Source organism: Andrographis paniculata, unplaced genomic scaffold, assembly GCF_009805555.1.
Source record: "Andrographis paniculata isolate CXL003 unplaced genomic scaffold, ASM980555v1 Contig32END, whole genome shotgun sequence".
Taxonomy (NCBI): Eukaryota; Viridiplantae; Streptophyta; class Magnoliopsida; order Lamiales; family Acanthaceae; genus Andrographis; species Andrographis paniculata.
This window is the reverse complement of record NW_026137565.1, coordinates 7360183-7807971: the sequence shown is the minus strand read 5'-3', so window position 1 is coordinate 7807971 and position 447789 is coordinate 7360183. Positions and strand designations below refer to the sequence as shown.

Sequence of the window (447789 nt, the reverse complement as noted above, 5' to 3'; positions counted from 1 at the left end):
TTTGTACGTCTCTCATGACTTCATTCATCCATTCATTTCAACAAAAACAAAATAAACATAAATTAATTATCCAAAATAAACATAAATTAAACCAAATATTTATAGGAACGACATTGATGTAATATTACCTCTAGTTAATTGTAAATGAATCTACTAATATTGTTTTAGAAATATACATTAGACTGTATATAGATATATTAAATATTTTTAGCGGCTATATTTAAAAATATTTTATTTTATTTTTATATTAAAAATTTATTAAACCTCGTATAAAATATATTATTTTTTTAATAAATATTTCAATATTGTCTTTCAAAACAGCATAATATATATATATATATTAAATTAGTCAAATTATATTTTATAAATAAGTTTAATAATTTCATATTTCAAGTTTTAATTTTTTTTTATAAGAACCTACGTACATATATATCACATATGTAACTTTTAAACGAATTATATGCAGCAGATAAGATTCCTACGCGTTAGATTTGAACTCAGGTTAAAATGATTTTTTTAGATGTATGTAATCATAATCTTGAGTAACTATGAAATGTATTTGGTTTGGTTTCAAATTCAAATCACTATAAAAGTATACTCCCTTCGTCAAATTTATACTCACTTTTCTTTATGAGTTGTCATTGAAAAATATTCTCGTTATTTTTTTAAATAAAAAATTATTACATTTTTGTACATTTTTTTATTATAAAAAGAAAAAATAACAATGATTACTCACTTTTATTAAAATCCGTGTCCGGTGAAATGAGTACACATTTGTACGACGGATGGAGTAATATTTTATATAATAAGATATCACATCAAAACTTTATTTAAACTAATATTCAAATCAAAACCAATCAATCCTAGTACTAATATATGATCTTGATGACTCTCACACTTTAGCCATCAAATCATATAACAATTAATTCATTTGAGCGTGTTTGTTCGAGGGATTTGTATGGATTTTCACTGTTCAATCATATATTTTTTTTTCTCAAAAACATCAAATCAAACACCTATTTTTCATTTTTTATATTATACTAAAAATCAATTTTACATTCAAAACATCACATCAACACCTATTTATATCACATCATCATGCAACTATTCAAATTTAAAATTTTTACTATTCAAATCCCAACTCAAAATCCAAACCCTCAAACAAACACACCCTAGTATATTATATTTGATGAAACAAATTCAAACAAACAATTAATACTCTTTGATGAAACAATTAATTCATCTTATATATTAAACCATAAATAATTAATACTCTTTGATGAATATTATATTTTAGTGATCAATTCATATGATATTGTATAATTCAATAATTAGACTAATTTATTAAGACTATGTGTGTGGTTTTTTTTTTTTGTTTTTTTTTCCTTAAATTTTTTATTTTCCACTATTTTATTTTCTCTGAAAAATAGCAAATTCAATAACTTTAGTTTTCTTTTTAAAATATTAAAACAAAAAAGACAAATATATTTTAATTGAAATTTATTTGGAGTCCACATGAGTTGGGCCTTTACATATTGGGTTAAACCTAAACTTAGCATTTTGATAATATTATATATTGCTATTTATTTATTTTGTAATCCCTCCGTCTCAAACATCATACAACATTTTATTTTTGATATATATCAAATACTTTTCAATATTTTCAAAATAAAAAATAATTAATTATACTTAGGGTGTTTGGTAAAGAGTTTTTATCTGTTTGACCAGTTAAAAAACTAATTTAAATGTTTGGTAAATTAGCTTTTTGAACCCAAAAAGCTAATTTCCGGAAAGCTAACTTAACCAGTATTTTTTTAAAAAAAGTTATTCCTTATATGCCCTTAAAAATTTATTATATATTTTACACAAATAAATATATTTTGATTATTTATTAATTATATTAGAATATTTTATTATAATATAATTTTACTTTTATAAATTTAAAATAATTAATTTTTATAAAAATTATTTTAATGGTAAAATATATAAATTTATTAAAATCAATATAAAATAGAAAATATAAATATTAATAATTTATTTTATATTAAAATTATATTATATAAATTAAAAAAAATTATTGAAAATTATAAATATAATGAACTAATCGATAGCTGACGTAATAAATATATACATGAAAAATTTATTATTTTATATTTTACAATAGAAAAAACTATTTATATATTTTAATAAAAAATATATTATTTTTAAATCTAACTGTAATAAAAATAAATACTTTTATAGCACTTTTACAATTTTTAATAACTAATAAAAAAAATTTAAACATTCTAAACTCAAAAGAACATAATTGAATATATTAGAAACAAAAATAAAATAGATATATCCTCAATTGTCATTTTACGTATAATCAGCTAATATCAAACAATTATTTTACCAAATATTTTAATACAAATAGTTAATTGAATCAGCTAGCAGCTTAACATCTATCAACTAATTGCCAAATACGCTCCTTAATCTCTACTCCACATTTTATCCTTCACATCTTTCAAATAAATAAAATAAAATATATATATATTTTCATCACATATCTTAATTTCTAAATTATTCTACATAAAATAAAAAATAAAAAATAAAAAATAAAAAATAAAAAATAATAAAAAAACCCGGAGGGGTATTAATCATTCAATTTTCAAATAAAGAATCGAACACGTAACACTCCTCCCCTTCGATCGGCGATTCCACCGCCGCCGAAGGTATGTCCTCGGGATCCCTCGTCGGCTTTACCCACCTTCCATGGCGGTTCCTTTCCAGTCCTTTATTCGCCATTTGGTACCAACTGTGAGGGATTCTCAGTTCATCCACGAGCATATCACAAGCCTTGTTCACCAGCGCTACGTCCCTCCGAGCATCCGTCCGGAATCCAGAATCGCTGCTGTGGAATCCGTCGACCAGGTGGAGGTACGTTTCGAGCATGTGAAATCCTACCAGATTTAATCCTTTCTTCAGATACGGCGATGAGCTGACGTCGAGCTTCAATTCAACTCCGACGTGAGTGTAAATCCACTCCAATGGCCCCGTGATGTCGTCGAATCTCTGCAGGCTCTCGTTGAGAACAATTCCGGGCATTCGTGGCACAATATCCTGCTTGATTGTGATTCTTAGGGTTTTTACCCCCAATTGGTAGAGCTCGTCGCGGAAGGCGATGTTCCCCACGCGCGGAGCTGCGAAGGAGATGACGCTGATCGGAAGTTCGGGGAAGTTCCTCGCGGCTTCGTAGGCATTCAATAGCGCCAACGCGCCGCCGAGGCTGTGACCGGTGATGGTGAGGCTGACCTCTTCGCCTATTCCATGGTAGTAATCGATTAATCGCTTAATTTCTCTCATCACTTGCTCCGATGCGCTTGATTTGTTGTACCTCGTGGTACCATTCTTTGAAGCGTAGAGGCTGAGGAATCCATGTTCGACTTTGGACTCTCCTTCCCCAATCGGCTCCAATTTCCGCTGCATATTGTCATACCACTCCGACGGCGCCACCGTGCCCCGCCATGCCACGACAATGTCCCGCCGTCCGATCCTCCGCGATTCCCGATCGTCGCTCACTGCTACAAACCCCATCCAATTAGAGTCCTTACTCCAGGTATCTACGAATCTCGATTTCTCCAGCCACTGAGGCAGATCAATATGCGACATTGCGTACACATATTTCGTGACATTGTAACCGCTGTGGTTGAGCTCTAATTTCTGGAAAAGCTTACTCCGATTGAATCTGCAGCTGCCGCAGTATTCGGAGAATGAATCGAAATCAAATGCATCATACGTCGCCTGTGCGAACTCGCCATATTTAACAATCTCCCTGCGCAGGCAGGGGTGCAGAGGATCAAGGAGGCCATGCCAATCCCGGCAGCCATGGAACTCCCGCCACTCGCCGGAGACGTCTTCCTTGGGAGACATTGACGGAGTATTGTTCTTCCCCTCAATGCTCGAAACATTCATCTCGGAACGTGCTAGATTCCTCTGCATCGCAGTTTCAATGTGAAGATTGAGCATGTTCGATAAGGATTCTGCGATTTTGATTGCCTTGTTATAGGGTGCGATTGCCACATCTTTCCGGAAAGCTCCGACGCCGCTCCCCGGCTGACGGTGTCTGGCTCGAGCTGTGGTGAGATTGAGCTGGAGATGGATTGGGCTTGTGGTTGCCATTGTCAGAATTTCTGGTGTCTGAAATGTGAGCACAACAGTCCTTTTATATACATATATCGAATGTTAGATAAACTTATTTGACCAGTGCTCACGCGGTACGTTGTCTGTGTTTTTCTCTAGTTTGATTTGGTAAAGAATACTACATTTGACTACAAATAATATAATGTATCTCCACACGACATATTTCCACACGCTAGGAAAGTTATGCAACAAAGTCAAACCACATATGGTAAACAAGTCCCGACTCACTTGAGGTTACTTTAATCTAACCAGTCACACACACAAATTGCTTTAAATAAATTTGATTGCATGTCAATTCTTAGACCCAACAGGAAGCATAAACATAACACATAATATACATTGTAGTACATAACAAGATAATAACCTACGACGAGACCAAAAGGGCTATGGAAGAAGATGGATTAGAGGAAGGCATCAACATCAAGCAACTGAACCATTTGCAGAAATAAGAGAGAAAGCATCCTCAAATTGATGGCCATCGGGTTTCTCCGTGCTGAGGCACGGCGGAACGAACGACCGGAACACGGCCTCCATGTTCGGAGCTGCGCTCACCTCGTGCGCAGCGACCTCAAGCGCCGTGCACGTGAAGAACCGGTAGAATTTCTTCTTACAAACATACATGTAGATGAACGACATCACAGGGAGCGGGATCAGGATCGGAGTGTAGATGAATTCCTTCGTTATAAAGTATCCGAGCATCGTGATCTGATAGAGGATCAACGAAGCCATGATCCGGATAAAGATGTGCGGCCACATTCTCCCGTAGCACTCGTAAGAAGGAACATAAACTTTCAGGACCTGATTACGAAGAAGAACCCATCCCAATCCGAAGTAGACCACACCAAACGGAATAATCACCGGTGCTATCACCGAATAGCAAAGAACAATCGTAACGACCAGCATATCATTCGGGATTCTAGTCGAGTACCCGAGATCCTCTGGTGCCCACGCTTCTTTCACTTCGGCCTCCGTCTTACAGAGATACTTCTTCTTCAAATGAAACAACACTAAAGTAACTAGTCGCGATAGCTCGAGCCCGTACCCAACAAAGAACCTGAAAAACACCAAAATCAACAACGTATTGCATTCAATGGCATTGTCAAGGCGAAAAACGCAATACAATTTCTTACTTCAAAGCCACAAAAGTCAAGAAGAACGTAGCGCTCCCGGGAAGGCTATTTCCAAGTATAGTGATTATCGATTTTGGGTGCTCTTCAATCTCCTTAAACGTATCAAAAAGTGTCGAACCTAACGTGACCCCGATAAAAACGTTCAAGACCGAAAAATAGAAGTACTTTCCAGCCGCAGCCCTCTCTGCATGGCTCCGAGTAGGAATGCCCTCAGCCTTCGACAAGAACAATAGAAAACTCGGCAACAGAGCCAAGAACACAATAAGCGCAATCTGCGGTAAATACGCCTCCAGCACCGTCTTGATTAGAGGTTGTTCGACTACCGGTTTCAAGAACGGGAGAAGCTTCTTCAAGTTATCGAGCGTGGTCAGTGCAGAGATGAAGCCAATTGGCACCATGTAAAAGAATATGGTCAAGAGCACAATAAAATATATGATGTACTGCCGGATCAGCCTTTCGTAGAAATTCTTAGGAAGATTCGACCATATCAAATCCCGGGCCTGAGGAGCATCCATTGCTGTCCAATTATCGACCATTGTATCGTGCAGACTCTGCGAGGCTGCAGCTGCAGTTACCCTGTTGTTGAAGAAGATGATGGCAGCGGATCGCTGCCGGTCTTTTAGAGTGGCCTTTTGCTCGGATTCGAGCTTCGGGATCAACTTCTTTATCTTAGCATCATAGTAATCTATTGCATCGACATTCTTACCAATCAGGCTGAGGAATCCTGTTTTAGTAGTTGGCCTTGATCCTTCCGGCTTTGCCGTCGTTTTGGATTCGGAGTATATCACTTCTGCACGTTCTAGCTTCTTCTTGTATCCATCCAGCTCTTGGTAAATCTTATCGACCTGTTGAACTAAGAAATGATTTAGCAAAAGGAACTATTACGTTCAGTGGGAAATGATGTCTGTCTATATGAATAGTAATTATGTAAAGGAGGACCTTGTTGTTCGTAGTGACCACCATGGATCTGTAGAAGGTGTCTGGATAGATTGTTCTGAAATAGGAATCGACCTGTTGTTTTCTAGTTTGTCCTTTTTGGACAGGAGGAATGTCGCGGACGAGGAGGGCGAATTGGTCGGGTTTTGCGTCGGGTGACATGAGTGCAGCAGCCCTTAGATTGGAGACATGTTTGTATGCCTTCCATAGCAGGGAGTATGTGATTGCAGAAACCAAATAGGTTGCTGCTACGAATGCCCACAATCGACGGCTCTTAGGCTGTTCTAACAAAGGGGAATCGAACAGAACAGTAAATTGATGAGAAATCGTTCGGTTGTGTAATAAAGTTTAGTGACGGAAGAAGTGCAGAGCATCTGGGTAACTAACTTGAATGTGCGCCATGGATAATTTGTCGAGGTTGTTAAAGGTTCCTTGACTGGTGCTCTCGTCGTAATCTATGCGGAATCGAGCAGTGGAAGACACCGGAAGTAGTACCGGCAGAAGGAGAAGGCCAGACAGAACGAAAATCCCCAACACTGTAAGAAGAAGACACAGCTGAAACTTCATTACATGAAGTACAATAAGAGAGAGAGAGATGCAGAGAATCGGACGTACCAGTATTGAGGAAGACAAAGTAGACGGCGGTGTCGACGCCGGAAGTTCTGACAACGTCGGCCTCGGTGGAAGCTAGGGCTTCCCGGATCCAGGCGAGGGGGTTGCGGGTGGCCCGCATACCCTCATACGGGTCGAGTCCTCGGAGGATCCGATTCGGGTAGTAGATGACGTGGTTGCCGGGTTTCCGGGAGAGCCAGGTGAAGAGAAACATGAGCACAACGAATATCAAAAACGACGTCGCTAGAGACGTGAGAAATGAACTAAAATCCATTACTTCTTCTTCTTCTTCTGGTTCTGTTTTGGATTATCTACCAGTGCTTAATATTTGTGTTCTGAGTGAGAATGGGCATTAATGGAGGGAGGGAGTGAGTGTGATTGTTGTGAGTTTTAAAGAAAGAAGGCATGTGAAACGAGTGTGTGTATTTTGACTTTTCGTTTCTTGTTTAGGTTTGGAGCCGTTTGTAATGAAGATTGAAGAGGCCACAACATTAGAGACAAAGTTTAGGGGGAAAGAAGACCGAGAGAGAGATAAAGAGGTATTTGTGTGCGTGGGATGAATCCAACCACTGTGGGGCTTAATAATTTCAACCATGAATTGATTTAATGCTGCTACTGCTACTGCTACTGCTACGTGTCTGTCTGGTTGGAGCTGAATTCTCACAGTTGTGTGGAGACTTCTTGATTCCATCACGTTCTTGGAACACGAAGATGAAGATGGTGATAGGAAATAATATGTCGACACAAGGTCTTGCTAAAAGAAAGAAAGAAAGAAATTAGGAGTCACCATTGGTGCTACAGCTGCTAGGCAACTGCATCTACTTTACTTTACTCTACTTTAGCATTAAATAGAGAGTAAAGTGGGTAACTTTCTTGATTGGTGCTACGTGGCTGTCCCACAAGAAGCCACGTATATCCCCCCACACACAAAATAATAGCAGGTTTAATACAGGAGGCTCTACCCGTTTCCGTTGAGAAAATGTGGATTTAAGATATCATGAATCAAACAAAATAAGATTGATTATGATAATGAACGAGAGGGTGACGTGGACGATTTACCGACAGGAGAATAAACTATAGACTGTAGATCTTAATGATAATTTAATATGTAGTTGGCCATAATTAAATCTGTAGGTCCCAGAAATCCAATCATGTGGTCAGTCTGTCAGACTATGACTATCCATCCTTCCACATTACGCTGTCACGTGTACTCGTTAACTGTGACGTGTTTAAAGAAGAAATGGAATATTAGAACAAAGTATGCATAATTGCAGAATCATGAGATGAGAATATAATAGTGGATTATCGATTGATGGATAAAGAAATAACAACGGAGAGTCGATACACATCATTCCATCGCCATTCAAGGTTCACATTCAGATTCAGTAGATTACTTATATTCTAACACTTTGTTCGTATTTTACATAAATAAATTGAATTGGGTCTGTTTCTTGTTTTTGGTTGATGTTCACAAGTGGGCTTGTGAGTCCAATATCAAGTAGGTGGCCCAAATTGCTGGTCCCCTCGACGGGGCTGTCTGAGTTTATACAAATTTGGGACCTACATAAATAATTCAGTTGCATCAACTTAATATTGAGTATAATAGCAATACATACTTTCAACTAAAATAGCATGTATTGTGTTAGTTAAAATATATATATATATATATATATTTCTATGTGTTTATTAAGACTAATAATATAGTGTTGATTAACCGTACTTTCACATAACACCCATTACAATTCACATTCTTATTATTCTCAACTTCAAACCTACCACCAAACACACTCCTATCCCCCATTCAAAATCTCACTTCCTAACCCTACTTCTAAATATTTTCAAATGAGCTCAAAACTCCCAAATACTTCTAAAACAGATCCAAACAATCCCGTTATTTCCCTTGTGCCAACTAGAGTATTATGTAAACACGAATAGAATTGAGTAGTGAACAACAGTGGATTCCAGTTCACACATTGCAGCTTCAAGAATGTAACTTTTAAAGTGGAAAAAATCTGATGTAAAACATCTAGATTTAGGATCAAATCCCAGAAAGAGGGGTTCTGTTCTGTTCTGTTTTTCCTACAACCGTACCCCAAGAATGGCTACATCATCGCAACAGTCCTATACAGACTACAAGGAAGGACATCATTGTTGTTGGAAAGGCATTGATAGAACATAATAGAATGAGATAGAGATACCTCATCAAAAATTTGTGTCTTGGGATTGCTTGGTTGCAGCTATAGGAGGAATGGACAAAGTACGTCGCTAATAGCCAGGCTGCAATGTCATGTCTCGCCTCAAAAATTACAGCAATGAGCCTTGCCCTTCTGCAAATTATCCCACAAGCATATCATCTGTCTTGGAGATTGGTAGTGCGCGGTGTGGTAGTCTTCCATGCATCCGTATTGGCAGTATTTCCACTTGTGCAAATATAGGACATGTTTGGTGCTGTTGAACTGTTGAACCCACATTCCCATGCTCACATCTTCCATTTTGAACAGCTGCGAATTTGGGGATACATACAAGTGGTATGCTTCTTAATTTGAAAAATGTACTGCTTAGAAGAACATATAAAAACACAGCAGATTTCACAAACCCGTAGACTATGGTTTGCATGTTGAGAGACAACGTAGCGGGCAATGTCACTTGATATTACATATCCAGGCCCATTGGCATACGGGGGATAAATTTCTTCCGGCCACTCCTGCACACAAGATAACCATCCAAGTAACATGTTTGTATAGAGTGGCAAACTTGGATAGTGGCAGAAACTGCGCTCAAAGTTACACGGGGAATTTATGTACCTCATATGAGACTGCCCATTTACCATTCCTAAGAGGCCTGTGCAAGAGGTTTAGATTCCCCAAATACAAGGACCTTCCAGGAGGCACGCCATCAATGTCTTTTAAAATTGTGCCGACCCTAATAAAAGTATCATCATCACATTTCATAATGTAGGCTGCCATTGCTTTTTCAACCTGCAGTGAACATAAAATTCATCACTATAAAATTTTCCTACAAACTATATCAAAACCATGTTGAGAGAATACAAGGAGCATTAGTAAGAGCGGGAAGGTTAACATACCCCATACTGACAAATGGCCACAGTTTTAAGAACTACAAGCTCATAACGATCCATAAATGGCAATATCTCTATATCACCGAAGTAGGCAGCTTCCTTCTTCAAAATTGCATTCACCTCATTCCTTTGATTCTACAATATATCTGAGATCAGTTAAATTCCAGCTACTAATTACCCATTGAATAGTCATAAATAAATTATACATATCTAATACTGAAGGAAATACATTTTATCTATCAAAATATATCTTGTGTAATCCAAACTACAATCAGAAAATGGGATTGTAAATAAACAAATCAGAATAATTTAAGCCAGCTTCTATTATCCACACATCATAGCCCCCTTCAGCTTGAGTCAACTCTCAAGAAAGACTGTTACCACTCTGCTATATTTAAGTAGCAGAATAGGATCCTCACTTCCTCAGGTTTTACATCAGCATAAAATCACAAATTGGCACAGGAACCACAGATAGGTGAAATGATAGCAGATAAATCGACACATGAAATGACTCGATCTAAATGGCATGAAGAATACAAGCATATGATGATGATGACTGCAAGCTGATCATAGATCAGGCATAGATATTGAGGTTGATCAAGGACCTGCTGAATCTACTGAAGTTTAGTTTGCTATTGCATAGGAGAAACAGTACTAACTGTTTCCATACACTAGGTATTACCAAGCTAACATTTTAATTCTTACTACTTACAGAGTTATGTTTTCCATATACCAGTAGACTGTATAACTACTCAGAAAGTATGACATGATAGAAAGAGAAAGCAGGTATACCAGTGCAACAAAGAATCGAACTGCTACTTTTGATGCCTTGATTGAAGAGGATTGCATCCATGTCTTTCTAACAGCCATACGCTCTGCAAAGTGATTGGTGGCTGAGAGAACCCCCATAAAGAGTTGAATTGGACCCGGGGGTAAAGGCCGAGATTTCCACCTCTCAGAGAAATCTAAGACTCTTTGGGGTGAGAAACTGGGGTGAGAGATAGGCAGAGATGTAGCATATATTGAATGAACATGCACATCACCTTTTATGGTCAACCCTGTTGCATCTTCCAGTGTAAAACCCTGTATACTCAAAAATAACATATCAGGGACTTATAGTGTGAGAGATTTGAACATCATTGGATAAGTAGTCTAGAAGAGTTTAGCTAACAAATTATTTTAAACAATCTCCGGCACCAAAAACTGAAATGGTCATTCAACACCTTCCTATCATAGCTTTCACATGTCATTGCATAAATAAATGCCAGTGTTAGAAACTGATATCGGTACTAAACAAACCACTGCTTGATGGGATTGGTTAATAACAGAGTGCAACTAACCATTCGGTATGGAAATGATGTCACATGGTGACCCCCAACAATCACATGAAATCCATCAACTCCAGCACGTATAGTCAGAACAAACATTCGGCCTTCTTGAAATGGGAATGGCCAAGTTATTTCTGGTTTTTTCGCACGTCCTATGAATCGCTCAAACCATGAAAATATCTTGGACTCCTTAGCATCTATTACATCATTACGCATCCATTTTTCACACCGCAAGTACCCATCAACTGCAAGGACACATTACATACATGTCAAGAGGTCAATATGATGGCAACATGAATAAGTTCAGTGAATAAACGTAAATAAGGCAATACAGAGCATCCAACCATTAATAGGGAAAAGTATGATTACATTATTTAAGGCAAGTTCATATGTATGAAAGGCAAAACTGGAACAAGACCTGGGAACTTAAAAAATAAAAATATATCAATCAATCAGATGAAGAAAATTCAAAGCCAACTTGATGTCCATCTCTTGATCACATCAATAATTTAAACAAATCAAAATCATTTAAGCGATTGAGGTTATATCTGAAAGATGAAAGCAAATCCATATTGCAGATGAAATCAAGTCCAAAAAGCACAAACACAGAGCACCAGATATTTATCAGACATCATAAATAACCTTCAGGTCTTACAAACATGTTTAGAAATAATTGCCTTAACCTAATACATCACTACGGATAACGTATTGCATTCATATCACTTGGATCAATCAAATTTTAAAACACCATTTAATTCCTAAAACTCTAGGTTAGCAAGCATGCATTAGTCTGTTCATGCTCTCATATCACTGGTATCATGCTGGAATAATGCTATACATTTTGTTATTGAGAATAATAAACTCAAACACTAACAAATTTGAAATGAAGAAACAATATTGATGGGTCATTACCCAGCATATCTTCATCGCTTTTGGAAGGAAAACCATCACACCTTTGGGCTTTTCCCCATTGCATTCGGTAACATGTATTATGTTCGATAACTTGCTGATGACTCCAGTCACCTCTTAAGCGAGGGTTCAAATGGAAAATCTTTGGCGGATCCTCTCCATGGACAGCCTTCAATCCTTGCAGCTCAACCATAAACTGTGACACCAAAACTAGTCCATTACCATGTTTCAATTTAGCCAATTGTGGGACATATTCATGGTGTGCATGTCGTGGAGTCCCAACCACTGTGATGGAAGAACCAGCCGCAAGACCGCATGGAAGAAAGATAATATTATTGCTCTTAATTAACTCTTCTCCACTCATTGAAACCCATGATGAACAAGATTCTGGCTTTCCCTCTAGTATAGTGCTCATGTCAATATCTTTTTCATCAAATTTATCTATTTCTTCCCAAGCTTTCAACCCTAGAGACCAAGCTTCATCCACCATTCTTTCCAGAACAGTCAAGTTTTTAGTCCTATTTATTCGTCTCAAAACTTCAGCAGTTATTCGACCATATTGTTGCTGCGGGGACCTATTCGGAAAATAGCCACTTCTACCCTCTTTTGTAGCCTCTTGTTCGGGCTTTACAGGGGCATCTTGATTTTCATTATCTTGCAATATCCTCTGAAAGCCATCAGAAGCAACAAATGATTTAGTTGTCTCGCTGGCATCATCATTCCCAAATGAGAATCCTTCAAAACCACCACTTGTATCATCGCCATTTAAAACTGCTGCACTCTCCAAGAATTCAGGGAACTTGACGAAAATAAGAATCAAATATAGAACACCTGCACCGAATAAAATGTATGACAATCTGAACCTCCTCACACTTGGAGACTCACCTTTCAACCTCTTCATCCCTACAAACGCAACAAACAACGAAAACTCCTCAAGAAAACCCAAATCTCACTCCAACCCATGCCTCTCAAGCACAATAACCGTTCGACTACCGAATGCACGCATTCACAAAATCCAATTTAAAACCATATACCACAAATCAATTCAACTCCGGCAAGAACAACACAACCACGCCTGCACAGACCCCCGGGACTTAGAGTATCCGCAAGCGAGTATCATGCGCTATAAAACCAGATGCACAAAACTCCACCTAGAATCAGATGTATCCTCCAGGCCTTCCTCCCGCTATTCACCCACTTCCAACACCATTTTACGCAGATACGCAACAATCGCCACTCTTTCGCCACCCAGACCCAAATTAAACGTATCGATCCCCAAATCCAGCATGAAAAAAAGATACGCGAAAATACCAAAGGCTCCAATAGATCGATTCGATGCTGCGCTTGATCTGGAAAGGCCTAAAACATATCCCACTTTTACACTACTTTTTCTTGGGTTGGCTTGACAGCCACTCTGTGGGCAATTTGGAGGGACTATCGAAGTTAATACTTTGATTGGCTTTTTCTAATAATACAGATTACGGATTCACGCCCCATTATTTTATTCACGGATTTAGAAATATGCCCGGCAATAATATACAAATATTTATTTATTTATTTATTGCCATCGCAATATCATCGAATAAGTTACATTTGTCGAATGTCCTTTTTATATTCTAATGGTATCAAATGTTTTTTATTCAAACTATACTGTCGCCTATAATATATATATATATATGTGTGTGGAAATATAATAAGAATTGTAATTTTTATTTTTTATTTTATATGATTGAATAAAGAATTAAATAAAAATATCCGCGACAGCCAATCAATGTAATTTGGAATAACACGACCGGAAAGTGCTTCGATTGAGATATATATATGAATACACATATATAGATTTTATTTATTTATTTAATATTTAACGTGGTCTATCAAGTGGTCGTTTAAATATAATGAAATGATTTGATGATGCAACTTTGGGGTATGGCTCCATTTAGTTAAATTCCCCTTTTCAATCCACGTCCACTAACTATTATAGGAAATGAGAAAAGTTGAGTTATTGTTTATTAATTTTATATTGTTTTAAAAATGTTATTATATGATTGATATAAATGCGTATTATTTTTTATAAACTTATTATTTAAAATAAATAGAATAAAATAAAACTTCAATTATATAATCTATTTTCATCAGTAAGATGCACAAATTTATTTGATTTTCAGCATATTTATATAATAAACTACTAGTTTATTTATTTTGGAATTTTCTTGTCACGTGATTAGAAAACTATTCAATAGAGACTACATAACGAAAGTCTCTAATAAATTTGACGGGATGAAATGAAATTATATATGGATTTGACTTTTAACACCAACATTTCTTCGCACAGTTACCTGTAGAATTTTCCAGTCCGTTGAGTTGTACGCTGCGGTACAACTAACAAGTTCCGATCGTGTTCTTCGTTGTTCTGGAATTTCCCAGTGTAGCCAGAGGAGCGCAAAATGGAAGGGAAAATCGGTTCGAGCAGTGACCAGGACGGCTCTGACAAGCCGCAGGAACTCTCGGAGATCATCACCTACGAAGCGGCATGGGACATCTACGCTGTGGGATGGAGTGTGCGCAAGGACAGAAAGTACCGACTCGCCATCGGAAGCTTCCTCGAAGAGCCATCCAACCACGTCGAAATCGTTCAGTTCGATTATCCTCCCGGACAGATCCGCTCCGACGCCGCCTTGTCATTCGATCACCCGCACCCGCCCACTAAACTCCAATTCGTACCGGATAAGGAATGCCAGCGCCCAGACTTACTCGCCTCGTCCTCCGACTTTCTACGCCTCTGGGAAATATCTGATTCGGACGGCGGGTGCAGCGTAGAGCTCAGGAGCTTGTTGAATGTGAACAGTGTGTATTCGGGGCCGTTGACGTCCTTTGACTGGAACGAATCGGAGCCGAGGAGGATTGGAACGTGTAGCATCGACACGACTTGTACGATTTGGGATATCGAGAAAGAGGTGGTCGAGACGCAGCTGATTGCGCACGAAAAGGAGGTGTATGACATTGCTTGGGGCTCGGATTCAGTTTTCTCATCGGTCTCCGCGGATGGTTCGGTTAGGATTTTCGATCTTCGAAATAAGGATCATTCGTCGATTATGTACGAGAGTTCGGAGCCGGGGACGTCGTTAGCTAGGGTTAGCTGGAACAAGCAGGATCAACGATTCCTTGCTGCTTCCGTAATGGATAGCAGCAAAGTGATTGTGCTGGACCTACGCTTTACTTCAATGCCAGCGGTGGAATTGCAGCGGCATCAGGGGAGTGTTAACGCCATTGCCTGGGCTCCTCATAAGTATTATCACATTTGCACGGCTGGAGATGACTCTCGAGCTTTGATTTGGAGCCTTTCGACGACGGAGCAGCAGATTGAGGGCTGTTTGGATCCGATTCTGGAATACTCTGCTGAGGCCGAGATTGAACAGATGCTGTGGACGTCTTCACAGCCTGACTGGATTGCAATTGCTTTTGCCAATAAGCTGCAGCTTCTGAGGGTATGAAAGAGATGTGAGTTCGACATCTTCTAGACCATTCCATTGCAGGCGAACAAGGTTGGATTGGATATACATATACATATACATATGTGAAGTCTTCACTTCCAGGTTAGTTTTTATCTATGTTCTCTGAAACTGCTTGAATCTGTTATTTCTCTTTTCGAAATGCTAGTTAATAATTAATTCCCTGGTGGGTTTTGCTGGATACTTTTTTTATCGTTATCTTTAGAGAAATAAAGAACAACCCTTACGAATATATGCCCTATGTTTTTCTGCACAAGTTTGTTATAAATCAGCCAGCCCGATTGAATACTTGAAACATTGAGAAGTTCTTGGCATAGGAAACTGTAATTAATATTCCCTCGAGGGTCTATTGATTTCACTTTACAAAATGATCTTATTCGTTTCTGGGCTTGTTTTGGTTTAGACTATTAATCAAGAAAAGGGCCATCTATAAACACCACGAGCTGACTTGCAAATGTGGTGTAGATGGGGTCTTTTTGGTTTCAGACATACCCTCAGTTGGGCCAAGTATTTCGAACCTAGATAATGCTTTACTGTGATATGGGCCTTTTTGAAGTCAAACTCCATTCGTGTCTCTGTAAAATAAGAATGTTATTATATCAGGCAGACAGGCTCCTGTGAAATAGTAGAAGAATATTTTCTTTGAACAAGTCATATCTAAAGTATGTAGTTTGTTTAGAAATAAATAGATAAATCGAACTTAATACATTAAAGACCCTTCGATACACATATAGCCTTAATTATTAGGATCCTGATCCTGAGAAGATGGGGCCTCATCTTGTACATTAGGTTAGGACACTTTACCTAACCCAAATCCAACCCATGAACTATATTAACTTATGGACAGCTAGCTCCTCCCCCCTGGCCTACAATATCTATGGGATGCCTTTGCAATCTTGAAAGTGCTTCACAAGTTATTTTCTTACATGCCTATCCATCCATCCCTAATTGATATTATAGCATTATTCCCACATTTTATAGTATTTTATTTATTTAAAAGAAAAAAGGCAATAAAACAATCAAAGAGCATTGTGTAGTAAATTAGATATAAAGGTTTAATAATGAGGCCCACCATATGCATCACATTATATGTTTTTGGTATATGGTCCCCAGTCCCCATCATGTGTCTGCATTTCCCTACTTTTCACCTCAATAATTCTCCCCCATCATTAATTTTTTAGCCCTGTTTTCTATGTACCCAAAATTCTTTTCATACTTATTATTATCAATAATATATATTGTATATATGTATATTGGTTTCCTGCTATCCCCTCCAATTTCTTGTTCAATCTTGATCATATGCTGGTTAATGCACAACTCAGAAGCTTTACACAGTTGAAACTAACACTGCCTTACTTGAACTATCTGTGTTGAAATTGAACTTTTGATGGGTTATTTGATTCATGAGTTGGTCCCTTGATTATGCAAAAAGAAAAGATGTCATGGAAAGGGCCAATTTGATTCCTTGTTTGTTGGAGATGTAATAATAGAGAAAATGATTAGGAAGGTCGGAATTAGAAGAGCACAATTAGAACAATTTGTTCATCTTTATATCTCTAAGCACTTATCCTGTTTCGTCTCCTAAGACATCTATCCTCGACCAAAGCACCAACCAAATAAACTGTTTTCTTGTTTCCTCAAATCCTATTACTCGTGCATTATTCTTATTGTCATTAAAAATATTATTAATAATAATCCCTGCGACATCAGGTCAAACCCCTTAATTATGATAGCTAATCAACATCATTATATTCTTAATCATCATCGTTATTTCCTTTAATTAATTTGTCACAAAGATTATCGTTCCTCCCTCCACACGGACATGATTACCATTACCTGGGCCTCCACTAATCATTGTATTGTTCTACATGCATACATAAATACACATATATGTTTAGATTTAGTAGAAAAATCGAATCTAGAAATGCATGATAACAACTAATTATTTAATTATTTTTTTCACTTAAGGTGTCGCGTCATTTTCAAAAATCTTATTAAACCCCAGCGGACCAGAAGCAACAGTCAGTCATTCTGTCAGAACTCCACTTGACAATAAAAATTTCCTAAACAATATAAAATAAAATATTGCAATAAATGCATAAATACTCGCATCACATGCCGACATTGCTAAGCTAACTGCTCTTAATTAACCCACATCCTTAGCTTAACAAATACTTTAGTTACGACGTTTATAATTTAATTTATCAATAAATATCTGCTAGTAGTGTCATTATCCACAGTACACCATGTCATTATTACCCAAATAATTAAGGATTATGACAAAAAATGATTGTTTATTTCAATAATAATAATAATAAAATAAGCGTTGGGTGTGACAGAGGAGCAAAAAGTGGCAAATATTCAGGTACCTGCTGACTTTCTAGACCAGGGCACTAGCATGGGCAGGGGCTAATATGGGCCCCACCCGCATGTCCAATCAAATCATTCAACAGCCATCCCCACTACCCCGGGGTAGGGCCCACGTGACGTCCGATCATCACATGATTGAACAAACCCTAATAAGTCTGCTCAACTCAAATATCACACACGCAGAAAGTAAGGATATATATATATATATGGACATGGACCGACCATTAATTAAGATTAGAGAATTAGATTAATGACGACACTGAATGCTTGCTCGTATTATCCCAGGCTAGAATATATAATTAATTAAAGTTTTAAGTAAAGTCAATGATTCTATGATGATATAAATAAATATCTTATATAGATATACATGGATGATGCTGATGCCTATAGGCTATAGGCTAGTATAATACTCCTTCTCCTTCGGTCTCAAACATAATGCAATATTTGTTCCGAAACATGTGAATTTGAAAGATAATAATATTAAATAAAATAATTTTAAAATTTAATAATAAAATAAAAATAAATATATATATATTTTTTGAATTATATGATAATGACAAAATATACTTCATCAGTTATATTTACTGTGTCTATATTTTCATTTTTGTATGTCCTATTTATTATGTGTTATTTGTTTTTTAAAAAAAATTATACATTTTAATATTATTTAAATTTTGTAATTTATAATTTTTTATAATTAAACTAATTAATTTTTTTAATTTGAATTTAAACTTATTTTTATTATAATCTAATTATTTTTACTAATATATTTTTAATTATTTACTAATTATATTTTTTAAAAATTATCGTATTTATAGTAAAAAGAACACCGCAGTCTGAAACGGAATGAGTAATATTTATTTATTTTAAAAGTATCATACAATATTTACGACAAACAAAAAAAATACAAGGAAATGAATAGTAAGTAACAGTAATAGTAGTACTACTTCCGTTTTATATATCGTGTCTGTTACACTGTATACATTGTATTTTAGAAGGGGTGTAATTAGTAGATAATTAAGAATGTATTAGTGAAAATAATTATCCGATAATATAAATAATTATAAATTAAGATTAAGATAATTAATTAGTTTAATTAAAATTAAAAAAATTTAAAAATTTAAAATAAAATTAAAATTTGTAATTATTTTTCAAAAAAAAATCTAGGATAATATACATAGGATGGAATGAGTAATATTACTACACAGAGATATAGACACATGTCGGAGTCAGAAGCATAGTGAAAAATGTAGATTTAGCAGAATTTTTGCGGGACCCACAGATCTAGGAGGTGAGCTGCACGTCTTAGTCCAGCTTTTGTTGTCCACTGTCCGCACTAATTGACTAATTTCGTTTTAATTTAATTTAATTCAATTTAATTTTATATGGCATGTGTCTGTCTGTCTGTGTTGAGTTCGAACTTACTATTAATATGGTCGACTGGCTGAGCGAGGCACGAAAATGTTGAAATCAATTGCGGGCTACGATACATATATATACGTAATGTGTAAATAGCAGACATATATACACATCCACACGTGTACATATATATATATATGTTGGTGTGATTGTTATTGTTATTGTTTTTCTAACAATTAAAACGAAGCAAGCCGACAAACAGGTAAAAGGTTAACCAGCCTTTTGGTGCATGTAATGGAATGGAAGGAATCCCGCCTACTAGCTGCACCTGCTGCTGCTGCTTTCTTGATTGATTAATTAATTAATCCATATATAATCAATCCAACGGACCAAATTAGCTATTTCAATTTTATTTATTTATTTTTTAATAATTTTTTGTAATTAAAAAGAAAAAAGAAGAATCCCCAAAACCCTTTATTTAAGAAGAAGAAGAAGAAACTAGGTGCTGGGAGTGGGAGTGGGAGTGGGAGGGAGGATAATGAGTCAATTATGATACTAGGTTAATCAATGACTAGGTGTGTCTGTGGTCCATCCATATGTATACATCTAGAGAGAGAGAGAGAGAGAGAGAGAGACCTAGCATGTACGGACAAGGTACTAGAAAACTCAAAGGCTCTCCCAAGTAGTTAGTTTCCAGCAAAGCATGGAGGATGGATAACGTTAATTTTTAGGAGGAGTTGTACCTGCAGCTGAGGCATGCATATCTGCACGTACATGACTGTAATAAGAATTGTTTTTCATTATTATTATTGGGTGGCTAGCTCTAGGCTCCAGCTGGTCCAGTCGTCATTGTCCACATCATGTATGGGTCATCTTGTCCGGTCCGATCCATATTTATTCATTTGGGTTCGTTCTCTCATGCATGCACACACACACACACACACACACACACACATATACATATGTATAATTGATTGAAGCCTACGGATTCCTAAAGTAATAGTATATGTGTTCACAAACTCACTCTACTTACTGTTACATAACTTTATTTGAAAATCAGCAGCATATATGCATGCACTTATATATCTTTTTATCTTCTTTTTTTTTTTTTTTAAAAAAATACTATATTATTATCAAATTATGAATAGTCTTAGTCGTGGCAGCAGCAGTGGATGATGATCTATTTGTCTATCTTTACAGGGAAGTTGTGCACGTGGATTATGTAAATCCTTCCATCATATCAAAATTATAAATGATCACCAAGGTAAGTTAATTATAAGTTTGGTTCTCTCTCTCTCTCTCTCTCTCTCTCTCTCTATATATATATATATATTATATGTTCTAGCTGGTATATTTGTCGAGTTCAATGTAATTAATTACTCCCATATTTCATTTCATATAAATATATATATATATAGCATGTCTAGTCACTAATAATAAATTGCAATGTATATATGGTAGGGTTGGGTATAATTAATGGCACATATATATATGGAATAATCTTAGTGGTTTATTATAAAAATTTCCACCAACAGTGCATGTGTATCATTTATTATGATATGACCCTGCAGCAAGATTTCATATATATATATATATGAAAATAATTCTACTTATTTATAAAAACTTAAAAAAGTATTACTGAAAACTATACAAATGTATGATAGTTCAACACATCTGTCTAGTCTACCATATATTTCGAGGTATTGTGACACTCAACACTCAATAGCAATAAAAAAACAAAAATAAATTCCCAATCTCATTATTTAATAACCCATTCTTTCAAATCATCTAACAGTAGAACTGTGCGAGGAAGAACTAGAAATATCAGCAACTTTAAGCTTATCCAAAGTTTTAATTACCAAAAGAATTGCAAAATTAATTATAGTAACAACTATTATTATTAATATTATTTTAAAAAATGAATATATTGTTATTATAATTGAAAGTTGGGCTGGGGAATGAATGAGTGGACCATAAACCAGATGTCGTAGTCCAGTGAGGCCCACTTAGCTCGGCGTCAATTTACGCATGGGCCCACGGACCCAATTTAAAGGACAAGGAAGTGGCAAGGGTACAACAGTCATTGCACGATTATTGCATTGGTCCATTGCACCCTCGGGCAGCGGATTTGATATAATAAATAATTAATTAAATTAAACAATTCTAAAAGAAAATCTGACACAGTCACTCTACCAGAGCTTGAATAAAATATGACATCTGAGAAGGTGGAAAAGGTAGTGTTCAATATTGACTGATTCGAGAACGAGAGAGAGAGAGAGAGAGAGCGAGGGGTAAAAGTTCGTAGATTGTGGGGTGTGAAGCAGAGCAAAATCCGTGTAGTATCTCAGTTCCACCATTTCCACTACGGGCTAGCACTTTTTTTTCGTGTTATATATATATATATGTATGTATACGTATATAAGATAGGGAAACTGTATGCGTGTGTACCTGTGCTCAGTGGAAGGCGTCCGCGCATGCATCGGTGGAGGGAATAATACTAGCCTTGGGCGGAAATTTGTTGGTGGAATTGAGGACTGTTCGTGCTGCTGCAGCCGAAAATGGGGGTTTTCTGTACTTTGTTTTGAGGCGAAGCGGTTATTGGGGAATTATTGGTTTTATTTTGTGAAGAATTGAAGTGCTGAAAGCTTTGGACAGGAATTTATTTCGAGTGTGAGTTAGTTTGTGGCGTACTGAGATCTATAAGAGGTAGGAAAGCTTTAGCTGGTGAATTTCTGCTCTTCTCGTTTTTAGCTTGCAACTTTCTGCGTTTGGGGCACTTGTGCGGATGATCAACACCAAGTGATGAAGCTGAAATTTGTTGCGGTTTGCAGTGGAATAGGTTTTGGTTGAGCAGGATTGCGGGGAGCTTTTGGTTTTGTAGTGTAATAGGTCTCATGTGAAAGCGTCTATCATTTGTATTTCTTCCAACTTCCGTATCTAGAGTGCGTGCTGAATTGGTGGAGGGAGAAGAGGATATCAGCCAAAGTCACGTCATGCGTGGAATTTTTGGCGGATTATTCTGAGGATAAAGCTCAGGTGTTATGCTATTTTGGGGTATTGAGGAAGTTGCAGTCATTTAATTGGTTTAAAGCATTGAGGTTCTTTGTATTTTGGATAGTTTGTAGTTACTAGTGTTGTCTTTGCTGGTCCAGTCCAACCCTAAAGCTATCGTAATGTTTGAACCTGCCAAAATGAAACTCAACTCGGCTTGCCTGAATCACCAGTCTCCTGAAGGTAAAATTTCTTGCTTTCTTTTGTAATGATAATAGTATATTATATATTATGTATATATTTCTATATATATACTTTGTGATTTGGAAAGCTTGTATAGCATTGGTTAGCAGCAGGGAAATGATTTGGGATTTATGGCCTATTCTTCAGTTTATACCAGACTTTCTTAGAATTGATATTCTCTTAAATTTTCACCAGCAGGAGATAAGAACTGCCTGAATTCTGAACTTTGGCATGCCTGTGCTGGTCCCCTTGTTTCTCTACCTTGTATTGGAAGCCATGTCGTCTATTTTCCTCAAGGCCACAGCGAGCAGGTTTACTTTCGTATCATCCTCTAATCTTGTTCATACAATATGTTAATTGATGAATATATATTCTTTTTCTTTGAAAAAGCTCGCTTTCACTTTGATATGGTAAAAGAAGACTAACTTTTATGAGCCCTGAAAAGTATTGCCCAATCCATTCCTGAAAAGCATTCATTTCTCTTACTTAAGTTCGCTCATCAGTCCATTCTTACTGCACTTGGCGCAGGTTGCTGCATCTACTAATAAGGAAGTTGATGCTCAGACACCAAATTACCCTAGCTTACTTCCACAGCTGATTTGCCAGCTTCATAACGTGACTATGCATGTAAGTAGTTCTGAAGTTTTAGGTTTTCATTCATATTACACCTTCCTCAAGCTTATCATTTGTGTGATCAGGCTGACATAGAGACAGATGAAGTATATGCTCAAATGACTTTGCAACCATTGAGTCCGGTATGTTGCTCAATTTTTATTTCATTGCAATGTCCTTTCTTGATGATTATTTCACTGCTGAAGCCTTTTTTGCGTTTTCTGCAGCAAGAGCAGAAGGAGATTTCTTTCCTCCCAGCAGACTTGGGTGCCCCGAGCAAACAACCAACTAACTACTTCTGCAAAACTTTAACGGCCAGCGATACAAGCACACATGGTGGATTTTCAGTCCCGCGCAGAGCAGCTGAGAAAGTGTTTCCACCATTGGTAAATCTCTTCGGCAGTTGTCACTAGAAAGAATATCACATATATCTTTCTTCTGTCTGGTTTCTGAACGATTATATTATATATGTTTGAGTGTGCAGGACTTCTCACAGCAACCTCCGGCTCAGGAGTTGATTGCAAGGGATCTTCACAACAATGAGTGGAAATTTAGACATATATTTCGAGGTGAGTTAGATATTATTTGAAAATGCGAATTGTGGATAGTAAGGAAGATGTGTTTAATAGGTGTTTTAATATTTCTTATGCATATTACAGGTCAGCCAAAGCGACATCTTTTGACAACAGGCTGGAGTGTTTTTGTGAGTGCAAAACGACTTGTTGCAGGTGACTCAGTCCTTTTCATATGGTAAGGCTCTTATCGATTGATCTGGTATTTGTTGTCAGCTGTCAACCCTTTGAGATTTTCTATTTCTGCAGCATGTAACAATTCTATGGACTGATTTACTTTGCATTAATCAGGAACGATAAGAACCAATTACTTCTTGGCATACGGCGTGCGACCAGGCCACAAACCGTAATGCCTTCGTCAGTTTTGTCAAGTGATAGCATGCACCTTGGCCTTCTTGCTGCTGCTGCTCATGCAGCTGCAACAAATAGCCGATTCACAATATTTTATAATCCCAGGTATGCTACCATCCACAAAAGTTGTACCCAATAATCCAATATCTCACATATATTTAACAAAATTTTCAATATTCAGGGCCAGTCCCTCTGAGTTTGTTATACCTCTGGCCAAATATGTGAAGGCTGTATACCACACCCGAGTATCTATTGGCATGCGCTTTCGGATGCTGTTTGAAACTGAAGAATCCAGTGTTCGTCGGTGGGTTTGACATTGATTGTAGTTTCTATTATAAAAGTTCCATCTTTTTATTGAGTTCTCTAATACGTGCTTGACTACAGCTATATGGGCACAATTACTGGCATAAGTGACTTGGATGCTGTTAGGTGGCCAAATTCACATTGGCGTTCTGTCAAGGTATGCTATTCATTCAAAATTTCCTAAATGAGTCTAGATACATTTAGCTGCATGTGCATCAGATCCTTGTGCCAAACCTGCTTACAAAGATTTAACATAGAAGTTTATTGATTTTGTTTTCGAAATGGAATGTCTTAAAACAAATTATATATTTTTATTTTCTTATAGTTACGTTTTTTCAGCTTTGATCAATTTTGTTTATGACCTGGCTTCATTTGCAATTCTATAGTTATTTGTAAATTGTATTTAAATTATTTACTTTCATGCACAGGTTGGCTGGGATGAATCTACTGCTGGGGAGAGGCAGCCAAGAGTGTCTCTTTGGGAAATCGAGCCTTTAACAACATTTCCCATGTATCCTTCACCATTTCCTCTTAGGCTTAAACGCCCGTGGCCACATGGTCTCCCCTCGTTCTCTGGTATGAGTTCAACTTATGTTTTCTCACCATTATTTCATTTTCTCATTTGATGCACGCATAATGTATGTGTTTTCTGTAACTTGTATTGTCCGTTTATCCAGGGATGAAACCGGATGATATGGGTTTGAATTCATCCTTCATGTGGCTTCGTGGGAATGGTGATCGAGGAATGCAATTTCTCAACCAAGGCATGGGGTTCAATCCCTGGATGCAACCGAGGCTTGACACACCTCTTCTTGGCATGCAAAGTGATATTTATCAAGCTATGGCTGCTGCTGCAATCCAGGACATGAGGGTCATGGATCCTTCTAAACAGGTCCTACCATTGATGATGCAATTCCAGCAACCACAAGCAGTTGGGAGCAGGCCTGCTGGTGTGCTACAGTCCCAGATGCTACAGCATTCTCAGTCTTCAGCTCCCTTTCTTCAAAATCTTCCTGGATCATCCCCACAGATGCATGCCAACCTTCAGCCGCAACTGCTCCATCAAAACTCATTCAATAATATACAGATCCAACAGCAGCATCAGCAGTCTATTCCAATGCAACAACATCAACATTCTATTGATCCGCAGCAAGCTTCCTCTGTCACACCTATGCTCTCGCACATGCCCCTGAACTCTCAGGCCTCATCTCTGACAATGCAGCCCGTCTCCAATGTGCTTCAGAACTTGTCAGAGTCAAATGGCAAACCCATTGCAGTGAATGCTAATAGTTCGCCGCTGCACAGTCTCATGGGCTCTGTTACCCAGGACGACACTTCCAGCCTTCTCAATGTGCCCAGACCAAGCAACTCATTGTCTTCTAGTGGCTGGCCAACAAAGAGGGTTGCTCTTGACCCTCTCTTTTCCGGAGTCAGCGGAGCACAAACAATTTCACCACAGATTGATCAGTTTGGACCCTCTAACACAAATGTGACAAACTGTCCGGTCTCTTTGCCCCCATTTCCTAGCCGAGACTGCTTGATTGAACAAGAAGGAACTAATGATCCACAGAACCATTCTCTGTTTGGGGTTAACATAGATTCGTCGTCTCTGCTTATTCAGAATGGCTTGTCAAACCTTAAAGGGATTGGCGGTGGTTGTGATAATGCACCTGCAGCTTTTGCCTCTTCCAGCTACATGAGTACATCTGGTGCTGATTATTCACTCAATCCTACCATGACTTCAAGCAGTTGTATCGATGAGTCAGGCTTTCTGCTGTCTTCTGACAATCTAGGACATGGAAATCCACCTGACCGAGCCTTTGTTAAGGTAACGCGTACTTAATTATGTGACATGTGCACATTTTTTTGAAGCATGATCTATACTCATCTTAATTGGGCAGTCGTCTGACTGGCCACTAGACGGCTATTTTATTCTGTTAACGTTGTAGAGTACTTCTGTCTCTGCATTGTGAGTGACTAGTTGGATTTCGGGTCAATGTTGCTGATATATATTGTTACTATAATCAGGTACACAAGTTGGGGTCCTTTGGACGGTCAATTGATATCACGAAGTTTAGCAGCTACAACGAGCTGCGCAGTGAGCTTGCTCAGATGTTTGGCCTTGAAGGCCAATTGGAAGACTCCTTGAGATCAGGCTGGCAGCTTGTATTTGTTGATCGAGAAAATGATGTTCTACTTCTGGGGGATGACCCCTGGCAGTAAGTTCTCAACATAACCAAATTTCACTATGGAAAAAACTGTATTCATGGCTTCCTGATTTAGTAAACTGTAATTCCTTATAACAAAGCATCCTCCATTTGAACTTTCAGGGAGTTTGTGAACAGCGTGTGGTGCATAAAGATTCTGTCACCCGAGGAGGTTCAGGAGATGGGAGAGCCGGGGCTCGATCTTCTGAATTCAGTTCCTCTCCAAAAGTTGGCTGTTCCAAATGGAAGTTGTGACGGGTATGCCAACCGACAGGAGGCAGCCAGGAAAATGAGTGCCGGAATACCATCTGTTGGGACTCTGGATTTTTGAACCGGAGGTTTTGAAATCATGTATCTGCAATGTAAGTGGAATAGTATAAGTACCCAACCTTAATAATATTAATAATAATAATATTAATAATTAGGGAAGAAAATTGCTGTTTTTAGCTGAAGCTTTTTATATAGCTTCTGTACTACTGCTTTACAGTTTTAGTAAATTCAGACTTTGGGCATCTATCTGCTCTAGTGCTACTTTTAATTGTAACAAAGGCGCTAGTATCTATCTGCCTGCGTAATAACTAGTTTCTGTCGTCTGTCTATTTGAATCCTCTTGAAATTTGAATATTGGAATCTACAGTGTTCATAATCATGGCAGTCTTTCGCCTGTATGCAAGGAATATTTTGGTACTGTATCATACTGCAAACATGGCAGGTTTTACCATATACTACCACACTGCCAAGCCTTGTGGGGAATTGAACCTCCAATAATTTCTGTTTGTCTTGGCAGGGCTTTGTGGCAAAATTTGAAACCAGTGTTAAAACAAAGTTTGATGTGCACCAGATTTACAAGAGATGCAATAAGCCATCATACCTCATCATACAGGATGTAAAAGAAATGTGTGCTTGGAATTTATGATTGGTAATAGATACATTGATCACAAGAATTGCCGGTTTGACTCAAACTATGTTCCAACGGAGAGCTGGGCTAAAATACCTTGTCTGATTATGACCAACTGCAGCAGAGAAAAGGAGACGTCGGGATTCGCCCGGTTTGGCGGATGTATTCTGCTTGTGCTGCTGTCTTCTCGGCCTGTTGAATTTTTTTAGCTTCGGTCTTAGCTCGCTTTTCATCGGCCTTCTGCCTCGCCAATGCCACCCTCTTGATCATCATTGCTTGAGCATGTGCTCTTGTTTGCTCAATTCGGGCCTGCGAAAAATGAAAAAACGCAAGCAATATCATTTACAGTTGATTACACTTAAGGATTGCAGGGGAGGCTCTTATGAGGTTCTCTGCAGTTTGGATACCTCCATTTTCCTCACTTCGGCTTCAAGTTTTGCTCTCTGCCTACTCTCCCACGCTTGAATCTTCAATTCTTCTCGTTTAAACCTGGCAGTGTGTGGTTTCAGTCAGTAGGGGAATTTGAAGGCATTTTCGAACATGCTCAAAGAATGTCCTGAAATGAACTATTAGTATTGACTTATAAAAGGAACCTTGCAGCATGTTTTGACTTCTCAGCTTCTTCCCACACAGCAGCTCGTCTCTCGTAGTCGATATGCTCGCTGTTTCTGCCCAAGTCTTCAATACCTCTTTCTTTCTCATCCTTGCTTGCCCATGCTGCAATATTTGTTTTACCAAGTCGGACGCCGAGTGCAACAATCTCTTTCCTGGTTTTAAGCTTCAGTTCTTGCTCGGACAATTCTTTCTTCCCATTCTCAAACAAATATGGAACAGATTCACTGGAGGGTCTGATTGGCGTGGGTGTTGGATCTCTTATCCGAGGAGTGGATGGCATGGAAGGAGTTGGGGTGCGGAGTGGACTTGTTGCACTAAGAGGAGTAGCACTCCTGGAAGGCTCTTGACTTGGAATTGGAGTCATTTCTGTTCCAGTGTCTCTCATAGACACTGATCGAATGGCAGGAGCTCCTGGATTATTACCTAGTCAATGAGGCAAGCAGTGGTTAGGAAGAAAGGTAAACAACTCCGAGTTATATCACAATGGAAGCTAATGGCACTCACCTGAGGTTTCTTCTGTCATAGCTGGAGTGTCGATCTCTTGAAAATCCTTACTTTCATGGCACATATCAATCAACGAGCTAGGTCCATTCTTTTGGCCTGTAACTGTCGCAGCTTCATTGGAAGTGAAGGCAAATTTTGAGAAACCTTGCTGTGATGGCGACTGGCAAAACTCAACCCTCTTGCCTGATGGTTTGTTTTCAGAGCCAGTAATAAACTCTGGGGCAACCCTCACTAAAATTGCCGCGGCAGATGATCTACTCATATGATTTTGGAGATTGTTCTTCTTGGAAATGTTGGGGTGCATATTCTGTCTGTTCATAATCCACTTCTCTGCATCATTCCATTTCGACGACATTGCTCTAGAGAAGCATCTTGTCCCGGAATGGTGCAGTGATCTCTCCCCTTTGTGGAACTCAAAGCTTGATGTGCTATCATAATCAAGATTTTCATCCTCACACGCCCGGACTGGGTGAACTGAACTAGAATTACTGCTTTCACCCTTTGACACTGACTGCCTTCGATTTTCTCCCGGTGGAAGTTCCTTTATCTGCAGCAAGTTTCCATCACTTTGAATTGCATTTGTGATGGTACCATCAGACTTAATTGTGGGAACCTCTGAACTTGAAGTGACTGAAAAAGATAATAGAATGAACAGCAATGAGGTTAATCCCAATCATGATACTATAATCTAACCATGAGGGCTCGCCTAACACATTTTTAATTCTGTTTTGAGGTTTTTGGTGTAGAATAACAACTTCTAGGTATAACCATTGAAAAAAATTTAACAGTTACTTTGAGCCAATAGAAAACTTTCGAATCCCTAATTTCACTTTTGTTTTTCCTTTTTTGATTCATGAGTGGATAAATCCAAAAGAGGGTACATTAGCAATCAAACCTTCCTCGCTAAAATCCTCATTGGTGGATGACAATAAACTGTTGTTAACAAACTCGGAATCGTCCAGCCTAGCAGGAGATGTTCTGGAAGAATTGCAGTTCGATCCATCTTTCTTCTTCTGACGGTGTGGCCCTACCAGCTTCATCCTCAGCTTGCTCGGAGATATCAGACCAGCCTACGTTATCAAAACGCAAAATATTCTATTCTGTTAGTTTTCCAAATCCAGAAAACCTAGCAACCGAAAATGCCTCAAAACTCTTTCCTCGCCTGGATCCAAAACTTATTAGATATCCAAAATCAAATCACATTTCGAACGACTTTTACTCTAGGGAAAACAGAGACTCAAAAAGCAATACAGGTCAGAAAACGAGTAGGTACGTTTCGGGACAGAGAACATTGGCCACAGAACAAACAGAGTATAGCAAAAATCATCTAAAATCCAAAAAACACAAACGAGTGGGGAAAAAAACAAGAAGCGAACTTCATCAAAAGGAAAAGGCGAATGCATGTATGAACGGTAACATAATGAAACTGCAATAATCGCAAAAAGAGTCAGAAAGAACCTGAACTTTGCGTATCCTCTCGTACTCCATTACAAAATCCTCGCTACACCTATGTTCGACCTCCCTCGTTCCCACCTTTCAGGCACACGCGCGCGCGCACAAAATCAAAACAACAAGCCAAATGAGCCACTGAAAGCGAAATGGTTTTGAACACACCAAGCACACTACACAGCCTCCTCAATCTTCAATCACAAAGAGAGAGAGAAAGAGAGTGGTGAAGAAGACAAGGTGGTGACGATGATGAGAGTAGGGAGAGTTTTCACCGATTTGTTGACCGTCCGCCATTAATATATATTATTCGTATTCATAGTTGATATTCTCTTTATTTACAATTTGGCCCCTGATAAATTGGGTTTGCTCAAATAAGTCCCCTAAATGCTTCCTATCTCCATTTCATTTAAAAAAAGAATGGCAACAATAATAAGTGACGTTGTTGGAATAAATTTGTGCCTGAAAATTCAATCTTAATTTCTCAAAGACAATTATTACTATTAGTTGGCCAATAAATTCATTGTCACCCCTTTTTATATTTATAATAAATCCGCCACATTTATTTCTATTATTTTATTTACTATAAAAAATTTATTTTTTAAAATAAATTATAAATAGTATAAACATTCAGAACTTACCTAAAATATTTATTACATGACCATAATATACAAAACCTCTCATTTTATAGCGTTTGTATTTAAACTTTGAACATAATTATATAATTACCTCAATTATACATATAGTAATAATCCACATTTTATTGCTATCAACTGAATGCCGTTGTTTTCCCTCCGCAAAAATTCAAAATATTAGGCAAAGAAAGAGCATTTAATTCGCAATTTTATTTAAATTAGCTACCTACTCTCTACAAATTAAATACTAAAATATAATAAATTTTAAAAAATATTAATTTATGATTCATAATGACACATACGAAGTTGCAAGCAAGCAGTGTACAGTGCTTGTTAACAGAGGTTTCATTACGAAAGAGCTCCTGAAACCTCAACGCCCGAATTGATCGACGCCATCTATGGAGAGATGAACGGTGTGGATTGACCTGGAGTTGAGATACAAGGAGCTTGCAAGAATTACCAACTCCCATGATTGGTGTAAATGGTGACTGAGGATGACAGAGAAATCAGGAAATAGGATACTGAAATTCATACTGGTCATAGAGAGAGACATGGCCTATCCTATTATCCCTATCCCTATGCCTGATCTAATCTATGGCTATGCCCTAAAAATCTGCACATCTGATTGAGTGTATTTGTGGGTGTATTTTTAAATTAAATTAATGAAATGGGAAGCATGCACAGTCTAGGTGCCACTCAAGTACGTACGCAATTGGTCAATACCTGATCCCACTATGAAAAAGACCCTCTCTCTCTCTCTCTCTCTCTCTCTCTCTCTCTCTCTCTCTCTCTCTCGAGATTATTATACACACAGCCATGTATGTTACAAAATTCTTCCCTAAAGACCAAGCAAGTTTGACAAATTCAGAGTCCCATTAAGCCAAAGGGGAGGAATTATAAAAAAAGATGTCTTTATGCGTTCAAGATTTAGATGAGTATAATTTAAAGACATGTATATAATTAAGGTTAGTGTAGGACAGCCCATGTAGATACACCTCTCTCTCTCTCTCTCTCTCTATATATACACATATATATTTATTTATGTATGTGTGTGTATGTTTGGCTTTGGGAAACTTGGAAGCAAGAAAAGGCAATCAATGATTAATTGAGTAGGGTTTTGTGTCTATGGACTAAACCACTGCAAAAGTGTAAATGCCTATGCACACCCTTGCTAATTTAGCTTCACTTTTTATGCTTGTATATATTGTATTCAAGTGTATATTATACAAAAAGTGTCATTCTTTAATTTGGGTATTGGTTGGTTGCCATTATCTACTTTTCATGCCTAAATGATTGTGATATATCTATGAGCAATTCAGCATTAAAGTTTAATTAAGCCCATGTGATCACTTTGCCCCATACATTCATCTATGTATATATACAGACCTCCCATCAATGCACTAAGTAATGTGTATATTATTATGATATGCAGTGAATAATCTTATATAATATGCCCTGGCCACCACACGTGCTTGGTCACGTGAGTGAGGAGGAGGGGTATGTGTTGAGCTCAGGTTGATGCATGCACCAGTGTCTTGGGGCAGGCCACATATATAAAACCCTAAATTCTATTCCCATGGCACAAAACCCTAGACTGAAATTTTCTGACTTGTCACAACATCCAAGTAATTATTTACAATATCCACTTTAAGTGCTTAATTACCACCCCCCTAATTAGGCCCAAAGCCCTAGGCTAATTAGGGTTCCATGCCTTGCCCCACTATCCTTCTTTTCCATGTGAGCTGCAAACTCTAAGCAAGCTCACATTTTTTATGTAGCAGTGAAAAGGAGTTGAAGAATGAGTCCAAAACATTCTTTCCAAAGGGTTCCTATGTATGATGATTAGTCTGGAATTTGTATTTTGGAATTGGCATATGACATGATCTTCTATTTGGGTCCTCAAACAGCCAATATGTTTGACCACACATTAAATTGCCATGTAGGTTGAAAGGGTTGTATGGGATTTGCTTCCTCCAAACAACCACAAATCTTTGACCTTTAATACAGCAGTGTGAATTGTGGAAATTATGGGCTAATGTGGGCTGCAACCACATGTTTTTATTTTTTATTTTCCCATTGAAACAAGAATGGGATCGAACTGAGAAAGAAGCTGACAAAAGTGCAGTCGCGAATCCAGCACTGTTACTTCTGCACACAGACGACATATATTCAATGTTAGCATTGATTTATACATACATTTGTGTGTATAAAACATGAAGAAAATTGCATTTATATTTCTTAATAGTCTATTTTGTTTTCTCCCACTATTCATGGGACCTACAGTCGTTGGTGTCCACATAAGTCTTTGTACTTGTATTTGCATCAATCAATAAATTTGCAGAGAATTTTATGAGTGTAATAGAATGCTTTGTAATATTATTTTTTTATTTTTATTTTTTTTAAATGCTATGTAAGTATTACTGTTCTTCCCAAAGGGTTTGACTGAGATGGCATGGCTGTCCATTTCTGATATCTTATTATGGGTATTTCAAATTTGTCACATTTGCTTCCAGATTTTGAAAATATTGGCAAAACGGTCCTTCTCTTCCAATGCCATAATTAGTGCTGTGCATGGAACCAGAGGAACACACAATTATATCGTTGGCTATTCAAAAATTTGTTTACTTTTTGCTCTTCTATTATTGGTGGACCTATTTTGCTTTTCATTCATTACCTCTTCTTTCATTTTTTGGAAGAATTTAAGTAAGAAATCAAGGATCAAATCCACTAAAGATAACAATAGATCAGTAGGTTGCATTTATTCAAACAAGAATGGGAAAGAAACATTAGCCAGTGGCAACCTTCAACAGAAATGCTGATGGCCCAAATTCTCTAACTAAAACCATCTATCCTTTTATCTTTATTTTTTCACAAGTAGCCATCAGCTTGGAAGGTGGATCTCTTTAGAAACAAGTACAATAAAGACCAGAGAAGAAATAATAATAATAATAAAAACCAAAATCACACAAGCTTTGGTTTGTAGTATATTATAATCCCTACCACAATTTCCAACAATCAAGGTTAGGGCAAATACATATTTCTTTGTGTATGTCACAAACACTAATGGTTCAACAAACATAAGACAATAATAGCATAAACAACAATGAGAGAGATCATGTTGGCCAGTGATACAATTATAAGTGTATTATCTTACATATAATATATATATATATATATCTCTCTCTCTATATCTGAAGGTAACCAGAAGCAGTTCTGTCTGTATATAAGATTCCAAGAATTTATAATCTCCTCCTTGACTAGCTATTAATAATATTAGCCAACACTAGCCATTCAAATATGTTAGTTTTCTATCAAACTGTTGAACAGAGTGGAACCTGCAATAATGTCTAGGTTCAGTATGGCAACCTCATCTTATACCTGCAATAACCATTTTTAACATCTCAGACTGATTTTCAGGCGACAATTCATTTCAGCATTCAGATTGATTTAAGTGGAGAAACGATATGGCCATGAAGGACTTTTACAATATGTAAAAGGGTGCTACAGCAACTGTAGAGTGTAGAAGAATCTTTGAATAGGAAGAAATTTTTCTGGAGCAAGAACAACATTTAAATTCCACATGTTACCTCATCAAAGATCTACAGGGACTCGCAGGCCGTCCTGTGCAAGCTGAACGGGTATTCCTTCTCTGAAAGCAAATGAAAATGACAGGATTTATGGTTTCAATATTGTGTAAAATTTCGAAAGACAATTAAAATCTTGAATGGTGGCCTATCAGAGCACCTAGAAACTTGAGGTAAAAAAGGACAAGATAAAATTACACAAATTGCATTTCCTCCTATTGGTCTGGTTGATAAAAATTGTCTCATACAAATATTTCAAATTTCCTTTCTTGGACAGTACTGACCAAACAAAACATGAAACACTAGGATTCATTGTGGACATGTCTTTCAATGAGGACACATAAAGCCATACCTTTCTGACCAGTCCTTGAGAAATTCGTTGTCTTTGTGGTGATCAAACTCATGGGTCATTCCAATAAGTAGTGCTCTCTTTGGGCATATCCTCTTCACAGCATCAAGTGTCTGGAGCAAAAAGGAAAGATGAAATTACACATTGCATTTCCTTGATGTCTTGAACTAAAATATCCAAGAATAAACTGCAAAGGCGAACCTGAGGGAAACAGAAGTGAGTGTTGTGGGACCCATTCTGCAATTAGCGAGAAAGAACATGCATAAGCATATGGATATAATTTGCTCCAAACTAACAAACTAGGAGTGCGCAACTATAGAAAATAGGGTACCGGTAATACTATGAAAGGCTTCATCGAAAGGGATTTAATGATAAATAGAAGTAAAGATACCAACAAACTTTTGGAAGTAAGGAATCTTATTCACGCAGGAGAAAGAATGTAATGCTTTCAGCATAACCATTCCATAGTAGAAGTACAGAAGGGTTCTAATTCTATATATGAAATGCTGTAATAAGTTATATCAAGCAAGAGAAGGAAGATGCTTTTATACCATGATTAACAACAATGTATCAGAGGACATCAAACACCATAATGTTAAGAAGGAAACTTGACAACCTTGCAACTCACCTTATAAAGCGTGTCCAAAATAAGAAGATCCAATTGTTGGTCACCATCCTTTGAAATAACTGCAAAAACAGAGCCACCTTTACAGAACCAGTAGAAGCAACGGTACTTCAAACCTTGCAAAAATACTGTCAATTTATGCTTTATATTTCAATCATGATAAATCATAATTCATCTGCATTTAAAATGCATTCATCGCCCAATATCATCCACTTCTTAACTTTCTTACCAATTTTCAAGAATAGATTGGGATGGTTTAATCATGAAATAAATCTTTTAGGCATTGAAACAGAGGAAGCATCTGGTTCTTATTTCACACATGCTAGTCTATATTTGATGAATAACATGAAATACTACAATCTTTATACAACGACGGACATGGTCGGAAAACATGAGTGTGGTAGAAAGCGAAAAATGCCAATGCTTACATGTTTCTGTTGGTGGAAGAAAGCGAGAAATGTCTGACAAGTATGCTACTTTATATCTTTCACCAAAGAAGAATCCTAGGCAGACATAATCTTCACCATGCATGACCTGGAGTGAACACCGAAAGTACTTTCAAAAGAAAAAAGGTTGCAAAAGGTATCTGGTTGGAAACACAGAAGGAACAAGATAAAACTAACCGGCAGTGGAACAAAGCGTAGCCCAGATGCCACAAATGGCTTTGTGTTATCATTCTCTATAATTTTCCAGTCAAGCTGTGCTACACGCCTAATTTCCTGGCCTACCTTCAATTTTTTCTGAGCCAGGTAAGGGAATTTAACTGCGACACTATAAAAAATGACCCGGGAATCACCATGTCAATCACAACAAATAAAATTGAATCTTAGTTTTATCCCCTAATATAGTTTCCAGCAACAGAATTTTATCTAGAAAATTTGTTCATGTATAACTTGAAAAATAGTGAAGTACCTCTCCATTGAATGCTGGCTCAGATAGATGGGAGTTGGATCAATGTCATTTGTAGGACTAAAAGGTTGCACTGCCCGTATATCATCCAACCCAAGAACAGCATCAGCATGTTCATGAGTTAATATAATCTGCAAAAGCATATAATCAGTGTGAATAAGGTGAAGGGTTAAAACAATAAAGTTGCGGATGATATGCAGAGAAGGGGAAGAAAGTTCCTCGTTCCTACACAATCAATCACCCAGATGGAGTTGTATTCATCATGAAATCTTTGCTCAAGTAACACTAACTTAAAAGGTCAATTTGCACCTTCTGTAACAATAGAAGTGGGCCACTATCCCTTCTTATTTCTCAGTAAATCAGACTACTTTGTAGTATTTTTAATATCCTATTCAAGAAATACAAGTCACACGTAGAGAGAACTCACAGAATCTACTTGAGGAATTTTATGAAAAGGGAACCATCGAAGTACTTGCTCCCTAAACGTCTTCCCAACATCTATCAAAATATATTTATGTTTTCCATCACTGGCGCAATAGTCAATTAAGAGGGATGTATTGCACCTACAATACCATTAAATATCAGCAAAAAGAAATCAATAATCCAAGAACCCAAGTAAAGTAATTCAAATTAGCATCAAGAACTATGAAATAAAGGATCAGTATTAAAAAAAAAATGTAACTGGAATTCTACCCAACAAATCTTGATACATTCCCCACCAAATCAGAAATAACGAGCAATTCAGATCAACCAAGAAGAAAGAAAATGCTAACGGGAGAATATTACGTCTGGTCATTTGACTCAAAGATACTAATTGCAATTCTTATGTGATGTGTAGAGATTAAGTAATGCGTAAAGATTAAGTAAATCCAAACTGGCAAGATCGCACAAAATCCACTAATCCAAGAAAGATATTCCTGCAGAAGAACAGTTATCGCTAGACCTTCTCCCAAAACAACAATCCAAGAAACAGTATTCATATTGACACCGCCAGATTTTATTAACAATTCTTGATAAACTACCGAAGGAAGTAGCAAACCTAGGCCTAATAGTCAATAGGAAACCTGTAATTAGGGTTTTTCTCCGGTGGTAGGATCAAAGATTGGGAGCAGACAGGACATGGGGGATCGGAAGGCTGGATCAAGCACAACGCGTTCGGTACCGCACTTGAACATCCAGTTCCAAGAAATATCAAGGCCGATTTCCGAGGATCCGCATTGCCGTTCTCGGCCACGGCTGCCATCTTCAAGACAAAGCTAACTGATTATGAGGCGGGGCGTCCTTCTGTCAAGATGCCGACGAAGCCATACGTACAATGTGAGTACTTACATATATAGTCGGGACTCGGGTCCTTCCATTTCTCCTGTATTTCTATATATGTGTAAGTTTACTAAAAATATAAAACGAAACGAAAAATTAGAGAGGAAGGGTGGTGGGGATTTCTTTTCCCCAAATGTAATTCCTACAACCCTAATTCAGATTTGCACCCTATTCCAGGGATTCGAATTTACTTGAAATCGTCGACAATGCCTTATAATTCCTCCTTACAAAACAAAATCAGAAGAACTTTGGCTACCACATGCCGATTCTGGGAACCTCCTGTGTTCCATAGAGGCTCTTGCAACGATAGTTGTGGCTTTTACAAACATTTGTTTACTCGGCTTCGAGTTATTTCTTACTTTTATTCATCGCTGTCATCAGATGACTACAGTTCTGCTCCCGATTTGGCGTCCAATAGGCTTGGTCCAATGGTTGAAAGAGATGGTCTGGATGATAGAAAACGTTACTTCGGTGAGATTAGAGGAGTCGGTTCTCATTGTAGTGTTGAAGGTTCCCAGGGGGTTGGTGAATCAGAGGAAGTGGAGATGGAAGAGAGTGGGGAAGACAGTGGCGACGAATTGAGGGTTTTGGATTCATGTGTCTCGAACAAACATAGAAGTGAGGTTCCTAGAAGAATCGAGGTGGGTGAAGAAGAATTGAGGCATCCCTTGGTAAGAGAGATTTGTAGGTTGGTCGATCGAAGGGCAGCATGGACTCCAAAGCTTGAATGGGAGTTAAGGGGCTTGTTGCGCAGTTTGAAGCCTATCCAAGTTTGTGCTGTACTCCAATCGCAGTCTGATGAAAGAGTTGCATTAAATTTCTTCTATTGGGCGGACAGGCAATGGCGTTACAGGCACAATCCACTCGTTTATCATGCAATGCTTAATGTTCTTGGTAAGACTAAATTGTGTCAGGGAGCTAAGCGTATACTTCTGCTTATGATGCGGAGGAAGATTGAAATTTGGCCTGAAGATTTTTGTTGTGCAATGGTGTCTTTCAGTAGGGCAGGACATTTGAGGAAAGCAATGCAGTTATTGAATCTCTTGCAGAGAGCAAGAGTTGAGCTTAATATCTTGATATGTAACACTGCACTTAATGTTTTGGTGGAAAGGAAGAGATTGGAGAAGGTGTTAAGGTTTATACAGAGAATGCAGGTAATTGGGATTGAACCTAATGTCATCACTTATAACTGCTTGATCAAGTGTTATTGTGAAAGGAACCAGGTTGAAGAAGCAATGAAGGTAATCTCTGAAATGCCTCTAAGATGTTGTTCTCCAGATAAGGTTACCTACTATACAGTAATGGGATATTTGTGCAAAGATGGAAGAATTGATGAATTGAGAGGGGTCATTGAGAGGATGTGGAGAGAGAATAAGTTGTTGCCTGATCAAGTTACTTATAATACTGTCATACATATGCTTTCAAAGTATGGCCATGCAGAAGAGGCACTAAAGTTTCTGCATGAAGCAGAAGAAAGAGGGTTCTGTGTCGATAAAATGGGCCACACTGCAATACTAAACTGCTTTTGTCAAGAGGGAAGAATGGACAGAGCAAAATATATTGTTGAGGAAATGTTGTTGAAAGGATGCACCCCGGATGTTGTGACTTATACTGCAGTTGTGGATGGATTTTGCCGTCTAGGAGAGGTTGATCAAGCTAAAAAAATGCTGCAGCATATGTACAAGCATGGTTGTAAGCCAAACTGTGTCTCCTATACAGCATTGTTAAATGGGCTGTGTCAGAGTGGAAATTCTTCAGAGGCAAGAGAGATGATGAATATGAGTGAAGGGTGGTGGATGCCAAATGCTGTAACTTACAGTGTAGTTATGCATGGGTTCCGCCGTGAAGGGAAGCTGTTTGAGGCCTGTGATATGTTGAGGGAAATGATCAGAAAGGGCTTTTATCCTTCTCCTGTTGAGATTAACCTCTTGATTCAGTCTCTTTGTCAAGCAGGCAGAACAGATCAAGCAAGAAAAATAATGGAGGAGTGCCTGAAAAGTGGGTGTGCTGTCAATGTTGTGAATTTTACAACTGTAATTCATGGATTCTGTCAGAAGGATGATCTGGATGCTGCTCTCTCTGTCCTGGATGACATGTATTTGAATAACAAACACCCTGATGAAGTAACATACACAGTAGTTATTGATGCTCTAGGAAGGAATGGTAAAATAAGTGAGGCTACAGAAATGACCAAGAAAATGCTCCACTGTGGTTTACTTCCTACACCAGTAACATATCGGTCACTCATCCACCATTTCTGTCAGCATGGAAGAGTTGATGATTTGTTGAAATTGATGGATAAAATGCTTCTGAGGAAAAACTGCAAAACTGTTTATAATCAGATCCTCGAAAAGCTCTGCTGTTTTAGACACACTGATAAAGCATATGAGCTCTTGGAGAAGGTTCTGAGAAAAGCATCTACATTTGACAAGAATACTTGCCACATTATTATGAGAAGTTATCTGAAGAATGGGAATCCTCTTGGATCATATAGAGTGGCTTGTAGGATGTTTAACCGGAATTTAGTTCCTGACTTAAAGCTGTGTGAGGAAGTAAGTAAAAAATTGATTCTAGAGAAGAAATTAGACGAGGCAGATAAGCTTATAATGCGGTTTGTTGAGCGTGGATCTGTTCCTCCTCGGGGTGAACGGGTGGGATATGAATGTTCTTCATGATTAACCTGCAATCAGTGCTACCTATTTTTAGTTCACATATCTTTTCTGTTTTAGTTCAGGCTATGCAGAAAATGTTGTTACCACACAAAGCATTCAGTTCAGCTCAAGCAAAATGTATGAACTGATATGCCAACTTATTGGGGAAGTTACACTCATGCATTGAACTTAATGGTGCTTCATTTTAAAGTATCATTGGTTTCTCCACTGATTCACTGTTTCATGAGAATCAGTGAAAAGTTTGAATATGCTGATTTGACTATTTTTAGATATGAGATGAAATTCCCTAGGAAAACTTGATACCAACTTGGTGTGAGATCAATGTTGCCTAACAAAATGTCTATCATTATCAAGCTGACATCTCTGTTAAGAAGGTTTCTAGTTTGAGAAGAGGCAGGATTTGTTTTTTGGACCATGCATCAGAATAAGTGCAGCCTGGGCAATTGGATCTTTACTATTGGTCGGGACACTTTAGTTGGTTTATTTATCTCTCCCCTGGTTTGTTATCTACAAGGGAATTTTCGCACCACACTTGGGGACACTAAACTGATTGCACCTTTAGAAAAGTGAGTTCTAGTTTTAGCTTCAAAAGAATGTCTTGGATATCTTCTCTTAAAATGCTAGTGTATTGAATTCTGATATGTTATTCTGATTTTAATTTGCATTCCAGGAAATTCACTAGAGACAGTAAATAGCTCCATGGAAATCAATTCTAGCAATAACTTATTACTGATTGAATTTCATTTGTTATTGCAGTTGAGTTGTTGACTGGAAACAAATCAAGGTTATTCTGTTCATGTCAAAGTATTCTAAGATGTGAGTTCATTGTTCACTGATTGCTGAACTTTCATAGGTTACAGGTATGGTTATTTCTTGCATAGGATTCTATTTACTCTCTTCTCTTAGTGGGGCATTTCTTTTACAAACTTTCTCTAAAGTTTCTTGAAGCGTTTTTTTCTTGTGGGTGTAGCATTGCTGGAAACTGTAAGCACCACAGATTTTTTCTCTTGACCACTGAGTGGAGTGTTTAAGTTGCCTATAAACGTAGGATTTAGTTTCAATGCATTACAAATGAAACAAACAACACAGTTTTAGAAACTATACAAAAATGCTCTCATAATAAATTAGATTGATTATAAGAAACCAATTATGGCCTCACATTCTCTGCAGAATGTTACATGTTCCCTTGATAATTGCATATGATCCCCCCTGATGCCACATAGACGTAGACTAAACATGCATTTCCTATCCCTTGTGCACATGACATGAGATGCATATATTTCCTTTTTCGATTTGAATTTGTTAACAGCATGTGGCAATGCATAGAGCATGTTGTTCTGATTAAACTCTTGTTAGAAGCTGGACCAAGTTTGTCACAAATCTGGACCTTAGATACAGTGCTTTTCAACAATCTGAACGTTGATTCTTGTTTGCAATGCATAGCTATAGACCTCTAGCCCCTCTATTCTCATTAGTTTTCGAATTCATTTGGATACAAAACCTACAGCCTTAGAGTTGCACTGCATCACATGTATTGTTTTTCTTGAGTGCACCCACGCGTCGATCAATCTCACAATTCTGCCTTCTCTTTCACTAACTTTCAAATTTGTGTTGCTATAAACTCAAATGCAATGGACAAAAACTTTGTGGAAGTGCTGTGTGCAAACAACTGTCATCTGGAATCAATAAACTGCATTAACCCCATCCACCCTTTCCAAATCACATTGGATGTTACTTTTCTCCCTCCCTATTCTATGTAGGAACACTAAGGCTGAGTAGGTGAATTATTAGTTTATAACATCAGATAGTGTTTGTTCCTTTGTCTCAGATGGCCACGATGATGATGGTACATCTCCAAACTTGGTTCATATTAGAATGTATTCACTGTAAACATTCTTTCAAATTGTCCTTAATATTGCTTTGTGGGCTGATCTGACTAGGGACAACAACTGTTGATCTACTTTTGGTGGTGGTGGAACTACTGAATGATTGTATTGATTTTTAAATGTTGAAGCACCCCACCCCCACCCCCACCCCCCACACACAACACAAATACAAAAGCCACAGTACAGAAACCAAGTGGAGAAAAGGAAAATACCTCTTCTATCTTCCTTCATTGAATGGCAGCATGAACAATCAAATGAGTGGTTTTGCCATTTCTCATTAATAATAATAATAACTTTCATTTTGAATGGATTGAAAAGAACACATCATGGACTACACTACACTACAGTCCTACCATTATAGCTGATTAGGAACTACAACCATCATCACTCACGCCAACATTATCACATGACTTTGTTATTATTATTGTCACCCTTTGGTTTGTTTACGAAATATCTCTTCATAGTTGATGTTTCTTGATTAATCCTCTGCAGTTAATTGTAATTGATTAAGTTTATTCAATTTTGGTCTGACCTTTAAAGTTGAAGCAGGTTTACGTATTGAAGTGGGTGGTGGTGGCGGCACGCGCAAATTATCCAACTGCATATTTGTTATTTAATTATTTTATAAAACGATGATAAATCAGATCAGGTCAGGGGGCTAAATCAATGAGAAGCAGCTTTCCAGATAAGCAGGAACCGTCGTTACTAAATTTCTACTACTCCATGCTTATAGCGGTAGTCCCGGACCCGCTTCAAATTTTATTATGTATATGCGGATTTTCTGTGATGTGATTAATTATGGCCAGCATACTATAACGAAGAAGAAAATGTTTTTTAAATTGTTTGTAATTTCAACTAATGATTTATTATTATTATTTGGAAATGCATCATAGATGATATATGGTCAAAAGATGATGAGATGAAGAGGTGCAGCTTTGGAAGTGGGGGTCCCTGGAGCTTGGTCCTTGTTAAATCCGGACCGCTGGATGTGGGGATAGTGGGGCCGAGGCCACGGATGGTGTGGGCCTTGGAGTCCCGGGTAATTATATGTGTCATAACGTATGCTGTTGGCGCAGTATAAACAAACGCATGCAAATGGCTAATAATTAGCTGTAATCACTGCTCTCATACACGCTCTGCCGCACCGCCGCCGCAAACGGACAACTTGTCGCCGGAGAAGTTAGAGAATGGACGATTCATGGAGGCTGAGGATGGGAATGCCTGCAGCGCCACCGCTGCAAGCGACGGCTCGTCATATCCCTGGCAACCTTCACCGGCGATCGGCGGTGGAGAGCCCCAAACCTCCTTCCGATGACGCTAATTTGGACGCCGAAGACTTCAGTGATGTGTTCGGTGGGCCTCCTAGAACGATTCTTTCCCGCCAGTTCTCCACCGGCTTCCCAAGGTCATCGTACTCCTCCGCGAGTTTCTCTTACGAGGAGATTTTCCTGCCTGCGGAGAAGGCGCCGCCGCCGCAACCTGTGAGGAGGAACGGACGAAGCTTGCCGCAGTTCAGGATTCCTGTGCAGATGAGCGACAGATATCAGGACAAACGTGAGAATACTGGTTTTTATAGCGATATCTTTGGGTGGGAGGATGAAGCGGTGGTGAGGTCGAGATCCAGGTCAAAGACAAATTCGTCGTCTATTTTGAGTCCGGATGATCTCAGTCCTCTCCGACCAGCGGTTTCCGGTGATGGCGGCGATGATTTTGCCTTTTTGGCCTCACAACTCAGGTGAGTCCCTGATTTGATGTTTTTGTTGATTGTTGACTCACACTCACAGACCGCCACTGTTGATGTCTGTTTTCTTTCAAATGTCTTTTGCTTTTTTATTTTATTGCAACTGTGTCTGGATTCATTCAATGAGCATCACCAGAATATCTAAGTCAACGGAATAGGAAAGTTTTATCTGAAATTGCATAGAGCAGCATTAGGGTAGATTCTAACTACAGTGCCAAATAAAATCCCGCCCAAGCTGAATTGATAATTTGAAGATTGGATACAGTTGGGACAAATTTTTGTTTATTGGTTGGTGAGCTACTCTTATGGTAAGTTTTGGATCTTTGCAGGCCAATAAATGTCAAGTCAAGGTGTACTTCAAGAAGAAAGGGGCATGAAGATTACCAAACCCAACAGGACGTGCATAACTTTGCAGGGAATCAATCCATTGGCAGCACTGATAATGATTGCGGTGAGAAATCAAGAAGCTGCACTTTTCGAGTAAATCCACGGAATCGATCTCCAGAGACAATTAGTCTGGAACCTGTATCAAATGGCAGTTTTGGAGTGTCTGCAGATGATTTAGAGCACAACTCACCAATATCACCTGCAGTTTCTACAGTTAGTGAAGGGGACAGGGAGCATGGGTTACACACAATTGAGGAGCAGAAATTGAAACAATATGCAGTTGAACTAGATGAAAATGAAGTGATGAGCTCTTATGTGATTGAAATTAATTCTCATAACAGGGAAGGGACATGTGAATCAAATGGGGTTGATGAAGCAATTGCTTGGGCGAAAGAGAAGTTTCAAACGCACTGTCCTGTGCAAGAATGTGAGAGAGAAAAACTCCCAGAAGGTTTGAGTCACTTTTTCTTATTTCCATATGTGTTCTTAAACATGGTTTTTAGACTGAAATATGTGATGGTAATGTGGATTGTTCCTTGTTGATTGAATCTGTGCAGAAATGTTGAAGGGACATCACAATTCTGCAGTGCACACTGATAGTTTATGCTCTTTGGTATTTATTCATCAACAAGTTTTTATAGATGTTGGATTTCTAGATTGTTTTGGATCAACAGATGATGTCTTACATGTGAACCTCTCCTTGTGATAGTGTGGAGTGATATGAGCTATTTCCCTTTTATGTTTCACATTTGGTAGGATGGACCACATGAAAAGTGGGTAGCAGGAGAAGAAACAAGACAGCTTGGAAACATGGTAATGTGACATATTTCAATTTTATGCACATGAGATCCTTGTTTTTGTCCTATTTCTAACCGAAAATGAACTCCATTATTGTAAATCATGATTTTAGAAGCTCATCACTATCACTATTTTCTTTTCTTTCTTTTTTTTTTTTTTTTCCGGAAGAAGTAATCCCTGAAACTAGTTGAGTGTTTATATCTTGTTTTGTGTTATCATTTTACTGGATTTCAAATGATTACTAGCATTTTTGTGTCTTCACCATGGTGTGCTTGCTATATAACACCTGCTTCGGATGAAACAGTTTTCCCTATAAAATAAGGACTAATTTCTTGAGTAAACCATGGAAGGTACAAACGGAAGTGGAACTGCTGGATGAAAAGATAAGGCTGTGGTCAATTGGAAAGGAATCTGACATCCGATTGCTGTTATCTTCTTTGCATCATGTGAGAAAGATTTCAATGCCTGCATTTCCTACTAGTCTTTGATAATGATTAACAAATGTGGCTCATGCCAAACTTAATTAACAATGGCCATGTTTCCTCCTCATATAGATTCTGTGGCCTAGCAGTGGATGGTTGAGCATACCTTTGACAAACCTAATTGAAGTATTGCAAGTGAAGAAAGCATATCAGAAAGCACGGTTGTGCCTCCATCCCGACAAACTGCAACAACGGGGTGCTACTCTAACCCAAAAATATATTGCAGAGAAAGCATTTTCTCTACTCCAGGTTTGTTTAGTTTAGTCATTTCATCATATTTCATATGTTGCTGTTGCTTATTTTGAAGATGATGGCATGAATAGAAGAAAACCAATGTTTGTTGGTGTTATTATAGGATGCTTGGGAATCATTTGGCTCTCATGATGCCATTTGTGGATGAAACTTTGCTGGTAAATTAGTGGGCTCTTCGAGATGCCGTTTTGCAGCCTATGTGATGCAGGAAGAATGGTAAAATGCCTGAGTTGTGTATGATTATGGATTATTTTAGTGAATGCAGAAGTTACAGATTATTATTAATGCTAGCAAGCAATTTATGTTACCATGCTCACCATCTCTGCTGTGCGTCAGAAGCTTGTGTTTGTTTAGGGGTTTGGATTGGGCTTAGGCTTTAATAATAGAAATTTTAATTAGAATAATTATTTGATAAGATGTTAATTGGTGTTTCATATTATATTTTGAATGCAAAATTAATTTGTTTAATATAAAAATTGAAATGATTTTATTTAGTAATGGGGGGAAACTATGCGTTTTTAGGATCTGCGTGCTCCTTGGTTAGAACCTTTAAGAGGTCCAAATGGATTGGACTTGAGTAGATGTTTTTTATGTTTTTTTTTTTTTAAAAAAAGACAATCTTCCGAAATTTCTCAAACAAACACGCGCTAATACTCTGGGCCACGGTCAGCGGCGGGTCAATATGCCTGGGCATAGGTTACCGATATGACTGGGCTGTCTAATCTCTCTGGGCTAATGATCTGTACGGCCCAATCCTCTTGTACTGACAATCAGGGGGCCCAATTCATATGGGCCAATATATGGGTCATATTTCTGAATCGGCCCAATTACCTGGTTCAACGTTCTGGGCCGAGGTTGCGGACAGGCCAATATGTGTGGGCCATAAATTGTGTGCGGCCTAATCTCTATGGGCTTTTGGGCCTTGTCTAACCTCGATCCATAATACATAAGGTACTGAGCCCAATATATACGAGCCATGTGTGTGTCAACGTGTGGCCCAACTGACGACCCATCTGTGTGCACTAAGGTCCTTGGGCCCAGCATAAATGGGCTTATAGGCCGCCATATATATGGGCCAATGTTCTAGAGTGCACAACCTAAATTATGGGCCTTAGCGTGTTGGTCCAATATGTATAGGCCGTAGTTTTGGGCCGTGCCTGTCTGTTATGTACGCCCCAATTGTTGGGCCTTGGTTCTGGATGGTCCACCCATTTGTTTGAGGGCCCAATTCCAATTATTCTGGAGGGACGTTACGGGCCAAGCTTCCTGAACCCAATTCAAATGGGCCATAGTTCTGTGTTGGCCCAATATTTATGGTCCATAATTCTGGGCCGTGCCAATCTGTTATGTATGCCCCAACTTCTGGGCCTTGGTTCCGGATGGTCAACCCATTTCTCTAAGGGCTCACTTCGTATGACCAATTATTCTGGAGGGACATTATGGCTAACCTTCCTGAACCCAATTTAAATGGGCCATAGTTCTGTGCCACAATCGTTATGGGCCAATGCTATAGAGGGCCCAATGTGTATTAGCTGTACCTTGCGGGCCGAGGTTGGGAGGCCCATCTGCCTGCCAAAGCTGGGCTATTAATGATTCTAGGGCCATTTTTCCAGGCTCGTCAATCTTCCTGTGCCCTAGTTCTCGGAGGCCCAATCTGTAATTTCCTTGTGAGATATAATTTGTCCACAGATCCCATTATACAATTCAAAGCACAAACACTCGAACAGCTTTAAAACAGATCCAGGCATGCTTCAGATCAATCAATTCCTCTAAGTCTTCAAGTAAACCTAATTAAATTGAATTATACACGCCAGCACATAAATATGCATCTATATATGTATTATATATATATATATATATATCTTACTGCAGAGGTTTTCCCTGGCAGAAACTTATTTTTAACTTTGAATTGAATAACCCAATAACATATGCTGAACAAAAAACAAAACTTCTCCATCGTCGTGGCTAATAAGCAAGAAATCTTTTCCGATTCCTGATGTGTCTGCGCAGGAGTTTAATTTACTATCCTTACTTCGTTCTGTTGATGACTCTTTGTGTTAATTCTACAAGTGCCCTCCTCGACCTTTGGACATCTTCGTCATAATTCTCAGGAAAGGAATCTATGGCAGCTGAAGCGAGGCTAGCATGCTTTGCTGCCAACTCCCTAGTCTTCTGTAATCCTTGACTCTTTCCAAGAAAATCTAAAGCCTGCAGCAAATATCCATGAGGGACCAATTGAAATTATTTGAGTGCGGGAAAAGGAGTAGGTTCATAAAATACTTACCATGTCTACATTCGCATAATCATCGAATCCTTGATCAACAACAGTTCGCAGCGCAGGGTACTCCTCCATGGCAAACAATATAGGAGCAGTTATAATTCCCTGGCAAATGTGCCCCCCCACCCAAAAAAAGATAAATTATACAAATAAATAAAGCTTGTTACAGTGCGCAAGAGAAGGTTGTCATATTACTTTTGCAACAAAATATGATTTCAATTGGTCAGAACTCAAAGCAAAAAAGTTCAGAAACGATACATGGCGAATATCGGACAAGGAGCCCTTCCCAAGGGATGTTGATGTGCCAGTGAAATCCAGTACATCATCAATTAACTGATAAGCTAACCCCTGCATCGGCGCATACATGAATAGAAATATTGAAAGGCAAAACCAAGTTAACCAGGGTCTCTAGAAACCAGTAGTTACAATACATCAAATTAAGGATAACGATGCTAACTTGTTACCCATCAAAAAACACTGTCACTAATCAATAAAAAAAAAATGCATATCATAGGATTGCACTGACCAGATTTTTTCCATATTCATAAGCCAGCATTGAAACTTCTGATGTTTGTCCAGCAAGAACGGCAATAGCCTTGGAGCTATTTGAAATTAACGAAGCAGTTTTGTAGTATGTCTTCTGCATATAGTAATCCATACTGAAAAGTGCAATATCAAAAGAATTAGCTAAGGTTTGCTAATGAAACAAAAAATTGGTATAGAAAGAACTTAGCCTGATAACATTATAACAAAACAAAAGACAAATTTGATGCTGAAGAATTAGCAACCGAAGCTGCGTACCTTAATCTCTCATCAGAGGTGGTTGTCATTTGCATTGTCTCACCAGTAACTAAATGTTCCACAGCTTGAGCCAAGAGGGAAACAACCTGGAATGTGAATTAGTAGAATGAAGCAAACAAAAATGATCTTAGTACATCTGAAGCGAGTAGGTTACGCCAGTACCGAAATCAACATAAAGTATTAGTTGACATCCAATCATAGCATATTTCTTCATATTTAGAAAACACATAAAGTGCTGGATCATGGAACTATAAGAAAATGAAACAATTAAAAGATAATGCGTACCTCAGTGTTTTTTAATGAGGCCAGTGCCACACATGCTCTTGATAGCAGGAAATCCCCCGCTAATACAGCTAACTGCAATTAACACTGGAAGTCAAAATTAAACAGACACAATGATATACCTCAGCTGAGAGCTAATTATAAGAATTAATTACACGTGGAATTATATTTAAGAAAATATGGTCAATATCATATGATTACTAAAATCATTCCCTATCTGTGGAGCACGATTCACTAAACTACTATCAGTTGAACAACATGAAGAAATGCCATTTGGACTTCCCTATGGGTGCACAAACAAAATCAACCAGAATATGAAGAGAAAATTCATTACTAGAAATTAAATGCTTCATATACGACACCAAACAGAAGATACAAAAGGTCAAATACATTGGGCTTGATTGAGTGTCTGTCTATGAGTTTGTGCTTACAAAAGAGAGTATGAATTATTCAAAAAATGAATGCAGTCCTCAATTATATGATTATAAGGAATAAAGGAACGATGCAAATATGCCAAAAGAGCTCCTCTGAGAAAAACACAAAAAGTGATCAAACTCCCATCATAAGATGCTGCAACTCCTATGCTAAATGTTATATGAAGAAAGAACATTGCCACCCTTTTGCAAATAGCCTCTCAGACTCACATGCTAGTTTTTCATTTGGTAGGGATATAAAGTACCTTATTTCCCATCACAAAATTTAATGAACCAATCCCTCTTCTGGTATCTGCATCATCCAACACATCATCATGGAGGAGACTAGCAACCTACAATGAGATAATGAATTACTAAAGCGGTCAAACACAAGTACCAATCCGCACCACTCCGAGTGAAACGTTCATTAATCTATACAGATAATGATAAAAGATATTTCTTTTAAATACCCACATCAACATCTATCCATAAGCTTCACATGAAAATATATGATCACAAAGATCATGCGTAGAAAGGCCAAAACAAAATCCAGATCATGGGTTGGTTGTAAACTAGACTTATGCTTGAATCACACTTCAAATGCGAAGTTAGTCCGTGTTCACCAGCACCAACCAGATTAGCGTCCTGGCTTGGAATGGTATGAAAAATAGTTTCAGCATGCATCATGTATATGTGTTGAATGCATAAGTGTACGAATGAGGTTAAACACCAAAAAGTCAATAGTGTACGAACATGGATCATCTCTGTGATCTCAGCTATACATTGTTGTCTTGACCGCAGTTCAGCAGGCAAGGTATCAGTTGCAGCTGCAGTCTCAGAAAGTGACCTATGCATTGGCACATTTAAAGCAGTTGCCATCAACAATAGAACCTGTAAGGAATGTTAACTAGTAAGGTGAATAGACAGCTAACACTTTCAATAACACAAATGATGCCGTTTCTCATTCACACAAGATAAATTGAGTTGATAATCAATATGCTTGCAATTCTCTTCTATACTTATGCATGTGAAACTTAAAAAAATATATGTTGCATTCACATCAAGTGAAAAGTTTACAACATAACCCATAGATAACTTCTCTTTCAATGGATAATTGTGGCATTCTTCTGACTTCATCTTCATCATCAAACTAATGGCATGCTAGTGTAACTTGAATAAGACAAGATTAGAAAATCGCAATGAATTCCTGAAATCTGATAGTACTCCAACAACTCATTTTTGAGGCATCAATTAGTCAACTGACCATTTAAATTCTTGACAACAGAACTACAGAGTCTGAAGCGATGTGGACGTCCGAAGGAGTCCCCAGGTATTGGAACTTCAAATAGCCTTAACAAATCTATAAGGGAATGTAAATTGAACCAAGTAATCGATTCCATTTATTAACCTTCCAGTTCCAGCAAAATGAAATAATGAAACGGTGTGCTAGCAGGCATGAGCTAACACAGCAACCTTTTCAAACCATGCATTTTTCTGTATTTGTAATTTAGAAGAACAGAAGCCATAACATTTTCAATACATGTCTGAGGCAGAAGAAGAAGAAGAAATGCAGATGCACCAAATGCTAAATAAAGAACTTACTGTGGGTCGAAATCTTTTTCCTTCAACCCCCATCTTGAAAAAATACTCTGCAGCAGAGGCAAGCTTGGGAACCTACAAGATATCAAAGAGAAGGAACTTCACCATCAATAAGAAAACTTAATGCAAGCCCAAATATTTATTTCTCTTTTGGGAAAAACAAAAAAATTTACAAATCAGATACCTCTGCAATTACCATGGACCTCAAGCGATTTGCAAGAGTAGACAATTCATCAGAAACAAGAGAAAAAGGATCCAGTGGCTCCTGTCAGTTAAGCAAACATCCAAGAGATATTTAACACGAAGCTTAAAGGGAGTACATCCATAACAGATATCAAAATAATGAGAAAAAAAAAATGTACACTTCAACTGTATTCACCAACAAGCACAAATCAAAGCAATTTAATCAAGACAACAAAGAATTGCACAAACCTCATCTGCAGCCTGTTGCCCAATAGTACTAACAGCATTCGAAACCCAAGAAGAAATAACTCTGCAACCCAAAGCCTACTAATCACCAGCAACAAAATTAATACACAAAAAATCAAAATTTTAATTTGTGGCAGCTAAACAAATAACTTGCAATACAACTTGAGGAACAAAAAGATTATATGTATGCAAATGAAATTCAATGTTCACAACAGCACAGACCAAACGAAAAAATACACCAACTTACATCAATTTTTAAAATAAATAATAGCAAGAGATGAATAGCTAGATAGCTAGGAATGTGATACATGGACCCCATACAGATCTTTACTCAACACAGTACTCATCAGGCATCGCTTCTCTAACTATTAATAGGCATACGATAAATTTTTCCTATTCACTGAAAAAAATTTCTTAAAAAATATCAAATCAAATACTTATTTTTCACTTTTCATATTAAATTAAAAAATAATTTTTCATTCAAAATGACATCAATATCTATTTATATTGTTTCATACAAATATTCAAATTCAAACATTTTATTTTTCAAATCCCAAAACAAAATCCAAACCCCCAAACAAACAAACATCATCAATTAAAATAAAATGGTCAACAAGCCTAACTTCCTCATTCCGCATCAAGTAAAAATTCAGGGACAGAAGACTATTATTACAACACTTTACCATTAACGGAGTCGCTTAAAAAATTAGGGAATCGCATGCAGTTCCAACACCACTCGCCTTAGGATACAGTTTTGGTAATAATATTTAAAAACTCACTAAAAACACAAAATTAATAATAAAATTAACCGTAACTAATCATTCGAGAAAATCAGATCAAGTCGAATAGACATTACAGTTCGCAAATTAAAACCAAGGAGAATAAACACCACGCACTCCAAACACCTTAACAAAGGAAAACAAAAGATAAACCTAAAAGTACATCGACTCACGCATCGCTTACCTCTTGAAAAGATTGACCTGGGGAGCGAAGGCGGCTGGAGTGCTCGAGGAGCGAGGGGCCGGGGACATTTCCTAATGAAGAGTTCATCCATCGGCGCCGGCCGTAACAAGACCTCGCTATCCGGGTCAGCCCCCTTGCGTACAACATCTCCTATTTCCTACTCTTATCGTTTTGGTCCGAGACGGCGAGACCTTGTTTCCGTACCTTGGATAGGCGGCCAAGACGCAAATAAGGAAAGATAAACCCTGGCTTTCCAGGAAAGAGGATCAGAACTATCCAGTCAGGTCAGCTCTTCTGCGATGAAAACCAAAACACCTGCGAAGAACCAAACTTTGAGTCACACACTCCGTGTGGCTCCCCTTCAGCCATGGAAGCAGGGAAGTGGGCCTCCCAATTTTCTCAACTACACTGGTAAGAATATGGGCCTTCAGATGGCCCATTGAGCCTCGATGTTTTGAAAGCCCAAACAATTTGGACCAAAAAAACTTGCAGATACTTGTCCACTGGAAATACGTGAATTATTGATAAACCATATTACACCTTTCGGAATTGGATCTAATTTATTTAAGTTATTTATTGTACCGAAATTATTGCAACCTGCAAATTAAAATTTACATACATACATTCTGTCAGGCCCCCTGCCATAACAGTAATTCTGTGAATTCATCGTCGGTGCTTTTGAGCAGCAATGGCAGCGGAACCTTTACGCCTCTCTGCGCAGCCTCCATGTGGCGGGGCATTATCCGTTTCTCCAGGCTGAAGGTAAAATACTGTGGAAATTGCTGCAACTCCTCCAGTGTGCCTTTCATTTCTTCCACAAAATACTCGAATTTCGGCTTGAAATTGTTGTCGACACTGAAGGTGAACAGCGCAGGGCATCGCAAAACCATCTCCACTGCATCGGCTTTGGAGAAGCCTAAGCTGACGAGGTAATCCAGTTTAGGTATCAGAGTTTTCTCCACGCTCGATACCAGAAGGATCGGATCTTGATAAGCTAATGCGTGCAGGTCTTCGAACCCTAGCCTTTGGAGGTAAAATAAAGCTGGCTTCAATTGGTCTCTGACGCTCGAAACTAAGAGTCTAGGGCATTTGGTGATTACTTTTCTGAAATTTTGTTCCGGAACTCTGAGGTCGTATGCGAGGAAATTGAAGACCGGATTGAGTTCAGATTTGATGTCGGAAGTTAGAAGCGAGGGGCACATACCGATGATTCGGCCTAAATCCTTCAGGTGGATACCTTTGGATTGGAGGAATGAAACAATGGCGTGGATCGAATCCAGCGAGGCGGCGTGCAGAGACGGATTTTGAGATAATGCTCTGCCGGAATCGACGCCAATTATTTCGAGGCACAGGATTTTTTCCTTGAATTCGAAGGAGAGGTTCGAATGCGTCGATTGGTATAGCGGGTGGTGGTGGAGGACAGTTTTTGGCTTGACTGTAAATAGATTGCTCCGCTGTTCTGAATTCATGACGACTATCGGAGAGGAGACGCGCATGAACGGCCGTAACGACGGCGGCATGGTGTCTCCGCCGTGAAGTGGTTGTGGAAGAGAATTACAGAAGGAGCTGGAATTGGTCTAGTTTCAGAATTGTGGTAGTTAGTTGTACAGCCATTATCCGATCCTGCAACCGTCACGTGGCCGACACGTGGCCGCCCGACCCAACTTCATTGGCTGCATGCGGATTTCAACGGATTGGGTGAGATGTCTTGCCCCGTCCGTCCTGCTTTTTTAGTTTTAAGTTTTAACAGCTACAAAAAAAAAAATAAAATACTAAGTGCTAAACCAGATGTATTTGAAAACACGCTTCGAAAATGAAAAGCACAGTTGCAATATCTGATAAAAAAAAAAACAAGTGTACAGTTTGATCTGGTTGGAGCTGAATTAAATGAGTTTGCAAACAAGTCAAAGTAAAAGAAACACATTGTAATTCATTTTGTTTTTCTTTCTCATGCTCATGTTGAAAAAACCATAAGGGTTTACAAAATCACGTCTTCAGAGACGATGCCGCCACCTGCAAAAAAACACATGATAAAATTTCCATCTGAGAGTTTTACAAACACAACTTGCATCTTAAAGAAGAACTACGTACATTATTTTCTTGATTATTTTCTTCGTCGGGTGCTTTCCAGACGACGTCTTTCAACCCAGTTGACAGGTTCTTGTAAAACTGTAAATGGAGTGAAACGGATAAAGCCCACGAGTTGTAACAAAGGGCAAGAAGGTTAAGCTTAATAATACCTTGTGGAATTCTAATGTATCTCCTGTAGCCTTGCGAAGCTCGACCATGTGCAGCGAAGGAGCCACTTCAAAAACCTGTATATTTATATACCTTTGTTTAACAAAGCTGCGGTATAATATCAGCAAGAATTGCAGACATTACTAAGAAACGTACTTCTGTTGTAATCGATAGATGGCCCTTGCGCCCTGATTTTTCGCCTTGAAGTTTCATCTGAGAAGAACGATGACCAAAATCAGAGGTGAAGGGGGAATGTAACAAAATGTATATGACTCACCTTGTAGTTGTTTTTCTTGACATCGAAACCCATGGGTCCAGCAGCTTGTTCAATTTTTGAGATGATCTCATTGGCAGGGCATTTTGATGTAAATCTTGTTTCTCGTTTCACAAGCCCCTGCTAGTCGAAAACAATGTCAGGGAGTAGCAAGATTTGAAGAATCAAGTGATCCAAACTCGGAATCTGGACATCATACCATTTGCTTTTCAAAGAGGGAGCTGAGATTGAGACCGCGTGACGTAGAGATAAGCTCAAAAGCATTCATGGTAACAGGTGCAGCTGACGGCCGTTCCTCTCGCCTCTCCACAACTAAGTTTGAAGAATCCTGTACGATAGGAAATCATCAAACATTTATGGTAGCAAGATTCCAGACGCCCATGGGAATTCATAGAATAAATATGCAGAGCAAAGCAAGTATACCAACCTGTGATTCATTAAATATGGAATTAACATCATCTAGATTAACTTCCTCCTGTGCAAAAACAGGAGGTTTGTATCCTTTCTTGAACCATTCATTCTCAATGACCTCGGCAATTGTAATACGCTGTTTCGCACAGTGAAATAACCAATGTTCAGTAGCAATTGAATCACAAAATATATTAGGCAATTGCCACATGACGAAAGCATACGCACACACCGTTGATGGATTGGGGTCAAGAATTCTTTTGATTAATTTCTTAGCACTCGCAGAAAACCAAGCGGGGCATGTAAAGTCGGCCTTAAATATCTGCAGTCACGCAAAATTACGAATCCAACAGGTTCAACTTCTAATAGTACCTCACAATGAAACAATTTCAAGAACTTGGAATAACCACGAGAATATGCCAAAATCCCAAACCAATATTATCACGACAGAACTCACCTTTTTGTACAATGCCTGAATATTTGATTCTTCAAAGGGCAAATAACCAGCCATGAGTACAAAAAGAATGACACCACAAGACCAAAGGTCCGCCTTTGCCCCATCATAACCTTTATTGTTGATGATCTGCAAAATCATGGAGAAAAAAGGGGGTCACTCACCAAAACAGATTCATTTGAAGAAACTCAGAAAGTTACAAGTAGTCACAAGTTGATTCGATACCTCAGGAGCAACATAATTTGGTGTCCCGCAGGTTGTGTGTAGCAATCCATCCTCCTAATTACAGAGCAAAAATGATGAGTTTCTATACAATAAAAATTTTGACAGAAGCTACATAGAGGTTGATGGAGCCAGTGTAAAGCCCAGAAGATATTAAGGGCTACAGGCATGGACATCATCACATTGATTTTTTGAAACATAAATGAAAACAGTTTACCCGAACTTGTTGAGGGAGAGCACTCAATCCAAAATCTGAGACCTTCAGAAGTCCCTTCTCATCAAGCAACAAATTCTCTGGCTGTAAAAAAAGTATATGTGACATAAAAGTCAATATTTCATCTTTTAACAAGATTTTCTTGTGAGTGATATAGGTCAACTACCTTAAGGTCCCTGTGGTAAACACCCCTGCTGTGACAATAGTCCACAGCATTGATAAGCTGCTGAAAATATTTTCTAGCTTCATCCTCTCTCAACCTTCCTCTAGTAGCCTGGCAAAAAGAAACACCAACATTGATCCACTTATACAGAGTGGAAGGAACTGCCATTATGCCTGTTTGTAGAGTGAAACATATCAGAACATACAATTTTGTCGAAGAGTTCTCCACCAGTGACAAATTCCATAACAATATATATCTTTGTCTTGCTGGCCATGACCTACATGAGAATATATTCAATTGCTCAGCATGGTGTAAATACAAATGCATACATGCATAAGGCGTGTCTCTTAATCACAGCTTCCAAATGACAATTGTATAATGACCCGAGCTGATCCACTAATGATAGACCAAATAAGTTTAAGGCTCACCTCATACAAACGAATGACATTAGGATGCCTTATTAATTTCATGGTCGAAATCTCCCGTTTAATCTGCACATGGCACAGAAGATTTAAAACATAACAAGAAAACAGATGTGACACAAACAAAAGGAGAAGAATAGGATCAAGGCTGAAGAAAAAAGACAAGACCGAGCTGATTTTAGAAAAACCATTGCAAACTAATTCAAGCAAGCACATAATTAATGGCATCATTAACTCATCTTTGCCTCCATTCAACTAGCAGCAGTTGGCTCCAATATTCACAACCTCCACATTAAATCAACAAAGTGGGTGCCTCAAGGCATCCATAAACAGTGACATATCAAAATCTCAAACCCCACAAATGGATTGAAACAAAAAGAAAGAAAATGAACCTTTGTGCATAAAAATGTCAAACACAGAAACAGGAATAGGAACACAAATAGATACTTCCAAATTCATCACCAACAAAGAAGATCCAAAAACAAAAACAGCAAAAGATATTTAGAGAAGAAGCAGATTGATTACCTGGCCAACCATCTTGTGCTTGAGAACCTTCTCCTTATCCATAATCTTTATAGCCACATTCTCACCAGTATCCATATTCTTAGCAAACTTCACCTTGGCGAAAGTCCCTTCCCCCAATGTTCTACCCAATTCATACCTCCCCACGCGTGTCCTACCGCTGACATCCCCGCTTCCCCTTCCCCCACCAGTTGATTTCGACGCCATAACCATTGGTAAAAGTAAACCTTCGTACCTGTATATACCTATTCGTATATGTCAGATCAAAATTTCTCCCCTCGTCGTTGAATCTTTCGCCCAAAAGCAATCCCAATACAAATCCCGTCCATACTTTTCCACCCTTCTCCAAGAAAATAAACGTTTCCCTTTTCTAATTTTTTTTCTATCCTTTCTGTACTCTATAACCTCTTCTTCTTGCAAGGCTGCCACACCTGAGACTTCGCCACATTCATCTTCCCTCTCCGGATTTCCTTTCTGACCAAAGCGACAAAAATTGAAATCTACGAATGTTAGAAAACTATATCCAAAGCTTTCTTTGATTTTCACTTCAATGTAAGGAACCCAGAAAACCTTCGGGAAACGCAAGAAAATAATGGAAAGGCCATTAATGATCGTCCAATGAAAACAAGAACGTTGGCTCTAAAAACGGAAACGATGACATTGATACGATCCGCCGACTACGAAATTCACAACAAATTTCCTTCGAAACCAGGTAAGTTGCGTTTGGGGTTAATAATTAGGCCCAATAACAAGATTGAATCCAGATTATTCCTCAAATTGAAATTTCGAAATCGACGAAACAATAACAGATTTCGAGCAACGACAAATAACATTCGCAATACATACCATACAAATCAACAAAGCACAAGAGCACCGGAGAAATTACAAGGATTAAAATTACCGTTGGACGCTTGGAGTCGTCAACTGGGGAAGGTGATGTTTGACCTTGTAGAGAAACGATCCAGTACGGTGGGGTGCACATATATATACACACGCCCATCGCCGTTTCAAGCCACGTGTCAAAATCGCACACGTTAAGTACGCGACATGGAAAATCACTCACACACATCATAAAATTAATGAACATTACTATTTTATTTTATCAATATTTAATTCGGTGATTATTTATTCGTATACTTTTTATTCTAGAAAAAATAATAGTCATAAAGAATTATTGGTCGGCATTTAATGTACTGTGTAATTATGGAAAATTTCAACCTGCAAATAATTCAGTAGGAGGTCCGGGAGCAGGCACACCCATGGTATTTTAATTTGTGTGTTACGTTTGGGAGTTCAGCTCCCGGTTCCTCCCAAGAAGCAACAATGAATTGATAATGGGCTTACACGTCACTAATACAGTTGATTGCTATTGGTCAAACGCTGCATGCAATTAAGACACACTGGCACCACTGTTTGCAGGTCAATTTTGTGAAGTGCCACATATGCATGTAGATCTGGCAGCATTCATTGAATTATCTGAACATATCTGCAGTGGACTGTGGACGAGTTGACAACAAAAAAAATACTGTATAATAGATTGCAAAGTAAAATGAAAGGATAATATATAAAAATCGAAGTGTAGCATTGCAAGTAGCAACCTAATTTATAACCCATTAACACACGAAATGAAAGGATAATATTAAAAGCACAAGGTAGCCTAGCCTAGCCTGTAGCAACATGCAAGAAGATATAGGATTCAGATTCAAAATTCCTGTGTGTGGGAAAGTGCCTTCTTATAGAGAAAATATATAGTTAGATGTATATGTTTCATCTGTCTCAAAGAAGTGATTAAAGAGGAAGTGCATTTAAGGTCCTTCAAGTAGGCTCATCAAGCTTAATCAATAAAACCCAATTGACACCCAGCTGCAAAGAATTATTGGAACACAACCCACACCCGTATATAAACAGAGTAATTGTCATCCATTAAACATAATAAACAATTTTACCTTCTACTTCCTACGTAAACTCTGTTATCTTCAATCAGCAGAACATATCCTCCTATTCAAGCTAAAGGTTATTATGAAAATAAAAACGTGCCATGGAAGAAGAGAGATGCATATACACAAGAATTCCATGTTTCCCATGCTGCAACAACAATCAATAGCTCGAGTACAGTGAAATTAAGACAAAATATTCTATGAACTGGGCTGCTCATATCCTAAATTTATGCAAAATTTAGCGTTCTTGATCTTCGAACACGGCCCAAACTGAGGCGACGAATAATCTCACAAAATACCGACTTCTAGAAGTTGTACAGAGGCAAAAAAAAAGAGTGGAGAAAATGGGGTATATGTAATAAATCTAAATATAATAGTTAAGATTCCACGGCAGCATTTGGATTCTCATCTTCATTCAGCATTCTTAACCGTGGGGCGTTTCAAGGCTGAAATAGAAGAAAGTAGAAATTAATAGTCAGATAGTATTTTTCATTGATTGCCGTTGACTAAAACAAAACAGGGTTGCATCCTAGAGGGTTATATTTATATGCAAAGTAAAACAAATCTGCCCTCTGCAAGAGGCAACCTTTAATTGGTACTTATAACAATTCATGAAGATACAATCTTGAATTCGGCATCACCCATATAGATATTCTAACATTACTATTAATTTGCTTGCATCAGCAGCGGGAGATAGACTATCAAACAACTAATAAACTAGAGAATCCCATTAGGCCTCGTTGTGATTCAGTAAGCTATTTCATCAATTGCATCAGTAAGGAACATGCAGATCACAATGCAAAAGTAAATATCACAAATGGTAAATCCATACTATAGTGCTAAACTCAAAGTTCAGTAAATACTATGAACAGAATGCAGACTTACGTTTGATTGATGATCCAGCAAGACAAGTCAGCCTGGATTTTGTATTGGTCTCCGCCAATGGATTTGGCTTCCCTTTATTGACAGTTCGCACATCCCAAAGACGAATGACTCCATCCGACGATGCAGATGCAACCATGTAAGGATTTGTCTCTCCTGATTCATCGCTGCTCTTGGATAACACTACAATGCCTTTGATGCGTGCTGTATGAGCATCTTCAATACTATATGCTATTTTCCCACTCAGAGTATCCCACGCTGTCAAATTCCTATCCTCTCCGCCTGTAAATAATATTCCATTCTGCCAGAAAGCAGGTAAGCAGCAAAGAATCAGTAAGGTATGATCAAAGCAATATTCTCTATCTAATATAGGTGATATCATGTTTCTGGTAAAAAAATACTGAAAGAGAGGGAATGCAAACGCACGGAGCCAGGGGCTGCAGAGAGGATTCTCTTTTTATTATCCAATTCGAAAATCAATTTTGCATCCTCGGATTCGTGAACGCTGAATTTCTCATCTACAACCATAAAGAATTTGTCGCCAGTTTGATCGAATTGCACGATTGACGACTCGTTACTCAACTTACAAAAAAAGCTCCTCCTTCCTCTCACCAAATTGACCATCGCCAAGCATTCATCGTGGCCGACGGTCAAGGCCAACTTCCCCGACGGATGCACGGAAAGAGAGTTAACTGACTTTTTGTGGATTTTTACGGTTTTGAGGTGTATGAATGGGTCGGCGTCGTAGATGGACAATGAGCCCTCCGCGTCGGCCGCTATTAGGTTGCGAGGGAAGGAGGAGAGAGAGGGGGGAGAGAAGAAGGAGAGGGAAGTTATCGAAGAGGTGTGGTGCAGCGAGCCAATCTCAGAGCAGGAGGAAAGGTCGTAGATTCTGATTGTGTCATCGTTTCCGCCGGAGACGGCGGCGGATCCTGCAACGGCGACGGTTTTGATGGTGGAGAGGTGAGAGGGGAATGAGAAGAGTGGTGCTAGCGAGAGGGAATCGTCGTGCTTTCGAGATTTCAGCCGGTACCCCCAGAGGAACCGCTCGTACGATCCAGCCACCAAACTCATCTTCTTCTGCAAAACCCTAATTTGCAAAGCCGCTAGAAATTGGGCAAGAAGGTTTAAGGACGGAGGCGGAACCCTACGTGCTTCTTTAGCAACCCCTGGGACTTGAGATCCTGGAATAAAATAATTATTTATAAAAATAAAATTATTATTTTAAAATAAACGAAAAAAAATAAAAAAAAAATAAAATTATTGTATTAGATGAAGAGAATATTTATGGTAGTATGATAAAAATTAATTAAAACATATTTCGAATAAAAAATTAAAATTTGTATATTGAATTTTTTAATTTAAATTTAAGTATAAATAATATTTTATAAAATATGTACAATTTTTTTAAAAAATTATTAGTTTAAAATAAAAAAATAAATATAACCTATTATTCGAATTATTTGCAATTTAAAATTTGGGCTTGATAGATTCATCCTGTCGAAAATCCGATCCCACCAAAATTGGGTAAAGAGAGGGTAGTGTTCTTGTTCAGATCACAGCAGAATCCCTTGTTCACATGGAGATAGAGGATATTGAAATTTTATTTTTTATTTTTAAAAAAGGGGGAAAAGCGTAGCCCCGTGTCGCTGGGGCAGATACAGAAAAACTCTCGGCGTTCAGAGTCACAGAATCCATATGAATTCCCCTCACGAAATATAGCAGTAATAAGATTTGGCTAACTTTCTGCCGCCGCCCTAGAATGGAAGAGTTCCAGATCCAGCATCCATTCTCTCTTCCGCCGCCGCCGGACCCCCCAATTCCTACGACGCCGTCAACTCGTTGCGATTCAGTTCCTCCGCCGTCATCATCTCAGGACGAACCTCCCCCACCGCGGGGTCCTTCCTTTGATCCGAGCCGAAGTAAGGGTTTTATTTGTCTTCAGTTTATTGTTATTTGTTGATTTCCTTCGTTGTTCTGATGTAATTTTGTACTTAGATTTTGTTTCGGGATAGAATTTCTATCTTTTTCCCCCTTTTTGTTTATTGAAAAGCAGTTATGAGCTGTTTGATGATTAGTTTAGGGTAAAGCAGAATATGGGGAGTATTCCATGCTGTTGCAGATTTTCAGCATTGTGTAAAATAAGACCTAAATGTTAAGATAGGTCTGTTATAAAGAGATAGCAATGTCCGAGTTTGCTAATTGTGTATATTATGCATGCCATTGCCATGGGATTGAAGTGATTGGTGTTATCAGAAGGAAGGCCCTGATCAAAGACTTGGCTGCTGTCTATCATGCTGAATGTCTCAGGCACTGCCAAGAACTTTTGGAACTTCAGAAAAAGATGGATGAGGCAAGAAATATGTTTCTTTTGACTTGCCATGTTTCTTTTCCTCTTAGCTTTGGTCTCAATGTGTTCACCTTTATGTATAGCTGATACCATAATTTTGCTTGAACATTACATGCTATTCACATCCTAGTCATATGTGATGATTGAGGTAGTATTTGCAAAAAATGATTCTTTTGCGTTTGATTTTGTTCGGATTCGTCTATTGTTCGGAAGGGAATGGTTACGGGCTGGATATGCAGCATAAGCATGATTAGAACTTGTAAGATCGAAGGCGTGTTTGCCTTTATTGTGTTTGGTACCAATCTGAATATTGAACTTTTCTTATCTTTTGTATAAATGATCTGATGGATTTGTTGAAATCAAATAGGTGAGAGAACAGTTGGCTACTTTAAAGTTTGAAATATGACATGAATTTGAGAAGTTTAAAACTCCTGAAATTTCACAGAGAAGAGTGAGTTGTTTAGATTTTGTTTCTTGATCTGTAATTCTCAACTTGTGTATGGGCTATATGCAGCCATTTGTAGATATAAAAATTCCTGAGGAGCCAAGGAAGGAAACCCACAGACCCCCAAAACGTCAGAAGAAGAACCGTTAGGTATATCGTTTTTCATTCATAATCTGTGTCTTGACTCTTGATACAGTTAGTATATATCACTCTTATGCTGTGAATATTTGGTGTTATATTATTATATATGAACCGGACAGCATTCTTGATTTTCTTGTTTGCTACATTCTTGGCAAGGTGCATTGATGGAAGAAGTTGATTCTACCATGATAATTAGGCAGGCAAAAGGGCTATCAAATCTGCTTAGTTGCATGCACATGATGTTGTTACATCTACGATCCGTCTTCCATGTAATGTTACTTTTCAAAATTCAGCTAACATTGCAAATTTATGTACATATGAGGCTAAGGATATCATATGATCCAATGAAGTTTAAATTTCTTCATACTTAACTTGTCTAACAGGAAAATACACCAACAATTACAATATACTTACTATACGATTAATCAAACAAGAAAATGAAACCCTAGAGAAGTGAGCATTCTTTGTTTCTCTCTTTTGTTGAGCTCTGTTCATCATTCCAGAACAGAGTATTGAACCACAAATGCCAATCGGTTTGTGGTACAAAAACAAATATGCAGGCCAGTTGAATCTGATTCATAATTTGGTTCTATGTACTTTCAATTCATTATTGCAAACCATTTTTAGCAATTAAACAGCATAATACTTAAATTTCGTAACCTGAGCATCATGAAAGTTCCAACTAATTTATTTCGAAACAGTAATTCAAACTTTATTTTGCTTACAGAAATGGATTCTTTCAAATTTGAACACCTATGATCACCAAATGCAGTCAAACAGACGTATTCAAAAACTCAAAACGAAAAGCCTCTTTCACATTCAAGAGAAATTGCGCAAATACGAAGGTAAAATCGCAATATCAAGTCAAAAGCTCTACTAAAAACACATACCACGTTCCACGCAACAGCTTCGAAAGAGGAACAGCCATCAATTCTTCGTCAGTTCGCTCGATCACAAGTTAGAAAAGGCTGAAAGTTCTTCTACGGTTACCGGAGATTTGAAGAAAATACAAAAACCATTATCGCTCATCAACTGCATCTTTCTACGTCCAAATCATCGATCATATTACCGAAATAACCTATAGTGGGCCTTATATAATGGATATAGCCCAAATATTACTCAATTTGGGCCGAAAAATCATCACAGCACAATATATAATTAACAGTAATTGGGCTTGGGTGTGGAAGCCCAACATAATATGGGCCTATCCCACAACTGCAATTCTTCGGTAATAGCTTATCTCATATGAATTAATTATAGTGAGGACAGCACAAAAATATATTATCCAAAGTAATGAAATTTCTCTGATCTATGAATAAAGTAAGAAATATCTTGGCATGAATTGTAAGGTTTGACGTGGAAATCTGGGCAGCAGGTAGACACAGACATGGAGACAAATGCATAGTGGCCCAGTGCATGTAATTAACGTGAAAGCATATAACTTCTCTTGTGTTCATTGATTCATCGTGTGTGTGCTGAGGACTTATGGCAACTTGCTTCCCTGCAATGGCCCACAATCTCTACTTCAGTTCTACCCCTCTTTAATTGTATTTCCATTGGGCTTCGATTTTATTTTATTATAATCTCAACCTTTTTTTTTTACCTCAAATAGAGCTTCGTTTGCCACCAACAAAACATTCTTCTGTAATCTCGGTTACGTGATTTCCTTTGTGGAAGCTTGTTTGTGAGCTTAATATATAATGATTTGGAGGTTTGGGTGAGGAGGAAGCAACCGTGCTCGGTAAAATCCAATTTACGAGCGTCAAAGTCGGGTCATCTGTCTTGCTGTTTGCTTTGCTTTGCTACAATGCATGTGCCTTCTCTCAATCCTAACTGCCTTTTTTCCTTTCATGTTGGTTCGTTTTCAGATTTCACTTTTTGAGTAGAGAAGCATGGCGAATGAGTTATTAGATCTGATTATTACTCACTCTTAAAGAGTAGAAGAGGAGATGTTGATCTTCATGTTCTTAAGTCATTCTTTGTTTGTTGTTGTTGATCAGTCCACTGAGAAATTTGCGAAATTGCGTCCTTTATGATTTGTCGTTTCCATCGACGCCCCAGTGTTGTCTCCCTCTCCTTATCCATGTCAGAATGAAGCTCAATTCTGAAATTATATCTCGATAGTTTTGCTTGATTTTGATTTAATTCGTGTAATTGTTGTGTTTTGATCTGTTGTCTTTTAGTGCAGAGCGAGAGAGGGAGAGAGAGAGAGAAAAGAGGTCTGAGAGGCAGGCGCAGGCAGACAGGCTTTGTTGTTTTTACTTTCGAAGGGACTGCAAAAAGCTTCACCCGCCATCGTCGTTCTGAGTTTATGACCTTTCTTCTGTTGGGAAGAAGGTGATATTTCAGAGCGTACGCCCTGCGAGTAAGCAGTACCTTTTTTCTACGCTCTCTCACTACTCTATGGCAGGATGGATGAATGAACGTGTTTGTTTATATGTAGAAAAGAGAAACTAGTGCGTGCTCTCTGTGTAATCCTCATCAATGCAACGGAGGGTAGCCTCCAACCTCAACTGAGCTCCTTTCTCTCAACCCTAATTTTGCAAATCCAGTGAATTATATCACCGATTTGGCTCCCGCCGACGCTCGTTTCGGAAATTCAGCGATGATTTTGGAGGATTCGAAGGCTGAGCAATACTAGGCGGCGACATTCGAAGAGATGGAGGACCAGTATCCGGATGAAGAAGAAGGCGAGAACAAACGGTGCCGCGGTGGAGGCGTTGCTCTCGTCGGCGGTGTAGGTAGGTTCTACGGCTGGCCTTCCTCCAGAATTGTTAGGGTTTCGCGAGCTTCCGGTGGGAAGGATCGCCACAGCAAAGTACTGACTTCCAAGGGGCTGAGAGACCGACGCATGAGGCTATCGGTGAACACCGCCATCCAATTTTACGATTTGCAAGATCGGTTAGGGTACGATCAGCCTAGCAAGGCGGTGGAGTGGCTGCTGAAGGCAGCCGCCACTTCAATTGCGGAGCTACCACCGATGACCTCTCCATTCCCCGACACCCCCAAGCAGCTCAGCGACGAAAAGCGACCGAGCACCGCCGGAAGTGATCGCATCGACTTTGGCCTAGATATGGACGAAGGCGGTGGGGATCCTGGTCAATCCCAGCCGCAGGCGACAAAATCCTCCGCCTGTAGCAGCAATTCAGAAACCAGCAAGGGTTCGGGGCTCTCGCTTTCCAGATCTGAGAGCAGGATGAAAGCTCGAGAGCGAGCGAAAGAAAGATTGGCCGAGAAGGAGAAGGAAAAGGAGAGCGAGACATCGGATTTGGCTTCTCTCAACCCTATTTCCCACACCACTTCCTTCACTGAGCTCTTGAGCGGAGGAATCAATCGTGTCAGCAGCACCGCCGCCAGCCCCGGCGGGTCCGTTCATCAAAATTCCACTACCGGTCGTTGCACTGGAAGCGAGTCAAATTTCCTACTAAAATCTCCCCGCCAGTGGTCCGGATCTTCTCCTCCAATGGATTACTTCACTACTGGCCTTTTAGGCCTGCCTGCAAGTTCAGGTCAAATGCACCTAGCATCTTCGCCGCTGTATAATGTGGCAGCGGACCACCACCAAGAGCTCCAGCATTTATCCTTTGTGTCGGACCATTTAGTCCACGTGATGAATGCTGCCGCCGCCGGAGGGAACAGTAGTGGCAACAGTGATTACAGCTTGAACTTCACAATCTCTCCTTCTGCTAATTCATCCGGCCTTGCCGGATTCAATCGGGGGACCCTTCAGTCCAATTCTTCTTCGCCGTCTCTGTTGCCTCACCTCCAGAGGTTTCCCGACGGATCTCCTCCAGGTTTCTTCATTGGCACTGCTGCACCGGTGGAGAATTACCACCAGTTTCTTGCTGGATATGATGCCCGCTTGCAGCACTGTTACAGTGATGCTCATCTCAATAGCGACGGCAAGCATTCCAGCCAGAAAGGGAAAGCAAAAAGCTGAGCTCATTGTTCATAGCTTCTTGCATGGAAACTACCACTTCATTCACGGTAATTTTCTAAATTTGCAGTTATTATTCATAATGCTTTCTTTTTTACTTATTTTTCCCTGTAAACTGTGATGCATGCTTGAGTACTGGTCCAATTTTCTTCAGTAGTGCTTTCTTTGGATTTAACTAGGTTAATCAGAACTTTCAACAGTTTCCCAAATTCTTGGTTTTACAAAAAGGTATGGCCACTTGGGGGAGTGGTGGGAGAGAAAATATATTTTTATCTGTGCTCCTCCTTGAGCTGTAGTTCTTGATGTTTGGAGGGCATGGATACCTGAATTGGGATCTGCCTTTTCGTCGATATGTTTGGTTCCCTTCTTTCTAACATGTCTTCGGCGCTCATTGCGCTCCTAGTGGCCCCCCTATAGAGATCTGATCCCAATCTTATTTAATTCTTCCCAAAGCTTCTTGTCTCCTTTTAACATGGCTGTCCACCATGGGAGTTATATTATTTTCTAATCACCAGAGCTCCCAGCTAGGGTTTGAGTCCTTTGTAAAAGGGGCATCATAAAAGACCATATCCAAATCAATAAAGCCTTAAAGAACTTCCCCTTTCGCCGGGGAAATGGATGATATTGCCAGATCATATGGGATTTTCGAATCTTTTAGTACTTTTACTTTTTTCTCTCAAATTTTCAACATTCTATTTTATTGTTTTTTATCTATGCATTTAGTGAATCAAAAGTAAATAAGATTATGCATCTTGATTATCTGAAAAGTACTTTGTGTTATAGAGTGAATTATTTAACATATCACTTCTATATGTACATATTTAATTCACCCTAATATATAGTAAGCTTTACTTTATGTCTTAACATATGAGTATAATCAACAAGTTGTTTAGTATTATTCAATTACTGTCTCCACTCCAAAATAAATAAAACCTTTATTTTGTAGGGGAAAATGTTAAAAAAGTTTAGGGATCAGCCTTGTAGGCATGCTTGCTCTATTAAATATATTTCTCATTTGTCACTGTATTTATAGAGAAAATATTAGAAAGACAAAATTGCTTGTCTTGCAAGACGTTGTGGCTCGATCAAGTTTCATTTAGGGCAGAAAATGAAAGTGATGTGAGGGGTGGGTGGTAGTTAATATAAAGTTGTTTCAGAGACATAGAGTATCGCTAGATGTAGTGGTGTACAGGGAATCTTGAGTGATGGTAAGAAGTGAATCTCTGAAACTCTGTAGCATTTGCACTTGCAGTCCTAAAATATTTATTCTGAATGATGCTAAGTCAATTGAAGAATCAGATTTTCGGTTCTATATCTTCATTCTGTACAGCTATTTATCAATCTCCGTTGATGGAATCATTGCTCATGGCCTAGTTTATGAACACTAAACCTAACAGGCTTGAATGGCTCACAAAAGCATATAACATCGATTGTTCTGGGAAATATGTTGCAGCCTATTTTGTATCTATTTATTTTCATTGGTAGCTTAATTTATTGTGTTATGTATCTCGCTTATATCGTTTGTTGAATTTTTCTGCTTTGCATTTTACACAAAGCATGCTCACAAACATTGCCAATAGTTGGTTGCTCGTGTCATTATACTACTAGTTGGCTTTTTATCAGTTCATTATGTTGTTTTGTTTCATAATAACAAGCAGAGGGTTGTAAACACATTCTTTTTTAAATGAGAATACAAAATTGAGATGCATATTTGGTGCAGGTAGCTGCTGAAACTTGAAGAGGTGAAGTTGCCTAATCAATGGAGGAGCATATTCATATTCATAATCTATGATATGATTGTTGCTCCATTATCATTATTGTCATGTAGCAATGGTTTTGTTGTGTGCTTGCCCTTGTCCTTATGCTTTGTGTGTGAAAGACAGATGATGGATGGGTTCTACTTCTGAGTGTTTATTCTCCCTAGTTGTGCTTCAACTGTTGATGATTAATTTGAATTTGAGGCATGGTTTGATCAAGACTTTTTTTTTTTTTTTTTCTAGTGTATGCTCTATTACTCTACTTAAACCCATGTTGAAGAAGAATTGAAAACTTTGGGACCATAATGAGCAACATAATTAGCAGTGGATTACCTGCAGCTATTTCTTTCCTTTGCAAAGTCCAATCCAATGCTTTGAGCAGAGTTGGCAAGTCCACTTGCCATGGGAAGACAAATGAAACCACTTCTTTTTTTCTTGGGGATGGGGGAAACGCCATAATGAGTTAGACAACGCACGTATTCATGAAATGCATATTACAATGAAAACAGAAAAGAAAACAAACAAGAGCCACAGCCAAGAGGCTACGAGTATTCCTTATAAAAAGGGAACATTTGGTACATGCCTATTGGTGAGTGCAGTGCAGGAATGGTCTCACATTTATTCACCTAAAACTATCATCTTTAGTGACCCATGCCTACGGACACCCATCACGTGGGTGGACTCGAACTAGAATCAATCAATTGCTGTTTGATGTAAACCATAGCTGTTTTGGAAAAATCTTAGAATCATTAAGAAAATTGGAATTGAAAGCTTTATAATGTTAATGTGACATGTAAATATTACAATTCTAGACACTTCTATGGTCGCGCTACAAGGCACCTAGCTATTCTATGTTCTTATTGACTCATTATCATGATGCTTGACTGCAAAGATTGCTCTTTCAGCTCATGGAAAATATCCCACCTTAAGAATCATCAAGTGTGCACAACAATGTCAAATAAATATTATGATAGGCATAATTCTTTCTAATAGTTGAATCCAATTAGAAGATCACTCAACCAGTTCCATGTGTATCATGTCGTTTCGTGGATGCATTAACAGATCAAATACAAGACGGACAATATCATTGGAAGGTAGGAAGTTCAACCATTCTCACATTTATTAAGCCAGCTATAAAATATTCAGCTGAAGTTCAAGATAAACTCCCAATTGAACTTTTAAGAGGACAACACATAAAAGCATATAACCCCTGTACCTAATATATTCACAGAAGGAAAACTAAACATAGGGGGGAGATGTTTAAGAAGTCAAAATGTATATAATTCTCACAATTGCATACGGGGGGTGCCTGTAGAGGTGTATGGTTGAGATCAAAATCCTAGCGGAAGCCTAGTATCATTATATGGCAATGGAAAGCAGGTAGATCAAAGCTCATAACCAACCATTAACCAAATAGCATAAATGTAGTGACATATTTGGAAGCAAATTATCTTGGCCCGGCTAACTCCGAGAGCACACCACACTCAAAGCAAAACTGCGTATTATGTGCTTCTTCACACTTGCAGTACCACCATCATGTCTTGAATAGGCAAAACTGCAAGAGCACAAACGTCAAAAAAAATAAAAAAATGAATGTGCCATGATATATTTAAAGAAGCATAGGATTGAAGAAATATAATATTACATTGTGAATCAGACAGGAAGACAAAATCCAAGACTACAATCTACTTATATTTAGATAGGAAAGAAACAGGCATCTACATATATATGTATATACACAAATGACTAATGTATTTTTTAATTAAGTACCTAAATTCCATACAAAAAGTAATGTAAAAGTGAAAATATGCAAGTATGATGGATAGCATAACCAACAAATCAAATCACACACATACAAAAAAAAAAATCAAAACACAAAGCTTACAATGGTTAATTGAGAGATGAAAATAAGGGGAAGCATAATAAGGAGAATCGTTTTAATCAATTCAACAAACATATTTCACATTATATGCATGACAGCAACCAGAAAGCATTTTATATAGTGACCTCTAGAGATAAAGATTGTCAAAGAATGATGAATCATGAATTCCACATTCAGCTTTCACAGTGAGTGGATTAGTATGCTCACATCAATCCCCACCAAACAAGACTAATATTCGACATTACAATTCCAAAGGGGTCTAAACTATACGCCAATGTTCATTGCTTGGAAAAAAAAGACCAGAGATTAGAGAAAAATCAGATACAAAATAATCCAATAAGAAATAGATAAACCAAATAGCATAGCAGTAGATAGCAACAGCGGATATACCTCATACATACGTCCTCATCCTTGTACAAGTAGCATCTCAGAAAGAGTTCATTTCCAAACAGTATGTTCGCCTCTTCACCAACATCCTTGCAGCAGTCCCAAATGGCTCCTCAAATGCTGATGCAACCCAACTACAGTCCAAAAGTACCTCTTTCTTTGGCTGTTCACTGGGCCTGATTGCAACCAGTGTTGCCCCTTTCAAAACCATTCCATTCGGGAGCTCAAGATGGGGAGCATACCACAAGCGCATATTTAGTGCCGGAACCAAAGTTCTCTTTGATGCTGATGATGCTGACAACGGCTTCACCCTCAGCTCCTCCAGCTGCTCCTTATTCATGGACAAAACGCCTTGTCCATCTGCATCAGTCAGAATCAAGTTCTCCAGTGTCTTGTGTTCTGATATTATGGGCTGCAGAAGGTAATGCCTCGCTGATGCAGCTATCAACGAACTAATTGTCCACACAACTCGCAACTTCAAGCCCCCATTGGTGTAAAATGACTCTGGTATGCTCCCATTATCGTTCTCCACCACTCCATTATTATTAGTATTGTTTGCATCCTCTCTACTATTACAGGTGCCAAAGACATCTTGGTTACCATTCATGCTGTCCTGAACAACACTTGAAGCACCAAGAATAACACAATTATCGAGAGTGGAGCCAAATTCCGCCTTCCACCTAAGCAGAACACCATCATCTATCCCCAACTCACCACTCGGCAGTTCTATCCTTAGGAGCTTGATCTCGTTAAAATTCTTCAGGACCTGGGTAGGTGAGTGGTGTGTGACACTGCTTTGCTCAGTTTCACCCTCCAAATCGTCAGAAATCGGGAGAAGGCGCGGCGAAGGTGTGAAGAGATGAGAGATAGACTGCAAGGGTTTGAATAGTCCGGTAAATAACAATCGAAATAAGGACGATATGGGATGGCGCGACTTATCGGAGGCAGAAGACGACGCGCCGGTAGACGCGAATGACGTGGTTGAAGGATCGTCGTCGGAGATAACGCAGTCGACGCGCACTATGACGTTGTCCACTTGGGGAACGAGAGTGTGAAATCTCCTCGTAACCACGCAGCACCGACCTAACGCCTTGATGTCGCCGATTTTGTTGAAGATCAGGAGGATGAGCGAGTCCGGCAGCCGGTCGAAGTGGTCGATCGGCTCGGGGTAAATCCTCCCGCCCAGATCTGCCCTAATCGAAGCCATAACCACCCGCAACAGACAGCAAAGGTTATGAACCAATTTACTCCAACTAAACTGCTCCAAGTATCGAATCCTAACACAGTGCGAAAACAGCGAACGAAATTTACAACCGAGATCGACCGAATTCAAACAAAAAAATAAAATCTCAAACCACCACGGATCTGACACGAACGAAAACAGAATTCACGGAAAACGGATCCTCAAAGCTTCTGAATCCGCGCGGAAAGCATGAACGAAAGCGCAATAGCGCGAAGAAAAAGGAGAAGAAGAAGGGGGAAAGAGGAAGACGAAGGTCTTAAGTAGAGGAGATAATGGTAGAGAAGGGAGACGACGAAATAGCGAACGAATATCATACATATGAAACGACCCAGCGCGGTGCCGTTTGGTAACAAGAATCGGGGGTTAAAATAGTCAATTCACCATCCACAGAAATACAATACAATCAATTTTGTGGTCGGGGTTCTGACACTGGGTATTGTCCAATTTAATTCAAAATAACGACGACGTTAATCACTATTAATTACTACAGTCCAAAGAAAATACAATAAATTAATAAACAAATCGGTGTAGCGTATTCCATTTACTCTTCAAATTGCTTTAATTTCACTCATCAATTAATGGCAATAAATTCAATCATGCTGAATCATATGGCACGGTTTCTTACTCACGAAAAAAGGTACAGACGTACAATAATAACCACTAATTTACTACTTCTACACAGATATTTTAATTTATTTAAAAATTAAAAAAAAAAACAATAACGCAATTACAGCAGGTATGTTATGGCTATGCCAGTGCGATTGCGATGATCATGTGCAAATGTGCTACCCACACGTTACATGCATACATTATGTCAATTAAGATCTACTAAATAAATTAATTAATTAAAATAAAAAAATCGATTGAATTTGAGTTTGACGCACGCCGTGCAATCCGTACATGGGGGAATTTCTTTCATTTTTTTATTTTCATTTAATCAGCATTATTAAAAAAATTATTGACTATTGAAGTTAAGTGTAAACTAATACGTCATTGAGAATAATAAAACAAGAATGCAATATGTATAATATAATAATGATGTTGTAATTTGTCTGTTGCAATAAGGAAGGGGTGGGTCTATCGGAATAATCAATCATATTTGGGACCACCAGCAAGAAAGAGACTTTAGGAATTCATAATCATGCATTCATTCATTTACAAGGAAAAAGATGAGAAAAAGATGAGAGGAGGCTCAAGGAAGATAATAGATTTATATCATTACTCATAAGTCCATCCATCTTCGACTGCTATTCATGAAGGGGACACATTGTCACTCTCAAGACCCACTTTCTCCTCAACTTGTCACCCTTTTCAATTTTATTTTATTTTTGTACTAATCCTTATGGAAGGAAGGATACAATACAAAACAATACAATTCATTCCTTTATCATCCATCTTCTTCCTCTTCTTCCATTTCAAGAAAACAAAAAAGCAGTAGGAACACTAATGGCCACTCTTCTAGAGATAGAAACCCACAAAACGACAAAAGACGAATCCAATACAATGGCGTGTGAACCACGTCGCCATTAATCGAAGAAGCTAGCATCGTCCCATGTTAATTTTTACATTACATGGTCCTGTCTTAAGAAGGACCATATAATATTATTACATCGTGATTGGGGGCGGGTGTAAGTTTTAGATTTCCATGCTCGAATACCATATCTTTAGACACCGTTAGGACCATAGATAAATAGAAAGATTGAACACTTACTTGTCGTCTTCAGCCATAGTCCATAGTCAACAGCAGCACATAGAAACCCACTCCTCTTTATCTTATCTTGAACATATGTAGACATACAGATCTGCTAAAGTGAGCTACTTTGACAAGGAAAGGTTCATTTAGCAAAATGTCGGTGTCGTACAGTTATGCATGCAAGAAACTAGTGGTTAAAAAAAACAAAACCACATCATTACATTACTTCACATGAATGAATGAAAAGAATATTATTTTAGGGCATAGAGATAAACCAACCAATTCTCAATGAAACAGTAGCATAATAATGAAATACAGCTAAGGCACATAAATAATAATACCTAAACAAGGCCCCATCCGAGGGGGGTTACAGCCATCCATCTGATTCCTTCTTTTTTTTTTTTTTTTTTTTCTTATAAGGGGGAGATGGCATGCATAAATTATATAATATTTTAAGGACATAGCCACCATTATTGTGTCTGAATCCTGTCCCCCTGCATTTCTTGTTATATAAAAATGATCCCATACGTGCGTGTAAACACACACACCATACACAAGAACACAATCTCAAAAACAGGACACAACCTAATCTGAGAGATGCTACGTTTCAGAAGAAAAAAGAGGGGTCCCCATTTTGATCCTGCTTCTAACAATAACTTATATTGCAGTTCAGGATTTGACAGGGGAGTGATGAAGAGGATTTACTCACCTCTTTCAGAGTTCAGACAATGCTTTAAGCATAGAGAGAGCTTCTTTTGTCCACACATACTTGTGTCTGTAAGGACCACACCTCATGCTTTGGATTTTTTCCAATGGTTTCTATGTGTTAACTTCTCCTGTCGACGGGCTCGCAGTTATGTTTTAGTTCTTAAGCACAAAAGAAGCGGCACAAAGAGGCGTAAGAGAATTTTGTGGTTATATTGAAATGTAGTTATCCCAAAATAAATTATTCAATGCAGAGTAATGGAACAAAATAGCAGAGACATATTGGAAACCAAGTGCATGTAATTGAAGGGATTTATGAAGAACCGTACAGGTTGCGCCCACATCTATCACAGGTGCTAGAATGGGTATCTAGGGCAGGGGCAGTATCCATCTTCTCTTTTTTAATACTTGCCAGATCAAGGTCGAAAACATCATGTAGAGCTTCTGAGGCTTGTTGGAGTTCATCCGGACTGAAAAAAACAGGTGGGAAATTTGCACCAATTTGTTAGCCGCCATTGCAGGGGATAATGCAAGGATGATAGCAGAAAACAACTAGTAGTTAGTCCATCACTCTAATAATGGGCCTAACGTGACCCAACCCGGTCATGGTCTACCTCAGCTGTGTAGAGTAAATTAATGATAAAACATACAACCTAAATTGCAGAGATTGTACAAGGATAATTTTGTACCTTATTGACAGTGGAGGAGTCAATCGTATAATTGAATCATGGGTTGGCTTTGCGAGAACTCCCCTCTCCTTCAGCTTCAGGCAAATATCGTATGCCGTGACGGGTTGCAGCACTTTACTGTTGAGCTCGACAGCATTGAATAAACCTTTCCCTCGGATTTCCTTTATGAGGTTAGGAAATTTCTGTTGAACATTCAAAAGCTGTTGTCTGAGGTCTTCTCCCAGTTGAGCAGATCTATCACCAAAGGTTATTTTTGAGAGGCATCATATAGCAAATAATTACATGATTTTGGTGGATAGGATTAAATAGGATAATTTAGAAATTAGATGATGTGATGAGAGAAAAGTATGTATTATATTTGGTGATGTGATGTGATAAAGTGCGGGTAGAGATTAAGTATAGTTAATTATTTTCTATTTTATAAATGTTGCTGGGAGTATCATTTTTGTGAGATAATTTTGACCGAATGCAACATTATGTTTAAGGATTGGAATTGATTTGATACCTCATTGCCAGTTTTTCGTCTTGCATCACATCCAGTGATGCAATGGCAACTGCACTAGCCAATGGATTCCCTCCAAAAGTGCTAGAAGATGGTTAATTAGCAAGTTAGACATGTAATATTACAATATAAGACGTACTAATAACAGAAGCAAAATTGAAATGGTGATGTCGTTGGCTTCAAAATTGTGCTATACTAACCTTCCATGTTCTCCAGGCTGTATGCAGAGCATAACATCTTTATCTGCAAGAACTGCACTTACAGGCAACACCCCACCACCCAATGCTTTTCCTAAGATCTTAATCCAAAACAATCAGAGTCACTCACAAGCATACAAAAGCACTGTAACGGTAATTGAACGTAAGTTATTAGAGAAGACAAAAGGTGATCAATATTGAAAACGAATTAAACATCCATGAATTAAACATATTTATGAACAAAGCCATCTGCAAACCTAATAATGTAGGGAGTTGGTGGTTCTATTGAACAGAGAAACTAATCTCCAAATATATTGACATTCTAAAATCATATAAAAACAACAATTCTTTTATATTATAGAGATATAGTTTGTTCAAGCGGAAACAAAGTTTCTCAATTTAATATAATATAAGAAAAAATTGTAATGATCATATATCTTTCTAGTTTGGCAAGCAAATCATCATCAGCATTTCAAAAGAGCAAACTTGACATGGCATCCATTTATTTAGCAAGAACTCTAAGCAAAGCATACTTGACATATATGGCTTCCAATTTTAGTTTCAACAATCACAGAAAGGGTGATGTACTTACTACTACATCAGGTCTAACACTTTCCCAATCACAGGCCAGAATTCTTCCAGAACGTCCCAGTCCACTTTGAATTTCATCAGCAATCATTAGGACATTATACTTTGAGCAAAGGTCTCGGACAGCTTGCAGATAACCATCTGGAGGGATAACGACCTTGAAAATACCAAAAAGAAAAAGAGAAGGAAAAGATCATCAAAACTTTGAATCAATTAACATAGGTTTAGTCATATGCAGCCAACATCATTTCATACAGCATTAGACCATCAAGATACTAGGCAAAAGGTTTTAGCTTGCTCATGTGTCTACTACAGAAGCAACTGATAGGGCCATAAAAATTATAATCATTCTATGGGTCATGTGCAATTTGATACAGAATGCATGATTATAGATATACGAAGTGCATGTTTATAGATTGCAGTTTTGATGACAAACCAACATTCACATACTTCCAATATCCAAAGCAATTGGTGGTTAAATAAGCACATACCCCTGCCTCTCCTTGAATAGGCTCAAACAGAAACCCAGCTATTTGATCTCCCTTCTCTGTAAGCACAGGTTAAAAGGCTATCAGCTGTAACTGTAATATTTGCAATTTATTGCGGTCGTAGAGGATAAACATAAATACTATTTTATATTTCTTCTCTTTGCAAACCTTTAAAAATTTCCTCCAGAGCAGCAGCATCGCCAAAATCAACTTTAAGCTGACCTGGCAATAAAGGCCAAAAATCACGTGTTGCCTCGTTGTCGCAGCTCATAGAAATGGCTGCTAATGTACGGCCATGGAAACAGCCACAACAGGAAACAATTATAGCCTGCAACAGAAATGAACCAATAAAACATCAGTGCTTGTTTCTTTTAAGGTCCAGGCCTAAAACTGGTCTCATACTATTCATCAAAATTTTTACTTCTAAAACCATCAGATCAACACCTATTTCTTTTTTTTTGGTCATTTAATATATTACCAAAAATTTATTTTTCATTCAAAACATTACATAAAACATTATTCTAATTCAAAATTTTACTATTCCCAAACTTCAAACCCAAATCCAAACCTTGAAGGAATGTACCCAGAAGTCTATTTTTGGGTACTGCATTCATAGCAACCATATCTGCTACTGATCAGTATATAGCAGGATTCTGTCAATTATTATAGTGAAAACATTCTAGTATCCAAATAAAACCACAAAGTTCCAATCTTGCACCCACACAGTATTCTCATGCACAGCATTCCCAATTAGATTTGGACATTGCTCCACAAAGGTTTTATAATTAGAAATCATAAGCAATCTCCAGAGGTACTCATCTCATGTCTATTTCTTACTTAGTTTTTTTCCTTTTATGTTTGAGATACAAAATTCCAACCAAGACCTAAATTTCTCCAAAAATTTCTCACTGAGTTACAGTGTCCAGGCATGATGAATAAGGTTTCTCAAACTTCAGATGTCCATCCATGCAACCAAGCTTCTAGGTATGTTTGGGCATGCAATATGATGTGTTAAAGAGTTACATACCTCATCTCTTGGAATATTTTTCTTAAGGTAGCCCCACTTCCTAGCCAACTTTAGTGCTGTTTCTACACCTTCAGCACCTGTATTCATTGGCAGTACCATATCATATCCAAACATGCTGGTCAGATATTCTGCAAAAACTGGAAATTTGTCATTATAAAATGCCCTTGAACTAAGAGTAAGCTTCTCGGTCTGTTCCACCAATGCTTTCACAATCTTGGGATGACAATGGCCCTGCAACCACAGTACTAAGTTTACAATATTTCATTCGAACTAATGGAATTAAGTATGGCTTAAATAGTGATCAATTTATACTAAATAAGCAATCACTATGATTTGAGCTTTATCACCCACAACAGAACTTCAAAGCATAAAATTACATGTAGTCTGCAGGATTTGCAGAGGGTAAGTAAATATTATGACCGATTACAAATATGTTCTTCAATGGACAAAAAAGGAACCAAACCAAGAAGCAATCATCAATCACTAATTTTTATTGTTTTTTTTTTTTTATTTATCAATCTTCATACCTGATTAACAGCAGAATAAGCTGATAAGAAATCTATATACTTATTGCCTTCTGGATCCCAGATGGATGACCCCTTGGCATGAGAAAAAACAATAGGAATAGGGTGGTAACTGCAGATAAAACAAATTAGAAATTGAGTTCCTTGGTAAGACAATACAAGCTTGAGAAATATCCAAGTGGATTTCATAAAATGCATCTACTTTCTCAAACAGACGCCAGAAACCAACCACAAAATCTTAATATAAGTTCAAAATTTCTCATAGAAGGTTCTAATAAATGACTGCACCATTCTAATTATGTCAGGATTTCGTCCAAGATATAATACTACGGAAAATATGATAGGAATAAAACAGAACGCAATACATATTAGGAAAAAAATGCTTAGAATTATAAATAATATCTTTTCATTTCTTGGCTTATTATTTCATCAAATATATGCAACAGCTTCCCGATCTCAGCCCTGCTACTACGATTTGATCAGTTTGCATAACAATAACATTCTATTGTACTACGAGACCCCCACACGGTTACAAACCCAAGATTTCAAACTCATAAGGTTTTCAACTGCACAATTTCGTCACAAGAAAGCTCAGGGTCTATTCAACACAAAATCTAAATCCAAATCGGTCATAAGTAACTATTTAGGAACACCAATTCTCAGGGACCTAAACAACCAAAAAAAAACACAAATCAAGCACCCTGAATAGTAGATATATAAATTGGCGGAAACCTGTAACAAACAACCGAAGAAGACGAAAGATTAAATTACTTGTGAGCACTGCACTGATATTCCAAATTGATGAGATGCTGAGAAGATTGCGAAGAAGCGCTGCCTTCTGGGAGTGCGCTAAACCTCCGGACATTTCTAGCCCTCCAAACTCCGGCCAACACGCACTGTAAAGGCTTCTTTGAGGCCATGAAGTGAAAATACGAAAAAAAAAAAAAAAAAACGAGCTGGATTTTACAGCATGCAGTTGATTTCGTTCCTGTATCGAGAACCAATCCAGAGGGGAGCAACCTCTCTACTGTAAGGTATTATCGAAAGGATTCCTATTTCAGTGGCGTGAAGGATTGCACACCTCCCAATATACGATTTACGATTTCCAAAATCCCAGCGGACAAGCTGAAGCGCAGTGGACATATCCACACGTGTCAAACAATTTTGGAGATCTAATGGTGAAGATCTATTAAAATAATTTGGCAATTCATTATTATTTTTTGGTGCTATTTTATTTTTGTGAAAGAGATTATAAAAATAAAATAGACTCTTTCTTGTTTGGAGGCATTCACAATTGGATTATCTCAACCATAGATAGGTCTTCTGCACGCAACAAATTGATCCGTATGAAGTTCTTGACGGGGGAAGGAGACAATAATATAGAAAATGTGATTAGTAAGACGTTCAATAAATTCTTTAAATAGCATAAGTTAAGTAATTTGATGTTTGTTATGTCTCAAACATCAGCAATATTTTTAAAATAGAAATAATTAATTATATTTAACTTTTACCTTATATTTTATTTTCTTACATCATCCAAATAAAAAAATAAAATATATATTTTTATCACATGATTTTTAATGTTGCACTTTGTTTGAGAAGGGAGGGAGTATATATTTGAATTTAAATATTTGTGCTTTAATTTTCACAAAGGATAATAAGAATCGGACTAAAATTCATTTTGAACATGGCCTAACACATTGGATCCAAATAATTCTTTCCATGCATCGAAAAATATTGAAAGAGAAAGTGAAACGAATCTACCTCTCTAGCAACTAGGACAAAAATATAATATAATTTTTAAATGGATAACTTTGATGAATTTTTTTTTTATGTAATTTGAAAATCTTAGACAGAATAAATAATATAAAATCGAAAACGAAAGAGACTCGCTTTAACGTCAGTTCAATTCCTTTGTTATAGTGCGTTTCCTTTGTTATAGTGGAAAATATAATGGCAGAAAATAATAAGAAAATATATAAGTTTGTTTATATAAGTATTTTTGGAGGTTTTTTAAAATTTTGAAAGTTAAAAATAAAAAATAAAAAATTAGTATTTGATTTGATGTTTTGTGAGAAAAAAAGTGTATCTGAATAAATATTTTTTAAAAAGTAAATTGTGTCAAATAAGTGAAAATATATAGCTTAAACCAATAATCCTAAGAGAATGAGAATTAATTATTTATTTATATATACAATCAATTATCATTTATTTATATATATAAACATAAAAATATAAAAAATAAAAATGAAGGCAGAGAATAAAAAATAAATTACTTTTCAATTCTAAAATTTCAAGCACAAACAAACATAAATGAATTTCATTTCCTGTGCTGCTACTTTCCTATGGCCTATACCAACCATTCTTTACAGTAAAATACAATTCACAGTCGAGTTTCGCACCCCACAATTCAATTAACAAATCAATAAAATCAAATAATTTTTATTAACTTGTCGCATGAAGAATGATGTACTTCTATTAATCTATTGTACACAGTGAAACTTGTAAAATGAAGAACCAATGAGGCAGTTAATCAATCTACAACAACAGCAATAAGGCAAAAGAAGAACACTAGAAATTTTCTCCTCACTCTCAGAACAACATATAAAAGAGATGTTTCTTCTAAGACAACCTCAGAAACAGCCACCCAAAAGAGCTTCTTCCCTGCCAAAAACCACAACAGCTCTCCAATGGAACCTTACCCTGTCTTTCATCACAACAGCTCTCCAATCTCCACTACTTTTAAGCTCAAGGTGTAACAAAGAGGTGACATTTATATGAACTATATGAAACCCTCTACTCCCCCACCATCCCTGTCCACTCAGCTACTACCAGAATGGGGAAGACATTAGGCTCAATAAAACTCTTAGAGAATAAAGATAGGGGATTCATTGGAGCTACAAGGACTAGCTATCTTGGGAATTATGCAACCTGGATGTTGTGAGGGGGACATGTCTGTTTAACTACCAAGAATCACCTGGCTAAAAGCTGAAAGAAATCTGGCCTCTGATGGAATTTCACCATCGACTACCAGCTAAAACACCACTATAATAAAGAGTGTTTGCTTGAGAGGTTGCATTAATAAAATTCTGAAACCCTAACCAAGCTCAAAAGGGAAATGATATAGGAGACTATAAGGCAATGTACAAGGTCACCAAAATCCTCATTTCCTCCCAAAACCCTCTTCCTCTTCCATTCAAGCCGGAAAAAGCAGAAAACAGAGAATATTTAAGGGTAGTAGCAACTGGAAAACTAATAGCTGAGTACCACAACGGGATTAAAAGCAAACCCTTCATATAAAAAGCAGAGGATACAAGAAAAAAGATATATTATGCTTCAGAAACAGCACCACTACTTTAGATATTCAAGGCAGAGCCATTTGAGCATAAACACAAAAGTATTAAGTATGCAGACAATAGTTGTTGACTTCTTTCGGCTGAGTTAAATTAAACCATCTCCGTAAATTCACAATTGACGGATTGCATGGCTAGACAATGAAAGAACAGGACATCAAGAAACAGAATTTGAAGATGGCATCAAGCAAATGAATTATATACAACTGAAAACAGATCAAACATATATACGATGAAAGCATAGATTTTCCAGAGGAGGTCAATCACAATTCAATTAATCTATCACTCAATGCACAGGAAGTATGAATTGCAGCAATGGTGCTAACCATATAACCAATTTCGTTCAAAGACTCATAGAGGCATCTGCTTTCACTTGGAAAAACAAATATTAACGGATGGAAATGAGAAACATTATTGAAGCGAAGGACAAGTGACCAAATATAGGCGGATAAAAACACGCTAGAATGAGAGACAAGATGACAGCATAGTTCAAAGTGGGATAAAGTTTGAAACCAATATTTTCGAAGCAATATAAGTGTTCCATAAATAAATAATAAAGAATTACAATAAATCCTAGAATCAAGATGCAACTTTAGGTCCTTTCAAGGATAAGGGTGGAGGAACTTTAAAGCCAGTGAGGCCAGAATAGAAGGAAGTCATTCAGTACATGGCAGATGCTGTGCAGATTTATAGATAAACTGCACTTGTGACTAAAGGTTTGGATAATCACAGTAAACTAAAATCTACTAGTAAAACCCTTTTAGGGTGCTCAGCAAAGTGACAAAAAAAAAGAAAAAAGAAGGGAATTTGTCTTGAATTAAGGGTATTATTTTGGTTGTGGGTAATAAATAACTAAAAGGGGGAAGAAGTTGTATTCAACAGAAATATGTGCAAGCTGCTCAACATCTAAGCAACTTCAAATTTTGCAATTTCATGAATAAAATAAGATATTTAGCAAGCTAGAACATACAAAAAAGGTAGGAGAGATTGCTAATAGTAAGCGAATTTTAGCAGAAAAGCTTATCCAAACCTACTTCCGTGCACACAAGGCATGACCATGACCAAGGTGCATCAGTAATCCAGAAAGTAGCGGAATAAGGAAGGAATGCGAACATAGAGGATTCATGCCATGATTTCCAACAACTTAACGCCAAGTCATGAGCAAGCATTGCTGGAAATAGAAGATGATGAAGAGAATTTGATCAATTCTACGGAAGGAAAGAATCCCACATGATATAACACTGCTGCTTATGCAGGGAGGCTAGAAGTGAAACCACATGAAACCTAAACATGTTTCCAAACAGACAGAACTATCTTCATAAGATTTCCTATTGAAGAGATGGGAGTTCAACATAAGTCTATGAACCAATCACCACTGATGAAATCTAAAGGAGATACGGTGATAATAACATTAAAAGAAGCTCCGTGATATTTTTGACTTATGAACTTAGGTGGCCATGATGAATGCCTGAATCAAGTTTTCTGCAGCATGCTTCTGCTCAGTGGTGCCAGATATGAAAGCCACACGATCACCTCGGGAGGTTCTGGAATCAGAAATCTCAATATCCGCTCCAGAAATCTAGAAGAGAATGACAGAATCCAAAATGAAATTCAATAATTATAAGAAACACTGCAAATTTCGCAACCAAATGATTCCCGCCAAAACTCTCAAGTCCGCACACAAACAGGAGAAAGGTTAGAGGCCATCCTAGCAGATATACATTTATAAACTAAACAGAGTGCACAGGTTCGCTAATTTAGATGGCCAATTAATGACTAGCAATCTAAGGAGTTCCACTAGAAGAAAAGTTAAATGACATATGCATGACAATATGTAGGTATAAAAGTGTCACAAACAGAGTACCATTTTATATGCACAACAAACCAGGTACTCCAACTGATAACTGGATTGAGCATACTGAATAACATAAAAGGACAAAAACAAGTTGTATTACTTTTCATCTGGGTTCATGATAATTTTTTGTTTTTTTTTTTTTTTTTTTTCAGTTAATGAAAACAAGCTGGGCATGTAATTGATCAAAATTTAATTCATTTATTTCTTGTCTAGCTATGAAACAAATAAAGGGAGTTCTCTAGCCACTATTGCATCATGAAAGTAACTTACCCTGCGGATGTTATCAATATTTGTGCCACCTTTTCCCATGACTTTGCCAACAGCATGTGCAGGGATAACCATTTCCAGAGCAGATGGAAGAGGCAACCTAATGTAAAGTCACAATTGTAGTGGCGGATGTGCTTTGGAAAAACAAGGATGCAAGAGAAAAAAATTCAAGGCATTAGAGACTAACCCTCCATACAGAGATGTGGATCGTGTAGCCAATGATCCATAGACACTATCACCCATCTTCAAGAGAAGAAATAGTTAGAAAGAACGGCGATACCACTTACAGACCAGGAAAATAAATAAATCTAAAATGTATACTACTAATTTCAACATGATAGCAGCTTATTTTGTTCAGAAAATAAATGGATGTTGATCAAATGGAATACCAACATTCTGACATCAGTATTTTTAGCTAGTTTATGATGGATGTGGCAATTAAGTAAGTAGACATACCGATATGGAACCATATTCATATGCACTTGAAGAATGCAAACCAAATCCACTCCCAGCATCTGCCCTAGGCTCATAACCCAATGAACCACTAGTAGGCAAATTGTGTAAAACTGAGGAGAAAGGAAGCGGTGTACCACTGGCGAATAATCCCTCGACACCAGCAGAAGAATTACAAACATCTTCTTTATCCACCAAAACATCATCCCGGAGTCTCAATATAATTTGAACAAGTGCATCTCTTACATTACCAACTTGTCCAAAGATCTACAAAACATCCATTTCAAATGCATAAGGTATCCAATATTGGATATGTACTATCAAATAGCAGCATATATCAAATTATAGAGACCTCCACAAGTTCATCACTTTCATCAGCACATTTTGGTTTCTCGCCTTTCGAAATCCGTATATCAGCTTTAGTTCTTTTTCTCATTTCATTGATAATAGAACCACTTTTCCCAATGATACAACCAATAACCTTTGATGGGACCAGAAGTCGCATAGCCACGTGGTCATCCTCTCCATCATTTATTTTTACTTGTAACAACAACACAGCTTCAACCGCCATGGATTTCAAATCATCGGGGGACTGCCAAAACACAAGTCAAACTAGGTGAATTGTGCAAGGTCACTATACAAAATTAGTAAAAAAATTCAAGAAATTGACATGCAGAAAATGAAAATCAGGTAACTGAATCAAGAATTATGTTAATCATATAACTATACAAGACTCACAATACACATGCCGTGTGGTAATAACTGGAACGTACTACTGCCAAACAAGTTAGTAGCTTAAAATAGCAGAATGCAGTTAACCAAGTCCATATGTTTTCCTCCATAATCTTTAAAAGGAACCATCAAGAGCACAAATAAATTTATCTAACTCAAACATACATTCATATGAAGGGACTAGTACATATATTCCGTGCCTTAATAAGGGAATCATCTTTGCAACATAGGAAAATGTGTGATATCAATTACTATAATTATAACTGCTATACAGACCTACACAAGCAAAGTAAACACATAGTAGCTATAGAAATCTACAAAAGTCTATCCATGCCATAGATATATCTGTAAGAGTTATAGAATTACCTCTGTTGAGAGCACAGAAACAATACACTCCTTATGATTGCCCTTGGGATCGTCAACCTCAATACGAGCACCACTCTCTTGCCTTATGTTCTTAATGGAACTTCCACCTTTTCCAATAACACGGCCAATCTTGTTGGATGGGCACAAAATTTTTATAATTAATTCTTTGGACCTTGATGAACCACCATAACCAGACACCACTGGAAGAGCTGATGAATACATAGGCCATGTGCTCCCAGCATCTGTATAACCCGGTATGTCTGGTGCATGTGAAGGACCTAACATCGAAGAAACTGGTCTAGCAGGGTTAACAGCATCTACACTTGGATAAAGTCCAGTGGCAGGATATATGGGAAGGTCTGATGGTATGATGATGCTAGGTGGTGCTTCTGGGATGGACGTGTCTAGGGGTATGCTTTCCTTGGGTGCAATCTTGTACATAATTGTGGAAACAGCAAAGAGTGCTTTCTTGACAGCCTCTGAGCCACCAGATATCTATCAATGTTAAATCAGGTATTGTCAGTTAAGGCAAGAAGAACATTTATAAGATCATAACAAAGAAATAGTAGAGAACATATTATTGTACAGAAAATAATAAATCAACTTCTAATTATGCTCGAATTCAAATGTGCAGACCAGGATGAAATTGTCAAACTCCAAGGCACAGGAATGAGTGTGATCACTGGCATCCTTGGGAATAACTTTGATATGCGTCCTAGTCTTGTTTCTTAGCTTTTTAATGGTTGCACCATATTTGCCAATAATGTTGGCAGATTGGCTAGATGGAACAAGAAGCTTGCATTCCTCATCAGCTTTATTTCTCTTTTGTCTTTCAGGTTCTTCAAGTACAGCAACAGCATTAGCAATTGCTGCATGTACCTTAAGGAGTGCATCTTGCGCAGGACAAAGAGGTTTGCTATCATTAAATTCATCATCAATCTCAATATCATCCTTGTCCTTGACATAGCAGTACACAATGATAACTCTATCTTTAGAACCTGGAAATGGATCAACTACCTTGACCTTTGCCCTTGATTCCTGACGAATTGAATTAATCACTTTCCCACTCTTTCCAATCACACTCCCAATAACACTATCAGGGCAGAGAATCCTGAACACAACGAGTTCATCACTTCCCCTTTCATCTCTGTCCTTTTCCCTATAAGTTCTCCTCTTCTGGTTTTTGCTGTCTGAGTCATCCCGATGTGAGCGTGAGCGCTTCCCACTTTCGCCCATCTTGATACCTAACAAATTTTCCCCTGAAGCCAATTTAAAATGTCAGAATTAAGATCAAGCACAGGCAGAACCACCCGCCGCTCTAAAAACATGTCAGTGTCAACAAGTACGCACACACACAACCCACATAAGAATGAATACTCTAACATGACCACTACTAATTATTCCGTAACAATTCTACAACCAAGACCATAAACTTATCACATTAGGCAGGAAAAAAAGGAAGAATTTTGCATAAGCTTGTGATAGATTTAAAAAGAAAATTAACAAACCATAGATGCAACAACAATACGGCCGTGATCTACTCCATACACACCAAAAGTGAAAAGAAAGCAACCAAAAAAGGAAGCAAGGAAAGATAAAGAACAAATTACGCAAACGACAGTCCGCCACAAAAACCCTAAATCAACAATCGTACTCAATAGAAGTAAATCCCGTCAAATATAATTTCCAAAGATTCAATAAAGTGTACCAATAACTGCTAGACGTACCACGAAGCTATCCAATCGCCCACCGGTACACCCTACGGTGAGTACAACGCCGGCCACAGCAGATTTGAGACAAATGACCAGTCGGGTGCAAAGGTGCTGCTGTCGGTATCAGAAGACGACCCTAATATCAGACCCGATCCGATCCGACCCTACTTATTTGGGTTAAACATTGTTCATCAAATACAAACGGATCAAGCTGAACATAGGCCCAACACTTACGTTCGGCCCATAAACATATGCACTGTAGACGTTCATCCCAATCCAATCGATCGATAGTCGAAAACCTAACAATGGCTGCTTCGCGTGAGATCCGCTCTTGAAGTTGGAAGCTGCAACCAATTCACACTGTAGCCCGAAGAGCTTAGCCGGTGAGTGAGTTATCCACAATTCCGACGCTGAAGGCATTTAATTTCGAGATTCTCCGAGGTTTGAGTGTTTCCCTGCTGAGTTTCCATTGCCGCTAGTGTTCTTTCTCTTTTCACATGCGTTCTTTTCCGTTTTCTGCCTGGAAATCTATCCTTGATCGAGGTTTATTGCCTAGGCTGGGGAAGACGGACAATTAGATACATACATGTGTATGTTTTTTTAAGGATCAAGGACTATACTTTTAAATCTGTGTTGATTCGGTGAAATGCAGACAGCATGATCTTTTCATCATCTTTATCTGCTTTCTTCAGATAATAAGACCTCTTGACATATTCCTTTATGTACATTGAATGCACAGGCAGCTCAGTCTTCTCCAAATTTCTGCATTTGCAACTGACAAATGAAACATTTTTCCACTTGATGCCAAATTTCTCTGGTTTTCATCCACAGGAGAGATGAATAACGTTCAAGAAGAAGCTGGAGCATCATCAAGCAAACTGGAAAACTCGGATGCGTTGGAGCCTGAAATTGCGCCATATGTGGCGCAGGTAAAGAAGCTGATCCATCGGCGAATGCTGGTTGGAATCAAAGACGGGCGCTTCTTTGTCGGCAATTTTTATTGCATGGACAAACAGGGGAACATAATTCTTCAGGATGCCATTGAGTATCGCAACACTAGAAGAACATGTCCTTCCCCGATGGATCATAGAGGTGTCGGTCTCATTTTGATCCCATCCTCGTGTCGAATGTCTTGCCATGTGGATTGCTCTGTGGACGAACAGCTAGCTCTTCTCAACCTAAAAGTGCAAACGATGCAGCAGTAAAAAGTAAATCTTGACTGGTGATGTATAAATTTCATAAGCATTTTTCCCCTGTTTAGACAATTGTGTCAAAGATTTTGCCTTGACAAACATATGCTTTGCATGAGCACAACATTAGATAACAAGAGCTAATATATACATATGCATCTGATACAGACCAATGATTAAATCAACACTTGCATATGTAAACCTAAAAAAAGACACTATTGAAGTTAATAGTACCCGCAAGTGGATTTCACATACAAAACCAGTCCCCGTGAATAGGTGTCTTTGGCATGCTTTTCAATAGCGATTCGAATATGGAGTTCCATACACAATAAGGTAAGGCACGGCGCGAACAACAGTGTCAATTGGTATTGCGAAGTTCACGCCAGAAGACATTCCACTGCCTGTGAGAAAACAAGAAAGAGATTATATGAACAAACAAGAATCGAAAAGATCTGAGTAAGGAGAATCAAAAGGGCAATTCACCTTTGCGAGTGAATGTAGCTGTATTAACTCCAATCACATGACCATACGAATCGATCAACGGCCCGCCAGAATTCCCTGCAATAATAAGCAAGCATCAAACAACAGATACATCAGAAACATCGATTAATCTAATCTACAAGGGGTTTTAATTAGAATTGCCAGCGTTTATAGAAGCATCCGTTTGGATGGCTCCACGAATGGCTCTTCCATTTGGCGAGGGGATCTCTCTGCCCAATCCGCTGATGATCTACAGTAAATCGAGTCAGGTGACTATATCAGTTACAAAAGGATTGCAAATTACATTCTCTCAAGACAATGCCTTTTTTTCTTGCATTTGCAAGTAAATCTGGTATCAATCAGTTGGAGACAAAACAAACTATAGGGAAATTACAGTTGGATCCATTAATCCCATGAACTTACCCCGGTGGTTAGAGTGTTTTCATATCCATATGGATTTCCGATAGCGAAGCAGCTCTGTCCCACTCGAAGGGCATGCGATTTCCCAATAGCCACAGGCTTCAATTCAATTCCAACGGCATCAACCTAAAACAAGAATTGGATAAACAAAGCTCAGAAGACATGGAATAAGTACACAATTAGCCAGTTTGAAAATAAGTAATTGTGTTACATTACATACATGAGAATAAAAACCTTTAAATTTTCTTATTACAAACAATAAGATTGCTAGATGAGTAGATGCCTATCACACACCAGGAAGATAAGTAGTCTGATTTGCCTATTAGCACCTTAAGAACGGCCAGATCATAGTCAGGATCGTAACCAACTATCTTGGCATTTGAAGTTATGTTGCTGCCTTGAGAATCAACAAAAGATACCTGAAAGAAAACAAAGATATACCCCAAAAAAAAGAATCTGAAAAAACACATCCATGGACATTAAAAATGGAAAGCATTTACTGTTGCTAGGCAACCAATGTGTAAAAATGCATAAACTGAACCTTACAACGATGTAAGCCACTTGTATCAGTTGCTAATTTGGAAATTACATGGTAATTAGTAACCTGTTCAATAAAAACAAGAGTAAACAAAACAATCTCACTAAGACAAACAATTGTTATTCTAGCAAGAAATATGAAAATGTTGCTTAGAAGCCCAACTTGAGGAACTTCCATCAATTATGAGAGAAAAATATAAATATAGCCTACACATAATAAATCAGCATACTTTATCCAGAAGCTTTATAAGGTCAATTTGATTATTTTAATGAAAAATGGCTCAAGATTTAAAAAACAAAAATGATATTAGTTAAGACAAATAACTTATTGTGTGTGTAATTTGAAAATGTTCATATACGATATTTCGTTGAAACGATGTGTGTAACGTACAATGTGACCGAATTCATCCCAAATAAAACCAGAACCAGACCCTTCAACTTTTCCATTATCTTCTTCATCCAGACCAATTTCTGAAGTGCTTTGAGGGATGCTAGATAATGCAAAGTCCTTGATGTAAACAACAGAGGATGATGTTTCCTACAAGACAAACAAAGTTGAGTCACAGTTGATACAGCACTAACATCAAGTAACAAAAGATTAACCTGATCAGTAGAGATCAAAAGTCTATCATTGTCAAGATATGGTGCCAAACAATTGGTCAGTGTAATAGATCACGAATTCCATATGCTGTCTTTAACCCTTCCAGATTTTCAAATTTTTGTGGCAAATATAGATAAATGGAAATAAAAAATTGGTGCATAATCAAGAAAATTGTTTTGTGATCAGTAAGATGGTTTGCTTAAGGTCATCAGCAAGCAATTTCGATCAAAATTATCAAGAAACACTAAGCCCCCAAGACAAATATATTTAGTCGCAAATGAAGCAATCATATGCACAAAATATGAGTTCTGTAATTGACACTGCAATAACCAAAGTGATACTCGAAAACTTCCAACATTGTATAATCCTATCATCCTGCAATCAAAACTCCGGTCAGCTTTAAATTTCAAGCTAAATTCGCAAAACCTGGAAAATTCGAACCACACGAGTTTCTTCCTGATCAAGCTCGTCCACCTCCTGGGCAATGGAAGGTGATAGAAAACAAGAGAGACTTGGCGCATGGGGAAAGGGCGCAGATGAGGCCAGCAGAGAAGAAGCAAAGAAAATTAGAGATTTCCGCCGTGTACAGCTAAGGGCGTTTTCCGAATTCGAACAAGCAGACGTATAGAGAGATCGACGAGGTCGGATTGGAGATTGTACACACGTCAAAACTCCCGGCTTCGCCATTGCTGTAGTTAGTTTGGACTGAGCTTGAGTGGATAAAGGCATCCCCTCGGTTTTTAGGCACACCGACGGCACGTGACCCCCACACAGCCCTTTTCATTTAGAAAAAAAGAAAAAACATTATTTTTTAATTCTCCCTTTGGGCTTTTACGAGCCGAGCCAGCTCTCTCACCTACAAGATGGGCCAGGCCCACTCTGGCTTTATACAGGCTAATTGAATTTTAACTTTTTTGTTTTTTTCTGCCTCATTGATCTTATTTATATTAATTAATGGCATTTTAAGCATACTTTAATTATGTATATGGTTTTATTATGTTGTAATTACAGTAGCATCGGAATTTATATATATCACATCCTAAATAATTATACGACCTAAATATATAGTAATATACTAATATAATTATCATAAACTCTGCAACGGCTACTGTTTCTAGGAGGACTCGAAAACAGCATCAAGACAAAACGGCGCCGGCGAGGCTCGGAAATTAATGAATTTCCGACGCTGAGCTGTGTCGGGTCGTGGCAGCTTGAAGCCTGATCTGCCTGTTGAATCTCCTGATGAATTCCTCAACTCTCCTGTTCAGTTCTTCATTGCTAATGTTTGATAACTCGTTTTCCTCCGGCGGAGTTGCCGGCGGCGTTTCATGTCTTTCCGACAGTGTCCGCTGCAGGACCATTCTTTCCTCGTTTTCCTCCACCGCCGCCATCAGGGCGGCCTTGTCCGAATAGCTCCGAGCGCATTTAATCCCTTCATGTTTCTTCCTTCTCTTCTCCGGCGGCTCAGTAATCTGATCGGCCGCCGGCCGGTCATCCCTCAAATCGGGCGGCGCCGCCGTGGGAATTCGAGGTGTGTATATTTCCAAGGCTCGCTGATTATTGTCCCCGCCGCCGTCCATGTCTATGACCTTCTCATGCACTTCTTCCTCTTCCGGAACCGCCGGAATCGTCATAATCCGCCGGGAAGTGGGAACAGACGGCGGCGCCGGTGCGCCGGGAATTGCTCTTGCATGGCCGACATCGTTCTTTGCATATTCATCGTACAATCCGTCCTGTCCCGTCGAGGTTGCTGTTTTCAAGAAGGCGCTGAGATCCGTCGATATGATGATGACGACGAGCGTGTTCGATATGAAAAACCAGAACCCAGTCGTCGACACGACGGACGACGGCGAGAGGTTGAAGACGTAAAATATGGAAAAATAAATAAAAATGGAAAATAGAACTGCCCAAATGGATTTCAGACAGGGATAATGATTAATCCTCTGATTCTTCCTTAACTTCTCCAAATCCAGAGAATTCGAACTCATCGTCATCTCACTCTTCTCCCGATGTAATAACGGCACTGCCATTATCAATCCTTGGAGAAATTTCCAGGTTATTTATTTTTTTATTTTTTTTAGGCTTTACGATGTGAGCTGCAAGCTGCTTATATAGCGCCGGCCAGGAAGTCCAGGACCAGGTACTAGAACATATCCACGTGGGAATATACTCCGGGACCCTCCAACAACTCCCGTACCTCCTTTCTTACATCGTCATTAATCAAGAATCAATAATGGAATTAAAAATACAAAATTAATAAAATTTTCCGTGATTGCATAATCATTGCAACAGTGTACCAATGTTTATCTCTTTTAGTATTTTTCTTCACCTGTGATTTTCACTAAAATCTCGAAGTGGACCTCCCAAATATAAGTGTGTGTGTTTTCTTGTCTAACAAGTGTACGCATGTGAATTTATTACAGTACACGGTGGGCGGTGACGTGGCGGCCCAATCATACTACAAGGCCCATTGGACCTTTACCACGTGTGACACCAATCATTGTCGCCATATTAAAGAATGATTAGGAAACCCACGCAATTGGGACACCTCTATTTATTATTATTATTTATGTTTTACAACTTCAGTTGCAATAATTACGGGATGATTGCTCCATTACTTTTAATTTTAAAGATTCTTGGTATAAATTTGTCCGATGTCACAGTATCGTGAATGGGAGGAAATTTTTAAAATCGGGAATGGGGTTATGTGGCAACATATATGGTCGAATTAATGAGGTATTGCTTGCGACATTGGAATATCCATTTACTCACTCATCAATTTGGGTATAAATAAATTCCAACTAATTTTTTAGAAGAATTATGAATTTAAATTGCGTGTAGGCCTTTGACTAGTCTTATTGGGCTTGGGCCCAAGAAAGTAGATTGAGCGCGCCGGATTCATGAAAGGGGATCGGGTTGGGCCATGGGTTCGAAATTCGGGCTAAGCCTGTTCTTGATGTAATAATTTTATTTATTTATTTTTTTTTTGTTTAAAAAAAAAGGTAAAAACATCCGTTAAGTAACTAATCAGAGAAATGGCAAAAGGAAAGGTATGTCGAAGTAGATGTCAATGTCAAAGAGATCTATTATCTGTACATACATATATATATATATATATACATATGGTGATGAGATGAGGTTGAGAAACACAGCAGAGGCCAAGTCCCATCATATTACAACACACCATTACATATAATCTACAGATGCAGATGCTGCTGCTGTTATTTTGAACAACATTTTTAATTTTGACTGCTGTTCTGACAGTCAATCGTCTTTTGCCACACTACAACAACAATTGTGTTTATTTGCTCGCCCCATTCATTCCCCTCTCCTCTCCATATATTCTCTCAGTACTATATATACATATGTATATTCCACTCTACTCATTACATTACTCAGCAGTTACTGATATGTATATGTATGGTATGGATATCTGATCGATCACTCCTTCATTCCCTGCAAGAAACAACAACAATAGTAGTACTTGATTGTCTTCTTTATGACATGGGCTGTGCTTTTTTGAAGTTCGTTGTAGTTCTAATTCTGCAGGTTGTGCTGATTTTCGGAGGAGGGTTTTGCTATGACGACGGCGGAAATGGAGAAATGGAAGAGGAGGAGCTGTCGGGGCTTTTCGAGGTAATGGGCTCGCTTCTCGACGATCCCAGTTGGGCCCAAATGCATCCTTCGCCGTGTACGGACACGCCATGGCCGGGGGTCGAGTGTGAGCTCGCGGAAGACACATCTGTGTTCCACGTCACCAAGATTCATGTCGGAACAGATGTCATCTCCCCGCCCTGTAAAGATTCAGCCGGAATATCCGACTCGATCCTCAAATTGCCCTACCTGAAAACCCTATCCCTCATGAACTGTTTCACCACTTCGCCTGTTTCGTTGGCCATTCCTAAAGTTCTTGGAGCCCTGTCGTTTCTAGAACATTTGGCCCTCGAATCGAATCCAAGCCTGTCGGGACCGATCCCTTTCGCCATGTCCAACCTCGTCAACCTCAAAACGCTCTGCCTGTCGCAGAACAATCTGACCGGCGAAATCCCTGGAGAAATCGGGGCCCTGGTGAACTTGCAGCAGCTCGATCTGAGCCACAATAACCTGACGGGTCCTGTCCCCGGAGAAATTGGCAGCCTGGAAAACCTCGGCATTCTCGACGTCAGCTGGAATTCATTACAAGGCCTTATCCCATCTTCAATTGGGGACCTCAAATTCCTCAAAAAGCTCGATTTAAGCTCCAACAAACTTCAGGGAAGACTCCCCGACGAGGTGGGGAAATTGAAAAGATTAGTTCTGCTGGATTTCAGTCACAATTCTCTAACAGGCCCGATCCCCGAAACCCTGTCGGGTTTGCAGCAACTGCAGTACCTTGTAATGGAGAGCAACCCGTTGAATTCAACCATCCCGTCGTTCATCCCGTCGATGTCCGAGCTCAGCGTGTTGACTTTTTCCAGGTGCGGTTTAACAGGTCCGATCTCGAGCAGGCTGTCGAATCTGAAAAACCTAACGGCGCTGTCGCTGGAAGGCAACCACCTGAGCGGCAGTGTCCCGCCGGAATTAGCGACGCTGCCTCGTCTGAACGCGCTCAACTTAAGCAGCAACCATCTCGCCGGCGAGATATTGTTTCCAGGTGATTTCATAAGCAGGCTCGGCAACAGGCTCGACGTCAGGGAAAACGACAATTTATGCAGTAGACAACAATCGGCGATGAGCAATCCAAATCCTGGCAGATTCTTGCAGCTCCCTCCTTGTCCGAGCGCAGAAATTCCGACGACATTGGCAGACAAGAACAAGAACAAGAACAAGAACAAGCCGGCAACGCTATGCAGAGGGAACAAAAGCTCCAGCAGCAGTGCCCACACTTTCGACGATGATGATGAGAAGAAGATCATAATTCTTTTCCCTGTCGCAGCAATGATCGGCCTCTTCTTGTTTGTTCTTTAGCTCGTGACAATTTTTTTTTTTTTAAAAAAAGAAAAAGAAAAAAAGGGGTCTGTGGTAATAGTACTGTTTGTTATGTTTTCGAGGAATGAGGATTTTCTTCTTTCTTGAAATTCAGTTTTTGTTCTTTGGGAATTGATGCTTGCCGAAACCTATATTCATTCATGGGTCAAATTCAGATTTAAAGTACAGAAAGTTGCAGTCGCAAATATGTGAAACTCAACTGGAAGTGGTTCAGTTCGATAGAATTCGAGTATGGGTCGTGATTATATACAATTAATTAATTAAATGCGTACAGTATATATTTATTTATTTGTATTGATTAGATAATACCTTCAGTTAATGTGTTGTCGTTTTTTGTATCTGGGCAATTTTCTTATAAGGCTGTGGAATTGGGTCACATCAGAGATTGTTACTACTGTAATTTGTTTGGGCAGCTTTTGAAAATTGTGGGATTTGAGAACACAAAGCATGAAATGTCGTATTAACTGATGACAGAGACTAAACCTTGTAATGAAAAAGCAGCAACGAAAGTGGTCTGAGCCTATCTATATTGTAGCAGTAGTAGTACAGTACAGTACAGTAAAACACAGTGTGTTATGGCACGCCCCGCCTGATCACTGATCAGCCAGCTAGGGTCCCTTTTCTTATGTGTCAATTTTTTCATGACCTAAAATCTCATAAATAAAAATCAAATCTTTATGTATAACAATGATGGATTCTCAATATAGTGAGTTAAATGAAATTATATATATTATTTATAACTAATAGAATGTTAAATAATTATCATATATAAATTAAAAATATATATCTTTTTAACAAATAAAAATATAAACATATCTATATATATATATATATGCGATGCACGAATGAAATAATAAATTTTCTTATTAAATTACTTTTATATGATATGTCATACTTTCATTAAATAAGTACTGAAAACGGTGCCTTGGCTTCTGAACTGTGAATCATAGGCATAGTTCATTAAATGCATTATTTGCCATATCTGCTTTCAAATCATAAGTGTCTTGAGCTATAAATACATTATTTATCATTTTTTTTTTTTAAATATTAAATTAAATATTTATTTTTTATTTTTTATATTATATTAAAAATCAATTTTACATCCAAAATATCAAGTGAATAGCTATTTATATCACATCATACTACGAATATTCAAATTCAAAAATTCAAATCTCAACTCAAAATTCAAACTCCCAATCAAACACACGTACATGTAAACTCTACCTAACTCTCATTTATTACATATTCCCGACCTTAAGTCTATACTATACTGTAGTATTTTCTTATAAATATATTAAATAGACGATTTACAGCTACACAAGGTATATTTTACATTTGAGTTTATCTCCTCTTTAAATAATTTTTTTTTATTTGTAATTTATATGATTCCACTCAATTATTGATTTATTTTTATAATTGCTTTTATGAACTAAAATACCATCACACACTTCACTCATTACCTTATTAAATCCAAAGTGTTGTTTCTTTTTCTTTTTTTTTTGTCTTGCACAAACTCCTTAATCAATATAATATGATATTATACTTGCAATATTTTCTGTATTTATCATTTAAATCATTTATAGAAGTACAATTCTTCGTGAATATGTTTATTTTCATCAATAATTGAAGGGCAAGCCCAGTAGACTAGTACACGAATATAAATACATGTGCAGCCCATTATATACATTGGGACATTTTTCTTTTAAATTTAATTTTTAAAAGTATTATATATTTTTCTATTTCTGGGTTTACTACAAAGAATTGGACATAAAAAATTCACCAATGGTATGAGTTTGTTTTGAATTTTAAATTTATAATTACATTATTTAATTGCCTGATTTTTAGTAAAATTATAAATATATTATATCAAAATATTACTTTAAGTAAAAATTTAAATTAAAAATTCGATTTTAGACTCTACCCAAACAAACCTAATCCCCTACATTTTTACTTTTATATTTTCAGTTGTAAAGCCGCAAGCCCTTATTAATTACCCATGTAATTGTAAATCCATTATTAACTAGGCGAACCAAAAGCATAGCCCACTCGCCAAATTATTATTATTATTGTTATTATTATTATTACTATTATTTCTGTTGAAAACAAACAAAAATGGAAAAGTGTGGCCGAACCGATAAGGACAACCTTGACGAGTATGACTATATGAGCTATTTATTATTACTGCTATTCATTTTCCATAACAGTATTCTCGTTTACATATCAACAAATTGTTTTTTTTTTGTTTTTCAGTTTTGTATTTGCGTCTCATTTCTGAACTCCTCCGTCGCTCTCTCTCTGTCACCCTCCTCCCGATTCTTGAAGCCCTTCGCCCCGCCGCCGCTCGCAAATCGCAATAGGTTCGTTCCAATCCATTCCTGCAATCTCGTAAATCTTTTCGATTACTCTAATGATTGCTTGGTCAAACGATTGTACTCTCGTTTCTACTTTGTGTGCTTCGATGATCCCATGATTATGATCTCCGAACCCTTTTCGTCTCTGCAGAAATTATCATTGACTGTGCGTTTAAAAGAATCCATTTTTAACCCTTTTTCTAATCTATGCTCATCCTCGATTGTTTTTGAATGATAACCAGATTTGTGCCGAGGCAGCCATGTCTTCTGTAAGAATGGACAGCATTACGAATGTTATAGAGTACGAGGCTGCTGCAAGAGAGAAGCTGCCGAAGATGGTGTACGATTACTATGCATCTGGAGCAGAGGACCAGTGGACTCTCCAAGAGAATCGGAATGCCTTTTCAAGAATACTGTAACTAACGAGTCACCACAAACTTGTTGATTTATTACGGCACTGTGAATTGCAAGAAGATAACCCTTTTCCGCCGAATCAAATTAACTTTTTAAGTCAAAATACATTTCTGGCAAGATGGTGTTTTGTTTTGATTCCAGTGTCCTTTTCTTTAATTGATTTATGTATGTGTTCTAAATTTGTCAACGACGACGCAGGTTTCGGCCTCGTATATTGGTCGATGTGAGCAACGTTGATTTATCCACAACCATAATGGGCTTCAAGATCTCAATGCCAATCATGGTTGCTCCAACAGCTATGCAGAAAATGGCACATCCTGAAGGTATATAGAAGCTTTTGTACAACATATTTCTTACATTAAGTTAGTTATTTAGTACTATGATCCAAGATTGTTTTAAAGTTGGTTTAGATTTTAATTTAAAGGATATTGAGCAATGATAAGTTCTTGACAAACAACATTCTTTTATTACACGATCGGGTCCTAATATGTAGAAACAGTTTTAGTTCGTCTTCTTAAATCGGCCTAGTATTGTTGTTACACATTTGGTTCGGACAACTTAGTTCCCCCTCGATTGAATTGGTTTAGCTCGATTTGAACTTGAATGGCCACATTTGTTCAGGGGAGCTTGCCACGGCAAGGGCAGCATCAGCAGCCGGCACTATCATGGTTAACCTTTTTGTTTTTCTCAAGTCTTTTTTGTTTTATCCACAACAATCCTATTTAATCCGAAGCTTGATTGGCTGTCTAGACATTATCCTCATGGGCCACAAGCAGTGTCGAAGAGGTTGCATCAACCGGACCAGGCACTCGATTCTTTCAGCTTTATGTGAGTCAGGATTTATGCTATGTGTTCTAACACAAATACAACGTTTGTAATTTGTATAAACTACTTCTAATCCAAGAATGTCCTTTGTTTAGGTTTTCAAGGATAGAAGCGTAGTTCAGCAGGTAGTGAAAAGAGCTGAACGTGCTGGTTTCAAGGCAATTGCTCTGACTGTCGACACTCCAAGGCTAGGCCGAAGAGAAGCTGATATCAAGAACAGGTAAACTATGGCTAAAGTATTCGACTAATCTAGGTTCCAACTAAGAATTAACACACACACACACACATATATATATACATTATATATACATATACATATAAATGCAACAGATTTGTGCTGCCATCGAACTTGACATTGAAGAATTATGAGGGCTTAGATCTTGGCACAATAGATTCAGTGAGTACCTTTAACCTAACTTACTAAATAAGAGTATTTCCAATCCTAATTACACTGAATCCTATCTTTGATCTTAATGTCCCTTACAAGAAACATAGTCTTTATTGTCCGATTTGTAGTTCTTTCGCCGTTCTATTTTCATTCTACTAAGGATGTCCCATGGTTGTCCGACTGTAGGCCAATGACTCTGGACTCGCTGCATATGTTTCTGAACAGATCGACCGGTCTCTTAACTGGAAGGCAACGACATTGTTCCATTCGTTCTAAATGAGTCTCGTGTATTTCTTGTTGGTAAATTTTAAGAACTTAATTTGTGGTACTTGGACAGGATATAAAGTGGCTTCAGTCCATCACTAAATTGCCAATTCTTGTCAAGGGCGTGCTAACTGCCGAGGACGGTAGGCACCTGAGTGTTGAAATAAGCATACTACTTGGTTCTGTAATAATTTTGTTTTGTTATTACATCCATTATATTAGCTCATTTGGCCGTACAAGCTGGCGCAGCGGGGATTATCGTGTCGAATCACGGTGCTCGCCAACTTGACTATGTTCCTGCAACCATAGTAGCCTTGGAGGAGGTTTTGTTCATTCTTACTACCTCGAATCCTCGGGAGAAACTTATTTCATGCCCTGATGCAGACATGGTAATATTTTGTAAATTTTCAGGTTGTGAAAGCTGTAGAGGGGAGAGTTCCGGTGTTCTTGGATGGTGGGATTAGGCGCGGAACAGACGTCTTCAAGGCATTAGCCCTCGGAGCATCGGGTGTATTTGTAAGTGTGAAGAATTGTAATCGACATTTCCTCGTACAGGTTTGTTGTTCATGTGTTGTCTGAACTGTATTTTCAAAAATGCAGATTGGGCGGCCTGTTCTGTTTGCATTAGCGGCCGATGGGGAAGCCGGTGTAAGAAAAGTTCTCGAGATGCTGCGCAACGAATTTGAGCTGACTATGGCGCTGAGCGGGTGCCGGTCGATTGCGGAGATTTCACGTCGCCATGTTGTGGCACCTTGGGACACACATGCGTGGGCACGTCTTTAGATTGTCTGGATTCTTCTTGAACCAGATCATGGCTACATTGTTGTAGGACTTATATATTGTAGTCGAAATAATTGTTATGATTACCTTCCATAGGAGGGTGTTGGAACATGAAAATTGTTGCAGAAATCCATGGTTGGAAAGAATTGTGTGACGAATAAATTATGAGATGGAGAAGAAGATGCATTTAGAAGCAGCGTAGTACATCAATTGCTATGCATTTTCTGAGATATGCTCTTATGCAAACAAATATGTATATGTGTGTATGATCATAAATGAAATAAAATCAATTCAATTTGTTTGAAGGTATAATTTAATGTATACATGTATATGATCAATCTAAACTGAATTCGGATGTACAAAATCTTCTCTTTTTGGTGTAAATGCAACTCTTTTTTGTTTTTTCTAAATCCATTTCGTCTCCAAATCAATTAGCATTTAGCACTCAAAATCAAAGTTCTGGTAAAAACAAACGTATCTGTTACCCAATCCTATTGGGAGGATTGTGAGTAAGGAGATGTAGCTTGTGCTCTATTCTTCCTCTTCTGAAGGAATCTTTGCAGCGATCTCTTCATGTACAGACCATTCGGCGGATTGTAACCTGGAGATTGCACAGTTGTTGACGAAGTTTTCTCCTCGACGATCGATTTCTCATCTTCCGTTTCTCGGTTTGCAAGCAGTATAATTGCCCTAGCCTGAAGATCCGTGACATCGCAGGCGGTGATTCTTCCATTGTAGAATATCGTAAGCTTCTGCTTCTCCTCCTTCGAACTACTATCCGCCATATCCGACCTGAATAGAATCATTCCCAAAGTAAATCCACAATTCAGCACTTAATTAACCCTAGAAACACAAATAACGCACAAAGTCACGAGCGAGAGCGATCAAATTAATTACCTGGAAGCACTGTAATCCGCGGAATGGAAATGAACCGAAGGCGTCACCAGACGAAGCTCCAAATTGCAGTTTCTCGCCATCTCTACTTTCTTCCAATTTCGATGAGAGAGAATGTGATGAAGCGCCGAATGAGAGATCCGTCGGATATATATACGAAGCGAAGTGTGAAAAGGAGAAACTGCCGCCGTATCTATCATATAGTAATTCAAACACGACACCAACTCTCCCCACCCACAGTTTAGCCCAAAACGACAGCGTCTCAATCCTCTCTTTTCGTCACGTGTAGCACGAGTCCCAACCCAACCGCCTCTTGCCAATTGAAAATTTTCAATTAAATTAAGCACGTGCCGTCATCTTTCCTAGTTTCCCGACGAGCCCAACCCAACTATTTTATTTTCACATGTTTTTTTTTTCATCATTTTTGACTACCAAAACATAAACACGTGTATATAATCTATATGTAATCTTTTTTTTTTTGTCATTATTATTTTTTATTATATAGTTTTTTATAATAATACAATTTTCGTTATTTTCCTTTTTTACAGAATTTGTTTAATTTCCTTTTATGGTGTTACCATGTCGAGTCGTGGATTTTGAATTTTAGATGGACTTACAGGAACAATTAAATGCATCATAGTACCAAGTAGTTTATAAATTTTGATACCTACAAGGGTAAAGTGGTCCTTACCTGTATATAGTAATTATGGGATATAAGTAGAGTTGTTCTTTAGCGTTTGATATTAATGTATGCCCTATTTGTATTGTTTTCTAATTATGAGTAAATTTTATTTATTTTGAATTCGAGGATAAATCCAAACTAATTTTATCTGTTTTAGGTTAAGACCAAATTTAATATTAAATAAAAATATTTAATTTACCATTTTAATAAAGTTTACAATACTGAGGATTTGCAATTGAATTTTGAATTGATTTGCTAATACAAGGGGTTGAAATTTATATATGGCTTAATTTTTTTAGTTTACCAACCTTGAATAAGTCTAATCTACTTTATTCATTTTAAAAAAATATTTTTATTACTTTTATTGTTAATTTTTTTTTTAATAAAAATATATTATTTTATTTTGCAATATATCACATTCAAACTAATCTAGTTAGTTTGCCGGGTTAAGGCACTTGTTGAGTATGACTACAAATTTTCACAAAAAAAAAAAAAATCAAAATTTGAAAGAAAAATCACCAATTTTTAAGATTGTGTTTTTATGTTTGAATGAAAAAAGTAGATGTATCAGTAATATTTAAATAAAAAAATTATTTTTATATAATATTAGTATATATTAAATTTATTATTTTTAAATATATAATTTTTACAATTAAAACATGGGAAATTAGAAGTACAAATATATACATTCATTCGAATTAATATTTAGTATTGACCGTTGATTATATTATTGAATTGACGCTAGTGGTCCATCCTTTTAATTATCATAACCTCGTGTTTATTAATTAGTTATTTTTGTTTGTTTTCTTCACTAAAATTGGCGCAGGATACAACGTTCCTCATCTTATCGTACGAAAGGGAGGCTGTGAGTGGGACAACACTGTTAAATTATTATTAATTTTAATTTTATTACATGTGATTAAATACTTTTCAACTGTTCGTGTGTCTCTCTCTTTTTCTTTTCTATTTTTTTTTTTTTAAAAATATTCTTAAAAGTTTAAACACAGTTACTTTAAAAATTATAATTAAATTTAAATTGTGGTATTTATTGGCAATTAGCTGTTTTGCACTTGGATAATAATGGAAAGCTTTAAATGGGCACGGCACAGCCGTATTAGCCTCTCCAGCACAAGAGTTTGGACCATACTGTTTTAATTTTGCAATTTTATTACTTGCTTCATACATAATACTAAAGACTCCAAATATTCACAACATTTGTCATTTTCCTAAAGATTAACCAGCCATAGAATGGAAATTAATAGGTGCTAGTTAGGTGAAACAGTTCAATCAAGAAATGTGTTTTTTTCCCATTCAGCAACAGTAACTATTGCCTAACAAAGTGGACATAAAGTTGATTTTGAGCCAGAACTTTGTTTGGTCGAGTTTTGATCATTCCTGAAAAAAAACAAAAGAAAACACTTGGCTCTGCACGTTTCCATGTTTCTGCAGCACACGAATGCAATAGTTTGGTCACATTTTCAATAAGCATTTGATCTCTCTCTGCTACACAAACAAAGATAAGATCTATACATATACATACATACATACATACAACAGTATGTCTGATTATGATTCTTGGTGACAATTTATTTCAGGACCATGGCCACGGAGCATCCTGCCAAGTGAAGCACCGTGGCTGCGGCTTCTCACTATCATGTTCTCGAAGGTTGTGGGATGTGTCGTTGCTAAATGACGGGCAATGTCGAATATTTTTGTCCCGTAGTAAAGCTTCTTGTCTGTATGCTGGATTGTCATATCTCGGGTGCTGGATGAACGCAACGTTCTTCCACCAGAGCTTAAGAGCCTATGCCAGCAGAAGAGGTCGAGAAAAAAACACATACAAATGCAAAAGCCAATTAGCCATAGGTAACTCAAGAATTTTGCATTTCACTAAAAACCAGGAAATATAATGCCACCCCTTCCCTCGCCCGAGTTTATCAATGCTACGACATAATACAGGCGTAAGTAGTAAGATCAAAGCACGGGAATAGGATAGGAAAGAAACTTACATGCCAATATATCCATAATGCTACCCTATGGGGCATCAACCAAAAGAATCGTGAATGATCCATAGTGGAAGAGGAAGGGGGGACTCTTTTGGCTGTCAATGATGCAGTGAAGTAGTTACCAAGTTCAGGGTGTTGCACTGATATTACGACATGCAAATTGTCGCCCGGATCGCTAGCTTTCATGCTCCAGTTCCCAAGCATATCCTGCATTTGTTACCGGGAATATGTACTAAAAGAAGATAACTAAATACTACCAAGGCTAATATCCGTAACTTGTTTTGAAAGTGGAATCGAAGATGGCTCACCATGAAAGGGCTGACATGTAAGGATTTCGGCACAAAGTCAGATTTTGGATTGAATACAAATGTCACTCTTTCACCCCAAGGTGTGTTGGTAACCTTACGTTAGTTCAAGAAATCAAAACTAAGAGGAATTGGTTTACTTGATCAAGTGAAAGTGCAATCAAAACTAAGCAAGCAGTTCAAGAATAAATGTATGTGACATTCTACTTTAAATTCTGAAGGAGAATTTTACAGTGAAATTCAAAAGCAACAAACTCACCTCAGCAATGCATTTCCTCAAAGTTCTTCCAGAGCTTTCAATGTCATAACAATAGTACAGATTCAAAGGATTTTGTTCATATCCCACGCTGGGAGGTATTGTCAGCAAAAAACTGATCATTCAATCAAGAAATCAGTGTGATACAACGTGAGCATTGTCAACACACAACAGCATCCTCAATTCACACATGGAATATATATGTATATCACAAATGTCATTGCAGCAGTCTCGGCAACCTTTATATTAAGTGATTCGTTCATTCAAAAATGCAGATCAGCTGATGTCGCGTCATAGATGAGTTGGAATTAGAGTTTCTTGTTCTTTATTTTTAAAACTCCTTGTGACTATATATGCAATAGGGCTGTGCATTGTGTAAATTGAACTCGAACACCACCGCTAATTTACAAACCAAATCAATAAACCTACCTGGTGAAAAATCGTTGACAAGAACCGCTAATTGTGAGCGACAATAGGAACCAAATCACAGGCACATAAATTTCAAATTTAAGAAATTAAACCTTATCAGAATTCCTACTCGCAAATGTTAATCATAGAAGAGAAATTCAAGCACCGAAAAGAATCACAACATGAATAAAAAGAGGAAGAGCGGAACATTACACCGGTCCATTAGTCTCAGCAGTGCGACGAGCCTCGTCTGCGGAGAGGTGGTCGGGCGGCGCGTGAATTGCGCCGTCGAGGTCAATGAGCGCATAGCGGACGGTGTATTGGAATGAGTGGTGGACAGGCCGTCGACGCTCGTGCCAGACCGTGCCTTGGTATAGTGTGATAAAACTTCGAGTGTCATCGGAGGCGGAGACACGGCGGAGGAGGCAGCGAAATGGGAGGAGTAGAGACAGGACGACGGAGGAGATACAAGCGGATAAGATGGAACACAGGAGATAGACTATCTCCATACCGAGTTGACTCCGATCTCGCTGTTCATCTTTTTATTTATTTATTATTAGTATTTTTTCATCATTTTAATTTTAATCCAACTTTTTACCTTAGCAGATTAATTTTCTATTTTATCAGTATAATTTTATTATAATTAATTTGAAATTAATACTTAAATGATTTACATTTTACCATTACTTCCAATTTGGGTTGGGTCCATTCAATCCCTTCCGTCTTTGAAAAGCCCAATAGAAGTTTAGTCAGTACAATAATGGGTCCATATAAATTAGGCCCAAATGAAGCCCACGCAAAATAGAGTGAATAAAGGGAAAATGTAGTTATATGTTTGGATGTGGGTTTGAGTGGGAGTTGAAAATATTAAAAATTTGATTGAGATAAGTATGAATGTAATGTTTTGAATAAAAAAATAATTAATATAATAATTTTTATTTTTTTTTAAGTGGAAAAAAATATAAAGGTGGGAAGTTGGGCCAATGCCACAGCCAAGCACACCACTTTTGTTATAAATAATAGGCTTATATCTATCTATGATCTATCTTTATCATAATGGTTATAAAGAAATTAATTTACTGATTATAGAAAATTTATTAACTAATATACTTTTTACGTACACGTTCAATTTATTCATTTTCTTTTTTAATGTAAAATTTTATAATATTAGTGTTTTACAAATAAGTATTAAATTAGGAGAATAAAAAGGGAAATTAAGAATCGGGGATAGGCTCTGAAACTTGTGAGATCACATTCACACTCGTATTCGGACATACTCCCTCCGTCATGCAAATGTGTGCTCATTTGACTGAGCACGAATTCTAATAAAAGTGAGTAATAATGGTTACTTTTTGCTTTTATAATAAAAAAAATACAAAAATATAATAATTTTTTACTTAAAAAAAAAAAAGTGAGTGTAAATTTGAATTAGGATGGAGTAATATTTATTTACTTAGTATGTGGGCTGATTCTTAATATTGACAATAAAATTTGGGAAATTGGTGTGTAATTGAGGTTGGTTTGACAATACAATAGACTTTAAATATTCAAAATTGATTGTAAATTTCAAATTCATTCTACTTGTACTTTTTACATTTCCGAGAGGACACACGCACACACATGTATCTATCTGTATGATATATATAGTGTATATGGTGTGAAACCGTGAATTGGGATGGATATATATACATATAATAAAAATGAATGACCATATAAATAAAAATATATATGGATTTGATGAGGTAGGTAGGCAGCTAACTAGGTTAAGATTGTTATTATTATTATTAAAAATTAATTAAAATTAAAAAAATGGTGCATGCGTGCAAGAATGGGGTGTGTGTGTGTGTGTGTGTCCGCGTGGTTATGGTTGGCGATGGCGAGCCAGCCATGACGTACGGCATGATATATCAAAGTAATTATATTTAATAATAGTCCATAAACTCGTGTGGTACGTGTGCGTCGTGACACACAAATACATAGATAGATACATACGGACGGACATGCCCAGTGTGTGCGTGCAGCTGCATGGGTTTACAGTTTTGACCATTCCTTGTCGGCTTCACATTTATATATCGTAAGCAAGCAAGCACGGTCCATGCATCTGGTTCAACTTCATTAAGCCACAAAACAATGCATGAACTTTGAACACCACATCCACGCCACGTCACTCGTTACGGCCATATAATATATATATATCTCAAACTAAACAATAATCGCCTACCTCGCTGATTGGTGATTCGCTGACTGCTTCCATGCTCAATCCATCGCTAAACTAAACATATAAAATAACATCCTCCTCCTATAGCTATCCATATTATAAATTAAAGTAAATTAAATTATGAATGTGATACGCAGCATCTGGTCCAACACTCGTAATGAGCCCTGAATCAATGTTGCTGCGTAGTTGAATTCTGTTGGCGTTTCTGTTGCAGGATAAGATGAGACGTTGACTACCAGCTGGATCAAATCTCACATGTACCTCTGCATCACGTATTATTATTATTATTATTATTATTATTATTATTATTATATCCATATCGGATCTCATTAATTCCTCTTCCTCTTCCTCTTCCTCTTCCACAAAGCACACATATACACATACATACATACGTGGCACTACAATGCACCAACACATAAATATAACCGCTTTCCTTCCGAGATGCCAGGAACCCAACATTAAAATAATAATAATAATAATAATAATAATACATGTATACATACTTGTGCCCGAACAATCAATCTTACGTCGGCCCTAAATTCAGGCCCAACCCAATGACCACAACATTTTATATTAATTACCATCGCATCATTAATTAATTAATTAAATGACCTCCACTTAATTAGTACTATGAGTGAAGAGTAAAAACTTGCATAGTGGGCTTAATAATTATCATCTTGTCTCCTAAACAAAACAAATGGAACTCTACGAGTGCTATCCACCATTCTCTGCTTAGTGCAATGAGCCATTATTTCTTTTTCAATCGAAAAAATTTTCCGAAAGTGAGTCACCACCCGTAGTTTGAATTAATTAATTAATTATTTCTCCACCATTGAACTCACAGCTGACATTTATTACACACTAGTGTGTGTATATATTAGTTGACTTGCTTCACATTTAAGGAATCACGCAACTTTTTCTCTAAAGCAAAACCAAACGCGTTGACCAAATGAAAAGCTTCTCCAATTCTCACATTTCTATTTTTATTTTTAAATATGAAAACTGTAAATTAGTCAATTCATGTAGAAAGCTATGATGAGACAAGACATCATATAATTCGATTTTAAATAATGAATCTGTCTTTTGAGTTGATTAAGGTGTTGGAAATTAATATTATCATATCAGTCGACACTCGTGACGATGCAATCTGGTTGGTGTATGATTTTGACTCCATTCTCTAGCTCTAATTAATATTAATTACACACACTGTAATAAATAAATAAATTAATTAATTAATGTTGTGCTACCTGAAAGGTGTGCGTATTCATCAGCAGATAACCACCCTATCATTAAGGATAGCATCTTTTTAATATTAATCACAATCAGTTAGCTTAGCAATCGTCATTAATTAAAAATTGGATAATAAAGGCTAAGGCTACCTATGCCATTAAAAAAGGTAAACTAACTAAAGTGCATAAGATTTATGACCACTTATTATTAAACAAGTAATAATAAATTCAACTCCTTTAAAGCGTATGTGTAAGACATGATATGTATTAGAATGTTCTTGAAATTAAATGCATCATGTTTAGAAGACTAACTAATAAATTAAATTATTACACGCATAGTTTTAATTAATTAATTAATTAAACATTAATAGGTAAAGTAAGACCTAACATGTTTTGACCTTGAAAACCTTAACATCCTCAAGAATATACATAAATAATTTATATGGTCATTGTCAGCTCCACTTGCAAGTGTAGAAGATGGATGAAGAGCAGCATTTCACTATAAAATAAATTAAATAAAGTACGTTACACACGCATATAAATATATATATATATATATATATTTGTTGGTCCCTAAATCTGTGGAGTGTGACGAACATCATGATGCACAAGCCCTACTAGCCACTTTCTATTACTTGCGACTTTTGTACACGTCCCTCCAACTTACTTTAATTTATTCTATTTTCTTCCACATAATTAATAGTAATATAATTCTTACATCACACACCACATATATATACATGTATAAAGATTAAGGTAAAATGGTATTCATAGTAATTAATTAGCTACGAGGAGGCTACAAATTTGTTTGGTTTTAATTTTATCAATTTGAATTTTATATAAAAATATAATATTTTATAAAAATAATAATATAACTTTTCCGAAAACTATATGCTACTATAAACTTGACAGTATTAATCTTGATATTGAAATAAAATAAAACAAACCCATATGACGGCCATTGTCGGATTCCTACAGGTACCAGCCCAGTACACTCCGCCTTACCCATTTTATAGTAAATAAATAATTAAATAGAGATGAATTAATTCTTTTGGATTCTACTGGAATTGGAGTCCCTATCGTTTCTTGTGGGCAGGTCTCGGGACCATGCTCCACCGCGTGATATTCACGTGATCACTTCAGTCCTTGACAAATCAGTTCGGTGAATCGTAACATGTATATCTTTTATGATATCCATCTCTCTCTATATATAATACGCATATATTCTAGCTAGGGTTTTCTCATCTGTCCCTAAATTTTATTAATAATAATAATAATACGTTTCGGTTGAGCAATCAGTTTTCGTAGTCCCGGCCCCACCAAATCCTTAATTTCTGCGGGAAGTTGGTCCTGGTCCGTAATACATCATGCTTAAATTGTACTACTAGTATTTATTTATTTAGTTACTTATTACACAACAATGTACTACTATTTAGACTTCGAATTTTGATTTAATGGCAGAATGTGTTTGATTAATTAAATAATTGCATTGGAAATTGGATTAGATGCAACGTTGTCAAGTCTCAGTTTGATTTGAAGGCCGTGTTTGTTTGTTTTTGTATTCTTCTAAAGAACATGTTGGAATAAAAACAATAATAATTGTAATAATTGTTTTTGTGTGTGTGTGGACTGCCGCTGACAAGAAACATCTTTTACTAAAGCTATGGCTAGCATTGAATCTGCGGCAAATTATTTTTTGATTAATTATTTATTATTAATTAATATATTGATTATAGGATATCGCATTCACATTGATCGGGCGGTGGAGATTCAATCTGAGGAACATTTCTTACCGTAAAATTTGATTAAATGGATGCATTCAAATTTGAATCGCAGGTAGGTAGGTAGGTTTACGCTCAATTGCTCGCAGCTACATATTAATTTCCCTCCACAAAACAAATTCTAACACAGTTTTTGTCGTCTTGTGCACTCCTTACCGCCCATCGCCATACAACTTCATTTCGGGCAGACTTTTTTTTTTTTTTTTTTTTTTAAATACAACAATTATACAAAAGCGTGTGGTCGACTGTTTACCTTTTTCTTCAACGCCTTTCTTCGTGAAAATTATAGGACAATCTGACATGTTTTAACTATTCAACTTTCATTATTTTTATTTTTTATTATTTACGATATCGAATGAAAAGCGTTAGTCGATTTCCATGTAAGAATTGAATTTTGTGCATGCTGATCACGTGCTTTTAAAATTTAATTAAATTCAACACTCATTTGATAGATGGATGAACATTAGAAAGAGATTTGGATTATTATTACTTACAATCGGGAAAAGAAAAAAAAAGAAGTTGGATATATATATTTTTAATGATAAAAATAAGTATGTAGTAGTAATAAACAATTCAGTCCTCAGTCGATCCCATGTCTGATGTGAATTATTTTCAGGGTGACTCAGCTTATCTCAATAATTCCAAACTCCATTTCTTAATCCTTAATTTCAGTAAAGACAAAACCTGGCCGAAATCCAACGCCTTGGAACTTAAAAACAGCAGTTTCGTAATATGAATTCCAGATGCCATGTGTGCCTATGTATGATCCATCTATCTTATTAATTTACCACGACTACTACATATCCGAACGAAAATCCCAGAAAGAATGAATTAAAGAAAGCATCTTTAATAAATAAATAAATTAATTAATTAAATGAGCAGGAAGAAAGTGCAGATGGTTGAGGAATTCATGTGCCCTGCTCGGACAGGACAGGACAGGACACACAAACATACTTTGTCAGAAAACTATTCAACTTTTGTGTCTTGTATTCAATTCATTGAAAGAGAGAGAGAGAAAAGGATCGATGATACAGTATGAACTCTCAACACCCTTAAATACATTTTTATAAATTTTAAAAAAAAAAAACAGAAACCAGCTGAGCTCTTGAAACTAACTGTACAGTACGTTCCTAAACTAAAGCTACAAGCTTGGTTCCTTAATGAAACGATTAAAACATAAACAAAATCGAAAGCAGAGGAGAGTCGGGGACGACGATGGTGCTCTAACTCTACCAGTCTCCCTCAGGCACATCATCCTCAACCTAACTACCTACCCTGTATGTATCTATGTATCTAATCTCTCTATATATGCATATATGTAATTAATGTATAGACATGATCAATTACAATTAATTAATTAATTAATTGGTTATTTCAGGCCTGATTTTGCAGGTCGTCGGAGGCAATGAAAGTTCCATGGAATCCGTACGGCACTCTCGACGGGAGTTTCACAGTGGCCTCAACTTTCAGCGTCATCGCATTTACGATCAGCAGCTCTGATTTCTCCGTCGACTCGTCGTGTACGAACGCCAGAATGTACCCATCGTCTTCTCTGTCGGAATTCCCGTCCCGTGGAACGAAAAACGGCTCCCCGCCGTATCTCCGGTCGCCGTAGATGAATTTGTCCACGTGGCCGGTGGAGAGGTCCACCTTTGCGAAGCCGGAGACTTTAGGCCACGGCTCTGCAATTGCCAGGTACGCGAACCGGGTTTTCCGACCGAGCCGGTTGCGGTTCACCATCCCGGCCTCGAGATTGATCTGTTCCGAGGGGTGGATGATCGGCCGCTTCTTGGACTGCCCGGTTTTGAGATTGAGCCGGATTTCGGAGAGGACGCTCTTGAGGTTGTCATCGCATTCGTTGAAAATGGAGTCGGGTGGAGTCATGCATGACCCGATGACAACAACCTCGTCGGTGTCGGGTTCCTCCCAAGAATTCCACAAGTGGAAGCAGAAAGTGTCCTCGCACTCCACCCATATAATATCTCTGGCGTTTGGAGCGTTCTTGGGCAAGATTCCAAACCTCGATTTCTTGTTCTTGTCGTATACCACGGGCGACCCCCCGGTAACCATTTCCTGAAGCTTGAACACCACTTGCTGATCAGGGATTACCACGAAATTCTCTGTGATGGCGAAGTCGTGCATCATCGTCGGCACGTCCAGGGGGATTTCGACGTCCGGCGATTTTTTGCCGTCGGCGGCGGAGAATTTGAAGTATTTGAGGTATGGCTTCTGGACAACGTCGTAGCTGAGGGCGAAGAGCTCTTTTGAGACGGGATCGATTTTGGGGTGGGCAATCATCGTGCTCTTCAATTGCTCCTCGAAGTCGTATCTCCCGACGGTTTCGAGGTCGCCGGAGGGATTTATTCTGACCTGGTAAGGAATATCGTCTTCGGACATGGCGAGCAGGCGGCGGTTGAAGTAGACGAGGCCGGCGTTGGCGACGCCGGTTCCCTGGGTGTGATCGACGAGGCCGAAGAGGCCGCGGGCGTAGAAGAGGAGGAGGCGGGCGATGCCGAGGTGGCCGTGGAGCTCTCCGATGGCTTTGGGGAAGATGGGTCTGCCCAAATTGCGCTCCTGGATGAGCCTCTGCGTCTCCGTGAAACGACAAGCGTAGGTTGCGGAATTCCCGCCGTTAAAACTGACGGCGTGGATCATGCCGTCACCGTCAAACAGGTGGTGGCCCCCAACCGGCTCGTGGAGAGGGTTCGCGCCGTTTCTGACGTAGACGCCGTTAATGCAGTCCGGGATATCGCCGCTGACCTCTAGGTTGCACCGCACCGGCTGCTCCGGCACCGGAGCGAAATTCCCGGCGATTTGGACACGTGGGTCGGTGGTTTTCGGGAGGGGGTGTACCTTCTCGCGTGAAACCAACGCGCCTTCGACAGCGTCGAGCGTCTTCGCTGCGGCCCTCTGGAAGAAGTTCCAGCGCGGCGGTGGCGGTGGCGGCGGCGGAACCTGAAGCTGATCCTCCGGCGGCGGCGATGGGAAAGGGTGATTGAAAACCGCCGGCGTCTGCAGGACGCATTGGATTTGAGGTCTCCTGGTGGGCTTCCTGATGGAAATGGAGGTGGATTTTGAAGGGAAGCCCAGTTGGGAGGAGGAAGGAGAAGAGAATGGCTGGGCCCCCGGCCATGAAGAGGACTGTGCGTATGCCAAAGAAGAAGAAGAAGCAGCAGCAGCCACCATGGAATTAAGAAATACTATTAATATTACAATTAGAGATGCAGTAAGGCAGGCAGGCAGCAGAGAAGAGTGGGTAGTTTGAAGTTGGAGGAGGAAGAAGGGGATATGGGGGGTTTAAATAGAGAGAGAGAGAGAGAGAGAGAGAGAGTGTAGAATGTATGTATGTATATGTATGTGTGTGTATGTGTTAGTGTATGGGGAACCCAAGAAGTAATGAATAGGACATGCAGGAGAAGAAGACCACGTGGTGAGATTTTGGAAAGGGCACTTGTTTGTGTGAGTGTAGTGTGCAAAACAACGACCCATCCCATCCCACCCCCCCTCTCCCTCTCTCTCTCTCTCTCTCTCTCTCTCTCTTCTCACTCACTCCCCTTCCTCTATATATGCTATTACTATATTAATTTTTGAGTATCTTTTCTACCTTCGTCAGCAAACACAAAATAACATGCATCTCTTTAGTCTCTACCTCAGTAACAACAATAATTGTCTCACCCCTCTATAACACTCCAATATTTACTAAATAACCGTATCTATATATATTGAGAAATCGAACAAGATACTTTTCAAACTATGACAATAAGCCATTCTAAACAAGTTTTATGTGACACAATTGAGAAATTAATAAAAGAGTCACACTAGATAAGTTAATGTATGCTGACAAAATCAAGAAAGTGTCACAAACCCAACTTCGATTAGATGAGAAATTTTTGGAAATTTTGAAAGAATAAAAAATTAATATATTTGATGTAATTTTATTTTATTTTTTAATATGTGTGTTAATGAACATAGAATTGGAAGATGGATGTAGCATATATAACATTCTCTTTTTCCATCAATTTAATAATTATTTGAGTTAGATATGAGTTTTAATTAATATAATATTATATTGATTGATTGATTGTAATAAAAAAAAAAAAAGCAGATGTTTGATGGAAGGGAAGTAGCCGTATTTATTGTATGTATTCAAGCATCATATACTATTATATGCAATTGGGATTAAAGTGGAAACGTACAGATCCAAGTGAATAGTGATGAGCCAAAGAATATGCATCTATGTATCTGTGGAGTGCTTTTTTTAACATAACCCATCCATCAATGTTTGCCTAAATTCTGTCTGCTAAATTATTACATGTGTGTGTGTCAGTGTGTGTGTGTGTGTTTGAAGATGACGACACTGCAGTAGCACCCCGTCAGATCAACCCTCCCTCCTCCGATCCATTCCCACTTTACTTGGAAATACATACATACATACATACATATATATATATTTATATTTTTATATTGCAATGCAATAATATTACAAAACAACAACAATCATACATATGTATGACGTATGTCACGGAAAGCAATTCAAATTATGTAAGCCACTCACACTACGTACACATATTCTACCTAGCTCCTTCAATAATTTCATTACCACAAATATCTGTGTCCTCGTCTATATATGTATCCAGAGAATATTTACCAGAAAAATAACCAATGCAGCTGGTCAATACGTATGCAAAATAATTGTGCTAAGTATCTAATTTATCGATCATTGACATTTTCCTGATGAAGAATTAGGCCAGGAAGCAATAGCTCATCAGACACACCAACACTCATTGATTTAAACATAAATCATTTGATTGATTTATTTATTTTTAATCTAAAATTAATAAAAAGAAAAGAGTAGGCAGATTGGAATTAATTTCAATTGGCACATGGACTGCACTATCACCTCAGAAACTATCCTGCATTTTATTGCAACTATACTTATACATGGATTCGTTCAATTTTCCCAATTTGGTATGTGTATATATGGAGGCCGGTAATTAATTAACTAATTATTTAATAATTAATTGGGCAGAGCACATGGTTAGCTGTTAACATTTTTGGCAGAATTAATCATACCACACTTAAAAGCATGCATGTGAAGATTGTAATTAATTAATTAGACTAATTGCAGTAATTAAAAGCATTAATTAATTGATTAATTAATTAAGGGTTGTTTGGTAGTTTTGGCAGTTAGGCTAATCATTGCGCCATTTCTGATAATCCTCCTCAGATATATATATTTATATTTATATTTTATATATGTGTGTGTAATTCTGTACCCAGCCATGTAATGATTAGAACCACAACACAACATGCACAATTACCATCAAAATCAATTTGCAATTATTATAGATTTGGAGGATATATTAAAAACCTGAAAACAATTAAATCAAATCAAATCAAAATCAAAACCCTAATTTCAAAACACCCAATTTGATCATCGATCAAGAATTGAATCATATATGAATGCATTTGTATGTCTCATGTTGAAACAGAATCTACCAACAAATCGAATAAATGTTATTATTGCACATGTAAATAACATGTGCACAATCACATGCACCCCTTTCTCCCTTAAAATCACATATAATTACAATTTACAATCATTACTATTAAAAAATATAATTAAAAATTAAGATATTTTTAAATCCAATTAAGCGAAAACAGAAGACCCCTGGGCGATTTTTATTTTATTTTATTTATAATTATAATTTATTCAAACGGTTGTATAGTTTATATATAGTGTGATTGGCTGATTGGTTGGTAAGATCATGGGGATCTTGGATTAGGTATTTCACAATTAATTTTCATTTTTTAACTTAATTAAAAAAAAAAAAAGCAACTGCTTATCATCATTAGCCATTAGTATAATATGAAAATTGGGTTAATCTTTAATAATATTTTGGTGACAAATCGATATATAATATTGTTTATATAAATTTTTCTTACTCATTGGCTTAATTAGATTGTGTGCTTAAAATAGCATAAAATAAAAGCACATATAAAAAACTATCTAATATCATATTATATCCAAAGATAGAATATCTTATTCAAATATAATAAGCTATATATATATATATATCTTAATTTGTCTCTTCAATTACTATTAGTATAATGGTTTTTGTCATCATGAATGAGTATAGGCTTTGTTTGCATATAATTTTTGTGAAATTTTGAAAATTTTGAATATAATCAAATATTATGTATGGGATATGATATATATATATTTTTCAAAAAAAATATTGAATAGATGATTCTAGTAAAAATTAATTCTAAAAATATTTGTGTGAACATACCCATAATGATTCGTAACTTGTCTATTAGTTTTACCAAATGAAATGTCGTTCAAAATGAATCTTGTTGCTACAATGGTAATAATTAATAAACCCGATTTCCTATTTATTTATCATAAATTTTTGGGAGAGGTGGAAATTGAAATAATTGAATTTGACCGGATCAAAACAAGGACGAGGATGACAATTTCCTCTTCGAAGAAACTATAATCTAAAGTCGGTCGACAATCGTAATGAATGAATGTCTAAATTCATAGGATGGAATATATATACAATCAACTTTCTTTTAATTTCGTAAGCAACTTTAGTAAGTATGATTAAATAAGTCAAAGTCAACCCACTCATGCAGATCCGTGAGTGGAAATTACCCGAATTAGGCAATCAAATTTAGGAAGCCAAAATACGTATGATATGTTGTGTTCCTCTGGAGTTTAACTTAGTTTTTTGTTTATGAGATAGTTGCTTGAATTTAATATTTTTCTATAAAATCACAATTAATGTTGCTTTCACTTCAGATGCTCTAAAACTTCTTTATGAATTAATTAGTGGATGGGGTTGTCACATTTGACTGAAAATCAAATATTCCAATTAAAGATTTGCACGCTATTTATAAAGGAAAGCATGGTACAATTATTAATCACCAAACTATATATATATATATATATATATAATTAAATAATTTATAAAGTCGCATGTAAATGTTTATCTCTTGTACGTTAATTTTAATTGCCATGCACGTATCTTCTCCACATGCATTTTTTCGTGTTCCTTTTGCCCTTTCCAAGAATAAAAATTACAAACAATGATTTGTAAGATTGGTGTCTTAAGATTTATTTTGGGTACCATTAGTACAGTGATTGTTTAGTATCCATGATTAATTAATGCTATTATTTATTGTTAGAAATAATAATAATAATAATAATAATAATAATAATAATAATAATAATAATAATAATAATAATAATAATAATAAGAGAAAAGTAGTTGTGATTTATCCATTTGTTAATGTGGTAATGACACAGTGTATTTGATTTTAATTTCAAACTAAATCACAATTATTTACTCTATATGATTTATAATCAAAATATATTACTATTTTTTTTAAAAAAAAAAATCAAATAAAACAAAAGTCAAACTCAAATCAAAACCAAACAAATTCAAGATTTTTAGTGGAGAAACTCCTTTCTTTCGTGATGTTTATATATGTTTGATACTTGGTGAAGAAGTTCAAAACCCATGCTTAGATTTAAAATTTGGACGTGGTCATTTAGAGTTTAATTTATTTTATTTTTTATAATTTTTTTTATTTGAATAATAATTTAGATTTAATATTCTCCCAGCCATCCAGCAATGCTCAATTTGTCCCTCACATTATTTCGGAGCTCTGAGTTTTGAAGGGTCATTCTTCTCAAAGGCAAAATTATTTTATCCTTGAAAAGAATATGCAAACAACATATGCACTATCTACGACGTAATTATTTTGTCGATAGGAAATTCTCCTTAATTTGATTTACAAATTAAATATATATATATTTTTTTCTCAGATTTTCCAATTAAATCATCGTGTCAAATATTTTAATATCAAAACCTATTCAATTATACATTGCATTATGTTTTCGATTTAATTTTTAATTTTTTCTTAAAAGAATTAAAAGAAAAGGAAAGAAAAAGCTACGAATAATTTTGGGTTAGCCTTGGGTTAGTTAAGTTTACTTTATGTGATACTTTCTCCATTCATAAAAATGTTGTTTGATTGAGTGTGATAATTAAAAAAAATATTAATATTTTAATATAAAAATTAAATAAGTAAAAGATAAAATAGGGGTATTATAAAAATTTAATAATGATTGATAAAAATATAATAAGATAAATAAAAAAATAGTTACAAATTAATTATTATTTATTAAAGTAAAAATAATAAAATTGTAATATTTAAATTTGATTGAAAGAATTTATATTTGGACCAAAGTTGATGAATTTTTGTATATTGGGACAAAATTGATAGGCCAAAATTGATTTTTTCTCTAAAAAAAATAAACTATTGTTTTGATTAAAATGGACCTTATGTGTAGGCCCAATTTCAGCCCAGCCCATTTACTGGTTAGAGAAACCAAAATTTATAGAGCAGAGTCGTTGAAAGCGAAAATGCGACTTCATTAATCCACAAAAAATATAACCGTTGAGGAGGAGAGACGCCGTCAGACTCAGACCTGTGTTTTGAATTCGGATTCCGTTCCAGTTCCCATTTTCGTTTCCGTTACCGTTTCCCCGTCATCTATGTCATGGCGGCAGAGTACAAAATAGAAATTAAGTTGGGTGGCGCCGGCGGCGAACTAATTAATTAATTAACGAAGGGTAGGTGGTCTTCGGCCGCCTGTGCCGTTTTGGCGTTGGCAGTTGTAATAGAGGGCGGCGATGGGGGATCCTAAGCAGTTGGCCTCAGAGAATTCTCTGGTCGTGAAATTCCGGCGCCACTGCGGGGCGGTGACGGCCCTGCCTCTGCCTCTGCTCTGCTGGAACACCACCAGGACAATCCGGTGGATTCCCATCGTCGGCTTCGGGCTCTCATACCTCACCATTTCTGCACCATTAATTAATTCAAAGATCATTTTGATGATAGCAAATTGCAGTTAAGTAAGAGATATGGCTGACCGACCGACCGTTGCCTGAACCACTGGAGCTTTCTGCTGCCGGAATGTCCGTCACAAGCCTACATTACATTAATTAATTAATTAATTTAAGATTAAAAAAAAAAAAAAAGGTAAATGTGGGTATTTGATGACAGGACAAGACAAGTAGATCGATCGACCAGTGTAAATACTCCTTAAAATGTGGATTGCTGGGGTTAGGAGCATCAGCATCCACCATCACCTGCCAAAGAACACATTTTACACACATAATCAATGCAATTTAGATTAATTGTATTGAATTGAGTAAGTCAGTTAGTTAGTTAGATACAAGAGTGTAGAAGCCTTGAAAATGATGGTGAGGTGCGATGTGGAGGCGGGGAGGGGCGGCGACATTGGAGGGCCTCAAACTGGTGCCATTGAAGACGATGCTGCCATCGGAAGTGAGAAGGCGCAGGTCGGCGGTGGGGGTGAAGGGACCCAACACATCTCCCACCACTCGGCTCATCACCAGAGCTGCTGGGATCGGAGGCCTGCACTCATCATTTTCTCTTTCTGTTTCTCTTTCTCTTGCCATATTGTAGTACTATATCTTTATCTATCTATCTAGCTCTACCAGGTTATCAGTGCAGAGGCTGGGGCATCTATCTATCTATCCATCTATCTCTCTGCTCTTGAATGTTAAATAATTAAGTATTCCTTGCATTGCATTGGGATATATGGTCTGGATGGATGGTGATGGTGACGGAGATGGGATCCAGAACCTTAACAAATCTATTGTATGGATATGGCTATTCTAAGGCAAAGCAAAGTGGACCTGCGGTGCAGAGATTGGGTGGGTAGATACGTAGACAGATCGTAGATGGAAAAGGGTTCATAAAAGAAAAAGATTTGAGGAGATTCATTGCACCACTACACTACACTCGTCTCCACTTGTCTTGTCTGCTTCCTTATTCTTACAGCCTCGTCTCCTCTCAGAGTGCATTGCATCTAATGTCATATATATATATATATATATATTGGCATAGCATAGCATAGCATAGCATAGCTCCTTCCTTCTATCAGGGTGGGGTTGTGCCACTTATGTGGTGTATACATTCTACTTATCCAAAAACACGTCACTCGCTCGCTCAGTCAGTCAGATCAAAATGGACACATTATATATATTTATCATCAATATGTATCCACAGGAGGAATTCAATTAGAGCATAAAATTGAATCCCTTCCACTTAATGAATTGCCACTTTCAACCAAGCTGATCTGCAGTGCAGATCCAGTGGATTCTTGTTACAAGCTACAACCAACCAATTAACACTACTGTCCCATCCCAATACCAGCTTGCAGCAGGCTCTCTCTCTCAACTGGCTAAATCCTCCACAAGATGACCATGACATATCGAACTTGCAGCAACCCATGGCCAAGCCTGTCGATAACTTGGATTCCTTTCCAAACAAACAAAACCAACTGGGATACAATTACCACGACTTCACTTGCTAAATATCAACAACTGAAAAAGGAGATTCGCAATATAAATATATATATGTATGTATGTATCAGCTCAGCAGGAGACTAGCTACCCTACTCAGGTACATTATGTATACATACATACCAATACAAGCATGTATAATGTATATCATCATAACTGCTATATGCAGCATTGTTGGATATATCCACACTACACTAAATAAACACCACAATCAGGATAGTTCTCAAGCTTCTGTATTAACGTAACCCCGATGATTGTTAACTAGGGAAGGGCTCAGATTACACTGATAGCATTCCTCCAACAAACAATTCATTCATTCTCTATTGTGGTCCGATACCATCCCAACTCATTAATCATCCCCCCGGTTGAGAATGAATAATTGATTGATTTCATGCAAATTGAGGTACCAATCTCAATATGCTCATACTCAATTACTCATACTCATTCGCTAAGTCAAAAAATTTATTCATTTGTATTATTTATCAATCTAACCTACACGAGGAATTTTATATTTCATTCAATGTTGGCTGCAATGCCACCAGTTAGATGTAAGTTTACCTGTTTTCTACGCTTCAACTTTAATATCTGCTGCTCTGAAACTTGCTCTGTTCAAAGTTTAAGAACCTGTTTAAATGCATTATTAGCCAATTCCAGGCAGAGAATTATGTATGAACTTTAAGGTCAGGTTATTCATCAACAATAACAAAAGCAAGCTCATTCAGAAGAAGAACTACAGTGGGGTGGTGATCAATTAAGACAACCATCTATGTATATATTAGCTCTATATTTGGAAAATATACATTCAGCTGTAAACAGTACAACAAGAAGCATTACAACAACATTAGAACCCACGAGCGTCTTAATCTAAGGTCGCGTAATCCAGCCTATGAGTTTAAACATAAACAATTTCAGCTCAAAAAATATCAAAGCAACATTCAAACGATTGAACCTGGGCTAATGCTCAATGGGTCGATGCTCACTTGCTCAGTATCCCTTTGTTTATTAAAAAGATGTAAACATCTCCCCTCTTCATTTTAACAGTAAATCTAAATTCATTTTCAATCTTAAATTAACTTCTTTAAAAGTTAAAACCAACTTCATTCCCTGCAGACACTGAAAGAATTTGGTCAACACATATGTTCTTGCATCTATATGACATCTATCTAATATATAACGAAAATTTGAATGCATAGTGCAGAAGAATTTTGAATTGTATCAAGTAATAGAAACAGCAAACACACCATATAACCATTTCTGGTTTTCATTTGATCAGATTGCTTATCTTATCCAATGAAGGGGCCAGATTACCCCTTTTTCCCATTCACATCTATCTAAAGACATAAGAATCATTGTAAAAAGAAGCATATCTTTGAGCAAACGCACAAAAGGGAAGGACAAAAGAGTAAGCCAAAAAACATATATAATTAATTAATTAAGAAAGAAAGAAAACATGTACTGTAGTAGTATCTCCAATTCTTCACCTACCCTTTTCCCCACCTTTAAATCTTCCTTTTACACACCAAATGTGCCTTTGCCAAAAGAACAATCTTATCATCATACCCCTCTTTATCATCTATTTTATCACTCCCTCTTTAAAATCCACAAATGAGAAAAAATAAAAATAAACCAGCTATTGACCATAATGAAAGAGCCGATAGGGACATACATACATTCGAATGTATATCTGCTGTGCTCCACTTCATCCTATTGCCTTTGCCTGCGATTTTTCTTCCATGAAAAATAAGGAAATCGCAATCCCTTTCCCATCCTTAGATAGACAGTCAGTCACAACGATTTTTTTTTTTTTAGAAAAGATAAATTTTTTAGCTTAGCTGTGAAAGAAAAATAACGAAAAGGAGACAGACAGCTCTGAATCGCATCTTGATGAGGTCACTGTCATCAAAATGTGCTTTTTGTCAAAGGCGGCCCACCCTTTTGGTGACGAACGCCACCACACCCAACCCAACCCTTTTTTATCCCAGCTAGCTTAATCTGCTGCTGCCGCTACTTCCCCATCAATCTATCGATCCATCCATGTATGCATAAACCTTCGAAATTCAATTAATTGCCCATTCAGTCGATCATCTGAATCTCCACACTAAACCCTAAAAAATGTAAATCGAAGTAATGCCGAGAATAAATTATAGACTATTAATGGAGGTTTGACCACAGAAAGAGTGAATTAATGGTCAAAATGATGATGAGTGTGTAATTCACATATATATTTAATAATGAAGGAATGAATGAGTGAAGAAGATAAGGACAGGCGCAAAGAAAGCCTAGTAATTCCCACGTAACGCTAACGTATATCCATTTGGAATTGGTTGCTTTTGCCTTATCCATAATTATCCACACAGACATGCATATTGCATATACTACTACTGCTGCTGCAACTTTCACTTTTATTTTGCTGCTTCGCTTTCTTTTTGATTTCAATTCGCCCAATTTTGCATGAGTGAATGTGGAAAGGGGATTTTGTTAATTTCTTTGTCTCCCTTGTCAAAAACACCTCACATTATTCTATTCTTTTTCCAATTACCTTTTAATCCCACCAACTTAATTTTCTATCAATTTCCCTGCCTGCATCACCTTCCTACTTTTATTTAAAGTTTACCCATATTCTATACTCGTGTTTTTGCTATAGCCTAAGCATAGTATATAATTATCTGAAATTAAATTTTAAGTTATCTTGGTCTAATAGATAACAATGCTGCATTGGGAATCAAGCAAGAGGCTATGTTGGTTTCGTCATACATATAATAATTAGTTTTGCATTAATTAATTAATTACTGCAGTTGGTGCTTTATATATTTAATCTATGCTATCTAGTTATGGAACGCGTAAAGCATTGTCCGAATTGTAATTTTGAATATATATTGTGGGGAAGACCTTTGCCTTTTTGATAAATAAATGTGGAAGAAACAAAAGGATGGAGGCAATTTAGTGCAATTCTGACAGGTTTCTTGATCCAACACTTGATGATTCATGTGGTTGAAGTTTCTTCCCCACTTTAGTTTGTTTTAGCTTTTAAGCAACATATAATAATAATAATAATAATAATAATAATAATAATAATAATAATAATGCTCCGAATATAAATAAATATATAAAATATGGCGGGTTGAACTTGAAGATCCGCTTCATGCGTGCGTGGCAGTCGATTTTTGAGTGCCCAATTAAGCATTTTAATGAATTCTACACTGTCAATTCAGATTCAGACAGTTATGTTCTGAGTGCTGAATTAATGATGATCCATTATGATGATTACATTGGAATTACTTATTGAGTAACTAATAAATTTGAATCATGATGCTGTCGTGGCTCGGGTCGGGTCGGGTCTTCCTTTTACATGAAGTAATTAAGTGACGGGTCCCGCGCAGTAATGGCAGTGTCCTGTCTTGTCCTGAGAAAGAAGAGTAGTTAATTAATTTGGACATCAAAAGAACCTATGAGGGAGAGGAAGAAGATGACGACTACGACTTACAACTTCATCACCTATTCACCTCTCTCTCTCTATATATATATATATATATCCTCATTTCTATTTCTTAATTCTGACGACGACTGAGTACGGCCCGCTCTCATTTTCAGTGTTCCCTGCTTCTCGATCCCTCTCATTTCTCTTTAATGGAAACTCTTTCCATCACCAACATTTTCGTCTCCCATTATTACTACGGCCTTGCATTACTCTTCTTCCTAATCCTGTCGGGTTTCGATTTCCTGAAAGTACAATCCCTCGGTATTAATTACGGCCAAGTCGGCAACAACCTGCCGCCGCCGGAGAAGGTTCTGGAACTCCTCCGGTCGCTCAAACTCACCAAAGCCAGAATTTACGACACCAACCCTCAGGTCCTCGCCGCATTCGCAAACTCCAACGTCGACCTCATCGTAACCGTCGAAAACCAAATGCTCCCCACATTGTCGGATCCCAACCAGGCCTTCCAATGGGTCTACACCCACATCAGGCCCTACTTCCCCGCCACCCGAATCACCGGAATCGCCGTCGGAAACGAGATTTTCTCCGGCGAGAACGTCGACCCCAACCTCGTCGCCGCTCTCGTCCCCGCCATGGTCGCCATCCACGCAGCCCTGGTCCGATTCCGACTCGATCAATTCATCCACGTGTCCACCCCCAATTCGCTTGCCGTTCTCCAGGAATCCTTCCCGCCGTCCGCCGGAACCTTCCGGCCGGAGCTGACCGGAATTCTGCCGCAATTCTTACAATTTTTGTCTGCTACCAAATCGCCGTTCTGGATCAATGCTTATCCCTACTTCGCCTACAAAGACGACCCGACAAAGATCCCTCTGGACTACGTCCTGTTGAACCCTAATTCCGGCACGGTGGACCAAAACACAAAACTCCGGTACGACAACATGCTGTACGCGCAGGTGGACGCCGTGGCGTCGGCCATGGCCAAAATGGGTTACCCGGGGATCGAGGTTAGGGTTTCGGAGACGGGGTGGCCGTCGCGGGGGGACACCGACGAGATCGGGGCGACGCCGGAGAACGCCGCGATTTACAATCGGAATATTATGACGAGGCAGTTGAAGAAGGAAGGGACGCCGATGAGGCCCGCCAGGACATTGGAGATTTACGTCTTCGCTTTGTTTAACGAGGACATGAAGCCCGGCCCGACTTCCGAGAGGAACTACGGCCTGTTCCAGCCCGATGGGACTATGGCCTACAATGTCGGCCTCTCAGCATTGCCCACCACCGCCGCAGCGGCTTCTTCATCGCCATTTTCGTCTTCTTCGTCGCCCTCCGCCGCCTCGTCGTCTATAATCTCCTTTTCTTCCGGTGCCACCAAGGTAATTAATTATTAATTAATAATTAAAAAATGTATAGATATAGGTGATTAGATCAATATATATTACCATTTTTTGGGTTTGAAATGAATACTTTGTATGATCAATTACAGGTGAGAGGGATCCATTCATGGAGCATTTGGTATTCAGTATTAATTCTGGGCTTTCAAGGGTTGGCATTGTGGGAATTCAGACATTAAGGATCAACGAAAGAGTGCAGCACTGCATGCATGCATGTATGTATGTATGTATATACATCTCTATTCGAGTTCGAGGAGGTCTAGGTAGTTATTTAATTAATTAGCTGTCGGCGTCATTATTACTTCATCCATCCTACAATTGAACGAGGATATATACATGGAGTAGATATATATATTTGAAGGATTCTTTTTAATTAATTGTTACGAGAAGGATTCACAATTTATAAATTTATTGATCGCTATGCTTCGAGCCACTTGATTCCCAATTTCATCATCATGATTACATATATTATATATATATATATGTAATATTAATTGAGAGCTAAGCATGCATTATTGTTAATTTCTAGCTTTGAATATGGATAATTAATTAGGAGATGGGGGATTGTATATATATATATATATGTAATAAGATGAAATTAGATAATGTATTATTATTATCAAGTTTTGCTTTCTCGTCACCAGCGGCGGCTTCTGCTTTAATTTTAATTTTAATTTCCATTGTGTACAATCAATTAATTAATTAATTAATTATAATAATATTATTGTAGTATATCTTGTAGGTACACGTAAGTAACTTAGGACGACATACAGTTTGTGGTGTGGTCGTGTCTGTAGTCCACATGCAATGCAAATTAGGGATATTCGTTAAGGACAGATTAGATTCTATACATACATATATATATATATATATCGATCGGTTGTTGCAGCAGATAAAGTAGCTACTACGTACCCCAATCCACTTTTGGACGTGGATTCCACATTAATTCCATCTTACGTAATACATACATACATACATACATTTATATATATATACTCCCTCACGACACACACACATATCCATATATGTGTACAAATTCCAGATTCATATTCTAATTAATTAATTAATTAATTAATAATTATAATTACTAGCTAGGAAACCAAATCAAACACACAAAATAATTATAATCACATTATATATATATATATATTGCAGATGTTATTATTACTTTGCGTATAAGCAACGACTTTTATGGCACACTATATTGTTCTCTCTCTCCCCTCCATATACATATATATATATATATATAGAGAGAGAGAGAGAGAGAGAGAGAGAGAGAGAGAGAGAGATTCACGTGCATGCATGGGTAAGGTAGGATGATTAGATGGTGATGAATTGATGATGGGAAGATGCATTTCCACCTGTTAAAGCATGTCTATGTATGTACATTACATGTATTAATCATTATTTATTTATTATAATTACTGATATATATATATGTGATCAAGCTGTCGAATTCAATGGTCTAATTACAGTACTACAATATCATTAATTAGCATTAGCATTAGCAACATAAGTACCAAATCCAAATACAAGCTCTGTTTAGATATAGATTTTTGTAGTATTGAAAAGATTTGAAAATAATAAAAATATTAATATTTTAATATATATATATATATAAAAATAAAAAGTTATCAAAATTTTAAAAATTATATGTATACAAATCGAGCCCAAATTTTCTATTAAGATAAATATAGTCTGCCTCCCTGCACTGTGGACGTGGGCTCTAAGCCCAATATAGGGTATCGTATCTTCCAACATTTTACATTTATTATCTAAAAAAAATAAATTTAAACTTGTCTTTTATTTAAAATATATATTATATTTAAATAGCATACGAAACAATTATTCATATTATAAAATTATAAATATTTATTATTCCTAAATTAGAATAAGAACACCTATATATATACAAACCAATTGAAAAAGAAGATTAGTGATAACTTAATTCATAAAATTAAATTTGACATATATATAGTCCATATTGCTACAATTTTTTTTAATAAGAAAGGTATTGTGTGATATTATAAACATTTAAAAGCTTTATATTTGATGGTTGGGCTTCTATTAAGAAGTCATTGCAATTGCTGGTAAGATCGGGCTACTTTGTATGATTAATAATAACACTTCATAAGAATGGCTTGATAATATGAGGTCAAAAATAAAAATAAAAATAAAAGTGAGACACCAAAGGGATGGCTACTACTGAGATGAGGTAGGTAGGTGCATGGGTATATATCGATAGGGTAGATGAGCCGCAAGTCAAACATGAATCGCACCATAAGTCAACTGTTATTGATTCATTTATATGTTTACCCCACCCCACCCCACCCTGCCTTTAATCAGCTTGACTTATAAGTCGCCACCACACTCACTGTCACTAAAAGCAGCAGTGCAGTGCATGGTGTGGACACATTGAATCCTCACTGCTGATGCTAATTAATTATGTCAATCATATTCCTAACCAACGACTAATCGAATGTTATTAGTTAATTAGTCAACATTCAACTTTCAAAGAAAATCGAGTCAGAGAGAGACAGCTGTGGCGTGGCAGTACGTACTAATGTCTAATACTACAACTAGCTTAGTGCTAATTAAAAGTGCTGTACTAGTTACATTAATTGGTTGGTAATCACACGCAAATTGCAGAATTTGGGATGAGAAATAATCATGGTTAGATTGTCAAATCTCAACTCTAATCACCTACAAGATCTTATTACCTGCTCCCAATTCTTTCTTGAGCCTGCCCATTCCAATTTCCACATTTTGAATAGTTATATATAAAGTTGTTCAAATTACAAGATTCTTTAATCATGTGTTAGCCCCAAAAGCAAACGCAAACGCAAATAATAGGGAAAGCTTGTTTAAATATATTTTCAAAATAATAAAAAATAAATATATTTAATTTAATATGAATAGAGATAAGTCTAATATTCCAAATCAAAAATAATCTTTATACATAGATATCAGTTTTATTATTATTATTATTATGCACGAAAGAAGAAAAACTCCATTTAGACGAGTGATTTTTGAGATATTTGAAATTTTGAAAAAAATTTGTAAATAATAAAAATTTAGTATTTAATTTGATTTTTTTTTTTGTTTTAAAAAAAAAGAATAATAACAAATTTCCAAAAAACATTGGGCCTTATATCTTATCCTTATTGGGATTTAGATATAAACTAAAATGCTACTGATGTATAATATCTTACTTTTTATATATTATATTGAATGTTGGGTCTTCTTTATTATTTTTTTTTTAGAAAAAAAAAAAAAAAAAAAAAACCCTTAAAATCTTTGGATATTCAATCCAATGACCCAAACTTAAAAAATTGGATATTCTTTAGGTGTTGCTTTTTTAATATTTTATTCGTCACAATAAAATGTTCATAATTTTTATTTAAGTATGTTTCATGCATATAATTATTTTTTTAAAATAATTATACATTTAATTTGTATTTTAAAATTTATAATTTATATTTTCTTAATTTTAATTAAATTATTTTAATTTATAATTATTTATATTAATATACTTATTATAATATTTCCGTATTTACATTATTCCACAGTTAAAATTCAAGAATGGAACAAACAAAACCTTGTTGGGTACAAATATATAAACTCCGTCAAGTAGAATTGCATTTTGTCAACCTCCTAAATAAACGAAGGTGTCTAGAAGAACCTTGTGGGTACCTAGTCGATGAAAACGACATATAAAGTGCACAAGTAATTAAAATAAACATTTATTTCAAGAAAACGCGTTTGACGAGTTTTAATATATTAATAATAATAAAAGAAAAATTAATATCATCAATGCATGGGAATCCAGGAGGCATTTTATTTTATTCCCCTACCAAAGTACAAAATGAGCAGATGCCAGATGGAGTGTGATTCTTGTGGACTCATCCACGCCGTCCCTCGTTGTGGGACCCTCCACATCATCAACGGCTTAGATTTGCCAGTCCGCTGGATTGAAGATTATAACACTGAGTTGTCTGATTAATCTAGAGAGAGAGAGAGAGAGAGAGAGAGAGAGAGAGACAAGACGTGCAGGCAGTAAGAGGTCTTGTCGTTTCACTTTGAGATGGAATACAAGTTGACGTGGACAGTCATTACAATAAAATAATTGATTCGGTATTATATATCGAAATAGAGGTGATAGATTTACATTTGTGACAAATAATAAATACTTCATTTATCTCACTTTTAAGTATTCTTTTATTATTTTTATCTATTTTATTTTAAAATATTTTTTTAATTAAAAAAAATTATACATTAATATTAAATATTTTAAACTTTTATCTAAATTAAAAATATATTATTATATATAAAATTATTTTATACAAAAAGTAAAATGAAAAAATATCAAAAATCTTTTACACATCTCCACTAATTAATAAAATACTATTTATTTCGTCCAAACAAGAAGTATACATCTACTTTTGGCGCGAAACTTAAGAAATTATAGTAAGTAGGTAAAAGTAGTGTAATGACATTTTTGTATGTACTTTTTGATATAAAAGTAATGATGTGATATAAAATAAGGATATTTGTGAAGAAAAAGTGAGCTATTTAATGAAATAGTTACTTTGTAATTAGGCGTCCCAAAATAAAATATGTATACTTTGTAGCTTGATGGAGATAGTATTATTTCTTATTTTATTACAAAACCCCAAAATGGTCCATTTGATAAGGGACAAATAAAGTATTAGATATATAGATTTTGTTTACTTTAACCACTCTCACTTATTTAATACTATTTATTTTTCAAAAAAATCACATTAAATACATTTTTTTTCATAAAATATTATATTAAATACTAATTTTTTATTTTTTGCAAACTTTAAAAATTTCAAAAATATCTATCTAAACAAAATCTACAATATACTTCTTTTGTTAGCTTGATAAGTCTTAAAAAAACATCAGTGAATTTAATAGCAAATAGTCCAAATAATATAATATGATATTGTTGGACCCCAAGTCCAAAATGACTTAAATGTCAAAGATAGTGACTTCCATCAGGCTGCGGAGCTTTCATGGAGCAAAAAGATGTGACTTCCATAGACCTTCGGACGACAAGCTCTATTAACCCTGAATCGGCAACCTCATAATGTCAATGGAAGACTATGGTACCTATAGGTCCTATATGGAAGGTCCTAGGGGTCAAAACAGAAGGAAGAAGAATGAAGGTTCAACGTAACTCAAGGATGTTGGGAACATATCCCCGTAAACCGGCTAGGAGTATGATGAAAACGAATTAGGGTATGTTGCAGGTCTAATTTGGAGGCAATGGAAAAAATCAAGAGTGAATGGAACTTGGTCCAGAATCGATGGAAATGCTCAAGACGAATGGAACTCGGTCCAAAGGCAATGGAAGTCGCTGGGAAATGATGGAAGGAGGTTTTTGGTGGTTAAGAGAGATAGAAAGAAGTGGAAATAATTTGTAATCACCCCTGTTAGTGGGAGAAGTGGTTATTTTAGCTTAGGATTACAAGTAGGAAAAAGAAACACAACACACACGCACAACAGAACAAATCGCATATTTTCATATTTTTTCTTCCTCGTTTTATTTTCATTTATGCAATTTACTTCCGATTATATATTTTCTGCAATTTATTTACTCGCTTTCCGTAGTTAATCATAGTTTAGTTCAGTAATCGTGTGAAATTCGCATTGCCCGACGACGGATTGGCTCTCTGGAGTACTTTCAGAACCCACGCCAACGAAATCGACGAACTATTTTGAAATTCCGAATCACAGGATCCAACAGATATTTAAAAATATACAATTAAATTGATGTTATTTTGAGAAGTAACAATGTAACATAGAAGATAATATATAATACATAGACCACCAGACTTCACATTTATAGATTACATTTTAAGAAATAGATAGCACATAATCTCATTTCACCTAGTGTTATGCCACCAAAAATTGATACTGACATTCAATCTATATTTTTCGAAACTGATAAATAATACTCTTTCCAGGTCAATTTTATGCCAACTTCTTTTGTAAAATTACAAAATAAAAAATGGACATAAAATTATAAGAAAAAATGGCGGAAAGAAGGGGGGCGGGGGGCGGGGGCGCATGGGGGAGGTGTGCATAATTAATTGATATTCTGATGACATTTGTGGGGGACGACAATTTTGAAATTCTGGTGATTTAATTCCATTCCACGCATCAATCAATTCCTGGGTAGATATTATATATAATTACTGATTTTTAATAATCAATGCTATGTGGGTAGTAAATAGTAATAGTACTCCCTCCGTCCCAAATATTCCGTAATATTTTTTTTTTTTTGTACGTCCCAATACTTTACAATATTTTCAAAATAGAAAATAATTAATTATACTTAATCTCTAGCTCATATTTTATCCCTTCGTCAAAATAAAAAAATAAAATATATATTTCTCTCTCCATCACATCACTTGACTTCTAATTTATCCTACTTAATACTACGTATCAAAAGCAAATGTTGCCTCGTTTCGGACGAAGGGAGTACAAAACTAGCTCACTTTCAAGACTTTGATGGTAGCAAATCAGCATGTGCAATATTCGGTATTGTTTCTTAACGGCCACATTTAAGATTGATATTGACTGTCTGCAAATGATGCTCTCCGACTTAAGCCATACAAAAAATTTGCATTAATAATACTACAAGGAGTGGTGGTGGTTACAAATTACAATTGAAACGCAAGATGAGAAGAAGTTAGTTGACGAAATTTAATAAACACAAACTAAGAGGGCCCAAATAAAATAATTAACTACCAACAACGAATAATAATGATAATAATTTAAAGAACCTATTTATTTTCCACCTAAGGCAAAATGGGGTGGGTCAACCCCTGTAAAAGTAGCGTACGTAGCCTTTTTGTGGAATAAGAAAGGGGTGGGATTGAGCCGACCACACCACACAGACAGTCAGACAGCCAGACAGACCCATACCACACACACACACACACACACAAGATTTTGATTGTCCTAATTAAAAGGACAATTGAAAATGGATTTTGGATTAGGGTTGAAGATTGATTGATTTTTTCTCAAAAAGCCCCAACCTATGAGCACCCAATCTGGATTTGTAAGCTGACTTCTTGTATTCAGACCATGTGAATTCCTTGTACAGACTCTCTTCCCCTTCCCCCATCAACGATGCTAAAGGTTCGATCTTTGCACTTAGAGGGGCCCCCGCAAAGTATATCATCGACAACCTCGATTTCTGGCCCCCCGCCACCACTCTGTGCTTCACACTCCTAAATCTCCCATTGCTCATCACCTGATTCATCGATTTAATTTCAGTTAATTCGATTTCAATTAAGAAATAATTAATTTCATTGAATTAATTGAATAATTAATTACCTGGAGGGAGTCGCCAACAAGGAAGAAGAAGGACGCGTGGTCGGGCGGCACGGGCAGCCACGTGCCGTCCTTGAGGCAAATTTGGAGTCCCGACACGGCGTTGGACCTTAGGACAGACACTAATTGCGGGTCGGTGTGCTCTCCGAATCCGACCACGCCGCTCATTGGCGGCGGCGCCGCCTCAGGGCACGGCGGGTAGTGGTTTATTCTGAAACATGAGTCGCTTGTCTGGCTTCTTACAAGCCTGCTCATCGCTCCCCTGTCCTTGATTCCCAGCCCCTCCGCCGCCATTTCCAGGACCTCGCCCGCCAGGTCGCGAGTGGCGGCGGTGTACCTGTTCACGAGCCGCCGGAGGGTATGGGAAATGCAGGGAACGGCGGCGGCGTGGGGGCTCTGGGCGGTGAGTTCGTGATTGATGCAGAAGAGGAGATATTCGATCCATCCGACGTCGCCGTTGACTCCGATGCGCTTGTTGCCGTAGCCGAAGGGATTCGGCGGCCCTGATTTCTCCTTCTCCGGCGGGGGCTGTTTGAAGAACTTGACGGCCTCCGCCTCCAGCTCCGCCAGTAGCTCCGGCGAGACGCGGTGGTTGACTACCTTGAAGAACCCGAAGTCCCGGCAGGCCTCGACAATGAGACGCGCCGCATTGGCGCCGTCGGAAAGGTCCACCACCGGAATTTGGGTGAGAACCGCCGTCTTGCATGTTGTCCTGAACCCGGACAGAGTGTCCGGAATCGGCTGCTGCGACAAAACCACCATTGTTGGAACGATAAAAAAAGATTAATTAATTGATAATGTGTTTGTGTTTTTGGTTTAGGCAGAGCTGAGGGTCTGAAGATTTATAAAGGTAAGCAGGGAGGGAGCTATTGAGTTTAGTGCATGAACATGTATATATATATATATACACACACGTATTACAAGTGTGTGTGTGTATGTGTAAGAAGAAGGAAGGCGATGAAAACAATGAAGTGGTTGTGTGCAAGCTTGGGCATTTTTATAGTATCGAGGATCCACTCACTGCGAGCCTTTTTTTGATTGACTCATGAAAGCTGCCTGCCCTGCCTCGTCTAAGAAATTTTCTTTTCATTTTTAAATTAATAACCAAATTTATTAGTGAATCTCGATTTCATATAATATTAATACTACTAGTACTATTTATTATAAATTGTCACGTCATATATAGTTTGTATTATTTCAGTATCGATGTCAATATTTATCCCAATATATATATATATATTATCCAAGGATATACTTTCTTTCATTAGATATATATATATATATGCACAGTAAATCACAATTATTTAGCCTTTTATTTATTTTTATTTTTTTTAAATATGGTAGAGATTGAGGATGTGAAAGTAAATAGAGTATGTGTGTGTATATATGACACACATTAAATTTTTATTTATTTTTGCTATACATACATAGCATCTACATTGTATTGGAAATATCTGGTCCATAACACACTTTTTCATTTTCGTGACAATAATATAGCAATGTTTTATTCTGTCGAGTGCTTTATATGTAGCATATGACTAATATGAGCAACTATTTGTAATTTTATTATTATTTTTTTTAATGAAATAAAAGAAACATTTCCTTTTTCTCCAAAGAGATCACAGTAATTAATACACTGATTAGGTATACTGGATATTTTTTTATTCGCTGAAATTAAATATTCATATCATTAAAAAAATATAGAAAAGGTAATCAAGAAAATAATCATTTCATTGTTAGACTATACAAATGTTTAGTTCTTATGTCCTCCAATTATTTAATTATGATGTCTTTGCGCATTTTTATGTATAATTGAATTGTAATGAAAAAGAGAAAGATAAAAAGATGCATGGCCGGTCGGAAATGGTCATTGCCGGCCCTGCTCCCATTTATCACAAGTCAATCATTTATATATCTAAGTATTGCATCTATATTTTATTATTATTTTTTTTATTTTTTATTTTTAAAAAAGTAAGAATTAAAAAATTGGAATGTCTTCAGATGGTGTCGGGCAAATATTGTGGCTGCATAACTACAAATAATTAATTATGCTATAACAAAGAAATAGTTAATTAGTGGACAAGAAACCTTAGAATGGGCGATTGATCATGTGCAAACGAACATCAGTAGTTAATACAGTTTCCTCCTAACATTGTAATTAAACAATGTAAGAATTAATTAATTAATTAATTAATTAATCAATTGGTCAAATAACACACATATATATATATACAGTTTCCTCAAAACCTGCTCCGCATGATGGCCGGGATTGAATAATTATCTAATCATTAATAAATTATACCTAGCTAGCTCCCTTAATTAATTAATTGTTATTATAATATTAATTAATAAAATAATATAGTTAGGGGAGAGACAGTAGGGAGTTGTTACATTACATGTTGAATTAACAATAACAATAATCATAATCATGGTTGTTGTTTATTAATTTTTGTGTACATTGACTACAGACATATATTCCATTTAATTCTTTTATCCCCCATATGCCCTTTATTAAATATTGTTTGGGATTTATAATTTATTTTTATTTTTTTTTTAAATAAAAAAAAACTGCATAAAAAGTGGAGAATCATGACTCAGAGAGACCTGTAACTTCCGACAACTCCAAAGAGTAGCTTAGACCAATTGAATAAGTCATTAATGTGAATGTGATACTCCATTCCTCCTTCTCTCTCACCTCATTATTTATAAATTATAAATAAAATTGCTTAAAAGTTACATGTAGTTTGAAAATTTTGTACTTGTCACTCTGTTTTATAAGTAAATATTTTTTTTTTTTTTTATATAATTTTAAAAATATTAGTATTATATTAGAATATAATAAAAATAAAGTAGAAATGATTACCATAATCTTATTAGTATGTGTGATACAAAAGTAATGATATTTATGTAATATATTATAAATTGTAAGAATATTTATAATGTTAGGTAAATAGTACAATTACTAACAAGTAAAATTGATACTTTGTTATGGGACGGACTAATACTTTATTATGAGACGGATGGAGTATTATATATTTTTCTTTGTAAATTTTAAATTATGTGAAATTTAGAAAATATTCGTTCACTCAATGTTTTTAAATAGATTAATTTTTTATGTATGATATGAGAAATTATGTCAAAAATATAAAATATATTATTTTAAATTGAATAATTAATTTTTAGATTTTTTTCAAATAAATATATATTTTTTTTACTTTTTGACTTTTATAAAAAATATTTTATATTATTTATTACTATGTTTAAAAAATTGCAATTACAAAATAGTATTTGGAAAAATAAATTGTGCAATATTTTAAAAAAGTATTAAAAAACCATGCACAATTTATAAGGAATTCTATATAATAATTTTTATAATACGTATAAAATCTTAACTAGTTTTAAAATAATAAAGAGTATGATAGAGACTCTTCAAAATATATAGTTATAAGTAATTTTGTCTAAATTATATGGTACAAATTTATCTAAATCTAAATAATAATAATAATAATAATAATTTTGTCAATGTCACGCAATATAATTTGTATTTATTGGTGGTGCTTTATATATATATATATATACTAGCTTATTACTTGTGCTATATAATTACAGAATTTATGATATTAATTTAATTTTTATATTTTAAATAATAAATTTTATTTTGATAATAAAATTTTGTATAAAAATAGTAAAAAATTAATTTATATAAAAAATAAATTATAAATAAAAAAATACGATAATTAAATCAAATAAAAAATATTAAGGAAGCGAATCAAAATTTCATAAATATATTATTACAATTTAAACTCAAACATAATAAAGATAAAAAAAAATAATTAGTCGAAAATAAGATAACACAATAGATAATTTTAAAAAATACATATATAGTAATAATGAAAATATTATAACATTAAACTCGAAACTAAATAAATTACTAAATAAATATATAATAATAATAAGAAGAATATACTAGTAGAAATTTAAAATTAATTTAATAAAATTATTATACATAATAAAATAAATAAATAAATAAATAAAAAGACAAAAAATACTATATCTGTTTTCGTTTTTTTTTTTCTTTCTACTTCTCTTCTTTCTCTTCTATTTTTTTCTTCTCATTCTTTTTTTCTCTCTTTTTTTTTTAAAAGATTTTTTGCATCATAATATGGACAAAAAAATTAATAAGTCAAAGAAAACAAATTTATTATAAAATTTCCACTATATAATAAATGATAAAAAATTATATGCATAAATAATATATAAAAGTTATAATGATATTTTTTCATGTGGAAAATCTTTCGAACTATGTACAACCAATAATCCCAACGTTTGAAAAAAGCAACGAATTACGAACACTTCTTGAAGTGTTGAACGAAAATTTTATAATAATTTTTGTTATGGTGATTTTGGCTTAATCTCTTAGGTATATATATAGATATACAAAACTCTAATTTTATACATATTTTGTTATTTATTATCTCGATAAATCTGGATTTTTTTAGATTATCTCTTATCCTAACAAATTTTAACTAATTATCCAAACTTATTATTTAAAAAATAAAAAAATTCCAAAATTAAAGTGTTTTGTGCTTTTATATATATATATATTAATATTAATATTAATATTAATTTGGTGGTGGGCTTTGTGACAGAGAAATGGCCCCCAAATAATTGGTCCAGCAAGGGCCCATTAATGATTTTATGGAAGGAAGGGTACAGATCTTCAAGCAAACATCTTTAACGGCCATCCCGTGTTTGACGTGTCATGCTAAGTCCACTTGCTTAAAATAAAATAAACCCTGCCTGAATTTTAATATATATATATATATATATAAAGAAAAATCTACGAGTAATTAATTAATCAATAATATTTGAATTATTCATGAAATATAAAGAAATCAATTTTGAAATATGTACATATCAATTTCTTCGGTATTGAATCGATTATAAGAAGGTTACTCACATGGGCGATGTGATGTGCAAACCGTTACATTATCGATGAATAGAATTGGGTCCCATATATAAATTATGTTTAAATGCATTCAAGAACTGGTGGGCTTGTGAATGAAATTTATAAATATGTGTGTGGACGTGACTTGTTGGGCAGATCTATTTCTGTTTATTTATAGGTAACAAATAGATATGCTGCTTTTAGATAAAGATTTATCACTTGTTCAATTTTGTGGCATTCTCGTACTCACAATCACAGTACATTTTATCTGGAGGAGTAAATGGTGTTTCATTTTGCCACGTCGGTGATATATCATTGATCATAAGCCAATTAATTTTTATAATAATAATAATAATAATAATAATGGAGGATGCATGTGATGATTGGTGAGCTGAATTTGCCATATCTGGCAACACACACATGATCATTAATTATCAGTGAATTTTATATGCATATGTATATATAATTACCATATCAAGTGATTTTATTGCAGGCGAGGGAGACATGGAATAGATTTCCCAACATTTGGGGCCTATCGTATATATTTATACATTTTATTTGCAATCACACCTTCATTTTAGTGACCTTTTCAGCCATCGCTTCACTGGGACACCACACCACATATATCAATAATAATAACAATAATAATAATAATAATAATAATAATTGTATATAGAAACTGGAGTGAGGGAGAGAGGAGGAGGTGAAAACGTGTAGTACTGGTCGTACTCACACAACACTAAGGTTGTTGTCAAGCCATGACGTGGAACCATCTTATTCGCAAATTTCGCTGTCGGTCGTCTATTATTTTTATTATTATTATTATTATTATTATTCTCGCTATTTTTATTACCCATAATTAATTCATACACTTCATATACTTACACAAAAATTTATTAAAATAATTCTATCTTATGTCTTAATTTTATATAATATAATAAATTATATATACTATACTCCCTTCGTCCCATAAATATATCTTAAAATAAGACTATTGTTTTTGGACGGACAAAAATAGTAAATAAGACTATTGTATTGGAATAAAAAGAGTATTTTATTTTGTTATCGAAAATACATGTTCTATGGAGTAATCAGCTATAATTAATAGTAATAACCGGGTGAAGCATCCGTAGATTCATCGTTAGCATATCCGCTGTGCCTATGTTATTGAAAGTTATTGTGGGCCGTATCATACTGAATCACTCGGCCCATGAGCCGATCCAAGACATATAATCCACTTAACGGGCTTGCATAATGGGCCTATGTTCAGCCCATACATACAATTAAATTAGTTAACTGAATAACGGTTATATCCAAATCTAACCACATTTATTTACCCCTATTTATTATTTATATATTTATTGATTTTAGTTGCAATTTCGTCATCCATGTCAGTTCGTATATATTTACAGAGTTCAGTCAACTACCAGCTGATCTCTCTGCTCACAATAAATAGACCCACAGTGCCACGTGGCATTTTTTTCCGCGAAGTTCCACCACGTATCCTCTCTCAGGCCGAGGGCATTCTCGTAACTTCAACCCCAAAACGCAGTCTGGCCATCGCCCCCTCACTATAAATACGCAAACTCCGAATGCAGCACAGTACTGCACAGCACTTCACCATTTCCGAAAATCGCAGCCGGCGGTTCCCTGCAATTTCCGATCAACAATGGCGTCCGACCGCGAGAACGCCGAGGTGTACACCGGCAACGACATCTGCAAGCGGAAGTCCATGGAGCTGCTGGAGAAGATGCAGCTCCCGAGAGGCATGCTCCCCTTGGACGACATCGAGGAAGTCGGCTACAACGAGGCCACCGGATTCGTGTGGCTGAAGCAGAAGAAAAGTAAGACGCACGTTTTCCGGTCGATCGATCGGACGGTGTGGTACGACAAGGAGGTGACGGCGGTGGTGGAGAACCGTCGGATGAAGCGCCTGACAGGTGTCAAGAGCAAGGAGCTCCTCATCTGGGTGGCCATCTCTGATATTTCCATTCAGGACCCCAACTCTGGCAAAATTACATTCACCACCCGGACTGGACTTTCCCGTACTTTTCCGGTCTCCGCTTTCGAGGAGGAAGAAGACATCAAGAATTGATCTTACATAAAAACACATATCCATGTTTTCATCCACCATCAATATATATAATTAATTAATAAAATAATTCTGAATGCTTCAGAATCTCAGTGTTTTAGCTTCATGACAGTACTATGGTGACAGTACTATGGTGTTAATTACTTGTGGGGGTATCTCTATGCAATAAATTCACTTCTTATATACAGACGCAAACTATGAAAACATGCGTAATGAGCTTGGCAGGCAGTATGCCAAATTTTGCAATAACCTACGGCGTGCACGTCTAACTACCTCAAAGTTTCGAAGCTGCATCTGTGCTGTACTGAAATAAATCTTCAACCAACTGACTTGTCGGAAGGTGGATCATATATATATATATATCCCAAAGGCTCACCGCATACACACATTCAAAGTTAGGCTTCTTAATCACATGCTTGGTTCAAATCCAAATCCGAGAATGGAATGAAATATTAATTGCTGCAAGAAACGCGGCCTCGAAAGGGATATGGATAAATAAGGATCATTTTTCACCTTGGGTGAATATCACCCAGCAGGCGGCCCGGAGGGCTTTTCTTCTTATGAGTTTAGAAAAATTTAATTTGAATTTAATATAAAATTAATATTTAATGAAATGTTATGTAAAGAAAAAAAATATGCGGAGTCTAATAATAAAATTTGATAAAATTATGCTAAAGAAATATACCCTTAATAAAATCAGATTTATCCGGGCACTATATATACATTTTTGTCGGATTATAGAACAGACAAAACGAGGTTTACCTGTTATACATCCAGCTCGAGATAGAATCAAGAATTTAATGAGAATTTAGAAGCTTTCAGCTATACAACCAGAATTCTGTAAATAATCGACTGAGATCAAGGCTCTGTTTATAAAAAAAATTATAAATAGTAAAAGTTTAAATATTTGATGTGACGTGAGAAAAATATATTATTTAATGTAGTATTTGAAAAAAAAAAATAGTACTAAAATTTCAAAATATGTTTAAACAAAGGCCATATATACGTAGAAACCCATGAAGAACAAGATTCTGGCTTTCCCTCTACTATAGTGCTCATGTCAATATCTTTTTCATCAAATTTCTCTATTTCTTTCCAAGCTTTCAACCCTAAAGACCAAGCAAGCTTCATCTGCCATTCTTTCCAGAATAGTCAAGTTTTTAGTCCTTATTTATTCGTCTCAAAACTTCTGCAGTTATTCGACCATGTTGCTGCTGCTGCATGTTCAGGCTTTACAATTACAGGGGCATCTTGATTTTCATTATCTTGCAATATCCCTTGAAATTGAAAGCCATCCGAAGCAACAAAGGATTTAGTTGTCTCGGTGGCATCATCATTCCCAAATGTATGATTCTTGCGTCCAAACATAACTCCACCAACACTGCATCATCACCAGGTTCCAGTTATATTGCTTTCTTCCCCGCAGCTTCAGCCATTGCCAAGTTCCCGTGCTCGAAGCACCCTCGCATCACCGATTTCCAAATAACAGCATCGGGTTCTAGAGGCGTCCCCTCGATCAAACTTACTGTTTTCTCCACACACTCTGCTCGACTCGAATGAAAAGATCCACCATGCACCCGTAATGCTCGATCCGGGGTTTAATTGATTCCATACCTGCACATAAATCTCTCAAACAGTTCCTCCCCTTGAATTACCAATCCTGAATGTCTGCAGGCTGATACAAGTGTGAGCCCGCTGGGAGTATGGATCCTGACTCCGCGGCTGAGATTCACGGTGGCTAAGGTGGTTACAGATGTGGCGGATCGCCGGCGAGAAAACGCCGGTAAGGTGTTTGATATTTGTTCTCAACAACATTGAGCACCCTCGCCATACAAAAGTTACAACTATTTCGTTCCAAAGTCCAATCTGATTATGAATTAATTATTATAATATTATTTATATTGATCTAAGTGTAGCAGATGTATAGAATCACTCGTTAAATAATAATAATAATAATAATAGAAGAAATATTTCAATGCATTGAGTAAACGCTAAGAAATTCACACGTACGTACTTGTGTGATTATACTAAACGACATCCCTCAATTGATAGAATTTTTGCAATTAAGATCCATCTAAATTAACCTTGCATTGAAAAAAAAAATGACAAAAAAAATTATTCTACTCTTCATGATTTAAAAATGAGCATTCTTTACTCTACCCTTGACAGACCTGAAAGAAACCCAAAACCACAGCTTTGATCAAGACTTGAATCTTATACATACATAGTGTTCTAGCTGAAGTGATCAAGATGATCATCTTCTTAATTCTTGACAGATGATGGCGATGAGATCAAAATCTTGATTCCTGCAATGATCGTAAGGTAAAGTCGAGCCTTCATTTTTCATGGGCCCTGTATTTCATCAGGGGAAAGATTGCAAAAGAATGCGACTGAATTGGGGTACAAATTGTGGCAGGGCGATGATCCTGACGGCGGCACGTAGCCTTTAGGAAGCATGGCAGAGAAGCGCCTCTCGTCCAACTTGTCCATCATTCTTCTTCGTCTTCTTCTTTTCTTGATTGGACTCATTTCCAGATGACCCTTCTTGTTCTTGTTCAAGAAGGCTGCCGATGACTGATGCTTCTTGTCGCGAAAAGCTGGGTAACCTGTCCGGGAATAAACAGGGGGATTGGCATGGTGTCGAGCCGTGGAGGCGAAAGGGATGATATATGAGAGGAGAAGGAATAGAGCGATGTAAATGCAGACAATCTTGCTGTTGCAATGCCCCATGATGGATGCTTTGATGTTGAATGAATGGCTATGGCTAAGCTTTTGTGTGTATTTGATCAAGAATGGAGATTGGGGGGCTCTTTCTTGATTTCTTGGGGGGCTAAAGTGGAGGTGGATTTGGCACTCCGAGATGGTAAATCAAAGACGAGGGATGCCTTTAAAATTGTGTAGCTACACGAGGAATTTATATATTATATACATTGTATATATGTACCTGTGTAAAATTTAAGGATTTTGTTGACTTTGCCCTCGGGATAGTGTCAACATTCCTTGGAACATCCGTGCTTTCAGAATCCTCCTCATGCGAAACTTAGGCCTCAAACTATGGCTACTCCTTGCGACTTTTTAAGCCTACTGCATTTGTTAAACTAGCTTCTGTAATATCTACGTAGGAGTTTGCCCCGTTTGATTCTAAATGATGTCTTAAGTAGACCATTCTGAGTGAGGTGTTTACTTGAACTATGGATTGCAAAAGGGTACAGCTGAGACCGGACCGTTGACCTGAAATAAACCGGCAGACCATCTTCCATGTGTGTGTGTACCGAATAAACTTCTCTTTGAAAGCAGTCTACGACCGGTGCATCTCCGAATTCCTTCCTGCACTTAAGCCTATTAATTATCCTCTTTTATCTAATCTAAATTATCTCGACCGATTTATTCGGGCTCAGATTTACGCGGAGAGGCGCTCGTTGATATTTGCCGTTTGTGTACGTGTTTAATTTCGAAGTTTCGATTGTTGATCGGAATATGTCGAGATCGCTGCCTTATTCGATGAAAGATGTGCATTACGACAATGCCAAGTTTCGACATAGATCTTTAAATAAGGTTCGTTTTCTGTTTTTCAGATCTTGCGTTTTACCTAATTGTTTTTTCAGCGTTTGTGCATCAAAATTTGATCAGTTGCTTCTAGGGTTCTTCATGTAGATTTTGGAAAATCCTGCTGTGCCGTGCCCGATCGTCTTCTATAGAGAGTTCCTAGTGTATGGATTAGGCAGAGGGAATTTGTGTTTTTAGACGTAGGTTTTACAAAGTTAAAAGTAAATTGGCAATTCCAGCTTGCTCCTGTTGTTTTTGGCAATTCATGGTTTGAAAACTTTCCCACTGAACTTAAGATTTTTCTAGAACACCTTCAAATTCCAGCTTTCCTTTGATATGAACATTTCCTGAATTAAAGGTAACACATCATTAGTTCTTTCCAGGTAATCACTCAGAATATTCTTAACAGCAATTTAAAACAAGAATGTATAAAATGCAGCACAGGAAGGTTTCTTGTCTTAGTAATGATTTTTGGTATAGCCTATCTCATGCTGACACACACGAGCCGCATTCCATCATCATCAGATGGTGTGTCGAAGAATATTGGCACGGAGGAAAATGGAAGTTTCTTCACTGATGGGAAAGGCAGATTTAGAAAATTTTGGAGGAAGGCACCTCGGCTTCCACCTCGGCTATCGCCCGATGAAATAGCTGCTAGAAATGCATCCATTCATATATCTGACAAGATAGATTCCAACTCCGAATGGAAGGCCAGGCAACAAAAGGTCAAGGAAGCATTTATTCATGCATGGTCTGGTTATCGGAACTATTCAATGGGCTATGACGAGCTTATGCCTATTAGCCGTAGAGGAATTGATGGCTTGGGAGGTCTAGGAGCCACCATTGTGGATGCTCTTGATACTGCTATGATTATGGAACTTGATCAAGTTGTCCAAGAAGCCGGCACTTGGATTGAAAAACATCTCCCAGAGAGGATTCAGGAGAAGGGGCAGGTAAATTTATTTGAAACTACAATACGCGTTGTAGGTGGTCTTTTGAGTGCTTATCATTTAAGTGGGGGTGAACATGGTGGTAATGCTTCAACAAAAGGACCTAAGCCAGCTGTCTATCTTGACAATGCCAGAAATTTGGCTGATCGTCTGCTACTTGCCTTTACATCCAGTCCGTCTGCTATTCCCTTCAGTGATGTTGTTCTCCGTGACCCTTCTGCACATGCTGCTCCCAATGGATTAAGCAGCACTGCCGAAGCTTCAACTCTGCAGCTAGAGTTCAACTACCTAAGTTCTTTGGTTGGTGATCCAAAGTATTCTTTGGAGTCTATGAAAGTGTTGGAACACATGAAGACTCTGCCAAAGGTCAACGGACTGGTTCCTATATACATGAAGTAAGGATAAAATGTTGTTTTTAAGAATATTTGCTATGTAGGCAATCTAGTGCAAACAACCACTTTGAGAGTAATTTTACATCCTTAATTTGGTTAGGAAATATACCTTTTTGCTTAGGCAATTTGTAATGCTATATTGTAATTTTTTTCTTTTTTTTGTTACTGAGAGATTTAGCTTGGGTTTCTAAAAATTGTTGGTTGTTAAGAATAACAAATTCAGGAACTATTCCATGGCATCAGAATGGAACTTTTTCTTAAAACGTGGCTACAAATTAGAATATTCCATTGAACTTAACATTGTTTGGTGAAAATCCAAGTATGTTCTATTTTAATATCTTTTTGACAGTGTAAGTGAATAAGCTTTTGCTATATTTTAGATAGCAATCATAAAAGAGTAGAGTGATAGAAAGTTTCTTGTGTATTACCATTTATTTCAGAAAGAGCTTTCTGTAAATTAGTTTTCCTCCTGCAGCCCTCATACAGGTGACTTTAGCGGGGAGAATATAAGACTTGGATCTCGTGGTGACAGCTACTATGAATACCTTATAAAAGTCTGGCTTCAAAACAAAAATTTGACTTATTTGCAAGATATGTACAAAGAATCAATAAAAGGTGTGAAAGAACTACTTGTTCGGAAATCTGTGCCCAACGGGTTGGTTTTTGTGGGAGAATTGCCTAGTGGACGTCATGGTGCCTTCAGTCCAAAGATGGATCACTTGGTATGATATTTTTTTCATATCTAGAGTTCTATTCAGAAGCATGATGATACTTTCTAACTTTACCAACTTTTGTTAGCTTTGAAGCCTTGGGTTGAAACATAGCAGGTTGCACAGCTAGATTTGGATATAGATATATATATATATATATTTTGAAATATTTGCTAATGTTATCCATTGAACGTATTTATCCTGCTGAATACTGTTGCCAGAAAGCTCCTTACCAATTTTCAGTATGTATGCTGACTTCTGTGAGATGCATAGTGACCATACAATTTCCTTTTACGCCATAAATCTTATCTAATTACAGAACAGTTGCCATCCTTACATTTTCCCATTTTCATATTTATGCTTTTGATTCTATTCAACAATTGTGAGTAGGTTTGCTTTCTTCCTGGCACTCTTGCTCTTGGTGCCACAAAGGGCATCACAAAAGAAAAGGCTATGAAAGAGAACTTGCTCACTTTTGAAGATCTCGAAAATTTGAAGCTCGCCGAAGATCTAGCTAAGACATGTTATGAGATTTATGCTGTAACTTCTACCGGTCTTGCTCCAGAAATAGTGTACTTCAATGAGGAGGTCAGCTTGATACTTAATTTTCTTTTAGATTACTTATTTTATTCCCAGGAGCTTGTGCCGCTTGGATCAACACTTAATTTTCTTTTAGATTACTTATTTTATTCCCAGGAGCTTGTGCCGCTTGGATCAACATCTTGTTGAATTACAGATATTGTCATAAAATGACCATATTGAATCAGTGTTAATGATATGATTTCATATTAAACAGGGGCATAATGGAGGTAGTTATGGTGGTGGAAATAAGAAATCAAAATATGTGGATGACATACTTATAAAACTTGCTGATCATCACAATCTATTGCGCCCTGAAGCTGTTGAATCAATGTTCATCTTGTTCCGGATCACAGAAGATCCCAAGTATGTTTTATTCAACTATTGACTGGCCTGAAAATTATGGAAATGCGAATTTTGGTATCTTGCATGTTTATCAGTTGCATCAGACTATTGAACTATCCATGGTTGCTTCAGCTACTTGCCAATTTTCCTGTTAGGTTGAGCATTCTCATTGTGTGCATGCAGGTATCGCGAATGGGGTTGGGATATCTTTCAGGCATTTGAGAAGCACAGTAAGGTTGAATCTGGAGGCTACACATCGCTGGATGATGTTACTGTGATTCCTCCACCTGCTAGAGACAAGATGGAGACCTTTTTTCTGGGTGAAACACTAAAATACCTGTATTTATTATTTGGCGAGAAGAATGCCCTTCCACTGGATAAGTATGTCTTTAATACAGAAGCTCATCCATTTCCTATTTTGAGGTAATGATGGCAGGAAATGATGCTTCCATTATGACGGTTTGAGTTGGCTTTCCAAAGTGACTGGATTTTGTATTTGGAAGAGAGTATCCAGGAAGCCATTGATGCATGTTTCAAGTTCAGAAATTTTAATGGTGTCCATGCTTTTGCTCTCTTGAGCTATTTGTTGTCGATATACTTCAAGTGTGTACCTTTTGTTGTACTTAATTTTAATGAGGGAACTTTACATATTGAGAGTTAAAGGTAATAGCATGCTCAAAATCCTGGAAATTGTTTTACAGCTGACCACCTAGGCATACAATTAGATAGTATTTACACTTTCAGGATCGGAAAGTTTCCGTGTAAATGGTTACACAGATTTCATACACTCCTTGTCGCCTTCAAAGGAACACATGGATTGATTGGTGCAGCTATTAGAAACCTGTGTATGCTGCTTTTCAGTTTCCCTAGCTATGCATTTTTCTTATTATGGTTGTTGTATGTTTTTAACTTATGCCATAATCAGCCTTTTCATACTGGCTTGACAGAAAAAATAGATGATCACCATCTCGTATGACATTCAGGTCATCTATTTCTGTGTTCTCTTCATTTACTACAGTTGTAAGACTCTCATCTCCAAACTTTTGACCTGCAATTTTGGAATAAAGCAATGATCAGATCTGCCAACTGGGAGTACTATTGTTTTAATCACTGGTAAAGTTTCATTTGAGGCTATTTCTTGTATAATATTTCCTTAGTCTTGTGTATGATTATGTTTAGCCTATTTGTCATCTTTTGCATTACTATATTTCAAGGAAATGCATACCTGCTATTTTGAGTAACTCCTGTAATGAATCAGGTAGAATTATTAGCTTCGGCAGTTTCTTTTCTGAACTTCGGTTATTATGAAACTTCATGTGAATGGTGACTCTCTTCTTCTCGGATGATACTGCTGCTGGGGTGGCTGAGCATGTTGGACTGCTTGTGCTGATGCACGAATGTTTACTGTAATGATCAATGACTTCATCTGACTTCTTGTTCTTTTCGTGATTCAGTATGAGATCATATATGCCTCTATTTGAGTGTTGTTTCGCTAATGCCTTTGGTGTCCATCCTCCCTCATCTGGTTTATTCACATTTGCTCCTCTTTCCAGCAGCATCCTGACCATTTCCAGATGCCCCTGTCGAACTGCAAGGTGAAGATCTGTTTGGACAACACTTTCACTTCCTCTGTTGTGGTAACCCTGGGTGTGGTCTGCTGTTACAAACCCCGAATCAGGTCTATCCACACTTCTTTCCTGTTTCAGTGCCTCTTCGGATGAATAGTAGTTCTGTCCCGTGCAACTATCGTAGCCTCCTTTAGGCTCCTCACAGGGATGCGTCTGGGCTGGATGCTGTTGGCTCTCTATGTCAAAACCTCCAAACGCTTTCAGTTTCTTGAAACAAAGGTAGTGAAATCAGTTTCTGTTTACCACAATATAGCAGTAACTATTATTATTATTATTTTTTATGCTAGATGAATATTTACCAGGAATAGATTTTTCATGACTCTACTCTCATCTTCTGGGCTGCCCCGGAGAATGTTGAGGAATGCCTTCTTGTTCAGCCTTAGAATCTGAGATATTTCAGTAGTTCGAATGCAAAATGGTTGTGGCTGTTCGCATAGTACCCCAATTTCCCCGAAAATCTCCCCTGCGGAAGCCTTTCCCACTATCTGCATATGCATGCAGGAAAATGTTAGATCTATAATACACGTCTGTTTCTTTACATATAGAAAGCTTGTGACTTACTTGTTCATCTCCGTCCACCTTAGCAATGAAATCCTGTCAGTAAATGTTTTTACATATTATTAATTCTGCTATTCTGATTGTTATTGAAACTTGTGAGATTGAACTTTACCACTGCTCCTGAGACCAGAATGTATGCATCTGTAGAAGCCTCATTTTGTAGGATCACGTCTTCTTTGGGAGGGAAGTACTCGGCTTCCATTTCAGGGACCTTTCAGTCCAACATAGATAGAGTCATTACAATTTCTGAGGCAATGTCGATAGAATCAATAGACATGTATTTATTTTTTTGCATTTTCCAGGTGCAAAGAGGATAGAAGGTGTACCAGCTGCAAAAGGAAGTCCTGGGAAACTCCCTGGAAGAGAGGAACTTTCTGAACAACCGGGTAAAACAGATGCTGCGCAATGCTGGATCGCATGGCTTTTGGGAGACCATTCAGGGTCTCTTTCTGGTTCAATCCTTGTGTCTTGAATTTCAGACAGATGTGCGACAAAACCTGTTCTTCAATCCGCGAGGGCAGTTGGTTCCTTCGGGTGAATTCTGAAGCAGCACGAATGGAATCCCTCTGCAGCAAAAAGGTCAGAACTTTGATCAAGATCAACTTAAATGCCCGAGACAAGAAGCAGCTTGTAAGGGTCCTGGGCATACAAAGTTTCTGGTGCGGCTGGTCCAGTGGACCACGAGGTTTGTCATGTTTCCTATGAGATACGACGTAAGTCCCAGGTTGAAGAGCATGTAGAAAATGTCAAACAGCATCTCCCTCGGGTTCTCAGCATGCAAGTCGCCGTAACCTGTAGTGGTGAGAGTTACAATCGACCAATACATTGCAGTCACGTATCTGTTCCACAGGCTCATCTGCTTGAAGTTTGGATAGACAGCACCAATCCAGGTTCTTCTCGGCTCTGGGTATCTGTCAGCAATCAAGTAGTTGAAGCACCCGGCGCAATGCACCGCGAAAAGAGTCACCTGAAATGATTCAGAGGGAATGGCTCAATTGACAGGACTGACACAGCAAGTGAGCTCAGAGTTCTCAGGAAATGGACTCACGGATACAAGTTTAGTGCAACGAGTCCAGAAGTACTTGAAACGGATGTCTTTCTCGAGCCTGGAGAAGAACACAGATCAGTAACCTTTGTGAAAACAGGTACATATATAAATATATATATATATATATGTTGGACTCATACTTTGCGAAGAGTGAGCTGACACGCCTGAGTCGCCAGAGTCTTAGCATGCTGAGCAATTTAAAGCCTAGACCACCTCCATGATCTGTGAAGAGGAGTGTCAGAGATTGAAATGGTATTGTGGAGCAGACATCAAAAGCGAACCACGTTGCTAGATACCTGTTCATCGAGCACAACTTACAGGTCATATATTGAGCTTATGGCAGGGTAAGGATCTCCATTCTACAGAAAGATGAAGATACTGTATTACTTACCTTACTGCTATCTTCTTAGGATCATCAATCAGAATATACGACTCACTGTCCAGATACGCCACGAAGAAGGTGAGGACAATATCAATGGCAAAGAAGCTGTTCACAATGTTGTCGATGACAAACAAGGCGTCCTGCTTGTAAGCCAGGAATGCAAACTCAAAGGGAGAGATCCAGGCCGAGTAGACGACGAGGAGAATCAGGAACATCTCCCAGGCCCTGGAGAACAGCAACACCCGACAAGAGCGTTAGCATACATGACTAGAGTGTAAGCATACATAAGAAGAGCTGGAGGAATGGACTGGGAATGGCAAGTCCACCATCACTTACCTATACCGAGGATTAAATGGGGATATTATATTCCTCCGAAGCTTGATTACTCGATTGATTCTAGCTCCAAGGGATGGAATAAGATGAGTGGAGAAGAACCCTCCTCCTGCCTGGGGAGCTCCCATAGCGGCGTTGCAGTCCTGCACACAGAAGCACCTCATTGAGGTCCCGGAACACGGAAACAACATAATTGGCTCTGAACTGAAAGGTTGGTGATATGATGCCTGTAGGGAGAAAGAATGGGGTGCTGCATATATAACTTACGCGGGGGGAACTACTGTAAAATCCTGGTTTAATTTCCATTACAGCATCATGATCAGGAAATGGAAATGGAATTAACTTGTGAGAAAGTGGGCAAGTGGCAGACAAGGAGAGGCGTCTGAGGGCCAAGTGAGAAAGAAGAAAGAGTTAGCTCTCAGGTTGCAGATGAGAAGGGAAGAGATGAGATGAAGGGGAATGTATGTACGTATGTCTGTATGTAAGTAAGTATAATGGTCCAGGTGGGTGATGTTGGTGACCAATGGTGGAAGTTCCATCTCACCATTAAATTGTGTGGGAGAGAGAGAGAGAAAATAGATTGTTGCATATGCACAGAACACTCTACCCGGCCCAGGCCGCCCTCCATGCACTGGCCCCCGGCCGGTTTTCTTTTCTCATGTGAAAATCTTCAGAGGGACCATCTATCTCCATTGCAGCAGCAGCCACAATAAGAGGAAGGAAGGTTTTGCATGACTTGACAGTTGACAGACCGCCAGCCCGCGTCCGTGCTGCCACGTGGCCCGAACAAGGTGTTTGTATTCAAATTGCAGTACACTGCCCCTGCCCCACATTTCACCGTATGTATGTATGCCTACTCTCTCTCTCTCTCTCTCTCTCTATACTTGCTAGATATTTTTATTATTGTTATAATTGTTTAATTATCGTTAGTATTGTTTATTTATTTAATTATTATATTTATGGGTTACGTAGAAAGTGTTAAACGTTTTGTGATGGGATGGGATGCCATATATATCACGTGTGGGGCCGTGGCAAGCACTCTTGGGATTGTAGCTTTGGATCGTGTCTAGAAATAGGAACATTTTCTATATTGCTTGGCTTTTCTTGCACCGAACGGCGTCGTCTTGTCACTGCTATTGTTTGTTTGTTTCTGACACGTAAATAGACATTAGATTAGAGCATTGCGATTCAGGAAACAAGATATGTCAGGTAAGACAAGAATGTTCAATTACATTAATAAATCAGAGGTGCAGGTTGTGGCTAAGCTATGTTTAGCAGTTAAGTACTTAGGGTATGGTAGGGTAGGGTAGTGGGTACTCACCAAGGGACCCTTTTCCACTCGTTTATCTTAACAAACTTGTGTGTGGCAAAATGGGATTTGTATTAGTCCATAGGAATTTTCATTTCAGGTTTGGTCAAAACTTGTGGATGGATTACAAGATTTTATATATATATAGATAGTTATATATGTATATGCAAGTATGTGTGTGTAGTTAATTAATGGGTGGGGGGCCTAAGTTGTGCGTTCATATTGGTTTTGAGGCATCCCATTTATTAATTAATTCCAAGCTATTTGGGAGATTATTTATCCATGCACATGCACATGCACAATTTATTACATTTGTACGTATGTGTCTGTATGTAATAAGGTGTGTGTGCGTGCTGTGTACATACGTACTAATCCATTTGTATTTACATTTTAATATACCATTGGTTATGCGGGTTTCACAGAACGGACGGTGTGGATTGTTTCGGGAGTCGAGCTCCGGGATCTGCTTACCAGGGATTTGTAGTGAACATGGCGGTGCTAAGATTTCCATGCCTAGGATGACGACACGTGTGAACAATCAATCAATCAATCACACCCATGTAGCTTAACGAACGATCATTTTAGCATTAATAATGAATGCTGTCGTTTCTATTCCAAGACCACGAAAAACCCAATAAAATATTCACAATTTATTTGCTTATATATATACCTTTCCACGTTCATAAAAGGCAAACTTTGTTGTTTATATTTTATTTGCATTACTAGTCGACGACAGACCCAGCATTTCTGGGTCTCGAATGTTTCTTCGAGACATAAAATGTCATGTTTTGTCTGAATTGATTTGAAATCATAGAAACCTTGCTTGCTAGCATACATCCGAGGTAAGTTGGACATGATTCTTGGCACTAATTAAACTAGATTTATTTTTAATTACCTAACTAATTAATAAATATATACCGGTTTGATTTCCTATTAAGATTTCAAAGAAAAAAACATGTGTAGGGGCCTTGAAATGAAGCGGCGTGGTCCTGAGCGATGGGAGAGATAAATTAAATGTAGGGTTATGAAAGTCTTGAAGAAATTTGTAGCATTTGTGGTCCTAAATTCTTCAATATTTTTCTCGAATTATTGAAGCGTGACAAATGAATTGTTGGGGCCTAAATGAGAATTACACTAACACAAGTAAGTTGGGCAGAATTCTATTGATGATTAAGTGTGTCTAAATTCAAGAAAGCAGTACAAGTAATTTGTTTCTTTTAATTTTGTCTTTATTCGAGAATGCTATGAATGTAAATGTAAATTTGAATTGGAGTTAGGCGAGATGCACTTTCTTGATAATTCAATGAAACTGATCATGCGTGGTGTGTCAAATAATGATTATATTTATATATGGATTGTATTTCATTTTAATTTTAGATATATATTTCATTTTAATTTTAGAAATATATTTTTTCCAGAGAATCCACCACAGCACAGACAGCACTATTAGCAGAATCGAATGAACTTGTACAACAACAACAACAGTACTACACACACACATATATATATTATAATTCATGATTGATGATACATACATACTCTCTATATATCATCATCAAGATTCTGTGTAATAATCATGAATTCTTCTTCATCTGCACAAACAATAATGGCAGCCATTAAACTGGGCTAAGTGAGTTTGACTTGAAATTAAATAATGAATCGAAGAAGCTAAGAGTAACCCCACCCACCCCACCGGCCAGCCACCAATATATATAGAGATCATTCTTCCCTGTACATCGAGCACAATCAGAGATATATATGTGTTTGTGTGTGTAATAATTACTCAAAATTAGTCATATATCATGATTCGGATTATGCTGATGAGGTGAGAACAATATAGAAGGATGCATGTGGTAATAATTATACCAAGATTGTGCCTTTATATATATATATATATAATGCAGCATATGCATCCACCCATCACATGTATATATATCTCAACTGTGAATGATGAATATACAGTGTGTGTGTGTGTATTATTTCATGGTCCATCTTATATATATATATATATATATATAGTGGGCACAATCTCCCACTGGGGTTACTGCCCCTGCCCATCTTCTATACACTTTTCATATATATATATATATATATATCACATGTTTTGTTTATAGTTTATATATATGTGCATGCATGCATGCATTAACCAAACTGATTCCAACCATGCAACTTGGATAATGATAACTATCTTACACTACTACATTTATTTCAAAATGTACATACAATTGAAATGGATGATATATTTATATATTCAAGTTGCAAACAAGTTACACTCCTCCATCCTGACAAATCAATCAATCAATCAATTAATCATTAGTTAAATATACATATCCAATAACTATTCAGCTACTACTGTGGTCCTGTTTTGCATTTCTGCCCTAATTACACTCATGACTGCCATTCCATCACTTGGACCTTCTGCATGCATGCATATGCATATGCATATGATATATATATGTGTGTGTGTGTTGTCACTCTATTATCCTAATTAAATTACTCTTGACTCAAATAATAATATGATCAAATTTGGGACCAGATTTATATACATGTTGGATATATATATATATATATATAATTGCATGCATTGAGTTTCAATTATTGGAGGGGACTGACTATATATATTCAGATGAGTCTGCATTTAGTTAACTAATTTCACATGCACATCTGCATGGAGGTGGTTAATTAAAATTTAATTTAGGGATTAAATCATAGAAATAATAATCAGATTACTCACTACTACTATTATATTGGGTTGAGGTTGCTGGAGATGTATATATATATATAATATATTATAATGATTAATTGAGTATCTGATAGTAGTATGCAATGGCAAATTATAAATGATTGCTAATAATAATTGGATCTGGAAACCAATATGATTGGTGCTACTCTATCAAATCAAATAACACACCAGTCTCCGATCAAAAAAAAAGATAACACACCAGTCCACTTATATTATTATTATTATTATTATTATTTGATATATTATAATTTAGTCAGCACAGCATCATCATGCAGAACACACACATTATAAAAACGCCCCACGTGCCCAAATGCCATTGGTCATCATCGCCATCATATATCTTTTTAAGCAAAAGCGAATTCTACATACATTCCAATTTTTTTTTATTAAAGCAGTGGTCGAACTAAATATTTTATACATAAAACAAAAACTCATAAAAATTAGATAGTAAAAATTAGTATATCATTTCAATTGTGCAACTAATTACTAGTGTGAACACACACACACACACACACATATATATATATATATATAAAATGCTAATGTAAATGAAATATATATGCAATCATACAAAGATCCCTTCTTTCAGTAAATGTAAATATATATTGCAAAGTTCCACCAATGAATAATTTTGTGTGTGACAGAATTTCATGTCCCAAAAAATATCAAGACAAGACTACAAATATATTGAATCAGCAACCACCAAAATATATATTGGATCAGAGTCAAACACCTTCTGGAATTCTCAAGAGCCAAACATTTTGTTTTTATTAAATAAATAAAAGCTGCAATATAGTAATCAATATTATTATTATTATTATTAACTTACATTAATTAATTTAATCATACGTTACAAAAGATATCACCAAATAATTTCAAATGTATAATGCGATTAAATTATAGAAATAAGGTCCAAAACACACACCATAATAAATCAATTAAATCACACGTGTAATATAATACAACGAGTTGAAGTCTTCAAGCCCATTAATTCAAGATATGGAGCCAGAGCCCTTAATTAATTATTACTCCTATAATTATGTAATGTGTTATATTTATATATATATATATATTATTTTTCATTCGATGAAATACTTATGTAATACTATAAAATAAAATATAAAAAATAGTTCAATTAAAAACAAAAATTACATTTACAACATACTAAAATCCCATATTTTGAATCAGGCCTTTCTGGAGTACCTAATTGGGCCGGTCTTACTATTATTTTTATATTTCCATTTTTTTTATTTTGTTTAAGAAATGGACCAAAATACTATAGAGACGATTCCGAATTCCGATGCATATTCAACAGTGGACGGACCACCTTCTTTCTATATCTCCTCCCCCTTTTCTAATTTTCTCCCTCTCTCCCTTTCTTCCTTTTTCTTCTTCTTCTTCACCCGCCGACTCCCACCCTGTTTTTTTTCCGATAAAAAAAATATAAATACTATCTCCGTCCCATAATAAATTATTCATATTTTTATTTTAATTTTTTTATTTTATTTCGTCTCATAACAAAGTATGTATTTCCTCTTTCTTTTAATAACTGTAATATCTATTTAACATGACAAATACCCTTACAACTTACAATATATTACACAAATATTATCTTTATATCACACGTACTAATAAAAGTTAATTTGATCATTTCTATTTTATTTCTACTATATCCCAATATAATACTAATATTTCTAAAAACTACTTTGAAAAAATAAATGAATATATTTATTTTTTTTATGGAAGAAGTATATATTTTTTAAAATAAAAATACAAAACCGCCGATTTGAAACTGGGGAACCGGCCGGTTAGAAATCGATTGAGCAAGTCTAAATCCGGTTTGTAATCACACTTTTCAGTGCATCACAATTCAATTCAGTCTCGACTTCGACAGAGAGCGTACACCCAGGCGAAATCAATGGCGGCGGCACTGTCGTGTAATCTTTCCTCCGGTAGCTCGGCTGACGCGGTCTCCCTCTCATCGTCGTCTTGGCTCTCGCCTCCTGCTAGAAAGCTGCGGGGAGCCTGCGGCTTCGCGGTCGCTGCTCCTGTAATCCGCCGACGAATCTCATGCCAGGCTGTTTCTTCTCTACCCTCGTCTGCTGTAGATGGGAAAGGTATGTGGAGAGTTTTCTGCGTTCTTTACATTTCTTGTTTTTACAATTTTTGCTTGATTTAAGAGAGTATTTGAGCTGTTTATTTTGTGTGTTTTGATTCTATCTTAGCCGAATACCTGTTTCTTAATTGAAAAAAATAAAGAATCAAAAGAAAAAGAATGCCTAAATTACATTGCTCCGTTTGTTCTTCGGAATTAGCGGATTCTGCATTTGCTGATTTCATGTGCCGCTTGGGCGATTTTGTTCACTGCGCGAGTAGATGGATCGTGATTATCGGAAGGCATCGCCTAGGGTTGGTTTAAAACAGAGCACACGTTGCATTTCTAACTCGAAAATGTGCATCGATTTATACTCGACATTTTGGTGTGTTGATTCTGAGACTATTGATAGAGCATGTAGATTTTTATTTTTGTTTATACTTTTGTAATCTGAAGCGGAAATAGTTATTTTGCACGGTTCTAGAGATTCATTCATTTATGGATGTGAGCAGTGCAGTGCATCTGCTGTGTCTTCCCTGCTATCAATGGTGTATTTAGGAGGATATAGTGAGTGTTTCTCCACTGATATTTCTGCGTCTTTGTGCTTTTGATAGTCCTAATGTGAATGAAGCTCTCTGTATGTATGCGTGCTTGCTTCCTGCCTTCTTAGTATCAATTTCTCTTTGATGTTGCTTGTACTATTGCACCGTTCAAGTGTTATTTATGATTCTACTACTACACTATGTTAAGTGTTTGAATACATTTGTGACAAACTTCAGTACTTAGTGTATGAATATTGTTCTGAATTTCAGCTAAAGCTGGTTTAAAGGATTTTCTCCACATTGATGATTTTGATAAGGACACCATCCTTAAGATCTTAGATCGAGCCAAGGAGGTCAAGGCCCTGATAAAATCAGGAGAAAGGACATATCTTCCATTTAAAGGGAAAACTATGGCAATGATATTTGCCAAGCCATCAATGAGGACAAGAGTTTCTTTTGAAACTGGATTCCATTTGCTTGGTGGACATGCCATCTACCTCGGACCAGATGATATCCAGATGGGTAAGCGAGAGGAAACTCGTGATGTTGCTCGAGTTCTATCACGCTACAATGATATCATCATGGCTCGAGTTTTTGCCCATCAGGTATGCCGGTGAGTTCTCAGTGTTAGTGAGATATAGAAACCCTGAAACCTCATATTTGGTCTTTTTGCCAGCTATTTAACACACATTTGCATCTAAGTAGTTTTTTTTTTAATCCTCTGTGGAAATGATCCCTGTTTATGTATCTGTGTGTTTGTCTGTGGGATAAATTCCTTGTTTGTGACCTGACATAACCTATTAATCCCCTTGGGAATGAAGTGAAACGTATTTTGATTTTCCATTTGCTGTGATATGGGTCAAAGTTATATGCTCTTAATGTCTAGGCTGCAATGTGGGTGATCTTTTGGTTTCCATGCCAAATACTTTATAGATTCAACAATGCTCTAGTGCATGCAACAATATGACTTCCTGTTTTTGAAATGTGAAGCATCCACCTGCCATCAGATTCTGTTGGTGGCAAATATGTTGCATCTATGTGCATGTTTTTGTCCCATGAAACTATGGTAGCAGCTCTTTCTAGTTTTACACAGTGATTATAGTGTTCTTTTTGACATAGCTGTACTGGAGTCCTTCATCATTATGTTGTTTTATTTTTTTGCAGGACATTCTGGATCTCGCTAATTATGCAACCGTACCTGTGATCAATGGGTTAACAGATTTCAACCATCCTTGTCAAATTATGGCTGATGCACTTACAATCATTGAACACATAGGTCGACTAGAAGGGACAAAGGTAAGGCCATGCATAGCCACATACCAAGCCGACACCCTGCTTTCAATGTTACCATATTTGCAAAGTTGCTTGACTCCTAGTGAATGAATATAATGTGCAAATTTGTCAGGTCGTGTATGTTGGAGATGGCAACAACATTGTACACTCCTGGTTGCTGTTGGCGTCAATTATTCCTTTTCACTTTGTGTGCGCATGCCCTAGAGGTTTCGAACCTGATCCAAGAACAACTAAGAAAGCAATAAAGGCAGGAGTCGGAAAGATAGAAATAACAAATGATCCTAAAGAAGCTGTTAAGGGAGCGGATGTTGTCTATTCAGATGTTTGGGCCAGCATGGGGCAGAAGGAAGAAGCTGAATATCGTCGTAAAGCTTTTCAAGGGTTCCAGGTTAGTGCACAGCTCTTTCTATTCCAACTTTGTAAAAATCAAGCCTGCTACAAAAATTAAACATTTGAATTCACAATGACACTTGTAATTATTGAATTGCAGGTGGATGAGGAACTTATGAAACTTGCCGGTGGCGATGCCTATTTCATGCATTGTTTGCCTGCCGAGAGAGGTGTTGAAGTGACGGACGGCGTCATCGAAGCTTCCAACTCCATAGTCTTCCCTCAAGCTGAAAACAGGATGCATGCTCAAAATGCCATCATGCTTCACGCCCTTGGACTTTAAGTTGGTTCGATCCGATTGGGGTTATGTTTCCAGAACACTTTGCTGTTTAGATTATCATATCATCTTTTGGCTCTCTGTCCCGTTTACGATGGAATTTAGCATTTGGTCGAGCTCCAGTTTTCCTTTCTAGGATGAGGTTTTGGTGATGCCATTGCAATGTCTAGACAGATACCACATGTAATCGATGAAATTTTCAATTGAAACACCAAAACAAATTTCATAAAATAAACAGGAAAGAATTACTAATATGTCCATCTTCGAAGAAAGTCACACGGTAATCTTTTTCTATAATTCGTATTATATATATATGTATATATTGTGAAAGAAAAGAAAATAATAACACACTATTTTCCGCAAACAATAATGTTTATTATTCTATATATATTTATGTTTAATCATTATTATTGTTTTTTATTTTTATATTTAAAATATAATTAGGCAAAAATTCAACAATTTTGGAATAAATTGGAAAAGCTAGGTCGAAAACGGCGTCGAAAGCTCCAGACGAAGCGAAGCCAGGGGATCCATTTTCCACAGATCAAGGGGAAACTGGTAAAATTCGTTTTTCCGTCCCGATTGGAGCGATCATCTTCTTGATCGGGATAACATGAGCGAAGAGGGAACAGGGAAGGCCAGCGGTGGCTTTCAGCCGGCCGCCGGAGGACATTCTTCGCATCTGCCGCCGCCGCCGCCGCCGTTCAATTATTATTATGGCACGTTTCAAGGCGTGGCTAATTATCAGCCTCAACCTCCTCCTCAATCTCATCCGGTAATGGGTTTTCCTCAGCCTGTACCTCCTCCAGGCTTGTACGCTCCCCCGCCGCATTACTATCCGCACGGATATCAAACCGCTCCTGGTATTCCTGATTACAGTTTACCCTAGCTTAATACTGTGATATCGCGTTTCAATATTTTGGTAATTTGCTGCGATCTAGTTGTTTATGAATGTGCTGTTGGAAATTGGAATTCACGGCGCTGGATTTGCATAGGAAAGAGATAATAATAGAATTGCTGATTAATCTTATTAAGAAACGAGACGAGTTTGACATGGCGTACAATTTGTTTGCCTTTCTTAGTCTAATAATGGTGTTTGATGATCTTATAGTTAACCTTTGAACACCTAAGAATATAGATACTCTAATGCGGCTATATACTTGAAACAGAGAAGAATTTTTAGCTTAATTAAATTAGAAAGTTGGTGGTATGCCATGGAATGGAAGGCGTTGATTTTTGTATGAATTAGAAATTTGTGACACAGACTAAATAGTATGATAATCTGTTGCTGGGGTTTCATCTGATTAATTAACCAACCAATGTTTTGACCTCATTTTTTTCTCTATTTTGTGTTAGGTTATGCTGTTATCAATGTAAGGCCAATTAGAGAGGCTCGGCTACCTTGCTGTGGTTTGGGAATTGGGTGGTGTTTGTAAGTCACCATTTTGATTGTTATGTTCTTTATCTCGTTGTTCCGGTTTCTCCCTCGTTTGGCTCTAGACCTGTTGAATGATCCATATTAGCTTATTTGAAGCTTCGTTATTTACAAAGCAGAAGGAATTTTAAATATATTGGTTGAAATCTTGTTTTCCTTTCTGAACAATAGAATCTTGACTTCTGCATTTTAAAATAATTTTAAGGGCAGTTGTTGTGAGGGCATCATGTATACTACCCATCGAATTGTTTCTTCCAACCATACTTGTTCCAGGCTTTTAGATTGAAGATTGATATATATGAACTTGTTGTTTGTAGGTTTATTGTTGGCTTCTTTATGAGTGCAATTCCCTGGTACATCGGAGCTTTTCTGTTGGCATGTGTTAGATTGGATTACAGAGAGAAGCCTGGACTCATTGCTTGTGCTATAGCTGTAAGTATGCTCGAGCAGTTTCCAAGTTAATCTCAGCATGAGTTTCTATGATATGCCTTAATTTGTTTGGTCTATTTGTTTTTGTTGCATATTTTAGCTTTGCTACATTATTTTAAAATCATTCACATCAATTTGTCATAATCAAATGTGCCACCAGACGTATGTTTAAATTAAATGCTAGTTTTCGGGTTTAGGCCATAATCTATGAACTGAAGGGTTGTAGTTGGAGCCATAAATAGATTATGTCCTGGCAATACAAACATATATGCATGTTTATAACACTGTGTCGGAGATTATTGTCTACTTCTTATCAGTTATTCTCAGACACTGGCTACGGTCTGGCGATCATATATCTTTGTCATGCATATAGTAACATTAATGATTTTTCCAGGCTCTGCTTGCTACAGTTGCTGTTACATTCGGTGTGACGAGGGCCACTCATTCCTGGTGAAGCTCGTAGTTTTTGTAAATTCTCCTACATACATAAATATAATCCTCCATTCCTACTCCCCGGCAAAGACTGTCAGAATGAAATGTCGTCAATTGTTTTAAACAACAATATATGTTGTATATATATTTATGCAATATGCTGGCAATTGGTTTACTTTTGTGTTATTGTTTCTTTCCCAAATGCTATAACTATATCTGACACCCAGGCCTCCTCGTAGTATATCTCACACGCCCAACTCTTGTCGTCAAATAAAACTAAATAGCTACTTGAAATTAATTGTCCTACAATTAAAATAAAAAATTCCTGCAATTGTTAATTTTATTTTCAAACTCCAAAGTTGTACTTCTCTCATTTGAAGATTGAAATTAATTGTTGAACTGAAGAACTCACATCGAACATTTTGTGGAAAATATAAAATTGAAATTATGAAAACTTCAGACTTCACTCTGAAAAATACGATATAAGCTTTCACTTTTCTTGGTGAAAATGAGCTAAAATTTTGAAATCGTTAGTATTGATACAACATGAACGTTTACCAACTCTGAGAAATACATATGCATATGTTATTTATTCAATAACCATATTAAATCGATATTGATTTGGAACAATTAATTAATAAACTAAATAAAGTTGTTTAGTTAAACAACAAGCTCCCAACACGGATTGTTTTATTGCTTACTTTTGTTTCTCATTTTCGTTCCTTGTTTTTTCCATTTTCGACATTTTTGTCCAAAAGCCATTGAATAATCTAAAATATATAGATATTTCTTATAGGATTATTAGACATTGTGAATTACAAGTTGAAGCTTAGCAATTACTTTTGAACAAATTACTTGTATACTACAACCAATGTTGTCATGGCGATGCCATGCCGTTTGCGTTCTAGCTCTTTTTGGGAAGCGCCAAGCACATCACCTTGCCATATCAAATAAGGTGGCGACGTCTCATCGACGCCATAGCACTATCCTGGTTAGCCCAAAACATTATGAGTCTCCAGCCTAGGTCAGCCCAGGCCAAGTCAAACCTTAAGTCGTGGTCTTTTCTCTCACCCTTGCAACTTAGCATTCTACACTCAAATTTCACTAACTCTATTAATGCTATTTTTTTTTTTATACTATCATAGTAACCGTGTATTGTATTATTATGTATTATTTTTATTGTATAATTATTTATTTATGATTTATTTTTGTTTGTCTAGATATTTAGGATGTGTTTCTTTTGCACCAAACTCATACAATTTTACTATTTAGACTTCGTGTTTTTCCAAAAAAAAATAATATTTTTTCTTCTTACAAAACATTTCATGAAATATTATTTTAATACTAAACTTAAAGTAAATTTTTCTAAACCAAATCAATAGTGCATCGCCGTATTCGCCGTTTTATCGCCATGGCAGGCACCATGTGTGGCGGTCTACAGGCGCCTGGCGGCGGCCTGGCTTGATTACAATTGTGAAGGCTAGTATGACTACATAATTTCAAAATATATATTCTTCGTTACATGAGGGAGTGTTAATCAGTGGGCTGCTCAATACGTAGATAAGTGATTTATAAAATAAAATTGGTAAGAAGTAAAATAAAATACAATAGATCAATGTCAGAGAGTTATTACCTGAAATAAATTTCAATTGAATTGAAACACCAAAACAAAGTTTAATAAATAAAATAAACAGGAAAGAATTAGATTCTCAGCGACTATAGATAGATCTTATTCATGGATGATCTCTCATTATCAACCTTAAGCTCCCTCTTTCCCATTCCAGGCTGGAAGAACAAATTGTCGTAATGTGGAGTAGAGTAGTCAAAGGGCATGATCCTTGGGAATAAGAACACGATTCTTCATAGGGTTTGTTCATTTGAAGAATTTTACCAAAATTTTACTATTCATCCAAAATTTTCCCCTAAAAACATCAAATCAAATATATTATACTAAAAATCAATTTTACATTCAAAACATCACATCAACAGCTATTTATATTACATCATACAACTATTCAAATTCAAAATTACTGCTATTCAAATCTCAACTCAAAATCCAAACTCCCAAACAAACACACCCTTAGAGTATGAACCATTACAAAGTTTTTTTATGCTTAAGATGAGCGGCAGCGAAATCGACGCTGGTGATGACGGAAGACCGTGATTTGGAAACAGCTTTGAATCTCAGGAGCGGTTCGCCTGCAATCCGAAGAGATCAACTCCGGTAGAAGATTCCCGTCCATTAGGGCAACAAGCTAGGGTTTAGAGCAGACTCGCAGGTTGCAATACTATCCACCGGTCAGAGGTCAGATATACTTATTTCGGAGTATCAATTGAATTAATTTTTATTATGAAATATTGAATATCGTCCCAAAACAATACTTATTTAACTAATTTTCGGTTTTTTATACAAAATTATCCATATTTTTCACAGCAATTACATAAAAAAAATATATTTTAATCTATTAAAAACACTTTTATCTCACAATCAATATAATATATTTTGGTTTCCGTGTACATTTCAAATATTTTATTATCTTAAGGCCGAGGGAGTATCATCTTATATATCATATGACAAGATATTTTAATTCCTAAATTTTTATAATTCTTAAAATTTTTTAAAAAAATACAATTGGGTTATTAATAAATTTTAAAAATATATGTACTTTCATAAATAATATATTAACTCTTCCGTATAAGAATTTGATATATAATTTTTTTTTCTATATCTATAAATAAAATATAAAATTTATCTTTAGTTTTAACTAAACAAAAATATATAATATTATTTGTGTATTTTTGTGAGAGAATTGATTTTTAAAGTTTTATTTTAAACCTATTCTCATTTAGACTATCTGTTATAGTCATCTCCTACATTGTCTTTGTGATTATCTTTTCGGTTTTTATTATAATAATAATTATTACCTTTAATAAGAAATACAGTTATTTTAAATTTATTATTTTTATGAAGAAATAATTACCTTCAATAAAAATAATAAAAATTAATTAAGTATTATCTTTTTTTCTTTTTTTTTATGAATTCTTACAATTTCAAATTTTAAATTCAATAAAAATTATCTATAAATATATTTAAAACTCATTAACCAATTATAACTTTTTATTTATCATATTTTAAAATTATTTTCTTTGATCTCTAATTTTTCCTATTCAAATTTTAAAATAGTAAATTATATGCTTCAAATTATTAAAATTTACATAGATTAATATTTAAAAATTAAAATATAATATTATATAAAAATATTATTAGACAATAAAAATATAGTACTATGTATAAATAAATAAATTGTTTTTATTATATTACTGCATAATAAAAATATATATAAATAAATAAATTATTATAAGTATTATAAAATAATAAAAGTAATAAACGGGTGATAAAAAAAGTAATTTAAATATTAAAATGAATATGACGTGGATGAGAGAAATAAAGAAAATAATAGCCGTAACGACTATAACAGATGCTCTTATATTTATACTATTGGTTTTATCTTTTTATTTTAATTAATTTTTTTTCTTTTAATTTTGTCTTATATTTTTTTCTTTTTTTTTTCATGTTTTATATTATTTTTTTATCTTTTTTTTTTCAAAATATTCTAAATTTAAAATTGAATTTGGATCTCTCCCTCAATTTTTAGATTATCTTTTATCTTTTTCTAAAAAAAATTAATTGTAAATTTAGAATTGAATTTGAAATGTATAAAAATTTAAAATTATATATATTTTAAAGAGATAACTTGAGCAAAATTTTAACTATATTAATATATATATATTATATATATTATGATTTTTAACTATGTAATATATATTTGAAGAGTGTATGATAAATGTGCACAATATTAATTTTTTTCTTATTGGTATACATATATAAGAGTGATTTATCGTAATATTTACTCCATCCAACCATAAATATAGTAATATTTTCTCCATCCCATCAAAAGTGGCCACTTTTTTTAAACAAAAATTTAGAAAAAAATATAATTAATAAATAAGTAAAAAGTATATTAATAAAAATCATTACTGTATAGTGTAAGTAATTATATATTAATATTAAAATAATTAAATTATTTAATTAAGATAAAAAAATTTTATAAATTGATAATAGACGAAAATAGAAAAAAAAATAGGTACTTTATGTAGCTGGAGACATAATTATTTATAAAATATTATTTTGTTCTACATTACTTTAAGAAAATATCATAGTTAATTATTATAAATATCACAATAATCAATATTAATTAATTTTATTTAAATCTCTAGCTAGATTATGATTAAAAAATATATAAATTTAAACATTGATACTGGGTCAATGGTACGAATAATATTGATATTTGTCAAACCAATATATATTCTATATTTAAGCACATTTTTATATAAAATATTTTTTTTCATAATAATTATAAAGTTGTTATTTTACTTATTTATATGGAAATACATTGTATATAATTATATTAACCAATAATATTTTTTTATTATAATGTAAAATATTGTAAAATTATTGGAATTGTTCTTTCTATATATTTCTTAGAAAATTTTAAAGAATCACTGAATTTGTTATTTCAATATTTTTTATAAACTTTTATAGAATAATTGAATTTCGTCATTTCACTATTTTTTTTTCACATACAATTCTTTATAAATATTATAAATAATACAAACACAACCATATAAGGAAAAAAATTTCTACCATTTTATATGTTCTATTTCAATGTTTAATTTTTTATTTTAGAAAAAATAATCATAATCTAATATCAAAATATTATTTCTCATATATATATATATAACTCATCAATAAAATACTATTATTTTTTAATTTGTTGCAAAACCTCAAATAACCCATTTTGATATAGGGGTAGAGAGAGTAATTATGTTATTTCAATTCTCTACCTATCAAGCTAAGCTAATTACGACTTTCCCACGAATTTTTATTTGAGTATGTCTACATTTGCCTATTATACACAATAAAAAATCATGCTACTATAAAACATACCAATAAAACAAGTGAGATGATAAGTTTATTTTTACAAAGATCGGGATGAAAACTACTATAAAACATACCCATGTTTACAGAGATTGGGACGGAGATTTAGACGCTAGGCAAGATTTCGAGTATGACCATTCGACTATGCCCGACTCTTCTTCGAGCGGCGATGAGGACGAAGACCATTAGTTTTAGGGTTTAATATGTAAAATTCTCTTTCCTATATTACATATAAAATTAAATACAGAACAAGTGTAGCTTCAAGCTTGACATTAAACACAATCAAATATCCTACTTTTATATAAATGTAAACCTATGAACCATTTAGGGTCGATGTTGTATTTAAGTACAATCCAATTAAATAATCAGGTTTTTGGTTTGTAAGTCAAGAACTTGTAATTAAATATCTGAAAGATAATAATTTAATAAGAATGTGATTTTCCCAATTCTGTTTTCACAGATTTGAAAACTGATTAAAAAATCATAATAAGAAAGTGAAGAAACGTATGTTTAATTGTGGTTATAAAGGTTATTAATTTTGACTATTATTGTGTAGTTCTTTTATAAATTTTCCTTTTTTTTTTTTTATATGTATTACTGTTTTATAAATATGTATTTTCTATGATATGCTATAATTATTTTATCTTTTTCTGATGTGGGTAGAATTGAAATAAAATAATAAAAATATTATACTATATGGCTCTGCTAATATTTTTTTATTATATTTACAGAGGATTATATATAAAAAAAATTTACAAGAATAAGAAAATCTTAAAAGAACCACTTCAATAATTCTATAAAAATATTTTAAAAAATATTGAAAAAACAAATCCAATAATTCTATAAAATTTTCTACAATACTTTTTCTAATAAAATATTATTGGTTAATATGATTATATATAATATTTTTTCATATAAATAAGTAAAAAAAGTGATAACGATTTTTCTATTATTATAAAAAATTATTATTTATATAAAATGTGTTTAAATATACACCATCACAATTTTTGTTAACAGTCTCGAAAAATTGTATAAGAACTAATTCCAAACCTTTTTTTATTTACTTCAGATATTGTCTCGTACATATGTTATAGGAAATTTTGAAAATTCCGAAACAATTTAGTTTCGGAATATTCGAGAGTATTTTGCATAGTTTTAAATTTTTCGAATTTATTTTTACAGTTTCGAAAATTTTAAGAATATTCAAATAATTTCGAAAATTTCAAGACTATTTAAAATAATCTCAAATTTTTTAAGCAAATATTGTTTATTTATTTATTTTTTAAAATATATATAGTCGGTAGAGCCACCGTTCATCGCAGTTCCCTGTCAGAGAAGAAGACAAGAAGGAGGTGGCTCCTCGTCGCTGCAGCTGCTGCCGGATAAGGAAGAAGAGAAGGAGAAAACGTCGCCCAAGAAACGGACGGAGAGAGAGAGTAATGTATTCTTATTTTGTTGTGATATAAATTTATTAATATTTTTTTTTAGTAATTTTTTTATTATTATATAAAAAAATATTTTTACAGCTATACAAATATAATATAGGGTATTCTTTTCTTATTTTAATTTATCCAATTTAATATTTTATTATTATTTTTTTGTTTTTAAATTTGAGTTTCTAGAGATAATTGGATATTGGCCCAAACTTAATGGGCTTTATCTAGAAGGCTCGAATAAAAACCAGCCCCCTACGAACACCATAAAATCTGCAAACCCTCGGCAACCACCGGACAATCCGCCGCCGCAAGGAGGGAGATTGAGAGAGAGGGAAAAAAGAGATTACAGATTCGTCGGAGATGGTGGCGTTCAAGGTACGGTTACATAGTACTATTATGATCGTTATGTCTGGATAGCCTGCGTTTGAAGTCGGAATAGCGAATTTAATGCGATTAGTTTGTTGTTGTTGTTTGTTTTGCAGTTCCATCAGTACCAGGTGGTGGGGAGAGGTTTGCCGACGGAGTCCGATGAGCACCCCAAGATTTATCGGATGAAGCTTTGGGCAACAAATGAAGTTCGTGCCAAATCCAAGTTCTGGTATGCTTTTCTTTTTTCTTGTGCGTGTGGATTCATCGTGCTTCTGTCTTCTCGATTGTTTATATTCATATTTTTCCATAGTGGACAACCGTAATTGGATAAAAATTGGAACGAAACTTTGCAGGAAGTCTTTCCTCATATTGCATTGGCAGATACTACGTAGTCCTTTATCTATGTTTGAATAGCAATCAGACCATCTCCAAGCAACTGTTTCATTTTTTAAAAATTTTGAACATTGCACTATATTCCTTCTTTTGATTGAATTTGAAGAATTACTGAAACTTCTTTCAATTTTATTTTTTTACATATTAATCCAGTAAATATGTTTTTATAAATATTTAATATTAATGTAATATTATATGTAGTATAATAATATAAAATATAAGTAACAGATTAGAAATACTGAATATACAAAAAAAAAAAAAAAAAAAAATCAAATATGGGGTCAAAATATAAATTAAAAATAATCCCTCCAAAATTGGAGGGTTATTGTTATTTTGGAGTGATGGTTGGAGCGGATTAGAGCATAAACATTCCTCCAAATGGAGTCTGAAATGTCCCTAAGCTTTATTTGGATCATATTGGATAATTTGTTATGGCCACCTCCAACGAACTTTGTATTTGGAGGAATACTTGACATGTGGAGTTGCTATGATCAGGCTGGCTTCAACCATCCCTCCAGGGTGGTTTTTTGAATTATTTTTGCAAACATTAATGTAATATATTGTTTTTATTTTATAAATATAATATTACATTAATCTTAAATATTTATAAAAGTATATATTTTTGTGTTTAATATGTAAATAATTAACAGTTGAATGGGTTTGTGTAATTGTTTAGAGGAAAAGATAGTGTGTCTAATGCTTGATACAATGAATAAATAAAGTTATGTTTTTTTGTGTTTGTGTTTGCATTGTATTATGTTTCACCAAACACTTAATGTATTAGGCTGAGAGGATGTGGTACCTGTGGATACGAATGTTCTTTCTAAATGTAACAAGTATGTACACTTGAAATTTGGGTTGACGCTTGTATATGCAGGTACTACTTAAGGAAGTTAAAGAAGGTGAAGAAGAGCAATGGTCAGATTCTCGCTATCAATGAGGTACAAACCTTGTTCCATTCTTTTATAAATTATTTTGTTATAGCAACCTGTGCTATCTCTGGCAACTGTGCATATTGTGTTTCATTTTGTTTGTGTTAATTTTGATGCCATTTTATGTTAATATTATTCCTTCTTTTACGAGCATAACATCTCTTTAGAACTTCCTGTTTGCATGGTGCTCTTTTGTTGTATAATTTGTGTGCTTGCACACTCTTTCTATTATTCATAAATGTAGCCACAAGAATGAATATTCTATTTTAAATATGAAAGTCTGGAATCTCAGATTTGAAGACTGCTTAAGCTGTAGGTTTTCTGTTTAATTCTTTCTGTACCTGAGATATTGCTGTTTTGTGCTTTAGAGACAGGAGGCTTAGATCCTTATAATTACTGGTTCTAAAATTTCATCAAGTCGAAAAAAACTTCTAGGAAAAATCTTGAGTTGTTTGGTAGATGAGGCGAAGGATGTGGAAGATATTATAAATGAAGGGAAAATATTATGCTCTTTTAATTTTTTCACTCATCTGAATTGTATTTTTTATTCATTTACAACCATCTAGAAATTTAGTCATTTACCTTTGCTTTTCCCCTTAAACCTTGCATAGCGACGAATCGAAGAATAGTGTTTATTACAAGAATTTATTGGCACCCCTTCCCTTTGGTTTTGATAACCATTAATATTTATGAGATTTTACTTCCGTATTGAAGATTATATAGTTTAACATGGTATTAATCCTCTTAACAGATATTCGAGAAAAACCCAACCACCATTAAGAACTATGGAATCTGGCTACGATACCAAAGTCGAACTGGCTATCACAACATGTACAAGGAATACCGAGACACCACCTTGAACGGTGCTGTGGAGCAGATGTACACAGAAATGGCTTCTCGCCATCGCGTCCGCCCCCACTGCATCCAAATCATCAAGACAGCCACTGTCCCGGCAAAGCTTTGCAAGAGAGAGAGCACCAAGCAATTCCATGACTCCAAAATCAAGTTCCCGTTGGTGTTCCGGAAGGTTAGGCCGCCATCAAGAAAACTCAAGACCACTTACAAAGCATCAAGGCCCAACTTATTCATGTAAAACTATTTGGCACACAGTTTCTCCATTTTCTTGTGCCTCAGTTACAAGTTGAGAATTATTAACTTTGTCCCTCCCAATTTTGTTGAAACACATCCCCTTTGTTTCAGCATTGTTATTATTATTAGCCTTGTTGGATGATTATGATATACATTTGGTTTTGAAACAGGCTTCAGTTCCATTTTCCCTTTGGTTTTTGCATTTTTTTCCTATAACTTGACTTCATATGTTAAATGTTCAAATTTTAGTCTAAATGCATTAGAACTTTCTCTTCTGCACATAATTGACAATATATTGTGATTCCATTTCCTAATTTTTGCAAAATCCCATCTCTAATTCAAGAAATCTGAATGAACTATACACCAAGAACCCCATGTGGAAGTATTTCTGAAGAAGAATAATGGTGATTCCAAGTTCCAATTATTATGCACTAATTTTGTGCTTACCACATGGCAAACAGCAACAATTTAAACTAAACCCATGCCCATCATTGCAATTGTCACTAATCACGTCATAGTTTAACAGAACAACAACCTAACACCCATCTGTAAAGACAACAGTTTCAATATATAATCTGTTCTTGCAAGACTACCCACATTAACTCCAGGCTGTTCCACTAACATAGTGGACTCATATTTCAAAGTATTACTGACAGCACACCATCTTCTTCAGCTGAGTTTTCCTTATTGATTTTATTCACATCAAAGATTCCTATAAATACCCCACCTGAGACACCCACTTAATCTCACTTACAATCAGCTTTATCACATCTGCAACTCAAAAGTGAAAGAAGCAAGAAAATGGAGGCAAGAAAATTAGGGTTTGCTTTCACTGCCTGCATCATTGCCATAATGGCCTTTTCCAATGTTGCAGTCAAAGCTGCCGGTCTTGACGACACCGCCGCGCCGGCGCCGGCGCCGACGAGTTCTGCAGTGGCCTTAGGCGTTCCGGCAGCTGTGGCTGCCATTGCTTCTGTAGCTGCCGCTGCTTTCTATTAGATTTTTTAAATCTACTGCTTTATTCTGCTGATATTTTTCTTATCATGTCTAATTCAAGAATTCATCAATGTTCTGTTCTCGTCTGTTGTTTAATTTAATGGAAGCCTTCAGATTCTGATTTCGCACTAATTTCTCTGCAATTTCTTAGTGGAAGCCCAACCCAAAAACATCCCTACAAGTAAATTTATTTAATGCCACTTTCTGTCCCACATCGCTACTTCATAAACAAGATTCAGAATTAATATACACGTAGTCTTCATTTACGGCTGTGTTCGTAGAAAGGAGAGATGGTTGGCATCTCCCCCGACAGGGACGGGAACAGCTTTCGGGCTTTACCTGTTACCATACACATCCGGTTAAGGCTATCCACCTCGGTGGATCTCTAACCCAATTTTTTTTTTTTTTTCTTTTTCTTTTAAAGAATCATATTGCAGCAAAAAAGATCTTTTCTTGGGTCATCCCATCCCCGAAACAGTATTATCTAAATATACATATAGAAGCATTATCTACAAGTATTATCATCTTTGTTTGATGGATCCAAACATCTCTGCAAAGGACCGTTTAGGAGCCTCCGGTCGGGTAACAATCTCCACCACTTTGTAGTTCGATTCTTGATGGAGCAATGCCTCAACTGCAACTTCTGCAACCTGATCTCTTGAAATTGATCCTTCGTAAAGAGTATCCTGCAACCACAATTGTTAAAATTAATGTATGGATGATTCAACGAATGTGCAAAATCTCAGCTCAATTTACCTACCTCTGCCTCCATCACTATGTTTCCTGTTGGTGGATCGTTCCTCAACCCTCCAGGCCTCACAATTGTGTAATTGATGCCCGATTTACGAATGTGCTGCTCTGCCTGCAGCTTCGCAACTAATGTCAGCCCGAACACATTGAGAAAAATGTATGCAGGGTTGAGGAGTTGTCCCATTGCAGCCCCGTTAACTAAAATGGAGCTGATGAGTATAAATCTGTTGACATTTTGCTTCCGGCAAGCCTCGACCAGGTTTACAGTGCCAAAGTTATCCACCTGCATTAGAGGATGAAAGTCAAGTTAAATATGCATATTTCTAGGCATTCAAAGGAAGAAATCAGCTTTACATTCATGGTAATCTTTTAACAATATACAGCTTTTCATCCAACCTTCCATGGAGCCAAGAGATCCCACGAAGGTCGAAATCCTGTAGCACATATCACCGCCTCAGAATCATTGCCGATTGCATCGGCTAGTTTCTCCGAGCCCTGTGTCACATCTGCTTTGATCTGCAAACAAGAATTATAACACTTCCTCATAGCCAAGAGTTTTGTCAAGATTTGGGTCTTAACTCTTAAGCACACTAAAAGGGAATAAGCCAAAAAATTGATATCCTAAACATGTCTGCACCAAAATGTAGAATTTTGACAAATCCAAAGGGCACACAAACATTATCACACAATTCAAGAGCTTATATATCTTTCAAGATTATCACAATTCATGGGATTTATCACACAAAGATTTCACAGATTTCATGCTTCTAAGGACTGAGATTGTAAACAAAGGCTTCAAGAAATGAACGATGGGTGAAGCATTACAAATTTTAACCAACACCAGTAATTGAACGAGCTTTTATTCAGCTGCAGTAAGACAACAACCATAACCATTGCTACTGTGTTAAAACCTTTTACAGTGTAGATCGTTTTACCAAATTTAAATCTAAGCATCCTCAACCAAGCTACGGAATTTAGACGAATTGGAGAGGGGCAGCAAAAAGCTTATCAAGAAAAGAAACTCTATAAATACTCACGAGGTGAAGATTAGGATTGCTTTCAGGAAAGGTAGATTTCGCTTTCTCTATATCCCTAACTCCAGCCTTAACAGCAAATCCCCTAGCCAAAAGCTGCTCCACAATCCTCCTCCCGGTGCTCCCCGTGGCTCCTGCGACAAAGATTTTCTTTGTCTTCTGCTCGTCCAAAACTTCCTCCTCAATCTCACTCCCTTCCATCTGCACCCAATCAAGTTCTACAAATCACCCTCCCAATTCAAAACAGACGCAATCAAGTAAACTCGTTCCAGACCTAAATGCAGAGCGATTGAGAAAATCTTACAAGTTGGAGAAACTTACAGCAGAAGCTCTCAGATGAAATGAGTTTGGCTTTGGGTTGAAAGACAGGCAACGAAACCCAGCCGCTCTGCCTCGGAAGTAGATAGCAGCGGTGGCGACAGCAGCCATCGACGTTGCCTTGTATCTGTATATATCTAATAAAATAAATAAACATTTGGCTGTTGAAAAATTATAACCGCCACAAATATAATTACCGTATTGGAAGCAGCCACGTGCCATCATCACGCACGCTAGTACTCCCTCCTTCCCCTGTCTATATAACTATTTATTTTTTTTCACATAATTTTAATATTATATTGAAATAAAATATAAATAAAAATAAAAATATTAAATTAATTATAGATAATGATATTTGTGTAATAAAATTATTAAAGAAGAGTGAAAGTATTATTTTTATAAATTTATCTGTATAAAAAAATTAGATTCTCATATATTTATTTAATTTTATTATTTTAATTTTTTTTTCTAACTAAATAACCTTTGTTATTGAAAGTGATAAATACTAAATATTATATTTGGTCCATTCAATATCAAAATTATCAATTTTGGTCATATTCAAAAAAAAATTATCAATTTTAGACCCGTTCAAATGAAAATTTATCAATTTTAGTCCCAAAATAGTTGACTGGGACTGAACACGGCTGTGTTAGATTACTCAGAAGGTGACTAGGTGTTCCAAGCAGCTAACACTGTTGATTACCCTGCACTTTTGAACACGTGTTCCTACCCGTGTTCTGAAAACACAGCCATGTTTCTGTCCATGTTCTCAATACAGCCATGTTCTAGGTCATGTTCTCAATGTTCTAGACCATGTTCACGACTATGTTTTCAATATAATCATATTGTAGGTCATATTTATTATTTTTTTTACTTTTTGGTTAAAATTATTTGATATATATATATTTATAATTAACAAAAATATTTTTTACAATTATTTTATAATATAAAAAATAATCAATTTTTAATATTTTTAAAATATATAAAAATAATAATATTTTAAAATAATACTCCCTCTATCCCACGTTGGATATCTGGGTCACTGTACACACGAGAATTTATGATAAGTATAATTAGTAGATAATTAAGAATGTATTAGTAAAAATACACTACAAAAAATAGTATATTTGTATCGAAATTCCGTTTATTTTAAAATATTATTATTTTTATATATTTTAAAAATATTAAAAATTGATTATTTTTTATTTTATAAAATAATTGTAAAATAAATATATATATCAAAATAATTTTAACCAAAAATGAAAATAATAATAAATATGATCTATACAATATGATTATATTGAAAACATGGTCGTGAACATGACCTAAAACATAGCTGTGTGTTCAGAACACGGGTAGGAACACGACTGTGTTCAAAAGTACAGGGTAATCAACACGGTCGTGTTGAGACCAACACGGCCGTGTTGGCTGCCTGAGACGCCTAGTCAGAGTCATTCAACACAGTCGTATTCAGTCTCAGTCAACTATTTTGGACTAAAATTGATAAATTTTTATTTGAGTCAGACTAAATTGATATTGTTTTTTCGAATGAGATCAAATTGATAATTTTGATATTGAATTGAATTTATTTATTATTATTATTATTTTTTTCTAACTAAATAACCTTTGTTATTGAAAGTGATAAATAAAGTAAATATAGGGACCTGAAAATTGACACTCTTAACGGATGTCACTATCAGACCACATAACACACATCTACTATCTCATCGTCGCTGGGCGCATAGGTATCATCGAACTCTGCCGCCATAATGCAAGCGCTGCAATCCACCGCGCTCCGCCCTTCCCCCATCGATCCGCTTCGCAGGTCATCTCGATCCGACGTTGTGCCCTGCAGAAATGCGAGGCCGCCGGCGAAAATGCTTCCGTTCAGGATATCTGCATCAGCGTCGACGGTTTCGGCGCCGAAGCGGGAGACGGATCCGAAGAAGCGAGTTGTAATTACGGGAATGGGACTCGTATCGGTGTTTGGAAACAACGTGGATGCGTACTACGAGAAGCTCCTCGCCGGTGTGAGCGGCATCGTTCCCATTGACAGGTTCGATGCGTCGAAATTTCCGACGCGGTTTGGAGGGCAGATTCAGGGGTTCTCATCCGAGGGTTACATTGATGGGAAGAACGATAGAAGATTAGATGATTGCTTGAGGTACTGCATTGTTGCAGGGAAGAAGGCGCTTGAGGATGCGGATCTTGGAGGTGATAAACTCAACAAGGTATTGGTTGTTTTCGAAGCTCAATTGAGCTGCTTTGGAGTTTCAGAGACGAGTCCTTTTGGGGGTATTCTTTTGTACATCTATGGCTTTCCCGTTGCTGTTAATTTCCATTTTTGGGACTGTTAGTATTGTGCCTTTGCTGATTAGAATTTGGTTAGGAGGAGCTGGGGAGACTACGTCACAAAATACCTTCTTTTTTGTTTATCCAATTTTCTTTTGCCTTTTGGATATTCGTTTTCTTTCTGGAGCTAGGCAAAAAAATAAACGAAGGCATTTTTTTTGAAGATCTTCCACTAAGAAATCATATACTTTGTTAGGTATGCTGGTTAGTTTATGGACAATTCAATGCTCTTCTTGTGAATGAATTTAATATGGTTTGGGCTTGAGTTTTGATATTAAGACATAGAATTTGTAAGTAGTTTCATGACTGGTGAATCATATTATTGTAACTACTTCTAAAGGCAAATATTTTGGTTGTTTAATAAATGGAGATGGTTTCATTCTTGATAGATCTTACACTTGATAAAGCTTAATGTGCCTAACTACGGCGATCTTTTTAGAGTTCCATCTGTTGAGCTGGTTGTGAGTTGTTATCCGCATTATCTAAGTCATTCTGTTTACTTCTGATTTCAGATTGACAAGATTCGAGCTGGTGTTTTGGTTGGGACAGGAATGGGAGGCCTCACTGTCTTTTCCGACGGTGTACAGTCTCTAATTGAGAAAGGCCACAGGAAAATTACCCCATTTTTCATTCCATACGCGATAACAAACATGGGCTCTGCCCTGCTTGCTATTGATCTTGGCTTAATGGGGCCCAATTATTCAATTTCAACTGCATGTGCTACATCAAATTACTGTTTCTATGCGGCTGCAAATCACATTCGCCGCGGTGAAGCTGACTTGATGCTTGCTGGTGGAACGGAAGCTGCTATTATTCCTATTGGGTTGGGGGGCTTTGTTGCATGCAGAGCTCTGTCTCAAAGAAATGATGACCCAAAAACTGCCTCTAGACCTTGGGACAAAGATCGAGATGGTTTTGTCATGGGTGAAGGCGCTGGTGTTCTGGTAAGCTTGCCATGCCCTTCTACTTAATTATTAGCATTTAGCCTTTTTCCCTTTCTTGTTAATAGGAATAATGAAGATGGAGAAATATGGATTGTGGAAGTGAGATTACTCCTCTGTTTTCTAGAATTTGAAGTTGGCAAATTATGCTCCTTATCATTTCTGCAAATAAATGAATAGATAGGACGGCTATGGGATAATTAGTTGTGTTATGACACAATTATTTAGTTACTATAACTTAATGTTTTTTTATCTTATTACCCTACACAGATACATGTGTTGTATCAAATTGCATCCATACATTATTTAGTAATTTAATAATATGGATTTTTAGACTAAATAATGTACAAAACATAAATTAGTTATTCATTATAGGTTCATGGGCACAACCAAAAACTTCAATTAGTTATTTAATTAATTAGATGTGTTATGGTTGAATTATTTTGTTACTTTAGTTTAGTATTTTTATCATCTGTCATATGTATTTTTCTCATTTTTGCTCTCTAAATTAACTATTAAAAGATATATGGGACTTCTATGGGTGATTCAGTGTAGGGGTGGGGAGACAACTTTAGCAATAGGCAGAGTGCGGGGGAGACTCATCATCTTCACCCTCACCTCTAAAAATGAAATGGACTGGCATTTAAAGTAAGAAATAAAATATCAATACATTCGTCTTGCTGGAAAAGCAAAGGGATCATCATGTTAAGTTTTATGCAAAAAGATCTAACATATTCGCCTCCTTACCAAGAACAGAGATGATAGATGTTCCTTGTATTAACTAATTTTTTGCATATGATAATTGTATCAGTATTTTCTTGGGCTTCCCTTAAAAAGTTTATGATTTTTAAAGTTTCTTATATCTATGAATATGTCCTGCAGGTTATGGAAAGTCTGGAACATGCAATGAGGCGAGGCGCACCAATAATTGCAGAATATTTGGGAGGTGCAGTAAATTGTGATGCTTATCATATGACTGATCCCAGAGCTGATGGGCTTGGTGTTTCTTCATGCATCTTGAGTGCCCTTGAAGATGCTGGTGTTTCTCCTGAGGAGGTCTGCCTTATTCCTTAGATTATTATGTTTAAAATATCTACATCCACATACAATTCTTCACAGTTCACTGTTAATGATTGTTTAGATTGTCAATAATGATTCCCATGTTTGAAAAAGTGATGGTGCATCCTTGGGAATATTTACTACTACTATCAAATGGTTGTGGTTTAAACCAGAATTCTCTTTCAGGTTAATTATATTAATGCCCATGCAACTTCCACCATAGTAGGGGACTTGGCTGAGATCAATGCTATCAAGAAGGTATTCAAGGATACTTCAGAGATAAAAATCAATGCCACCAAGGTAAGCCCTCAACTGAAGTTGTTTGGTCATGTGTGTTCGATTATTTGTCTTGATGGACTGTATGAAATGATCCTTTTCATGCTTTACTTTCATGCTCGCATCCAATTAATTTATTTGAGTAATGTGATATATGTGCTTCACTTTCATGTTTCTCCAGTCAATGATCGGGCACTGCCTTGGGGCTGCCGGTGGTTTGGAAGCTATTGCAACTGTGAAAGCCATCACTACTGGTTGGCTTCACCCTACAATAAACCAATTTGTAAGTTTAGAAAGAATTGCTGAAACTTGTAATTCACAATGTCTAATAATTCTATAAGAAATGTCTGATGGTCACGGTGGTTATCTTATTGACATGTCCAAGCAGAATCCAGAGCCTTCCGTGGACTTCGACACTGTGGCAAATGAAAAACAGCAGCATGAAGTGAATGTTGGTAAGATAAGATGCTTTCACATTCCCAATTCCATGATGTGTTCTTAGGCGACATGCTAAATACTTATCTGTTGGTAATTCCTCCTAAGTCAAACTATGTTTGTTTGTCATATGCAGCAATTTCGAATTCATTTGGATTTGGTGGACACAACTCTGTCGTCGCATTCTCTTCTTTCAAGCCATGACATTCTCCAGAATCTGTGACCTGAGATTAAGTCCTCTTTTACACCATTCTATCACTGGCCATACCTGTTCTCAGAAGTGGTAACTTAGGTCTTAATTTGATCTTTTGAGGACCGTTGTCTAGTTTTAGATTCATATTTGCGGCTGTTTCGGTGCAAAACATGCATCAGTTTTGATTGTTTCTTTTGTGAACTTCCATTTATATATATATCCTGTAGACATACTGAAAATGGATTCATTTGAATTTAGTTTTCTCAAGCATTGCCTCTGATTTTCACTTTCAGAAAAGTTCTCCCCAAACTAGACTAAAAACAAATTTTACATGCCAACACTTCTTGTCAAGCTAATAAACATTAAGACACCAACTTCAGAATAATAACTTTGCATAATTAAAATATTATTTTATAAATGAAAATGACTCTGGTCCAGCAAATGATAAACCAAATGGAAACACAAGACACAGACTCATCACATAATTTTGAATCTGTAGAGCATAAACTCAACACTAACATTATTAATTGTCTTTGTAAAAAGCATACTAAAAAAACCAGCCAACTCCAAATTATTCAGACACCAGCAAATCCACCAATAAATCACAGAGCCAACCAATCAGGTGGGATTGGAAAAGGATCATCTACATCCCCCCTCACCTTTGAGAGATCAATATTATTCTTCGATTTTGACCAAAGAGCGGGAAAACCATTCGATTTGTCCCTGCTCTCGCTACCTTGCTTGTCGACAGTCGGCATCTCCAGCCTCAGCCAGGCAGAAGAATTTTGAGATGGATCAATCCCATCATTCTCACCTGTGTCTGGAACAGCTTTTGTATTTGATGGCCCAGCTCCATCGTCTAACGTGAATGATGGCTCAGCAGAGGTTATCTGAGGTAGATTGGCACAGCAGCGCAGATTTTTTCTGAGTTTCTCCATCTTAGCTTTTAGATACTTGAGCTGGTGAATGTCGAGCATGTTGATGCCCTCTTCGGTAACATCAAACCCTGAGTTTTCCAAAGCTGCTTCAATATCTTTCGATTTTTTCTTTTGTACTTCCAGATCTGCAATTGTTCGGCCGTACTGATATATTAGATGTTGAGTCTCAGGCGTATGATTTGATGGAGTAGGAGCGGGTGCAAGAGCAGGAGCATGATCAGGTGCAGGTTCAGGTTCAGGTGCAGAACCAGAGCCAGAGCCAGAGCCAGAGCCAGAGCCAGAGCCAGAACCAGAACCAGAGCCAGAGCCAGAGCCAGAGCCAGAGCCAGAGCCAGAGCCAGAACCAGAACCAGAACCGGAACCGGAACCGGAGCCAGAACCAGAACCGGAACCGGAGCCAGAACCAGAACCGGAGCCGGAGCCAGAGCCAGAGCCAGAGCCAGAACCAGAACCAGAACCAGAACCAGAACCAGAACCGGGGCCAGAAACAGAACCACAGCCGAAGCCAGAACCAGAACCAGAGCCAGAGCCGGAGCCGGAGCCGGAGCCAGAACCAGAATCTGGCAAGTTTGGCATCGGATTTCTGTTAAAAACACGATCAACAACAGATCTTATGTTAGGATGGCCGTATGAATGGGCTCGTCCCCCCATAGAGAAAATTATAAGGGCGATTTGAGCCCCACACACCACAGAAAGTTCTAAGGCTTTCTTGAAGAGGTTCGCACGCCGTTTAGAGAAAGTGACTATCCGGGCATTTTCATCTTCTACCACTTTCATTTCGATTTTCCTTCGCCCTTGCGATGTCTTCCTTCCCCGTGGAGGAGCCATGTTAGCAAACTTAGAAACCTAAGACGAAGGAAAGATTTTCAGGGTATATGAGGAAAGTGACACAGGAAATCTTATTAAATAAACTTTTCTTTGTTCACACATTGATTGTGTAACACGGCGGCGGGTTCAACCAATCCAAGGCGGATTAGCATAAATCTCTAGTCTGTACTATTTTCACATGTTTAAAGAATTGGGTGGCAATCAATGCAGGATTTTGAAATAATTAATACGTTACAGATTTTCCGGGCAACAGCCACGCCATATCGAGGTAACACCTGGCAACACTGCTGACATTTGACCGAAGGATAAATGTAATTTGTTAGGCATTTATAATTATATGATGTTCATAATTTTACTTTCCCAAACCAATATATCCATATAATCCTAGAGGGTGGTTTTCTCACCATGTCATTTCAATTCTCCCATACCTAACTGTATGACATTGTACAAAGGAAATGTAATTTGTTAGGCATTTATAACTATATGATGTTTATAATTCGAGTTCTCAAACAAACACTGACATATAATCCTAGAGGATAGTTTTTTCATTATATTATTTTAATTATACCTACATCAAACACGAAAAGCATGTGGCAGGACAAGCAAAGGTGATTTCGACTTTCCCACATTTTTTTTTGTTTCAGTATGTCATTATACATCATTATACACAACCAAAAATCATGCTACGAAAAAAACATACCCATAAAACAAGTGAGAAAGTAGTTATACAGAAAATCAACAACTTATAGGAAAACTATACAAGCATAGCCAATTAATCAACCTCTGTTACCAAAACAAAGGTTTTTCACTTTCTTATTATGATTTGCTATGACAGGGGGGAAATCACATCCTTATTATCTTCCAATTTCTTGACTTACAAACAAAATACGCTAATATAGTGTTGAGGTTGAGTGCAAAGTGCCGTGTCAATGAAGTGCCACCATTGCAATGTTCCGCTGATTCTATATGCAATAGAGGAAAGAAGAAATGGCTCAACTAGATAAAGATTATTACCTTCTCGCCATGTAGCACTTTCTACTGCGACGTGCTCTTTGTGGGAATGCATCATTCCACTGGCCAGTGGCCACCTTTCCAAAAATTTGCCCTGACTGGAACAATGCAGAAAATCGTTAATTAAGAATTGAATCAATACCTAATCATCTTCCATAGACCTGTAAATTAAGTAATTTTCTCCAGTGAACAAGGGGCAATTATACGCAGTTCCTCTTCGTTTTCTCAGCTCTCCTACTGAAGCAAATATCTACTTAATAGTAACCAGGAACACACATTTCGCACTCAAAGATATAAAATACCTGCGTAGCTCTTCTACTGAGGCTCCAACCGGCGTTATCGACAAGAACATCGTGGATTTCATGCGTACTCCAGTTGTGGTTAGAAGGTTCCCTGAATCCAAGTAATAACCCTAATATGTAATAACATGGAATCTGGAATCCATGAAGCTGGATCATCAAAGCATGCATAATCGCACAATGCGAACGAATGATTCGAAGTTGTCATTCATTCCCAATTTAGGGATTCAGATTCGAATCGAGAATGACCCGAATCCGAATCCGAATCATTGTACGCGTGTTTGGGCGGGTTAATCTTTAGGCTCGGACCGTGGTCGGCCCATACAAACTACATAGTAGGCCCATAAATTCACATAAAGACACTCACCATATATTTCATTACTTACGCTGAATTAATATCAATCGAATTTAATAGTGGAAAAAATATTCAATTTTCAATACAAATCTGAAGCAGCCATAGGTTCAAACGGGCCATTACAGCTGTTCGTACATTTATTTCAACACTTAGCCACCCCCCCTATTGCCATATATTTTTATTTAACAATAATTAAATTTTAATTAATACTATATGGAGTAATACTCGACCGTTGGGTATCAAATTGCCAGCATTATTACTGTGCAAAAAAACATACATTGGCGTTTGGCTTTCAATTTTTTTTCCCAACTACTGTATTACATTTACAATAAAAAAATCTAACCACACAAACACTAAACCAAACACATATTGATACTGAAGAATTATTAGATCATATAAAATAGTTTCGGAATTCTCTGGAATTTGCAAATCTCAGGGAAAACACTCAAATTGCTGTAACTGCCATGGTTTTACCAAGTAAGAAAGCAAGGTTAACGTTTCACAACAGAACTACAATGGCATCTTATCATTGAAGTTATTAAGGTGAACGATCACAGTTGCAGAAGACAAGCCTCCATATTTCACAATCGAAAGGAAGAAAGTTCGAGCAGATAACTGAATATATACGGAAATTGGAAAGTAAAGCAGGCAGTAAAATTTCGAGAAATTTGAATATATGTGTGTAGCTTGACAAAGAGAATGAATAAAATCAAAGAATACAACACTGACGAATAAACGAATTTATGAGAAATCAGAAGCAAATCTCTGGATAATCTGCCTACAGCTGCGACGACTAATCGGTTGCATTATCCGCGTGAAAAGGAACTTGACCATCACTACTTTCCACGAGATGAACGAGAAATGAATCGATTCATATTTTCACATGGAGCACCAGCTTTGATAAAATCAGAAATGGCATCCGCAACAAAGGAAGAACAAGCAGAGTGTGGATACCAAAAAAATGGCCTCTATGACCGATACGATCTTAAAAAGGATATCATCGACAAAACAATGCAAGTTGAACCAGCTCTTCCCGGAGAAGCTCTTCAGCTTCCACGGCCACGCACGACCGCCGCCGCCGCCGCTTTCGCTCCCCTTCCTTTTCAGCTTCCTGAAAAAAACCGAGAAACTAGAACTGGACGAATTCTTTTTCTCCATGACCTGATCTGCTTGGAATGCCTTATGGATGGTGCCAGACTGGGGAGTTAGTTTATATAAGGTATCTTTAGAGGGAGAACGATTGGGAATAGTAGCAGGGGTAGTATTGGAATTTCACAGGTGAATGTGGGGACGTGAGCCCAACGGGCACCCGCTTTCGTTGTAAGGTAAGTCGTGCACTTGAGAGTGGAGTAAAAAGCAAAGACCACTATATCCAGGCCGTTTTTTCTATTTCCACACCAAAAGCAGAGCGGAGAGCGATTCTCCTCTCTGGATATAATCACCTGTCGTGAATGAAAAGGTGCTTTCTGTCCCATCAGAATATTTGCTGTCTATAAAATTCGACCTACATGGCCACTGTTTAATATATCTAAACCTTGTAAGAAATGTTGGAGTTGATAAGGTACTCTACTTAGTATTAATTGGTCATAATGATTTTATTATAATTTTAAAATAACGTTATTTTGAGAGAGTGTTGAATACATTTTACAAATTTGATATTTATAATGTATAGTAAAATCATACTATTATCTCTGTTTATTAGAAATATTGCTTTTTTTTTTTTTTCATTTTTGTAAAATTATTCTTATTTTTGTTATTTATTCAAAGATTATATCTTTTTATTATAAAAATTAAAAATAACCACAGTATTTATCTTGAGGGACATATATTTGTGCACGATATGAGATAGTAGTAAATTATCATAAAATATTCATTAGATGGTTTAAATGATAGATTGTAAATGCTTGCACCACAAATACAAAGAGACCTAAAAGTTAAAAGGTTTACAGACTATACCCTCATTTCCAAATTATTATTTATATAATATTTATTATTCATTATTTAATTTTTAATAATTAAATACTTCCTTCAATATTTAAGTCATCAACATCTTTTTAATGGATAATTCCAGACAAATATTGTGATTCCCATGGTATCCTCTATCTAAATAATAAACTTTATCCTTTTATTCCAATACATAATATATAATATATATATATTATACATATGTATATATTGTGTGAAAATAAGAGACAGATGATCCGATCTAACCAGGCCAAACGATGCCCACAAGCCACATTTTGCCACCATTACAAGCTTCACTCAACACATCTCAACCTGTCAAACGCAGTAAACTAATTGCAAAAATGTAATTAATTTATTGTTAAAAATCATTGGGGGCACCATGGGTTGCACTTTATCCAATTATTATATTTCAGCAAATTATTATTATTATTATTATTATTATTATTATTATTATTATTTTCATAATTTCAACCAATTATAAGGAATTGGATCCAATGCACCCCCTTCCTTGACCTTAGCCAGGTTCGATCCCTCAGCCGAGCCACCCACGGCGCCGCTTATGTCGTCCCGCAGCTTCTCCAAACCTTCCTTGAGATGCTGAAGCTGAGCCAAATCCAGCCGGCTCAAGTAGTCGCCAGTTATCGGCCCCACCGAGCCCTTCAAAGCCTCTTCTAGCTCCTTCCCGCGCCGCTTGGCGCTCTCCAGCTCCTCATTCAATTTATCGCTCTGCTCAGTGAACCGGCTCAGCACCGGCTCGTCGGCGGCGCAACTATTATTGCACTTGTCATCGTCATCATCTTCGTCGCCTCCGACGTCGTTTTGGTCTGTGAATCGGCCGACGACGGAGTCGACGCATGGATGGCCGAATGAATAAGCCTTGCCGGCGGCGGACAAGACGACTATGGCTACCTCCGCCCCGCACAGCGCCGACAGCTCCATTGCCTTCTTGAAGAGCCCTCCGCGGCGCTTCGTGAACGTGATCCGTCGTGCGTTGTCGTCGGCGACGAGTTTCATCTCGATTTTTTGTCGCCCTTTGGTTTTTTTCCCATGCGCCATTGATGGTTTGTTTATTTTATTATTTGATAAATCTAGGTGGATATACGTGTATATATATACACGTATGTGGTTTCCATAAAATATGAATGTTAAATTTTTAAATAATTTTTATGGACAATAGTGATAAATAAAATTTTACAATAATTAATAATTGAATGGCGTAATAAGTGTCGATTTGTATGAGATTTTCATTTTTTATAAAATGGCAAAATAATAATCCTCTTCAAAAAACAAGTTGATGATTCATGTTTCCAATTAGACTCATTTCTTTTTTTCTTTTTTTTTTTAGCAAAAAAACAAATATATATATATATATATATACTATCCTCGTTTAAATTTATACTAACTTTTTTTAGATTGCTATGAAAAAATACTTCATGTTTATTTCTTTTCAAATAAAAAATCATAATATTTTCTTTTATTATAAATTTATGCCTAATCAAATGAGCATATTACATAACGGAGAAAAGTATTACTCTTTCCGTGAAGTAATAGTATTTTAGTGAAAGTGTGCAAAATATTTTGATATTTTTCGCATGTGATTTTGATTTTATGTACAAATAATGGTATATGTAAGTGTGTGATTGTAAGTCAAGTAAAAATTAAATGATATTTTAATATTAATGTATTGTTATTATTTTTTAAATATGAAAGAAATACTTTTGAATAAAATAAGAAAAATGATTTTAAAAAATATTTTGAATTGAGATGGATAAAATATTTTTAATTTTTCTTTGTTTAAAAGATAAAAAATTTTCTTTGTATAAAAGATAAAAATTTCAAAATTGATATGCAAGCATAGCCTTAGCCTATTATAGTTAATAAAATGAAATGTATACCGAGTGGATTGATGGAGTATTTAATAGTCCCTTCCTCTGTTCCACATAATTTGTTCTTTTTTTTATAAAAAAATTAATTATACACTTTAATTATATTTTAAAATTTAAAATTTAAAATTTTTTTAATCTTAATTAAAATATTTAGTTATCTTAATCTTAATCTATAATTTATTTTTATTAATATATTTTTTAATTACTTACTAATTATACTTTACATAAATTTCTGTTTCTACGGTAATACACCCATATTATATGGGACGGAGGGAGTATAAAATATTATATTTAATACTTCATCCGTCGTTCAAATCTATGTTCACTTTTCTTTTTGAGTTGTTATCGAAAAATATTCTCATTTTCTTTTTAAATAGAAAAATCATTCTATTTTTATACCTGTTTACTATAAAAAAAAATTAACAATTATTACTCATTTTTATTAAAACTCGTGAAGTAGATATTTGAACGACCGAGGGAGTAATTATTTTCAAGTAAAATTATTTGAAACAAAATTACATAATCACACATCTAAATCTCTAGGAGGAATTAGATAAATGAGTACAACGTAGTCTCATATTTCCACAATAAAAAAGGAAATGAAACTAAAATATCTGAATGAATGGAGGATTTTTGCATATTCATGTTGATGCATTGGGTACGTAATTTCGGTGGGTCAAATGTACCCAAGTTAATATATCAAAAAATAAAAAATAAAAATATTAAATTAAATTAAATAAGATGATGCCACGTGTCTGAAATAATAGGATTAAAACAACACGACTTTCTATCGCCGAGTCTTCTAAAATGTTATTTTAATTTAATTTTATTTTTTTCTAAAAAAACGAACAGACATGAAAACCTGCCACCTATCTCACAACACAACATATATGCAGAAGATTTGAGAGTAGGACTGTGATAGGTGGTATATAGGGAAACCGCGGGGAGCCCACAAGGAAGATCTGTATAACTGCGGAATGTGAAGATACGGGACGACGATTATAGGGAGAGGAGGAGATATCGTTCAATACTTGCCGTGCCGCCATACTTTGTTTCCTTGCTAAGTTCCGATTGGAATTGGGAATTGATTGATTTTAGGTGCGCAAGCCTGTGTGTGTTTGTATGGTTTTGGGGCTTGTAGAGAATCGCTGGCAGAATCTCGCGTCTCTGCATTGGCCGTTTGGTCTCGTTGTTGGAGCTAATTTGTACGCTCGAGCGAGGGAGTTTGTTGTGTAGGAGAATCAGGGATTTGAAAGGGGAAAAACATGCTGGAATTGAGAGACAGGCGGAGCTGCTACCCGGAGGCGGTGGCGGGAGTGAATGTCGGGCTGGCTTTTGTTGATGGTGTGATTGCGTTTCTTGCTTTCTATAAGGTAACTGCGGCGTCTCTTTTCTAATTTTAATGGCTGTATGTTGGTGTATGGATGCAGTTTGCATATTTTCTGTTGGTTTTTTAATGGCTAAGTTGGTTTCCTGCCTTTTTTTTGGAGAGGGTTTTGCGAAACTGAAAGTAGTGTTTGAAATTTTACGTCGGTGTTGTGCGTGTTTGCTTTCAATTTTTTTCTTTTGTTGCTCACTTCAATTTCGATCAAGGGGAAGGTTTTGAGTCTTTTCTTTGACATCATAGTTTGGTATAGCGCCTTAGGGGTTTAGTCTAATTTTGATGGATGGAGAATTGCGGTCCTCATAAAATTGACATAGATGGCTCTGTGGTGCGATACTGTTTTGCAAATCATATGTTAAGATCCCAGTTTGAAGATGACATTCTTGTGTTGAGAACAAGTTTCTTGAAAAAGATTAGCGTTTTCAATTGTAATAGAGTATTCTGTTTTATTTCATTCTTTCAATTTTAACATCTATCCTTCGGTTTTAATATTGGAGATCCAAAGAATCATTCATTACTGTGGTTTTCTTGATTTTAAATCGTATCACATTTGAAAGGGTGTGAATTATTGAACATTAACATATTGAGGGCAATGGATGGGACTCATTACTGTGGCATTTTTCATAAGTGGTTGTACTTCCAAAATAGCCTGACAAATATAGCCAAAATCGGTTTTAAATTATGTGTTTCGAGGCAACGGTCAAACACGCCAAAATCGCCAGTCTTGGTCTGTAATCATCATTGAGGAATATGTAGGTAAGAGTTACACACATTTTCAATGCCAGTCAGATTTGGTGCTGCCTTACTTACATAGCTTAATAATGTCAGTTGGCATGATTCATGACTAATATGTGACCGGCTACGTTAGTGATTTTATGTGAAATTAAGTAGTGAGTGTTGCTTAGTGTGAATATCTTCTATCCAGGCAATCGACCATACTGAGTGTTGCTTAGTGTGAATATCTTCTATCCAGGCAATCAACCATACTGAGTGTTGCTAGCTCTGAACATAGGACAATTATGCCATTGTTCACCATTAAGTAGAGCACAGTACTTCCGGAAGTTCTTGTGATTACAAGTGTATTCATGTCGAAATAAGAAATTCAAAACTATATTTATGTAAAACTATTTTAAAACTATATCCAGTTTGTTTATGATAACATGTCCAACATGATGTTTGCTGCTCTAGAAGTATGCTAATAGATCCAAAATACTTTGTTGCATATTTTCACATTGAAAATGCAAACTTCTAGGCATCATCCGCCAAAATACCATAATGACCAGCTGTGGCTTCCTGTTATCACTGAAATCCACCATTATAGCTATTCCCCATATTTCTGGTGCTAGAATGGATCTTCTTAATTACATCTGCTTTTATCTAGTGTTGTATATACTGTTTGGCAATCATTTCATGCATGCTTTTATAATGTTTCTAACCTGATTGATTTAGTAAGCACTAAAAGAATGGATTCATGCACAAGCGTTCCTGTTATATATGTGAAAGCAATTTAATAATTTAATTCTTGGAGCTTGGTCATTTGTTTGAGCATAATGCTTTTCTGATACAAATTGATTTAGATTAGCAGATATATTACATTTTCAGTTTTAAGATAATGACTAAACACCCAATATGCATATTGTGGAACCAGGCACTGCACTCTGCTGTTGATTCTTGGAGTATTTTTCTTTTTAGTCACTGGTTTCCCATAATCTATTCTGCAGTTGATAAGGATACATGCAAGGAATTCACAGATTGGATGGACCCGTCAGAAAGTAAGCATTTATTGGGATTCTTTGTTTTCTTTTATATGATTCCCTACATTACTAAGTGTATACAGCCCTTTGCGGCCACAAATGCAAAATAAACTGTTCATATTATGCAATCTTGCTCATGTTTTAGACAGAGTAGGCTGAATTAAGCAATCTTTTTCATCATGCTTAGAATTTTATTTGATTGCCTTATTTCCGTTTGATTGGATCTCTGTCAGCTATATGTATTGTTCTCAAACCTCTATAGATATACTTTAATTTTACTTAAAATTTTCCATGGTACATGAGTTATATGGGTGCGCTTAGTTATAAGTTTGAGTTGTGGTTGGAAGTTGGGTTTTTCTGTTGAGTAATAAGATGTTGTTTGGTTGTAAATTGAGGTATGATGTAAAATAAATATTTAGTTTAAAATAAATTTAAAATGTGTTTTGAAAGTTTAAGAAAATATACTTCAATAGAGTATATTTAATATGAATATTATTTTATAGAAAAAGATTCACGTAATAAAAAAATATATATATACATAATTAACATAAATTAGTTTATAAGAAAATAGGGAATTTCAAATGTATATAATATATTTGTGAACTTATGATAAAAATAGAATAATATAAGTGGATCCTACTTTTAAAAAAATTGGAAAATAGTTGAGATAACAAAAAAAAAAAAAAAAAGTTAAGAGCCTAGTGCCAACCGCAATGATGCTATCCTTACACTTGTTCACTTCAATCATGCCATCTTACTTTGAAAGTAGGCCCTTGATGCTGTTGATCAAACACTTGAATAGCAGTTGGGATATTGAATATCTCAGTTCTAGGCACTGGAGGATCAAAAAGAGTGTTTGAGGCCAATATTTTGCTTTCTATTAGTATGATAGAAATTGACCAGGAATTGTATCTCAGGTCTCTTAAACCCGTCTCTTTTTGCCACACTTTTATTTTTAATTACATCTGATGATTTTTTGTTTTATTTTCCAAATCTCAGGTCTTTCATCTAATAATTGGATCCTCTAATTTAGGTGAGCATTACTCACCTTATGACTTAAGAACATTTCATTTGATGTGTGGATGCCGTCCGCATGAAGGCTTGCAAATACTATTGTACTCTTTAGATGACAGAACAGCCATACTGCTACTTGTTCTCTCAAAATACAAAGTTGAAACAAGGAAACTAGCCTCTTAAGGACTTATATATAACTGAGTGTGTTTGGGGATGCTTTTAACCAATGAAATGTGAAGAACAAGAAGTTCATAATAACTTGAACTTGTAAAGAAATTTTTAATTAATTTACGTGGTGCACTTGATTTAGATCCATTATTTGAAAATTCATTTGTGATCATCACTACCGATATCCTCTTTTCTCTGATTCTAAGCGTATGTATATAATCTTTTATGTTCGTGTTTGTTTTTATGCCACTCACTCTCACAGAGAACATAAAATAATCCCACAACGGCATAAAGAGGAGTTTACTCTCCTACTGTTGTACTGCTGGCTTGAACAGTTGAGGATGAATAAAGCTTATTATTTTGTGATAATGTTAATTTTCTATCTATCTAAAGCTATGGCAGTTTTGGTTCTCAGCATATTCAGTTAATAATCCTATTTAACTCATGGCATTGTAATTTTATTTATATCTGGCAGGTTACTTGCTTCATTTTGTATTAGCTCTTGTGGCTGCTTGTAAAGGTTGGGTTTGCTGGTCTCATTCCTGTGGTTTCTTCGTAATGGGTGAGGACATTGTCAATCTCTGGTGATGATAAAACTTTCTGGATGGTGTAATTGGCAATACTTACCTCACACAAATAATCATTTGCAGCCATCCCCAGAATTCTTTTTATTGCTGCATTTCTACTTCTGCTATCATTTTGGTAAGTTATTCCAATAAACAATGTATCATATATAATTTTCCGTCATCTCTATATCTATGTGCCTTTTCTTTCTAATAAAATCATACAATTTGAAGTGGCTAGAAATGGTTGTCCTCTGAGTCTTCCAATTGTATTTGGTTATACAGATAAAGTAAGATAACTCTCATTTTTTATTTATGGTTTGCAGGGTTGACCTTTGCCATCAGTCAAATGATGACGACGACGATGAAGAAGACAATTCCCAAGAACTTTTGCTGGAAAAGGGGAAGCAAGCTAATTCTAAAGCTATTTGCCGTAGATGCTGCTCCTTCAGGTCTTCTCTCCATATAGGAAGCCGCCAGAAAGTAGTGATTCTGGTATGAGGCTACCTCATTGCTTCAGTCTATTTTCTTCGTTTGTCACTTGACCTTTTATCTTGTCTCACAACAACACTTATACCAGGTTATTGTGATAATTTTTTCAATGATGATAACATCAGCTGTTCTCATACATATTGCAATGCGAAAGAACCCTGTTGAAACTACTGTTATTGCTCAGGCATGTATTCAGCCATCGAAATATTTTCCATGTCCATTATTTTTATCCTTGCTGAAACTATATCACATTGGTTACTTGGGGAAATGTTATCATCGCCCAGGTATATGTGGATCTCATTGCTGTAATTGTTCTTTTGCTGGGTGGAGCCTTGGCATTCTACGGTGACCACTTTTACCACTCTTCTCTTATTTTTCTCATTTTATGTGGTAGTGATATCTTTTAATGTGCTTATGAGAGCTATACTCCTAGAGTGTGTTTATTTCAGGGGATTATCCCAACCAATCCTTTATAGTAAACATACCCCTAGATTGTGAAAGTTTTTAATTGGATGTGATTCTTTTCTGTCACATTGAAGGCAATACTTCAGACATCTTAGACTCTGTAATAAAAAATTCTTCATAAAAAACCAGAATAGATACAACATGACAATAAGTACATGTTAATATATACTGCAATATACATCTGTTTTGTTTCATTAATCATATTTGGTTTCAGGATTCATATTGTTCTTTAAAATGAAACAAGTGAGATCCGAGTGGGCTTCATCAGAAATGTGGAAGGTAGTTTATCTGTTCGGTTTGTATCATAAATAATGTATTGCATTGGTCCCCCATGACACCTCTGGTTTTCAGCACTTCCCTTGATGCTGAATGAAGTCGTTTCTCTGATTCTTTAAACACTGTATCTTGCACTTTTCTAACAAAAAATTTATCTCTTAAATTGGTGTGCACCACAGGTCGCCAGTCTGGCAGTTGTCTGTGTGATAAGTTTTTCCTCAAGTGCTCTGATTGCAATAACTACAAACATACCTGTAAGCACTCCTTGCGGATTTCATTACATGATTCTTTCAAGTTCCTTTTTTCAAGCCATGTCATTTAACTCAAACCATCTCTTGGTTGCAGCTGTTTTATCGCTGGAATGGGTGGGAAATAGATGTTCTCTACACCTCTCTTCTACTGGTGCTGTACTATTTCATTGGTACTTTCATCGAAAGCCTGAAACTTTTACTTATGCTTGCATAGGATTCCTTGTAGTATGCCGTTTAAGTGTTCAGATCTTAGTTTAAGAAGACGATGGATCATGGAACTGGTGACTATGCTCTTTCCCTAATCTATGTCTAACCACGTTGTCCAGGTTCATCAGTTCCCTCAGCTTTCATTCTATTTGTGATGAGGGAATTGCCACCACCAGCTGTGATCCAAAGACAAGAATCAGAAGGAACTATAGCATTTATAAGTGAGGGTACCATGGTGACACCTTATCCAAGGTGCTGGACTGCTGCAACAAGTGCTCAGGTTCTAGTTCTTGCATTTGCAGAATTTAATTATGCGAGGCAGTGCAACATAAGAAAGTGTTTAATGCTTGATGCTTGCAGGTTTCGAGAGCGAGTCCAATATGAAATAAATATACGCACAAAGAAAGGAAAGACCGTCAAGATTCTAAACATCAGACAAAGAAAGCTCGATAGCAAGCAGGATTAGAAGCTTTACAACTTCAGGCAATGAAAGTTCGATACAGTAACCTTCCCATGTTTTGGTCGGCAATAGTTATTGTACATATTAGTGTGCTAATCTTGAAAACACCATGTTGGTTCATTTGTGACTCGTTAGACTGGTTAAAGCTTTAGTTCTTACTTCAGAGATGATCTTTTTCAGACTTTTCATTCTCTTAACAAAATAGTTAAATCACAGTTGGGTCATGGGTGGGATTGTGGCTGGAAAACAGGGCAAGAAAGAGACTAACATATGCCGAAAGAAATGTTATTTCCAATAATATTTTGATTATTTCCATTTCCTCACAAACATCTAATAATGTTTTTCATACTTCTTGCCTGATTTCATCTCCTCTTGGCTCTTGTACACAAACAAGAAATTAGCCAAAACATTAATCAAATCATCATGAACACTGTAAAAACTTGCCCTGATGCATACTGCAAGTTCAACTTATGAAACCTTGCTACCAATTAACCGGAAATCCTTTGGGGGCCATACCTGTTGATAGGAGAAAGCAAGGCTGAATTATCTTAAACTTACAAAAGGGATTAATTACTGCATTTATGGAACTGAACAATAAATAGTACATGTGAGATTTCAATTTGAGGAGATCTAAAAGAAAGGGCTATTGGGGAAGAGGAAATGAAGAAGGGCTTACCACAAAGAATACTCTGGATTCCACCATTGCATAAGGAACTGCACCAAACTGTCTGGAATCACGACTGTTGTGCGTGTTATCTCCCTCCACCCAAAGATGCCCCTTCGGTACCTATATAATTGTAAAACCAGTTGTTCAATTATTCTGCAATCCGATTTTGTCTGGCAGAAGGAACAAATGCAGTGTGCAGATAAGCATGTCAATGCAGTGCAATGCAAATGGATTGCAGATGAAAGTATCTCCCCAAAATCATAGAAAGGAAATTCCATTTCCCTTAACTCTAGGGTTTGGTTCAACAGGTAAACACATGGCGGCCGAAGATCAAGTCAGTGAGCACAACAGAATATAGAGAAGTTGGAGAGCAATTACAACAACAGTCTCGCGCTCGGAGCTTGTCTCGGCGTCAGACAGATATGAAACTGCGTCGCCATTAACAGCTTTGATTCTCTTGCAGACGACGTTTCTTGGTTCATCGGGTCTCCGCACGACCACAACGTCGCCCGATCCGACTCTACCCAAACGCTTCGTTATTGTCTCGGTCAGAACAATGTTGCCATGATTGAACGTTGGGAGCATACTGGGGCCGGTTAACTGCAATGCAGGGAATCAGAAGAAACGTTTCGTCAATTTCAATACATGAGGAAGCTTAACCGTAACGTACCATAGCTACGCCGCAGAGGTAGGTGCTGCAGACGTGAACGAAGCAGAGGAATTTTGCTACTCGTGCAGTATGGTGCAGCGCTTCTCTCACAAATGGCGCGATTTCCTTCAGTCTCTCCATTCCCATACCTTCTCTTCTCCCCGTCACTCCTGTGGTTCTTCGGAGAATGTCGTTTTATTGGCCTCTTCGGAATCTGGTAAGAGCAGGAGCTTCATCAATTGCTCAATTTCATCATCAAGATCGAAGCTTTCATTCTGAGCACTATTTGGTTGGGAGTTCTGATCAGCTTTCTGCCTGGGGCAAATTATTCAGGGTGGGTGAGAAATCAGAGAGAAATTCACTAGGGATTTCGCTTGAAGAAGGCGAAAATCACTTCATTCTGAGATTCACGCAAAAATGCGATTCTATGCAGCTTGAATTAGTAAGGCAACGAGACTCGAGAAAGAGAGAGTGGTGCGTACGTTTCTTTAAATCCATATAATGGCATGGGCCCAATAAATGGGCCTAACATGAATGAAGTCTAGATATAGAATTGGATCTGGCAGATGGTAATTGAAGCCCATATGGTAATTGAAGCCCATATAATGGACTGGACCTTGATTTGGGCCCATATAATATATACAAGGCCTGGATTTGAGTAAGATGTTTTCTACCACAATAGAGATATTGTGCAATTAACTTGAAAGAAACCAAGACTCGCCGAATTTGACGCCATTGCGGGCCAAGAGCTCGGGGAAGACGCGACCGAGAGCTCTGAGCATGGCCTGGTGTTCTTCTTCATTGAGACCCTTCCGGTTCCGGCGAGTGCCGGGGCAGCCTTGACCGTCCGAGTGGCAAAAGAAAGAGGAGGAAAGAGTCATTGTGGAGTCAACCCGATTGGAGAACTCCGACCCGGAATGTACCCGATCCGTTTTGTACCCACCACATTTTGGGCTTTAACCACATAGGATCCAAGTACAAGATTTTGAGTCCAAGTACAAGATTTTGAGTCCAATGTGTTTGTTTGGGGGTTTGGATTTTGAGCTGGGATTTGAATAGTAAAAATTTTATATTTGAATAATTATATGATGCGATATAAATAAGTGTTGATGTGATGTTTTGAATGTAAATTTGATTTTTAGTATAATATAAAAAATGAAAAATAAGTGTTTGATTTGATGTTTTTGGGGGAAAAAATTGGATGAACAGTGTAAATCCAATCCAATCCCCAAACAAACACAATAGTATATTTTTAAAAACATTATAAGAAATATGAAATGATTTTATTCATCTTTTAATATGCATTGGCATGAAATATATGCTATAAACTAATAAATGAATAGTACTAGCTGCCTTTAAACAGAGAGTTTTGTAATTTAAAAAAATATATATATATAATAATATTTAATTATAATTTTTTTAAATAAAAATTGTTAAAAATGTCAAAAGCTCAAAAAATACCTATATACACATAGTCATTATCTTTGATGATGGGAGTACTATATATGCATATCATTCCAGTACTTAGATGCTACGTGTTTAGTATATTTATCAGACATTATAAGAAATGACATAATTTTATTCAATTTTGTTACGTGCAAATTTAAGTTCATATTCAAAAATTAAAAGAATAATTCATATTTTATAAATTTGATATGAATTCCACTGGTACCAGTTTTTTTTTTCTTTGAGAAAATTCAAAAATAAGTTTTTTATGGAATCGAATTATAACAGATAGTAATTAAGTTATAATTTACATTAATTTTTTTTAATATTTAGATTACCTTATTAGTAATAGCGATGGCAAAATAAATTAATGATGATGAAGCTAGCACATATTCTCCGATCCGGCCATGGCTACCCTCTTTGATCGTCGGCTACAAGACAAATTTCAGAAACTTGTTCACCCTCGCCACTACATCCTTTCTTCTTCTTCTTCATCTTCTTCTTCTCCAAATCGTCGATGTAATGCTGATACATATACGACGCCAATCCCCACATCGCCACCACCATGGCAACCCCCTTCAGCCCCGTCATCTTCTCCCCGAGAAACACCGCCGCAAGCACCGGCGCCAGCGGCGTCCCGACCACGCCGATCACGTTCGAGAACAGCGCCGAAACCCTAAAGATCAGCCCGACGCAGCCCACCGTGAAGACCTGCCACGACACCGCCGTCCAGACCAGGTTCATCACATACGACGTCGTTCCCGCCTTGTACGCCGTCATCTCGCCGTGCACCTTCCTCCAATCCCCGCTCGCGAAAATCCCGACCACAATGACCACCGACGCCACCAGGCTCTGGTACACCGCCATGTCCACCAGCGCCGCCGCCGTCTCCTTCTTGATTATCCGGTGGAAGGCCAGCTGCGTCACCGACAGCATGAGCGCGTAGCCGGCCGACGCGCCGACGGTGGAGATGAACCCCAGCACGAACTTGCTCTTCTTTTTCGGGCTCCCCCCGGCGTCGTCGGGGTCGAAGACGAGCAGCACCGACGAGACGGTGAGGAGGACGAGGGAATTGACGATGTATGGCGTCAGCTTCTGACCGTTGATGACGTAAGAAAACAGCGCGTTGAACCCTAGCTGACTGCTGCAGATCAGCGTGTACGTCGTCACCGTGAGGTGCTGAAGTCCGATGGAGTACAGCATACAGCCGCCGGCGGCGAATATTCCGAGGAAGAGATAAATGGCTGCAAGAATTTGGGGGAATTGTCGTCGATCGTTCGTAATTGTAATGAATTGTGGTGGAGGATTGCTGCTGCTGCTGTAATGATCGGGAGTTTTGAGCCAGCGGAAGGGGACGAGAATGGGGAATCCGACGAGCTGGACCAGCGTCGCCATCCATTGACTCTTTCCGCCATTGTCGAAGTAGAGCCTGCCCAGAAGCGTGCCGACGGCTTGTCCCGACAGGAGAAAGATAGTGTAGATGATCATTTGTAGCCACCATATGTATCGTCTGAAGCTGGACGAGGAAGACGATGATGCCCTGTCGACGACGCCCTGTGGGTTTTCTGGAAACTTCTGTTCTTCGCTTTTCGCTGGCAGACCTTATGATTGCGATTCAATTCAAAGAAATTAAGTTACAGACAGATCGAAATGAGAAGAAGAAAAGAGAGAAGAAGGAGTTCATCTCACCACTGTCATGATCAGCTGGAAGCAGATCTCGAGGTTCTGCCATGGCGTCGTGCTCTTAGAAATCAATCAGTGTGAGCAGTAGCAATTAAAGAGGTGACAAGGAAACCTTGCCTCCGACTTCTGTTTGTTTGATTTTGGTATAAATAAATTTTATTACATAAAAACTCAAAATCAGAATCTCAATATTCGAATAACAAAACAATAGTCCAATGTACAAAATTCATTTATAACAAGTTTATTACCAAATAGTATTATCTTTCAACTTTATTAACCAAATTCGTGATTGATAAATTTATTTAAATACTAAACTCAAACAAATTACAACACCTAATTCAGAATTTTTTTTTATATATATATAAATTATAAATGAATTTATGGACAATTAACTTTATATTACCATGTTGTAACAGTGGTAGCTCATGGATGTCCGTCCGCCGTTCGTTCATCGGCTAAAGAGGATACACCAAAAGCATGAAACGCCCATCACTGCCACATGGGCATCAAATTAAATAAACCTCACAATTTTACTTAAGACATCTCTTCTGTTTGTATTAAAAGAAATAACAAAAAAAGAGATTTTATCTTGCAAATGTTTTGCTTTTGTCACGAATTTCATTATAGTTGGAACACGTTATATATATATATATATATATTGTTTTTATAATATATACATATATATATTGTCTTTTATAATATATACATATATATATTGTTTTTATAATATATTTTTCAAATGTATTATTATGCTTTAATTGTATAATATTTTTATAATTTATAAAATGATATCAATAATAACAAATTTAATTACTATTTTAAAAAACTATAAATAGATATATTAATAAAACTTAATATGGCTCTATTATTACTTAATTATAAAATTACTAAAATATTACCAATTTTTTTAAAAAATAATACATTAAATAATAATATGGAAATGAAAATAAATAAATAAAAATTAAGATGAATTTTTTTTTACTGTAAATATAAAATTAAATATATATATATATATATATTGCGGATGACATATCAACTTCATTGTCACTACATCACCTCACTACATCACTTTCATTTCATTGCCATTTGCCAGCCAGCCTGGATAAATACGAAATTACATGTCTACATTCATCAAACTTGATAAATCCTATGAATGTCTGACTGTCTGTGATCATTTTTATTTATTTTTATTTATTTTTAAAAAAACGTGGTTTATGATTGTGTGTCAATCATAGGGATTGAATTTATTTTATATTTTTATTTTTATTTTTTTTTGTTTGGGGGTAAATGTAAAACTAAGGGTAACTATAATGAATACTGTGGAATAGTAGTGGTAATGGCCAGTATATCTCCTATAGTCGGCTATACACGTGCCCCAGTTAGCAGACACGTGTGTGAATGCATGGAAGATATAACTGCGGATGATGCCATTTCTGCCTGCCAACCAACCTGCACCAGACCAATTATTTAGTGTACTTTCTTTGTTTGTTTCCTAAAAATAAAAACTGTTTTAGTTTGGGGAGAAGAAGAAGACAACTGACACATATGATCAAAATTCATTTCAATTCAGTAGTCACTCAGAGGCAAAGAAAGCAAGAATAGTATCGAAGCATTGGAATGCTCATTTTCCTTGCATATATATTATCAAGCCCATGCTTCCTTCTAATCCATTTCTGTGAAACCAGGGTTGGTCTAGTAGTTCGTGTTACAAAGCAGGAGTATTAAATTAATTGTGTGAGATTGTGTTTGATTGATAAGTGAACTTATGATATAATATATATATATATATATATAATTAAGCATAAATAAATTTTATATAAGATTTAATATATATATTATATTTGTTTATTTTAAAGAGAGAAAAACATAGAATTATAAATTATTCAATCTTTACAAAATTCGAAAGTATTTTAAGATGGAAAAGAAAGTATTAAAAAATATTGGGTCAAACACCAACCCAACTATCAACCAAACATAATCCTAACTAAAAAAAATAACCCTAGCGCACCAGAAGGTAGCGGATACAAAAATAAAGCACTGAAGCATGTTTGTGTTTGCAAATACTTTAATGTAATATTCATGTGAATGTCTTTTTGTTGGAGTGTTTGGGTACTATATAGTAATAAAATAAAAATAAACAAAATTGGAAGGAACAAAGCCCTATGATCCCAGAAAATAATAATGAAAAAATAAAATTTATAAATTATAAAGATGGTGGTTGTGAAGCAAGATGAAAAGTCAAAATCATGATGTGCTGCCACATTAAATGCCGCAACTCACTCATGCATTCTACTTGTGATTTGGTGGTAATAATAGTGTTACATTATCAGGCACCAAATGTGAGTTTACACTAATAAAACAAGGCAAAAATGGGGAATAACATGTGACAAAGAGGGTTGGAAATGAATCATCAACAACAGTGTTTCCTAGATGCAAATTTACTTGTTTCATTTGGCTATAATTGCATGTCCCATAAACAAACATGTTTTTGTTGTCTCTCCCACCAGGGGGGGTAAGACATGGTGAAGTTTCTACTAATCTTTTGACTGATTTCGGATCTACAAGTGGCAAAATATTCCAAGGCTTTAATGATGTAAGAACCAGTATTCTTGCCTTCATTTCCATATGCACCAATGCACACACTTCCTTGTCCTAAAGGATCCACAGCTCACATTCAGATGCCTGTACGAAGGTGGTTTATTCGCGAAATTTCAATAGGCAAGAGTTCAGTTAGATAAAACTATATGAAGAATCATGTGAGGAGTAAAGAACATACGCATTAATAACGGATCTGCAGAAGAACAAATGAAATGCAGTATATGAACAAGCAAATAGCAGCTCCAGCAACAGCATTGTAGAATAGCTTCTGATTATCTTTTGTGGGGATGAAAGCTGACTTGAGTGTATTGGTAAGCTCAAACAGTCGGTGCGATAGCTGTAGTATTAGTGGTAGTAGTAGTAGCGCAGCGATGAAATTAGGAACAGTGCTAATCAAACACACTTTAGTCTGTCATTTCATATTGTAAATCGGAAGAAAACATTCACTAACCAAGATATAAATGGCTGTTATGAGCATGAAGTTGAGCATCGGATAACCTGGAATGAAAGAAAGCAGCCACTTAGGCTGTCCGTTGGGCATGTTTGATCTGCAAAGTACAGATTGAAGAGAATGAATGAAGACCTCTAAGTAAAAGAGCAAGATACTTGAGATTAAATGACGGACCTCAGCCATATGTGAAATTGTGAAATGTAAGTCTCCAGTGTAATCTTTCCGAGCCACCTAATGCCCAAATAATATTATTTGTATGATGAGACCACTAGAAGTAATGGATTCCATATGAATTTCAATAGAAGATTAAAAAATTTCAACCCAACAGAATGGCATGGAAGGCTGCCAAGAGAAATAGCAGAGAACTTACGCAAAAAGGGCCAAAGAGTAATTTCGAAGCTCCTGAGTGAAATTCCTCAAGCAAATATAGACACTAGAGAAGAAACAGAACAATCATAGAAACAAATGAGAACAGAGACCTAAGTGTAGTTAGTATCTGGAGACTGAAGTTGCTATTATTTTATATACCATAAGAGGTGCCGCCTGTTAATATGAATAATAAAAGTACAGTTTAAAAAACCTAAATGAAAAGAGTGTACGCACGTGATTGGTATCCATGATGTGTATGGATGCAGCTTGTTGTACGATATTTTGTCCAGTTTGTATATGTATTCAAACCATAAATAGCCAACCTAAATACGGATATTAGAACAAATCAATAAAGACTTGTACCCAAAGAATCACCTGACCAAAATAGACCACAAAGGAAATAATTGACTCACAATCGAGGCCACTGTAACAATGGATGCTTTGATTGTTCGCCTCTGTTTGGTCTCAGCCTCCTCCAGTTTCTCCATCCATTTCTCAACCTACAACAACAATACTATTTTATTTCCAAAGAACATGAAAATATATGTGATGGCAAATCTGAAATATTTACACATTACATTTGGGTGAAAATAAGCATATATCATCCCAATGATCCATATATACCGATCAAGTCCAGATCTAAAATGCCATTCATGCAGTCGTGGAAGATTTGGTTTTGCAGGATCAGTATATCCTGCCAATATGTGTAACAACTATTAGATACATGTCAAGATTGTTATAAGAACATAATAAAGAAAGTATAATTTTTCAAAGTAAAATCAACAAGCTTTAAAGCAGACAAAAGTTATGGACAATTAACAAACCTAATAGGAAAGTGAGAGGTGTCCACACAATTTCAAATACTCCTGGAATTTCCCAAACCAATATAACCACAAAAAAGCACATGAAAATTTTCAGGGCCATCACAGACTTTATCTCATTGTACTTGTGGCCTATTCCAAGGGATCCATACACCATAAGTGTAAAGAGGGTGTGCATCGGACATATATAATACAAGGTGTAGTCATTATTAAGAACAATACAACAGAATGCCACAAAAAAGTTTAGCCTCCACATCATCTGCATAGAGGAAAACAGAGTTGCATTAGGACACTCATTACAAACCCAAAAGGTGGTGGAAACCAAAAAAGAGTTGATTAAGTTATCATATGCAACTTCAAAGATATTGTCACCTGAAAAAATCGAGCAACACTAAAGTCTTTTCTGATGTAATAATAAGAAAAGTTCCCAAAACCTGTCATCCAAACATATGCAGCAATAAAAATGCGAATTGCATTGTAGATCTCCGTCGCAGCAAAGTAATGGTACATCAAAAATAGGACCTATCAGAAACAACAGAAGAAAAGGTTAATGCATTAGGAAAATTCATTGGAAAGATAGAGTAAACAGCTTCTAAACCAGCACTCTGCACAGTAGGAGTTACACAAGAATCCCAGCATATTCTCTGCAGAAGAAACCTTTGAGCTTCTTATAAAAAGAAACTGGAAAATAAAAACACGTTTTTCCCACTTTTTCTGTTGGTCATTTGAAGAAGGATCCAGAGGTTGGAAATGGGCGCATATGAAAACAATTGAAATGTTTCAAATTGCATGTAATGTATCAAGCAATGGTTTTTGTGAACAAATTACTTGCCTGCATGTATCCTTTCCACTCTTCAGTCTGGTGGCGATTAAGATAGAGTATGGATTTCCCAGAAAAGGCAGACTTGTCACTGTGTTTCTTCAGAGAAGTCATTGCTGAGACTATGAGAAGGAGAATGTACAGAAAAAGGAATAGATCTCGGTTGTAGTTCTGTCAGGGTGAAAGAGAAACTTTCATGAGTAATGAATTTTCCTCCAGTAAAACTAATGCACAAATGAACCAGTTGTTTACAAGCTTCACAGACTTCTTCTCATTATTAATTCAAACTAGAAAAATTAAATCATGCTTTTATTTGGCAAGTTATACAGCACCTTCTGAAAAATCACGCAACAGTGTGCTCATGCTGCCCATTACTATTTATTTCTCTAACTGCAAGTCTGAGGTCAGTTATTAGTGAGAGCAAATACACAATTATCTACCTTTCACAAAGTAAAACACAGAACTCTTAACTATGATTGATTCTTCGCCATTCAATGCATTTGTGACAAAATATTAAAGTTTAAGTATTTTGCAAGTGCATATATTCGAAAGAAAAATATTGGTTATGGAACCAAAAATAGTAATACCTTGGGTGAATCTCCAAAAACATTTGTGCGGTCACATAAGTAAAAATAGAATAAAATTCCCCCAAACTCAGCCCTGCAAAACATCAGAATCTCATTGAGAAACCAAGGTGACTAAAGTTCAATGAAAGCAGATGACTCAAAAACTTACATGGCCCTTAAATGCAATCGATTTTCAAGCAAAAATGATTCATCCATCATCACAAACCTAGACAGTCACCACAAACAACAGAGAATATTATCTCAGAAAGCATCTCGATAGAAAACCTTAACCATTTGTTACAGCATGCCAACCTAATTAAGTTTGTCATAGTAGAGGTACTTAGCAACTTTGTAGTCGATGGTTTTGTCAGACCTCCTTCTAACAGAGCAGCTTCATCCCCATCCTTGATTGTTTCGCTTCCAATTTCTGCCAAATTAATGTCCGAGTGGCTGCCACCATGAAGGCAAATCATATTCCACACTACAATTGTCTACAAATAATAGGCTCTTCTCATTTATTTTATGGGCATTCATTGCTACTAGTATGCTGCCAAAGTTTCCACAAAGCCTATGGAACTTTAGCCAGAAAGATATTTATACTAAGGAAATGACATGAGAAGGATATAAAAGAAAAAAAAAAAAGAAATAGACTCACACTTTGGATGGGGATGATGACTTCCTATACTCCAACCACTCTGAGTACATCCATGAAACAATGATTGGGATGACTCCAAGCAAAAATGATACCTGTGGCATGAATTGTAAAGTTTTATAGCATGCTCTTTACAAAAATAGACAAAAGAAACAACAGTCATATGACTAAGGTCAATTTCAAATGACAATGCTGGCAATCTACAGGTGATTCAACTTCTCGACAAACCATGTTGATTAGCTAGCTTGGATTCAAAACTTGAATTTTGATGTCCATTGTTCTTACTTCATGCAAACTTACTGTACACTATAAATTAAGAAACATAATCAAGTGGACTATAAAGCTGATTCACAGAGCATTTTGCTCTTCACAAAGTATACAATAATTCTGTAGAAAGTTGGCAGAGTCAAGTTTATGGACTGTTTGCTTGACAGTAGTGCAGCTACAAAAAAGATAGAAAATAGCATATCTGATGAATAGAAACTCATGAAAATGGAGAATATAAAGATATTCCAGCGGACCATATAACATAAGTGCATGGATGCAGAGACAATCTCATTCTAAAGCACCATTGGTATTGAATCTTTGATCATTTTCATCTAATTCATATAATCATCAATGAGACAAAAGTAACAAAAAATATGTGATCCATGCTAAGGAAAAATCCGGGCAACTGAAACAATCGACAAAGATCAATCAAATTTAACATCATAGTTGTTAATATCAACTAATGTCAAGTGCAGATCAGTTGAACCATTCTTAAGAAACGAATCGTACTCTACTCAATCATCAAACTTCTTCCGAAAAAATGAAAAGAAAAAATTCTCAGCTGAAGCAAGTCCAAAAAACTAATAAATCGTGGTTCTAGAACTGCACATTACAACAAATGGCTACAACAGAATAACTTAGATTTAGAGAGAGTAGCAGCAGCTCAGAGTATCACAAACCCACCTGACCCGGTGTCACAGGCCCTGAATTCACCGCCATCCCCCGGCGCAAATTAAAGCACCGCCACAATCAATCGATCCAACTCCGAAATCTACAAATTCTCTCCCACTGCGCAGGAATGACACGCTCACACACAGACAGAAACACTCTGTGTGGACAGAGAAAGATGAAAGAATAAAACAACAGCGGCGAAACAATGGCTATTCAAGAGAGAGAAATGAAACGGGATTGAAGACAGTGCACAGATCTGATACAAGCGGTCGAGGGAAGTAGAATGAAATGAGAGTGGAACCAGCGAGGCGATGTGACGTCCCCCCTCGGCTTCAAGAATCATTGATCTTGCGAGCTGTCGGTGGAGAGATTTCCCTTATCGATTTCCAGTTCAACCGTCGCCTCACAGATCCAGTTACGGTTTTTGTCACTTCGTTTATTCTACTTTCTTTTACTCGCTTTTTCATTTCCTGAATACGATAAATTTTTCTGTATTTGTGTATAATAATTATTAAAGCATACGGTAAATGGAAAAATACGGTATAAATAAATAGAATGTTTTTAAAAACAAAAAAAACGTGTATCTATTTCGATTGTGGTAAATTAATAAATTAAAGATTATAAATATCAAAAATAGGAAAGATATGTTATTGTGATTTTAATGGATGTATTCTTTCTGTTTCCGACACGTCCCTATTTTTAAAATTCAGTCTCATTTTTTCAATGTATCATATAAAATATTATTATAGTATATAACCATTTGATGCATTTAATTTAGTATAGACTATGGATGAAATGTCAAATTATGACGACAATAGTTTACCCACTAAAATATATATATATATATATATAGAATGTACTTGATAATGTTGGAGAAAATAGAAGTTATGACTTTGCAATGGGTACATAGATGAATTGAGCTTATCTTTCACAAAAATGCTTATAGGTTTTTTCAATTTTATATATAGCTGTTCATACATAAGGCACCGTTCATTGAATTATAGTCATAAAATTATTTTTAATAAATGATCTAATGACTATTATAAAAAGTAATTAAAATTATAGATTTAGCTTCAAAATCTTTTTTTAACTAATTTAATTTAAAACAGATTTTAAATAGTATGTGCTTTTATAATAATTGATAAGTTTTTATTTTTAATAAATTTATTATTTTAAATATGTATTTTTTTGTTGGACTAGTCGAAACTATTAACTTAAAAGATAAATTATAGGGCTCACACCACGAATACAAATGGAGATTGAAGGCTTCGTCATACTCTTATTCTTAATTTTAAATATATTTAATAAATATAAATTAAATTAATTAATTTTTAGTACTATACTTTTTTAATAAATAAATATTTTATTTATACAATATTAAAAATATTGCAACATATTTTAAAATTTTAAATTATTTATATTGATTTATATTTTAAAATGTTATTAACATTATTCATATAAAAAATAATAAAATTATAATATTATAATACTTTTTCTATAATTTAAAATATCTTTTTATTATTATTTTTTTTTTATTCAAAAATATCGTTTGTAAAACCCTGTATCCACTGTACAGACAGCAAGTGGTGGCTGGGGACAGCATGAACGGAGTTATTATTTCTACATAGCGTGGACCTTCGTCGTCGCCTCGTCGGCAATGGTACTCTCTCTCTCTGTGGCGTCGCAACTCTGTAATGCTATATGATTATATATATATATAATGTATTATATATTTTTTATTTTTACAAATAGTTGGGTTTGAGCTTGATGAATGGTCTAGCCTAGGTTGGATCAATTCAACGATGGCAATAATACCTGTTCGTGCTCCTGCTTCATTTCATATGCTCCAAAATATCCTCCAAACATGGGGAACACATTACAGTGTGCTCAATCAGATCCTTGCCCACACCCTCACACTCGGCATATTTAACCACACCTTCTACTCCAAACTGCTCAAAGCATACGTAAAGCTCAACAAGCTCTTTGAAGGCCAGAGAATCTTTGATAGAATTTCAAATCCGGATGCTGCTGCCTGGACCTCTCTCGAGAATCTGTATCTAAACAATAGAATGCCATCGGAAGCGTTGAGAGTATTCTCGAAGCTGACATGGTCGGATTCTGCAAAGCCTGATTCCCATTCCATAGTCGCTGCTCTTTCTGCCTGCGCACGCAGCAAGGACATAGCGAACGGAAGGATAATCCATGGAATTGCGTACAAGTATCTGCAAACGCCTGGTTTCCCAAATGTGGACAATGCACTGATCGATATGTATGGGAAGAATGAAAGAATTGGCATGGCTTGGCGTGTGTTCAACGCCATTGATTTCAAGGATGTTGCTATTTGGACTAGCTTGCTCAATGCCTGTCTTCTAAACGGAGACTTGAAGACCGCCTGCCAAGTGTTCGACATAATGCCACAAAGGAATGTTTTCTCATGGACTGCAATGATTGTGGGATACATTCGCATGTCTAAATCCATGGAGGCATTGGAATTGTTCGTGAGAATGCAGCATGATCTGCAGGACGCCGCCGGAGAAAAACAACGGCAATGTAATCCCACTGCAGTTACTGTAGTTGCAATGCTTTCCGGCTGCGCAGATATTGGCGCACTTAACTTGGGAAGTTCAATCCATGGATACATCAACAAACGCTGTGGATTTGTTTCCAATGTTGCTGTTAACAACGGGCTGATCGATATGTATGCAAAGAGCGGACACCTTGAGGCTGCTGTGAGATTATTCGACGTCATGAGGAGAAAGGATTTATTCTCATGGACAAGCTTGATTTCCGGTCTGGCAATCAATGGCAGGGGAGAATGTGCCCTCCAAGTGTTCGATTCAATGGTGGAATCTTCGAGATTGGCTCCAAATGAAGTGACTTTCCTGTCAGTTCTATCAGCCTGCAGCCATTCAGGATTGGTGATTCAAGGGGAGGAATTGTTTGAGAGATTTATATGCAGGTATGGAATCAAACCTCGAATCGAGCATTATGGATGCATGGTGGATCTTTTCATTCGAGCAGGGTGCGTGGAGAAAGCCGTAAGTTTGATCGAGGTGATGCCTCTAGAACCCGATGCTGTTATTTGGAGATCGGTGATGCGAGGGTGCTTCGAGCATGGGAACTTGGCAATGGCTGAAGCTGCGGGGAAGAAAGCAATTGAACTGGAACCTGGTGATGATGCAGTGTATGTGCTTCTTTGGAGCATTTATTGCTCGAAAAAAAGATGGAAGGATAGTTTAAGAACATTGCAGATGATGAGAGAGCAAAGGATTAAGAAGACACCTGGTTGTAGCTGGATTGAAGTTAATGGCGTTGTCTGTGAATTTGTGGCCCAAGCTTCTCCGCCAGATGGTAAGATGACGACAGTCCTTAATGGAATTTATGAACAGTTAATGTTAGATAGTAATATAGAAGTTTTGAATTTTTGAAAGAAATTAAAAATAGTGAAAAATTGGGTAAAGATAAATGTCGGATATAATGTATGTAGATACAGTTGTTGTATATTTATTTTTCAGGTGACAGTAATTTTAAATTATTTTCTCTATAATTTTTTTGAATAGATTAAACTAATCTATAGCCCATGGGCGTAATTTTAATGTGTATATAAGAAAAAACCTTATTGGGCCCAAAGTTGGAGGCCCAATAGATATGGAAGAAGACCGGATGGACTTGATCAGTTGGCAGTTTGCACTTGGTCTCAGTCAGTCGTCTTTGTGTCTGCATAGTCTGAGCTCCCGGAGACCGAGAAACGCACGATCTGCAGCCGGATAGCTGGATCTTCGTCGTCGGCAATGGTACTCTCTCTGTGGTGATATATATATTTCCTATCTCTACAAATTGTTGGATTTGGACTTGATGATTGCTTTCGGTTGGATATGCTCGAAATGCTTTAAGTTTTATCAGATCTTCCTGTTCGATGCTCTTCAGATCCTCTAATCATCTCTTAAACGAATTATGATTTTCGGTTAATGGTTGCATATCGACATTTGCATGAAGAATTGGGCGAATTGTTTTACCAGTAGATATTAGAAAATTTTATTCTCGTTCAAGCAGTGCTAGTTGCTTGTGGTGAAAGGATTTTGTAATCAAAGGTTTAACAACCGGCTTCCAGCTGTGTCACTTGGTAATTTGCTGGAGTTTAAACTTGGTAGCTAAGTAAGTTTGATGAATCTTATGTTAAGCTGTATGTAACTTGTGTTTGGCGGTGAGCTCCAACTAATGAGAACATGAATCAAGAGATTTTCTATGAAACTCGGTTGAACACACACACACACACACTATTAATAGTGTTTACTTAAAAAGGAGTCTAACTAATTTTCATTATACCATTAATATGTACACTTTTCAACTCAATGCTTATCAGGAAATACTACAAGAAACCAGAATGCTAAAAAAATGCCAAGCAGCAGCAATGAGAATGTAGATAAGAAAACAAACTTTCTTGGTATATATCTAGTAGGAAGGAAAGGCCCTATGCCTGCGTATACACGTAAGTTACAATTGTGTTTTAAGAATTCAAGTTTGTAGAAGAATGATGCCAAAATATTACCCTATGGGATCACATTAGCAACCAATCACTGCACATATATAATCTATATATGCATTAAGTTGGTGCTTGAGTCTTTTGGACAGAATTCTGCATTCTGAAGATAATAGAGAATAGAATTATTTGAAGAGAAATCTGGTGTTTTCGATTGGAGAAACAAGAAAAAATGTGACCAATGGATGTATTAGCATTGTTAATATGTAGTTTTTGTTCTGCTGTTGAACAATCATAATTCGCACCAGCTTCTATATGCTTAAATCCCTGAAAAGTGGTTTGGTGAATGCAAAAAGTTGTTGCGACTTAGCATTTGTCGGTAAATTCGTCGTGATGTTAATATCTTTACTTTATAACAGGAGTTTTGCCCTTCTGTAAAGAACATACTTCTTCTTGATTCAGAAGGGAAGAGAATTGCTGCCAACTACTTTTCAGATGACTGGCCTACTATTGGTGCCAAGGAAGCTTTTGAGAAATCAGTTTTTACCAAGACACAAAAAACAAATGCCAGAACGGAGGGTATGAATTTTAACTGCTATTTTATTTTATTTTATTTAATCCCACTTCCCAGTTTGGGCGAGAACCAGACCTTTTACTACTCTCTTTGGAGTGCATACGTTATACATCCAGTTCTAAGCTGGGGAATGTTTTTCTTAACTTGCTCTCAAATAATTTTTTAATTTCATTTTTTTCTAGTGGTTGAAGTACATCTAGACAACTATGTAAGTTATTTTCTATTGTATTTAACATCATGTAACACCTCAGCCCGCTATCTCTCTCTCTACAAGCTGGGCATGTTATAGGATCATAGACAGGCCTCATAGATCAATGCAAGTTATTTCATCCTGCTTTGTCTTTGCTCGTGCTCATCTTGAGAGACTTTCCAAGAAGTCGCCTATGTTGAAATTGATCTAAAATGCTCGCAAAATGAAATACTCATATTATTAATATGAGTAGTTTAATTGAGTCACTGAAACTCCACTTAAATCTGGGGATATCACAACATAATTTCCGAGGCCAGTGTATTGGAGCTCTGCTGTTAAACTTGAGCTTATCCCTCTTTATCTTCTATGCAGCCGAGATAACTATTTTTGAGAACTACATTGTCGTCTACAAGTTTGTTCAAGACTTGCACTTCTATGTTACTGGCGGTGAAGATGAAAATGAACTCATTCTGGCTACTGTTCTTCAAGGGTTCTTTGATGCTGTTGCTATCCTACTCAGGTGATTACCATTGCTCGTGTTCGTTTCACGTTTGTTTTTATTTACTCATTATCTTCAGCTCCTTATGGATTCTCACACTGCAATTACCTTTATGGATTCTTTATACACTTCCAAGGGACAACGTTGACAAAAGAGGGGCCCTTGAAAATCTCGACCTAATTCTCTTATGCATAGATGAAATTGTTGACGGAGGGTAAGTTTCTGCAAACCTTGAATTGCCGATGCTCTCACTAATAGTTGGCCTATGCGACAAAACTGCTGTGCCTTTTGAATGGAAATAACGGTTCATGCAGTCATTTTACATCTGCAGAGCTCGATGCATGTAGTTAAAATCAAACGCTAGAACTTGGGGCCATTCTTAACACATATATGTGCTCTTACATAAACAGGATTGTTCTGGAAACCGATGCAAATAGCATTGCAAGTAAAGTAGCGGGACATAGTATGGATTCGGGAGCATCATTGTCCGAACAGGTCTGTCAACTCTACTTAATGTTATCTAAACCAGTCCTTGATTTTTTTCTATATAAAACTTATTGTGCCTAAATATTGCTGTATTCTCCTACCTGCAGACAATTAGTCAGGCACTTGCCACTGCCCGAGAACATCTGGCTAGATCTCTTCTCAAGTAATGATATTTACCCTTTCAAAAAAAAAAGTATACACAAATACATAGGGACGGATTCAGCTGTGTGTGCACGATCGATTACTCTACTGCAGTAAATTTGGCATTCTTATATATATCAAAACACATTATGTGTAGATCACCTGTGAAACCTGGAAGATGTTGTAAAGCAGTTAACTTTTCCGAATTCTTGCTGAGATGCTGTGCAACCTTGCATTGATAAAATATCAAATCCCAAGTCTCATCAGATTTCAGGAGCAAATGTAAACAGTTCTGCAAGAACATTTAAACTATTATGGGGCATATATAATCATTGAAAATTCAAGCAAAATCCTTAATTTTAGGCTCTGTGAAAATTCTACAAGAACATGGAACACTTTCCACATGTCACTGGATAAGAACGTACTCTGCGTCTTCCGGAAGCCTGTCGCCTCCTGCTGTTGGGGGCAAGTTACGTCGAGGTATGTGCTGCTTATGGACCTGGGCATGAGTTTCTGCTTCATGCTGGAACATCTTGACTAACTCATCTAATTCCAACTTTCTCACTTCAACCTGCTCCTCAGTGATTGGATTTTTAAGTCCAAGATACAGCAGCCCGAGTGCGATGAGCACGACACCTATAAATACGAGGAGCGCCGAAAACAGGCCAAATGCATACGGTGTGTTTTCTGCACCAGGGATTCCATCCACATTTATTCCAAACAAACCTGTGATGATGGAAAGAATAAGACCACATCCCCCAAAGACTCCTAAGTTATGAGTGACTCGGAGGCTTTTATCCTGGAATAACCGAAAGCCAGAAAATTTACATCGTTAGCTACTTATATCGCTAATAAAATACGATATCTATATCGCACACAAAAAATTGAGCCCAACTGACAATAAACAGAAAAACCTTCCCCACACTAACTCTGGAAAATGATTAGCTCTATCAGCGCTGCAACATTTTCTAAAGTTCCAACCCATGCAACTACAACACTGTAAACCTATAGTGAAACAAACATTTTTAAAATACAAGGACAACATATATTTGAGAATTTGCCAATTCAAAAACCAGGACCTGGAAAAAAGACTCATCATTATAGCCATTTTAAGTGTTGTCCTGGACCAGCTAGGAAGCCGGTGACCACAAGATTCATTTTTATAGCAACATGAATAAATCTTTGGAATCAGAAGAAAGACTCCATAAAGATACAAACCTGTAACCATGCACGAACTGTGCTCTGCATGACGTCTTGGATGGTAAACAAACGACCACGAACTGCTTCCTGCTCTTCAATCATCTGCCTAGTACTCTTCCTTACTCCTTCCAGTAGAGATTTGGTTAAATTTCCCCTTAAATGCTGGAGAAGTTCGAATACTATCTCTTCTCTTGCATGGAGTGACCATTTCACCCTAATAACCTACATAATACCGCCAACAAATATATAGACAGATTTAGTAAAAGGACGTGGTACAAACAATCTTATATATTAAAACCTAGTAAAGCATAATCTCAATCCATATCTATAAGATCAATAGTTCTATAATCAATCTGGAAGAATTTATTCACAACTGTAACCCAAACACACACAGATAAACCTGTGTAGATAACCTTCTTATTTCTCGGTTGAGTATAGAACTGAAAAGATTCAAATCTTCATGGTTTCTCCTGTAGATAAAACAACAGAGAATGAGAACATGAGGTGCGTAAGTGATAGAGTTGGGACAGCTTCTGCTACCTGTTTACAAACATCAGTTCCACTTCATCTGCTGCCCCAAAAATGGATTTCCGGAATAACCTTCACATAATAAAAACAATGTAGTAAAACATGACACAAAACTAATAAGAGTAGCTTCTTGGAGGTTGATCATAAATCTGTGGTATTTGACTCCACATAAGCAACTAATGTAATCAAGTATGTGAGCCAGACAATCTTAGTGACCTTTTAATCTCACCTGTCATCCCACCGAGCCAACCGAGTAACTAAATATGCTATAAGTTCATGTACCGTCTTTGGCGTATTGAAACCACCACCAAGAAGAAGTTCCTAACAAGTAAATGCAGGCGATATCAGTAATTCACTACAAAGGTTTACACAAACATATTACCCAGAGAAAAGAAAGTCACAAAAACCTGGACTTCTGTAATGCCCAAAACATTGATTCTTGAAGCAGATCCTTTTAAGTGTAGAACAGTTATAAGGAAGTTCTTAGCTTGCCATGAACGGAGGACAACAGGGATGTCATCTTCTTCAACATAAGGATCACCAGCTGATTGCCCCAAGAGTTCAAACAATAAACCTCCAGCAACCCTTACTGGAACCTGTGTGAAAAGGCAACCGGTTTTAAATACTAAGCTCCAAATGCTGAAAATTGTACATATGCATCCTGCTAAGTGATGTGCCAGTGCACCCACACACAGAGGGAGCAGACATACAACTTGGCATGTTGAATGGTAAGACATTGCAATCTACACAATGCCAATCAAAGTTCAGTACAACAACCTGAGTCTCCTTCACTAATTTCAATAAACTAGATTCAAATAACTATGTCGGGCAGAAAATACCTCATATAATAGGTGTTTCATTCTATCACTCATCAACTTGCTTTCATCTCTCAAAGCAGTTCTAATAGCAGGGTGTAATGACTGTGCAGAATTGATCCACGCCTCAACAGTAGGATGACCAGCAGTAAGATGGCACCACCATGTGGGGCCAGCAGGTCTTTCCCAATAAGGAGCAGCTAAGTCAGCAACAGTGAGATCCTCTTCATCATCTGTTAGTTCAAACTGTTGAGCGGACCATTCTGCATCAACATGCATAGTTTGGACAAGTTCAGATAGTCTAGGCCACCCAATCGGAACCCAATGAGACCCTTCACGCCTTTCAACAGGATGAATATTGTTAAATCTAGCATGTTGGCCATCTACATGCAAAATCCCAGCTTGGTTACTTGCCAGTTCAACAGGGGGTGCAGGATCAAATCGTGTGTCCCGCTTCGGTCCTTGCATTGCCAAAGGCCTGCCATCAGAGTCCATAGGGTTCTTCACAAAATTATTGCCATGACACGGAGATGGGATATTGGATAAGGATTTTGAAAGAACTGATGTTTTATGCCCTCGGACAAATTCAAAAGCGCAGATAAGTCCATCTGTCCACAGCTGCTCTGGCAAGGCATCCTTGTGGCATTGACTTCTCTGGCTTTCAGGCTTCTTAGTAGGATTGTTTTGGGAGAAACTTTGTTCACTTACTCCAATCATGATTACTTTCTAGCGCTTCAAATGGGAAGGAGCGCCTATGATTTCACAGTTAGCAAAACGTTTCATAAATGTGCATCTTCGGGGACAAAGAGAAGCTCAGACATTGGGGAACAAAACACTGTGTCAAATGCCGTAAGTGGGGAAACAATACGCAAAGATAGTTAACTCAAAAAAGCCAATTATATAACAGAATCATTTGAGGTGTAGCTGCACAAAGAGTACACTATTTTACCGAAGCAATTAATGCTTTAATTGCCACTAATTAACATACAACAGACAAACTTCCAACATTTCGATTTCATTAGCTACTATAAATGCTTTACCGATAACAAACTGAGACAACTGTAACTTTTAGCGAGGGGAGAAAAAGAGCGAGCTTATCAATGTACTGGTATGGCAAAAAGTATCACAAATGGCATGAACTTAAAAAATCTATATCACTTCAAAAACTGATCTAACTGTTCGAACAAAATAAAAATGAGAGAATTTATCTACCAGTTCAAGCGCAGTTGATATAGTTGAAGTGCAGTCAATTTTGACTATGCTTTTTGAAGTTCGTGGCGTGAATCTATAGGGTTTATCACTTTTTTCAGAAAAGAAACTACGCCAAGCCGAAACAATATTCCCGATAAATTTCTTCCTACGCATAATTCACTTCAGAATCGTGAATAAGAAAGCACGAAATTACCAGAACACCACAGCCGAACTCCCGTAGCATATAAACAACACCAAGAGAGATTCGCAAGCTACGAAGAGCGGTCGCCGCTGCCGACGCGGCGGTAAAAGTGGCATGGAAATGCAGCGCTCACTTCAGACTTCAGAGCGTAAGGCTAGAAACCGCTGAGGCTCGCACCTCCACACGTGCGAAATATAAACCGACTCTCATCTTATTTTCCATTTCAAAAAAATAAAAAATAAAAAGGCTATCCGATAAAATAGAGCTTTCAATACAATAAATATATAAAATTTAATCTAAATCGCACTTGATACTTCAGATGTAATACCATAATTATATATATTTACTTTTTCAGGTAAGCAAATGCGACAGAAGGCCAAGAAAAAGGAAAACATCTTTCATCCCACTAGGACAAAATTAGAATCTGTTCTTCAAGCGGACTGGATTACAACTCTTCAGAGCTCACTGAAATATGGACTGACTGATACACAGCATATCCATACGCCATAAAAACTTAGTAGTTCTGCCAAAGTTGGGACTGCTTCGGCTGTCCGTGGGAGGGACCGAGCAATCCGTCTCGCGGGTTCTGTAGATCGTCCACCTGCTGCTGGGAGTGATAGAGATTCGGGTATCCAAGTGCACCGTAATTATGGGGAGCTTGCTGCGGCTGCGGTTGCCTCAGGCTGCCGCTTTGCTGATAATTGTAATACGGGCTCGCCATTGTCCGGGAATTAGGTCCATGAAGCCACATTGCAGCAGCGTTTTCGCTCTGTAACGGACATGAATGGGCAGATATTATGCTAAGTGGTCAAGGAAATTGGTAAATTGAATTGGGATTTAAGAGAGGGGAATGTACGTACCTGTTGAAGAGCCATCAAGTGGCTAATGTCTTTGCTCTGAGGGTTTAGAACGTCTTCGTAATTTAGGGGAGTTGCCCCAGACGGGGCGTTGGCTGGGTTGATTGGGAAGTTTCCAGGAATCGTTGCATTTCCAAAGGCGCCGTATCCGGATGGAATAGCAGCAGACTGAGGCAAACTCCCTGCAGAAACATCACCTTTGTATTGTGGAAGTAAAGCTGCTAGAGATTGATGGTATGAGTTGTTGCCGGCAAATGCTTGCTGAAAAGCAGAAGGCATGTAGGCATAGCTCTGAGGCAACAGTGGGTAACCGATCATGTTGGCAAATGGACCCAACGGAAGAGTGTGCTGTGAATATGATGGATGTACAGTTAGGTGCTGTTGCTGAGGAGGTCCTGTGGCAACATTAGTCGCCGAGAGGTTGTGTGGAGCTGTCTGTGCTGATGAGGAACCAGCAGTCTTCAATGCCTGAAAGGTTCGAACAGTAGCACAAAATCAGAGGCCAAGTTTCGATCAAGTTCAGAAAATTATATGTTGCACTTAGAAGGTTAAACTGATGTTGGTTAATTTATGCGAAAACAAAACAAGAAATAAAAATTTGCATGAGTACCTCGGACATAGAAATTACTGAAGCACCAATGGAGGAGACAGAATTTCCATATTTAGCAGCTGTTGATTGTGTACCAGGAAATGGAGAGTACTGAAGATCAGATTCTCTACTGGGAGGTATATTAGCCAGTAGTAAAGTGCTCGGTAATGAGTCCGTGTACGACTGCTGTTTGTTGATAAGAACCAATACAAATTGATCAATGAATACTTGGACTAGTAAAAGCAAACTGACTTCAATGAATTTACTGCACGCTAACTCCCACAGTAAGCACAATATCACACACATATAAAACGATATCATTGCTACACTATCCGTTCTTCTGTTTTCAGGATTTAAACACTCAAGAAACCAATAAATAAAGCAACTGCCCATTTTTTAAAAGATAACTTAACAATTGAATTCTGGAGACATGCAACTAACTCACAACTAGTGAGAGAAGGTGACACATATCAAAACATGTGACAAAATCTAAAATGGAGGACAGAATGTACTGTACCATAACATTTGAGAAGGGAGTGAGATTTTGCATCTGAGAATTTGTTTGACTGAGAGCAGCATTTAAGCGTTGGGCATCATCAAAGTTGTAACCTGAATTGGAATTAAGAAAATGATAATCATTACGAGGCACTCCAATATCCTCAGGTTGAGATTCCTCTGGTTTCGAAGCAGCAGCCACATAGCTCCCTGCACTTGCACTGTCTCTATGAAACAATCTACCATCAGCAGCATTTGTATGTGAATCATCAAAATACTCTGAGCTTCTGCAACAAGAGGGGAGTAAAAATCAACTGTCCTTTCAAGTTTAAATAGGGGAAGAAAGAAACGCAGTTTTTAGATTCCGACAAAAATTGTAGCTTGCAATACCTAGTCTCGTGATGCCCAACTGATGAAGTACCAGCATCAGCATGTGGCTGCTCCAAGTCATGTTTTACAGGCATAGAAGTTCTAGTCCCAGAAGAGTACGCAGCATTCATGTCCAATCTATAGGTACCAAACCTCAAGTGTGAACAATCAACATCTTGAACTTGCAAGTGATCTGGGATTAATACAGAGGGCACACATTTCGAAGATGGCAAGTCATTATACTCCTCTTCCACACTTAATTGTTGTAAGTTTTGGGCAACTGCTGACACTGAAGCACCAGGTTCTTCATCTGAAAGCATTAACAATGATACAAAGTCAAGCAGCTAAACAAGAAAAGGAAAAACAATATGCCCAAGCAATAAGGAACTAATCTCAACAGTCAACATAGTATTTGCTGATATTTGGGTACCCGAGAACTATCTTCAATTTCCAATCTACCAAAACATTAACCTTGTAATCCATCTCAAGTTGCACAAAATTCCCAAGAACTTCATATGTTAACGATAAAATATAATACAAATTATTACATTAAAAGAAATAACAATCAAACGATCACCTGAATTATATTCAGGAGTCTGATGCTGATAAGAGCCCATGTTTTTATGCATATCATTCTCAAACACTGGAGGACCACCAGAATTGTCATGTAGAATCTTCCTCCCATATACAAAATCAGATCCAACATGATGAGTCCCAGAAACTTCCAACCTTCCATCATCTGATTCTTGAACCTCTTCCTCCTCAAAATGTTCATCAACACTGCCAGAAAGTGCATCCGATGTCTCTAGATGCTGCTCACGGTCAATAGTGTATTCTGGGGCTGGAGCTGGGGCAGTAATCACTTTCGAAGCAGTTGGATTTTCATCAATAGGCCAATCTTCACTGGTCGGTGCATACTGCATGGAAGAAATTCCAGACTCAGGAGCTTCACCCACATGATCGTCTGGAAATCTTAAATTATGATCTGTCACACTTGGCACTGGATAATCGCCATTCAATGCATTTGAAGCATTCAACCCTTTATTATGTGGTCTACCCATCTTTACAATGTCAGCCATGGAAAGTTGACCAGGAGCACCCATCCATGCAGATTGATGAACAGAAGTTGGCTGTTCGTCACTAGATGGAGTAGCATCAACAGTGCCCCATGGCGAGGTTTTCATTTCTCCAGGGGGACCATTACTGCAGCATTCAAGACAGAAAAAATTTAATGTTCAATGATAATTGAAAGTTTTGAAACAGAAAATAGCCAGCATGATAGAAAAAGAACAGCCCATGCTTCAACTTGGAAGACTTAAGAGCATCCATAAGACTCAGACTTAAATAAGAATGCCTGAAACAACACCAGTCAAGTACCAAGTCCTGATACTGAACATGATAAATATTGCAGTTGGGAATATCAGGATACCCCGCCATTTGTTTAACAAAAATAAGCACATTAGAAAGCTTTAGATGTAAACACTGGTACTGCTTAACACACAAATAATAAGAAAAATCAGAATTTTCGTTTTATACATAAAAACAATCATAATAAAAAATAAAAAATAAAAAAAAATTTAAAAAGAAGAGCTAATGAAAATAGTATTACTTATGGTCAAACTAACAACTCAGTTATCATGAGTCATTACCAATATAGAACTTAAAGCAGTTCACTATATAGTAAAATCAAAGAGTGAAAATAAAAAACAGTAAGACAAAAAGTTGATAGAGGAAGTACCTGAGGCCCACTGATCCTCTGCTTCTAGTGTTCGCTGACATGCCTGGCACTGAAGATGAAAAGCCCGAATGAGGAATTGACCCTTGTTCTTTCTTATAGGGTGTCTTTCCAGGCAATGGAGCTAAATCTGTTTAAGGCAATATAACAATACTTAATATTTGTTCTATATTGCCTTACAGACAACCTAGAGGTTTATCAACTTCAATAAACACTTAAGCTTCGAGTACCAGAAGAATTATATGATGATGAACCACCATGCCCCCCATAATGATCAGTACCAATCTTGTTGCCACGGCTTAAATTTTTAGTAGCTCCGCGAGACCTGGATTCAGGGGGATCCTTGCCCTGTATTGACATAAATACATAGAAGAACATGTCCCAATTAAAGTACACAACCAAATCGCATTAACCTACGCCATATGCTTAAAAACTAAAATCAAGCCTGATAACAAGGTGATACATAGAACCCATGCTTGTGTCCTGACAATTGATTATTCTGTTTTTAAGGGAGAGAGCAAGGAAACTAAACACATCAAGACCCATTAGATTCGACATATATGAAGATACATATAATTTCTTCAAAGAGTCTTCATTTTCATTTTAAGATGAAATCAGTTATTTAGCTAATACATACAACCCGTTGTTGAATTTTGCAGTGATGAAAATCACGCACCTCTTTTTTCTTTTCTCGTTTACTCTTCACCTCGTGGAATGGATCTAAACAATGGTAGAGCATATCAGGATGGACTTAAAAGTAAAAGGCTCTTGACAACCCAACAAAACAGCCAGTAGTTTTTATCTGTCCTCTTACCAAATCATGGTGTATGGTGCAACCCCACAATACATTTTAACTTACAATGCACAGAAATGTGCCAAGTGTACATAACTCAAAACAGAACATTTTCCGATAAAAGAATATAATTCATCATTCTCTTATTAACCCGTAGCATATATGCAATCAATTAATCAGTACATTATTCAAAACAAAAGAGAGAATAAGGTAGTCAAGGGGAAATGAATCTTCAAAGACTACTCATGTTTCGTCCATAAAAAAGTCAAGTGCAGAAGAAACATCTCTGGTTTCAGAGAGAACTAGTTCCGGAATTTTCAAATCACCCCCAAAGAGAAAAGAAACGGTTTGTTTCTTGAAACCTTACTTTTTTACAATTTTAACAAAACCAATCGGAGATGTACGCTGCGGTTTCAGAGTTCGCCAGTTTGTTTAGCAACCAGAACGGACAAAAAAAAAACGATTTCCAAAAAGACTCGAACGAACAATTTACCAACCAGTACCAGTAACTCCTCTTGTAAAGGCTCGAAAAAGTAAACGCCAAAGAGAAATTTTAAAATAATTATATAAAAAATTAAAAACTAGGGTTTTTCAGCTAAAAATGAAACCTTGAGAGAGAAGACGATTTACGGCCTCGTTAGGGTCCATGCTGCATTCCTTGAGAGCAGCATAGATCTCCACCTCGGAGCAGTTGACTATCTCCTTCAAACTCTGAACCACTTTCCGCGCCCCCGCCGGAATAGGCTCCGCTGCGGCGCCGCTTCCCCGGCTCGTACTCATCCTTCCCTTGAAACAGATCTAACGCAATTATTCTAATCACCAACGCTCGGCTATATTTCCTCTCGCTGCCTTTCCCTCTCAATAAATTCAAATTAGAAAGCAAACGGATCAATAAATTCAGGACACCAATAAAGAACGCCAAAACCCAGCGGCGAACCAACTTATGCTTGCTTATCCACGGCACGCCGTTGAAGAACAAGGAAGCTTTTCCGGTCGAGAAGTCCGTAGACGAGAGTTGGCGAGGAAGACGATGCTTTGCAGTTTCGGAAACCCTTCACACTCTGATGCTGAGGCATGCTTCTTTCTTCACGCAGTTATCTCGTCTGTTTTAATAATACTATATTTTCCATTTATGTATCCTCTTTAATTGAAAATAATAATCGGTCACGTAAGAATTATTTCAATTAGGTTTGTTTGGACGGGAATTTTACATTTGGATTTTTATAATAAATAATATTGTCTCCTTCCATATGTTTAATTGTATATTTATAATTTAAAAGATAAAAAAAAAATTTAAATTGAAATGAAAAATGATAAAAAAAAAAAATGTACTAAAAATTAAGACTGAGGGAGCGGTACAAATTAAAAAAGAAACTTAAAAAAAATATTTTAATTAATATCTTATGATGCTAATAGAACGCAAAAATAAATATGATCTTAAAAATAAACGGGGTGAGTATCTATTTTACTAGTGAATAGAGGAAATATAAATATTTTTTATACATTGATAAAAACTAATAATAATAAAAATGGTTTGAGTTAAAAATTAAAATTTTGAATGAACTCGTGAAAATGAGGTCATGCATTAAAACCTTGTACCTTAAGTCTTGTCTGTCACACAGATTATGCGGGATTTACCAATGCCGCATTTTCAGATAGCAACGGTTATAAATAAATTAATAAATAAATGAGTGGATAAAACATTAATAAATTGTGCATAAGACTAGTTGGTGGAAAATAATAATAATTTAAATATTAAATATTGAATTTGTTTGTTTAGTAATTTTTATATAAAATATAGAAAATTGTATTAGTAATATAAAACATACAGTAATAATTTTATTTTGAATATTGATTTTCATGAATGAATCAAATATATATATATATTTAAAAATCATATCAAATAAAAAATCTTAGACAAACAAACAAACATTATTTTAATAAATAAACAAATAAATTCTCAATTCAAAGCGAAGTTAAACAAATCAATCCGAAAGGAAAGCCTACTCAAATCAGTAAGACAATTTAAGACAGCTACACGGACCAAGTAATTTGGGCTAATTCTTCGGACGGTAATATTGAACATTTCGGGGCCTCTGATATTTTTCGAAGTCAGTAACATAGGCTATGGGCTTTTCCCTCCAAATACAAGTATTTTCCTTCTTCTTCTTTTTTCTTTTTTTTTTTAATGACAATTTTGTTGGCCATGGCATCTTTATTTTTTAATTTTTCTACCTGGTGGCGACTGCACTGCCATTATCTTCATTTTTTTACAAGTGTCTGTGAAGAAGTCTTTTACAGACCAGACACAGGCAGCACTGCTTCTGATACTGTCAAATATCAGTACCTTCTGCTTATCAATAATATATATATATATACAAGGGACATCAGTAATGAAGAAGCAGCATAAAATCAGTAGGTGCTGGCTGACAAAGTAGCATCAAATCCAGCACTACAGTAGAGCCTTTTTACAGATTAGAAAACAAGACAAGAGAAGAGAAGAGTTTACTAGTGTTTTTAATTGTTGCAACTTTGCAACAGTGGAAAGACACAGGTGCTATATGAATATATATATATATATGTATTAGATATAGATGCATATTAGACAAAGATTCTCCCTTTTGCCTTTTTCTTATTCATGCAACTTTTTTTTCTTAACAATCTGCCCACACTCTTCTTCTCTGCTGCTTTAATTTGCTTGTAGAATGTAGATACCACCATTACCAGCAATCCAATGCCTCCTGCCTTAAGTTTTCTTATATTCCCCAACAAAGACACCTTTGTTTTCGTCCCTCTTCTCACTTCTGTGCAAGGAACCTATGATTCTTCACACTTTATTATATATATACATCATGTAAGGTTTGGGCAGAGGATGAAGGTAGTTAGTTACTTCATCCACCAGACACCGTTCCTCCTTCGATATATCTGGTCTTTAGGTTTACTAGAAGAAGAAGATGGTTGTGTATGCAAGAATACTATGGCATCCAACAACATTATCTATCCTCTGCCTTCTACTGGTCTCATCAGGTGATTTTGCATTCTACTGTTCTAGATTACTCTAATGATCTAAAGTCATTTGTAAGAGATGCAGGCAGGCTAAAATGATGAGAAATTTAATCAGAGATTGAATAGTAGTAAGAAATTGATGGAGGTGTTTTATATTTGAGAGTGAATTAGAGCATTATGAGAATAACTCGAGGCCAATAAATGCCTTTTATCTTCCCTTCAGGTATAGGCAATGGAGACCAGCCACCCTTGGAACAAATCCAAGGAGATGGAAAACTGGATTATGAAGAAGACCAAATGTTATTTCCATTTCTCCCGGAGACGACAACCCAGAGAGACACTAATCCCGGAAATGTTCCTATTGTGAATCCGACAACACCAGGTACAACTCCTATAGTTAATCCAACCGGTCCATCACCACCGGCTCCAACAGGACCAACAACAAAACCGACACCTCCAGCACTACCCGGCGGAGGAGTAGCACCTGGTGGGGGAACGGGAGGCGGGAGTTGGTGCATTGCAAATCCCACTGCATCCCCGACTGCTCTACAGGTGGCTCTGGATTATGCATGTGGCTATGGAGGAGCAGACTGTTCGGCAATTCAACCGAACGGTGCCTGCTATGATCCGAATACAGTTCGTGATCATGCTTCCTATGCTTTCAATAATTACTACCAGAAAAACCCTGCCCCGACTAGCTGTGATTTCGGAGGGACAGCACAGCTGAGTTACAATGATCCGAGTAAGCTTTTAACTTGTTTGGGATCAATAAGCCCTACCCTTTTAGTAGCCCTATTGTCAGTGTCGGGTAAATTGAAAAAACTAACCACTTCTATCACAATCCACTACTTACTTTCTTCCAACTGGTTCAATACAGATCCTAAACTTCAAATTTAGCTCAGAACATACACATTTGCAAAGGCATTATTCTTTCATTAACTAACCTCACATTCTTGATCATGTTGATACATAGGTCATGGGAACTGTCGATACGCCTCACCCACAAGCACTCCAACAATGCCTCCACCAACAACTACTATGACGCCAACAATTCCAATGACACCACCCAGGTAAAGTCTTAATTAGTATGATAGCTGAAGTTAAGTAAACAAGAAGGGAACTGAAAAAAAGAATCCCTCTTGCAGCACATCTATGGGAAATCCCTACCCAACTGGAGGAAATGGTTTTGGTTCAGAACCAACAGGCTATGATTATGGTGCTGAACCTACAGCTACCCCAAATTCAGTAGACAATGTGTCACTCAACCTGCTGCTACTCATCACCATGAACTGCATCATTTTTTCAGCTACATTAGTCAACAATAACTGATATGTGGAGATAAATTCGGTTTTCATCTCCCATATGATGAGAAACCAGATACTTGGTAGCTTCAAAGCTATGCAAAATTTTGAGGCAGAGATACACTGCAAGACACTACTCTAAAGGCCATACACATACATATTGCATCACTCATAGTAGTTTATTGTAGTTATACTTTTTAAGTTAAATAAGAATTTCCAGACAAGGAATAGCTGATTTAGGATAGTTGTAGTGAACGAATGTTAGTACATTCATAAGCAGATACATGTTACCTATTCCCTCATAATACAATCACTAATTTATCAAGCAATGTAAATGCAACATGTGCATGAATTAATCCAACATATCAGCTAATCAATATAAATGTGCACCTATGTAAATTTCTGATTTAAAACCAACACGAAGATGGATATTTCTTGCCATGCTTTCATTCAGAATATGTTAAAAATGCATTATCCCATGTGATGAATTATAAACCAACAAGATATTGTATTAATTATGTGATGACCTGAAGTCAATAGATTACATATCATTAGACATATTCCCACAACAACACGCTAAAGCAAATGCAGGCACGGAACAACAACAATACAAATGGTAGCTAAGGTGGCAAGAATTGAACCTTGATCCAAAGCTCTTTGCAAGCTACCGGCTCTTGTAAAATGCTGGAAAGCCAGATAAGCGCTAATCGCCAATGAGATAATAACACCTTCTTGTGTTCCTCTGCCGCAGGTATGAAATTTGTTACACAGCTAAAATTTACATAAGTAAATTGTATATGATGCATTTACTAACCTCAGCCTCATAATCTGATATGGGGACACAATGACCAACAGCAGAGTTATGAATGGCAACTCTAGCTCCCCTGCACACAATATATGAATGGATGTATAACTCAAACCAATTTTACACAGTTTGTTCAGCATATAAGGTTAAGAATATAGAAAATATAGCAACTATAAGAAGATTCCCACAAATTTTGGGAGTAATTATATTTGTTTGAGCAGGGTTCTTGTCTATTACAGGTTTTTTTTAAAGGTGTGTGCACATGTGTATATTGGTATGAGAAAGAAACTTACCAGGAATCACAAAGAAAAGGCGAACAAGAAGGGCTAAGAATGCAGTCCAGATGCCATACTCACCCCTGAAAACTAGCCATGTTTTAGTACTAAAAGCATGAGCAATCAATCAAAAACTAGTACTAAATAAACATAGGCAAATAAAAATGTTGGACTTCATCCATGTGACGATGCTTGGAGGTGCTTGTAGGACAAAGAAAGGAACAAGAAATGATTTGTGAATGGCTGTTCCCCGAGCTAGCATTAAGGCCCTGAAAAAGGATTCAGTTGGTAATTTATAATATCACATTCATCAAATATCTCAGGATACTATGACAGATACATAAAAATTCAACTTGGATCAAACAGGAATACTTGATGAGTACACATGAACCGACTATCACTGTACAATAGCTCTATCACAGAAGGCTTAAAATAGAAAACTCTAACTACTTAAACTTCACCCAAAAAGCCATCAACAAATTAGAAGGCTTCCACAAAATAATTCCTTTTCTTGTGCCTAAAAAGTTACTTGCAATTGTTGCAAATTTTAAACTAAGATCAAATGATCCGATATGCATCTTATGCCACATTAAATTCCGCAATCAACACAATACACACAAGTTGCTCATTCCAGCAGGCAACTCTTCTAATTTTTGCTGATATTTCAAGAACTGAAAATCCTGTACACCCAGAGTACAAGAATCAATGTGAAAAGATATCAACACATAACAACATACGTAGTACAAACAGTGGAGACCCATTGAAGATTCCGATAAGTAAACGGCGCAGAATAGCAGACTGCACCAACTCCACGCCTTCTCTTGTTCATTACCAATGACCTGGAATCAATGCATGCATAATAACTTATTTATAGAGAGAAAGCTTTAGATCATGAGCGAAAAAATTAAGTGTTGACTAGTGGAAGTAAAAATAAAGTATCAACTATTCTGCTGTTTTTGTCTAACATTCATTAAAAATGAAATTATTAATCCAATGTTTTTTCTTCAGCCCTAGCTCAAAATTCATTCTTCAGTTTGAATTCAATCCGATCTGTTCAATTATCTACTAATTTTAGTAATCTTACACAACAAACTGCCATCTATAAAAAAAAATAGAAATCCTACTACCAAAATATTCCAATCAGATTCCAAACTTTTCATATGATAGGCTCCAAATTCACAGCAGCATACTTACCTAAATGGATTATAAACTAAGGAGCTAAAGTTTAACTGTTGCTTCCTGTGAAACTGTTGAAGTTGAGGAGAGGCGTGGCAAAACGCTCTGTATTGATGTGAGCTGGGAGATTTACACAAGTGCTTGCTAGAGTAGAGAGAAGAGCAAGAAACCGAAATACTCATCGTTAAAATTGCTTTTCCCGTGACAACGCCAATGCCAATGGAATAAATAAAGCCCTTAATAATGTTTTTTTAACAAAAATATAAAAATAATTAATTAAAATATATTTAAATATAAAATTATTAATAATTATATAAATCAAATAACATTAACTCATATATATATATATATTCATATTTTTATATTTATTTTTTCATTTTATATACATATATTAAAATAAACATTATTGGTTAATAATGGATTTTTTGAAAAAATTGCAAAAAATATCTCATTATAATCCCATTATCACTTTTGTCTTGTATTTATGGCAAAATATATCTATTTACAAAAGCCGCTATTTATATCTTTTGGCCTCGCGTGGCCGCGCGTGATCGCGCGTAAGGGTGCGTGGCGTGAGTGTCACGCGCGCAGGCAAAGGACATAAATATCGACTTTTGTAAATATATGGGATATATTTTGACCGGTGCGGAATATTTTTTTGCAATTATTTCTGAATTTTTTATCTTTTGATTATTTTTACTTTTATCTAAAAAAATAATTAATAAATACTAATAAATAATATTAATAATAATAATTTTATTGCGAATGAATCAAATATATATTATATTAATATGAATATATATTATATTTTTATAATATTTATAGAGAAATATGTCTAAATAAAATGTGAAAGAATAAGATTTTATAAAATTTTCTAATAAATATTGAAAGAAAAAATCCAATCATTCTATAAAATTTTTATAAAAAATATTTAAAACAAATTCAATGATTTATAAAATCTTCTACAATATTTTATGTTTTTTAATAAAATATTATTGATTAATATGATTATATATGAATTATTTTATATAAATGAATAAATAAAGTAATAACGATTTTTTATAATTATTATGAACAAATATTTTATTTATAAAATATGTTTAAATATAAAATATATATTTTATGAATTATAATAGTATTTGTTATTAGAATATAAAATTTAAATAAGAAATATATTTGAAAATATAGAAAAATAAATAAAATAATAAAAATATTACTCTCTCCAAAAAAATAATATTTTAGTATTTGATTATTTAGTTAAAAATTAAAGTAAATGAGGAAATTGGAGATAATAAATTGGTATTTAGTTATAATCAATTTAGATTAGACACCAGACTCATTTGCAGGCTTTCTTGTTATGTTTACTTATCAGTTTAATACGGTTTCTTGCCATTTAATAGTTGTTTAATGATAAGATTAGTTTTCAACATATGGTTCCTTAGTTCACTTACTGGGCCAATTTTGCGAGAAGTCCTGCTATATTTAGAAATAATTTAAATTCACAGCATATATTGAGAGAAGACAAGCAATATTATCAAATGACCTGCAGCAGGGCACTTGAACTAGAAAATCTGACCTAATTCTTGCAAAACACTAATCTGTCCAATCCCATGTTAACAGTGCATTGCGTTCCAACAATATTAATTAAATTTACAAGGCAGGATAGCATCGTTCCTGAATTAATGGCACTTGGCGTTCGAATGTTTTATTAGCATATTGTTATGCATACCTTGATCATACAAACACTGTTGCCGAGGCAAAGAACCTGATGAGAGAAATTAGTGACACTAAGTAAGACAATCTAATATAGAACGGGAAATGTAAACACAGTGATCACGAAGACAGATACAGTCTTCATACGAGAGGGGAGGTGAGACTTGCACGTGTTATCCAGAAAACTGTGCCTGGTGTGCTCAAAGCCAAATTTGTTAGTAGAATGTATTAACTGAACGCAAAGGCGAAATCACATAATATCAACATAGAAAATTAGCAAATGGAAGATATACTAGAACTTCTTCTTTTTATTTTGTTACAGATTGCTGTCCTCCCTGACTATAAACCTATCCAAGCTTGAACTAAGCAGCTTCTCAAGAATATATAAAGGATTAATAATAATAATAATAATAATAATAATAATATCTTTTTCAAATTCAAATAACAAATCGTGATTGATGGGTTGTTAATAACAATCTCAATTCCAAGGGAAGTGCCAATTACATTAAATCAGCTGGCTTACATGTTCAGTGACTTGTAATAGCGAAAACATAGCTCCGAATATCAAAAACCCAATAGTTAAGACTTAATTACCTACAGGAATAAATTTGATGGCGACCCAGCCATATGCCATGACTATGTTATTAATGTTTCCTAGATGTCTGCTAAAATCAGAATCTTTGGGATATTACTAATGCACATCGTATTAAATTGCATTAAAAAAACAGTGCCTTTGAATGTCACTTAGGCATATATAAGCAATTATGTTTAGCAGTTGGAAATTATGTAGCTCAGCCATATGTACTACAGGGGTCATAAGTAAATTAAAATTATATCACACTTTATTTCATAGATCAAATCATATACACACTCGCAAAGACCTAACAATAGCCTATTACTATACAGCACAAGCAGGAGCCTTGGAACTAGAAACTAACTTGATCAACTAACAAGGTTCTTAAAAGGCCATATCGGAATGATGATAATTGGACTGAAAACAAGAATAGTGATTCAAATTTTTTATGCCTTAACCAAGCCTCAGTAAGGATGATATGCATCTAAAAATGAAGACAAATTTTGACTTGAAAAAAAGGATGTAATAGAGTAATTAAAAATCTAGTCAAAGAATAGTCAAGGAACACTTATTCCTTGTTACCAAATTTCCTAGCAATGATGGGCCTCACATCTTCTGCATCAACCAAGGTCTCCAAAAATGGAAGTAATGAAATTAGAGCACAATCTGAGGGATCATCAAACCAACTTCTGATAGGAATCCCATTATTAACTTGCAACCTGAAAACCTGAGTCCAAAAAATATATTAAGCAAAGAATGTGTATACAAAATCAGAGGCAACAAAACAAAGAATTCAACATCAATTTCAGGAACAAAAGTGTTAAGACTACAATACGTGAATGGTAGGCCAACAATCTAAACTTCGCACACCGTAATGAAGCTATAACTCTTGGTTGATAAACATTACATTGTTCCCAGATCCTGTAATTTGCATGTCGTGCTTGGATAAAGTATGAAAGTGAAAAGTGTGATAGATATGGTTAGTAATCTAAAAAGAATGAAATTGGTCATTTCGAGTTGTAAGGTTTTTGTTTCCTAGGACTTGAGGAATCTAATCCACTTGAGAGTATTGCCCTATCAATAAGAGTAGTTGGGTTGGTGATCTGTGGGATGCAAGAACTACAAGAGAACAGAAAATTGACATACTGTATCCAGAATTCTGAGTCATTGATAGTAGCCGAAATTACTTGAATCGGTACCAGTTCTAACTCTGTTGTTACACTATCCATAGTTGAAAATAGAATGCATAAAGATCAAGTCATCAAGCAACATCTGCAGAATAAAAAAGAGCAAATATTCAGCAAAAGGAATTGTAAATGGTATTCTATTACCTGTGGAGAATTATCAATTATGGCAACTTTTGCCAGATCAACACCTAACACGGTTAAATCTTTCATGTAACTTCCTTCTGAAAATATGCATGATTCACGATACGCTCGTCTTGATATAAACTTCCCATCGGGATCAATGATATCTAGAAGTTGTTCTGCATAGATGCTTTGACTAGCAGTGAATACCACAATTTCAAACATCTCAGCCACTCTTTTTAGAAAAGTCTGAAGGTGAGGCCTTTTTTTCACGTACACAGTATGTTCTTTCATGTTGAAGAACACTGGAAATGTGAAGTCCGCATCATCACACTGGTCCAAGGTAGAGTGCACAAGCGTTTCTGCACATCATAAATCAGGACAACAGAACCAAACCTAAAATATCAAACCAGCCACAAAATTGCAAGCATTCAAAGTACCCAACAAATGATTTCAGAATGAGTAGTTACCATCTAAATCAAGTACTAGCGTAATCTGTTTATTATCTTGCTTTTTGTTTGGTATTGAATTTGGCGACAAAATAGATCCTATGTCGTGCTGATCGGGAAGATTTCTTATATACACTTGCGGATCAAAGCCCTCATACTCTTGGTCGGGGTAAGGAATCATGTCAGAATCTGGTTCATTAGGTCTCAACTGATGAATCATCGTGTACAAGCTAGAGTTGTCAACATTGACAAAGTTCTCTTCAGATGGCCTGCCATCATGGTCGCTTCCAGTGTCCAGAGCATTCTCAGAAAAGGGCAATGTCATGTATTCTTTCATCAAATCACAGTATAAGGCTGAATCACCACAACGAAAATCAAGTGGAAACACTGCATTTGTTTCATCATCTATTACAGAACTGCTCCCATTGGATGGAGCAGAAAAAATCATGTCAGAAACATATAAGTCTGATGATCTGCTGCAATCATCACTGTCTTCACTGTCCAATTGTGGCACATAAAAATTGTCACTTCCTACAAAATCAAGGAGGAGTTAGTTTTTAGAAAACTGAAATTCACGCGAGTGAAGCTCCATACAATTATCAAATTGAGGCTTGTTACAACTCCTTAGGATCACGCGCACCTTCATTATTGTTGAGATCTGTAGACTCCGAGATGGGAGAAAAGATTGTCTCTATGTTTGTGGTGCAGCTGTAAAATGTGGGTTCCTAAAAATAAGATTAATTAGTAAACAAACAACAATATTGAAACTATAAGACGAATGTGGCTGCTTATAAATCCACTTTCAGCTGAAGGCTGCTAGCAAAAAGGCTTTGAAAGCACAGTAGCCAATGGCTTTATTTAACAAGCTACCCAGAAAAAATTCTGCTTACCATACTGTCTACAGTAGAAAAATCTTCTACACTTAGGGGATGCTTCAGGAAAAGATTCTCCTCATTGGATGACTCATCAAAGACAGTCTCATTCCCACCAAGGTCTAGGACACATATTTCATCATAAACTGAAGCTGCAAGATAAAGGGAAAATTAAGTATAAGCATCCAACATTGAGTGACAACTTCAAGGATCCAAAATTTAAGGATTTACTCACCCTCTCCATCTTGATTGCATGGAGTACATGTAGAAGATTTATCAGCGTTTTGACAAACTCTAGAATGAGAATAAAGACTCTTGGATATCAAGCTTGACTTGCAGCATCTATGGAGACCATGTTTTCCTTTTGAACGATCTTTGGCTAACTTGGCTTTCATTTTTATAGATGGCATTTGATCTGTAGGTATGTCGTCGCCACCTGTATTGCGCTGAGAGCATCCGAGTGGAACAACACGTCTTTTAAATATCAATCAACCAGAGGAGACTGAAACAATAAAATTTTCAATACCAATAAACCAGTGATTTCAAGATAAGAGAGAAAAATATAAACTGATTCAAATGCCTCGCAACAATCTGATTCTGATGATAACATTTAGATCAAGATCTCGTAAACTTTCTATCCATGCTTCACCTTTCTATCCAAATTAAGAAACATCAAGGTGTTGGGAAAGTGAGAATATACATAAAATTTTCTAGGAAGCCACAAAGAGTGAAGGAATTCAAGCAGAAGATATATGTCTCAGATAAACTCCAAATTCACAAGAAAGACAGAAATAAGGCAATATCAACGAGAAGTCTAATCTTGATTAGCCAGACAACCGTAAATTGATGATTTCCAATAAAAACATAACCACGAACCATTGCTATCCATTACCAATAACGGCACAAACTAATAAAAGAAACCCTCAATTAATTAGAAAGCGAAAGTCAACTCAACTGGAGAAATCCGTTCACATCAAAATTTGAAACAAAGAGTGATGACCAAAATCATAAGAGTAGCAGCATGGAAGAAAACCCGTCGAGAAACTCAGAACGTCCAGCGCGTCGCACGATCCAAAAACCCTAGAACAGAAAACAAGGAGACGTACAGAAATCCAACCGCGCGCAACGGTTTCAGCAAAAAGAGTAAAATTTACCCACTCAACTCAACACGTCACTCGCACAGAATACCAAATCGCTGCGATTTACGAAGCGACCAACGCACAGTGTAGACCGCTACATACCGATTGTGTGTCTTCGGTCGTCGCCCTCCGAAATCCGAGTCTTCTCTCTGTCTATAAACTGACGCGGTTTCTCTCTCTGGATTTACGCTTCTCTGTGCCGTTTATGTATAGGCGGTGGGAGTTTCGTGATTTCCTACATCCAGTAGTCAAAGATTTTTTATGCAACCGTTGACTGGGAGGTGTACCAAAGGGTGCATTTTTTGTGGGTTAAAAAATGGTAGGCATGGTTTGTCCCAAAGATACAACCATTGTAAGCAAAGGGTGTGTAGAACCGGTCGTATGCGATTTGAACCCGTGCTTAAGTTAAGATTATCTAGGTGCTGATTGACGGCTGGGATCGAGAGTTTGGAAAGTGCGGCTAAACCGATAGCAATTTGACACGTGGATAAAGGGCCCCCCATAGAGTGACGTATGGACACGTGCTCGTTTCGGGGAAAGAAAGAGAAGAGGAGTCGTGTGAGAATTGGCTGTGTACCAGATAGTGGTGCGTGCGTGACACGCCCTGCTTGTGGAGTGCAGGGCAGGATGTGGGTATGTCTTTTGTTGTTTGTTTGGTCTGTATTCTGCTTTGAAGTTTCATTTATATGATATTAAAATTTCATAAGAACTTCTGATTTTGAAATAAAGAACATGTAAGTTTAAAAATATAAATAAAATAATTTTCGCAAGGGACCTGAAGGCCCGAGGACTCCTCACCATAAAATTATTGGTTCAAATTTCGATGTTTTGGAAACATATGTAGCACATAGTTCACTTAGCAATTAATTTGCATATATTAGATTATGGGTTCAAACTCCGATATCTTTCATCTGCCACCTATGGTTCACCTAGCAACTAATTTGCAGAATATAGATCATGTGTTCAAACTTAACATTATGGGTTCAAACTTTGTCACATATAGTTCACCTAGCAACTAATTTGCAAGATATTAGGTTATTGATTCAAACTACGGATCCACCTGCCACGAGGAGTGGCAATTTTAGTGTAAGGATGGACTTATGACTGCGAAGTCATGAGTAATTTGTCTTGTCAAGTATAATTTGCAACAATTAGTTCTCACGTTATAGCTGAGATATTTAATGATTCAATTTATCTGTTATCGTTAAAATTATTTGAGTGTTGAAAGGATGAGTCTCCTCCCTTCCTTTTCTCCTAGAAAATATATACTCTCTTCGTCCCAAAAAGAAGTATCCATTTGCTTTTTGCACGTAGTTTTAGAAATATTAGTATTATATTAAGATATAGTATAAATAAAGTAGGAATAACTAAAATAACATTGTTAGTACGTGTGATATAAAGGTAATGACATTTGTGTAATATATTGTAAGTTGTAAGAGTATTTTTAATGTTAGGTAGACAGTACAGTTACTAAAAAATGAAATTGATACTTTGTTATGTGACGGACTAAAATGGAAAAATAGATACTTTGTTATGGGACGGGAGAGTATATTAAAATAATTTTCACTATATCTATTCCATTATTTTCTAAAAAATTAGTTCATAATTCTATCTACTTTCTTTTCAACTTCTCATTTCTTTAGGTCTCGACTTACTTTTTCATTATCTCAATTATCCAGATTAAGTTTGTCTTTATTCGTATACAAATTTGGGCTAAACTGGAACTGTTTGGACCGGCCATCTACTCCCCTGAACTACATTGCTAATCATCTTCTAAAATCCGAAAATATTTGAGAGTAACAATATCCAACGATATTTACATTCTATAGTTTCAGTTTTTTTAAAGTATCGGCAATGATTTATCGCATTGCCCGTCAAACTCTCACAAATGTTGCACATGCGCCCATATAGGTATGGCCTTGTATGTGTTCCTTCCCGGCTTTCATATTTTGTACATTTTGTTTGTCCATTATTTCATCTATTTTTGTGATATTCTTAAGTACGATTTCATTGTCGTAAAACTTGCTTTTTGAACATTTAACAAAATAAAATGTTGGCGGACTAAATTTTTCTTGTCCGTATTTGTGCATCATAAGCACTATTCTGCACTTTTCAAGTATGTAGCTTCGGATTCTCTCAATTTGATGCGCAAACTTATCAATCATCTGTTATGTCCAAAGTATTGAATACAATGTGATTTTATCTTGTTCTCCTCAGCAAGGTCACGTGACATAGATATTATCAGTTATTTTTCGTTTGTCAAGCAATTATCTTTGATAAATAATGTCGCAAGTATAGAGTCATTTTTTTCTTGTGCTCATTCTCTCGTTGTTCAATTACCATGCATAAGGTACTTTTTGCATAATCAAAATTCTATTTTTGTGTAACAATATTGATTGAGCAGTCTAAAAGATATATGTTATATTAAAAAAAAAAGAATAATCATTTATAGAGGCAACCTTAAAATTTGTCATGCTTTTCCACCCTCCAAGTTTGATCAACACATTATCGAGTGCTCCAATCAAGATAGTATATTTTTCTGACTCATTTCAACTTTTTACTTTGCGAGTTACTTTTAATATGATTTAATTGAAAAATGATAAGATCTTTCTATTGGCTTCCTTATAATTTTTTTACAACTTTGGACCGTAAAAAAGTATGAACAAGGCCTCTTTGCCTAATTAACAATTTTTTTTGATATATTTCTTCAAGCGGATATTTTAAAGAAAAATATAAGAAAATTTGAGTATTATGTGAAAAATGAAAATTGTATAAATGAATAGTATTGATTTTTAATTAAAATGTCAAATACATAAAGTTGATATATTGAGTAAATTTATATATATATTTACTTTAATTATTATGATTTTTAAATGTTATATTCAGATTATTTTAATTTAAGTTTTTATTATATATATTATTTTATTTATGAAATATTAAAATTTAAAAGAAAAAAAATCACGATTATTTGTGTTATTTGTATTTGAATTTAAATTTGATAGTGTCTTGTAAAAAAAAATAAAAATATATAGAACATAAATTGCAGGGAAAAAAAATAAAAAATAAAAAATAATAATACTAAAAATAAAATAAAATAAAGTTACAAAGTACCAACTGAAGAAATTTAACATACACGATATTGGACCGTCCAATTTTCAATTTATATTTAATTTACTTTGCGGCCCTTCTCAAAACCCTAATCGAAGGTTGGCCTTCTATATAAAGCGCTGTTTACACATCCTCCAGACGGCCGATCAGATCTCTCCACTGCCCAACTCTCGTAAGCGAATCTCTACTCTCTATTGCGTTCTTTTCTCTGTGGTTTCCTACTCTTTATTGCAATAATGGTTCTGTGTGGATCAAAAACTTGTTTGGAAGTCTCGTGCCGTAGTCCACCTCGTTCGATTTGTTGTTGTTGGAAAGTATGGTTGTTCAACGATGTGTTTTACTTGCAGGAAGTCAGTTAGAATGGCGGTACCACTACTTGACAAGAAGATAATCAAGAAGAGAGTGAAGAGGTTCAAGAGGCCGCAGAGCGATCGATTTATTTCCGTCAAGGTATATTAGTTTATCCTAAGTTCTGTTTCTTTTCGATTTGATATCTCATGAGCGTCGGTAAGGAGGAATGTGATGATATTATTTTGTCGCCCCAGGCTTAATTTGCATCTGCAGATAGATGTAAAGTGGTGATTGACTTTTATTATATCTGATTCCTCTTAATAGGTTTTAAATTTGTATTTACCGATATATCATTTTGTGTTTCCTAGTTTTATGTTTCTCTGTACCCTAGTGGAGCTGATTAAGGCAAGTTGAGGCGTGATGATACTTACCCATAACTTATTCTGCATTTGAATGATGATTATATAATCATGCACTACCATCTGATCTCTCTTGTCTTTAATTGTTTTTGTTTTTTAATTGTTCTGATGTATTCACGAGTTCTACTTTGTGTTCATTTAAAAATGATTATATTGTTGCGCAGCAATCAATGATGAAGCTAATTTGTAATTGCTGATTTACCTGTGATTAGCACACAAATTTTCACCATCTTTCGGCTGAGATTGCTTAGGCAACAAAAAGCATTTATGTTTATTTTACCAAGTGATTTTACAAATTTTAAGAGCTACTGCCCGTTGGTATCTAATGCTCAGAATTTATATTGTTTCTGAGTGTTTCGTTTTGAGGGCAGAAATAAATCACAAAACAGGTCTTGCGACACAGTTAGCTTGATTTTCTATGAGCTTTCTGTTACTATAACCCTGCTTACACCTTTTCTCGTCCAAATCTTGCAAATTGGCATTCCTTATTTTCTGATGCATCCTAAATCATTTTCTTCATGAATGTTGTATCGACTGTTTTCTAAGGATGAACCTTTTTTCTGTAGCCAAGCTGGAGAAGGCCCAAGGGTATTGATTCACGGGTCAGAAGAAAGTTCAAAGGATCTGTTTTGATGCCCAACATTGGTTATGGATCAGACAAGAAGACTCTCCATTATCTCCCAAATGGTTTCAAGAAGTTTCTTGTCCACAACGTCAAGGATCTTGAGCTGCTTATGATGCATAACAGGTTGGAATTGAATGTTGTTAACAACAGCCCTAGCTTTCTACTTGCATTCTATAAAATCGTTTAGCAAGCTTACTTATGTTGATCTTTTGATGGCAAATTCAGGACTTACTGTGCCGAAATTGCACACAATGTGTCCACCAAGAAGAGGAAAGAAATTGTGGAACGTGCAGCTCAGCTCGACGTGGTTGTCACCAACAAGCTTGCAAGGCTTCGCAGCCAGGAGGACGAATAAGCTTTCTAGGCTTGAGGATGTTCTTCTCAATTTTAATTTCCATAATGAGAATTTAGCTATCAGACATGGCTTTATGATCTCAGGAGTTTGGACAATTAAACTATTTTCGTATCTGATCACAACTTATTTGATTGTATTGCAAGAAAATGCTTTGTACTAAGTTTCACAATGCTGACTGCATTATGGTTTTGCAACTTGAGAAAGCTTAAGATATTACATATAATATGTAGAAAAAAAAAATTAAAAAATGATCTTAGGGGCTGTTTGGTTCGGGATTTGGTGGGATTCGATGGAATTTAGATTTTAAAATTTCAATAAATTCATATTTGGTAAATACTGCAAATATAGATTTTCAGTAACAGTGTAGTGTATCACTTGTTACTTTAATTTATATTATTTTTTATTTTACTATTAAATATATATAAATATATATATACATTTAAATTCTATCACATACTAAAAAATTCCAATCCTATAAAAAAAATCCTTCAACCAAACACCTATTAGAGAATAACAATAACTAATTTTGGTCTCTTATTTAAAAAAATTATGAATTTTCGTCCTATGTTTATAAACAATACCGCTGTGTCCATTAGGAACATTTTGGCTATTATGTATTAGCCAAATTGCCCGATTATGACATACTACAATTTTTGTTTGTCAGTTTTGTATTTTTGAATGATGTAATTTTTTTACAAATATTATAAAAAAATATAATATATACACGTTAAAATACCAAATCGAAAGAAATAAACTTTGTTTTGGTTGTCTTTTTTAGATAAAATAACTGTTAATTTTGTGATCAAAGGTCTAATGGGCTTGAGGCCCTTAATTGCGATTGGACATTAGGTTAAAACAAATAAGATCTATTTTAGCCCATGCTCCAATTTTTCAACTAATTAGAGACTAAGGTTGCAAAATTTATTAAAAAAAAAAAAGAAGTAAATTTTATAATTTTATTCAGAGTATTCGCCATCTGGGGATGAAAACAGGCAAGGAAGCTGATAGTGGCGTTGGCATGGCTGGTCTCTGCGGTCACGCATTATCCAGTTTCCTCTAATTCATACTGATCTCGCATCAGAGATAGTCTTGTTTTCCTTCGCTGCTCTATTACGCCGGGGTCCATTCCTCGCCTGTTCTGTTCCGATTCTTTCAAGAAATCTAGATCCGTCGCCGGGGAAGAGAGGGGGGCAGCAATGGATGCCTTAAGGAAGCAAGCTAGCAAGCTTCGAGAACAAGTAGCTAAACAGCAACAGGTTTGCGCTATTCCAGTTTGCATTTTGTGTTTGACTAAATTTCTAAGAACTGAGTCGCTCGAGGGGGCGTCTTTAATTGATTCTGGGTTTTGCGCTTGAATCTGTAGGCCGTAATCAAGCAATTCAGTGCCAGTGGCTATGAGAGCTCGGAAGCGATGGTTATTGATGAGGTTGAGATGCAGATGCACCAGCAGTTGGAGAAATTGTATCGATCCACTCGTTCCGGAAGGGTGAGTATTTAATCGCTATCGGTATTTGTACTGTATCTGTTACTAGTGTTTTCGTCCCTTTGCAAAGATTCTACTAAAAGTCGGGTTGTTAGGTGGTTCTTGTTGGGGAATTTGGGAAGCAATGATAAAGAATCAAAATGAACAAGTAAACAATTGATTTGATGCACAACAGGCACTTTCCTAAAATTATATATATATATTTTTTTTCCCTATTTTGGGTTAACCTGGCTTTAGCTCTAGATAATCAAAAGATCGCAGTCAAGAAATCTGACACGAAAATTTAGTCTAGAACCTATAATTTCTTTGTTGCTATATTCTGGGGATGATCAAGAACATTATTCAACAAAAATGTTTTCCTGTTTGTTTGTTAAAACTTATTATTAGTGGTTGATTATGAGGGCTCTCTCATCCCTGTCAAATTTGGGTCTGATATTATATTGGTTTATATTAGCGTGTTCTCCTAACCTTCTAACTCGTATCAAAGCTTGACACCATATTCCTTCAATCTTGAATAGATTTTGATTACACTAAAATAAACAATAGTTCTCGAAATACATGGTTAGAACATCTGCAGATGCTATGCCCTGCATTGTTGGCTATGCTCCTACAAGTCATAAAATTGTGAAATAGAAATTACTATTCAATTAACAATTGTTGTAGAAGCTGGTTTGACGTGTCAAAGGTTCCAACTTAATAGCGTGCCATTTTGGTTGAGGTTGAAGTGCCAATGCTTTTTGACGGCTTTAATTTATGAATTTGCTGGACATTTCTTATTTGATCTAGTCTGCTGTGCTCTGCAACATGATTTTGTAATGTATTCTTTTGTTTATTAGTTTAGCAAGCGACTGCCTCATTGTTTCGGTTCAAATATTGCTCCAATTGATTGCTTGTGACGATTAATGCTTGGCAATGGCAACATAAGCCTGTGTGGTGATGCTATCTTAGTCTTTTTTTTCACCTATAAGTTTCCTCACTTTCAGGATTTTCAGAAAGAAATTGTCAAAGCAGCTGAGGCCTTCACTGCAATAGGGTATAAACATATAGAAGCTGGTGGGTGCATTTAAGTTCTGCTATTCCCTGTAATGGGCTAGTAGATTGTAGCAATGATAATTTCTTCTTTTAAAATGCTGCAAATGTATTTTACACATGCAAAGTAGTGAATTATTTATTATGGTAGCCAGGAACCAAGTTGTCAGAAGATTGTTCAAAATTTGGGCTTGAGAATGCTAGTGACGAGGTTCTTGGGAAGGCTTCATCCGTATATGGGGATGGGCGTCAGCACGTTGAGAAGGAGCAAGAAGATTTCAACAAGTTATTGTTTACACAGGTAGGTTGAGCTGCTATTCCAAAGTTTATTAAGATCATTACCTACACCTTTATTTCTCCCTTTTTCGTGTTTCTGTTTTGTGCCCAGAGTTGATTCTCAAAAGTTTTGTTGAGTTACTGTCCTCTAAATATGGGCTTGTTCTGAACTATGCAATTCCCAAAATATTGAGATGTGAGGGTGGGCACAGGTGTATATTTTCATCTCATGCTAGTGAAAATAATGTTTTTGCCAGGGTGTGGATTTATATAATTGTATATTTGCTTCTTTAATTCTTCTGGTTCATTAAATGTATTTTTGTGTTTTGGTATTGTATTTAACAAAATAAAGAGCTCATTGTTCTTTCTAGGTCTTAGAACCTTTGAGAGCCATGATTAATGGTACTCCACTTGAAGATGCTCGCCACCTTGCTCAGCGGTATAGTAGAATGAGACAGGAAGCTGAGGCTCAGGTAATATGAATATGCATATATATATCTACAGAATATCAAGGTCCAGTTCAAATACTTCGACATTGCTTATTTGATGATGACATCAATTCACCCAAGTGAACATGTGCAGGCTGCTGAAGTATCAAGAAGACAAGCACGCGTGAGGGAATCTCCTATTCCAGAAAATGTTGCAAAACTGCACGCAGCAGAAACTAGAATGCAAGAACTCAAGGCAAATATGGCAGTACTGGGAAAGGAAGCATCAGCAGCTTTGGCTGCTGTGGAAGCACAGCAGCAGAGACTAACGTTTCAGAGACTCATAGCAATGGTACTACATTGGATGCATTTGTTAAAATAAATTATTAATTCTTGTAATAATAATGCTTTAAGCAAGTTTCTGTTTGCAGGTTGAGGGAGAAAGGATGTACCACGAGAGAGTTGCTACAATTCTCGGTAATATAGAAACTGAGGTGTGTATTCGCCTGACTTCACATTCTTGTGCTTGTTTTCAGATTTTTGCCGATGTGGGAGTCTTTTATTGGTGTGTAGATTGTCTCGGAGAAACAAAGGAAAGAGGCAGCTCCTCCTGTGACTCCTCTCAAACACACTACACAAAAGACGAAGTATTTTCTAGCTGAGGTATGTCCTAAACTGAAGATGAATTTGATGATCTTAAATCCCTTGCATGACCTCTACACGAACTTTCACCATAAAATGTTCAAACACACAAAAGACGAAGTATTTTCTAGCTGAGGTATGTCCTAAACTGAAGATGAATTTGATGATCTTAAATCCCTTGCATGACCTCTACACGAACTTTCACCATAAAATGTTCAACAACCTTTACCCCTTAAAGTCAGCATAATAATAATACTGTTGTTGCAATATTCTGTAACATTCTTGATGTCATTCAAATGAACTTTTATCAATCCATTTAGGAATAAAGAAATAGCAATTACAGCAATTCTCGTTTGCAATCCACTTTTATTGACTTCCTAGAATTGTATTTACCATTTAGCCATACGACACAATATTAATTTCTGCGTGTAGATTTAATTATATCTATACATATAATCTTGCAAGCTGATACTTACTAATTTCTTCAGGCAGTACATGCTTTTGACGCCGAATCTGATAAGGAACTAAGCCTGTCAGTAGGAGACTATGTTGTTGTGCGGAAGGTTACTTCGTCTTCCCACCATTTGATCACCTCTCTCTCTCTTATCTTACTCATGGAAAATCTATTTCTAATAAATATTCTATTCATTACTCATCAGGTGAGCCCAAATGGATGGTCGGAAGGAGAGTGTAGAGGAAGAGCAGGATGGTTCCCCACAGAGTACGTGGCGAGACGCCAAAAGATTCCGTCTAACTACGGCGCGACCGAAGCTCATTAGGTGATGGAGTTGAGTCCTCCTTCATGCAGTGGGTGGGTTGTCTCTATCTTGCCATAGCCCTCTGAATTGCAGAAGCTGAATGCTGTGTGTGCTTTTCTGTGTTAAGAACAATGATATACCTTACCACCTTTCTTCTCATGAGATTTCCTTGTTTAATTTCATACTTGCTTGTCCTTTTTTCTATTTATTCATTCATAGAGAATGTTGTATAATCATATATATATAGATATTCATGCTGGAATTAACTAATTATTATCATTGACTAATTAAATTTACATGTGTAGTGTATTTCTTGCTTGGTCTCATTTACTGTGTTTATATTGTTGTTCATAATACATTGTCATTTCGATCCGTTGTGCATCTGTTGTTTATTTTGTTTTTTTTTTTAGAAAAATAAATTACATTTTAGTCTTATTTTAATTTTATAATTTTTAATAATTTTAATTAAAATAATTAGTAATTTTAATTTTAATTTATTCTGTTTTATTTTAAATGATATTTTTTTTAGATGTAATTTATTTTTTTCTTGCTTGGTCTCATTTACTGTGTTTATATTGTTGTTCATAATACATTGTCATTTCGGTCTGTTTATTTTATTCTTTTTTTAAAAAAAATAAATTACATTTAAGTCTTATTTTAATTTTATAACTTTTAATAATTTTAATTAAAATAATTAGTTGTTTTAATTTTAATTTATTTTGTTTTATTTTAAATAATATTTTTTTAGATGATAATTAATTAGTTAATAGTATATTATAATATTATTTTTTATTTTTATATAAAAGAAAGATATAGTTTATAATTTTAAAATAAATATTAACACTTAAATTAAATGAAATTTCAAAAATACGGATTTGTTTTTGAATATTTTCCAAAAGGCCTCGTACTATTGGAGTTTACTTGAGACTTATAAGGTGTGCAATTTTCTTCGCAACTTTCGAGGTGGAACTTGACTTTGTACCCGAACAAGATACAACAAAATAAGCTCGATAAGTCAATTCACACGCTAACTATGTGTGGAGGGTTTGAGAACTAACAAAATATTTTGAGTGGGTATATGTTTATATATTATAAAGTTAATTAAGGACAAATTACAATGTAAATGATATCATTTGTTACGGAAAAAAAAATGAAATAATATTATAGTATTAAAAGATAATTATTTTTATTAATATATTTTTAATTATCAATTAATTATATATATTTAAATTTTCGAATGAAAGTAAAAATAAAAATAAAAAGAATGTCTATATAAATGTGGCGGTATGAATGAACTAAATTCAACGCCTAGATGTATTATTATGTGCGGTGCCGTGGTGCACATTTATTTAATGTAGAAGAAATAATCATTCAACGCACTAATATATATATATATATATATATATATATATTTCAAATTACATTAAAATTAAAAAATTCTACATGTGTGTATAATATCGCCATGTGAAAAAGAAGACAGGATATTGATGTTAGCAAAATGATTCAATATTAAAGATTTTTTTTAACTTATTTCTGCGCAATTTATAATAAATATTTAATTCAACATTTATTTCTGATTTAAAACATTATACAATCTTTTTGTACAAATAAACAAATAGGAGATAATACTTCTTATCCATATATATATATATTTCTAAAAATGCATATGTGTTGTCAGGCGTGACGATTATTCGAGTACATTACTTTTATTGCAATATTTCATGGCAGTCAAACACGTAACGCATACCCGTTCTTTCATTTACTGTAAAATATAAATTTATGGCAGAGTATCCAAGCACGTTCATTTTATGCCAGTATAATATATATCTAGAAATATACACAACACACCATCTATATATGTGCCCTTATGTGTCGTACAACAGACCTATTCATAAAATATAAAAGTAGGTTGACGGAATCACTACATATACATATAATTTAAACCGACTTTTACTTTAGGGAAAAAAAAATAATAGTAACATTATTACAATCAAATATATTATGTTATTCAATTTATGTAATATAATATCTTGTTGACATAATACACACACCCTCTCTCTTTATATATATATATATATATATATACAAATGCGCCATTGTGTCTATCTACACGGCCAAATTAATATCTAGAGAGAGAGAGAGAGAGAGAGAGAGAGATGGTGAGAAATTGTTGGTCATCGTCATCAATCCCTATTTTTGACATGAAGGATTTGCTCGATCCAGAGAGCAGAAGCATTCAACTGCACAAGTTTCACACAGCATGCAAAGAATGGGGATTATTCCAGGTCAATTCAAATTCAATTACAAACTATACATGTATAATTGATATTCATGTATGTATGTATGTATGTATATGCAGTTGGTGAACCATGGCATGGACTCTGAAATGGTGGAGAAGCTGAAGCAGGAGATCCATGGATTCTACAAACTGCCCTTGCAAGAGAGGCTGAAATATGCAGTGAGGCCAGGCCAATTTGAGGGCTATGGCCAGACAAAACCTGCCGGAGAAGAAGGAAAGGTCGTCGATTGGGGGGAGAGGTTCTACATGATCACCAATCCTCTCTCCAAACGCCAGCCTCATCTCCTCCCTAACTTCCCTCCATCTCTCAGGTCAGTTGGAAATTAATCCCAATTCATAACTAATTAATCATTTATTCAAACCCTAGCTCGATACGACGTCGTTGCCGTCTTCGTCTCCATACATATATATATATATATATATATATGCAGAGAAACCCTAGAAACTTACATCCAGGAGCAGCAAAACGTGGCGAGGGTAATTCTCGGACTGATCGCCGAATCGTTGGGGATCGACGGAAGGGAGATGGAGGAGATGTTCGTGGACGGGATGGAGTCGGTGAGGATGAATTATTACCCGCCATTTCCGGAGCCGGAGAAGGTCGTCGGAATCGTTCCCCACTCCGACGGCTCCGCCGTCACCACTCTCCTCCAATTGAACGACGTCGAAGGTCTCCAGATCAAGAAGCACCACAATCACGACGACGCTAGCGATAATTGGTTGCCCGTCAAGTTCCTCCCCGGCGCCATTGTCGTGATTTTGGGAGACATCATTGAGGTTTGCCTCTACTTTTCCAACTCACCTAATCTAATTAAAAAAATAATATTATATATATATATATATATCGATGATCAGATGTTGAGTAGTTAATTGAATCAGTCAAGTTCATGCATTCATCTGCAATTCCAACACAATTACACTTCTTCTTCATCAATTACTTATTTAATATATTTCGATTCCCATCCAGCTAGGGTTAATCTCATAAATAATCATCGATCATCCAAATTTAATATATGTATGCAGGTGATAAGCAATGGAATTTACAAGAGCGTAGTGCACAGAGCAGTGGTGAATAGAGAGGAGGAGAGGCTGAGCGTCGCGACGTTCTTCAACCCAAAACTGGAGGCGGAGGTGGGGCCATGGTCGTCTTCTCCATCGCCGCGTTTGTTCAGAACAATCAAATCTGAGCAGTACGTCCAAGAGTTCTTCTCCAGGAAGCTCCAAAAAAAATCCTTCCTCAACTACATGAAAATTTAAATAAAATTAATCCATTACAAATATATATATATATATATATGTATATGTATGCATGAAACTAAATTGTCCTTTTAATGGTCACCATAATGATATATCCAGTTTTATTACATCTTTACGCCTCTTCTATATCAGTTTATTGGTATATATGTAATATCCTATATTTTTAAAATTAATTTAATTATTATAAGGATTAATATATGTATATGTATTTTATCTTATTAAAGGTGCACGCTATTTTTTGTAAGAACGCTATAAACAAGTTTAGGTTTAAGTGTGTGAATAACATGGAATTTAATGACCTTTTCTAAAGATTGTATCCAACCATAATTTAACTTTGAAGAAAACAAAAAAAAAAAAAAAAAAACTAATTAAGAAGACAATTTGATACACGCTAAATAATTTTGGTAGTTTATACCCAACAATCTATACGTGCTACCTTTGTTCAAATTATACTTGTAGACATAAAAATAAATAAATATATAATCACTCAAATATTTTATATTTTGGGGGAAATGAAATATATGTAATATTTATTTAAGCACATATGTTAATTTTTCTATACAAATAAATAACTTTCGACGAAAAATACTTTTAATGGCAGGGAAGTCAATTTTAAAATTCTAGCAAAAAGTAAGTTTTTAAATTTTATATTCAATGGTTTTTTATGTCATTTGAAACTATTCTTGAAACATATGTTCAAATAAATGATCAAATTTCGCTTGAGAAATTGATAATTTAACGTTTTTTGAAATATATGTTAAAATATGTGGGAAGATCAAATATGCATGCAAATTTATTAAAAAAAAAAATCGACAAATTCAAGAAGTAGTTCTTCACATTAAATTCGTATTGTTTGTGCATATCATCAATTCAGTTCTTTTTTATCCATAAGTTGAAAGGACATGCTGCTAAAAAAATATCATAAAATACTAAATCCACTGTAAGAAAATCAAATTCCTTCTAATCCTTAAAAGAAGTTGAATTGAAGATGAAATCCCTCTAAATCGTTAAATAAACTACATTAGAGATCAAATTTATATATACAAAATCCTTCAAAGTGGCCATTCTAATTGAGTTTGAAGATTGCAGTAATCCAAAAGAAGAACCAAATTATATTACTCATTATACTTTTTCCTTAATCCATATTAATTTGCATGAATTTTTATGTATATTTAATTAACATAGATATTTTTTTTGTCTACAATATTTATTCAATATCAATCTCTTGTTACTAATTTCAATATTAAATATTTTACTACATCCCAAGAAGAGTAGATTTTGTGTATTGATATTTCAATATTAATTATTATATCAATACGCAAGAAAAAAAAAAAAAAAAAAGACAAAAATACCTCTATTAGTCTTTAATAATACATATACAATAACATTTGTGGAGTAAATTATACAAATATAAAAATATTTATAATGTTAAATATAACGACACAAAAGATAAATAATGCTAATTTTATGAAAAGGATGTAGTATAATTTTTATACAAAAGAAGTGTAATTAAATTTAGCCGACCGAAAGAGAAGAACTTTTTTTACATACATAATATTATCATTTTATTACTTTTAATTTAGAATATTTTTTACATACATAATATTATCATTTTAATAATCTGAATACAATTTATGAAAATATTACTCCTATAATAAAACAAAAGATGTGTCCATTTTTTGTTTTTAAATGAATATAATTTTTTATGTTATAATGTATGTATATCTTGTATTTTTAAATAATATTTATTGAAAATCTAAAATTGTAAATATATATATATATATAACCGCTTAACATGACCAATTTAGAATGGAGGAAGCATACATTAAAAGTGTCAAACGAGCCCAAAAAGTATTGCCTGTGTATATTTTTTGACCCAATAGTCTGTACATACAGATTTTGGGCCATAGAATCGAAGTGTGAGCCCAAAGGCCCAAATGCTTTCAGATCATCGACTGAAGTTGAACAACTGAAATAAATGTGCAGGCGGCTACTCCGATTCAGAGCAGAATAACCTCCAGCCCCAAAATCGGAAATATGGTCGAAGAAGCGGAGAAATTAACAACCACCGCCCCCAAAGAGGAGCCGGAGGAGTTGTCGTCTGCCACCACTAATCATCAGAACGAGGAGAAATTGGATGTGGAGGAAGGAGAGATCGTTGGTAGCGAATCGGACGACGCAACGAAAGCTGTAGCGCCGCCGACGCCTGTGAAGCATCCCCTGGAGCATTCATGGACGTTTTGGTTTGACAATCCCTCCGCAAAAGCGAAGCAGACTGCTTGGGGAAGCTCGATTCGCGCTATTCACACCTTCTCCACTGTTGAAGACTTCTGGAGGTATTTTTTTCCATTTCTATTTCATTTAGCGAAGATCTTGATATTATTATTTTAATTCGTCAATTAAGGGTTTAGGGTTTTTGTTTTTGTTTTTTTTTTTAAGATCTTTCTCGATATGGAGGTTTTTAGTTTATATGATTCTAGCCGTATCCCTTTGCAGATCAGTTACTTGCAGTAGTTTGTCCTCAATGTTTGATCTGTTCGCTTATTCTTGCTCTTCTTTTTCCGTTTATCGACTTGTGAATTTTTCATGTTGCGTGCTTCTACTAGTTATTTGTTCGTGAGTATCGATACTTGGATGACAGCTAGGTTAATTGGTAAAATCTTTAGTAAGGTCTTGTTTATTGTTTTGTTTCACTGTTTGGGTTGTAATTTGGTGAATATTGGGGACAAATAATGCTTGAGATTGTTCTCAATTGCATATAATTCCCTACGTTCATGTAGAAGATTGTCTATTCTCCCAATTGTAGTCACACCATTGATTACCATATTTTTATTGCCGTATATTGGTTTTGTGCAGTGTGCTTTAGTTTTTCTTTTTTGCTGTTTTGAAGTTGGTTCCGAGCTAGTCCTGCAACTGAAAGCTGATGTATTTTTTATGTATTTATGATGGCGTAGCCAGATCTAGTGGATACAATTTTCTTCCCCATAGAAGTATCCGTAGTACGAGCATTTTGGTGGCCATTTATAAATGTAGTTTGCTGAACCATGGGGTTTCTGTGTTTGGTTTCTAGTGTTTTCAATAACATCAACCATCCGAGCAAGCTGGCTGTGGGGGCTGACTTTCATTGTTTCAAACACCAAATCGAACCTAAATGGGAAGATCCTGTTTGCGCCAATGGGGGAAAGTGGACCATGACTTTCTCAAGGGGTAAATCTGATGTCTGTTGGCTCTACACGGTATGTATAATGTGTTCTTTTTATTGTTTCTCGATTTCGATTTGGGTATAGCATAGTTTTGTTGTTAGATTTTTAATGAATTTTTTTAAAAAAGAAATAATCTTATCATTCCCTGGTGGGATTGATTCCATTCAGTTGCTGGCAATGATTGGAGAGCAATTTGATCATGGAGATGAGATATGCGGAGCCGTTGTTAATGTCCGAAATAGACAAGATAAAATTTCACTTTGGACAAAGAATGCGGCAAATGAGGCTGCTCAGGTTTGTCCGAGGAATGAGTTGAACGACTTACTAGCCTCATTTTATAACCTCTCCCTATGTCAATTCATGTTGTTATTATGATATCAACTTTTTTAGGTGAGCATTGGAAAACAGTGGAAAGGGTTACTGGATTACAATGAGAGTATCGGTTTCATTTTCCATGTAAGTTTCTTGTCAGTCATGTTTAGTATCTCTTTCATTCTACATATTTCCCTAAGACATACTTTACTTGTTCTTCTAACACAGGAGGATGCAAAGAAGCTTGACAGGGGTGCCAAGAACCGATACAATGTGTAACTTCTTCATCTGCCGAGTGCTGTAGAGGTCTTGTTGTCTTCACATCTGTGATATCTTCATCGCAATTAACCAACTGAATCTTCTTTCTTGAATCCAACTCACTTGTGATCATCATCATCCCCGCTCTATGATCTTCAGACAGCTCGATGCAGTTGAATTGAATATTAAATTTTTTTTTGCAATAGTGGCATGAATTTGGGCTTGTACCGAGTCTCTTAAAAAAATTCAGTGTCTGAAATTCTAATCTGCTTTAGTCTTGCATGGGTGTTTCTGGACTTCGTCGATACATACCTAAGAAAAATATTTGTCTCAAATTACAAAATACAACTCACTTGTATTGTGTTAGACTCAAATTACAAAATACCTTAGCTAGTATGGCATTCAATTCAAAAAATTGAGCTTCCACTAACATTTGTTTGATGGATTTAGTTGAATAAAAATCGTTTTGGGGCCATTTCAAATTTTGATGAATTTAGGTAGCTAGCAAATACTTTGATGATGCATCTTAGATCTTAATTTAAGTAATTTCAAGTTCGAACATGTTTGAAATGATTTGATCGTGGTTATCTTTGATAAACTATAGGGCTATGTATTTTTGGTCTTTTGAGTTGAGTTGAATCAGAGTCTAAGTTGATTGACTTGTTTTACAGCCACTGTATTTAAACAACAAACAACAGGATTCACTGATTCAGAACATCAAAATTGGTAGAAAAGTTTACAAACAAACACACCTCTTCTACCCCTTGAAGAATGCTTCATTACACAAGTTATGTAATGAAGTAGGTTGACTCACTCTCTATCAACCAACAAATGCACACTAAAAGTACATTAACTCATGCTTTTTTACAATCAAGAATTGTAATAAACAACACAACAAAAGCCGGTTAAACATCACTCAACCAAGTAAAGGCCTTGTCCCCAAATCAGCAGCACCTCTGCTGTAATGGCAATACAACACCAACTGAACAGTCCCAAGTATGGCTCCAATCCCATTAGGAACCTGTTGCCAATCACAATTTTAACCAAGAGAATAAAAAAAAGCGACAACCATGGCTGCCCAAAAGTAGTAATTCTTCTAAGTACACTTACAGATATAAATGGATCCTCTTTGAACATTCCATACGCGAAGAAAGAAAGACTCATCAAGAACGTCGCTAGAGACAGATAAAACGGCATGTACTCCACGCTCTTTGTTCGGATCACCAAATTCTGTATCATTACAAAGAAAGTTAGCACACAAGATGTGTGTTAAGAAGCTTGGGATGGCTTATATAAGCGGCGTAAAACTCACGATTATAAACAGAGGGGAGGCGAACATGGATATGAGAGAAAAGACAGAGAGGTATCCGACAAAGAGTCTCCGGCTTGGCTGTTCGAACACTGTTAAGCTAACAAAGATAATGATGGCAAAAACTGCAAAAACTGCCAGCAACAACCCCAGCATTTTCACCTGCAGGTATTTAAGATTTAAGCAATCGATCACAAGTTCATATATTTTGATAAGCTCAATGCCTAAGTAAAAGCTCCACCTTTTTCTGTTTGTCTGCAAATAGGATGAATATGACGATATAAACCAACTGGAAAACTGCTCCGATTGAGTTGACTGTGGCGACTAAGATAATGCTGGGCGAAATGATAGGCATGCCATACCAAAGACATATTAAGCAGTTTAAAAGAGCGTAGATGTAAGGCAATCCTGAAAACTGCTCTGTCGATTGGTTTCCTACGATTCTCCTAAACGTCGGTCTGTAACAGAGGAGGGAAGAAACATTGTTATCAATGCTAAACATGGATGATGGATGGACAAGGTTCGGCATTGTTAAGGATCACTTACATCGGCGATACAAAGAGCACAAGGGCAAAGATATTCCCTGCAAAGATGGATAATGTTTAGCAATTGCACAAATTCGTGTGACGATTAAATTCTGAAGACAAAGTTTAACAGGTCGACATTCTTCATCTATAAAGACTTGGATTATATTAGTTTCAGCCATTTGTTTTTAAAGATAGTAGTTTTGCTGATAGATCCAAGCCGTTGATCACATTTTATGAACGGTGATTCTCCTGGAACAAACAATCTTCTTCAACCCTAACACTCTGAAAATCAAGGACACGCACTTGTTGTGCACAGATACTATTTCTGGAGCTTCAATCAAGCTTCATACATCCAATCCTTAGCTAATAATCGAGGTATAAAATGAAAGTAAAGATCAAAACACAGAAATCATACATTCCTGTAAAAACAACTGCAAGATCGAAGAAAAACAGAGGCAAAGATCCACCGTAATTCATCACCGACTCATACAGGAAGATAATTGATTTGAAGAGACTGACCTGCAACTCCAGCCAAATCGCTGCAGAAGGAATACGTTGAGAAAAGCCCCCCTTCAGACATGATCCTAAAAATCCTACAAAAACAATCAGCAGCAAACGCCGGGAAGGAAATATCCCTTTCTATCGATCGTTCTCTGCTCGCTCTCCTCGCGGGCGGTCAACTTTGCAATTTGATTATCGACAACAACTGCTTCCCTGGCTCGTGAATTTATTAATCGAGGCGTGTCCTTTTGGAGGTGGACTCGGCGGCAGTGATCGGGAACGGGAAAGTGGGCCCCGTATCTGAGTTGGATTTTGTCGGGGACGTGTGATATCTGACCGATTGATTATGGTAGGGTTTATTTCAAACCCTAACTTTCAGTTTCCGCCATTGATGGTGGGTGAAGAAAAATCGAATCGGTCTTAATTCTTCCCAACACAACAACACGATTGCGAACTCGCTTTGAGAGAAGGACCTCAATTCATTCGATAATGATAATCTCTATCTGTCTTGCGGATAAAATTTGCCCGACAGTTTGAGCCAATCTGTAACAGTTGATTTGGAAGATCTAAATTGACTTGAAAGATGCGAAAGGCTTAAAAAAAACGTGGGGGATTTGACTTACTTCGTACAATGACGCGGTTTATTGTACCGGAAAGATATCTGCCTTTCATCCCGCGGACCTCACAAAGATGAACGGTGTAGATCTGTCTGGTGCCTGACTCCTGGGTGCCGGTAACAATTTATTGAGATCATCTTAACAAATGTAACTTGAAAGGCGCATTTTTCGTGGCCATCAGAATAATAGCGATTTGTCAGCATAATAATACAAAAATATCAAATTGATGCCAGCTGTACGTGTGGACCAAATTCTGATTTTATGTGTTCTTTTTTCGAGTAGAATTCCACTACGCATCCTCAAAATTACGTTTTTTGATCGAACACAATTAGAATACTATTTTTTCTTTTTTTAAAAAAATAATTTAAGTATAATATATTCGAAGATAAAATCATCTGTGTTTATTAAAAATAATCTAAAATAAGTTACAATTAAAAATTCATAAAAATTTATTTGGGATTCTATATATTTAATTTTTAGATTTACTTTAACTATTATATAATCTTTGAATTTTTACCACAATATATTGCTATTATTTATATAAATATTGTGTTGCATGTAACTCATTGTTTAAAATACAATAAAATAATAATATATACAGTAAACAAATCATGAATTTTTGTCAAAAATTTAATTTAAATTATTTGGTTGTAATTTGGAATAAAATGTTCAATTTAATTTTTATTTAACTAATATTTTTATATTGATATTTTATAATTTATGTTGTGAATCTAATTTGCAAGTTATTATATTTAATTAGAAATTTACCTATATAGTTCTAAAAGTATCATAATAGTTTTTAGGTAATTTTAAAAAGTAATGTGTCAAATATTTTTATTTGACTTTTATACATGGATTAAGATCAATTAGTATTATATAAATATATAGTATAATAAATTTTTAAAAAATTGATATGTAATTGAATGTTACCTTCTCTAAAAATAATTTAATTTTGACATACTAAAATAAAAAATAAAAAAAAACTAAAAATTTAAAATCCAAGTATAAAATTAAAAATATTTAAAATATAAACAACGCTACACATATAAAAAAATAAGAATGTTATCTTAAAATAACTTACACTATCTAAAATATAATGTCCCTAACAAAAGATTTCATTTTTCACATGACGGAGGTAATATTAAATTATTTAGTTATAATTTTACATTTAATTTTTTAATATTAAATTTTTTAATCAGAACAAACATTTGATACTATATAAAAAGACATTAATATAATATTTAAAATATAAATTTATTATTCCTTGAAATAAATGAAGTTATAATATTATTTCGATTGACTTTTTCACTTTTTCTTTTCTCGTAACATATGTCTTATTTATATATTTGATAAATATATATTAAATATATTTAACAAATATAAATCAATTTAGTTAAATTTTTACTTTTTTTTTACTTGCAAAATCTACTCCAAAATCTTTTATTTATTTTTAATAAGATAAATATTTGTATATACTTTTTTTTATAAAATTAATTTAAATTAAATATAAATAAATAATTTATTTATTTTATTTATTTGTATTATATAAATTTTATTTTTTATAATATATCATCCATATTATATATAATTTATTGAGATATAAAAATAAAAATATTTATATACATATGTAAATTAGTTTTAATTAAATATATTGATTTATATTTTTAAAATACTAATACATTACTCTTATAAAAATATAATATCGTAATATCTTATTAATAGTTTATTAATTTATACTTAGCTAAATAATCGTGTCCAAAACAAATACTTATTTGTATAATTTTTCAAAATTTTCATATGTATAGTAAACATGATAATTCATTGGACGGAGAGAGTAATATTGGGTGGGCATATGCCAGCTCACTTTATTGCAATGATGGGACAGTACATTTGACGTCTTGTTTATATTTTCCACCTGCGTGTCTTATTGTCCACATATTTTTTTCATACTTATTTAGTAAATAATTATGCTATATATATATATATACATATTTTCGTCCTTCAAATTCATATACTCCCTACATTCTACATATCACGGTATTTTAGAAAGAGTATAATTAGCAGATAATTTAAAATATATTAGAGAAAATAATTATTTTATAATATAAATAATTATAAATTAAAATTAAGATAACTAATTAGTTTAATTAAAATTAAAAAAAATAAAATTAAAAAGTTTAAAATGCGATTAAAGTATATAATCATTTTCCAAAAAAGAAAGTGACATGTGGGACTGAAATGGCAACACGGACATGGTATGTGAGACGGATGGAGTATTATTTATTAATTTTATTTTAATAAATAATAATAAATAATTTATTGTATATTTTAAATTTATTTTATTATTAATTTTTTAATAAATTTCATATAATACTTTTATTTTATTTTTTATTTACCCATTTTTATAATAACATATTAGTTTTTTTTTTTAATATTATATATTATGATATTTTAACATAATTAATCAGTATGGATGAAGAATTATTCTTAAAATATTATATAAGTACATATGTGTTTATTTATTAGAAACACTTAATAAAAAAATACATATAAACACATCCTTAATTATGGACTGTATTCATATGGTAGAATTTGAACCAAGAGTGATGCTCTCTCTAATAATTGAAAGTAACTTTCAATAATTAAAAAGGAATTCTAATTGGACCTATCTATCTGTTTGATAACTAATCATTGACGTTTTGTGACAGTTTTTAAGAAAAGGAAAAAACGCTAATATCATCAATCATGCCTTAATTTGGGCCTTCTGATGGCCCAATTATGGGCCCATTTAGGAATTCAATTATTAGTTTTCCTTTTTGAAATAATAAAAAATCGTTTTAATCCGTACTCAGTAAATGAATCCTTCCCGCCTAAATCTGTGAAGTCCCTCCAAAATTATATCTTTCCCGAGGGGTTTCCCTTCCAAGATTAGGGTTTCTGGCACTCGAGAGTCGGGATGGCAATGTCGGGTCCTCAGCAGACTACGAAGGTCTCCCGTCCATTTATCTACTCTTATTAATCGATTGCGCGTATTTTGGATTCCCTATTAAGGTTCAAAGATTGGAATCGTAGGTCTGTTCAGAAATCTGCGGCTGTTAAGAATATATAACATTCGATTTGATTGAGTCATTGGTTCGAGATTGGAAGATGGGTATTCAAGGGCTATTGCCGCTTTTGAAGTCAATAATGAACCCGATTCACATTAAGCAGCTGGAAGGATGCTTTGTTGCTGTTGATACATATTCTTGGTTACATAAGGGTGCTCTTGCCTGCAGCACTGAGCTCTGCAAAGGCCAGCGCACGTCAAAGTATTTACCGCTTGCTTATACACTGCTATTTTTGTTTTTTTTTCAAATCGGCATTGTTCATTATGTCTACTTTTTGGGTTTCTCTGCATTCTTATTAGCTCAGCATCTGATCTCAGAAATTTGTTGTTCAAACGGTGAAAGATGAATTACAGTGTATTCTACTTTGCTGTATCCTATAGTGCTAAGGGAAGGGGTATTGCCATTATGAATATTTTACGTTTAGGATAGTTACGTTGTCCAAATTAAATTAATTTACAACGTCATTGGGTTGATTGATTGCACTGAAATTGGTTTAGGCACCCTAAGATAAATAGTGATTATATTTTGTAAAGTAAGTTATATAAGAAGTTTATAATTGTTATGTTTTCTTCAGGCACATTGATTACTGCATGCATAGAGTGAATATGCTGCGTCATTATGGTGTTAAACCCATTCTTGTATTTGATGGAGGTCCTTTACCAATGAAGGGTGAGCAAGAAATCAAGCGATTGAGGTACTTATTTGCTTATTTTTGCCAGTTATCTCTGCTATCTTGGTTACATATGTTTGGCTGCAGCCTGCAATAGACTTTTGGCTCTATTTCTTCATTTCCACTTCTCCATAATTTTTACTGCCACAAGCTTCAAGGCTTTAAAAGACAAAAAAATTGAATATTGAAATTGATACCCATTGAATTATTTGAATCATATGTTCATTGTTCAGGTCTAGAAAGGAAAACCTCTCGCGTGCCATGGAACATGAATCAAATGGAAATCTGACTGCAGCTTATGAATGCTACCAAAAGGCTGTTGATATATCACCTTCAATTGCGTATGGTCTTATTCAGGTTGCATAATTCATAATGTCAATTCATTTTATAGTCCCTATTTTTTTTTCCAAAAAAAGAAATTATATAATAAATTGTATGTTACACCTACTTGAGAATGCATTTCTCCTTGGTAATTGTATGCTATTTGGTGTATTCTTTCATGATAGGTTCTAAAACAGGAGGCTGTGCCTTATGTAGTTGCCCCATATGAAGCCGATGCACAATTGACATTTCTTGCCCTAAGCAAGCATGTTGAGGCTGTTATCACTGAGGACTCTGACTTAATTGCTTTTGGCTGTCCAAGGGTCAGTTTTGGGTATTCAGATTTGATGGGTAATGCTGTTTTGTTTGTCGTGTTGATTTAATCTTTGGCACAGATCATCTACAAAATGGATAAATTTGGTCAAGGCATTGAATTCAAAAATTCAATGCTACAGTACAACAAAGAACTAAACCTGGCAGGATTCACCCAAATGATGGTGGTTGAGATGTGCATTTTAAGCGGTTGTGACTATTTGCCGTCACTGCCTGGAATGGGCCTTAAAAAGGCCCACTCTCTGATAAAGAAATTTAGAAGTCATAAGAATGTAAGTATCTATTTGTTCAAAGAATCTTTTATTCTAGTGTATTGCTTCTCATGGAATTTAAGCAGCTGACATTTTTGCCCATATGCAGGTAATCAAACATTTGAAGTACAATAGTGTTGAGATACCTCCTCAGTATGAAGAATCATTTAAGAAAGCAATTTTGACCTTCAGGCATCAAAGAGTTTATGATCCCTATAGTGAGGATATTGTACATCTATCTGAACCAGAAGATACTTTAGTTGAAGATCTAGACTTTTTGGGACCATATCCTTTTGTTAAAAAGCTTTTGTAAAATATGAAATACGCATTGCCCATGCCTGTATTTTACCGGAAAATTTCCTTAACCATAATGTCACAGCATTACCCCAGCACATAGCAAAAGGTATAGCAGAAGGGGACCTTGATCCTTTCACTAAAGCGCCAATGCAGGTATATGATCAATATATGTTGATATATCTTGTGTAGATATGTTCTTTGCTTATAACTATTTTGTTGTAAAAGAGTGAAGAATTTGGTGATGGTGAGCCTTTGTTTCAACAAGCCTACCCGTTCAAGAGTTTCAAGCCGGATATCAAAAGGAAAAAGCTTGAGTTACCTGCACAGAAGAATCTCCTTACCAATTACTTTTGTATCCTATTCTTTTATTTTATATTTTCACATTCAGTACACTGTTAATGTAGAATGTGTTCTTAATAGATGTCTGCCTGCCTTGATTCAGAATGTAAGTTATCCAAGTGGACTGATTCCTTTCAGTTTTAATCATAGGTGTGAACACATTGAGAAGTAAAATTATATCGGAGTACAATATCCATCTTTTAGTTATGCCATTTTTTGTGTAGTCTTATGATAAAATCATAATGATGGATAATGTTGCTTACAATGTTTTGATGTCGTCAAGTAAAATTTGTAGGTTATAAGTTGGAGGGGGCATTAGCAATACTATTTCCTTATTTCCTTATTTGCTATGCTTCTTATGCTTTAATTTCAAAGGTTTTTACCTTAACTTGTAAGGTCTCAATTCACTCGAGGCAAAGAGGAACTTCAGGGTTCCTCGAATTACCTCAAATCATTCAGGCAAAAGTAATGAAACCTCCCGCCCTCAAATGCATGGTGATGAGGTCAGTTCCAACATTAAATTCATTTTATTGCTTGTTTGTATGTGTAAGGTTGCTCATTGGTCCTGCTCTGGGCAGTCATTAAAAGTTGTGAAGTTTTTTCTCTTCCCGTTTATACATCTGCAAGTTTCATGTTCTTTGTGTGTATTGTCAATGTTTAGGTGATACCCAGCTCCAATCCTGATTTTTTGAAGTTTAGGGATGCCCCTGTTCCTGGTATTAATGAGTATATTGCTGTACTATATACATCAATATCATCATCAACATAAATATGTTACTAAGTTCATTGTATATATAGGGCCATGTCTCGATGGGGATTCGAATCAATCCAAAATAAAACTGTCTACTGCAGAGCAAGGTTCGGTTTGCAGGCCCTGTATTTTGTTGCAGGAAGATCTTGGCTCAGATCCAGAAATTTTAAAGATGGGATCAGGGTATAAAAGTAAGACAGTGAGAAGTCGTTATTTTCAGAAAGATACGAATGTGGAACATGACAAGAAAAGCAAGTATCCTGTGGATAAGAATGACGACTACAGACTGGAAAATGTTGTTTTGAGAGATGTACACCAGCCTCTTCCTTCTCTGTTTGATGATAAGAAAGAGGAAAAAACAATTGCTGTTCAAAGTTCTTATTTTCAGCACAACATCAGCCAAGATGCTGACTGTGACAGAGAAAATGCCTTGGGGGAATATCCTGTGCAGACACCTATGTTTGATTTAGTTGCTGGTGAGTGCCAAGAAACTGCTGAGAGCAGAAAACACAGAGTTAGGAGTTCTTACATTGAAGGGGCATCCTTGAATGATAATAGTGAGGACTGTGAATCTGAAGATTTTGTTGTTAGAGATGGGGCTGCTATTCAGCCTTGCAATTATAGCACTCTCCAGAGCTTGCCGAGTGAAGATGATTCACTGGAATGCATAAGAAAGAGAAAATTTTCTCAAAGTGACAGCCTAACTGTAAGTCCTGCTCAGTTTATATATTTTATTATTATTTTTTTTTTCAGTTTATTAAACTTTACAGCAAGCTCTGCTTTCCTAATGCATGCCTTTTCCTTACAATTTCAGGAAGATGTGAATGATAACAACCCAATCTCAGGTACATTTTTCCTGCTAAGTTTACCAAGTAAACAGTCGACCATTCTATAATACTACCACAGATCTTTCTTAATTGTAATAAATCTTCAACAAGGGAAATTGAGGGTGTGTTTCTTTAAGGTTTGACTTTGGGTTTGAGGTTCATGAAAATTTGACTTGAAATAGTGTTTGATGTGAAGACTTCAAACTTCAAAGTTTCTTAATTGTTAGCAGAACAACCAGTCATCTGTCGGCTCAAAATAGCATTCAAGATTCATATTTACACTGGTAGTTTGCCTTGCATGAACTATTCAATATTATGAAAGTAACTAGGAGTTGAAAACATTCGGGTTGATATTTATGTTTGATAGATTAGGATATATATCTTAAATCAATGTTTATATGCTTAAGATGCCAGCTTATATAATAAATGCTTGTTTCCATTCATCCTCATGAATTGTGGTTAAACTCATATATCTATCCGATACCCGGGGCCTGGATTGTCACTTCAGACCTAGAGGAAGAGATTAAAACTGAAGAAAAAAAATTCAGCTGCAACATCAGCCATTTGGAGCAATACTCAGAAATAGCAGATAAATCCCTGGAAAAGTTTGCCTCAGTGATATCATCGTTCAGGTACAGCTCATCTGGCTCGCGTGCTAGCGGTCTTCGCGCCCCTCTCAAAGATATAAAGAACAATTTCCTGAAGAGGTATGCGAATAATGCTTGGAATTTGTTACCGAGTTCTATATTTACCAAATCATGTATTTAATCTTAGTGTATGCTATTTGATGAAGGCCAAAACTTAACATGGATTTGAGAAATTTTGTGTATACACCCTCCAAACGGAAGACACCCTCTGCATCCCAGAAAACTAAACTCTAAGCATTGGCTCGACATTGCTTGTTCTCTCACTTCGACACAGTTCAACTGTCAGCCTGATTTGGGGCCATAAAACTGTAAGTTGAAGCTTATAATTGTTAGATTGTGTTATGATAGAGCTGCTAGAGTCACATACCTGAGTTTGAAAATATTTGAATATTTTGAGTTGAGTAGCCCAATCAATTTATGTTTGTTTCTTTTTGTTTTTTATTTGATCATAATTTTATGTTAAAAGAAATGATATATTTTATCGAGAAATGTGAAGATTGTATAGTAAAATTACGAAAAAGAATGTCTATTACTGTTATTATTATTATTATGTAATTGTAGTATTTGGTAATGACCTTTTATTATTGTTTTCTTTTAGGTACTAATTGATGATATATTTCTGAAACTGGAATGCATGGCCGGACCGGACAGCTCAAATGAGTGTTCAAAATTTTGTAATTTTACTATTCAGCCAAATATATGGCTGCCACAAATCTTCTGAAATTTTGTCCTTAATCACTACACAGTATTGATGTTAATACTAAAACAAGCAATAAAATTATTGTTATGTTTCTTCGTATAGCTGTTGAGAAACTAAATATTATAATATATTTAAATTTAATGTTTATTCTATTGATATAAATATAAATAATTTATGGTGATTGTTTTGGAATTTGGATAATAATAATAATAATAATAATAATATCACGAGTCACGACTAATAATTATAAAAACCCAATGGGAATTGGGATTTAATGAAATAATTTTCGATATATTAATTTCCTTTACAATTGAATAAGGGAACTTTTAGGTCTCAAGAAATCCGGTCATCCTAAGGACCGAATTCCTTACTTGGTTCAAATTTCTTCCTTTGAGAGTCCTCTCGTTTCCCGTACAAACCGAGAGCGCCATCATTTTTCCGGCCGCGCGCCGCCCGATGATAACGTGTGGTGGAACCATTTCTGTTTCGTCGCCGTCCAAATCCGAGTTGGCGCTGCGAATACACGGATTCTGGTACAGATGTTCAGGTATGCTCATCGGAACTGAATTCTCACCGTTCATCTTCGTCGTCTTCTCTTTATTTATGGATTCAATGGAGTTCGCCTGAAAATTGTCGATCTCGATCTCGTTGTTGTCTTCTTCCTCTTGAAATATAATTTCCGATTCCTCAAATTCTTCCGCCATGGAAGCTGATTGATAAGGCTGATGATTTGAGAGTGAAAATCGGAGTGAATTTATAGGGAGGGGGAATTATTGAACCGATTGAATACGAGTGAAGAGAAACTAATTTGCACGAATTTTGACTGCTGGTGTGCTACTACTGTGAAGCATTTTATTCTCTTGACGTCAAATCCAAAATTAAAAACTTGTCTGGATAAAACTCCGTGTATACATTTCTTGTGCCTTACGGACTTCGTAATCTACATGTACTATCCATTTCATTTCATGCTATACATTTTCTTTTCGTGTTGTATACGTACGCATCGCCGCCCAAGGTAATGTACCATCATATTATTGGTATGGAATTGAAAGAACAAATAGTACTGTGTATGTCTACTCCTGCAATAAATTGATGTATATAGTACTGTGTATGTCTACTCCTGCAATAAATTGATGTGTATATTCTACGTATATACATCTGTGCAGTGATATTGTTCTAATGCGATGAATGTTGACCTGTTATCGGTATAGCATACGAAGCCATTTATTGGGTAGAGCTACGTGTGATGCATGCATGCGTGTAGCATTGTGCGAAAAGCTACAAGATAAGGTTCCCTTTGCGTCTACGTATTACCTGAAAAGTAGCTAGGTTTAGGTCATATGAAAAGGACTGAATCCTACATTAATTACTAGAGGTTTCATGTAAAAATATCAATGATTAGTGCAGGGTTTGTCGGATAAGGATTTTCTAATGCGTTGAATTTATCATAGTAGATAAAGTTCCAATGTAGTGTAGACTTGATTAATCAACCCCAATTTCTTTTTTATTAGATAACAAGTCAAGAATTTCCACAATTTCATCTACGCCACTGAAACTGCGATTGGGCTTCGAACATGGTGGATACCATCATACCAAGTGTACAGTCCAAATAGGTACTTATCTTTCTCAGCTTCAGTTTCAGCTCTTATGTTAATGGTGAAGCTTCTTTTCTGGCCAGTTTGATTGAAGTATAATATTGTTGGTGATAGCCTTACAGAAATGCCTGGTGGAGGATTTATACTGACTGTATAAACACTCCTGCTGTTGCCAACATTGGTGACTGTTCTGGAAACCATGAGTGTCCCATTGAGTTTGGGAACTGCCAGAGATGGGTAATTGAGAGAGTTGGGAGAAGGTAGAACTTTAGGGCATATGAATAAGGGATCAAGATTGGTGGCATTTTTGATGCTGCAGAGGTAGAGAAGATAATCTGCGTAGGATGCATCATAGACGAGCCCTGGATCGGCTGCTTTGGTAGGCCTGAAATGACCTGATCCAAATTGGAATGGATCTGCTGGATTGCCGGATGCATCGGTAATTGGCTTGCCTAGGTTGTTGGAGATTCCCGCTGGGAGTTAAAAGCACAAGTTAGAGAGATGGATGAAAAGATTATGTACTTTGGGTATCTTTGAATTCTAACGCTGAGTGTTCATATATCTACCAGAGGTTACTAAAGCAGATCGTATGGCGGCACTGCTCCAATCAGGGTGTATGGCTTTAAGAAGGGCCGATGCCCCGCCGATGTGAGGACAGGACATGGAAGTCCCCGACAGGATATTATACTTGACTACACGTTTGTCTTGATCTAATTTTGTCGGCGAAGATGCTTTGCTCCATGCTGCCAGGATGTTGAGCCCTGGAGCTGTGATATCTGGCTGTTGATCCAGCAAGTAAATGCATTTAGCTCATCAAGAAACCAAAAGTAGATGGAGAAAGTGATCGATTAATCAATCACTAACCTTGAGAATATCAGGGGAAATGGTGCTGGGGCCTCTGCTGGAGAAGGCAGCCATGAAGGGGGCTGGTTTGGTGTCCAAAACTGTCTTGGCGGGCACAATATAGGCCTTTGGTTCTTTGGTGGAGTTGATGTAATTAAGAATCTTGAGAGCATTTCTGTAATTGACAGCAGTGGCTGGAAGAACATGAGCATCTGCCACGAGCTCATCTCCATTGGGCCTACTGTTGCCTAAGACATACCCAATCCCTCCTGCTCTTTTTACCTCCATTCCTTTTCCAACTCTCGTCCCATTCCCTCTTAAACACAGGACTATCTTCCCCTTGGCCTTCTCTGGAGAAAGGGAACCTGGCAAGCACTGCCTGCAATTATGCAACAATATATATCCAAGGAATTAACATTGGTTTGTTAGATAGATATGGGCAAACAAATCTATAAACTGGGAAATAGAGAGATTATGACCCTGATACGTCCTGGCCCACTCCCGGATTGATTATATGAGCTGCGTACACCAGTGGGTAGAGCTTGCGCCTCAGCTTATATGGACTTACTGTTTGCCCCTGGAGAAAAGAATTAAACCCATCACAAATTATATTCATTTATTTTAATTTATTTTTTAAAAAACCTAATTATTAATACATTTACCATGAGGTTCATTCCATTTCCAAGCACAAGTGGTGCCAAGAATGCCCTGTCAACGCTGCTGGCGCCGACGGTAATAATCCACGGCGCCGGGTTTGACAGGGTCGCCGCCGCCGGGCCCGAATTTCCGGCGCTGCAGGCGACCACGATATTCTTTCTAACGGCGTGAAGCGCGCCGACGGCAATGCCGTCCTGATGAAACGGCGTGGGAGTTTTCGTCCCTATGGAAATGCTCAGCACATTAACGCCGTCAGCGATGGCATCGTCGATGGCGGCGAGCATGTCGGCTTCGAAGCACGTGTTGCCGTCTTCTTTGCCTTCCCCCGGCACGGCCCAACACACTTTGTAAATCGCCAGCCGAGCCAGCGGAGCGCCGCCGGAGGCGGTGCCGCGGGCGAAGCCTCCCAGGGCGGAGACGCGGTCGACGCTCCGGCCGGCGGCGGTGGAAGCGGTGTGGGTCCCGTGGCCGTCCTTGTCACGTGGGGATCGGTAGTCAAGTGTCTTGTTGAGTGGGCCGTAGGATGCTTCATAGGCTTTGACGTAAAATCTTGCGCCAATAATTTTCCTGGAAACAAAACAAGCTCTAGGGGATTTAACCTAATTTAAAAAATTGTTAACTCTAGCTGTTAATTAAACAATAGTGGCAGACAGGCTATATATATATATATATATATATACTAGAAGAAAGCAAATTTATACAATAACATATCATGTACTAGATTGGAGTGATATATGGACAGGACAGAGCACAGCACCAAGCATGGAAGAAGGGAAGCACGATCACAAGATGGGGTTTTCGAATGAAGACAGAGCAATAACTTCGAGTCGTAATTTTGATTTGTTTGATTGAAAGGGACAAAAATATGAGTAGAGCAGCAGGCCAACTAAGGGATGAAGATGCGAACAAGCATGCAGGGCCAAATGATTTTTTATTTTTTATTTTTCTTACTTTCCTATCTGAAAAGAAAACCCCACTTCCAGAGCAACCTTATTCCTTGAATCGATGGGTACCCTACCCCTACCCCTACCCTTACCCCACAACATTAATGGCATTGTTGGTTCCATTAGACAGAATCACAGAAACCAGTTTGTCTGAGAGTGGTGTGGGGTTAATTAGGGTTTCAAGTTTCAACCAAATCTCACTGGTTTAAAATATAGCTAGGTTTGTAGTTGTAAGTAAGTGTATCTGTGTGTGTATGTATGTAATGTAATACGAGCTAGAGAGAGAGAATGGGCTCACTTGTTGCAATGGGAAGAGTCGAATTGATGACCTGATTGGCAAATTCCTCTCCAAGATTCCGGAATGGGCCCCAACCCTTCATCACTGAAGCTCTTTGACTCTGGCCATACTCCTGATCATCATCATCATCAAACCTTCAATTGATCATGGTATGCACTAAACAAACAACAGTGTTATATATATGACTAAATATGATTTGGTAATGAAATATCACCATTATCCACCATTCCAACAATAACATCGTCCCCATATCTGGACTTGAGCAGCAAGTCCTCCTTGTTCCATTTTCTTGCACCCTGCACGCCTGCAAACTCCCATGACCTTGTCGTGTGCATTCTGTACTTTTCTGGATCACTCCCAATCACTGACACCACTTCCTCCTTCTCTACACAATCAATAAAAATAAGAGCAATTGAGCCTCACTTATTAATTTGCATATGCATGTAGATATAATTAATTATTATTGTTGTTGTACCAGAAAGTGTGGAAGCTTCCTGTGGAGTGAGAAGTGCAGCGAAGCCATTGATGGTGTGCTTGTAACTGTACAAAAGTGAAGACCTTGCTTCTTCCTCACTTCCTCCTTTGACACCATACAGATAGCTTTGATGGCTTTCTTCTATTTCTTCACTTGTTCTTTCCCCACTGTGCCCACCAAAGTGCACTATGTAAACCTGCAAATACATATACATATATATATATGTATGTATGTATCCAAGATTTCAGTAAACCCTTATTAACTAGGGCTCAATTAATTAATTAAATATTGGGGATATGAGTTGTAACAGTACCTGTTTTGTAGCCGTAGATGAAACCAGGAGAGGAAGAGAAAGGAGAAATAAAAAAAGGGAAAAGAAAAAGTTCAAATTATCCATTTAGTTAAAGGTAGTAGCAAATATGAGCACTGAATATATTTGATACTCTTGCACGAATATTTATAGGGATATCTTTGAAATGAATCTTTTTTTTTCCCCTTGAATCTGTAATACAATTTGTGCATATATATATATTTATGTATGTATATGTGATTGTCTAATACATATGTCTGTCGTGTATATCTCATTTTCCAATGGCTTGTTGAATTGCATGATATTTCTTGAAAACAGCTAATTGAGTTTCTTGGACTTTTATGGCCTTAGTGTTAGCTCGAGTTTTAATTATGGCACAGTATGATAGTTAATTGTTTGGATTTGGTAAGTTGGACTTGAAGCTAGCTGTCAAACTAGCAACTTTCGAATATATAGACAAATATTTCTTGGAATTATGTATATAAATATATAAAATTTAACTTGCCAATTATACACACATAAAAGCATATGGGCAAATAACCTCTGCATTTAAATTAATTGGTGAAATATAACCTTAATAATTAATTAATCATATTGATCTTGCAACAGGTGAATGGGTGCAGATATTCTGATATGCATATCGATATTTATTTATAAAGGTTTATTCCAAGATAAGGATATTCTTTTTCTAGATGACAAGAAATATAAATTGCTTCATCTTATATATACCACGTATGTATTAAATTATGGATGTGTTTGATTTGTATTTTAATAGAGAACACAAGAAATGGAATTAGTTAATCAATTGATTTAATGTTCAATTATTTGGTTGGTAAAACAAAATAATGCATTCCATAGACAATAGACTCGCACATTATAAGGTCCTTTTCATGTAATAATCATTAATGAATCTTAGTGTAGGGTAATGGTAAGTGATTAAGGTATGAGTGTGAGTAAATATAGACAAGAAAACCTTAGGACCACCAAAATTTGTTTAGATTCCAAAGGCGTGCAAAAAAAAAAAAAAAAAAAGGAGGATCAACCCTCATTCTTTCTTGTACATATTTCTATATAATAATATTTTGGCATCTTGTAAATTTCTGACTTTCGAAAAATGTCTATACATATGTGTGCATTAAAACACAATTAATTTCATTTTCTTCACCCCACAAATTACAACATGTCAAAATCTTTGAAGTCTATATACTCATATTTATATCCCACTTGGGGCATGTATAGTAAGTTGTGACATTCTATTTATATTATTTTAATATAATATAATACCATCCCATGTAACAAAACAATCAAATTATTTCAAATGGCAAATTGGGTTGACTTAAACATACACACACATATATATACGTACATAGTGAGGTGGGGATATGCTACAAACTGCTTTAACCCACTAGCAATGTCCGATACAGTGAATTTTTCATTAGAAATGAGAAATGTCAAAACATCAAGATTAGCGTGCGCTTTTAAGGGACCATTCGGGCAATAAGAAATATCATTATGACAAAAAATAAAATAAAAATTTGTCATTATGAAAAAGTGGGATTATTACACACACACTCAATTCAAGTCAACGAAAATAAGTTGAGAATTACACGATGGCGACACAACCCGCAGCTGCCTTGTCTCAAGTGAAAACTACAGTCAGTCAACACTAGTACGTAGTAGCAATTAAAGTCAACTTCATTATTCTCCCAACTCCAATCTTCCTGGGTCTTCTTCTAACCATTATTGTAAGAAAAGAAGAACACAATCGACGGGGGCGGCGGCGGCGGTGACGGATGAATCACAGCGGCCGGCGATCGGCGAGCTCTCTCAGCAGCGCCACAACCTCGGCCGACGATTCCAACAAATACCGAGCATTTGAGCGCTTTCGACCCACGGCGCACGAGAAGTAATTGTCGCCCTTAAGATCAAGAACCGACGACCCTTCATGCATGCTCATGTTTTCGCGCATTCGGCACCACCAGTCGCCGTTGCCTAACGCATTGCTCGCCCGCTTCTCCGGCGACGGGAAGAGCAGAGGACTCTTGCGACAAAACGCAGGCATCCCCGTCGATGTCGACGCAAATCGGTTGAACGAGTTCGCTATCTTCGCTCTTGCAGCGCTCGGCGCTGGCGCAGAAGGAAGATCTGGCTCGAAGAATGTATATATGTCTTCGTCCTGTAATAACGATCACGACAACAGCTCATCGAATATGCTGCGAATTTATTTCGATATATTATTCATACATACCTTCGGAAGAAAATGTCCAATACACAATACGTAGTCGATCGGAGTTTTCACGTCGCTGTGATGAACGATCTCGCCGAGGATTCGATCAATCGCAGCACCCTGAAAAAGAATACGTTCGATCCATCCATAGACTGTTTTCGAAGTTTAATATACGATTTTATGATTAATGTAAACTCACCTTGGTTACTCCGACTGCTCGAACCTCGACAGATCGTCCTCCTTGAACAACGTCGACGGAAGCATTAGAGATCGGGCCGGTCCAGAGGTGCTGCAGAAGATCCTTCGACTGAAGCTTACCGAAATCGACATCTGAGAAGAATTAAGTTCACAGATACTACGCGTAAAAGGAGAATCCGATCTGATCGATCAATCGTAGGAAATATGAACAAGAAAAATTATTACCGGCATGTTTGTAGTTCCAAACGAGCGATGTCTCGCGGACCTCAAAATGAGAGCGCGGCGTTCTCTCAGTAAAGTATTCGAATACGTGCTGAAAGTTGTAACAGATAACGGATTTAATCGACAAACAGAAATGCAGCATAAACGCTATCTCAACTACACACACCTTCACGCTGTCGACCCAATCCATGTTCAAGTATTCGGGCATTGTTGTCATCCAATCTCCTGTAGTACGGCGCAGAAACATCCCATGCTCGGCAGCTAACCACAAATTAAACTCTCCGAAGTTCTATATGTATACTTCAGTCAGAAAGACGAAGCAGAAATGGAAAAGATCGGAGATAGTACATGGAAACAGAGACAACCTCGTCAAGAACAGTCCTGTCGCTTCCGCTGAGGATAATTGTCGTCGTCTTCGGATCATTACAAAGCTTTTTCAAGGGCTCTTTCAAATCCGGGTGCAACTTAGGCTCCATTTCCTTGAACTGATCGATCCTTCTTCCTCGAGTTTCTACGGGTTCTGTCAGCGTTGCATTGAAACCCTGAGACGAAACTCTAGGAATATCAACACGTGAAAATAAAAAATATTGCGACCGAACACTTCTAGCAAATATGGTCTTTGTAGCACGAGACGAGGAAAAGTCATACCAGAATAAGTAATCGGTTGTTCGAATTCAAATAATGCTGGACGGCCTCTTCTTTAGGGAGAGGCGGAGGAATTTGTCGAGTCCTCAATTGTGCTTCGACAACGGTATCATTGAGCTCACTTCATAAAGAGAACGTCGAAACATAAATCTAAGCACAGACGTACTAAAGCAGGAAAAAAACACGTACACGGGTGATTTACGCACCTCACAAAAGTCTCGGCCCATTCTTGAGACGTGTGAGTAGTGACATGGGTGAAATTGTGTCGATGACGCTTCTCCCTTTCGTCAGCTGGCATTGTCAAGGCGTAACCGATCGATGCTGCAACTTCTGTAATATTCCAAGGGTTCACCAAAATTGCTCCAGCGCCAAGTGACTGCGCTGCCCCGGCAAACTGAAAAAATTACGAACACAGTAAAAATTTCATTTATTTCCCGCTATCTCATCTTTTCGCGTCGTGGAAATAACTCAAACATACGAAAGAACAAGCCGTTATGAAATCAAACAATTAGAAAACACGCCATTAACATGATTACCTCGCTTAGAATGAGTACACCTTTCTTTGAAGCTTGGCAGGCGACAAACTCGTAGCTCACAAGATTCATTCCGTCCCTTAAAGATGTAACCAGAGCAACATCTGAAAGGTCGTAAAATGGGGAAACAAGGCGATGTAATCAGTACATTTGAAAATGATGAACATGTGTTGAAATAATGAGATATAAACGTCGAAAAATGCGTACCAGTGACAGCATATAGTGCACATAGTGCCTGGAAATCAAGTGATCTGTCCTGTATGTAAAGGAAACAATTCAATGTAAACTTAGTGCCTCTTCAGAAATACACAACACAGACATCCATGGGGAGTAAATAAATAATCGCATAGACGTGATTTAAGGCATGGGATCTCACTAAATGATGTATAGGAACAGTCGTAAGCGATCCGAATCTTCCATTTATTCTTCCAACTATTTCATGAACCTGGGATGAGAGCTTCTGATCTGCCATAGCAATATGCAGAACCAATTTCTGCAGGTTAGAGATTATAGGGAAATAGAATATAAAATCATTTGCAAGAGTTAATGACTGAGGCTAAAGCTTTTATAGCTTGGAAAACTATGATCTTGATGCAAAAAGTACGAGTAGAAGAATGAAATAACACCTTCAATAAAAATAGTAACAAGAAGAGGAATATCATGCCGGTGTTAGTGAAAGATTAAAGCATGAGCATGAAGATACATACACTCAGGAACATCTGTTCGTGTTGGTACGGCTATTTGTACTAGAACAACCTTGTCACGCCAAATTGGATTTTCTTCGAGGAATTTTTCAAATGCTAAGATCTTTTGGGGTATTCCCTTAATCATGTCCAGACGATCCACCCCTAGCATTACCTATCCAAACGCGTTACAACATTATAAATGCCAAAAATTTAAAGTAGGAAATGATCATGATAAAAACACCACAAGAACTAGTAACCTCTACATCATCCAAATCTCAACGAAAATCTTGGAACTTAAAGAGACTTCAGAGATATATACTAATCTTCATTTTTTGATCTCCAACAAAAAACTACTATTTCACCAATTATTGCAAAATGCTGCTTCTGAGAATCATACCAATCAGATAAAGATTATCTTGGTAGATGAAACAACAAATATACTTGAACTATCACTCAGTTAAGCCGAGATGAGGAAAAAAAAATAACAAAGAATATTTACCTTCCTCCCATCAAATCGCTCTTCTAATTCTCTAATGTGAGCCTTCACTCCCGGATGCTCAAGTGCTCGTATGAAGCGCTCAGAATCTATACCAATTGGAAACTGTAGATAAAGTCCCAGTGAATTAGGTTAAAAGCATCTTCAAATGATGGTGGATCCCAACCCTAAGATGCAATGGAGAAATTCACGTATTAGATGTCCATACCGCAGCAACACGTGTTAACTTTCCTTGATCTTCCACACCATCTGGTGTGCCTTCAAGACCCAGAATACGAGTGCAGGCACTTACAAAATGTCTTGCATAATCATACGTATGGAATCTGAGGAAAAAACATCAGACCAATGTGTAAGATCATAATAAGATCAGACAAGTATAATATCAAAGATTTCAAGCAAAATGATATTCGATGTTCTGTCCTAATGACAAACTGAATAGTGATCTTATTTAATTAAAAGAAAGTCCCACCCAACCAAATCAGCTGCAAGAACAGATCTTAACAACTCTGATCTTGATGGCAGTGTCCGGTGAATCTCCGAGGAGGGGAAAGGTGTATGTAGAAACCATCCGACTTTCATTTTGCTGTTATACTGTTTAAGGCATTGGGGAAGAAACATCAAATGATAATCATGGCACCACACAACATCCCCTTCCTTGTAATGCTCATTTACAACATCGGCAAACATCTGGTTTGCTTTCTTATAAGCAGCAAACTGAGACTGGAAACTTCGCGTGGTTGCAAGCCTGTCTTCTTGCGGAAGCCCAAGGTAGTGAAAAAGTGGCCACAATATGTTGTTACAGTAGCCATTGTAGTATTGATGGACAATTTCTTCATCAAGAAACACAGGAATACACCGCTGCAGTTGAAGAACAATAATACAAACACTAGTTCAGCATGAACTATAGCATACCAAACCGACAAAGATATGAACACACAATTGATGATCAAAACAAGAAACGTGCCTTTTCAGCCAAAGCTTTAGTTAGTGACCTCTGCCCAATTTCATCAGGAACATTTACTCCAGCCCATCCTATCCATCGAGCTTCAAACTCATTGATACCTTTTAAGAATCAAGAACAAGTCATCGGGCAATTCTAAGATTCCTTGGAAACAGACACACACAGACATATGTAATTCTTACCCAGAAGAGCACTAACAAGGCCTCCTACACTTATCTCGAGGGTCCATGAGTCTTCACTCTTTCGAATGGCAGAGACAGGGAGGCGGTTCGCCACCACCAGTAACCTTTGTTTGGGGGGCCGGGCACCCTGCTTCTCTGAGGCCACATTCAGATGATTTGATGAAGCATTCCCTCTGAGTAACTCTTCCTCTCGATGTCCATTCTCACACTCAGATAAACATAGGTCATTCATGTTTCCTGCCACGTCTACAACCCCTTGGCCGTCAATTGATTCTTCATTAGATGGAGATGCCCTGTTGGACCTCCTCAACACTCTGTTGCGTAACAGTCTTTCAAGTCGACTTGTGGGTATGCCGGAAGGAGGATTGCATTGGTTGTCAAGCATATGCAGTAGTTCTTCCTGCATTGAGCAGACTAACAAATCATATTAATGGAATCAATGCTATTCAAACTTGTAAATCAATATATTCACATTAGTCGAGGACTTCGAACTCCATGTTGATTGATTGTAAGAAACTACACAAACATATGATTAGGACAGACAAAAGACTAACGATAGAATCAGAATGAAGTCACGCTACTAGTCATGGACCATATATGTGATCAAATATATCTTCACCATGAACCAAAACAAGTTGGGATCAAAAGGAAAAACTAATCACTCCCATTTCAATCAACTACCAAAAGAGCAGGTGATGTTTGTAAGAGGGAATTCAATGTAAGATCGTACTGCAAGATTTAGTCCTACTGATTTTTAATAATATTTGGTGAACATCAGACAGATCTTTTAATAAAAAAATAACAAAAAAATAATACAAAAACACTCATGCACATTTCTTGTCTCATCTTATTACTGAAGCAGTCATGAAAATTAAGGAGTCCAGGAAAAAAAATTTCAATGGGTTCAACCAAGCAACTCTAAGAAATTCAAGTAACTAAAAGGAACAGACATTAGAAAAGAAAAAGGGAAATAGAGGAAAGGAAAGGGGTTTTTCACCGAATTGTTGCGTACGACGCCGTTTCCTGGAGAAGAATCCATTTGTTCTTCTCAGATTGGCCAAGTAAGGCTTTTCTTATACAAAAAACAGGGCTTCTGAATGACAGTCCACATTGAGACGAGAGGAGAGGAGGTTTTACAGAAAAGAATATGAGGATATTATTAGAGGGCGAAGGGGAGGGCGTGGGCGTGGCCGAGAAAGATAAAGACGAAAAAATCTTTGATTACATGGGGCTGGGGGGTACAGTTGCAGATTTATCTAACCATATATAGGCACGAGAGTGATGTCTAAAAAGAAGGTTACAACTCATTTCCGATTACTGAATCTTCGGGATAATGAATGATCGATTGCACACAGCTTTCTTTCTTTCTTTCTCTCACTACTCCGCCATGCAGACTTTCTCTCACTGCTGGGCTGCTGCTCTGCCAACCAAAGCATTGAATTGGATACTGCTCTGCTCTGCTTTATCTCTCTTGTAAGAAAGAAATAAAGAAACAAAATCAATTAGCGGGTTCGTCTTGCCTTTTCCATTCCTGCGACAGCCTGGAACTTCCTTAACTCGTGAACAACGTTCGATAAGATCTGCATTTTTTGCGCATCTCCAAGACTTTTGTGTATCTAATCGGTATGGGCTGTACTAATTGATTCTTGATTTTTTTATTCTTTTATCTCAATGGGCCCGCGATTCAAGTTCATGTTGGTTTTTTGTTGAATGGTTTTGGGATCGGAGAGGAAATAAATCCTTTTATTGGGTCATTTGTTGCTTACTTTGGCAACACAACATCGATAAGGCTAAGGTTGTCTGTTTACGGGCTTTTCTTAAAACCGATGAGGACTTTTCAACTGGAGTGTAGACAATTTTCGATTGGGCCAACTGATCCAACTCCTTCCGAACACCATACCCTTTGGGGGGCGAAATTGAAATTGGCTTCTACGGCCCGTTTATTGGATTGCCTTGCGTTGTTCGAAACCAATCTGAAGAATTTCATTGCAGTACCAGTGCACTGCAATGGCGTTTAGGTAAACGATTTTTTTATGGGCGTGGAGAGGTTGTTTGAGCTGCAGAGCCTCTAATCTCTTCGTCCAACCAAAAGTATGATGTTTAGATATACTTTGTTATTTGTATCGATCAAATTGCTGTCCAGATTGAAAGATATTTGTAGTGTCGATGAACTTGAGCTTGAAATCCGCGTGTAGTGTAGTAATGGAGGTTTCCTCTCATTACCCATGTAGTAAAAAGGACAGTCATTTTCTCAACTACTACTTAGACCATGGCTATTAGCACATGTGCAATAAATGCCTGTTAATCAATCAAATTGAATATCTTATCTATCTTCCCGGATGCCCATCTCTTCATATATATATATATATATATACATATACTTTCATGCTGACAAGATTTCTTGTTAATGATTGTTGAACTTAAACTGTTTATAGCAAGCATTAGGACTTAACACATTCTTGATTGTGTCCTATTCCATCTTCCATGGCATCAATGTCATCATATTCAGCACATCTTGCAGTTTATTTCATGCCCTTTTCCTTGTTCTCTTCTGATTTCAGTTCTTTTGCAACGTCATATCTTATTAGGTCTGTTCATGTAATAAAGACCAGTGTCGGCAGGTAAAACTCATTAGTTGTCATCAGGACTTTATCAACGCTTATTCAAATCACCGGCGCTGCACTTACACAGGATTTGGTATACATTAAATGTAGTAGTTTGGTACCTTGCATTTAATTTCATGGGACCTTTGCATCAAATGAAGTACTGACTTTTTTTGTGCTTATGATCTGTAAGTAAATCAAACAATCCCCCTCTAGTCTAGGAACTGGAAACATCAGAGATCATACTTATCGAACACCCTTGCTTGCTTAGGACAATGTAGCCAATGGATTACTTCTAAACTTGGAATAAATTGCTCTAGAGACGAAGCACAGGTTGCTCCACGGCATGGCATTTGTCGAAAACACATTAGTCCGCGTGTAATCAATGCATCTTACTGACTTTGTAGAATAGCTACAAGGCCGAGTCAACTCCATTATGCAGATATGCAATGGTTTTTGCTGGACTTTGTGTATAAATACTCATCATACCTATTCGAGCTTTAAATTTCATCCGGCGCTAACTTTCTTCTTAACGATCCTACGCTTTTCTTTGCCTTTATTCTTTTTAACTAGTAATCAAACATATATATATATATATATATGTATATGGATATGGATAGAATGAGAATTGGGATAAAGAGATGGCTTGTGGCATTTATAGTTGTGGCAGTGGCCGGATTGGCGAGCCGGGGAGTGGCGCAGCCGCAAGTTCCGTGCTACTTTGTATTTGGCGATTCATTGGTAGACAATGGCAACAACAACGACATTCAGTCGTTGGCCAGGGCTAATTACTTGCCTTACGGCATTGATTTCCCTGGCGGGCCGACTGGCAGGTTCTCCAACGGCAAGACTACAGTTGATGTCATTTGTAAGATTCCATCAAGAACAATGTAGGGAAAGGACATGTTTCTGATCTTGTAACAACCCTTGGATTGTATTTTATTGCAGCTGAGCTTCTCGGATTCGACGATTACATACCGGCGTACGCCTCCGCCCGGGGACAGGACATACTCAGGGGAGTGAACTATGCATCTGCTGCTGCTGGAATCAGACAAGAAACAGGACAACAACTGGTAAGGAAATTAGGAATCTTGAATTCTTCAACATTGTTGATTAGCACAAATTCGGATCTCTATCGACGAAACTTGTCTTGTTTGTTAGGGTGCGAGAATAGACTTCGCCGGACAAGTGAATAACTACAAGAACACGGTTGCGCAAGTCGTGCAAATACTAGGCGACGAAGCATCGGCTGCGGATCATTTGAGCAAGTGCATATACTCGATCGGCGTCGGCAGCAACGACTACCTTAACAACTATTTCATGCCTTTAACTTACCCGACTAGCCGGCAATTCTCCCCCGAGCAATACGCCGATGTCCTAATTCAGGAATACACCGAACAACTAAGGGTACTACACGACATTGCTCGACGCCATTAATAAGAACGTTCTTACATTACATCGAATTAGACAGCCCGTGTTTTTTTTTTTTTTTTAATGTAGAATTTGTACAACTACGGAGCGAGGAAGTTTGTATTGATCGGAGTCGGGCAGATCGGATGCAGCCCGAATGCGCTGGCGCAGAACAGCCCCGACGGGAAAACATGCGTGGATAGAATCAACTCGGCGAATCAGCTGTTCAACAACAAGCTAAGAGGCTTAGTCGACACGTTCAATTCGAATTCGCCAGATGCGCATTTCATCTATATCGACGCCTACGGAATGTTCCAGGACTTGATCGACAACCCCTCGGCCTTTGGTAACGATCGATCACTTCTTGATCATATCATTAATTACATATTATATAGTCTTGGATCGATCGATCGACAGATATGTCTGAATGGAATGATGGTTGTAATTGATTCCAGGTTTCAGAGTGACCAACGTTGGATGCTGCGGTGTGGGGAGGAACAACGGGCAGATAACATGTCTGCCATTGCAAACGCCATGTGAGGACAGGAATGAGCACCTGTTTTGGGATGCTTTCCATCCGACAGAAGCTGCGAATGTGGTGGTCGGGAGAAGATCTTACAGGGCCCAAAAGCCATCTGATGCTTATCCTTATGATATTAGCCGATTGGCTCAGCTGTAGAATTGTGGCCAAATCCACACCAACCAATCGAAATTTATTGTTTGCTGTAATATCATCTATAAATTTCTGCAACTTGAAATGACTGTATTATTTTAATGGAATTTCATGATTTAAGTGTCGGTGGATCTGTTATGAATAATTGTAATTTACTCAGAAGGGTTCTATAGAGCTACGTGGTAGTAAAATTCTAAACAGATCTAAGTGCATAGCCACTAAATGGTGTATACTTAGTCAGTGGATTTTAAAACTAATAACATATATTTATACCCAAAAACAAATCATGTAACTTATTTAAATTCAAATTTAAATAAAACTTTTAATTCAAAACCAAACAAACCTATTTAAAATATATAAAAATTCAATTCAATTATATTACATTTATATTTAATTTAAAATTTAAAATAGCGTATAAACATATATTTATAGTAATTATTTTAATTTAAAATTTTACTATTTAAAAATAAAAAATAAAAACAAAAATCTCACAAATAAACGTTTTTTTTTTTTCATTTACACTATTTATTTATTCTAGTATAATACAATTAAACAAACAACCTATTTGGCTGCTAATGCAGTGCTAACACAATTAAATTAATATGATGCTTATTGAATGGATGAACATATTATTATATACTCTTCGAGGGATTTCAAACCAAAATAGTTTTGGGGGTTTTACAGTAAATTAAGAAATAATATATTCTAACGGTATCATATTTAAATATTAATTATTATATAAAACGCGGTACAAATTAAAAAAAATTTACAAAAATATTTTTATTAGTTTCTTATAATACTATAGAAAGATATTTGTACAAAAAAATTATTCTTACTTAGTTTTAAAAAATAAGTTAGAGTAATAATCAGAGTTACTTGGAAAAAAATATATGAATAATTTTGTTGTAAAGTGCGAATAATATTACTAAATAAAAAAATATAACAATCATTTTGAGACAACAAAAATAAAAGAATAAGACGATGAGGGCGTATATTAATGATAAGTATTTATGTTATCAGCATATGCTATATTATGCAAAAATAAATAATTATATGATATTTTGATCCATCAAATTACCACATGCTTGAATGGAAGCAATGGATCAGATGTGATCCACGCCCACGCCCTTGTTTTTATTACTCCATCAAATAGCGCAAGAGAGAGACAAGTGCGTCCAATGATAGAAAAAGACACCATTAATTGTTGGTCTGTCGTAATTCAAAAATCACGAGCTGAGTAATAATAGTAATAGTAGTAGTAGTACAATTATGATTTATGAAGGGGCTCCTCCTCAGTGTCTTCCATTCCATCCGTCGTTTTTCGATCGGATTACGCCACAGGAACATTGCATGAATTGATCCACTGAGAACTATGGAGGGGTGTTGCGCTAAGCTTCATCAGTGTTTACTTTTGCTGCTGCTGCTGCTGCATTTTCTGGCTTCACATGCGACCACCAGGACTCTCGTCCAGGCGCAGCCGCAGGTTCCATGTTTCTTCATTTTCGGGGACTCATTGGTCGATAATGGCAACAATATCTACCGCAACACCGCCTCTAAGGCCGATTACTTACCCTACGGAATCGATTTCCCCGAAGGTCCTACTGGAAGGTACAACAATGGCCGGAACACCGCAGACTTGTTCGGTACTGTTGAACTCTGCATTCTCAGTAGCATTACACATAATCGATTAACATTTTGTATATTGTCTAATTTTTTTATTTTTCTTTCCCGATCTTTATCTGCAGCTGAAATGTTGGGGTTCGATCGGTACATTCCGCCGTTTGCCGAGGCTGCTGCGGAGGATTTTCTAAGAGGCTTAAATTATGGCTCCGGAGGCGCCGGAATCCTCGACGAAACAGGAGATCATCTCGTAGAGATAAACCCTAACTTATCTATTTTACACATTACATACTTTGGTTAATTAGGGATTTAAGCGAAAGTATACATACCTAATCCTTTAGTTTGTGCTGATTAAGGGAGCTGTGATCAGCATGAATGAGCAATTGTTGAATCATCAAGTGGTGGTAACACAAATTGCTGAATTGCTCGGTGGTGAAATAGCTGCTGAAAAGCATTTAAGAAAGTGCTTATATTATGTTGAAATGGGGAATAATGATTACCTCAGCAATTACTTTCCTAAATTCTACAACTCTGCCACACCACAAAGCCCACAGCAGTTTGCTGCACTTGCCATTGATGAGTATTCAAAACAGCTTATGGTAAGATTTCTCGAGTGTCCTCCTCCAGGCTACATTTGTGTGAAATCTGTGCAATACTTTGATGTTCTGATTTGAGTTGCTGTTTGTTATGTTTGATTAATTTATCAGAAGCTGTATGGTTTGGGGGCAAGAAAATTAGCTGTATCTGGGGTTGGTAGATTGGGCTGTGTTCCACACGAAATAGCAGTTCATGGCAGCTTCTTGAATGACTCTGATTCATGCCTGGAAACCAGTAATGATATTGCTGGATTGTTCAATGAAAGGCTTCAGTTACTAATTAATAATCTTAACCATCGTTTCCCGGATGCAAAGTTTGTCTACACTTCTGGCAAACCTGACAGGCCGGAAACATCATTCTTGGGTAATTAACCAGGATACATACACATTGATTGTTCTTGAATGCCATGTATAGCATATGACACTGATATAATTGCAATGCTGATGGTGATTTCAGGAAACATTAGTATTATGAGGGTTCCATGCTGCGCGGTGACGCCGGATGGGATGTGCATTCCTGATACGATTCCTTGTAGCAACAGAGATGAACACATGTTCTGGGATTCATTCCATCCAACTGAGGCAGCCACTTTGATTTTCGCAAAGAATGACTATAAAAAGATGGCTCCTCTGTTTTCTGCCAATTCAATTGCCATTTTATGATGTTCATAAGTTGATGGCAGGAAACTTCTATTTGCCGCCAGATTAAGGTAATAAATTTTTATGCTAGTGTGGATTAATCGAGCTTTTTCCTCTGCTTGTTATGGTCGTTTTGAATTTGAGATTTTTACAAATGGTGAATTGATCTGTGCTATCTTAATGTATTCAAAATGTGGAAGTTAGTAATCAATAAAATAGAACACCATCATATATATAGTTGATGTTAGGATAATCTTAGCATTATTCAGAAACTCATAGGTAAACCACCCAAATGTGAGGCTATACTGTTCTGTGCCTTCAATTAGAGAACTATCCATGGAACCATGGCCAACAATACAATATTAAATATATGAGCATAGGAGTGTTAGGAATATTCTAATTTCTGTTTCATAGCATCCATCAAACATATATAAATTTATATATAGGACAGACTTGCTCAGATCAGGTAATATATAGCATGAAGCATCATCATCATCCTTGATGATCCACCTGCAGTTTTCTCCACCCATCAGCTGTTCAAAATAACCAAAATTATTGTCGCGCTAGCTAGTAGTATTATATCGATATGATGAATGGTTTATGGGACTGTAAAAACTAAAAATGCTTACACTAACTGAAGAGGTGGTGGTTGATCTTGCCTTGGGTACTCCCCGTTTGTTTGCAGATCATTGACTTGAAGATAGTTTCGCGCATCGAATTGCTGAGGTTGAATAAGCTCAAAGTCGGAACTCACGGGCATCAGATTCATCTGTTGGTTTTGTGCTCTCTCTGTTTCAGCTATCTGCACATTTGAGTTATCTGTAATTTGCTATGTATTATTCTCTTACAACATAGGAGGCAAATGTTCTGAAGAAAAAGAATGAACACTTCACCTTTGCTCGAAGATATTGATTGTTGTGGTGTAAATCAATCTCCTGCTGTCAATATTATTTCACATAAACAAAAGGCACATATTGAGATACCTGATGACAATTTTATAGTTCCAACACTGATTAAGCATCAGAGTTCATTGTTATTTACCCTCTTTTGCATGTACTCAATCTCAGCAAACAGCAGCTCATTCTGAAAGAAAAAGAGAATACAAGATAAAATAAAATTGTAGATCCTGATAATCTATCCAACATGAAATAGTTAATATGTTTAAACATGCACCTTCTTGGAGCGGATTCGGCTGATTCCTCTTTCGATTCGGCCCTCTAGGTTCTTAAGATCTCTCAATGTCAAAGCTCCTAAAGATTCACCAAGCAAGTTCCTGAATCAAGATAAGGGCACATTTTGAGTTCAATGAATGTATGTACCAATGATCTATCTGATCACAATGGATCTCATTTTTAACTAGATTAATTAAACTCACCTATTCTCATTCTGCAGATTGCTGATGTGAGCACGAAGTTTCGATGCTTCTTGCTGGTAGTACTGACATGTATTGTTCAAACAAGAAGATTAATATATATTAGCATTAGGAATTCAAAATAATCCACTTTCATCATTCATCTTTACTTGAGTATTGGCTTCGGATGATGTAGATCCACTGGTTGTAGTGGAGCTTGCTTTCTTGTACCTCTCAATGGTTGCTTTCACACTGTAAAAATTGGCATTCAGTGTAATCTTCAGACATACATCATAAATTAATATCAATGCACTCTTAAGATTAAATCCCAAATCAATTCAGCAGATAGGTAAACTCATGATAAACGTCTACAAGAAGCTTCAATTGAACATCATCTATCTTAACATGTATGTATATATAATTTTGTAGCCATATTGTGGAAATGGTCAAAAATATTTGTCCACTGCCGTGACGTATATGATCAATAAATATAATGGAGAAGAATGTAAAGGAGCCCTTCAAATATGGGAAGAACAAAGTGAGAAAATGCATTCCAATTGGTTTCCCTATACACTTCCTTACATAAATTTCTATTCCAAATTGTAAAAACCAGCAGGCAAAGCCATGAACAACAAGTGACAGAAAAGGTTGAGTGTTACTTAAGGTCAGATATATTCTGTCAGCTCAAGTGTCTTATATGACATGATTTTATTTAGTAACCCAACACAGGTGATCTGATCAGGCACCACAATTGACAATCCCTCCCCCTCCCCATTTTTAACATTCTCTCTAGCCATACCTTAATTTCGTCGAATCATTAATTCCTGCTCCATGCTCAGCTTGCAAGGAAGCAACCAATAGGATTAACTCATACCTCCTGGACAAACCCCATAAATCCTCTCATTCCACCATGGATAATACTCATAAACTACACTTATCTTGAACCCTAGTTCTTAGATGGCCTGTGGCTTCAACTCATCAGAAAGCAGCCATTTTTATGCTTGGGAAAAAGAAATATATATATATATATATCTATGTCAAAATTCAGGAGTCACCCATTGGATGACACCCTTCTGTTTCTTTCCTCTTTTAGTTTCTACAGCTTCAGAAGCTTTGTGAAAGGCTCCAAACTCAGATAACAGAGAAAGAATTCAAGATCTCGGTTGCGTTAAAAGAAATTAAAATAAATGTACCATGATTGATGACACGGGATTACTCCTTTTGTCAGAAATCAAGAACCAGAAAATCGTGTGTGACGTGACCAAAGATTCTTGCAACTTATACAAATCGATATCTAATCCATTCGATAACTAAGTTACAAGAAATCCATCAGATCCAGAAGGGAAGAACAGGATCCAGAAATTAACGAGGTTAGGATTCTAAGAAAAAGATGAATCTGGAGTGAGTTTGATCTGGGTGAAGATGGAAACATATGATCCGAGTTAGTGATTTTAGATCTAATGATGTAGTTGGAGCTTGATAAGTTTTTGAACCAAGCTAGGACCGATTTGGGAAGAACGATAGTTACTTTTATTTTGGTGGGCAAGAATCTTGACACAAATTGAAAATAGTGAACCCTAATTAGGGTTAGGTTTAGTTCAGCAAATCTGAATAGTTTGGATAGTGTAATAAAAATTTGGTTAGCCCTAATTAAGCATCAAAACAATAAAGAGACAAAAAAAACCCTAATAAGGCTATTAAGGAAGTTTTGAAGAGACAAAGGGATTGACAAATGAGATCTCGACAGCTTGCATGCTAAGACTTTGCATAGCATCAGACATGTCTGTTTAGAGAGAGAGAGAGAGAGAACAAAAAAGAGAGAGAAGATGGTGATGAATGAAGAAGAAGAAGAAGAAGAAGAAGAAGAAGAAGAAGAAGGAAAGCTTGACAGGAAATGGAAGAAGATAAGAAGCTGATCTCACAAATTCTGCAAAAACAAACTTCGGTAAATTTCGACATCTTGTTAACAGAAATCTTACTGCTTATTACATATCCCACCATATCCTTTGCAAGAGATCTGAGCATATCTATGACCAAAAAAGGAGAAATGAAATCCCAATGAAGGAAAACCCCAAACAGGAAAATTTAGAAAGACAGCTTACCTCTTGTCAAGAAAAAAACCTAAAATCTTCCTTAATGATTTTCCTTCCCTCAAACTAATTATATCTTCCCCAATCATCCACCAAGTTTCTAAAAGACATCAAACAGGCAGCTTCAAGCTAAGAAATCAAGATCCCCCATGGATTTGCTTGCACAACCATCCCCTTCCTTTTAATATATATATATATATATATATATACATGAAATCAGCAATTAATACCTGTTGCTTGCATACTCGTAGAGTCGGCCTCTGCTGGAGAAGACAATCAGAGCAACCTCAGCATCGCACAGCACAGATAATTCGTAAGCTTTCTTGAGCAGTCCGTTGCGGCGTTTGCAGAAGGTGACCTGACGGTTAGTCGTGTTCTCGATCCGCTTGATCTCAATTTTTCCTCTACTGTTCTTCCTCTGGGGAGACATGTCTCGCGATTGATTGCTTTGAAATTCCATTTCTGCAGCTGGCTCAGAAAAGTGAAACAGCCATAGCAATCATCAGATTAAGGTTTTCATTTTTATTTTTATTTTTTGTTTGTTTCAAGTGCTTTCCCCCAAATCACCTCATGAAGGCAAAACACAAAAACAATAAAACACTTGTTACTGCAAAAATAGCATTTCATGTATGCGATTAGGGTATTATACATAAAGGTTTCATCCTTTTTAGCAATCAATCAAACAGAAGAAACTAAAACCATTTCGACGAAGGTGAAACTCTATGCAAGATGAGAAAAAATTAAAAAAAATCACAGGACAGTATTAATTACCTGGTATGGTATGGTATGGTAGCAACAGCACAAAGTTTATCCCTTCTCCTTTTCGTTTTCCCACTCACCTCACAAATCTGAAAGAGGAGGAGAGAGAGAGAGAAAGATGATGGAGCAGGAATGGAGATGAAGAAGATGTGGATATATAAAGCAAACAATTACTTTTGCTTCGAAATTATCACACACGTTAATTAACCCTGTTGTATATGAAAGTATGGAGAGTGGTCATAGCAGTAGAAGTAGGATACATACATATATATATATATGTATAACTTTACTGCTATGTATGTATGTAGGTATTTAGGTTATAGATACAGAAATGCTATATATGCTAGCATATTAAGGAGCATCTTTCATTTTATCAATGGTCTAAGTGGTAGTGGTGAAGAAGGGCCAAATGAAAGAATACAAATACAAATACATAGATACATAGATACCCTTTAGATATGTATATGTATATATATGAATACACAGTACAGTAACTTTATGTGTGTGTTAAATAATTCAGTTTTGAGGATCAGAGGTGATCAGCTGAGCTAGTTATGATCATCTATCATCATGCCCATTATTGATTGGAGAAGGCGGTGGATGGGTGGGCTGGGGTGGGGGTGAAAAGGAAACACCACCCCCCTCCCCCCCAAGAGGGTGAAAGTGATATTTCATATTCATGGCTACGAGGTTTCCTTCTACCTCTCATTATCTAATGCCCATGAATCAAACTGATCCAGTGATCAGTTTAATTGGAATACACACACATGTACACATCTATATATATATATATATATTTACATGTTAAAAGAAACCTCTTCTTTCGCATCAAATGGGCACATAGAACAAATGCTCCTTTTTAATTTAATACACACAATTTATACATACATATATATATATATGTGTGTGTGTGTGTGTATTTTCTCCCATCCTCCATTTAATGGGGTGAGTTTTATTGGGGATCTTGCTTTACTATTATTATTATTATGAAATATACGTCTAGATTTTGTGACGAATGTGCGTGTGCATGTGTATGTATACGTGTGACGACATGCATACTTTTGTTAACTTACACTTATGTTCATTATTCAAATTGGTGTTAGGAAATGGGTTATTAGTAGTGTTTGGTGCTTAGAGTTATTTTCATGTAAGTATATATGTGTTGATTGATCATTTTCGATGATATGAAAAGAAATAGAAATCGTCAAATTGGATAATTAAGGTATTTCAATTGAGGTACTCCACCTTGATCTAAATTATATATTCTTAATAAAAAAAAAAAATTAAATGGTTTTGATATCCAGGCAGTGTAATGGGGATAAAGAAAACCATATAGTGGAGCTGAAAAGTTAACATATGAATTTTTTTATACATAATTTTCAATTGAACTTCAAAAAATAATAATAAAACAAAATTATTACCCACAAAATTCGTATGAGAAATGGCACATTAAATTAAACCATTTTTTTTTTTTTTTTCTCATAAACTATGATGACGATGAGTTAGTTTAATTAGAGAAACAGTGTATAAAGCAAGGTGTTCATTGATTGCATAAAACAAAATGTTGATTGATGTATTCAACAAAGCCATAATACTTCCACCAACCAATTAATTAGAATTATTACACCAAAAATGATCACTCCCAACACATTAATTAGGCAATGCTAATATTCACTCTGTCTTAATATTTATTTCTTTATACAATGCTTAATAGAAAGATGGAATTTTTACGATTTAATTATGTCGTTCTCATTTTATTGTGTCAATTTTTATAGCTAATTATCGATCAGTGAATGTGTTAACATGGAATAGTATAACGTGGGTTGAACTGAACACAGAAATTGATTATTTATTAATGTGTGACGTCATATTGACGGGTGATGATGTCAGGGAAAGGGGGCGGTGGTCTTGATCTCGGTGGTCTTGACGTCAATGGCGAATCCTTTCCCTGTCTTGACCCAATAGTCTGCGTACGACTTTCGGGCTTCCGACACGCCGAATCCTTCCCGAGCCTTCCTCAGGTCTTCCGACGAGACGTTGTATTTCTGATCCCGCTGCTTGATCAGCTCCGGCTTCACTTTCCCGGCGTCGACGTCCTGCGGCGACACCATCAGCGCCGGCGCCCCCATCGGCAGCCGGTCGCCTCTGTCCACCTGCCACGTGCACCAGAACTTACCGTACGACCGGGCTAGCTCCTGGACCTCCCCCTTCTCGATCATCTCCGGTACCCTAGGGTTCATCCACATCCCTGATTTAATCTGCACCGCACGATCATCATCATCGTCAGATCGTATCTGCAGAAACAAACAAACAACTGATCCCCTACCTCGTATCCATGGGAGTGCCAAAGCTTCTGCTCCTCCGTCGGAAGCGTTTCGAACACTCGATCTGAGATTATATACTCCACGCCTACCAATGGAATTGAATTAACGAAGGAAGATGATGAATGAAATTAGTAATTAATTAATAAAATAATAATAATGAAAGTACCTACCGATGAGGCGGGCGGCGGGGTCGCCGGAGTCGTAGACGGGGCACTGGAGGACGTCCTGGTTGAGTCGGGCGAGGTAGTGGTGAGTTTGGATCTGGCGAGTTATGTCGTGGCTGTAGATGGCGAAGCTGCACACGTGCTGGCTTATCTTCTTCATCGGCTTCAGCGACTGCATCATCTGCGCACTCTTCTCCACCATCTGCGATCCCACCGACATCTCCTTCCCCGGCGGCACCGATCCGTCTCCCGCCGGCATCGCCCCCGGCGTTCCGTCGCTCGAAGCCATTAATTATTTAATTAATTAATTACAAATTATATATAGATATATATCAATCACTCAATCTGGATCGATTTCTTCTTTCATGTATATATATATACATATAATTCCGAGCGGCGGTTGAGATCAGCACGGAAACTCAGGTCGTTGTACGGCCTCCACGTAGCCATGGACCGACATTGAGCTCTGTCGGATCCTTAAAAACCTCATACACTACACTCGCTATTTTTATACTGTGAACATAATTTCTCATGCTAATCAAAACGACATCGTATCCTTACTGATCTCAAAGCCTGCATAGGTAGGAATGGTGGTGGAATTCTGCTTCTGCCTCTCTCCATGGAAGTCCCTCATCGCTTTGAACCTCACATCCTTCGTGCTCGCGCTTCCCTCAGGTACCTTCTCAGGGATCGCCATTGTCCCCTCCAGCATTCCGACCACCTCCGACATTGTCGGCCGGATGGACGGCGTTACATTCGTGCAGAGCAGCGCCACTCTCACCGTTCTTTCTGCTTCTTTCCGATCGACTCCATCGCCCATCCTATTGTCGATGAGCTCATCAATGTCCTTGCTTTCTTGCAAATGACTCGCCTGCGACATTAATTCCGGAGCTCAGACACTCGTCGAATCCTTAGAATCAGCGAAAGCAGAACACAACAAAGTAAGCTTACCCAATCGAGAAGGCAGACAAAGTTCCGGCTCGGCATGTAATTGTTGTTACTCTTCCCGCTCACGATTTCAAGGATCACGACGCCATAACTGTAGACGTCGGCTTTGTCCGTAAGATAACCCCACAATGCGTATTCCGGCGCCATATATCCTCTACATTTTATGCGAAAAGAACACGTTATAAATGCAAAGCGACGTAAGTACGATATTGTCTGAACTCACATTGTTCCAGCAATTTTGGTGCTGATATGCGTTTTCTCGTCTTCATGAAGTCTAGCCAATCCGAAATCCGATATTTTTGGGGTAAGATCTTTATCCAGCAGCACATTCGTCGCCTTGATGTCGCGATGAACAATTTTCAGCCTCGACTCGTTGTGGAGGAAAGCTAATCCTTTTGCAATGCCGATGCATATTTGGAACCTAGTCGACCATTCTAGCATCAACTGGCTTTCATTCGAATCTGACAACAAACGACGAACAAGCTAAGCTAATAATCGAAAACATTATGCAAGCTGAGGTGCGCGCGCTAAAATAATTTACCGAACAAGGCTCGAGCAAGGCTATTGTTTTCCATATACTCGTAAACCACCAACAGCTGATTCCCTTCGATGCAGCATCCGTACAGCTTCACTAGATTCGGGTGCTGCAGGCAAGAAATCATGCCGATCTCATTCAAGAACTCGCGATTCCCCTGTCTTGATTGCGACGAGAGCTGCTTCACAGCAATTACTGTGCCGTCGGGTAGTTTGCCCTTAGACAGTTCAAGCATCGATCAAGAAAATGGAAGCATAACGACGAACATGAACTTAGAAATTTGCAGCAAAAAAAGAGTACCTTGTATACGATACCAAAACCGCCTTCTCCAATTTTATTTGCGGCGTCGAAGTTGCTAGTAGCTGCTCGGATTTGTTTCAGAGAAAACGCAACTGTTTGAAATTCTAGCCCTTCGAGTTCTGTCGACGACAAACAGAAAAATCAGCCCTTACAAATTGATCATTTTTAGCCTGCAGAAAATGCCTACCTTTATCGATATGTTTCCTGCGTCTTAAACATCCTTTCCACCAAAGAATAATGAATGCCAAGAACATAATGAACACCACCAAAACTGCAGGTACTACGTATCGAATCACATTCTTATTGCTGCCATCCGAACAAACTTTAAAATCTGCACGAAAGATAGACGAATAAATATGGAAAAAGGTCGCACGAAGATTCGGTAGGAGGCTCACTTGGATTCACTGAAATAGCTGATATAAGAGATCCGTAATCTCCTCGATTGGGAATGCGCGTGGTGCCTTTACTAGTCCAGTAAAATCGGATCTCCAACGTACCATCTGTCACCGTTGAGTTAAAATGTCTAACCACAGGTGTTTGAGCTGCACCAGCTTCTTCTTCAATGTCGAATTTTTCCCAAACTAGTTTATCCTGAGGCAGAAACACTATCAGAAAAGAAAAAATCACAGTTTTAACTCACAAATACATAAGCATCTGAAATAGACCTGGACGTATATATCGAATGTCCGCCTTCCAAGGCTGAAATACTTGTCGTCATTCGTGAAAAGTATTTCGGCGAAGTGGAGACTCACGTTGTAACTCCCGTTCTCCAAGCAGTAATGAAAATACGTTAGCGAAAGAGGGCTGAGCCGAGCCGTGCTGTACAATGTGGAAACATTTGCAGTCGGTGTAACTTTGATTAAACGTGAATATTGGTAAATAGGCTCATCTAGGAAGTCACCGGTGCTCATAAATCCCCAAGAATTATGGCTTAAATATCTCGCCACGTCGCCTCCAACATCTCCTTCATATATAACTCTCCTATTGCTTTCTTTAGTAGTGAGATCGTCGCCACCACAATTAACACGCAAAGAGCATTTATCTGTCGAAATAATGACTTTCAGAAAACACTAGTGGTTAAGTCTATAAAAAAGGAAATGTTAGAATTCTTACATTCTGGGCACACTACATCCTTAGCACACGGAAGGATTCGATGCCTGATCGATATTAAGCATAAGAGATGTTGCAAACTTGTCTATTTTCTTATGCCGATTTAAAGAAAGGGAAAGAAAAAGTGCTGCTTACAATTTGTTTACCGTTGATGTGCCTTTGTATAGGTTCACATGCCGATTCCTTATGCATATAAGAAATGGTTGTCAGCATTGTGAAAATCAGAGGCTAAAAATCCACCATTGTAGGGAAATTTAGTAGCTTAACTTTCTTACATGTTGGATTCACAAGCAAGGTCGTCGGGGCCTTGCAGAGTGAAATTGTTGTAGGAAAGGTCGCTGCTCATAATCCATAACAACGTATAAATGAATATCTTCTTACAAGCCAAAAAATAAAATAACATTTTTAAGGTACGATCAAAGCGAAAGGAAACCATACATATTGCTCCCATCCTTCAAGAGTGTTGTAGGTAATTTCCCACTCATCATGTTTCCGGTCAAGAATCTAAGAAGTGAATATCGAACGATGTGTAATAAATTATGTGGAGCGAAAGAAAATGAACTAGGCGAAAAGACATAAATTATGTGGAGCGAAAGAAAATGAACTAGGCGAAAAGACATAGAGATTTGTACTTACACTTGTTTTAGTTTCCTTGCAATGTGATTCGGGATTTCGCCATCTAACCTGTTGAAACTGACATCCCTGTTGACATGATGAAACACAGATAAATTCGAAAAGTAGAAATTTCCTAATGTTTAGATATACCATCTCTCCAAGAAATCACTAAAAATTAAGACACCAAACAACCATCTAAGTAATAATCGACTTACAAAGTTCCTAAAGTATTCACAAAGTTGAGTAAGGTACTCACAACATTTCAAGAAACCTCATTCTCCAAACGTACGTAGGGATTCCTCCAGAAATGTTGCAGTTTCTCAAAATCCTATATCCAAAAATGAATTACCTCTGTAGAATAGACACAGATAAAGAATCACATAAGCAATATTAAAGCATACAATGTTTGCAGTCCCGTAGCACTCCTCAGCAACGGAAACCTTTGGGCCGGCCCTTTTAGATCACTAATTCTCCTGACAAAGAAGATCGGAAAGTCTGTTAAAATGCAGCTGGCAGAGATATAAGTTATGGCGAAACTTCAGAATTGTTTGCACTCACAGATGAACTAACAAATCCAATAAGGATATATTAGCTGGAATAGGCCCCTCTAGTCCGCTTGCAAACATTTCTCTTCAAATAAAACGGCTATTAGTATAAGAATACTAAGAGAACAATGGTAATGAAGCCTCAAAGGTTTCGGTTATGTGAAGTTCTTACAGTTTGTTGAGCTGTCTCCAGTTCTGAATGAAGTCGGGAATTCGTCCACTTAAATTGTTGTCACTTACCCTACTGTAGTTTGAAAAAGATTCACTCAAGAAAAAGGAAGCATTCGAAAAATATACAATCCGATAAGTTAGCAACTGTGTTTACAAGTCAATTAAGTTTGTTAAATTCGAAAATGTTTCCGGCAGTTCCCCTATTAGCTGATTGGAGGACAAAATCCTGTGATAGCATTCAAGCCAAAAAAATAAATAAATAAGTTTAACTCATCAGTCGGCCAAGTATACAACAATTGGGAATATGAATTCTTACAGAGTCTTCAAATTAGGTAGCGTCCCTAGCTCGGGAGGAATAGTGCCTGAAAATTGATTTCCCTCGAGATTCCTGATTATAGAATAAAAACATCAAATTCTTGTACCTGTAAGAATATGAAAGAACAATAGAATTGGATCGATGGCGTACATATATGTAAGGCTTGTAATGTTTGCCAAGTGTGTTGGTATTGGCCCCGACAAACGGTTCACAAGAACAGAGCTGCATAGGATTCTTGCAGTTAAGAGATCAGAGAAACTAAAAATGTACAAGATTGAAATCGAAAGTGCATGACCAACCACCCTACGTAAAATTCAGTTGCATTGAAGCCCATTCTTCCGGAAATGTGCCGGTAAGAAGGTTGTAGGCAAAATCACTGAAACAAAACTCAAATAAATTAAGCATAGCATAGCTGCTGAATGGTACTCTTTCATAATCAAGGGCAAAAAGAATAAAAATCGATAGAGTTTGCTGTCTTGAGACTTACATATCTACGAGGTATGGAAGCTTTACAATATCCGGAGGAAGAACTCCCGGCAGATTGAGACTTTTAAGAACACTGCAAGAGTGGAAAGACTTTTAGTGATCCAAACTTTTAAGGTTGTAAGAATATTCACAGATTGAAATCAAAAGTTTTACTACATTTTTGTGACATGGCAGACAGTGTTGTTGTTATAGTTGCAATTACATTCGACATAACCCTCAGATGCACTCGGAGTAATCGGTGAAAGACCAACAGTCACAATTTCACATTCTTGAGCATCAAACTCCCAGTAAGTTGCACCCATTTTCTTTGCAATCTGTTCGAGTGCATCCACTAAATAAATGAACAAACAGAACCATATCAGGGAATTGAGACAGCAATTTCATGAAACAAACAACGTTCGACTTTTTTATTGCATATGTTTCTTGGTAATGAAGCTACTGTTCTTGTTCCTTCATCAAACCCCAATTTTAATCACAACTCTCCCAAACAAAGTTCAGACAAGATATACAAACGAAAATGAGAAGTAAAAAATTCAGCCACTTTTACCTTCCTCCTGAGGCACAAACTGCGACTCGCAGAGTCGCAGAAATCCGACACACCAAAACCCCAGAATCCATCGAACAACCAACGGATTCCTCAGAACCATCCCCGCCGGAGAAATTAATTCAACTTCCTAAACAACATTAAACTGAAATTGAACTTTTTCACTGTCCGAATTCGAGAGTATCTGCAGAAATTTAATTACTGACCATTTGAAACGTAAATATACAGCTCGCAGGGGTGAGTTTTAGAAAAAAGCAAGTGGGGAAATAGCCAATAGGGAATAAAAATAAAAAAATCCCAAAGATCTTGAGTAATTAATTAGTGCTTACCCAGCAATGATTTTTTAGCCTTTATTGGCTACGTGGATTCGATTTCCGTACACGAGCAGTAATGTCGTCGTCATCACCACTGGTTTTTGAGCTGCTGATATTACAGCTGCATTTTATTGACTTTATTATTATTATAAAAAAATTTCACGAGAATTTTCTATTGCATAACTTTTGCTCAACTGTAGACTGTAGTGTATAACCAATTCGGGTTTGCTGAATTGCTTGCTGCTCCTGCTGCCATGGTTCTTGGAGACGAAGCAGATTTTCATACCAAAGGTTGACCTTTTTGTCCATTAGCATTTATGATTGTATCCTTCCATGGTCGTCGCAAGGGCTTTCACATGGTTAGAAGATGGAGAAAAGTCAACCAAGGGTAGTTTGGTAATATCGACTCTTTTTTTTGGAAAAAAATTAATTTAATTGAATTTTTCTTAGTTACCTAAAGCGATGTAACCTATTGTTATTCTTTGGTTCAGCTTTAGATTTTTCATAAGAAAACTTTGCTTTCTGCCGATTAGGTTAATTAAGTTTCAAATAAAAGAAAATCTTGCTTTTCAAGCAACCAGGTTGCTAAGTCTGATATTAATGTAGATATAGATATTACTTGACAATAGGCGAACCACTCAGTATTAAATATTAATTACTATAAAAAATGCAGAATTGTTGATTTTTCATTTGTTGTTATCTCGACATTTTTTTTTTTGTTTTTTAATTGTAAAAAAATTATTTTTAGTCTCAATATAATCAAAATTCATCAATTTTGATTCAAATATAAAAATCTTATCAATTTTGATCTAAATATAAAAATTTTATCAATTTTGGTCGCAATATAACCAAAACTCATCATTTTTTGTCCAAATATAACCGCAACTCATTATTCTTGGTCTCAATATAAAATTTTTATCAATTTTAGTCCAAATATAACAAAAACTCATTTTTTTTTTCTCAATATAATCAAACCTATATTTTTTGGTCCCACCGTCAACAAATCGATGGAAAATGCTAACGTGAAAATAAATCAAATCTTATATTTATATTTGAAAAAATTGCACAATCTTGCAAGTTCACGTCAGCATTTTCCGTCGGTTTGTTGACGGTGGGACCAAAAAAGATAAAATTTAATTATATTGGGACGAAAAATAATGAGTTTTGGTTATATTGAGACTAAAATTGATAAAATTTTTATATTGGGACCATGATGAGTTTTGGTTATATTGTAACAAAAAATAATGAGTTTTAGTTATATTGAAACCAAAATTGATAAAATTTTTATATTGAACCAAAATTGATGAATCTTTGGAACAAAAATGATTTTTTCCTTTTTAATTTTTCTAAAAAAATGTGTTTATAAATATATTGTCTTTGATCAATTAAAATGAATAATGACACAATAGTGTGGAATGAGTCCAGCTGTCTTCATCTTCCTATGCCTTCCTTTAATTTCACATTATTTTGTAGCATTTTCAACTGACACTTATTAAGATCAATTCAACAAGCACATTTATTTATTTTGAGGATGGCAATGTTCGAAATGGTCAAACTAGCAAATATAAGCCCTCCGAAATGTGATTCAATGGTGTGGAATAAGTCTAAGTCACGGTTCAAAAACTCTTTAAGAGTGTTTCTTAATATAATCTTTTCAAATTCTACTATTTAAATTATATTATTTTGAAAGAAACATTTTTTTTATTCTCGTAAAATATTTAATTAAATATTATTTAAACACAAATTTAAACTAAAGAAACAGACCCTCTCGATTTTGCTTGTTACACAAAAAAATGTTTAGTTTAACACATGAAATCATGTGGATGAACTTGTGACAGTTAATTATAGTTCAAATTCTTTCCTACAAATATCCGAAGCCTTCAAATTTTGTTCGTCACATATGATCCGCCTCGTATGATTCCGATAAAGGTTTGCCCAAGAATATCAAAAGAATAGCTGTTGCCAAAAAATAAAAATAATAAAATCTAGTGTCTAGTGTAACTGTAATATAGTATTGATACAAAATTTCCATATATAACGCCCAAAAAGCAAAATGTCTCTATGTTAAAATTAGAAACGTGAATATCATCACATGCTTCTAGTTTTTAAAGATCCATTTGTAGGGCAATGAAGTACTTATTTATTAATTTCATAATTGGGCCGAAATTTGTAGCCATTGGGCCCAAAAATCCCAAGGCCCAAAACATTTTACCAGCATTAAAGAAAGCCGTACTAACACATATATATAGATACAGTAGATCCTCCTCAGTTGTCAGTTGGAGGTGTTCTTGGTAGAACTCTTGAGAAAAGAAGCACTTTTCGTGATCTCTCGCAGAGGCTTGTCTGTAAATCTGATGAGATTGTACACCCAAGCTCCGGCGACGGCGCCGGCTGTCGGACCGACCAGGTAGATCCATACATCTGTGTATCTGCTCCACACAATTGCTGGCCCTAAAGTCCTCGCCGGATTCATCGACGCCCCCGAAACTGGTCTGCAAATGAATCATTCGTCAGTGGCTTCAATCTGGAGCACCAATGTGTGCATCCATGGTGAAATTAGGGTTTTCTAATTACTTACCCTGCAAACAATATGTTGAGCATAATTGTGGCTCCGATTGCCAATCCAGCAAGCTCCCCAATCTGCACCAAAAAAAAAAACCTAGGCGTTGAATTCAATTTGATTGGATCGATTTTAGAAATTGGGGATTGATTTTACGTACAGCTCTGTTGTCGGTGGCGACGCCGGAGATGACGAACATGAGGAAGAAGGTGATGATGAATTCGAGGACGAGGGATTGGAGGATGGTGCTGTCGGTGGGGAGAGATCCGGCAAAGTGGTCGTGGGGCCCGCTGAAGAGCAGGCGTAGGGTTCCGCTGGCGAGGATGGAGCCGAGGAGCTGCGCCGCCACGTACGGCGGCGCGTGCTTCCAGGGGAAGCGCTTGCAGGTGGCGAAGGCGATGGTGACGGCGGGGTTGATGTGGGCGCCGGAGATGTGTCCGATGGAGTAAACCACCACCATGACCGTCAGCCCCCAGACCATCGCCATTCCCGGCAGCGTCACCACCTTCCCCCTGTCGGCGTCCACCACCGCCGACGCACATCCGGCGAATATCAGGAAGTACGTCCCCACCGTCTCCGCTATTATCTGCAATTAATTATTTACAATTTTCCGTTAATTTACAGCAACTGATCATCTCGTTATTTAATTAATTAATTCAGAAATTAAATCCACCTTTTGGATAAATGGAACTGTAAGAAATGTTTCGGAAGCAGCAGAAGCCATTTCACGATCGTCGTCGTCTTCCTTGATGGTCACTGCTACGGCATGGACATGGCTGCCATTATTTGATCCTGATGACACGTCACCCATTATTTTCAGGTTCAGCAGGCAGCAGCTACAATGAAGTTATGGCATCGGCAAGGAAGGGTTTTATAAGGGTTATTGGTCTCTCCACTTTTTTCTTACCACAATCAAATTTTTTTATTATGTTTTTTACTATAACTTTATTTATTAGAGTAGATAAATAATAAGTTGATCCTTCTAGGAGATATCGCTGAAAGCGTACACTGTCTTTTACTCAAAACTGTGAATAGAGGCACCACCATTCAACAACCCACTAACTGCTAACCAATTTTGCAAATTATTATATTATTCCTATATTAATATTATTATTTTATTATTTTTATTGTCATTTCTTGGAGAGATATAATCTAGGGAAAGGGATATTGAAATATGGCAAGTCCAACATTGATAAATAAGTAGTACTATAATTCTTAGTGATAATGATGTAAATTCTTGATGTTTAAGACAGCAAAAGACAAAATATTGTTTTGTATGTGGGATAGGGAGATTCTTGCAATGGTCGTTCTATCACTATCTCAGATTCCATCAGTTCAATCGATCGGCTTTTCTTTTTTTTCTTTTTAAAAATTACATAATTTAATCGAAATAGTAATAATTAGTTTATGTAATCAAAGATTTGCCAGATCTCATAATATGCCAAATTAGTGGTGTAATAGTAATAATAATGATAATAATTCTTGTTTTTTTTTTCAATTTTTTTTTAGTAATTTTATCCTTTTAAAGGGAATTAATAAATATAAATTAATTTAATTATTATTTTTACTAGTATTTACTCAAAATCCTTTTGTTTGTATCTCTATTTTATTAACAAATATTTTTATTTACCTTTAAAACTTCCTATTTTATTATAATAATGATAAATAAATAAATTTATTTTTATTATATAAAATTTTATTTTGTACAAAATGATATCCATCTTATATACTTTTTAAACACATTTTTTTAATTTTTTTTAATTATTAAATAACTAATTGATTTATACTTACTTAAATTTTCGTGTGTAAACAAAATAGTTCATAATGGTTAATCATAAACATTTATATGTAAATAAAATGTAATAATGGGTGATCTCATGTCAATAAGTATAATTTAATGGAAGATAAAAGGTAGCAAGGATAGGATGCTTCTATTCCCCTTTTGATTTGCATTCCCATACGCATGCAGTTAAAATTCAAACCTCCATTTAGTAAGTGGAGTTATTTTTTCTCAACTTTGGAAATTATTGTTACATTATTACATTATTTTATTATTATTATTAGTATTATTATTATTGTTGCTGTAACATTCACAATTCTTGGGAGATTTGAGTGAGTGGCATGATTTGTGGGGTACGTCTTTTCTTAATTTCAATTTAAAAAAAAAAAAAAAAAAAAAAAGGAACAAAATAGCAAAAAAATCCTTTGTAATTTTACGAATTTGCTGAAAACTTGCCGTGGTTCTAAAATTCCAAAAAATTTACTTGTGCTTTTCAAAATGTTGCACACTCTCTCCCTCTTTAAATTTGACTAACAGACGTTAAATTTTATCAAATTTGACAATTATACCCTTACTTATATCATAACCTCTTCTTTCTCTATCTCTTTTTCCCTTCTTTATTTTTTCTCCCCAATTCTTCCGCCGTTGCCACCAGCAATTCTTTCTTTCTTGATTTCAAATCTCAAATTGATTTCTTAAATTTTTTGGTTTGCTAAAACAAAAGAAGAAGTATTTCTGGGTTTGTAAAACACAAGATAAAATATTTCTGGGTTTAGTAAAATAGAAGAAGATTCATGTCCAGTCGATTAATTGTGATAAATTTGGGATCAGTTTCAAATTTGGTTGTGTTTAACGGATTTTAAATAAAAAAAATGAATTGAGATTAAATTTTGAAAGAAGAAGAATAAAGAAGAAGAAGAAGGAGGGAGAAGAAGAATAAGGAAGAAGAAGTCAGTATGGTATTTTAGTAATTTTACACAGAAATATAACACGGACAAAAATCACATTTCAGGCGCTTGATATACGATTGCGCCGTCAAATTCTAACGGATGGGGGATTTTTTGCAACATTTTGAAAATCAAAAATAGGTTTTTTTTTGGAGTTTTAGAACCACTGAGATTTTCAACAATTTCGAAAAACCACAGTTTTTTTTTTACTATTTTGCCATAAAAAAAATAATAATTAATATATTCTGTAACTATTAATTAAAAAGTATTACCATTATTTATATGTAATGTCATACTAATTCAACTATCTTTTAATTAATTATTTAATATATTTTTTATAATACTCTACTTAATTTTTTATCTATCTTATTTCAATATTAAAATATAATTATTTTTTTTAGTTACTGTGTTCAAATAAATTATCGAATTAAAAGAACACAATTTTTTTCTTTTTTGGTTAGTACTTGAATCGGATGAAATCGGATTATTTTATTTATTTTGAAGGGCATAAGAAATTGGAACCTATAATTAGGCTCACAAATTTACTTTCATATCACCATACCATACTTTAAGGGACAGATCAAATAGGATTGATTGTTAAATGGAAATGGAAATGTCAAGCAAATTGGCAGCTCACCTCAAATTATAGTGTTACACATTTATGTAACTTTCTCATATTCAGTTTTAAAAATATTTGCCGCTATCCGAGGCAAACCATGTGTAGCAGGTGACCTGAGGTGTCGGAGTTTGAACCATGACCTTAAAGTCACAAATTCAATCCTTACACCACCAGATCATCTCTTAGGGAACAATATTAGTACGTGCTTTCGTTTGTGGAAGTTCTTGTTAAGGGGTTTTTGGTCTATGTTTTTGTAAGTGTTCAAATGAATAAAAAACAAATCATTCATACAAACAACGTATGTATGGTGCATCTAAATAAAAAGACAGAATCTTCTTTTCACACACATTATATATATATATATATATATATCTCAATTACACAACACAGTCTGCAAGATGCTGCTGAAAAAATGCAGTTCCAGCCTGCCCAACTACATGACCTCTCTAATACTTGTTCACTTTGTTGAATGATCAAACAAACAAATCATTTTTTTTTTAAAGAAAAAAGAGAAAAAAAATAATAATAACCTGATACTCTGTGTATCCATTGCCGGGATCACAAGAAATGGCCAATAGCTCAGCTCAACTATGTGCAATAATAATAATAAAGATTGGTATTCAGGAGGCGAGATGCAAACATCATTTGCCCTTTTGCCTCAGACCTCTTCACCTGAAAATTTGCATCCATTTATTGATTAGATTAAGTTCAACAAAGAAAACAAGAACTGAACTGAACTGAACTGATCAGATTGTTTGATTTGAAAATTGATACCTTGTGGTTGAATTCCCAAGAGTGAGCTCAAGGTCATCAGGGACACAGTCATCATGTATTCTTTCTCCTTCCCATGGTTTCACAATCCCCTTGCTGGTGTTACTGCCAAATGCAAACTCAGCTGAAATTGCATCCGACATCGGAACATCAGCTGTCTGGTCGAACACTGCCGGCGAGCAAGTTCCACTCTGCCCGGGGGTCCACATGTGAGAACCACCATTGGAAAATGCTTCTTTGAAACCAAACGGATTTGATGACACGAGACTGAATGTTGGGGAAGAAGGCTCGTCTAAAGGAGTTAGAGCACCTGAGAGCCACCCCGAATCAGGTGGGGTTTGCAGGCCAGGGCTTTGGGGAGTGGAATTGGGTAAGAATGGGTAGTTCTGCCCACACCAGGCAGCACCTCCTGTTGTGGACTCATCCATGTTGCCCTGCCCCTGCCCCTGCATTCTTGGAGTCCGGGCGGTTGGTGAGCTCAATGGAGGGGTTACAGGAGCACTTATAGAACCTCCTGGAATGTAAATATGGTGAGGAAGCTTAGATGAAGGGGGTACAGCGGAAGAAGACAGATTTTTTAGCCAGGGGATGAGGGAGTTGGGATCGGCAGTAGCGTTGTTATTGGCATTGGCCATATAATGGGATGACATAGGGCTCGGAAAGGAAGATGAGGCAGGGCTGGGGTTGAAAGAGGCTCCTGGGCTTGGTTGATACGATGAGCAAGTGGTTACTGCACCTGAACCCATGGCATCCATGCCTTCCACAGGCTTGCATCCCTGTAAAAGAAATATAATGTTAATGAAGAACAGAGCATCAAGAATACACACACCAAAAAAAGGGTATGTTGCAGTTCAGTTATTTCTAAGGTGTTGTAATGAAATGTATATATAGATAAATTCATCAGATCAGACTTCAAAAACATCAGCATGCCAATGAGTACATTATGAGAATGACAGCTAAGAACTGAATCAGTTGGGGGAGAGATTTCAGCAAATATTAGTTGGGAATTATATAGCCCTGAAGGAAAACTGAACTAAAGTAAATGTAGAATGAGAATTGGATAGTAAATATACTAGGCGAGCTCAAGAAAAACAACAATGAAATCCTAGAATAAGAAATCCTAATCTTGCATGGATAGAGAATGTACATCTAACGCAAGAAATAGAACACCAAATGAACACACAAATTATACATGGGCCCGTAGGAGCAGGAGTTCTTCACCATAAGACAAAATAGATGAATACATATGATACAGTTGAAGCTAAGATGAACACGCCTTCTATTCCTTCTATCAGTCCAAAACATATATTTTCAGTGTCAGCAAAGAAGGTCAATTATAGAGCTTCATTGGATATGTTTGTTCATTTGAATCAAAATGCTAAAAAAAACAAAATAACTGTAGAAAGAAATTTAAGGTTGTCTTTTTAACTGCAAAGGCCTAGTTAAAATAGGATAAACTAGTAAACATTCAGAGGGGATGATTGAAGCCAATATTTTGAGGGATGAGACAAATCAGCTTGACAGAGGATCACATAGATAAACTCATTTTTCTTTCAAATGAAGATAATAAGAACCCTTCAGACTGACAGGGCATCAATATGCCATTCTTTAGTTTAGAATTGAAATGAATCAATCCATTCAGAAGCAAGGAAAATGTAGAGCATATGGCTAAGCTACATTTGTTCTCATGTCCATGCTAGGCCCTCTTGAAGAACTTTAATCATGGACAGCAACACCATCGGGACAACAATTATACCTATCTTTGAAAAGTGTCGCAAAGGGCATAGTCCATTTTATGGTCAGCCTAAAAATTGTCTGTTGCGTGATTATCTTGCTCCCCACTTACTGCAGGATCCCAATTATATGCAACTACAAATCTTCTTTGCTTGTCAACGTTCCCTACAGCTTCTATCTATAAATAGCCACAGTGATGAAATCTAAAGCACTACAACGGCTTTCCGCATGTTCTAGTCAACATAGTCGGCTGACAATTCTTATTGTTATATCATCTAAATCTCAATAATGTGCACACATGCTAGAAAAGAGAAATGTAAGAATGGCGCGAACTTCCCGTAATAACAAACAGCACAAGCAATTAACCATATCATGTATTTTGAATTTACACCTCCCCAGGACAACTAGGAAGATTTTCTACTCTAAGTTAATCATGTAAATGACGACATTCCCGGGCCACCCAACCACCTACTCGGCTCTAACGCAAAGGATTAGCAGAATAAAGGAGATTTGAGGCGATCATGCGCCTCGGATCGGATCATCTCATGTTAAAATTCAGAGATGATCCGAAAATATGGACTGCTACTAACGAAACAACCGGAGCCTGACTGACGAAAGAAGGAAAAATGGATTGGAAACTTTTTAAAAAGTGATCTATCGTACGCCGTGCAGTAACACAGCCGAAAATATTGTGCCAGAAACGGGGCGCTCACATGTTCTTGGCAGCAGAGCATTGACAAAAGAGAGAAAAAAAAAAAAAAACACTAATCACTCACGCAGATTAATTTATTTAAAAAATAGATGCATAGTACGATTTGATTCCATCACTCGTGCTATGCGCCGGATGTGTACAGCGCACTTTAGGTCTCGCATCTCGAAATAGCGATCCCGACCGGGCCTGCAGGTCACCTGCAGGCTAATCACGGCGCTAACTTCTCCTATACGCATCCAGCGCATTGTAACCCTAAGTTAAAAGAAAAAAAATAAAAATCTACAGTCTAGAGCATCTTCCTACAGTCGCAAACGTAAATCCAGTGCAAAAAATACCTAAACTAGGAAGGAAGTCTTCATCCAACCGCACTGGAAAACATATACACCGACTGAATGACCAATCGTACCTTTCTATAAGTGGTGCCATCTTCTTCCACCACCCAACCAGCTTCATTGCAGACAGCTTTCAAGACCTCGTTGTTGTCACAGTGTTTCGGTAGCTTGTAATTCCCGAACATCCTCAATCCGGCGAAGATCTTGGCCGCTATCGCCCGTCGGCGACGCTCCCTCCGCTTATTGTTCTCTCGCTCCTTCCAAGTCGGCATCCTAGTGCCCGATGTCATGACTAATAGCCGAACTCCGCCGCTGTGAATTCCTAAGCAAGGGCACAAGACGCCGGCGAACCACCACCGCACCGCAAAATGTGGGCTTGCGTATCAAAGAAAAAGGAACTGACCGGTTGTGTGAAACACCAGCCAGTAAAGGAAGAGAAATATATACACTGGGAACCAATAATTCGGGCCTGGAAATGGGGCCAATTCACGGGATTGCCACTGTAGCTTTATTTATTACTAACATAATTAATACAAAAATATTTCCTGGAAATGCGGGTTGCGCACGTGTTTAGTTTCTTTAAAGTTGGGACGCTAGTAAATAATCAAAATTAAAATAATTGCAACCTTAATCTTTTTTAAAGGCTATTACTCGTCATTATCTGTTTCTTAACAATTTATTTATTTATTTATTTATTTTTATTTATTCTATAATAAAATATTTTTTTAGTAATTTTATTATTTATCAAAAATTATAAATACAATTCCAATTTACAATATATTACACAAATATTATTATATTTATATTCTACAATACTAACAAAAGCAATTTAGTTTTTTTAAATTTTGTGTAAAAAGTAAATGAATATATAGATACTAAACAAAAATAGTACAATTGATTTTCGTAATTGTACTGTTTATTTAATCCATATACTACATAAATATATATTATTATTTTTATATTATACTACACCAATATAAATATTTTTGTATTTTTTAATACAAATAAATATAGTATTATATTCAAAAAATTAAATTAAAAAACTATGTATTTATTTTTCTATTTTAATCTGTATGGTAAAAAAGTATCAATTTTTTCTAGTAACGGTACTATATCAATTATATATTTAACATTACAAATACCCTTATAATTTACAATATATTACACAAATATCATTATCTTTGTATCACACAATACTAATATGATTATTTTAATCATATATATTTATGGGAGTAATGTTGTTGCGGAATACAAGTTTTAATTCATAGTTTCAAATACTATTTGAATTTTATATTTTTAAAAATATATTTTTTTTATCTCACAAACTATCATATCATAAATTATTTTGATATCAAATTTAAATGAATATTTTTTCATTGAAAAAATATTTTCCGAACACGTGACGTGTAAAGAGTGAGGCTCCCTCACAAGACTGGCAGCCGGCGACTGGGCCCCGCTATCGCACGTGCGCCGCGGATGACGATTTCAGATTAATTAATTAATTAATTAAACTTAATTGGATAGTCTAGTCCCCTCTTGTGTCCGCATGCACCTGCACGTGCACGTGTCACCCCACCCACACACACGGACACTGTATAAAAGAGTAACGGTGCAGTAAGTAATAAATACATAACAGCCGGCGATATTAGTGTAACTGTAATCTAATAAAGGATTGAATTAGCGGTGCGTTTGGCGGGTGCGTGGAAGAGCAGCAAAAGATAACACTCATCTACGTCGTGAATTCCACGCCACCCAAACACGCTTTCCCATTGCCCAATCAATTGCAGAGTCAACTCTCTCAATAATGGAGAAATATTAATAAAATTTTATTATGAAGCAGGTTATTTAATTTAGTGGTTGGTACTACTTGCTACTTTTGAATTTTACATAATAGTCCCCCAAGTCTTGATATTTAGTTATTTCACTCCATCTTCGATAGGGACAGTTGTTTGGGGTGGATGGGGGTGGGTTTGGGTATTGTTGAACAAATTTTGGTAAGTCATCATGTACATAATTCATTGGATTTGTTGAGATATGTATTATTATTATTTAAATTATTTAAAAAGTCAAGGGTATCGCTATCTGTTTGGTTATGTTGGAAATATGTTTGAGATTCCGTAAGGAAATTTTAGATTTTATTTATCTAGCTTTTTAACGAATGTTCGAGCCTTTTGCTACAAGCGAGAGGGAACTGGGAAATTTATTGGGGGCACTTTAGAAATTTGGAAGAGATGAGGGGCGGAATATATAAATAAAGACGAGTTGTGCTGTTGGCAAAATCCACATACAATATTGGAGTGGATTTTCTCACCAACTGATCATTATTCATAAATGTGAAACCCTTGTACATCCCAACACCTTCTCAGCATTGATTTCAGGAAATTCGATCGAGGCGGCACGAGCGAGGAAGCAATCACGAGCAAGGAAGCGACAGTTATGCGTTCGAGTTTTTTTCGGTACAGCAGTGCACTGTCTATATTGAGCAATTCCTGTAAGTGTTTTCTGTTTTGAGATCATTTGTTTTCGTGCATAAATCTGCACAGACGTGACGTGAGTTGGTGCTCGCGATTTAATTGTTGCTTTTCGATGCTATTTTTCTTGAAAGTTCGGAAGAGACTTCAGTTTTTTTGGCTGTAACAACCTTGAATGTTTGTGGATATCATCCTTTGTTTCAATCCAATAAATCGTAAATGTCCGTAATCTTGCTTTTCAGGGTAAAAGTGCAGGAAATTTCTGACGATAGCGTGTGAATTTGATTGGGTCAAAGGAACGAGATAGGTATCCGTTGATATTATAGACTAATAGGTGAAGTTTGTAGCCCTGGTTTAATTTAATTTGGAGTGTAAGGAAAAGAAGAAGACGTTTGCCTATATAGATCTTTGTGTAAGCTGCTGAGTTGGAAATTTCGTCAGTGGTGATTGGCCATCAATTTATGATGGATGAAGCTTCAAGCAACTTGAACTCATTGCCTCCCTTCCTTGCCAAGACGTATGAAATGGTGGAGGATCATACTATTGACTCGGTTGTATCTTGGAGTGAGAACAATAAGAGCTTTATTGTGCAGAACCCCCCAGAATTTGCGAGAGAAATTCTCCCCAAATTCTTTAAGCACAACAATTTCTCCAGCTTTATTAGGCAGCTCAATACATATGTGAGAACTTAATTTCCTTTCGATAGCTTGAATATATTTATGTTGTTGATATGTTGTTTAACTTGTTGATTATGTTTCTACCAGGGTTTCAGAAAGGTTGATCCCGAACGTTGGGAATTCGCAAATGAGGATTTCTTGAGAGGGCATCCCCACCTTTTGAAGAATATCCATAGGCGAAAGCCTGTTTACAGCCACTCCACACCAAATCTTGCCTCATTGCCTCCCCTAACTGAATTGGAAAGGAAAGGATACAAGGAGGATATTGAGAAACTAAAGTCTGATAAAGAACTGCTTCATGTGGAATTACAGAGTTACAAAGAGGAGCAGCAATTGGAAATGAGGGCAGTCACTGAACGAATGAGAATCGTGGAAAATCGCCATTCAAATATGTTATCCTCATTGGCAAACACAGTACAGCAACTTGCTTTTTCATTGGATCTAATGGCACAAGTGGAAGTTCATTATAGAAAAAGAAGATTTCCAAGAAATAGTCCGTTGCATGATGAAGCTGACACGGAGGATAATCAGAGGGCGTCTCAAAATGTGACAGCTGAAAATTCAGATGCTAATTCACTTCTGAATTTCAACAAGGAATCATTGGAGCAGCTAGAGTCTTCTTTATCATTCTGGGAAAGAATCATACTTGATGCTGGAGAAAGTTTGACCCAGCCTCTGGATTCAACATTGGGTGAATCAGAAAGCTGTGCACTCAGTCCGAGCATATCTTACACGCAACTAAATCTCGATGTTGTAGGAAAGACCATTGATATTGACATGAATTCTGAACCTCAAACTGCCAGTGTTCCGGAGGGGCAATCTTCTTCTGAAGAACAAGCAGCAACGGACAGACAGGCAGGAGTCAATGACATATTTTGGGAACAGTTTCTTACTGAAAATCCTGGCTCAAAGGACCCCCCTGAATTTCTCTCAGTGAAAAAAGATACACAAGACAAGAAAAATGACAACAAACCGGGTGACCACTCAATACGTTGGTGGCAAACAAGGAGTGTAGATAACCTTACTGAACAGTTGGGACATCTTACTCCAGCACAAAAAACCTGATCCTAGTAGGTTTAATGTTTTCTCTTTCAGTGGATACTTCTGCTTGGGTTGTAAATTTTGGGGATGAGTTGTTCAATCTGGCAGTACATAATATTTTGGTATATAGAGTCAACATTGTGCACTTCCAGTTTGAAGTTGGTTTGAGAAAGTCCCTGCTTTGTATTCACTTATTGTTAATAGTAATGCTATCTGAACCTTGTCTTCTCTATGTGTGTAGTAGCTCTTCTTATTCCATCTTAACTTCATTGAACTTTGATATGTTTTTTTTTTTTCCTCTACCCTGTTAAGATTTCTATATATATATATATATTGAACATGCTTGTGAAAATATGACAACCTAGATGCGACTCTGTGATGCTGCTTGGTGTAGTAGAGATGGAATGTTGCATTTGCAGACATAAATAAAGTTAGATTTTCTCCTTGAGTGTTGTCTTGACAGATTATTAATGATACATATCCAAGTTTCAAAGAATCAAAGGTTATACTAATATTTTGTAAATTTCTGAATCTAGTTACTTGTTATTGTAAATGCGTTTTGTCTTTCTTGTTTTCTCAATTTAAAGCATTGAATTACAAGGAAAGTGGATGAATTTTTTGTGGCATATTGGAGAGCATTGGTATGACTGTTTTTTCGGGGATGCATCTAAAATGTTATATAAGTTTGCTTTTAGTTAAATGCCTTGAGTTCATATCATTAATTTTCAATATCCATGAAAATGGAACAGATGGTCATAGGTATTCATAAGCTACTTGCAAGACAAAACTAGTCAATCTCTCATTTATCTGACCACTAACATTTAGCTACACAAACTCATCAATAAATTGACCACTCTTTTTTGCAGGATCAGTCTTCAGTTCAAAGCATACCTCCAGGAAAACATTGATAATGAGCTCATGGTGTCCATCCTGGTTCAACGTCAGGTACGATGCCAAAAGTTCTTCAAGCTCCTCAGGCTGTTTAATACCTTTCTCATTAATCATTTCAACCATTGAATCTCTGAAATCTTGGCATGGATTAGTTGAAGTCTTTATTACTGCAAAGCTATCAAAGATGGTTCGATCGTCTGCCTTTCTCTCCCTCTTTGACTTCATTTTTGTTTTCTTCATGTCATCCAGCACTCTAATTCTGACTTCTCTTTGTGGAGAATAAACTTTTTCCCCTGCTTGCCTTAAATTTCTGCCCAAAGATTGCCTTCTTATATGTCTAGATTTTTTCCTTTTCATCCATGCTGCTTTGAACACCTTATTTTCACACATTTCCCCATCTACGAGTGATGCTCTTTCAGCAGTTGAATTGCTCTCTTCTCTATTCTGCCCTTCCTCAGCTGAACTTGAGTTTGGGAAAGAGATCTTTTGCTGGATTTTTGCATCTGAAACAGTCGAATCAGATAGCTCTAATTTCATTTCCCTGTTCAATGGTTCTGTTCCCAGTACATGTTGCCCCTCCCCCTCATGCTTTGAAAATCGGCATTGTCCACAATCAAGCCCTCTTGCCAAATGTGCATCCCTTTTCTTGACAAGCCTGTGGCTCGCTCTTCTTTGGCGTCGCCCATTTTCACTTCTTTTCCTCCAAGCAGAAAGCTGTGCTTCTTGATTTGGTATCTGCCTTGTTGATGAACTATTGCCCTTGTACTGGTAGTGCTGCTTTTCTTTCATCTTCATAATGTCTGAGACTATGTCGGCTCGAGAGCCATCCTCAGGATCATACCAAAGAGGGCTTATTCCATGCCCGTTTCCTCCTGCACTGCTGCTGCTGCTGCTGCTGCTGTCTTCAATCCCATCTGCATGGAATGATATCCACCAATATTCATCGTTGTCGTCAACCCTATAGAGTCTCCCTTCTCTCCAACCAGGAGTCACTATCGAATAGGAAGATGGAAAATCCAATTTACCCCTTTGTTTTTTCTTATTCTCAGGATGATTTGTCTCAGGATTGCTGCTGCTACTGTTCTGCTTGAACCTGGAAAACCAGGAACCTGGAAGAACACGAGTGATAATGGAGGAGGCATGAGGTGAATAAGAAGAAGAAGGTGATGATGGTTTCTTCATTTTCATTTCCCATGAATTATATAAATGATTGCTTCAATCTTGTGGGGGTGGGGATTCATTTATACAGTAGAATGAAGAACACCTCAACATTTCAAAAGAAAGCCCCGCCATAGATTTCACCACTTTTCCTAACCCTACTCATCACCAGTCATTAAAGTGTGTACATACAGTTAGATTTGGATTTTTGAAGGGATAGAATATAACAAATATGCATGTGTTATTAGCTTAAATTCAATTCATTACACTTTCAAACCAAAAAGAAAAAATGTGTTTCTTTATCACTTTAATCTACTCTGCTTTATCCCTTCTGAAGCTTTTCCACGGTAAAAGCTACCTAATCATTATTTGACTTAGTTTTTAATGTAGTTCCAGTAACATTACCAAAATAACAATTTTGAGTTCCTCCATGAAATTAATGTAGATGTGACCATTATTGTACTACATTATCCAGATAACCTATTCAATGTTTTTCTATTTCAGATGGAATGTCCAAATATATGTGCAAACTAAGCTACCTTCACAACACAGACACTGAAATGGAGACAGATGACAATGCAACATCACCAGCAAATGCATACCCAACTCCCAATCCTCCCAAGTGCAAGGAAGCGGCGGCGCCGTCGCCGTCGCCCTCGCACCGCCGGAAAACCCGTGCCAGCGACGCCGCCTTCCTCCGCGCCCTCTTCGTCCCCGTAAAAAGCAAGACCTGCACCAAACTGGCCAGCTCCGGTGCCTTAACCACCCTCTCCGCGCAGCCGCTCCTGCAGAGCTCAAGCAGCACTGCCGCCGCGTTTTCTTTACCTCTGGGAGTCGCGGACCGCAACACTCCAACAAGCCCCGCCACCGCCGCCGCCTCCTTCCCCACTGCCGCCGCTCCGATGTGCCGGCGCGCGATCAGCGCCAATGCAGCTGTAGCTTCTTCAGATACGCCTTCGCATCTGAGGGCGGCTATCAGCGCTGCCACAGCTCTCGAGTCTATCATTCTCCGGCAGTTGTCATTGTGGGTGGATAGGTTGTACAGAGCTGTGACAGCGTCTTTCTTCCCTCTCGAAGTTCCGTTGCTCAGCAAACCGGCCAAGGCTTCTACGGCGCCGTCTTCCCAGGCGATACGTCGCTTGTAGTCGTGGACAGCCGACAGACTGAACAATGTCGCTGCGGCATTCTCCCTCGCCTCGGTCGTGTGGCCGCGCCTCAAGACAGTGACGATCGCACCCAAACATGCTTCGGCCTGGATTATCCTGCTCTTGTTCTTGTCGTATATAGACAAGTTCAGCATTGCAGTTACAGAATTCTCCTGTGCATCGATGTCTTCAGACAAAAGCAGCTGTCCGAGCAGCGGAATTGCTCCAGCCTCGCCTATGCAAGCCCGGTTTTCCATTCCCATTTTCGCCAACATTCGAATCTCCCTTGCCGCCACAGCCTTGGCCCTCGTCGTGCCATTCGCCAGTTCTTCGACTAGCAGATTTACGGTAGCTTTATTAGCTTCGGCTGCCCCCTTCCCGGCGCAAAAATCACAATCGACATTGTCTATAAGACCATAGGGAATCCCATTCGCCGTAGTCCATTGCGAAATCAAACTTCTCAACGCTTGGTTTGGCACGAGATCAGTATGTAGAAGCATCTGCCCTGTTTTGGGACAGTTACATTGCCCTTCCTCCATCCATCTCTCAATCGACGATCGATCATATGTTTGCCCGGTCGACACCAGAACCGGATCCTGCATCAAATCCAACGATATCGGACAGCAGAAATCCTTAGGGATCGTCTTGAATGTCTCTGCAATCTCTTTGCTGATCAACCCTTTCTTCATCGACCTCCGCCTCCATTTCTCCGGTTCGTCATCTTCGTCTTCGAAGCTAAACATCAAGAACCTGCAGTACCTCAGCAAAGCTAAAAGTCCATGCACAATTGAGGCTGTAGGCACAACATCCCCACCATGGTTAACCATTTGCTCCTCAAAGAAGTTTATCTCAGCCCTGAAGCTTTTTGCACTCGCAATCCCGAGCTCTCCGGCGAAGAATGTATCCAATTCCTTCCTTCCGGGGATCCTCCCGTTCTCCATTTCGTTCAAGAAGTAGTAAAGCCTCAACCGAAGAACATCGATGCATGCGTCGTCGGAGATCGATAGTTTCTTGGGCATGTTGGATTGCTTCCTCAACAATTGTATGTGTTCTTGCACATCATCATCTTTGCTGAATTGAATTTCAGCCAAAGGGAAGACGTCTAAAAGTGTGGAGAATTCATTGTTGAGGTGGTGGAAATGAGCTGAAATGGTGTGATGGTGGAGGAGCAGCCACAAGGAGGTGGAGCCTTGGACGTAGTCGATGAGGATTTTGGAGCGGTAAAGCAGGAGGTACAACTCCTTGAAGCATAAGAGCGCCGTGGGGGTGAAGAATTCAGAGAAGCTTAAATTGCAGCAGCAGGAATCGAGGAGGATGGAGATGACGAGGATTGTACGGATTAAGGATCGACAGCACTTGACGTGAAACGACGACGGCGATGTCGTTTTGGTACGTCGCCGCGACAACAATTCTGTACAAAGTGTGCGGAGAGTCTCCACAACGGCTGCTGCATTCGGTAGATCGACCGGCGCCAGGAAAGCCTCTGGCGACGGCGACGAAAATATCGCCTGCGACGCTGACGTCGACGCCATGTGTATGTATGTATAAATGTGCAGGAAGGTCCGAAATGAAATTGAAGGATTAATATATGTATGAAACTTGACAGAGACTGTAATATCTTTCTACGACGACTGCTACTACCTACTATTAATATAAGCAGACTATGCTGACTGGGCGTGGTTATCTACTACTTGCTATATATCTTCTCCTGTCAATTCATTATTTAGGCGGCGGCGGCTTGATTTGGTAAGACTAATTTGGGTGTAAGGAATTGTTGTTGTTCAGTGTTAATAAATGGGTTATTACTGTCGGTCCTTATGAAATTATTACTACATGGAGAAGGAGAAGGAAATTTAAGGACTTGAAGAGGAAGGAGTTCTGTAGCTTCGTTAATGAAAGTTGACCATTATGATTTTCAGTGTATGTTTTCTTCATTTTCGGCAGTAAAAAAAAGCAAAACAAAGTGTACCCCACTGACACTGCTTTTAGCCATGGCCCATGCGTTTTTTATCTCTTCGTTTACCACCACTCGTTTTGATCTTCGATACAAACGGTGTGTTCACTATTATTGGACTACATTCAAAGTTATTAATTATTTCTAAAAAATATTAATTTATACACATATATATATATATATATATTTAATAAGATTCAAAACAAAACATGCCTGGCTTGACTTGGCATGACACAATCAATTAAGATTAAACAAAATAGGGAATAGGTAGGATAGGATAGGATAGGATAGGAGGAGACTAACCATATTTGAAATGACACGGCAAACGACGTCGTGTTCGACAAGTGGCATCTGCTTAGTCAAAGCATCCTCGCCTTCCCTTCATCTCTTACTCTGACTCTGACTGTGACTGTGACTGCTGTGATTAACCAATAGCATTTGGAGTTGAATTGAATTGATTTGATTTGGTCCATATTCCATAATCAGATAAGCAACAGTAAGCAATTAATTAATGTCACTAATTCTAGACCATTTATAATAATAATATATATATATAACTATCCACAATTTTATTATTCGATTAAATCCCTATTTTACTTTTTCATATACTTATTTTATAGTTACCTTTGGCGAGCAGAGTCTGGAGACATGACAGTTGGAGTGGGACACCTCCCAAAGCCATAGCCATAGCCATAGCCATAACAGGATGAGGCACATTTCAGCAACATTTGTGGCCTCCTTCTAATTTTCAGCCTCAAAATCTGCCATCAAAACAACAACCAACATTAATCGATCATCGCAATCACAATTCATTAAACTCTCATCATTCATTCTAACCTTACGATTACGACTGGACACCAGCATTCCAGGTTTCCAGCAATCCAATCTCCTTGATCTTGACTCTAGCTTCCTGCTGCACAATTATATTTAAGAACAAACATATATAGATTTGTATGTAAGTACAAGTATGGATAGATATATATGCATACAGATTTTGGTGCTCCATTTTCTGAGCAATGGAGAGTGCTTTTTGCTTCAGCCATCCGCTGTGTTTTGAACATCCTTGCTCTGTATGCTGCAGGATTATATGAGCTAAGGATACCTTAGTTCCTACAAGGCTGAGGCTTGGGTTGCTGCCTCCTTCGCCTTTGATTTTTCTTTGATCATCAGTTTCCAATGGCGGTGGCAGTGGTAATGGAATTGGTCCTTCCCCTGGCACGGTCTCGCTTTTTATTGATTCACATTCCATGTTAACAGTCACAGAGGATCTGAGAACCGAAGCAAATGCTTGTAGGATGTGTGATCTGTACTTCTCGGCCTTGGATTTCGTCGATGGCGAATTAAACAGCAAATGCACGGTTGGAGCTGCTGGAAGAGAAGTGATATCTCATGAATGACATCAACATAGATAATTAAAACAAATTCAGAGCCACAATGATACCTCCATCGCCACTGATTTTGATCAGCTTCCCTTCCTGATGCATAAACTCTTTTATGCTGGTTGCCGGGATCTTTTCAAGCACTTCCAGCCAAATATCTTCTAATTTGTTCTTACGATGAATCAAACCTGAATCGGTTGAGGAACTTGGTAGCATGGAAGGCTGATCAGAAGCCAGCTGCAGCAATGCAGCTGTGAGCCAGATGAGCTTGTCGTTCGACAGCCTCAGCTGTTTTTCTGCTTCACTGAGTGTCTTCAGCGCTTGCCGCAACTTTTCCATGTCTTCTTTGGACACTACTTTAACACCATAAATTGGTAATGAAAAACAAAGTCCAAATCCAAATGCCGGAAAAAACATACAATAATAACACAAAAACAACTCACACGTTTGCTGCCGGAAAAACTTCCTGCCTTGCCTTTCTGTCATCATATCATAGCTTCCTGCTAGAATATCAGTTATAACAGTAGCAAGCTGCGACATTAAAGCTAATGGCTCGACTCCAGATTCCATTATGTCTCTAAGATTCTTCACGGTGTTCACAGTGTCTGCAGTTAATGCTAAGTCGAGTAGATCCACCAATTTCTCATCTGATATAAGCCCAACCTGTGACGCAATCAAAGAATCTTAATCCATATATATATGTATATACATATATATATGTATGTGTATATGTGTGAGGTTAAAATGGCCAGATGGAAGTGGTGCATACCAGTTCCTGCACCAGGCACAAGGAAACTCTCTGTCCGAGCAAACTCAATTGTTCCAAAGTCATCTCAGCATCCCTCAGAGATCCATCAGATCTCAATGCTATAAGCTTCAGAGCATCTTTATCGATCTCCAAATCTTCGTTGGCTGCTATGCCCTCAAGTGTATGTATTATATCTGCATCTTTTAGCTTTGGGAAATAGAATTTTTGGCACTTGGATATTAGGACATGAGGCAGGACGTCGATACTCGTACAAACAAGAATAAAAACAACCTTCCGGGGTGCTTGATCAATGGCCTTTAGTACGGCACTCCAATAATCAGTGGATAAAGCATCACAGTCATCTAATATGAACACTGTATAATAAGAATGATGCCATGAATCGAATGTGCTACCAAAAGGTTTCATGACACCAAAGTCAAGATTACGAATTGGGCTTATTTCCACTACGTTTCTGCTCTTCCCTGTTTCATTTTCCATGCAAGGATCACACAATCCGCAAGGTTTGTGGCTCCCCGGAGACTGACAATTCAATGCTCTTGCAAATATTCGCGCACATGTTGTTTTTCCAGTTCCATGAGGTCCATAGAAGACATAGAGAAATCCTATTTTCTTTTTGGCAATGACATTAGAAAGAGCCTGTACTACCAAATTCTGCCCCACCAGGTCTCCAAATGTTCTTGGCATGTATTTCTGAGTTATATTTTGATGTCTATAAGTCAGCTGCCTCCGAAGTTTGTGTTGCTCATCAGCAGAAATGCCTAATTCACAATTATGAACCCGAGCATTGTGGTTGATACTTCCCAGTGATCCAGAAGCATCAAACAGTAGGGGCAATGCTTCAAAATCAGATATAGTATATGAACTTGACTGCTCGGAGATGTCAGAGAAAGCCCTTCCTCCAACTATAGAACCTCCAATCTTTAATTGGTGTTCAGACCGGTTCTTTCCCCTATGACGAATCCTTGAGCTCTTCGATGGACTGCCATAGCCTTTATCTCGGACACCAGTGATATTCTGATTGCTGTGTGCCACTGACATATCATTTTGAGATTCAGCATGTAAGGAAGCTGTAGTTGAGCAATGTATTCTTGTACCCTGAAACTTGCGCCTTTTATCGAAATCATTTCCACGACGCCGACTCTTTGTGAATTCTGCCTCTCCAGCAATCTTTTTAACTTGGGATCTCCTTCCACAGTTACAAGACAATGCAACACTATTGTGCTTGGAGGTGATTTCTTTTACCTGGTTAGAGTTAGCCTTAATGGTCATATCCTTGTTTCTCGACTCAGAGTGTCCCGAAACAATGAAATTCCTCAAACGGATTCCACCTTGCGGATGGTTGTCGTCACAGCAAAGTACATTGTTGTCATGAAACCATCTGCTGGATTCTCCTCTCTTGACTCTTCTATTGCCATGAATGCCATTCTTGGTGCTGTTGCAACTCCCAGCCTTTTCTGCTTTCGATACCAATAAACCTTCAACTCTAGAGGACCTCTTCGACAATCTCGGACACTCCTTGCATGTTCCATTGACCAATGCATCCTCTGCTGCTCTGGTAAGAAGCATATGGTCAGCACCAGGAGAATACCATGAGTGTGGAGAACCACCATTAGGATCCTTCATTAGAGACCTTTCAGACAATATGCCACCATGCTTATGCATGTGGTATCTTAAGTGAATGCAATTAGTCATGTGAATGTGGTTCCTTAAATGATCCCTTCCATTATTACAATAAGCATCCCTCGGCATCCTGTAACCAAAACCTGTCTTCATGTTCACAACATAGAGCCAGAATTGGCCAATAATTCTGCTCAACAAGTAGCATACAGGTTATGCTGTTTCAAGAAAACAGAAGCTAGAAATGTAGTAAGAAGAACCTGGAAATGGATTTATATGAAATCAAAGACCTGGTGCCATCAGAAGGTCTGATTTCTCTGCGCATGTAATATCCCTTTCTCCAAGCTACTCCATTAAGAATTGAGTGATAACAGGACTAGGTAGTAGTGTTCTCACAAGGAATTTGGGAATGTCGCAAAAGGAGTAAACTAGAATAGATAGAAAGAGGAAACAGCATCTACAGTTAATGCAGAGGAAAGAAAACGAGAGGCTGGAAGATAGCAATGGAACAAGACAGTATAGAGTAACAACGATAGGTCAGTAAATTTACTAAGGTAAACTACAAGTTCGTCTTTTTCCTACATTATCTTATTTACTTTGAAACTTTTTGTGGACCCAAATCTGATGCGAAATTCCCGTTGTGGGACAGACATTTGATAGGGTTCTACCTGTACAGGTGTTTATTATTACTCGAAAATAACTGTAAATAGCATGGTAGTTACTAGATTCTGGTCGAATCATCTATTAAAACCAACTGGTAAAATGCACAGTATTTTCTTACATCATGGTTCATGGATGGTGTACAATACCTCCACTAAATCCACACTGCAGCTCTTCTGAGAATATTCTAAGAAAGCTATGGGCAAAACTTTTTACATTTATTGATTTAGAAATGGAAAGTAAACCTGATAAGGAGCAAAATAAAGGGCATGTCCGATCAAACCTGAGGATTTCATGTCAATAATCAGTTGGCAAATACATTCCATTTGATCAGATAGTGAGTGCCCATGAGTGTGGGCCAGGTCCATGTGTGTGCACTGGCTGTTGTGAAATAGACACTTCAAATCGTTATTCTCCTAAGACTAACTAAGAGCCAAGCACCTAAAGCAAGTCATGTTCATGAACCTATGAAACATATAAAGTAGACATGTATAAACCATCATGTCTTGATGCTTAGAACATGTGCTTGTCACTGCATTGAATGGCTATATGCAAAGCATGACAAGATGCAAAATTTTAACGGATAGGAAAAAGAACTCCATAAATTTATTCTCACAGCCTGCATTCATTATAGTATACAGGTTTAGCACTGAAAGTGAACTTCAGATCAGATAAAACGACATCATGAGAAAATAGGAAATGATTCTGCATCAGTATAATTCAATCTAAGATTTTGGCAAGAGTTTATTTTGACATAGTGGTATTGGCCAATTGCTATGTATTTTAAATGCCTAGATTTGAGTGCTGCTACAAAGTTAATTCGGAATTTATTTTTACACTAAGGAGGCAATCTACATGTTATAGATTTTGCAGTCTTCCAGCACAATCAAGATTAGAAATTCACCACAGAAATTTTTTGCATAAACCTCAACATAATACCACATAAAACTTGGTAGGTTGTCTTGTTACTTTCATGACAGTGACAAATATGCTTCATCATCTTTCCAAAGATGTCTTGTTACAATCAAGATCAGACATTCACTACTGCTAAATTTCACATACACCCAAACGGCCAACTTAATACCTCATCTTCTTTGGACTATTGGGTAAGGTCAATGGAAACAGATGAAAACGAAAAATGACAACAAAAGCCTATCAGAAACTGATAGTTATGTGTTAAGAATAAAAATTATGTACCAGAATGGAATAGTGTAGGAGAGCCTCATGCAGATTAAATTCATGGGCCTGTTTTTTTTATCTGCCCTCTGTTCAAAGCATGTATTTTTCAAAATTAGAAAGTACACATCCATAACATACCTTTCCTACCACCATAGTGTGGAGCTGTGCACTTGTTATTGGTTCTGAATGCTTCCATAGCTCTGGTTTCCTAATCTTCTTTGAACTTTCTGAATTCCATTAAAGTGAATCCAGGATGTGATCACTCAATCACCAAGAAGAAAAAGTATATGTCTCTCAATTCTACAATTCACCAGGTCGACCCCTTTGTTTTCCACAGAAATCAAATGATCCTGTTTACTTGCATCCTTATTTGAATTGGAATGGCAAGTTAAAAGCATTTACTCTTGGGGTGCATTTTTTTCATGGAAATATAAAATAGAATTGCAGACAAAAAAAAAAAAAAAAAATCATTATTGTAAAATAAATCAATCACTAAAAAATAATAAATTGAATGAAAAAATCATTATTGTATTTTTTAACTATATTTTTAATTTGATAAATTATTTTAATAATAATAATCTAAATATGATAATTTTATAAGATTTGAATAATATAAATATCATAAAAACTAAATAATAGTAAAAATAATTAGCACATAAAAAGAAATTAAATCATAAAAATTAAATATAAAAAAAATACACTGGATTCTCTCAAAATTTCGGCATGACCTAATAGCATAATCAATATATTTATCTACAAAATTTATCTGCAAAAAGTCCCAACAATTGCCAATCACAGAGACAATAATTTAAATAAATCGAAATCGCCGCGAACGCAAGTGAAATAGTATCACCAGCTTTCTCATGCGATCCACTCCAGACTCTTAGTGCGTGAGTGAGAGTACATAGAATCGAATTTTCACTTTTCCGATTTTCGCAGAGAAATCCGCTAAAAAGTGGATTAGTAGGTTTTTATTTATTAGTCAGAGCAGATGCAAATAGGAGAGTATATGTACCGTCTTTCTCTATTGAATAGCCGCCGATTCATTTTATTTTATTTTTTCAATAAAGTACATAATAAAAGAGAAAATATACAATATTTTCCACATCAATCATCATTTGCATGTACAAAATTAGAATGAGCAAATTCTATATATTGATAATGAATCACGTATCAAATAAAACATCTGTAAAAAGAATAATAAAAACAAGAATCATCATACAGACAGTTAAAGTTAGTTATCAGAATGAAATATTTCCCATTCCACCAAGAAATACAACAAATTGCTACCATAATAAAAAAGAGTCTATTTTTACAAAGCATAAAGACTGATTAAATGCACGTCTGAACGGTGGTATGATTGCAAGTAAGGAAGAAAATTACATACTTGCACATTTCCAGTGAGATCTGTGACTCTGAGATTAGACTCTTCAGCAAGTGCAAGAAAGTAGTTGAAAGTGTCCTCGTTGCGGATCACAGAAGCGAAATATGCAACGGGGCCACCTCCGGTGCCATTGGCGCATACAAGTGTGTCGGCTGGCAAAGCATCTGATACATGAGTGTGGCTGTTAATGGATTTGTGCTTGAGAAGAACAGCCAGGATTCTTATTAGATGCGGAAGGCATGATGGATCGTAGATAATATCAGCGCCTAAACTGTGGAACAACACCAGGCGAGAGTTCAATAAATCAGGCTGTAATGCATTTTAGAAAACAGATCAAAGTCATCATCACCAAGGGTGAAGGTAAAAATTGTAAAGACATGGTTTTGGCATTTGCGAATGTAGTGACTTACATTATGTCTGGAGATAAACCGAGTAGTTCTTCATCTGTTGCGGATTCCCATGGCAAACAAATACAATGCACCTGTTGGAAGTTAGTCAGCCATAGGTGATTTTTGTTTGGATTAGAAACGATGAAATGCCTCACATTTTAAGGGAAAGGGTAAGCTAAACGAGTATATTGCTATGCTATACACATGTGTTAGCTGAATAAATTACATTATTCTTTGTTTGCTGGGAATTGAAAAGAAAGGATAGGCATAATCCATAACATCCAACAATTTCTCCAAATTTCAGAAGTGGAAACACAAATTAGGGCTCTGTTAATATAAATCATCTAATCCAGTGTATTGACTCTATTGTAGGATACACACAGTACAAGCCATCAGGAACAATGTTTAGCTAGCAATAGTGAATAGCTGTCGGATTATTAGCAATTGAAGCTTTTAAACTAGAATAAGAAGCAAGAAATCATTGTTGTCTGGTTACAAATATCAGTCTGACTAACCTTTTTGTGTTGTACAAGGTTGTCTGATGTGTTGTCTCCCGTACTCAGGTCGTTCAATTCCAAGTTGAACTTCATGTTTGCTAAAGTAGAGAAATCGCCATCACTTAGTAAAATCTGTATCATGACAAACTTTTTTAGAGGATCAAATGAAAAATAGTTGCAAAAACAATGCCCATGTTCTTTTCAGCACAAGACAGCCTTTTCATGGCATGCCAAGAAATCATATACTATTACACTAAGAATGTCTACTTAGAAGCATCTACACAATATTCATCTGTAAAAGGATATTTTTTATGTCATAAAAGCATATAATTTATATAATACTACAGAAAATACATTTTGAAGGGGTTGTTTTGGTGGCATTTTCTTTTCAAATGAGGGTGCCCGGTGCATTAGACTCTATATATTCTTACCTTAGATGCTTTCACATAGGAGAGACAAATGCCGATCAATCCGGCTCCTGAACCAACCTGTTGGCACAAGCAAATCAAAATTGGACTGGTAGTATGAATTTAGAAACAAACATATTGACCCTTCAGAAGACAGACAGTGAACCCGTAAACAAATATTACCGAAAAAATTAAGATAGAAACTTTGGTCGTCGAACAACATATAGTGGTATGTGCCATTGGAATTCTGAAATCTTCATCTGAACCAGATATATATAAAAAGAAAATAGCATAGTATTCTCACCTCAAAGCAGCACTTATTTGCAAAGATTTCTGGGTGCGACAATATAAATTCTGACAGGAAAAGGCTTGACGGCCAAATGGAGCACCTATATAAACAAATAGATGTAGAGACAAAATAGAGGAAAGAACGAGGTCAAAAGGAAAATTTTGATTTGGAGCGCAAGAAATCAATATTACAGAAGCAACCTAGCCACATTGGAATGAGTCAGTACTATAGACAAACTGCAAATATCAGCCAAATTATGAAGGCTATAACGGCTCTGATCAGAAGTTGAATTATGACAAGAGAAGAAAGAGACAATATCCATTAAATGAGATGATAATCGATGAATCAGTGAAAGCAAGTTCACATATAAAGAATCCACTCAAAAACAATAAAGCAATGCCAGCGAAGACGTTATTAAAACTTGAGTACGCCAAGGAAACACTTGAGTCATAATCCATTTCCTGACTTACTATGTGTCTAATTTCGTAGTGCAAGAAAATTTAATGATTCGGATTTCGGACAGCAAGACATAATGAAAGGATTACATGTATCTGATGCTATACGTAGCTTAAACTCATGATTATCTTAAAATGCAACAGGGGAAAGGGCTTTAGTGTGTACTAGCTACCCAGTATCTCCTTCAAGCATGTTGGTAGAACACCGGAGTCGAACCTCAAATTGCTTTGAAGTCAGACAGCTTGATATTCCAGCGGACTCTGCACACGAACCAAAATAATGGAGAATTCACTGCCTATGTTCTAAATCATCAACAGGTTAGAAAAAAAATGCAGCATTTTAAGTAAATATCTTACCATCAGGGAACAGAAAGGAGATCGTTTTCAAAATCCACAAGTTCCCGCTATTAGTGCTACCATCCTAACCCACAATAAATTTTCTTGTGAATAACCATACAGGCAAAGTTCGTGTGAGTACTCTGCGTATACCTGTAGAGAAATCATTGAGGTGTACTGCTCGTACAGTTCATCCAAAACAACACCGCCGCTTGATTCGATGTCACCGATCAATTTCTTGAGAAATCTTCTCATATAATCCCCCTGCCACTTCAAATCCTGAAAAGAATGCTTTCTCATATTTACTCTATCCTGTTTTCTGAAGCACAAACGCGACATAACTTACAGCTTTGCTAATACACCGCCGCCAAATGAAGCTCTGAACGCTCTCCGTGATACAGCCTCCACAAAGCTCCCTATTCTTCCGGAAAGTTCAAATCCGAAGTCGATTAAATCAAACTAGCAAATGAACTCCAAAAAAAAAACCACGAAAGTTCGAGCTCCCTATTCTTCCGCAGGGTTTTGGGGTTAGGTTTTGAATGAGTACCTGGCGAAGGAGAGTACCACGTCGGGAGGTTCCATTGCGAGAAACGCAGACACCATGAACAAGCACGAAGGGTCCGAATCTTCTCCGGCCGCCATAGCCACCACCGGCAAGTCGACTTCCGCCACGGTATATAGCTATATGTTTATTGTCGGATTAATTAATTGAAAAAGAATACTACCGTATGACTTAATTATTTTATTTATGTTTATAATATTGTTAATAATTTTAAAATAAAATTAATATATTATTAAAATATTAATTTAAATATTTTAAAATTTATATTTAAATAAAATATATATTAAATATTATTTTGTACTTTTTAAAAAAATAAAAATGTGTTTGATTTATGAAATAATTTTTTTAAAAAAACAATTATGTTAAATACAAATTTTTTTATAAATAACATAAAAAATAATAAGTGTTTACAATAAATTAATTTTTTTTAAAATGTATATGTGTTTGTTAACCGAAATTTTATACAATATAAATAAATAAAAAATATTTTTTTATTTATTATTAATATAAATCAATTTTATACAAAATAAAAAAATTACTATTTAATAAAAAAAAGATTTTGAATGTGCTGGTAAATTGATTTATATTTATTTAAATGTTTACTGTATTTTGTTTAAAAATAAATAGAATCTGCGGTAAGCATAGGAATTATATTGCAGTAGTGAAGAGTGGCATTATATGTGTGTAATTATGTATGTATGTACGTATCTACGTCGTCGTCGTTGGAGTTGGAAGGATCATCCATCGTCCACTAAGCGCAAGGGAGAAATCTGATTCGGCGGAGGATGAATAATGTTTTAAGATATGTAGGCGATATGATGCATTTGATAAGTGTTGTGGTACTTCTTCTCAAAATCTACGCCACCAAATCCTGCTCCGGTTAGTCAAAATTCGCTTCGTTGTGGTGCTATTAGTTGCTGTTGGTCATTTGCATGGATATAATTAATTTCAGGTTACTTGTGAGTACTGTTTTATGAACTGAACGACGCGGACTTTTATCCATCCAGTCGGGAATTCGGTGTTCTTGTGTTGTTAATGTTGTGCGGGAATCTCAGATGGCACGGGTTAGGGTTTGATTTTTTGGATGGAAGAATGGACATGCAGTTGCTGATTAAGTTTTTTTTTTTTTTTTTTTTTTCTTCCATACGGATTTGGATTTTAATTTTCAATCTATGCAAGTTTGGAATGTTTACGTTGAAGCTGTGCCTTTACTTTGGAAATTTTGAGTGATTTGAGCTGATATGAACAACTCATTTGTCCTTTTACACTGCGATTCACGCTGCCAGATTATGGTTGAAGATTCGTGAGTTTTGAGTTGTATTATGTATTCTATTCCAGTTTGTTCATATGTGACTGGTTCTTCTACTTTTATCTCTATGTCTGATTGAACAGCCCCATCTATATATTTTTTTTGGTATGATTTCGACCATTCTTCATCCCATACCCAAAACATTTTCTGCCGCAGCCCTTTCTTTCTGTAAACACTTACAGGGATTAAATTCGAATTATATATACATGATGTGCGTTATTCTGTTAGCATTCACATATCTGAGACATTGCCACTTTAATTTGATATTGTTTAATTGGGAGTATCATCCAACATTATCTTGCATGCTTCACCCCGTGTTTTCTATTTGAAACAAAATGTAGTGATATTGCCCTTTGGTGGTGGACTGAAAGTTTTTAATGGTTTGCAATGCTCTTATTTCTTCACTGAAGAATTCAGATTATTGAGGTTTTGCACTAACAATTATCCATTTGTTCAGGGATTTCCTTGAAGACTCAAGAGTTGTATGTGATTGTATTCCTGGCTCGATACCTTGCATTTCCCTACTTTATTTCAGTTTACAACGTTGTGATGAAACTAGTGTTCATTGGGAGCTCTTTGGCAATTGTATGGTGCATGAAATATCACCAAGTTGTGAGGCAATCCTATGACCGTAATCTCGACACTTTTAGGCATTATATTCTAGTGGGAGTTAGCTTTTTGTTGGCTCTTCTTGTTCACGAGATGTTCTCATTTCAGGAGGTCAGTTTGAAATATTTGATTCGATTTCCCTTCTATAGCCTTTGAATTGAATGAATGTGGTTGTGAGCTCGATGAGTGTTGGATGCCTGCTAATATTAGGGGATTGCAGTTTTTTGCTTAATTAGCTTTGAGCTCCATGTTTCTTTAGTATCATCCTTGCTCTAATTATGATATATAACTTCACAAGTTCTGTTATTCGAAATTTGATATCCTATGCTCAGCCCTGCATCACTTTCAGGACTAGACTTTTTGCCTGTGCTTGGTAACAATATTTTCTTGTTGGATTGCTGAGCAAGATCTTGCACATTATTTGATATCCTATTCATCTCATAGTCCTTGCAATTGTTGAACTTAAAGAACACTGCAAAAGAATTTGTCGAAGTTAAGATATTTTATATATACTGCTTTCTTTGAGCACAAACACAATCTTCTCTTGTGCGTTAGTAACTGCTTAATTTGGCAAATGCAGATAGTTTGGGCATTTTCTATATACTTGGAGACAGTCACAATTCTACCACAGTTGGTTCTTTTGCAAAGAAGTGGAAATGTGGACAATCTAACTGGACAATACATATTATTTCTCGGGTATTTTTCCTTTTTAACTGACTGATGTGTGTCTGCATAAGGCAAACACATTGCAAGCAAAACCTTATTGCTAGCTCTTCCACTATGCTTGCCTTTTTAACTTTGGAATCTTCTCGTAAATTTCTACTAAAGTTTTGAAAGTTGATCCATCCATCGTTTGGATGCAGAGCCTATCGATTGTTCTACATCTTGAACTGGCTGTATTACTATTTCACAGGGATGTATATCAGTAGATGGATAGGTAAATCAATTAAGAAGTTGGTTTCCAAGTTCAATTTTGCTTCCTTAATAAGGTCTAATCTTGCTTATTTTTTGTTCCTCAGCCTTTGTAGGTGGACTAGTCCAAACAGCTCTTTATGCAGATTTCTTCTACTACTACTTTATCAGGTACTAACCCTGAGATCATACAATGGCACCCATTCTATTACATTATTTTTTTCCATCATTCAACATTCGACTCTATGTTACTGCAGCTGGAAAAATAATGAGAAACTAAAGCTACCCACATGAGATATAAGAACGGCGAAAATTGAGGAGTCTTGGCTTGTATGCTTATGAACATAACCAATTGAAAGATTTTGATTTGAGTTAATATGGTGGCCTCTGCTTTAACCTTCTCTTCTGACACAGAAACAAAGGCCATGGTAGCTCATGTTTCAAGCACAGGTTTTCGAACAACTCTAAACTTACAGTAGAGACCGTTAAAATGAACAGACATTCTTCTAATCAGGGCAAAAGACATTCTTTTGTATATCTCCTCTGTTTTCTCAGAGAAATTTTGGATTCTGTTGATAAACAATCTTTTCTACTGCACTTTGTAGTGTATGCTTTCCTTTTTCATCCAGCCTGTGCGATGGCATGCACTCTTGAAACATGTTGAAGCAGGCTACTGATTGTCCTAAATCTTGAAGGAAGCGATGCAGGAATCGAAGGCTTGTTAAACCTTTTTTTTTATAACTTGTTAAACTTAATTTTGTTTCAACTTGAATTGGAGAATTAACAAGCTCATTGAAGTTAACATGGTGATCTTTTTTACCTCTCATATCCCTTAAGGAATTTGATTCTACTCTTGTTTCCTTTTACACATTTCCTAGCAGTTTTACTAATAAAATACATTGGAGACATATATATATATATATATATATGTATGTCAGTCCTTTTATGCAGCCAAAACATGATCAAGAAGTGATGAGAGGAATCCATTATTAGACACCAACAATCCTCAGTCAGCCATAGCCATAGCCAACTTGAAGATACAATAAATACAAGCAGTAGCAGCACAGATTATTCTTTGTTTCATTAGTTGGAATGTTCTCAGTTGTCAGATTCTGAATCAAGAATTTGGCCCATGTATGCATGTTGGAATGAAAGCAACCACACTACACCAAGAAGACACACATGTAGTAAATCATTTACTGCAGTAACAAGATTCAGTGCAGATGGGAGACTTTTTTTGCTTGACGTGAAAACAAGCCCATGTCCAAAATAGTATAGCAGAAGCTCGACATTCTGATTATTACAACTATTATAATAATAATTCTATTAATATTATGGTTATTATCATTGCAAATGTTGGTGGAAGCCTTTATTCCCACGTTAAGTATGAGCACTTATAATCACTCACTCACTCCTACATATATATTATAATATTATCTATAAATTTCTTTGGCTCCCACTCCCATTGACTTGGATTAGTTTCATTTCATACACCATAATTACTACATGCAAACACTTTGTTTGCACAGTTTCTTGCTATTCATTTGTCAGAAGTAAACAACAGTCTTAATTTATACAAAAGGGAAAAATAATGTGGAGTAATGATAAGTATTCATTGGTTGATAGGCCATGCCTGCCCTGCCACACTAACTTAATTATTCTTCAACTTTTTGGACACTGCCTCTTCATCAATCTGAATTAACCAACACATTGATGTGGTTTGATTTCTTGCAATGATGCCTACACCACCAAAAATGGAGGATGGGACTAGTCCTAGTTTTAGGACAATGATTTAACCAACTAGACAGTGAAAAAATATTTATGCCCCAAGTACCATTGTATATTATATATAAATTTTTTTTATTCCAAGTACCATTGTATATTATATATAAATTTTTTTATCTTCTTGGAATTTGAACCTTAACAATAGGTCATAGATCAGACAACAAAGTGCAAAGTTCAAACAAATCCCAAGTGAAGAAGCAATTCAAAGGAAACTCAAATATAGTATAAAAGTATCAGAGGGGAAAGAACTTTATAATTAATTAGGGTGTGGGGCCAACAATATTACAGGATCAGGACAAGAATTTGCCATGCATAGGTGGGATAGATAGAAGAAAAAGTTACAAATACAAACCTCCCAAAATAGGCACTTTTTAGAAACCTGCCCAAGAATGCTGTTGCCTGTTTGTGTCTTTCTCATTGGAAAAAAAGAACTGTGGACCATTTCCCTGACACAAAGGAGAAAAAAAGGAGACAAAGACTGGATGAATATATACATATTGGGGGCTAATCACACATCACTTTCACCAATTCTTAGTTGCAAAACACAGCCCACTGAGGAGATACATGCACAGACTTAAATACTAATTTTGCATTGGATCTGTTGTGGCAGAGTTCACTGATTTCATATATTGTTTTCCTTTTCAGCCAGACAAAGATCCATGTCTTGTATGGGACATTGTACCAAGGAAAGTATACATACATACATCAAAATGCAGGCCCTATATTTAATATATATCATGAATCTTGAAGTTTATTTTAATTCCCTTCAAAGGCAATGTAAAAAGAAGAGCAGCCAATAAGAATTTAACCACATATTAAACAAAGTGTGGGTAAAGCTTAAAAACCAATGAAAGTGGAACAGGTTATCTACCCCTATATTATACTCCTACACTGCATAAAGGGTGTGTTAATGTCAACAATGTTATTGAATAACTGGGGAGAGAGAAGAAGAAAAATAGTTGAGCAAAGGACCTACATTTATGGCATCGACTTTATTTCCTTCAACTCTATGCTGGCAGGCAGCTGAGCAGCAAATCATGGAGCTCACAATATTCTGCAAAATATGTTTTCAAGGAAAGGACAGAAATTTTTATTTTGTGCAATTTAATGAAATGCTTTTATTTAATGTCACATATGGTTGTGAATTGAAGGATATATATGCATTAGTTGTTGCCAGTTTGCAATGGAGAAAGAGACTTGACAGGTACATGCATGGATGGATTCCTTTAGTATTTCTTTTTGGTGGATTTTGTGGCCTTGAGTATGAAGCTTGACTGACTGACATTCATACATCAATTCCCAATTATTGCCACTCCCTCTTCATCCTTACCTGTCATTTTCCCAAACTCATCAGCCAAGATATTAAAGATACACAGAAAATAATCTCAAATCAGTTTTACTACACATAATAAACAAAAGGGCTTATTTCTTAAAGAATAATACGTCATTATGGAAACAGGGGGGCATAGTTTCAAAGGCAACTAAATATCCATCTTTGAAGCACCTCCTAATATAATACTACAGAAAATAGGGTCTCCCAATGATAAAATACACCTGAAAGTTGTCATGCCTGTTGAGCATTTGCTATAGGTATAATGACAATTAATAATAATCCCTGCGCATGCACAGAAATGAACAGAATATTGGTGATTTCTTTTTTGTTTATTTCTCTATATTTTTCCCGCCCTTTAGATTCTTGCTAAATCTTTAGCCTTTAAATCACACTGTCAAACCATTACCTCTGCTTTTCGTTTCTTTTCTTTTGGTTTCTGCTACTTCTTCTTCTTCTTCTTCTCTTTCATAGTCAGTAGAGAGTGGAAACCCCTCTCTTTTGTCAAAAGCCCACTTCTTTGTTTTCTTCCATTTCACACGCACACACCTGTTCCTACAATTCAGTTCATCATCACCATCACCATCATCAAATTCAAGGTTTACGGTAATGGATTCAGGCAGGGCAAACAAGAGCAGTAGCAGTAGAATAGCTAAGACATTTCAGAAAGTGATTCACCTGAAATCAGGGGGTGGAAGAAGCCGTTCATCAAACCCTGCATTTTGTCTGCTGATCCCTCAGGAGAAACTCAGATGCTGTGAGTCGCAACAGGCTGAGAAAGAAGATGCTGAAGAAGCTAAAGAGGAGTCCAAAACCAGAGCAGCAATGGAGGCCTTTGTTGCAAAGCTGTTTGCCACCATCTCCGCTGTTAAGGCGGCTTATGCAGAGCTGCAAATTGCTCAGTTCCCTTACAACAATGAGGCCATACAATCTGCAGATCAAGCGGTTGTTGATGAACTGAAGGCACTTTCCGAGCTCAAGTACAGCTTCCTCAAGAGACAGATCGATTCGTCGCCGCCGCATGTGACGCTGATGCTTGCAGAGATTCAGGAACAGCAGGCGCTGATGAAGACGTACGAGATCACCATGAAGAAAATGAGGGGCGAGATTGAGAACAAGGATTCGAGAATTGGGAATCTTCACCAACAGGTGCAGGAAATTGTGAACCAGAACAAAAACCTAGAGAAGAAGCTCAACGCAAGCGGATCTTTCTCCATTCTCGACAATGTTAAATTCTCCGACCTCAATCCCAAGGATTTCATCCTGGTTTTGAACTACGCGTTGAGATCTGTCCGAAGCTTCGTCAAGCTCTTGATTCGCGAAATGGAGGCCGCTAGTTGGGATATCGACGCGGCGGCGAATGCGATTCAGGCGGACATCGTCTTCAGCAAGAGAAATCACAGAGCATTTGCTTTTGAATCGTTCGTTTGCAGAGAAATATTTGCCGGATTCAACGATCCAGGGTTCTCGTTGCTGGAAAAGGATCAATCTCCGCCTCCGAGTGAAATGCATCGCCGTAGGGTTTTCTTCTTCGAGCAATTCAAGAGATTGAGGTCAGCCAGCGCCGTTCATTTCCTCAAATCGGATCCAAATTCTCTGTTCGGAAAGTTCCTCAGATCAAAGTATCTTCAGCTAGTGCACCCGAAGATGGAATTCTCGTTCGCCGGGAATTTAAACCAGAGAAAAATGGTGAACTCCGGGGAATATCCAGAAACCGATTTATTCAAGACGTTCGCGGAAGTAGGGAGGAGAGTTTGGCTCCTCCACTGCCTCGCCTTCTCCTTCAGCCACAAGGTCACCACATTTCAAGTCAAGCACCAGTCCAAATTCTCTGAAGTATACATGGAAAGCGTCGCGGAAGACGTGTTCGCCGCCGCGGACGGTGGACTCCGGGTGGCGTTCACGGTGGTGCCAGGGTTTATCGTGGGGCAGACGGTGCTCCAGAGCCAGGTCTATCTCTTCCCTCACAATTCTCCGTCGAAAAGTTAAAATTAACATTCCGATGTCACGCGCACGGCCTGAAACAGCCACAATCAGGAGTCCAGAAACTGTAGAACGCCATTAAAGGATGAATGGGAACCACAGAGGGAGAGAGAGAATGTCGATGAAGCTGGAAATTGGAAAGGTACTGGTGATCGGAAAAGTGGGCGGCGGGGCGGTCCGGTGAGGTCCGGCCCGATAGATGGTAGGGACGTTACGCTTTGGCGATTGTACTCTATGATGGCGTACAGACAAAGAGGACGGTGGACCCGCCCGCACAGGATCGTTTATATTATTATTTCCGGTGCTCTTAGATTTTTATTTTGTTCTCTTTAATGTATAGGAAGAAAAGACATTGCTCTCTACAACTTGTACCAAATAATAATCATAATACTAATAATATATTTATGCACATCTTATTATTATTATTATTATCATTGTGTATTTCGAAATGATAGTGTACTGATCAGTCTTAAATCAAGTTCAATTGGAAAAATGATTGGGCCAGAATGAGACCCATTTAAGGCCCATAAAGTGAATCGGCCTACAAATATTATACTTAATGGACCTTTCCGTCATCTTAATAATAATTACAATTATTTTTATCTAAATTTAAGGGTAATAAACTCAGTAATAGACTCGTATTACTATTTATTTATGTAAGATAATGATTTATTTATTTTGAGTGCATAACGAGTACGTGGCATATCCTCGTTTACTCTATATATATGTTTTAGTGTGTGATCACAAGGTGTATACTTAAGGAAGCGCAATCGGAGGCAGATCAGGCGATTCCGGCAGCGGAGTCACCGGCGGCAGAGACACTTCTGGTGGTAAGGTTGGCAATTCTGGAAGCGGTGGTGGAGAATCTCCTGGAGGAAAATCCGGCAGCGGCGGAAGGACATCTGGGGGAGGGGTCGACACCGGCGGGTAAACATCTGGAGGAAGGCTCGGCACCGGCGCCGACGGCGGAGATAATTCCGGCGGAATAATTGGAACTGGCGGAGAAACTTCCGGAGGAAGAATTGGCGCCGGAGGAAAAACTTCAGGAGTAGGAAGAATTGGCAGCGGCGGCGCCGACGGTGGAGAGACTTCCGGTGGAATAATAGGAACTGGCGGAGAAATTTCTGGAGGAAGAATTGGCACCGGAGGAAAAATTTCAGGAGGAGGAGGAATCGGCAGCGACGGAGGAGAGACTTCCGGTGGAATAATAGGAACTGGCGGAGAAATTTCTGGAGGAAGAATTGGCGCTGGAGGAAAAACTTCCGGCGGAGGAGGAATTGGCAGCGGCGACGACGGTGGAGAAACTTCCGGCGGTAGAATTGGAACTGGCGGAGAAACTTCTGGAGGTAGAATTGGCGCCGGAGGAGAAACTTCAGGAGGAGGAGGAGGAATTGGCAGCGGCGGCGCCGGTGGTGAAATTTCAGGCGGCGGAGTGGTGGCTGGCGGCGGCGGGCGATTATACCTGGAACAATAGCTGCCTGGAAAGAAGAAGAAAAACGGAGGAGGACGAGGACCCGGGAATGGGATTGGATACCATCCCGGCGGACAGAATCGCCGGAAGGGGAAGAAGCGTTGATCGTCGGCCATGGCTGTTTCCGACGTCAAAATCACTGAACATGATAATATTAATGTTAATACACGAACCCGCCATGTTTGAGAACCCATTTCCGTTACAATGTCTGGTTAATATATGTTTGTTGTATATATATACATAGGGAAGAAGGAATTCCAACACTAACACTTGATGCATATATAAATGCATACGTACACCATGCATAATTAACGAAATTAAAATTCACATAGTCAGCTTTTAAATTATCAAGAGTTGAAAATTATTAATGCATAGAATTATTGAGAATTAATGAAATGCAATGCCAATAAATATATATATAATTTGTCAAGTTGAATATGGGTGGTGAATTAGGCTCTGTTTTAATTGTATTTTGGTCTCATTCATCTTAATTTTTTCCTAGAAAATATTATATCCACCTCTTAATTAATCTATTTAAACATTAATAATATATATATCATTTGTTTTATTCAAAATTTTAAAATACAAAATCATGTCTAAAGCAAGCAAGGGCAGAACCGGGTATGTTTCAAATTTTGATTTATTTATTTATTTATTATTATTTAAGTTGGAGTTTTGACATTATAACTTATAACCTCACATGCTATGACATTGCTGCATTATTTTTCAAGTTACTTTCTAAATCGAAAATTCGAATTGATTATCTTGCAGGATATGTTTTTTCGTAGATTTGGATTTTTTGACTTGAATTTTCAAATAAGTAAATAATTGAATTTGAACAGACAATATAATGTAAACTATATTTATTTTTTTATGGCAAGAGTTTAGAATGAATGATTTCTTGTTCGTCAGTTTATACCAATAACACAAGTAATTTTGGATTTTGAATTTGGGATTTGAAGAGTAAAAATTTTGAATTTGAATAGTTGTATAATGTGATATAAATAGGTGTTGATGTCATGTTTTAAATGTAAAATTGATTTTTATTACTTTCTCCGTCCCAAAAGTATAGTCTTGTTGTGTTGGGAATGAGATTTAAGAAATTTGATATTATATTGGTAGTTGGTAAAATGTAAATATAAATGACTTTTTTGCCATTGTGAGTATATTAGTATAAAAAGTAGTGACACTTGTATAATAATAATAAAAAAGTATGAATAGTTTTACGGTGATATAGAATAAAAATGATAAATAAAACTATTGTATTGGGACGAAGAAATATAATATAAAAAATAAAAAATAATATATTTAAAATCTAATCCCCGGACAAACACACCCTAATGGTCTAATTTATGTACAATTGTAGACTACAGGCGAATGTGCAGTGATATGACTGAGTGCATGCGCTGCAGAAAATTGAACTTCATGAAAATACAATTATATAATATATAATGTATATTAAATCACATACCATACCATGTCCACGTTGCCGTTTATATCCGTCTCACATACCATGTCACTTTTTTTTTCTGAAAAATAATTATACACTTTAATCTCATTTTAAATTTTTTAATTAATTTTTTTTATTTTAATTAAACTAATTAATTATCTTAATCTTAATTTATAATTATTTATATTATAAGATAATTATTTTCACTAACACATTCTTAATTATCTACTAATTATACCCCTCCTAAAATACCGTGTCTACACTGTAGCAGACACGGAGGAAGTATAAAATATCCTTTTTTATTCAAAATTGACATTAATTTAATTTAAGGCAAGTTTTATACAAATAATTAAAATAAAATAATATTTTTAAAATAAAATAAATAACTAAATAATTATTAATCAAGTATTTATTTTTAATATATGAGTACCAAAGCCCAAACTCAACTACCAAAAGCATATATATATATATATATATAAAATGAGAATGGTCAGTTTTGTTCAAATTTGACAGCTACCACAATTGTAATTAAATTGATTTATTTCAATCGGAATTAGTATTATATAAAACGATTTAAGCAAACAGTTAATTAATTAACACGTGAAACCTTTTCCTTCTTAATTATCATTTCATTTTCTTCTTCAGAAGAAGAAATGGGACGCGTTTTGGATCCCAGTACTCTTTATACTATTTTTATTACTATAATTTTTGTACTTTCAATTTATAATATTACATCTAATATATATTTTTTTCATCCAAAATATAAATTAAAATTTTTATTATGCCCACAATATTTGTGTCAAGAGAAAGTATATATATACCATTAGTGATCATCTCGATTCTCTCTTAACATTATTGGCCACCAACACGACTATTCCTTACAACTATAAATAGACTAAAAAAATAAAATATATCCATATAATCCCACAAATAATATTATATTATTCGAAATCACAAAAAAAGTATACAAAGGAAGGACTTAAAGAGCAATGTAAATTTATAGTGATTGAAAAGTGATCCTTTAGTGCCCTGATTCATCACCCTGTAATGATTATTTTCTGTCCAACAATATCAACTATTTACGCTGCAATAATATATATATATATAATCCCTTATGACCCACCCACCCTACCCCTCCTTCACTATATGTACCCAATATCATTTCCACGATTTAAACGAAATGATTTACAATAAAAACGAACCAAACAACCACAGCAATGGTCAAATTTCTGAATCAGCACGACATAATCTCCGGCGCCGCCGTCGCCCTCATCTTCATGCTGCTGACCGCCGGAAAGTCCAGTAGCCGGAGCTACCCCGCCACGGCGGCGCCGCCGGTAGGGTACACTAATACGCTGCCCACAGCGGTGGCGAAAGAGCGCAGGGTGCAGTACCACGACGGCCTGACGAAGCGCCGCGTCCCGCCGTCGGGGCCCAGCCGGAAAGGCCACAGAACGTCGAATTTTGTGAGACACCTTCTGTCGGAAAACGACAGCGCCGGCGTATATTCCGCCGGAGATACGGACAGCGACCGGACCAGGTGCATGGTAAATATTTTTGAGCAATTAATAATGAATTAAATTTGATTATTGTATTTGATTGATTGATTAATCAATTAATTAATTATGTTTGTATTGTGTACTTAGTGAAAATGTCATTCATGTTTGGTTAGTTAGCGCATATATATTTTGTAAGTTCCATTTTGAGTGATATTGGAACATTAGGAATTAATTATTGCAGTAGCACTGCAGCTGTACTTTAATTAATTTGCTTCCGATTCAAGGAAAATAAGTAATGTTTTGTCCGAATAAAAAGCAATATATATTATTAAGAATTTAAAAAAATAAAATAAAATAAAATAAAAATGCCACCCAACGAAATTGAATTTTGGTCACGAGTAAATGGTGAAAACGTGTTAATGAGGAGTCTATTAATTGACATGTTATATCCTCTGTTCGGTATATATTTAATGCGCGGCTTATACATCCGTAGCTATAGTTTATGTAATATATTATTATTATTATTATTATTATTATTATTATTATTATGTAGTAAATATAGAATATTAAAAATAAATAAACAGTTAAATAAATAATATTGAGATGAATGGAATAAAAATAACTTAAATACAACAAAATCAAGAAATAAAATTAAAGTTTGAAAATAACATGATATCATAATGGATATATATTAATAACTGAAATCAAACATGGACCAAAAATAAGTTCAACAATAAAAATATGTCATAAAGCTAATTCATACCGGGCAGCAAACCTCTTAATCCTCAAAATTTATATTTTTTGTTAATGTAAAAAATAATAAAATTATGTATATTTTTTTTAGTAATTTGTCCACTTTAATTTTTATTTTATAGTGTTAAAAATAACAAAAATCGTCTATTTATTGATTTACGCTTTTAACATTTTAATTTTATTTTTTTTTAGTAAAAAATATTAAATTTTATATAATTTTCTGAATTTTATTTTGTATATTAGATAATGTAAATGATTGTTTCACTATTTTTAATATAAAAAAATATTAAATTTTTTCAAAAATAAAATATTTAATTATGATAAATTTTCAGGAATATATTTTTATTATTATTTTTTTTAAGTCTAAATTTTTACATTAATAGTATAAATTTTCAATAAAGTCTAAATTTTTATAAATTAAAAATTTTAAGTTGATGTAATATTTCATAAAAATTATAACTTACCAAAAAAAACATTTAATTTCCTTTTTTATCTAAAAAAAAATTAATAATATACTAATTGGAATTGAGAATGGAAATCTGCTACGTGAGTTGATAGAAGAAATTCTCTTGCTATTGTCGTCACCCTTGAGATTCAAAGCTGTTTTCCAATCATGGCATTCCGTCATCACCAGCTTTGATTTTTCCCTCACTTATCTTAAGCATGAAAAAACTGGTAATGTTTCATACTCTAAGAAGAATGGTTATCTTATTCCCCAAGATCATAAGCTTTGCCTTGGAGAGATCACTTAAGGATTGAACTCGATAACGATGGGAAAATCTGTGCATGTCACTAGTGAACAATGGATTGTTGGAAGGGCCTTTTCTTAACATGAGTACTTAAAATCCATAGTTGCTTCCACCTTTAGAGAATGAAATTATTTCCTGTCTATTTTTATTGAACTTGTTTTGGTGTTTCAATTGAAGATTTCATCTATCTATCGATTACATGTGGTGTTAACTTTCTAGACGTTTAAAAATATATAGTCTTACTCGCCTTCATAGCTGTAATATTTATGTATTTTGTTCAAAAGGAATTAACAATGTCTATATGTTGCCATTTTGTATGATGTTAACAAGACTATAGTTTAATCTTACGAGACATAATCGACATCCAACGATTTCACCATAAAAAAAGAACAAATGAACAAATTTCGGTGTTAATCTCAACCGGAAGCAGTTAGGCAGCCAGACTATTGATAAATTGACAATTTTTTTTTTTATAACTTTGTTGTCAGTAATATTTTTGAATGAATTTTTTTTTCTGTTAGATATAAAAATAATATTTTATACTAAATATTTATTTTTTATGAATTAAATTTATTACTTACACTGTATTTTTTTATAACATTTATAGAGAATTGTGTTATTGGAAAGACAAATCCAATACTTCTATAAAAGTTTCAACAATATGTATACTTCTATAAAATTTTCTACAAATATTTGTAATGTTCTTCTTATAAAATATTATTGATTAATATGATTATATATAATATCTTTATTCTTTTTTTTATTTTAAAAAACAAAACTTTGAAACACAGTTTATATCAAAACTTAAAACCCAAAACCAAACATTCCCTTGGTTACCTTTTTTTTTTTAAAGTAAAAATATTCAGAACCTGAAAGTGATGTTTGTGCCCTACAAATACACAAATATATTTCAAATCAAAGTTAGTATTAAATTTTATTTATTTATTTATATTCTAAATTTTTTTCCTTAAAACATTATATTCAATATTTGTTTTTTAAAAATATACAATCATATATATATATATATACATTTTTATTCAAAATTTTATTTAATTTTAAAATATTTGAGACATCTAAAAGCAAACTAATTAAAGTCCACATTTAAGCAAAGGAAAATAAAAACAAAAGGCTACCGACATTATGGAATATATTGGAAGCAAAGGTCTAAAACAAGCCGTCCTTTCCACGCACGTGCGCCACGTAACAAACATATAGTAGGATAAAAATAAGCAATTTTAATTACCAAATATATATAATATAAATTAATTTAATTATTACTTGGGATTAATGGCTTTTATTTCTTGCTAAATCATAATTTAGTGGCCTTCAAAGTACTTCTAGTGTTTATAATACATATGATATTAATTATATTAAAATTATAACATAAATATTAAACATTACTTCACATCAAAATAACATATTCAACTTTATTTTCTAAAATCTGATTTTGGTGGTAGTTTTGCTCTTGCACTGTTCTTCAAAAAAAAAAATAAAAAAAAATCAAATTTAATATTAATATTTTTTAAATTTTAAATTCAAATTAAAACTTAAAGGAAGAGACTTTCAATTCGTAAATCAAAGTTGTCTGGTAAAGAATGGCGCGATGGTGTGAGGTTGGCTATCATGGATTCAAATTCACCTATGTTTGCTCTACATACATGCATATATATATATATATATGATTATGTACTGTAACATCTGATGTACGTGTACATACATACATCAAAAGATCAAAAGATAAATAATTCAAAATTGTGAAATATATACATAAAAAAGAAAAGAGATGAGAGTTAGAACTAGTGGCCGGCGCCGGGACTAGGCACGGCGAGGTGGCGGGCGATGAAGTCCATTTCGACGGCGGCGCGGCCTTTCCGGCGGCGGTGGGGCGCCTTGCCATTGGGAAGCTTCCTTGAATTCAATAAGCTGCGTTGATAAACCAAGGGGACGAGATATTGGTGACGAATATCAATATTATTATTATTATTATTATTATTATTATCTAGCGGAACGACGCCGTTTAGGGAGAATAGCTTTCTTCCTTCAATGGAGGAAGGCAAGGCAGAAAGCATAATGATGAAGATGAAGATGAAGAGAAACAAAGCAACCTTCTCTAAAGCCATCAATACAATACAGCAACCCTACAAGATACTTTCCCCAGAAATAATAAATAAATAATAATTATTTGTAATTTCTTCTAGAGAGAGAAGACAGGCTATTTCTAAGTGGGGAGAAACGAAGAGCAGAATTGAATGGAATTTGGAGTTGTATATATAGTGAGAATGATATTTAAATAAATAAAATATGCAAAAAAAAAGGCCAGACGGTTAAGAGACATTCATGGTTATAAAAGCCTGAGCGCCAGGAGCAGGAGGTCCAGAAGACGTGTGGACTGGTGGGAGTATGCGTCTGGAGCTCCGGTCCAGGGTGCTGAGGGTGGCAAAGGCAGTTAGGCCAAGTCAAAAATGGTGTGTTTTTTTTTTTTTTTTTTACTACATTGCAGATAATATCCACTTATTTTAAGGTAAATATTGGATGGTTATTTCAAAAATAGCAGCTATTACTAAATTTATCTTTTAATAGGTAATAATACTCCCTCTGCTCACTATCTTTTTGGATTTTTATAAAAAAATATCCTTGTTACATTTTTATATTTTTTTATTAAAAAAATAAAAAAAATAATAATTACTTATTTTTATTAAAAATTGATCAAAATGAACACGCATTTACATTACGAAAGAAGTATTAATTAAAGTGATGAGATTATTTATTACTCTTTCTCTTCGTCTCGGAACTAACTATCAATTTACTTTTTGCACGTAATTTTAGAAATATTAGTATTATATTGAGATATAGTAGAAATAAAGTAGAAATAACTAAAATAACTTTACTCGTATGTGTGATATAAAGGTAATGATATTTGTATAATATATTATAAATTGTAAGGGTATTTGTAATATTAGGTAGATAATACAATTATTAAAAAAATAAATATTTTGTTATGAGATGGACTAAAATAAAAAAATAGATACGCGTGGGAGGGAGTATAAATTAATGTATATGTGATCAAAGTATATGTGTGGTTGGGAATTGGGGGTGTTAAGTCAAAGTAATTGGGCCCACTCCTACTCCAAGATATCATGTGAAAACCATATCCATAGATGTGTGTTTTTGGATGTTTTACTAATTTTTTATTTTTTTAAATAAAATATTTTTTTGAAAATGATACTTATTTGGAAATAAAATAATTTTTTAATAGTATTTAGCTAATGAAAAAGTATTTTAGTACGTATAGTATAACTATAAAGAGATGATACAACAAACACATACCATACATCAAATTTCAATATTATACAGTGATATATAGAACCAAAAAAAAAAAAAATGTTAAAAGAAAAGAGTCTTATATATCTTTCAAAATTTTTTATTAAAAACATTACAATAACATTTGAAACACTGTATTCCCAATTTTATTTTATTTTTTTCCCATTAAAACATTAAATTCAAACAAAGAAACCCTCTCTATAATGTATATATTTTTCACAGTGACATTAATTAATTAATTAATTCCACTGTGGGTTTCAGATGTAATAAGAATAATAGTAGTGTCGATGATGGTTTGTTTGCCCTTTCTCTACGAAAAGTCGATATAAATATATACAACTTTCTTATTTTGTTGCTGGTTGGTGGAAATCAATTAATGCTTACTATTTATGCATGTGAAATATATACATACAAAACATTTAAATAATAATTAATTATTCATGGCCATGCACAGACACGATTACTTAAATTAATCCAGAGTGAGTCAAATGTACATCACAGGATGGGCTGCGAATTTGTATGCCTTAAATGCATGCATTGTCATCAAAATAAAATTAAAATATTTATTTTATTTTTTATTTTTATTTATTGCTTCTGCCATTCACTACCTACATAAAGATGATGGTATTGAGATAAGAGTTACGTGTTCAAATAATTAAATAAATAAATGGGGGTGGGTATACTTGACGGGGGATTTTGTCTTTTTCTTGTATATAAGTATATGCCCAAATATTCAAATAATTAATAATTAGTTAACTAATGCATGCATGTAGACCCAGTGTAATGAAGGGCCTATCAAATTATGTGAAGGATTTTTGAATCATGTCACACAAAATTTGTTCAGTATAATTAATTTTCTGTAATTTTGGAGTGTTTAGAATATCAAATATATATCACACACATACTCTATACAATATATTTTGGTTTTATTTATTTTCATTTAAAATAAAATTATACTTTTAGTTGAATTATATATTAGAGGAATTAAGAAGTGTAAAGAAAACTAGAAATATATACATGAGTTTGTCGGCATTAAAAGAATGGTGATATTCCACCGATTAACACTACATGTAGGGTTCCTTTGTTTCCATAATTATTATCAATTGCCCCTTTTTCATGCTAACTTTGTCTTGCTTTGCCCCAACACATACACCCATATCTCTATAATGTGTATTTATTCATAATCTTTTGTAATGATATACGTCTGCAAAAGTCGTCGTTATATAGTAGAACAACCAACGCTATATATGATCGTAAACTATCCTAAAAAATAAATCAACACAAATTATTTTAACGTATTAGCCCTCGGCCATATGTATATATATAGGCTTTGTTTACACAACATACTTTCAGTCATTTGGCATATTCAATTTTTTTAAAAAAATCATATCAAATATATTTTTTCTCTCACACAACATCAAATTAAATACTAATTTTTTACTTTTCCAAACTTTCAAAATTTCAAAACCCTCCGAAATCCTCTATCTAAACAAAGCCTAACCTTAAATGATCTTGAAGCAAACATGTTTACTTGTACAACGAAAGTGAATATTAGATTAGATTAAATAAAATTAATTAATTATTACATGCAACCTAATCACCCTAAGTAAACTCAAAACCCTAACTCAAGATGAAATGACCACCACAGAGATCATAGGAGATTAAACAACGGCTATGATTAAAACCTCATTTCAACGGCTCAGATCTCTTGACTCAATAGTAACCGCCAAGTATAGCAGGCTTCAATAGAACAGGCCTTCACAAATAAACATGGGCCAAAACCCAATAGACTGATATTTATACCGATGGGTCTTTACAAAAACCCAATAGAATAATGGGCCTGGGTTTGGCCCATTACAGTTTGATTTGGTTTCTCTATTAAATTAAATATTAATTTAGTAGCTCGTTTTCCCCATAATATATAGTATATATTTTTTTATTAATTAGTTCTTTCAAATTTATTTTTACATGAATCCACAGAATTTGATTTACATATAAATTGAAGCAGCAGATCATATTATTTACTAAATTTGGGTTCTTGATTCGTCTGAATCTTACAATCTATCTTGCAATTTCAATACATAAAGAAAGACTATAGCTGAAGAGTAAAGACGAGGAATGTGTATATATATATATATATATATGTATGTATCACTGTATGTTCCCCGCCGGCGCCATTGCTGAATGTTATTCGAATAATTCAAGGTCTGGTTGGAGAGCACAAGCACGGCTGCAACAGATATATATATATATGTGCAGAATCAACATACGCAGATATACATATGTAATGAAAATGGTGTTGGTACTTACATTGAAAGAAAGCCTTGACCTCTTCCTTCTCCTTCTTCTTCTGTCCAAATCTGCGGCGAGCTTTGCCGCCATTTGTTCTCCGGTGAAAATGACATCCCCCGGCGAGGTTAGAAACACTGATCGTTCAATTGGAGGAGACCACAGTTCGCTCTGCTCCGACACGTCGGAGAATTTCCACATCAGTCTTTCCGACACACACCTCGAAACCACCTGAATCTTCATCGCCGGCGATATCTCCATCTTGATCTCCGACATTAATTTCTTGGATCGATCGATCGATCGATGCTGCAGATGACCTAATTAATAATAAATATATATTTATATAATTAATTAATTCCAGAGATCCTCCATGATTAATTCATCATTTGATACAGTCATGTCATGTGCTGCTGCTGCATCAGAAAACTCAATAATAACAAAACACAAACAAACAAAACTCAGCAATAATGGATATCAGTCAATGGGCTAATTGAATATTTGGGCCTTATTGGGCTTTAATTAATGGGCCCAATAAATGGCGTGAAAAACGGATGACTACGAAATTTCTTGCTTTCGTTGAGAGCAGTCTTCGACTGTTATGTTATCTGAGGGTCAAAAAGTGAAGTGAGAACACAGGAACAAAAGAGAGGAGCAAATCGGGGGCCTTTTTTGCAGCTACAGTGGGTGGAGGATTAATCGTGTTGATTGCTTTACTGGTAGCTCCATTGTTGCTGTTCGAAATACGGCTTCGATTTGGGGGATTTGTTTGCTAGATCGCGTCCCGCACCCGAAATCGTTGCTAGTGATGTCGGGCTACAGAGCAGAGGATGACTATGACTACCTCTTCAAGGTGGTTTTGATTGGGGACTCAGGTGTGGGGAAGTCTAATTTGCTTTCGCGATTCACCAGGAACGAGTTCAGCCTCGAGTCCAAATCGACTATCGGTGTTGAGTTCGCCACCAGGAGCTTGACAGTTGATGGAAAGGTCATTAAAGCTCAGATTTGGGACACTGCTGGCCAGGAGAGGTTACATTGCTTTCAACTTCTCTGATCTGTTGTGCTTTACTTTCCTTCGATTCGTTTCTAGCGCTCATTGTGGAGTACTGTGGTTTGTTTTGTGCGGTGGATCTGCTACTGGATTTTGGAGATCTTTAATCGTAAATGGCTAAATCTGCTACTAGCTTTTGTGCGGGATGTGAATTTCGTGTATTTGTTTTAAATTACTGAAAATATTACAGCTGCCATGGCCTGGAATTCTGAAAGTATGGCAGAGTGCTGAGGAATAATTGGGATAGATCTGTAGTTTTTTTGATCTGATAACGAAATTTAGTTTACACCTAAATTGTGTCATTGATTGGGGAGGCTGTTTAATGCTTTCTTAGTTATTCAGTAATTGGATCTTAATTTGGTAGACATATAACTCATAAATCTTGATTTTCTTCTTTACCTCTGAAGTTGATGGTGATTATTGATTTTGCAACTAGACTAAAAAATTCAGGAATGCTAGAAATGTGTAACTGTGATCTCTTTCTCGTTGTTATTTTTGATAAGGATGGCAAAAATGTAAGTATTATTTGACCTTAATGTAAGAATTTCAGAAACCCTTAGGTGTTTCTTAGAACTTGGAGAAGATCTTGTGTGGATGTTACCTCATCTGGGATTTCTGTGGACACAGGATATAGCATCGTTCTAAAATTTTATTTTATGGATTATATTAGTAAAAGACAGATTTTCGACTCTTTTACATATGGCCAATTGTTGATCTTAACTAAACAAAATTGCATTAATAATTCAAGCTGCTTGCAATTTTCGAAATTTCTCCTTTAACTTTATAGCAACAAGCACATAAGGTATTTATTGTTCAGATACTGGATTGTCTGCTTGAGAACACACGTGGTTTGTTCAATTTTATGTGTCCTCTTATTCAAAATTTACTTTATTTAGATATGGTTTCAACATTCGATCATATGAGATTCTATTACATTTCTACATGTGCATAATATAGTATATTAGGGCTTCCTAAAATGATGCTTTGTATTTTCGGAGCACAAATTGAGCTTGCTAGTATTAAATATTACCAGGCTTTATTCGTTAGTGTCGTTATGAATAATTTTGAATCGAAATGATTGTCTTCGAACTTATTACCAATATACCGATTAAGCTTATCTGTCTCTGTCCGTTTAAAAGCTATAATTTTTCGTTCTGGGCTTCAGGTACCGAGCCATCACCAGCGCGTACTATCGCGGTGCTGTTGGCGCTTTGCTCGTCTACGATGTAACCAGACACTCGACATTCGAAAATGTCGAAAGGTGGCTAAAGGAACTGCGAGATCACACCGACCCCAACATTGTTGTCATGCTCATTGGCAACAAATCCGACCTTCGACATCTAGTGGCTGTCTCAACTGAAGACGGGACCTCCTTTGCTGAGAGGGAGTCGCTCTGCTTCATGGAAACTTCTGCGCTCGACGCCACTAATGTCGACAATGCGTTCACCGAGGTTCTTGCGCAGATATACCACATTGTGAGCAAGAAGACAATGGAGACAACCGATAATGGCGATGCATCGAATGTCCCTTCCAAGGGCGAGAAAATCGACGTAGGCAAAGATGTGTCCGACATCAAGAAAGGCGGCTGCTGCTCCTAGTAAGCCATTTTTTAAATTTTTTTGGGAGGAGTTTGTGGTGAGAATAGTCGTAACTATTGATTCGATATGATATGAAGTGTTATGTTGCTGCATCTACTGGAGATTATGTTGTAAAAAAAAAAAAAATGAATTTGACTGTTGGTGACACGCTCTTTGTATTCTGCTGCAGTGATTTTTAACGTTTAGGGACTTTTAGGAAAATGATATTCTGAATCAGACAAGGTTTTCATTTCATTACATGGCTTCAGTTGTAGTTTCCCTTTTCAGTTAGGTATTTTTAATATACCTTTATTATGCCACTTTTTGCCATTTTGGGATTGACGATGGTCGAGTTGCTTTTTGTCTGCTTTATAGTGTTATCGCAATATACTCCAATCCATTCGGCTCTGATATTTACATTTTCTTTCACACGGATTAACAAATATTAGTATTTTAATAGTAGTCGGTAGATATGATAGTGTAAAGATTAAATTTCCTTTAATTTTATATAGAAGTGTATAATAAAGTGAAAGTGTAAAAAATTTTAGTAGTTAATGATAGTATCCACATTTACTAAAAAAACTGACGAACGAAAATAAAAAATATATAAATGTTAGAAGTGAAAATATAAACCTTTGAATTTAACGGGTAAAATAAAAATATATAAATATTAAAAGTGGATCAAGGAAGTATTATTTATTACATGTAATTTTCAATAATGATATACTCTCTATCCAATTAATAAATATAAATTTATTTTTTTTGCAGAATTTAAAAAATAAAAGTACTTTAATTATAATAAATAGTTAGGTCATCCGCCTCAATGAAACTCAATATGGGTTTCTTCCCTCTCTCTTCTCTTTCACGTCATATTCTCTGCCACGTCATCAGAGAAAATCATTTCATTTTATACCTTCATCAAAGAAACTCATTTACACAAATTTTAATTTTTCTTTCCTCCATATTATTAAATTATCTATTTTTAAAATAATTTAAATAATAATATTTTTTTTTATCTAATATACATATTTATTAGTATTTATTTATTTAATAATTAAATTTATAAACAATAAAAAATATTTATTATTATTATTATTAATTGATTATATTTAATTAAAATTTTATTTAAAAAATTATATCAATATTAATATCATTTTGTAAAGAATAAAATTTTATAAAATATAAAAATTATTAATAAATATTTATATAATAAAAATATTTAATTGGAACACATGACAACAATACACTTATGTCAGAGTTTTATGGAGTTGCTGCAGAAGCAGCCGGCTCTCCAAGCTGGCACTAAAGAAAAATGATTTTTAATTTTTTTTATATATACATATATATATATATATAAAAGCAATAATATGATCATAAAGTAAATATATTTGCGAAAAAAATTGTAAATATTTTTTTTAAATAATTATGTAATTGGACAATTAAAAATATTAATAAATATACTTTGTGAGTTGACAAAAAATTATTTATTTTTTCTAGCAAAATATTTTTAAATTAATTTTGACTAAATCAAAATATATAATAACAAAGAAATATTTAGAGATAAATCTAATAAAATAATGTGTGCTTTGTAAATGTAATGAATAGTCAAATATGTCATTTACTATGTTGGAAAACGTATGTAAAAAGAATTACAATTTATATTTATGATTGAATTTTGATATATGAATTTTGCTGGTAAATTTACATTAGAATTAACTATTATTTTAGGGTTTGATTTTAATTTTTTACCATATAATCTTATTTGTTTAGCAAATTACTATATTGATTTCTAAAACAAACTAAAAATAGTACACTACAGATCAAATAAATTAACTACAAACAGATAAAATTAGATATCTATAGATCAATTAAATTAACTACAATTAGATATAATTATATACATGTAGATCAATTAGATAAATTAATTAACTAAAATAAAAATGTCTGAAGCTCTTATCACTTTTTATAAGCGGACGAAGCTGAAATAAATTAATTAAATATCTCTCAAAGCATCGAAACTTAAGCATTCGAACAAGAAAAATGAACAATGATTGGAAGATTCTCCAGATCTGTTCAAAAATCCACTTTTTAAAAAATATTTTATTATTTTCTCCGAAAATTAAAACGAGGAAATTTGCAGGGTTTATCGATGCGCCCAATGCTCCAACGGATAAGATTAAGGTGGACGTTACGAATAATTAAGAAATTATCTTAGCGAAATGACGTTATTAAGGAGAGATCAAATGCACGTGTCACGCGTGTGGGGACCCCTTTTTATTTCAAAAATAAATATAAATAGCTATTCTTCTTATTACCATCTTTTAAATATACAATATTAAAAATATCAGCCCACCAATTACAACACATCTCTTACCTAACACTTTTTTCTGTATATATATTATTTATTGGACTTTGTTCTGAAATTAAGGCCTTTTTTTAATATAAAATTTTAACTATTTAATATAATTGTTTGTAATAGAAAAACTTGATGTAATATTTTTTTGTCAAAATTTATTAGTGTAAACAAAACCTAAATTGTTTTTGATAAAGATTCTCAAAGTTTTCAAATTTTAGAAAAAAAAATAGAAATAATAAAAATGAAGTATTTCACGTAATATTTTATTAAAAGAATATATATATATATATAACCTAAACAATTTTCATTTTTAGACCATTCTATGAAACCCATGTGCAACCACCAACTGGATATATACATATTGTACAATTAAAAAAGAAATAAATTAGATCCAACTATTGACACTCAAAAGTCAACTTTTTGGTTAATTTTGACTTTTCAGATTCCTAAATCTGTTGCCTGTTCCTTAAGGGGAAAAAAAGGAGGAAAAAATTATAGAAATTTATAACCAACTTGGATATAGGTTGCCGTGGGTAACTAAATAAAAAAGAAAAAATATATATATATATATTTTATTAATTAATGAAGACAGAAAATAGAAATGAATTGAATTTATCTGAAATAACAAGGGTGATTAATTATGTGGTCTAATAATTACAAACAGCATTGTGACATAAAACTTCTTAATTAATCAATTATTCGCTAACCACTACACTCATCATAGCATTAAAAATATAATTAAAATCACAAGAAATTAATAAAAATGTGTAAACCTTTTTTTTCCCTCCTAGGCAATCTTGTCCGTACGATGACATTAATGTCGCGGAATCCGTTCAATCAGAGCCGTCCGATGGACGATGATGAAGATCCATCCGTTCTCTGAATCATCGAATGCCGGCGGCCAAGGTCGGCTCCGGTCCGGCGAGTCCACGGCGGAACACCGTCGAGCACTCCGGCAGCTCCCCGAGATCGGCGAATAGCGACTCGTCTTCTTCCGGCATTGCGAAAATCATCGCCATTTCGTTGTCCGTGGCGGTTTTGTCCTCGGCGGAAATGGGGCTGTCGAGCATAGTACAACCTGGGGATTCGAAATCTCCGAACCATCCGAATTCGTTCGGAGCATCCATGAATTTGTAATCTGGATTTGGTTCGTGATTAGATTGATTATTGTTACTATTAATGGCTGCTGAAGGTAATTTCTTCTCTTCTTGTAATTGCTCCTCCGCCTGGTTTGCTTCGTCTTCCTCCTCCTCCTCTTCATCTTCTTCCTCCTCCGATACGGCGACGTTTGGAGCTGCGGCGGCGGAGATGGCGGTTCTGTGGTGGTTGTTCCGGGACGCCGGCCAAGGGTGGTTGTGGTCGCAAGAGTATGTGACTACGAGCATTGTGGGGTCGTCTCTACTCCTTTCGACCTGCTTTCTTGCTGGGCACCCCTTGGAGCTGCTGCACCTGTAATAACCTCTGCAGAAACAAAAGAACGCCATAGATGTTGATTCAAGCTTGAATTTTTTATTTTTTTTTTAAGGATTGCGGTGTAATAAATTAAATTAATTATTAATTGAATGGATGGATGGGTACCTCGGATAGGGAGAACCCTTGATGGGTTTCTGGCCGTACTTTCTCCATGCCCAGGAATCGGACGGCGGAGCGCTCATCGGATCGCCTTTCAGACGCAATCCTTCGACGTCTTTCAGAGGTACTGACACTACCCTTTTCTGTAGGGCTCGTCTGCTGCAAATTAATATATGTATGTATAATTTCTTGATTAATTTGATTTTATGGTAGTAATTGAAATTGATTGAGAATTTGATTTTGGTGCATGGATACATGGGCATGAAATGAAATCCCCAAATTGACGAAACCCTAATTTCTGATTTAGCCCTCTTTTTAATTAAATGAAATTTTGATTTTGAAAAAGGCGCAATACCTTCTTCTGGAAGAGGAAGTGGAAGCAATTTTGACATCGGCGGCTGCGAAGTGCGGCGAGTCTCCACCGCCGCCGGCGACGGAGCTGTTCTCCGGCGAATTGTGGGAGTCGTGATCGCCGGCGGTGTTGAATCTAGCTCCCATGGGTTGAGATGGAGATGGAGATGGAGGAAGAAGACAAGACAAGAAATGGAGGAAGAGTGGTGGAGTGCTTATAATAAGAATGGGAATGGCGACAGATTTATTGATTAATTGGAAATTAAATATATATAATTATATATGTAATTTAATTAAATAATTTAGAGAGAGAGAGAGAGAGAGAGAGAGAGAGAGAGAGGGGACGTGCAAGCAAATGCGGAAGAAATCCAAACAAGAGATTAATTATTTTATTACAACGGGAAAGGGACACAAATTATTACATTTAATTTAATTTAATTTAATTTAATTTGATTCCTTTCATCTACTGCCTTAATCACCCTCTAATCATGTACTTGTATGTCACCTTCACCTATACATTTTGACATTTTCAATAATCAGCCCTATAGTTATGTATGTGTGTAATTTAATATTTTAATTATATTCTAAGTGGTATTACTATTATTCATATATAAGAATTTTGCAATTTGTACTAATTATTAATTGATTATTCTTAATTATCTATGTGGCTGTGGCTCTTTTCTGGACTCGTTGCTATGCATATGCTTTCTAGATGGCATAGGTTACTTATACATAAGGCCCCTTTGCTGTTTAAAATCAATTTAATTAATATATTAAATTAATGTATATGTTTACTTTAATTAAATTGAAATATAAGCTCAATTCAACTTATTAATCGATTCTAGTTATATAATATTCATTACTTTTTAATTAATATATATATATATATATATATATTGGACTTTCATTTACAAAGAGCTGAATAAATCCACTATTTTCATAAATATTATCAAAACATATGATGGTTTGTTTAATGATTTGTATGAAATTGTATGTTGTTTATCACTCCTTTTTAAACTGTCAAATGAAATAGTGATTTTTTTTAAAAAAAATATTATATAATTTTTTTACATCAAATCAAAATTTATTTTGACTCGAATTTATATTATTTAATTTGGAAATCTCAATCCAAACAAGTATGACTTTAATTTTATTTTCTTACTTGATTCACTCAATGTATATAACTACTTTTTATCAAAAGTTTAGGGCTTTGTCTTTCTTTACATTATTATTATTATTATTCAATTATCAGATTTTATATGAAAAATATATCATACAATTTTATAGAATATTATATTAAAATAATCTTCGATAAAAAATTTAAAAAAAAAATCAAAGAAAAGATATCCTATATAATTTTATGATTTTAATTGAAAATATTCTCTATTCACGTTGCCATGCAATGTAATTTTCACGGTAAATTTGTGCGCTCTTGTATTTTTATTTTTATAATTATTTTAAAAGATATTATATTCAATATTTATTAGTCTTATTAAAAATCATATCAAATTATTATTTTTTAAAAAATATATATATATACAAAACGAAGATGGTATATAACACAAAAGAACACACTTTTCCTAATTATTGAATAAATTAATTAAAAGTATAAGAAAGAAGTAGGCAAATAGGCTATGGGTTCCTTGTCCAAATGCATGATCACGTCACTACTTATACCTATGTGTTTACATTATTACAATTCTACTTACTTCCTAATTAATTTAACCCCAATTAATCAAGTCAAATATTGAATTCTTAAAAAATATTTAACTACCATAATTAATACACCGGATAAGATAGGGTTGGATAGAATAGAATAGAATAGACTCTGGCAACTTATTCATTAAATATTTTAAATAATAAATTCGAAAAAAAATATTTTAGTTTTTTTAACGAAAAAGAATCAATATAGATGTGTATAATTCAAACATATAAATGAAAATAAATAAATAAATTATGTAATAGAAAAATGTTATACTAAGATGTGGTAGGTCGCACGAATCAAATGATGGTATTAATTATTAATAACAATAAAATAAATTTCGTGTTGTTACATTTAAATTAAAATATCCAAATTATGCAATCCTCTAATTAATTATGGATCAATTTAAATTTACATATTAAAAGTATTGACACTATATATATATATATATATATACCCCTCCGTCTCGAAACTAAATATCCATTTGCTTTTTTCACGTAATTTTAGAAATATTAGTATTATATTGAGATATAGTAAGAATAAAATAGAAACGACTAAAATAACTTTATTAATATATGTGATATAAAATGTAATGACATTTGTGTAATATATTGTAAGTTGTAAGGGTATTTATAATGTTAAGTAGATAGTACAGTTACTAAAAAAAGAAATGGATACTTTGTTACATGAGAGACTAAAATGGAAAAATGGATACTTTGTTATTGGACGGAGGGAGTATAATTTTTTCTTTTAAATATCGCATTTAATACATAATTTTTTATATAAAATATTTAAATTTGTATTATTTTCACAATTTTTCAAAAACTCAAATTTTTGTATAAACGGAGAATGTAAGAATATTATTTATCAAGCTCTTCCAAATATTATAACTTTATTTAAATAGGAATTTTAAAATCCAAAACTTAGAAAAAAAAAACCTATAAAAATATAAATACACCTTATATTTGTTAAATTTTAAAATTTTAATTTTCTGCTATATAAAATAGTTTTTAAAGCACTATCTTACATTTTTATTTAAAAAATTCAAAACCCTAAATTAAGAGGGGAAATAATAAAAATACAGCACGTGCAGTGCAGAGGTGGTGTGCAACGAGTTTACAGATTGAATGGTTAATATGATGAAATCGTACGGTGGAGAATCCATCAAGCACCATCCTTATTGGGTTTGCTAATATACGGCACCTTTAATTGAGTTATAATCAATTTTAAATTTTGATCCCTTAGTGCATAAGTCACGTAATTAAAGTCAAGTCTGTGAATTTTTATTTTAGCTGCTCGAAATAATAGTAATATGTATAAATATATATGGATATTAATTATTTAATATTTATATATATATATGTGAATTAATTAAGTGTGCAGAGGGATACGATCGTGACCATTAATTTAATGATTGAAAGGGTATTTTTCTATTGGTAAGTTCTTCCCCACTACAGCATTTACTTACTAACACGAATCTTCCTCAACATTTCAATTTTAAATTAACAATTATTGCATTTTTAAAAAAGTTCACATCGTCACCAAATATATTCCATTCACATGAAAGTTGGGCTCTGTTTTTTTTACAAGCCCAATTATTTGTAACTCAACTCATATTTTGTCTTATTTGCTTTTCTATTATTTATATTTATGTAAATACACATTAAAATATTCTAAACTATGTGTCCTATGTAATATGGGTCTATTACGGTAGATAAGATAATTTAAGTAAAGTATAATTAGTAAACAATTAAGAAATATATTAATAAAAATAATTATTATTTAGTAAAAAGAAAAATTTTCATCATTTAATTTAATTTAATTTATTTATTATTTATTATTTTTTATTTTTATAATAATGAACTACTAAGATCGGACTTTTAAAGATGTGCCCTTACAATAGCATTACATTCCTAAATCATATAAACTTTGGTATTAAAAGATTAAAAATTACAGCCATCGATCTAACTATAAGATTAATTTTCAAGAATTAACTAAGATAGAAAAGAAAAGAAGTGGGATAGTATGAACACTAAAAAATAATTATATAAATATTTCATTAAATGGAATCAGAGTCAAGTGTCTGTCTTCGGACAATCATTTGAAGTGTGTGATTGAAGAGATCTGCATCAATGGCGGTTCGGACAATGGCCTCCATTCCAAACAAGCAGTGTTTGCTGGCGGCGGTGGTGATTCTGGCTTCAACGACCTCCGCCTCCATCTCTTCAAAAGCTTCGAGAATCGACGGCAGCAGCTCTTGGCCATTATTGCCATTCTTGCAACTCACCCTCACTGATAAACATCCTTCCTCTATCTTCTCCACCTGCACTTCCTACAAGTGCAGAATAATATCAATAATGATGCTGCAATCACAAGATAAATTAAAATAGATATATATATATATATATATGCAATTAATGAGTGTGTGTGTGTACTTGGACATGGTTGATCAAGTGTTGGCACTCTTTCCTGATTGCTTCTATTTGGAGCTTTAGCTTATGGATGTACAGACAAGCATCCATCACCACTGAGCTCTTCTTCACCTATACATACATACATATATCGAGAGAGACACACACACAAACACATCAAAGATATGGTAAGAGTACATAAAGAAGTAAGAGGGACTGTAGGTGAGAAACTAAAATGCATACTGATTTGGATTTGGTGAGGGTTCTGAGAATTTGAAGCTTTCTGTGCAGAGAGAATCTCCTGTGCATTTTATTACACGCCATACTCTCTATCTCTAGTTTCAACACTGTGTGTGCGAGTGGGGAATGATTTCAAGTTAGTCCTTTTATAGGGGCGAATCAAGCAAGAAGGGTGAGAGGAACAATATAATACTACTAGAATTCAATGGTGATTACTAAACCTTGGTCCATTGGAGAGTCACGGAATGTCTAGATATGACTGACACAAAGCTCTTTTGTCTCTTTCTGACAATGCATACATACATACATACATACATACATAAGAGCAATAAATATCGAAAGCAAACCAATAATTAGTGTACAACCAAGGCATGGTGTAAAAAAGATGCAGAAACGTAGTACTTGACTGATTGATTACTTTCTTTACAACTCTAATCACTATGCAATGTGAAATGATTGTGACTAATCCATGAGTATTAAGAATGCAGAATGTGTAGTGTACTAATCTATATAACAACTTTCAAAGAAAAGGGAATTCTTTCTTGGATGCATAGGATGCTTTTTCTGCCAAATAATTGACACATAATTGATGGATAGGCAGGCCCTAGTGCACTTGGATATTCCAATAATACAATTGTGCCAATAAATTGATATTATTATATACGCTCCAAGAAAGGTTAAAGCTACGTAAAGGAATGATATGATTTGATATGATAGCCCATATATCTATAAGTCTATAGATATCTAGAGGTATGGATGGATACCCTATTGAATTTAAGAGGGCTCAAGAATGTGAATGTATGTATGTATCTGTATCTATAAAACTGAAATGATGACTGATGAATGATGAAAGAGCTTTGGCATTGTTCTTGGAAAGGAATGGAAAAGGGAGGCATCCGAGAAGTGTACTTGTTTGGATTTAGAGTCATGCGACACAGACTCCTAAATCATTTCTGTGTTTTGTTTTTCATTTCTTGATCAAATTTTGCAGTGAAGGCATGCCATGCATATGGAATATCTTAATCTATCAATGGAGAGGCAAAATGGGGAAAAGAGAAGTGGGAATTCCTTGGCAGTAGCAGACAACCTCAAATCAATCAATCTTGCAAAGCTCTTTTGTTGCGTAGCGTGTGTTGCTGTGTGCAAGGGTTTCATTTTTAATGAGGGTTTTTTAGGTCGCTTTCTGTCTGCCCTTTTTTCGATATTTGAATGTTGGGAGCAGCTCAGCAGCAGCAGCAGCTCTATCTCTCCTCTCCCACCCCATCCCTTTTCTTTGTCTGCACATTCTTGACATGTCTGCGTCTCTCTCCCTCACGGGATCCTCAATTCCTCTCCACTGAGCTTGTAATGCGTACATGGTCTTGTTTTGTCTGTGCATTGACGGCCCTTTTGAAGCTTTTGTTCGTCTTTAGAATCTTAGCTTTGATGCTCACATGTCTGCCCTTAACTATTCTAACAGCACAGTGTTTGTGTGCTGTAATGGGGTCGGATTCGGATCCAACCTGAATTGGGCTAACGGCCCACAGTTTGTTGGAATCAAATTAGGGCTATTCGTTGATTTCTTGTTTGAATGATGACGAGGTTTTGAATTTGGGAATTGGGGGTGGAAGGCAAATTGATATCTAAAATTGAGCTTGAAGAATGGCAGGGCAATTCTCCTTCGGCAGAGACAATGGAAGTAATTTTCATTGGTGGTAATATTTTCTGCCATTGGAGACCTACCCTGTTATTCCTCTCCACTTCTGCTGCAATTCGCTTCATTTCTCTGCCTCTATTTAGCTCCATTGCAGGGTTTTTTTAATTTCAACCATTCTCATAGCATGTGGATATTCTCTGGGAATTCAATGGCATATGCCATGGAACAATGCTTCTGCATTTCTTTTCTCTTTTGTTGTTGCATTCATGGTCCCCCTTACAGTTCTATTTTCTGATGTGTCATTAAGGTAACGCCCGATTTCTTGGCGCATCAACCAGCATAACAATGCCACAGATGCCATTGTGATAGAAAGGTATATGATATTGTTTCCTGAAAAGATTGCTATCGTTATCAAGCTTATGAATGCTCACAGTTTGATGCGATGTTAGTTCAGTGTTCATGTTTCTAGAAATCTAGATCACTTCTTGTGCCGGTGATAATCATATCATGAGCTTATTATGGATGATTTGATGCATTGACATATTCTATATCTACCATGCTTCTACAATCAACATTTTTGAAGAGCAATTTGAAATAATGCATGATGGTCTACTTTGCTAACCAATAATTCTATGCCAATCTAGAACTTATCATAGCCAAGTGTAAATGGAATGCACTGTGATTTTTGTTTGATCATCTTTAAATTGTAATTCGTTTATGCCCGATTTGATCGTCTTTCATCCGTCCAGTATCACGGCTTTCGGCTCAAATGCATCCACCTGTTGATCCTATGAGTTCCCATACCTCACAGACTTCACTTGATATGTGACAGGTTTACAAAGGAAGGACCATACATTTGGAATCCAGGCTACCTTTTCAAGATTATTCACTGGGAGACGGAATAATTTCATAATCATGAGATTGTTTGTTGCCTCTTCAACATACCCAAAGTAGACAAATGCACCCAAAACCAAATGCACACTCGATGGTATCATATCAGAAAGGTTGGGTAGCTTAAACATTCCAAGCTTCATGATTCGTGTTTAAGAGTTCATTTGGTTTTTTAGATATAAGGATAAGAATTATTCACTGGTCTTATCCTTATGCTTTTACCTGAATACGATTCCACTCTTCTAGTAAGGCATCTACTTTTAAGATTAACTGCAGAGAGAGGTGAAATTGTTTTTGTTAGTTTCATAATTACGAATCCACGTCTCCGAACCACACATTTTAACAACTTCTTCTCGCTTATATGGTATAAATTATTGGCAATCTCCTTTAGCCTACATGTCTTGCTTCGATCACTGAACTGTTGTGAATGAATCTCATATAGAAGCTTGGAGTGATTTTAAGTTTGTATTACACTAAAACGTAACCTTTACATTTTCTGTTGGTCTTGGTCTCGAGTTTTTGTGGAATTTGAATATTCTTCTTTCCTTTTGAGAAACATTCCCTTTGTTACAAAATTCTCATCATCATGACATTAGTGATCTTGCCATTGGTGCCAGGATTTGAGAAGCAGGGACCTCAAAAACGTATGTAAAAATAAAATATTTTAAGCATGGTTAGTCCAACTCATTCTAAGTCAATGCATTATATTTAGCCTGTAAATTTACTTTATCATTTGGCTTTAACTAATTTCCATTTAAGATATAATTTTTAAGCTTCACAATTTTCTATTCATGGTATTGCCTTTCCTGGCATTAGATGAGAATCATGTATGTTAATGAATTTCACAGGCCCCCAACCCCTGTAAGTTTTAGGTCCTTGTTAAACTGCATAATCTCCAGAGAGTAGAGATTAGATTTATTGAAGTTTTCCAACAATATTTCCAAAGGCATGAAACAGCCAAAGTTATTAATAGCATCTGCATGCCCTCCTTTGTGAAATCCAACATATCTCTTGAGTACCTTTTCAATTTATAAATTGATAGGTTAAAGTCCCAGCAAAGGGATAGAGAATACGCTTTAGAAAGGGGCTTTTCTAGGAAAGTGATTCATGCTAGTCACTAATAAATCATGTTATAAAGATATTGGGAGGAAACTGTAATAGAGTTTTCTTACTATCTGTTTCAGAAATACATACATTTATGATGGAAATATGTGTATATATATATATATATATACTGAAGAAGTTCATGAACTCAGCCAATACTTGATCCTTAACATTTCTTTGCTCTGTCATAAGCAAGGGAAAAAATAATTAGCTGCTGTAGATAATCCGAAAGAATCTATATCATTGAGTATGCAACAGATTATGATTAACAATCAATCAAGGATAGTGAGAATACTTTTAGTGCATAAAAACCTGTACTTGGAGTCTTGGACATACAAGAACTTAGTAAACTGGGCGAAGAAGAAGATGGATGTCATATAGAAGCTGAAGTATTTGCAGCATTGTGGGATCGAATGGCAGGGCAATTCTCCTTTGGCAGAAGAAAGGAAAGAATGCAAGCATGCATTAACGCATACATGTGCATTGTCCGACTGCCAAAGGAGAATCGCCCTGTTATTACCTTCCCGACATAAGTAACTATCTCCCTCAAATAAGGCTGTGCATGTGATGTTAGTAAGGAGTCACGCCCTAAAACCGCCATGAAACCAAGCTTTATATAGGCACCCCCTCCTGTGTACTGTCAATTGGATATGCTGGAGGAGGAGATGGCATATGCTGTGGGACTATTCTTCTAGGTTTTTCCTCCTTACTTTTTTACTGGGACCATGGTACAAAGAGTTCTGACCTTCACTCCGATCTTCCTCTTTATTTGTTTATTCTATGGATATGCTCTTTTGCGTGCGAAGAAATTGAAATATCATTTGTTTGCCTTGTCCCGTCCTAAGGAATGTGATCCTTGATTTGCTTCCACAGGAATAGGTTTCAAGATTCCTCTTTGCTTATATGTTTTTTTTTATCCTTAGTAGCTGTGCTGACAATACTGACTAAATCATCTTTCTTTGTAGGAGTTAGTTGCTTTCCACAAAGAAATTTTAAGCACCATCAAACTTTTGAGTGAGTTTCTTAGCCATGGGAAGGACCTCTTTGTTAATTATCTGCAGAATTCCCTACATAAACCTCACATTATAAATTTCTAGATCTATTGTTCTTCTCACTTCACTACTGCATTAAAGTTCAATAATGTACTCGAAAACTTTCACTCTTTTGGTATAATGCTTGAGTCGAACCCTCACATGCACGTAACTGAATCCCACACTCGCACATATTCTTAAATAATGTGAAACAAACCGGAGAGTTTATTCCTGTGAGTTAAGTGAAGTGTCTGTACATTAGAATATGCTTCAAATATCCTTGCAGTAGCAATATGCAGCATTTGTAGTTGGCTATAAATACAGCTATGTTCTGAAAATAATTCATCATAGCCGGAGATCAAATTCGATATATCCTAGTTGTATGGAGGTATATTACCGGGCAATTACTCCTTTGGCAGAAAGCCATTGTATTGTTGATGTTGCATGAATGGTGTTCTTGAGCTCACTGCCAAAGGAGATTTGCCCCGTAATTCGACCATACTGATCGCTCTCGATTCTCTGTTTTTTTTTAAAGGTGTTGCATTGATCATCGATCAGCTTCGTGGCAAGTTCATGAGGTAATTGTTTCTTACTTATGATTAAGCATTTATTAGCTAAATTTTGTTTGAATTTGATCAAATTGTTAGCTTATGATTTCTGGTAAGCTATAGCTTTCGTTATTGCTAAAGTTGTCTTTTCTAATATGCAGGTTTTATACATTTGGTTTAATTTTGAGTATCTATTGTAAACTTGCATTCCCAATTATTATTATTATTTTTTTTTTATAAATCAAAACCTGTTCAAATAAATATTTGTACATTGGACTTGTCACGAAAATTCACACTGTACCACTTTTATTACGTGCCCGTGCAAACGTACTAACCTTTTTGGAGTGCCCATTATTTATTTTAAGATAATCACTATACAAATATAAAACTTTACCATAACTTTGGCTATGGTTGCGGCAACATTATTATTTTCACACATAATTGTAGTAATTGTAAAAAGCATTTCAAATTAAAAATAAATATCAAACACATCCATTGCTGCATTTGGCAAATCCCTCGTCCCAATTGCAATAGCACTTAACCTTTCCACAAGTCCCAACTCTTTTTCTTTATCTTAGTTATTACTCTTTTACCTCTATCAATTGTATGGTAAAAAACACATGGGTTCCATAAGGGATGACCTGATCCATCTATCACACAGATCTAACTTACATGGTATTAAAAAAAAAAAAAAAAAAAAAAAAAAAAACATGTTAATTAAAGCATGAGTCAAAGTCAAATCCTGAACATGTATATTTTGTTCCCACGTGCTGTTAATAATGAATTTAAATATAAAGAAAATAAGGCTTGGAGTCGATAGCCTAAGAGGAGCAATAAACTAATGCATACATGCACGAGCAGCCCTAATTTAAAATTCGTTCTATTTGTCAACCATTGAATTCGACATTACCTGGTCAAACTCACACATACAATATATATATATTCCCATGAATCCTATGGCCTTAGGCTATGAGATTATAATTTGTGAGTTTTTTTATTATAAGATCAATTAATAATTTTACTTCTAATAGATTAAATAAGAAAGGTAGTAATTTTGTAAGAGGAATAAATTATTTATAGTAATTTCTTTAAGGTGTGTAAGTAATTATTTATTCATTTTTATTAAAATTGCAGCCCAAATATTTGAACACAATGGAGGAAGTATTATTTATTTATATTATATAAAATTTTATTTTTTTATAAAATAACATCTATACTTGTTTTAATCACATATATATTTCACTAAATTAACTAGTAGTAATTAAATACATCTCATTTAAATTAATTTTCAATTACAAAACCAATAACCAAATAGACCTTTTTCGCCAAAAAGCTTTATTGTGAGTTTGTCTTAATAGTTTTGAAGATAAAAATAAAATTTTAGGAATAAATAAATAATTATGTTCTACTACATACAAGTGATACAACACAAAGAACACAGTATGTATATATAAGAAATTTCATAAGTCACAACTTCTCTTAAACAATAAACAATAGGCTCTGTTTATATTTTTGAGAATTTTATATTAACAATATATTTTTTTAAAATAACATCAAATTAAATAATCAATTTTAAATATTTTGCATGGATATATGTTTTTTAGTTCTTTTAAATCCACGTTGAACATTCGTAGCGTAGAGTCAACATAGCACATCCGTCGTCATTCACTTTTCGTTCACGAGAGAAACTATCACAGAGTCATAGCAAAAACGTGTCTCCAAAAACACGTTTTTCTCTTTTTTACTTTTCCATGCAGTAGTCACGTGAAAGGTTAAAAACATAAAAGCGCGCTTTTTCAGCAACTATATAAGCGCTTCTTCCTCTTAAATTTTCCCCCAAATTAAACCTTAGGTCAGAGTTCTCAAAGCTTCTCCCGCGCCGCCATTGATGGAGCCCGAAGCTGTTCTAGCTCTCTTCGATTCTCTCTGGTTCTCTCCCGAAATCCTCAAACACCAATCGCAAACCTCGTCCTATTCCCCCTTACCTGAAGAAAATTCATTTCCACAGTTGAGGAGAGTCCGCACCAGATCGAAAAGTGTGGATATTCTGTCGCTGTCGTCCGACAACAGCACCGATTTCACCTCTCCAGATTCTCTGACGATCGAACCCTGCCTCCAAACCATACTCTCGCAGAAAGAATTCCTTCCGAAAACCCCTAGGTTGAAGAAGCAGAGCACGAACAAGTATAGGAATAAAGCCTCGAGCAAGAGCATGTCGGAATTGGAGTTTGAGGAGTTGAAGGGGTTTATGGATCTAGGATTTGTGTTTTCCGAGAAGGACAGGGATGATCCAAATCTGGTGGAGATAATTCCTGGCCTGCAACGATTGGGAAGACCTAATTGCGGCGAAGAAGAGAAGAAACTTCCTAGGCCGTATCTGTCAGAAGCATGGCAACAAGATAATTTCCATCTTCCTATTCCTCCTCCTCCTCCATTGATGAAATGGAGAGTCCCTGAATTGAACAGTGAGATTGATATGAAAGATAGTCTGAAATGGTGGGCTCATACTGTTGCTTCTGTTGTTAGATGACAACACCCGCCATGGTAGTTAATCAGCACTGCAATTTGTGTATACAGTCAGGTTTCTTGTCCTTTTCGTTCGTTCTTAAATTAAATAATTGTAATGATCTTGTTATCTTTTTCCTGTCAGAGTGGGGTTTGATTCATTTTGTATATAGTGATGACACAGCCAGATCGGGGTTTGATTCTTTTATTCTTTGTGGACATTGCCATTAAATTTCTTTTACTTAATTGATTGGGTAGGGGCTGTAGGGCGTCTTAAATTGGTTTTGACTTATTCTTTTATTTAAATTTAAATAAGAAATTAAATATTGAAAATAGAAAGTATGTTACAGGAGTACAGCCCTACGAGCATCAATTCAAGAATTAATAAAAAAATTATTATTATTAATAATAAAGTTTCGAGATCCCACGCTTCTAATTCAAATAGGGATTTTGATTGACCAATATTTATCTAAACGGTGAAGGAGGTTTTTCGAAATTTTGAATAATAAAAAATAAAAATATGTATATATATTTAATGGCTGAACCGCCAGATTGAACCGACTGTTCACGGTTTGGCGAAATCACGAACCGAAATCGAACAGTCGGAATGGAATGACGGTTCGTTTGGTTTGTGTCCGGTTCCTGTTGTGAACCGTAACCGCAGGTTCTAGAACCGGCGAAGCGGTTCCGAACCGAATGATAAGTTGTTTGATAATCCCGCGTCTCGCAGTTCTTCCTCTTCCGTCTTCTCCATTTCAGCTGCTGTGCTTCCACATGCCCTGCTCATTCCGTCGCCTCCTTGTTTGGTATGTATTTAGATTTAGAATTAATGATTTCTTGATTTGCTTCTTGGTGGTTTATACCAATAGCGCAAGTAATTTTGGAGTATTTTGTATATCTTGTGGGGATTGAGGGTTATTTTCACCGTGTTTACTTTGCATAACTGAAAGTATGAATATATCAATGGCATGGAATGGGATGTGAAATTATCTGTTTGTATCTATCGTAAATTCATGGCTAAATCTTGATATTATGTACGGTACATTAATAACTCTCTATTGCTTTCAAAAACAGACATAGAAATGGATCGTATTGAAGAAACTTTGGAGCTGGTTACAAGGAACCGAGTAGCATGGTTTGCAACATCCCTAGAATTGATCGACCAAATGTGCCAGCAAATTTGGACTACAATTGCACAGTTACAAGTAATCGAAGAATCTGAACCTTCTTCGCATCTTACTTCAGTTCTAGAAAAACTTGAATACAAGCTTCTGGACATGCGTCGTGGAACAGGATTGCCGCTGGAACATGAGACCTGTAGCGACAACCACCAAGAGATCCTTGAGGAAACACTGGTTCCTAACATGGATAAGGCATACCGGTGGCTTTATTGGGATCCCTCCATTCTAAATCAGATAATCCTCAAACATTTCTTCTGGGAAGGCATGTCTGATGTTGCTGACTGCTTTATGACAGAAGCCAACGAACCTGGTGCCGTTCCCCTGCAGTGGATACTTGAAGTTGAAGAGAAGCACAATATACTGAAGGCTTTGGAGTTGAGGGATATCGGGCCTGCTCTCAATTGGATCTTGAGAAACAAGGATTCTCTGAAGGATTCTGTCTCTGGTCTTGAGCTCAAGCTTCACAAGATGAAATATATTGACATGTTGGAGAATGGAAACAGTTTAGATGCACTTCAGTATGCCCAAACTAACATTTCTCCCCTGGTTTCCGAGGATGAAATGCAAATACTCTCTAATTGCCTCCCCTGGGACGAAAGGCGAAATGCATCCCCTTACAGTGATCTTGTGGATACAATCAATTTGCAGGAGTTGGCTGATGAGTTTGTGAGGGTGTTCTGTAAATGTACAGAGCATTCTCAAATGGAGCATCTGACCACTGTCATTACTGCTGGGGCGGAAGCACTGCCCTGTCTCTTAGAATCAGCTAACAATCCAGAACCTGTAAGAAATGAAGAAGCAGTCAATAGTCCGGTGGGGCCACCATTAGAGGATCCATTGCCAGTACGTGATGAATATCGGTTTCACTCGATTTTCCGTTGCGAAGTCTGTTTGCAACCCTGTTTTGATGCAAATCAGCCGATGCTGATACCATGCAACCATGTGTGGTGCGCAAAGTGTATCCTTGCATACACTGGTTACATCAATCAAATTCCTGTTGGATCTGAAATGGTAAGGTGCCCCTTCTGCAGGCTTGAGTTCCCACTCTCACATTGCAGGCAACTTCGCTTCTGATATTCGATGCAAGGATGGATTTGAGAGAGGTTCTTTGTTTCACCACTCTTGAATTTTTCATTCGGTAAATAGCTAATATCCCTGAAATAATAATAATAATAATGTAGAGTATCAGCACTGCACTTTATATGTGGTTCTTCTTTGGTAAAGGGTGTTGAGCTCTAAACAGTTTTCTACTTCCATATGCAATCTAACTACTTCATTTTACTGTCTGATCTTGGAACTGTATAATTGTTATACCAGCTGAGATGATAGATAATAAGATAGTAGAGGTCACATTCATCTATAGAAAGGAGGATTCATAAATCATAATCCATTAGTCTCCATAAAAAAAATAGAGCTTACAAAGCTAGCATCTTCAACTTCCCAGACTAACAGAAAGAAAGAAATAAATAAATACAGCTATGATGTAAGCAGTAGATATCTATCTAGTCTTGATTATTTTCAGGGAGTGGAAACCCCAAAAACTTGCTGAAAAATCCCCCAGAAGAATTTGAAGGTTGAATGTTGGTGATGGTCCTTTGGGATTGGGACAAGTGCTGATTGATCAATTCTTTGACAGACCTGGCGGAGAGTGGGTGCAAATGAAGGCTCCACTCCGCCACAAAACCCCTCGCCAAGCCCCACCGCTCCTCGTCGCTCATCCTCCGCCATTTCCGGCGCATTTCCGCAGATTTCAACCCGACGAAGCTGCAGAGCTCCGCGAACAGCATCTCCCTGCTCCTCTGAAACGCCTCCTCTGCTTGGGTGTTCAATTTTTTGATTTCCAGGTTCACCTCCCTTGCCAGTACTTCTTCTTCCTTTTTCCCGTCTCGGCACGACACTTGCAGCGATCTCAGATTGGAATTGGAATTGGTACTGAGACAGGGACTATTCCAGAGATGCGTGTGGAATTTTGGGTGTACATTTGGTGAAAGGGTGCAGAAGAGATTTGTTGGAGCTGCTGCTGCGTTCATGGAAAAAGAATTTGGAATTGAATCGCATCTGATAAGAGGGTATCGCATGTGGAAGGAACACCAAATACACACACACACATATATATATATAGATACGTAAATTTTTGGGCCGGGCCGGGCCGGGCCGATCTCATTAAACTCAGATTGCCCCAGGAGGGCATATATTATGGTGGACTTGGTTCATTACTGGGCCGGTTCGGTCCGTTCGGGTCTGGGCTGACCGGGGGACTGAAAAATATACAAGCATATTGACAACAGGAGAGCGCGCGGGTCGAAGGTGGGATGGCGGAGCCGAGGCGATTGAGAGGGCATACTGCCGGAGCAACTTGCTGCATAGCTTCACGCACCAGACCAGGTCTTGTTGCCACCGCCGCCGAGGTTCTTCTCTTGTTCCGCAGCTCAAAAAAGACATTTGCGTATTATTTTTCTTGCTTTAGTTATTTTATTGTATTTATTTTTTTTAATTCTATATTAGGATGGTTTTGTCTGCTGGTATGATTTGCGGTGCAAAGATATGTTATTCAGTATGGTGGCGGGCGATGGAAACCCGGTTTCGTCTCTATGTTTTAAGCCAGGTTTGTTTTCTGGTTTCTCTGTATGGTGGTTCTTTACTCTTCTCAGTGAAAAGATTGTGACTCATATTGAGGCGATGATACCGATGGGTATTCGGATTCCTCGTTTACATGGTAGGATTTCTCATAGTTATGAACTAGTATCAATACTGTTATTGCATGGTACAGGAAATGAAGATATTATATACGTCACAGCTGGCAACGGAGTCAAGAGCTTTGACTTGGATATGGTATATATTTATTTTTTAGTTTTATATTATCAGCTTTATAATTGGTAATGATTTTCATTTTACATAGTAATGCTGATGCAATTTTCCAGGTTTTTCATATAAATTGTTCAAATTTTATGGACTTAACTAGGACTTCATTACTTATTGTAATTTTCTTGCCGACCTTTGTATGATGTGTTTGCAAGTTGAAGGATTGAAGCCCTTTTTGGTGTATCAATTTACTTTCTGTGTAGATTACTCACATTATGTTCCTCTTCAAAACAGTGGCCTTAGATTCTTTACTCAGTTGATATTAGGTCACATTCTAAGGGTGTGTTTAGGTGCTTGGCATTGTTTTGTGTTTTGAAAATTTTGAGGTGAAAATTGGCGTTGACGTAATGTTTTGATTATAAAATAAACGTTGGATGTGATATTTGATGCAAGAAAAATGAAATGCACTGTAGAATGAATAGTGCAAAAATGGAAATGGAAACACAAGAAAACACAAGTATGTATTCTTTTCCGTTCTCTTCTCTGGCAAAGTTCATATCATAGTGTAGTGTTTATGTAATACTGTTTTGGCTTCATTCATGTTTTGTGTATCATGTTTACTTAACATTTGTGAACATACATGCTTCCGTGATGTTAATATAATTTGCACAACCACAAATTCTTCTGCTGCTGCTGCTGCTAATATGAGGAAATTCCTAATTTTAGTCAATTTCAACACTAAACTTGTAATGCCTTACTAGGTCAGCAGTCAGCCAACTTCATGGAAGCAACTAGAAAGCTACAACTATAATAAGGATGAGATAAATCAGGTATGCCATTCAGAGTATTTTCATATTTCTTTTCTAACCATTTTCTTCCTATGATTTTGAGATGTATTCCCATTGTAGTCAACTAAAGATTGGAACAATAATAACAGCTTCAGCTATGTATAGTTAATGGTACTTGACTTAGTAGCCTTCGTAGTCTGTTTGTGGGATCTACTTCTCATTTTTTCTTTTAGCCAGTTACACAGTAGTTTCTTTTTGATATTCTACTATGTTTTGATGGTAAAGTATTGTCACTGTGTGAATCAAATGCATTTGGTAAAAAAGAATAAAAAGAAAAAAAGAATGCAAGTATCTATCAGGCACCACAGTAGTGCATTAGCATTGCTCATCCAAGCATAAGATTGAACTATAGTCTTATTCAATTTACTCCTTTGGTGTACATCCTCAAATTTTATACAAGCCATATTTATACTTTCCAATATTTTGCAGATTGCATTCCATCCAAAATCATCTTTCCTAGCTGCGGCAGATGATACTGGAGATGTGAAGGTAGACTAACAGTTCTGTAGATTTTATTAATGTTATATGCTTAGAAAGTAATCTGCAAACAAATGACCATTTGTGCACTCAAGATATACACAACATTGGTATATATGGATTTTATAAGGCTAACATCATACAAAATGCCAACATATAGCCAATTATGTTCCTGGTATAGTTTACTACACCAACTCTACTGATCCAAGTTCTGTGGGCTGGGCTTTAAGTAGATGGGTAGACTCCATGTTTTTGGGGCCCCTAAGCACAAGGCTCATCAGTTAAGTAGATTTGTTTTTTAATTTAGTTATTTTAATTCTTTTATTTTGGGAAATCTTTGCATAAATGTTACACTTGTGTAACTGAGTCTGAAAATGAATTCGCGTGCAAATTTATTTTGGTTGTCACGTAAACGAAAAAAAATTGTTCCGAGCAACAATTTATGTGGTTGTGTATGCTTGTATATTGTTCTGTATGTGAGATATTTTGTTTATCTTTCTAAATTAGGTTCTTTGTACATGAAAAACATTTATGTTTGTGGTCTACTTAGTAGTTGAGCTTTGACTTGCAAACAAGTGTAGGTTCTTGCCGACATGCTATGTCCTGGTATTAATGTGCACTTTTAGGTGGGGGTGCTGACTATGCTTTTGTTCCAGATTATTGACGTCCGCCAACGATGCCTATACAGAACTTTAAGAGCTGGCCACAAGAGTGTATCCTTTCATATTTCCTAGTAAATGACTTTGACAAGGATTTATTTGATGCGGTTATTATATTTGGTGTTATTTTGAACTTACGAGTTTTCATTGCCATTGTTGCTGATCACCTGGCGTTGATGCTGAGCATGTTGACTTTAAAATCTAAGAAAAGGTCATTGTCCATTCCCTTTTAGTATACTATTGATATTCATTTCATTATCATTTAATGGCTCATTTATTTTAAATATTGAACATCCTTCTTTGTTTTTTCAGATTTGCAGCAGTGTACAATTCCTTCCTTGGAGGAGTTGGGAAGGTACTATTGCATTTTGTCATGCTCTTGGATCGTACTATTTGATATCTATGAATATTTTCTGTCATTTTCTTACAGTTATCACTGGGGGTCTTGATTCAAAACTTGTGATGTGGGACTTCTCCAAAGGGCGACCAAACAAAATTATGGACTTGGGTATTGCCTTAATTTATGATCTCTATGCTGTTACGTTTGATTTATAGTAAGCATTTGGGTTCACGAGTCACAACAACCACTTACATAACATGCCCTTTTCTGTTTATGAGCCTAAGTTGTGTTAAGCATATTACAAGTTTTGTAAAAGATAATCCAATTGGATTGCCAACTACTTTGATAATCATGTCAAATGTAAATGTGTGAATATCTATAACATAAAACTTGATTTGTCTACATTTTAAAGCTCCATTATTTTCACTAATATTTAATTACCTTTTAGGTCTATAAGTGTAGGAGGTTGAATTCTGAAGACTCAATAACTTCGATATAAATAAAATTTTGGTTCTGTGCCTCGTTTTTTTTTTTTGTTATCATGTCATCTATATTGATATTCTGCTTTGAAATTCAAGTAGCAATTTTATATCATGCTTTACTCCATTGGTGATTGATTCTTACATTTTTATTCTCCTTTTATCATTGCTTTTAATGTGGATTTACTAAATAGTTTCAGTTTGATATTATCCTGCCAATATACTTTGTATTGTATGAAACACAAGAATAATTAACATGGAGATATGAATATGGCCATGCAGGCAATGAAGATAATCCTGGGCAGTGCTGTAACCCAGCTTTTGTCCATGCCCTAGCAGTTCCAGATGTTGATATCGTGGATAAGGTTGGCAAGATCTGTATTGTGGCTAGAGGTGATGGTGTTGTCAATGTCACTAATATCGAGGCAGAACTTGCTTCTCACAAATCCAAAGCTAAATCTACACAAAAAGGTCAACCTTCATCTTCCGAGAGCTCAGGCGGAAGCATGAGAAACCTTCACTTGGACTATTCAAGGGGTGGACACATTGCTGCGGTATCCTGCGTGTAAGCATTACCACCAGATCAAATTGCAAAGTATGATTTTTGCATTATCTACCTGATCATATCCAAAATATCAAAAACAGGACTCTCTCTATGTTTGGAGAGAAAGGAAAGTTGATCATTTCAGGTGGGAATGATAAATCTGTAAAGGTATGGGATTGGTCCAAAGGTTATGATGTCGGACAAACAGACAGTGGCAATAAACAACCTTTATGCACAAGCATTGATCTGAAAAGAAAGGTAAGTAACACTGCTCTGGTGTTGGACTCATTTTATTTTAGTGATGGCATTTTATTTAGTTAATGATGAACTTTCAATGTCTCAGGTTAACTGGCTTTGCACAACTCCCTCCGATTCAGAAAATCTAGTTATCTGCGACACTTCCGAAGTAGTGAAAGTTTATTCTATAGGCTAAATTGTCGATGAACCACCGGCTTACTAGTTACTGCTGGACCTCCATGGATTATAGATGAATTTGACTGTGCTTCTATAACTAGAGAAAACACACCTACCTACATTTGATCGTTCCTTGAAATAACTGCAACTTTTATTCACATTAATCAACCGATGTTCTGATCCTATGGGCGACTTGTTGAACAACGCACATTTATTTTCATAGATTCAAATTTTATGTGGCTTTTATTATTGATTTTGCTCCATGCTCATCAAATGTCAGCAATGGAATTTATTGTCTAGAATTTGGAGGTGAAGAAAAAAAGGACCATCGAACAGGTTAGTATTGCATTATACTAATATTTTATTGCCATTATACTAAAATGAAAATTGGGTAGCTACAGTAGTTTGGTAGTGATAAAAATTACCACCCCTGCCATTACGCAAGATCTCATCTGCAATTTGATCACCAGCTTCAGCACAAGATACTACAACAGGAACAAGTGCTGCAATTTTGTCCCAAGACAATCTGCATATGCCCACCTAAATTCCAATAAGCCAGAGAAAAAAAAAAAAAATGCTGAAATCTATGGTAAAAAGTATCAACATGCATGAAGTATTTCTGTTTGGTGAGTAATCATAATTCTTGAAGAACCAGTTACAAATAGTGATTAGAAAATCCCAAGCATTTGAATTCAATAATATTAACAGAAAAGAAGACAGCAGAAAGGAATACCAGTAACAAATAATGTCTTATTGTTTATAGCTTGAAAGTAGTGTTGACATGTAGAAGGGGAGGGAGAACTTTTTGCAAAATCTGAGAGGCAATGCTCGAGAAAACTAAATGGACGCAAAGACTGGAAGTTCACAAAAGAAACAATCAAAACTGATGCATTTTCTGCACCGAAACAGCCGCAAATATGAATGGAAAACTAGACAACAGTCCTCAAAAGATCAAACTAAGACCTAAGTTACCACTCCTGAGAACAAGTATGTCCAGTGATAGAAATTAGAATGGTGCAAAAAAGGACTTAATCTCAGGTCACAGATTCTGGAGGATGTCATGGCTTGAAAGAAGAGAATGCGACGACAGAGTTGCGCCCGCCAAATCCAAATGAATTCGAGATTGCTGCATATGACAAATAAACATTGTTTGACTTAGGAGGAATTACCAACATATTTAACATGTCACCTAATAACACGTCATTCAAACCACCATACAAGTATTTAGCATATGATAACCGCCATGACAATCAGACATTTAGACATTGTGAATTACAAGTTGAAGCTCAGCAATTCTTTCGAACAAAATACTTAAATATTACAACTGTGAAGGTGAGTATGACTATATATTTTTAAATGCCTAGACAGTTAACACCACAGTAATCGATAGATAAAATCTTCAATTGAAACACCAAAACAAGTTCAATAAAAGTAAACAGCAAAGAATTACATTCTGTAAGGATGGAAGCAACTATCGTTGTGAACCTTGGTTGTTTGATACAATGTTTTGAATGTAAAAGTTAATTTTAGTGTAATATAATAAATAAAAAATAGGTGATTGAATTAACGTTTTTGGAGGAAAAAAAACTAGAATAATAAAACAAAAAAATCAAATCTCACAAATAAACACACCCTATAGATCTTACTCATGGATGATCTCTCATTGTGAACCTAAAGCTCCATCCGGCGTCTTCTTCTTCTTCTTATCTGCTAGGAAGAAGAGATTGTCATAATGTGGAGCAGAGTAGTCAACCATCGAGAGCAGCACGGGATCACCTCTCCGAATTTCCTTGAAGGTTCGATCTCTAGTGTTGTAATGAAACAAAGACCATGCACCGGATCGTATACCTCTGAATATCATAATCTCGCCTTGCAGGAATACTAGATGATCATTGTTTGCTTCCGCATCCAAAGGCACCCGAATTTGCTTATCTGCCCATGAGTACTGCCCGTTGCCGGAGCTTTTCAACATCAAGATCCGACCTTCGGTTCTCATGGCATTACCATTCAGAGCCCGGGTCTTGTAGAACAAGCAAAAGTTTCCATCGGCACAGGGAACTAAGTATGCACAATGATAACCATCGCAAGACACGGGTGTCTCCAGCGGCAGGTTGGGCAGCCTCTGGAATTTCTCTTCTTTGGCATCGAAGCAAACTACTTCGAAAGAGGGTCTGATGTTTATATTGATCACAAGCCAGAATAAATTACCATTTGAAAAGATCCCTCGTGAGCGGTACTTGCAAGCATTTACTTGGCGTCTGAGCATGAATATGGACTCATCCAACGATTTGATCTCGGACCATGACTTGCTCCTGCACTTGTAAACAGCATACTTCTTCATGTCGCACTTCACAAATTTATACTCACCGCTCACCGTCGGATCCGGCACCAGTCCGTGGATGTTAGATACGAAGTTAGGGCACTGGAATTTCACACAACATTGAGTGGACGGATTCCAAATCATCGCACAGCGGTTTTGCATCATTTTTCTCTTGTCACGGGTGAGGCCTGTCACGAACAGGCCATCGCAACAGCACAGTACGTCGTAAGGCGGCCGACGCCGAGGATTAAGCAGCTTAGGAACTCCCCGCAATCCATTGTTCACTAGCGGCCATGCACAGATATTCCCATCAGTATCGAGTTCAATCTCTAAGTGATGTCTCCAAGGGAAAGCGTGTGATCCTTGGGGAATAAGATAACGATTCTTCTTGGAGTATGAACCATTACCAGTTTTTTCATGGTTAAGATGAGCGGCTGCAAAATAGACGCTTGTGATGACGGAATGCCATGATTGGGAAACAGCCTTGAACCTCAAGAGGGCCTTAGCCGGCAATCGGAAGAGAATTTCTTCTATCAACTCCGGCGGAAGATTTCCGTCCATTACAATAACAAGTTAGGATTTAGAGCAGACTAGCTGATTGCAATACAATCTAATCAAATTATATATCCTATATTTATATATATAGTATAAAACAATTTAATTTGTACATTCTCATTATTTTAATTTTTTTTAATTTTTTAAATAATAAATTTGGATTATTAGTTAAATTTGTTAGGATAACTATTTTAATAAAATTCAAATTTATCGAGATAATAAATAATAAACATACGTATAAAATTAGAGTTTTGTATTTTTATATATACTTAAGAGATTAAGCCAAAATTGTTCTAACCAAAATTATTATGAGATTTTTGTCCAATATTGGGCTCGTAAAAATGGCAATCTCGTTTCATTGACCGTCGGATCAATCAGAAATTTTAAAAATGGGTTCGTAATTCGTTACTTTTTTAAATGTTGAGATTATTGGTTTGATACATATAGTTCGTTTGATACATATGTTCGACCAGAATGACAAAAGTTTTCAAGTTTGTTTTTTTCATTTTTATTTTTCTTAAATATATGATTTTTATTGATTGATTTAATGGTAATTGATTACGTTTATATGTATTTCTAAAAATTCTTATGATTTTTTATTTTTTTAACCTTGGAAGGTTTTCACGTAATTATTTTTTTTGTATTTTATTTACGTATATAATTTGTTATCGTCCAAAGGAAATGAATGATTTTTCATATGAAAAAATATCATTATCTCTTTTATATATTATTTTTATTTATGTATATAATTTTGTATCCTTATGAAATTTTTATAATAGATTTGTTTTCTTTGACTTATAAATTTTAAATTATACGAGAATTTTCAGTAATCAATTCTTTTATCCATACTATTAAAAAAATCTCAAAAAAAAAAGAGAAAAAAAGAATAGATGAAAAAAATAGAAGAAAAAGAAAAGTAGAAAAAAAAATCAGATATAGTATATTTTTTTTGTCTTTTTATTTATTTATTTTATTTTATTATGTATAATAATATTATTAAATTAATTTTAATTTTTTACTAATCAATTCTTTTTTATTCTTATTATATTTATTTATAAATTTATTTAGTTTTGATTATAATGTTCTAATACTTCATTGTTATTATATATGTATTTTTTAAAATTATTTATTGTGTTATTATTATTTTACTAATATAAAATATTTTTCATTCTATATGTATTTACTATTTTACTTAGGGTGTGTTTGTTTGGGAATTTGGATTTTGAGTTGGGATTTGAATAGTAAAAATTTTGAATTTGAATTGTTGTATGATGTGATATAAATAGGTGTTGATGTGATGTTTTGAATGTAAAATTAATTTTTAGTATAATATAAAAAAAATAAAAAATAAGTGTTTGATTTGATATTTTTGGAAAAAAAATGTACTGAATAGTGTATTTAGGAGAGAATCTCCAAAACAAACACACTACATTCTAATACTCCATTATTATTGTATATAGATTTTTTAAAATTATCTATTGTATTATTCTTATTTTCTACTAATAAAATATTTTTCATTGAGTATTTGTTTTTCTAATTGATTTGATTTCAATTATTATATTATAGTATATTTTTCAATATTTTAGATTATGTTTAAATTTGTAATTTTTTTATTTGAAAGAATATTTATAGAAACCATAAAGAAGATTATGGTAAATTTTAATATATATATATATATATAAATATTTTTAGTTATTGCTTTTATTCTTATTATCTATATATTTGTTAATTACATTGTGTTATTTTTATTTTCTACTAATTAATTTTTTATTCATTATTATTTAATATGCATTATTTAATTGATTTGGTTTTGAATATTATATTAAAATATTTTTTTCCTAATTTATAAAATTACTATATTTTAATTTTAGTACTTTCATTTTTATTTTGTATGCATGTTTTTATTTGTTTTTTGTTATTTTTATTTTTTACTAATCAATTCTTATTTATTTTTATTCTATGCATATTTTTTTTAATTAATTTGGTTTAGATTATTATTATTTTAATACATTTTTTTTTAAAAAAAAAATTGAAATTATATTCAAATTTCGAGTCTTTTGTTAATAAATAGTTTTAATCCAACTTATAATTTAAGAGTGATTATGAATAATTATTTTTTATCTCTATTATGTTTGGGTTTAAATTGAAGTATATATTTATGAAATTTTGATTCGCTTACTTAATATTATTTATTTTGTTGTAGTTACCATATTTTTATTTATAGTTTATTTTTTATATAAATTAATTTTTTTTTATCTTCATACAAAGTTTTATTGTCAAAATAAAATTTATTATTTAAAATATAAAATTAAATTAATATAACAATTTCTAAATTACCCATGTATTGCACAGGTAATAGGCTAGTATATATATATATATATGACAAACCACTTTAATTCGTACACTTTAGTAATTTTGAATTTTTTTTAATATAATAAGTATGAATAATTAGTTAAAATTTGTTATGATAACAATTAATCTAACAAAATCCACATTTATCGACATAATAAATAACAAAAATATGAATAAAATTAGGGTTTCGTATATCTATATATATTTGAGAGATTATTGTCACAACAAAAATTATTATGAAATTTTTGTCCAACAATGCGCAGGTTAGGAAAAAACGGTGATCACTGTTTCGTTAATCATCGGATCAATATAAAGTTTTCGTAATTCGTTGCGTTTTCAATCAAACTGTGAGATTTTTTATTGAATATTTATAGTTCAATCCAAAATTAGCGGAACATGACAGGTTTTTAGGTTTTCTTTTTATCTTTATTCTTTTTTTAAATTTGTAGTTTTCGTTGGTTGATTGAACGGTGATTGAGTCAATTTATATGTATCTTTTAAAAATGCTTATATTTAATTTGATTATAGTGAGTTTTCTATTTTGGTAAGAACAAAGTGTGTGATTTTTTTATCTTGGTTTTCCATATAAAAATTGTTTCATTTTTTTTAGTATTTTATTTATACATATAATTTGTTATTCTTCAAAAGAAGTAAAAAAAATTCACATTAAAAAATATTATTATCTATTTTATATATTATTTATATCTTTTCTTACATAGTGAAATTCTTATAGTAATTGTTTTTATTTGAATTATAAATTTCAAGTTTTATTATACGAAATATTTTTGCTAATAATCTGTTTTACAGAAGTAGGAAGAAGAAAAAAAAGGATCAAGTATAGTATTTTATTTGTTTGTTTATTTGTTATATTTTATTTTATTATGTATAATAACTATATTAAGTTAATTTTAATGTTCTAGTAATCGATTCATTTTCATTCTTATTATGTATGTATTTTACTAATTTATTTACTTCGGAGTATAATATTTTAATATTTTTTATTCTTATTGAGTATTTATTTTTTTAAATTGATTTAATTTTGATTATTGTATTATATATCATATTTTTTAATATTGTAGATTATGTTTAAAGTAATAATCTTTAGAATTCAAAGAATATTTGAAGAAATTATAGAGAAAATTACAGTAAGTTTTAATATATATATATAGTTTATTTTTATTTTATTACTTTCATTTTTATCATGTATATATTTTTTAATTATATATTTTGTTATTTCTATTTTTTATTAATCAATTTTTTAATTCATTCTTATTTAATATGTATTTTTTAATTAATTTGGTTTGAAATATTATATTAAAATATTTATCCTCTAACTTTTTAGATTGTATTTAAATTTCGAGTATTTTTATTTTAAAGAATATTAGAGAAACCGATACATTAAATTATGATAACTTTTAGTAATTCTACTTTTATTTAGTATTTCATTCTTATTTAGTATGCATTATTTATTTATTTATTTATTTGTTAATTTTATTTTTTATTAATCAATTCTTATTCTATATGTATTTTTTTTTACTCATTTCTATCCATTTTTTTATTTTAGCCCGTCCCATAACAAAGTATCTATTTTTTTTTTTTTAGTAATTGTACTATCTACCTAACATTACAAATACCCTTACAACTTACAATATATTACACAATGTCATTACCTTTATATCACACATGCTAGCAAGGTTATTTTAGTCATTTCTATTTTATTCCTACTATATCATAATATAATACTAATATTTTTAAAACTATATAAAAAAAAACAAATGAATACTTCTTTTTGGGACGGAGGGAATAATTAATTTAGTTTAGAATATTACTATTCTAATACCTTTTTTTTTTCCAAAAATTGAAACTATATTGAATACAAAGTAATTTGTTTTTAGTCTAAAACGAATTATTAATAAATATTTTTAATTTCATTACTTAATATTCTGTCATATTTATTCTTATTTTTGTTAGTGTGTATATATATTTTGTATATTGTTTAAACTTTCTTTTTAAACTTATAATAAAATGCGCTAAAAAGATTGAGGTTTTTTTATCGATAGATATGAATTTATTTCAAAATTTATTGTAATGTTTCATTTAATAAGATTGTATATAAATATTTTAAATCTAACTTATGTTTGAATTAAAAATATTATATAAGTTTTATTTGATTTATAATTCACTTACTTGATATTGTTTATTTACTTTTTTTTTTATTACTATATATATTATTTAATATATTGTTTAAACATTATTTTTAACTGCAGCGTAACAATAAATTAATAATTACTCATGTTTCTCATTGATAAGAACTAACTTCTTTCAAATTAATTTAATTTTTAATATAAAAGTGATTATTAATAATTATTTTTCAATCTCTATTATATTTGAGTTTAAATTGAATATACATCAATGAAACTTTGATTTCAATTACTTATTATTCTTTATTTAGTTTAATTATTGTATTTTTTATTTATAAATTATTTTAATATAAATTAATTTAGACTATCTTAATAAAAAAATTTATTGTCAAAATAAAATTTATTATTTAAAATATTAAATTAAATTAAATATCACAATTTTTATAATTATCCGTATATAGTACGGATAATAGGCTAGTTAATATATATATATATATTTCAAAATAATGTGAAGCTAACAACCAAATGCATAAGACATTATTCAGAAAAAAAAAATAATAAAAAATTTGGTTAATAAGACAAGATTTCAAATAAAATTGGAGAGACAAAAGAAAGAAAAAAAAAAAAAAAAAGCAGAAAGATGTCAGTCACATCAATTTTTTTTTTATATATATAGAAAATAGTATATATTATGAGAAAAATGTAAGTTTTTTTTATTTTTTTGATATCTATAGTGTTTGTTTTTCATTTTTAACTTTTTTTTTTTTTTTTCTCCACTTTCTATCTATATAAATACAGGATAAAATTCGCTTTTGGTTTTATTTATTCTCTAATGTGTCCATTTTCGTTCCTATATTTTTTAAATAATAATTTTGATCTCTCCTATACTTATTTGTGTCAATTATAGCCCAATTATTTTTAAAATAATAATTTTCATCCTTTATCAATTTATATAATTAGATTTTGTTTATAATTATCATTTCTTTATAAAAATAATATATATACTTATTATATGCATTCAAGCATACTATTTTAAAAATATTATTTCATAAAAGTTATTCTCATTATAGTATCAATCAATGAAAAATATATCACCAGTTTAGGAGTGTATTCAATCACAATTATGTTTAAAATTCTGATAGTATTCAATTATTTATAAATTTTTTTGGATTTTAATAGACAATTATTAAAAAATTGTATGTTGATGATGATATATAAGTGATAAATATGATAATATTTATTAATATTATTTTAAATATTTAATACAAAAATAATAATTTTAAATTTAAAATATATTAGCAAATTATTATCATTTTTTTTAAATATATGTTTTTATATTATCAATATAATATTTAAAAATTACTATTATCATAATAAATATATATATTTCAATTATCGAATACACTGTATTATTAGTAAGTTAACTAAATATATATATATATATATGCTTTATTCGTTGAACAGCTAATTGTATTTATTTACTTTTTAATTGTTTATTTCATTTCTTTTGTAAATGCAATTTTTATTTTTGGTGTATTTCTTCGGAATGATTTTCTAAATTTGATTTATCAGTGTAAAAGGAAAAACAATGTGCGTGGAAATAAAGAAAAGCTGCAAAAGGTTTGTTTGGAACATCTCCTCCAGCAGATATTTATTAACATCATAAGGAAAAATTATTCTTCTACCGTCACACATATTATATTATGTTGTCATTTTTGTCCGTGTCATTTTTGTCCGTCCAATATTTCATGTCACTTTATTTTTTGGAAATGATTACACATCTTAATTTTATTTTAAATTTTTTAATTTATTTTTTAGTTTTAATTAAACTAATTAATTATCTTAATATTAATCTATAATAACTTATATTATAAATTATTTATTTTTACTAATATATTCTTAATTATTTACTAATTATAGTTATCCTAAATTTTCGTGTCTACCGTAACTAAGACATCCAATGTGAGACGGAGGGAGTATAAATTAAGTATATAATAAAGACAATTGTATGTTTGGTAATTAGTTGATAGTGTTGATTTAATTAGTTGTTTGTATTAAAGTGTTTGGTAAAACAAATGTTTCAAATTAGTTGTTTATAACCATTAAAGATATTTATATGCTATTTTTAAAATATATTTAATTTTATTCATTTTGGTTTAAATTTATTAATTATTGAAAATTATAAAAGATTATAAAAATATTTATTCTTATATTTTAGATTTGAAAAAAAATATATATTTTTATTAAACAATAGTAATAATTTTTTATTGAAATGTGTAAAATATAAAATAATAAATTATCCGTATATATATATATTTCTATATTAATTATTTTTACTAATATTTAATGTAAAATTTATATAATAAAAAAATAAATAAATAATTGAAGGGGTACACTTGACGGGGAATTTGTCTTTTTCTTGTATTTATGTACTAGTGAGTGCCGTGCTATGCACGGCGTGATTATACATTTTATTAAATTGTTAAATTAATTATTAGTATTAAAATCTTTCTCGTTTTCATATGAATTGTACATCATTTTTATTTTGGGTCTCTTCTATCTAATTTATCTTTTTTTTTAAAAAAAATATAATTATATATTTTACGCCTATTTTAAAATAATAATTTATAATTAAATTATTTAATTATCTTAATTTTAATTTATAAATATTTTTACTAATACACTTCTTAATTCTATGCCCAGTTAAAGTGAACAAATTAGCTAAAATAAAAAAAGTAAAAGTTAATAAATTTTATCACAAAATATAAATTTTAATAATAATAATAATAGATGTTGATATATATGATAACATTAACATATATAAAATTATGTTTATTTTTCTTTTTTTTATGCGAGTATATATAAAAGAAAATTTTAAATAGACAAATATATTAAGAAGATGGATAAAAAAAATAATAATCTATAAATTAATTGATGTTAAAAATAATATTCAAAATTCAAATAAATAATTTGTATATATATTATTCCTTTGCAATTAAATTATAAAAATAAAATAAATTATTTATATTTGTAAGTTAATAGTATATGGTAGCAATCTATCTAAATTTGATTGCATATAAAATTTTAAATTTTTTTTACAATTTATAATTGCAATAAAAAAAAAGTTTGACAATAATATTTTTATTTTTTATATTTTTCTAAATTTTTATTTAAATGATAGAAATAAATAACAATGTATGAAAATTATGGATTATTTGTTTATTTTATTTTCAACAATCTATTTTTATTGTTCGTTAAGAATAATACATACTCATCTTATTGGTTTGAAAGCTAACAATTTTATAATTAATTCAACATTCAAATATAAAATATAAAATTCTTTTACTAAGTGTAAATTTATTACATATTGCAAATATTAGATTTTTTTTTTTAAATATTATAGCAATTTCGATAAAAAAAATATGGTGACAAAATAATATATATATAAGTATAAAAAATTACTATTTCTTTTGTCTCATATATAAATATCACACATTTCATTTATTTATGTCTCACATCTCATATATTCTCATATTTACACTTATTATAACATTATAACGAACAGAGACAATATTAAAATATAAAAGATTTTTTTCGAAAAAATATAAATTTATTTTTATATAATATATATATTTTTCATTTCAAAATATCACTTGTATTTTATTTATATCAAATTTAATAATTATTTTAATTTAAAATTTGATCTACAAAAGAATATCAACCAAATAATATATAACATAATACTCTATTTGTTCGTCAAAATCATATGACCATTCATTTTTTCTTTTTTGTCTGCTAAATTTATATACAATCCATTTATAATAAATAATTTTATGCATTTTTATAATTTTATTACCCTTATTTTAACAAATAATAACTAAATTGTCATTGTTTAAAAAATTATTCAACTATTTTTTTATCAATCATTTTAATAAATTTATCATAATACTATCACTTTATTTTTTACATACATCACTTTAATATTAAATTTTCATTATTCCTTAGTCTCAATGCCTAAACAAACTATCATTTATAGGACGAAATGAATATAATACATACTTATCGCGACCCACATTTTAAAAAATAATATGATTTTTTTTTCTTTGATGTGATTTTCACCGCTTCATTTTCATCTCGAGTATCACATAGTATTAAAAGTAAAATATCATTAAATGATTAGAATGAAAAAGGATATAAGATTCACATGCAATTTTTTTTTAAAAAAAATAGACAAATAAAATAATTAAGGATATAAATAATATCATTTTTATTTTATCTATTTTATAACAAATGAAATTTTTCTATATTTAATAATATTTACTAATTTAAAATATATTTAACAAATATAAATTAATTTAATTGACTTTATAATATATAACATCTTGTATCACAGAATCTACTTAAAATTCTTTTATTTCTATTCCCCGTATAAATAAATAAATATTTTACAATCAAAACTCTTTATCTTTAATAAAAATTAGTTTTTATTAATTATTTATATTTATTCATTTGTACTATATGGATTTTATTATAAAATGATATACATATTGTATAGTATATTTATACGGAGTTATAATCTTTAAAATATTTAAATACATATTCTATAATTCTAATTATATTTAATTTCTATTTTAAACTACTGAAAATATTTCTTATATAAAAAATATAATAAAATAATACTCTTTTTGTCCCATTTACCTTATGCACTTTAATTTTCGATTGTCCTACTTATTCTGTCATTTTATTTTTTCGGAAAAGAATTATATATTTAATCTCATTTTAAAATTTATAATTTATAATTTTTCTTAAATTTTAATTAGACTAAATATTTATTTTAATTTTAATATAATATTATTTTTATTATACTATAATTATTTTCACGAATATATTTTTAATTATTTACTAATTATACATGTGTCTACATAATCAATAGAAATATAATAAATTATTTGTATTATAGAATAATTATTTTTATTAATATATTTTTAATTATTTATTATTTATATCCGTGTCTACATAAATTCTCACCGTAGCCGGGACCGTAATATTATTAACTAATTAAACATAATCATATTAAAAAATTAAATTAAATTATAAATATTATTATTAAATGATGGGACCCACTATATAAAAAATTAATAAAATAAAACGATGAAGATAAAAAAATCAAATCAAATCAAATCAAATTTAATTATATATTATTGCATGTAGGTCCCACATCCAAAAATTATAAAAAAAAAAAAAAAAAAGGAAAATCCAAAGTGCAACACGTGACATTTTCGTAGCTAAATATTATATATATACGATTTTGTCTTTTTCTTGTATTTATGTATTACCCAAATATTCAAATAATTAATGAATTCATGTAGGTAGAACCAACTGTTGGCCAAATTGGTGTGTTAAGACCATCCGCGATGGAGATACCCGCGTCACATTTTCTCCGCCACGTCTCTACTAATTTATATTAATAACAAAGATACTCATTTTAATTTTTTAATAAATTTTTATTTTCATATTATATATATTATTTTTTAATTATAATTTTAATTTGTACTATTAATTATTTATTTAATTGCTTTAAAATTTATAATTATATTTTATTTAATAAATTAAATTAAATTTACTAATATTGATTTCTTCAATAGAATTATATAATATTTGTATTTATATATTTTAAATTTTAAAATTTGATAAAATATATTTAATATTGGTATTATTTTGTAGAATACAAAATATTATGAATTATAAAAATATTACAAAATTTAAATATAACAATAAATTCAATATAAATTACAAATACAAAACATATATAATATATATTATATATATACATATATATATACACGTCATGTCAATGAAATCACATCTTCTGCAAAGATGTTGGGAAGCACCATTCTATTTTTTATTTTATTTTATTTTTAAAAAATAATGATGTGGCGCATCTCCTCCTCATGTGTAAATTATGTGAACGCTTTTTTTTTTTTTTGATCATGTTTATCAAACAAAATCTGTTCAGTATAATTAATTTACGGTAGTTGCAGGTTTTGGATTATAGAAAAGAAAATCATAAAAAAAATATCAAACACATACTCTATATAATTTTGGTTTTATTATTATTATTATTATTATTATTTTAAAAGACACTTTTAGTTGAATTATATATCCTTCGTATGTAAATCAAACTTTTATAAAATATATATTCTAATTTAAACTGCACATATTGTATAAAAATATATACATACCAATTCATCAGTGATGGCCCAATTGAAAACGACAAAAGTTGAATTATCAGGCATACTTAAAAAAATATCCGGACTAATATCGCAATAAAAATCTAAATTTTTTAATTGCGATGAAAATTAATTTACTGGAATATAACGAAGGGAGAAATAGAAACAATCAAGAGCAGCTATTGCTATGAATTAGACTTTGAAATTGGAAAATGATTAGAATATAGGAACAAAAATCAATAGAAAATGAATGGAGAAAACCAAAATGGTTACACTGTTCGGATATGGCCATTGGAGCTTAAACCTAGGAACAAAAGTAATGCAAACAAAATGAAAATCATGCAGGATTTATATTGCTCTCTCATTTAAATAAAAACATACAATTGTTATATAATAATTTACTTTATATAATATAATATATATTATGCGGGGAGATATACATATATATATATTTATGTATGATTGTGTATGCGTGTATAAATGAGGATAGATGAGTAATATATATTTATATATATATATATATATATAGAGATGTAATAATTTTATGTCCAATGAGAAACATCCATACCTTGTCTACATAATGTTGATAAAGCATAACGTATGTGATACATTTTATGTAGGTGTATGTAACAACAATGAAATTATTGGAGTGGATTGTGTTGGACAGATGAATATTGCACCCTACTTTTAAATACTTGTGAATTTATTTATTTTATTCCTCAATTCTCTCAACTTCTCCCTGATTTTAGGAACACTGACTTTTCATACTATTTTATACCACCTATTTCTTAACTTTTCAATTATCTCTCATGTTTTTTTTTTTTAGGAAAGAGGGTTTTGGGCTAGTCAAATTCTCATTTGCAGCGGGCCTTCGGGCTGGACTGGGCTTCTTCGTGGCCGGATGAGCTAATTCTTCAGGTTGGGCGGCCGTTCTTCATCAGGCTTGAAAATTAGGGAGTAACCCATTCCTTGCATTTATTTTTTGCTCTTTTTTTTTATAATTTTTTTTTTGCATAAAATAATTAATTAATAAAAATCTAAAAAAATATATAAGAACAACAACCAAATAATCAGTATAAAAAGAATACAATAGTTAATTTTCATATAATTTGCAAGAACATGAGAAACAATAACGAATTATATATGCAATTAAAATATAAAAGACATAAGACAAACTTTCACGTAAAAAATATTTCAAGATAAAGGAAAAAAACCATGGTGGTCCAGACCAAAGTAGAAAATTCATTATAATAAAATTAAATATAAAAGTTTTTTAAATATGCATATAAATACATTCAATCACTATCCAATTAACCAATGAAAACCATAAATTTAAGAAATATCAAAATGAAAAGAATTATTAGTGATTCAATCTCTGGATTCGCTCCAGGTATATACTATGTTATCTCTTTTTTTTTATTTTTCCTCTATTATTATCAAATAGATAGATCAGTTCAATTTTTAAATTAATTTGATTCTTTATGTTATTTCATAGGTTTTGGTCAAATTAAAGAATTGTTTAAAATTATTATTTTTCTTATGATATGAGTTGAATACACATAGAGTGTAAAAGTTCTGAACATTTTTATTATACTCCCTCCGTTTCATAAGTAAATATTTATTTGCTTTTTACACGTAGTTTTAAAAATATTAGTATTATATTGGTATATAATAGGAATAAAGTAGAAATGACTAAAATAACCTTATCATATGTGTGATAAAAGGTAATGACATTGTAAGTTGTAAGGGAATTTGTAATGTTAAGTAGATAATACAGTTACTAAAAAAAATGAAATGAATACTTTGTTATGGGACGAACTAAAATGAAAAAAATAGATACTTTGTTATGGGACGGAGGGAGTATTAGTTTTCAACGACATTGACTTATATTTTTTAATGTGTTTTTTTTCCATGTTTGATGTTTGTATTTGTATTATGGAATTTTCTATGGAGTGTTGTTTTTAAGAAAAGAGAAAAAATGTACCACCACATATACATTTTTTTTCAATTTTTATTCTTCTCTTCTTTATGTTTTTTCATTCGGTTGATTAATTAGTTTATATTTATATATATAATATTATATTATTAGTATTCATCATACCAAATATGTTATTAGCATTATATCTTAATAATTACCCATAGTTTTTTATAATAATAATAATAATAATCGTATATATATATATTTGAGGTTTGAGGACGACAACATGTAATTTTTTTTATTTTTTAGTTTTTAAAAATAGTTTGTGGGTTTCGTCACTAATAAAATATTCCTTTGATTTTTTGTTTTTTTAAAAGATAGTTCGTGGATCCCATCATTAATACAATATTATATTATTATATATATTATTTCTATTTCTTTCAAATTTTATTATTTAGAGTTTACGTTTCATGAAAAAAGTAAATTTTTTCTTCTAACAAAACATCCCATTAAATATTATTTTAATAACAAATCTAAATCAATTTTTTTCAAACTTAATCAAAAGAAACACACCCCTAATTTTTCATCATAATAATAATAATAATAATAATTATTATTACTATTATATTTTTAATATATTTTAAAAATAATAAAATTTTAAGAAATAGAACAAAAAAAAAAAAAGTAAACAAAATTCTATGAGTAGGATAAAATAAATTTTTTTAATATAAATTAATTTAAGTGTTAGATTGTTATATTCTTAACATATTTGTTTAAAATTATTTACTGTATATTTAAAAATAAAAATAAAATTGATATGAAATATAATAGTATCAAAATTTTATATATTTGAAATGACTATCAAATTAAAATTCTTTTTAAAAAAGAGTGAATTTATTTTGATATAAGAAGTTATGATTATTTGTAAAATAAAAATAAAATATTCAATCGAAACAATTTTTCATAAATATAATTTAAAAAAATATAAATATACACACGTTAATATAATAATATATATTATCGACGCAATTCCCTATACCATCTTAAATAAAATCAAGTCATAAGAAAAATATATTGGCACTGTTATTTATATTCACTTTATTATAATACTCAATGTTTTTAGTTTGTGGTGTTTAAATTTTTATAATAATTTTTTACCTTCCTTATTTTGATTAATAATCTACTATTAGGTATAGGTTTTTAGATTTACTCTGACTCCATTATGTTGATCAATTGATGCAATTATATAATTTTAAAATTTTATATTATTTCAATAAAAATATATAATGTCAGAAGTGTCGAATGACATAGAACACGTATACGACGTTAAATAAAGTAAATTTTGGATAAGTTGACATATAAAATCGAACAAAGCACGTGTGTTAGACAATCCAGCATCTGAACAATAAACACCTCATGTGCTGCTTGTTGCTAAAAAGTTAATGAAGAAATTTCAAAAATTGCAAGCAGCTTGAATTATTAATACAATTTTGTGTAGTTAAGATCAACAATTGGCCATATGTAAAACAGTCGAAAAATTCAGTATCCACAGAAATGCCAGATGAAGTAACATCCAGACAAGATCTTCTCCAAGTTCCACAAAACACACCTAGGGTTTATTTCTTTTGACTCTAAACTCCAAATTTCAATTATTTGAATTTTGCATTTCTAGAAAAAAATACATTTTTTTTTTTCCACAAAATATCTCATCATATATTATTTTAATACCACACCCAAATCAATTTCTTCCCAAACCCATCAAAAGGAACATTTCTAAAATCCTTACATTAAGGTCAAATCATACTTACATTTTCGATATCATTTTCAAAAATAATACTGAGCATTAAAAACAAATAATCCTAATTACAGATAATTAAGGTCGTAATTATGATCGTAACCCCTGCCATTTTGACAGAGCGGAGAAGCCTATACAAAGGGCCTCCCCTTCATTCTAATCACCAACAACAAATAGTCCTCTCGTCATTCTCTCTTCTTTTCTAGCTTTTCGGCAGCTTTCCCAACTCAGTTCCTCTCTCGTTTTTGTTCGCCGGAGCTCCAACGATTAGAGGTGCCACTCTCATGGGAGACGGAAACCATTTTATCTTTGGATTAGAACGCCATCCACCGGAGGCACTACCGAGGCGTATCTAATTTTCGGAAAGAAGATTCATCCACGACTCGGTTTCACGTGTATTCTCGCAATACTCATATATTCCAACAATCGAAAATTAGATAGTACTTTGCGCGAGAATGTCAACTCCTGTCGAAGTCGCCGCCGGAGCCATCGCCGGAATCTCCGCCGGAGGAGTCGCCGGAGCCATTGCCGGAGGAATCGCCGGAGGAGTCGCTGGAACCGCAAACAAGGTAGTCGACTCCTTCACTTGGGCCAGTTTCCTTTATGGGCAGCCATTTGTTTTCTGGATTTGCGCTTGGGGGATAAGGAGGATTTCCTGTGTTTGTGGCCGCACCTTCTGCTTCATTCACGGCCCAAACTGTTGAGCCCACGGATGATGCCTCGTGTACAAGTTCCACAGCCATTTCAGGAGTGGACTTTAAGATGTGGCGGGAGAAGATGTTCTTCTACTTGACTGTGATTGAGTTTGCCCAATCACCCAAGAGCCCAATGCGGATCAGCAGAAGCATGCATGCGAATTATGCATTGTGGGCACAAGGAGACTACATGATAGTCTTTCTAACTCTCCTCTCCTCTTTATAATTGCAAAATAAAGAGTGCAAAAGGGTCGTGGAATGCCTTGACAAAAAATATAATTCTGAGAATGCCGGTTGTCCATGTATCGTACACCGTAATCATCAACCTCCGGCGGAGCATCCTCGGCATCAGCCTCATCGTCAACGTTGAAATTTTCATCTTCATCAAAATTCTCGTCGTGAAATATGTTGTCGTCTGTTGGAATGGAGAGAAAGCACGTACGCGAATAAGGAATCAATGTTAAAAAAACAAAATGCTTACGTGAGCGGAAGCAGCGACGATTGAAGAGGAGCAGCAGCAGCGGTGGATTGGAGAAGAATGAAGCGCTGAAATGGAAACCGCGGGAATCAAATAACTGCATATATAGCTCGCGGGGTGGAAGTTATTTTACAAAGGGCCGGGTTAGGTTTCGTTGGGTTGGGCTCGAATGATTGAGTCAGGGGTGCCCATGGCAGGGCCTGAAGTTCCAGCTGAAGCTCCAAATCCTATTCCTGCTGCTGCAAACATTAGTAGTTAGGAAATTTGCTGGTATCCTAGGAGTTTCGATGATTGGGGCATTTTCAGGCCATTTTATTTGTCTGGATTTGGTGAGAGGGTTTCTTTGGCTAGATTCAGTTCCTCTCCGCATTCTCGTGTATTGCTGGTGCTTCTCGTAATCCTTTTGGAAGATTTTTTCGTTGTTTCCTATGATTTTGTTTTTATATTATTATTTTGGTTGCTTTTATTTTCCTGCGAAAGAGTTCCAATTTGATTTGCTATTGTTATTTGTTATATATTATCGTGAGTGGCTGGATTGCGTTCTAAAGCGTGCATGAAATTCATCCAAACATTCAGATACGCAAAGTCAAAAATATTTTGTAGCGGGTGCAGGACGCTCCTCCTTCGTCCTAGCGGATCTGGTCACATTTGCTGCGTGCTATGCAATGTAATGACTCATGCGCTTCCCGCACTGGCAGGTAATGGCCGATACTCATTTTCTTAAGAGCGAGGTGTTATTTTCTCAATGAAAACGTCGTGCGTGATTTTTATTTTTTGTTCGTAATATTATTGTTGTTCATCGTTTGGGATCCATGCATTCATTTCCTTTTGTTGAATGGTTAAACGAAAAATAGCAAACGAAATTCAGAGGCGCACTAAGCTGAAGTTTCTCTGCATTCCTTAGAAAGCGTTTTTGAATCATTGGTAAATGTGGGGCATTGTATACATAAATTTGCTGGTTTTCCCTGTTGAGGATGTTGTATACAAAAATGTTTAGTAAAACATAAGAAATAACACAATTACTTTCCTGTATGTCCTGAATGATGTAAACAATTTACTTGCTTTGAGTAAAAATTGATGTAAATAGAATGGCTTGGGACTTGGAGGGTAGGCAGACTAGGCACCATTCTTTGTCTTCTGTTAGCAGTTTATTGTTGGTAATTAAGCATACAATCGGCGTGGTTCAGCTGTCTATGCGACTAGGGGTGTTACATTATCAACTTATTGGTACATGCAGAGGTAGAGGTGACTCAATCGATATGCGGTGGTTGCCATATGATCATAGCGCATACCTTGGGAGAGACCATTGTCCGATGCTCCTGTTGCCAGACGTTAAATTTTGTGCAAGGTATACGTTTGCGACATTAACTTATACCTATATTAAGTAGTACTTGGAAGTTATAATGAAAATGAAAGTCTTTATTGTTGTTTCCTTTTTCGCTTCCGATTTTTTGTCCGCATACACACTTTTTAATGTGATCTTTGATGAGTGATGAATATGCAGCAGCCCCCTCAGCTCCGGCACCTAATAATGTTGGCCATATCAACTGTCCAAGCTGCCATACAATGCTGATATATCCAGCTGGAGTTCCATTTGTTAAATGTGCCGTTTGCAGCTTCATCACAAATGTTAGTAACACTGCTTTATGCGGTTTTTCTATTGTTCTCACTCCACATTGACCAATCTAACAAGAAACAGAATACAATGCTTGAGCAACTATCTTATGTGATTTTACTTAGGCTTTATAGCTTGAAATGAAAGGGATAGTTCCCATCTCCCATTTCTTTAGAAATTTCCAAACTCATATTACATCATGGGTAAACAATTTATGCATTTAGAATCTTTCTGCTTTCTTTTTTCGTAACTTCTCTCTGCTACATACTTAGAAAACTTCAGTAATTAAATGATGGGGGAATTACATTAATCTTTATAGCTTCGGGCAAGTGGTATTAAATGATATTGATGGATTCCTGGACTTGCAAGTTGAAACTCATCTTTGGTTGTTTCTTGTAATGCAGATTGTCGATAGTATGCTCCCTATGCCTTCGAATGCCCCAGCTGGAGGTACTATGCATTCATCGATGCCTTCTACTTCATCGGTCAGTCTCTTCCTCGCAGCTATGCTTACAGAGATTTTGTTTTTGGCATTTATTCATTTAAACTGCTTGATGCACTGCAGGGGAGTGGCTATTATCAGAACCATACAGTTGTTGTTCAGAACCCAACTACTGTTGATGAGAACGGCAATCTGGTGAGTTTTGGCATTGTTCATGATATATATCCTCTATCATTTTCACTACATTACATCTTTAAAAAAACAAAAAGAAAAAAACCAGCAGCCTAATTTGATGATGTGCAATTGTGAATAGGTGAGAAATGTCGTTGTTGGAGTACAACATAGGAACATGGAGGAATGGGTAGAAAAATAGTCCATTCTGGTATTATTTATTAGCTCTTTTTTAGTTCCTTTGACAGTGTACAGATGCATGATACTACATTTTTTTAGCAGTCTTTGTAGTGGCCGATTAAGGGCTTTTTTTTTGTTGTTTTAACATTTTAAAAGAACAAGTTAATTATAAGCTCAATTTCTTTAGTAAAGTAATCAGGATATGGGCATTCATGCTAGAAATGTCACTACTGTTTCCACAGTGGACAGTGGTGAGTTCACTTCCCTCATCTAATAATAATAATTCATCAAAACTTAGCTCTGAATTGATGTGATCTTTTCGTAGAGGAATCCGATATGGAAGAACAGATTGGAAAGTTGGAAAGAACAAGAAGAACAAGAAGACGAAAGCTGCAAAAAAGGATTAAAAAGAAGCAGAAATACCAGCCGAGCAGCAGATGGAAGAAAAACCAGTGAGCTCATTCATCGAGCAATTCAATATAATACCACTTACAAGTTTAAGCATTACAACTGGATCAACTTGCATAGCATAATTTTTGCATTATCTACCTGATCATATTCAAAATATCCAAAACAGGACTCTCTCTATGTTCGGAAAGTTAATCTAGATTCAGAAAATCGCCTCCGGATCAACTTGCAGAGCATAATTTTTGCATTTTGCACAACCCCCTCCGATTCAGAAAATCTAGTTATCTGTGGCACTTTCAAAGTAGTGAAAGTTTATTCTATAGGCTAAATTGTGGCTGAACCGTCGGCTTACTAGTTACTGCTGGACCAGGGACGTCATCCTGGATGGTAGTTCCATTGATAATAGATGAATTCCTCATTGAGTGTGTTTGATATTACCTTGATTTGACTGTGCTTCTATAGCTAGAGAAAACACACCTACCTACATTTGATCTTTCCTTGAAATAACTGCAACTTTTATTCACATTAATCAACCGATGTTCTGATCCTATCGGCGACTTGTTGAACATCGCACATTTATTTTCATAGATTCAAATTTTATGTGGCTTTTATTATTGATTTGGCTCCATGCTCATCAAATGTCAGCAATGGAATTTATTGTCTAGAATTTGGAGGTGAAGAAAAAAAGCACCATCGAACAGGTTAGTATTGCATTATACTAATATTTTATTGCCATTATACTAAAATGAAAATTGGGTAGCTACAGTAGTTTGGTAGTGTGATAAAAATGGGTTTTCTGGTTAAGCAACGTTGGTTGTGTCAGTTGAGGGATGTGTAGAGCCCAACCATTCTGTCTTCAGCTTCCCGCAATTGAATCTTTCCACCCAGAAAATGACCTCTCCTCTTCTTCTATCTTCTTGAAAGCTCACCACACCAATCTCTGCAACCCACATGTTCTTCAACAACCTTTCTTCTCTTCTCTGTAATTTATATATACGTATAGTTTCTATTGAGTCTTCATTAAGAAATGGTCTTGTCTTCTTTGTAGGTTTATCTTCTCCATTACACTAGCATCCATACATATATACTGCAGCAGACCAAGAATTTCTGGGGTGACAAGCAAAGATGATGGAGTCTGGGGTTCCCATGTGCCACATTTGTGGCGAGGAGATCGGATTGAACTCGAAAGGGGAAGTGTTCGTGGCCTGCCATGAATGCAATTACGCCATCTGCCAACACTGCCGTGACTATGAAGCAAAGGAAGGCCGTAACGCCTGTGCTCGATGCGGAACCTCTTATGGCCATGGTAACAAACAAATAAATCTTCAACTTCATTAGCACTGTTTATTGTTCCATCTCTTGCCAATCACTCGTGCCTGAATTTGATATATATGAATGAATTGATCCATGTCAGGGCCTGAAGTTTCAGCTGAAGCTCCAAATCCTGTTCCTGCTGCTGCAAACAACGCTCAGGATATGGGAATTCATGCTAGAAATGTCAGTACTGTTTCCACAGTGGACAGTGGTGAGCTCACTTACCTCATCTAATACTAATAATCCATAACACTTAGCTCTGAATCGATGTGATCTTTCCGTAGAGTATTTGGATGACTCTGGGAATCCGATATGGAAGAACAGAGTGGAAAGTTGGAAAGAAAAGAAGAACAAGAAGAAGAAGGCTGCAAAAAAGGATAAAAAAGAAGCACAAATACCAGCTGAGCAGCAGATGGAAGAAAAACCACAGTGAGCTCATTGATCTTCATATGAACAATTCAATATAATAACGCTTACAAGTCCAAGGAGCTAAATATATTCAAGATCTTCATCGTTTTTATTAGTCTACACAATTAAATCTTCAAGAAGTTCATCTATGCAGGTCTGCAGACGCCGCACTTCCACTTTCCAGAGTATTTCCCTTACCAAAAACTCAGCTTACAACATACAGAACAGTGATCATTTTGCGGTTGATTATCCTCGCCTTTTTCTTCCATTACCGTGTGACGCATCCTGTCGATAGTGCCTTCGGTCTATGGCTCACTTCAGTCATTTGCGAAATCTGGTTTGCATTTTCATGGGTGCTCGATCAGTTCCCCAAGTGGACTCCTGTAAATAGGGAGACTTATGTCAACAGATTATCGGCAAGGTATGCATTTTATTGACTGAAATTCCTCAAGAAGCCATAAGCAAGATCTCAAATATGCTCTAACTTGACTACCTTACATGACATGAAAGGTATGAGCGCGAAGGTGAACCATCAGAGCTCGCAGCCGTGGATTTTTTTGTCAGTACCGTTGATCCCCTGAAAGAACCTCCCCTGATAACTGCAAACACTGTTCTATCAATCCTCGCGGTGGATTATCCTGTTGATAAAGTCTCTTGCTATGTGTCGGACGATGGCGCAGCTATGCTTACCTTCGAGTCTCTTGTTGAGACAGCTGATTTTGCGAGGAAATGGGTGCCCTTTTGCAAGAAGTTCTCCATTGAGCCACGTGCCCCTGAGTTTTACTTCTCGCAGAGAATCGATTACCTAAAGGATAAAATACAGCCTTCCTTCGTCAAGGAACGAAGAGCCATGAAAGTAAGTATATCCTTTGACATTCATTACGGAAAGATCATATCGTAGCTGAGTATAAATAATTTACTCTTACATTTGCATAGAGGGACTATGAAGAGTATAAAGTACGGATAAACGCTCTGGTAGCGAAGGCGCAGAAAACACCAGACGAAGGCTGGACGATGGCAGATGGGACACAATGGCCCGGAAACAACACTCGCGATCATCCTGGCATGATTCAGGTTCTTCCACCTTTATTCTTCGAAAATGTTCTAATTCAATTGTGAAGTACAAAATAGTGATCGCCTTCTCCGGTTCATTTTTCAGGTGTTTTTAGGCAATACTGGCGCGCAGGATATAGACGGGAACGAGCTTCCTAGGTTGGTTTATGTCTCCAGAGAGAAGAGGCCTGGCTATCAGCATCACAAAAAGGCTGGTGCTGAAAATGCTCTGGTATGCATGACTGTTAGATAATCTTCGAAGAATCTGCATCATGAGCTTTGAAGATAAAAGTGTTCACTGATTTCTTTCAGGTAAGAGTATCTGCCGTGCTCACAAACGCGCCGTTTATTCTCAATCTTGACTGCGATCACTACGTCAACAACAGCAAGGCGATTCGCGAGGCTATGTGTTTCTTAATGGATCCTCAAGTGGGTCGGGATGTTTGTTACGTGCAGTTCCCCCAAAGGTTCGATGGGATTGATAAGAGCGATCGATATGCTAATCGCAACACAGTTTTCTTCGATGTAAGATTCACTGATCAGTACACCTTTTCTTCGTTGCATCAAGTCTCTGTATTAGTTCATGAACATGGCTAATGTTCGATGCCAATGACAGGTTAACATGAAAGGCTTAGACGGCATTCAAGGTCCAGTCTATGTTGGGACAGGCTGTGTCTTCAACAGACAAGCACTTTATGGATATGGACCGGCATCCTTGCCGAGCATACCTAAGAGATCATCATCGGGCTCATGCTGCAGTAGCTGTTGTTGCTGCTGTCTTCCAAAGAAGCATGCGAAAGAAAAGGATCTTGCCGAGGTTTACCGTGACGCTAAAAGGGAAGACCTCAACGCTGCCATCTTCAACCTCAGGGAAATCGACAGTAAGTTCTTTCCTCGACACCAAATTCAAATTGCATCAAATTGCCCGGCCTAAAAACCACCTGTGTCTGCAGACTATGACGAGCACGAAAGGTCATTACTCATCTCCCAAATGAGCTTCGAGAAAACCTTCGGCTTGTCCACAGTCTTCATCGAATCTACACTAATGGAGAATGGAGGAGTTGCCGAATCTGCAAATCCATCTACGCTGATAAAAGAAGCAATTCATGTCATCAGCTGTGGCTACGAAGAAAAGACGGCCTGGGGTAAAGAGGTCAGGAATTCCATCTGCTCTAATGATTCCAATCCGAATTCAGATATTTGATTCGATTAATTACTCAAAGCTTCACCAAGCTCTGCAATTTTCAGATCGGTTGGATATACGGCTCGGTCACTGAAGATATCCTGACTGGATTCAAAATGCATTGCCGTGGATGGAGGTCGATTTACTGTATGCCTTTAAGGCCGGCGTTCAAGGGATCGGCTCCGATCAACCTTTCCGACAGGCTGCACCAGGTGCTCCGATGGGCGCTGGGATCGGTGGAAATTTTTCTCAGTCGACATTGTCCTTTGTGGTATGGATTTGGCGGCGGCCGCCTGAAATGGCTCCAACGGCTTGCGTATATCAACACCATCGTCTACCCTTTCACGTCCCTCCCACTCGTTGCCTACTGCATTCTGCCGGCGATCTGCCTCCTCACCGGAAAATTCATCATCCCTACGGTAACCTGCTTGACTGTACATAGCCTGTAAATTCAAAATCCTAAATCTTATTAAGTGATCTCTCTCTCTTGCTGATTCAGCTGTCGAATCTGGCAAGCGTCCTGTTTCTGGGGCTCTTCCTCTCCATCATCGTCACCAGCGTCCTGGAATTGAGGTGGAGCGGCGTCAGCGTGGAGGCGCTGTGGCGGAACGAGCAGTTCTGGGTGATCGGCGGCGTGTCGGCGCATCTGTTCGCCGTTTTCCAGGGGATCCTGAAAATGCTGGCGGGTCTGGACACCAATTTTACGGTGACGGCTAAGGCAACAGACGATACAGAGTTCGGGGAGCTGTATGTGTTCAAGTGGACGACGGTTCTGATCCCTCCGACCACCATTCTGATCATCAACCTCGTCGGAGTGGTGGCCGGATTTTCAGACGCGCTGAACAGTGGGTACGAGGCATGGGGGCCTTTGTTCGGCAAGGTATTCTTCGCCTTCTGGGTCATCCTCCATCTCTACCCATTCCTTAAAGGGCTGATGGGCAAACAGAACAGGACTCCCACCATTGTTATCCTCTGGTCTGTGCTCTTGGCCTCGGTTTTCTCGCTCGTCTGGGTCAAGATCAACCCCTTCGTTAGTGTTGATGATTCCTCCACACTTGCTCAAAGCTGCATCTCCATTGATTGTTAAAAGTCTGGTTTTTTTGGACGTGATTAAGTTTGATTGTGCAAGAAGATGATTGATGATCGTATTTGGTAGTTAATCGATTTGCATAAACTTCTTGTTGTTTGTACTCTAAGCTACACAATGATTCAATCAAAAGCTATCTAGCACTTGAACGAGTTGTTCGATATGATTAATGGGCCTTCGACCCAATAGATTAAAAACCATATAGTTAATGGGCCTTTGGCCCAATAGATTAAAAGCCCATTAAAGCCACGTAGATTTGTATGTTAACGAGTGGTGCCCATCGACTTCCGATCTGGTGTACGTATTTTGAAGGTTTAGGGAGTGTTTACTTTTGTCGATTATACCACAAAGCCATACCATCTGAACCATTTTGTAGATGAATATGGTAGTAGGAGGAGGAGGCTCAGTACTCTGTCCGCGTTCTGTTCTTCATTTTCATTTGCCCTCGAGCAGACTGAAATTCGGAAACCCTAAACCTTTTTTTCCGCCAAAAGGTAAAAGAAGATGCTTTTGCTGGCCATTTATTTGATTTATCTAGGTTTTATTAATTTTGATCGTCTACAACATTGTTGATGGCATTGATGGTTTTGTTTTGTGATTGGTAATTCTGGGAAAGGATTTTATTATGATTTAGAGTTGGCTTGTACGTAATTAAGCTTGTCGATTTGCATTGGCAGGTCGTTGAAATGATTCATAATTTGATTAATTTCGATAAAATAGGAATAGCAGGAGTGACTTGTAGTGTTTGTTTGGGGGAAGGGAAGATATTCCTTTCATTAGGGATGACATTTTGCAGTCAAATGGAAATATCCAATCTTGAAAATTTGGTATAGCGATTTTACATGAGCAGACACTGTCAATTAACCACAGTAAAAATCCCCTACAAAGGGGAAATGCATTCCGTTTATCTAAGTGAATGTAGTTTTCGTAATCTGGATTCTTGTAAAATTGGACAAATCTCGAACTGAGGTATCATTTCTTGATGCAGCTTGTTCAATTTGGCAGAAATAGCAGATTGGCCCTCCTTTGCAAGCATAAGAGCAGAAGGAAATGGAAAATGGCGTAAAAACAATCCTTCCGCAAGGGCCCCTGAAGCCGAAGAGCTGGAGGAGGGCCCTCCATTAGATGATCGAAGATCATCCTTATCTCCTAATAAGGAAAAAATTATAGCCCTTTTTAAACGAATACAGGCTTCCATTTCCAAAGATGATACCCTGTATTCCAAGAATCAGGGTTTAAAGAAGTTTGATGACGAGAAATCCTCAGCTGAGGCAATATTGGGAGTTCTTCACCAGTCAAGAACACAAGGAAAAGGTTAGACAACACTTTTCTTCCTTCCGTTTTTTTGGAGAGAATGAACTTCATACGTTGATGTTGATGGTGCCTGTAATTCTGTATACTGCTTACTATTGCACATCATCTAGTTTTCTGATAGTTTCTTAATCCGAAACATGATTTTTCCATTCTGACAGGGAGGAGAAATTCAGTGAAGAAGGTTAGTAAATCACCACATGCTAGAAAAGAATCACAGGGAGAAGATGAGAGAGCAGTGCACTCACCAACTTTGAGCTTTAAATCAACAAGACCTCCGTCAAATTTCATTAGGAAATCTCCGACAGCTACTCTATTGAGCCGAAGAGAAAAATCCGAGCCAGAAGATGAAGCATTGCACGCCATGTCTGCTCCATCAATCCCAGGAGAGGAGTTTCTGCAAACACCTCAAGCATTGCCAGCAACAGATAATAGCAACGAGCATGAACTCGTAGAGGAGTTCAAGAACATGAATCTTGCTCGGTTAAAAGAGATTGCGAAATCTAAAGGGCTCAGGGGTTATTCAAAACTTAAAAAGAGTGAGCTCATAGACCTCCTAACGCAGTCTGTAAATAGCAATACTCCATGAAATGCTTCCACTTCCCTCGTCTAAATCTTTATTCATCGTTCCATACGCCTTGGTTTGTCAAGGATTTCGCTCGATTATTCGACCACATGAATGTCCTCGATTTTCTTATGTGAAAGGAGCACATATGGGGAAGAATCCTTCATTGCCAAAATATCCATGTTTCGAAAATCCTTGTTTATAGATGCAATATACAGTGTCACTACAGTTTCCTTTATTAATGAATCTGTTTCTCTATGTGTGGAAACTTTATCTTCTTCTTGTTCTTTATGTATCAGCTTCCCCATTCTCCAATTCAGTGAAAACTTTTATTATGGGGTTTTATTTATTTAAAGAAGCAAAATTGACTATTTTTCTCAATTAATAGTCAGCTTCGTGACGTCAAGGCTGACTTTCTTTTATAGTGGGACATATGGGCCCCTTTCTGTTGACATTCGTGCCTTAAACAACTTGAAAATCTGACTGCAATTATTACAGGCCTCAGGATCACATTCCGTCGCCCATTTCTGACGCTTGACGTCAACCACAAAGCTAATGGATAGTTCCTTGCTACAGTCTAAAAACATCCATTTTGGGAAACATGATGTTGCGGGCACTACTTTTTGTTTTTTCTTTTATTCTAATTTTTTATAGAATAGGAGTAGCCATTATGGACCACGTCTGTTGTCCCTACCATCTGCTTCATCACACGCTGAAGATCATACATACAGCTTCAAATGTTGCTGTGATTCTGTATAAGTTAGGTTCAGAATTCAGAAGGTTCATCCAATTCCCAATTGCCATGGATGTAGATTGTCCTCTCTGTATTCGTTTGGCTGCAGTTTTATTCATGCACAGTTTGTTGACCAGTTCATCCACTGCTGGAGCCAACAACATTACCACAGATCAATCTGCACTTCTGTCCCTGAAAAGTCGCACCGTTTCAGATCCTTATGAAGTCATGGAAAACTGGACAGTTCCATCTTCAGTTTGCAATTGGATTGGTGTCACCTGCGGCAAACGCCACAATAGAGTGATTGGATTGAATATTTCTAATATGGGTCTTGCCGGAAGCATCCCACCGGAGCTTGGAAACCTTTCATTCCTTGTTTCGATTGACATTAGTAAAAATGGCTTTGAAAGTACCTTGCCTGAAGATTTAGTTCGGCTGCAGAGATTGAGATTTGTGAGTTTCAGCTACAACAACTTCACCGGCGAGGTTCCTTCTTGGATTTCATCCTTACCTCAGCTTGAGAACTTGTCTCTCAGGAACAATAGTTTTTCTAGCATAAATTCATTTCTTGTCTCAACATCAAACCAAACAAAGCTTGATACTTTGACGGTTTCCTACAATCCTTTTCAGGGAGAAATTCCGAAATCTATAGGCAATCTTCGAAGCCTCAAGAAGCTTTACATGGTAGGCAATGGATTTTCAGGGTCCATTCCTACCTCCATTGTAAACATATCAGGTTTAGAGACTTTGGAATTGTCAGAAAATTTGATTCAAGGGATGCCAGAAGCCATAGGAAATCTTCACATGTTGAAATGGTTGAACTTGCAAGGGAATCGACTTGATGGTTCTATACCACTAATTGTCTTCAACATTTCAACTCTAGAAAACTTAAGCTTTTCAAGAAATCAATTATCGGGTACTCTTCCTGGTGACATGTGCCGTGGAGTTCCATTGCTGAAAAGGCTTTATCTATCTGATAACATGATACATGGACACATACCATCAAGTATTTCCTCGTGTACTCAACTTCAGTTTTTCTCGATGCCACATAATGTTCTTACAGGAAGTATACCAAAAGAAATTGGGAGCTTGGAGATGCTTCAGACATTGTATCTTCGCAGCAACATGTTAACAGGTATGTTTGTGCATTTTGGAGTCATTTAGATTTCTCTGCAATATAAATTTAAGTACCCTTAGAAGTAGAGAGTTCTAGCAAAGTAACCAAAGCACAATTTTGGAACACATTTCAGACTTGTATGGGGGTATATGAAAAGAATATACACAGATTGATGATGTGATAAAATTATAGCTTGTGATGTTAGAAATGAGATAAGCAATCATAATGCCTTCTTAAATCGACGTCAATATTTTATTTCAACGTTTTTAGGTTCACTAACTTGATGTGCCAATTCTTTTCTGCATTTGATAGGTCTAATTCCATCAGAGATTGGAAACCTTCACAATCTCCAGTTCTTAAGTCTGGGGGACAACTTTCTAACTGGAACTATACCATCAACTATGTCCAATATGTCATATCTAAATTATCTATCTTTCAAAAGGAATAGGCTCCACGGATTCTTGATTGATGAAATTGGGAACCTAACCATGCTCACGGAACTTTATCTCGGTGAAAATAATTTCACAGGTATGAATGCTCTTTAAATTTTTCTAGAAAGGCCGCAAGAAAACAACCAGATTTCTACCCTGTAATTGCTTATTTTTGTATATTTCAGGTGTGATTCCGCAAGTGTATGATAGACTAACTCAATTAGAGGTCTTGGAGATGGGGATGAATAGCTTAAGTGGCCATATACCTTCATACATATTCAACCTGTCTACACTGAAGGTGATTTCACTTTTAGGAAATGATTTTATAGGCAATGTTCCTGAAAAACTAAGTTCTTCTCTTCCAAATCTTGAACAACTCTTTCTTGGTGTCAACCATCTGAATGGTGTTATACCAAACTCGTTCTCAAATTTTTCTCATCTCAAGATTCTAGATCTTACTTACAATGAGTTAACTGGTTCAATTCCCGACAACTTGGGGTATGTAAGATCCTTGGAAGTGCTAAACTTAGTGGGGAACAATTTAATAAGTGAATCTGTTTCGCCTGAGCTGAAGTTTTTCACTTCTCTGATGAGTTCCAGGTCCTTAACATTCTTGGCAGTCAATGATAATCCACTAAATGGCACTTTTCCTACATTTGCTGGGAATCTTTCTTCTTCCCTACAATCTTTTAGTGCATCAGGATGCAGTATTAGGGGATTCATTCCAAATGAAATTGGAAAATTAAGTGGATTGGTGAGATTAAATCTTCAGGGAAATGATTTGACTGGAACCATTCCAAGTGAACTCAGTAAACTGTCTAATCTTCAAGAATTGGATCTTGGAAACAACAGCCTGACTGGATTTATTCCCACTGATATCTGCAAATTAGAACGTTTGGGACGCCTGGCATTGGGCCAAAATCGTCTAACAGGTTCACTTCCGGAATGCTTGGGAAGTGTATCCTCTCTAAGGTACATAGATCTCAATTCCAATAACCTGTCTTCTGAAATACCTCCAAGCATTTGGAGCTTGAAAGATCTCTCAGATCTTGATATCTCCTCAAATTCTATCAATGGTTCTATATCTCCTGAAATAGGAAACTTGAAGGCAGCCAATACCATTGACTTGTCAATGAACCAGTTGTCAAATGATATCCCCAACACCTTTGGAGGTTTAGAAAATGTGATAACTCTTTCTCTAGCGTATAATAAATTTCAGGGTCCCATTCCTGATTCCATTGGCAAAATGCTGAGTTTGAATTCTCTAGATCTATCACACAATATGCTTTCTGGTACAATTCCCAAGTCCTTGGAGTCTCTAACACAACTCAAGTCCTTCAATGTTTCTTTCAATAAATTATCAGGAGAGATTCCGACAGAGGGCCCTTTCAAAAATCTTACAAGCCGATCCTTTGCATTCAATACTGCATTGTGCGGTTCTAAGAGGTTTCTGGTTTCATCCTGCAAAGCAACGCGAAGGTCAAACAGAAAGAAAGAGCTTCAGATTGTTTTCGTTGTTCTGGGAATAGTGGCATTAATTTTGACTGGGAGCATGATCTTTTTAATTACTAGATACTACAGGAAAAAAGAGTATCCAATTGTGTCAGATATATTTGCTACAAAGAAACCTATAAGAGTTTCTTATTACGAGCTTTTACAAGCAACGAATGAATTTAGTGAAGACAATTTGCTAGGCAGCGGAAGCTTTGGCTCAGTTTACAAAGGTGTTTTGAAGGATGGGACTGTTTTGGCTATAAAAGTTTTCAAAACACAAATGGAGCATGAATCAAAGTCTTTTGATGCTGAATGTGAAGCCCTACGGAATCTTCGTCATAGAAACCTTATTAAAGTTGTTGGAAGTTGCTCAAATAAAGATTTCAAGGCCTTATTACTGGAGTACATGCCCAATGGAAGCTTGGAGAAGTGGTTGTACTCTAACTACAATTTGGATGTCATACAGAGATTGAACATATTGATAGATGTGGCTTGTGCAGTCGAATATCTCCACCATGGCTATTCGACACCTGTTGTTCATTGTGATTTAAAGCCTAGTAATATCCTCATGGATGAGAACATGGTTGCCCATGTAAGTGATTTCGGCATCACAAAATTTTTGGGCGAAGAAGGGAGTGTCACTCACACCAGGACTCTTGCAACACTTGGCTACATGGCTCCAGGTTTGTTCTTAAAATTTAATATATTTTGTGTTTCTTGACTAGAGTTCACATCATTGATAGTAAAATACTAAAATTGTTTCAGAATATGGATCGGAAGGCAGGATTTCCACAAGCTGTGATGTCTACAGTTACGGCATCATCATGCTGGAAATGTTCACAAGAAAAAGTCCTTGCGATGAAATGTTTTCTGGTGGCATGAACCTCAGGAGTTGGGTAAAAGTTTCACATCCTGATGTTCTGATCCAGGTTACCGACCCCAGTTTGATAAGCATTGAGGAAATGAATGCCAGTACAGTATTGCCTTGCATATCATCTGTGTTGGAATTGGCTATGAGATGCTCGGAGGATGCTCCCAGCGAAAGGATGAACATGACAGATACTTTGGCAGAATTAAAGAAAATCAAACTCAACTTTATGCAACACTATGCTGGACCAGAGACGCGGTGAGTAGTAATTACTAACATAGCAGTCTTACCTTAATGAGAAATATGGAATATTTGTCCGATGATGTTTGAAGGAAAATTTTCACTCTAACAAGTGAGTACTTCCCTCGTTCTGTTCCACACATTTTACGCACAATAAATAATCCGGAAACCTAAGTACAGCATAACTAGATTATGCTAAGCGCTATGAAAACTGTTCTACCCCTTCTCTAAAGTACACTCTAATTCAGATTTTTGTTTGTGAATATATGCAGGTGACAAACAATCTGCCATGCTACCCATCCGAGTTATCCATATTTGTTAATACTTTATCTAAGATCTCATTGAATGTACTTATTTATCTTGAATAATCTTTCTGAAAATTAATGTATTCCAGTGTGATTAATAACTAAATTTGGAGAATGTAACAAAACTAATAAAGTTAATCTCCTATTATAATAAGCTTATTGCTTTGGGTATAGCTCCAACCCAAATTTTTCTAGTTAAGGTATCGACAGGTCTAATTAAGCCTATTAGGGACTTGCCTATCCTCCTACCCACCGTGTTTTTGTCCCAGAAAGGGAAACCAGGAAGATGTTTTGCACAGCTGGGGGGAATCTGTCTGATTCTGATCTTTGTTATCTCAGGCAAATTCATATTCATTTCCTAAACTTTGTTCACATATTTCAGTTCAATCATTAACCTTGACTCTTTCTATACTATGTGTGATGTTGAATCTATATATGTGTTGTACCTATTGTAGAAAATGAGCAAGTTAAACTGAGGCTTTACTAAATTTCATGATTTTTGTTTTTCTAAGTGGAATCTTAATATTAGTCTACAAAGTAAGGCCGGAAAGTCAATTGAGGGATATGTGTAATCACTTCAAATAATATCTTGTGGAGGAAATGAGCAATCCAACCATTATCGTTTCTTCTAATAAAATTCTTTGGTTTCCTAACCCGCTCCCCATTTCATTGATAGCTTATTTTCGCCATTGACTTGGAAGACTTAGCTTTGTAATGGGGAAGAAGGTAGAAAAAGTCTACCATCCCCACTACACAGCTGTGGCTTTTAGTTGGGGGGCCCTGCTTTCAATTGGTTTCTAATAATTGCTTTCTACAGTATAATTTATGGAATGACTTTTCACATATGTTTCCAGGTATTTATGGACATAAGTTCAGTTTCCACCATTGTGGATGGGAAAAGGAGTTGGGAGATTCATTCCAACTTGGCAGACTGGTTGACCTATCCCAGCATTGTTAATACATGGACTGCCTTGATCCTAGAATGCAACTCCATCAGTGAATCGAATATGTGCAACTTCAACATTACCATGTAATATTGCATTACAAAGTTCTGGTTCAGTAATCACACAATGTTCATCAGACGTCCTCCTGTCATGAATTTGAAAAGTTCCTTCTTTATTCATCTGGTTAGAGTGCTAATCCTGATGTGTTTTTAGCAGGTTTATCAGTTTCCAGAGCTGGCTTCACAACAGATCAATCTGCTCTTTTGTCCCTGAAAACTCATGTTGTTCCAGACCGTTTCGATGTCCTAAAAAAAACTGGATTGGAGTCACCTGTGCCTGTGGCTTGCGCCATTATAGAGTAACTGGATAGTATATTTCCAACATGGGTTTTTCCGGAACTGTCCCCAGTTTTGCAGACAGTTCCAATAGGACTTTTCACTTTCACTTATGAACAAGAAAAGGAAAATAAATAAATAAATAATATTTCTGGTATTGCTGACATTAAATGACAATGCAAACTTGGAACAAGGAACCGTGGCCAAGTCTTTCATGGCCAATTCAGCAAAGGAAAATAAATGCAGATCCAGCTAGATAAAGACTGCTGAAGAGTATTTTCAGGGCTCACATTGATCCATACCTGCTTCAAGATTCAATAAATTATACAGAAGTTACTCTCTTCATTTTGGGCAATTTTTCAAAGAATTAGTTGTGGAATTAACATTAAGTTTCTGACCAAAATCATTCAATCTGGAAACAACTATCCCCATTTGAATCATCAGTTCTCCATCCACTTGCGCATGGCATGTATTTCAGCATAAAATTGCGTTCATCTCATATTTACTAAATCATCAAATCTCAAACTAGCCATGGATGTAGCAACTCCCCATTTCAGTCACCTTGTCACAGTGTTGATCATCCACTGTTTATTGGTTAGTTCTTACACTGCTGAAACCAGCATTGTCACAGACCAGTCTGCCCTTTTGGCCCTGAAAACTTACATCATTTCAGACCCTTATGGCCTCATGGAAAATTGGACAGTGCCATCTTCGATTTGCAATTGGATTGGAGTCACCTGCGGTGCACGCCATCATAGAGTAACTGCATTGAATATTTCCAACATGGATCTCACTGGAAGCATCCCTCCTGAAATTGGAAACCTGTCATTCCTTGCTTCATTTGACATTAGTACCAACAACTTCAGTGGAGCTTTGCCTGAAGATTTGGCTCGCCTGCGAAGATTGAGATTTTTCAGTCTCAGCTACAACAACTTCTCCGGCGAGGTTCCTTCTTGGCTTTCATCTTTACCTCAACTTGAGAACTTGACTCTCAGAAACAATAGTTTTTCTAGCATAAACTCGTTTCTCCTCTCGACCATAAACCAAACAAAGCTTGCTACTTTGACAGTGTCTTTCAATCCTTTTCATGGAGAAATTCCAAAATCTATAGGAAATCTTCATAATCTCAAGGAGCTTCTCATGGAAGGCAACGGATTTTCAGGGTTCATCCCTGCCTCCATCATGAACATATCAGGTTTAGAGACTTTGGAATTGTCAGAAAATTTGATTCAAGGAATGCCAGAAGCCATGGGAAATCTTGACAGGTTAAAATGGTTGAACTTGGAAGGGAATCAACTTGATGGTTCTATACCATTAATCATCTTCAACATTTCGACTCTAGAAAGCTTAAGCTTTTCCAGTAATCAATTATCCGGTACTCTTCCTGGTGATATGTGCCGTGGAGTTCCATTGCTGAAAAGGCTTTATGCATCTGACAACATGATACATGGACACATTCCATCAAGTATTTCCTCATGTACTCAACTTCAGTTTTTCTCAGTGCCACATAATGATCTTACTGGAAGTATACCAAAAGAAATTGGGAGCTTGGAGATGCTTCAAACATTGTATCTTCGCAGCAACATATTAACAGGTATTTTGTCTAGTTTAGAGTCATTTAGCTTTCTGTAATATTAGTTTAAGTACCTTTACAAGTAGAGAGGTCTAGAAAAGTAAATGAAGCATGGATTTAGAACATATTCTGCACTTGTACGTAGGTATATGAAAAGAATATACACAGATTGAAGATATGCTGACATTATAGCTATGCGATTTTAAAATGAAATAAACATTAATAATGCCTTCTTACAGAGTTCAATATTTTATTTCAATACGAATAGGTTCAAAAACTCTCTGTGCCAATTCTTTTCTGCATTTGATAGGTCTAATTCCACCAGAGATTGGAAGGCTTCACAATCTCCGGTTCTTAAGTCTGGGGGACAACCTGCTAACTGGAACTATACCATCAACCATGTCCAATATGTCATATCTTAATTATCTATCTTTCAAAAGGAATAGACTCCACGGATTCTTGATTGATGAAATTGGGAACCTAACCATGCTCACGGATCTCTATCTAGGTGAAAATAACTTCACAGGTATGAATGCTCTTTAACTTGTTCAAGAAAGCCCACAAAAAGCAACTTGAATTCAACCCCATGATTGCTTATTTTTGTATCTTTCAGGTGAGATTCCGCCAGTGTATGATAAACTAAATCAATTAGAGATCCTGGAGATGGGGATGAATAGCATAAGTGGCCAAATACCTTCATACATATTCAACCTCTCTACACTGAAGGTGATTTCACTTTTAGGAAATGATTTTATAGGCCATGTTCCTGAAAAACTAAGTTCTTCTCTTCCAAATCTTGAACAACTCTTTCTTGCTGGCAACCATCTGGATGGTGTTATACCAAACTCGTTCTCAAATTTTTCTCACCTCAAGATTCTAGATATTTCTTACAACGACTTCACTGGTTCAATTCCTGACACCTTGGGGTATGTAAAATCCTTGGAAATGCTAGGTCTAGCGGCCAACAATTTAAGAAGTGAATCTGCTTCGCCTGAGCTGAAGTTTTTCACTTCTCTGATGAGTTCCACGTCCTTGACATTCTTAGAACTCAATAATAATCCACTAAATGGCATTTTCCCTACATTTTCTGGGAATCTTTCTTCTTCCCTAAAACATTTTAGAGCATCAGGATGCAGTATTAAGGGATTCATTCCAAATGAAATTGGAAATTTAAGTGGATTGGTGAGATTAAATCTCCAGGGAAATGATTTGACAGGAACTATTCCAAGTGAATTCAGTAAACTGTCTAATCTTCAAGAATTGGATCTTGGAAACAACAGCCTGACTGGATTTATTCCCAATGATATCTGCAAATTAAAACGTTTGGGACGCCTGGAATTGGGCCAAAATCGACTAACAGCTTCACTTCCAGAATGCTTGGGAAATGTATCCTCTCTAAGGTACATAGATCTCAATTCCAATAATTTGTCTTCTACAATACCTACAAGCATCTGGAGCTTGCAAGATCTCCTGGATCTTAATATCTCCTCCAATTTTATCAATGGTTCTCTATCTCCTCAAATTGGAAACTTGAAGGCAGCCAAATTCATTGACTTGTCAATGAATCTGTTGTCAAATGATATCCCCAACACTTTTGGAGATCTACAGAGTGTGATTACTCTTTCTCTGGCAAATAATAGATTTCAGGGTCCCATTCCTGATTCCATTGGAAGAATGCTGAGTTTGAATGCTCTAGATCTATCACACAATATGCTTTCTGGTACAATTCCCAAGTCATTGGAGTCTCTAACACAACTCAAGTCCTTCAATGTTTCTTTCAATAAATTATCAGGAGAGATTCCGACAGAGGGCCCTTTCAAAAATTTTACAAGCCGATCCTTTGAATTCAACACTGCATTGTGCGGTTCTAACAGGTTTCTGGTTTCATCCTGCAAAGTAAGGCAAAGGTCAAACAGAAAGAAAAAGCTTCGAATTGCTTTCATTGTTCTGGGAATAGTGGCATTATTTTTTATTGGGAGCATGATCTTTTTCATTATTAGATATTACCGGAAAAAGGAATCTCCAATTGTATCAGATATATTTGCCACAAAAAGACCGGTAAGAGTTTCTTATTACAAGCTTCTGCAAGCAACAAATGAATTTAGCGAAGAAAATTTGCTAGGCAGCGGAAGCTTTGGCTCAGTTTACAAGGGTGTTTTGGAAGATGGGACTGTTTTGGCTATAAAAGTTTTCAAAACACAAATGGATCATGAATCAAAGTCTTTTGATGCTGAATGTGAGGCCTTACGGAATCTTCGTCATAGAAACCTTATTAAAGTTGTTGGAAGTTGCTCAAATCAGGATTTCAAGGCCTTATTACTGGAGTACATGCCCAATGGAAGCTTGGAGAAATGGTTGTACTCTAACTACAATTTGGATGTCATACAGAGATTGAACATATTGATAGATGTGGCTTGTGCAGTCGAATATCTCCACCATGGCTATTCGACACCTGTTGTTCACTGTGATTTAAAGCCTAGTAATATTCTCATGGATGAGAAAATGGTTGCCCGTGTAAGTGATTTCGGTATCACAAAATTTTTGGGTGAAGAAGGAAGTGTAACTCACACCAGGACTCTTGCAACACTGGGCTACATGGCTCCAGGTTTGTGCTTAAATTTTAGTTTCTTTTTCCTGTTTGTTGATTAGAGTTTACATCATTGATAGTAGAATTGTTTCAGAATACGGATCGGAAGGCAGGATTTCCACAAGCTGTGATGTCTACAGTTACGGAATCATCATGCTGGAAATGTTCACAAGAAAAAAGCCTTGCGATGAAATGTTTTCTGGTGACATGAACCTCAGAAGTTTGGTAAAAGTTTCACATCCCGATGTGCTGATCCAGGTTATCGATCCCAGTTTGATAAGCACTGAGGAGACAAATCCCAGTACAATATTGTCTTGCATATCAACAGTGTTGGAATTAGCTATGAGATGCTCAGAGGATTCTCCAGGGGAAAGGATGAACATGAAAGATACCTTGGCAGAATTGAAGAAAATCAAACTCAACTTTATGCAACCCCATACTGGACGAGAGAGGCGGTAAGTCGTGATAACTGATAGGACACTCTTATCTTAATGAGAATTATGGAATATTTTTCCTATGATGGGAAATTCTTCACTCAAACAAGTGAGTACTTCCCTCATTTTGTTCCATACATTTTACACACAATTAACATTCCGGAAGCCTAAGTACAGCTTAACTAGATTATGCTAAGCTGTATGAAAATGTTCTACCCTGTTTCTAAAGTACACTCTAATTCAGATTATTCTTTGCGAATATATGCAGGTGACAGCCAATCTGCCATGCTACGTGATACAGCCGTCCAAGCTCAGAAAAAGAATTATTGAAGATGGACTTGCTAGACATTACTATTCTTTTGTATCCGACTCAAAAGTTACCCAGCCGACTGGATTTCAAGACTAAGACAAAAAAAAATAATTATGGAAGAATTTCAAAGTTACCTTATTATATATTCTCGTTTCCTTATTTCATATTTAAAGTTTCCTTTTACTTTGTTTTCTTTTATTACCTTATTATAGGTTTCCTTGTTGAATTTTAAATAAAATTTCTTTATTGTTTCTTTTCAATATTTAGTGATGGGATGTGCTTTCTTTCCACTTAGATATTTCAAATTGGATATTTAGAGTGATGGGATGTGGCTTACAATCCTTTGGAATTTAGTTTATTATTTGTGTTTAATCTATGGTTTTGATTTTAGATCCAAGACTTATTGGTTAGTTATCATCCATTAAATCACATTATCTTAACTATCCTTTTTTCATTATCCTCCCTTCACATATATTCCAAACCATTGGTTCTATTGAACTTTGTAGCTAAAAAAATTATTTTGAGCATAATTATACACGGTGCCGTGTCACTACGTCCATCGTGTTATCCATATTTGTTAGTAGTTTATCTAAGATCTCGTTGTATTAGGTTCCTACTGTTCTGTGCTCAGATTTTCAATTTTCTGGTTTCTGAAACACTTGCTTATCTTGAATAATCTTGCTGAAAATGAAATGTATTCCAGTGTGATTGATAACTAAATTTGGAGAATGTAACAAAACTAATAAATTTAATCACCCATTCTATTAAGCTTATTGCTTTACGTGTAGCTCCAGCCCAAATTCTTTCTAGTTAAGGAATCAACAGGTCTAGTTAAGCCTATTAGGGACTGCCTACCCCCCTGCCATACCGTATTTTTGTCCAAGGAAAGGAAAACGAGGAAGACGTTGTTGCACAGCTGGGGGGAGCTGTCTGATTCGGATATTTGTGATTTTCAGGTAATTTCACCTCATTTCCTAAACTATTATCTTCTTGTGCGTATATTTCATTTCAATCATTAATCCATGACTTTTTTCCGTACTATATGTGATGTTATATATATGTATATCTCTCTGTGTGTATGTATTGTAGAAACATGAGCAAGTCAACCTGAGGCTTAATTAAATTTCATGGTTTTTTTTTTTTTTATTTTTTCAAAATGTGAATGCTAAAAAACAGCTACAAATTAACTTGGCACTCTAAACTTGGCTGTCTTCCATGAGATTGGATTTCTAAGTGCAATCTTAATATTAGTCTACAAAGTAAGGCCAAATGTCAGTTGAGGGATATGTGTAATCACTACAAATTATATCTTGTGGAGGAAATGAGCACATCCAACCATTATTGTTTCTTCTAGTAAAATTCTTTGGTTTCCTAACCCGTTTCCCATTTCATTGATAGTTTTTTTTCGCCATTGACTTGGAAGACTTAGCTTTGTCATGGGGACGAAGGTAGAAAAAGTCTATCATCTCCACTACACAGCTGTGGCTTTTAGTTAGTGGGCTCTGCTTTCAGTTGGTTTCTAATAATTGCTTTATACACTATAAGTTATGGAATGACTTTTCACATATGTTTCCAGGTATTTATGGACATAAGTTCAGTTGCCATGGAATTTGGATTTCCACTGTGGTTTGTGGATGGAAAAGGAGTTGGGAGACTCATGGCCTGGGTCTTCCACGTTCAAGTTGAACCCCTGGTTGACCTGTCCCGTCATTGTTAATACATGGATTGACTTGATTCTAGAAAGCAACTGCATCAGTGAATCGAATGTGTAAATCTTCAACATTATCATGTAATATTGCATTACAATGCTTATGTTCAGTAATCACACAATGTTCATCAGACGTCCTCCTATCATGGATTTGAAAAGTTCCTTCTTCATTCATCTGGTTAGAGTGCTATTCCTGCTGTGTCTTTTAGCAGGTTTATCAGTTACCAGAGCCGACTTCATGACAGATCAATCTGCTCTTTTGTCCCTGAAAACTCATGTTGTTTCAGACCCTTTAGGAATCCTAGAAAACTGGAATTCCACATCTTCAGCATGCAACTGGATTGGAGTCACTTGTGGAAGACATCATCAAAGAGTGGCACAGCTGAATATTTCCAATATGGAGCTATCCGGGAGCATCCCACCTGAGTTTGGAAACCTTTCATTCCTTGTTTCGATTGACATAAAAAACAACAGCTTTGGCGGGGCTTTGCCTGAAGATTTGGCTCGCCTTAGAAGGTTGAGAATCTTCAGGTTTGGTTACAATAACTTCACGGGTGACGTCCCTTCATGGTTATCTTCGTTGCCTCAGCTTCAGGTATTGTCTCTCAGGAGCAACAATTTCACTAGCTTGAATTCATTTCTCAGCTCTTCCACAAATGAATCAAAGCTTGGTACTTTGGACTTGTCATTCAACTCTTTTCGAGGTGAAATCCCAGAATCTATAGGAAATCTTCGTAATCTCAAAGAACTGTCCATGGCAGCTAACATGATTTCGGGTCCTATCCCTTCTTCAATCACCAACATGTCGAATTTACAGACTTTGGTTCTGGCACAAAATTCCTTCCAAGGAACAATACCTGAAGTTATTGGGCATCTTCATAATCTGAATTGGTTGGACATTAACAGCAACTTGGTTACTGGTTCTATCCCATCGGTCATCTTTAACATCTCGTCGCTAGAACTATTATCTTTGTCTAACAACAACTTATCTGGCTCTCTTCCGGACGAGATGTGCCTTGGACTTCCGATACTTAAAGCCCTTTATCTATCTGGCAATGAGATAGATGGACAACTTCCATCAAGTTTTTCCTCATGTCCTCAGCTTCAGATGGCTTCCTTGTCAAACAACAGATTTTCTGGAAGCATACCACAAGAAATTGGGAGCTTGGAGATGCTTGGAACACTGTATCTTGGATTCAACAATTTGAACGGTAAAAATCTTTATACATCTACGTTTTCAAACTTATTTAACTATATCTGGTAGTAGGGACATGAGCAAACAATTAAGCTTTACATTGCAGAAACTTTCAGATTTTTTAAGAAGATTATAATATTGTTCCAGATATGTGATATCAGAAACAAAGGGATATCTGTTACATTACTCCTACTGCCTTTTGAATTTGAGTGCAAACAACAGTATTATTTCATCCTCTCATGATATGCTGAGTAATTTTTACTCATCAGGTCAAATTCCAAGAGAATTTGGAAAACTTCATAATCTTCAGTTCTTGGGTTTGGAAAGGAACTTGCTAACAGGATCCATACCATTAGCTATATTCAATATGTCATTTCTGCGCCGTCTGTCGCTGCAAGACAATATGTTCACTGGGGTCTTAACAGATCACTTTTCAAATTTAACTATGCTCGAGGAGCTTTATCTAAGCGACAACAATTTCACCGGTATGCATATCAATTTACAACGTTTTGCTAGACCTGGCCTAATAATTAAGAAAGCCTTGCATACAGTAATTGCTCCCTTTTCTTATTACTGATTTTGCAGGTGTGATTCCCAAAGTGTTTGATCAATTTCATGAGCTCAGACTTTTATCCTTGGGAGTGAATAGATTCAGTGGTCCTATACCTCCATATATCTTCAACATCTCAACACTGGAAGTGCTTTCACTTTCAAGCAATAGTTTTTCAGGCACTCTTCCTTTTTCGGATGTAGGTTTATTTCTGCCTAATCTTGAACAGCTCGACATTGGAGAATCTAATCTTGTTGGAACTTTTCCATACTCTATCACAATTTTTTCTAATCTTATGGATCTGGACCTTTCTCACAACCATTTGATTGGTTCAATACCCGACTCCCTTGGGGAACTGTTGTTCTTACAAAGCTTGAACTTGGAAGGAAACAACTTCACAAGTGAATCACCATCATCTGAGTTAAGCTTCATCACTTCCCTCACAAGTTCCAAGTACTTGACAGAGCTGTCACTCAGTTATAATCCATTGAAAGGCACTCTCCCTGCAACTATTGCAAATCTTTCATCTTCCCTGCAAACTTTTCGTGCGTCAGAATGCCAGCTTAAGGGATATATTCCAGATGGAATTGGTAATTTAAGTGGACTGATATCATTATATCTTTATGGAAATGATCTAACTGGAACAATTCCAAGTACACTAAGTAAGTTATCAAATCTTCAACGCTTTTCGCTTGGCAAAAATCAGCTAACTGGATTTATTCCGAACAGAATTTGCAGCATGAAAAGTTTGGGAGTGATGGTTTTGGGCAAAAATCAGCTCACAGGTTCCATTCCAGAATGCTTGGGAAATGCATCTTCTCTAAGGTATATACACCTTGATTCCAATAACTTAACTTCAGGAATACCTGCTAGCATTTGGACTTTGCAGGATCTATTAGAACTTGATCTCTCTTCAAATTCCTTCACTGGCTCTCTATCTCCTCAAATCGAAGGGCTTAAGGCAGCCACACTCATTGATCTGTCAATGAATCAGTTCTCAAGCAATATACCCAACAATTTTGGAGATTTGCAAAGCCTGCTCAATCTCTCTATAGCACATAACAGATTTCATGGTCCCATACCAGAATCCATGGGTGGTATGTTGGATATAATTTCTCTTGATTTGTCTCATAATAAGCTTTCTGGAACAATCCCGAAGTCTTTAGAGACACTGAAACATCTTGAATACTTCAATGTTTCTTTCAATGGATTATCTGGAAAGATTCCTATGAATGGTCCTTTCAGAAATTTCACGAGTCAATCATTTCTGTTCAATACTGCATTGTGTGGTCCTCCGACGCTTCAGGTTTCATCTTGCCCTGAATCAGAGCACAGGTCAAAGAGAAAGAAGATTCTCCGAGCTATATTCATTAGTCTTGGAATTGTTTTGTTGATATTTATAGGAACCATGGCTTTTATAATGGTTAAATATTGTAGAAAGCTGAAATCACCAACCATATCTGATCATTCTTCTATGTTAAAGCTTTCTAGTATCTCATACTATCAGCTATTACAGGCGACTAATGGGTTCAATGACAACAGCTTATTGGGCAAGGGAAGTTTTGGCTCGGTTTACAAAGGTGTCCTTCAAGATGGAACCGTTTTGGCTATAAAAGTTTTCAATATGTTGCAGGAAGCTAGATCGAAGACTTTTGATGCTGAATGTGAAGTATTCCGAAATCTTCGCCATAGAAATCTCATTAAAGTCATCAGCAGTTGCTCAAATGAGGATTTCAAAGCCTTAATACTGGAATACATGCCTAATGGAAGCCTGGAGAAGTGGTTGTATGAAAGCAACCTAGTTTTGGATAGCATTCAAAGATTAAATATAATGATCGATGTTGCTAGTGCATTAGAATATCTCCACCATGGTTATTCTACACCTGTCATTCATTGTGATTTAAAGCCTAGCAATGTCCTTTTGGATGAAAATATGATTGCTCATGTGAGTGATTTTGGTATCACCAGATTCTTGGGTGAAGAAGAAAGCATTACTCATACTAGGACCCTTGCGACGCTCGGCTACATGGCTCCAGGTAAATACGCTAGTTTTTAATACTTTTCTCCTCAAAATTTGTTTAGTATTTACTTTCAAGCTGACAGGTTTTTGTTATTGGTATTAAAATTGTTCCAGAGTATGGATCACAAGGCATAATTTCCACAAGATGTGATGTGTACAGTTACGGAATCTTGCTACTGGAGACTTTCATTAGTAAAAGACCCTCTGATGAAATGTTTTCTGGAGACATGAGCATCAAGAATTGGGTATCATATTCACTGCCTGATGCACTAATTCATATTATTGATGCTAGTCTGCTACGCCCGGAGGAAAGGAATTTTGATAAAAAGCTGTCTTGCATATCATCTGTATTGGAGATAGCTCTGAGTTGCTCAACAGATTCTCCTACGGAGAGAATGAATATGGAAGATGTAGTGGCAGAACTGAAGAAAATCAAAGTTGAGTTCATGCGGCAATATGCATGAATCTCATACACGGTAAGAATTGGTTACCATGTTGTCGATCTTATGCAGAAAGACTCATCTATTTAACCTGTCATTTTCATAATATATTCGCAGATGTCAGAAGATGCAAGAAATTTCTCCAATCCTGATAGCGAGTAACTTTCTGAAGAAAGCTTGGAAAGAATTCTGTGATTAAACTAGACCTTTTTCAATTCATGTTCCAATCCAATTTTATCTACAGTGTGTTCCTTCAACTCCTGATAATTTGTTGTTGGACATTACTATAATCGAGTTTGGTATTTGTACTTCGCATATTTTGGTTGTAATATCTTATTTGATCTTCTGGGACACATAATTTGGGGAAATAAATTATCAAACTGCATGAATCAGAACTAAACTGCATGAATCAAATCTTATATCCAATATAAGCGCTCCGTGCTTCATTGATCGCATCGCAATCTTGATTTTTCCACTGGATTGAATATTTCCAACACGGGTTTTGCAGGAACTATCCCGAGTTTTTCAGACAGTTCCTTCACTTGTTTCCACTTTCACTTATGAACAAATAAAGAAAAAAACTCAGTTAACTGGTACTGCTGACATTAAATGACAATGCAAACTTGGAACGATGTAGACCTTGGCCAAGTCTTTCAGGACCAATTCAGAAAAGAAAAATAAATGCAGATCCCGCCAGATAAAGACTAACGGAGACTATTTTCAGTCTTTGAAGTCAATGGCAGATGCACTTTTGATTCACACAAAAAGTCCACTTGCTGCCAATCACTTGCTGCCAATTTAAGAGAGTGGGGTTGAGCTCAGAAGTAGTCCTGCTTCAAGATTCAATAAATTTTACAGAAGTTAGCCTGTTCATCTGTTTCTACACATATCCAAGTAATTTTGGACTATTTTCAGAGAATTAGCTGTGCCATTAATATCAGTTTCTGACAGAACTCATTCCAGCTGGAAAAAACTCTCTCCATTTGAATCATCAATGCTCCTGCCACTTGAGAATGCCATGTATTTCAGTATAAAATTGGGTTCATCTCATAGTTACTAAATCATCAAATCTCAAACTAGCCATGGATGTAGCAACTCCCCATTTCAGTCACCTTGTCACAGTGTTGATCATCCACTGTTTATTGGTTAGTTCTTCCACTGCTGAAACCAACATCACCACGGACCAATCTGCTCTTTTGGCCCTGAAAACTTACATCATTTCAGACCCTTATGGACTCATGGCAAACTGGACGGTGCCATCTTCGATTTGCAATTGGATTGGAGTCACCTGTGGTGCTCGCCATCATCGAGTAACTGCATTGAATATTTCCAACATGGGTCTCACTGGAAGCATCCCTCCTGAAATTGGAAACCTTTCATTCCTTACTGCATTCGAAATTAGTAACAACAACTTCAGTGGAGCTTTGCCCGAAGATTTGGCTCGCCTGCGAAGATTGAGATACATTGGGATCAGTCAAAACAGGTTCACTGGGGATGTTCCTTCCTGGTTTGCATCCTTCTCTCAGCTTCAATTGTTATCTATTTGGAACAATAACTTTACTAGCTTGAATTCATTTCTTCTCTCCTCCATAAATCAATCAAAGCTTACTGGTCTGGATGTGTCATCCAATCTTTTTCAAGGAGAAATTCCAAAGTCCATAGGCAATCTTGTTAGCCTTAAAGGGCTTATGATGCAAGGCAATAGATTTTCAGGGTTCCTTCCTCCCTCAATCATGAACTTGACGAATCTAGAGACTTTGGAACTTTCCGACAATCTACTTCAAGGAATGATACCAGAAGAAATCTTTAGCAAGCTTCACAAGTTGAAATGGTTGAACCTGCAAAACAACAAATTCAATGGTTCTATACCATTAAGCATCTTCAACATGTCGATGCTGGAAGTACTGTCTTTAGCCAATAATAGTTTATCAGGTACTCTTCCTACGAGCCTTCAACTTCCAATGCTGACAGCGCTCCAACTGGCGGACAATGAAATTAGTGGGCAAATTCCATCAAATTTATCTTCATGCCATCAGCTTCAGAAGCTATCACTGGCAAAAAACATGATTACTGGGCGTATACCAGAAGATATTGGAAGGTTAAGCATGCTTCAAATGGTGTTTCTCGGCAGCAACATGTTATCAGGTGCAATGTTATTTTCTTTTGGAGTGACTTGATCATAAAAAGGTGCTCTTAACTTAAAAGAGCACAATTTCTGATTTATTTCCATGTCATCACTCTTATTGTTCATAAAGTCAGATACACATACAGATAATAATATGGATTTACAATGAACAGGTGCAATCCCACCAGATATTGGCAAACTTCACAATCTTCAGTCCCTTTATTTGGAACGCAACTTGTTCACCGGAGCCATACCATCAACCATGTTCAATCTCTCGATTCTACAACAGTTGAGCTTGTATCACAACAATTTGAGTGGATCGTTAGCTGAAAGTTTTGGGAACCTGACCAAGCTAAATTCCCTTATTTTAGCCGAAAATAGTTTCACAGGTTCGGATGCCATTAACTCAAACCTTTCTTTCTAACCACAATGAGTCTCACCTTTGCTGAATAATTGTTTTTATATTTGCATTATGTAGGTGTGATACCTCAAGTGTTCCATAAACTGAATGAACTGGAGATATTAGTCATGGAGTTAAATAGATTAACTGGCCCTTTGCCTTCCTCTATATTCAACATCTCAACATTGAGAATTATTTCTTTTTCAAAAAATAGGTTATCAGGCAATCTTCCAACAAATTTAGGTACTTATCTACCCAATCTTGAAAAACTCCTCCTTGGATCTAATAATCTGAAAGGAGTTATACCAAACTCTATTTCAAATTCTACCCAACTCAGGATTCTAGACCTGGGGGGGAATCAACTCACTGGGTCAATTCCCACCTCTTTGGGTGACTTAACGTTCTTAGAAACTGTTCTGTTGTTGAGGAACAATCTCTCATCTTCATTATCTGAGTTGAAATTCATCACTTCCCTGACAAATTCTAGGTTTTTGAAACAATTGGACGTCAGCGGTAATCCATTAAATGGGATTCTTCCTACAACTGTTGGGAATCTCTCTCATTCCCTACAAGATTTTTATGCATCGGGATGCATGATAAAGGGTTACATCCCTACTGAAATCGGTAATCTGAGTGGGTTAGTGAGATTGTATCTTGATACAAATGATATGACAGGAGTGATTCCAAGTGCACTTGCAGCATCTAATCTTCAGGTGTTGGTTCTTGACAATAATCGACTGACCGGAATTATTCCAAATGAGCTCTGCAAATTGAAGTCTTTGGGAGGCCTGTCTTTAGGCTATAATCAGCTAATAGGTTCCATTCCAAATTGCTTGGGAAATGTGTCCTCTTTAAGGTATATACTGCTCAATTCCAATAACTTGACCTCTGTTGTGCCTGCTAGCATCTGGAGTCTGCAAGATCTCTTGCAATTAAATATTTCCTCAAATTACTTCACTGGCACTCTATCTCCCCAAATTGGAAATATGAAGGCAGCTACAATCATCGATCTGTCAATGAATCAGTTCTCAAATGACATTCCCAACACCTTCACAAGTTTACAAAGTGTGTCTTATCTTTCTCTGGCACATAATAGATTTCATGGTCACATTCCTGATACTTTGGGCAGCATGTTGAGTTTGGATTCACTAGATCTGTCGTATAATATGCTTTCTGGAGCAATTCCCAAGTCTTTGGAGTCCCTAACACAGCTTAAGTACTTTAATGTTTCTTTCAATGAACTCTCTGGAGAGATTCCTACCAATGGCCCTTTTGAAAATTTCACAAGCCAATCCTTTGAACATAATTCTGCACTGTGTGGTCCTCCTAGATTGCAGGTTACACGCTGCCAAGTACCACCGCGCCGATTAAAGAAAAAGATAATACTTCGAGTTGTATTCATTATTCTAGGAGTTGCAGTGTTGGTGTTTCTATGCAGCATGGCCTATTTAATGGTCCAGTATAACAAGAGAAAGAGGCCAACCATTGTAAGAGACATGCCTGACACAACAAGGCCTCAAAGAATGTCTTATTACGAGCTTATGAAGGCAACTAAGGGATGCGATGAAGGCAATTTGCTCGGAAGGGGAAGTTTTGGCTCTGTGTACAAAGGCATCCTTGAAGATGGGACCATTTTGGCTATAAAAGTTTTTGACATGCTGCAAGAAGTAGCATCCAAGAGCTTTGAGGCTGAATGTGATGCATTTCGTAATCTCCGTCACAGAAATCTCATTAAAGTAGTTGGCAGCTGTGCAAATGAAGATTTCAAGGCCATAGTGCTAGAGTACATGCCTAATGGAAGTTTGGAGAAGTGGCTGTACTCAGACAACCAATTTCTGGATATCATTCAGAGATTGAACACAATGTGGGACGTGGCTAACGCGCTGGAATATCTTCACCATGGCTACTCGACATCTGTGGTTCATTGCGATGTAAAGCCTAGCAATGTACTCTTGGATGACAACATGGTTGCCCATTTAAGTGATTTCGGCATCATAAAATTTTTGAGTGAACAAGAGAGCACCACTCATACTAGGACTCTTGCAACACTCGGCTACATGGCTCCAGGTACCTTGACTCTATTCATTTCTCTCTTTGAAGGCGATGATCATATTTTTATTTTTTATTTTTTTTCAGAGTATGGAATGGAGGGAAGAGTCTCCAAAAAATGTGATGTGTACAGTTACGGAATCATGCTATTGGAGACCCTCACTGCAAGACGGCCCTCTGATGAGATGTTCCATGGAGAAATGACCCTCAGGAATTGGGTGAAAGAGTCACTGCCCAATGCACTAAGTAGTGTTATTGATGCAAGTTTGATAAGCCCCAATGAAACAAATATTAATGAGAAGTTGTGTTGTGCATCATCTGTGATGGAGTTAGCTCTGAAATGCTCTGCAGATTCTCCGGGAGAGAGGATAAGCATGAAAGATGTTGTTGCGGAATTAACCAAAATCAAAGCTAAGCTTATGCTGCAGCACCCTGGAAACTCGAAGTAAGAATGATTTGGAATTACTTGTACTTGGTGATTGTTAAGCAAAAAACTACTCATTTTTGTTCGGTCATTTCATTACTGTATTTTGACAGATAATATAGTCATGCCATTTGGAATTGCTCCGACTTTCTTTTCGAGATGATAAGTGCTGGCTCAAGAAATTCTGCATTTTGTTTCCAAGAAGAAGAGAGAATTTTAGAGAAATGCTGACTTGGTGATTGTCATACTGCTTGATAATGGAATTGTGGGATGTAGTTGCTACTACTTTCTTTATTCTAAATGGCAACAGTTCTTGATCAATAAATTCTAGTTTTTCTCTGGTCCTATTTAAGCTAATTCACTTCTATCAGTATTACACTTGCCTGTCTTATTTCATCGTTTCCCAATCGCTGAATCTTGATACGATGTTGTCCCCCGATAAATTTCCAATAATACACAAAGAAAATCATTTTTATCTTCAGATTGCTGTCTGCGCAAGGGAACGGTGAAAAGGGGATTCTTGGTTTCCAGTAGAAAGAGGAAACAAAATTAAGAAAACTTGGTTCGGTGGATAGAACGGCCCTGTCAACAAACATTGCACCCTCCCCTTTTCCATGGACGCTTCAAGCTCAAGGGTTTTCGTCTCTCCCCGATGTCATCTATCAGGCCCATCTGATTTCTTGACCAGAAAGCACAAAAAACCCTGTTTGGTGAGGGGTGGTTGTTGCCGATGTGATTCAGCATCTGTATTATACGATATAATACTACTATCCGCAATTTTAGGCTAAGGTATGTTGGTTGCATTTTCAATGTCAGTTGGTTCATTTCATCGTTGAATTCTGTATTTTCGATATAATGTGGAACTCGCTAACTTTAGCTTCCCCTGCAATCCAAGTTGACTGCACTTTGATGTATCTTGTTTATCTAATTTCTCGACCTACTTTCCCAACAAACTCCCATTCGATTCCCCCAGTTTTTTGAGCCTTGAGGGAATATGACATTATGAGGATACTGTCACAACATGGGCACAGACAAAAGAATGCAAAGAGAATATAGATAGTTGTCTGAAATAAGGCTAAGAGTGTTCATGCCATATGGAGTTTTGTAAGTAGTTGTTGATTTCAGGGCTGATTCCTTTGAAAAAAAAAAGTGCTTTGGTGAGGATTAGCCGCCGAAATTTAGAAAAGAAACACCAATTTTCTTTAGAAGATGGGAAGGCAGGGGTCTCCCAAAAGTTCCCATCCTAGTTCTTTGAATTTCGATGCATCATTTGGGTTGAACGAATCTCAGTTAAGATGGGCTGAATTGCTCCAAAATGGTGATCCATCTATCGGTAGGAGGATTGCCGGGGGAGGCCATATTTGCGACAAGGGAATATCGATCAAAGGATTGAAGTATAGCACTTGTAAAGCAGCTTGGTCTGGTAAAAAGCAAAAATGGTGGTTCCTTAGGCATATTAGATCCACTCTATTCACCTTAATCCTCATGAGCTTCCTTTATCTGTTGGATTCCTTATTGTACTCCATCTTCGATCCCACGTTGGTTGAAAATAGTTTGACTTCAAGAAACTCTTACGATGAACCTAAGGTACAATTTGTGTATGATAGGTATGAATATCTTCAGTAGATGGTTTCTTCGTCAATGGTGATTCCATTCGAAAAATAACATCAAATCTTATGCTCCCTGAAGTTATACGCTTATAATTCAAATTCAAGATTCAGTTCATTTTATGTTTCCTGATATAGAAATTGGCGTATTCTTTTGATGATGAATCTACTGAAAAACTTGTCCTAATTTGTCCTTGCTGCGTGTAGGAGATAGACACTGAATACGTCAACCAAGACAAAGGGCCGGTGATGTACCCTCAGCTGTTAAATATGGCTTCTGTTTCACTTGCCGAGGTTTGATTCTTAACCTAGAATGTATGGCTCAACACTTATAGCATTAGTACTAATACAACATTGATGGACCTCCTCAGCAAGAGCTGGACCCTAAAATATCCAAATTTTGGAATGAACCGTACCCTCAGGCCGCCAAATGGAAGCCTTGTGCGGATGCAAGTGCCAAAAGGTACAATTTATTTCATTACATCGAATATCCTCCTCATTGCATGCTTACATTTCATTTCGTCTGGTTTGTTAACAGCAAGTGATTCTTGGTGACCTTTCTTACCATTTATAGTTGTCAGGGCAGGGACAGTGAACAACCACACTGGTTTTATCATGGTTAGTGCAAATGGAGGATTGAATCAACAACGCGTCGCTGTGAGTTTTCTTCTAATTTTTGTTTCCATCGTATTATCATGTCTTTCTCCCTTCCATAAGTTTGATTCGGTTGTATTCAATGAGCTTAAAAGCTCTTCTAATTTGAGATGCTTCCGATGATGCTATAAATTAGGTATGCAATGCTGTTGCTGTAGCATATCTGCTAAATGCGACGTTAGTGATTCCTAAATTTCTATACAGCAACGTTTGGAAGGATCCAAGGTGATCACAACCTTCATACGGTCTCTGTGTACTTGTGTTAACTGATATACGAAAGATCTTATTTTTCAATTCTTCGCAAATTGCAGCCAGTTTGGTGACATTTATCAAGAGGATACATTCAGGAATACATTGAAGCACGACATAAATATCGTAAAGGAGCTTCCATCTCGCCTGAAATTAATAAATCTGGAGTTAGTCGGTAGTCTTGTAAGTCGTCTAGTCCTTTTAGTAAATAAACTATTCCAGCAGAACTACGTCTGAGGTGTCGCATAATTTTTTAAGGTAACGGATGCTGACCTAGCGAAGGAAGCGACACCTGACGAATATATCAAGAACATACTTCCTATATTATTGCGTAATGGTGTTGTTCATTTCCTCGGATTTGGCAATCGACTTGGGTTTGATCCATTGCCTGCGGAACTTCAGGTGAAGGGCTGGCTGAGCGCATCAAGTATCCTATCATTTCATTAGTCGTTCCTCCTTCGAATTCGAATGTTAACTTATATACTTGTTTTGCAGAGGCTTCGATGCAAATGCAACTTCCATGCCTTAAAATTTGTCCCGAAAATTCAGAAAACCGGATCCTTATTGTTGAAGAGGATAAGAAAACACGATACAGCCATGAGCGTGCTCGACAAGCAGCTGATTGGAAGCTTCGTCTCTAGCGCTCCTTCCGAACAGCATTTCGCCGCAGAAAGCTCTGCCAAATACCTCGCATTACATTTGAGGTTCGAAGTCGACATGGTGGCCTATTCCATGTGTGATTTTGGCGGCGGAGATAATGAAAGAAGGGAACTCGAGGCTTACAGGGAAGAGCATTTCCCATTACTTCTCGAGCGCTTGAAGAAGACAAAGTACAGTCCCTGCTTCGATCGACCTTATTAATTCTCGTCTTTTGCAAAATATTTCCGTGCTCGGTATCTCATCGATCGATTTTATTGGCAGGCCCATTTCTCCTATAGAATTGCGAAAGATGGGAAGATGCCCCTTGACACCCGAAGAAGCGGCACTTGTTCTCGCTGGACTCGGGTTTAATCGAGGAACTTACATCTATCTTGCCGGATCCCAAATTTACGGAGGAAAATCAAGAATCTTCCCTATAAGTGGTCTCTATCCGAATCTGGTGACGAAAGAAGATCTCCTCTCGCTGGATGAGCTCGCACCTTTTCAGAACTTTTCTTCTCAGCTTGCGGCATTGGACTTTATTGCATGTGCTGCTTCGGATGTTTTCGCAATGACGGATTCCGGGAGCCAGCTTTCATCCTTGGTGTCTGGATTTAGGACATACTACGGCGGAGGAAATGCTCCAATCCTGAGGCCAAGTAAGAAGAGGCTGGCAGCAATCTTGCAAGAAAACAGCACAATCACTTGGCGCAATTTTGCGAGCAGAGTGAGGAAGATGATCGAGGAAGGCCAACGAGTGCATGCAAGGAGCTATGGCCGGAGCATTTATCGACAGCCGAGATGTAAGGAGTGCATGTGCAGACAACCATAGCGTTTCTTGCAAGTTCTTGATTTTTTTTGCAGACAATTCGATCGAATGATCGATCTGATGGATGCAATCCTATGCGATAAAGAAATGACGCTCATTGCGTGCTCGGTACTTTGGTGACACGACCAAACAATGTTGTCCCGATACCGGCAAAATCGTGTGTGCTTGTTCCCTATTTACCTACGTTGTATGTGTCCGAAGATTTGTTGCTCGTGTGATGGCTGATTAACGTATGATTCAATATTTTTTTTGTATAATAATGATCAGAGATGAAGTTTCAAATAATTTTGGTGGGGGCTGGCTTTGAAGCTTTACCACAATATGTTGATAATGTACAAAATATAAAAAGAGGGAGACAACAAAAGGCTGAATTAAAGACACTAGTAAAACAAAACATGGAAATAAAACAGCCACATGACTGACTCAAAATACCAATGGTAAAAGGTTGTCCATATGCACTTTTATGGGGCTGTAGTGGAATATCACTGTTGTCCATCCAGCTTTCATTTACCACAGGGAATATATATATATATAATATATATGTACATTATTATTATATAAATCCAACCTACTAAAGTTGTGTGTATATAATAAGACCAAAAAAGAGCAAACAAACAAAAGCTGAGGACTCATCTCCACAAAGAAAACAAAGATGAAAAATAAAAAGCAAAAGAAATTAATAAAGGAAGCAAAGAGGCGTAAAGCAGTTTCCAGATCTTGTAATAATATAATACAGTAGTAACCACATTTGGAATTTCTGGCACGTCCCTTGTCTGATCCCCGTACAATCGACACCTTGATTTCATCCATGGACTTTTAACTCAAAAACATGATCGCTCCCTGGATCTCAGATCCTGGTGGAATCTACACCGTTGGCCGGAACAGCTCATGGTACAGATTCACCCGGGAGCTGGGATCTCGGGAGCTTGTATGCACTACCGTTTATCGATAACCATGTCTATAAATTCTTAATCGCAGCTAATCTTTCCATCGTCCGTCCATCGTGTCAGAATTAGATTAGCTCTAAAGGCGAAGGATTAATGTCTTTTAACAAACCCAACACTTGTTGCATTGTCGGCCTTTTGGCCGCCGTCTCCGTCGTACACAAATATCCTATCCGAAGACACTCCACCATCCCGCTCACCAAGTCGCTGCCGCCATTTTTTAGCCTCGAGTCCAACGCACTCGCGGCTTCGCCACCTTTGACCAACTTCCGGACCAGGTCAATGGTCTCGCTTGTGCTAGGTTGACCGGTCAACAGCTCGACCAACACAACCCCGAAGGAGTACACGTCATCCTCGGTCGAGCCTCCTAGTCCACTCTGACTCAGCGCAAAATCGGTGATCCGTGGCTCGAAGTCGTCCGCCAATAAGATGTTCGCCGGCACCAGGTGGCCGTGCACCACCGGCTTAGACCCCGCGTGGTGGAGATAGGCAAGCCCCCTTGCGACCCCCACGGCAATGCGGTGGCGCGTCCGCCACTCCATTTTCTCCGGAGACGTCGCCTGCGACGACGGCCCGTTCTGGACCTCCCACGTGTCGCCGCTCCAGTCCTCGACGTTCGGGGCGCCGGTAGGGAGCTCATGCAGCCACCGGTGGAGGTCGCCGTTGGCCATAAATTCGGACAGGACAAGCTTTTCTTTCCCTGCAAACATGGGAACAATCAAATTAAAAAAGCTTTCATTGATTTGCCATTCAATTAGACTACTGCTTACTCCATTATATCTAACCATCGTAAATTTCTGCCATTAATGAGACGTATCAAACCTGACATGCTCATGTACAGTACAGACAACGTCTCTGCATAGGAATTAATTCTTACACAGAAGCACACACCAAACATACACTAGACTTGACTTTTTTTTCTTACAGAAGTTCAAAATTGAATCTTGCACTGTTTCCAAGCGTTAGGGCACGGAAACCTATTTACTAAATGTGATAAATAATGGTAATGTGAAATCTGTGTGATGGGGTTGGGTGGGTGGTTTTCTGATTTTTGATTGCAAAAGCATCTCACGTGAACACAATAAATAATGGTAGCTGAAGGATGTAATAATTGATGATAATGATGAAGGAGGGAAAGGACAAGCATACGCACCTGCAATGCAGTAGCCATAAATCGGTAGCAAATTTGGGTGTTTGAGCTTCGAAAGGTCTTCAAACATGGCCGCAGCATCGTCGTGGTTCAGACCGCGAGCATTTTCGAGGACCTTGATGGCGACATGGAGGTCGCCCGGGAGCACAGCTCGGTAGAGGGGCCCGGACCTTCCATCGGACAGGAGGGACTCCTTGCCGAAGTGTGACGTGGCAGCGATCAGGTCCTTGAAGGTGAGATTCATCAACGGCTTCTCGAACATCACCACCGGAGCTGACGTCGGCTCCTTGATGTCAGCCATCCACGACGACCCGGATTCGGTTCCGAACGAAAACGGGCCGGACTTCTCTACCCGGAACGGGATTTGGATCGGGTTCGAGATGGACCACTTGTTTTGTCTAGCTATCTTCCTTCTCTTGCGCAGACAACATGCGAAAACGCCGACGGACAGGATGAGTAGGAAAGAAGACGCCAACGATACAGCCAAGATCAAATCTTTTCGAGACTTCGATTTTGGTTTCTTTCCACTGATCGGGCTGGGGACTTCGCGCCCCTTACCTCGAGGGGGTTTTTTACGGGGGAGTGGGGTAGGTGGGTGAGCCTTAATGTGTAAATCGGGTTTCTTGATTGTGTTATTTCTTGGTACGAGATTGCCGGCGCGAATGAACGCAGATTTACCAAACTTTCCGACCTCCTTCGCCCCCAGAAACCCCGACAAGTTATTGAACGAAATGTTCAAGAACTGGAGGTGATCCAACGGTGGGAAATCATTGGGGAAATCTCCAGTGAAATGATTGCTAGAGATGTCGAGATATTTCAGGAACCGGTGGCCAGAAAGTGACCTTAAATTCCCCGAAATATTACACCCAGAAATGTCTAGGTACTCGAGGTTCGTTAAGTTGGTGAACGAAAATGGCGAAACCCATTGAAGATCGTTGTGGGAAAGATTGAGAAAGCTAATGTTGGGAAAACTCGAGAGATGGACGAAATTCTTGAACCTATTAGAAGAGAGATCAATCTTTCGGAGAGACGAGGAGTTGACTGAACCGGGTTTAGACGGACCGGCGACGCCGCCGAGCCGGTTGTTTGAAAGATCGATTTCGGCGAGGCGGGGAAGGAGCCACAGCGACGGCGAAACTGAGCCGGTAAGGGAGTTGTTGGAGAGATCTATGCTCCGGAGCTCCGGCATGTTTCTGAGGAACTTCCATGAGACTGTGCCGGAGAGGTTTCTCGACGGGAGGTGAATTTTGGAGATGGAGGTGCAGTTGGGGTGGGAGACCCAGGAAATGTCGAAATTGGACACCGAGGCGAATGCCCTAGAAAGGAAGGAGTGTTCTGCAGAGTGGTTGCAGGTTGAAGAAGATGACTCACCCAGGAAGAAGAAGAAGGAGAAGGAGAAGAAGAAGAAGAAGAGTTTCATGGCGTCGAGATGATTTTGAAAATCTGCAACAATTTTTGGTCTCTTCATTTTGATGGAGAGAGAGAGGGAGAGAGATGTGAATGTTTAGGGTAGCGGCGTATTATATCAGTCGTCAACTAGTCAGTAGAGTCAATGCGCGGGTGATTTTAGGAAGTCCCGGGACCACGCACCCGGACCTTAGATGCTCTGTTCTGTGACTATGATTTATACTATTAACGATGCAGATGCATCTGGGAGTGGGTCCCACGCCGTGGCAGCCGTCGATGCGAACTACTGAGATTTTTATTTTATTTTATTTATTTATAAGTAACGATCAAATTCGAAACACACGACTATTTTATTTTGGCTGAGAATGTTCGGTCAACGTAAGATCACACGGTTATACTAATAAGACTTTTGTACTTAATCCAATTGACGAGATCATATTCCTAAATTCCCCAAATAATTTTTATTACAACAAGAACAAACAAATTTAACAACATTCGAATCCTAATAAATAATCTGTCCGAGCTGTCAAATAGTTCAAATTCAAATTTTCTACGATTAAATATATACGTACATAATATTATATGTAATAAAAAGTGATTCAGTAGAAAGTGAATGTGGATTTGGAACTTAGCAAATGGATTTGGTCATCCCATCCATCCCATCTTAACGTGATTATCGCCTATGAAAATTTCATTTTTTTGTGGGTTGGATGGATTGTCGATTTACCTAATATTCTATCAGCAACTATTGCATATTATAATAATAATAATAATAATAATAATTATTATTATTATTATAATAGACGGGGCACGCTATTTTGTCACGGCCCAATTGAAATTCGAACATTTAACAGCCCAAAAACCCACAAAACTTATTGTCAAGATTATTGGAATTGTAATAATAATAATCCATGTCTAATTAATAATTATGAATTTATGATTTCGTAGAACTAATCAGGTATTTGTAGCTATTGTAGTGAAGATATTATTAAGTGGGAACGAGACAGACTATTAATTGAATGTAACTACTCATTGCCTTTTATGTTACTCCATAATCATGATTTCTTAACGTTGTTCGCACCCAATCATGTCCACAAATGCCAAGCCACACACGCCATTTTTATTTATTTTTTTATATAATGGGATTTTAATCTAATTAAGCTTGAATAAAATTTTGATTTTAAAGGAATTTGTTACTTAAGGGGAGAATGTATTACAAAACCGGAAGACGGCTATCGTGCGTTGTCAATGCGACATCCTGCCACGTCGGATGGAGATTCATTGGTTGGTGATACGTCCAAGCGTGCACGCGTCCGCATCTGATAATTTCTCCATAGCCGTTGAAGGTCCAGCTGTAAAAAATGCTATCTATTCAAAAAGCCGTTAATTAATGTATTTTTTATTTTTTGGAATTTATTAGTGGAATTTCGGGTTCATATGCATAACTCTTTTTATTTCTGGTGTGTTTTTTTTTACCTCACAGTGAATGAATGGCGGTGAGGAAGGAAGAAAGTGGGTGAAAAATTCACGCTTTACGCAACTATATTATAAGGAGAGGGATTGAATTCCGAATTCCCTCTCTCTCCCTCTTTTTCTCTCTCCGTGATTTTAGCCGCGAGCCATGGCAGCCGCCGCCGCGTCGGGCTCTCCGGGGGCTGCCGCAGCGACGAATCCCGGGAGGCAGAAGGAGATTAAAGGGCTAATATTGGGGAAATACGAAGTCGGGAAGCTCCTAGGGCATGGAACATTCGCGAAGGTTTACTACGCGAAGAGCGTAAAGACGGGGGAGAGCGTGGCGATTAAGGTTATTGATAAGGAGAAGATCTTGAAGGTCGGGTTGATTGGGCACATCAAGCGCGAGATCTCGATTCTGCGGCGAGTTCGTCATCCGAACATCGTGCAGTTGTACGAAGTGATGGCGACCAAATCGAAAATCTATTTCGTGATGGAGTACGTCAAAGGCGGCGAGCTGTTCAGCAAGGTTGCCAAGGGGAGGCTCAAGGAGGAAGTTGCGAGGAGGTATTTCCAGCAATTGATTTCCGCGGTGGCGTTCTGTCACGTCCGCGGCGTCTACCACCGTGATTTGAAGCCGGAGAACATATTGCTCGACGAAGATGGGAACCTCAAGGTATCGGATTTTGGATTGAGTGCAATTTCGGAGCAGATTAAGCAGGACGGGCTTTTCCACACCTTCTGTGGAACGCCGGCGTATGTTGCACCGGAGGTGTTGGCTCGAAAGGGATACGATGCTGCAAAGGTTGATATCTGGAGCTGTGGAATCATACTGTTCGTGTTAATGGCAGGGTACTTACCCTTCCATGATAAAAACTTGATGGTTATGTACAAGAAGATTTACAAAGGGGAATTTCGATGCCCTAGGTGGTTTTCATCGGATTTGTGTAGATTAGTTACACATTTACTCGACACAAATCCTGAGACCAGGATAACCACACCGGAGGTCATGAGTAACAAATGGTTCAGCAAGGGATTCAAGCACGTGAAATTCTACATCGAAGATGATAAATTATGCAATGTTGATGACGTTCTTGATCAGCTCGACACATTGTCTGATATGACAGAATCAGACCGCGAATTGGTGCTAAGACGGAGCCTCACCGATCTTCCCAAACCAGCTAGCTTGAACGCATTCGACATCATTTCATTCTCACGAGGATTTGATTTGTCAGGGCTGTTTGATGATGGAGCTGAGGAGGGGGAAAGGTTTGTGTCGGGGGCACCTGTTTCCACCATCATAGCCAAGTTGGAGGAAATTGCAAATGTTGTGAGTTTTGCAGTGAGAAAAAAGGATTGCAAATTGAAACTGGAGGGGTCGAGGGACGGTGCAAAGGGACCATTAACTGTTGCAGCTGAGATCTATGAATTGACACCATCGTTAAGAATTGTTGAGGTGAAGAAGAAAGGAGGGGATAGACTAGAATACGAGGAATTCTGTAATTGCGAGTTAAGACCCGGATTGCAGAGTCTTTTGACAGGAAATACAACTGATTCTTCCTACATATCCTTCGGACAGTGAATAGATGAAAAAGGGTACGTAGTTTGCCCATCGATTTCTTTTCTCCCCATCACTTGCTTAGCTCTGTTGATATAATTGCTATATATGTTTATATGTGTTCTTTAATCTTCCCTTTTCAAGATTTCCTCTATATACTTACATCGTGCTTGTTAGATCCTCTATCGATGATTTCAGTTGGTGTTGAATAGAAAGGAATCATAGCTAGACTGGTAAATTCACTCTAGTGAAATACACATATATACATTGAATGATGTTGTCTTATAACATATATAATCTTTTCCTGAGGAGAATGAAGTTCTTGACATAATGACAGTTACAAATCTAAAGGTAAGATTTGGAAGTTACTGCATTCAAGTAGGAAGGAATAGATGATGATTCTGATTTGTCTTTATTCTCTATAATGGTGAAATTCTGATACCAATTTTTGAGGACCCAATTCATTGCCATATGAAGACACTTTATCATGTGAACCACTAATTTTTCCCTACATACAAATGGATTTCTTTTCCTGCACAAAATATACATGTGAAAATGTCTAGCCCTGAGGTGGCAGTATGGCACCTAACTTATTGACATTTTGTTGGGTAGCTAATTCTCAGACAGTGCATTGATGTTATCTTGAAAGATATATTGATTGCTCTTCATTCTGAAGCTAAACCACATGTTAATAATGTGTTGTAGAAGACTACAGATAATGTTGGATTTTGCATATTTACAAGAGTTTGAAGAAATTAAGGATGTTAGATTACAACATGCTGCCAACTATATAAAGATTAAACCTTTCCTAACTGTAATCCGGATTCTTGCCGCCACGGCCACCTTGCTTCTTGCCCCGTTTCTTATCTTTACCAGCTGCCTTCCCTCGGCCCCCACTTGTCCCCGCCCCTTTGGCGCTGCCCTTTTTCCGGGTTTTCACATTTTGACTACTCTTAGGCCTCTCCGGGCCGTTCAGTGCATAATGTTCGGCCGTTGGAGATGGATCATACACCTCCGGCGACCATGAAACCCGGCATTTCTTTTTTGACTTTCCTTCTTTCTCCCGACTCCCTTTGAGAGCAGAAACTAGTTTCAAATCAGCCATTGATGTAGTAACTAAATTGGATTTATGCGAAAAATCTGACGTCCCTTCATCCTCCTCCTCCTCCTCCGGATATGGCATTTGATGTTTGCATTGGCCATAGCCCATCTGTTCCAACAAATCTTCTTCAGACAAATAGTCTTCTTCTTCGGACAAATCATCGTCATCTTCATCATCCTGTCCCTCACCAGGGCATTGTATCACATTTGTATTATCATTACTCACTCTGTTTTCATCGTCAATCTGTAGCTGGCCCGGCAATTCAGTGATCTGTTTGTATGCTGGCTTGCCTTCTTTAGCTATTACAGCTTCCGAGTAATCTCTTTCAGGACATGAAGAAGAAGAAGAAGAAGAAGAACATTTGTCCATCTACATTGAACAGGATGAACAATTTTTGGTATTCGTCAGCCATAATAAGTAAATAAATAAAACACAACAGTGCAAGTACAAAACAGAAACATAAACACGATCCACTATTGACCTACACAAATGATATGAACTAGATTACAATGAATCTGAGAATCAGATTATCGACACTATCCATTTGAGAACCCAAAATTTAAAAAAAGAATCAGAACTGAAGCTCTTCATTAAGATACATGGAAATGCTAATCTCCACGCAAATGTAGACATGGACAATAAAAATTCCTCGTAATTCTACAAACCAACCTAGCTAGCTTCAAAGCAGCAAATTTATACCGCGATTACTTGTTCGATTCGCCAGCACTGGCTCAAACAGATCTTGAATATCGATATGTTATAAATAGATTTCCGAAGGAGAAATTTACGGGTTGAATCAGGATCACCACTTCCAAAAACCCTAACTCAAATTTCCCAAATTTAGAAACTTTTATCTGGAGTCAAGCAAGGGCTTCGTTGAAGGCATATTTCAAGTCACTATTGGGCCGCCTACCACAGCCCATTTACTTGAGTCTAAAAAGTCAGGCCCAAAAACGACTCTGACTAATTTGTTAACTCTTAAAAAAAATCTTAAAATATTTTTAAAATTGATTATTGCCATAATCACATTTTCAAAAATTACCATTTAAATACGTACGATGCAATGCAGCAATAAACTGAGACCAAATTTATAGAAAATTAAAACAAACATAGTATAATACATTCATTACTTGTAACAGCACACACAGCATTACCATATAGCATCACACAGACTTAATTACATTATTAACCTTATTTAATTACTACAGATAGAGATAGAGTAGCTCTCTTTATATATGTTAACTACGCCACTGCGGTGCATTGTTGGTGTCGCCGGAAAAGCTGGTGGTGGTGGTGGTGGTGTGGTGGTGGTGGCGCGTGGATCTCTTCTTCCCCCATTTACGGAGATGGATCAGGAGCATGGAAGTGGCGGCGAGGAAGTCGACGGACTGCATCGGAGTCAGGAGATCCAAAACTCCTTTGAGCGCTTTCAGGCGGACGCAGTCCGCCATTTTCATAACCTTCTCGAGGCCGGCGAGAAGACCCTTGACGGCGGCGTCCACCATCCCCTCCGGCGCGGCGCTGTCCATCCCGCAGACCAGCTCCACCATTTTCCGGTCGGCGACGGCGACCTGCAGCCGCTCCATCTCCCGCTCGACCCTCTCCTCCTCCGCCTTAATCTGCGCCCGGAGCGTCGCTATCTGCGCCACCTGCTCCTCCGTCATCCCGGCGACGCTCCCCTCCGGCGGCTGGGAATTCCGGAGCGAGTCGATGAGGCGGAAGACGGTGGAGGGCTTCCAGCCGGTGATCCAGAGGTAGGCGTTCTCAAGAGGGGTGAGCCATAAAGGGACGAAGAAGGACAGCACGTTGTCGTCGCGGGCCGCCGTCGCCGCCCATTTGGTGGAGAAGTACTCTCTGTGGTGGACAGTGAGCTTCTCCACCGCCGCCTCGCAGCTGATCTCCGGCGACGCCTCCCTCGACACCATTAGTAGGAGCTTCAGCAGTTGCTCCAATTGGGATATCCATTTCTCGTAAAACTTTGAGAAATACTCATCCACCCGATCTTGACTTTCCATTTTCGCACAGATATGATCGTAATTGAGCTAAGAAATAAGAACTGTTGTGTGTTTATAGCTGTACATAATATACATACATACATACATATATATATAGTAGGGGGGAGAGAGGAAGAAGAAACAGATGTTGAAAGAGGGAGGAAGCCACGCAAAAAAGGGGCTTACGAGAGCAGCGACAGGCGAAGCCTAATACGATATTGTTTCATTTAATTATTATACTATTAAATATTCTTTTATTTAACATATAATTATTTATATTATAGTATTAATTATTTTAATTTTATATATTATATGTCGCTTTCAGAGAATATCGTAGATTCGCATCTAAAATAATTAACGTCACCATCTTCAATTTCTATCTCCGTACACTTTTTGAACAAATTTAAGGTTCTGTTTAGATCAGAAAATTTTAAGAGCTTTAAACTTTTAGAAAAAAATTGACATTAATAAATAAAATTAAAAAAAAAAATAGTGGTTAACACGATGTTTTTAAGAAAGCAATGATGAAAATTTAATTATCAATGGTGATTTTCTTCATTAACTACATTGGTTTCGATATGTTAGTACTTTCTAGACTTCTAGTTGTTGAAATTATTCGTATGGTGTGGATGAACTCCTGAGTTAATCTATCAGTCGGCTGTCTTTTGGCGAAAACGAAAGGGCATGATATTACATTCATAGATGAGGTGTCAAGAGAATAGCCATTTAGATTCCACGTAGCAGTTGTCTGCGGATGAATGAATTCTGCAGATAGATTATTTTTTTTTTTTTTTTCAGAATTATGGATCACAGGTAAGACTGATGATCCTGCACATAATTTGTACACGAATTTTCTTGAAGTTGTATTTTTTTTTTTTTTTTCCTTAATTATGAATCACAGTTAAATCTGATGATTCTGTAAATGGATTTTCTTGAATTTGAAATAGGTTTTCTTCTTATGAATCATGCATTATAGCTAAGATTGATTGATCTTTTTTTTTTCTATTATTTTTCCACTTTCAGACAACTTCATTTGTTATGCAAGGATGAGGTCGTCATCGAATATTGTGACTAGCATCGGAATTGATTATAGATAGATACATGTATTTTGGTTGGCAGTGGTACTCACAGTCAGCCACAAGGACTGATTTTTTCTACACACTTCCAGTTGAACAAATATCATTTATATCTATCTTATAGTTTTCCCATCACGTGACCTAATATTGATTTGTTATGAAGTCTAAAAAAAAAAAAAAAAAAAATTATATTACTAATAAAAAAAATAACTGCATAATAATTAAATCGTTTATTGTGATATGTGAGATAATAAATATCAACAGCATATTGGAGAGATTAAATGAGAGTCAATTCTTACAAAGACTGTCCATGTTTGGCCTCCTTTGTGACACAACAAAGCATCGCTCAAGAACACACATAACACACATGCATATATACATATACATATATATATATACATTTATGAACTCTAAGATCGACAATAAAAGTAATGTGTAATTGCAAATTAAGAAAGTCTGGATCCAAATGTTAGTACAAAGGGCATAGAATTTTGCCATCATGTCGCTTCTGAAGACAAAATCTCTAGTTCAGCCCACCAAAGGGGAGAAAGTCGGGGACATGCAACCTCCGGTGATATATCAAGACCTTGTTTCAATTTAAGAATAACTTCACTCATACAAGGCCGTTCCCTCAAATCCTTTTTAGTACATTCTCGGATTGCTTCGCACACAGCATCAAGTTGGTCGTCGTTGAATGACTCCAATGTTGGATCTATCAACTGGTTGATTATCTTCTTGTCATGAATATAAGAATTCGCCTGACAATGGTTTGTACAATCTTAATTATAAAATTTTCGCCAAAATGTTTTGTATAGGTAATTTTTGAATGTCAGTAAAAGTAAAACATGGTGAAGCATAGAGAAAATAGATACCCAATCTAAGATATTGCCTTGTTCTTCTGAATAAGGCAGCCTTCCAGATATGACCTCCAACATCAAGATCCCGAAACTGTGGATGTTTGTTTCAACATCGGAATGTGGAGGCAATCCGGAGTGGCCCGTATCATTTTCTGTGTGACTCTTCGAGGTGGATACGAGTTTTTCCCAGAAACTGACATCTGCAATCTGCAGAAAGGAATAACTATTTCGGTGTAAACTGTATTCGATGGCGTGTGTGGAGAAAGAAACTTACTTTCGCTGCATGATCATCCGTCAAAAATACTTCATTGGAATTCAAGTTGAGATGTGCCAATGGTGGATTAAGACCATGCAAGTGCTGAAGGCAATAGGCGACTCCCATGATAACCCTCATCCTTGCATTCCAGTCGAGGTGTTCGATGTCTACAACTGACAAACACAAAAATACTCACATTGATGCAGTTTTTCCTTAAAAGGTGTACCGAACAAAACTTACCATGCAAGCGTTCAAATAGAGAGCCATTGGGAGCGTACTCGAAAACCATCATCCTTGTGAATGGTTCATCTTCGCAGCAGTACCCGATGAGATTGCTAAAATTCTTATGATTCACTCTGGACAAACTATCAATCTGTGATGGTAATGAGAGTGAGCAAATAATTTTGAAATTAGTTGGAGATTCTGACAGGGTACAGAATGATAACCTCCTGTGACAGAAAATCATCAAACCTCTTTTCTGAATGCTATTTCAGCACGCTTCGACCATGTGTTTTTGGATGCTATGGCAGTTGTTCCAACGGCAATCTCCACTCCACTTGATAGAGTTCCCTTGAACAAAGTGGCCACGCCCTCTTTAGTATACACGATGTTGCTGAAATCCTCACATGCAGTTTCTAGCTCAGATCGATTCAATTTCGGGACGCCTACAGATTAGATCATAAGAAAGGTATGCAGCACACATACAAATAAAATAATTTTACAAGGAGAGGAGAAACAATTCAAAGCTTAAAGATTCAACTCACTTATAAGCAGATTTTTAGACACTTCTAGAACAAAATTTTAAGGCAGTGTTTCTTTTTTCACGATGGTTGAGTTTAATTCAAATTCTTGACGGTAATTCCCAAATCCAACATTCAGATTTTTCTATATATCTCTTTCAAGTAAACAGAATTTCATGAACATCAGTGTTTGACATACTTCATATGCAAAGTATACCTGTAACAAAGGCCTTCTGCAGTTGCCCGCTCAATCCAGTCTTCCAAGGGCGAATGGTTTTTGCTTTCCTTCTGCAGACGAATAGTACAACTGCTGCAACAATGAGCAACAAAACTGCAATGGATATTAATATTATAAGCGTCAGTGAACTGCCAGAGCTTCCACGTGATGCCTCATTATTCGACTGGCTGGCAACAGCTGGACTAGGAGGCTCATGAAGGCTACTCTCATGACCAGAAGTAGATGAGGGTGCAGGGGCAGGAGCCAGCTTCTTATTTGGGATAGCAGGAAATGAACCACTGCTTCTGCTTGGAAGAGGAGGGGCAGTTTCATTTGGGATTGGAGCCCCTTTAAGGTTGGCAGGGAGAGCCGCAAGGTTTGCAGGCTGTTCAACTAACACGCGACGAACATTATTTGCTTGCTCCTTACACGTGTTGGCACCTGGCTCCGGCATATGTAGCCAAATAAATAAAATTGCATTTGCTTGCCTAAGTCTCACTTCATCGGGGATCATGAATTTGAGATATGTAAACACAAGTTTGATGGCTAACCTGCTTCATTGATGCAGCAATTACCAGCACATTCTTGTGAAGAATCATTTCTCAGCATGAACCTTTAGAAGAGGTTGTACACTTTCATGGCTAATATACAATTACAACACTCATCACAACAAAGGGATGAAACAGTCGTTGCTTACTTGGGGAGCAGATCAAGGTAATCTGTGAACCTCCATGTTAGTAGTGACTTGAATGAATCTGTTTTCTTCGATGGTTTTACAAAACTCGGCCAGATGCTGCACATATTATATAACAAAGTACAAAAACAAGAAAAAATCAACAAATGGAAAATGTCTTGGTGCTTTTCAGCAAGTCTTGAAACATGAGGTGCTGATCAAAATGTGAAAAAGAATAATTAGCATAAAGAAAGGTACAGAGAACAAGTATGATGCAACATAGTCATGAAAAACTACATTTATTAAAATGAAAGCAAAAAAAAAAAATTGATTTTTTGTGGACAAAGCCGGTACTAAGAAAAGAGAGATGAGATATATAAGAAAAACCAATCCAGAGTCTCTCGATTGTGAGTGTACCATATGGTTTTTAACTACAAGACATATCCATTGATATAGCAATATACTGATATGAGGTCACATGCCATATTAATTTATACATCTACAGGACCAATTAATCACTGAAAACATCAAGCAGTGACAGAAAACTGGGGATTATCATAAACGGCATAATTTTGACACAAATTAGCGGAGGAAATATATATATATATATAGTGAAGTTAGGAGTATCTTACAAATGCCCAAATTTTCTATTGAAGAAGCGAAGTCTAACAGCAGAAGCAGTTGAAAGGATGCCATCAAACTGGAAATCAGATAGCAAACTCAACTTTCCAACCTCCACAGGAATGCTACCTTCAAATTGGTTATTGCAGAGCAGCCTAGATTTAGAGAAGAAAATTAGTGCAGCAGATATTATATTATTCAGCTATATAAACTTACCCCAAAATCACAAAATACTAACACTTACAAGCGCTTCAGCGAATGCAGTCTTCCTATTTCAGTAGGCACGGTTCCACTCAGGTAATTATCCCTCAAGTCCAAAACCTCCAGTGTCAAAAGGCGTCCAAACTCTGGAGGTATGGTTCCAGAAAGATGGTTCTTTGACAGGTCCCTTATGAGATAATCATAAGACTTTAAGCAACCATATTTACAAAAGAAATATAAAAGCAAAAGGAATATAAAAAGGATAATTTACAGTACAAGGTCATAATTCTAGTCCAGTCAGATGTAGAATTAGGAAGGTTAAAAATATCATATTCAGCAAATATAACTTGTAAAGACCAAAAAATATAAATCATATGTCAATGCCTCAATTAAAAAAATGTGGGCGCAAACTCAGTTGTTTATAAGACTAAAACATAGACGTCTGCATACAAACATTAAGATAATCAGAAGACACAACTATTTGAGAAATTATCTCCTCAGAAATAGAGAAGACAGAAGAGTTTCGTCCAGAAAAAACCAAGTAAAGTGTTAAAAGGTTTCTTCCTCGTTAAGAGCTTCTTCTAATTAGATGTTTTAGTACAAGTTGCTACAAAACAACATAAAATATACATGTATATATACACGTTTGAAGAAATCATATAACTAGAGACAAAAATATAATAATCTTCTAAGTCAATGTGAATCAAGTTTGAAAGGCGAGTAGGGGACTGTAAATACTGCATATTTGATTCCATCCATAAATCGATCTTCTTCCCTATGAGTTCTAGTCTCAATAAGACGAGTCTCAGATGCAGGAACTACCATATTTTTTAAGTTAAATCTTATACAGAAACAGAGCTGATACTCACAGAATTCTTAGATGCATAAGATTTCCAAGTTCTGGTGCCAAAACTCCCTCTAAATCAAGTCCACTTTGATTTCTGTGTAAAACATAAAACCTTATGAAGCAAGTAATTTACGACTTTCTTCATCAGTATTGGAGCATTTCACAAACATCACTTTAGGCAAGGGATCCAGCATTTTCAAAAACAGGAAGGATAATTGTGTTGTTTTGGTTTCCATGGGACTAGGGGAAGCAGAGAAGCGCTGTCCTATTTGAAATTGGACAAGACAAATCAAAGAATGGAGACATACAGCGTAACCACTTGGCCGTCCAAGCACTCAATGCCTGACCACATGCAAGGGTCACAGTCATTCGGATTCCAATTGGCAAAAGCTCCAAATGGATCAGCCTCAACCTTTGATCGAAATTGAAATAGTGCCAATCCTACATTTATTTTTCAATTAAGTAAACTGCTTCCACAACATGTTAAAGACTTACTAAAAGCTGAACTTTTAGGGTTAACAAAGCCACATTACCTTCAGAATTGAGCGTGCAGCATCCATGAACTTTAAAAACTAGTATCGAAAACATTAAACAAAACAACTGCAATCCATAAGCAGTCCATTTCTCCCCCATTGCTTGCTCAGAGTGGTGGAGGCAGTTTCTGCCAACAACCAGACTCTATAAAAGGAATAATACATTCGCCAGTTTTTCACCGAATAACACCCCTCCGAGAAATGAAGACTTGTTCAATAAACATACAAATGATCCAGCACATCACCAACTCTTCAGCTCACAAAACTAATACAACTGTACATATAGAAACCTCCTCCCAAGCAGAAATTAGATAGCAAGTAAAAGAATCTATGTTAGCATCTTGAACATCTCATCTTCAACCAGGTTAAATAGTGCTATAACCTTCTTACAGAAAACTGCACAACCCGGTTGAATCAATTATCCCAAAAGATTCCACCTTGAGCTGAAAAATGAAACAAGGGATACATCAATTACAAATACATTTAGGCGCATGTATACACAAAATCAAAGAACCATATCTTTGAACAGGAACGAAGCAACTAAAAAACGAACTTATTCCACAAACCTCTATAGAACCCCAATTCAAAGGACAAAAAGAAATGCATTAACTTCTATTTTACATTTTTAAAAGGAAAGGTCCTTGAAGGATAACCTTGGGAACAAGGAACCGAAGAAAAAGCAAAAGGGCAAATAAAGACATGCAGAGAAAGCCCACCAGAATTGAAGGAGGGACAAGAATTCTTCAGTTGCCTTCTCAATGTAGGAAAAGAATGCGAATTCACAACCCTCCGACAGATTGTATATGCAGACTGGTTCAAAGAAAATGCAGAGGGCCGAAAAAAGTCGAAGGTTTTGAACAAGAATACGAATTGATAGGTGGGAAAATGGTGATCGAAATAAGAAGATTGTTAATATAAAAATGAAAAACTAAATAAATAAAAGCAATGATTTTTAATATGTTGAAATAGCCCAGAAAAATTTCTGCGACATTTTTCTTGACTTCCCTTCTCAGGATGATCTCAGAGGTTAAGACTCTCCTCGACCACCTCTCTCTGAAAGAGGGAAAATGGGGAAAGAAAACTCGCACTCTCTCTCTTCCCCCCCTCGTTTTTTTCTCTCTCTAAGAAAATAAAATGTTTTCCCCTTCACCCTCTCATTGACACCCTCAAGCTCCACCACCATCGTCTTGCAAAACAATTTTTTCCTTTCTCGATAATTTCCATTCCAGTAATAATTTTGCCCTCTTTCTCAAAATAAGATTCAAGTAATCGTCCTAAAATGGACGAATGAAATGGTGCTAAAACCTCGTTCGGGTGTCTCCGGCCTGACGAAGATAGTGTAAAAAAAAAAAAAAAAAAAACCGACAAGAGTCAACCGCCGGTAAATCTTTCCCCAACGATCGATGGCGCAGCCCTCTCCCCATCCTATCTTTTCGGAAGCACTTTTCCATTCTAGACTCCTTCCCTCTCTCACTTCTTCCCTCCCCTCCTTCCCGCCCACCATCCCTCCATTTCGGACTCTGATCGCCATTTGAATCTCGTTTCCTGCACAAGTGGGCTAATGGACTCATTTTTGGGCTCACATTTAGGGCTTCTGTTTTTAATTGGGCCTCTGTTATATTTAAAGAAAATTAGAGGCCCATTACGACACTGGCCATTGTCGTTTTGATTAAAGTAACTCATTATTGTAATTGATGTAGCAATAATAGTTGCAGGTGAACAATCAACTTATAGGAAAAACTAAAAATTAAAAAAATCAACCACTAAATTGCACAAATTAATAGACCCTTGAAATAAATAAAAAAAACCAAATAAATAATGAAGAATCGCAACTGTAGTTAAAAATCCTAAAATAAACACAAAATTTTAAATTTATCGTTGATTTTGTAATTTTCAATTTTCTATCATCGGTGTGAATAGAAAATATTACTTAAAGAAAGTATTTAATTATTTAATTCCTCTGGACATATTACTCAAATAATCTGATTTTGATAATAATGAAAATATATAGTACTCCATCTTAATCAATAGTAATATTATTCAATATTATGTGTATCTCTAGACAAATTTTCAACATTTTGAAAGCTATAACATGATGTTCAAATTACTTGATGCGACTTATGACATGCTTCTTCAATTTTGCTGGTCAAATTATTTTATTTATTTATTTTTAGTAAAAATAATATAAAAAGAATACATTAGTAACTATTTATATATATATCTATGCACCAAATCATGAAGTAAATAATTAATACTTATCAACAATAATTTTTTTAAAAATATTATATTGAATGTGAAAAATTAAATTAAATATTCAAATTTTTACTATTTTAAAATTGTTCAAATTTCAAAAATAACTAAACCGAGCCGAAGATTTTGGAAAAAAATAAATATAAAATGTTTGTAACTTAAAATATTGCTCAAAAGTAACAATTTTCTCAATTATAAAGAGGGAAGGGAGAGGAATGATATGTATTGAATGTATATCTATCAATTGATTGAGAATGGTCAAAGTAATATATATATATATATATATATTAAAATATTGATGAAAATGAAGGGCAGACCGACATTTGAAATTTGATTAACCATTTGATAAATTTGTCTTATTAAGAATAAGATATTATAAATAATAAATTTACATATATATATATATATAAGTTCATTTGTCCACTCACTTGCGCATATAGTTTATTTTGTAATGTATTAAATAAAAATTTAAATTATTTTTTAAAAAATAATAAATTTTAAATTAAAAAATAGGAGTAAACTATGAATATTTTCCCTAGCAAAATTTTAAAGAAGTGTGACTATCTTTACTTAATTTTTTTTTTTTTACTTATTTCCTTATTATGTATATTCGTCACAATTTCTTAATAAAATATATGATATTTGTATTTGAAAAAATAAAATAAAAATTATTTAGACAACAGATGTTATAAATTATAATTAATTGGATTGGAGAATCGCCCTATATATATTTAGAGCCATAAGAAATAGGCCATTTTAATATTAACACTCAAATATATATATATATATATTTATTTATTTAAATAATAGTAGTAACTACATATTTCATACGGATTCGTATGCCGTATGTAGGCCGGTGCATGTTGACTACTTAAAAGTATTCTCTCTCTCTTCCTCTCTCTCTCTCTCTCTCTATATATATATATATTTTGTATGTATATGTTGTAGTGTAGAATTAAAACATGCAGAGTAGGGGCTGGGACGAGTATTATTAATTAATTAATTAATTAATAATAATAATAATAATAATAATAATAATAATGATAATAAATAAATAAATAAATAATATATATATATATATATTTATGTATCATAGAAAGGGTAGTTTGTCGTGAGTGTCGTGCAGGTTTCCACGTCCAAATAATTGAATGGCCTCCTTTATAGAAATATGAACACACTTGCAATTATTTAAGTTTTCGACTTCAAGTCAAAATTTAGCCAATTAATTAATTAATTAATCATTGCTATTATTGCTCCATGCTTTCTCCCACCAATCATTACATTATAATGCAAATAACTAATACCAATAATCGTAACTAATGCCCCTTCTTGTTAGCCATGCAGCTTGATGATCGATGAATACATACTCTCATATATATGTATGAAAAGACACCACAATTATTCTTTCATAACCATGGATACAATACCATGTAATTACTTGCAAATATTAAGAATGGTGACGGTTAGAATGCTGATTACTCTAATAATTTAATCGATCTCGCTACAACATGCAAATTAATATATAACACTATATGGTAATAATTAAGAAACGATATGTAATAATCTGTAGTAGTATATAGTAGATGGTAGTTTTAATTTCAACTATATGATATATAAATTAATAATATTATCAAGTGCTGATGAAAGCTAATAAGCACAAAATTGATTTGATTTAGTATGATCAATGGGAACCCTAACCATCTTTATTAAGAATACTATGATACAAGTATATAACTAATTCTCGTATTTATAATTAGTATTATTATTATTATTTTTTTTAATAATGTGTTTTTGTTTTATATTTTTATCTTTCTTGGGTGCTAGGTTGAATGTCCACATCCTTGACAATTTATAAGAATATCAGTATATGAGAACGGACGACCAAAACTTAAAGAATGTCAACTCTCCATGCACACGAGAAGACAAAGGCCTTATTATGGCAATCAATCAATCAATACATATATATATATATATATATATATATTCTGACAAGCATCTAATTTCAGAATCCTGTCTGAATTCTGCCATTAAAATAAAAGGGTTTTGTGGATGTCTGTCTCCCATTCCTCCTAAACCCTTTCAACCTCCTCTCTCTCTCTCTCTCTATATATATATATATGTAAGTTAAGTATATATATATATATATATATGTACGTGCATGACAACTCAAGAAGGGGCAGTTGAGAGTATCATTTAGTGTCAACAACTTCTTTGAATAATAACACTCACCTTTCATCTTCCAAAAGATGAAAATTTTAATTCAGTGAATGAAATTCGTCCAATGATATTTATATATATTCAAGAATATTGTCATCATCTTGATGTGATTGTGAGATCATCACCTTTTGCAGTTTTGCCTATTGTAATGTATTAATTAATTTTATTGGGCTTATAATTCTTTGACACGTGTGAGAAACCCTAATGGGAGTGGCATGTATAATCAAAAGATTGGTATATATTGGGACAAAATTAATTATTACTCGTTCAACATACACAAGAATAAGACAATTAGTTAACGTACAAGAAAAGGTCGAGTCGATCTCGATCGGGTCCAAATTTGAAAACAAAAAATTCCCACCAAAATTGACCAAGTACATATTTATATATATATATATATATGCAATTAATTAATTAATCTTGAGATTCCATCCACAACGCATGGATGAAATTCAATTCCCCATATATATATACACATAAAAGTTCATTCTTGAAATTAAATGACACCAGAAAAATTGGTGGCACTTTGAGTTGTCAACAATTAAGTACCATAATGTAAATAAAGTCGTGGCGAACTGAAAAATAATCAAGTCGAATTCACATTATATACATATATAGATGGATTGATGAATATATATATATATATATTTATTTAATATTGGTGAATGGTGAATGAAGAGCAAATAAAAAGTCTTGGTTTAGGTAGGATAAGAAGGTTGACAGGGAACCCCTTTTCAATACCATTTCTTGGAAATAAAAACACCCACATATATATATACATACATACAAATACAATCATAGAAAAAAAAATGTACAAATTTGTATATGATAGCTAATCATGAAAACCCATTATTAAAAGTTAAATAAAAATGTGTTCGTTCGAGCTAATTAAGTCAACAATTAAGATAATCACATGTGAGAGAGAGAGAGAGAGAGAGAGAGAGAGAGAGAGAGAGAGAGAGACAACTGTCAAAGGGAAAGAGGGGTTTTAAAAGAAGAGAAAAAGGGGGGATTGTTTTAGGGAAGTCACATGATATTCAACAGCCAATGGGGCCAGACCTCATCTGTATCTATAATGCAAGAATTATTGCATTATATTACACAAGACAACTAGTCGATTATATTGTCTGAGACTCGTTGCAATTTTTTCATCTATAGTCCCCCCTTTTCTTTTTTACAATAATATTTTATTTTATTTTCTCTCAACAAAGAAATTTAATTACAACATGTTGCATGAAAGTCTCGGTAAAAATCCAGAAATTCTGACGAATAATCGCCTCTTGGAATTTAATTCCATTGTTGAATGAAACTTATACCTCTCAACATCCACAAACCATAAGAGTACTCAACACTTCTTTCTTCTTCTTCTTCTTCTTCTTCTTCTTCTTCTTCTGCTTTTTTTTTCTTCTTCCTTCTGTGTCTAACTTTGTCAGAATTTCTTCATCCATCACCGATTTCTTGAAAAGTATATATACATATGATCAACGGATTTTAATTAGTTTGATCGATCATCATCAGAGGCTGCAAGGAAACAGCACACAGCTATCCTCGTCGTCCCATACAGATGTTAGAATCTGAGGATTGATCGAATCAGATCTGAAGAGAGCTTCAAGAATAATATATTGGAAGAGCTTCATCAGTATATATCCTCTGGGTTTGTATCTCTGCCGAAGTAATTTTATGCTGTTTTGTACACAAATGAAAACCCTTTGTTTTTTTCAAGAAATTTTCAGTGAATTTCACTCACACTAAAACGATCTTGAGACTTGGATTTCGCTCCCACTTTGATTCTACTCTTTACTGATGATTAAATCGATCATCGATCTTCAAGCTGTATTGATCAGAAAGTAGCCTGGTCTGCAGTTGGGCCTGATTTATTTTTTCCCAGTTTTTTCGAAACACAAAAGGCTTTTAATTCGACCCTTTTTGGTACACTTTTGATAATCTTTTTATGTCTTTTGAGAGCTAAGTATGCTAATCATTTCATATTTTAGGATGCGAAATGAACAGATCATGTACATGATTTCTGCCATCCTTTTTGGTACACTTTTGATCATCTTTTTTTAGGGTTTTTCTTCGTGCAGCTTTTGGCTATATCTCACTATTTGCGAAAATAATTGCCATAATTAGGAACCAAAATCGTGTATCATAAAATTCTTTGACTTTAATTAATCGAAAAATGACAATTCCACAACTCGTCGATCTCTTTTCCCTTTTTTTTTTTTTTTTTGAGACCAAAATAATCTTGTTACAGAACCTTCAATCTTTTTCCTTGATAATATCTCCTAAATTTTCTACCACAATTTCATGTTTGTTTTTGCCTTTTTTGAGGTGAAAATAATCAATCTCTCTCATCAAGTTCCTCTTTGATTTTTGCCCATAAAAAAAGGGGGAAAAAAACCCTCGTCTACACCAAGTCAAGTCTACAATTCATAATTCATGACGCTGTTCATACCCTCCCAAAATCTACCCTCCCAAAATCTGTCCATTGGGAGTTCTTGAATCAATTCGTGGAGTAGCTTTGAATGTGGTGCCAGATTTCAACACAATCAATGTTTCTTTTTTCTTAAAAAAAAAAAGAAAAAAAATATCACCTTTTTATATATCATAATGGCTTGCAAGGGGTGTCAGTTATTTAGGATCAACTGCAGAAACCCACGTAGAGTAATTGAAACCTGCATTTCTTGAACATTCAGTGGTTTAAAAATGGTTGGGACTTTGAGTTTAATTAACAATAAATAACTTGCTTTCTTTTAAATCCCCCTAAATGATATTCAATGTTTTCTATGTGGATGGCATTAATTCTTTTTATATATGTGTTTAGTTAACTCAACCAATATCCTTTAAAATACTGTTTCAGCAGTCACTGTTACTGTTTTCTTCCTCCGAATTTCTGTAGTTTTACTATTTCATCAAGTGGTGAGGAATAATATTAAACGTTGGATTTGAATTTTATTTGATTCTTTTATTTATTGAGACCTGCAGGAATTCCCAGAATCAAAACTGTGTGATGACTACAAAGGGAGACTATAAGACAACATATTCATAGAGCAACCATTAAAAGCACATATAAACAAAACAAGCAATGGCTGATGAAGAAATGATTAATGGAGGCCATAATTATATTGGAGAGGAAGGTGCAGACAACATGTTACAAGATGATTCCTCAGAGAATTCATCGATTGATCTGAATGAAGAAGCAGACAGCAATCACTTGATTTGTGATCCAATGAATAACAATAATGACATGTCATCCGGCGACGGCGAATTAACGAGATCGGGGGATAGCTCAAAGTCAGGAGAGCAAGGGAATCAGGAGAAGAAGAACACAGTCAGACAGTATATCAGGTCGAAAATGCCGAGGCTGAGGTGGACTCCTGATCTCCATCTTTCATTTGTTCATGCCATTGAAAGATTAGGTGGACAAGAAAGTAAGCAATAATGATATATAAGTAATGAATTGATGATCATCACTACAACATTTGATTTAATTTCAGTAATGTAATGGTGTGTCAAATGGATGTGCATTTCCCAGGAGCAACTCCCAAAGCAGTTCTTCAGCTCATGGATGTTAGAGGACTCAGCATTTCTCATGTCAAAAGTCACTTACAGGTACAGAAAAAATTAGGGTTCTTGATTAGGGTTTTCTTTTCCTTTTCTTCTTTTCTTGGTTCACATGATCTGCTCCTTGTGCAGATGTATAGAAGTAAGAAACTGGATGAATCTGGCAAAGGTAAATCACATTGTTGGTTTCAAGAACAATTATGTTATATATTCATATATATATAGAAATAATACTATGTTTTTATAACTCCAATGTGACATAAATCAGAAGTATTAATTGCAGTAATAGGACAAGGGAATAGGATTTATGTCCAAGGGAGAAACCACCTTTATGGAAGTGCTCATCATCACCATCATCATCATCATCATCACAGCAAATGCAGCAGCCCTTTTCATCAGCTAAGAGTAGAAAATGGTGGGATTGTTTTGGCCAGGAATTCGAATCATGATGATCGGACACTCAACTTCCCACAAACCCCATTCAACTCCACAAAATCTATACTATCCAGGTAAATTAATTTCTTCATCAACAACAACAATCTATTTAACCTATTTAGATTTTGATAAAATGTATATGTCTATATATAGATATCAGCAAAAAATTTCACCTCATCAAGAAGCCAAAATGAGGCTTGATTCCGGGCTAACTTCGCATTCAGCCATGGCGAAGCTGTCCAATCCTATGCGTACTACTAATGCCGCCATGCCAGAAGGCTATCCGGTCAGGCCGGCCCAATTTCTTGAAGAAAGACGGTGGCCACCGCGACAAACAATGATCCAACAAAACCAATTACCTAAGCGAAGAGAATTCCAAACCTCAAACATTTGGTCACAGAACTTGTCTCGCTGGAGAATGTCCATTGACACCAACCAGCAAACAATGATGAAATCCAGCATCACACCTCATAATAACCCTAAGCCACTGATCAATCTCGACCACTCCTTAAGGCTACAGGTTCTAATGCTTTTTTTAATTTTCAAGTACTAAATGTTTTTATAATTATACTCATACATATATATATATATGTATATATATATACAGATGAATGAGGATAAGAGAAACATCCAAATTCAGGGTAAAGAACAAAGCTGGTTTTCTGGTCATGATTTACAGCTTAGCCTGAGCTTAAATGGCAATGAACATTATCAGAAGGGATGCTGCAGCAAAGGTGGGGAATCAGACATCAACACACAGCTTTCTCTTGCTTTGAGTGCTCCACATTCATCAGGAGCTGCAACCTAGACAGACACCTACCCCACCAAATTACCATATTTTCTACATACACCAGTATATATATATATATAATTATAATCTGTGATTGATACCACAGGCATACACATTATTAGATTTATATATATATATATAATTTCAGAGATGGAGGCAGGCTGAGTACTTGAGATCTGACCGTGTATGCTTGAGAGCATAGGAGTGAGATCTTGTAAGTACTCAGCCCTTTTAGGAGAGAGAGAGAGACAGACAGACAAACCTTCTTTAACTACATACATTATACACACAGTTAATGATCATTGTACGTATATATACGCTATGCATTTTATACTATACATATATACATACACACATGACAGTTTGGCGTTTTGTTAAGGGGTTTTTGCTGAACCCATGCTTGCCATGTGCATATTAAATATAGGACAATTCAAATTTTTTTGCTAACATATGAACTCATATATACGTACTGGATATATATATATATATATAATATATATATTTGTGTGTGTGTGTGTGGTGTTGTGTGGATTAAGCCAGTGTAAGGATGATGAAGAATTAAGGGTTACTTTTTGGTATGATGATATTTCCAGAAATGGAAATGATGTGTGATTAAACACACCGAATTTGATATATGTTCACTTATTCTATATAATAATATAAGTTAAATATCTATATATATTTATGTTGTAATGCAGATTTATATTAGTTCACATATACATATATAAATATATTAATATTAGCATAGCCCAAATTTGAGCCATATAAACTACACTAGCCAATTTCACAAGCAACAAATAGAAGCAGAAATTCAAGAAACATATTCCAGACAAGTTGATATATGCCATATCTATATAAGCATGAAAATTAAGAGTATTCTTACAGTATTTTTGCTCAAGGAATCTGATCGATTTAACAAAACATTTCTTATTATTACTGTTCAAAAAAATATAGAGATATATGTTGGGTGGTTAGGTATACCTGCATGCATAAATTATCTTAATTAATCCAACCACATATGCGTATAGCTAGATTTCATATGAAAAGAAAATCAGTAATTTAGTAATGGTGGAAGGTTACACATCAATCTATAATTTATAATTGTGTTGCAATTATATATCATTATTAGCTTGACCCCATAAATAAATAAGATTAATTGAGCTTTCAATGTGATTAAGACTGCACAAGTAAAGACAACTACCTAACCTCTGACCAATATACCACAAAAGCCATCATCATGATTCACAATTTTGTACTAAAATT

At 36.1% G+C, this 447789-nt stretch overlaps 96 protein-coding genes, 3 long non-coding RNA genes, 5 other non-coding genes and 1 pseudogene across 182 annotated transcripts; 53 read left to right on the top strand and 52 right to left on the bottom strand.

The window, feature by feature from the left end:
• Positions 1-2338: 2338 nt before the first annotated feature.
• Positions 2339-4209, bottom strand: LOC127247517 (phospholipase A1-Igamma1, chloroplastic). Its single transcript, XM_051269376.1, has one exon. The coding sequence runs from the start codon at positions 4156-4158 to the stop codon at positions 2641-2643; it is 1518 nt and encodes a 505-aa protein (XP_051125333.1). The 5' UTR covers positions 4159-4209; the 3' UTR covers positions 2339-2640.
• A 235-nt stretch (positions 4210-4444) lies between these two features.
• On the bottom strand, positions 4445-7622 carry LOC127247516 (CSC1-like protein ERD4). Its single transcript, XM_051269375.1, has 5 exons — positions 6861-7622; positions 6633-6781; positions 6249-6524; positions 5310-6154; positions 4445-5233 (listed from the first exon to the last, which is right to left on the bottom strand). Exons 1-5 carry the CDS (start codon positions 7129-7131, stop codon positions 4600-4602), a joined length of 2175 nt encoding a protein of 724 aa, XP_051125332.1. The 5' UTR covers positions 7132-7622; the 3' UTR covers positions 4445-4599.
• Positions 7623-8945: 1323 nt separating this feature from the next.
• On the bottom strand, positions 8946-13645 carry LOC127247801 (hydroxyproline O-galactosyltransferase GALT2). The gene is made up of 7 exons (XM_051269829.1): positions 12177-13645; positions 11277-11509; positions 10729-11019; positions 9943-10071; positions 9662-9835; positions 9454-9561; positions 8946-9358 (listed from the first exon to the last, which is right to left on the bottom strand). The coding sequence occupies exons 1-7, from the start codon at positions 13072-13074 to the stop codon at positions 9155-9157; spliced, it is 2037 nt and encodes a 678-aa protein (XP_051125786.1). The 5' UTR covers positions 13075-13645; the 3' UTR covers positions 8946-9154.
• An 817-nt stretch (positions 13646-14462) lies between these two features.
• Positions 14463-17234, top strand: LOC127248155 (WD repeat-containing protein LWD1-like). Its single transcript, XM_051270387.1, has one exon. The coding sequence runs from the start codon at positions 14618-14620 to the stop codon at positions 15662-15664; it is 1047 nt and encodes a 348-aa protein (XP_051126344.1). The 5' UTR covers positions 14463-14617; the 3' UTR covers positions 15665-17234.
• Positions 17235-21619: 4385 nt separating this feature from the next.
• Positions 21620-27204, top strand: LOC127247287 (auxin response factor 6). 3 transcript variants are annotated; one of them, XM_051269084.1, is made up of 14 exons: positions 21620-22645; positions 22841-22956; positions 23174-23272; positions 23344-23400; positions 23485-23643; positions 23742-23826; positions 23917-24007; positions 24121-24285; positions 24368-24484; positions 24565-24640; positions 24912-25059; positions 25161-26311; positions 26512-26702; positions 26814-27204. In XM_051269084.1, the coding sequence occupies exons 1-14, from the start codon at positions 22585-22587 to the stop codon at positions 27019-27021; spliced, it is 2724 nt and encodes a 907-aa protein (XP_051125041.1). In that variant the 5' UTR covers positions 21620-22584; the 3' UTR covers positions 27022-27204. The 3 variants fall into 3 exon arrangements, with proteins under 3 accessions (XP_051125041.1, XP_051125040.1, XP_051125039.1); XM_051269083.1 differs by having other exon boundaries at positions 21621-22645; positions 22844-22956; positions 24362-24484; XM_051269082.1 differs by having other exon boundaries at positions 21621-22645; positions 24362-24484.
• Positions 27205-27368: 164 nt separating this feature from the next.
• LOC127247288 (uncharacterized) lies at positions 27369-30424 on the bottom strand. Its single transcript, XM_051269085.1, has 6 exons — positions 30166-30424; positions 29603-29777; positions 28708-29337; positions 28182-28626; positions 27996-28077; positions 27369-27897 (listed from the first exon to the last, which is right to left on the bottom strand). The coding sequence occupies exons 1-6, from the start codon at positions 30193-30195 to the stop codon at positions 27694-27696; spliced, it is 1566 nt and encodes a 521-aa protein (XP_051125042.1). The 5' UTR covers positions 30196-30424; the 3' UTR covers positions 27369-27693.
• A 3311-nt stretch (positions 30425-33735) lies between these two features.
• LOC127247313 (putative hydrolase C777.06c) lies at positions 33736-37498 on the bottom strand. 2 transcript variants are annotated; one of them, XM_051269127.1, is made up of 10 exons: positions 37320-37498; positions 36683-36818; positions 36259-36386; positions 35970-36117; positions 35775-35880; positions 35350-35408; positions 34923-34958; positions 34725-34834; positions 34376-34437; positions 33736-34298 (listed from the first exon to the last, which is right to left on the bottom strand). In XM_051269127.1, exons 1-9 carry the CDS (start codon positions 37496-37498, stop codon positions 34380-34382), a joined length of 960 nt encoding a protein of 319 aa, XP_051125084.1. In that variant the 3' UTR covers positions 33736-34298; positions 34376-34379. The 2 variants fall into 2 exon arrangements, with proteins under 2 accessions (XP_051125084.1, XP_051125083.1); XM_051269126.1 differs by having other exon boundaries at positions 33739-34166.
• On the top strand, positions 37444-43306 carry LOC127247312 (pentatricopeptide repeat-containing protein At3g04760, chloroplastic). Of its 5 annotated transcripts, XM_051269122.1 has the most exons (5): positions 37445-37572; positions 37753-40813; positions 41004-41107; positions 42683-42868; positions 43027-43306. In XM_051269122.1, the coding sequence occupies exons 1-2, from the start codon at positions 37548-37550 to the stop codon at positions 40248-40250; spliced, it is 2523 nt and encodes an 840-aa protein (XP_051125079.1). In that variant the 5' UTR covers positions 37445-37547; the 3' UTR covers positions 40251-40813; positions 41004-41107; positions 42683-42868; positions 43027-43306. The 5 variants fall into 5 exon arrangements, with proteins under 5 accessions (XP_051125082.1, XP_051125079.1, XP_051125080.1 ...); XM_051269125.1 differs by having other exon boundaries at positions 37444-37572; positions 37957-40813; positions 42683-43306; XM_051269123.1 differs by having other exon boundaries at positions 41004-41063; positions 42683-43306.
• Positions 43307-43320: 14 nt separating this feature from the next.
• Positions 43321-44967, top strand: LOC127247424 (uncharacterized). Its single transcript, XM_051269252.1, has 3 exons — positions 43321-43868; positions 44204-44712; positions 44819-44967. Exons 1-3 carry the CDS (start codon positions 43321-43323, stop codon positions 44965-44967), a joined length of 1206 nt encoding a protein of 401 aa, XP_051125209.1.
• Positions 44968-44999: 32 nt separating this feature from the next.
• On the top strand, positions 45000-46200 carry LOC127247315 (J domain-containing protein required for chloroplast accumulation response 1-like). Its single transcript, XM_051269129.1, has 4 exons — positions 45000-45074; positions 45410-45505; positions 45614-45790; positions 45897-46200. Exons 1-4 carry the CDS (start codon positions 45072-45074, stop codon positions 45939-45941), a joined length of 321 nt encoding a protein of 106 aa, XP_051125086.1. The 5' UTR covers positions 45000-45071; the 3' UTR covers positions 45942-46200.
• Positions 46201-47547: 1347 nt separating this feature from the next.
• Positions 47548-52707, bottom strand: LOC127247817 (solanesyl diphosphate synthase 3, chloroplastic/mitochondrial). Of its 2 annotated transcripts, none has more exons than XM_051269847.1 (12): positions 52559-52707; positions 51599-51676; positions 51351-51431; positions 51170-51241; positions 50321-50458; positions 49834-49920; positions 49158-49229; positions 48873-48958; positions 48598-48730; positions 48330-48419; positions 48078-48176; positions 47548-48001 (listed from the first exon to the last, which is right to left on the bottom strand). In XM_051269847.1, exons 3-12 carry the CDS (start codon positions 51363-51365, stop codon positions 47822-47824), a joined length of 972 nt encoding a protein of 323 aa, XP_051125804.1. In that variant the 5' UTR covers positions 51366-51431; positions 51599-51676; positions 52559-52707; the 3' UTR covers positions 47548-47821. The 2 variants fall into 2 exon arrangements, with proteins under 2 accessions (XP_051125804.1, XP_051125803.1); XM_051269846.1 differs by having other exon boundaries at positions 51599-51673; positions 52559-52705.
• A 19-nt stretch (positions 52708-52726) lies between these two features.
• LOC127247820 (transcription termination factor MTEF1, chloroplastic-like) lies at positions 52727-54275 on the bottom strand. Of its 2 annotated transcripts, none has more exons than XM_051269849.1 (2): positions 53182-54275; positions 52727-52873 (listed from the first exon to the last, which is right to left on the bottom strand). In XM_051269849.1, the coding sequence occupies exon 1, from the start codon at positions 54076-54078 to the stop codon at positions 53188-53190; it is 891 nt and encodes a 296-aa protein (XP_051125806.1). In that variant the 5' UTR covers positions 54079-54275; the 3' UTR covers positions 52727-52873; positions 53182-53187. The 2 variants fall into 2 exon arrangements, with proteins under 2 accessions (XP_051125806.1, XP_051125807.1); XM_051269850.1 differs by lacking the exon at positions 52727-52873 and adding an exon at positions 52891-53061.
• Positions 54276-54347: 72 nt separating this feature from the next.
• LOC127247816 (CBL-interacting protein kinase 23-like) lies at positions 54348-58492 on the bottom strand. 2 transcript variants are annotated; one of them, XM_051269844.1, is made up of 16 exons: positions 58377-58492; positions 57479-57949; positions 56960-57022; positions 56737-56808; positions 56535-56642; positions 56372-56452; positions 56158-56211; positions 55936-56061; positions 55711-55800; positions 55498-55617; positions 55270-55398; positions 55074-55190; positions 54953-55009; positions 54799-54873; positions 54650-54727; positions 54348-54571 (listed from the first exon to the last, which is right to left on the bottom strand). In XM_051269844.1, exons 2-16 carry the CDS (start codon positions 57686-57688, stop codon positions 54545-54547), a joined length of 1407 nt encoding a protein of 468 aa, XP_051125801.1. In that variant the 5' UTR covers positions 57689-57949; positions 58377-58492; the 3' UTR covers positions 54348-54544. The 2 variants fall into 2 exon arrangements, with proteins under 2 accessions (XP_051125801.1, XP_051125802.1); XM_051269845.1 differs by lacking the exon at positions 58377-58492 and having other exon boundaries at positions 57479-58368.
• Positions 58493-59509: 1017 nt separating this feature from the next.
• LOC127247818 (uncharacterized) lies at positions 59510-64246 on the bottom strand. Its single transcript, XM_051269848.1, has 4 exons — positions 64121-64246; positions 60721-61478; positions 60298-60595; positions 59510-59858 (listed from the first exon to the last, which is right to left on the bottom strand). Exons 2-4 carry the CDS (start codon positions 61366-61368, stop codon positions 59824-59826), a joined length of 981 nt encoding a protein of 326 aa, XP_051125805.1. The 5' UTR covers positions 61369-61478; positions 64121-64246; the 3' UTR covers positions 59510-59823.
• On the top strand, positions 61788-63594 carry LOC127247821 (uncharacterized). Of its 2 annotated transcripts, none has more exons than XM_051269852.1 (4): positions 61788-62216; positions 62535-62647; positions 63159-63239; positions 63350-63594. In XM_051269852.1, the coding sequence occupies exons 1-3, from the start codon at positions 62057-62059 to the stop codon at positions 63237-63239; spliced, it is 354 nt and encodes a 117-aa protein (XP_051125809.1). In that variant the 5' UTR covers positions 61788-62056; the 3' UTR covers positions 63350-63594. The 2 variants fall into 2 exon arrangements, with proteins under 2 accessions (XP_051125809.1, XP_051125808.1); XM_051269851.1 differs by having other exon boundaries at positions 61789-62216; positions 63387-63594.
• Positions 64247-64813: 567 nt separating the features above from the next.
• Positions 64814-69143, top strand: LOC127248005 (transcription factor TCP2). Of its 4 annotated transcripts, XM_051270127.1 has the most exons (5): positions 64816-64997; positions 65099-65315; positions 65419-65595; positions 65674-67217; positions 68888-69143. In XM_051270127.1, the coding sequence occupies exon 4, from the start codon at positions 65890-65892 to the stop codon at positions 67168-67170; it is 1281 nt and encodes a 426-aa protein (XP_051126084.1). In that variant the 5' UTR covers positions 64816-64997; positions 65099-65315; positions 65419-65595; positions 65674-65889; the 3' UTR covers positions 67171-67217; positions 68888-69143. The 4 variants fall into 4 exon arrangements, with proteins under 4 accessions (XP_051126086.1, XP_051126084.1, XP_051126083.1 ...); XM_051270129.1 differs by having other exon boundaries at positions 64814-64997; positions 65419-67217; positions 68892-69143; XM_051270126.1 differs by having other exon boundaries at positions 65419-67217.
• Positions 69144-70008: 865 nt separating this feature from the next.
• Positions 70009-72755, bottom strand: LOC127248007 (F-box protein At4g18380-like). Its single transcript, XM_051270130.1, has 2 exons — positions 71197-72755; positions 70009-70479 (listed from the first exon to the last, which is right to left on the bottom strand). The coding sequence occupies exon 1, from the start codon at positions 72398-72400 to the stop codon at positions 71234-71236; it is 1167 nt and encodes a 388-aa protein (XP_051126087.1). The 5' UTR covers positions 72401-72755; the 3' UTR covers positions 70009-70479; positions 71197-71233.
• Positions 72756-75028: 2273 nt separating this feature from the next.
• Positions 75029-80005, bottom strand: LOC127248004 (ornithine aminotransferase, mitochondrial). Its single transcript, XM_051270125.1, has 10 exons — positions 79621-80005; positions 78853-78961; positions 78326-78556; positions 77467-77626; positions 77302-77357; positions 76815-76967; positions 76226-76323; positions 76029-76109; positions 75524-75757; positions 75029-75304 (listed from the first exon to the last, which is right to left on the bottom strand). The coding sequence occupies exons 1-10, from the start codon at positions 79767-79769 to the stop codon at positions 75148-75150; spliced, it is 1428 nt and encodes a 475-aa protein (XP_051126082.1). The 5' UTR covers positions 79770-80005; the 3' UTR covers positions 75029-75147.
• A 1270-nt stretch (positions 80006-81275) lies between these two features.
• On the bottom strand, positions 81276-87762 carry LOC127247188 (KH domain-containing protein At4g18375). 2 transcript variants are annotated; one of them, XM_051268927.1, is made up of 8 exons: positions 87603-87762; positions 86512-87134; positions 85876-86370; positions 85130-85369; positions 84781-85044; positions 84512-84567; positions 84328-84424; positions 81276-83781 (listed from the first exon to the last, which is right to left on the bottom strand). In XM_051268927.1, exons 2-8 carry the CDS (start codon positions 87109-87111, stop codon positions 83650-83652), a joined length of 1884 nt encoding a protein of 627 aa, XP_051124884.1. In that variant the 5' UTR covers positions 87112-87134; positions 87603-87762; the 3' UTR covers positions 81276-83649. The 2 variants fall into 2 exon arrangements, with proteins under 2 accessions (XP_051124884.1, XP_051124885.1); XM_051268928.1 differs by lacking the exon at positions 87603-87762 and adding an exon at positions 87384-87525.
• Positions 87763-88423: 661 nt separating this feature from the next.
• Positions 88424-88881, top strand: LOC127247190 (uncharacterized). Its single transcript, XM_051268930.1, has one exon. It carries the CDS (start codon positions 88424-88426, stop codon positions 88790-88792), a length of 369 nt encoding a protein of 122 aa, XP_051124887.1. The 3' UTR covers positions 88793-88881.
• LOC127247189 (protease Do-like 5, chloroplastic) lies at positions 88628-91553 on the bottom strand. 2 transcript variants are annotated; one of them, XR_007837835.1, is made up of 9 exons: positions 91242-91553; positions 90606-90752; positions 90219-90281; positions 90007-90096; positions 89681-89803; positions 89420-89507; positions 89261-89335; positions 89012-89178; positions 88628-88765 (listed from the first exon to the last, which is right to left on the bottom strand). XR_007837835.1 is itself a non-coding variant. In XM_051268929.1 (8 exons), exons 1-8 carry the CDS (start codon positions 91542-91544, stop codon positions 89072-89074), a joined length of 996 nt encoding a protein of 331 aa, XP_051124886.1. In that variant the 5' UTR covers positions 91545-91553; the 3' UTR covers positions 88872-89071. The 2 variants fall into 2 exon arrangements, 1 of the variants encoding a protein (XP_051124886.1); XM_051268929.1 differs by lacking the exon at positions 88628-88765 and having other exon boundaries at positions 88872-89178.
• A 90-nt stretch (positions 91554-91643) lies between these two features.
• LOC127247924 (uncharacterized) lies at positions 91644-92871 on the bottom strand. Its single transcript, XM_051270015.1, has one exon. It carries the CDS (start codon positions 92843-92845, stop codon positions 91985-91987), a length of 861 nt encoding a protein of 286 aa, XP_051125972.1. The 5' UTR covers positions 92846-92871; the 3' UTR covers positions 91644-91984.
• Positions 92872-94034: 1163 nt separating this feature from the next.
• LOC127247920 (receptor like protein 29-like) lies at positions 94035-95853 on the top strand. Its single transcript, XM_051270010.1, has one exon. The coding sequence runs from the start codon at positions 94236-94238 to the stop codon at positions 95760-95762; it is 1527 nt and encodes a 508-aa protein (XP_051125967.1). The 5' UTR covers positions 94035-94235; the 3' UTR covers positions 95763-95853.
• Positions 95854-97995: 2142 nt separating this feature from the next.
• LOC127247467 (glycolate oxidase 1) lies at positions 97996-101117 on the top strand. The gene is made up of 12 exons (XM_051269301.1): positions 97996-98140; positions 98377-98549; positions 98747-98871; positions 99170-99216; positions 99299-99376; positions 99469-99593; positions 99704-99770; positions 99948-100010; positions 100099-100168; positions 100248-100348; positions 100437-100541; positions 100626-101117. The coding sequence occupies exons 2-12, from the start codon at positions 98395-98397 to the stop codon at positions 100806-100808; spliced, it is 1119 nt and encodes a 372-aa protein (XP_051125258.1). The 5' UTR covers positions 97996-98140; positions 98377-98394; the 3' UTR covers positions 100809-101117.
• LOC127247469 (protein TIFY 5A) lies at positions 101082-101868 on the bottom strand. Its single transcript, XM_051269305.1, has 2 exons — positions 101703-101868; positions 101082-101597 (listed from the first exon to the last, which is right to left on the bottom strand). The coding sequence occupies exons 1-2, from the start codon at positions 101780-101782 to the stop codon at positions 101297-101299; spliced, it is 381 nt and encodes a 126-aa protein (XP_051125262.1). The 5' UTR covers positions 101783-101868; the 3' UTR covers positions 101082-101296.
• Positions 101869-103777: 1909 nt separating this feature from the next.
• Positions 103778-105893, bottom strand: LOC127247468 (uncharacterized). 2 transcript variants are annotated; one of them, XM_051269302.1, is made up of 5 exons: positions 105570-105893; positions 104952-105063; positions 104696-104788; positions 104391-104594; positions 103778-104185 (listed from the first exon to the last, which is right to left on the bottom strand). In XM_051269302.1, the coding sequence occupies exons 1-5, from the start codon at positions 105863-105865 to the stop codon at positions 103973-103975; spliced, it is 918 nt and encodes a 305-aa protein (XP_051125259.1). In that variant the 5' UTR covers positions 105866-105893; the 3' UTR covers positions 103778-103972. The 2 variants fall into 2 exon arrangements, with proteins under 2 accessions (XP_051125259.1, XP_051125261.1); XM_051269304.1 differs by lacking the exon at positions 104696-104788.
• A 5822-nt stretch (positions 105894-111715) lies between these two features.
• On the bottom strand, positions 111716-113871 carry LOC127248158 (9-cis-epoxycarotenoid dioxygenase NCED2, chloroplastic-like). Its single transcript, XM_051270390.1, has one exon. It carries the CDS (start codon positions 113768-113770, stop codon positions 111959-111961), a length of 1812 nt encoding a protein of 603 aa, XP_051126347.1. The 5' UTR covers positions 113771-113871; the 3' UTR covers positions 111716-111958.
• A 5136-nt stretch (positions 113872-119007) lies between these two features.
• LOC127247898 (protein FLOWERING LOCUS T-like) lies at positions 119008-123182 on the bottom strand. 11 transcript variants are annotated; one of them, XM_051269974.1, is made up of 6 exons: positions 122229-123182; positions 121546-121611; positions 119833-121008; positions 119684-119745; positions 119535-119584; positions 119008-119455 (listed from the first exon to the last, which is right to left on the bottom strand). In XM_051269974.1, the coding sequence occupies exons 3-6, from the start codon at positions 120076-120078 to the stop codon at positions 119220-119222; spliced, it is 594 nt and encodes a 197-aa protein (XP_051125931.1). In that variant the 5' UTR covers positions 120079-121008; positions 121546-121611; positions 122229-123182; the 3' UTR covers positions 119008-119219. The 11 variants fall into 11 exon arrangements, with proteins under 11 accessions (XP_051125931.1, XP_051125935.1, XP_051125932.1 ...); XM_051269978.1 differs by having other exon boundaries at positions 119833-120943; XM_051269975.1 differs by having other exon boundaries at positions 122473-123182.
• Positions 123183-124554: 1372 nt separating this feature from the next.
• LOC127247814 (glucan endo-1,3-beta-glucosidase 14-like) lies at positions 124555-126277 on the top strand. The gene is made up of 2 exons (XM_051269843.1): positions 124555-125796; positions 125907-126277. The coding sequence occupies exons 1-2, from the start codon at positions 124615-124617 to the stop codon at positions 125991-125993; spliced, it is 1269 nt and encodes a 422-aa protein (XP_051125800.1). The 5' UTR covers positions 124555-124614; the 3' UTR covers positions 125994-126277.
• Positions 126278-132455: 6178 nt separating this feature from the next.
• On the bottom strand, positions 132456-134094 carry LOC127247755 (gibberellin 2-beta-dioxygenase-like). The gene is made up of 2 exons (XM_051269744.1): positions 133183-134094; positions 132456-133099 (listed from the first exon to the last, which is right to left on the bottom strand). The coding sequence occupies exons 1-2, from the start codon at positions 133939-133941 to the stop codon at positions 132839-132841; spliced, it is 1020 nt and encodes a 339-aa protein (XP_051125701.1). The 5' UTR covers positions 133942-134094; the 3' UTR covers positions 132456-132838.
• Positions 134095-139732: 5638 nt separating this feature from the next.
• Positions 139733-140414, top strand: LOC127247852 (uncharacterized). The gene has a single exon (XM_051269895.1). It carries the CDS (start codon positions 139797-139799, stop codon positions 140220-140222), a length of 426 nt encoding a protein of 141 aa, XP_051125852.1. The 5' UTR covers positions 139733-139796; the 3' UTR covers positions 140223-140414.
• A 2997-nt stretch (positions 140415-143411) lies between these two features.
• On the top strand, positions 143412-147389 carry LOC127247321 (mannosyl-oligosaccharide 1,2-alpha-mannosidase MNS3). 3 transcript variants are annotated; one of them, XM_051269139.1, is made up of 7 exons: positions 143412-143526; positions 143618-143774; positions 144149-145110; positions 145583-145829; positions 146208-146405; positions 146614-146762; positions 146925-147389. In XM_051269139.1, exons 2-7 carry the CDS (start codon positions 143697-143699, stop codon positions 147166-147168), a joined length of 1878 nt encoding a protein of 625 aa, XP_051125096.1. In that variant the 5' UTR covers positions 143412-143526; positions 143618-143696; the 3' UTR covers positions 147169-147389. The 3 variants fall into 3 exon arrangements, with proteins under 3 accessions (XP_051125096.1, XP_051125097.1, XP_051125095.1); XM_051269140.1 differs by lacking the exon at positions 143412-143526 and having other exon boundaries at positions 143533-143774; positions 144246-145110; XM_051269138.1 differs by lacking the exon at positions 143412-143526 and having other exon boundaries at positions 143533-143774.
• A 2-nt stretch (positions 147390-147391) lies between these two features.
• LOC127247320 (potassium channel KAT3-like) lies at positions 147392-151433 on the bottom strand. The gene is made up of 11 exons (XM_051269137.1): positions 150694-151433; positions 150367-150582; positions 150116-150271; positions 149976-150033; positions 149577-149894; positions 149254-149493; positions 149040-149138; positions 148931-148963; positions 148669-148854; positions 147967-148576; positions 147392-147789 (listed from the first exon to the last, which is right to left on the bottom strand). Exons 1-11 carry the CDS (start codon positions 150879-150881, stop codon positions 147647-147649), a joined length of 2247 nt encoding a protein of 748 aa, XP_051125094.1. The 5' UTR covers positions 150882-151433; the 3' UTR covers positions 147392-147646.
• Positions 151434-156593: 5160 nt separating this feature from the next.
• On the top strand, positions 156594-159474 carry LOC127247348 (ornithine transcarbamylase, chloroplastic). The gene is made up of 5 exons (XM_051269182.1): positions 156594-156859; positions 157650-157984; positions 158544-158675; positions 158785-159060; positions 159163-159474. Exons 1-5 carry the CDS (start codon positions 156661-156663, stop codon positions 159343-159345), a joined length of 1125 nt encoding a protein of 374 aa, XP_051125139.1. The 5' UTR covers positions 156594-156660; the 3' UTR covers positions 159346-159474.
• A 317-nt stretch (positions 159475-159791) lies between these two features.
• Positions 159792-161810, top strand: LOC127247350 (60S ribosomal protein L18a-like protein). The gene is made up of 4 exons (XM_051269184.1): positions 159792-160202; positions 160696-160771; positions 161092-161206; positions 161598-161810. Exons 1-4 carry the CDS (start codon positions 159953-159955, stop codon positions 161655-161657), a joined length of 501 nt encoding a protein of 166 aa, XP_051125141.1. The 5' UTR covers positions 159792-159952; the 3' UTR covers positions 161658-161810.
• A 6473-nt stretch (positions 161811-168283) lies between these two features.
• On the top strand, positions 168284-171051 carry LOC127247349 (60S ribosomal protein L18a-2-like). The gene is made up of 4 exons (XM_051269183.1): positions 168284-168445; positions 168553-168668; positions 169710-169773; positions 170516-171051. Exons 1-4 carry the CDS (start codon positions 168431-168433, stop codon positions 170855-170857), a joined length of 537 nt encoding a protein of 178 aa, XP_051125140.1. The 5' UTR covers positions 168284-168430; the 3' UTR covers positions 170858-171051.
• A 433-nt stretch (positions 171052-171484) lies between these two features.
• On the top strand, positions 171485-171967 carry LOC127248106 (uncharacterized). Its single transcript, XM_051270290.1, has one exon. The coding sequence runs from the start codon at positions 171655-171657 to the stop codon at positions 171850-171852; it is 198 nt and encodes a 65-aa protein (XP_051126247.1). The 5' UTR covers positions 171485-171654; the 3' UTR covers positions 171853-171967.
• A 153-nt stretch (positions 171968-172120) lies between these two features.
• Positions 172121-172250, top strand: LOC127248175 (U6atac minor spliceosomal RNA). The gene has a single exon (XR_007838030.1). It is a non-coding gene; the product is annotated as a U6atac minor spliceosomal RNA (small nuclear RNA).
• Positions 172251-172280: 30 nt separating this feature from the next.
• LOC127248105 (uncharacterized protein At2g34460, chloroplastic) lies at positions 172281-174100 on the bottom strand. Its single transcript, XM_051270289.1, has 5 exons — positions 173955-174100; positions 173637-173834; positions 172996-173115; positions 172610-172882; positions 172281-172535 (listed from the first exon to the last, which is right to left on the bottom strand). Exons 1-5 carry the CDS (start codon positions 174060-174062, stop codon positions 172371-172373), a joined length of 864 nt encoding a protein of 287 aa, XP_051126246.1. The 5' UTR covers positions 174063-174100; the 3' UTR covers positions 172281-172370.
• A 1540-nt stretch (positions 174101-175640) lies between these two features.
• Positions 175641-179487, top strand: LOC127248102 (3-oxoacyl-[acyl-carrier-protein] synthase I, chloroplastic-like). The gene is made up of 7 exons (XM_051270286.1): positions 175641-176182; positions 176816-177247; positions 178127-178300; positions 178490-178603; positions 178761-178862; positions 178968-179034; positions 179151-179487. Exons 1-7 carry the CDS (start codon positions 175721-175723, stop codon positions 179216-179218), a joined length of 1419 nt encoding a protein of 472 aa, XP_051126243.1. The 5' UTR covers positions 175641-175720; the 3' UTR covers positions 179219-179487.
• A 114-nt stretch (positions 179488-179601) lies between these two features.
• Positions 179602-182498, bottom strand: LOC127247050 (uncharacterized). Of its 2 annotated transcripts, none has more exons than XM_051268736.1 (3): positions 182287-182498; positions 181988-182082; positions 179602-180728 (listed from the first exon to the last, which is right to left on the bottom strand). In XM_051268736.1, exons 1-3 carry the CDS (start codon positions 182452-182454, stop codon positions 179810-179812), a joined length of 1182 nt encoding a protein of 393 aa, XP_051124693.1. In that variant the 5' UTR covers positions 182455-182498; the 3' UTR covers positions 179602-179809. The 2 variants fall into 2 exon arrangements, with proteins under 2 accessions (XP_051124693.1, XP_051124694.1); XM_051268737.1 differs by having other exon boundaries at positions 179602-180991; positions 182287-182338.
• A 2564-nt stretch (positions 182499-185062) lies between these two features.
• Positions 185063-185659, bottom strand: LOC127247423 (agamous-like MADS-box protein AGL29). Its single transcript, XM_051269251.1, has one exon. The coding sequence runs from the start codon at positions 185657-185659 to the stop codon at positions 185063-185065; it is 597 nt and encodes a 198-aa protein (XP_051125208.1).
• Positions 185660-187350: 1691 nt separating this feature from the next.
• On the top strand, positions 187351-193686 carry LOC127247798 (tobamovirus multiplication protein 1-like). Of its 4 annotated transcripts, none has more exons than XM_051269824.1 (13): positions 187351-187862; positions 189595-189645; positions 190627-190660; positions 191285-191371; positions 191460-191511; positions 191699-191867; positions 191953-192048; positions 192149-192209; positions 192544-192608; positions 192785-192859; positions 192951-193026; positions 193183-193343; positions 193424-193686. In XM_051269824.1, the coding sequence occupies exons 1-13, from the start codon at positions 187755-187757 to the stop codon at positions 193445-193447; spliced, it is 1059 nt and encodes a 352-aa protein (XP_051125781.1). In that variant the 5' UTR covers positions 187351-187754; the 3' UTR covers positions 193448-193686. The 4 variants fall into 4 exon arrangements, with proteins under 4 accessions (XP_051125781.1, XP_051125783.1, XP_051125782.1 ...); XM_051269826.1 differs by lacking the exon at positions 190627-190660 and adding an exon at positions 188567-188629; XM_051269825.1 differs by lacking the exon at positions 190627-190660.
• Positions 193687-193810: 124 nt separating this feature from the next.
• On the bottom strand, positions 193811-195303 carry LOC127247800 (uncharacterized). Its single transcript, XM_051269828.1, has 4 exons — positions 194861-195303; positions 194569-194790; positions 194200-194310; positions 193811-194039 (listed from the first exon to the last, which is right to left on the bottom strand). The coding sequence occupies exons 1-4, from the start codon at positions 194984-194986 to the stop codon at positions 193992-193994; spliced, it is 507 nt and encodes a 168-aa protein (XP_051125785.1). The 5' UTR covers positions 194987-195303; the 3' UTR covers positions 193811-193991.
• A 1186-nt stretch (positions 195304-196489) lies between these two features.
• On the bottom strand, positions 196490-198527 carry LOC127248134 (purine permease 21-like). The gene is made up of 3 exons (XM_051270353.1): positions 198372-198527; positions 197975-198094; positions 196490-197886 (listed from the first exon to the last, which is right to left on the bottom strand). The coding sequence occupies exons 2-3, from the start codon at positions 198015-198017 to the stop codon at positions 196697-196699; spliced, it is 1233 nt and encodes a 410-aa protein (XP_051126310.1). The 5' UTR covers positions 198018-198094; positions 198372-198527; the 3' UTR covers positions 196490-196696.
• A 1672-nt stretch (positions 198528-200199) lies between these two features.
• LOC127247616 (protein REDUCED WALL ACETYLATION 1-like) lies at positions 200200-205604 on the bottom strand. Of its 2 annotated transcripts, XM_051269549.1 has the most exons (16): positions 205197-205604; positions 204249-204340; positions 203906-204043; positions 203763-203819; positions 203615-203687; positions 203040-203198; positions 202580-202729; positions 202211-202466; positions 201965-202080; positions 201800-201886; positions 201621-201709; positions 201388-201450; positions 201192-201248; positions 201018-201114; positions 200745-200903; positions 200200-200650 (listed from the first exon to the last, which is right to left on the bottom strand). In XM_051269549.1, exons 1-15 carry the CDS (start codon positions 205230-205232, stop codon positions 200748-200750), a joined length of 1626 nt encoding a protein of 541 aa, XP_051125506.1. In that variant the 5' UTR covers positions 205233-205604; the 3' UTR covers positions 200200-200650; positions 200745-200747. The 2 variants fall into 2 exon arrangements, with proteins under 2 accessions (XP_051125506.1, XP_051125507.1); XM_051269550.1 differs by lacking the exon at positions 205197-205604 and having other exon boundaries at positions 203906-204084; positions 204249-204336.
• Positions 205546-208882, top strand: LOC127247618 (pentatricopeptide repeat-containing protein At2g20540-like). Of its 2 annotated transcripts, XM_051269552.1 has the most exons (3): positions 205546-205598; positions 206761-208535; positions 208793-208882. In XM_051269552.1, exons 2-3 carry the CDS (start codon positions 206987-206989, stop codon positions 208828-208830), a joined length of 1587 nt encoding a protein of 528 aa, XP_051125509.1. In that variant the 5' UTR covers positions 205546-205598; positions 206761-206986; the 3' UTR covers positions 208831-208882. The 2 variants fall into 2 exon arrangements, with proteins under 2 accessions (XP_051125509.1, XP_051125508.1); XM_051269551.1 differs by lacking the exon at positions 208793-208882 and having other exon boundaries at positions 205547-205598; positions 206761-208779.
• LOC127247619 (coatomer subunit zeta-2-like) lies at positions 208860-211642 on the top strand. The gene is made up of 6 exons (XM_051269553.1): positions 208860-208978; positions 210084-210243; positions 210801-210948; positions 211064-211141; positions 211338-211422; positions 211521-211642. The coding sequence occupies exons 1-6, from the start codon at positions 208976-208978 to the stop codon at positions 211578-211580; spliced, it is 534 nt and encodes a 177-aa protein (XP_051125510.1). The 5' UTR covers positions 208860-208975; the 3' UTR covers positions 211581-211642.
• On the bottom strand, positions 211570-215696 carry LOC127247614 (uncharacterized). Of its 3 annotated transcripts, none has more exons than XM_051269546.1 (9): positions 215503-215685; positions 214122-214849; positions 213690-213878; positions 213512-213603; positions 213295-213354; positions 213155-213224; positions 212773-212976; positions 211980-212353; positions 211570-211846 (listed from the first exon to the last, which is right to left on the bottom strand). In XM_051269546.1, exons 2-9 carry the CDS (start codon positions 214812-214814, stop codon positions 211825-211827), a joined length of 1704 nt encoding a protein of 567 aa, XP_051125503.1. In that variant the 5' UTR covers positions 214815-214849; positions 215503-215685; the 3' UTR covers positions 211570-211824. The 3 variants fall into 3 exon arrangements, with proteins under 3 accessions (XP_051125503.1, XP_051125504.1, XP_051125505.1); XM_051269547.1 differs by lacking the exon at positions 215503-215685 and adding an exon at positions 215310-215495; XM_051269548.1 differs by lacking the exon at positions 211570-211846 and having other exon boundaries at positions 212117-212280; positions 215503-215696.
• A 173-nt stretch (positions 215697-215869) lies between these two features.
• On the bottom strand, positions 215870-221451 carry LOC127247613 (uncharacterized). 3 transcript variants are annotated; one of them, XM_051269544.1, is made up of 10 exons: positions 220937-221451; positions 220212-220255; positions 219766-219883; positions 219539-219665; positions 218378-219003; positions 217822-218110; positions 217454-217718; positions 216958-217119; positions 216351-216815; positions 215870-216259 (listed from the first exon to the last, which is right to left on the bottom strand). In XM_051269544.1, the coding sequence occupies exons 1-10, from the start codon at positions 221106-221108 to the stop codon at positions 216005-216007; spliced, it is 2523 nt and encodes an 840-aa protein (XP_051125501.1). In that variant the 5' UTR covers positions 221109-221451; the 3' UTR covers positions 215870-216004. The 3 variants fall into 3 exon arrangements, with proteins under 3 accessions (XP_051125501.1, XP_051125500.1, XP_051125502.1); XM_051269543.1 differs by having other exon boundaries at positions 216958-217122; positions 220937-221450; XM_051269545.1 differs by lacking the exon at positions 220212-220255 and having other exon boundaries at positions 216958-217122; positions 220937-221075.
• A 1403-nt stretch (positions 221452-222854) lies between these two features.
• On the top strand, positions 222855-225051 carry LOC127247238 (extensin-like). Its single transcript, XM_051269016.1, has 4 exons — positions 222855-223355; positions 223558-224076; positions 224308-224404; positions 224480-225051. Exons 1-4 carry the CDS (start codon positions 223283-223285, stop codon positions 224661-224663), a joined length of 873 nt encoding a protein of 290 aa, XP_051124973.1. The 5' UTR covers positions 222855-223282; the 3' UTR covers positions 224664-225051.
• Positions 225052-225116: 65 nt separating this feature from the next.
• LOC127247422 (cold-regulated 413 inner membrane protein 1, chloroplastic-like) lies at positions 225117-227136 on the bottom strand (the record flags this gene model as incomplete). The annotated part of the gene is made up of 6 exons (XM_051269250.1): positions 225117-225377; positions 225450-225519; positions 225734-225798; positions 225889-225984; positions 226453-226554; positions 226910-227136. Coding segments are annotated over 6 exons (726 nt in total), but the record flags the coding sequence as incomplete, so codon positions are not given.
• Positions 227137-229424: 2288 nt separating this feature from the next.
• On the bottom strand, positions 229425-233143 carry LOC127247235 (uncharacterized). Of its 2 annotated transcripts, none has more exons than XM_051269012.1 (8): positions 233048-233143; positions 232762-232886; positions 232042-232308; positions 231825-231958; positions 231575-231659; positions 230956-231465; positions 230510-230847; positions 229425-229905 (listed from the first exon to the last, which is right to left on the bottom strand). In XM_051269012.1, the coding sequence occupies exons 3-8, from the start codon at positions 232214-232216 to the stop codon at positions 229747-229749; spliced, it is 1401 nt and encodes a 466-aa protein (XP_051124969.1). In that variant the 5' UTR covers positions 232217-232308; positions 232762-232886; positions 233048-233143; the 3' UTR covers positions 229425-229746. The 2 variants fall into 2 exon arrangements, with proteins under 2 accessions (XP_051124969.1, XP_051124970.1); XM_051269013.1 differs by having other exon boundaries at positions 232042-232252.
• Positions 233144-236119: 2976 nt separating this feature from the next.
• LOC127247241 (60S ribosomal protein L32-1-like) lies at positions 236120-237937 on the top strand. Its single transcript, XM_051269019.1, has 4 exons — positions 236120-236225; positions 236401-236503; positions 237330-237511; positions 237614-237937. The coding sequence occupies exons 2-4, from the start codon at positions 236414-236416 to the stop codon at positions 237741-237743; spliced, it is 402 nt and encodes a 133-aa protein (XP_051124976.1). The 5' UTR covers positions 236120-236225; positions 236401-236413; the 3' UTR covers positions 237744-237937.
• On the top strand, positions 236569-236658 carry LOC127248178 (small nucleolar RNA U31b). Its single transcript, XR_007838033.1, has one exon. It is a non-coding gene; the product is annotated as a small nucleolar RNA U31b (small nucleolar RNA).
• Positions 236755-236836, top strand: LOC127248181 (small nucleolar RNA Z195/SNORD33/SNORD32 family). The gene has a single exon (XR_007838036.1). It is a non-coding gene; the product is annotated as a small nucleolar RNA Z195/SNORD33/SNORD32 family (small nucleolar RNA).
• Positions 236926-237011, top strand: LOC127248182 (small nucleolar RNA Z196/R39/R59 family). Its single transcript, XR_007838037.1, has one exon. It is a non-coding gene; the product is annotated as a small nucleolar RNA Z196/R39/R59 family (small nucleolar RNA).
• On the top strand, positions 237070-237216 carry LOC127248174 (small nucleolar RNA F1/F2/snoR5a). Its single transcript, XR_007838029.1, has one exon. It is a non-coding gene; the product is annotated as a small nucleolar RNA F1/F2/snoR5a (small nucleolar RNA).
• A 762-nt stretch (positions 237938-238699) lies between the features above and the next one.
• LOC127247236 (SH3 domain-containing protein 3) lies at positions 238700-242685 on the top strand. Its single transcript, XM_051269014.1, has 10 exons — positions 238700-238999; positions 239107-239229; positions 240210-240279; positions 240411-240556; positions 240903-241004; positions 241114-241311; positions 241391-241453; positions 241533-241622; positions 242090-242164; positions 242261-242685. Exons 1-10 carry the CDS (start codon positions 238940-238942, stop codon positions 242378-242380), a joined length of 1047 nt encoding a protein of 348 aa, XP_051124971.1. The 5' UTR covers positions 238700-238939; the 3' UTR covers positions 242381-242685.
• A 1784-nt stretch (positions 242686-244469) lies between these two features.
• On the top strand, positions 244470-246041 carry LOC127247237 (codeine O-demethylase-like). The gene is made up of 4 exons (XM_051269015.1): positions 244470-244644; positions 244719-244969; positions 245090-245435; positions 245682-246041. Exons 1-4 carry the CDS (start codon positions 244516-244518, stop codon positions 245913-245915), a joined length of 960 nt encoding a protein of 319 aa, XP_051124972.1. The 5' UTR covers positions 244470-244515; the 3' UTR covers positions 245916-246041.
• A 1870-nt stretch (positions 246042-247911) lies between these two features.
• LOC127247239 (eukaryotic translation initiation factor 4E-2-like) lies at positions 247912-249966 on the top strand. The gene is made up of 5 exons (XM_051269017.1): positions 247912-248251; positions 248986-249151; positions 249287-249412; positions 249509-249574; positions 249659-249966. Exons 1-5 carry the CDS (start codon positions 247953-247955, stop codon positions 249707-249709), a joined length of 708 nt encoding a protein of 235 aa, XP_051124974.1. The 5' UTR covers positions 247912-247952; the 3' UTR covers positions 249710-249966.
• Positions 249967-250367: 401 nt separating this feature from the next.
• On the bottom strand, positions 250368-252552 carry LOC127247240 (bidirectional sugar transporter SWEET2a). Its single transcript, XM_051269018.1, has 6 exons — positions 252044-252552; positions 251544-251580; positions 251239-251455; positions 251001-251159; positions 250799-250918; positions 250368-250709 (listed from the first exon to the last, which is right to left on the bottom strand). Exons 1-6 carry the CDS (start codon positions 252102-252104, stop codon positions 250605-250607), a joined length of 699 nt encoding a protein of 232 aa, XP_051124975.1. The 5' UTR covers positions 252105-252552; the 3' UTR covers positions 250368-250604.
• Positions 252553-255558: 3006 nt separating this feature from the next.
• Positions 255559-260974, top strand: LOC127247234 (exonuclease 1). 2 transcript variants are annotated; one of them, XM_051269011.1, is made up of 16 exons: positions 255561-255631; positions 255715-255950; positions 256324-256443; positions 256653-256776; positions 256926-257063; positions 257136-257345; positions 257434-257610; positions 257703-257774; positions 257847-257973; positions 258357-258463; positions 258622-258676; positions 258759-259417; positions 259526-259556; positions 260047-260245; positions 260332-260493; positions 260784-260974. In XM_051269011.1, the coding sequence occupies exons 2-15, from the start codon at positions 255790-255792 to the stop codon at positions 260417-260419; spliced, it is 2268 nt and encodes a 755-aa protein (XP_051124968.1). In that variant the 5' UTR covers positions 255561-255631; positions 255715-255789; the 3' UTR covers positions 260420-260493; positions 260784-260974. The 2 variants fall into 2 exon arrangements, with proteins under 2 accessions (XP_051124967.1, XP_051124968.1); XM_051269010.1 differs by having other exon boundaries at positions 255559-255950.
• A 229-nt stretch (positions 260975-261203) lies between these two features.
• Positions 261204-261768, bottom strand: LOC127247242 (uncharacterized). The gene has a single exon (XM_051269020.1). It carries the CDS (start codon positions 261587-261589, stop codon positions 261212-261214), a length of 378 nt encoding a protein of 125 aa, XP_051124977.1. The 5' UTR covers positions 261590-261768; the 3' UTR covers positions 261204-261211.
• A 593-nt stretch (positions 261769-262361) lies between these two features.
• Positions 262362-264722, top strand: LOC127247243 (uncharacterized). The gene is made up of 2 exons (XR_007837864.1): positions 262362-262498; positions 262595-264722. It is a non-coding gene; the product is annotated as an uncharacterized LOC127247243 (long non-coding RNA).
• Positions 262427-266132, bottom strand: LOC127247232 (subtilisin-like protease SBT5.6). The gene is made up of 9 exons (XM_051269009.1): positions 266011-266132; positions 265698-265893; positions 265437-265607; positions 265223-265334; positions 263986-264547; positions 263803-263900; positions 263345-263702; positions 263047-263260; positions 262427-262953 (listed from the first exon to the last, which is right to left on the bottom strand). The coding sequence occupies exons 1-9, from the start codon at positions 266092-266094 to the stop codon at positions 262427-262429; spliced, it is 2322 nt and encodes a 773-aa protein (XP_051124966.1). The 5' UTR covers positions 266095-266132.
• A 1398-nt stretch (positions 266133-267530) lies between these two features.
• LOC127247256 (alpha,alpha-trehalose-phosphate synthase [UDP-forming] 1-like) lies at positions 267531-273714 on the bottom strand. Its single transcript, XM_051269038.1, has 18 exons — positions 273155-273714; positions 272158-272557; positions 271979-272076; positions 271484-271872; positions 271223-271337; positions 271018-271119; positions 270540-270690; positions 270209-270297; positions 270040-270088; positions 269836-269936; positions 269506-269693; positions 269303-269420; positions 269020-269196; positions 268821-268943; positions 268658-268745; positions 268434-268564; positions 268256-268354; positions 267531-268183 (listed from the first exon to the last, which is right to left on the bottom strand). The coding sequence occupies exons 1-18, from the start codon at positions 273194-273196 to the stop codon at positions 267806-267808; spliced, it is 2838 nt and encodes a 945-aa protein (XP_051124995.1). The 5' UTR covers positions 273197-273714; the 3' UTR covers positions 267531-267805.
• A 1052-nt stretch (positions 273715-274766) lies between these two features.
• Positions 274767-276968, top strand: LOC127247257 (GDSL esterase/lipase At1g29670-like). Its single transcript, XM_051269039.1, has 5 exons — positions 274767-275628; positions 275709-275833; positions 275922-276167; positions 276261-276516; positions 276626-276968. The coding sequence occupies exons 1-5, from the start codon at positions 275361-275363 to the stop codon at positions 276847-276849; spliced, it is 1119 nt and encodes a 372-aa protein (XP_051124996.1). The 5' UTR covers positions 274767-275360; the 3' UTR covers positions 276850-276968.
• Positions 276969-278093: 1125 nt separating this feature from the next.
• Positions 278094-280629, top strand: LOC127247258 (GDSL esterase/lipase At1g29670-like). The gene is made up of 6 exons (XM_051269040.1): positions 278094-278486; positions 278589-278713; positions 278820-279062; positions 279171-279423; positions 279517-279769; positions 280384-280629. The coding sequence occupies exons 1-5, from the start codon at positions 278216-278218 to the stop codon at positions 279720-279722; spliced, it is 1098 nt and encodes a 365-aa protein (XP_051124997.1). The 5' UTR covers positions 278094-278215; the 3' UTR covers positions 279723-279769; positions 280384-280629.
• On the bottom strand, positions 280324-284015 carry LOC127247259 (floral homeotic protein AGAMOUS-like). Its single transcript, XM_051269041.1, has 8 exons — positions 283911-284015; positions 283370-283607; positions 281220-281301; positions 281074-281135; positions 280872-280971; positions 280740-280781; positions 280592-280636; positions 280324-280500 (listed from the first exon to the last, which is right to left on the bottom strand). The coding sequence occupies exons 2-8, from the start codon at positions 283597-283599 to the stop codon at positions 280324-280326; spliced, it is 738 nt and encodes a 245-aa protein (XP_051124998.1). The 5' UTR covers positions 283600-283607; positions 283911-284015.
• On the top strand, positions 282792-283748 carry LOC127247260 (uncharacterized). Its single transcript, XR_007837871.1, has 3 exons — positions 282792-282994; positions 283391-283503; positions 283608-283748. It is a non-coding gene; the product is annotated as an uncharacterized LOC127247260 (long non-coding RNA).
• A 1668-nt stretch (positions 284016-285683) lies between the features above and the next one.
• On the bottom strand, positions 285684-286675 carry LOC127247624 (oil body-associated protein 2A-like). Its single transcript, XM_051269562.1, has 3 exons — positions 286393-286675; positions 286225-286307; positions 285684-286156 (listed from the first exon to the last, which is right to left on the bottom strand). The coding sequence occupies exons 1-3, from the start codon at positions 286673-286675 to the stop codon at positions 285785-285787; spliced, it is 738 nt and encodes a 245-aa protein (XP_051125519.1). The 3' UTR covers positions 285684-285784.
• A 245-nt stretch (positions 286676-286920) lies between these two features.
• LOC127247623 (probable LRR receptor-like serine/threonine-protein kinase RFK1) lies at positions 286921-292301 on the bottom strand. Of its 4 annotated transcripts, none has more exons than XM_051269559.1 (25): positions 292286-292301; positions 291960-292086; positions 291569-291743; positions 291414-291485; positions 291234-291302; positions 291077-291148; positions 290927-290998; positions 290765-290836; positions 290612-290683; positions 290453-290524; positions 290296-290367; positions 290151-290222; positions 289916-289981; positions 289718-289783; positions 289555-289617; positions 289415-289462; positions 289283-289326; positions 288835-289211; positions 288565-288760; positions 288357-288500; positions 288170-288288; positions 287876-288086; positions 287558-287795; positions 287338-287488; positions 286921-287257 (listed from the first exon to the last, which is right to left on the bottom strand). In XM_051269559.1, exons 2-25 carry the CDS (start codon positions 292057-292059, stop codon positions 286925-286927), a joined length of 2976 nt encoding a protein of 991 aa, XP_051125516.1. In that variant the 5' UTR covers positions 292060-292086; positions 292286-292301; the 3' UTR covers positions 286921-286924. The 4 variants fall into 4 exon arrangements, with proteins under 4 accessions (XP_051125516.1, XP_051125515.1, XP_051125517.1 ...); XM_051269558.1 differs by lacking the exon at positions 292286-292301 and adding an exon at positions 292163-292253; XM_051269560.1 differs by lacking the exon at positions 292286-292301 and having other exon boundaries at positions 291569-291726; positions 291960-292075.
• A 1976-nt stretch (positions 292302-294277) lies between these two features.
• Positions 294278-295644, bottom strand: LOC127247838 (aquaporin NIP1-1-like). The gene is made up of 4 exons (XM_051269877.1): positions 295504-295644; positions 294991-295416; positions 294849-294910; positions 294278-294762 (listed from the first exon to the last, which is right to left on the bottom strand). Exons 1-4 carry the CDS (start codon positions 295639-295641, stop codon positions 294543-294545), a joined length of 846 nt encoding a protein of 281 aa, XP_051125834.1. The 5' UTR covers positions 295642-295644; the 3' UTR covers positions 294278-294542.
• A 2865-nt stretch (positions 295645-298509) lies between these two features.
• On the bottom strand, positions 298510-302158 carry LOC127248036 (BES1/BZR1 homolog protein 4-like). Its single transcript, XM_051270173.1, has 3 exons — positions 301800-302158; positions 298951-299723; positions 298510-298848 (listed from the first exon to the last, which is right to left on the bottom strand). The coding sequence occupies exons 1-3, from the start codon at positions 302013-302015 to the stop codon at positions 298845-298847; spliced, it is 993 nt and encodes a 330-aa protein (XP_051126130.1). The 5' UTR covers positions 302016-302158; the 3' UTR covers positions 298510-298844.
• A 1842-nt stretch (positions 302159-304000) lies between these two features.
• On the top strand, positions 304001-308650 carry LOC127247960 (heat stress transcription factor A-4c-like). 3 transcript variants are annotated; one of them, XR_007837954.1, is made up of 6 exons: positions 304001-304216; positions 304439-304876; positions 304961-305943; positions 306781-306859; positions 307855-307968; positions 308468-308650. XR_007837954.1 is itself a non-coding variant. In XM_051270067.1 (4 exons), exons 2-3 carry the CDS (start codon positions 304658-304660, stop codon positions 305936-305938), a joined length of 1197 nt encoding a protein of 398 aa, XP_051126024.1. In that variant the 5' UTR covers positions 304001-304216; positions 304439-304657; the 3' UTR covers positions 305939-305943; positions 306781-306874. The 3 variants fall into 3 exon arrangements, 2 of the variants coding, with proteins under 2 accessions (XP_051126024.1, XP_051126023.1); XM_051270067.1 differs by lacking the exons at positions 307855-307968; positions 308468-308650 and having other exon boundaries at positions 306781-306874; XM_051270066.1 differs by lacking the exons at positions 306781-306859; positions 307855-307968; positions 308468-308650 and having other exon boundaries at positions 304002-304216; positions 304961-306196.
• On the bottom strand, positions 306654-307955 carry LOC127247963 (transcription repressor OFP5-like). Its single transcript, XM_051270072.1, has 2 exons — positions 307831-307955; positions 306654-307719 (listed from the first exon to the last, which is right to left on the bottom strand). The coding sequence occupies exon 2, from the start codon at positions 307598-307600 to the stop codon at positions 306740-306742; it is 861 nt and encodes a 286-aa protein (XP_051126029.1). The 5' UTR covers positions 307601-307719; positions 307831-307955; the 3' UTR covers positions 306654-306739.
• LOC127247959 (U-box domain-containing protein 17-like) lies at positions 308505-310640 on the bottom strand. Its single transcript, XM_051270065.1, has one exon. The coding sequence runs from the start codon at positions 310638-310640 to the stop codon at positions 308505-308507; it is 2136 nt and encodes a 711-aa protein (XP_051126022.1).
• A 333-nt stretch (positions 310641-310973) lies between these two features.
• LOC127247957 (protein STICHEL-like 3) lies at positions 310974-315471 on the bottom strand. Of its 12 annotated transcripts, XM_051270060.1 has the most exons (9): positions 315088-315462; positions 314841-315017; positions 313211-314762; positions 312885-313104; positions 312504-312797; positions 312052-312430; positions 311900-311975; positions 311687-311823; positions 310975-311480 (listed from the first exon to the last, which is right to left on the bottom strand). In XM_051270060.1, the coding sequence occupies exons 1-9, from the start codon at positions 315150-315152 to the stop codon at positions 311444-311446; spliced, it is 2937 nt and encodes a 978-aa protein (XP_051126017.1). In that variant the 5' UTR covers positions 315153-315462; the 3' UTR covers positions 310975-311443. The 12 variants fall into 12 exon arrangements, with proteins under 12 accessions (XP_051126013.1, XP_051126017.1, XP_051126012.1 ...); XM_051270056.1 differs by having other exon boundaries at positions 310974-311477; positions 313211-315017; positions 315088-315471; XM_051270055.1 differs by having other exon boundaries at positions 312052-312427; positions 313211-315017; positions 315088-315468.
• Positions 315472-316714: 1243 nt separating this feature from the next.
• Positions 316715-321135, bottom strand: LOC127247961 (uncharacterized). Of its 4 annotated transcripts, none has more exons than XM_051270071.1 (11): positions 320971-321135; positions 320770-320839; positions 320577-320702; positions 320445-320508; positions 320261-320348; positions 319648-319732; positions 319368-319424; positions 318955-319068; positions 318461-318531; positions 318054-318321; positions 316715-316893 (listed from the first exon to the last, which is right to left on the bottom strand). In XM_051270071.1, the coding sequence occupies exons 1-11, from the start codon at positions 321063-321065 to the stop codon at positions 316840-316842; spliced, it is 1092 nt and encodes a 363-aa protein (XP_051126028.1). In that variant the 5' UTR covers positions 321066-321135; the 3' UTR covers positions 316715-316839. The 4 variants fall into 4 exon arrangements, with proteins under 4 accessions (XP_051126028.1, XP_051126025.1, XP_051126026.1 ...); XM_051270068.1 differs by lacking the exon at positions 316715-316893 and adding an exon at positions 316903-317031; XM_051270069.1 differs by lacking the exon at positions 316715-316893 and adding an exon at positions 316903-317031 and having other exon boundaries at positions 320577-320693.
• A 486-nt stretch (positions 321136-321621) lies between these two features.
• On the top strand, positions 321622-324492 carry LOC127247874 (ER lumen protein-retaining receptor A-like). The gene is made up of 6 exons (XM_051269936.1): positions 321622-321864; positions 322752-323014; positions 323484-323599; positions 323767-323840; positions 323923-323986; positions 324073-324492. The coding sequence occupies exons 1-6, from the start codon at positions 321771-321773 to the stop codon at positions 324107-324109; spliced, it is 648 nt and encodes a 215-aa protein (XP_051125893.1). The 5' UTR covers positions 321622-321770; the 3' UTR covers positions 324110-324492.
• A 2635-nt stretch (positions 324493-327127) lies between these two features.
• On the top strand, positions 327128-329324 carry LOC127247941 (protein GRAVITROPIC IN THE LIGHT 1-like). The gene has a single exon (XM_051270035.1). The coding sequence runs from the start codon at positions 327540-327542 to the stop codon at positions 328917-328919; it is 1380 nt and encodes a 459-aa protein (XP_051125992.1). The 5' UTR covers positions 327128-327539; the 3' UTR covers positions 328920-329324.
• A 345-nt stretch (positions 329325-329669) lies between these two features.
• LOC127247421 (vegetative cell wall protein gp1-like) lies at positions 329670-330500 on the bottom strand. Its single transcript, XM_051269249.1, has one exon. It carries the CDS (start codon positions 330498-330500, stop codon positions 329670-329672), a length of 831 nt encoding a protein of 276 aa, XP_051125206.1.
• A 10532-nt stretch (positions 330501-341032) lies between these two features.
• LOC127247933 (ras-related protein RABA1c) lies at positions 341033-343357 on the top strand. Its single transcript, XM_051270025.1, has 2 exons — positions 341033-341471; positions 342659-343357. Exons 1-2 carry the CDS (start codon positions 341251-341253, stop codon positions 343089-343091), a joined length of 654 nt encoding a protein of 217 aa, XP_051125982.1. The 5' UTR covers positions 341033-341250; the 3' UTR covers positions 343092-343357.
• A 2689-nt stretch (positions 343358-346046) lies between these two features.
• Positions 346047-347567, bottom strand: LOC127247805 (probable WRKY transcription factor 65). Of its 2 annotated transcripts, none has more exons than XM_051269835.1 (3): positions 347354-347567; positions 347005-347157; positions 346047-346887 (listed from the first exon to the last, which is right to left on the bottom strand). In XM_051269835.1, the coding sequence occupies exons 1-3, from the start codon at positions 347494-347496 to the stop codon at positions 346311-346313; spliced, it is 873 nt and encodes a 290-aa protein (XP_051125792.1). In that variant the 5' UTR covers positions 347497-347567; the 3' UTR covers positions 346047-346310. The 2 variants fall into 2 exon arrangements, with proteins under 2 accessions (XP_051125792.1, XP_051125793.1); XM_051269836.1 differs by having other exon boundaries at positions 347005-347154.
• A 3362-nt stretch (positions 347568-350929) lies between these two features.
• On the bottom strand, positions 350930-352901 carry LOC127248118 (uncharacterized). Of its 2 annotated transcripts, none has more exons than XM_051270304.1 (5): positions 352790-352901; positions 351924-351987; positions 351706-351809; positions 351487-351594; positions 350930-351383 (listed from the first exon to the last, which is right to left on the bottom strand). In XM_051270304.1, exons 2-5 carry the CDS (start codon positions 351931-351933, stop codon positions 351111-351113), a joined length of 495 nt encoding a protein of 164 aa, XP_051126261.1. In that variant the 5' UTR covers positions 351934-351987; positions 352790-352901; the 3' UTR covers positions 350930-351110. The 2 variants fall into 2 exon arrangements, with proteins under 2 accessions (XP_051126261.1, XP_051126259.1); XM_051270302.1 differs by lacking the exon at positions 352790-352901 and adding an exon at positions 352612-352725.
• A 38-nt stretch (positions 352902-352939) lies between these two features.
• On the top strand, positions 352940-357242 carry LOC127248119 (uncharacterized). Of its 2 annotated transcripts, XR_007838019.1 has the most exons (6): positions 352940-353396; positions 353646-353711; positions 354171-354342; positions 356299-356347; positions 356900-356942; positions 357074-357242. It is a non-coding gene; the product is annotated as an uncharacterized LOC127248119 (long non-coding RNA). The 2 variants fall into 2 exon arrangements; XR_007838018.1 differs by having other exon boundaries at positions 353262-353396; positions 354171-356942.
• Positions 357243-358800: 1558 nt separating this feature from the next.
• On the top strand, positions 358801-359442 carry LOC127247420 (uncharacterized). Its single transcript, XM_051269248.1, has one exon. The coding sequence runs from the start codon at positions 358801-358803 to the stop codon at positions 359440-359442; it is 642 nt and encodes a 213-aa protein (XP_051125205.1).
• A 318-nt stretch (positions 359443-359760) lies between these two features.
• Positions 359761-361879, top strand: LOC127248081 (protein RMD5 homolog). 3 transcript variants are annotated; one of them, XM_051270252.1, is made up of 5 exons: positions 359761-360044; positions 360148-360223; positions 360492-360622; positions 360711-360798; positions 360894-361879. In XM_051270252.1, exons 1-5 carry the CDS (start codon positions 360030-360032, stop codon positions 361670-361672), a joined length of 1089 nt encoding a protein of 362 aa, XP_051126209.1. In that variant the 5' UTR covers positions 359761-360029; the 3' UTR covers positions 361673-361879. The 3 variants fall into 3 exon arrangements, with proteins under 3 accessions (XP_051126209.1, XP_051126208.1, XP_051126207.1); XM_051270251.1 differs by having other exon boundaries at positions 360492-361545; positions 361630-361879; XM_051270250.1 differs by having other exon boundaries at positions 360492-361879.
• Positions 361880-361970: 91 nt separating this feature from the next.
• On the bottom strand, positions 361971-362674 carry LOC127248084 (uncharacterized). Its single transcript, XM_051270256.1, has one exon. The coding sequence runs from the start codon at positions 362626-362628 to the stop codon at positions 362101-362103; it is 528 nt and encodes a 175-aa protein (XP_051126213.1). The 5' UTR covers positions 362629-362674; the 3' UTR covers positions 361971-362100.
• On the top strand, positions 362670-367346 carry LOC127248082 (uncharacterized). Of its 2 annotated transcripts, XM_051270253.1 has the most exons (11): positions 362670-363006; positions 363104-363203; positions 363369-363430; positions 364162-364230; positions 364678-364737; positions 365382-365438; positions 365697-365739; positions 365815-365892; positions 366486-366768; positions 366849-367005; positions 367091-367346. In XM_051270253.1, exons 1-11 carry the CDS (start codon positions 362911-362913, stop codon positions 367178-367180), a joined length of 1095 nt encoding a protein of 364 aa, XP_051126210.1. In that variant the 5' UTR covers positions 362670-362910; the 3' UTR covers positions 367181-367346. The 2 variants fall into 2 exon arrangements, with proteins under 2 accessions (XP_051126210.1, XP_051126211.1); XM_051270254.1 differs by lacking the exon at positions 362670-363006 and having other exon boundaries at positions 363132-363203; positions 364167-364230.
• Positions 367347-367957: 611 nt separating this feature from the next.
• Positions 367958-370042, bottom strand: LOC127247419 (F-box/kelch-repeat protein At3g23880-like). The gene is made up of 2 exons (XM_051269247.1): positions 368808-370042; positions 367958-368287 (listed from the first exon to the last, which is right to left on the bottom strand). Exon 1 carries the CDS (start codon positions 370040-370042, stop codon positions 368822-368824), a length of 1221 nt encoding a protein of 406 aa, XP_051125204.1. The 3' UTR covers positions 367958-368287; positions 368808-368821.
• Positions 370043-389463: 19421 nt separating this feature from the next.
• LOC127248080 (cellulose synthase A catalytic subunit 8 [UDP-forming]) lies at positions 389464-393672 on the top strand. Its single transcript, XM_051270248.1, has 12 exons — positions 389464-389767; positions 389876-389986; positions 390060-390204; positions 390338-390604; positions 390694-391039; positions 391120-391257; positions 391343-391468; positions 391549-391761; positions 391853-392117; positions 392190-392389; positions 392485-392838; positions 392919-393672. The coding sequence occupies exons 1-12, from the start codon at positions 389587-389589 to the stop codon at positions 393504-393506; spliced, it is 2934 nt and encodes a 977-aa protein (XP_051126205.1). The 5' UTR covers positions 389464-389586; the 3' UTR covers positions 393507-393672.
• A 114-nt stretch (positions 393673-393786) lies between these two features.
• On the top strand, positions 393787-395717 carry LOC127248083 (SAP-like protein BP-73). Its single transcript, XM_051270255.1, has 3 exons — positions 393787-394000; positions 394512-394820; positions 394979-395717. The coding sequence occupies exons 1-3, from the start codon at positions 393883-393885 to the stop codon at positions 395404-395406; spliced, it is 855 nt and encodes a 284-aa protein (XP_051126212.1). The 5' UTR covers positions 393787-393882; the 3' UTR covers positions 395407-395717.
• Positions 395718-395894: 177 nt separating this feature from the next.
• On the top strand, positions 395895-402127 carry LOC127247975 (probable LRR receptor-like serine/threonine-protein kinase At3g47570). Of its 5 annotated transcripts, XM_051270094.1 has the most exons (7): positions 395895-396601; positions 396746-397250; positions 397545-397760; positions 397849-399840; positions 399923-400283; positions 401425-401600; positions 401731-402127. In XM_051270094.1, the coding sequence occupies exons 1-6, from the start codon at positions 395984-395986 to the stop codon at positions 401438-401440; spliced, it is 3708 nt and encodes a 1235-aa protein (XP_051126051.1). In that variant the 5' UTR covers positions 395895-395983; the 3' UTR covers positions 401441-401600; positions 401731-402127. The 5 variants fall into 5 exon arrangements, with proteins under 5 accessions (XP_051126051.1, XP_051126047.1, XP_051126048.1 ...); XM_051270090.1 differs by having other exon boundaries at positions 395895-397250; XM_051270091.1 differs by having other exon boundaries at positions 395895-397250; positions 401728-402127.
• Positions 402128-402380: 253 nt separating this feature from the next.
• LOC127247418 (LRR receptor-like serine/threonine-protein kinase FLS2) lies at positions 402381-403376 on the top strand (the record flags this gene model as incomplete). The annotated part of the gene is made up of 1 exon (XM_051269245.1): positions 402381-403376. A coding segment is annotated over exon 1 (996 nt), but the record flags the coding sequence as incomplete, so codon positions are not given.
• Positions 403371-406966, top strand: LOC127247976 (receptor kinase-like protein Xa21). The gene is made up of 5 exons (XM_051270095.1): positions 403371-403443; positions 403733-403948; positions 404036-406027; positions 406104-406464; positions 406712-406966. Exons 1-5 carry the CDS (start codon positions 403404-403406, stop codon positions 406713-406715), a joined length of 2613 nt encoding a protein of 870 aa, XP_051126052.1. The 5' UTR covers positions 403371-403403; the 3' UTR covers positions 406716-406966.
• Positions 406967-407231: 265 nt separating this feature from the next.
• LOC127247215 (probable LRR receptor-like serine/threonine-protein kinase At3g47570) lies at positions 407232-413053 on the top strand. The gene is made up of 7 exons (XM_051268967.1): positions 407232-407709; positions 408152-408201; positions 408330-409672; positions 409926-410141; positions 410242-412242; positions 412341-412702; positions 412784-413053. Exons 3-6 carry the CDS (start codon positions 408559-408561, stop codon positions 412688-412690), a joined length of 3681 nt encoding a protein of 1226 aa, XP_051124924.1. The 5' UTR covers positions 407232-407709; positions 408152-408201; positions 408330-408558; the 3' UTR covers positions 412691-412702; positions 412784-413053.
• Positions 413054-413554: 501 nt separating this feature from the next.
• Positions 413555-421949, top strand: LOC127247216 (O-fucosyltransferase 8). 5 transcript variants are annotated; one of them, XM_051268971.1, is made up of 9 exons: positions 417694-418453; positions 419479-419565; positions 419643-419734; positions 419858-419928; positions 420062-420150; positions 420237-420357; positions 420433-420576; positions 420670-421004; positions 421096-421943. In XM_051268971.1, exons 3-9 carry the CDS (start codon positions 419677-419679, stop codon positions 421643-421645), a joined length of 1368 nt encoding a protein of 455 aa, XP_051124928.1. In that variant the 5' UTR covers positions 417694-418453; positions 419479-419565; positions 419643-419676; the 3' UTR covers positions 421646-421943. The 5 variants fall into 5 exon arrangements, 4 of the variants coding, with proteins under 4 accessions (XP_051124928.1, XP_051124926.1, XP_051124927.1 ...); XM_051268969.1 differs by having other exon boundaries at positions 419853-419928; XM_051268970.1 differs by having other exon boundaries at positions 419846-419928.
• Positions 421950-422318: 369 nt separating this feature from the next.
• On the bottom strand, positions 422319-425217 carry LOC127247217 (calmodulin-binding receptor kinase CaMRLK). Its single transcript, XM_051268973.1, has 2 exons — positions 423740-425217; positions 422319-423286 (listed from the first exon to the last, which is right to left on the bottom strand). Exons 1-2 carry the CDS (start codon positions 425202-425204, stop codon positions 422655-422657), a joined length of 2097 nt encoding a protein of 698 aa, XP_051124930.1. The 5' UTR covers positions 425205-425217; the 3' UTR covers positions 422319-422654.
• Positions 425218-426669: 1452 nt separating this feature from the next.
• LOC127247432 (CBL-interacting serine/threonine-protein kinase 12-like) lies at positions 426670-428296 on the top strand (annotated as a pseudogene).
• Positions 428297-428647: 351 nt separating this feature from the next.
• Positions 428648-430100, bottom strand: LOC127247435 (uncharacterized). 2 transcript variants are annotated; one of them, XM_051269264.1, is made up of 2 exons: positions 429925-430100; positions 428648-429624 (listed from the first exon to the last, which is right to left on the bottom strand). In XM_051269264.1, the coding sequence occupies exon 2, from the start codon at positions 429622-429624 to the stop codon at positions 428962-428964; it is 663 nt and encodes a 220-aa protein (XP_051125221.1). In that variant the 5' UTR covers positions 429925-430100; the 3' UTR covers positions 428648-428961. The 2 variants fall into 2 exon arrangements, with proteins under 2 accessions (XP_051125221.1, XP_051125220.1); XM_051269263.1 differs by having other exon boundaries at positions 428650-429624; positions 429955-430100.
• A 221-nt stretch (positions 430101-430321) lies between these two features.
• Positions 430322-431425, bottom strand: LOC127247434 (protein DOG1-like 4). The gene has a single exon (XM_051269262.1). The coding sequence runs from the start codon at positions 431268-431270 to the stop codon at positions 430494-430496; it is 777 nt and encodes a 258-aa protein (XP_051125219.1). The 5' UTR covers positions 431271-431425; the 3' UTR covers positions 430322-430493.
• Positions 431426-432743: 1318 nt separating this feature from the next.
• Positions 432744-438612, bottom strand: LOC127247431 (protein MALE DISCOVERER 2-like). 3 transcript variants are annotated; one of them, XM_051269260.1, is made up of 14 exons: positions 437924-438612; positions 437271-437713; positions 437046-437178; positions 436760-436831; positions 435934-436077; positions 435701-435844; positions 435093-435188; positions 434947-435008; positions 434396-434836; positions 433910-434103; positions 433679-433811; positions 433457-433611; positions 433198-433389; positions 432744-433083 (listed from the first exon to the last, which is right to left on the bottom strand). In XM_051269260.1, the coding sequence occupies exons 2-14, from the start codon at positions 437368-437370 to the stop codon at positions 432823-432825; spliced, it is 2127 nt and encodes a 708-aa protein (XP_051125217.1). In that variant the 5' UTR covers positions 437371-437713; positions 437924-438612; the 3' UTR covers positions 432744-432822. The 3 variants fall into 3 exon arrangements, with proteins under 3 accessions (XP_051125217.1, XP_051125216.1, XP_051125218.1); XM_051269259.1 differs by having other exon boundaries at positions 437987-438612; XM_051269261.1 differs by having other exon boundaries at positions 437837-437940.
• A 4198-nt stretch (positions 438613-442810) lies between these two features.
• LOC127247173 (two-component response regulator ARR1-like) lies at positions 442811-447009 on the top strand. Of its 2 annotated transcripts, none has more exons than XM_051268910.1 (7): positions 442811-443409; positions 444723-445168; positions 445273-445349; positions 445434-445470; positions 445585-445810; positions 445890-446256; positions 446344-447009. In XM_051268910.1, the coding sequence occupies exons 2-7, from the start codon at positions 444823-444825 to the stop codon at positions 446542-446544; spliced, it is 1254 nt and encodes a 417-aa protein (XP_051124867.1). In that variant the 5' UTR covers positions 442811-443409; positions 444723-444822; the 3' UTR covers positions 446545-447009. The 2 variants fall into 2 exon arrangements, with proteins under 2 accessions (XP_051124867.1, XP_051124866.1); XM_051268909.1 differs by having other exon boundaries at positions 442811-443391; positions 446344-447008.
• The last annotated feature ends 780 nt before the right edge of the window (positions 447010-447789 follow it).

Excerpts from the sequence above, each read along its gene's own strand:
- LOC127247256 (XM_051269038.1), bottom strand. The coding sequence starts at position 273,196 with ATGGATTCTTCTCCAGGAAACGGCGTCGTACGCAACAATTCG. Across the intron at positions 271,873-271,978 it reads CTAAAGCTTTGGCTGAAAAG|CGGTGTATTCCTGTGTTTCT; the intron begins GCACGTTTCTTG and ends CTTCAACTGCAG. Across the intron at positions 268,944-269,019 it reads ACAGGACTGTTCTTGACGAG|AACTTCGGAGAGTTTAATTT; the intron begins GTTGTCTCTGTT and ends GTATACATATAG.
- LOC127247976 (XM_051270095.1), top strand. The coding sequence starts at position 403,404 with ATGCTTCAAACATTGTATCTTCGCAGCAACATATTAACAG. Across the intron at positions 403,444-403,732 it reads TCGCAGCAACATATTAACAG|GTCTAATTCCACCAGAGATT; the intron begins GTATTTTGTCTA and ends TGCATTTGATAG. Across the intron at positions 403,949-404,035 it reads AGGTGAAAATAACTTCACAG|GTGAGATTCCGCCAGTGTAT; the intron begins GTATGAATGCTC and ends TGTATCTTTCAG.
- LOC127247435 (XM_051269264.1), bottom strand. The coding sequence starts at position 429,624 with ATGGACAAATGTTCTTCTTCTTCTTCTTCTTCTTCATGTCCTGAAAGA.
- LOC127247933 (XM_051270025.1), top strand. The coding sequence starts at position 341,251 with ATGTCGGGCTACAGAGCAGAGGATGACTATGACTACCTCTTCAAGGTG. Across the intron at positions 341,472-342,658 it reads GACACTGCTGGCCAGGAGAG|GTACCGAGCCATCACCAGCG; the intron begins GTTACATTGCTT and ends TCTGGGCTTCAG.
- LOC127247240 (XM_051269018.1), bottom strand. The coding sequence starts at position 252,104 with ATGTCTGAAGGGGGGCTTTTCTCAACGTATTCCTTCTGCAGCGATTTG. Across the intron at positions 251,456-251,543 it reads GTGCTCTTTGTATCGCCGAT|ACCGACGTTTAGGAGAATCG; the intron begins GTAAGTGATCCT and ends CCTCTGTTACAG. Across the intron at positions 250,710-250,798 it reads AAGAGGATCCATTTATATCT|GTTCCTAATGGGATTGGAGC; the intron begins GTAAGTGTACTT and ends GATTGGCAACAG.
- LOC127247801 (XM_051269829.1), bottom strand. The coding sequence starts at position 13,074 with ATGAAGAGGTTGAAAGGTGAGTCTCCAAGTGTGAGGAGGTTCAGATTG. Across the intron at positions 9,836-9,942 it reads TGGCCATTTGTCAGTATGGG|GTTGAAAAAGCAATGGCAGC; the intron begins GTATGTTAACCT and ends TGTTCACTGCAG. Across the intron at positions 9,562-9,661 it reads AATGGGCAGTCTCATATGAG|GAGTGGCCGGAAGAAATTTA; the intron begins GTACATAAATTC and ends TCTTGTGTGCAG.
- LOC127247242 (XM_051269020.1), bottom strand. The coding sequence starts at position 261,589 with ATGGCGGAAGAATTTGAGGAATCGGAAATTATATTTCAAGAGGAAGAA.
- LOC127248083 (XM_051270255.1), top strand. The coding sequence starts at position 393,883 with ATGAATATGGTAGTAGGAGGAGGAGGCTCAGTACTCTGTCCGCGTTCT. Across the intron at positions 394,001-394,511 it reads ACCTTTTTTTCCGCCAAAAG|AAATAGCAGATTGGCCCTCC; the intron begins GTAAAAGAAGAT and ends TCAATTTGGCAG. Across the intron at positions 394,821-394,978 it reads GTCAAGAACACAAGGAAAAG|GGAGGAGAAATTCAGTGAAG; the intron begins GTTAGACAACAC and ends CCATTCTGACAG.
- LOC127247349 (XM_051269183.1), top strand. Across the intron at positions 168,669-169,709 it reads CGTGCCAAATCCAAGTTCTG|GTACTACTTAAGGAAGTTAA; the intron begins GTATGCTTTTCT and ends TTGTATATGCAG. Across the intron at positions 169,774-170,515 it reads AGATTCTCGCTATCAATGAG|ATATTCGAGAAAAACCCAAC; the intron begins GTACAAACCTTG and ends TCCTCTTAACAG.
- LOC127247321 (XM_051269139.1), top strand. The coding sequence starts at position 143,697 with ATGTCGAGATCGCTGCCTTATTCGATGAAAGATGTGCATTACGACAAT. Across the intron at positions 143,775-144,148 it reads GACATAGATCTTTAAATAAG|GTAATCACTCAGAATATTCT; the intron begins GTTCGTTTTCTG and ends AGTTCTTTCCAG. Across the intron at positions 145,111-145,582 it reads CTGGTTCCTATATACATGAA|CCCTCATACAGGTGACTTTA; the intron begins GTAAGGATAAAA and ends TTCCTCCTGCAG.
- LOC127247190 (XM_051268930.1), top strand. The coding sequence starts at position 88,424 with ATGAATAACGTTCAAGAAGAAGCTGGAGCATCATCAAGCAAACTGGAA.
- LOC127248105 (XM_051270289.1), bottom strand. The coding sequence starts at position 174,062 with ATGGCTGCTGTCGCCACCGCTGCTATCTACTTCCGAGGCAGAGCGGCT. Across the intron at positions 173,116-173,636 it reads GCAATCCTAATCTTCACCTC|ATCAAAGCAGATGTGACACA; the intron begins GTGAGTATTTAT and ends TCTTGTTTGCAG. Across the intron at positions 172,536-172,609 it reads ACATAGTGATGGAGGCAGAG|GATACTCTTTACGAAGGATC; the intron begins GTAGGTAAATTG and ends TTGTGGTTGCAG.
- LOC127247288 (XM_051269085.1), bottom strand. The coding sequence starts at position 30,195 with ATGGAGTACGAGAGGATACGCAAAGTTCAG. Across the intron at positions 29,338-29,602 it reads TGAGGATTTTAGCGAGGAAG|TCACTTCAAGTTCAGAGGTT; the intron begins GTTTGATTGCTA and ends TATCTTTTTCAG. Across the intron at positions 28,078-28,181 it reads AAGTCAAAACATGCTGCAAG|GTTTAAACGAGAAGAATTGA; the intron begins GTTCCTTTTATA and ends ACACACTGCCAG.
- LOC127247320 (XM_051269137.1), bottom strand. The coding sequence starts at position 150,881 with ATGTTGTTTCCGTGTTCCGGGACCTCAATGAGGTGCTTCTGTGTGCAG. Across the intron at positions 148,855-148,930 it reads AGGTGGACGGAGATGAACAA|ATAGTGGGAAAGGCTTCCGC; the intron begins GTAAGTCACAAG and ends ATGCATATGCAG. Across the intron at positions 148,577-148,668 it reads TCATGAAAAATCTATTCCTG|AAACTGAAAGCGTTTGGAGG; the intron begins GTAAATATTCAT and ends CTTTGTTTCAAG.
- LOC127247468 (XM_051269302.1), bottom strand. The coding sequence starts at position 105,865 with ATGGAGATAGTCTATCTCCTGTGTTCCATCTTATCCGCTTGTATCTCC. Across the intron at positions 105,064-105,569 it reads GCTGAGACTAATGGACCGGT|TTTTTTGCTGACAATACCTC; the intron begins GTAATGTTCCGC and ends TTGAATGATCAG. Across the intron at positions 104,595-104,695 it reads TACATGTCAGCCCTTTCATG|GATATGCTTGGGAACTGGAG; the intron begins GTGAGCCATCTT and ends TAACAAATGCAG.
- LOC127247173 (XM_051268910.1), top strand. The coding sequence starts at position 444,823 with ATGGCTGATGAAGAAATGATTAATGGAGGCCATAATTATATTGGAGAG. Across the intron at positions 445,471-445,584 it reads ACTGGATGAATCTGGCAAAG|TAATAGGACAAGGGAATAGG; the intron begins GTAAATCACATT and ends TATTAATTGCAG. Across the intron at positions 445,811-445,889 it reads ACAAAATCTATACTATCCAG|ATATCAGCAAAAAATTTCAC; the intron begins GTAAATTAATTT and ends GTCTATATATAG.
- LOC127247313 (XM_051269127.1), bottom strand. The coding sequence starts at position 37,498 with ATGGCAGCCGTGGCCGAGAACGGCAATGCGGATCCTCGGAAATCGGCC. Across the intron at positions 34,835-34,922 it reads CTCACTTCTGTTTCCCTCAG|ACACTTGATGCTGTGAAGAG; the intron begins GTTCGCCTTTGC and ends TTTTTGCTCCAG. Across the intron at positions 34,438-34,724 it reads CTCAAGGACTGGTCAGAAAG|AGAAGGAATACCCGTTCAGC; the intron begins GTATGGCTTTAT and ends ATTTGCTTTCAG.
- LOC127247852 (XM_051269895.1), top strand. The coding sequence starts at position 139,797 with ATGGCGTCCGACCGCGAGAACGCCGAGGTGTACACCGGCAACGACATC.
- LOC127248106 (XM_051270290.1), top strand. The coding sequence starts at position 171,655 with ATGGAGGCAAGAAAATTAGGGTTTGCTTTCACTGCCTGCATCATTGCC.
- LOC127247623 (XM_051269558.1), bottom strand. Across the intron at positions 290,525-290,611 it reads TGGAGACAGCTCAACAAACT|AGAAATGTTTGCAAGCGGAC; the intron begins GTAAGAACTTCA and ends TTTTATTTGAAG. Across the intron at positions 288,501-288,564 it reads AGCTATTTCAGTGAATCCAA|ATTTTAAAGTTTGTTCGGAT; the intron begins GTGAGCCTCCTA and ends TCTTTCGTGCAG.
- LOC127247941 (XM_051270035.1), top strand. The coding sequence starts at position 327,540 with ATGGATTCAGGCAGGGCAAACAAGAGCAGTAGCAGTAGAATAGCTAAG.
- LOC127247817 (XM_051269846.1), bottom strand. The coding sequence starts at position 52,705 with ATGTTGTACGCAAGGGGGCTGACCCGGATAGCGAGGTCTTGTTACGGC. Across the intron at positions 51,674-52,558 it reads CAGGTCAATCTTTTCAAGAG|GCTTTGGGTTGCAGAGTTAT; the intron begins GTAAGCGATGCG and ends GGTGATTAGTAG. Across the intron at positions 48,002-48,077 it reads ATTATGCGAATGTAGACATG|GCTTTAGATTTTCTTGGAAA; the intron begins GTAAGTATTTTA and ends TATTTGCTGCAG.
- LOC127248007 (XM_051270130.1), bottom strand. The coding sequence starts at position 72,400 with ATGGCTTCGATTAGGGCAGATCTGGGCGGGAGGATTTACCCCGAGCCG.
- LOC127247960 (XM_051270067.1), top strand. The coding sequence starts at position 304,658 with ATGATGGATGAAGCTTCAAGCAACTTGAACTCATTGCCTCCCTTCCTT. Across the intron at positions 304,877-304,960 it reads TTAGGCAGCTCAATACATAT|GGTTTCAGAAAGGTTGATCC; the intron begins GTGAGAACTTAA and ends TGTTTCTACCAG.
- LOC127248081 (XM_051270250.1), top strand. Across the intron at positions 360,224-360,491 it reads TTCCGTCGCCTCCTTGTTTG|ACATAGAAATGGATCGTATT; the intron begins GTATGTATTTAG and ends TTTCAAAAACAG.
- LOC127247312 (XM_051269123.1), top strand. The coding sequence starts at position 37,548 with ATGCCGACGAAGCCATACGTACAAT. Across the intron at positions 37,573-37,752 it reads GACGAAGCCATACGTACAAT|GGATTCGAATTTACTTGAAA; the intron begins GTGAGTACTTAC and ends ACCCTATTCCAG.
- LOC127248082 (XM_051270253.1), top strand. The coding sequence starts at position 362,911 with ATGGCGGAGCCGAGGCGATTGAGAGGGCATACTGCCGGAGCAACTTGC. Across the intron at positions 363,204-363,368 it reads GTCTCTATGTTTTAAGCCAG|GAAATGAAGATATTATATAC; the intron begins GTTTGTTTTCTG and ends TGCATGGTACAG. Across the intron at positions 363,431-364,161 it reads AGAGCTTTGACTTGGATATG|GTCAGCAGTCAGCCAACTTC; the intron begins GTATATATTTAT and ends ATGCCTTACTAG.
- LOC127247874 (XM_051269936.1), top strand. The coding sequence starts at position 321,771 with ATGAATAATGTTTTAAGATATGTAGGCGATATGATGCATTTGATAAGT. Across the intron at positions 323,015-323,483 it reads AGATGTTCTCATTTCAGGAG|ATAGTTTGGGCATTTTCTAT; the intron begins GTCAGTTTGAAA and ends TGGCAAATGCAG. Across the intron at positions 323,987-324,072 it reads TTCTACTACTACTTTATCAG|CTGGAAAAATAATGAGAAAC; the intron begins GTACTAACCCTG and ends ATGTTACTGCAG.
- LOC127247814 (XM_051269843.1), top strand. The coding sequence starts at position 124,615 with ATGGAAACTCTTTCCATCACCAACATTTTCGTCTCCCATTATTACTAC. Across the intron at positions 125,797-125,906 it reads TTTCTTCCGGTGCCACCAAG|GTGAGAGGGATCCATTCATG; the intron begins GTAATTAATTAT and ends GATCAATTACAG.
- LOC127247516 (XM_051269375.1), bottom strand. The coding sequence starts at position 7,131 with ATGGATTTTAGTTCATTTCTCACGTCTCTAGCGACGTCGTTTTTGATA. Across the intron at positions 6,782-6,860 it reads CTTTGTCTTCCTCAATACTG|TGTTGGGGATTTTCGTTCTG; the intron begins GTACGTCCGATT and ends TTCTTCTTACAG. Across the intron at positions 5,234-5,309 it reads TTGACTTTTGTGGCTTTGAA|GTTCTTTGTTGGGTACGGGC; the intron begins GTAAGAAATTGT and ends GGTGTTTTTCAG.
- LOC127247467 (XM_051269301.1), top strand. The coding sequence starts at position 98,395 with ATGTCTTCTGTAAGAATGGACAGCATTACGAATGTTATAGAGTACGAG. Across the intron at positions 99,771-99,947 it reads ATCTTGGCACAATAGATTCA|GCCAATGACTCTGGACTCGC; the intron begins GTGAGTACCTTT and ends GTCCGACTGTAG. Across the intron at positions 100,349-100,436 it reads CCATAGTAGCCTTGGAGGAG|GTTGTGAAAGCTGTAGAGGG; the intron begins GTTTTGTTCATT and ends GTAAATTTTCAG.
- LOC127247898 (XM_051269974.1), bottom strand. The coding sequence starts at position 120,078 with ATGGCAAGAGAAAGAGAAACAGAAAGAGAAAATGATGAGTGCAGGCCT. Across the intron at positions 119,746-119,832 it reads TTCAAGGCTTCTACACTCTT|GTGATGGTGGATGCTGATGC; the intron begins GTATCTAACTAA and ends GTTCTTTGGCAG. Across the intron at positions 119,585-119,683 it reads TTTAAGGAGTATTTACACTG|GCTTGTGACGGACATTCCGG; the intron begins GTCGATCGATCT and ends AATGTAATGTAG.
- LOC127247800 (XM_051269828.1), bottom strand. The coding sequence starts at position 194,986 with ATGGGAATGGAGAGACTGAAGGAAATCGCGCCATTTGTGAGAGAAGCG. Across the intron at positions 194,791-194,860 it reads ACCTCTGCGGCGTAGCTATG|TTAACCGGCCCCAGTATGCT; the intron begins GTACGTTACGGT and ends CCTGCATTGCAG. Across the intron at positions 194,311-194,568 it reads CCGAGCGCGAGACTGTTGTT|GTACCGAAGGGGCATCTTTG; the intron begins GTAATTGCTCTC and ends ACAATTATATAG.
- LOC127248005 (XM_051270129.1), top strand. The coding sequence starts at position 65,890 with ATGGAGGACCAGTATCCGGATGAAGAAGAAGGCGAGAACAAACGGTGC.
- LOC127247232 (XM_051269009.1), bottom strand. The coding sequence starts at position 266,094 with ATGGATAATTTGAACTTTTTCTTTTCCCTTTTTTTATTTCTCCTTTCT. Across the intron at positions 263,901-263,985 it reads GAAATGGAATGAACCTCATG|GGGCAAACAGTAAGTCCATA; the intron begins GTAAATGTATTA and ends TCTTTTCTCCAG. Across the intron at positions 263,261-263,344 it reads TTTCCCCTGATATTCTCAAG|CCAGATATCACAGCTCCAGG; the intron begins GTTAGTGATTGA and ends CTGGATCAACAG.
- LOC127247820 (XM_051269849.1), bottom strand. The coding sequence starts at position 54,078 with ATGCCGCCGTCGTTACGGCCGTTCATGCGCGTCTCCTCTCCGATAGTC.
- LOC127247798 (XM_051269823.1), top strand. The coding sequence starts at position 187,755 with ATGCTGGAATTGAGAGACAGGCGGAGCTGCTACCCGGAGGCGGTGGCG. Across the intron at positions 187,863-189,521 it reads CGTTTCTTGCTTTCTATAAG|GCACTGCACTCTGCTGTTGA; the intron begins GTAACTGCGGCG and ends TTGTGGAACCAG. Across the intron at positions 192,609-192,784 it reads CTTCATCAGAAATGTGGAAG|GTCGCCAGTCTGGCAGTTGT; the intron begins GTAGTTTATCTG and ends TGTGCACCACAG.
- LOC127247805 (XM_051269835.1), bottom strand. The coding sequence starts at position 347,496 with ATGGGAGCTAGATTCAACACCGCCGGCGATCACGACTCCCACAATTCG. Across the intron at positions 347,158-347,353 it reads ACTTCCTCTTCCAGAAGAAG|CAGACGAGCCCTACAGAAAA; the intron begins GTATTGCGCCTT and ends ATTAATTTGCAG. Across the intron at positions 346,888-347,004 it reads AAGGGTTCTCCCTATCCGAG|AGGTTATTACAGGTGCAGCA; the intron begins GTACCCATCCAT and ends TTGTTTCTGCAG.
- LOC127247434 (XM_051269262.1), bottom strand. The coding sequence starts at position 431,270 with ATGGAAAGTCAAGATCGGGTGGATGAGTATTTCTCAAAGTTTTACGAG.
- LOC127247216 (XM_051268968.1), top strand. The coding sequence starts at position 418,874 with ATGGGAAGGCAGGGGTCTCCCAAAAGTTCCCATCCTAGTTCTTTGAAT. Across the intron at positions 419,566-419,642 it reads CTTCTGTTTCACTTGCCGAG|CAAGAGCTGGACCCTAAAAT; the intron begins GTTTGATTCTTA and ends GGACCTCCTCAG. Across the intron at positions 420,577-420,669 it reads CATTGCCTGCGGAACTTCAG|AGGCTTCGATGCAAATGCAA; the intron begins GTGAAGGGCTGG and ends CTTGTTTTGCAG.
- LOC127247619 (XM_051269553.1), top strand. Across the intron at positions 210,244-210,800 it reads AACAAATGCCAGAACGGAGG|CCGAGATAACTATTTTTGAG; the intron begins GTATGAATTTTA and ends TCTTCTATGCAG. Across the intron at positions 211,423-211,520 it reads GAGCATCATTGTCCGAACAG|ACAATTAGTCAGGCACTTGC; the intron begins GTCTGTCAACTC and ends TCCTACCTGCAG.
- LOC127247517 (XM_051269376.1), bottom strand. The coding sequence starts at position 4,158 with ATGGCAACCACAAGCCCAATCCATCTCCAGCTCAATCTCACCACAGCT.
- LOC127247924 (XM_051270015.1), bottom strand. The coding sequence starts at position 92,845 with ATGGCAGTGCCGTTATTACATCGGGAGAAGAGTGAGATGACGATGAGT.
- LOC127248155 (XM_051270387.1), top strand. The coding sequence starts at position 14,618 with ATGGAAGGGAAAATCGGTTCGAGCAGTGACCAGGACGGCTCTGACAAG.
- LOC127248118 (XM_051270304.1), bottom strand. Across the intron at positions 351,595-351,705 it reads CCCTCACCAAATCCAAATCA|GTGAAGAAGAGCTCAGTGGT; the intron begins GTATGCATTTTA and ends ATGTATGTATAG. Across the intron at positions 351,384-351,486 it reads ACTTGATCAACCATGTCCAA|GAAGTGCAGGTGGAGAAGAT; the intron begins GTACACACACAC and ends CTGCACTTGTAG.
- LOC127247239 (XM_051269017.1), top strand. The coding sequence starts at position 247,953 with ATGGTCGAAGAAGCGGAGAAATTAACAACCACCGCCCCCAAAGAGGAG. Across the intron at positions 249,413-249,508 it reads CGGCAAATGAGGCTGCTCAG|GTGAGCATTGGAAAACAGTG; the intron begins GTTTGTCCGAGG and ends CAACTTTTTTAG. Across the intron at positions 249,575-249,658 it reads GTATCGGTTTCATTTTCCAT|GAGGATGCAAAGAAGCTTGA; the intron begins GTAAGTTTCTTG and ends CTTCTAACACAG.
- LOC127247614 (XM_051269546.1), bottom strand. The coding sequence starts at position 214,814 with ATGATTGGAGTAAGTGAACAAAGTTTCTCCCAAAACAATCCTACTAAG. Across the intron at positions 213,355-213,511 it reads TTGGCTCGGTGGGATGACAG|GTTATTCCGGAAATCCATTT; the intron begins GTGAGATTAAAA and ends TATTATGTGAAG. Across the intron at positions 213,225-213,294 it reads GAACTGATGTTTGTAAACAG|GAGAAACCATGAAGATTTGA; the intron begins GTAGCAGAAGCT and ends TTTTATCTACAG.
- LOC127247469 (XM_051269305.1), bottom strand. The coding sequence starts at position 101,782 with ATGGCGAGAAACTGCAATTTGGAGCTTCGTCTGGTGACGCCTTCGGTT. Across the intron at positions 101,598-101,702 it reads GCGGATTACAGTGCTTCCAG|GTCGGATATGGCGGATAGTA; the intron begins GTAATTAATTTG and ends GATTCTATTCAG.
- LOC127247348 (XM_051269182.1), top strand. The coding sequence starts at position 156,661 with ATGGCGGCGGCACTGTCGTGTAATCTTTCCTCCGGTAGCTCGGCTGAC. Across the intron at positions 156,860-157,649 it reads GTCTGCTGTAGATGGGAAAG|CTAAAGCTGGTTTAAAGGAT; the intron begins GTATGTGGAGAG and ends TCTGAATTTCAG. Across the intron at positions 158,676-158,784 it reads GTCGACTAGAAGGGACAAAG|GTCGTGTATGTTGGAGATGG; the intron begins GTAAGGCCATGC and ends CAAATTTGTCAG.
- LOC127247618 (XM_051269551.1), top strand. The coding sequence starts at position 206,987 with ATGGCAATAATACCTGTTCGTGCTCCTGCTTCATTTCATATGCTCCAA.
- LOC127248102 (XM_051270286.1), top strand. The coding sequence starts at position 175,721 with ATGCAAGCGCTGCAATCCACCGCGCTCCGCCCTTCCCCCATCGATCCG. Across the intron at positions 178,863-178,967 it reads ACCCTACAATAAACCAATTT|AATCCAGAGCCTTCCGTGGA; the intron begins GTAAGTTTAGAA and ends ATGTCCAAGCAG. Across the intron at positions 179,035-179,150 it reads GCAGCATGAAGTGAATGTTG|CAATTTCGAATTCATTTGGA; the intron begins GTAAGATAAGAT and ends TGTCATATGCAG.
- LOC127247241 (XM_051269019.1), top strand. The coding sequence starts at position 236,414 with ATGGCGGTACCACTACTTGACAAGAAGATAATCAAGAAGAGAGTGAAG. Across the intron at positions 236,504-237,329 it reads ATCGATTTATTTCCGTCAAG|CCAAGCTGGAGAAGGCCCAA; the intron begins GTATATTAGTTT and ends TTTTTTCTGTAG. Across the intron at positions 237,512-237,613 it reads CTGCTTATGATGCATAACAG|GACTTACTGTGCCGAAATTG; the intron begins GTTGGAATTGAA and ends TGGCAAATTCAG.
- LOC127247259 (XM_051269041.1), bottom strand. The coding sequence starts at position 283,599 with ATGGAATTTCAAAGCAATCAATCGCGAGACATGTCTCCCCAGAGGAAG. Across the intron at positions 281,136-281,219 it reads CATCCGAAGCCAATACTCAA|TACTACCAGCAAGAAGCATC; the intron begins GTAAAGATGAAT and ends AATACATGTCAG. Across the intron at positions 280,782-280,871 it reads GCCGAATCCGCTCCAAGAAG|AATGAGCTGCTGTTTGCTGA; the intron begins GTGCATGTTTAA and ends TTTTTCTTTCAG.
- LOC127247050 (XM_051268736.1), bottom strand. The coding sequence starts at position 182,454 with ATGCATGCTTTGATGATCCAGCTTCATGGATTCCAGATTCCATGTTAT. Across the intron at positions 182,083-182,286 it reads TCAGTAGAAGAGCTACGCAG|TCAGGGCAAATTTTTGGAAA; the intron begins GTATTTTATATC and ends GCATTGTTCCAG. Across the intron at positions 180,729-181,987 it reads AAGTGCTACATGGCGAGAAG|AAATCCGATGCCAAACTTGC; the intron begins GTAATAATCTTT and ends TGTTTTTAACAG.
- LOC127247215 (XM_051268967.1), top strand. The coding sequence starts at position 408,559 with ATGCTTATGTTCAGTAATCACACAATGTTCATCAGACGTCCTCCTATC. Across the intron at positions 410,142-410,241 it reads AAGCGACAACAATTTCACCG|GTGTGATTCCCAAAGTGTTT; the intron begins GTATGCATATCA and ends CTGATTTTGCAG. Across the intron at positions 412,243-412,340 it reads GCTCGGCTACATGGCTCCAG|AGTATGGATCACAAGGCATA; the intron begins GTAAATACGCTA and ends AAATTGTTCCAG.
- LOC127247188 (XM_051268927.1), bottom strand. The coding sequence starts at position 87,111 with ATGGGCGAAAGTGGGAAGCGCTCACGCTCACATCGGGATGACTCAGAC. Across the intron at positions 86,371-86,511 it reads AGTTTGACAATTTCATCCTG|ATATCTGGTGGCTCAGAGGC; the intron begins GTCTGCACATTT and ends TAACATTGATAG. Across the intron at positions 84,425-84,511 it reads TCCACATCTCTGTATGGAGG|GTTGCCTCTTCCATCTGCTC; the intron begins GTTAGTCTCTAA and ends ACTTTACATTAG.
- LOC127247420 (XM_051269248.1), top strand. The coding sequence starts at position 358,801 with ATGGAGCCCGAAGCTGTTCTAGCTCTCTTCGATTCTCTCTGGTTCTCT.
- LOC127248036 (XM_051270173.1), bottom strand. The coding sequence starts at position 302,015 with ATGACATCGGGCACTAGGATGCCGACTTGGAAGGAGCGAGAGAACAAT. Across the intron at positions 299,724-301,799 it reads ATGGCACCACTTATAGAAAG|GGATGCAAGCCTGTGGAAGG; the intron begins GTACGATTGGTC and ends TTTCTTTTACAG.
- LOC127247838 (XM_051269877.1), bottom strand. The coding sequence starts at position 295,641 with ATGGGTGACGTGTCATCAGGATCAAATAATGGCAGCCATGTCCATGCC. Across the intron at positions 294,911-294,990 it reads TCGCCACCGACAACAGAGCT|ATTGGGGAGCTTGCTGGATT; the intron begins GTACGTAAAATC and ends TTTTTGGTGCAG. Across the intron at positions 294,763-294,848 it reads CTCAACATATTGTTTGCAGG|ACCAGTTTCGGGGGCGTCGA; the intron begins GTAAGTAATTAG and ends ATTCATTTGCAG.
- LOC127247975 (XM_051270090.1), top strand. The coding sequence starts at position 395,984 with ATGATGTTGCGGGCACTACTTTTTGTTTTTTCTTTTATTCTAATTTTT. Across the intron at positions 397,251-397,544 it reads TCGCAGCAACATGTTAACAG|GTCTAATTCCATCAGAGATT; the intron begins GTATGTTTGTGC and ends TGCATTTGATAG. Across the intron at positions 397,761-397,848 it reads CGGTGAAAATAATTTCACAG|GTGTGATTCCGCAAGTGTAT; the intron begins GTATGAATGCTC and ends TGTATATTTCAG.
- LOC127247818 (XM_051269848.1), bottom strand. The coding sequence starts at position 61,368 with ATGAGTTTGGTGGCTGGATCGTACGAGCGGTTCCTCTGGGGGTACCGG. Across the intron at positions 60,596-60,720 it reads TCTCTGCAGCCCCTGGCTCC|AATGGAATATTATTTACAGG; the intron begins GTGCGTTTGCAT and ends GCTTTCTGGCAG. Across the intron at positions 59,859-60,297 it reads TGCTGGATCATCAATCAAAC|CCTTGAAACGCCCCACGGTT; the intron begins GTAAGTCTGCAT and ends CTTCTATTTCAG.
- LOC127247959 (XM_051270065.1), bottom strand. The coding sequence starts at position 310,640 with ATGGCGTCGACGTCAGCGTCGCAGGCGATATTTTCGTCGCCGTCGCCA.
- LOC127247189 (XM_051268929.1), bottom strand. The coding sequence starts at position 91,544 with ATGCCTTTATCCACTCAAGCTCAGTCCAAACTAACTACAGCAATGGCG. Across the intron at positions 90,753-91,241 it reads GTGTGGTTCGAATTTTCCAG|GAAACATCATCCTCTGTTGT; the intron begins GTTTTGCGAATT and ends TTTGTCTTGTAG. Across the intron at positions 89,804-90,006 it reads ATGATCTGGCCGTTCTTAAG|GTTGATGCCGTTGGAATTGA; the intron begins GTGCTAATAGGC and ends TTCTTGTTTTAG.
- LOC127247350 (XM_051269184.1), top strand. The coding sequence starts at position 159,953 with ATGAGCGAAGAGGGAACAGGGAAGGCCAGCGGTGGCTTTCAGCCGGCC. Across the intron at positions 160,772-161,091 it reads TTGGGAATTGGGTGGTGTTT|GTTTATTGTTGGCTTCTTTA; the intron begins GTAAGTCACCAT and ends TGTTGTTTGTAG. Across the intron at positions 161,207-161,597 it reads TCATTGCTTGTGCTATAGCT|GCTCTGCTTGCTACAGTTGC; the intron begins GTAAGTATGCTC and ends TGATTTTTCCAG.
- LOC127247236 (XM_051269014.1), top strand. The coding sequence starts at position 238,940 with ATGGATGCCTTAAGGAAGCAAGCTAGCAAGCTTCGAGAACAAGTAGCT. Across the intron at positions 241,454-241,532 it reads TCGGTAATATAGAAACTGAG|ATTGTCTCGGAGAAACAAAG; the intron begins GTGTGTATTCGC and ends ATTGGTGTGTAG. Across the intron at positions 241,623-242,089 it reads CGAAGTATTTTCTAGCTGAG|GCAGTACATGCTTTTGACGC; the intron begins GTATGTCCTAAA and ends TAATTTCTTCAG.
- LOC127247419 (XM_051269247.1), bottom strand. The coding sequence starts at position 370,042 with ATGGACGGAAATCTTCCGCCGGAGTTGATAGAAGAAATTCTCTTCCGA.
- LOC127247237 (XM_051269015.1), top strand. The coding sequence starts at position 244,516 with ATGGTGAGAAATTGTTGGTCATCGTCATCAATCCCTATTTTTGACATG. Across the intron at positions 244,645-244,718 it reads AAGAATGGGGATTATTCCAG|TTGGTGAACCATGGCATGGA; the intron begins GTCAATTCAAAT and ends ATGTATATGCAG. Across the intron at positions 244,970-245,089 it reads AACTTCCCTCCATCTCTCAG|AGAAACCCTAGAAACTTACA; the intron begins GTCAGTTGGAAA and ends ATATATATGCAG.
- LOC127247257 (XM_051269039.1), top strand. The coding sequence starts at position 275,361 with ATGTATATGGATATGGATAGAATGAGAATTGGGATAAAGAGATGGCTT. Across the intron at positions 275,629-275,708 it reads GACTACAGTTGATGTCATTT|CTGAGCTTCTCGGATTCGAC; the intron begins GTAAGATTCCAT and ends ATTTTATTGCAG. Across the intron at positions 276,517-276,625 it reads CGACAACCCCTCGGCCTTTG|GTTTCAGAGTGACCAACGTT; the intron begins GTAACGATCGAT and ends AATTGATTCCAG.
- LOC127247421 (XM_051269249.1), bottom strand. The coding sequence starts at position 330,500 with ATGGCCGACGATCAACGCTTCTTCCCCTTCCGGCGATTCTGTCCGCCG.
- LOC127247821 (XM_051269852.1), top strand. The coding sequence starts at position 62,057 with ATGGAAGAGTTCCAGATCCAGCATCCATTCTCTCTTCCGCCGCCGCCG. Across the intron at positions 62,217-62,534 it reads TTCCTTTGATCCGAGCCGAA|TGATTGGTGTTATCAGAAGG; the intron begins GTAAGGGTTTTA and ends ATGGGATTGAAG. Across the intron at positions 62,648-63,158 it reads TTCAGAAAAAGATGGATGAG|CCATTTGTAGATATAAAAAT; the intron begins GCAAGAAATATG and ends GGCTATATGCAG.
- LOC127247816 (XM_051269844.1), bottom strand. The coding sequence starts at position 57,688 with ATGGTTATGGCGTCGAAATCAACTGGTGGGGGAAGGGGAAGCGGGGAT. Across the intron at positions 56,643-56,736 it reads GAGAACTCTTCGACAAAATT|GCTACTAGAGGAAGGTTGAG; the intron begins GTATGTTCTGAT and ends TCTTTTTGCCAG. Across the intron at positions 54,728-54,798 it reads ATACATTAGAATTCCACAAG|TTTTACAAGAACCTGTCAAC; the intron begins GTATTATTAAGC and ends CTCCATTTACAG.
- LOC127247423 (XM_051269251.1), bottom strand. The coding sequence starts at position 185,659 with ATGGCGCATGGGAAAAAAACCAAAGGGCGACAAAAAATCGAGATGAAA.
- LOC127247920 (XM_051270010.1), top strand. The coding sequence starts at position 94,236 with ATGGTATGGATATCTGATCGATCACTCCTTCATTCCCTGCAAGAAACA.
- LOC127247613 (XM_051269543.1), bottom strand. The coding sequence starts at position 221,108 with ATGAGTACGAGCCGGGGAAGCGGCGCCGCAGCGGAGCCTATTCCGGCG. Across the intron at positions 219,666-219,765 it reads ATCATCATATAATTCTTCTG|ATTTAGCTCCATTGCCTGGA; the intron begins GTACTCGAAGCT and ends TGCCTTAAACAG. Across the intron at positions 219,004-219,538 it reads AGAGGATCAGTGGGCCTCAG|TAATGGTCCCCCTGGAGAAA; the intron begins GTACTTCCTCTA and ends TGAATGCTGCAG.
- LOC127248158 (XM_051270390.1), bottom strand. The coding sequence starts at position 113,770 with ATGGTGGCTGCTGCTGCTTCTTCTTCTTCTTTGGCATACGCACAGTCC.
- LOC127247616 (XM_051269549.1), bottom strand. The coding sequence starts at position 205,232 with ATGGCGGTGAATTCAGGGCCTGTGACACCGGGTCAG. Across the intron at positions 202,467-202,579 it reads GTGTTGCTCGATTTTTTCAG|ATGATGTGGAGGCTAAACTT; the intron begins GTGACAATATCT and ends TCCTCTATGCAG. Across the intron at positions 201,249-201,387 it reads TACTCTTTGGCCCTTTTTGC|GTGGCTCGGAAAGATTACAC; the intron begins GTAAGTTCTCTG and ends TTTGGGCATTAG.
- LOC127247315 (XM_051269129.1), top strand. Across the intron at positions 45,506-45,613 it reads TGTTATCTTCTTTGCATCAT|ATTCTGTGGCCTAGCAGTGG; the intron begins GTGAGAAAGATT and ends CTCCTCATATAG. Across the intron at positions 45,791-45,896 it reads AAGCATTTTCTCTACTCCAG|GATGCTTGGGAATCATTTGG; the intron begins GTTTGTTTAGTT and ends GTGTTATTATAG.
- LOC127247287 (XM_051269082.1), top strand. The coding sequence starts at position 22,585 with ATGTTTGAACCTGCCAAAATGAAACTCAACTCGGCTTGCCTGAATCAC. Across the intron at positions 23,644-23,741 it reads AGAAAGTGTTTCCACCATTG|GACTTCTCACAGCAACCTCC; the intron begins GTAAATCTCTTC and ends TTGAGTGTGCAG. Across the intron at positions 24,641-24,911 it reads CACATTGGCGTTCTGTCAAG|GTTGGCTGGGATGAATCTAC; the intron begins GTATGCTATTCA and ends TTTCATGCACAG.
- LOC127248080 (XM_051270248.1), top strand. The coding sequence starts at position 389,587 with ATGATGGAGTCTGGGGTTCCCATGTGCCACATTTGTGGCGAGGAGATC. Across the intron at positions 389,768-389,875 it reads CGGAACCTCTTATGGCCATG|GGCCTGAAGTTTCAGCTGAA; the intron begins GTAACAAACAAA and ends GATCCATGTCAG. Across the intron at positions 391,258-391,342 it reads ATCATCCTGGCATGATTCAG|GTGTTTTTAGGCAATACTGG; the intron begins GTTCTTCCACCT and ends TTCATTTTTCAG.
- LOC127247234 (XM_051269010.1), top strand. The coding sequence starts at position 255,790 with ATGGGTATTCAAGGGCTATTGCCGCTTTTGAAGTCAATAATGAACCCG. Across the intron at positions 256,444-256,652 it reads CAAGAAATCAAGCGATTGAG|GTCTAGAAAGGAAAACCTCT; the intron begins GTACTTATTTGC and ends TTCATTGTTCAG. Across the intron at positions 257,775-257,846 it reads TCACTAAAGCGCCAATGCAG|AGTGAAGAATTTGGTGATGG; the intron begins GTATATGATCAA and ends TTGTTGTAAAAG.
- LOC127248004 (XM_051270125.1), bottom strand. The coding sequence starts at position 79,769 with ATGGCCTCAAAGAAGCCTTTACAGTGCGTGTTGGCCGGAGTTTGGAGG. Across the intron at positions 76,968-77,301 it reads CTATTCAAGGAGAGGCAGGG|GTCGTTATCCCTCCAGATGG; the intron begins GTATGTGCTTAT and ends GGTATTTTCAAG. Across the intron at positions 76,110-76,225 it reads CAGCCTGGAGAACATGGAAG|CACTTTTGGAGGGAATCCAT; the intron begins GTTAGTATAGCA and ends ACCATCTTCTAG.
- LOC127247235 (XM_051269012.1), bottom strand. The coding sequence starts at position 232,216 with ATGCCATCTATAAAAATGAAAGCCAAGTTAGCCAAAGATCGTTCAAAA. Across the intron at positions 231,466-231,574 it reads AGATCTCAACAATAATGAAG|GAAGTGACAATTTTTATGTG; the intron begins GTGCGCGTGATC and ends TTGATTTTGTAG. Across the intron at positions 229,906-230,509 it reads TAATTGATAATTCTCCACAG|GTTTTCAGGTTGCAAGTTAA; the intron begins GTAATAGAATAC and ends TTTTGGACTCAG.
- LOC127247961 (XM_051270068.1), bottom strand. The coding sequence starts at position 321,065 with ATGGCGGCCGGAGAAGATTCGGACCCTTCGTGCTTGTTCATGGTGTCT. Across the intron at positions 320,840-320,970 it reads GTGGTACTCTCCTTCGCCAG|GGAGCTTTGTGGAGGCTGTA; the intron begins GTACTCATTCAA and ends CCGGAAGAATAG. Across the intron at positions 319,425-319,647 it reads CAAATAAGTGCTGCTTTGAG|GTTGGTTCAGGAGCCGGATT; the intron begins GTGAGAATACTA and ends TTGTGCCAACAG.
- LOC127247624 (XM_051269562.1), bottom strand. The coding sequence starts at position 286,675 with ATGGCTTCGAGCGACGGAACGCCGGGGGCGATGCCGGCGGGAGACGGA. Across the intron at positions 286,308-286,392 it reads CCCCGCCGCCCGCCTCATCG|GCGTGGAGTATATAATCTCA; the intron begins GTAGGTACTTTC and ends TTCCATTGGTAG. Across the intron at positions 286,157-286,224 it reads GGCACTCCCATGGATACGAG|ATTAAATCAGGGATGTGGAT; the intron begins GTAGGGGATCAG and ends CGTGCGGTGCAG.
- LOC127247424 (XM_051269252.1), top strand. The coding sequence starts at position 43,321 with ATGGACGATTCATGGAGGCTGAGGATGGGAATGCCTGCAGCGCCACCG. Across the intron at positions 43,869-44,203 it reads TTTTTGGCCTCACAACTCAG|GCCAATAAATGTCAAGTCAA; the intron begins GTGAGTCCCTGA and ends GGATCTTTGCAG. Across the intron at positions 44,713-44,818 it reads GAGAGAAAAACTCCCAGAAG|AAATGTTGAAGGGACATCAC; the intron begins GTTTGAGTCACT and ends GAATCTGTGCAG.
- LOC127247258 (XM_051269040.1), top strand. The coding sequence starts at position 278,216 with ATGGAGGGGTGTTGCGCTAAGCTTCATCAGTGTTTACTTTTGCTGCTG. Across the intron at positions 278,487-278,588 it reads GAACACCGCAGACTTGTTCG|CTGAAATGTTGGGGTTCGAT; the intron begins GTACTGTTGAAC and ends CTTTATCTGCAG. Across the intron at positions 279,424-279,516 it reads GCCGGAAACATCATTCTTGG|GAAACATTAGTATTATGAGG; the intron begins GTAATTAACCAG and ends TGGTGATTTCAG.
- LOC127247431 (XM_051269260.1), bottom strand. The coding sequence starts at position 437,370 with ATGGGGGAGAAATGGACTGCTTATGGATTGCAGTTGTTTTGTTTAATG. Across the intron at positions 433,612-433,678 it reads TCTATTTGAACGCTTGCATG|TTGTAGACATCGAACACCTC; the intron begins GTAAGTTTTGTT and ends TGTGTTTGTCAG. Across the intron at positions 433,390-433,456 it reads CGGATGATCATGCAGCGAAA|ATTGCAGATGTCAGTTTCTG; the intron begins GTAAGTTTCTTT and ends TCCTTTCTGCAG.
- LOC127247963 (XM_051270072.1), bottom strand. The coding sequence starts at position 307,600 with ATGAAGATGAAAGAAAAGCAGCACTACCAGTACAAGGGCAATAGTTCA.
- LOC127247755 (XM_051269744.1), bottom strand. The coding sequence starts at position 133,941 with ATGGTGGTTTTGTCGCAGCAGCCGATTCCGGACACTCTGTCCGGGTTC. Across the intron at positions 133,100-133,182 it reads TTGTTGGCGACTCCCTCCAG|GTGATGAGCAATGGGAGATT; the intron begins GTAATTAATTAT and ends TCGATGAATCAG.
- LOC127247217 (XM_051268973.1), bottom strand. The coding sequence starts at position 425,204 with ATGAAGAGACCAAAAATTGTTGCAGATTTTCAAAATCATCTCGACGCC. Across the intron at positions 423,287-423,739 it reads TTATGGCTACTGCATTGCAG|GGAAAGAAAAGCTTGTCCTG; the intron begins GTGCGTATGCTT and ends CCATGTTTGCAG.
- LOC127247957 (XM_051270052.1), bottom strand. The coding sequence starts at position 315,152 with ATGCGCAGAGAAATCAGACCTTCTGATGGCACCAGGTCTTTGATTTCA. Across the intron at positions 315,018-315,087 it reads TCATATAAATCCATTTCCAG|AATTATTGGCCAATTCTGGC; the intron begins GTTCTTCTTACT and ends CTTGTTGAGCAG. Across the intron at positions 311,824-311,899 it reads TGTCCAGTCGTAATCGTAAG|ATTTTGAGGCTGAAAATTAG; the intron begins GTTAGAATGAAT and ends TTTTGATGGCAG.
- LOC127248084 (XM_051270256.1), bottom strand. The coding sequence starts at position 362,628 with ATGAACGCAGCAGCAGCTCCAACAAATCTCTTCTGCACCCTTTCACCA.
- LOC127247238 (XM_051269016.1), top strand. The coding sequence starts at position 223,283 with ATGGTTGTGTATGCAAGAATACTATGGCATCCAACAACATTATCTATC. Across the intron at positions 224,077-224,307 it reads GCTGAGTTACAATGATCCGA|GTCATGGGAACTGTCGATAC; the intron begins GTAAGCTTTTAA and ends GTTGATACATAG. Across the intron at positions 224,405-224,479 it reads ATTCCAATGACACCACCCAG|CACATCTATGGGAAATCCCT; the intron begins GTAAAGTCTTAA and ends TCCCTCTTGCAG.
- LOC127248134 (XM_051270353.1), bottom strand. The coding sequence starts at position 198,017 with ATGGCAGAACCTCGAGATCTGCTTCCAGCTGATCATGACAGTG. Across the intron at positions 197,887-197,974 it reads TCCAGCTGATCATGACAGTG|GTCTGCCAGCGAAAAGCGAA; the intron begins GTGAGATGAACT and ends CGCAATCATAAG.